Below are 576,716 nucleotides of genomic sequence, written 5' to 3'. Positions count from 1 at the left end.
ATCCCTGTATGCAAGAGTTTACCAATTTAGCAGTAACAATAACTCTCCTTTAAAAGTCTCTGTGGAACATTTTAATTAGTTTGGTCTTACGGCTTGTCTAAAATGCTTCTGATAGCATGGAATACACTAAAGCAATGTTACGAATGCCTACATTTATAAAATCTAATTACGGTAGCTGTGCAACTGGAGTAATGAGAACCTTGAGTGTGACTGATAAGAAGTGAGATGCCGGGCTAACAAGCTAAATCTCTGTAGTTCAAAGGACTGACAGAGTCTAAACGAAACACCTGTGATATTTCTTGGAGGAGGATATGCAGACTAGGAAATATGAACACATAGACATGGAATGACCGAAATACACGGTGCTTCTAATTATTAGAGCAGGTGCTTAGCGTATGGATAAAATAAATAACCAATAGGAAGGTGCACAAAAGATGATAGCTACCAGAGATATACCCCATGGAGTGGATCAGAAACTACCCAGCCGCTGCTCCAGTTCTTCGGATTCGTGCTGCAGGATGGTCAGACCCCACTGCATGCTGCGTGGTCGCTACTGCACAGTGCTAACACCGAACAATTATTCTGCCTGAGCAATGGCACTTGCAACACAGAGTGGCCCACGAGACAGAGCAGCCAGCGTGAAGGCAGACCCTGGACAGATAAGCCAAGGCAGAAGACCCTCTGGAGTGAAGGGGGAAGAGGAACAGGCAGACGCAGCTGAAGCCTTTGCTTTCCTTTACCCTGAAGAGCAAGCGCTATCAGTTAACGCATCCGCGGCTGCAATGCGCTCCCCTGTAGACAAAGTCAGCATCTGACCTGACCCTTTACTGATATACCACCTGAAAACTCCTGCCACCAGCGAAGACGACTATTTCTTGGTGAAACACCGTTGCATTTTGTGTATTACATTGGGCTTTTGCAACATCATCAAGTAGCGACCAGCTTATACCCCATGAGAACAGATGAAAATCAAAGTTTTGGGTAGTAAGGTTGTGATTCTACTGCAAACCAAAACTGTCACGGAAGAAACTAGTACTAGTACATCAGAAGGTGACAACACTGCAGCAAAGTTCCCACAGTTTCATACTCCCTCTCCCAGCAAATCACATCAAGGTCTATGTGACTGCACGTATGGTTTTAAGTCAGAAACCACAAAGCTTTACCCTCCTTTCTACCCTACCTTTATTTCAGTGAGGTTACAACACACAGGCAAAAGGCAACCCTTTCCTATTTCCATGGTGCACAGGGAGGGAGGAAAGGAACTATGCATGAGCTATCATTTAATGCTTGATGAGCTTTTCTTCACTCAATTTCTTTACTTCAGGCTGCGTTAACAGTATTTTTTTTTTTTCTATTTATGCTGGCCTCCTTAAATATTTCTCACAAGTTATATAATCAAGTAGTAAACTGGTCATATTTATTTCTTTTAATTCTCAAGCTGGAAGGCTAAAGATATAAGCCTTACTGAGTATCAAAGCTGAAGAGCAAGTCTTATTTAATTTTATTCAGTAACTCAGTTTCTTACCCTACTGCCTTCACTAGCATTTTTCAGCTCAGTGATGATTTTCCAATCCATCTAAGCTGTCATCCAAGACATGGGAAATACCAGAAATTGTACATTTTGATTTGATAGTACCACATACTGCTTTTCAAAAATAACCCAGGAGAAGCCTTTACATCATTGTTTGAAAATATTAAGTTTCCATAGGGGTCAATGGAGGTGCTTCTCATATGCGATTTATTCACTAACAAGTTTCATGGGTTTTAAGAGTCTATTTCACCTTCCTGGTTAATAGAAAATCTGTACTTACCATGGCAACCCCTATATCAGATGATTGTACAGTAACTTTCTTGAAATATACCATAGATTTATTCAGTCTTCATAATCAATCTGGTCATAAATGTCACAGTAACTTGTCATTAAACTTTCCCCTCCAGCAACGCTGGGAGTCGTCTGATCCCTCCTGCTTTTCCGCCAGGCTCTTCCCGTGCACAGCTGCAGTGCTCTGCATTTGGCCGTGCGTGCAGGGCTTCCTCAAGCCTGTCACCTGCTGGGTATATAAATCCTCGGCGATGCAGCATGCATAACGGGTGATCTAACGACACCAAGCAGTTTCGCACACCTCCGGGTAATAGCAGCAGCAATCATTTTAAGGGAGTGTTGATGACCAAATGAAAGTCAGCAAGGAAAGAAGAGAAAGTTTTGAAGCTTAATAGCAGGCTAAATTATTTGTCTGACTTCTCCAGACAATTCCTTGGATTCTCCATTTTGCTTTTACTAGCTGACAGTGCAAGGTGCCTCCGCTATGAATAAAGTCGAATATCTCTCCTACCAACAGCCTTTTAAAGGCATGTCCTATGGAAAGTGAGTTACCACCACAAGGTAGAGTCCAGACTGTCTGTCATGAGGATCCCGGTATGCTGCAAGCCTGATTCTTACTGCCTTGCGCCTTGTGCTAGTCGTCTGCGTCTGTGAACTGTGGGTGTAAAATGCTACCAGATAAGAGTGAGTAATGTATTTACATCCACTGTGCAGAGGGGAAAATACCAACGGGATGGGACTTCAGAACTAGCATCTATTTTGAGCACATTTTTTTGTAAGTTATAAACAGCAATGCATCCAGCTGGAGGTGACATTTTGCTAAAGGTGAAGGTTAATTCAGTGCAAAGGAGGGTGGCAAAATGTTTAGAATCATCTGGATGAACTAGGAGCCCAATGAATGAATTACACCATTCACAGAGGAAAAAAAAATCCACCACGGTAATGAGTCTAGAACAAAACACATGAAAATGGAATATATTCTTTATATCAGCATATGCTGCAAAACACTGAGGAGAAAGAATCAGGAGTTTATAGTGGATGTCAGCCTAAGACCGTCCCAACAGTATGCAGCAGCAGTAAAATTAATCTGATTTGCATAACTGGAGGGTCCAGATTAAGCATCTGGACCACTGGAAGCATATAAGATGTTCACAGCCTATCATCCAAAATGTTAGTTTCATCAACTTTGATTTCCTGCAGAAAACTCTTAAAGCTAGCCTACAAGATCCCTACGCTTACATTAAGTAGCATAATTATTATTAAATATGCAAAGTTTCAATTTCCTTTATTTTCCTTTCCTGCCCCACGTTCACAGAATCCAAAAGACAGACACTTTTTAATGGCGGAAAGGGAAAAAAAGTTCCCAGCTGCGGAACCTTGTCTTGGTTTCGATTTTATAATTTAAGGAATCATTTTCTAAAATTGCCTCTTGTACAGTAAAATGACAGTGATTAGGCTTGCTATCTACCAGTCTCCCGCTGTGCAAGACATTCACTCAGTGGGCCAAAGATACAAAAGTAGCTGCTTTACAAATAATAACACAGCTTAACTATCATTTAATAGCTTCAAGCACATCATAGTAGTTACGAATCCTTTGGAACGAGGACAACTAATTTCAGTGTCTCGGCTGTTGTCATGTTTAATCACTTTCTAATGCTCTTGGCTGTTTTGGTTTGTTTCTTTGTTTTTAATTGCTGGAAATTTCTAATTCCTGGTTCAAACAACTTAATTTCACAGTTTTTAGATTAATCAGTGATCACCTGAGGGGGAAAAACATGATTGAAGTTCATCAGGATTTAGCGTGGAAAATCAATGTAATATTGCAGAAAAGCATTATGGTTCTACCTTCCTCAACAACGTGGCTTTAGACTCTCAAACTTTAAGGTAGTATTGAGAGGAATATCTCCGTACGTGATTTTCAGGGATTCTTTGTTTAATCTCCAGACCTGATCTTCCCTGCCAGAGCCCAGGGCATGTCAGCTCTTGGGACACTCTGCTTGTAGCGGTGGGAATCTGGCTCCCTCCCTGGAAGAAAGGACATCTCCTGCTTGAAGGCTTCATCTACATACTATGAGGATTTACTTGCTTGTCTACAGTACTCCTCTCCTTTTAGAATTGATATTGCAAAAAGGTATATTTTTATGAACATTTGTATATTTTTGCAAAGAAATTCTGAAAAGACTCTTATCAGAAATTCATGTTCAGCATGAGAACGTGAGCTACTTCAGAGGAAAAAAAAAAAAGAAAAAAAAAAGTCTGTGAAGAGGTCCTCTTCTGTGCTCTTTTCCATCCAGAATTTCTACTTGCGTGTGAAGAGTCAGAGTAACACTTTGCACAACCCTTTCACACAGGGCCTGTGGCGTTGATCCTGCACAGACATACGCGCAGCAGCACAGCGGGGCTGCGCGGGGCTTCAGGAAACACGGTGCACATCCACCCACACGGAAGCAGAGAGGAGAGTGCCACGTACCCCACCAGCAACCCACGCAGTCTTCCGAGATCGGCAAGCGAAATGTTGAGAGCTGGAGGAACTTTTGTAAGTGAGAATTGTAGGCTTCAATAAAGCAGGCTATCAAACCAATGGGGTTTTTTTCACCCTTATTTGAATGCAAATCATGTGTTCTGACCCAATAAATATTTGTCATTTCCCATTTCCTGCATGATAAGCCATCCAAGTGCTTTCTATCCATTTAACTGCAACTGTATCTGACGACTATCATCTACCCAATAGCTGGAAAAGGGGATTCATTAAAGGTCTCTTTGTCATTTCTTCAACCACAGCATTTTACCTCTGCCCTTTTATTTTTCTGTTTCTTTAAGTAAAGAAAAAGAGAAATTTTCTTATGATTTTAGAACTATATATATAATTTTTTAATAAATTCTTGCCTGAGTTTGTTTGCAGGCCCAGCTCTGAGTGCAATCCTCATTTGGATACCAAACAAGAAATTCCTCATTCTAAACTTCTACTTATGTGCAGGACTTTTAAATTACTTGTAATCACAGCAACAATAAAAAGAATCATAAATCACTTCAGTGAACTTGACAAAACTACTCATATTAGATCAGGTCCAAAAACTCATGGATCCAGCTCTCAGACTAAAACTTTTCCACACAGGTAGAGCCTCCTTGATCCTATAATTAAAAGGGTGCCTACTTGTCTTCTCACATCACTAGCCTCCATCAGCAGATCCCCCAGCTGCAGTCCTTTTCCAATGTTCTAATACTCCCATTAAAAAAGACTAACTATATAAATACACCGTTCAAACCTCACCAGATCCAGTTGCAGGTTTAGCAAGGCAGTAATGCATATGAGACACAGACTCAGTTTAAATTATTTTCTGTTAGACAACTTAGCACAGAATCCTCAGTGAGCCGTTTTCCAAATAAATTCCTGTATTAAAACGGGAATCTGGGGATGCTATGGCCCATAAACGGAGTATTCGATACAACAGAGAGAAGCACGGAAGTATTTAATGTTCTATTTAATCTGAAATGAGTTGTATCAGATACAGCTACAATGATATCAACATCTTTGACTTTTATATTTTTTTCCATGGCTATAAACTGGCCCATTTCCACTAATTTAAACAATTTACTCTATTTGATATTAATCTGATCCAGGTCAGAATCTGGTTTAGTTGGATCATATGAAACATAAAGCAGCACAGCATTGCATCTAACTAGTCTCTCTCTCGCAGACTCCACTGTAAACACATCTACTTTTGGACAATGTTTCATAATCCTGTGATTCTAATTTTAATTCATAGCGTTTAGAGTTCACTGTTGTCAGTCTTAGCCACATTTCACCCAGAACGCCTCGACTACTTTGCCTCTACTAGACTGTCAGTGTTTTGATACACTCTCTCGCATCTTATGCTGTATGTTTTATAAAATATGAGGCAAATTGTTGTGATTTGACACTTTGAGGAAAACCTAAAAGCATCAAAACATGTGCAGGGAATTAACTCTATTAGGTAAAATGAAAGCTGTTATCTTTTACTCTAGAATCACATCCATCTCTGAACTACAAAAATCAGCATATCTAGCACAGTGGGGGAAAAGAAGGCAGAGCATCTGGGGTTCACAAAATATAATTCTGCATCTCTAGTTAGTTCTCAATTCATTTCTGAGCTTACCTATGCTCAAGGGACTATTTCAATCTTAAAACATAATTCACTGAAGACCCAAGAGATGAAAGAAGCTGAAAAAACATTTTGATGAAATACCTCTCAAAGGGAACATTTGTTTTTGAAGGTCTCTTTTCAAGTCTTCTCTAAACCTTTATGTCCCATGCATTGTGCCTTCCCTTAATTTTTTCCCACTTAACTTTCATTTCTGTTTTTACAGGATGTGAACGCTCTTTAGCATTTCAGATCTGCCTTCTTCATCCTCTTTAGCCTAGGAAAGTGAAAAATATATGTGGGTATAGACAAAAGAAGAAAAGAGGCCGGGGGCAACTCGAGGAAGTGGGGGGGAAAGACTAGAGAAGAAAGTGAAAGGAGATAATTCCAGATGAAGTGTGCACAGTTACTCACCGCATCCATCATCCAAAAATAAAATACTTACTTAGAGGCAGAATTCAGATGAACTGTGACTCTGAAGCTGTTTGGATAATGAACACATTTTTAAAGGCCCCTGAAGTCTTTTTGTTATTCCAACTTCTGTTCCCCTGAGCCACAAGTGTATATAATTTCTAAACAAAATCTAATCCTTTATTGTCCCTCATATTTTCTAACTGACGTGCAATAGTTTTTAGCTTTCCTGCTTACTTCCCACTCTTTTCCACTAAATACCTAGTAAAACAACAGTTTAGAATTTCACTGGTCTAGAAATTGTTCTCAAAGTCCACAACAGGATAACAGAGACATTTCTCATTCAGACAGATAACTGCGCGAGAATAGCCAAACCCACTCTGTATCCTCCCCATCCCCGTTTCCGCCAGCTGTCCCTCTGGGGACCATGGCTGATGCACCCGCTTTCCGATCCGAAGTCTGGAAGCTCAGTTTCTACCTGGACATTGTGGATTTTGCTGTCAGCTCCATGATAAGAAGCTGGCAAACCTGAGGAACTTTTTTTTGCCATAAGCAGCACTCCAGAATTGCAGCCTCCATGCCATGCAGCTGACAGCTGCCTTGAATGCCTGAAGCCCCTTGCTTCAACCAAGGCTCTTTGACTTTAAGGATCCCCTTCCTCCAAGGACCACAGGCTCCTATTTCACATTGGGGGAAAAAAAAAAAAAAAAAAAAAAAAAAAAGAGCTGGATCATTTTGGATCATTTATGTATTTCAGAATTTTATGAAATTCAAAATTTTATTCCAAAACTGGAAGTAAACCTCTTTGAAATAACAACACTTCTCATAGAAAAGGAATTCTAGTTTTGACAAACTTTAGTTAAAATTAAATAAAATACAAGAAATTGAAGGTTCAAAATCATTTGTTACATGGACATCAACCCTTCCTGCTCTTCAGCAATCAGTTTCGCTGCAGGTTACTGATACACTAGCTTGATTAAGCTGCTGATGAAATGTAGATAGTTTCTTCTTCAGCTTCTGCACTTGACTGTAGAAGGAATATGTGATAGTTGTAAATTATTTATCTTTGATGGGGGGAAGGGATGGGCAATCAGTGTTTTGTATGGATTATCCTTGTCTGCTTTGCTAAGGTCTGATGTGCAGCATATTTGATTAATTTGCTACTGACAGCTGCTTTCCAAACCTGCGTGTGCAAAACCTTGCTTGTGAAAGACTCGTTAAGCTTGCAGCGAACTGAGCTCTAACAAATTAGCTTTAGGACCACACCACGAGTGAATCAGCACAGGTCTTTCCTTGCAAGAGCAAAGTAGACTTTCAAATTGGGAACATTCAACAGCGCCAGACAATGCTTGAAGTGATGCTCTCTTCTTGCAAACAGACTATACCAAACAAGGCATATATATAACAGGAATATAATGCTAGAAACCCACTCGAGTAGAGACTGTGAGAATATCTATTTCTCTCTCCATTACAAATCTTTTTGCAGAAACATTGCTGTCACCTTACAGGACTCCTCGTCTGTCCATGCTTACACAAACCGGCTGCTCAGGCAGCTCGGTGTGCCCCGGGAGGTACAACAGCCTTGTCTCCTCGTAAACCACAGCAACAGGACGTGGCAAAGGCTCATGACTGAGCAAGCCAAGGAGAGCGGCAGCACTCAGCCTGCGACCGCCAGGAAGCACACCGACAGCGCTTCCAAATCAAAGCTCTTTGGTTTGGAGTAGTCCTTAATTGCAAAAAGAGTTTGTCTAAGAAAAGAAACTCTGTAATACATCCAACTTGAATTGCTAAGTTTGCTGGTGAAGTGCACATAATGGAAAATTCTGGATTAAGTCTAGCTAAGAGGTTTTATGACTCAGAGCTATACCTCTTTATTTTTTTTTTTTTATTGTTAACATGTTACTAATTCAAGAGGAAAAGCAAGTCCTAGGGAGGTATGGGTTCATTTCCAAGTTGCACCAAACATTTCTATACTTCCACCTCCATTCACCCAAATAATGACTTAATTATTCTAAATTACATAATGGAGAATTCACTATATTTGCTCAGCACAGTACCACTAAAAGGAAAGCATGTTTGCTTATTTGGAAGAATCGCTTTAAAAAAACCCAACTGCCTATAGCAATTAAATGTGAAGGTCTTTCAAATAGCATATGGTTTTTACTTCCAGATAGCACTGACATTTTCTCAAATAACGTAAATCTGAGTGAACTTATAAACTAGGAGCTAAAATATTTTACATGCCACTGTTTGCAATAATGTGAGTAAATTAGGGCTACAGTTCCAGATTACCTGCAAAAGAATCCAGAAACAAATAAAAGGAAGCACAACGAGTACCATTCACTTATCTTCTCCAGATGTATATAAAAGGGGCATGAGACTTGTCAGAAAGGTTTTAATGAATTACTCTTACCATATGATAGAATCAGTGCCCCAGTGTAGAGAAGTCTTCCTAACTGGAAGACTTCCTAACTTTTTTCTTCTTTCTTTTTTTTTTTTTTTTTCTTTTCCTTTGGTGCCAAATACAATTTTTCAATGATGTGAAATACTGGTGAATGAAAGATAGCAGAGGAAAACAAACCCTTCCACTTCAGTACTTCAGTGCAATGCACTCAGGAAGCCTAGCATGAATATTTCACACACACAGTCTCATCTCTGCGTTCAGCTTCCTAGTTGAAACTGTAGCTTCCATGATGACCTGTCTGAAGAGGAAAATACGGAGTCAAAAAATAAAGTCTCATGGGCTTTCCTGGTCAAGCTATTGCATACGAAGTCCAGTCTGGGAATTAAGTGCACGGAAGGCAAGAAAGACATGAAGAATCCCAGAAACATTTAAAACCAAGTATCTTCAGTTTTGGATAAAATCTTAGGTTTTAAGGATATGAACCTTTTATAGATAAACCCAAATCTTTACGAAAATCTGTAGAAAAGCAATTTACCAGCAGGAGTTTCAGTTCAGCATTTTTGATCAACAGCATGTCTTATACAGTCACCCTACGCATGTTTTCTCTGCTCTGTGTAAAGCACAGCTTGATCTTGGATAATGTGGACAGAAGCAAAGTTTGACTTAACTGAATCAAATTCTATCTAATATATACAAAAACTAATATATGCCATTTCACTAATAAGGAAATGCAACTAGGCTAAATAATAGAAAAGATTAACCAGCAAACACATTAATGTACACACTGCAGAGCTCTGACCAGCAATATAAAGTTAAATTAGATTTAATTAACACATACTAATGCTTGCATATGTCTCTGATTTTTCACAGCAAGCATTGCAGAATATCATTAATGTTCCAAAAATAGATGCAAGTTCAGAACACCATTATCTTGAAGAATATAATTGGTCTAACCATTCTAGGAAGTACAGAAAAATGCCATTTTAAAAATAAGAATGAAAGATTCCCTTTCCAAATCTAATTATAGATATTTAAAGGTGAAACAGAGGGACATGTAACACCTGTAATAGAAATATGGGTATATTCAACGTACAATAGTTATCAAACATAAAGAAGAATTATCTCAATTAATGGAAATAGAAGGCACCTTATAAATTTTGTGAGGAAAGCTGAACATTCTTATTATATATGCTTGATTCTAGCAGCTTGAACATCTTACCTTTAAGCATGATCCTGAAGCTAGTGTGACAGATCCTCAAAATAATGCTCACTGCTACTGAGATGAGCAGTACAAATACAAGCGTATCATCTCTCAGATCTCTGCCAGTTTTTGCCTCCAATGTGCAGGGAGAACAGCTTTGGGGCTGCTCTATGTTATTCCAACTCCTGAGAAAATTACTGCACCAAAGACTCTCAAGTCTTGATTTCACCATGTCTTACCCAACACTGGAGTAGGGATGTGTTAGATCCTTCACGTATCTTTATCCTACATCTGGGCAGAGAAACAAACGAACAAAAAAAAACCACTACCCATTTCAAACCTGTTTAAAGTAGTTTTGCTCTTCAAGAGTCTAAACACTTGACTTCAGTAGTGAAGTAGTAATAACTGTATCAGAATTCTCTGTCAGATTCTCTATACCCTCTTTTCCCCCAAAACATCTTAACTCATTTGAGTGCCTGTGAACTGAAACTCTTTGAGAGGTAAAACTAGACATGTAAGCACAGTGTAGTAATGAAAAACAGCAAGGTGGTATTCTATTGTATAAGTTAAAAACACTATTCTTGTGACAGTACACCCAGTTCATAATATGCAAATGTCAAGGAAAAATAGAAACAGTTAAGGAAAATGCATCCATAATGCCATATATGAGAGCAAGGTGAGAAGTGGTTTTGTCACCCTTTCCAAGTTCATACAAGGGGGGGTAGATTTCTGATCAGAAAGAGTTCTTTAAAATAGCTAGAAAGTCAGAACAAACTTCAGATATTGAGAACTGGGGACTTAAATATGTAAGTGTAAAGAATACTTATTTTACGTGGGTAATTAACTATTAAATTAGGCCTGTAGGGGATGTTTCATCATTTGGTGCCTCAAAAATCTTTTTTTCTAGCCCAGTTAAAAATTATAGGCTTGATACAGAAACCATTTATCTAGTTCTACTGGTGTTGCTAAGCAGGATGTCATGCCAGGCTTCTTCCGAAGGGCATCTGTCATCAGAGTCTACAAAAGCTTCTGTGTCCACAGCATGTATAGTGAAGACAGCTTCAGCAAATGCTCTCATAGTGCATTCTAGACAGTGCCCATTGCAATGCTGCTCCTGATGCTTAGCACTGTAAATCCGCATTCGGTTGACCTTGGGCTTTCATTTTGACAAGAACAGAGTTTGGCTCAGTGACACAAATTCAGACAAGTAACCACATCGGCAGTAAAAACACTAAAGGTGCCCCCTCTGCCTCCCTCAAAATGAATGCAATTACCTTGCAGCTTTCCAATAACCTTAGCAGAGATTTAAAAGAAAAGGAAGCCTTAAGTTAAAAAAAAAAAAAAAAAAAAAAAAAAAAAAAAAAAAAAAAACTTTCTGTGAATATTTGTAAATCCTCAGGCCTTTTGATTTATGATTGCTTTGATTTATTAAAACTTATATGTATTTACTTCAAAAAGCTCGCATTACAGCTCCAAGAAAGTTTAGGTCAAGCTGCTTTGCAAGAGATTTGGATTGAAGTGAACTAGCCTTTCTCTCTGCTACGATGAAGTTATTCTTGCCTTAACATCTTTCAGCAGCAACAGTTAACTTAGCAGTTGAAATTTCTAGGTTATAGGAAAACTCACTAAAGCCAGAATGCCATTAGAAACATAAATGCTTGCAGTAGTGTGAGGAAAAAATTAAAAATGAAAAATAAATCACGGGTTTTAGCAAGACTAAGGGGTCTAAATCTCACTGAATGAGTGCACATAAGTGCAAAGAAAAAGCCTCTCACATTTAGGGACAGAATAGCTAGCCTTATGCACTTAGTGAATGAAAGCGGAAGACAGTGTGCACTAAATGTCATGAGAACTTTTCAAAAAGAGCTTTGTTTTTCCTGAAAGCATACAAAAGACTGAGAAAAATGGAGAATAAGCTTAGAAGGATACAAATATTTGCAGCACAAGCCCAGAGATCATGAAAGCAGCTGCTGATGAATATTTTTATCTTCCGCAAATTCTAAGAATTGCTTTCCGTATCTAGTCATTTCCTCTGCCGATTGCTCAGGTCATTAGACAAGATACCATGCGCCAGATAAAACTGCCTTCCAAATATAATTTCTATGATATTTGGAGAAAAGAAAAGAAGAGAAAAGTAAATGGTAGCAGTGCCAGGAAAGGGAACTGCAGATATTGCGCAGCTTGGGGAACAAAGAAAAGTCTTCAGGTGAGATAAAAATGAATCCGAGTTTCAAGAAAAATCGTTATTAATTATCTGAACAAAGCAGATCTTTAACGACTGTTTGACAAACTCTGTTACAACACTTTCCGACAAAAAGTGAAGAAGCGCTTCATTAGGGAGGTGCGCGTTGTCATCTTTATTCAGCGGGTGGTGAAGCCGTCACGCAGAGAGGTGAAGTGATTTGTGCGGGTTACGGTGTGGGTCGGTGGTGGGGTGCAACACAGAACCTGCCACTTCTGACGCCCACACCACAGCGCTTTCCAGGGACACTGTGCACACCTTCTACGAAAATCTAGAGCCACGGAGCCCTGATGACGGCTGAGAGTCCTCACTGAACACGGCCAGGTTATGCAGTCACCATCCTGCTGTATGAAGCTGTTCCCCACAAAACCCACGCAGGCCAATTAGTTTTCACACTAGCTCAGCAACTGCCTTCCCACCAGGCAAATTGCACCAACATTTTCATTAGGCATGATATCAAGTCTGTACGCTGGCCCCAAAATGTTTTATAATATTGTATCACTGTAGCCTACTACTGTCTTACATACCACAACTAAACATACACAAAGTTTTAAAAATGGTGTTACAGTTAGTCTAACTAAATACTGCGTTAACAAGGAAGCATCGCAGGACAGAGGAGGTAAAATTGCATGATAGGATAGCAATTGATGTTGCAAATTATCTGATTACAGCTTAGCTATAAACCTGGGATCTGTACACATTTTTTTTTTCTGAAAAATATTCCTAGAAAGAAGTTATAGAAGAAAGTTGTACAGTGCCTAACATATGTTACAACCAGTTAATAAAAACAGATGTTGTTATGAGGATAAGTTGGCTGAACCTGAGCTACTAGAGCTCATTATTCACTGCAAGTCTTCTGACTTACCTTCAAGATGTGTACAAAGTGTCATAAAGCAGGTTGCTAATGATCTGTGCCACAGCAGCGTGGAGTGTTTTACAAGGGCCAGTCAAGGACTCATGTAAAGCACCAAAAAGTACTTCCTTTGATGTGTTGTCAGTTAGAAGAAATTAAGAACATGTACAGGTTATGAAAAAGCTCAATCATCCCACAGGGATTTTATTCCGTGCTACAAGAAGATATGTAATTAGATTCTGGCTATGCCTGACTACACTTTTGGAACTTTCCAATTTAGGTTTGATTACCTGATGATTAACAAAATTTCAAATTTCACTTTTCATCTTCCTCTATATTTTGCAGCAGGAAGAATTTCCACGACTGTAGAAGAACCTCAGCTCTTCCCGAGAAGAGGCAATCACTCGGCAGGAGTAGATAAGCAATGTGATTCACACTCCTCACTGAAAGCAGCAGTCAGAAGCTGTCAGGATAACAGTTACCCCTGTTCAGGACCTGTCTGTAGTCTGCCAGCAGAGCAGGCTACCTGGAGCTCCAAAATGCACTTCTGGTACTGTTCGACCAGTGGGTGCTTCTCCGTGCACTCCCAGCACGTGTGTCTCTTGGGAGAGACAAGCCTTCCCTAGCAGGATTTTTCCCTACACGGGTCCATTCAGTAGCATAAGAGGAAGGTCAACGTAGCCCTGCACCCGAAGGAGCCACAGACTTCGGAGAACGGGCTAGCTGCTCTCAGAAGCACTGTTTGCGGCACCCTTATGCACACCAGGTCAGGAAGAGATAAACTAGCCCGACAGTGGACAGTTGAAAAATTGGCTTAAGATAGCTTACGACACCAATCACTACGCAGCCCCCGTTAAATTCACACATCAAGGCTGGCGAGGGAACACCAAAGGATTTAATGCACAGCAAAGGACAGATTCCAATCCATAAATACATAAGATAAATGGAAAAAGAGGTGGTCCAGTTAAGGCAGGGTGTGCAGAATGCTGAGGAGGAGATGTGAAGACAAAAGAAAATCAGTTTTCAGGAAAATTTGAGAGGAAAAAAGGATAGGTAGGCAGGGAGTAGACTATAGAAGACAATGATTAATATATCAAGGCCTCACATCAGTAAGAAAGGTTCAAAGGGGCATAATGTGCAAATTAAATCAGTCAGAACCACGAATTTGGTAAAACTGTGGAAAAGAGTATGAATTTGATGGAAAGAAGCAGGCTGTTCAGCAGCACTTTTTGCACGGACAGAAAAAAGAAGCAAATCATGTAACTTTCTACATCTGTCCAGTGGTGTTACACTGTTAATGATGGGAGAAAGGAGCATTTAGTTCACAAGGATGACAGAATATAATGTTTCACCAGTAGAAGGAAACACTGGAAAGGCTGGATGAAATGCAGGAAGGTAGAACAGTTCATCTTTCTTTAAAGAATGCACTAAACACAACCAAGGACATGTTGTCTCTCATATTACTCTTGCAAAATGACTGAAACTGTTTCCAAAGCTTGGTTAAGGCTTGCATTTTATTATGAATTTCCCATATATATGTATATGTGTATATATATATAGTATGTATCTTTTATATACACACATACTTACATACCTATAACAAACCACAATGTCTGAAGGAGTGCTGCAGACATGTCCCTCATGATAGCTACTTCTACCCACTAACAGTTCTATTCCTACCTGTGAAAGTGCAGAAGCTACATGTAGCAGATGGTCTGAATCATGCATTGCTCTTCTGAACCATGCCATTATAACTGCAACTAATTCAGCCACTAGAATTAGCAGTTTGAAACGCCTACTAACAAGCATTTACCAGAGCCTTCGATCCTCCCCTGAACCCCACAGCCAGGCTTCAGGGCTAGATGCAGAACTAAGCAGAAAGACAACCTTCGATACAAGTAAAGGAAAAGGAAAGCCTCACTTTGTCCATGAAGGTTTGCTGAAAGGGGCAAGGGGGTCATTCATTCTCTGAGAAAACCACCAATTAGTGCAGGCTGCTGTGGCTTTCTTTCAGAATTTAGTATCTGACCACTGCAGAAGAGAAGAATATCTAAATTGTCCAACACAGGACAACGAGCCCAGGCAACAAGGCTTCCATCATTACCCCAGGTTGAATCCAGACCAACAAGAGAGGTCATCATTATATTACTATTTTCCCATGATGCTTACAAGGCTCCTGTAAATGGTGCCAGACTTATTTACTTCACAGGCCATCACCTGAACCACCTACCTCCCAAGAGAGGTTTTAAATGAAGAAAAAATGCAAATGCACTGTAACTGTGACTTTCACTCTACACGGAGGGTAACTGGTGCGAAAGAAGCACACCATAACTGAAGAATGATATTCTCACTTTACCAACTGTCAAGCTGTTTGCTAAGGAGCACACAGATGATATAAGCATTGAGCAACATCGTTGAAACCTGCTACATTTGGAAATGCAACATAGCATAAGTTAAAAAAAAAAGAAGAAAAACAACACGGAACACAAAAGACAAACTCTTTCAGAAGGCTGGTGCTCATTATGCTGAGCCTTCTGTGCTCAAATGCAGAACCTGAAACAGCTATTTAATGTGTAAACAAAGAAAAAGGGACTAAGTTTTTCAGCTTAAAGATGCTGAATGCACCATTTGGCATAAGAGCTAATGAGGATTTCAGCCTTCGTAGGGCATTCTGGAATTTGCTCAGAAGACGGAAGAGCAATATATAATAATGAGCAACTCCGGAGACTTGGATAAGATGTACAGCGCAACTGTACATACGGCATGAGAACATTGTAGATCATACATATGCTGTGTGTATCATAGTAGTAGGTGCCCAACACGTGTTTTAATCCCACAACATCAGCTGTGGCTGAAGGAGAGCATCACTGCGTCTGCACCCCTCGAAGCAGCTGTCACAAGCTCCCTTCTGCAGCAGAAGAGAGGCGGCAGCACGGCCGCGACTCCCCGGGGCTGCAAGGGAGGTGCAGGCGGGCTGCAGAGCTACCCCGGCGCCGTGCAATGCGCGGGGACTGCGGTACCCTGCCCCGGCGGCTGTTAAGGCAGCCACAGGCTACGCCACTCGGTGCCGTGGGGCTACTGCGTGCCGCATACGACCCAGATCATCTCTTCTACCAAAGTGCTTCTATCATGTGTGGATGGGTCAAAGACCCATGTACGAAGCCCCGTTGCACAAGGTGCATGTAAAACACCCCCCAGTGAATGTTGCCTGCTTTGCGTAACTCAGGACAATATTGCCACTATACATGCTTTGAATTACACCTCATGGGAACTAGTAAAAGATATTCCGGTTACCTTGGTACACAAAAAAAGAGCATCTCCTTATGAAACAAGATATCATACAGCAATAGCCGCACCTACCCAAACCATAGAGTTGTGTGGTCCTCTTTGCAACGGAGAGAGCAGAGCAGCTGAGAAAGAAGCCAAGAAAATCAAGGACATTGGTAAATGCAGCAGTTTGGAGCACGACTCTAAGTAAATCCTAACGAGACTGTTCCGAGCATAAACACTACTTAGAAGGATGAATCGCAAGCAACCCATGCACACACATACACACCAAAAGGAAAAGGTAGAATATAGCTATTGGCCAAATGAACAAAAGCTGTCCCTGACAAACTGGAGAGGCAGATTTCTGGTGTCACTGTAACCCTCTATGCACATCCCGCTTGCACTGACTTCTCACGCAGCAGGCAACCAGACAGCAGGGAAGGGAATATGGAAATCCAGCCCATGATAGTGCTTTTTGGAGATGTCATCTTGTACACACTTATTTTGTACAGTACCATGAGAAACCTGTGTGTCCCGTTGCTCCCCCCTTATTTGCATACTATCATTTTGATTTTTTTTAATTCAGGGAGGGAGGAGAGAGGGAGAAGGAAGTGGCTGATGGGGTAATAATTTACATATCTACATTTCTTTTATACAGCGAGTATGTTCCATTTGTACTGAAAATATATATAATGATCTAAAATAGGGACAGTTTTAATGAATTGGGTTCATAATATTATATATCTTGCTGCCAGACTCTTAGTCCATCAAACTAACATTTTAAAGGAACAGCCAATGGCCAATTTTGACATCCTTTAAACAGGTCAGTTATAAGCCAATTAGCTCTACCTACTCGGTCTCCAAGGTCTGAATAAAATATAGCCCCTTTTGATTAGAAGCATTACTTCCACCAGTGTGCACATGCCTTAAAATAGACTCCAAAAATACTCAAAGCCCCATGGAACTGTTAAAGAAAGTCTCAATCCTACTAAAGTCAATTACTGTAATACAATTTCCCCTGACTTCTCACAGATTACAAGAGTTCCTACATTCACATAATGTCATTCCAATTTTATTGGAGAGCTGAAGAAGCAAGTGCTGCATTCATCAGGGCCCTTCCATCTGCTAAATGGAACTTATGTACAGCGTAAGATAAATTAAAAGGATCAATCCTGAATTCCAGAAAAATTCCTGGTGAGCTAACTTCAACAAAAGGAAATTGCTCAGGATTACACATAGGTGAATTGTAAATTAATTCCTCCTGTTGATTTTAACATAAGTTTCACCTTATTAAAAATTGTCAACTCCTCCCTGCTGTTGGATAGTCTGATGAGAAAAGCACTCATCAAATCATTTCAACAATGAATTTTGCATCAACTCAGAATTTTTCATTAATATTTTTAACTTGTCAATAAATGTTTTTATTGTTAATCATTTAGTTTTCAGAGCTGAATAAAACACACAAATTTTATTTCCCTGCATTTTCTTTACCTAAAAAATATTTTTGTCACTATTTGCCCACCTCTGTTAATAAGATATGAACATCTTTTGGAATAGCACTGTTGAATAGGAAATTCTAGACACATTTTACTTTATATGTAGCCCCAGATATCTTTTGCAAAAACATTCCTGTCACTCACTCTAATATATGCCTACTATAGACAGTGAACTTCAGAACAACAAAACTGGTTTTCAAAAAACCAGCCAACATAAAACCCCAAACCTTGCCTCACGGAGGCTCTAGCAGCATGCACAGAGTATGCCTTTTCTCACTGGAGAAACTCCAATCTGGGAGATATCCTTAGAAATGGAAATGCGTCAGAGGTCTTACTTGTATCTTCCTTGTATTCTAACTCTAATGCATTACAAAGACTCAGCATGTGATTTCTTCTCTGGGTGACAGCTCTCTTTCACTGGCAGTATTCCTTAGTTATTCCCTATTATCATGGCTTGTGTAACTCAGAAAGCTGCAATATACTGTGAGGAGGTAATATTGTTTGTCTACAAATAATCTTAAGCCTTCACAAAGGTGGTTGATGCCATCCTCTCCATTTAATGAACACGGACCTGTTGGATCGATTGGAATAGTGCTGCAAGAAATTTGCAAAGAGATTTTTCGTGAGTGTAGTGACACAGAAGCTCATGAATGATAAAAATAAAATTTTTCTAAAGCACATTATTTATTTTATCACTGCACACCCCTAGTCCAGCATAGCATTTGGAAGAATCAAAACTTGCCTGAGTAGACTTCTTGGAAGCTTTTTGAACCTATCTCTGAAGTTGACTATTTAGCTACTGCTGGCAATGAGAAACCGAGAGCAAAGTAGCCAATGAGGCACCCAACAACAGAGCTCTGTCTCCTCAGATCTCAGCACAATACACTTTAAAACCAAATGCATTGAGTGTGTAGCTTATTTTTGCTTTGTGCATGTAACACGTGGGCAATAAATGAGAGATTTTTCCATTTTCTTCATTTCTGTGTAAGTCAAATGGATTTTGTCAAAATTTTCCCCTAAGGAAAATGTGGGAGGAGAGGAAGAAGAATTAATTTCTTAGTAGGTACAATATGTTATCAATATCTTTCCAAAATAAAAAAATTATGAAAATAATTATGAACGTTTTAGAAAGAGATTACAATACTTGAGTTTCATGTACAGTCTATTCATATATATGGAGATCATTTACACTCCTTCTGCTATAATTTTTATATAAAAGACTTGTCTAACAAACCGTATCCATCCCATGGGGCTTTTATTAGATGTAAGAGTATATAGGTGGCAGAAGAATTTTCCTTCCTTTTTTTTTTCCTCCCCTTACATTGCTACTTAGTCTTTCTACACCACGTGCCAAATTCACAAAGAACATCATAAATTATTAAAACTACACCAGCAACAAATCCAGCCCTGTATACCTCACCATGTTTGCTACTATAATCTGCAGTCAAGGAAACAATGAGGGGGAGGGAAAAAGGTAGCAGAGGGCAGAAGCAGCAGGATTCAGAACTGTCTAGGACTGGCCCAGATTCACGTCTAACAAGTCTCATCAGAAGATGGAGACAGGGCCTGACACTCTGCTCCGAAGGAATGGCACAGCTTTCATGAAATCGTATAACCTCCAACTAGCCAGGTTGGTCTGGTCTCGTAGGTACACGATTAAGAACACAACCTATGAGGATTTCATTGATGGAAGCTGGAATGAAGATCATGAAGCAGCAAGAATGCAATATTGAGGGCTGCAGAATTTACTTGTGCTCGTGAACGTAAATAAGATCTACTAGAGTAATTTAAAATAAAGATATAGCTGTTTCATACTGTGAATGCAGAATTATTGAAACCTCTTATCAAGAAAACACAACTACAACTTCCTTGATTTAATGGTTAATTACACTGGAGCTAATTATTAAAACTCATGATAAGCAGTGCAGCAGAAGCAAGTGTATCTGCCCCCTGAAAATGCGAATGTGCCTTAAACATTTTCTGCAATGTACTACTACTTCAGTTTTCAGATGATTGCCCATCCTATGTCCATTACCCTTCTGCGTTTCTGCTGAACTTTAATTAGAGTTGAAGTAAGTCTTGATTTGCTGATTAACCATCGTCAGCAATTTGAAAGAAAGTGTCATCATTTCAAATATGGGAAACCACATCTAAGTTGCCTCAGAAAACAGTATTAAATGAAGTCACGTATTTTTAAGACAAGCCCTGATCATTTCAATGTCTAAGTTAATTTTTTACTTAAGCTTGGGAAAATCCGAGCTATTCTTGGAAATGAACCAAGGGTGCAAAGGGGGCGTATGCTACAGTAGGGCATATTTTAATCTGCAGGCAAAGCTGCATATACTCTACATTATATACTCAGGTATATAATGGATGGAAGTTGTTCATACAAAGATGGCCCATATTTCCACCCCAGAAACACTTGTTTTGAAAAACAGATCCATCTACACCACCAGCATTGGTCTGCAGCATTTTAGTTACATTGAGGAAACAAACAAAATCACTTGCAAGATTATATTACAGATATACAGATACATAAATATACATATTCTTCCCTTTCTATCATTAAAGAAACACAAGAAATGTTCCCTGTGGTTTTTTTTCTTAATCTGTAAGAGAATTTTGTGACATCTTAATAAATGCCTTGTGCTTTGGGGAGAGCAAAGAAGAGCTGTGGAGATGAATATTTAAAAGCTTATTTTTTTCCAAAGGCTTATTTATTAAAGTGAAATAGCTGCTGTCTAATTTTTTATACATTTTTCATTATACAGTACAGAACCTTTCACAATCAATTGTTCCCTTTTTCTTACTGATAACTGACATAGCATCACTTTGCTAGCTAATCAAATTCCCCCACTCTCACACACTCAGCAGGCATTGCAATTGCTAGCGACTTTGGCCAAAACTCAGGAGATGGTCTTTGCAGAATCGGAGATAAGGTAGAAATACAGTGTGCACAAACAAACTGACTTGCTTAGAGAATGACAGAACGTTCAAAATCTATTACTTCAGATTAGGCACTCAGTTCCCCTTCCTACTAAAAGTTATGCATATGCTTAAGTGAACTAAAGAGTGTAAAATTAGGCACCCTGAGCTTCTGCAGAGCTAGGGCTGGACTCCACAGTTGCACAATTACTTAAAGGCCTTGTTTCTCAGCAGTCCTCCCGTCACTTATTTAAGTATCAGGAATACAGCTACAGGCCTGTAAATTTGGAAGTGCGATAATAGATCACCTAAGGCCAGACAGTGAATCAATGTCTAAGCTAGAAGAGGAAAGCAGGAATCCGAAGTACCTGTTGCAATACAAGGTGACACTGTTCAGCATGGAAAAAAAAATGATTCCATTTGCAACCTACGCAAATACAAATCAATCCTGCTCCTAAAACACTGTTCTCTCCTTGAAATAATCTTAACGACATTGTATATTCATTTATTTTCATTCTTTCAAAAATATATGGGAAGGGACTAAAAATAGAAAAAGCCCCAAACTAAAACTCAAAAGACACTTCACCAGAATTAAGTCTCTAATTGCTTACGCTCTTCTTGTAGTAGACCTAATTACATCGTAAATAAAACTACATACAGTATCAGTGAATTACTTAAACAATTTAATTACCCTGAGAAATTCTTTTAGTAAAAAGTTTATGGGAACCTAATGAAATCACTTTGTTAATTAGTGCAGAAAGTTAAAAATTACATTTGTGCCAAAACTACCCCCCCAATGGAAAATTTCACATTTCAAATAAATTGGGCGTAAAATACCCTGGGTCTCAAGAGGAGGGAAGAATATGAACTACATTTTGAAGTGAAGAACCACCAAAAAGCTATTTTTATGAGATCAGTACCTCTTTCCCCATCACTGCAACAAATATTCACCAGGAGTCAATGGGACCAGGAAACTGGGGAGCTGGGAGCTCGATGGCGTAAAAGCTTCGATGCCCCTAAAACCTACCTTCACATCATGCTGAAAATTTTGTCAAAGTCTCAGCCAATTTCCACACACTTTGATTTCAGCAAACCTTCATTTTTGAGAGAGGCTGAGTCCTTCCAAAAATTTCCAGCCAGTTGTAACAGAAGCTGTTTCTTGCTTTTTAGGTAAAGTCACTTCGAGAACAGTTAAAAGTGCTGTGGCTCTTCATCGTTAGCTGCTGCAAGGTGAACTGTAAGTGCGAAAACCTGGTCACAGTCTGGGCAGCGAACTTCAGTGAGAACTTGGTCCATAAAACATTTCTTTAGGGGAAAGAGCAGAAGGGGAAAGGGAAGCAATTCCTCTTTAGCCTCTGAATATCACAAACATTTCTAGCCCCCTTCGGGTCTGAAATTATTCATTCGCAAGTCAGACCCCTGACCCCACACGGTGGCACCTGTGACTCCCGACTGCTTCTGGTCTGCCCGTTACCAGAAAGCATTTCTAGGTGTGGAAGTCAGGAGCCCTCATATAAGATGCCAAAGAACTATTTTGGCATTCACAGGGCATCTCAAAATAGGTAGAACAACAGTTATTTTTACAGAGTGCTGATACATCATTTCTTTTTTTGTATGTTACATTGTGCATTTTCCTTGGTACCCGATAACAACAAGAGATTGGTAAGCAAAGTAAATAGCAGCTCTTTAAAGAATTCAATAGGCTTTCAACATATCCCAGGAGAGACATGGAAAATAATGCTTCACCTTCTAGAAAACTTATTGTAGTCTGTAAGGTAGGACATTTGGGGTACAATCGCTGCATTACGAAACAGTGCGTTTGCACATCAGGCATCACCACTGATGCAGCAGGTTGCCTCAAGGTTAAGCAATCTGCTGATGCTAAGAAGGAAAGCAGCGGTTATGAACTATAGCCAGAGAATAGTTTCACTCCTCCAGAAGTAGACTGGTGACCACCACAAACATACAGAGCACTGAAATACTGCATGATAATATTATTTCTGCTAATTCTTGCCTTCATCAGATGAAAAATGGATAATTTTTCATCTAATGAAAACAATGAACAAGAGAAAAGACAATCTTCTCTGTTTTCTTGAAAATTATATCTCCTCTTACCTTTGGATGGTCTAGACAGACCAATTAAAAACTGCTCCATAGCGTTAATAAACGTTGAACCAGGACCGAGGAGAACACTGTCCTTCTTGGGTGGAAATAAACATCCAATGAGTCTAAGGTGGCAGAAATATAAATGTGCACCAGAAACACCAACATGACTTACATGTCAAGGGCTCGGCAAGAAGCGTAAGTTATATTGAATCAGGGACAGAGTCCTACCTGAGGCAAACTGCCTCAGCCTCCCTTTAGACTCTCAAAGCACGGTTTGGTAGACCTACCCTCACTTTAGTTCTAGCCATGAGACTGTCATTGCAGGGGCATATTTTCTTCTTCCCAGTGAAACTGTACTGGGCTTAGAGGTGACTGTAGGATGATACTTTAAAGGAAAAGATACCTTTTTTCAAACATTTTACAAGTGAACAACCTGATCAGTACAAATGATCTTTTTATATACTTAAGTACTATGGAAACATCAACACCACAAAATGTGCACTTCATATTCTAGAATCCATCCCCGTGGGCTTGAGATGCCCATGTGCATGGTCCAGTTGATTTAGCTGTTTTAAGTGTGCTCCTTCCCTTCTCAAAGCACAGTGTCAAACAGTGTGGATGGCTCATTTGGAGACACTCTTCCTCGAATAGGTTTGTTAGGTTTGGATTATATTCTGCCCTCAAAGTAGACTGGAAGTCCCACTGATGTAAGCCACATGTGCAAACTGAAGGCAGCTTATGGCAGTTTAGCATTTACAGCAACAGTTTATTTTGCATACTGGATGTCAAAACTGTGATGTCCATCCTCAGTGGGTATTTTACTCACACCTTCCTCCTAATCTTATTTGAGCTCCAAGCCTACTAGAAGACTTATTCGAATAATTCTCCTTCAGAGATAGGCAACCTTCCTGGCCTCAGAGGTCAAACACTGAAGTCACTATATAGCTGAAAGCCCTAGGACACTTACCAGTACTTTGCATGATGACACTGGCTTGTGGGGGGAACCCTTCACTCCCTTGAGGAATGTCACAGTGCAGAGCAGGCACAGCTGGGTCTCCTGGCAAAACAAAGCATTTGCAGTACCTGTAAGCTCTCTTTTCCGAAAGAACTGGTATTGGCAGATCCTCACTAGCAATAACATGATATCATTCCCAACAGCAGACAGCTGTTAGATGCAGCCATCTGGGAAACTACATGGAACTGCTGGAGAGCAGTTGTCTGCCCCACTCTGTAGGAACCCACCCCCACGATTAACAGTAAAAGACACAACACATTGTTGTGTCTAAAAGGCATTATATATAAATTTTTCATCCTGCTAATTACAGAAAATATCTGTGCAAATCCAAGGCTAAAACTGATAATAATATAGAGACTACCTTCGATACACCAGACAAAAACTAAGGTCTTAGTGTTTATGTTTGTTTTTGTGTAAGCAGCTTTGTGAAGTCTCAAGAGGTTGTATCATTTACATGTGGTGCATTTAGCTTTACAACTAAAAGTCAGGTTTCAGAAAATAGGTGTTCATCACTTTCAGTAAACCAGGCGCATTTCAAAGTACCAACTCCCAGGTGTCAGTAGAAAGTTGCTTCAGAAAGTCTTGGCCTAAATATTCTTCAGGAATCCATGTGTTTGTTCCACTATGATGCAGGATCTGACATCTTTTTCCATCCAGCATAATAAATACTTAGAATCTGAGCAAGCCTAATAGATTTTGAAGTATTTAGAAATTGAGTGCGAAAAAAACGACTTACTTTTTTTTCAAATGTAATGAGCACAATCTCCATATATCCCCTAGACCTCCCAGTAAAACCCAGTCAGTAATGAGTAACATATCAGTTATGCTCCAACCTAAACATATCTTTAAGTACCAGACATTTTAAAACACCAGCCTGATTTCATGAACAGCAAGAGTCCAGATAAATTTACATTAGCTTCAGATAAAAACCTTCTATAAACCAAACCCCAGTACTTACGGGATTTGCTCATTACCATTGCCAGAGTGTCCTGTAACATGCACCCTGACTCTAGCTGTGCAAGCTAAATTTGCTGTGATTAGTAGGGCTGAAAGAAAAACGACTGTGCTAATATTCAAGCTGTTTGAAGAGAGGTTTACTGCCCCCAAAAGAATCATTTAATTATAACACACCATTTTCTTTAGCTCTACACATAAAAGAGTTAATTTGCCTAAGCATGCACCAATGGGGCTAATGGATAAAGGTTTTTATTAGGGATGTGCCAAATGGTTCAATAATTATTTGAATACTGTGGAGACCTTTCAAACATGTAGCTTTGGTGCACGATAATTCTGTTCAATTAATGGGTTTATTTCCTTCACAGATACTCTTTTAAAAGTGCTCCATCATCCAGGCAGTGCTGTTCAGAGACGTGCTGTAAATATATTCTCTTTACTACCAAGTTCTAGGGACATGATGCTGTTCTTCCACTCTGCTGTACTTGATAATAGGAAGAATGCACAGAAACCTGCAGAGAAATATGTAAAAAATGCTGTGCCAAATTCTCCTTAGACCGGAGTTAATTGGTGATAATCATTCTGTTGCAACCAGCAGAGTCACACTAGCTTTAAAACAACCTCTAGCACTGTTTTCTCCATTTCTGCATGGAGCACTATGTGGCTAAAGGTGGAGTTCCCACCATCCCTACCTCTCTTAGTTAACTGTGGCTGACCATCGATATAACTCCAAGATCAGTATAACTCTCCTAGGGTAAAGGCAGCTCTGGTATCTGTGCACTATTGCTGAAACTGCATGTCTCTACATGCTTATTAATTCGGAGTTCTAGTATCTTGACAGTAATGATAAAACTACAGTTAAAAAACCTTGGCTTCTACCACAAGTGTTTGTGGTAGAACAGGCACGACGTCTGATGCAGCTGATACAAGTTACAGAGCTGTGAGGCCCCACTGCAGCATACAAATGTAACCAGCAAAGCCGCGTTTTCATTTATTATCGTTTCCCTGGTTTCTGGGCAGGATTTTAATACACTGCTTAAAAACTCACCTTTTTTTGGCACAGCTGTGTCCACATCAGGCTCATTTTTTTGGTGTAGTATCTTTGTAAAAGATGCAAAGAACTGGTTTGAGGGGGATATTTTTCCTAAACGCATGGTCTCAACTCATTTGAAGGCTGATCCAGAAATTGCTGAATTAACTAGGATGGTAATTAGATCCTGCTCCCGACAATTTCATCTCTAACGTAGATCTCTCAGCCTGATCAGATCCTTTGATGACACTTCTTGAGTCTCCTGTTAAAGCAAAGGAATCCTTCCAAATACCAGCCAAATTGCAAACGACTGCTCTTATAAATTCATTTAATCTAATGTAAAATGCAGAAGCTTAAACAAACAGAAGATGGAAAACAAAGCAGCAGAGACTCAACCACAGATGGGAAAAGAAAAGCTGTTCAGCAGTTTCCATGATTAGTTCAGTGGTCTCCAGGTACATGCACTTTAGAGAGACAGAAGTAAGCAAAACTGCAAAAGTGAATACCCAAACACATCAGCTGCAAGAATTTTGAAAGCACATAAGCATATTTTGATCCCATGTGTAAATTAGCTCTATTCAATAGTCCTTAAAAGGACTTGCAGAAAATATTATTCAATTATTTGCATACTTTCAAGACAGCATGATTACATTGTTATTTAAGACCTCCCAGAGACTTTCCAGCAGAGATGAGCCAGAGGACAGCACTCTCTCCATTGCTCTTGAAAATCTTCACTTTCTACCAGTCTTGACCACTTTGCCAAAGGAGAGAGGAACTGCCAGAAAAGCTGACTTTAACTGCAAACAGAAGACTCTGTAGTATGGACCTCCACTGCAAAACAAGTTTACTGTGTCTGAGCTTAGAGAGATGATCATCCTTTAGTTGGAATCTTCCTTGCGCCTGCATCACACTTTTTTTCTCCCCGCAGCAGAGATTTTAGTGCCTGAATCTCTTCATCCCTTACCACGGTGTCAAAGCCCTGCGTTGTCACTCGTCTCTTGCATGTGATTTTTTAGCTTACCTCACTGGCATTTGCACAACTTTATTTGCATGACCCCTGTTAACATTGCCATTTGCTGTGCGGCTTGCACTGCCTCTAACTTCAATTACCTACATCTTCATGTATTTATATGAACTTGAATTTCTCTCTATTATGTACTAATAATCCCAAAACAAAAATATCACTTGGTGCTTATTAATGTTCTAATGTATTGCACAATATTCACTCTGCAATAGCACACAGGAGAGAGTTTAACTGTTCTGCACAGAATAGAACAAACTACTTACTTTTGCTTTTGAATCTCCTGATGAACACTGTTCCTGTTCAGAGCTGGAGCCTCACAATAGAACGGCACCTCCTAGCAGAGCACTTTCCACGTTGGATTCTACCTCTGTTTGGAGGACAACTGAATGTAGAAAACACAAGTGAATGAGTACCATACCTCTTTAAGGAAATGACAAATTCCATTTTCCATCATCTAATTTGCCATCTAATCAACAATGATATATTTCATAACACGGTTTGATATTTAAAAGAATCTCTTTTTTTTAATTACGTATGCTTCCCAGTAAGTTAACCAAGTATCAAACTTTCCTAAACTACATGAAGAGTTTTTGCAATGTGACACACGTTGGTCTAAACAGTCCAGCAAAAATTGAGGCCCTGTCAGACAAATGCTCCAGAGCTGCGTCTCTTTCACAGGAGCAGGAAATACCAGATAGTAATATTATATATCACACCTATTGCATTATCTGGCTATTTCATGAGGAGGAGAAAGCAAAGGAAGAGTATGCTGCATGTTTGATGCCGTATGATCCATGATTTTTATATATATATATATATATACATATATATATATATATGCCTATACATATGCACCGTCATGCATATACACAGTATATTTATATATTTTTTTACATTTGCATAATTTCAGTATGTTTCCCAACTTACTTTCTGAATGTCTCTTTCAAATTATAATGTGAACGCCTCCTACTCACTCACTTCTTGTCTGATTGCCTCTATCTAAAAATAAACAAAAAATGTAACACCTGGTATATCCAAGAAGTCAAAATTCTCTTCTTCACCAAAACCAGACAAATTAGAGTAAGGTACAGCAAAATGCACGCGTAACAGACATCACTGAAGTAAAAATGTACTCTTAATGGTCTCTGTGCTGCCAATTGTTTCTGAACCTTCTTTCTTTCATTCCTCTTTTCCTTCTATCTGATCTTTTAACGTAATTCTGGAAAAAAAATTACAGCCCTAATATGGCTATTACCATCCAGCTGTTTGCTCTCCTTGAACTTTCTCTTTCTTGCCCCTAACCTTTATCTAGCTGGTTTATTTAAATATTAGAAAGTAGAAACTGTCTCTTATTGCAAGTTTGTATAATGCCTGGGCCTTCTTAGATGATCTTGAGGCCAAGCTCTTCAAAGGCATTTAAATGCCTATTTCCCACTGGAAAAAAAATCAAGTCTACTACCTAAATATTTATGCAAAGCTGTCTCTAGGCATTATTGTATTAAACTGCTTTGCCTGTGTACATTACAAAGACATGCTAAGCCTTCATGTAAAAACATTTTCCCACTCAAACGGAGCTTATTTAATCTTACTTTAATATTACTTGAGAATCATCTGTTGTAAGTTTAACATTGTTGTTACCCTTTTAATCATTTTTCATAGTCTTTAATACACCCAGCTGCAAATAAATACATGAAAAGTTGTATAAGTAGCAGTAGGGTTTGTTTGGGTTCTTTTTCCCCTTTCTGCTTCTCCTCATCTCTCCATTTCCAAGTTGTTGTTTTCCTGCTACCAGCACAATAATGAAACGCAGCAAGGACAGAAGTCACGACTATGAGAGACCGTAAACATTACAACCTTTACGCAGCAACGTTTTTACAGTGGTTAGATGATTACCTAATGACATCTCCAGAGCTTGCAGAGATTAAACCAGTCTGGGCTATGAGGCTGTTTCTCCTTTCCGTGGCTACTCGGGGTAGACAAGGTCCACAAGGGAGGCATCTTGCTCTTTCTCTGGCCATGACCTTAGCAACATGAGGTGGAGGGAGAAGGACACAAATTCCTGAGACTGAAGGTAAATACCAACAGCTGATGCTTCTGGTGCTATTTTCCTAAGTTCTATGAAGAAAAATGTAGACAAGTCATTGTCCTGTTTACCCTTCCTAGTACAGGTCTCTTATTTCCTAAACAACAGGGGTATCATATTTAAACAGAGTAACCCTTTCAGCAGTTGGAATTGAATACCATTGAATACATTGACCTTTACAAAGATTTAAAAATAACCTTGAGCGTTATCTTGCATTAGCTTTCATTATTATTCAATTGCATCTGATGAGCTGACAGTAATTTCCACTCCTGGTTGCTATTGTTTCTTGTGGAACAAACACCTTCTTATATCTACAGGGCAAGCTATATATGGAAAACTGTACAAAAAGCTCCCCACTAAAATTCAGTAGATAAAACATATCAGTACAGGATGTCTAGGGCATTAGTCAGACCAGCACCTCATCCCCCCACCAACACAATTAACATAAAGTTCTGCTCATTTTTCCTGTTTTCCTCACTCCATCCCAATAATTTTAAGAGCATTTATTTGATCAGAGATGGATTTTCTACATACACGGCAATGAAAAATGACTAAAACTTCCAGAAATCCCATAAAGATTTTTCATTCTCAGAGGGGCATACAAAACAGGTTTGCTCTCTGTCAGCATTTGTGTGGGTAACACCTGTCTTCTCACCTTCCAGTTCGACTTAAACTTGCACCACGGCATGTCAGAGTATGTTCACTTTTCAAATGAGCAAAATATATTGCAAAAAATTTCTAAATACCTCCAAGGACCAGGAACTGAGCATGCTTATTGTATTTTTAAAAGCACAACAGCATATAAGAACTTCAGGAGTCTCTCTCTTTTATTCTCATTCCGTCAATATCGAGCCATGATTTACAAAACACAACATACCTCTCCAATTTTGCCAAGGATAATTCCCCTCCAGAAATCTTTCTCCCTCGGTAGATGACTAAATACATGAGTAAGGCTGCCCCCCTTGAAGCTGGTCTAGCAATAAGCCGTCTCGGACAAAAATCTTATTTGGGATCCTCCCCAGTAATCACACACACACACATGCACATACGCACACATACAAAATGAGGCAGAACAAAAGGTCCCAGATCTTTGCTATTTACAAGGCTGGCAATATAATTTAGAGAAAGATGTAGGCTTTAAATTAGGCTTGAAATTGTTATAAAGTTTATGAGTCAAAGCCATCTTTTTGAGTCAATTGGACTGTTCATGGAAAAAATACATGAAATCAGAATGTAGCCTCATGAATGCAAATCCATTGACAGTCTGCTTGAAATCCTGGATGAAAAATTAAATACATTAATAAATGAATAAACACATCCTGAAAACACTGAATTTTTGGTGCCTTATTTTTGGTTTGTTGCCTTTCAGCAAAAAGGAAAAGCAAGGAGCACTGTTCCGGCTTGATCTGGTAATATATGTTGTGAGGATGAGGGATGAGAAGCAATGACAGTTTCAAAGTCATATTTACTTCCCTTGTGTAAGCTTAAAGTAAAGTAAATGCAAGTAAATAGGTTCTCCCTCTACCAACAGACAGACTAATACTGTGTGCTGACTTCAGTAAGCCTCTGGCAAACGACCCTAATGGTCTGCACTAAGACTTTAACAGATCCCTTAGGCATCGATTAGTCTTGAATCAGCAAAGATATCCTCTGGTTTACCACACTCTCAAAGAGGAGAGCTTCAAATATAAGTACACATTAACTTTTATAAACTACTTGGTATTAATAATTCATTACACTGCCATCCATAGACTAATAATTGTTGTCTATCTCTTTTGTGATGATGTGAAGCTGCTAATAAAAGCTTTATCCTAGCCAAAAGTATTCAGAAAAATAATGATTCCTATCTCGTATCCCTTTTCGGGATAGTATCCAAGTATTTGCTCTAATATTTGGCGTGCTGTAAAATCCTTATCTTCTTGACTATAGCTGGAAGACAACACACAACAGCTGGGCCGGAGAAGGCCTTTCTGAGCATCCCCTTTCCTATGTGTGAACAGGGCTCACACTGGAATACAGAGATGAAGTACTCCTGTTCTTCGCAGCTACAGAACACATTGGAGAAAAGTGCTTTATCTGAGTAACAATTCTCAAAAAAAAAAAAAAAAAAAAAAAAAAAACACCACCTTTGTGCTGATCCCAGCTTCACTGGCGAGGAATCCCTGCTGACCCTGCAACTTTTAGCGCTACGTCAATTGTACGTACAGATACACATATTTCTCCCACACTACTCCTCAAATGATATAATCAAGACTGACTAGTAAAAGCAGTTCACAGGAGCAAAGCGAATGGATGACATACCACTGCCTAACTGCTTTGGCAGGCACAGTTCAGACCTACATTATCCAGTGAACAATGCGCCTCGTTTTGTCTGACAACCCCATTTCTGGGTTCTTTCAACGATTCGAGCCCGTCTAATTTAAAACAGTACTATTTGTTTATTTTGCAGCTATAAAATTACTAGGACATGAAAAACTGTGTATGTTTGATTTATATTTATTTTGAAGAGATTTTTGCAATATTTGCCAGGTAATATCTAGGCCATGATGTACAGAGCAATGTTCTAGCCGAATGCACGGAAGCCATGTAACTAAGGACTCTTAGGCTTCTACCAAAGTTTTCAAAAACTGTGTTGTACCTAATAGTTTATATGTTAGGAAGGTTAAATGCTGTTCCGTGTGGCAACAAAAGCAAGCTAAGGTGATAGATTTGCCTTACCTGAAAAGTATTCTGCATGATGCTCAGTTGTATAAACATATATGAAGCCTGTTTTGATAAAGCACAGGAGGCAAGGAAATACAGGGACAGGCCATTGCCATCCCTTTTGTTCGCAGATACATTTTTCTCACTTCCTTGCAGCACCTCAGAAATACGCATTTCTAAGGCTCTATTCACAAAGCTGCATTTTGTCGGAGCTAACTTACAAGGCAGCATAATGCTAGAAAACTCATCTGGGCTGTGCTTCATCTGAGACTTCAACTCATCTATATGCTAATTCAAACTGGATGCAAGTTGGATTTTCCGAAGAGTGTGCTCCTAATATCCTTTTAGCACATAATTTAGTATTATGATTTGGGGACAGGCAGTAAAAGTTAGTGTGTTGTGTTGTTGTATAAATCTGTTGATTGCTTCTTTCAGGGCTACTGCATCAAGCGTTGGCTTTTCAGCTAAAAGGACAGCAAGGTCTGTCAGTCTGTTCTGGCTCATTGTGCCACTTAGCCATATATGCAGTGCTGAAGAGCATTAAATAACACTTCACAGATGCTAATGTAGAATACTAAATGACATGGTACAAAAGTATCAGGAAGTGTCTATTTTTATACTGGCAACCAAACCACTTCTCACTGAAATGCCATTATTTGCATGTGAAACTTACTCTCTAGCACTTGTAACTATTGATTTCTGGACTTTAGTGGCATAGGGGGAAAAAACATATATATATATATACATATATATGTATACAGATGCAGACACATACACACACATTTGGGAACTAAACTCAGTTATCAGTAGAAAAGAGTCCAAAATCTGGATGTATTTTACTACACATTAAAAAATATATATATTATACTTGCTATTAAGTATAACTCCGTAAGAAAAAGTTGGTAGAAAGATGCTCTTTAGGGCATTTTTTAAATGACAATTTCCATGCACGCTACATTGGCTCTTATCAAAGGTTTCCTGTGAAGTTAAATTTTGTATTTATTTTTAATTGCTTTTTTTTGTTTCATAGGCACAATTATTTACTGAAGAATGTTCATCACACAATTCAGATGAAATTGTACTTGAAATATGTTCCTAGTTAGAATACTAAAAATTATCCCAAAGTCTTACTATTTTTGCACAAACACACTCTTGTCTTGACACAAAGTGGCAACTTGAGAAGTGCTGAAGGAGTGAATCTATACTCACACACATTTACAATAACAGAAAAGACTTTAAAACAGAAAACTACTCAGTAGTACAAACAATCAACTTATTTCATGGAAATTTTGAAAGTCAAATTTGATAAAGTACTGCTCAGAGTGGCCAGAGATATTCAGTGTTGAGATCTAATTTAGGGTACTTAAACATGGCAAGCAGATATCATAGGTTTCAAAAAACATTCAAAAAAGTATAACAACTTCCATTTTATAGATTAATCTATCTCCCTTCTACCATGTTGTTCTCGGCTAAAAATATACATGTATGTAAACTTGTAACCAGCCTTCAGCATGGTGATCAGAGACATTATTTTAAGAACTCGAGCAGTGACTAATCTTGAACAGCAAAGAAGATTTTAAATTATCAGTATTCATGCATTTCTTACCTTGAGGTTAGTATCTTCTAATGAAATCCAAGGAGGCTTAACTTCCTCCTGCAACTTGCCAGGAATCTGCTGCCACAAACAGCTACCCAGTACAGCTGCCTCTCTTCTTGATAATCTTTCTAATCACCTTTAATTCATTTGATCCATTAACTCCTACCCTGCAGGAAAAAAACAAGTTTCACAACTTTGTTGAACTTCTTGGGTTAGAATCATCCCACCTAGTAGGTCTCTTAGCTATACTAAAATGTTGTTTCTGGGACAAAGCTGTTATTTTGCCTTCTTGCCTATGTCCTAGCAACCCCACTGATTTAACAGGTAAATGTCCCAATATGCAGGTCGTACACACCTACTGCATTCATAATACAGAACAGACCCGCATCTGTCACATGGTTTATAAATGTTTGAGCTATATTGGTGTTGTGGTGCGTGATATGCAAAGAAGCCAGGATTAGCCCAGCCGGACAGCAGGCTGTTCTGAGCAGCACACAGCTCACACTGGCTAAAATGCTGGGGGTTGTGCACATGAAACCAGTCATGAAATGCTCTCAAGGCAATCAGTGTAAGAACTACAGACATAAACCAAGAGTAACAGAAAGGAGAAAAGTGACTTTATAGCATCCAGGGCCCAAACAGATTTGAAAACGTAAAATATTCTTTGAATGTGAATTAATTTCTCTCCTCAAATTCTTTTCATACAATTTCAGTCTGCATTTTAATGGTTCAAAGACAGAAAGAAAAGCACTATCGTTTTTATAAACTTATTTAGTTTTCCTCATTTTCTAATGGCATAAACACTCATGTTCAACATGTATATCATAATAGCTTGTCATAAACGAAATCAAGCTTGAAATCCCTACATAAAGTGCAATATATAGCTCATTAAATGGTGATAGATGAAGGAATTTATAGATATTTTTAATCTTCTTACACCATCTGACAATCTGCATCAACTGCATTTCTCAAGATGCTAAACTCAGTTAAGCTATAATAAACAGTGAAATTACTTTAACCTTCTTTTCCCACAGCAACAATTGGGTGATGCACTGAGAGGTACTTGGCACATTGAAGGATGTGACCCTTCCATGCACAGGCTCTCAGACAACTTTCAGCACGACGAAAACTGTAGAAACTGTCAAGAAACTATCATCAACTGCCTGGAAAGCTAAGAAGCAGTATTTGCAAAATGTTAATTCCATTTTAAATGTCTCACATATATTACTCTATTGTGCAAATAATACTGCCACACAAAATCTGGTTTAGAGAGGATTACTAAAAAAGAGAAATTCTCATAAAATTCCCCTAAACTTGTAGTCTTTAGCAGGCAATAAATACTTTCTAAGTACATATACAATCTACACCCACCAGAATTATCAGAAGATGTTTTTTTTCTACAGCTTCAAAGATTTTTTCTCCAAATCAAATCTGCCCCCAAATTTTATTATTTGCCTTTTACATGTGAACAAGCTCTGGCTTGAGAAACTTGATATTCCCTGTTTCCATCTATGCAGACACCACTGAGATTCAGGGCTTCAGCTTTCCTTGGAAACAATCATTAAAATTTTAGGTTCTGAGTAAGTAACTTCCCAAAATTTTGTTAGTTTGATCTTTTTCTGTATAATTTTGGATCCAGTCCAGAACTTAATATGTCTAGTGTAAAACCTTGCATTTTTTATTTCAATTGATTCTATATGGACAAAGGCACAGGCAAGTGAGGGTGCACTGTGGAACTCTGGCCTCACGGCACCCCTGCCTAACGGTAGATATATAAAGGTATGGGTGATCAATTATTCTTTAAAAACCTCCCTCTTCTTTCCTACCACTGAAGAGTCTGCAACCGTGTTGACTCAGGGGAAATGACAGTAGATTTGTACTGTTCAAAAGTATTTCCCCTTCAGATGATCCTGAAGAATGAGTGTAATTCAAACAATCAAACAATCACAGCACATCATGTTCAGTCAAGAACTCAAAAAAAAAAAAAAAAAAAAAAAAAAAAAAAGCAGTTACTGAAAGCATTTTAGGCTTTTATTTTGGCAAAAGGCAAAAATAAAGAATAGAAAGGGTTATAAGTGAAATGTGCAAGAGAACCAGTACGGGGACTGAAAGAAGAGGCCTAAAGTAGACTGCATCAGAAAAATGAATTTATCTAGGTCAAAATGTTGAGAATTGCCAATAGCAAAGTGAATAGCAGGGAATAAAACACACTCTGACCATTGGTTCCAGAGGAGCAGAGTGTTTTCAGGACAGCTTTTAGTTCTCCTCCAGTTCTCTTAATGAATGCTGTATTTCAGCCAGTTTTAAAAAGAAAACAGTATTTAAACTTTATTATCTAGTTGCCAGGGATTAGTTGTATCATATATACAGCTACCAGAGTAAGAATAATTGCAAAGTCACAATCATCAGTGCAGAGTGATTCACACAGCCACTCCATGTTTGAGTTAGTGTCATTGAAATTACCTGTGTTGCCCTTACAAATAAAATTGTCTGCTTTTGTTTCTTGCTTTCTTGTCCAGGAGGTTATTAAATGCTTACGCTTAACGCACTGGGAGCCCACCCCAGGATGAACACCCCTCAAAACAGGGAAACCACTAATGCTGATGAAAGCTGCACACCAGGTCTGAGGAGGCTAGGATCTATCTGTTGCTAACTAAAATCTGACTTCATTTTCTTCACCTATCTTTAAATTTTTCTGGCTTTGCTGTGAGTTTTTATCCACTTCACACTGGAAAATTCATCTATTTACTGGACAGCACCTTACATTACTTTCATTTTTAAAAAATGAAAATAATCGTAAGAATTACATTTATTCCTCTGGAATACTCTTTCAACTGAGTTTGTGCTATGTAGAACTCGTCACTTAGATGGGCCTACAATCATGATCTCAATGAAGTAAACTACATTTCCAATGATCCAAAGTTTGTCTTTGGAAGCAAGGTAGGTTGTTCTCTGATGGTTCTCTGATACAGAGAACACCTTGCACATCTCATGAAATTATTTCCTTTAGTCTGCCTGCTGACTCAAGAAAAAAGCACTGAAATTGCAAAAGGTAAAAATAATTACCGATATATTAAAAGATAACTGCATAAAAAATAACCTTGACAATGCCAGAATCTGCAGAATGGATAAGCCATATTGCAGTGCAGAAACTGAGATATGTAGTGCAGCTGACACCCTGTTGCTGCCCTTCCTAAGATCCCTCACATGGTTAGGGGCTGTAGTCTCATTTCCATCCCATTTCCACTGCTTAGAACAAATTACCATGGAACTATCAATAAATAAATGAAACTTCAAATGGCAAGCCAACTACAGTGCATTTGCATTTACATCTTGCAAAACGTAGCAGAGATTCATGAACTTAATTAGAAAATAAGAGGAGTTCACACAGACTTGAGCAAATCAAAAAGGGTTTCCAATGATTTTAAAACCCTGCACGGATATCTGTATTCAAGCAAATTTGTGGTTTCTCGTGGTTGTTTAAATCTGAAAAGGTTAGCAGAAAAAAATAGAGTAAGACATGAAGTCTTTAGAAGCATAGAGAGTTTCTATACCAGTCAGAAAGCCAGGACACTAATACCTGCAGTAATAACGACATGTAATCAATCATGTTCTTCGTTATTACTTCAGATGCTACCCTTCTCTGTAAAAATATGGATTCAGGCACATTTTAGTAGCTTTGCAGAGCCAGACTGATATAATCAAAACTTTTTAAGTGGATAAATCAATAGTACCAACCTCTAGTGACTGGCTGTTGCTAGTTTCTAACATTAACATACAAATCTCTTCAGAGCAGGGAAGAGTATCAAAACAGTATTCAGGCTCAAATATGACAATGAGTTCAAAGGCAGATGGGGAAAAAAGTCAACATATTCTTCCACCAAATGCCTGCAGGCTAAATAAAGTAAATGCTGTCTTATTTGAGCTAAGGATGCAAAATTAGCAGGCTTCAAAGATGAATAGCTGGTCACACTGGTCTCATGCCGCTCTGATCTCCCGTGTGATACTGGATACAATACAATACCTTTACCTCCACAAGGCAGTTCAGCTGATCAGCCCAAGCCAATTCATTGTCTTGAATTGTTTCCTAAAAGACATCTTTTCAAAACTATTGTCCTCCTCCAAAACAATAGTATTTTCAGAAAATGCTTGACCAATGTATTTTTATTTCCATGCAGATATTTTTTCTGGAATACAAACTTTACAGAGATGGAAGAGGGGGACTGTCCTGAGATGGTAACAATAGAATTATTCACTCCTACATTTACTGTAGTGATACATCAATTGATGTATCAAAAATTATTAGCATTAAAGAAATATGAAGGGAAGCAATGAAACTGATATAATTTAAACCTGAAATGAGTGTTTTCTAATGGACATTAGATTAGCAACGTGTAAAGCCCACAGGAGACGCTATCAAGAAGCTGATATATATCCAAAATTATCAAATAATGATCCTGTGATATTTCCTAGTCAAAACAGAACAGAGTGGAAATACTAAGATTGCACTACCTGCAGTACCCAGGTAACTTTATAAAGACACACTAGCATTTTAAGTGCAAGCATTGTTCAAAGTTAGCCAAACAGAAATATCTACATGTCGAAGGAGTCAAAGAGGATGCAATGATACTAAACCATAGATTATAATTAGAAAGATACTAACAAAAACTCTAAGGACTTCCTGTGGCAGAGGGAATCTTTTTACTCTAAGCCCTTCTTATATCAAAGTTAAAGTCAACTCTACATTTGAGAAGAAGATGACAGAGTTCACAAAAGCAGATGCACTACATCTTCACAGAAATCTTGCAGAGCAGGCAATATGTGAAGCTAGCAGAGGCATTAAAATGAAAAAAGATCTCAGCTTTAAAGGAAAGAGAATCACTCCACATTTACAATAATACTGTCATATAACATCCATATTTTAAAAAAAACAACATAAAAGGAATCAAAACACAGTTCTTGAAGTATAATGGGCTTTATTCCTTTAGACTTGGATGTGGGAAAAAAAGGAAATATAAGGGCAAATGACACGAAGCTTTCACTAGCTTGGGGAAGATGGTCCACCAGTTTTAAAAACTTTTCTCTGACTGAGAATATTTAAGCTATGCATTTATCAAAGTAACTCAGAATATAGCTTAGGGTCCACGGAGTTTGCTTCAAACAGAATAGGCACTTTCAAGCTGCCAGTGGAACATGTTGCTTGTCTACACGAAGATTCACTACAAAGCCCAAGAGAAGGCTGCTGTTACCTCCTGCCTGAGTGCAGCTGATTAAGCATGTCCTTGCCTGAAATCCTCTGTGTAAGTGACTTTTAGCTCCCAGGAACTTAGCCAAAGCGAGAAGTCATCCTGCTGGCTGCAGGGTAGGACAAAGGAAAGATAGCTCTTTGAATTTTCTTCAAATCTAACTCTTCAGGAGAGACTTGATAACCCCTGGGAACAAAACCGTAAAAAGTCAACTGATTGCACTCCTCATCCGCACTGCCCTCCTCGTCCTTCAGCAGTCACACATTGAGATACACAACACCAGAAAAATAGGAATCATCTATTCATTTGCATGGCTTATCCTTTTATTTCTTCCTCTTTAGCAAGCACATTGCAAGGTAGACAGTAACATGACCCTTCGGAGAAAGGAGATCAAGAACTATTATAGGAAGATAGGAAGTAACTACCAGCACATAGAATCTTTCTGTGACTCTTGCAGCAATGTCATGAGTGCTCCCCGACTCTAAAGGGCTCGGATAAGAACTACTTCCAGAAGGTTTTATTACTGCTCTGTTTTGTCCTGGATCATACTTGCAAAAATGCCTGTTTTAGGCATGTGATACTTTATTAAAGTGTTTGTTTTGAAAACAATGTTACTGTTTTTTTACACGTACTTTTTATTGATGTTACTGCCATCACTTCATCCAGGTCTAAATCCAAGAGACATGAAGAAATACAGTTCTACCAATTACCTTAGTATGACCATGAAGTTTGGACAACTTTGAGTTGAAAGACTCATATTGCCTCTGCATGTGACGAATGCTGAAAAGTCTTCCTATTTGTACAACAAATACAGTTAAAATACAAAAGATAAAATTCAAAACTGTGGCCAAATCAGCAAAAAGTATGTCAAACTGTTAAAGTGAACTCATTTTAATAAATAATTAAAAAAATGAAAGGAATGAAGCAAACAACCCTTTATAGAGTTACTGTAACTGCTGATTGACTTGATCTGATCTTGAATTTTTGGTTTGCCCATTCATTCAAAAGGGACATTTTGAAATATTCTTACATCCCTATTTGGGTTACAGAACTACTTTCTTATCTCACTGAAGCATTTGATATGTCAAACCTACTTCAGGCGCAGCTCTGTTGCAAACCTGTGTCACGATGCGCAAGGCTATTTGGGGAACTGACATTTTGCCGGCTGTTCTTTAATCCTCTGTGTGCAAATTGCACTCATCACATTTAAACCATTTCTGTGCTGTCTCCTTTTGCTACAGTGGTATCACTGGTACACTTCTGCATAGCAGATGCACCGCAGTTATGCCGAATGCATGTCCCTTTATGCCCCAAGTACTTTTTAATTTAATGGAACCTTTTTTAAAAGTGTGTTTAAGCCTGTGTGTCTACTTGAAAAGCTTATTTATTTTTAATCATACGCATAAACCCCATAAAATGGAGGCCAAGGACAGACCTGATGTGGATCCTCTGAAGTTCATGAGTTTTGTACAGGAAAACTCTATTAAAAGGAGTCCAACTTCAGGTTTTTCCTTAAGCTGCCCCATGTCAATTCTTGTTAAATTCATCAAACTTAATCTTGAGAAATTATTCATGTGGAAGTGATTAAGTTCTCCCTGACTATGAGGGGACTTAAATATTGCAGAACCTACATCAAACACAACAAAATCAGGTAAGACTACTGGTACCAACGGGCATTATACCAGTCCGGCAGCACTTAGGTAAAGAATCATTTCAGCTTTAAAGTCACAAATTGGAGACCACTTCTGACCTCACAGAAATCAAGCTGAACTATATTCTGAGACAAAAACAAATGATACACAGACTATTTTAGTTATGAACAAACTTTGTAACGTGAAGGAATTGTGATGTGATAAGGATATGGGTTTTTTCTGCATTGGAAAAGAAAAACAATATATGCACATTTTTGTCTTTGAGATAATTTGTCAAATACGTTATATTAGAACAATGTTTTCTTTATCACCTCTTGGTTTTGCTGTTCTGCAGTTTTATTATATTCAAATCTTTTAAGTCATACAGATTGGAGATAAGTACACAGAATTGAATAGTGCCAACATATTACCTCAAGAACAAATATACATTTCATTTCATTATCCTTTTGGTGCTACTATTTTTCTTCTGTAATACAGTAAAGCAACCGAAGAAAGATGTCTGCTTCCTTAAATACCTTGTTTCTCTATTCCCAGTAGATTTTGTGTAATTCTGAAACAAGAGCTACAGCTAGTAAGAAACAGAATGACTACAAAATTACAAATATAATAAAACTACACAATACCAAAACCTACATCATTTGATGTATTGTTCCCTGGGTCCCTAGAGGTTTTCTCCTTTAAAAAAGGACACAACCAAAAAACATGCCTAGTTTGCAACCAAATAAAGACAAACAATATTGAGCTACATGTTCAGCTGCTGTAATTAACAAAGTGCATTCTACCAGCTGAGGACCTAAATTAGCCTTAAAAAAGCACAAAAAATCAAATTGCTGAGTAGCAAATGCATGTATCAACAATAATAGACTGGCCAAGCAAGACACATCTTATTCCAAAAATTATTCCAAAATTAGCTTATTCCAAAAAACCTGAGGATCATTTTTCTTATGCTGGAAGGTGTTAATGACCACTATCAAGCAAAGCTTTGATCTGTACAGGATTACAGACCCCATTAAATTCAATTAGGTGTGCTAAGAACTCCTTTCAAGCTCAGAGGCACAATGAAGTCCCATTACAGCGGAGAGGGCCTGAAACAACAGAGCAGGCTGATTTTTCTTCCTCTTTGGGGCACTGGACCCGTGTTAAATTATCCACATCATGCCTGCAGATTCAGATTTTTGTCCTTGCAACCTCACCTCCTCTGCGAAAAATCCTGCTGCTCATTTAAGTGACGGCAGACTGAGTTCAGGAGCTGCTGCTGTTTCATGCAAGGGCTTTAGCTGCCATTCGTCTTGCCATGCAACCGTTTTGCAGAGCGGTTTCAGCAGCAGCCTTGCTACGAGTTACAAAAAGCAGAGCCAGGAAGTCCTCTATTTCGTGCCTCCCCCAGTCCTGCCCTTTGACAGCGCTTCATTTTTGTCCTCTCTTTTTTGAAGCTTTTGTCAATTATTGCTCTCTCCTGAAACCTGCCCTGCAATTTGTTAGGGAACGACACGTACTCCTCAAGCCCAAACATTGTACGAAAGCACGAGAAAACAGCATGGACACGGGTAACTAGGGCTTGGTTTACATCAAATGAAGTAGTACTTGTGAGAAAGGGACTACAAGCGTGGATCAAACATACAGACCATGCAGAGTGCAAAAACACCACCCGCCTAGACATATTTAGGGTCAAGACAACAAGCAGACAATGAAAAAAAGCTAACAAAGATGGCTCTAAGAAGCCGAAGCTGAGAAGCAGACCTGAAGCTGCAAGCCTGGAAGCCACCCGCAGTTGTTTCCCTGAGCATTAAGGGAACAATAAAAGTAACTCTGCAAGGCCCCGAACACTGGTGAACTCTGAGACCAGGACCTCCCATTTTTTTTACAAAATAATAGCTAAATTTAATCAGTCACAGCACTTCTTTGCATTTCTCAACCTCCTGTGAGCAGAACTTCTCCAGCCAGCACAAAAATAATTATTCGGAATCACAGGTTTCCTGTGAAACAGTGTCAACAGCTGTTTCCCCCTGTTTTACAGAAAACGGAAACAATGCATGAACAGACTGAAGTCAAAGCAAAGAACCTGCAAACGTGCTTTAAATTAGCCATATGTTTAAACTCTCTGTTTAATAAGGCACCTTTGTCAGAAGATGGGAATCCAGGGAGGGGTTTCAGTCCCATCAGGCGCTTGATACTAACACAGTTGATAAAAACCCTGCTCCACTGAGTCATATTACGGAGGTAATTCTTAGCCAGGTGAGTAGTTTCACTGAACACAAATAGCACTACTTGACAAATCATCAGGTGTATAAGAAGACCAGGACTGACACAGGACTCCTCCTGAGCAAGGCATCATCAAATAAGCTTTGGTAAAGCAAGCAAACCTAAAGCCGACTGAGCTTTCTGAAAAAAGTTGCAAATTGATTTTTTTTTTTTTTTTTTTTTTTTTTTGTGAAGAATCAAGCCAGAATTTTTTAAACTTCTACGAGTTTATATGGTCCCAATACATATAAACAAAAAGGTATCTGAAGTCATTCATAAGAGAATTTCTGCATTTGTTTAGTTAGTATGGAGCTACTTGGCAACCATATTCCAAAAAGCTATTAGGTTTTTGTGCAAAAATTACATTTCTTCAACCCAATTGACTGCTGGAACTGAAGTTATAGCTTGTCCCCAAATGGCAAAACAAACAATATCACTTAGTGCTTGAACAGGACTTGATGCTCAAAATCGAATTTAAACCTCAGTATTCCAGTTAGTACCCAAGGTATCTAATATAACCAGCTTGTAGGAAATTATTAAGCAAAAGATCTTTCTTTTTCCAAATGCAAAGTCTTTGCTAGCAAAAAGGTCAACAATTAGTTTACAGATCTATTTTTAATTTTAACTATTTTCTGGAAGTAACATTTTTGAATAATAATATATCACAAAGTAAGAGGATGTTTAAAATCTGTATAGTAACCAATTTGGCATACCTATATCATATTGTAAATTTTTAGCTCATGACCAAACAAGCATATGACTTAGAATAAATTGTGTGAAAGGCTGTATATACTAGTTTGAAATTCATCCTCTATTAATATTCTCTAATAATTATTTTAAAAGCCTTGTGTGTGAATTTCCTTGCCAGGAAAATCATAGGGCATATGCAGAAAGCAAAAGCAAAGGTGCTAACAGTTTTCAAAGCAAAACCTTTTGAAATTCAGATCGATGTTTGAAGAAAGAAAAACAAATGTATTCAACTATCCTATAAATGGAGAATAGGAAAAGGGAAGGGAGGATGAAGGCATGCAGTATCTGAGGAATACGCAGTGGCTTCAGAGTCGACATATATTGAGTCACAGTTAGAAGTTTGTTATTCCCAGTCTCTTGGCTAACATCATAAAATTGCTGTTTCTCCCCACTGCCTGTACATGGAATGCAGCTACTCAGTTATTCCTAAATTGGTTTTGGACTTGCATGCATAGTTAATGCAATCTTATTTACACAGGGCAATCAATTCCCTTTAGGTATGCCTCACTTTTCGGTAGCAATCCTGTTACATACCATTAATTTTAAATTTAAAAATGTGTAGGAAATATCCTGTGACTTCAATAAGAGTCAGTCCATCTGAAAAAGTACAAAAAAAAAAAAAAAAAAAAAAAATCACATCACGTGTCCATAAACACTTAAACATTGACTCATTCTTGACCACCATAGCATCTCCAGCATGAATACTTAGGAATGTGTGGACAGACTCATCATCCAAAACCCATCAGAGAAACAGAACAAGCAACAAAAAAACAGAAATACCATGCTATGGCCTACAGGATGCCACAGAAATAAAGTATGAGTGTATATACCCTTCTGAAGTGAAATCTATTAAATTAAATCTTCACTCGTTTTCTCCTGGATGTTTTGATGTTTTGCAAGAACACATATTTACACCTTCTCTACCAGATACATGCAAGCAACTAAAAGGGACTCAGCAGCGTGTATTTCAAAGGTAACAAGCGGACTCAGCTTTTACTTGATTGAATTACTGATTTTATTTGAAATTGTGTCATTAGGTCTTAAGTCTTCAATGGGAAGGCAATGGGTAAGGCTAGACTGACAACATCCTCACACGGTTTCATTTCCATGTGCCACTTACCCAGCTGCCTTCACTGTCTAGCACAGGGGATAACTGCAGTCTGTCCCCCACTGAAGAAGTAGTGCAGCTGTTTGAATACATCTTGATGCACTTTTTGTATTTCAGTGTATAAGAATTACTGAAGACTGTTGTGCTGCGCTCTGCACTATTCCCTTATAGCACTGGAGAACAAATTGGAAAACAGGATAGGTTATCAAAACCTTTGGTTTCAGCCTCTGCATTTAATAGCTGCTGTATTTCCTTTGGTCTTTATTTATTCTTTTAATGTATTTTTATGATATGCCTTCTAGAAATATTCCATTTTCTTCTCCAGAAATCTTAACCAACTGATAAATGCACTAATATAACAGCACAAATGAACGCTAGAAATCCAGCGGCTGGAGAGCTTCCGATAGCAGTATTTGCCCAAACAGCCTTTAACTCAACAATTTGAAAAAAGGTGAGAGAACGCACGATTCCCTGCCTGGATTAACACATCACAGCTAGAGCACGGGAGGCTGTTCAGCGGGGAAAGCTCAGACCACCACAAGCTGCATTACACAAGATGCCGCAACGAACCTCCTCCTTTCTTCTCCCCGTGCGACGGCACTGTCCACCTCTATTCCAGCCTGATTTTCCCGGGAACATGTGGTTGACATGACAGCTGCCTGTCCAGCCTTGGCACTCCGAAACTTGCTCTTGGGGAAGGCCCATCCCCGCTTCCCTGCCGAAAGGGGACAGGAGCAGCCTACACAGGAGACAGCGGGCAGCTTACTTTGTGCCGCCCTGCTTTATCTGCTCCTTCGAACGTGCGACCCAACAGCCATACTAAACTCCAGAAGAAACAATTAGACCATCTGTCACACGGCGTAAATCAGAAGTTATACCGTATACAGAAATGCTGTGAAATCAGCAGAAAAGACAAAGGCTGAGGCAAACTCGAAGGTAGCAGCTGTGCTAGCCACCTGAAAACAGCATTTTAATTTTATTTATGCTCAGATATAGATTTGGCTACCTCTGAGAAAGTCTTGGCTCAGTATGTGGACATCAGTGCTTTCAACTGCCCAGTTCTCTTGGTTTTACACTCTCTGCATACAAGCAGGTAACTGCTCATTTAACTTACCTAATGCAAATTAGTCCGTGTAGGTGCAGTGGCTTATTCATAAAAAGTGCCATCTGAGAATGCAGCCCTATGTTATGCATAGTACAGTATTACAATGTTCTTACAGATAAACATGACGGTTCACAGCATTATCCCTTTTTCCAGTCCCTGGCCCCCTGTTATCATGCTAAAAAGAATACTTTCATGATTAAAGCCCTCACATTTATTGCCTTTCTAAGGGAAAATATAATATTTTGTTGAAAAAATAGCAGTTTCTTAATTATTTCACCATTCATCATCTATGTAGCACATTTCCCTCCATCATAGTCAACAGTGCTGTCTCAGAGACCTTGCTTAAGGAGCTCAGTTTTAGTTAGTTTCTCTTCAGTACCACGAATTAAATATCTCCTCATGGAATCATGGAACTACTTTGGCTTTTTATTTTGGTTTGTTCCCCCCCACCCATTTGAACTTTCTTTTTTTTCTGCGTTTAGACTGAAAACATCTGGAAGCACATAGCACCTTCTCACCATGCATATATATTACAGTAAAGTTTGAGCCAGCATGGTCATATTTTTACCTGTAAAGCACAGTGCTATGAATGACCACAGCACAATGCTACATACTCCTAGGCTACACTCTGAATTTCTTGGCTTGAGGACATGTTAGTGCTACTTTTCTTGTAGGCTAATCAACCGTGATGAGAGGCAGAATATATTACCTTAGGCAGAGCGTCACAGTAACATGGCTGCTCTACTTTCAGTACAAGCTCCTTCGGAGTGTGCAGAGACAGACGTCTTTGTGTCACTTGTCTTGTAGCTGGTAGACATATGTAAAGTGCACAAGCACCACAATGCATACAATTAATGATAATTCTGCTGAATTTGTCACATATCATTTATCTGATTAGTTGCGGTTGTTGGGGTTGCATTAAAAGAGAGTGTAGCCGTATCTTTTTCATGTATATTGATCTTTTCTCTCTTAAGCATGAATACGTTAAAAAAAAGATTAAAAAAAAAGAAAAACAAAACAAAACAGAAACTTAGGCCTATGGCAACAGTTTTGAGTAATAAGTTGGAGAACCTCAGACATATAACCCAATCTCTCATTCACCAACAAATTCCATTTCTTTGTTTCTCTGCAATCAAGTGTGTGTCCCCTCCAGATCACTGTATATACCCGTTCTGGTATGAATTTTGTAAAGACTTGCTCACCATTCTGCCTGGGCAGTGTCAGGCTGTGCGGTGCATACTGTCGCATGCAACACCCTGGGATACAAGTGTAAATTATCTTGATGAGCCCATTCGGTGCTGCGTGAGGAGCCCTTGCTGAAGCACTTTCATGTTATATATAACGGACATTAGTGACGGTAGAGATAGCTGTCTCGGGTTTATTTTACTTCTGGCATTAGCAAAGAAAGATGAAGTCATATATTTTGAAATCAGAAGCCATAGGTTTAGCTCAGCACAGTCTCCCCTTTGCACTACTACATTACCCTTAAGGCTCCTGCCATCTATCCAGCTGCTCTGAGATGGTCTTCTGATCCTCCCTAATTTGCCTACCTTAATTTTCAGGTAGGGGAAAAAAATACTTCACAATCACAGAGAAAAGGAATAGTAGAACTGAAGGGCTGGACCAAGTTTCCTGATTTTATCCTGGTGCTGTCTATTAGACCAAGTGTCTAAAGAAAATAATGCTGGAAATTTTAAAGGCACACAGAGGTGTCATTTGGTAACCTCTCACCTCATCAGTCCAACTGCCTCTTCCTTTTGCACCCACGTGTTCTACATATAAACTAGCATAAATGAACTCTTCTTACGGCCCATGGGAATCTTCCTCACACTAGGCACCACATCTTACTCTAGCTGAGAACACCTGCTGGAGAGCACCACCCCCTTCTCTTGCTCTCCTTCCACCAGCGAGCAAAGAGGGAACTGTCAGGTTATCTGCTGGAAGGCAGAAAAGTCTCAGAAATGCTACCAGCTGCATGGGCAGAATTAGATGAAAGACAGACACACCGAGGAAAAGTTGAAAGCTACAGAGGGGATGCAGTCTCCTGGTGACCTTTGATGACAGAGATGCACCCAGCTTTGCTTTGTGCCCTTGAAAGTATCTGACATAAGTAGACAAGTTCTAGAACAAGCTGTTGCAGGCCTTTTAGCCTCAACAATTAAATTGAGACATCCTTACAGCTGTGGACCTCCCACAAAGAACATTTAAAACATGGTGTTATATTATGCCTGCACAGTGCTGCCTTTTGAAAACCAAGCTACAGTGAATTTGTTCCAGAGTTAGGCTGTCCTGAGCAAGTAACGCAAGCAAATAATTAGCCAGCTTTTTTAAGATATGGGTTTTAGCATTATTTTCTGCACTTGTGTGGTCCTAAGCAAGGTGGAGAATATCAGTGGCCCCATGACTCAGGAGACCAGTTAGCACAGTAATATTTGAAGCACTCTCTGAATTTCCCAATTTTGAATTCAGTGACTTACAATGGCTCAGCTCCAGCTCAACTCCACCGAGGCGCGATTCTGTCGACGGCAACGATTCCAGTGGGTTTACTCTGGTGACGTATTGCACTCAGAAGGATTAACTCAGAAAGGAACTTTCCCCTGAAACAAGTGAAATATAAAAGAATGGTTACAGGGAAATCTTATTTGTGTCTTCTGCAATTATCGATTGACAGGCTAAAGGAAGCCACTTTCCAACCATCTGTTTACTAAAAACTAATGGCTGCTTCTTTCATAGTGCACCTTGTGTTGAACAAGCAGCACATCAAGCACCTCCAGGAGCATGACTCCAAGTGAAGCACCTCCAGGAGCAGATTCCAAGTGAAAAAGATCAAAATAATAATAATAATAAAAATAAAATAAAAAGCCAAAGTAGTTCCATGATTCCATGAGGAGGTGTTTAATTCATGGTGCTGAACAGAAGCTAACTAAAACTGAGCTCCTTAAGCATGGAACCTGCTGCAGTGACTCAGAGCAGTAACCTGCTAATGGAGTATCCCATACCAGAGCTGTAAAAGGAACTGAGGAGCTGATATTATATCTTTGAGAAGTGGGAAAGTTCAGTTTCCGTTAATGTATACAGTATTTTTTTTGAAATGGCATTTAGATTAGGAGGCATCGTCAGTAGAACTACAACCTTTTCATGAGAAAAGGATGTTCTGCATTTTTCAAAATGTCAAAAAACAAGTTGCTAAAAAAATAAAGCAAGTAATAATGACAGTGAGCTTTCTTCTTTATGCTGAAAATTAGTCTACAAATACTTAAAACATCTTATTTGCTCTATTGTATTTATTTTCCAAATAGACTTAGAAATCAAAAATTTTCTTAAGGGTTTTAGGGAACAGAAACCAGCAAAAAGGATATTTTACAGGAGTGAAAATATAGCCATGTGCATTTAATTTTAAGTTATGCACGTTATACGCTTTAAAATATGCATTTTCAAACAGATCTTGGAACACTTTACATTGTTGATACGATTCAAAAATGAATATAAATGAAAACGTCACGATAAATAAAGGATTTTTGCCAGCCACTATTAATATTTAAAGGCAGTGTGTGGGGTTTTATTAACTCAAATAAGGACTCTTTTTTAAAACTTCATTTACATAAATTAAATATTCCCTTGCTATTATAGATACTTTTCCTTTTTCTGCTTCAGTTGTCTGATTAGAAAAAAAAGGGAGGTGGGGGGGCTAGAGGGCAGAGATTTCATGCAGACGAATTCTAATAGACCTTCCAGATATATAGCATCTTGTTAAAAATTCATGCAGGCCAGAATACTAGAAGGTCAGAAAATGTCTTTGAAATTCTGCCAGAGCTCTTTTTGATAATTCATTCAGATTTTAAAAGGGAAAATTCCTCATTAAAAAGGACCTAATGCTTATTAATTTATACTCCTAAGGCAGAGGCTGAATATTAAGCAGTGGACTCTGTTAATCCATTTATTAAATATCAAAGACCATATGTTTTCACCCTGTGTCCTTGGTTATTGATTAATTGTCTTAGACCTATACAGATAAAAGTGGAAAAAAAGTTTCTTCAAAGGTAGGTCTCTGGACACTTTCTTAACCCGGTGGAAGCCGTATCACCTCTTTTGTGTAATACACACCTTGAAGAGCTCGGTCTTCTCTGCCCTCAGGTATGAGGCTGTAATTTAGTGATCTGGCTAAATGAAAATTCCCTTTCCTGAAGGTTATCATTTGGGTGACGAAGAATAACTGTAATGGCTCCTGCGGCACTCATTTCTGGCTTCCTTGTGAACAGATTTGTGGACATTTAGGGGTAAAAGGAAAGCTTCTCTGCGCCCCAGAAGCCAACAAAAGCTTCTCTACTTTATGCTGCGATATAGCTTGGGACCAACTACTTTTCTCAGTCTTAACTCCTTGAGCTCCTTATTCACGCACAAAGTGCCAAGCAGAGTTCAAATGCAGCCCAGCTTCTGGTCTACAAATTGAACTATAAACCATATGAATCAACTGTTTTTCACAGCTACCAAGCAACCTCCATTACCCTGAATCCACATATTGTGAAAGCAAGAGCCTACCTATGAATAGCAGCGGGAGCACTGGAGCTTTCAGTAAATCTGTGTTTTATTAGTGTTTTGTAAGATAAGGTTTGGCTCCTGTATGTCTTCCACTTCATCGTATCATTGCCCAAAGAGGGAAAAAAAAGTCAAGTTCATGCCTTGCATGCACTTTTCATTGTATAAAAGATGATTCAAGATGTTGCTTGTTCTGGATAATTCAAATCCAAACTACAAATCCTTTCTGAAATCTAATAATCATCATAGTCAAAAGACTACTTCGACCTCTTATTTCCCACATTCATAACTTTTCCAAAAAACCTATCTGTTTTAGAGGATGAAAGCTGACAAGGTGTGATCTCAGGTAAATAACAGGTTTTTATATATATATATATATATAAAAATATATATGTATATATCTATATGTATATATATGTGTGTATATATATACACACACAAAAGTATTAGATAGTAGAATAGCCTTCCAAGTGCCAGAAGCCCTCTTCTTACAAAATGCAAAAAAGTACGAGGGACCAAGAGCACAACCACTAGCAAGCTTTCTGGCCAGAAATTTCTTAGTAAGAAGGAAAGTGTTTATTTTCTTTGCCTTTGTAAAACCAGGTGGTGCACACCAATGTTAATTTTCAATTGTCTGCTAATATAGCTTAGAAGTCTACAGAGAGGAATTTTTTTTTTTTTACTTTTTTCTTTTTTTTTATGTAAGTGCTTGAATAGTCTGCAGACAACTTTTGAAATGACAGATGAGCACTGGAAATCCTACTACAAGAGGAACATATTGTTTCAATGTGTTGTATAGGGATAAAAACTGTGCAGCAAAAAAATGAGGAAAATCCACAACGAAAAAAAACAAAGACAGAAGGAGGGCACTTCAAACTGACACAGTTTAGGGGACTTTCAAGCATTTCTCTTCTTGCAGTAAGGCTGCTGTGCGTAGTCACCACTCGCCCTGCTAATTCTTGCTGCTCCCTCAGTTACACCAATACAAGTATTTGTGTGACTGTGAAGTGAACCAGATTAGGGAATTGATACAAGCTAAAAATAATGAAGAAAAGAGAAGAAAACCCCAAAGCAGCTGCCTCTGGTGCCAAAAAGAAAAGGGCAAGACAACCTCACCAGAGTGTCTCCTGAGCCCACAGTTTCAGAGCAGATAACAGGGGGGTTATAGAGTTGCAGCCTGGACAGACAGCAGGACACAAGCGTGCACTGTCATAAGGACACAACGGACACAGGTACAATAGCAGCTTTTCAACTCGATGTCCAAAACACCAGCATCTGGATTGGGGGCTATAAACACATGAACACAAGGCGTCAAACTGAAAGCTCTGACCTGGACAGAACGTGCTGTTCGAGCCTTCTCATTGCTGCAGCCCCAGGCCAAAAGGTTCTTCCCAAGAGCAGAACCATCAAAAATAGAAAACAAAACACTGATCCCCACATGCACCATGACAAATTCATCATTGTATTTTAGCTTAGAAGATGGAAGAAATTGTCTGCGTCTGGAGATACCTAGTAAGCATTCAGAAACTGCAGTAGAGATGGATGTACCAAAGGCAGAACATTCCTCAACAGAACCTAACTCTCCCCAGGTAAAAATTAAACACAGACTCTGCTTCAATAAATATTTTCCTATTTACAGAATAGCCTCACTTCTTGGCAAGATGAGATCTACTTTATTAGCTGATACCAGAATACAGCAAAGTTTCTTTCTGCTTACTGCATTCATTATCTTCAGCACGACACTCAGCAAGAATTACCTGCTCACCAAAGCACAAATGAACTGTGCAATCTATTACATGTTTTCTCAGTTTCCCAAGCAGAGTTTTCCTGATGACAGTCTGACAGAGCGGAATATCCAAACCAATGCCCTACCCATAACTATAGGCCAACTAATTTCTTTGTAAATTAAAATAATTTATTAAAAAAGCATCATATAGAATCCCTTTTGGTGTCTGTCTCCATGGTTTAGATAGCAATTCCTGACAGTAATAAGCTGAGTCCTAAATGCCATGCTCATGCTGTGTAAGTTTAAAAATGCTACTTGCCTGTCTGCCTGTTTAGCTGGCAGCTTTACCCACCAGGAGCAGAAATGATTTAAAACTCAGATGCTGAGCAATCTGAGATGCAGAAGCACCCCACAGTGAAGCAATTATTGCCTTCGAGAGTCTTATTATCCTCATCATGCCATGAATTCTATACAAAGTAAATATGCCTTCATTGTTATATATTTTCAAAACTACAGCATTGTAATGAGAAGTTTTGAAAGAAGAAGTTTCTCATCCCTAAGTGTAGATCTTTTCATTCTTTCATCCTTGCTTAGAGAGGCAGCAGATGCCTGCAGTCTTCCCATCATATGAGATTGGATTTTTCTTTTTTTTTTTTTTTTTAATGGTAAACCTAGGCAAGTAGTTCAGGTATCAGTTTTATCAGCTCCTGAGCAGAGGGAGCACAAACACTGGGCTGCTTGCCCTTGCAAAATGCCCTTGCTACTGCATCCTGACTCATGGTAGCCACGGTGAAGTCTTCTAGTACTTTCAGTCAGAGCCACATTAGCTACACAGCTGTGCAGGAAAGGCATTTGCACTCTGGCTTAGGAAGACAAACATAGCCCAATGGGCTTTTAAAGGCATTTTAAATTAACAGCATCCATGCCAACTATCTTAAGGAACTGATCACAGAACCAAGAAGAAAGTTACTGGTCACAACAGGACAGTGCACTTACGTTACATTATTTTCTTGCCGATGGACTGTACTTCCTAGAATTCCCACTGTTCTTTGAAATGCACTGTGGCAAGCGGCTCGCCGACTAGATTGGTGCTACACCCATGACTGCAGATTGGGCCATGTCTTTGATGGCTTCTGATCGTATGAGGGTCACCTGAGCATAACTCGAGAACATAGTTTTCGGGTGTTTACAACACAGCAAGGAATCAACAGAATGTGGCGGGTATCAGGCAGACGTGAACGGACAGCCTCTAAGAAAAATGCGGTGCCTTGTATCATTTCTTGAATAAAATTCGTAAGCTTTAGTGAGTCATCTAGGCACTTCCAAAGGTAACAATTAATTAACAGCGTTGTTTAATTTTTACATTGATTAAGATCTTCTATGCACTGCATAAAGGGCAATCATATACTTTCGGACTACGTTGCTTGTTTCAGAAGGTAGTCGATACAGAAAAACTAAAGAAAGCAGGTCTGTATAAGAAAGAACATCTGTGTGCAAATTGAACCAACCTCTTATTTCCTTCTACTTTCAGTAACCAGCAGATTACTATACTTTTAAAACCAAAAAAGCAAAGAATAAAGAAAACAAAATTGGTTTGTGTCTCAGGAGAGCGGATACTAGGCAGGCAATTATTACATCTGTATTTTAGAAGACTAAACTGAAGCATGGAAGGTTTTTTTTTTTTTGGTTTTGTGTTGTTTTCTTTTGACCAAACTACACAGAACTTCTGCAAAAGTCTGAAGCCATAAGGAATACTCCTTTTCCTGAGGGGACACAAATTCACAGCATCTCTTGTTGTTAGGTAGTTGTGCCCCTAACTACTATGCTGTTATGTATCTTGGGTTATGGGCAGACATGTGGAGGTTGTTAGTCTCAATTTCTTTCAGTAGAAGGTATTGAACTAAATGTGATAGTCACAGACAGGAGTGAAGACCAAGCAAGTCTAAAGCCTGCTCACTACAAAGTTTAAAAAATATGTTTTGCAGTTTCTGATGCACAAACTAACTCTATTACACAAAGACGGGTAATTTCTGTTGAAGCAGATCAAAACTACACCTAGTAAGTGATATTGCAGAGTCACTGGAGTTTTAATGGGAAATGGGAGTTCAGATATGCACATGCATAGGAGAAAAAAGAAGCTGGGCCTCCTATTTATAAAGCAATCAGACAAATAGGGTTTTTTTTTAGTTAAAAGAGGGATTCAACTCTGAATTTTCAAATAGCTTCAGGTCAGCCTAAAACCTGGTTCTGGCCTATCAGCTATTCTACAAATGTATTTGCTTACACATACCTGAAATTTCAAGTTGTGATATATCCAGTGGTTAGCACTGTCCTGACACAAGGGCTGGACTCCACAGGTTTCACAGCAGGCCAGTGATTAGCACCCTGTGTACGGCACCCTGTGTACCTATGGTTTAGCCTTCTAGTGCGAATAGTCACTGTAAAGGAAGAGCTTCTGTGCCTCAGAAAATTTAGAGTGAAATTTGATTCAGCTATTTAAATTCAGATATAGCCCTTTATAACAAAAAAAAATGACAACAAATCTAAGATCATACAAGATTTTAACCACCATAACTGGATGTACGGAACGGAATGCAGTTCACAGTCAAGTTCAAGTTTCAAATATTTCCAGTACCATATTAGCTGAATGCCCATATAAGCCAAGTACAATTTGCCAATTTGCTTAGAATCAGCAAGCTGACTAAAAAGAAAGGGCAGAGAACATTTTAGTTCTCAAGTGAAGCAGGTAATCTAATCTTTTCGTGGTGAGCATTCATCACCACCAGGGAAGGAGAGCAATTGCAGGAGCACTACACAGAATGTGTCACCTTTTCTGTTGGTTGCAGCATATTCTGCTTTATCAAGATTTAGCTCTTCACAGACAGCTAATGAGGACCAGCTCAGTCCTGTGATTCGAGCTGATGTTTTTGTTGATGTCAGCAATGCCAATGCAGAAGAGGAATGTCAGTGTAATTTCATCCTGAAGAATTCAGAACTGAAACTAATGCAACAGTCATGCGAGTATAACAGCCTTCTTTCCGAGCTGTCCTATTGCGTGCACGCAGGGGCATAACACAACAGATGTTAGATAAACTACACTGTACAACTTTCGCTTACACAGCCCCTTTCGTGCTGGGCCTGAAAAGCCACGTGCCTGTTTCTGACCTTGGGAATAGCCAACAAAAACCCCATTGAGGGCTACTGCTGAGGAGACGAGTGCGTGTAATGTGTTTACCGAACTTGTCTTTTAACACAAAAACAATCATTCGGCATCATTGTAAAAAGGAGGGTTGAACGAAACTGCTATTCAATAAATTCTTACCACTTACTTATTGCACATGAAACCACATGGCAGCTGGGGTGCTGGTCCCTAACCTTCTCCTCTGCATTTCTTTTCATGCCTATCTGTGTGCCTTTCGGGGCAGGCTGGCAAATCCCCGCTGCGGCATCGTGCAGGCGCGGCTTCCTGCTCCGGTGTGTAGTGCTGCTGGAGTTGGTGCTGCCACGTGCACCATCTGCGCTCAGCACGGGAGGGAAGGAAGACCCAAAGGTTTTACTGAGCGTTATAATGTTCTTGTGGGGACAAACTCTACCACCCGCAAGGAAAAGCTGCATACTTTTTGTTTCTTTATGCTCACACAGGCAGTCACTGTATCTCCTACCACAGCATGGAGATACAGGCTAAATTCATTTCATATAGCTGCTCCGATCCTTTTGTATAGGTGCTCTGTTCATGGTCACCTGCAGAGTTGTTCAACATGTGTAAGCACTTTTTCAACTAATTTATTCACCCCTAACTTTCAGCTGTTTGCCTCCATGATTAATTTGGTCCAGTGTATCCTACTGCTATCACAGTTGATTTATTGTCAGCTCAGGCTTACTGGTATAGCAATTGATTTGTCTTAGCTCTACTCTGTCTCTCACATCCTAATTTTCAATTAGTCCTTATTCATTAGTGCTTTCTTTCCATTAGAAATCTGCAGTCTTTTTTGCTGGAGACTTTTACTGGCCTATAATAAAGAAAAGAAGGCTCTGTTCTTTACATATCAGATAGGCTTGATTTCATATTTCTACTAGCAAAAATAACTAAGCATATGACACTGCCTTTGTACTACAGATGGATGTCATATGACACATGTAGGAGGCAGGAATGAAAGAGAAAAGTTAAACTGAGGGAGAGAGGGAGCTACTATATATTTAATACCTACATATAGAGTCATATAATCTAGTAGAAGGAAGGGACCCCTACACCGATCTGCCACTGTCTTCAGAAGAAGCTTTGCTCCAGATCCATAGTTGTCTTCTCACTGCCATAGCAATCCTAGACTATGATGTGCAGCACATTTGCCTTCGTATGAAGTAAGGAACAAAAGTTAATGAAAGCTAAATGAGAGAGCTTAAAAAAAATAGTGGAGGAAAATACAGCATGATGGAAGAAAATATCTAATTAGAAAAACAGGAAACGGAAAAGAAAGAATTGCCAAAATGGCTCAGATTCACAGGCAACTTTGAGTATGTTAGCTAAAACTGCAGTAATTATCCTTCAGTACTCATTGCAGCAAACATAATGTAGCATGACACATTTTTGTTTTCTCACATTGACCTTTAGGATAGTTAAATCACATGACTCTTTTCTGCAAGCTAAGACTACCTCTTCTGGACAATTTTTACTGTGGTCTAACTGGTGCACAATAACTTTTTGAATGACAATAACCTTATTCTGAGTCTGGCCTGTTAAATCTACTCAGTACAAAAAGCTAAAGCCACCTTCTGTGCAGAAAACATTCATTGCTCAATGCTGAAAGGAAAGAGGTCTAAGAGCTCTGCCGAAGGGTCACTAGCTGGAACGGAGAGCGTCTAAGCCAGGACTGTGCCGCATTCCCAACACAGTAACTGAAAGGGACAGTTAAATGATAGATGCCTTGGCTGAGCGTCACGACGAGCTGTTGTTGTTCTCTCAAAAGATCAGCAAAAGACCATCAGGTGTTCCCTGCGAGCTGGAGCTACATGGTCAAAATGCAGTTTAAGATGTTAATCGGAAAATGGAACAATAAACTAAAGCACAGCAGTTCCTTTTAGTCTCGCCACCACCGCAACCTCTAAGAGTTTTGCCACTGATTTCAACAAGAGCAAAATCAGGTAATTATAAAGCTTGTGGCTTATAAAGCCCTCTGCCTTGACTAACAAAGCTCCTCAAAGTGAAGCACTTCGAGGACTTCTCTACAGTCTCGGTCTACAAAAGAATTTACTGTATAGTTACAGCACACCTTTGATTAAAAAACATTAAAATCAAAGAGTAGGAAACAAATATTTCAATGGCCCTAAATCTTTTTCTACTGGTGCGTAAAGCTTCTTGAAAGTAATAACAGAGAAGAAAATGGAACATACCTATATTAAATTACAGTAATTACTACTAACTTACCTATAAGCCTGCAGCAGGCAAGTAGAAAATGGCAAAGGCTTTCTAATTTTTTTGTTTTCATTATTATTTTACAAAGGACCTTATTTAAAGCAGCATTTAAGTATAAAAGATTCTTAAGGCTAAGAATAAGGCTCGATGACTTAAATGGAAGCTAAGTAGATTCCTAAAGTTAACTGTGATCTTAAGCACTTTCTTAAATTTGTGTTTTATGAAGCACTGTCTCTGTTCAGTGATTTTCATCTTTTATCAAGGCATACACAGGCACCTAATTTTCAGTGTACACATCAGTCATTACAGAACTGGAGACATAATAAACCTTTAAAAATCAGGATAACACTGGCCTTGCCTAAGCAAGGAAATTAAAGACATCTTTACAAACATTAGGGGGGAAATAGTGCTACTGGCAGCACAGCGATGTTCCTGTGTTCTAATCATAACCCTCCAAAACAAAGGGAAAAGGCAGTGTTTGAGACAATAAATATACGAAAATACACAAATGATTTTTCCTTTCATTTTAATTGGACATTTTATCTATCCACATACCATGCAGCAGGAGCTGGTAATGCAGCTTTCCTTGAATTTCATCTTTTGCTGAACAAGCAGCGAGAACAGAGATTGAATGGAACTTGAGTGAAATTTCTGGTAAAATCATGAAAAGAGCAGACATCGCCTCAACGTATATCAGGAATTTTGTACCGTGGACTCTGTAAAACAGAACAACAGACCTCCTGGTCCTGCAGTCACTACTGCTCTTGGCTATTCCGATCTAGGTAAAATCTACTCCTTTGTGTCGAACAGAAAAACTTTAAATTCTTAGGTGTTAAAAAAAAACAAAAAAAAAAACCAAAAAAAAATCATACACCTAGATGGACCGTTTGCTTGGAATGGGGGTGGGGGGAGAATAAGAACCTGAAGAGACTACACAGGGAGGCTGAATTAAGGACTGAATTACAGAGGGTCTCCAGCGAAGACAGAAAAGCAATTTCCAGGCTCAGTGCCACACAGTGTCTGGATACATCCAAATCCTTCATTAGTTATAAAATAAATGTCAGAATAACCTGTGCAAAATTATGGCTCTAGCAGAAAGGGATGAAGTGTGGCTAAATGTTCATAAATCAGATGTAGAAGTAAAAATAAAAATTGTAAATTTTAACCTGGCGCATTCTGGGTTTACAAAAGCTCTCAAAGCATGGCCATCTGTTTTCACTGGGCTGGTTTTACTTTGTACCTTTATGGAAAGGAGGAAATGATGCAAGTACGTTTCCCTTTATGTTTTGCTTAAATTAATAGAGCAACCTCTGTATCTACATGTTTATATTTGTAATTTACTAAAAAATAATCTTGCATTTCTCATTACTACCAGTATGAATGTGAAAATAAATAATAATATCCCCCAAAGTGTTTCAGACCTGATGTAATGATTCCTGCAGAGCTATTAAGTTTCATCATTTCCATAAATTCAGGGTGCCTAGAATGGGCTCTTTATGAAAGGGCATTTAATTTCCTGATAGGCTATAATGGCTCCTTTGCATCAATAATAAAGTCAATAATCCACATTTTTAAACCTCCCTAAATATCCTTTGACACAATAGGTTGTTGCAGTCCTAAGTCCTTCAGGCCCAGTGGGCCACTAAAATAAAAGGTTTGAAGCTATTAAATATATATTTAACATGATAGAATGTTATGAGTCTATTGGAGGTCAATGCTGTAAAATTATGCCTCTAAAAATCCTCCTCAGAAAGTAATTTATGACATAGAATATGTTTATTAAAAGTCCCTGACTACAGATTTATGTGATTTTATGTGAAGTCTGCAATTGAATATGCTTGGGGACCTGTCCTGCAAACACTTCTCAGGAAGTTCAGAGCTTATTACCCTACGTAATCCCTCTCGGAGTCACCTGAAATACTCCCAAGAGTAAAGATACTCTTAGTCATATGTATTTGTAGTCTCATGCCCTTTAAACTTGTTTCTGCAGCTCTGCCTTGGATTCAATGTGTGATCTATCAAGCCCTTTGATTAGCTCTGTTTATCTGAGAAAGGGAATCATTTCATGGGTAAATAGTAAGATAAATTGTGTGTTTGCTATGCTCGTAGATGCACAGCACTATTTATACTAATAATTATTATTTCTGCAGCTCTGCTTTTATTAATCACCTATGTCAGTGGTGTGAACAAATTAAAACAAAAAAAGTTCTTTGTTCAGATAAGATATTGAAATCCTTTTGGAACATACCTCAGAAGCATTACACATTCTTCCCACCCTATGCCCTACCCCCTCACTCCATGCACCAGACAAAAATCAGCCAGTCAAGTCTATTTATAGAACATTTGCAGTGAAATGCATATTTATGATAAAGTATTGCTTTTCTGCTAAAAAAAGTTTGCAAAAATTATAAAAAAAATAAATTTTGTTTTCCTATTTTACTTACTGACATACCCCAGGAAAATGTTTGCAAAAAGTCACTCCTTCAGCGGTTGGTTACCACTATTATTTAGCGAAGAGCAAGAACTAAAAATGAGTTGCATAACACTGGTTTCATTTCTGCACTGGTAAAAACTGTGGGAGGAACAATTTGTACAGTAATTTTACTTGGAGCTCTCAGTGTATACCAGGAAAGCTGCACATTTCCCCACCCTGGCAGGAGAGAGTGCCCAGCTCACAGTAAGTTAATGAAGAGCTTATCATCAGCTAAGGTTACAGGCACGTTGTTAGCAGGTGCTGTTTGCCACCCAGCCAGGAGATGATTCCACTTAGTCATGCACAAAGCACGTTACTGTCCACAGATTATGAAGGGTGAGCAACAGTCCTCATGAGGGGCTGCTAATCCCTTCTCAATTTGTGGCTCTGTAAGACTCTTTAAGAGTAAAATAGGAGACAGAGGAATGAAGTGAAAAAAAAAAAATGAGTATATGTTCCCATAGAAACAGCAGAGGACTTGCATACAATTCTATATTTCAATGTTCTCAGATCAAGATCTTCAGTGGTATGAGTTTTTGCTTAAGTACCAAGTAGCTACCTGGCTAGGACAGCTGATAGCAGGACAATATGAAGACAGAGGCTTTTGGTGCTCATCTACAGAACAGGTAGATTAATGCATGGTTTTCCTCCATTTCTGTACACCTGTCCCTAATCCTAATACTGTGCTAGAACTGGAGATGCCAACCCATTACGTGGTGCAACACGGTCCTTTGAAGCAGGGTACTAGCTACGGTGCGATGCCCAGGACTCACTACCGTACTGAAAGGTGCTGCAGAGGTCCGGGTTGCTTGTTCCTCAGTGAAGCTGCACAGGTCAGGTTGGGAGCTGGCAAGGCAAGAGCTGTTAAGAAGTAAATCTCTCCAGAGATCACTGTTAGCTCTCTGGGATGCACATTCAGAAAAGTGCCCAGTTCTCTATGTTCTCCCAAAATGGGTAAGAATTCCCATTCCTGATGGAGTTGTTCACAGATGACATAACCAGGCGTTATTTTGATTCATTGGCTTAGAGGAAGGTCTGCCACTCGGCCTGCCTGACAGCTACTCTGATGCAACCGGTTACCAGGCTGAAAAGAAAAACAAGGCAGAAATGTAGCAGAGCACCAGACTTCACGTTTTAGTGAAGAAAATTCAGAAAGCCATTATTCAGAAAGCCAGCAAGGAAAGAAACAGGCACATCTTGCTCTTCTTTGATTCCTTACTATATTCTTTGTTTTTGTATGCTTTTGCTTTGCCAACCACAGCACAGTAACAATAAAAGTACCACATCCAGCTAGGCTGAGTTGAGCCAACTCTTGATTAAACCACAAAAATGTGGTTTTGATGGAATGACCACCTTACAAGCTTTTTGAACTCCTATTGGGGTTAGAAACTTTCTTTCTAAATGAATATGAAGCTTCCCCATTAGCAACTTGCTAATGACAAATAAGAGATTTTGCAAGGCTCATGCTACAGACCGTAAGAGTAGACAAAAGTTTGCTTTTTCTTTTAATATAAAAAAAAAAATCTGCAGACGAGGTACGCTTACACAGCTGTGCATTTCAGGCACCTCAGCTGATTTGCAGTCCAGAATCTGGACTGCACAGCTCTGTACTGATGTCCTTATGGTATAGCTGGGATGAACATTATCACTGAAAGAAGTGCTGCCGTGCAGCCTGCCCAGCGTACAATCACTGCACCTCCTGGCCATCCACTGAGCCTCTTCTACACTGAATTTTATGGAAGACCCATCTAATCCATACCTCCCCCCCCAAAAAAAAAAAAAAAAAAAAAAAATCTCCAGTCTTATTTTGTGTTCATAGCTTGCTTTTAACCTCAAAGCTGTTAGCAAAGCCCTGAATAGATTCATTGTAAAAAGTAACATGTTTTACCTTAAGCTAGGAAGGGATTTTCCAAGAATTGTGCTACCAGCTGATAAAGGATTTGGGAGACTGTGAATTTTGCATTATTTATGTAATACATTGTACATGAGAAGATGGTTTAACACACTGTTCAACACGGGCATATACCATAATCTATGCCTTTGGGTAAAGACAGGAGCTAAGCAGAAACATTCAGCTATTAAATTGCTCCAGTCACAAGCCAATGGCTGTTAGGACTAGTAGCATAAAACCCACAATAATAACCAAACAAAATAAAAGTCATAATTTGCTTTTAAGCTAAGGCCAAAAGACAAAGAAAACACATACCTTGTTTATCTGAATCTTGCAATCCCTACAGACATACAATTCGTCAGTGAATTCATGGCAATTAGCTATCAGCGTAGGACCAGGTAAAATACATCCATTGCTAGTGAGAGTAGATGTTATTATGTTCCCTTCCATTCCCAAAATTCTCTTATGGCTCTTCTTTGAGAGGTGAGGTTAGAGAAGAGAGGGATTTTTCCATTATCCAACATTTATCATTTTGCAGGCCAGCAACCAGAATAACCTTAGACCTAACCCCTGCGCTAATAACTATACCTAAAGTAGAAATATATCCTAGATCTCAGACTTCTGGCACAATTATTGACTGCACATTCAAAACAAGTCAAAGAGCCTCAAACACTTGCTAGGGAAATAGAAGACAAAATTAGTCACACTTCTCTTTAAAATTGCTAGCTATTTATCCATAATCATAGTGTACTATGTACATGGATCAAGCAGATCCACATGCAGGACTGAACTCTGGTCTTAGACATAGGTGCCTTGAAACATGTTCAGTGCTGTGTGAAGAGCTTGGTTTTTGTAATCAGATTTCCTGCAGTGACTAGAAGGAAAAAGCACAAGTCACGTTCATATTCAATATCTTAATTTTCTTGCTAATCATTTGGATATTTTTTCTGAAGTGAGAAATATTATAATAAGGAGAGAAAAACTTTATATATATTGCATACCTGGTCTTACTTTATAGTATTTATTTGTGAAGTTCACCAATTACTACGATAAAACTACAAGGCTGCATGAAAATTTTACATATGAACCTAAGGTACACTCTTTGAAGTGAGGTTTTGGTTTTTTGTTTTTTGCTTTTTTTTTTTTTACTATCACCAAAGAAAAAACCTAGAATAAAAATAATTTCCCCAATTACCAGTTTTGTATGAGTAAAATGAGAATTTACTGCTGACTTCGTCTTAGTAGGAAAGAGAACCCAAAATCTTAATTCTCTGATTTCACCTGGGTAGGAGAAGTCCTGGATCTATGCAGATTTTCGGTGTCACTGGTTGTGCAGTTGGGCAAGAGGGCGCATTCGTTCGCTTCACGGTTAGAGCTGGGCCCTGGGGCACCCGCGCAGCTCGCGGGACCCCGGGGACGCAGCGCGCTTCGAGCCGGCCTGAGCACAGGGGTGCCTTCTGCCTTGGCTGCGAGGCCATCGACGGCACTGAGGACTTCACCTCCAAGTCCTCCCAGCTTTCCCCCTTAAATTCTGGATAGTGTGCACTGCCAAGACGGTACTGACCTTTTTTTTGTGCAGACCCAGACTTTGTTAAGCCCAGTGTTCAAAAGAAGAGTAGAGTCCTCTGAATCTCAGCAATAATTGCACTGGATCCTCAACCTTTTCTGAAGGGCTTTGGGAGGTGGGGTGGCTTGTTCTCTGATTGAGCTGGCTTCTAAAAGGCCTAAGTACTTAAAATAGCGTTTGTGGGCACATGCTTATTGATTAAAAGGACTTGAATCTTGGGAAATGCTCTACAGAAAAGCCCATTTAGGATTTTAGAGGGAACACTGAGGTATTTGCCTGTAATGCAATCAACCTAGCCAAGAGAAAGGTTATTTTCTGACAGCTGCTGCATTTTATCTGTTTAAAGGGGAAAAGAAACAAGTACCTGATGGGGAGAAGAAAGAAACATCCATTTATACAGATAAATGATTTCAGAGGCTTCCCCTAATATCACCTAAGAGAACAGCATGGTAAAGTAAACATTTCTTATCAACTTATTATCCTTGACCTTAGTTTGAAAAACTATCTACTGGAAATTTTAGGAATAATTTAAGGTACTAACTGAAGACACGAGGTCTCTAACTCCAGCCCCCAAGAGGCTACACCTCTCAGGCATCTCAGAAACAGAGCAAGCAACAGCTTCTCCAGTATGATCCTGCTGACATTCAGAGGAATTAATCTCACCAAACGGAAACCCCCTTCCTTGGGACAAAAGGGGTTTTTGCCTGCACTGGTCACAAGGAGCTGAGAGCAGCACTAAACAACAGAAGAGAAAAAACAACCCCAGCACTGCAGGGGCTCTTGAAATTTCTGAGCTTTCATGCATTTTTGGTGGTAGAAATTCCTTATCTTGTGAAAATAGGGCACAGCAAATAGCACATTACAACACCAATTGCTTGGCACTGTTTGTGTGCTCCCTGGGTGGTACTTTTTCCTTTAGTATCTTTCTAGAGCCCTGCACTAATTTCATATATACACTAAGCTACAAAAAACCAGAAATATCTATATTTTGCTGCTGTTTTGTATGTCAAAAGTGTTGGATCACGGCTTTTTTTTTCTTTTCCTAGCATCTAGAACTTTACTGAAAGCTAAGCCAGGAATAAAACAAATATGAGGTTTGATTCTCCTTTTTGCTTACATTGATAAAAACAAAAAGTGTAATTGCCTTGACTTCAGGCAAGTTATTCCTTATTTACAGTGTCATAAAAGGAAAGTGAACCGTGACTGTAATGATCAGAAGAATCTATATTGATAGCTATTGTATAAAAGAACTTAAAACTCCATGGCAATTAAATCTTGTAAAACTGAAGATAAGAAATGTAGTACTCGGGAAAGTGTTAAATTTTGGGCTCTTTCAAAGTTAGAACTTTGGATTTCAGTGAAGCTGTGGATCAATACCAATAGCACAAGAACAGAGCCAGACTTGCTATGTGTGGTGTGATGCTCTGACTACAGCTCCTCTAGTCCCTTGGAAAAAAAAATATGGTGTCACAATCTGTTCTGATTTAAACGACAATTTACATCGAATTATTATTCAGCAAGTAGGCGCAAAAAGGATTAGTTTCATGAGAAGCAAAACTAGGTTGGAAAATATTTTCAACAAAGCAGAGTTTTATCAGGAAATGCCATTCATTAAACTCAAAGTGTTTTACCCAAAGTTTCTCTCTTCCTCTCTGAGATTCACACATATGTTTGACTGAATTCCTGACAGGTTGTTGGAGAGCCCCGTGCTTCCACATTGCGCTGCTCCGGAGAATGAGCTAAACATGCACTCACACGATCGCCGCAGTAGAACTGACAGATTCAGGTTATCTTGACTTCATGTCAAACTTCACATCAGGGACCCACAGGGAAAACCTAGAACCTCTAGCCTGTTGGCTTTACAGTAGAGCATGTTCATAGACAGGTAGACATACACACACATAAATTATTTAAAATATATTTTATAACTGCTTAAAGCTTATAAATAATCCTGAATTACATAGCTTAAATTAGGGTGCACATATGCTAAGTTATTTATATGGGAAAATGCAAACATAAGACACAGCAGAACTGAGAAACAAGGTGAGACGTCTCACAAACAGAAAAATGTCACATGTGCTAACAACAAAATAGCCTAGTTTAAGCTTAGTAATAAAATGGGGAACTTTTATCTCAATCTCCTTTTTTTTTCAAAGAATTAAGCATTTCAAAAAATTTTCTTGTGTTCCCTAAATGATGTAATGTTTCTGGTATGAAATAGGCTTCCCAGGACCTACAGCTGTAGAGGTTACCAATTCTGTACAGCATCTTTGGGGCCTTCTTGGATCTGCAGTTGAAGGCAATATTTTCCCAGGTTCCTGAGTCAAAGGTAGTAGTGGAAGAAACTGCATGAAATAGTTACAGAGGCTGAGAGCTTGTTGATCCAGGTCCTGAATCTCAGCTGCATATAGAAACCTTGAAAGCTGTAGCTGTGGCCAAGGCTTTAAGGCTTATATTTAAAGCCACAAGCCTGGAAGTTCCCCCAGAGAGATTGCTGTGAAAAAATGGGACATCAAAGCCCAGAGACCTTGATACCTGAGGATTAATTGTGTATCTGAACCAAGACTTACAGATGCATCAAGTTCACCTTTTAAATTTGATTCTCACATACAAGCTGGGAGCAAAGACTGTTCAGGGAACTTCCGCACAGAGAAACTAGATTTCTGTAGCAAAATATTCTAAAATATTTAAATTAAAAGATTTAAGCTATATGATATAGTGAGTAAATATGAAAGAATACAGATAGACACAATTAAGTTATAGAGCATGAGCTATACATGAGTCAATCTGTGCTAATAATATTGCTGACAGGAAGGTAACAGAGTAGCTTACCTAGTTTACCAGTGTTTTAGAAACTAAATTTTTAACAAAGAACTGGAAGCTTATGCTGGTGAGCAGCTCTGCATGAAAAGAAGTCCGGGAGAAACGTATTTTTCAGAGAAGAATCCCACATATATAGTTCTTGTAAGAGGATGTTGGTCCTGCTTTGAGAGTGTGTTGCAACAGGTAACCCATGGATAATCCTAACCAGGTAATTAGGTATTCTAAAAACTTACTGTGTAGAGTTGGGGGACAAACTATCTCTACTGTAGCTCCATGGATGTATTCAGCTTCTTCTAAATGTTTATCCTTTAAACAATATGGAGCAACTAAGTCAAAGAAAATCAAACCCTATCAAGCTGTCCATGCAGTGAACCCCCAATGATTTGTTATGCTAATGCCCACTGATTTTATTGGAAAGTTCTCGAATAATTATCCATTGGATTGAGCTGTAACAGTTGCTCACCTCCAGCCAGACACTCTTAATCCTAGCAGAAGATAGTAGTAGCACCTCAGCATCTGCCCAGTATCCACCTGCACAATCAACATCAGTTCATTTTCAAAATATTCCAGTGGTTCAACCACTCACATTTTGCTATCAGGTTTGCATATGTATTTCATGTAAAAATTACTTTGTTTTAATACTAAGTGTAATTATCTTTCAAAAATCTTGGCCAGTTCATTAACAATGGGCTGCATCATACCTATTGCCTTCATCTCTGCTTAACGCAGCTGGAATATCAGGCACTCTTATTAACTCTTCATCTCCTTGCAAAGCTTAGCATTTTACAAATATTCTTTCCTCTTCATTGTTTTTACTCTTTGTTGTATTCTTCTGGTCTAACTCCATTTGCTTTCCCATTGGAAACCCTATGGGACCACAATAACTGAAGGTATTATTTCTTGTATGAGAGTACATTTTAGTTGCTGATAAAAAAAAAATATATGTAAATGCTAACTACACTTTATCCTTTTTTTTCTTAGAGGTAAATCCGAATATAAGTCTTTTAAAAATGCCTTTTCTACCACAGGCTAGAAATAGGATCATTCTTGTTCCAAAATGTAAAATGTTCTACTACAAAAGAAAACAAGAGAGAATATCCTTACTTTTAGAAAATATTTCAGTTTAGAGAATATCTGCTCAGATGGAAACTACAGTGCTGAAATCATACAGAAACAGTCAGGGTGCAGTATTCAGATTACACTGCTAGCTGTAAGTACGTCGGTTCCTATTTCATGCACAGCTACCTGCCTGTGCTCTTACTGCATCGGCATGGTAGCATGGGACCATCCAGGTTTTATAAGATAAAGCTGACTTTTTTTAAAAAAATGTTGATTTTGCCTTTTACAGCCATGGAAAAGACTTAAATATTTTTCTTTGTTCCTGAAAAAGTGGTTGAAATAGATCTTCTCCTTCTTTTTTACCAAATACTGCAGGCATATTTACAGAGAGTAACACGTTCAGTGAAATCCTCCTTCCTCATCATCAGTTTCTGGTAGATGTCATTGATTTGGCCCTGCATGCATGCAAAATTGCCGATTTTCCGTGTGAGCTGACACACCAGATGGCCCCGTATTTTCCCTCTGCTTTAGATCTGCCCTTGCCCGAAGCCATCTCCACTGTTCACCCCTTTGGTGCTTACTCTCTGTTAACAAATAAGCAACTGATGCTGAAGAAAGCAAAGTTCCAGTCTGATTCTTGCAAATGCATGCCAAGCCAGACATACGACACTGCAGGAGTCCGACCTGGAGATACCGATACATGAACAGTGCTGGGAATACTGAATACATGAATACTGAAACAGGAAAACATGCGCATCTGTAAATGTATAGTGTAGGTGAAAGTATTTCTGTGTTTTGCAGGAGGTTTCTTTCCTGCACAGCTCTTAATGTGAGCACAGCCAGAATGCATTAAGTTCTGCAGTCGCTGAGAACTAACCAGCAGAAGCAGCAAAAATGAATATCAACTTCTCAGAGAACCCAACTGAGAGAAAGAGAAACAAATAATATTTATTAAGGAAGAATACATATCTATCTCTTTATAACTATTCTGTAAAATATAGGATTTGGGAGTATTTTGCTTGGTTCTAATTTTGGTATTACAAGCTTAGATACAGAGGTGAGGAATGTTGGGTTGCTACCAAGATTGCATCAAGGACTACAGAGGATACTGTGAGTACAGCACAGCAGTGCACAGGAGAGCTGGGTTCATCCGTTAATTGATCTGAAGATTATCCTGGATTATCCTTTATCAAGCTGTAAAAACACAATCGCACTGCTACCCTCTGTAGAGAACTTCCACAGGTAACAACAAAAGCAGCCTGTACCAGTGCTACCTATATCATGTACTAAAGTCATTACTTTTTCATTTATGGACCTGTGTGTTATATATACATATATACAAAGATGGCAGATGATCCTATAACAGAAGGTTATTTTTTTTACACATCTTGTCAGGGTTCTTTTAAGACAGCATACTGGGCATAATTACTTTTCTGTTTGTTTTCTTTTAAAATCTATTATCCACAAAGTGGAACCAGGAGTAAGAGGCTGCACAGGACAGACCTCTGCTAATGAAACACCTGATGGCAAAGGTTATTCCCTGAAACGACCAGTGTTAGAAGGGAGAGAAGCTTTGACATTGAGCAAGGGTGTCTATGGAGAGGAAAACACAGCAGCAACAACGCGGTCTTTTTGCAGCCCATCGTTCTCTTCTGCCTTCCTTCCAGCCAAGCTTCCACTCTTTCTGCTCATTTTCTGCTGAAGATCCCTGACGCTACATACTCTGCCCCTTCCCTTTCCTCTCTGCTCACTAGGTTCTTACGCCCAGCTCTTGTTTCGCTTTGCTTCTCCAGGATTCATCTCCTCCCTCCAAGTTGTGGTCTACCCCAAATATCTACCTAGCAATTCTAATGAGGCACCTTAGACCTTTCTGCATGGTCCATTCTGTTTGTTTGGATAACAAGACTCCTAGATCAACCATCAATTTCTAGTCCAGTTTCCTACCTGTTCTCTCCCATGCTTTACGCAACAGCCTGCTGCCTCCGTTGACCCGCTCTGGTTCAATGCCCTCAGGTCAGGTTCCTTTCCCTCTGCAGTGTGAGGATGCTGGAGCAATGCACTGCGATCAAAAAGGTACAGTTTCAAATCGCTACTTGTAACCGTTAGTATTTCACTGATGGAGAAAATTACCTTAGAGACATCACCATAGGATCTAAAAAACTTTTTGTAACATCCTATCAGCTGCTATTATAATTTCTAGATTTGTAAATATATTTTCCTGGATTTGTAAATATGTTTTCCTGAGGAACCCCTATAAATCATTTGAGAAGCTGAATTCTACGTCTCATAATTTATTCCCACTCATGCAAAAAACATTCTGAAATCAAGGGGACAGTTCTTGTGAGATCAGAACAAAGTTCTTAAAGATCAATAAGACACAGGATATTCAAAAGTTACTGCAAAATACATTAATAATCCAACTTCCATTCCAGCACTGTAGGAACTCTTATAAAGTCCTAAAGTACATTCTGTTAAGTTCTTTCTTGAACCTTTCCAGATTATTGAATTTCAGAAACTCAGGTTAAGAGCGTATCATTACCTATGGTGAACACCATGTACAACTCAATATATTTCTGCTCTCTAGTTATATCATACATTAGTGGTTATAATTGATTTAGTATTAGTCTTACATGCTTGACTTTGTTTAACAGGTTATGCAGAGCAATGAGCATCGTAAGTACTACTAAGTGGATATATAGACACATCTATTTCTGCTTTAAAATGCTGTGTTGAGCTGGCTCTGTATGAGATACTCATGTTATGTTCCTCTACTAAATTATTTTCTTGAAATATTTGATTTCTTTGGTGTGTGTGTATACATTCCAATTTTTCATGAACTGTTTAATGTTAATTTTTCAAGTATCTTGAATTTTACTTAAAGTGGTTCTTGTATTCCAGAGAGTGGCAAAGATGCAGGGCACCACCATACCTTTCTCTAAGAATAAGACAAGTAGGAGTAAGTAATGGTCCAGCTCAAGTGAAGCCTGCAACAGTTAAACGCTTGTGAAACTGGTGCAAAATCAGAAATGAATTTAATTCTTTAACTTTGTAGACAGGACAATGTGTGGGGTAAGATTGGATGTAATAGAGATGCTTTCTTGAGGGACTTCTGTCTCTTGTAACGCTAATATTTGCCAGGAAGGTCAAAACAGGCAAAAGTGGAAGAGAGTTGGAGAATCAACACAAAGCCTGAGCAACCAAATTTGAGAGGCACTGAGTGGCTGTGGCTCCAGCGTTTAGGATACACCAGGGGGTTGAGCTGCCTTTGGTAGCTACTAGCTTACTCAAAGTCCTGCTGATCTAATAGCTTCCTTAAAAATAATAATAAAAGTTAATGCCTCTCCAGGTTTTGAAATTTTTCTAATGTTACTGCAGGTTCTTCCTTTTCTAGGGCAACAAAAAGATTATCAAGACCATCTATGCTTTTGCAGTATTGCAAGGCCTACTTAGATCTAAATCAAGAAATTAAAATAATGATTAAAAAAATACACGGCATGCCTAAGAAGTATAGCGTATTAAAAAGAGAGAACAAAGACTGACACAATGGAGAGACAAGCTGAAAAATTCTGAGAATTCACAATTGGCTGAAGTTTTCAGAGAAAGGAAATGAAAACAAAAAAGTATCCTTCAGGTGTATAAAGTGGAGTGAAGCTGACAAGAGAAGACATTAGACCATAGCAGCATATTTGAAGAAACTTAATAAAGGAGGAGGATAATATAGCCCCAGAATTAAAAGAGGTCCCTGTAGTGTTTGCAAAAGGAACTGGAGTCGGAAAGCAAGCAATAAACAGTACACTTAAATTTTTCAGAAAGTATTGTGCCTAAAGGCCATCAGGTTAATGTTCAGATTTAATGAAAAAAAGATGTACACACACCAGACCTCTTGACACTAACTTAAGGCTCTTCTACAAAAAAAAAAAAAAAAAAAAAAAAAAAAACCCTCATTATAACATTGCGAGAGAAAGAAGATAAGGAGATGGAAGAACATATAAACTATTTCTTCTCTTACTCAAATTTATACTTCTGATTTCTTTGGCAAGTTGAGCTGGTTGAGATGGAAAAACTTCCTTCGACAGAAAGTACTTTGAAGAAAAGTAGTTTCAACACAAAAAAATAGTTCATGAAAAAAATAGACATTTTTGTTAATGATTTTTTACACTGCATTTGAGTCCAAGCTTCCAGTTTAGGCCTCAGAGAAGCTACCTTTAGGAGCAGGAAATTTCAGAGACCCTCCCAGACTGCAGCCACCAGGGCTCGTGCTACAGCCCGCTGGCAACCCTGCACTTTCCTTTGCAGGTTCAGAGACGCTGAGGGTTTCCCATAAGCTGGGAAGATGATTTCTTTCCCAGGTGAAAGGTAATTAAAGAAGGCAAGCAACTGCAAAACATAGAGGCTCCAGGGAATTCCAGGGCTTTACGTGACGAAGTGAATGCCATCGGAGTAGCGCTGGCTACTTTCAGCTCCGTAATAAACAGTCATTTGGAGTAGGTAATTCTCAGAATTGCAGCCTCAAGGTGGGGGATGAAGGTGTTCTCTCCACGGTCACAACATATTCTACAAACCTAAAGATTTCATTGTAAAGGAAACGACTTCTAGCTCTTCTAACCAAAGATAACCTTCGCAATGTAAATATTTGAAGCAGGCTGGTTTATTGAATATACCGTGGTGGGGAATACCCGGTTCGGGATGCTTTCTATGAAAACAGGGAACTTTTTTTTTTTCCCCCATGTTGTAAATACAAAATAACAAATTGGTAATCACTGAAGGCAGGCATTATCCAGCCAATCATGATGTAGTAGCATCCCATCTTAGCTAGGTCTCTGCTGTTGTTGAAATAGCACAAAAGTTTCTGACTTGATACAGCTCAGAGGGCAGATATGCTGTGAAGGACTCTAAGAAGGGGGTGTTTTGGATTTAATGTTCCCTAAAGATTATGAAGTTTAAGTTTTAAAAACTCTGGGTGATTTAAGGAAAGAAGCTCAATTTAAGATATGTGAGAGCAGAACTTGCCACTGTTTTAAAAGGTGTGCTGTGAAAGCATTAAAGAGTCAAGCTGAAGTTTCATAGGAAATCAGAGATTCACTGGAAACAGAGAGGAAAAAAAAATAAATATCTTAATTCTTCACCAAAAAGAAGTATGTGTTCATCCAGCAATATCTTGCTATCTATCTAGGATAACATTTTACTACATACAGTAAAATATCCTTTATGACAGCTAGCAATATCCTTTAGGGGGTGAATTGCATATGCAGTTATCAATCTCTATAACTAAGACTGAAGAGCTGTACTTCCAACTCAGAAGCACTGGTAGTATAGAAGAGACATCAGATGATCCAATCCTTGTTCTTGTCATCAAAAACATGATCTGATGCCCGCTGAAGTTAACAGACATTATTCAGTGTTTTCACATAGCAAAAAGACCTGAATTCCCAGTGCTCGACTGAAATTAATACATAGAACCTAGTCTCCCTATTAATCTAGGCTTTGTTCTGCTATAGTTCAAAGCACCTGTTGCTAAAAAGGTCTTTGATGCCTGGTTCGTAAGTAGCTAATCTATGGGGAAATTGAACTAATATTAAAGAGGAGTAAGAGGTGAATTTAGAAGAAAAAGGTATCATAAAGGGAAAAGAAAAGAAATGCAGAAGGAAAGACAAACAGATCATAAATTAGTGTCCAAAGCACCAAATAACATGCTTTGATTTCAGTAATTTACATCAGACAAGCATTTGGTCTAATATCACTGAACCAAGCTGTTGTCATAAGATAAATTAAGGAATTCATGAGAAATCTAGGGAGGACTTTAAAGAAATAAAGGGAGTAGAGAGACAAACAATTCTGAGGAAAAGAAAAGGGAACAAACCTGACAGAACAAGTGGCCTTTCCTTGCTCTGTAGATTTTCCAAGAATAAACCTATTTAAAGAATAAAATTATTGCAAATCTGCCCCTACAGTTACTGTAGTGATAATGAAAGCCATTAAAATGAATATTTGATAAATGAATAAATGAATAAAAATGAAGGGAATAAATGAATAGTAAATGAATATAAATACTAAATGGTGAAAATTAAATGAATAATTCTCTTAAATGAATAAATCTGCTGTGCTTCAGTTTGTTAGTGCTCTGTACAGATTAAATTCCTCTTAAATGGCATCTTGAAAGGAATTTACATTATACCAGAAGGATATATATATATGTATATATGTATATGTACTGGGGGCTACCAGCATAATGGAAAGTAAACATTTGTGTATGTGTGTGTGTTATCCCCGAGTGTCTTCGGCGCACACGAGAAACAACAAGAATTTGGCTCCTAGTTAGATTTTACAGTTGGTGGCTGTTGTGGGAGCAGCAGCATCTCCATTTTGCTGAGCTGTTTAATTCTCCTCCAGTGACTGTGCACTTGCTGCGCTGTTATTTATTAAGCACTGGTGTGCTCAGCATGTAGAACATACAAATATCAGTACGCTCAGACAGCGTACAGTCTAGGAATCAAAGCAAAAGACAAGAGTCGAAGAGAGGAAGATAGAAATGTGGGGCCATACATCAGTGGCTCTTAGAAGAGGAGAAAGGAAGAATTGATGGGGAAATTACTGACCGTGCAAGGGAAGAAACATTCTGAACAGGAGGCCGGGGTAAGCAGACTGCAGGTAGGAGGGAAAAAATAAAGATATTTAGGGCAAGATGAGTAATTCAAGGAAGGGATGACAGTCCAGAGGGGAAAAAAAGTTTTCAGAAGGCAAGATAATTAAAGTCGAAAAGGAAAGATTTCACGTCGCTCTTTCTGAGAATGCCGATCTCTGCAAACCCCCACCTGCTGTCTGTGTCTAACCCAGGACCCCCGTCAAACTCGCTGCAAATGCCCACCGTAAACGTGTAGCCATCGCCTCTGCCATTCCACTAGCATTATCGCCTGCTAATTCTACCTGTGCAACTACCTCCCTATTCGCTTTTGTAAGTGTTTCTAGTGTAACCTACCGCCAGGACTAAAAGCAGAGGTTTGACTACGGACCTTGCAGAATATACCGAGAGCATCTTTTCTTTTTTTGTTAAAAACAAAAACATCCCTTGCCATACTGCTCCGCAATCAATTACGGTTCAACCGTACTGGAAGCTATATTTGGGAGAAATTAAACTGTCCTTATGCTATACAAGAGATCCCCTTCCTCTGCTCTCCCCCTGTTAAATTCAAGGTGCTCAGGAGAAATATAGTTCCCACCTCAGGGGCAAAGAACATGACAATCAATACAAATACAACCCCCATAATACATATTAGTATAAGCACCCCTGAACCTTCCTAAAAGCTGAAATAAGGATTTCAGTCAATTCCTCAAGTTTGAACACTAGATTCATTGTATTTATAATCCAAAATTCTACCTCTCTGTAAGCCAAACTTAATTTAAATTCTGCCTATAAGTCAGGTAAGTCCCAAAGTAACGCTGCATACCTGGAACCCATCAAAAAGTGGAACATTAGTCCCATTTTGAACTGTTGCCGCATACTCAATATTTCACTTAAGCCACTTCATTTCTCCTCTCATCAACTGGAGGAGACCCCTGGAAAAGAGCCAAAGCCATCATGTGCTTCTGCTCTAATTGTACCCTGCTTTGGGATTAGCTCTGCACAGCTGCTGTTGTTCGGTCATTAATGGCATTGCTTCCTAGGTAGGTCTCATTGGGGAATTTGTTCTTTCCCTTTTGCTAGCTGCCAGGTTAAAGCTGTAAGCTGAAGTCAATAACAAGACTTGTGACAAAGTCTCCACGTTTTGAACTGGAGCTTCTCGTTTTAGGAATGTGCTGTTTTGATGGCTTGTTTCTTTAACTGAGCTTAAGGTTTGTAACCTAGCAGAAGTCTTCTACTTGTCAGAGGGCAGTTCCTCCTATTTGATATTTTTGTATAATTTCTGTACGCTAGTCCTGAAATCAATTATTATACAACTTATTTTACACATCTTAACAAAGTCTGTAGAGAAAAGACTGAACAATCTTAAAATAGATTAATATCCCCTTATTGCGAGGGAAGGAGCTGAGATCTACATCCTGTTGTCTCCTAGCCTTGGTGTTTATATTAAAATTACTAGCAGACACCAATTCAGCTAGAACAGCGAGTGGAAACAGGATGCTCACAATCCATTAAACATGACCCCTTTCACTCAGTTACCCCTGATTTCACTTTCTAGCCCTTAGAGCAGGACATAGCCCATAAATGCTTGGTGTCTAGCTATCTCCTTCTCCTTCTCGTCCTATCCCTCCCTCCCTCCCTCCCACTCTCTCTCTGTCCCTCCATTTTTCCATTCATCTTTCCATCTATCTTCTTGGTAAATTCACAGAACTGAAGTTACAATGGATTTGTCATACCTGTCAGAATGTCTATTAGTCTCATAGCTGTAGTTTATTTGATCAGTTAACTTGGTTTTGAATCAGTAGTTGGGAAAGGCATTTTTATAGTTTTCGTTCTCTCTGAACCGCATTAGAAAAATGTTTTTTATTATTTTTACTCTCATTCTGTTGTCCTGCCAAGCCCCAGACCTGTTGATGTCCCTCATCTACTTCAGCTGTTTAAGACAAGATTGATTAGCAAAAAATACTGAAATACAAAGCTCCATGTGATCTTATTTACTCATTAAATGCTGAAGAGCCATTTTGTGTTCCTCATTCCTTTTTATAGCTATTGACTCAAATACTGCATCAGTATCAATTACAGGGATTTGAAATGGTGAGAATGGTAGGAAAGTGGAGAATGAGATTTCATGATCACATCAAAGCCGTAAATATTGTCGTTCTTACTGTTGTAACGTCCCTTAAGCTTTATTTAATCGTTAATTGCTAAAAAAAAATCTCCTTCAGATTCATTTAATTTTTAAGAAAGTAGCCTTGTTGGAAAGGCTTTTTTAAACAGCAAAGTTAGTTATATGTTATGTGGCATGAATTATAAAGCAGTTGTCATGGAGATGTTGCTAATGCAGGAGACTATATGCTGTGGGCTTTGAAAACCATGGAATATATCTGTTTACAAGCACCTTTTCCAAAAGCCTCACAACTGGGGTTAGGCTAGCTGGATAGCTCATTGGGCTGGATAGTTCATTGGACTATGCATAAGTATTACACTATAGCAGTGTTACACCCAGGTGGTTCTCGCTTTACACCTGCCTATACATTATACTGGAAATTTCAGTGGTATTCAAAGATAGTAATGAGGCAGCAAATTGAAATGTATGTATGTATTGCTCTGAAGCTTAGGGCTTATCAAAGAAACAGAAATTACACAGATAGATTGAACTAAAGCTGGTGATATTAAGTGCCTGAGATCTAGGTGTTCTTTTGTTCCATTTATATATCAATATTAATTCATTAGGCTAAAAACCTGTAGGCAAAAAAGAGGTCTTAACGAACTAGTGCCTGCAAACTGGTGGCTCAAGATTTGCTTACTTCAGTAAGATTTTGGTAAATATGTTACAGAACTGTTCCCTTCTGTTTGCACAACTGTAAAATGGGGATATTCATGCCTAATTCTCTTTATAAAAGCTTTAGAGCTCTGAAGATGGAAAATACCATTTAGATATTAGAAAAGTTTTCAAAAGCTAATAGTGCCCCAGCTTTCCTAACAGTTGTGTTTTACTACATATACAGCAATATTTGTCTTAAGTAACCGGTATTCCTTGAGTGTCATGTTCTGTTCTTAATAGTCAGTTGACAATGTTTTTGCCTGCATATTACCAAGCAGAAAAAAAAAGGTGCATAACTTGCTTTTTAAGATATATGATTTTGAAGGGAGGTTTGTCGGGCTACAAAATCTCATAACTGCAAAGTATCATTATTTTTCTGTCATTTGTGGTAGTGTCTATCAAAGATACTGTGTTTTCTGACAGAAAAAACAACATACAGCCTTACTGAAAAATTGCTAAATAGGTTTTGTATTAAGCATTAAGTTCACTATTTTATATTTTCAAAAATATGTAGAAAATCATGATGACTTGTGAAATGAAACTTAAGAGACCAGTTCATGAAAAAATTATATGCCCCATTTACTCCAGCCTCCTATGTACTTTCTTTTTTATTAACCCATTTATCCTTTATATGCAGGAGACCATCTCTCTAATATGTGATGCAGAAGGGTATGCCACAGAATGGGGAAGGAGTAAGCCAAAACAGACATTAGTATTTCTAGCACAGAAAATACACTCAGAAATTCACCCCACCTTGGAAAAGAAATGAGGCACGCAGGGTTCTGTTGTTGTTTTTTAGTTTTTGAGTGCCTTTCAGTCTAAATAAATGAATAAATGTGTTGTTTTTTAAAAAAATCTTTCTAATGGCTTTTCATGGTTTCTGACATGTTACGATTTAAACACACAAAGACACCTATTTTATTGCAGAAAGCACTCTGTACATCTTGGATACTTTTCTTTCCCTCATTGCAATTACTCCATGGTCTTGTTCTCCTTTTGCTTTAGGGGAGGTGAAACAACTTCCTTCGGAATTATACTAGCAGCTAATTATGGCCTTATAGCCGTAATTACAGCCAGTAGTGGGTTACAATGACAAAAAAAAAAAAAAAAGAAGTCAGTTGGAAGCAAAACACCTGCTCCACAAGCAGACAGGCTTTGCACTTCTCCCCAGGTGAAGAAGAGTTATCTATCTAGTGTTATCTCACAGATGTTAAATGATGTAAGCTAAAGTTCTACTCCAGAAAATATAGTTTGCAGTATTCACCTGCTTTGGAGGTTATCCAAAATGCTTAACAAATGTGAAAGCAGCAAATGCCTCACCCTCGCTCCAATTTTACCGTGTGTCAGCCCATGCTAGTTACAGTGGGTAAGACCACCTTTCTGCCTCTTGCCTACTTAGCCTTATTTTTGGTCTTTTTCCACTACTGTCATGTTATCTTCTGCACTTTTGCCACTGACTTCGTTGCACTAGGGTCTCAACGCATTGCTACAATGTCTCAGGCACATGTATGGAGAAAGACGAGGTCTTACTCATCAGTTGGAATACTCTATCCTTGAACGTGTCATGGTGTGTGTCTCATTAGATATATTCCAACTGTGACACAAAGTGATACCTGAAAAGTAACAAAAACCTTATTGAAAGTTGTATGCAGCCATTTTTTCCTCTTTTTCCTGATTAGTTTGCTGCTTTTTAAGAGGAAAGCTAAGGAGGAAGCTTGAAGATAAAAACATAATTAAACATTAAACAAGATGAGGTTAATCCCACATTCTTTTCTCTGGCAAAAAATTAATTTAGAAGTGGAGCCGGTAGGGGAGAGAGCACAATATAAATTAATAGAATGCTGTTAATTTACCACGAACAATGATGTAGGAAGAATCAACAAATATGTGAGAATCGAGATATTTTCATTTATGTCTAAAATTCCTGCTACAAAATGGTGCCTGGAAGTTACAGTTCTGTTCATCTCTCTGTACTTTATCATCAACAGCACCTCAAAATAATCCTCACAGCAAATTGTGATGTTATATTATCTGCATTCAGTTGCAGTATTGTGGGTATGATTTCACTTCCATACTGAAATCAGGCAAATCTTAAGATTAGATGGCAGGATGCAATGTTAAAGTAGAGTTCTAATACTAACTGTGGGAGGGCAATTATTTACATGATATACATAGCAAGCTTAAATAAAGCTTAATTTCCTTGGTATGGACTTACTTACAGTTTGCTGATTTTGGAAGATGCTGCAGACTCCATGTGACAAAAAATAAGAAGATGATTCACCATGTCCCAATTTCTTTCTCGTTTCTTCCTTCTTCCCTGCTCCTAATAAAAGCCAATAAATTATGACACAAATCTGTCAAAAAACTTAATAATGACATCCTATGTTTCACAATATGTAGAAAGTCTTGAATTGGAAGGTGGTCACAGAATGGTAAGTATATTCCTATTAGATAGTACTGGAACAATATTAGAGTAATTCTTACCATATGACACTCAGGAGCGAATAGTGAGAGTTGTTTCTATCGTGGAGGGGAAAATGGGAAAGTGTGAATCTGTAGATATTAAAGCAATAATTAATCATTTTCTACATGGCAATCAAAAATGGTATATTCTAGGGAAGAGAATATGTTTGACTGAGAACAAGTTTTTAGTAAAACAGATTTGGCAGATGTGTATTTGCAGATGTTCTTGAATCCAGGTCATTGATGAATACGCTGAACGAGACCGGACCCAATATTGACCCTGGGGGACATCGCTAGCCGCAGGCCTCCAACTAGACTTTGTGCCACTGATGACAGCCCTCTGAGCTCTGCTGTTCAGCCAGTTCTCAGTTCATCTCACAGTTGGCTGGCTCATCTAGCCCGTATTTCATCAGCTTGCCTGTGAGGATGTTGTGGGAAACAGTGTCAAAAGCCTTAGAGAAGTCAAGGCAGACAGCATCCACTGCTCTCCCCTCCTCTCTCCAGCTGCTCATCCCATCATAGAAGGCTATCATGTTGGTTAAGCATGATTTCTGCTTTGTGAATCTACACTGACGACTCCTGATCACCTTTTTGTTCTTCACATGCTTGGAAAGGGTATCCAGATGTATTGGGATCCACACCAAAATGTCTGTTTTGCTACTCTGTTTCCCTTTGGTTATTGCATCAGCTATATATACTGTGCATATATGCATTTATGTATAAATCAATTGAACAGTAATGGGGAAGACTGCTGTCTCTATCAGAACACGACATTAACATTACAAGATCCTGGTAACAAAAAAAAAAAAAAAAAAAAAAAAAAAGCTAAGAATATCTAAAGTACTTGAATAGGTTCTTCAGGAAGGCTATGAATTCTGGTCAACACAATGGCATGAACAAATTCTTTAATTATCTGTGAGCATTATATTCCCATAAAAGACTTCCATTTTTATCACAAAACCTCAAAGATTAATTTGCTAAAGACAGAGTATTTAAAATCAGCAAACACCTCCAGTGCAGAATGCATGAAAAGAAAATTGTGATTTTATCCTATCCTACATTTGGGTACAGAATAGGAAGCAATTGGCTAAACAAATAAATAAATAAATAAAATGGGAATCTCCTCCTAGTCCAGTACTACTTAACATTCCAATTTTATATTAATTAATTATTAAGAGATTTATAGGATATGCAGATCAAATCAACAGAAGGAAAAAGAGGCTCATAAAAAGTAAGAGTAAGAAAAAGAGCACAGGAGAGCTTGAATGAAGATTTCAGTTTGAGCTGATGCTCAAAACCACATCAGATGCCATGTAAAATGTACCGAACCTTTGACCAGCCTTTGGCTAGCCTAAGATAAAATACTGAATAATTATTAAAGATACAGACACCCACCTGCTTTAATTTTTAAATCTGTGAAAAAAAAATTACAAACTTAGCGTCATATCAACTACACTACAAAATCCCTAGAAAAAAAAGTGCTACTAATGTCCTGAACTCATCGATTGACTCTGCCTCATTTCTTCCTTGGCTTATTTCATTTTGTTTTACTTTTTATTCTTTTTATTTAAATGTATTCCTTCTGTAAGGAGGGAGGTTTGACCATTTTTTCCATGAAAATGTGCCCTTGTAACATTTGCATATTAACATTTGCATATTAAAATCCCAGCTTGCCATTAATGTTGACTGGTACTATACGTTCTGTACCAGCTGTGGCCTCCCAGGTGATGTCTACCAGGGACACATCCAATCTGATCTGTTGTAGATTATAGACCATCAAATCAGTATCAGTGAGCATCATGTAGCCCTCAAAATACAGAGGCTAGTAATGTAATAATCCTAAAAATAACTTTGTCATCAAAGTCTTCAGGCTGTTGTACTACGCTCTTCAGTCCCTTTGTTCATTCTTAAAGAATTTTTTCTAAAACTAAATTTAGAAATAGCAGTTAGTCCTTTAGTATATAGGATTTAGCAACAAATAACAGTAGTTTACCAGAGTAAATTTTATTCATACCCATTCTGCTGAGCACAGCAGTTATGACCAGTATCTTTCAGACCATAACGAATCTTGATATGAAGAAATGCAGAGACGTGGTTTCTCTTGACTGCATGTTCTAGTGATAATTACTTTCAGGAAGACATTTTGCCTCATTTTTTTTTTACTTCATATTTATCGGCTTCATTTTCCAGAGGCCATTCACTTTCTCCCCAGTTAGGCAGAAAAATCAGCAACAATTGCTACAATCAACAGGAAGCTCACACCATCCTGGAATGACGATAATCCCCTGGTTTGGGGACTGAAAGTATTTCGCAAATATGGCTTTAAACAGATTGTGCTTCCAGGCCATCACCCACTTTTTTGTATTTAAATAGGGCAAACACTGTTCTTTGCAGATATAATCAAGCTGCAGCACAGGATGCTGTTTTGGGCTAAGGATGTTTATTTGTTATTATGTATAGTATATTGAAAGTCATAGCAATGCTGATAGGTTAGCACAGCTGCCTTCCATCATGAGTTGCTGAGATGCATTTCTTCTAAAAAGCTCATAGACGAAATGTTTTCAGCTAGCTCAGGTTAATAAAGATAGCTCCTTCCTCATCTCGAGGAATGGAGCCAATAACAAGTAACAGAAATAATACCATAAATCCTTCTTTATAAAGCGGAATTGACTATTCTTTGCTAGGAATGCCTCTCATGGTGCATTTGCATACTCTTACTTGCAGAATAGCAATTAGGAGAAAGGTCATGAGGATGTAGTAAGGTAAAATACTGTTATGTACTACTATATTTGACAGGTGGGATTGATTTACAAAACCAACTACAAACCAATCCTGTCTACAAGTTCAATGGATATGGTTAGCGTGAGAGCCTAGTCATATAAGGCAAATAGTCTAAATTCCTTGATTTTTTTAATAATTAGATGCTTAGATAGTCCTGGACACTATTAAAATGAAACAGTACATACCTAACTGTATTACTGCCTCTCTCATACAATAATTCTTGTATTAAAATGTAGGGTTAAGTTTTGCTCACTAGATGGCATTATTGGTTATTACACACTTAGCACACCTCACGGCAAGCCTTCCTCTAGGAAACGCTCTCTTTGCGGCTACCTAGAAAAAACCAGAGGGTGGAATTCATGTTCTGATCCGCCACACAGCTATCATAAACCCTCAGAATTAAATATAAAACATTCGACTGAATCTACATCCTAATATCCTGACATCCTAATACCTGAACAACCTTATTTTTTTCCATTTCTTATTTTCTCTAATATCGCTAGAAAGCATTGTTTTCATCCTTGTAGAAAGCTTTTCCCTTGCGGTGAGTGGGGACGGTCTCCAAAGCGGTCAGACTCCAGGCTTCCAACCCTCTGATAATTCCCTGAGCAGCCAAAGGTTCCACGTGATTAACACAAATGATTATCAAGAGCTACTTGCAGTTCAGATGTCCTCAAACAGTTTTCGAAGTCCTACCTATAATAAGTAACATCGTAAGAGCTTTTTCCTGGACCCAGGAGTTTATATCCTACCCCTACACTCATAACAGACGAGGACTGAGGCATTTTCTGTTCAAACGCAGCAAGGCTTCTTACTTCCCAGTGGCATTCATAAAAATCACATGGGTTCAGAGGACGTTTATTCAGCTATTCTTCAAAGGTCAAGAAGCAAGAGGCTCATCATTGCCACTGAACACTACGGCACGTTTCAGAGAATTTATGAAAATGGGAGCCAGCAAAAAGGACTGGGGCACTTTCACTAATGTTTATTCAAGTCCAGAATAAGAGTATTTTTAATGAAGATTGACAAATGAGGGAGATTTGTTGCAATAAATGAGAAAATAAAGCACTGGGAAAAGGAGAATTGCACCTTTTTTAGTAGTGAGCATACATCATCTGCAAAGAAGTAGCAGAATGAACAACCCTGCAGAAGCAGATAAAGACACAAGCCAGACCTACCTGAACACGCTGGTGGAACTTCTATCTGTCGGGACCTTTCTGACCAGCTACCATCAGAGAGCATGAAGAAACACTTAACAAAAACTGAAGCAAAACTGAAAGATCCTCAGTACATAAAAAAGAACTATGTTCCTTGCAAGACACAAGCATCAAATATTCTTTTATTTGCCTGCTGTAAAACTGAAAAATGCTTACTTACAAATTACCAGTGATCTGCCTCCAGCAATGAAAGTGATTTTTAAGTAAGTTAAATATGGAGTATCTAACTCTTAAACATCACACACAAGATGCAACGTTTTTTTTTTTTAAGAGAAGCTATGCACTCAATGAGACAACATTTGCTTTTGGACAATATAGCAAAAATATTTAACATTATAATGATGGTAAGGCCTAAAGTTCAATCCCAACAGGAAGAGAATTCAACATCATGGCTGAGATTGCAACCGTAATGCAACCACTTCTGCTTACACACTGCAGCACTGACTGCACCTACAGTTTCAGATTACCTGCGTGCTGTCAGCTGTGATCTAACACAATGTATAAAAAATGGACTTATATTCCCAAACTTGCTATTTCCTGCTTTGCATGAATAGTTAAATACTTACTGCTACTTCAGTAAAGAGTTTCTATTAATTTGTTACCTGAATAACACTTACTTTAAAGACAAGCTAGATTTTTGAATGATGGGCAAGTTGTTTAAACGCTAAGTGTTCTCATCTATGGTGCTCAAAAGCCTGAAACCATCACAGCGCTACATGTACTGCTTCCCACTGAGTGTGCTCGGGGGGGTGAGAAGGAGAAGATACTCCTTATCCATGAACAGGGCTCAAGATTGTGGATGTTTGGTTTCCAGGGTACTCTCTCTCTTTCTCCTCTCCTGGGCAGTTGTTTCCCTGACACATTCTGTCTTATGAAATGATCTTCAGTAGGGCAATGGGCTCTGAATCCATCTGAGCCAATGGGCTCTATTTTGCTTTTTGTTATCTCCTCGTTTTCCTTCCACCTTTTCAATCCTCACAGCTGCCTGAGCATCCCCTGTACCCTTCCCTGGGAGAATACCAAAGGATTCAGACCTCACTTTCCTTGTCTTCTTCCTCTTTCCACTTACAGCACCTGTGTAGGTAGCTCTAACTAAAACCACAAATCTGACTGATGCCTTAGAAACATTTTTCTGCCCTAGGCCGATCTCATCTGGCCAAATGAAAACATCAGCTAAATACACTGGGATAAGGAGGATGATTTTACTCTGTGACTGTACATCAAATGAATTCTGTGTCCTCAAATAATTAATGCTAAGTGCTAGGGTGATGCTAACAAAAGCCACCATACCAGAACATGAATCTAATATGCTGGCATAGGCTGGTCTCTCTTTAAATAATCTGCTATTCTCTCATTTTTGTTACTGACACTTTCTCACTCCCGTCTGTTCTGCATTTCCTTCTCCTGCACAGGCTGAGCTCCTACAGTCATCAGCAGAGATTCTGAATTTGGACTCTGCAATGGAGATCTGCAATGTGCACTGATGGGCAGAAATTTGCCCTTGGCTTGTGCATGCATGACTCACTATAACTGATATTTCAGATGCCCCAAATTATGACCTACTTTACTGTGGATTACTCATAGAGAGTGAGTAAGGCATTTCTGAGGCTCATATAAAACTACAAAAACAGTATTTTCTGTGGCAGCAAGCAAGAAATGCTTTCTTAAACAATAAATCAGTTTTGGAATTCTTGTATCAATTATTAAAATTCCCTGAGGCCACTGTTCAAACCCTACTGAAGAAATGAATTGATTTCCATAGGCTACAAATCAGATCCTTGGTCTTTACCTGAAATGCACAATGCATGTTTCCATACATAAGGGATCATCTAACTCATGAAAGATCAAATGGCCTCCATAAATAGATACACTGGCAAAATTACAGGATTAGTGGGTAATTCATTCTGTACTGGCACAAGAAGTACAGTTTTCAGTCTATTTTGCAAACCATGTGTGGTCTTAGATCCCAGCAATCATTTAAGGATATCCATAAATGCTTTGCCGATGTGAGATCACAGATCCACTGAAGTCACTGGAAACTTTTCCCTGACTTTCATGGGCTTTTCATGACATCTTCTATGATTTGGTTTCCCAGGTACAAAATGTGAATATGAATAACAGCTCTTCTCAGCTATCATTTATGATGTCTATTGAGACTATGAACTCTTTAGCGCAGGATCTGCATTTTAAATACATCCACAACTCCTGTGCATAGATCAAGGATCCCCCAGCTTTGTAGGGGAACTAGTACTACCCTAATTTAAGAATAATCCTTAATAAAGAATCTAAGAACATGAGTCACCGGAATATAGCTAATGAAATGCAAGATGAACTCTGTTTTCCTACAGCTACTGGAATTTTCTGACTGAATATACTTGCGTGTGGATTGATATGCCCATGTAGGTTAACCTTGCCATCTGATAAGGGAATCTTCAGAGAGATGCGGCTCAGATTTTGCAAAACGTTTGAACCATTAAGTATTTACTTCAGTGCATGGTTAAACTGGAATCAATCTGCAGACATCAGCTCTTGCAGGAATTTCATGGCAGCTTTCTGGACTGAACTCACTTCATGTATGTGTTAACCATTACCCAAATCTTAGAAGAGAAAGAGATCTTAGAGATCTGAGGAACTTAGAGAAATCTTTTCTCTTCTTACCCCCTTTAACATTAAAGCATATCTGTGCTGGCTTCTTTTTAACAATATCCTGCAATATAATATGTACTTCAGTTTGGAGAAATTCATAAAACATTAGCACCTTGATTTCTAATGCACTTAGATTAAAAAAAATAGCTTTTACAGGAAAAACATTCCCATGTTCAGTTGACCGTTTATTCTGCAAATGAAAGGTTGAGATAAGACACTGCAGAAGGAAAACACAAAACAAGACTGTTTACCGTGCAAACAGGCTTCATTAAGAGAGAAGATAATTATCTGGACCACTCAAAAGATTCCATGTAGGTGAATTTTTTTCCTATGAGAAATATGATTTTCATTTGCAATCAGCATCATACAAAAGCATTGGCAGCTCCTGGACTGTTTGTCAATTTAAGTGAAAGATGAAAATTACATTAAAAGATTAAAAGATTTAACCTATTTTTGATCCTGTTAAAGTTTAAAACACAGATTACGTAAGATTTACATTTGGGTTACCTCATCAGTGTAAAACGATGGCTAGACTTTTAAGTATGTCTATTTTCAATTTTTAGTGTTAATTAAATGGTCTTAACCAACGTGTATTTTATATACATTATTTTGAATTTCAACTGATGATAGGAATACAGTATTCTAATTGGATAATAAAAATTCTAACAAGTTAGAATAATCAATCATAGAGGAATGATCTCTCTGAATAGAAATTAGGAATTCCCAATTATAATTCAGTGCCAAATGCTTCCACCTGGAAAATAGATGTAGCTTTATCCTGGGGATTCTTACTAATTCTTTCAACAAACTCAGAAAAGGTAGCATCAGCAATAGTATATCTTTACCTATATCCCCTATCTTTAATATATTTAGGAGTTTATCTAATTTGGCTGTAAAAACTTACTCTGAGCCAGTACAAGAAGCGTAAGAGACTTCACAGTGATTACAGGGTGACTACACATTGGAGTAATTGCTAGAAGCTTCAATATTTTGGCAAAATTTTAGTCCCAGTCTTTTCAAGACATGCTTATTGAATGGGAAAGATTAACCTAGAAAATGCAAAAAGCAAGAGAGTGTTGTCTAAAGCCCACTAAAATAATAGAAAGTCTTATAGTGACTTTCATGAGCTTTGTTCCATATGGAAAACACACAACATCTCAGAGGTGGGGTTTGTTCCACAGAACGTTCATCTGGCACCATACCTTTCTTGGTATCTTCACAATTTTCAGAGCATCTGTTTGATGTAAAGTTTAACCATTGGGTAAATAAAAACCCTGTTATCAGTTATACAGTAAGATTTAGCAAGAGCTGAATGGTTTAAGACAATGATCAGCCCCCGAGGGCCATACTTCTACTGCTACTACTGCTACTGCTACTACTACCACTACCATCACCACCACCCCCACCACAGCTGCTGCTGCAACATGGAGAGCTAGACTCTAAACTTTTAATGGTATTTCAGGAACTATCCAGATATATGGGACTTTCTCTACTGACATAATGCACACTTGAAAAAGAGAAAAAAGGTCTCTTGCATATACTCAGATTGTCAAAAGCCCCTGTCATTTTTACCTTGAAAATGCATTGTAAAGTGAGCACTTTTGATAAATCCAGTCAGAAGAGCTGAACCTCAGTAACTCAGTTCACGTACAAATACAGCAAGCACGCAGAAACCTCTTACTAGCAATGATGTGGCAGCAGCTGCCTGCCTAAAATTTTTTCTTCCTTGGCATCACTGTATAAATTACTTTAAACGTAATTTTATATATATATATATATAAAAATCTTATATTATACATATAATATAAATATTACATATTATTATATATATATAATATTATATATATATTATTATATATATAATTATATATATATTATAATTATATATTATATATATATTATGTATATATAATTATATATATATTATTATATATATAATATATATATTTAAAATATATTTTAAATATATATATATATATATATATACACACACACAGCAATACATATATACACAGCAATAATACATTCCTACACTATATTTTTGCTTGTTTATTTTGGTTAACATAGCCTATGATGTGCCACGGAACTTATATTTTGAAGATTATAAAACAGAATAAGTCTTAATAAACAGAATAAATCTTAACAGGTTTTTTTCTGCATGTTGATGAATTTTGCTTTCAATTTAGCATATGCAATAGATCTCTAACACCAATTTTAAGCAATTTTTTTACTGTATTTAGATATATTAATATTTACAAATGAGGCAACAAAGAAAGTCAATTTGACATTTAGTGTTCCATGCAGAACTCATAGACATTCTGGCAAGGAATTAATTAAAATTACAATCACATAATAATGACAACACCAATAAATGCTCATACACAGGTAACAAATTAACTCATTAATCCAGCCAGCAAGCAGTAGTAAATAGCTACATAGAAATAACAAACATTTTATGTCAGTGCTTTAAATTTAGCTCTATTTTTAATACTGAGTTTTCCTCCTTCATTCAAAATAATTACTTTTTAATGGAATATTAAAATTTGAATTTATTAAAGAATCTGAAATAAATTGATTAGAAACATCTTAAAAATGCTTCAAAAAGATTCACATTTTATTAAGTCCTCTCTTACTCATGAAACTCAGAATCACAGAATAAAAGCCCTGGTTGTTTGCATGTGTGTGTGTGTGTATGTATGTATTTTTATATATGTTTACCTTTTTATCTTTATTTATATACATGCATATTTATATGCATATATATACATTTATATACATACATATAAAAGCAGGCTCGCACACTTCTTTTTCAAATAACTTTCATTGAGCGACGCTTTAAAAATTTCAGGAAAAAAACATAATACGTATGTACACGGCTTCAGTGCTGATCATCGGTAAGTCTTCAGCTTTTATCTGCTGAATCAGGGACCTACGTTGCAGTCCCGTACAGGCAGGACGCCCGCCGCAGGGAAGCCGTAGCTCACTGACGCCAGCCTGCCGTAGGGAGGACATCGCAAGAGCATCCGATGTTCTTCTAGGCTGCCACGTGTCTGCGCCAGCGAGGAACCCACCGGTGCACCCTCACGAGGAGGGCGCTCTGAAAACCTGTGCACGTCTACCAACTATTCCGTGCTACACATTCAGACCTTACTTCGTCTCCCTCACGGCTGTTTCCAAGATAGAATTTGGAAAAACAGCGACGTCCTTCTCCCTGCGCAACCTTGGCCGTTTATTCACTAGCTGGTAACGGCGGCAAACTGCCCGCTGGGACAACGCGCGCCCGCGGAACAGGAGTATCACCCACCGCTCCGCGCAAGATCTGCACCGTCCGTCAACCGGCCGTTTTAATCCTCCAGAGCTTTAATTAAAGTAGTTTGGGTAAGTATGGAGTAACGGGGTGCTTCTGATTTACTGATGTATCTCCCTGTGCTACAGTCCTTGGTAGCAGGAACTTAATCGGAGACTCACCTACAACATACCCAGCTGCATCAGCAAAAGCCATGGCACGGTCCAAAGTTACCAGTCAAGAATGGTTTTACTCCCATCACAGTTATTTATTAGACACTCACTGAACGTTTAAAGTAGTATCTCAAATGAAACAGAATACCACTAACCTCTGCAAGGAGATTTAGACTGCCCTGTATTTTTCATCACAGCGAATATTTATTTAAAGAACTTGTCCTATTTTACGCTTAAGGTTAAGAAATACCTTATCAAGTAAGGCTTTTGAGCAACTTGCAAATTCAGTATTTGGCCCACACGCACACAGTTTCTTCACAAATGAGTGTCTTCCTAAGTGGCAGTAAAAGTGCGTGCCACTTCTTCGGAGGTCTGACAGATCCTTCATTTAAACCACACCTAATATTTTTCAGTCTTATCAATCCGTAAGTTCATGCTATGCTACGCCCATAGTAAAATACATTTCCAACAAGTTTTCTCTCTCCAAGCTGAAAAAGTACAAACTGGTTTATTTTAATTTCTACTACAAGTAGAGAAGCCAGTTTGGTAGTACAGGTTCATTACAAGTACAGTAAAGCGTACAAAAAGAAATGATGTCCTATTCTCCCCCACTGCCTTGTTCTGCCAAAATTTTCTACTGCATAGTCACAAAATATATTAAAAGCTTTCAAAGGTGAATAAAAAAATTAGGTTCTGCTAAAAATTGCAATTACTCTGTCTTGACTTTATCTTAATCTATACAGAACTAATGTATCTTTATGTAATAACAATATCTTAATCTTTTTAATGCTAAGATCACCATTTCCTTGGCATTAATAGAAAGATCATACCAGTGATTCATTTACATATACATCTTGTGTCCACCAACGGCCACATTCTTTAGAGAAAACTGTAAAGATCTCACAGTTAATAATCACAGGGTAATTGGACTAAAGTGAATATTTTTCCTGAGCACCTCAATCAGCAGGTGCTTTATCAGCTAAAGCATTAAATGTACTTACTGTAATCATTTTCCCATCTCATATACCATTTTATTATGTAAGCATTCAATATCATATGTGTGTGCAGTGGAATCCGAGATAACAGTTACAGGTATTATTTATTGCTGTTGGCCTGAAAAAAAATCTGAAAATTATGTATTTACATATTTCCAGAAAAAAACAGCTGTCACAGAGGATGACAAAACACTTTGCAAGCTATGGAACAAACTGTCTGTTGGTCACAAAGGCTAAAATGATTTGGATAAGGTGAGGAGTCTGCTCATAACTTCTCTATAAGTGTTGTCCTGTTTGAGGTGATGTAAAGGGAAATTTAAGACCAACAAAGATGTCTCCGCTCCATGGCAGAAGAAGGGAAGCAAGGAGCCAAGATCAGCTGACACGCTTTAGCATAACTTGCTGTTACAGGTGAAGGGAATCAGAAATAGAAATACATATTGCATAGAAGGAAAATATATACACATAATAATATATATAAAAATATATACACATAATAATATAATACAGATTACTTTTATTTTCACTGCTGGCTTATAGATGAAGTTGACTGAAAAAAAAAAAAAACTCTCTGCATATAAAACTAGCAAATTAGACTGAGCCCACTTTTTGGAAGACTGACCTTTTCTTTTTCCTGCTGGGACGGTTTAGTCCTCCCTCCATCCTTCTTTCTTCAGAAAACCACAACTTCAGTCATGCAAAATAAAAAGCAATGACCAATTTAAGTGTCTTGTAACAATCGGTATGTCAACAAAAATTGCAGAGATGTAGTTGGACAGTTTTTTGGTGCAGTGCCACGTAAAGGAAAGCACACCTATGGCTCATGACACTTAAGCACCATTTCGAGTCATATAACCTGTGCTATGAAAACATCTAACTTGCATGCACTGGAATACAACACAATCATCAAATAATTTACCTAAAAGGAAATAATATACCATTTTCACTCTCAGTAAATTATGCCTTTAAAGTGGGACTAACTTTTCTAGAATATATACTTTCCGTTGTTAAGACTACTTTACTACTTATTCTACATTTGCGCATGCATCGATTATTCAAGATAGGAAATTTTGGAACAACATTAAAGGTTGTTTTAAAATAAAAAATTTAAAATAAAAATAAAAAATAAAGCATTTTATTTTCACATAAAAGCATAGCTCTATAATATTAAGTATAATTGGCACAAAGATATCCTGAGAGCAGCTGAAAATAGTCAGTGCAGAGAAAATGCCAGTTTTCAGCCATAGCTTAGTCTCTTGTTAAATTCGCTTTCATTCTCCATTAGGATGAGCTAACAGGGAAAAAGAGTGAAAGAAACAATATGTAATTTATTTTTTCAAACCTACAGAATACTTTCATTCTTTCACCACCCAGCTCTGAAACCTTGCCTTCAACCCTCAACAAAGAGTACAGCACTCACCCGTCACTGGTTAGCAGTGCGCCCAGGCCATTCTTGCAGCCACGATGACGCTGGGCATCAGAAGGTGATTCTTCCAGGAAACGAATAATTTATTTAGTCAGTATTTGACTAGATTTTTCTCTTCTCTGAATGTTAGTACTGACAGATGACAAGCAAAGCATTAGGTAGGGTATTTTGTTCAATGAGGGAAACATTATCATTTCGTTGATACCCTTCCTACAGAGCACCAAGCCAGAACTGGAAGTTCATTAAAACTGTGGCTTTGACTGCCATGACTGGTTATTACAATACTGGGTTTATTATTCCTCTAATGTATATTTTGCTTATCAAAGATTATGAATTAATAAAGACACATTTTTAGATAAAGGGAGGGAAGGTAAATGTCAGCAGATGATAATCTCAGTATCAGCCTAAGTTCTTACATTGACCCTACAACCTTCCCTTGAGGCTGGATCTGGCAGGCTGTGATTTATGAAACTGTTTAAGGTGTATATTTGATAACCAGCTATCCTAATTAGCTCAGTCATTATCAGTCCTCTTGATCATTCTGATTCCACTCCAATATCTATTGATGTCTATGAGATGGCTCTGTTATTGCCAAGGCAACGTAGATCATTTCAGCCTATACCTGGGCTTCAATAGCTGCCATTGGAACATTCTAAAGAAAAAAGAAAGTTCTCAGATCCAGAAATATCAAGGACGCTGATTTTGGCAATTTTTTTTCCCCTCTAGAGAGCCCAGGTGATGAGGATATTAAAAACTGGTACACTTAACAAGTTTTCAGGCCACCTGACAATTTATCATGGCATTCAAACCTGAATACAGTAGTATAGGTTTGAAATCAATTTGCTAATGCGTCTCTTCAACTTGCCAATTTTTAGCCAGTTTCCATAACTAAAAATGACCAATTCTATTCTCTAATTTTTCATTTCATTTATTATTACTGTTAGATTTCTTTGTGCCTCTATTGCTTTTTTTAATCTGTATCTTTTTATGATGTCTCTCTCTTATTTTTACATTAAGGATTTATTATCCCACCAGATGCAAATCACTTGATGTTGCTAAGCTCACACACTGTCATTGCTATTGTCATCAGTATTAGTAACGGAATCATTATCATTCTCATCACTAAAAGCTAGCTCATTATCTGGTAAGTCAAAAATTTCCTCCCATAGATTGTGAGGTATTTGATTCTCCTCATTTGTATTCTCAGAAATCATTTCTCCCTCACTTGCTGGAAATGAAAAAATACCTTCCATAAGTTGCCATTCTACTTATTATGCAGCTTTGATTATTAATTTTACTTTCCTTATTCACAGCACAGAAAGCCAAGAATGACTGTGTTCTTAACTAGCTCGTGGCTCCCAAGGTATTTCCTTTTGAAAGACAGTTACTAGGGGTTAAGTTGCGATTACGTGCGCTTGAGAAAACTACTGCTAAAATTCACAGGAGCTGCTAAGGCTGGTAGTTGAACCACAGCACCAGCTGTGGGCAGGTTCTTGGGGAACAGGGAACTTCGGGAAGAATTACAGATGACGATACCAGTGACAAGCTGGCCTTTCACTAGGGCAAGAGTAAAGGACATTTCTCCACTTTTCCCCCAATCTTCTCGCCTTTACTGACTCAGCCACAACCTAGCCCCCAACTCCTATGTGCCAAGTCACTTGCAACATCTCTAATTAGCTTTCAAATGTTTGCCTTTGCTTCGCAAATCTCTGGCTATTTCCTCTTAAGTCCCAGTCCTGCAGCCTTGTATACGTGTTGAGCTCTGTCCTCCTGCAGAGTGGCAGCTCAGTGGGTCTCCCTGATGACCACAGCTCAGTTGTTCTGGCAGACACTTTCGACCATCTTCGTATCTCTCGGCAGGTTGAGGCCATAGTTTGTCCAGCTTTATTGCCCGTTTTTCCTTTCAGAACCGTTCCATTGATATGTGAGTCATCTTCCAACCTTCCGTGCGCATAGCTCTCCTCTTACGAAATCCTGCTTCATTATAGAAATCAGACCAGGAGCAAGCTTTTCCAATGAGAAACACCAAGCACACTGAACATGTAAAATATCTGGGAAGAAAATGTCACCAGCTGTGTGGGGGGCGTTTGGTTTTTGTTATCTTGAATCTTCCTTACTGCTTTTCTTTCATAAAGAAACGTTTCTGATGATGTGATATGGAAAATTACCTGATGTGTGATTTGTAAGTGGTCTTTTAAAATTCAATTAAATTTATTTAATGGGATTCATGCATGTGTAACATCAAGGAGTCACATTACTGAAAATTAGTTTCAGTGATGTTCTTCTAATATTACTGCACAGCTATTTGTTGCCAAATGGAAAGAAAGCTAATTACTGGACGTGTTTTCCCACACAGCTGATACTGCTCTACTCATCTTCTGTCATATAACATTGAGATTGTGCATGCTACTAAATTGTATTTTGAACTCGAGATATCTAACCCCTTGGGAAAACTGAGCGCTCATAAATGTTTGGCCAGGGACTTTCAAAGCCAGAGAAAGAATGTAAATGCCTGTTTTCCATTCATTTCTCAGGCAGAATATGAACTCTTAATTTTTTAAATTATAACTTCTCTGCTTTAACAAAAAGACTACTCTTGCATGCATCACCTTGACATCAGCTATCAGCTGTGCCATGGCACTTGACACCTCTCTCTCATACAGCTTTATAATCAGCACTTGCCACTTTTTCCAATATATTGGGCAAAGATTATTTAGTATTTTATTCAGTTAGCTTTTTTAGAGGAGAAATCCATGCTGGAGTCATGTTCCAAAGTTTTGAACATTGCTGCTTCCAGGAAACTAAAACAACTACTTTAAGGATAAGGAATATTTGTACAGATATTACTGCTCATTTTTAAATTAGGATACAGAGCAGTTTAACAATGTCACATAAAAGTATTTTGACGGCACTAGAAATGTCAGTATTATAAAAGAAACCTATTAAAAACAGATTTAAGGTATGGGAACAAAATAAATCAGTTCCAATGCCATTGCAACCACCATCTGAGCAGAAAGAAACAAAGAGAGGAGTAAGAATTTTTAGAGATGCATGGCTTTTTTTAGCACTATAAACACAACACAGAACATGAATATGGCATTTGGTCTTGTTTAATGGGAATTTGTATCTTTCCACACTGCTCTAAGTTGCAGGCTTGCTCAAAGTTAAAAGTTCAAAATTAAGCATGGCCCAACCACGGCATTTTAACTTCAAATTTGTATCTCCTTTAAGAAGATGCAAGACAGAATTTTATGCATCTTGGTTAATATCAGCAAGAGCTGTAGCAGATTACAGGTTTTTCATGAGACAAATCATATTTAATATATGCACACAACCTCTGTAACTTTCAGAGCTGATCAACCTGCAGAGTATGCTACACGCTGGTAAAATTGCATATGCTGTATTGAAAGCAATGAGAAACAATGAGGAAAAATGAATACAAAGCAGACAGGATGTTATTTTCTCTTGCTCCTTCTCTCATCTTAATATTCTGGCTGCTTGTCTTCCTTTGCATTAAAGGGTAGACAAACTGCCTGCTAATTAGAGAAACACAATTAATAAACAAATAACAACTTGCATTTACATAGTGTAATGCATCCATCTGAAAAGATTTCTAGGACTCAAAAACTCCACATGAACTAGAAGCCACTAGAAGAAACTACTACGATAAAATCAGTGTTGACTTAAAAAGGTACAACACATCTGGAAGAATCCCGCATCACATCCAAGTTTAACTCTAAGTATTAGAGGAAACACATTTGGTTAGGAAGCTTTCCATAAAGCCTTGCAGAAGGACGCTGTTGAGGACACTCAGCTGAGGGCCAGCAGCTACCAAAGCCGATGCCAGCGTAGCCTCTGGCATCTCCTAGGCACCTCTTGCACCCTGCTGCTTCTTTTGCCTGTAAGATCTAACTGCCTAACAGGAAAAAGCAGTTTGTGGTAGGCCATAAGCCAGTTCCCCACCACAGCTTGGCAGCGCCTGGCTGATCCCTACGCAGCTGGTATTTTATTTCCTATCAACATTCCTCGTGCACCTCACTTCTTGTGAGGTCAGCAAGTATTTAATGCGACAAAGCAGTTTCAACATGAAATTAAGCACAGAAAAAGCAGTAATATAATTTTGTGTTGCTTATGCAATATGATGGGTGAATTAACTAAACTATTAATTTTCCCTTTTGTCTCAGCGAGGCCAAAACACCTTGTCAGTGTTTCTGCTCACGTTGCAATTGTGGAATGCAAAAGATTCTTATCTGCATGCTGTCATGGTATGAATTAAAGAATACAAAAACACCTTATCTGTTATAGACCGGATCCCCTATAGGTGACAGATGAGTTCCTGAAAATACTGAGTTTAAAGACCTTTAAGATTGACATCTTTTCAATAAAAAACAAAAAGTTAAGCATTCTTCTCTGCTTCTTCTCCTGACAGTGGTCATCTGGGCCTCACAGAACACATTTACAAAGATTTTGTCTTTTACTGCTTTTACTGGTGCAAGAAAAATGGTTTTGAGTGAAAAAAATCTTTTTTGTGAAAAGCAATTCTTAAAAAAAAAACAACAAACAAACAGATGGTAGAGTTTTTTTGTTTTATTGAATATACCACAAGGAACACTAACAGCAAACATAAGATAAAGAATAAATTTAAATTAGACACAGAAGACAGCTCTGTTTATATTGATCTAACTATAACATGAGTATGGCTTTATTAACTTTTTGGAGAAATGTAGAACTTGAAGAATAATAATAATACATTACATAAAAAAGGCTTTGCTGACTATTTGCAGTGAGCAAGATGGTCTCACACAGACTGTCGGGATAGCTGCATGCCAAAACACCACAGCCAAGCAGGAAAAAATGGAATAACCATATGTCCATGTCCCGCAAAGACAGTCGGGAACGTAAGAGGCCCCTCCGACGCATCAGCCTATCTTCCCAGGCAGTGGCAGCAGCATTTCCCGGTTTGGCACCCACTTTTGGTGGCACCTGGGATCAGCCCTCCTGCCTCGCTGCCCTCGCTGTAGTTCCGCCCTTCGCGGCAGGACGCAGCAGTCGCCTTCATGCTGATTTTAACACCTTTACTTTCTACAGGTCGCCTTGTGGCATTCACAAAAGACTCATTTTCTAGCAGATAGAACAGGGGACTGGAGACCTTGATGGGCTTTTGCCTGAGCCCTCAAGAGTGACCCCAGGCATTTCACTTTTGCTGTATTTCCCCATACACGTGATGAAACAGGTACACTTACTGCACGTGGCAAAGCACCTACCCAATCCGAAAGCCAGAGTCGCTCTTGGCAGCCTTGGCGCTGGTCAACATATTGTACCTCTCTGCTCTTCCTCTTCTCCTTCGACATGGTCTTCTGACAGTTTCAGACTTCCAAGTGTCATTTATATGTTCAACCACTTTCAGCTTTTAAATGGCTTTTCCATCCTTCATTTAGAGGGGAAAAAAGAGGTTGCCAGCATGTAACATTGAACGTGTGCTGGAATTGCCAGGAGACAGACAGCCTTTGATTTTCAGATCTGGAGTAGTAGGTCAATATTCTCTCTTCTTGCCATATACAGATCTCTCATTAATTCTAACATCATTACAGCTGCAGAATGAATTTGACCTTTTCTGTTGAGCACCATGTTTTAGTATTAATAGTTTTTGTTAACAGCAATTGGGAAATACAGCCATGATATATTCCTATCCTTACAGCATGGCTCTACTCATTCAAGAAATGAAATATGAAAAACAGTGTTAATAAAAATTTCTTTTTTTTTTTTTTGTTTTTTTTTGTTTTTTTGGTTTTTTTTGGTTTTTTTTTGTTTTTTACACTGAATGGATTCACTACCCACTTATAAAACTGCTTTGCTTTCTTTCTAATACGGTAAAAGAGGCTTGACCATGAATCTTTATGCATCTCTTGACTAAGGTTACGAGCACAGAGGTTTGTTTAATTTAGCATCTTTCTCATGGTGATAGAGGGAAAACATAGCTGAGTAGGTCTAAACAAGAAAATATATCAAATTAAAGGGATTTTCAGGCATGATTTTTCCGGAAGTGTAATACCTTCAATTCCAAATAAACAGGTCTTTGGCCTAAAAAATCTTTTTTTTTTTTTTTTTTTTTTTTTTTTTTTTTTGAAATACCACAAGTTAACTGGGCAGAAGTGTGATTTTATACAGTGCTTATCCCAGGAGGAAAAGGATCAATAAGGATGTTCTGTAATGGATAAAAAGGGAACGGATTGGGACATAGGAACACATTGCTAAAGTATATAGCACCAATTTGCCAAGACATTTCCAGGCACTGACAGTAAGAATATCACAAGGAAGGGAATGGGAATGCTTTATGTTGGAGAAATTAATCATGGAATAATAATAAATGTTAACTGGACAATATTACAGAAATGTTTTATTCAGCCAAAATCAATGGAATTTGATTCGAGCTGCTTAACAGTATCAACGCAGCACTTCATTTGGAAGGGTGAGAAATAGAAAAGCAGTAATGGAAGGTGTCATTAGAATAGTGTCAAGCCACAATGTCCTTGAAATGAGGTAGGAATCTGCTGCAGGAATTTAAATGACACCAGAATAGAAATCTATGCATAAGGAGTTACTCAGAACAAGAAGCAGAGAAATAAACAGGCTGGCTTTAAACAAATGATTATCTTCATGCCTCTCTTGCTTAAAATAGAGCAGACTTCAGGAGATGCTTAGGTTCTGCTCAAAGCGACAGTTATGCAGGATGCCATACAGTATTTAAACCCTAATGCTACAGGCTTCGGAAAAAGGCCTTTCTCTTCAAGACTGAACCATTCTGGCTAATTCCAGCTGTGGCGAAATAAATGTGTTGCCTTCCTGCCCCACATTCTTAGGAAATTGCTAAGTGGTTGTGTTAGCACCAGCAGCCACTGCCCTTCCCCTCCTTTCGGGTCATTTTATGTATAAGCATTGAGAGCATCACGAGTGGCAGGCAAGAGGAATCCAAATGGAATAAAATTCAGTATTATTAAAGTGGAAGAAAAGTCTCCCCTCCCCAATTCTGTTTTGGGTCATTTTGCTGTCTCTGTCATGGATAAACTGGCCCTGGCCCTCTCCTCGCTCAACCCTAAGGCGCGGAGTAGGAGCAGCAACTCATGTTAATACACTGGAATTTTGAACAGTTCGCCCACGTATCATTTGGCCATTGCTGCCTTAGATGGAAACATTTCCTATAATGAATTACTACCTTCCAGAAAGACCTCATAAAGCTTTTGAAACCATGAAGAAACTAACATATTATCAGAAGTTGTTAAATTCTTTCTAAAAGAAAAAAGTTTTAATATAGCTGTATTTACAGGGTCACATGATTTTTTTTTTTTTTTTTTTTTTTAGTAGGATTTTGATATCTTACGAGTATTCTCATTTTTCCATGTGGCTATTTTTTTCCAAAAAGACCTGTTTTTGCAAATCCACAAAGCAAGCATTTAATTTTGATTTCTAGGTTTTGTTGTAATGTTCTGTTTTTCTCTGAATGGTATTGTACATACATTAGCTGCCCAGTTGTAACTTACCTTTAAACTTACTATGTAAAAAAATAAGCAAGTGTATATTTGTATCTAAAAAATAATACAGCTGGTGTTCCTTGTGAGAACTGGGATATAAGAAAAAACTATTACATGCCCTGAGCTGATATATTTCTGTGTTTTATGCTACTGCCTGAAGCACAGTCCCAGAGCAAAGAAATGAGAAATTTTAAAGGCTACTGAACACTGGAAATGTGAAATCAGCACCAGGTTATTTAGCACAGGTTTTTAGAATGATATACAGGGGAAATGCCCTGCTCAAGGACTCTCTAGCTCACACTTATAATTGTAACATTTGATGGGATACTCTATAATACAACAGGCTTAAATATAAAAAGCCTAGAAGAAAACAAATGCTTCCAAACCCCACAACAGGCAACTTTCCCACCACATCTCTCTCAAAATCTGCTAAAATCTGTTACTGTTTTAATTTATCATAGCCCTTTGCTTGCATTTACTTTCTGGTTTATTGATATAAACCAGATTCCAGCTGATTCCAGTTTCAAAATTCTGCATTTTCATCTCTTAAAAACAAATACAAGAATTCTAAAGCCTTCAACATATTAAGCACCCTCAGTTTCTATCAATTTCATTGGTTGATAAGGCTGTTCAACCACCTACAGAACTACAAACTAAGTTTAGATTTATATCAAAGGGAATCTGGTTCAGCCTTTGGTGCTTTAGAGGTTTGCTTCTGCTTAGAATAAATGCATAGAGGCTTATTTGAATTTTACTGTGCCCTCTGGATACTTAAGCACATACGCAACTCTAAGATCCATCCTCATTTGCTCAAGAGGACTAACCAGGTGCTGAAAGCTACACAATTATTTCAAAGAGTTTGCCTTACCTTACCCTGAAGCATAGTTATTCCATAACAAATGTTATCACTGCTGTGAATGCTGCAAGAGAGGTGCAAGAGGAAGGTTTGGTCCTCCTCTAACACCAAAAGCTTGGCAAACATCTCAGGACAGAGTGCTGGGGCCAGGGATTCCCTGCAGGGAAATGATGAGCTCTTGCACTTTGTGTTATTTAACACGCTCTCAAGAGGCTGCTGTCAAGGAGCCTCCGGGACAAAGTCCACGGTAAGGAAAACCCAGCAGTAACACAGGCACAGTAACACCTTCACTGGCTAAGTCCTCTCTCTTAGAACCACGTTCTTCTCCGACTGTACAAACTCCAGAGGGATTCCACAGACTCGTATGGGCTTTTCCCCCTTATTCTACAGTCAGCAGAACAAGCATGGATTTAAACCAGTGTAACTAGGAGTAAAAGCTGGCTTTCAAGTCTACTTCTATTTTAAAATCTCTTCTCTATCAAATTTCATGAGGTCAGATGTGAAGATGAATTTGTTGTTTAAGCTTCTTCCTCCTGGAGGCAAAAAGCTTAATCATTTTTTTCTACTGACCTTGTCTTGTCTAAAGATGAATCAATGAATCAAGTTATGAATGATGTATCATGAATAATGATTTATGCCTGGTCAGATGAAATATGATATATTACTGAGGTCCTTGAGTATTATTGCATATAAAGATTTATTCAAAGCGTCGTACAACTGGTCAGGGAGAGAATTTTTAAGTCTCTGTACGTCCTCTTGGGGAAAAGAAAACATGTATAGCTGTTCTCTTTGACTAGAGAAATTTATCCTGGCAAAACCTCTGCCACTGAAGAAGTGTTAGGAAGGACGGTCCAGCAGTCACGATTCTGTGCTGGAACCAGAAGGCCCCAGATATACCTGCCTCCCTGGTCCTTTGCAAACCACTTAAACTCCCTGTGCTTCACTCCTCCCCCCGTCTATTAAAGAGGAAAATATAATATCTCTTTATATCTTAAGGGTGTTATGACATCGACCAGCTTAGAGAATTTGAGGTACTTTCATATCACAAAATTACTTTTTATAAAAGATGTACATGAGCCAACATTTTTGGTAACAGGTTTGTTTGCTGATTCACTACAGCCTTCTGTCTTAGCTTGCATCATATGGATACTCGTTATTGAACCCCACTAGTATCAGACTACAGTCATCTTCTATGACTGAAGTTTTTTGCAAAGAATCACAGAGTGGAAGTAACCAGTGCTCCCTCTTATAAGAGATTTGATTAAATTCGTAACATACTTGGAAATAATCCTGTAGGTGGACCACAGTAAAAATCCCCAAATTGTGCAGGGTGAAACCTGGTTACATCTCTGACAGATCTCCACAGAGAATTGGTGCAGAAATGTTATTAAAATACATACAGCCTACTTAAATATTCTGAAGAAAGGAGATTAAGGGCTGTATCAGCCCTTTCAAATTCAAGTTGTCCCTATCTTTCTTCTGTAACATCAGATGGTTTGTGATCTCTCGCTTGCTCACACTCCCCACCAACTTAACTCTCACTCCCATTAATGCTTACCTTGCCATAATGTCAGGGATCTCCAGCCTATTTACTGGGTCACACCTAATATGTAATCCATTTTATGACTACTTAATGAGCTAACTACTATGTTCAATCATCGACTTTCATTTAATCTAGTCTGCATTTACAAAATGATGGGCATCAACACATGTAATTTAATAGAATCATAGAATCAGTAAGGTTGGAAGGGACCTCTGGAGATCATCTAGTCCAACCTCCCTGCTCAGCAGGGTCACCTGGAGCATGTTAGACAGGGTTGCATGCAGGCGGGCCTTGAGTATCTCCAGAGAAGGAGACTCCACAACCTCTCTGGGCAACCTGGTCCAGGGCTCCGTCACTCGCAGGGAAAAAATTCCCCCTCACGGTCAGGCAGAACTTCCTGTGCTTCAATTTCTGCCCATTGCCTCTTGTCCTGTCACACGGGGCAACGGAAGAGAGTCTGGCCCCATCCTCTTGACACCCTCCCTTCAGGTACTTGTATGCATTGATCAGATCCCCCCTCAGTCTTCTCTTCCCCAGGCTGAAGAGGCCCAGCTCTCGCAGCCATTCCTCAGAGGGCAGGTGCTCCAGCCCTCTGATCATCTTTGTAGCCCTATGCTGGACTCTCTCCAGTAGTTTCATGTCTCTTTTGTCCTGGGGAGCCCAGAACTGGACACAGGACTCAAGATGAGGCCTCCCCAGGGCTGAGCAGAGGGGCAGGATCACCTCCCTTGACCTGCTGGCAACACTCTTCCTAATGCACCCCAGGAGACCATTGGCCTTCTTGGCCACAAGGGCACATTGCTGGCTCATGGTCAACTTGTCATCCACCAGCACTCCCAGGTCCTTCTCTGCAGAGCTGCTCTCCAGCAGGTCAGCCCCCAGCTTGTACTGCTGCCTATGGTTATTCTTCCCTAGGTGCAGGACTCTGCACTTGCCCTGGTTGAACCTCAGGAGGTTCCTCTCCACCCAGCTCTCCAGCCTGTCCAGGTCTCTTTGAATGGCAGCATAGCTCTCTGGTGTATCAACCACTCCTCCCAGCTTGGTATCATCCACAAACTTGCTGAGGAGGCACTCTGTCCCCTCATCCAGGTCATTGATGAAAAAGTTGAACAGGATGGGACCCAGTACTGAGCCCTGGGGGTCGCCACTAGCCACAGGCCTCCAACTGGACTCCACGCCACTGATGACGACTCTCTGAGCTCTGCCTTTCTGCCAGTACTCAATCCACCTTAAATTTCAAGAAAATTAATGTATTCTGAAAGGTTTTTTTCTCAGAAATATTAATAGATGACAGAAAAGGTGGCTGAATATAATTATTTTGACAAGAAAGAGCTTCTCTTACCCTGAAAAGGCATCATTATGAGCAGAGCTGAATGGACAACACTTTATTGTATACGGATGGTGAAGCCCCCACGGAAATAACAACAAAAACCATGAGGAGACCAATTGCCTGTCAAATATTTTGTACTGTATTGTGATCAGAACTAAGTACCTGCAGTCAGTTTACAAAACTGCATTGAACTGCACAACCTAAAATCAATGCCTTGGATGGAAAGTACTGCAAAGTAACTGATGCTGAATTTTGTCGATCCGAAAATGCACAGTAGGAGGTGCGTAGCTCGTTGGAAAAAACACGATGCTACAACTAGCCACTATTAATTTTCTTCTCGAAATCTAATGATAAAGCATCAGTGAAGTATGCCATGAAACATCAAGTTAAATTCTTCATATATTAATAAATATGTTACAGGCTGCAAATTTATGTATTAGATTTTCATACTGTAAAAAGAATTATTTAAAAAGCTGTCATTTTATTTCAACTGCTGCTTTCTTTGCTATTTTATAAGAGTGAATGATAATGAAGTTGTCATTTTAAATACAGGATAACAAATTGCCTTGGTATGAATACAAGGTTATTACTCACTCACAGGGCCCTGATTATGTTTGGCTAGGAGAGCATGACAAGCACTTTATGAACAGCAGAGTCCTGAAAGTGAACTCCGTCAGTGTTCATTACAGGGTCATCCTCCTAGAATCTGCAATGTGAACTTTATGCATGGGGGTATGATCTAATTTTTCATGCTCATTGTGTAAATAACATCTGTGTATCAAGGCCCCCATCATAGTTCTGCACCGTCATTTTAGATAGCACAGTGATCCTTCATTTTAGAAATTGCAGTGGCACATGACATATGTGCAAACTTACTCAGCTAATTTGACTGTCTTTCTTATATTGTCCCACACTGGCAAACACCTGTTTATCACTCAGGCTAGACATAAATCCATCTTCATGAATTCTGACACTGAGCTCTATTATTATGAGGGGAAAAAAAAACAAAAAACCCTTGGAAACGTCATGCTTCTTGTGATAGATGCAGACAGTATTCTTTAATTCTCTTTGTTACTGCTGTATCAGTTCTTTTTCATAGTATTAGACATTTTACTCTCTCACTACTCACATGGCAGTGTGACTTCTCTCATGTTACAACTTACATGTATCCATGTAGCTTGGATCACAATTTTTAACCTTAAGCTTTCCATTCTGTCTTCTTTAACTGCCTCCGTGGGTTTATTCTATCAATGGAAAGTCACTTCTCAGCCATTTTCTGTCTTCAATACTGACACAAAACTTCCCATTTTGCTCCACTTTAGATACTAGTTCTTTAACCTCCATTTTGAACTGCGTGACCCGTTCTACTTTTTTTTTTTTTTGTATTTTCATTCCATATCTTTTGTACTTTTGTATATTGTGGTACATCTATGCACATTATCTGTCCTTCTTCCTGCATAAGACAAGCTGACACAGTCCTGACAGGGCAGGGAGCCCATCATCTTCCTCTTTAATCACACCTAAGTGACATAGAAGGACACGGTATGAAACACGCTGGTACTATACACTATAAAAACAGCTTACTCTTAAACAAAATGTTACCCGTCATACTTTGAGAGATCTGATTTTCAGTACAGTGGCTGGTATTAAACTGATGGCATGGATGTTAAAAGGAAGTAAATGTTGGCATGGTATTAGTTCTGAAGCGTGTTCTCTTTTGCTCCAGAAAAGTAACTCTCAACACAACGAGATAATTTATCTCTGGCATAGCACTGACCTCAGCTGAAACACACCAAAGATGAACTGGAGGCATTGGTCAGAAACCTTACTGGATTTCTCTTAAAATCAGATAGTCAAGCACAAAAAGTGCTTCTACTTATTTAAGGCTAAGCTACAAACACAGATCAGATCTTCACTTCACACAGAGAGCCTCAAAGGAGTGATTTGGGTTTACAGCACTTGAGATAAGAGCCCAGAGCCCTCGCAGCTCAGAGGAGAAGACTGTATGCAGAAAGCGACCGAAATTTCCTAGAACAGAGGTCGATGGACTGTTCAAGGTCATTGTATAGAAAGAAATCTTTGGCATCTTTGTATTTTTGTCTCAATATAGGCTTTTTAAACTTAGCCTTAGCTTAGCGTACCTTACTCTGTCCTAGGATCCTCCGTTCTTTCTCTCGCCTGTTAGGAGAAAGTGGTGATCCAACGTTTGTTACTAAGTATCACAAAATTGATTTAGCTCCCACAACTGCTCCCAACTCTCTTCTGCTAGAATACTGAAACTAACTCACAAAGCAGCGAACTTCTTTTTCAAAGATAGGATTTGTTAAGCTTTTCTGGTGTTATCTACTGCACATCTTGCCTTTCCCAAAACAAACAGATCAACGTGGAGGTGCACTGCTCCTTCTAGGGTACGGAGCATTCAGCACCTGACTCTAATGTGCTTCAACCAACATCAGTCCACTGCATTCTTTGGGCAAGAGCCAGATCTCCACAGCATGTTTGCTGATACCTAATGCAATGAAACCTTATTAACCAGGACCGCCTTTCCTAGTATCCACTTTTGGCACCCACGGTTGGCCCCAGACAGCTAGAGATGCACTGGCCAAAATTTGTTCCTACTGCCATCCTACTCACCCGGCTAGTATAGAAACACTTCCCTGCCACAGTGTCAAACTACTCATTATTTCAATTGTATAGTTACCATATTTAGACTTTATATTAAAAGCAAAAGCCTTCATAAATTGCATGACCCCATCGACTCTACCCCCACGAGAATCACTATGCTACTACTTGCTAAGTAATGCAGCAGGAAGAAATGCTTTAGCAATCTCAAAAACAACAACAACAACAAAAAAAAACAACGGAGAGGCATGCTTACACCCTCTTCTTTTGACAGCTCTGTCCCATATCACACCTGGTTAACTTGGAACTGTTATAAAAGGTTATATATGGTTACTTTCATAGACTTGCTCAGACAACCAGTGAAAAAGTATAATGTCTAATCTCACAAGCAGAGCCACAGAAGCAGATTTTGATACACAGGCTAAGGACTTAGACCTTATGTTTTTCTTTAATGTAGGCTTGCTCAGATCTAGCAACAGGACTTGAAAATGACATACTTGTATAAAATTATTGATGTACAGCTGGCTTTTATTTTCATAGCATACGTTTATATAGTTCAGAAAAACATATCCTGTAAGAATGTTTCACAGATTGATTCTTAATATTACATGAGCTATTCTAGTCAGAGCTGCCCTTTGCACCAAGCTAGCGTACCAAACTAATTAATGTTCTAGTCATTATTAAAAACATTTAAAAGGTATCAATTTTGTTTTTACTTTTAATCTGGTGAAATGGAAAGCAGTTTAGAAGTAAAACAATGCAGAGTGGAAGTAAAATTTGGAAATACTGACTCATTTACAATGAAACCATTTAATTACTACACCTCTCAAGTGCTTTTAAAGTACAGGAAATTCTAAATCCTCATATATGGGATGCATGCATGAGAACATGGCATTCATATTTTAAGATAACAACTACTTTGCAACTTCAGGACCTCTGAAATACAGGAAAATCCTGATCAGATGAATTTCACATGATCTGAGTATTACATATCATCAAGATTCTCAGATAGCTTTTCAATACCTTTCGAAAAACAGTGTGGGTGTTTTTTTTCTTTTTTTTTTTCTTTTTTTTTTTTTTTCCTTTTTAGATTCTTGATTTTCAAAAACACACAGGCACAATTTCTTCCCAGCTGAAAGACCAATTATCTGAATGTCCGGGCTTTCTGTACATTAGCATCTGAAAAAAGTGGATAATTCAAATTTACTTGTCAGTAATTTATCAGATCCTAGGTTCTGAGGTTCTGTCTATCTATATTTTTCTTGCTTGCCTTTTTCCTTCTTCCCAGTTTCTATTATGTTTTACTGTTCCAGGATCCATGTTACTGAATCAGCAGCTTGAGAGGCATATATTACAGTTCGCTGGCAGAACCAATTAAAAAAGAAAGCAAAAATAACAAAAAAAAAGCAAATGAACATAATTCCAAATCATTCAGTGCAATGTATATGATACACATATCTTCATATTCCAGTTCCAATTCTAGCAAAAATGTAACTACAGAAAAATGAGGTTAATTCATAATTACAACCACTTTCACAAAATATCTATTACTGTATTCCAGCCCACAGAGCCTTCTGCATAAACATACTGATACATACTGCAAAGTTGTATTTATAGCACAAACAAGTAAAATGCGTTTCTTAATCAAAGTATGTAGTTCTACTTACATTAAGTCAATGTTACCTTTTTATTATACAATCTTATGAAAGTACAAATTCATATAAAGTAAACTAATTTTACAAACTGTTTTATTCAGACTCAACATTCTATAATGTATTATAAAAATCAACCTTTCATTGCACATTTCCACATAACATGAAATTTATTGGTTTCCAGGAATCATTACATCAAGTTTCTATTACCACACGGTCAAAATGCCTGATTACTACTACTCCTGAACTGACTAGCTATCAATTGTGATAACTCAATTTTACCACTTGAAAATTTAGAAGTAGGCGGAATGAAGGGATCATCACTCATGCTCTCACGCTCTGTGTCAAAGCTTCGCAAAGATAACACAACGCAACAGCTGCCCTTTTGCATACAAAAGGCAGAAATATATGTGCATGCCATCTGATTAGGTAAACTCTGTAAGTTGTTATGCGACATAAAAGAACAGTTCAATTGCGGCTAACGTGATCACTGATAACAACATTTAGACTAATCCTTAGAGGTATAACAATGACGACCTCCAATATATTACCATGCAGCTAGGTAACAAAGGCAATTTAAAACCTAGCTTTAGGCAGAAGAATATTGTTTTCCAGACCTGTACTAAAACTCCCCAAAATATCTGTTCCAAGTATCTTCACTGTTGCTTTTTCTCAGTGTACACAGCTGCTTAAGATGCTTGAATGTGAAGTGTTCCCTGAACTCATTACGTTTCTTCTAGACATGGAATTACATTCATTTTCTGTTCGTCTCAGAACACCAAATCATAATACACATGATAAGTGTATTTTGCCTATTAACTTGCAAAAACTGCACATGGAAAAGAAAGTGATTTTGCCTCCATCTTATCTGCCTTAAGTATGAAATATTAAGCACGTCCTTATTTCTCATTTAGTGGATTCACAGACTGCAAGATGTTTCAGCTGCTGGGGACGGGAAACGAGACTACATGAGAAAAAAACAGCGTTCTAGTGTATTTCCTCAGAATCCTCAGTATACAGAGTACCACCAAAAATCTGGGAAGTATTTAAAAAAATATTATATTTAACTTTTTAAGGGTAGGGGTGATGGCAGTTTTTGTAGAAAACAAATAGGTAAATCAGTCCTATATAACACATTTTGGTGTCATGCAGAGAACCATGAGGACTACGCTAAGTACCAACTGAATGGGGCTACAGGGGACACTGCTTAAAAACGCTGGAAATACATTGGACAGCGCAGCCAACTCCCTAACATGCCACTTGAGCTCGTAGAGGGTGCTAAGGGAAACTGGTATTACATTGCTATATTATCAGTGTGCTCAAATGAGCACAGTTTCAAATGGGGGAAAATTAGCACAGTTTCAAATGGGGGAAAATTAGCACATTTCTGGATTACTACTACAAAAAGCTATTTGTTCTCATACTTTAGTGTGCCAGAGCATCATACTGCATTACCTATATCTATACAGGAATGATCAGACTAAAGGACCTTACGCTGTCTTAGCACATGATAAGCTTTCCATAAACATCAAAGGCAGCAGGCATTTAGAAGAAAGATAAAGAGCAAGACTTCATTGTCAAAGGCTTGATGGAAAATAAATCAAAGAAAAGTAGCTCAAACAAAACCCTAATCCTTTTAACCAAATGGATTAGGCAGATGAGTACGTATATACTGCATTTACAGAACAAAAAAACTGTTCCACACCTATGCTCTGATTACATTTCTTAAATTAAGCCCTTGTATTAATTCTGATTTGTGCAGTTCGTAAGAGAACATGTGCATTAATCCATGCCGACATTTATAATAACTATTAAATTAATACTAGATTACAATGCATCACTTGCACATACACATTTATATTCTGTTATATGGGTTTACATAACATTGAATGAGCGATTCTTGCATACTTTTTGAAAGATAGTCTCTTGCTTGTACTAATCTACATTGAGAAATTAGAGAGAAAAAGCTAAACTCAAATAATCAATATTATGACAATAAATCTTTGGAGAAGTTCCACAGACATGGCCAAATTCTGCTAACTTTTTTGATGTAGAATAGTGCCTTTAAGAATAACCATGGTAAAGTCAACACTGCTGAAAGAAACAGTCCAAGTCAGTATGAGTGCAGGGAAACATAAGGTTGCAGTAAATCTAAATCTGCAGGTTTAAGTATTCTCCAATTATGACCAGTGTGTGTAAGCAATAGTAGAAATAACTACAGGCAACAGGATTAAAATCAGGAAAAAGTAATTTTAGGCTTAATAGCACCATAGTTTTAGAAAACATACAGTCCGATTCAGAGTATTCAATCTTTTGCTACCTATCTGCTCCTTAAATGAGTCTTCATTATTCTTAGGCACTTCCTAGGTTCAAGTGTATACGTACAAATACATGCTTGTGCATATGGCTTGAGTCCTTATCATTATTAATCATTTAAAACTGTAATGCAGTAGCCAAGTTTTGCTTCTGCTCTAATCTGTTTTTCTTATTCTCATCTATTTACACACAGAACTTACATATGTAGCTAACATGCAGTGAAAGGTACTGGATCGCCCGCACAACTGCAGAAGAATGTAGGTGCTTACAGACTGTCTACTTTAATGTGTAGACAGTGTTGATATTACCACCTCTGATTAAGTTTTTCTATCCATTATTATTCTTCAAACTTCAAAGCTTTACTTCAAAACTTTCAAGATCATTACTTATCTACCTTGAAATTTTCCGAGAAGATTTCCTGCAGTGATGGTCTGCTCATTAAAAAGAAAGAAGCTAATGAAAATTACTTCACCTTCCCAAATAAAATCTACTTCCCTTTAGTCAATTTACTATTGCAAAATTGTAGTTTGCAATATACTCGGTTTGCATATATTCAGAACTTGCACGTACTGAGAATTTAGCAGATGACGTATCCTCATGTGTTATCCACCTGGATCTGGGCAGAACTCTTCCATCACTTTCAGCTCTATATTATGGCAAACTGTACCAGGAATGGGAATCTAAGCCTAAGGAAGGTGAGCTGGTCTTCTACACTCTTTGCAACTTTCCACCAAAATCTATATGTGGAGAGAAGATGAAGCACTTTGGGACAAAAATCTCATAGCTACAGGAAAGACTGGAATCAGACAGGGAACAAAAGGGGTGACTGAGATGACTGACAGAAAAGAGAGGAATTAATCTGAGAGCTGGTAAGTTAATAACAGGGAGACTAAGATGTGGTAAGGAATGAGAATGGGGACAGAAGAGCAGTGGGTATGACTTGGAAGAAGGTGGTGAGAAATGGGAAAAGTCAACACGCAGCATGAGAATGTGAGAGAAGCTGAATGCAAGGGCATTGGGGAAGACAGACGGAGAAAAGACAGTCTGATGGTTAAAATCACCAAAAACTATCCAGGAGAATGAAATCCTATCCCTATAGGAGTAGGCCAGCCATTTTTACCATCTATTTAACTTTAAAGACAGTCAGTAACCATGTATTGTACACTCCTGAGACCATTACCTGCAACAGTAGAGCCTGTGTTCCAGAAGTTTCGCAGATCAAAGCTCCAAGAGAAGATATCTAACCATGTTTTGAACATGCAGAGTGCTATATAAGACTAACTGTTCTTAAAATTCAGATCCTAGGAAACTAACTATTCTTAAAATTCAGATCCTAGGCATCTTAAAATGTGTATTCTATCACTCAGCTCTCTAGGACTGGTAGAATACTGGCAAAATCCTACCGAGAGTTAAAGGGAAAGAACATCTTCCACTCCATGCTTGACTCCTGAGATACCAACCATAATCAGCTTCAAAGGTACCCATTTCTAGCTAACACAGATAACAGCTTTTGAGGAACATTTTAACTGCTCCCTTGAGAATACACGCCTAGACAGAACTACGTTTACAGAATGTAATAGCTTTTAACCTTAGAAAGGACCCATACAATTACCTTCCCCGACTTTATTCCCAACACAGGCCATAGAATTACATGAAGCTCCTGAAGTCTGGTTAAAATACGTACACTCATGGCATATAAATACCCAAATGTGATGTGCATTGCTTTTTGCTCCCTGCATTTTCTAATGCATCTTTTGTTCTTAATTTATATATAACTCTTCTGATTTGGAATGAGGGATCGTACCAAAAAAAAAGAACTGTAAAGATAAAGACATTTATTTCTACAACTTAAAAATAAATATCAGGAACAAATGGCCTGAAAAATTAATCACCTTACATAAATCTTCCATTATACTAACTGTGAAATCTCTGAGACCTGCCAAGTTTTCACTGAATGAAATGAGAGTTATCCTTTGGAGGTATGTAATTATACTAATTAAAATAATTTAACAACCAAGAAATAAAGAACAAAGATTTGGAGAAACTATATCTAAGGAAGAAAGTAGCTACCTGAGAGATTTATTTAACTTTTCCCCACCTAATGATGCAGCAGTTGAGGTCAGCTGAAGTGCCTTCTTTTACACCTCCAGACTGAAATACTTTCTAAAAGGTAAGTGAAGCAGTGCAAAGTGCATGCTAAATTTCTCATGTGCTTATGTTTTACATTTATGTTTATGTATCATATCACTGCAAATAAATTAGTGGCTGTACAATGCTTTGAAGATATAAGGCATTTACATATTTCTGTATTTGTGTATTCACACAGATACTGTATATCAAAACGGGCTTGTTTTTCTTAGATGATAAAAGCAATTCACTGCCTATTTTAAGGTTGGTACTCAAAATCCAGCTCCCATGTCCTTATTATTCATCTGAGTTGATTATACTTTAGCTCCTTTATGGACTCACTAAAATATGCAGTAATAAAATCTTCTTAGCCTTTTATTATCAACTGTCTCAACACATACAAATATTGCAAGCTGCAAGGATTTTCTGGGTACTGTGGGTATGACTCTAGACTACTCAGCAATCAATGCGTTTGTTATGCTGTCTCTGGCAGTTGATGCTTATGAAAAGGTAACAGATTTTTAGTATCATTCAGGCAATTTGCAAACATACTGCTGCCTTTAAGGGTGCTGCATTTATTTCAACACAATATAGGAATGAATTTAATCTCGGTAAGCTATTATGATTTACTAACACTTTTCCTTCACTGTTTTCTGAGATATTCCACAGCTGGCTGGGCAAAATTCTATGTTAGAAATACACCAGCTATTTAGGGGCTTAACTTGCTATCAATTTTTTTAAACTCAATAGATAGGATTTAAAAATCAATGACAGGATATGGATCACAAGTGCCTTTTTCAAAGCTATTAACAGTGCAAATATTATCACTGAGCACTCACTTATACACATAAGATCTGTACATTTGAAATAAAAGCTTAGAGATCTAAAAGTATGAGATGCCATTGACACCAATCCATTTAAGTCCCTAAATAGCTCATCTGATTCATCTCCGCAATGAGAATATATGATTGTCTCTAGAACAGACAGACACTTACCATAGCAGTGCTTTTTGTGGTGGAGTACTTTGAAGTTTGCTATTTTTAAAGTGGTTATAGAAGGTCATTAGAGAGAAAACAAGAGAAATGTTTTAGTGGGGAATTATATGGTTGAGAAATCATACATGAAGGATGCTCTTCCCCAAATATTTCACTGATTTTTCATGAGTGCAGTTTGGGCTACATTACAGGAAGGTTTGGGGACTGTACGTAGTACGACTCATAAAGCAGTTATTAGATTCATCTGACAGATTAAATCCATCAGAAAGTGGTAGTCTCTATTTTTGGTCTCTTAATGGCACCTGACCCTATATGATTTAAAACCACAGGTGTTGATTCCAGAAGGAGTCAGCAATCTAAGGAAAAATTGTTGCTAAACTTATCATTAGAAAAATGGTCCCTATTAGGAAATATAATTCAAATGCAGTGTGCACAGTATATCTCTAAATACTACCACAAATAAAGAACATACAGCTCAAATGTAACTATTCCAATCACCTAAGTATCACAATTAAAAGAAATATGGAAAACAAAGAGACAGACAAGCACGACAATCAGAAAAAAATATTACTCTACAGAATTATTACTCTACAGAAGTCGACTTCCCTCTGCAGCAAGCAGAATTAGTACCTGCATTAGGAAAAGAATAACCACATACTTTTGCCTATCAGATGAAGAATAGAGATACGAGATAATCATGTCTACGTTCCCTCACTCACACTGGCTGATCACAAAGATATTGCCACTTCAGTTGTAGCTGTGCAACTGTATAGTCCAGACAGTAAGATCAAGGATACTTTTGTTTATGCTATATTGACTTGCAAAAAAATGCAATAATAGCATGGCTGTAGGTACCCTGTACCAGATCACTGCAAACAAGAGGTACGTTTGCTAAGGACTTTGGAGAAGTAGAGACCTGGAGCTGCAAACAATTCATTTTTTCATTATGTGAGTATGTACCTTAAAAAGTCTTGTGGTACTTCACGACCTTGCACCCTTCCACCAATTGCGCACTTTGAAATTATCCTGAGGGTAAATTTTTCTACACTAATATAGAGATTTTCCCCATTTTTATTGCAACTTGAAACGTCTCCATGTTTTCACATGAAAATAGGTACCAATACATTTCAGATTTCTACCAGTAAATTATACTTCAATCTTGGAATTCTTATGAAATTTAATTTTTTATGCAATAATTTTTCATAGCATTAAGACTTGCAGTTCTCATGCATTCATGTTATCCCCACAGGGGTTCAGGACACTGAACCCCTCTGATCCCCTCATTCACTGATTGCTTCAAGGCAACAAGGCAATGCCTTTGTACAGGGACTCATCAATGAACAACAAATTTGAGTTTCAGCCATGCAATAGGCCCACCAGCTTGTAACTTCAGAGGTTATTGCTGGTTCTCTACTAGAGTATAAACTAGCGTTGGTTTATGCTTTTTGATAGCAATCCAGATCCCATATTTCTGGGCTCTACTGAAGGACTGATCCAGTCTGGAATGGTGGGTAGTGTGGCCAAGTGGAGGAATTTTAAATGTTTTCCTGGAACTTTGAACTCTTTTTTTCATTTACTCCTCTCTGGAAATGTAAGGAGACCTTGAAGTGGGCTGTTTTGGTAACCTGTAAGGTTATCAAGCCTGTAGCCTTAAAAGATTAGGCAGTTCTTTTATTTAACATAAATATTCAAAATATATTTTTCTCAGATCTAAGTATTGGATTCAAACTTTTCAAATAATTTGAAATTTCACATTATTTTTTTTTCTCCAAGAAATAGTAGTGGACAAAAATTTTGTCCATTACCTCTATTTTGTACAGAAATGAAATAATAAAAGGTCCCCTGTTTTCATAGAATGGAGGTATTTCTTACTATTCAACAGGAGTAAAGATTGTTTCAGAAAGTTGGATTAGACTGACCAGAGTGTTTTGAGCATTTCTTGATTAACACCAGCATTGGCTACCTAGGGAAATGCCCCATCCTTCAACTACAAAAAATTTATGTGACGATTTCAAATTATTTGACAAGTTTAAATCAACAGTAGGCATCGAAAGCTCAGCTGGCTATAAATCTGGGTGTCTCAGAAGCAGGCCCTCAGCATATTACAGACTGTCCTCAGGACTTTGCAAGGCTGAGCTCTTAGTCCTAAAAATATTTTTTACATATAAAAATACAGCAGATGTCCTTCCAAAAATCATACCTTAAGTGTTACTCCCTCTCATTATGTTTTATACATTCAGAAACAAGATAATTGAGATATACTGCGAACAGTGCAAAAGACTGTTTTATACTTATAAAAACACGCATTGCAGTACCTTTAAGCGCCGACCGAAAGAAAGTTGAAAAAGGTTTCATCTTCAGAGAACCTCTGGTCCGAGTCGAACTTTTGTTTTGCAAGTTGTAAACAAACGTCTTAGAATGCAGAGAATTCTCTCATTTCTTTCCAGCCAAGGCAGTCTCAAACACATCAAGTCCTGCTTTGAAGTAAACCTGAGCTGAATTGATGCTGTTCAACACCTCTGACAAGGCTGCTTGAATGGTCTCATTTGACTGATACAGCTTGCAGTGCTCCAGTGCCTCTAGCAGTACTGAAAACTGGCTTGTCCTTTCATCTAGTCTGTAAAGAATATTTCTAAAAGAGAACAATGGAGAACTGTAAACATTTTACTCAAAACAATTCATCAGAAATCATCAAGGATCCCTGCAAGCATCCATCGCACTTTACAGATATTATACATTATGTATATTAAAGCTCACCTGTGGCAAACTGAAAGTCAAGTGTGTATTTATTATGGCTTTCTAAATTGTATCTGTCTATTGATCTAAGTGTATTTACATTGAAATAGTCACAAAGTTTGCACAAGAAATCTCACATTCCTCCTTGGACATTCAAAATTTTATCAAAATCGTGAGCTTAGGCCCATCAATGCCCTTAAGAAGTATTTCATGCCTCAGCTGGATTCTATTTATTTCTCTCTCTCTCTCTAAAAAAAAAAAAAAAAAAAAAAAAAAAAAGTTTGTTTTTACTCTGAACCTAGGCACAGGAAAAATATTCTTCTCTTCCCATCTGCTCCTGTTACTTAGTTCACACTTCAGAGGTGAAATCCTAGCTGCACTGAAGTCAATGGTAAAACACTCATTGCCTTCAGCGCAGTCTTATTTCGTCAATAATCTTTTGTGACATCTGAACAAGAGCAACCCATCTTTAATGTCACATACTTGACAAAGGAAATAAGTGAAAAGTACAGCTAAACCCTTATGAGACAGAATCTGTGTTTTTCTGTAATATTATCTGCCAGACTTTTTAAAATGACTTGTATGAACATATATGCAAACACAGATTCCTTGGAAATGTCTGTATGAGGTGCTGGAGGCTCAGAATTCAAAGTTAGTCAGTGATTTCAATGAGACTTTGAAGCAGGCTATAAATGTTATCTAAAAGCAGGTGTAATCATTATCCTAATTAGAAGAGCATGTAAATATCATAAATCTCCACCCAGGGGCTCCTTTGATTGCAAACAAGCAAGTGAAAATCAAAACAGGAAAGCTGCAAGTGATTTGGTGTAGGACTTTATCCTTAAGTACGTGGCAGAGGTTTGGGGGTTGGGGAGTACTTTCACAGAATGAGAACAGCAAGAAATCAGGGCAACTCATACACTCCATTAGTGACCTAACTGCATGACATGACAGGACAGGCCCAGTGGCAACTCCAAATTGGTAATAAAACTGCCAAGTATATTCACCCACAAGACAGATGACCACAGAAGTGTGTCTTTTGCAGATTACTCTAAGTTGTCTAAATCGTCAGTCCACAGGAGAGAACGGTAATGAAGTAGCAGAATAAATGATATCACAGAACATCTACAGTCCTTAGCCGTGTTCTTCAGTTTGAAAAGGTAGAGCAATTTTTTCCAAACAGATGAAATTACTTCTATCCTTGTAACACAATTTTACTGTATTTAGGTTTAGCTCAGTTGGTTAGAGCGTGGTGTTGCTAATGCCAAGGACGCGGGTTCAATCCCCGTATGGGCCTGCTGAGGGTTGGACTAGATGATCTCCAGAGATCCCTTCCAACCTTACCGTTCTATGACTCCTTCAGCTCTTCTGTTGCGTCAGGGTCTTGTACCCTTTCCACATCCCCCCCAAGATAGTGTACAAAGGCCTACAACTTTCTATGATTCAGCATGCATCGAGGAATAGCAGCAAAATACTAACACTGTGCTATACAAACGGTAAGCATTTTATTCCCTAATAGCCATACATCTAGCCACATTGAGTATTCTGCAATGCAGTAACTAACAAAATTAAATATAAAGGGGAAAGAACAGTTCTGGTTCAAAACTTCAAAACAGCTTGCATAGTTTAAACTGTAGGTCGTTGCTGACCAAGTTCATTGAGACTGAAACAGGTTAGAAGCACTTGCAGGAACAACTCAGTGGGGACAAAAACCTTCAGCAGAACAGTAACAAGCAGATGTGGCAATAACTTCCTCAGCTCGCACTGCAGCAGCCACATGGGGACACGTGGCTCCTTCCTCAGTTCCAAGCTAACACTACTGTTCCTTGGGAATAAGATGCAGCTTCCACTAAGAGGTGATGGAAACTGTGTTAACTATGGCTTATCCCTAAAGGTTCTCTGAGGCACAGTAAATGAAAACGGTGTATGCTGAGAACCAGAAAAGTTCTTAGTTGGTTGATTTTTAAGGAAAGGCTGTGGTATGGCCTTTTTTTATTAGTTAGGGCCTTTCTTATTAGTTATTAGTACTGTAGGTTTCAAAGCAGGGATTGATTTTGCTCCCTCTGAAATCAGTTCAGGGACTCCTGCTGAGACCAGCGTGAGCAGAATCAGGCTGCCGAAGAGCTCTGCTCTACAGCACTCCCCGCTCACAGGGAGAAGAGGCCTGTACAACCTCCCCTTCAACAGCCGGGGCAATGCTGGAGCGCACTGTTTTCTCCCCGCAGGAAATCTGTGACAGTCCGATCCGGTATCTGATGGCTTGGAAAGCCTGCCTGAGGCAAGGATGCCGCTCCAAAGCTACAGCACTGGCCGCCTTCAGCTGTATTAGGATACCTCTACTCAGCTAGCGGTGGTAACTTCAACTTCTAAAACCGTCATACGCCAACAACCACGAGCAGAGTGACACCGATTTAGACCGCTCTGATTCATATCCTTTAGAAAGAGAGAATGACCTGAAGACTGGAACACTCGGGTTTTGCTGAGAAATTAAATTTAAGAAGTAAAAAGGAACTCATCTTTTCCTATCCCATCTTCAGACGTGCTCCAGAGGCGGCACACACAGGCAAAAAAGATACGAGGTTGTTAAAACAGTTTAGTTCGACCGCTGCGACTCCAGTGGCAGATGGTCCATTGTACAAGAGAAACATCCCCAGCCCTCCCCACCTGACGACGGTACAGATCAGCATCTAATGAGAGGCATACAGATGTCTGATGAACGAAGAGACAAGTGGTCTTTTATCATAACTTAAGAGAGTATATCATAATTTAAGCGAATTTCTTAACTACTGTAATAGTAATATGGTTTAGGCATACCTGACTGCATGGTATGACAGAACCTATTTTTCATTTTTATATATGCAAATACTTTAAAGTAAGTCACATGGTACAGTATCTACTTTTTCAAATTTTCTGCTATGGGTTCTCACCAGGATCTTATACTTTCCAATTACTTACCTGCTTTGAAAGCCATGCCACCTCTTTTTTGTGGCATTATACAATTTTACTTGTTATCTCTGTCAAAGCTTCATCAAGTGAAAAAAAATGACTATTCGTGTTTATTACTTCCATGCCTTTACAAATTAGAAGAAAGTTTTCATTCAAAATTACACACTGACTGGAAAAGAAAACCCAGTACTCTCACTGGCACAATTTATCACTGTACAGCCACAACAAGCGTAAGAATGCCAAGACATTTTCATTTATACTGTGAAACTCCACCATTTAAACATTCCTTAACGCAAACTGTTTTTGTAGCCCACACCTTTAAAAGAACATTAACTCTAGCCTCTTGCCTAATTGCTTAAGTATCTACCTTCATCTTTAACTATTTCGATCTCACACATGTAATTCATACAGTCAGCCTGACCCGGGCAAAACAGGAGGAGGCTCCTGAAAGGGAAGTGTGATATGTTACTGACGACACCAACAGAATTACAACACCCATCACTCATCTTAACGGGCTTGTTTAAATGACACATAACAGTGACCTGAAAAGTGTAACACCAAACCAGAACACCTAATTAATAACTTCAGGCATTACCAATAAAAGAGATAAAATATCTCCATACAAACGAGTCAGCCTTAGTAAACTAAAGCAAAGAAACTCATAAAATGAATTCCAAAAGAACCGCATCTGTAACTTTTATGAGCGCCTTGTAGGTCTATGAACACATGCATTATTGATGAATATAATGCCTTTATGGTTAAATGCTGTTTTTCATTATCCAAATACGGATGTAATACCACTCTCACCAAACTGAAATGAGTATGATAAATTATTGAATGATAAATCATACTAGATAATATAATGCTTTTACACAACGATTTTGGAGGTTATATTGGTGCAACTGGAGACTACAGATGAAAGTAGATTATGGCATTATTCTTGTCATGAAAACGGATTATTTTACTTACAGGAAAAGTATGTATGCAAGTAATGTACAATACAAGCTGAATCATTTCGCTGCTCACAAATAACCTCCTAGCTAAGAGCCAATGTTTAAGTTTTTAAAAAGAAAATTAGTTACTAAACCATTAGTTCATGGCAGCAAGTATACAGTCCCACAAGAAATGAGATCAGGTTGTCTCAGCGGAATATTTATAGATAAATGCTATGGACACCCTCTCTCTAGTCTAGTTATAACCCAATGTGCTGTGACTACAGCTGCTTTAGCACCCTCACAAATTCATTTTAGAAATCTCTGAATTATTTTTTCTTGTATTCTTTGAGGAAAAAAAACTCCACCAAAACAGGGGGCTTCTGCACTTCCCTTTTCTCTGATAATGTTTAGTTTTGAATGTACTTTCCTTAGATCTACGAATCTTGTTTTCACTCACATTGGTGAAACATAAAATATTACTTTAACTGGTAAATAAATAAATGCATTCCAATAAAAATATTTACATGTTGGGATTTCCAGTTCTACAGAGTGTTGGCTTGTTGTAGGAAATAAAATATTACAAATTCTCCACCCCGGAAAAGGTATCAGCTGATTTATATTAGTTTATTTTTATACTTGTTTGTACCTCAGAATATTTTATGGTGAAGTTACAGACAGGTTCCCTTCTTCTTCCTCCAGGTCCCTAATCCTTTTGATTTCTATCAATATTTCTTCCTTCATGTCTTTTAAACTTTATTGACAGTCATACATAGTTTATTAAGGAGGACTCTTACCTATTTTATCGAACAATGCTACAATGGCAGAAGCAGAATATTATAAAATTATAGTTGCTAGCCACATGAAACTATCTTTTTATAAGGACAAAATTTATGCAGTGGTGAACTTTTGCTGCATGTCATGATACCTGATACAGAGGAAATTTTTTTTCTACAATGCTATCTTACTGCTAGATCAATCAGTAAAAGTCACTTACTCTGGGGCAACATGAGCTCTAGATCCAACAGCATCCACATGCCTGGGGAAGACAGGGATACAGCAGCCAAGGTTCAGGGCAACTTAGTTATAAATGTTAGCCTACTCCTCCACTGTCCTAGGTATACACAGACACAGAAAATCACATTTATGGATCCCACTGTCTGTTAGTATTGTGGGCCTGATCAGACTAGACTCTATCAGCCCAAACATTATAGACCTTTCTATGACACTATTTAAAGATATCCTGGTGAACTTCATAAATCAAATAGATTCCAAATTCCTTGTATAAGCATTCAAAATCCTAAAGATTTGGAAGATCTGTTCAAGAAATCATGTTGAGTAGAGGTTTTCTATGAAATTTTTATGACCAAAACCCATCATTCACAGAGAATGTTCACTTTCACTTGTATTCTAAAGCATGGAAGTAAATAAGATGCTTCTGATAGTTGAGTAATTCCTGTCAACAGAGAAGACTATCATAAAATAAAGCTAACCAAATGTTAGTCTTGATTTTCTGATAATAGGGCAGTGTTCTATAATGGCTTGGAAAAGATTTCAAATGGGAGACTATCTACAATAACCTGTGGCAGAACTTTTTCACTTTCATCAAATAAATAGTAATTACTTCAATTACTCCTTTGAATTTTTTAACTTATGACAGCAAAACAGCTTGTAGTATATCCCAGCAGCTAATCACCGAGTAGAATATGGGTCCAAAGATACGTGGTCTGCTCCATCTCTACAAGGCTTTAATTAGCAGCAAATATCCTTTTTGTATACCATTTAATTATATTATTCTCTCTCTCTTATGCCACAGCTTTTCCACATATATTTGGATAAGAGAAAGTATCATCCACATAAAATAAGATTTTAGATCAGGGTTTGTATTTGTACTCATGTTCACATAAATATCGAGAAAAAAATCCAGAAATAATCTAAGCAAGACAACCTCACCTCCCCAAGGTAGTCCACTTGGAACAGACTGATTTGAGACCAAGCTTACACTTCCTGTTCTGCTCAGCCTTGCTGGGTGCTGTGTGTTACAAGCTTTAAGCCAAGGAAGTATGCCTGTCCACTTCTTTCTCCTGCTTCACTCTACCTTCTCTATGCACTGCTCTTAAGGTGAGGTAAGTCTAAAAGGAATGAGAAAACTGACTCTAAAGGTGGTTCTGCAGGAGGATCAAGGAGCATAACCCAAGTGGCTGCAACACAGCCTTGACAACAAACATCATAAGGAATACTCAGATCTTAGACTAGATGAAGATCTTGAGGTCCAGCTACTGAATCTCTTGCATTCTATCTTAATATAGACTTAAATACTGATCACCATAATCCTTGAAAATGCAAGGAAACACAAGCTGACATACACACTGTGAAAACTGACATACACGTAACTGTCACTACTTACTTACTTTTAGGTATTAAGCTAAGTTATGCCTTTATCTATAGAACTGTGTAATACTTCGTTTTAATCTCACATAAGCTTTGAGTTAAAGGGTATGTCGGCCCTTAACTGAGAATACGTACAAAGTAAGTATGAATAAATGGAGCCTGGAAGCTAGACTAAAGTTTCTAATCATAAAAAGACTGAGATTCTGTAACAGGCTTAAGTAAGAATTAGGAAATCTAACTAGTCTGAAGACTGAGTTTGAGTAAAATTTGGTTTCTAGCGTATGACTGCTTGCAAGGGCTGAGCCTCAACATTACCTTTTAACTCACAATTTTTTCCTCTGTTGAAAATCTGCTGAGTTCAGTAAAGTTCCTTCTTTTTTTCTTTGGAGTAAATAAGATTGGTAAGTAAGAAGAATCAGTTCTACAACTTCAACAGTACAGAAAAGAACAGAACCAGAAAGAAGAAGGAAGATTAGGATGCAATTGTTCTTCAAAAGTAACAAGTGGTTGTTTATAACTGTTGATGAGCATTTCTCTAACTAATCATTCATGATTTCTCTAGGCTTTTACAGAAATCCAGTGGACTTACCTAGATATTCAGGATGCCTCCCCCAAAATTTAACACACTATCAGATTCTTTGTCACAGAGCTTTCAACACCAATATGCAACTGTTCAGAGAATGATGTGAACTCTATAGAAATGTATAAATTCCTTCAAAATACGCTAATAAAAATCATCTAGTATTTTTTACCATAATTTCTTAGAACTTGCATACATACTTGAGTGATTTATAAATTTAACAAAAGTTGTTAAAAACAAAAATATTATTTGTTGATAAGAAATAATATGAGTGATACTTTGTTAAATTTAAAATAATGTAGAGGTAGCTGTTGGTAACAAATCTGAGTACGTTGCTCTTAGATTTATTTATAATATGCTAATGCTTTTCAAGTGAAGATGTGCTTATGCTGAATAATTGATGAATAAATGCTGAAGAAACTATTTTTGTTTTAAGGATGTCCCCATCTGGAAAGCAAATTCAAAGCAGATATGGGTCTATTTCGAAGGACTTGAGGGAAGTGAATTAATAAAATTATTTCAAATTGGCTCATAGCTGATGTTCTGAAGGCTTCATAGTGATTTTTTATTTAGGAAGTACGAATGTAAAACATCTGATTCCTAGAGAGGAATACTATTTCTGAACAAAGCACTAGACAGTGTCCAGTGTTTGATGCAATAAAGTGGCTTGATCTCCATTTCCAGCTCTGGTATGGACTAATTCTAAGTAACTCCATATCACAAAATGTGCAAGACCAACATCATCATAGCTGAAATCAGAAGAGGCACTAAGGTAAGAGGTAATTATTGACAAAAAATTAATTATGTGACAGATGTCTATTGAAGAAATGTCTGAAGTCATTTCTTCATTAAATTCCACAACACGCAGGCATAGAATACTTAAACACTTGTCGCAGTGAAGACAATTTTCCTGCTAGTGATTTCAGCAACCAAAAATCCAAGTACAGCACCCTGAGCAGTATCTTGTGGGAAAGAGCATTACATATTAACTATTGCCCCTTTTAGTACCAATGAATTCCTCTTATGCCTGTATTTTGTTTGAGAAAAGTTTCCAGATAGTATTTCAAACGCACATCAGTCGTTCCTAACCTTTTTCTGTCATTACCAAAAATGTGTGACCATGTATTTCTTTCATCTAAATAGTATTATAGGCTCCACTGTTTATAACAAAAATAATGTATGAAACAATTACGTTTCTGTCAAATGTTGTAAATTTGAAATCTAACACATCATAAAACTGCAAAAAAACATTAACTATTTCACTCTGCAGTCAAATTCTTGATCTGTTTAACACAAATCTGAGCAAGATCTGCCAGCAATGGAAACTGAATGGGAACTGTATCCTAGCCAGGAGACTTGCTAAGAATTGGTGTGACAGCTCTGCACTGTGCTCAGTGAAGAGCCTTCTGAGAGGCTTTTCTTGGTTAGCAGAACAACTTGTGTGAAATAGCTAAAAATAATTAAAAAAAAAAATCTAATAAAGCTACTTATTCCAATAAATGTCAATAAAAAAACCCAGATAGTTCACATGGTCAAAACATGCTTACAGCACATTTTTGGTTAGCATGAGACATTGTATGTCCTGGATAAATGAGGAAGTGCTGTCTTCAGGGCCTCAATGCTGTATTAAATTATACACAATAATAAATATTCACTATATCAAAAACATAATGTGTGTGATGCATGCTACAGTTAAAACTTTAGATGTGTATAAATCAATTGAGTTAAAAGGATGGAAGAAAATTCAGAAGCAGCACATACAAGAAAAATAAACGAAGGTACATATACCCACATTTACCACTCATATCAGGGAAGTGAAAAAGCAGGTTTCTGGCCATGACATAATCATTGATTATAATGTTTTTCTACTTTTGCAGGTGTAATGAAAAGATTTTCATGTTCCCTGTTTAAATAAGCTTTAAACTCAACCATAATTACATCTCTGCAGATGTCTAAGTCAGTAATTCTTATGCATCAATTTTTCTTTAAACAGTGAGTCGCAAGACAACTTCATGGTCATTATACATACTTGTGATTCCAAAGGAGAAGCCATTTGAGTTGCCACTTGGATCAGGTGTTTTGAGCATGGGTTACACTCACATTACTGCCTCTTCTGAGTATTAAGGAACGACATAAGTCAGCATGATTAGCAGTCACGAGAAAAATCATAACCACAGCAGGAATTTGTAAGCACATTATCAAACTAGTAATTACTACTGAGGGTAAATATGTTGCTCCACACACAGATGAGTATTAAAGAATGAGTCCACAGATGAAAGTATCTATTTGGCCTAGCCAATGAATAACTTCGTTATCCCCACAGTTTTGGGGAGGGTGAGGCCAGACTCTCTTCCTAGGCGACCCACTGCACAGGGAACTCTCACACAACTGGCAAGACTGTTTCTCCAGGTTCATCATGAATCAAACTCTCCCTACACCTTCCTAACTACACCTCTTCTGGGATACTGCACGTAGGGCATCTCGGGAAAGCTTCCTGTGCTCTTCACAGTTTCAGCTTAATTTCATTGCTACCTTATGTCGTACCACTGAACGAGCAGATTCACAACTGCGTCATCTTCCTACTACCTCAAATCCCATTTTGAGTATTCTTCACGATCTGAGGGAATAAGAAGCATCTTATATGTAATTATGTTTCATAGAATCATAGAATCAGTAAGGTTGGAAGGGACCTCTGGAGATCATCTAGTCCAACCTCCCTGCTCAGCAGGGTTACCTAGAGCATGTTAGACAGGGTTGCATCCAGTCAGGCCTTGAGTATCTCCAGAGAAGGAGACTCCACAACCTCTCTGGGCAACCTGTTTGTCTTGTGCTGGCTGCTCAACTGAAGAAAAAATCCACCCCTGCCCTACTTCTACACACCTGTGAAACAGCTGGGTACAATCTTTAAAACACTGACAGAGAGTAAAATATTTCCCAACCCACTTTATATCAAGGCAGTTACTCCTGATTCTGTTGGTGACTTGGATGTATGAATCCGAACAAAACTATGATTTTAAACTAAAATTAGTGCATCAAACATGTCATTGCATTTTTTAAAGCTAGAGGTAGCTAGAGAAAGGCTATTAAAATTGAGTGTTGGGATCTGACTAGGAGTGGTATCATCATTACTTTCTATGGCTTGTAATATGTACAAGTATATATATATATATATATGTATTCAGATGTAGATGTACCAATCCGGTTAAATTCAAACATTGCTTGTCGTGTTGTTAATTTTACCAGGTTTGTCTCTGGTTTTAGGATTGAAAAGATATCATTAGGATCATTATGATCCTTATCATTATGATCATTATGAATTGCAATTATATTCTTATAGACTACTTTCTAAGGGAGGTAACCTGCACAGCTGAGTTTTTGGCTATTCAGTTTTACCGTAAGAATAACTTTTGACTTTGTTGTAAAAACTGTGGATACCCTGACTCATAATACAATTATCACCAGCTATTATAAATCCTGATCACAAGATACATGCCATCTATTTAGAGGAGCATATAAACGAATAATCTAATCTGTTCAATCTCTGCTACCAAAGAGAAAATCACCTTCCAAGTAAGCAGCAACCTGAGGCTTACCAAGCATTATATAATGTCTTCAATGTATAGACAGTACATAGTGGTCACAGTTCACCTATCTCTTGAAATGTCTCATTGCCTTCCCACATTTTTTTTACGTATAATCATCTTTGGAATATTTCCTGTGATTTTTTTGCCTTTAATCGCTCAAGAAGTGACCTACTAAAAAGCAAGTCTTACCAACCCTGTGTATCATGTTTTCTGTCATTAATATTTGAGGTCATCATCCCTGACTTAAACCACCAGAGACTGTAACTAGACAAACACTGCAAAGTTCGAAGGAAGAACGTAGTACAAAGTAGGACAAATGTGTAATTTGGACAAATGAGTATCAGAAAGAAGAAAGCTGAGCATGAACTGCAGTGGTCAGAGAAAATACAAACATGAGAGTGGGAGGAGGAAATAAAAGGAAAGTAGAACAAGTGGAAAACAAGAAAACAATGGGAAAATTAGAGTGGGAAAAGGATGGAGCAGCCATCCAAGCAGCTGTGGTAGAATTTTATACCATACCGCAAGCGTGGCATAGGAACTTAAATTTCATAAAGCAAGAAACTGAGGAAAAAAGAGAAATGAGTCAAGAACTTAATAATACTGTAGGTGCTGCAAAACAGTATGCTGGAATGAAGAAAACATTGTGTAAAGCCAGAAAAAACGGACAACAGTACGAAGGATGGATTGGGAAGGACAAATATATTTACACTGTACAAAACAAGGCACAATAAGACCACGTGTGGACATATGGAGCAAAGGAGACCATGCTTTCCTGGAGGAGTGAATCTGAGAAGAAAACACAATCATCACATTACTGATGACAGAGCCAAGAAACACTAGTGAAGGGTTAGAAGGTAAAGTAGTACCACTTACACAACTCCATTTATAAGCAGTGGAACAACTACAGAAAGGAGAGAGATGCAAATTTCAAGAGGTACAAAATATTAAGGTGAAAAGTCAGATATATAACCACTGCTGGCCAATAGCAAGGAAATTCAGTTATTCTGACTGAATGGCAAAATCCGAGGTAAAGTATTCTAAAACCATACACAGTTCCATCCCTCTCCCCAGCAGCATTCTGGTACCGTATGCACAAATTTCATACGGCAGATAATATTAGGAGACTAAACATTACTAGCTATTTCTGCCAGAGCTACATAGATTGTTGCAATATTTCCCACACTAAGACATCAGCACATCACACCTTATCGCTCTCTGACCCACACAATACAATGCAGAAAACAGAAAAATTTTTTTGCATGTGGTTGGTTCAGGTTAGTAGTAAAGTCTTCCAGATACAAACAGTCTAAAACACTGCAGTAAAGAAAATATATAGAAAAAAAATCCTATTTGAAATCACAAATGAAGAGTTCAAAATTAAAAACTAAATCAGCAAAGAGTCTATATGAGACAGAACCACTGTGCTGTAGCAGTTCTTGGCTATTTTTTAAAAAAGACATTGTATTACATGTTTATCCATGTCACTACACAAGATTAGCAAGTCTCTAGAAATATTTGCATCTTTAATGCTTACACTCTGCAAATCCAATGAGCTGCTTATTTACACATGGATATTTAACAAGGACTTTAATCTTCCTTTTAGAGCCCTAGAAAGAAGGGAGGCCCAAGAGAGCTGGTTAATATTCAACCAACGCTTCCTCCAAGTTCAAGAGCAGCGCGTCCCTCTGAGGGATCTCCCTGCACCTAAGGAGGAACAACCCAATGCACCAGTACAGCCAGGGGGCTGACCTGCTGGAAAGCAGCTCTGCAGAGGAAGGACCTGGGAGTTCTGGTGGACAACATGTTAACAAGATCTGTCTGAATATGAAGAAAAACTTCTTTTCTGTGAGAGTGACAGAGCATTGGAACAAGCTGCCCAGAGAGGTTGTGAATTTCTCTCCTTCTCCAGAGATATTCAGAACCTCGCTGGATGTGACCCTGCTTCAGTTTTGTTTGGCCAAGGTCACCAAGGTGACCCTGCTCAACCATTTTGTGATTCTCTGATTACTTAAACTTATCTCTAGAAGCTAAAGTCTGCAGTTATGTGAATTTTGACACATGAGAATCCGTTGCAGTTTATCAGCAGAATAGAAATAAATTCATTAGACTCTGTACAGGTATCAGGAATAAATAAAACAAAACTCAATCTGAAAGAAAAATATTTGTTCTCGTGAACAATAAACACTTGAGTGTCATGAGATTAGCAACAGAGCAAATTACATTTTCACATGATATTAAAAGCATCTTTCATCTCGTTATGGCAGACTAGGACCTACAATCTTTTGTTGCTTATACTGAGTATTTTTTAAGTACATTAAATTGCACTGATTTGTTGTTACGTTTTAGACTACTGAAATGTCAATGCCATACCTGGATATCAATGCAAAAATGAGGCAAAAATTGAAGTTTTTTACATACACAAATGAGCAACGAAAAACTGCTGGATGTGTTTCTTGAAAACACACATTATTTTATCCTCACCTTTACAGTATTTCAGTACGTCAATTATCCCTACCAGACACGGCACAATGACACTTGCAACAATTCCGTAAAAAATGGTGATAGATGCATACAGCCTTAATGCACAGGATAAACTTGGCAGGCTATGGAGAATGAATCTCTGCAATAAGAGACTTTACACAGGTTGGCTTTGAATCTTATATAAAATTGTTAAGAGAACAGTCAGTCACAAGATACCTGTTCTTTAAGGAATGGTCTAGCAAGAATATAAACTATATTTTAACTGGAGCAGAAGTGACAGGCCCTTGTATGCCTTTTTTGCTCTCTACCTTTAAAGACTGAAGATACAAACTGTGTTTTCAGTGACTTGTTTACATTTGGAAATCTTGGCGGAAGCACCACTGTGTGTTCGAGGAAAATCTACATCCATCTAATATCAAAATCATGTTGAGTTGTAGACACAGACCAGACGAAATCAAATGCATCCAGAAAGAGAAGACATCGTTTTCTGCACCGCATGTGCTCTAACTGATGCTCCACGAAAGCTCTCTCTATTACTGCATTTCTTTGTAGTAGTATTATTCATTTTTATAATGCCACTGGAGCGTTAGGCCTTTCAACAAAAAGATATAAGCTCTCTATAAGAATACCTAAAAGGTATACACGCAGACTTGGCAGAGAAATGAGGCTAACAAGTTGTTAGAGGCTGTGGTGATCAGTAAAAGGTAAGAAACAGTGTAAAATACAGTAGGAACAGGAGGAACGGTCTACAGAAGTAGACTTATGTAAGATTTCAGCTCAACATTTAGAAAAACCACGAAGACGCTTGCTTGTCTTGTTATCTGTGATAGCAATATTAATGCTTTGGTGGGTATTTTTGTAGAGAGATGCAAAAGCGTAACATCAGCCTTTCAGAGACAGTCCTCAAGATTAGCAGAGGACAACGATGTTCACAAAACAAAGAGGAGATGCACCACTTGACACGGACGCTTTTGCCTGATTACCTAACGTATCGACATTCACTTACAGAAATTAATTTTGTTGTCCTATCACAGAAGCCATGCAGAGATTTAGTTAATCAGTACCATAACAGGTGTCAGCTAGTACTTCCTTGATCTTATTAGACAAGCTGCTTTCACTGTAGGGAAATTGCCCTCCATCTTTGATTTGATCCATGTTTGTTTTGGCTGAAATATCTTTTGTTTAGACTACAGATATGAAATATCTTCTCCTGCCATTGGCAGGAAAACACATGTGCTTTAATGAATACCGATGAAGGTAAGTTTGGTTTTTTTTAATATTTATCAGCATTTATGGAATTATGTTATATTACTGCTGAGGTTGACCATCTTACTGAGAGGACAATATGTTTGTGATCAACTTTTTTATTCTGTGTTCACAAAGTGCCTAATGTAATGCAACCTCTGTTCTTATCCTTCCTTTCTCCATACCACTCCAGTGGAATCTATAGTTATTAATACTGATATCAAAATATGAGTATCACAAAATATAGAGGACAGAAATATTTAACACGAATAAAGATTCTATAAATAGAAAGAGAGAATAGACAGCTCAAAGAAACAAATATACACAACACCTTTACTGATCATGCTATCAAAAATGACTAAATATCAATCACAAAATTTTCAATATTATGCTAACTGTAATGAGAAACAAAGGAAGATTAATGAAAAGTAACCAAAAGCTATCCTATTTTATTCTTAAATGTATATATTGAAAACAGAAGGTCTACTCAGGGTTACCATTGGGAATCAAGATATATTCTTAAGACACAATAAAATTCAGAATCATAACCTCAAATCAAGCTTGAAATTAACCTTCGCAAAGCAGGATAACAATCCTCAAACTATCATTTTTCATTCTGTACAGTTTCTGGATTAGACTAAAATATGCTGATGAAAGGTGCACTTGTCTATTTCCAGTTCAGCTGGAAATAGAAAATCATGGGCAAAATATGTTCTTGTGAAATTTTCAGTTCAATGTCACAAAGTTCAGATAAGAAGGATAATTACCTGAACCACAGTGTTTACTTACACTATACTGAACAACCTGTCAACGTCAATCACCATTACTTAAATTTAGTAAGGATATCCTAACATAATTATCAGAAGTCAAAGAAGTTTGAACTCTATTTGGTAACTCTGAATTATTTCATCGCTCCTTATCGATGAATAATGTATCAGTCATGACAGAATAATGCCTTACTGCACTGGCTGCAAAGACGGTTCTATTGCATTAAGCACATATACGCAGTAAGAGACTACAGCTATATCAGCGAGCTTACAAACCATAAAAATGAGATATAGAAACGATGCATTACTCCCCTTTTAGTGGACAGGCACAAGCAGGTTGCAACCTACCTCTCTCAATAAAGCAAAAAAATCACCTTTCTTTTTAATTCAACTCCTAGAAGAGAAAACATAGTATAGATCGAAAGAGTTGCGAATCAGGACAAGCACAAGCCTAAAAATGATGTCTAAATTTCAGCAAATTTTGTCAAGTACTTTGATTGAGGTTGAGAATATGAGCCCAAATGGGTATACAGGAAGCAATCATTTTTTCATGAAGAATACGTGCTTTACTGTGCACACAAATTCTTCCTTCAGAAGGCTGTAAATAACAGTATTTATGGAATCTTAATGATCTAAACACAGTTGGAGCCTGAAGGTCAAGGCTGCAAACTGCATCCTAAATTTCTGTTTACAGATGAAGTATAGTATTTATTGCTGCACTGCCTGCGCTGGTATAGTTAAAGGGCTGCCAGCATTTCCATTACAAACCACTATTTCAGGGGTTTATAACTTGCCCATCAATTTTCCCACTGGGCTGAAACATGGCGTACAAGGTCCCAGCTGTAAGTTTTTTTTTTTTTCTTTATCAAATTACAAAAAGAAATGCCTTTTCTAAGTTTAAAGTTACCCAAGCAAAAAAGTATGTCAGATTTTTCAAGTACTTCTAGTTTTCCAGTGATACTATTCAATTACAGCTTCAGAACACAAAATACGTTTATACAATTACATCAATTAATGCTTCACAGGACTTCCAATTCCTGAAATGTGAGAATAACCCAAATAAGGATATATTGTTAGATCAATTTTTCCAAACAGCAAAACTGCATTGAAGATTGTTAATGGCAGGAAAAGAAATCAGAAATCTTTCAACTGTCCTTGCTTCTATTTACATTAAAGGTGTACCCACGCTACAATTACATACCTTGGCACAGTAAATTGGCTGGAGCTCCAAGAATACTAACGTAATTTAAAGCTAACTTGCACAACTCTACTCTGCATTGCAATCACTGTCATAACTGTTGTTCACACCTCTCTCTATGATGCTCTAGTCACATTAGATGGCTTTAGAAGAGTGAAGGGTGCATATTTACACTACTGTTAGCTCAGTGAGAAACCTACCTCAGTTATACGGCTACCTCTTGTCCCAGAGTAGTTTCTACTCTGAAAAATGACACAATAAAATAAGTTCCATGCTGTTACATCTCCTTGACTCAAGATAACATATTCTGAGTTTCCAAATGAATAACCCTTGCATCAGAGTTTTTCAAAGATCTAAAGGTTAGTTTGGGTCTCTCAGCAGTACCTACAAACAAGAGTTTTCCACAGCAAGTGGTAGCATAATCTATCCAATAAGTATGGCAATATCAGCAAAGATGCATCAACCTGAGTTTTAGTACTTTTGCAAGGAGATGGAATAACCATAATTCTTGAAGTGTTTCTCCTCTGAGCATCAGCAAAGCAATTTTGAAGGTTAAGATAGAACAGGTATACTATTATCATGTCTCCCTTTGTAGATACACCCCTATTCTAACTACCAGCTATGTCTGTACTGCAGTAAACAATATAATTAAAAGTTATCGAAACATGCTTTTTTAAATGCTAGCTTCATAAATACAGAGCTCTACATGGTCTTATTTGGGGTGGGAGTGAAAGGGGAGGGAGTCACCTGCGGAGTAGCTATAACAAGCTGGCTGAGGTTCCTTCAACGTTAGGAGACAGGTACACGAGCACATTAGCAGGAGCGGTATCAAACACACAGGACTAAAATCCATTTGCACAGTATGCTAAGTAAGGAGACAAAAGCTATGGGGGAAGAATACATTCATTCTAAATAAGTATCTGAAAGGCGATACAGAAGGTGTACTTTACTGTTGTTACATGCACAGCTGATGTTAGGTAGAATACTTCCAAGTAAAGCCAAATCCAATGTGCTGCCACAAACTGTGAAGTATCTTCATGGTTACAGTTATACTTTGCATCAAATTAACGAAATAAAGATGGGGAAAAAATACAGAACTTTTACCTCCACACTATTTACTTTGCCAGTGGGAATATTGCACTCTGTGCTGAAGTACAGCTGAGAGTAGAAAGGTGAAAAATTTAATTTACGTTATACCTGCATATCTAGCAATTACATCTTGATGAGTAAAGAACACGACAATTAATGCAAAAACTGAAATATTAGGGGTCCTTTGTATCTTTGCATTGGAATCCCGAGTTTTGGTAACATATTATTTTTGCAAATAAAGAACAAGTGCATATACTAGGCCAAATTCAGCAATGTGTTGTTGTGATGAGACACTGTCACATCATATTCAGCAGCGTCATCAGTCCTTTGCAACACCATACCAGTTCAAAGAAGCAAAACAGCCACTGCTAAATCTGGAATATTAGACTTCACTTAATCCCACTTTTCTCTATTTCTTTGTATTATAAATTCAATCATAGAAGGAATAAAATAAATTAATCTCTCTCAAAATTTTACTGTATTTTCTTTATTATAGCCCTAGGTATTTATTCAATGACTCTGTAGGATTCACCATATGTACCTTTTTCAGTCTTCTGTTTTAGTTAGACCACATCTAATGCTTGAAAAAATCTCTTCCTCCCAATGCCATCCCTTTCTACTTTTCTTCCAAAATCTCTCTTCCATCTATTTTGGACCCAATTGAAACAACAGCTTGTAGCAGTTTAGTCAAGACATTTGACAGTGTTTTTCCACTAGCTGCCAGAAAGCATTTACCTCTTCAGTTAACTCTGTCAGTAGGTACATCTACAGTACTTAGTAATGCTGATCCCTCATTCACTCTAGGGCCCTGGTCCCCTGACCGTCTACTGTATATTTAAGCTAGTTCACTTTCAAACTAATTTTTTGAGTTATCCCACCGGTTCTCCTTAAAGGAAAACCTGCCTATGGCTTTAGGGACAGTTCTACCTGAGGATCCCTCCTAACAGGTGGTACAGATCACACAGTGGCTTCATACGGCTGCAGAGTCCTTCAAAACTATCCCAATAGGCCCAGTAACCTCAAATAATCTGCATGCCCTCATTCTATGGACGACAGCATGCAACACAGATCCATGGGGTCATGCTATAAAACACTACATTGATGGGCTGCAATACAATCTTCCAGAGACTGTACTCAAGCAAATACATACGCTCTATTATTTATGTCACGCAGTCGCAGGGCCAGGCATTATGCTGTGCAGAATTGGCCTATTCTTTCTTTTAACACTTTTGTGAAGCTACTGATTACCAAAAGTTTTTTGTAGAGGGATCTATGGGGAGAGATACAGACCTGCAGATTTCTTTCTCAGAAAGTAAAAGATGAAGTGATCATGGCATTTTAAAATCAATTTGGGCAAAACTGCTGAATACATATTAAAGAATAACTTGAACTTCAGAGGATGTTATGAATGGTGACTGACTAAGGCCCTACCATTCTCTTCATTGTACTACCCTTACTTGACTAAAAAGCTCCAAAGAACACTGCTATATAATTGAATTTGTTAAAGAATGGCACATAGGATCTTGTGCAACTCCAAGTCTTCAACAATATGCAAAGAGATTTTAATAAAATGTAGGTGGAGCTCGTCAAGTACTCTTAGACTTCAAAATATTTTCTTCTTTTGAAAGCTTACTGTACTAACATACATATCTTTCCTGCTGCATGAGCTGCCATCATATAGTACATCTTGTTAGCAGTGATGTCATGAGAGAAGTGCTACACTGCAGCATCATAATGATCTCCAGTATTGTAACAAATTTATATTTCCTGCTGAAAGGATGAAATAGGAAAAAAAATAGCTTTAATCTTGGATTCTCACTGTTGTATTTTCAAGAGAGCATGACAGTTTTGTAAATCAAGCAGCAGGAGATTTTAGCTTAAGTAGGTGAATGAAAAAACATGTTGGAACACCATACCTGTAAAGTCCTGGAGGAGCTTGTCGAACAATAAAGCTTTTCTCCAAGCTTTGCAGCACATCGTTGAGCATCCTGACTCTGATAGGTGCTCTCTCCTTGGGGTCATTAGCTGGACGCATCTCATCTGATTGGAACAGTTCTGCAGTGTCCCTCAGACGTGATGCCACTGCAAGCAACTGATGAGTGTCTACCTGATCACCTAGGAACAAAAGGAGAAAGAGAGTTACCAACAAGTGAATCGGAGAACACCACTTGTTACTCTTACTTACAAAATAATACTCTTACTTACAAAATAGTGCAATTAAAGCCTGGGCCCTATTTTCCCTTGTAAGAATCATGTAATGGATCAAGGAAAGACACAGATCATGGTGCATACATTCTGATACCTTTTTTTTACAGAGGATTAATTTCTGCTGTGATATTTAAGAATCTCATAAACTATGTGGAATTCCTTTGGAACCTACTTGGAATCTACCATTGAAAAAAGAGTTGTACAGGAAGTTATGGTTAAATATCAGTAACCACAGAGTCTGCTTCTGAGACAGTACTTATTCGGTGCTTTCTGACACTATTGCTCCCAAGTTTTAAAGCAGGAAAGGGGCTTGTGTTCAGATTCAATAACGACCGGTGCATAGAAAATCCCAATATGCACAGTTTAATTGAATTTTGTCCATCATTTTAGAATCCTAGGGGTTAACAGCACTTGTAGAAGATCTGAAATTGCTCCTTCTAATTTAACAGATAATCATGTAAATCACACACCAATGAGCCAATGAACGCTTCAGTTTATATCCAAACACGTATTCTAAGTCAGTCAGTATTTTCAAAATCATCGTTAACTATTACTATGTTCATAATCCTACACAGACACCAAAACAATAAAACTTAGAGCACTTTGAAGCACACTACTATTTAGACATTTCTTGATTTACAGTCCAGAAAGAAATACATAATGCATAAATTGGAGCCTATTCAGTGTGCAGTATATACCCACCTGTAGTGCAGGGGAACAGCGTGCTCTCCTCTCCCAATGCGTGCATAGATTGTCAAATTTATGTCAGCACATGGAGAAAGAAAATGGAGTCTGAATCTGATGCAAAGTCATCAAAAAAAAAAAAAAAAAAATCCAGAATGGAAAATTGTCACGTGGTCTTTAAGACCAGGATTCACTTTGCCTATTAAGGAAAATTCAAATATCCCTAAAGCTTTAAAATGATGATTTAATTAAAACAAATCATCCAGTTTTTAAAGTTGTTTGGTATCTTACTGATGGGGATCATTAACCTCAACAGGCAGTTTAAGACACAAGTTAAATGTGTGTTAAAATTCCTTGTCCAATGGATAAACGGAGAGATCAGAAATGGTAAACTGAGAGCATCAACTTATTTCTCAAACTATACACAGGGTATGTATAGTTTGAGTCCAACAGGGTATGTAACAAGAATAGAAAAACTAAGTTGTTCAAGTAGGCCCCTGAACTAGACATGTTCTCCCTCCTGAATGGAAGAAGAGATTTGCTTTTGGATACACTTCAGCAAAGGGAAAGGTGTTCACAGATCCTCTGAGCACTCCAGTCATTCACCTGACTAACACATTCCAATGTAGCACAATACGAAACGATCTAAAATACATTATCGTGGAGGGACAGAGGCCGGCATGGGAGAAATTGCCCGATTTACTGAACTGCAAAGACGAATTTCAAAATACAACAAATAATAAAAAATCTTCCTGTGAGAACTGGGAACAGAGATAAGATGTTTTACATCAGTCTTGGTTTGAGACAAGGTTGTTTTATAAACGACTTCTGACCAGTCCACCTCTCCCTAATTAGAATGGATAACAAGCAACACTGTATCGTGATGTTCTGGCCTGGTATTTTTCCATTTCAGTCTGAAGTAGTTCAAAAATCTGTTTAAGTTTGGTTGATGCCTTAGAAAAAGATTTTTCAAGCATGTAAGTTTGACATATTTGGAAATATACTTTGCAAAATAGCAATAGCTAACTCAACTCTGAGTTTTTTCAGATTTGTGTCCAAAAATCCATAGAAATCTAAAGTCAAGTCTTATTTCTGCTTATTTGTTTAATCATCCTAAAGGATCAAATGGCAGTTTAATTGTTCCATTAAACTGAGAATCTTATTGTAAGTGCAGTAATTTAACCGGTGAACTTACAGACTAACAGAAGTCTGATCTTCATAATGTAATTTTCTTTCATTAGATCCTTTTCCTTACTTAGAACTCATCTCTATCTGCTAATAAGCTTCAAAATCCAACTCCTGCTTACTGATGCAAATGAAAAGAAAAGGAAAATTCATGTTTTGGCCCAGGTTTACTCAACATTTGTTATTTTTCGCACAATTGTTTTCTTGAAACATTTTTACAAAATTACTGCGTCATTCTATTTATAAAATACTGTTAAGTGATTTTTATTTTATTTAAGGCTGCAGCGCCTTGTATGATACTGCCTTTTAAACATATAGCTCTGTCTAGGATGTCTCCATACAAATTTCATTTTTAATGTTGATAAACGTATGCTTGAATCAACCCAACAATGTGACTAAAACCCAGCTGGATAGCAATTATTTCCTTTCCAACAAACTCACCTAGCAGATCTGCTATCAGATAGGTGCAAGAAGTGAAAGTCAGAACAAATTCAAGGTTGCTAATTCTTTCTTAAGAGAATTGCAAAAAATCGTTTCTTCTGGAGGAAACATGCACTTAAGACTAGATAAATAGTAGCTAGACCCATCTAGTAATTAGACCTATGCTAGAAAATTACCTGGCAAAAATTCTGCATGGTGATTCCCCAGTAAAAATTCTCTACAATTAAGCCAGGAAGGAATTAAGAATATTTGTTAAATATAAGTCTTCCTCAGCATTTTACATTCTACTACTTGTTTTTTCCATATCTTTTCTTTTGCTTAATAAAAGCATTCTAACAGTGAGTTTGGCCATGGGACTACGAAACAGAGGTGTCTCGATAAAAAACTTTAACAAACTCTTCACTATTCAGTATGGCATAGAGTGATTTTCAAGACAGTAAATTTTGCCTAGAATAGGTTTTCTCCGTAAAAACTAATAAAACAATCCCTTAGCTGCCTCAAGCATATATGATAATCACACATCACGATGAAGAAAATGAGATGATCCAGGGCAAATAACCTGTGCAGCTGATGACCTTCTTACAATTTTCGTGCATATACAAGGTACTGTGCATACCTTACCCTGGGACTTGTGTTAGTACCGAAATTTTAAAATTCACCCTATTAAAAAGACTGTTTTAGTTTCAATGGAGCATTTCATATTCCAAGTCTCATACAATATTTATAAGTTTTATTCCAACTATGATATAAGCAATTGTAAATGTCAGCTATGCCTTTTCAACAGGAAAGGTGAGGTAAAGTGAAAATGCACCATTCTGTATTTGGAAATGAAGCCATTTAGACCACTCTTTTAAATATAAAAAGTCAATACATGCTCCCAGTGCTTCTCCATAGGAGGCATTTTGCCCCTAAACCCATACATTTTATTTTACAGTCATAAGGAAAAGCACTGCTTACATCACTCTCTAAAACTGCGCTCATTACAACCACACAGACTCTTTTTTAAATACTTCACTACAAAACCTGGAACTGTCTAAGACTATCACAGAGAACTAAGGACATAGCTTTAAGGGCAGTTTTTTAAATCACAACACACTGAACTTCACTGCCAAGTGCAATTTATGCTTTGCACAAATTAAGAAGCTGGGAGTGGAAGGGCAAATGGTTTTCAAAGAAAAAGATGCATTAACTAATAATGCCTTAAACATCTTGTGACATCTCTGTAGACAAAAGAAAAAATTGCAAGTGTTACTTCACTCAAGAGAAAACCATCCCACTTTATTGTATTTTCTATTCTTTGTCCTTTCCCCCGTATGAATCATGATGAATCATCTGAGCTATTTGTTTAGTTGTTAAATAAATAAAATTGCAAGCACAAGTGACTCAAGAGCCTGTATGCTGTTGATCGCTGAATTATAGTGTTGAATTTCATTACATTTGCTAAATTTAACTGTTTTTTATTCGAAAACAAGGTACATCAAATAGATTCTTATTTTTACAAATGGATTGAATACAATAGCCTTTCCCTATGTAACTCTTATGAAAGGTAATACTAGAGATTTAACATTTTTAAATCATGTTTGTGCCTTCTGGTATCAATGTACTTGCCCAGGCATACTTAAAGATGAACGACTGGGCACTGAAAAATCAGGAGTTTAAGGCATGGCACTCACTTTCCACAAATGTGTGTGAACATGCGTTTGTGTGTGAGCGAGAGGAAAAATTGCTTCAGGTTTGGATTACCTTGGGCAATCAAGATTGGCTAGAGTGTGTTGTCATATTCACTAGGAGGATTTTTCATGCTGTGCAAAACTGGGACGATCAGCCCTGGCAGTGGAAAATCTGAATGTGAAAGCTTTGTACCCTAAAGGAGGCAGAAACACAAATCCACAGATCTCCTCAGCGCAACGAATATGTTGCCATCAGCTTGAATTTTGCTGCCCTGATTACTACCGGCCAAAGCAAACCAATTTGTTGTTGCTACAACAAGCCTCTTTTCAGAGAGGCTGTCATGCTGCTAAAAAGACATGCTGTACCCTATTATAATGCATGCCAATATAGAAGAAGTTATTGATGCCACAGTACAGAGCTCATGAACCATACATAGGCCACTGATACAGAACAGGTGCCTATACTTACTCTTCAGTACCAAATGCTTTATCCATGGCAAATGTATTTTTCTATGTTGCTTTAAGGCTTGATGGAAGGTTTGCCAGTACTAATACATAATATCCTTGAAAGGACACTGAAGAGATGTCAGTCTCCTGAAAAAGTAGGTATTTTCATCATTATGGTCTTGTATGATAAGTAACTGCTGAATTTTTCACCTTTACAGGAGTCAAGAATTATGAGCGGAGACAATGAGAGGGAAACTCACTGAACATTACAGACAGCTGCAGAAGTAATTCTGAAAAGCACCATACACCCCCCAAGAAATATGGTCAAGTAAAAATGATCCCAAGCTGAAGACTAGCAGATAGCTGTAGGCAATGAGTTTGAGGCCATCAAACAAATGACAAAAATATGTCATATTTCTGCGTTGATTTAAGAACTGAAAGTTCAGACTGATGTTTTGAAATGCACAGGTTGAGCCAGGGCTTTGGAAAATCATGCAAACCTTCACAGAAACCGCTTATCATAAAACAGAATATTTGTTAACTTCCACTAACATTGCCTGCTATCACAAGTACTTTAGCTACTGTAACATCTGTAAAACTTGAATCCGCTCTGGGGAGAAGAAAGGGCCTAACTGATGGGAATATAAATCCAACTGGCACTGAGGAAACAGAAGAGCTCTAAATCATGGCTGGAGCTTATCTAATTTGTTCAGCAGCTTCACCGACCTGTGACGAAATCCATGACTTGGGAATCTTAACACAAGGGCCTGGTGCTACTTCAACGACAACCTAAGGCTGGGGCAACAGAGCCATTTTGGAAAGTCCGCAGTGCCTACTTGGGTCGAGTTTTAATAATGAAACCGTGTCAGCTTCTGTAGCTAACAGCAGCTAAGTGACAGACATGGCTAGCATCACAGCTGGTTACCTTTCTCTTTGCAAACTGCATGTTGAACTTGTTATTGCTGAGTCAGTCAGGTGCAAAGCTAGAGAGAGGCTTTTGATCCATAACGAGATGCTTTAACACCTCTGTCATCAATCCCCTGAGCTTGCTGTAAAACACTAAATTTTAATGAGGCTCAATTCCATGCAAGATAGACTCCAAGGAGGAAGTCCAATCTGCACAGAGCTAAAAGCATTCAGCTGACAATATGAATATGTTTTGAATAAAAATGCTTACAGGTAACGCAACCATTTGTATCATTCACATACTGGATTTGATGTCTTGTCTGCTCCAGATCTCAGAAGATAAATTGAGTTTTTATAGTATGCAAGGCTTAGCAAGATATTCTTGTATTTGATTCAAGTTGCAGTGTATCTTGACTTTAAATGTATTAAAGGCACAAACACTGCACAACTGTAGCTTGTAGTAAAGGAGAATAATCTTTTTAACTGTCACCTATTTACAAATCTAATAAATAAAAATCACATCTGTGATCAGACACATCCTAGCAGATAGATACTGTAAGATACTATTTTGTGCTACTACTACACTTTCCATTCTAAATTTTCAAAGTACTTAAAACATTAAGCCATATAAAATCCCTGTGTGTAAATAGCTACGAATAACTGTCATACTAGCACGCAAAAAGTTACGATTTGCTGAAGATCATGCAGTAAGCACATAACCAAGACACTAGGAAGAAATCTAAATCTTCTCATTCTGGATGTGTGTTATCACCAGATAATCTGTCTGCTCTGTTCTTAATAGCCTGAATAGCCCAGGGAGTCGGATTTCAATCTCAGAACCCAACTCATGACATTTAGGACCCCCAAGGTTTTCTGTTAAACATCAGACCATCAGCAGATGCACAAAAGGAAATGTATCTCCAGCCACAACCCTTCTTTGCAGGTAAACCCCAAAGCAGTAGCTTGTCTTTGTGGGGTGCAAGTGAAGGAGAGAGCATACCTTGCTTAACAGTTGCTCCCCTAATCTTTCTGAGGAATAGGCCTCAGGCCAGATATAAACATGTCATGGATGACAGTTCCCTAAAATCTGCCATTCAGCTGAAACTGAATTTAGTAAATTGTTTATAAAGTGCTGAATAACTTCAAGTCCTCTTGAACTTAACAGGTGCTAAGGACACCTAGCACATTATGAACTGAGTCCTTTGAAAGCATATATAAATGAAATATAAATAAATATTACAAGATACACTCATACTTACGTGAGGATGTCTAGAAAAGCACAAGACTGCAAACCAAATACTCAAGTATTTGAGATATAACTACATAAAATGCAAGAAAGTCCAACAGACAATAAAATCAATGGGAAAATTCTTTTTGAAAGGCCTCAGCACACTATAGGCATTTTTTTTTTTTTTTTTTGAGACATAATCACAGATGAAGAAAAAACAACATAGCTTTATCTGGGTTAAAATAAATCACATACTTTCCCATTGCCAGGGCCTAGCAGCAACACGCTTTGGAGCATGCTTTGAAATTTCATGGATTACGGGGAAAGGCGATGGCAACAATGACAGCATCTTGTCAGGATGTGCCTTTGGCCATTTTTGGTTTGCTCATTTCTCATCAAACTATCAGCTTCTGAAGTACCTCAGTTTGCACACATCCAAGGAATTGTGTTAGAGTTTGGCAGCTAAATTTGCAAAAGATTTAATCTCCTGGTACCAAGCTGCTCATACGCTCTCCACATCCAGCCTACTTTCGACTAGTCACTGAGAAAAGGGAAGGAGAGTTAATCTCATTTGAATGCACTGAGATATGAGGTAGCTGTATGAGAAAAGGGGTAGAATGGGAGGAGGAAGACGGATGATACTGAATGGGAGGGAGACACAGATGAATGAAATGGGACAGTGTGAGAACCTGGATGTCCCCTCCCTCACTAGCCCTCAGGATTGAAGTTAAAAAGACAATTCTCTTCATAAAAACCTTCGTAGGAAGGCTTACTGCTCTGCAGTCTGGGTACTAGCAGAGACCATCGCAATGACCTACAAAGTAAGTTCCTCCCAACGTATCAGTTACTACCAACTGTATTAAAGAAGAAAAAACAAGCACAGCCATGAGCTACAAAACAAATGTACCACTGTACCCTTTGAACTGTGTCAATCTTAAGCTGCTTAAATTCAGGGCTATAGGCTTAATAAAGCACTGTTCTCAATATAGTACAAAAAGACTGTACAATACTTTTTCTTTTATCATGAACTCCCCCAAAAGCCCCCAAAAGCCCCAAGACAAAACAGAGAGCCAGAAATGAACAAATAAAATAGTAGTAATGGCTCTACAATCTTGGTGGAACCCTTTCATATCACACTCTTCATCCTACACCCAGCAAATAAGGCCAAACAGAGAACACATTCCTCTAACAAAAATTACCTTTAAGACTGTTCTGAACTTCTAGTGCGATGTCGAGGGCATTAAACGGCAAAACTGGTTCACTGGCAATTCGCAAAGTCACTTGTGCTGTCAGCTGAAAAAAATACATATATAAAAAGAAAAACACAGAAGAGTCATATAATATCTAACAGATTTAATACCCAGCACTTCTTTTGGAACCGCACATACTTTTATTACAGTAGATTTTCACAGAAAGCTGGGCAAAATCCCATAAGCGCATCTATTTGGGAAGGAGTATGACTTAAACCTCTATTACAACATAAACAAGTAAAAAAGAATTATGATTTATGACTACACACAAGAATTAAGTGCAAGGGTTTTTCCTTTGTCTTGTGATACTGACGGGCTTCAGGTTCCCTTTTTCAAATAAAACATCTTTTCTTTCTAAAAATAGGAACAATGTTTATTGGTTTCCCTAGGTTTCTTTTTTATTCAGCAAATTTTGAGATTTTGATTCAAAATACATGTAAGAACATAAACATACATACATGTACACCCATACACACACACACACGCACACACTCTTTAATGTGAAACCCTTGGCTAAGAATCATATGGCTAAAAGCTAAGGGACCTGAAAACCTACCACCTTTTGAAGAGATAAGTGACAACTTGACACAAACTGATATCCAACCTCCAAATGGGGCAAAACAAATTCTCTCAGTAATTTTCAGCGAGAACTTCCCAAATGAGCGGAAGGGAACTCACTCCACGCCAGGCTACACATTAGCATGCCATGAAACTCAATGGCATGAATGCTTCTTTTCAGCAGTCACAGAGATGAGACCAAGGACTGACTGGCCTGGGCATTTTTTCCCCCTTCCAGAGGAAAGACTCTCCAGCTCAAACCTCAGAAACGTTTCAGGGGCTGCGTACAGAAATGTGCTTTTCTGCTATACTACAGCTAGCCTGTGATTAAACGGAGTATTTCAGTCTCCAGGCTGCCAAGTCCATCACTGTTCATGGGAGCTATAGAAACACACTGACAAAAACATGCAAGAAACTCTCATTCATCTCCTGCGTACCTTGATATTGCAAAAAGAAAAAAATAGCTGCAGGGCTATACTCTAAAATGGAACGACGGCTGCAGGTAGTGTTGATCATGCTGATAAAAATGTGGACTGAATAGAATCATATTGTACAATACTTCCCAAGGTGTTAGAGGGGTTAGAATAATATCTATCCTTCAAAGCCATAAGAGATTTGCTCTGCTGAAAGTAGCATTTTAATTCTACAATACAAAGCAGCGGGGAAAGACAACAGTGCTAAGTGATATTAAAAACAATAGTACAGCAATTGAAAAGGAAAACCCCCTTCTGGGAAAGCAGATGAAGACGAGGTAATATCAAAAATACAAGTTTCCTGGAGAAAGATTAATAGAACCCCAACACACTTTCAAGAAAGCATGAAAAGAAATACTTTTTTTAACCTGGCCACTGACTGATTTGAGTACGGAGACTAAAGGAGCATGCTATGAATCCGACTGCAACCTACATTTAAACAGAGACCTATTGTTAAACTATTAATATTTAAACCTAGAGAATAAAATACTGCAAGAGGCGAGGAGGAAAAGAATGACCGTATTCAGTAGGAGAAAAAAAGTAGGAATGAATGAGGATATGTCAAGAATGTGACCACGAAAAGTAAAGAACTAAGAGTGCACTTGGAGGAAGATGAAAAATACTCTGTTTGGACATCCATGTTAAAATATTACACACTAACCTCCTATGACTTTTCTCCAAACATCTTAACAGCATAGGACACTAATGCTTGAAGGCCATTGCATTTGCTGTCAGTGCTTATACACAGAAAAGTCTATGAGCTGGAAAGCACTGGAAAACATCGTTCTTTGGGGTATCAGAGAGGTGCCACGGAAGCAGAGAGATGAAAATTGTTAGGGCCAACAGGGATATGCAGGAACCCACATCCAGAACGGGCAATGTATAACCCAGCCATAAGCAACAGGCTCTAAATGACCTAACGCCCTGCGTAATCCTTCCTTGTCCTTACACCGAACTCCTTCAGGATGTAATCGCCCAAAATATTAACGATCTGTAAATTGCTGTGGAAGAACAACTATAGAATCACAGAATCATAGAATCAGTAAGGTTGGAAGGGACCTCTGGAGATCATCTAGTCCAATCTCCTAAATAATATCCTATTAAAGAAAAGGGAGTCCAAACACAAGGAAAACTATTATGTCACATTAAATATTTTAACTCATCTCTGACTCCCAATTTCTATTTAAAAAAAAAATCAGTACATCTGAATGATATTTATTTACACTTGGCTTCAATACACTTTGAGTATTTATACGCTGTTACTGATTCTTTTTAATCTGTTACTGCAATGTTTAAGAATGGAAAAGTACAGATTTTTTTTTTTTCTGATGCATCAAAAGGGTATTAAAGAAGAGAATACCAGTCAGCATCCTTCTTTTTCATCATCTCCTATAGGATCAGGCTTTTGCTGTTAGTTTTTCCTTTTATTTCTGTTTTCTCAAGAATTTTTATTTTGCTTTTTGGCTACAAAAGACCGGTATTTTTTAATCTTATCCATTCAAATACATCTCAAACTCTCAAAACCCTACAACTGAAGCATTTTGGAAACCTTATAATGTCAGTGTATATACTACTATAGACATTTGTATGCTAGTTAACAAGTAACAGGGTTGTTCATTAAATCACATGCTTTGTAGTTTAACCTGGAAGAAATCAATCACATAAAGGAAACCTCAGAGCATTGACTTGAACAAAGTAATAACGCTGCAGAAACATCTATCAAACCCACGTAACACAGCAAGACAGAAAAGGCCACTGATTTCTTTATAAAGTATATATATTTGGATATACTGTTTTCCTGAGTATACGCTGAATATACATGAGAAATAAAGATAAGCTTCTACTCCCTTTTACCCTTTCAAAAACGGTTCAGCCCAACTATTAAATCATTAAAGGTAAGAATAATTTAGGAAAGAGTAAAGAGGACGTTTTTCTCATACACTGAAATGTTAAAGCAACATAGTTGATTCCACTCCCATACTGAATTGTTTGTAACATTAATGACAACTTCTCAAATAACATTTATGCACAACAATATACACACAATACACACAGTAACTGATCCAACATATGCAAAATTATCCAGTCTAAAGAAAAATGTTATAGTTCAAATGCTAATTGGTTTGGAAATGCTTTTCTTTTACAATTTTAAATGAAAAAATAATGGAGCTCATTGCCATTGCTCTTGACTTTGGGAAGGTATTCTCCACTAAACTGTTTTTAGTGAGATTCCAATTATTTCTGAGATAAATATTAATATAAAACATAATGATAATTGCAGAATTATACAGCATTTGCAAAATAAATCTGAATATTCAAAATAGATTTAAATTAATTAACTATGCAAGGTAACATTTGTTTTAATCTTTTACCTTACAGTTGAAACATCATTATAGGAAGGAAATAACAATTAACCCTGCCTTTATTTCTTTGATCAGATCTTTTTCAGATATTTTTTCCACTATCAAAAGCCAAAAAAGCCCTTCCAAAAAATGCTGTGATTAAAAGACAATTCAGTATCACACGATGCAGCTCAGGACTGCTTCCTCCTCCAAAGTATTATAACCTGCTGACTTAGGAGTTATTTCTTCTTGCGATTCTACCCAACTTAAAAACCTAAATTCACTTTAAGCTCAGCTGTCAGGGACAACATGTAGCTCTGCATTATGCCTAGAAAACTGTATGGTCATAAAATAAAAACTGGATTGTTTATGTATGTACACATGCTGCACCTATGTCTTCCACTACAAATGAGAAAATCTACTTAAAATGGTGCGTGTATGTGTGGTGGCGGCGGTGGTGGGGTTATCACACAGAATGTTTTTCTCTCAATACGTCACACCTGTTTTGTCAGTGCATTAAGTAGTCTGCATGGCAACTTGCTTCTTCAAGTATCTAAAATGTCTATCTAACAGCTCAGAGCATTTTAATTAGTATGTATAATTAAAAAAAATCTGAATGCTAAAAATCCAGGATTTGAAAAACTTCAAGGCTTCACTCAGCCAAGAGTTTTTTGCACAGATTTGGTTGTGCTTTTGGGGGATGCTACTATGTCTTGCAGAGTACGTCTTGCAGAGACGCATCTTAAATGTTACGCAGTTTTGACGGACAATGCAAGGATGACAACCTGTCTTCCACTCTATCATACGATCAGAAACTTGCAAGATGAAGAAAATGAAAACATATTTATTGGATATGATGGTATGAAAATATTATGTATGACAGAGATCAGTCTGCCAGAATAAACAACAGTATATGGTATGCAGGCAGCTTCTTTAACAAAAAAGTTCACATGCTGGTTTTTTTTCCCCCCTCCAGAGAAATTTGGAATGGTGCACTAAATCTAGGCTCTGTGCTATGCAAATCTCAGTGGGTGCAAGCGCTCAACCTGTCCTTGCAATAGCTTAGGACATTGCGAGTTACATTAAGAGGGCTAAATTCTAAACAGACATCTCAGAACCGTTTACACGCAAAGTTACAAACAAAATTAACTTCAAAACTCAGGTAAACTGCCATGTTTATGCTTTTGTGAACACCGCTCTTCAGCAGTGCTGTACTCCAAAATTTTACCTGTTCAAGTGACTTAGAAAGAGATCCTTGAAGCTGGAATTGTGCCCTGGTAAAACCTTTGCATTTCAACCCACATACTTCTGCGACATACCTCTTATTCTTTCCTGCACTGTATTGTTTTCAGATTTTTATATTATTGTATTTGATGTATATTAAAAACACTTCATCTTTCTGATATCTGTGCACTTTCAGCATACCGCAACAGCTGATCAACTAAAAGCACAAAAATTCGTATCAGAGAGCAGGTAATGTAATGCTATCTGCTGTAGTGAGGTAGTGTAGGGAATCTTACACACACGGGTCTACTGCACTACCCACAACCACGCGCACTGTGGGCACACAAGGTATTCAATAACTGCAACTGCAAACGCAATAATAATTATCATTCCCCATCCTCTCCACCCTTCAAACTTGTTTTGAATTTTCTTTCTGCTTTTTTCTTTCAGAATTCAGAATTTCTGTATACTTCCTTCTTCTTCCCCCCCTTTTTTTTTTTTTTTTTTTTTTAACAGTAAGCATGAGAAATGCATATTTTTTTAATGAAATACAATTCCCAAGCAGTAACATGACTTTAGCACCTGGTATTATGAGACGAAGGACAGCAATCGTGAGACTCAGAAAAAAATAATGAGCATCTTTGGCATCTCAATGTACTTTAAAAATTTTTCCTGTATAATCAAGTTTCACAGTTGTTATTATTATTATTATACTAATCACAATAAAAATTTAACGGACTTTCCTGAGGATGTACCAGAACAGGTCAAGGCAGGAGCATGAGAAAACTATCACTTCTTTGACCTTCTATTTCTCTGAAGTACCACAGGAATGTTCTCCTGATTAGCTAAAAGAAACAGAATAGAAATCTGGCCATATACCCATAAACATCTTTGTTTTGAACAAAAGCTGTCAACTTTACAAAATTCAGAACTTTGAACTCAGGAAATTCAGAAAGTTAAGCAATTCCATCGGTGGCTTTCTGTCCCTATTCAAACCTACCTCAGGACAAGGGCTGTATTTGGATATCGGATGTTTAGTTCAACACATTGCACTTTAGGTCAGTAGATGGCTCTCTGAGAAAGAGTACAATGATGCTACAGTAGGGGAACTAGAGCATAATAATTCCCAACAGATAGCTGTTTCTGAACACGGAAAGTATGAAAGTTATGAGGTCTTTTAAATATTACAAACACTATTTCAAAACCCCCTCCAATCTTTGCATAGGTATTTATTCTCAGTGCAGGAAATAGGGGTTGGGAAGTAAAAGCATCAGCTAACCAAACAGATTCTCCCTCTGTACGTATACTATGCTCAAGAAATGACGTTTAAGTAATTCTATTAAGGTGGTGTGCATTTATACCATATACATGATTGTACACAACTTTTTCTACATAGCTCACGATGAGATTACTCACTGAGAGATTAAGGTCAAAAGTATTCTCGAATGTTCAGTGATTGATTTGTTTAAAGCCTAAGCCCACTTAGTAATACAGAGCATAGAAGGCACTGAAAGTACTTTTCCTATAGATTTCATTTACAGCTGGCAGAGCTCACTTCTGAGCCTTAAATCACACAAAAAAGAAACTTTTCTGAACTTTGTCTTCTACGTACATCTTGAAATTCCTGCATTTTAAATTATATATAAAGTATACAAAAATATATATTTCATGTATATTTTAATATACTTGTGTTAATCTACTAATACATGGACATTTACACATCCATAACTTAAACTGTATACTTTTTTTTAATGAGTCATTATAACCCATGCCTTAGGTTATAACTCCATAAAGGTAGACGGAGCTTAAACTTAGGTAAAACTGTTTCCTTCTGCTCGCTGACACCATCTAGGCAGAAGGCCCCCGAGCGAGGCGCGCGTGAGGCTCCGGAGGAGCCTCCATCCGGCGCCAGGCTGGGCCAGCAAGGCTCCCCTCTCCCGCAGCCCGCACGGGGGCAGCTCCTCACGTGGGAAACGCAGCAGTGCACAAGTGCAATTACAGAGGGAGAGTTTCTAAGGGTTGTATTCTTATTTGTTTCTGCACATAAACAGAAAATGCGTATGCCTGAAATAATGCATGCAGGTAAGCAGCAATAACCTCCGGAAGAGTTTATAATCATTTATTTTGTATTTATGCCTGTCAAATTCTACACTATTCAGGTGCAAAGAAAGTCACAAATGATCCAACTTAAGGACACAAGTTTCAGGCCTCTTGTTTGAAAAAAGAAAAAAAAAAAAAAAAGCTTCTTAGACTTCTCCCTAGTGTGAGTAGCTCCGAGCATGCACAAGAATACATCAGAATGCCCTTCTGCATTAAGAGCGTCAGAAGACCTTGAGTAAAGAGCTCAAACCAAAGGATATATATCTTTACAGCATTACAAACCCTCATACTACATCTTTAAAAAAGAATTTTAGAAGTTTGTTCTTTTTTTTTTTTTTTTTTTTTTTTTTTTTTTTTTTTTTAAATCTCCAACTTTAAAGTCAGGTTGCCTTGGTTACCAATTGCAGGTTTCGAGATTGGTAAACACAGGAAGTTTTGTTTTAAATCTCAATAGTATTCCCATAAACCAAGACACGGTCACTGCACCGAAAAGGACCTTTAAACGCTTCCATTTTCTGAACCCACTTCAGACACAGTAGGAGAAGGGGGAAACTTGTGCGAGACTCTGTAAAGAGGCAAAGTTGACTGCTTGAAGCTGGTTACAGACAGTTCTGAGGAAACAGATTTAGCTATTGCTGGAGTATAAAGGGAAGCACAGAGCAAAATATGAAGCAAAATGTATTTGCACACATCAGAGACAAAGATCTTTAATAACAATGACCACATGCATCTTGCCTAAATCTTTACTACCTTAAACTTTTTTTTCTTTATTTGCATATGTAATGCAGGCAATCTGAGGATAAAACATGCAACCAACTAATGGTGACACTGCAATACAGGTTAAAACAAGAATGTTAGGTGTTTTTCCTGGTTTAAACTGTAAAGTATACTTAAATAAAATGCCATTTTAGCTATCATAACAGACAAGATATATCAGTATAGATTCCTATGTACTGACATGAAAATACATGACACTGATTAACAGCATGGACATATAGTACACAATAGTTCTAGAAATCATCATGCTTTTCAATGCTATTAAAGACTTCAGCTAAGTGGCTACCTGTTACTGAACTCCAACTGACTATATCCTGACTTATGCACGTGTTTCAGACTCAAGTCAGAATGTTAGCTCAACCAACCCTTCTCATTCATGAGGCATACGCATAATAGGATGAGATAATAGACAATTTTGTTAATAATTGCCAGATAGTTGTCTGGGTCCTGCCTGTCTCAAGAATCAGCCAGTAATGAGAAGCAAAAAATATTACAAAAAGAAAAAAGCAACAGTAGAAGTCTGCATTCAATCATCCAGATTTACTAGCGCTTTACAGTAATATAAATCTCAGCTGCCTTACAGTCCTAACTGATCAAAGTATCTCCTCATATGCTCCAAGATACATGCATGACATAAGAATCTTACTGAATCAGGACCACTTCTTGGATCACACATTCAAGGGGATGAAAGTACTTGCCAAATTTCTGTTTGATGTGTAAAGCCAGTTCTCATGCCGAATCCGTAAGACTCAGTTGGCTAACAGTCATCAGAGCAGTGCAATAATAAATCAGCAATAGGAAGCTTCAACCATAGTTTTCAGTTTAGACTTTGATATCATCTTTTTAATCACTCCGCATTTACAGAAATGGATTTGATTTAATTGAACTCATAAAAAGAAGTCTCTAATCACATCTCATCACCACGCAATTATTATTCAAAGGAAACCATATGTACTATTAGGCGCTCTTAATTAAAATAATGCACGTAATCTGCTTCAGTACCTAACAGACGTTCTCTTTGATGTCCATTATTCCTTCTTTTTCTTCCATAATTTTGACAATACATTTTTTGTTCTATTTTCCCTTGTCTATCCCAACTTCATTTATACGCACTTTTTCAATATCAATGATCATGGTGTCTGAGTACTAAGATGCGTTAAGACACTGCTGTCCTTAAGAACTCATTACACAGCAAGACCTTCAAGATGTGGAAGACCAGACTCAGTGTGGAGACTTGTGAGAAGAGGATGAGCGAATGCTATGCCAGGAGCCCTATCCACCAAACTACCCTGCCTTCTGCCTGACTCTGATTTGCAGTTATGAAGCCTTCTGAGAGCCCATTCTGAAAGCAGCACGTATGCCAGACAGCGGTCAGCCCCTACAGAAAGGGTAGCAAGATCTGGGAAGAACCAAGGACAAGAGAAATTGAATCTTGGAGTCGAAGAGCCCAAAGAAAAGCTTCAATAAGGGGTGAAGGCAATGGTTCCTTGCAGATCAGAGGCAGAAACTTGGACTGCCAATTCAGCATAGGAAGCATAAGCATTCGGAAAAGAGCCGTGAGTGCATTAAATATTAAAGCCACCACCTCTCCCTCATCCTTAGCCTCAATTAGACTACAATATTTAATGGTTTTCATAAGAAAAATACTGTTCTGTATTGTTCTACTGCCATCTTTTGTTGCACAGATACGTCAATTTTTCCACTTAGGTCACCCTAATCAGTGAGTGCTCAAGCACTGAAAGTTCATTAAAGATGACAGACTAGCCCTGAGGGAGCGAGACTAGTGAACCACAGTGCTGAGGATCCAAGAGAAGCTGAGAATACCCTGCTGTGTAGTATCTAGCTCACAGAAAAGACCCATAAAGATGAACAACTCTTCAGGGGAGAAATGGATAGATAATATTTGGAGACTGCCCTCAGATGCCCGGATATGAAACACATGTCACGGCAGTACCACAGAGAGAGGCTCAACTTCTCTATTAGCCAATTATTTGAATTAGTGTTACGTTCTGCTCTCGGGACACACTCACGTACTAGTTATCAAGCTAGCAAGGTATTTAAGCTTCTTGCTGGTGACGTAATTCAAAGATGCAATTTCGCTGAATTTTTCAAATGGCTTTTCTTTTTCAAAAGCTTATTAATTCCATTCTGTATAACTGGAATATTCAATCCTTAATGAATACCATGCAAGATACATAGAATAAGCAGTAATCAGTTTACTTGCATTAATAATTCAAAATTTACATCTGAAAAAGAAGAGCAAATACTTACTAAATCATACGTCCTCCTGTAATTAAATAATATAACTTAACAAGAAAAAGTGTGGGGAAGATTGGCTGTTTTATTTTAAGAAGAAAACTTTAATTAAAGACGAATATGTTTGGGACTAAGCAAGCTTCCCTCAGGCTTGGGGATAATGCCAAGTCTGACAAACTCTTTGAGCCTTCGGGAATCTCAGGTCAGTTTGATGAACCCACTGAAGTATTTTATAATTAGCTGGCGTGCTCCTGAGGCTACCGATTTACCTGAAAAGCAAACTTCTTCATCTTTCAAAGCTGTAACTGGAATACAATGGATAAAGACCCAACAAGTAATGTTTCTCACCACAGAATATTTTTATAACTAGGGAGGAAGAAAACTCAGAAGAATGTATTGTACTATAGATTGGCCCTGGAAATTGTAAGGGACATAAACAATAAAACTCTAAAATTATCTGACGATAGAATTGAGATTTATAGCCATGTCCGAGTCATAATAATATTCCTGTTACTAAGATAGTCAAATTACGATGGCTATTTCAATCCACTGCACCCTATCTTTATGTGAGCTCTGTATTAAAACAATAAAGGCTGCAAGATATAATGGCAGCAACAAAGATTAAATAAAGAAGAAAATTTTAAGGACATATAATCTTAAAACACTGCAGAAACTTTTACTACTTGCTCAAATAACAGCAGTTACCATTAAAAAAAATCAATGTTTACCTACAGTGCTGCACCAGAGTTGCTCCAGCTGTTTCCTGTTTTTAAGTATCTTATTAATAATAGTCGTTAGTGTCACCAACAATACACTACAGAAATAATTAAAAAAGACATCCTCTGCTCTAAGAGGCTCATCACCTATATTAAACTTATCTGACAGCATCAAACCAAGAAGCACATGTATGGCATATCAACAGCATACACTACTCGAGACTATCTGACAAGCCTGTTACACCAACAACTGAAAGGTCAGGACTCGCCTCACTGCTAAGCATCATGTTTTTGTCAGCTCCGGGTCTTCCTACCGATTCCATGTCTACAGAAAACCTATTTGTCTCCAGCTTTGGATTAGCTTTCCAGAACAAATCAGTTCACTGGAAGAGATCTCAATATGGGCAGAGAGACCAGGAAACAAGTTCTGCTCCAGTATTCCTAAAGTAAGAGATAGAAAGACAAAGTATTCCCAACGTAAGGAAGAAGATCTGATGATAGTACTGTAGGGAGAAAATGAAAGGGATGTTGTTGTAGAGAATGGAGAGGGGAAGAGATGAGTTTGAAACAGAGGCAAAAGAGGCAGAAAGAAGAAAAATAAGGTGCAATATGCTGCACAACACAAATAGGAGTCTGAGGAACACCTGAAAGAAGAGATAGTAAGATTAAAGGGACAGCTGAGGAAGATCATTTTGGCAGCAACACTATGGATGGATTGCAAGAAGAAAATAGAATTGCGAGCGAAACGTGTCAAGACAAGAGAAGATTAAGATGCAGAAAAGCTGTCTGTCCATGATGCCAAGGGGAAAGGGACAGTTTTTTATTAAATACTTTAGAATGAAAAATGAAAATATATCAATAAATTGATACAAAGGAAAATACTGAAGAATGTCCTTCAGTATACTATAATCAGTGTGTAGTCTACATAATTTCCCCATACGATATAAAATTCCCAAATAAATTGTCCCTCAAACTGAAATATCACATCAGAATTTAAGATATTGATATACAGTGAACAAATCAGTAGGGCTGCTGACATCATCCAGAGCGACATGCATATATGTGTACATGTATGCTTGCATCCATAGATCAAAGAGAAAAATCCATCTCAAAATTCTTCTGTATGTTAAGAAAGAAGATGTAGTTACACTCAGTAGCTAAGAGCAGTAGGTAATAAGCAATAAACACCCTTTAAATTCTCTTTCAAATTCTGAATACTGACCTCTTAAAATATTTGAAAGCCCCCCAAAAAGGAAGCGGCATTCTAAATCTTGTTATGTATGTAATGCTCGTGTAGCAGCACACTTCTTTCTCGTGGATTCTTGGAGTTCCTAAATGCCATTCCTCAAGGGTCGGGTTTGGCACCGCCTCGCGTTTGCTCCAAGAGCTGGGATATGTGGATTTCCACGTCAGCCTATTTGCCAATGCATAAGGCTTCTGAACTGAGAGCAGCAGACACCAGTAGTCGAAGACACAATACCAGATTAGTCTGCAGTAAGATGCTGATTGCGGTAAACAGTTTTTACTTCTAGGCTTGCAATATTCCCCTGTAGAAAAAGTATATCTCCCCAGGACAAAGATGCGTCTTCAGTGGAATTTATTCCTTTTTTTGGTTAGCGTGCTCTGGTAACAACCGACTTTTGCAAAGGAAGAGGGAGAAAAGGCTTAATTCTACCTAAGGCCAGGTACATTTGTAATCATGTACTGCAGTATACGTCAGCGTAGCATGAAACAAAAATACCACAAACATGGGACATGTTAGTGTTTTACAGCCACTCTGCACAAAAGAGATGCCCAAACATTGGCCACTGATGAACCATGTCCACATTGCCTTAGCTTTTGCACATCAGTTTCACCACTGTAGAATTTAGCAAGGAGCTTATTTGTGCAGAATATGACATTAAAAAGAGCCCAGTAGCTATTAGTGATTATTAATCTTCAATTACAATAATAGCCATATTTAACAAAAAAAAAAAAAAAAAAAAAAAAAAGAATAGGCTATGCTGCAAGTCATAAAAAAAAACCTTTTTAATTGTCAGCCCTGCTAGTCTAAATGAGCCTTAGCCCTATTCATTCAGTTATCATTCTGTAGTTTATAATTAAAGAGCTAATATATATCAGAATCCTTTGATCTCAAAATAAAGGATTCTTTCACCACAGAAATTAAGAGCACGTAGTTATAGGAAATTCAAGTTTCCTAGTAAGAATTAAAAGAAACAACCAAAGGTTTGCAATGGAATTGGGGGGGGGGGGGAGGAAATTTGGCTGAATACTAGAAAGAAAAGAAAAATGTGAGTAGTCCTACTGGATTGTGGAACACGCTGGGTAAAGTGACAAAAGCCCTTTCTCTTGGACATTTAAATACAACTCAGGAGAAGAAAAAAAGAAGTGTACTGTGTTGGCAGGGGATGGATTATATGACCTCCAAGGCCTTTAAAGCTAACAAGGACAGGTAATTTGTATATCCTGAAACGTTACTTCAGCCAGCATCAGTGACCATAATGATTCATAGTACCTCATCTATGACATTTTATTTCCATTCTGTTTTCATAATTGGGGGAAAAGATAGTCACTCGTGTGTGATGTCACAAATTATGTCTGAATTAACACAAATAAAAAGAATTATGCCCAGTCGTCCAAACTACGTATATGCATTACACTAACCCCCGAAGGTCAGCAGAACTGTTAACACAGTCTCTTCTCTTGTGGCTTACCGATAAACGGCAGTGTGACTAAAACCTAACCTTAAAAAACAACGGTAACATTTTCCAGAAGTAATTTTGGTTTTTAGTCTTCAAGGAATCTACTTGGGTGGTTTGAGATGTTAACTGGGGTACTGTCCTCCTCAACCCCCGCCCGCCCCCATTACACGTACTACAGAGACGGTAACTAAAAGGGATCAAGTGAGCAACGCAACCAGACTCTGCACAGCTTACCCGCCTGCACCGTTACGCAATGTTCATGCCACATGAAACCCAAACAAACCTTTCACAACCGCAGCGGTAGCAATCTGTCATGAAGAACATTACAAGATCTATTTAGACTTACAGAGTGAAATTTGGGCAGGTAGAACAAGGTCACAGAAATTATTCGACAAAATGAAGATAATGCCTCTGTTCTTCTGAAAAGAGCAATAGCAACAAGGAATTTAATGGAACGACAGGACAAAACCCTGCAATTCTTGATTTCAATCCTGTACAGAAAAGTGTCAACTCACTTCTATCACACTTAAATGACTAGGTTTTCACTTGCATTCTTCCACTTAAGTACAACTCTGGCTCAGGTAGTATGGCCACAGAGCGACTGGAGAATAACCGACCAATCTCTATCCCTTCCTCTTCTGCTTCGCTGCAGTGAAGATAGAAGCAGAACATGAAGGGTACTAAAATTGAAATGAGGGACAACAGTCAGAACTCACATTTAGTTCAGCATACACCATGGTATGTAACACACTCAACGGATTTCCTCAACTGTGCTAGTACCACCCAATTTATATTCTAGATGCCCTTTTCAAAACTTATGGACAACCTAAAACATAAGAAGAGACAATTTAACAGCCTATAGTAATCTCTTCTGTGTAGTATAACAAATCCTCAGTTTATTCAGTCAGAACATCCCCCTACTCCCGTGGCTACTAAACCACCACACAATTCCCTCTCCATTTTTTTCTTAAAATTACGTTAACATTTGAGATTGAAACACCTCTGTCAGTCTAAAGACCTATGCTCAGTCCAAGGAAAAGCTGAGTTCTAAAGTGGAGAGCTCTTCAGGTGAATACATGGCCAAGTGACTCTAGAACAAATGCAGTCATACATAAAAAGGACTATGAACAGGTATGTCCCAAGCCAAAAAAAACCCGCCAAAGTAAACATGGCAGCTGGTACCATTAACAGAAAAAATAAAACAATCCCTCACAATAGATGTTGAAAACGTACTTTTGGTGGAGGATTCTCTGTATAAGAGCCTCTTTTAAATTGTTATTTAAAAATTAAATTTTAAATTGCTCCATTGCTGTTATCTATTTGAATCTCTCGAAAATGCAAGTAATGCACATGCTAATGAAGAGAATCACGTGATTATGCAAGGTATTATATATTTCAATCCTTAGTTTAAGAGTCATTTATACAAATCTAGCAGATAACATGAGACAATGTGAAAGTAGGAAAAAATAAATGGGAATAAGGATATGAAAACTGACTGTTAACAGCTTCTTGATTATAAAGCCTCTTTTTAAGGATGCTTATAAAGCAACCAAAGTGCAACCGAAGAGCCTTACCTAAGTACTGTCAATGAAGAGATACTGCAGTATCCTGAAAGATTTATGAACAGTGTGATACACTGTAGTTAAGCAAATTGAGAGGACAGAGAGTACAATCATGTTGCAATATCTGAAGTGCTATGCTGCCATATTCCTCGAGTATGAAATTAATCTGGAAACACATTTTAGTTTCATGCAGTAAGTGTACTGATTTCAGCTGAGTTTATGCATAATATTGAATTGCCTTTTTCAGTTTGTAGAGTCTGTGTATCCAGCAAATGACCACTGAATTATAGATTACTCTTCTATAGCAGAGAGATGACTGTGACAGTTGACTGTGGTCAGCTATGCCCTTGCTTTGTTCTGAAATGCTAAAGCTCCAAGCAATTCCACTGAAAATCCCTTTTTTCTTGAGGACAACAGAAGCACAGTGATATAAATGGCTTCAAATGAGATACGAGAAAGTCATTTTAGGGCAATTTTTTTTTTCTCCCCTCAGCGGTCTTAAAACCACCAGCTCTACTTCTTTGACTCACCTCAATTCAACCAATTCGAGTTGAGAGTGACAGAACTGGAAGGTTTTTAATGAAATGAAGCATATTTCAGCAGCATAAGTCACAGCTTTTGTACGTGATATCCTGAGCATCTGTATATTCTCCACCTAACAGGAGCAAGCTAGTAAATTGATTTCATTTCATACATGTTCATCATTATCGCAAACTTGCAGTTGAAGCTGAATAGCATCTCACACAAAGACAGCAGAAACAGCAAATACAAATGTAATTTTACTGATTCCTCTATGGTGACACAGTGAAAATTACAGCACGTGGAGAAAGACACAGTGGGCCTATGAATACATGTTTCCTGACACCTTCTGAAAAAAAAAAAAAAAAAAAAACCCACACTCAAGAACCAAAATGTACTCACCAGCATGTCTACTAGTTTTATCAAGCAGTATCTCACCATGTAACAAAATTATCCCTACATGGCTACTGAACAAAATATTTTCATAGACTCAAAAAAACTTAATTCCCAAATCACTGCAAGGACATGGCAAGACTCTCTTGTTCCTGTTTCCTTCTGTCCTCTCAAAAGGCTAGAACAAAGAAATAACATAGCCTGAACTGTGACCAGAAGTAAGTTAGGAGTTTGAATGCACTGAGCAAAACCCCACATGTCCATTTTTGCATTCCTCACTAGACAGGTACTTTTTTATCTGGGTCCTGATCTAATTCTGAAGTATCTCAATGACTGTAAGAATCGCTAAGAGTGAAGACAGAACTATTCATGTACCAAATACACAAGTGTTGATAATCATCATAAAAATGCAGTAATAATCAAAAGTAATCAAAACTCTCAGATTGGCTGTTGTTGCAAGTAATGTGGGCTTTCACTGTTTTTGCACAAACAGAGCATCTGAGCCAGCTGATATCTTCAAACATCAGGCAACCACAGTTATCACCAACGGTTTGCTAACTGTATCAGCGGTTAGTTGCAGTAAGAGAAGCAGACATATACTGCCCGCCACTATACAGAATGCATCATATGCCGTTCAGATTCCAAAGTGTGTTAAAATACCTTACATATATGTATAAAATCATTGAAGTCTAGTGTTTTAGCTCTATTTGTGAATTAGACCTTTGCTCAAGGCTATAGTACTGCACTCAGCACAGCAGTCCATCAACATAAAATCAAAGAAAATAACCATGTTCAAGGCACTCCCTACTCTTCAACATCACTTTCCCCTAGAAAATAGGGCATGTAGAGTTACAGGCAAAAAAGCTCATAAATAGCATTGCTTCACTACTAGTGAATTTATTCTGAACCATGGTATGCACACTAATACTTTGTTATTGGGCTTGTTATTTTAAAAATTTTGTATGTGTTTGTAAGCATTGACCTCTGCTGCTTCTAAAATGTCACCAGGAAAACTTATAAGGAATTTATTGTGGAGATAAATGGAAGATGAGATGTAGATTAACACTAAAACATCCTCTCTTTCTGGACAGGCTGAATGAAGGATATTATTATAGGACAGAGATTTATAGTGCTTGATTTTGGAATTAGAGCTCAGGTTTGAAAAACATGCTCGTGCCTTCTGTTACCTCATTGCAACAGACCTGTCCCAAGGCTGTAGGAACTGCCAATGTTGGAACCTCTGTTCTCTGGCAAGTAGGAAAATAATTTCTCTTGCCAGGATACAACTGCTGAGTAAGTCTAAAGTCGAGCCCTTCCGACTCCCAGGACATGTCTCTTCCAGTAGTATATCTACACTGGCTGGTTCGTATCAGCCAGGATCTTTGAGAGTGCTTCACTCTTCTGGACCGTGGTGTGGAAAACAGGTGGGGGGAGAGTCTAGGAGGAGGCACGAAAAGCAAAAATGTACTTATTCCTGTTACATGCGGAGTTCTTTCAAAACAACAAAAAGAAGTTGCTGAATCTTTCCTCTGACAGCTAGTCAATGAGAGACTGATGATATAATAACTCTAACAGCATGATGAGATAAAAGCATTTGGTGTAGATTCAGCTATTAAACTGTACTAAATATCTTCAGATTTATTTTTGTTTACTTTTGTTTTGCTAAGAAAAGCATTCTGCTCAGAGTATTCTGGCCCTTCCCCACCAAACACAAATTCATTTGAAAATGGCTCAAGAAAAATACAGAAGGAAGATTTTCAAAAAAGAATTACTTAATTCTTTCATTGAAAGTTCACCTTACCTGCTAACTGCATATTGTTATACAGGAAAAACTAAAGTCTTTGAAGTAGGCTGTAATCAAATGCTTTGTAGAGAGATTCTGCCATTTTTTGGCATGGCATTACCATGAGAATATGGGCATATTCTGCCATATTACAAAAATGGATGCTATAATGGTATCACTTTGCTTTCCTTTCTGCTGCTTTTTCACAGCTGTGACAAGAATGTGCCTCTAAAGTGTTTTTCCTATCACAGTACAGAAGAATCCCGTAATATTTCTGTATAGAGCTAATTCCTTCTACATCCGGATTTTAACAGGAATGATCCAATTTTCAGCAGAAAATCAGTGGAACAAGAGCCTTTCAGAAAAATTCAGTGATGCTCTTAACGGAATGACTAACAGAGATATGCCAATGCTGTATTGCAAGTTAAGTATGGTAGGATGTAAAGGGAAATTGTGAGAAGAAATAAATATCTATAATTATGCAGGGGTTAGAAGAAAAAGTCAACCAATAAAAACAGAGAAATTTTGAAGTTTCTCAAGTTTGAAGCTTTGCTGAAGTTTTGAAATAAATAAATTCAATTGTTTCAAAAAAGTTCATCACTTTTGATAAAATCTACTTCATTTTTAATTTACCTAATACTAATTCTTCACATTTAGCTAATCATATGTGGCTTTGATTGATATAGGAGGCCTGTTTGGAATAGCAAAAATGAGCTTACTAATTTAGAATAAAGATATAAATGAAAAGTTTAGAACACAGAGTTTCTAAGATACTCTAGCTCAGAAAGGAACACTTGAGTAAGTATCTGTAACATACTTGATCTGAATTTGAGAAAAAAATTAGCAGTTCTGTCTGATAAACTCTTTTTTACCACTGCCCTCTGAGATTGTCCTGTGGATGGATATTATTTCTAGCAACAGAAGAAGAGAATAAAAATGAAAGCTTCCTACCTTGATGGGGAAAGAGGGGTTAAAAAAAAAAATGGAGATAGACAAGTTTTGATCTCAACTAATATTCTCAACAGTCAGCATTCAGTTCTCCACATTATATATAGTATCTTTTGAGTTACAAGCAAAGTTCTGTATTTTTATATTCTTTTGGAAACCAGGATGCAATGTCACTATGGTTTTGATACTTCAGCATAAAATGAAATTTTCATTCTCTTTGCCTCATTAGGATCTCATGTGAAGCGCCTGTTGGCAGCAAGTTTGTTCAGTTTATGTCAAGAAAAAAGTATGAAAAATACTTATTTTTTTTTCTTAGCTATGCCAATCCAAGTGATTGCACTGGCTGGAACATCAAATTCTGAAGAATACCATTTATGTCACTTAAAGGAGAATCCTTCCGCATCCCCATTTTTCATATTGCTTTTAGATGAGTAGACATCTATGTGAAGGCCCAATCTCCTCCTGCAATTAATTACCTTAAATCAAACCGCACAAACTAAAGATTTTCAGTCAATGATTCCAACATGCATTTCACTTTATATACTACTTTCTTTGCTGAAAAGTACTTTCTTTAGAATCACATTTTCACCACAGATAAAAAGCATTCAAATCTGAATTGGCCAGGGAAAGCAGGGCCTGATAATCAATTGTAAAGCTTTACTTTATTTGACTGTACGAAAATTATTAAAATTCCAAAATTCCAGTAATTTATCTCAGGTTCTTTTGCAAGGCTATGTCGTTTGTATTTGAGTTTACTGCTTTCTCTTCAGTCATGCAGTAAAGATATACTATTCTGATTCATTTTCTTCGATGCAGCTATGTTTTTATTATATTTGTCATGGTAGTTTAACTAAACAGTAAGTTCTGTTCTTTGATTCTAAGTGACATACCTGTTTTAATGTGCTCATATAATTTTACAATCTCTTATTCATTTATAATGTTATCTAAGAATGGCAATTGTTAATACTTGAGATTGCAGGGAGTTTGTGGGGGGTTTTTTTGATCACTTGGGATCAGAGTGCTGCTCTAGCGTCATAAGTTCTTCTTCAAGATTCAGTATTATACAAATAATAGTTAATAATGTCTTCATCTGATATCCTCATATTATTTAATTATGTATTTGTATAGTCTATAATACAGGCCGAGATGACACAATTAATTTCATTTTAATGGACAACAGTTTGTATAAAAACATTCAAAACACATTTTGAAGTCTTTTTCTTCTGCTTTGCCACAAAAAAGAAAAAAAAAACACTCAGAAAATGCTTCTTGTATTTTTTGTATTTGCTAAAACTAGACAATGAACCTCGTTGTTCTGAAACAGTATTTTCTGAAGACTTGTGTTTGAGAAGTATCACAGCTTTTCTCAGTTTACTTCTCCCACAGGTAATAATGACTGCAAGCTATCCAGGGGAAACACTGCATGTTCCAGCTAAACATTCAGTCCGAATCTCTTTCACACAGATCCTAATGTGCCTTTCCAGATTAAGTTATAGGTGGTCAAACAGATCTAACAATCCGTTTCTTTTAAAGTTACAAGTTCCACTACATTTTCTAGTAAGACATCATCTTGGGAAACAAAAGAGGAAGGCACAGATATACAACGCAACCAAAGCAATTTTGACTGGATCTTGGTATGCAATGCAGAACATCTCTGGGAGAGGTGGGACCTAAAACTTGAGTTTGTGAGTCCAACAATAGTGCTCTGAACGCATGATTACTCCTACTTTAATTTTGCCTTTCTATTGCCAAAACTCTTTCCTATGTATTTATATTAGCTTATTTCATAAAGATGTGTTAATAGACCAAGCACTTGCCAATGGATCAAACCATTTTATATCATTCCTGCACGCTTCAAATAACAGCACTTTATGTAAAGAATGAAAATATTGTCTTCTACTGACATGGTATGTAGAAACCAGTACTGCAATGATCTTTTTGATGTTCATTGTACTTAATTAACAAAACAGCACCAGGTCCAGAAAAGATCAATTCTGTTAAAATATTACCTAAAGTAGACATTCTTGTGCCCTATTTTACCTAACAAATGCACTTTCTCATTTAAAATACTCAAAATGTTCCAGGACAGATGGAAGCTGAATGGGCACAATATATGTACATACTTTAGTTACTAGGAATATTTTTCAAATGAGCTTAAGCAAAAATAAAACTCTCTTTTGTTTGGTATGCTGATACATTTCTCATTAGTGCCTGATAAAAATAGTATTACTAGTATGCTATAAATTATCACTGTTCATCCTGAATGTACTATATCCAAGATTATTTCTTTTTTTTAACGAAAAAAACAGTATGTGGCATAATAGACCAGTGACAATTTCCTCAGTCTAAAGAACCTGACTCTTCCAACCTAATTAACAAGCAAAATGCTTTGAGGAAGTTTAACATAAGCACTGCAGACAACATAATTATGCAATTTAGGGCAACAGGTTGGTTCCAGCAGGGATTATTTTACTCAGTAGCACATCCTTTAGCAATTCAGTGATAATTCAGTGTCTCATCTTCATCACTTTTTTTTTTATGGTAGACTCCAACCTTGCCAGTGAGTACCAGAATTCTGGAAATACAGTGCAAGGACTTGGGCATATAGATGGACACACAGGATCTGCAAGGCCTAATTTATTGCTGATATTTTTGAAAAACTATGCAAATATATTTGACAACAAGGATGTCCCCAGGGAAACCACTAGTAACAGAAGTACTGGTTTTTGTACTTGTAATTTTGCAATTAAGCTAACTGTAGTCTCCACACTGCCTTGTTAGCTACTGTTACTGTAGCACGCCTCTCTGGAGCTGCCCTGACTGCTCAGATAGTGCTATATTCAAACCAAACGCACTCATCTGTCTCACGTGTAAAACAGTCCTAAGTGTCCTATACATCTGCAGTTTACACCATCAGGAAACATTCAGTTTTGCAGACTTCAGAAAGAACTAGCTCCAATTACCCTAAGTGACATAGCAAACTGACATGGAAGATGAGCTTCTTCAAATACTGAGCACAGGAACTAATTTTTCTTTTGGCACTGAGCAACACACAAAGCTGCATTATGAAACAGACTTTAAATTAAAGGTAAATAAACTAAATAACTACGTAACAATGATGGGACATGCAAATCTGCCTTCTCAGGGCTTGCTTTTCATTAACAACACAGATACTGCAAACAGTTTAGAACAGGAAAACATTTTCATGGATTTCATCAAAATGCATACTTTTTAAGAGTCAAGAAATACACATCCTTTGCATTTTTCAGCAAATACTGCCCAAATGGATTTATTGACCCTAAGGCAAATTTGCAAACCTTTCAACAGATTTATAAAGCCTCTAGCAGATGTGAAAATCTTACCAATAAATCCTAAATAAGAAGTTTTTGTTTAGAATTTTTTTCAAAGCACTGTAAGAATACAAGCAATAGAGTTGTAAATTAGGATTTTGGGAGTCAGCCATTAGCATCAAAATTAAAAATACAGCTCTTACACATTAACTCTTAATTAGGTTTTACAAATTCCATTCAGAATTTCCATAGTTAATTTCTGAAGTTCAGATTTAATAATGAGTTTCAGAAAAGGCTATGTAATTTGTTTCTCTTGTCTTCCTTCAAAGTTCAGAATGAGTCACACTCTACCCACCAGCATCCTAGTTACGTTAAAAAGTAGCAATTTATTATTATTTGTCAAGTTCAGTCAAGATACCGCTACAATTCTATTGAAATAATAGGAAAAATCCCTGAAATGACTGTTTTTTTTAATTTAAGACATGTATTTTAAGCAGATCCAAAAATCAAATTGCAACAGAGTAGACACAGAATTAATCTTTCTTAGGCTAGTTCCAGCACCCTTACAGTTCAATTTCAAAGCCCATTAAAACTAAGCCGTTGCTGAAATTACTGCTTCTACATTACTCTGTGTGCACTTCCCATCGTCACCTTTACGTGGGTACTAGTGCTTGTATGATAAATCAGATCCGAGTGCTGAAAACAAAACAGATTCAAAAAACAAAAACAACACCAAAGCCAAATGATTATTTTTCAAAGTTGACCCTGCTGACTCTGCGGCAGCATTCGGGTTGCCTTAAGGGAATTGTGGAAGTGTAAAGTCTGCAGCACTGAACTGATGGGTGCTTCTGATGATCTTAGGTGTTACGCTGGATCTAAAGTCTTTTGAAAATACAGTTCCAAAAAGAGGTGCTAAGAACTTGAAAGTCAGCTCAGCATTTGATGGACTATATGTGTCAGGAAGGAACACTGCAGTAAATCAGGATGATGTATCAATGACAGGGGGAGGCAAACAGAAAAAGGGAAATTAAGGAGGGAAGAGACAGAAAATACAGAGACATGTAGCATGGTGGGGGAAAAGAAACACAGAGGAAATAACCTTGTGGAGGAAGCCTAATAGAGGAAGACATGTTCACCTCGATTTATGATTAAAAAAAGAAGGAAAGCTTAGCAAATCCAAGTCTGAAAATATAGTATAATTCCAAGAGAAATGTGTCATAAGAAATGAAACAGACCACAGACAGTTACTGCTCTACAATTAAATTTATAACAAAACAGACAGTATAGAACCATAGGAGGCACCTCTTTCAGAAATCTGGTATGATCGGCATTTATCACCTGAAAGTTAGACTTAGACCTTCGGCCAAGCAGGTGCCAAAGGAATTTCTCTACATCTGATCACCACAATCCTCCACAGTGCAGCATGTAAGTGGTAGGACATCCTACTCTGAAACATGCCCCAGACTTTGTGTATTTATCTCAGACACTCGATCAAAATGACAGGGAGTTTTATTTCTAAGCAGCATCAAAATCTGTAAGTTATTAGTTGTGTATTTGCAACCGTACTTGAGTATTTTCTATGTAACTTGTGAATTCAAGCAATAAAAACTCTAGCAAGGACATTTGCAATGTGCAGCATGTTACATATAAAAACTCACAAATGTTAGTGGTTGTCATGGCCATGATCAGTATTTTGCTGCATCTACTAGAAAAAGATTTTATTGACTACGGTCCAAAAGCAAATGCTTCAATAAAACTTCAAAAACTTGTTAAGCACAATATAAAAACCACTTATGTCTTCATAACACAGAAGGTGTATTTTAGAACTAGGTTTTAAATCAGTGAAGACTGAAATACACCACCTGCGTTGCTGAATTAGTGATTGGTCACTTTTACAAGACCACTCACTAGTCACTGTGGCATGCCGGCAAAGGTCTCCAGCACTGTATGGAAAAATGGGAAGCACAGTATATAGTTCTTGATTGAAGGAGTTAATGATCCAAGATACCCTTTAAAAGCTTTTTAACTAAGATCTCCACTGAAAACCAAGGGTCTTGGTATATTAAAGAAACAGCTGAGAAATCAAGGCCTATATGAGTACATATTTGAGCTAATGATACTGCAAAAACAAGTCCTTTTATACCAAGACAGATGTTTTTTTCAGCCCTTTGGGGTAAAATGGAGATACTATTTTAGCTGATATAATTTCAAGAATATAAACGTAACAGAGCTGAGTAATTATTACAGTGTTGGTATCTCCGCCTAAGACGACCAACTCATTAAGCCTGTAACTCAACTTTTGTGATTTCATCCTGCTATAGAATACCTCTGCAGTAATAATAGCTTTCAAAACGAATCCCAGCAGCATCTTCTGCTGTCTGCAAATTCACAATACGCTAGAACTACATCCACATTAGCAAGTAGGGCAACCCAAAAGGAATGGGTCCCAAAAGGATCTCTAGAGCGATACAGTTACCTGAACTGGTATACACACTGTATTCCAGGCATTTCTCGTGCGCTAGCTCTCATCTCATCCTGTGGACTGAAGCTCTAACAGCACTACCGTGCACGAGGTATTTTCCTGTTGTTTGTCCTTCCATTTAGTTTCAGACAAAAAGCTCTCATGATCCCAGACTGGTCAATGATACAAAGTGCAGTAAGTGAGGATGACTGGAAGAATTTCTTCAAAACTGCATACCTGATTCAAATAAAATGTTATTTATTTATTTATATATATTATGCCCTGTATGAAAATATAAATTTTGACTTTACAAAAGATCACTGTATTCTAGACAACAAATTTAGCTTCAGAGACTTATCTCCTGTTTATGCGTAGACAAGTTAGTAATCTTTGAGCTGCCAGAATGCTTATATTAAACATAACATATTACTTCAAGTGTGACATGAAGTTCCCTTTCAAAAAAGGAGACAAAGTTTTCCAGATTAGACACTATATAAAATAGAAGCTAATGATCCTACAGAGAGTTTTGCCCTTTCTTTTAATAACCAGACACCTGTCTGTTTTCTGCTCATGAATTCTGCAGCTGAATTGCTGTGTGGGACCTAAGTCTGTAAACAAAGCGTAAAAACTTCTGATCCTTATTGTCAAAACCGTAGATGAAATTCCATTAAACTCAATACCAAAACTGTGGTTGGTCTCCACATAAAGATTATTTCCTGCTTTTGTTGTAGCTACTGCTAGCCATCACTGACATGCTATTGTTATTGCTGGCCACCACCTATTTTTAATAGATACTAAACACTATCTAGATGATGAAGGCTGGTGAAGAGTACTTAGAACAAGACAACTAAAGAAAAAAACATGGTTTTGAAAAAGAGTAAAGAGACTAAATAATCAGTCTTTCTTAAGTGTTATTGCTCTGCTCGTGAAGGATCCTTCGTGTTTGCTGGTTCTGGACAGTTCATACGGATGACTCATTGACATTACACGTTTAAGGACTACATGAGAACTATGGGATTTCTAGCACAGTGTGCCACATATATATCATCAGGTAAACCAGGAATTAGGAAGTGTGAGTACATACATAAGTCGAGTTTACCCCAGAGTCTACCGAGCCGGGATGCGAAAGGGAAAGCTGATCATTGGAGCGTGTGAAAAATACACGGTGTTTTAGCAATCCTGCTTTTGCCGCAGCAGGTAGTGATCAAGTGCTGCCAACAGAAAGAATGCTGCTGGTGATATACTGGTGCTATAAAACACAGCCCAGACTGGTTCGTTGTGTGTGTGCTGCTTGTTGAAACAAGCGGCGTATGTCATACGAGAAAACACAGAACTGTGGAGTACAGATTCATGCACCTTATGGTAATCCAGGTCCTCCCAGTTCTTTGGCAGCTCTGGTTTATTTTTAAAAAATTTGCAAAAGATACACCAAGAAAACAACTCACACAGAAAAAGAAAAAAAAACTATCTTTTCCTTTGTTCAAGCTTTATACTTGCTTTCTAAAAGCACTTTTTAAAAAAATAAGCACTAAAAATCCTAGTAAGAGAGTATTGCCACAATACAGTTATCCAAGCTGAAGTCAGCGAATTTTTGTTTCTTTCCTTGGATATTTCAGAAAGTTGCGATAAAAACAGTCCATAAATTGTAAAACCAAGTATGTTGGGCTAGAAAGTTGAGCTTTTCCGGATTTACTATATTTAAATTAAAAAATATTCCTCTTACACCAATAATTTCTTACAAAAATAAAAAGATACAGGAAACATAATTGAGTAAACAATCCTCAGTAACATTTCTAACTTAATTTGTCTGTAGAAGTATTTGGATTTTGTGAAGTGTCTATGTGTATACATAATTCAATTAAGTCAGTAAAAGTATGATTTTACCAACTAAGGGCTTTGACAAAAAAGGTGAAATTCCTTAGTGCAAATTAAAAAACAATAATATTTTTGTGGCAGTCTGACAGACAATATTTTTGTCATGAAAAAGAAAGTATTCATGAGAAATTTCAGTCTTTTTTTTACAACAAAAATGGGGCTCGTAATCAATAAAGAAAGCATACTTTTGAGAGTCACTGCCCAATTTTTCACTCAGAGTTGAGCTATTTAAATATCAGCACTTTAGAATAGTTATCCAATATCAAATGACATCTGTAAGGCTGCCTCACTCCAAATTAAAAAATAGAATGCTGATACAATGCAAAGGATCAGAAAAGGAGCTTCATCTACAGGAACAAGTCACACTTGCTTGCTCTAACTGCCACATCCACTTTAAAAGGATTAAAGCCAATTTGTATGCTATTTTTATTCCTACTTTAATCAAAAGTTTGAAATAAGAACCCATTTCTCAAAACACTGACTTATACCAGCCACAATACATGTCAATGTTCATCTTACCTTGATCACAATGCTCTCATTTTCCTATATACTGTATGTTTCAAATTTCCACTGAGCTTTCATCATGATTTTTGATGGATGAGCCATGCTATTCTGTCTGTCCAGGCAAGTGTGAGATAAGTGGCTGGACAGGCTATGATCTCTGGGCAATTTACTCTCCTTATCTACAACAGATACCAATGAATTGTGTCAGTATTCATTTACATACTGCCAGTTTCATTACCCAAGTAATGAAAGCTGCAAGTAGCTGGCCCATCAAAGAGAAAGGTGGGAATTCTGCAATGATGGAAGATATTGACAGCAGGTAGATCACAGAAAGTATTCATCAAATCTAATCAGAAAGAAACTTATAGTCAATCATGAAGTTCAAAGCAAAGAGTTTTAATGTCATCCACATCGGTCTGATACCGGAGTATTGCTATTTCATCGCTCAGGGTTAATTAGAACTATTTAGTCACAAGAAAGTACATGTTCCGCTCTCAAAGCCTCAGTCTTCTCAAAGATGTAAGCATGTAAATGTTGATGCATTGCATCTGATAGGTGTAAAAGAGATTATTTTATTGCTCATCTGTAGTAATTTGAAACTGATTAAGTAGAACTTTCTCTCTAGAAATGGCACAAGATTTTCCAACAGTATACACATGCGTAACCCACATACACATACCACTCATGTATCTAAGCAGCAAAATAAATGAGCTGGTTCCTTCATCTGCTGAGAACTCCTTGAAGGTCAAGAAGTACCATGTACCTACCCCAGCCACTACTTTTTCATTGATGATGCTTCAAAGGAAGCATAGTTCAGGACACACATTTCTTAAAATACGGTTAACAATAAAATTTTATTTCTACTTTTACATAATCATATTCACAATCATATTCATTTTAAATCAGTAAAGCCTACAACAGACTGGAAAATATTGCTCTATTTCTCCAAAACAATTTTTGTGTGTCTTTCTTATTTTGAAATGGTCATTTTGAAAGATAAATCTCTGCAGTCTATTGGCTCGTTATTTTGGGGGAGAAATATTGATTTTAATTAGACACTCTTTTAGCACTGATTTTAACAACTTACAGATAATGGTTCAAAAATTCCTATTATACAGAAAAACTAGAACATGAGACCACAGTTTAAATGTAAACATTAACTCCTTATGTGACACAGCACACTAGTTCGTACAGTTAGTGTATCATTATATGTCCTTAACACTAAACTCTCCCTGGAAGGTTTTCTGACAAAGGGAAAGAAAAGGGTATCTGGAGACAGATAGCTACAGCAGCTGTACTTTCCTTCAACAAACATTAAAATAAAGTTCTTCAGCCATGTTTCTATCAAAAGATGTCACTACTATCTTTGCTGTCTTTGAAAAATTATAAACCTTCATTTTTGGATAAATGGGTTTATATATATGCTAAAAAGAAAACACAGAAATGTGTTCTATATAGAAAAAAGAGGTTGTATATATATTACCCATGGAAGAGAAAACAGGTATTGGCATAACTTTTGTCTTCCAGATTGTGAAATAAACTCATTGTATGAAAAGTTTATCTTTTGTATTACTTTGGTTTTATGGGTAGATTGCCTCAGATTATACCTGATCATACATTAACGAATTTGAAAGCAGTTAATAAATTAGCCAAAAGACAGATGTAAGGAGTCAACACATTCTTGCTCTCCGCAAATTAAAAAAAGCACTAGAAAAGATTTCTGAACTTACCTGAACCGCAGTGGGAAGGAACCTTGAAGGAAAGAACAGTGAGATCCCCAATCACACCACAAACAGACTCAGCCCCCGGACCAGGGAGCTGCTGATTGATGGGGTAATCAGTTCTGTTGGTTGTCTAGATCTCAGGCACATTCTACTAACATATGGGCTGAAAACTGTTTTCTTGAGATGGAAAAGATCATGCTTGAACTTCTAACTCCTAGAGATAAAACTGACCACTACAAGCCCATAGTTTTTGTCCCTGCCTCCCTCCCTGCTATCCAAACAGGGTACTGTTATCTACAGTGACTTTGACAACTGGAAAGCCCCACGTAGTCATTAGAAACTGAAGTTTCTTCAGCAGAAATCTGCTCAAGAAGATAGGTTTTGCTTTCCTGAACTACACGCCTAGAAAAAGCTCTTTGGATGTGATTATCACTTACTGAGTGAGGCAGAGGATTAACTGCTTTTGTTGCACTACGGAACTGTAATCTACTCTCATGCCCACGGAGGTGAAAAAGGAGAAGATGGACAGAATTCCCTATTTGGAATCACTGCTTTAATGCTTGCTTCGCATTACCTTTCTCTTCTCAAAGGTCTTAAAAGATTGCAAAAGCAAACCCTCTGCAATTATTCAAATATGGTGTCTTCCTTTGCATCTACTGAAATAAGAAGAAAAAATCTTCTTGTTACCTTAAGTGTTCCTGATTTCTGATACAGGATCTTTCAAGTCACATTGACTCTATAAGACAAGTATATTCACTTCATAGTTCTAGTTTTAAGGTTAATTGCTTATCCTTTGTCTAATGTTAATCGGTGTCATCTTAGTTGCTTTAATACTAGAGTGTATCATAAAATAGCAGTGATTTTTATTGTTAGTGACCACGCGCCTAATCAAAACAGATCAATAAACAAGAAGCTGTCCTGATATTGAACAAGACATTCTTCCTGGGGTTTCATTAATATCTTTACCTTATATTTTTTCTTGACTCATCAATTTGGGGGAGTTTTTTTTTTTTTTTTTTTTTTTTTTTTTTTTTTAGTGGTATAATGCTGTTATACCACTTTAAGCAACCAGATTACGTTTAATGACAAAACCAAAACCAGTCCTTCACAAAATTTTAATGGGGCCTTAGTCTCCCCTGATTTACACTAGCAAGAATCAGGATGACTTCACCAGAAATTAGTCGAGAAGTGACAGTCAAGAAAATATCTCCAAGTATTTAACTTCCAATGCACAGTAAGAGAGACTTATTTACGAAGAGGAACTCTCCCTGGTGATGGAACGTCCCAGCAGCTTTCAAAACAAGCCAACACATATTCTTTCAAGAAGAATACAACTGATAAGGCCACCTTTACACTTTACTGGTAGGGAAAATGACAGTGACATTATTGGACATGTCACATCATGGACATCACTGGACATTTACTCTACAGATAATGAAGTAGTTCAGGCAATGCACAAATAATGAGGAAACCGAAAAACGTACAGGAAGAAGGCATTACTAATTTCAAAAATGAATCTTTGCTGTGAAGAACTTGAGGTCCTGAAACAGGAAACACAAAGCAAGAATTTTAATTGGAATCTTTGCCTATTTCTTTATGCTGCTGACAGGGTAGTTATCCACACGGCTGCAATGCACTGTGATCTGCTGAACTGCTGCTATGAGAACTTACCATTCAGCTTCACATGAATCATGATGTGTCATTATTATTCACACTGATTTAAATTATGACATATATTCCAGACATGATAAATGACATTTATATTCAATGTTTAAGTTTTAAACACTCTGAATTACATGGATTCCTACAAGTCTTTAACAAAATATAAAAGTCATCTTTATGAATATTAATTGAGGAATGACAGTAGAAGGAGCATACTAATATGTGAGTCACATAACTAATATCTGTCTGGCATTTCAAAATGAGCTTTGGGCAAGATCCCACTCCTCTGACAGACATAAACCAGTCCAAACTAAGGTCAACATTTTGCACCTAAATAGAACATCCCAGAACTACAATCCAAAATAATTCCTCCTCTGTAACTTGGAGGACATATATATTTTTATGACATGTCCCCCTTTTTAAAGTCACAGTTTCCTACACCCATTCAGTTTTGTGTTGTGTTTATATCCAGAATTACTCTGGTCTGGGTTGTCTTCTGGCTAAAAGTTTCTTGGAGCAGCTCTGAAAGATAGGTTTGCCTAAGAAAACCTTTTTGCAATCGTATCCTTGTTAAAACACAACCCCTCAAAGAGAAATTGATGACTTTATTTAACACTTTACACATCAGCGCATTTTCCCAGAGGTTATCAGACACCAGTTTGTTTCTTTCTGTAGCTTGAAGGACATGAATCTGTAATTTCCACTACCTCAAAATACATTATAAGGTTCAGGCTGCAGTGTCTAGGTGCATGCAGCATACATTCCTAACATTGAAGATGCTGCAAAAAAACTAAGATTCAGTGAGCCTAGAAACAGAGCAACCAAAAAAGAGTAGCGTGTTTTTGTGTCCTACTGTTTTGTGCACTATGTCACATTCCTACCTCCAACAACATACAAATTTTTGTGTGTGTGTGTGTGTTTGTTTTTACATTAAACAAGGTTGATGTACAACAAAGGTAATTCTTAGAGTGTCTGTGCTTTGCAGTGGAGTTTGAACTCCATATCTCAAAGAGCCTACTCCGGTAAACACAGCCCTTGTTCAGGGCTCCCACATTCAAGGAAAGAGCAGAACTTTTAGTCACACTTAATATTAACTCCTATGTCGCTGTGAGCATCCTCCGATTCAGGGCACAACAGGTCAGCTCTGAGGAGCTCTTTTCCAGGACACACAGTTCTTCTTATCCACTGTATAGATATTTCATTTCAGTTTTATACTCCTCTCTGTAGGACTATAGTTCCAACAAATGCCCAGCACCAAGAGGGGGATTCTAGAATAGCTCTCAGCTATCATTTAGGTGCTAACACCTAACAACACCTATAATAGGCGCTGACGCTTTAAAGACAAGATTTAGACCATTGTGGACTGGGCTAAGCCTCTTGGGGAAAAAGTGACACTTTAAAGTTCCTTAAGGAAACTAAACTCTTTTCAAAGTCTATTTTAAATAGAGGACTGAATTTATTCAGGGAACTTCAGCATCTCTAAAGCTCTGATGCATTGCTAGTTATGTCATGGAATTAAAAAAAAAACTCCTCAGATACTCAATAACACATCATACAAATATATATCAAATTAAGCTGTAAGTATAGTCTCAAATAAACAATGAACAAATATACATATACTTAAGATCCCAGGGATCTTAAGAGAAAATACATTTTCTGCAAGTTATTTGTAAGATTTTGCAAAATGAATTAATTCTTCCATAGTATTTAACCAAATATTTTCCATATCTCATTAATAAAGCACTTAAGCAGATACTTAAGTTACACCAACTTTATCTCATCTTCTCTCATAAGTAAATCAGATAATGTTAACATTAATAAAAGCCATTACTACATTATTCTTAGAAGAAACTTAGGAAACCTAAGAGCCATGCTCTGGGGAAAGGATTCTCTGGATTTGACTTCTTGTCTAATATGAATATAATTCCCCTGAAAGAGGGAGTTCTGTGTACAGCCTCAGACAAATCAACCTGATTCTGTGGGCTAATGCTCAAGTCAGGTGATAAGGAGTTGCTCAGTTACCGCAAGCACAAATTTTGAACCACAGCATCCCATTCTGTCCTGTAGCAAAAGGGGAAAAGAACGATGTACATCCTCTCATTCCCGCCTTGTCTTCCTTTATTTAAACTGCTGTACTCTGAAGTAAAGAATGGCTTTCACAAGATGTACAAGCAACAACAGTCTCGGGCTTTTTCATAAGATTTTAAATGATTTGTGTGCATTTACAATTATACAGTTAACTTGTGTTTTGATTGGATTAAACGTAATTGGCATGTGTTTGCTTACTCTGCTTAAATTGCACCTGTAGCTTGTAAAATGACACAATGATTTTTCCTCTATTGCTGACAGCTGCCAGACAAATCGCGAGAGCAAGTAATAACACGTAGGCTTCAAAGAGGTACCAGGGACTGTACGGGTTTAAAAAGAAATCTAGTTAAGGAACAGTTTGATAGCAGCTGATGAAAACATTGTTTAAAGAACAGACAGGCTTCCTGTAACATTGGAAAGTGAATGGAAGTAACCTGTAAGGTATTGGTCCAGCCTTAGGGAATTTAGATTTAAACCTCTCCTGGCAGTCAAAGAATAGGAAAGTTAGAACCATACTCAGACGAAACATGGGAACAGTACACAAATGTACGCCACTAATGATGGCTGCATTTTCAGGTGCATTCAGCTTATTTACTGGAGCCACAGCTTTCTAAATACTCTGATATTCTCATAGATGTCAGAACTCTCCAAGCTGAAAGCATACTAAGTACCAGCAGCCCATGGAAGAACCTCAGAAACAGTCTTGAAATGCTCTAGTCATGACATCTTTCCATAATTTCATGAACAAATGTCAATTATAAATAGTTCTTGTCTGTTCTGAAAGAGTCAACAGCAGGAAAGATGCAGAAAAATTTTTGTTGTTTTTTTTTTTTAGTATCTGAGAAAACTAAGTGAAATGATGTTGGCTGCTGAACTTGGTTCATTTCATCTCTATCAGGGGTTCTGCTTTTTCAACTCATTTTTATTATTTAGTCTTTATCCCTCAGAGTTCAGATATGAAGTGCAATAGTCCTTGAGGATATTTGCTTTTAGGAACAGAAAAACTACTGAAAAATTCTAAGCGTATCTACTCTAACTAGGTTAGAATGGATAGAGCACACATTGTCTGATCAAATGCGGTATGACTGTCTGTCAGAACACTTCATGTTTTTGCCAGGGAAGTTGCCTCTTTACACCTAATCCCAAGAAAATCCCCAGACAGGTTCTTTGAATGCTGCTACTTTCCTGTTCAACCACAATTTATACAGCATCCTCAAAGTTACAGTACTAGTTTATATCACCAGATTCGCTCTTGTTTTTATTGCTGCTGACAATAGCTACAGAATAAAATACACATTGTCAGAAGGGAGTTTTCTGCAGGTTTGTATTTACCCACTGCTTGAACTGGATTATATGTTCTTTCATGCAAGAAGGCTAACGGTAAAACAAAAATTCTCACTTGTGTGCTTAAGAGAATATGTGCTAAATCAAACCATTCCAGTGAAATATTACTATGCTTCTTTGCCAAAAAAATCAGACAAGTTTGTCTTTGTGTGAACTCAGACTGTCATCTCAGAGAACAGTTCTGCTTTGCACATCTCAGATCCCATTAGACCATAAAATACCAGTAAGATGCTCAGAAACAGTAAAGGAGAGGTTGATCAGTAAAGGAAAGCAAGTAATTTAACTTATAAAGAGACTATTTGGCAATTGAACCATTACGCTGAGCCTACGTCATCAAGTTTTAGTAACAAAATCTGCCTGCTACAGCACCTTACTGTAGGTGAACACCATAAATTGCTGCCAGTTGTGGAAGAACAAACAAAAATCAAGAGCTGTACCAAGAAATCCTGCCATTTCTCAGGCTTGAATTTGTAACAGAGCATCCAAATGCTACTGCAGATGATCCACATCTAAAAACTCTGTATCAACAGCAGGTTATCCCAAATATGCACACTAATTTGGTCCCAGAACCTGGTGCTTGCTTCCAACACCCACACCTGCCGTTCTTGTTACGGTCTGATTTCATTTGCTACCTTTATCACCTATCCTCTTCAATACTCCTGTCTGCGGTCCTGATGCGGTGGTAACTTCTTAGGCTTTACAAATACAAAATTGTTAACATGACCTCTCTTTAAAAAGACATAAGAGCTCTGCTGGACTGTGCAGAACTCAAGTCTTTGGAGTTATGATGATAAAGAGACTGATAAATGATGGGAAAGACTGGTGTATGGGATGGAATTTTTAAAATGGTAAGAAAAGCAAGAGATCACTAAAGAAAGTTAACTTCAGACCTTAACTGTAGAAGCTGACACTCCCAAGTGCCCCATTTTCATGAGGGAAGTCATGGCATTCTGCAAAGATTTTGTTAGCATGCCACACACAGTGATGCAGGGAAAGGTTGCCATGTATCTGCCTGGGCTTGTCAAAGAGAAAGATTTTATTGCACTTGGCTTCGCATGCACTTAGTTTGGACGCACCAGACTTCGGCTTTCTGATTATAACAGGTGTGTTCTGTGCGCACCATACAAGCACCTCTGCACACGTGCAGTAACTCTGGACCAATGTTCTGTGCCTCCTATTTAGAAATCTTGAACAGCTCTGCCAAATCCCCTATTTTCACACAGAGGAAATTTTTTAAATGAAAAAGGAAGATACCTCAATGGAAATAGCTGCCTTGACGCAGAGGCCACCCAAGCACAATGCCACACAGCTTTTCCCAGTACAATCTGATACCAAAAGGGCGTGCTGCAGTGCAGACACGTGAATGCGAATGAACTTGGCTGAAATAGCTACGCCGATAATAATGCGCTGGCAGAAATGTTTCTGGTAAAACTCTGCAACATAGAAGTGCTGCGCAGTTTCTGAAAGGGTACTTGATATTAGGAAAAATTGCATCCCTGCCAAAAATACAACAGATGATTGAATGAAAGGCACAGAAATTTCCAGCTGGTTGACTACAATGAGATTTTGTTTTGGTTTTAAACTCTGGCAGAAAACAGCATTACTCTTATTCATACTATTCACTATGTCACACTTTACACTATTATTTCTACTTTTTCAAAATATACCCTCTCAGTCTTTGTGTTTGTAAGGGTTTTGCCACTTTCCTAGTAATTCAGATATGCTGTACAAACTTAAATTGCATAAATCTAGTATTCAGTAATTCATGGCAGTCTCATAAAGCAGTTATATTTATATATTCATACTTAGTTTTAAAAGGCCCCAAAAATAATTCACTTACAGATATCATGCAGGAAGAGGAAATGGAATATAATACCAAAATATTCAGCACAGGTAGCATGCATCAGACTACAGATTTTTACTTCAGCAGGAGTACACAAAAGGAACAATCAAACATAGCAAGATCACTGCATTTCCAACATAAATGGGCATTCCCTATCCTTGGATTAGAGAAACAATGGAAACAGAGAATGGGTACGTGGCAATATTTATCCTGTCAATGCTTCAAAAGAAAAGAATAGTTTGTTCCTGTTAGCAGAGAATTCTTCAAATCAAAATTCATGTGCTGTAGCCCAGGTTGTGCTTAAAAGGCAAGTTTCATTTACCAACAGTCTTGCAGTCCAGTGCTTTTCATTTTATTTACTTCAAGAAAATACCTGTCATCATCTTGAAAGTGCTTATATTTAAAAAGTAATGGAACTACTACAGCATGTCATACAAAAAACCCACAGGTATTTCCCCTACAAATGAAAATAACCCTCTCTATTGGTTTTTGATTTAATTTTAGAAGTTCTTTGTATTATTATAGTTACTTCTAGTTTATGCAGCACATAATCAGAGTATAGACTAATCAGCATCACCAATAATTTTCTCAAGACTTTGCTGTCAGTAGCCACAGCTCATCCTAAAGTCTATTGTGTCGCTTCTGGCATACCTTTCAACACTTTGATTACATTGGCAAGGACCAGCCAAAGAGTATTATTATTCCAAGCCTGATAAGCCGGTAAGCGGCTCCAGTGGTACTGCCTACCGCAGGAATACCATAAAAGCCTTCAGAACTATGTAATCCCGAAGTCTTATTAGGTTACCCTGTTAAGTATAACTCAAAAGTATTTCCAAAGTTACTGTTAATTCCTCCAATTGAGCTACAATGAAACACTATGAGGCAAATTGCTGAATAATGGTGATGAAAATTACTGAAGAATAACAAATATTTTCCTGAGTTAATATTCAATAACAATGAAGTTTCACCCGACTTCCGCTTTGATGCAAAAAAACCCTTCTCCTTAATAGGTAGCCGTTTCTCATTCATTTTATCTGCCATATTCAGGAATCTCTTTCTTTTCAAAATGTTCATGAGATTAAAAGTAGCTACACTGTTCAGCCTGTATAAGTCATACTTAGCTGATCATTCGATCTTACACAAAATCTCACATTAAAAATTATGTTGAAATCTTTTTATTATTATTCAGTATGAAATCATTCACAAATTCATTAAACCCTATTTACCCCAGAGAGATAAAGGGCTTCCAATCATTTTCTGCCAAAAGCAGCAAAAACTGTTCCACCAACTTCAATCAAAGCAGAGAGCAAGTGATACATAGTGACAAGGAAGTTTTATCAAACTGAACACTGGGCAGGACTGAAAGACTCTCATTCTCTGTGCCCTATTTGATATAGAACTCACAATATTTGAGTACTGGACTGAAAACAGCAGGTTTGGTGTTGAAAAACACAAGGTAATATAAATGGAAAAAAAGAAAATATCATTGTGCTCAATGGATCCACAGCACTCCAATACTTCGAATATGGTATAAACTTCTCATTACCCTGAAGGAAATGAGACATTACAGAAATGAAAAAAGGAAAAAGGTAATAGAAAATATTAGGCAGGAATGACTTATCTATAACAAAAACTATACTGTGCGGCTTGTTGCCATGGGATGTTACGGAGGTCAGAATGCAAATGAATTCAAAAGGGCATAGGTAAGTTTATACAGCATGGATCGGAAAACTGCTCAAAAGCATAATTAAGAGCTTAAGAAATGTTGTACTGACAAGTGACAGAAAGTGGGATAGTATACTGGATAAAGTATGCTGGAAAAAGTATCATGCTATGCTTCCCTAGTTTTTGTGTAATTACCCCCAAAGAATCTGATACTTGTCACTACAAGTGACAGACTCCTATATGAAATGGACTTTTGCTCTAATCTAGTGAGGCTATTCCTACTCCAGAGGGTACAGGGTATATATATGTAGCACTGGAACATACATGTAGCACTGGAACAGGTTGCCCAGATGGGTTGTGGAGTCTCCTTCTCTGGAGATATTCAAAGCCTAGCTGGATGCAACCCTGTCTAACATGCTCTAGGTGACCCTGCTGAGCAGGGAGGTTGGACTAGATGATCTCCAGAGGTCCCTTCCAACCTTGCTGATTCTATGATTCTATATCAAACAAGAAGTAACACAACTTTCTTCTAAAATCAGGTAGCTTTGATGAACTGGTTTTATCCATATCTAATATATATACATACATACACACAAATATATAAAGACCCCAAGCAAACCTTTTCTTCACTATTTTCATCAATTTACAAGAAGTTTGGTAATAGCTAATACTCTCCTAACATTTACTTTCTTCACATATTTCAATTCTTTCTTTAGATATTTCAGTTCTACAATATCTTCAGAGCCATCTTTTATTATATTTATGTCTTTTAACATAAAATCAATTAGTGTGTGTGAAATATCTTTTTGGAAAAAAATAAAATTTTTAAAGCAATTAAGATAATCTGTTTTAATTGCAATTGCAGTGCAGCATACACATGGCCAGCTGGCATGTACCTGCTGAGCAGCAGTGACTTCCAGCTGAAAAGTGTAACATCTAGGGACAAGCTAACTCTGACACTCACAGCTACAAAAATCTACTGCCAGACAGTTGTTTCGAGTGTCATGCCAAGGTCCTGACCTGACTGATTAACTGAATGGAGAAATCTGCCAAGTTGTGTTATGAAATTACTGCCAAAACGTATGCAGGAGAGATGGAGGAAGCTGGACAAACTTGACATTAAAATCCAAGCTATTTACTTTTTTTGTTTGTTTGTTTTCTTGTACGCATTAAGACACTGTGGCTTTGCCAGGCTTAATTTTGTTATTTTACTAAGTAACAGTGAACAACTTGAAGGAAGGAAGGGAAGATGGTATGGAAGAGCGTGTGTTACAGGAACTTAAAACATTCGCATTTGTCTAATGTGACAAAAGTAGATCATCCCAGCACACACTTTGGATGAAGCTTTTAGTGGACCTGTAACTCTCAGAAAGATAGCAAATTTTTGAAGCATTTTCTAAGCATCTCTTTGCCAATAATCAAACAACAGATGGTATCTTGTATTAAAAAAAAAAAAAAAAAAAAAAAAAAAAGAAGAAGTAGTGTGGCAGAGGAAGGATATTCTCACCCATTACAAACTGGCATAGGTCTCTTACCAGTGGAGAAAACAGCTCAAATTTGCTGCGGCAGTGAGCTAAATTAGATCCATTAGATCCACCGATCTGCATACAGTACGCGTATTGAGGTTCACGTTTACCTTCAGATTCCAGTGTGCAAAACTGCTTCTTCTTACCACTTCATGACTAACCAGAAAATATAATCTGACTGTGCCAAGAATCATCTTTGAACCAAAACGCCATACTGTCTGAACTATTGACGTTGTTTTTAATAGTCTCTAAGAAACTTTACTGCTATCTGCCACAATTTCAAGGCCAACATAAAGAAGCATGAGTCACCTGACACTGTACAGTATGGGTATATCCAAATTTAAAGCAACATCAGTCTGCCTCTTACTATAGTATAATTGCCACAAACCTAGCTATTTATTCTATTCATTTTAGGTAACAAAGTACTTTTAACATGCTCGATTCGGTGAAGGTCAATTTTGATGATTAACTTCAGCTTAAATAAAAAAGTGCTTGACAGGCTTATTTTCAAAAATCATGTGCTTATAAACTGTAAAGGAAAGTAAGCGTGCAAGATACCTCTTCAGGAAAGTGTAACTACTTGAAACTAATGTATTAGAAAAACAGTAAAATAATTATATGACATAATATATATAATCAACATAAATCTTTATTTCGGCAACTGAGTTCATACACAAATACATAATAAAATTCAAAGAAAAGGAATTTGTCCATGTTACATCCCTCATGGGGGAAAAAGGGGAGCTTCAGAAACATATCAGTTCAAGAATAAAACCAGTTGATAGCAGCTGTACCACAACAAAAATATGAAGATTTGAGAGTAAGGAATAGCACTAACAATGCTTGGTTAACTATATAACAATTTGCCTTTAACAAGTCTATGCAAATGTTATTTTCACTTTAGAGACTACAATAGGAAACTAAGTCTTGATGATTTAAACTGTAAGCTGCACTAAGGTTTCCCAGGTGTTCATAGAACAGCATCAGAATTTCTATAGCCTTGTGAATACAATTTGCTTTTGCAACTTTCAGGTCCACAAAAAAGTGTTTTTTTTTTCATAAAAGTCAACAAAACTCTATTTTCAAAGACACAATGTCAGGAGATATAACGTGTCTATATTTTCATCCAATTCTTCCTCTTTCACTCAAATAAAAATGTACATCTTTTATTTACTTTTAACTATACCAGCTCAGGGAAAACCATTAGGCATGCACAGTAATTGCTAAACACAAAAAATATTCTATAATTCACTTTATAATAGAACCAAAAATGTCATTCCACCAAGCCTCATGTCTCATCCATGCGCACAGTATAATACTTTGAATTCTATTAGTACTCACATACTAACCATGGATAATTGATCCAAACTAGAAAACAGCAGAACAGGTATTGTTTAAAAACAGCTGTATCTCCATGTGACTCAAATTTCCTTTCTTTTAGTAGATTAGACCTATCCATCAGAAGTCAACTGATAGGTGTTTTTTCTTTTCATAGGACTAAAATGTCATTAAGCTTTTTCTGCCCTGAAAGAGATCACACTAAAATCAGTGTGTCTGCAGGGTAAAGAGAACATGGAAATGATGCACACACACCCCTATATATACACATACAGAAAGGATTTGTTCTTCTCCAAACTAGTAAGTGAGCTGAAAAACACAAGAGCTTCTGCAACTAAAAGTTACTTTTTCAAAAGCACTTTCTTGCCTTCCCTTCTTCTCTAACTGTAATTAATATCTAGATAAATATGTTCTTGCCGTCCCTTCTTCTCTAACTGTAATATCTAGACAAATATGTTCTTTTGATAATGGAGAGGATTTTAAATACATCATGAAAAGGTCCAATCACGAAAAGTCATCATGTACATTCAAAGCTGTTGCCTAGAGCAATTTCAGCACATGCACAGTACCTCTAAACCATTCTAGCTGATTCTTGTTCTGTTATTGAATGTAAAGCCTGGTCAATGAAAATTAGGAAAAAAATTAAAATAGTAAACATTGTTTTTAATATCAATATATTTCCTTTTTACTTCTTCCCACTCCTCATTTCTAAAAAAAGTCAAATTTTTATTTTTCTTCCAAAACATATTTTCTTTTGGCTTTTATTATTTTCTCAATGTTAACCGGATGCTATAGCTATCTCTCCTCCACTGTTCCTTTCTCTGTGCAGTAGTCTCTCTGTTGTTTCTTTATTTCAATCTCCCATTTTTTTTCTTCTTCTTACATACCCTTCCTGGGAAGGGCAGCAAAGCACACTCTAAACAAGTACTGATGAACGACTAGTTAAGCACAGATTCCTTCTCAGAGCAAAGTGAACTTAAAGACTCTACTACTGATATAGATAATGATACAGATTTGTGGAAGAAAGTCTAGGATGCACATCCACTCAAAATTCCAATTTTCTAATCTGCGAACAGTAACACGCAAGTAGACATTTGGTATGATGGAATTGGTCCCAAGCACTATTTTTTAATCCTAGAACCCTAGAATGCTAGTCATTAATAGTTCTTTGCTAAATGGCACTTCATCTTTCAGTCTTTGCGCCTGCAAAATGCCAGGTACAAAAACACGGCAGAACAAAGGCACACAGTGAAGAATATCCTACGCGGGTTTAATGGTCTTCTGGGCTGCTGTCTGTGCCTTTTTCTGAAACAAGTCTTGTCAATCCATATTTAAAGAGAGAAAATTCAGAAAGCCTGTTCACATCTGTCATTTACTCGCCTCCATCAGTGCCATGGCAAATCGCCAATACTCTACCAGTACCCAAATTACTGCTGTATGATCTTCACACAGCTCCATATTTTCTCTTAGAGAATTTTTAAATGTAACACATATGCATGGAAATACATTTCTGAGTGGAAACATTAAAAAAAAATCTGATTAGAAGTAATTTGATCTAAATAAATTCTTCTGATATTCAACTTCTCATGTTAATATTTCTGGTCCTAACTTACCCTTTTCCCTGCTATTCTTTACATTCACATGTCCCAAGCACACAGTTTATCCTAAATGTCATGCAATATATTAGTGCTCTGAAAGACTATATAAATGATTTAATATTTCCTTTCAAAATTTTATGTCTCTGTTTAAATCTTAAAGTATTTTCTCTTTTTCCACAGTAACTGAACAGAATTAAAGAACAAAAAAAAAATCACAACAACAACTTTTAGGTTGCCTATAGAATGGTGTAGTCAGAGACAGTATAGGAAATGAAAATTTCTGAAATAGCTGCCAGATTTGACTAAGATGACTCTTTAGGAATTCTGACTACTAATGCAGCACTAACATGCAGCCGCTAGTATCAAATGTAGTCCTGAAAGAAGAGAGTCTGTCCAAAAAGAAAGTGATGTGACGTATCACCCCAGGCATAAATCCGGCATTCAGTGAAAAACTCAGATTTGTGATTAGTAAAACAGCTTGAGGGATTCCACCACCTCCAAAAGACTCTGCTGCCACCCAAGTATTATTTTCATAATCTTTTGTTGAAAGCGAGTTTATGCAACTGCTAAAAAAAAGTATTATAAAACTTCTTGTTATGAAAAAATACTTTAAAAATAAACATTTTATTTAAAAGATCAGGAAAGGAGTGTAAACAATTTAACTGGTTATAATGTAACATCAGTGAGGTTGTATAACACTGTAATGCATAAGGCAACAGGATCAATCCGAGTCTAATAGGCAAAATCTTAATGTTTTAGTTTAATCCTCTGATGCATATCTGAATTAGCTAGGGAAATTCACGACAGAAGGTCTCTGAGATGGTATTTTATTAGCCACTATAATGTTCATCCAGTTATAGCTGCCTTCTACAGTATCTATTTTAGACATGTTTTTTTCTATTTTCAGATCTCAGCTGAAAACATACATTTCCCCCAGCTAATACTGCTCCTTTATCCTTATTCCATTTTCTTTTTCAAAGCTGTATTTCATCTCCCGTGCTAGGATCCTCCTGTGAGGACTGAACGATCCTCAGTACTGGAGAAACAGAAATAGGATAAAACAGTAATGCAGACTGCAAGGTCACATTCTTAGGTACTTAAAGCAACAGTTTCTGCTTTAAAGCAAGGGCTCATCCGATGGAAATTTCAGAAGAAAAAGGCTTGGCTGAATTAGTCAATCCAAGAGTGACTCAGTCACCAACGGCATATAGTTTTCAGTACTACCGTATAAAATGTATTTGACAAGGTATTCCCAACAGGTATATGAAAGAATAAATGATGCTGAAGGAGGCTGTGTTAAGGCCTCATATAGAATATTACATACATTTCTGGACATTCACCCAAAGAAAGTGATTTCAGATTGAAATAGATGACAAAATCTAACACTAGGATAAAGGTGGTACAAAGAAAAGCCCATCTTGCAGGAGAAAGCAAAGAAAATGGTCGGTTTAGTCACTCTTCACTCTTCAGAATACACATAGTCCATCACACACTAATTATAAAACTACACATTAATTATGAAGTAACTAATCACATACACACTTCCCTTAATTAAAGAAATATGGAAATGTCCTCTTCAGTCACTTTGGCATCAAGGATGGCTTAACAACCAGCTATTCCATTAAAGAACCCTCAGAAAAGTCTATTCTCTTCTAACTATTCCCTTAACTGTCAAAGAAAACAAAAACATGTGTAAGAATATATACTACTTCTGGTTTTGAGGTTTTTTTCTAAACCAAGAATCTCGTTAAATAATGCTTGTCCATCTTGCTAAATTTGCACGCTGCTGAGCTTCTTATTTTTGTTGCCAAAATAAGTGTTTCAATAGCAGCTGCTTTTCAAAAAAAATCCAAATACACAAAGAAATCAATTCATGAGTCTGCATATTTCTGGTTTATAATACATCCTGACTATATGAAGCGTATGAATCCACAGTTTAACTCATCTGTTGTTTTGTGTCGTCCTAGAGCCCAGGGCTTACTGAGTTGATACAGCGAAGAAAGAGTACCTCAGAGAGAGGAGGTATTTTGATTGTACTAATAAAAAACATGGAAGGAATATTACATTTGGGCAATGAAAGGGGAGTCAGAACACATCAATTTTGGGTGCCTCCTCTCTGTGGACCACATTATAGCATCCTGGGATAGCAGCCACTTCCATCTGTGTGAGCACACCGTGACAGCTCACAAAACTCAGCATCTGTGCACGTGAAGGTGCCCTCAGAGAGCCCTCAACCCCATTCTTCACCGTCAAAACTGACAACAACAAAATTGCTACGTCCTGCTATCAAGCGGAGCTCAATGCCCCACACTCATCCCAATAACTCAAGCTTAATGTCAGCTGTGCAAAATATAATTTAACATGAAGCAGAATCACATAAAATGAAGAATATGTACATAGAAGTTTTTTGACTATGCAAATTGACCAAAGTAGCTGTAAAGAATGCTCACAACTTAAATGGAAAAACCTACACAACTTTTAACTACAAAACACTCACTCACAGAAAAGAAATAATTTCAAAATTCAAAATTTGTATGACTCACAAATTCAGATGTGTCCAGGTGAAAGAAAGTACATGTAAATGAGGTATCTCCATTCTTTTACCTTAGCAATGGTCTCATGCAATCTGAAAGATGGATCCAGCTCTTCAGTTTTTGTTGTATGCACAGGAAAGAGAGCTTCAAAGAGAAAGCTAGAATTCTGTGAAAAAGAAATAAGAAGCCTTTTAGGATTACACATGCATTTGTTTCCTCAAATGCTTACTGCATTTTGTTCAGAGATTCAAAAGTTTTCAAATTATTTTAAAGCTTTAAAAGTCTGATCATCAGACTTTCTTTCACTGACATAATTAACTCATTCCAAGTCTCCAAAAGAGGAACCAAAAACTGTGGTCTTCGTATCTACATTTCATAAAGTAGCAAAGAATTTTGCCTAGAGGAAAAACAACAACAAAAAAAACTGCATGTATTTCATTCTGTTCTAGGCAAAAATCAGCTATTTTATTAAATGAGTTACAATTTAGCCTTCAGAAGACAATAATCACAGTATATGCTTTTATCTTCTACAATCATCCTATTTCTGTAAATAGTAATTCCATCCACATAATTTAGGACTTTTGTCAACTCCCTAAAAGCTTATCCTGACCTCTTTTTAATACCAGACAACATAAGGTATTATTTGTTCAAGATTTTCATCTTTTCTTGTGCCATAAGAAAGCAACCAGTCAGACTGCATACTCGCTGTCATAAGGAAACAAACTAATCAATATCTAGGTGTGTACTAAAAGCAGCAAAACAAACCCAAAACCCAAACCTCAAAGGTGCACAAGTTATCTAATATGGGAATAATTTTGAACCTACCTTCCTGAACCTGGTTTAACAGTCCACAAACAAAACTAAGAAGAAAGGTTTTCCCTACATCAATATTAAGTCCTGAAAGCATCACCAACTGCCTGTAATTTTGTCTTCTAGGCATGGCCAGAATTGCCCATCTTGGAACAGCTAGGAACCTAGTGCCCACCTTATCAGTGCTGAGATACAAAAATCGCTGTAGAAGTGCACCTTGGTGGACTGAGGTGCTCCGTTTGATGAGCATAAATACACTTACTGTTCACCAACGTCAGCGAGTTCAGCAGCACACAAACTATGGCCACGATTATTTCAGAGATCAGTACAAGGACATGCAAGCACATGCCTATCGTGCCATTTTATAATCCGCTGGTTATGAGCACTTCCTTTACACAATCATACTCTTCAAGGTAAATTCAGTGCTCAAATGCACATATACACAGAGATGCATCCAACGCTACACTCTGAAGAGAAAGAAGACTTCACTTCCCTCCGCATGTTAAACTCCATTTAGCGGTAGCCAATTAAGTGCAACATCATATTTTTATCCACTTTTAAAAGGCCTGAATCTTTTTTTTGCCTATGAATCTCATGCTGCATTTTGATGTTAATTTCAGATGCCAGCACCTAAGCATGATATTATCATCTTTAGCTAGAATATCCAAAAGTCATTTACTGGATTTCATATTTAGTGTATAATGCATTGTGTGCCATGTAGAATCACACACAGGCTTACCAGAGAGGTGGAGCAGGGGAACATAACGGGACTCTAAGCTTCGCATTAACACACTTCCACATAGCATGTCTTCCCATCTGAGTGCTGGGGAACTAGTCTTGGCCTTTATCTGACAACCCTCAGAATCTCTAAAGAAGTATCAGCACGCAGATTCATTTTCAGATTAAGTTAGCCTAGTCCTAGAGCTCACATGCTGCAGGTTTCTCTTACTGCCACTGAGGTTTTTTTTTTGAACAAGCACAGCAGTAAGAATATAAGAAATGTAGCCATCAAGAAAGGTTAAGCAGAGAAGTGAAATGTGTGAATTGTGAAATTAATACATTCTGTCAGATTCATAATCGTAACACTTTACATATGTTAGTTCTAGAGTTTTATGTAAGACCCAATAAGAGAGTGCCCCAATTCTGAGTACAATTTTTATGCTCTATCAAAATACATATAAAATTGTAATAGCAGTAATAAGAAGCTCTCAACATCCCAGGCCCAGAAATGCCTAAATCATCATGGGATAATAATATGATTCCATCTTAATAAAAATCATTTTGGAAAATATTTAGAGTCTTTTCAGACAGAATTCCAAATAAAATGCACAGAAGTTCAGAGTCCAGCTAGAACACTCCTGTTACTTAAGACAATTTCTCTGGCCTGGATTATTTCCAGACTGTTGGGCAATATTGACAATGTTCTGGAAACCTGTCCTTCTCAAAGATCAACTTCCCATATCTATGAGACTAATACTTCTTCTGCTTCCTTCTCCTGACATTTACTGATCTTCAATACTTCTGTCCTTATACTCCAAAAATGACTCATAATTTGTATACATAAGTAGCCAAGTCCCTCCTTTAAGGGCATAAAACCTGGCAATGATACTTAACTCATTCTTCAACTGCCATGAAGTTATTTGCATTCAGAGACTGCACGCTGCATAACAACAGAATGAAGTTCTGGTTTAAAAAATATTAATATCGATCTGAGCTTTAATAGGACTGATTTGTGAGGTTTTCCCTCCACTATCTTTCCAGCTGCTAAAAACCATCTCTAGGACTTACTGTTTGAAACCTCAGGAAATACTTCTCTCCTGGTTTCCTCAATTTATCTGCTTCGTTCTGGCTTGTACAATCTCTTTTTATGTGACTGAGCTTTGCTCTTTTGCAGGCTGGGTTCTAAGCCATACAAAGGCTAAAGAAAAACAGTAGTCCAGCAAAAAAAATGCAGTTAGTTTCAACTGAAACAGAAGAAGTCAAAAAGAAGCAGAGAAACAAACTGCCCTCTTCCTCAGAACGAGCTATGCAAAGTATCATTTAGGGCTGGTGGATAAGGCGGTGGTATCTGAAATATCCCTGCTCAGTAAGAACTATGTTTGTACCATACAACCGAGTATGCTGCACAGACCCAAGAGCTACTTCTTCGTTAGCCATTACACCGACGTACCATCGCTGTCTTCCCAAACGATACGCCATGCAAACACATTATAATCGTATCAGGGATGCGACACACCAGTATGGTCTGCTCAAAACTACTCAGCTTAGGCCAATAGTTCCCTACAGACCCTCTACTCCTTCCACCTCCTGAGCTAGCAGACTCACAGCTAACCTAAGCTTCTTTGAACAGTGTAACATGTTTCACAGACATGTTCAAGAAAACTCAGTGAAAGGTAGGCCTGGGGGGAAAAAAAAAAAAAAGTTATGTTACACTGCAGAAAATTTTGTTTGCTTCAATTCTCTACAGATTTAAGATGGCATGATGAACACCCTATCAATATTTCCACACAGTTCTACAGGTTATTTTTGGTAGAAAACTTCTACCACTACTTTAAAAAATAGCAATGATTCATACAAATTTTTGTGTTCAGTCATGCCTCCTTATGTTTTATAATTTGTCACGAAAGTATCAGAATAATAAAGTCATTTTTGTTAGATCCTGGGCAGAAGACGATAATCATCTATTATAAAGATAAAACACACAGTTCAGAATTAATCCATAACATCTATCCATCTTTAAGTTTGTGCACTAATTTACAGAACTATGTCATTTCATTGGGCAGGGAGGTAAGACAGACCGTCATTCTGCTACAGCAGGGCTTATGCCATTTATCATCATTCACAAAGCTGCCATCAGCAACTCAGAAACAATTACATTTTTATATTAATCTTGAATACATTACCGAGAGTCAGGGAAAGGAATGATTACTGAATTAGATTTGCTGCAAGAGATGGGATTATTGCACCATCTAGACAAATGCTCATTCTCTGGAATCTGAGACTTGATGAATCACACACAAGCATAGCAGGGAAACACTATTTGACCTGTTTTTATCCTACCTTACTTTAGACACATACCTGAGGTGCATAGGTTAGGATTCTAGGAGTCCTGCACTCCTCCTCCCACACGAATATACACATGAGTACATATTCATACTCATACTCTTAATTTAGGTGTCTTTATAAAGTCTCTAATTTTAGATGGGATGAACGCAGGCATTGTATGCAGTCTTTGAGATACTGGATCTTTTGATCTTCAACTTCCTATCAGCACCCATGCTGAAAGGCTGCTCCTTTTAAAAACCACGCATGAGACAAGATTTTTCTCCTGATTTGTAGATTTTACACATTTGTAAATATACTGTCTCTCCTTCCCTATACATGAATCTTCTACTTGCCTGAAGGTAACCAGTGGTAAGACTACAGTGGTCCAAGAATCTAAGAGGAACACAAATCACGAGATGGCTGTTCTTAGCTTATTTCTCCATAGATACCAATCACATTAACAGTTTATGAATTATATTAAGTGCATTTCTTCCTCTAATCCTTTATGAACAGGGGAAAAGACAGCCAACGCAGAAATAATGAAGATGCACGTAACAGCAATATTAATGAAAAGACATCAGGAATACACTATGGTCTTCAACCGTAAGTACAAAGCATTTGAGTAAGTGATGAGCAGCTCCCCTCCTCGTGGAGAGGACAGTATTTTCTTTGTATTTACTGGCTTTGACAGTAAGACTCTTTCTTTGTGCGCCCATGTGTGTAAAGAGAAAATCCGCCTCAGGAAAAGAGGTATGTTTTCCATTCATTCTGTGATCAGGTTATGAATATCCTCCCTGCTCTTCTTAGTCCCTTCCATATCGAGGAATGGAAGTTTTTTGTTTGTTTGATTACTGTGTCCCTCCTGTACCGGCCTTGTTGCCGCTCCTATGCTCTGGAAAACTCCCGGACTAGTATGTTCCTTCCCTGGAAGCCACTGGGCAACCAACACTCCCTCCAAAGGGTTCCAGCTTAGTCCAGATCACAGCAGCTGGGCAAGGTGAGTGGGTAGTCTTTGCTAACACCTCAGTTGTTGTATTTTAAAGAAACACAACATATATAAGCAGTGAGCTGCAGATAGACCAAAATGCGTGTTGCCATCAGAAGTGGCAAATCTTTGATGGAATCAAGACTCTGCTCGGTAAGACCTTGAAAGGGTCATACAGAATCACTATTTTAAGCAGGCTTGTGCATTTTCACACATGGTTAAGCTTTCTGCGTGGCAACCAAAGCCTCTGTGTGCACTACAGAGTGCCCACAAAATATACCAAATGACTACTATTTTATATATTTATACTTAGTATAGATAATTTTTATTATTATGTATTTGTCTACTGGTGTGTGTTTGTATGCATATACACATCCAGATAGTACTTACAAACAGCTGATCCAATATTACTATCTGAAGCAACTTGTGGACAGCTAAACTATCTTGCCCTATACTTAATACATACTATACACTATACTAAAATGGGACATGTTTACAATTTTTTTTTTAAATAAAAGACATCACCATAACAAACTACTAGAAAAGCAAGTGTATTCAGGTTCCCATTTTCTATTGTCATTCAAGTATTATGCTCACCAGAGAAAGCTACATGAATTTTCCAAACAACAGAAGACCCCTCTTTATCCCAGAACATACGTGGCAGAGATCTGAGTCTAGATGATGTTTCAGGAGTACCTCTCAGCATTTAACAGCGACAGCAACATTTTCCAACAGCGAGCAACTGAATTAGCCTCCTCATTCATTCTTTCAGCAAGCTCACATTAGTGGGTTTCTTTTTTTAAAAAAAAAGAACAGCAATTTGCTAAGTAAATTTCTAGTAAGAAAAAGACATGCTAATCCAAAGTGCACTGAAAACAAGTATATTATGCCTTAAAGTTTTTCACCCACAGCAGGAGTTACAGCTAGACTTGCTATCCTCATACCCTCCCGCACTCATTTGCTAAACAAAATTCACTCGACTACACTTCCACTTAAGCACTAGTATCATGGAGAATTCAGATGACTACTGTTACCATCTAAACTCGTGCTGCTGAAGATGTCAGACTGGAACCCTGTAGTCCTGCTGACATAGGAGTAGTGACTGTAGTACACCTTGGGGATTGGATGCAGGTCACAACAGACAAGGACAGACAGTAACAGCAAGGGTTAGGGAGACTTCTAATGGCCCCTTTATTTTGCCTTTCCAGCTAGGTAATAACTTGCACTCACTTTGTACAACGTACACAGTGTTTCACATATTACAGAACGGAATAATCTCACAATGACATTCATTTTTGGAGAGACTTTTACAAGGTTAGACCACTACGATGTTAAACAGATCCTAAGATCTAGATGCTCAACTTCCATTCATGCTTTTCAAAACTTCCTCTTTGCTGTTTATTGCCTTTTGTAAATTGCTCCGTGGGTACCTAGAGACCCAAAAGGATTAGGAATGTTTGCTCTTCTGAAAGCTACCTCTTTATAATAAAAATTCATAAAAGCTGCGGAAAGGACGCTGCCAATAATCCTTGAATTCCCAGGTAAATGCTTTTTGTTCCTCTATGAACCTCTTCAGAAGATGAACAGACAGGTATAGCATATGTATTTGGAAGCTGGCTTTCCAAACCTCTTTTATTTCATCTTCCTTTTAGAATGATCAGTTAACCTGATCTTTTCAATACTAATTTAATGAAGCATTCTGTGAAATTAGAAAGACATTGATGTTCTACTTTTCAAATAATGGGTCACTTCTGATTAAACTTCGACTGAACAGTCAACTTTCAATCTTAAAACAAATTGCCTCCTTTTCTTTTTAATTTGAACCCAATTTCCTGCTGCCCTCAGGTCTCCTGACAGTAATTAATTGATTTATGAAATGATTAAATGGAGATTGAAAATGCAAAAAGAATAACCTAAAAACCCCAAACCTGGCTTCCTCTCATTTATTTACGATGAACACTAAAATCCACTACTAATTTACTAGACTCATTTTCCTAACTTATCTTATCCCTCCTCAATTAATAACCTGAACAGAATGGCTCACCTTATAAAGACACTAAATTTGCCATCCCATGTGTACCCAGTCATGGCATACTTTCAATTTATGTTCCAACTTTCACCCAATGCATTTTGAAGCATGAATAAAATCCCACAGCACTTTTGGTGATTTAAAGTAAAATAGTAAATACCAACAAATATTTTAGAAATCAGTTTTGCTGCCATAAAAAAAATCAACTACTATTACACAGTGGGCATCCCCTGGCCTTAGAATTGGAAATAGTTAAGCGGTACATAAACCAGTCAATTTTCTTTTTGTTTACTAGACTGTGACAATACATTTACAATGTAAATGTACATCTACAATAACAAGATTCCTATTTGCTTGACTACTACTTTGGAAACTTAAATTATTTGTTAGGAAACTCAAATACGGTATCTAATAATTTCTTAATATGCTCTCATTCCACACCTGCACACATTTCTCTCGTCTGCTCAATTCTCCTCAGCATTTATAAAAGGAATAGCCTGTCTCCTACAACCTGCAGAATAACACACAGCACCTAATGCCAGAGAATGCAACCAGTTCCCTGCAACAGGATGAAGACACTGTCTCCAGAGCCCTCTAAATCCACACGCTACACAATTCAGGTTCTGGGATAGCTCCTCACGCTGAGGTTACTGTGACAGCATTTAGATAATAACAGAAGACAGAAGGAAATTTCCAGAGTGTTTGGGAAAAAGTATCATTCAGCATTTAAGCCGTCTACAACGTCTACAAGCTGAATCACTCTCAATCAGCAACAATGATGATCTGAAAAAACACAGTCCTCAGACCAGACTCCTTTAATCAGTTTGACTTCAGCCTCGTCAGTATTTGTGCCAGTTTGTTATCCACAGTTTTCACTTTGTCCTGGGTTATTATGATATCTAGCCACAGAACATGAAAGCAGGACCTCCTTTTGCATCTTCAGCTAAATGCAATCCTTCTCTGTCCCATCCAACATAGGCTATATTTTATCAGGAATTTAGAAATATATGGCTCCGGCTTCTTTTATTATTTTCAAATGACTATGATACCTATACTATATTAACGCAGCTCCAACACCTCAAGGAAGGAAAAACCTCAAGCAAATGCCTTCCTGTTGCATCCTTTAAGAGTTAACCCAAATATGTCCTTATTCGAAGTGAGGGCAGGGAAGAGCCTATGTGTGTGTGCACACACACGCATGCACTTACTACACGTAGGTGGTACCTTTTCTAAACAGGCCTTGCACTGGCTAGTCCTGCAGGAATATTTGAAAGAGGAAAATTTAGAACATCACGACCGATTAATATTCTTGCAAAAGGAATGTAAGGATAGCATGAAGTCTAATAGCATGAAGGCAAAAGACACATGAGAGGAAACGATCCAAGGAAAGCAGTCAGCAGAACAAAAATCTTTCTGAAATCCGAAGAGGTAGCGACAGTCCAGTCTAATGCTACCATGAGTGCTAAACTCTGTAAAGCAAATAGGGGAAGGAAGGGGAAAAAAAAGTGTAAAGAGAAAGGCAAGAGAAAGTCGTTCTGTTTTCATCACATAGATCAAAGAATAATGTCTAGTAGAAGGCAGTTTAGCAGTGTAAAGCCTCTGCCGTATGAGATACACTGTATTGAGAAAATAATCTCTTGCCCATTTACACATATAGGCTGTATTTGTGCTAGGAGCTACTAACATGTTTTGCTCTTTCTGCCTTTGTGTAATACAACAGCACACAGATTAGACTTAGAGCAACCTGAGGCACACACACAAACATGCAGTGTCTGGACACGGAAACACAAAGAAAGTTATCAGTGCTCACCATCAAAATCAACTTGGGAAACGAGTCCCGTTGGAAAGTTGAATTCACCTGCACAGCCTATGCTAGAAAGCTGTACGAGTACTCAAAACTATTACCCAGAAACATAAGGGTCTACAATTGCATGAAGAATTGTCTGCATTTGTATTCAAGACCAGTGCCAAAAATCTGCCATAGCATGAAGGAGAAAGACACATCAGAAGAAAAGGTAGAGGGAGAGCAACGAGCAGAACAAAAATACCTCTGAAACCTGCACTCCAGGATCTCCCTCCTCCATCTTACCCTAACTCTAGCGATTGGCACATGGTGCGTTGGCAGCAAACATACAATTGTATTCTTTTGTGAAACTCGCGTTTCATCTCCTATCAGCTAAAAGGCCATCTCTTCTCCATCTTCCTCTTTCTTCTGGCAGGATAGAAGAGATTGAATCAGAGGTTTCACTGGAAGAAGTGTCAGGGAAAGAGCAACAGAAAAAGACATCTCACAGACTAATATATCATTCATCAGCAGCCATCTGGCAAACTTTTATTTTCAGCTGCAGTCAGAAATAGATTTTTAAACAGATTTACTGAAAAGTGGATGACGTAGCACATAACATACTAAAGCCAAAGTGTGGCTCTCAAATGTGTGGGTTAATTGAATCAATGGAATGACACTAAGGACTAATGCACGGCATGTAGTATTTCACACTAACACAGGTCCCTGAAGTTGCAAATACTCTAACAAGAAAATGCATACCTCTGCATCCCTTTAGCAGACTGACTTTTCCCTGTATAACTGGTCTTGACACCTAACTAAACGTTCCAAAATAAATATGCAAAGGATTATAAAGTGGTATGAAAGCTGTTTTACACTAATTTAAAGACATAAAATGTGCATGTTTTTAAATTATGTTTAGAAATCAGAACTTTGCAGTGGCCACGGCCTAAGGCAATATGCGAGTCGAAAGTTTCATCCCGAGTGAGAATGTCCCTATCATGTGAAAATGGACATGGCAGAAAGGAGGAGTTTCTGCCAAAAGCTTTTTCTTTGGTAATTTTACTATTTATTTTACTAAAGAATTTTTAATAAAGAAACAAAAACAAACTTATTTTCTGTTTAAGCTTCCTGCTAAGGACATGCACCAAGCTTGTGAAATCATTAGAAGCAAGCTGTAAATACTGGAAGAGAAAAGAAATGTCTGCCAAATCAGAATGCAAAATTTATTTTATTAGTAAACTCAAATGCAGGCAGAAAAACTCCAGCCCACAGACAGGTAAAGAATTTAAGTACTTTTACTCATATCCTTTAATTCCGTGTTTTCTTCCTTACATCAGGAAGTAAATTGAAAATAATCACTATAAAGGTATAAATTCACAGATCACAGAATAAAGAAAGTCTATTCCTCTCTAGAGTCTTACCTTGCTGATTCTCAAATTGAAGGCAAAATCAGCAGCATATGTAGCAGTAAGCAGCCCAAGCCAGAAATCTGGAACCTCACAGAGGATCTTTCCAAAGCTTCAGAAGATTAGAAACAGGGAGCTCAGTTCAGATTCATTACAAAGAAAATAGACCAATGAACTGGGTGCTTTCGTTACATCTCTTTTATGCACTATTTTTTTTCAAAAACACATTGAATTATACTAAGTCATACTTGAACTTCAGTGAAGGTACCCAAGGATCTCATTTGTATGAAAAGCAAATATCCAGCCTACTATAGTTAGGCCAGAGAACAAATTCGGTTCCAGTTTGATCCTAAATTAATGACAGAGGGTGGGATCCTACATGTTCCCAGCATGGATTCTGGACCACAACCTCTTCCTGCACAGTATTTCTCTTGTTTTTGGTCATGTAGCTCCTCTGAGAGCTTGCTTCTTACTCTAACTCTGATAGGAAGAAAATGAAGGAAACAAGTGTTCCTATCTATAGGCTTACAATTATGTTCAATGGTTTTCTGCTCAAGTATGGCACTATAGGAGAATAATCCATTCTGAACTAATCCTCTCCAGAACACCACTGAGAGCTGGAGCTTGAAGTAAGCAGTGACAAGAACATAAATAGCAACCGTGAAAGGGAGGGAAAACACCACAAAATATTAACAGTCTAAAGATTTCCAAGAAATTTCAGTGCAAGGAGAAAGTGAGCCACAGGTAAGGAGACCAGCCAGAGAAAAATGGGAAAAGTTTCCTCTACAGCCGCAGATGCGCTACACTCTCCTACACTGCATTGTAGATAAGCTTTTAATTAGATGAGCTTACCAGGAAAAACAAACATTTGAAAAGCAACAACGCCTACGTAACCCATAAAATTTATACCAGACTGTATTCTTATTATTCTTCTTGTAACATCTGGTTTGTAATGTACAATTACAATGCTAAAGGAGTATTCCGGGGAAAAACGTTCTCAAGTCCACTCAGTACTGTAAGAATTATATTTGTATAGGGGCAGTATAAAAGACAGCAATTCGCTGAAAAGCCTAAAAAGGAGTTTGGTGCCTAACACCCTATTATATCTTTTAGACAGGAGCTGCCAAGTTAAGTGCTTTATTGGTTTAGAGCCCTATTCTGTAAAAGGCATTCCAAGGTAATCAGTGGTGAGGACTGAAAAGCCTTTTGGTAAGTTTTGTTTCAGCAATTCATGAACTATTGAAAAATAAGTTAAAAAATCCTGTATAGCCCTTTGTATGTCTGTGATTTAAAGGCCAGCAGATCTAATAGACAGTGAAGATCAGAGGATATAAAAAAATTATTTACGTTTTAATTGATTTTCATTAGCTATGTATCACTGTCTTTTTAATGCTGAAAAGATGAAAGCGAGCACAGATTTTTCTTAAGAAGCTTATATTGAAACTTTTTAATATTGCAAAATGGTTGGCTCTAAGACTAATGGTGTTTAGTATCTACTGAAATTATTCTCAATTAGATCTCATACAGTCTACATATTTCCAAAGCACTAACAGAAGTTGCAGCACAGTCACTGACAAATCTCTTCGTCTTTGCCATATACTTGAAATGTTTCCTAACAGAGCTGCCGTTCCTTCTTAACAGTGGAACAGCTCACTGCCCTCTCTTACCAAAAAGCAAGGACAGGTCAGGTGACTTACTACTTGCAAGAACTTCCCTAATTCAGCTTTTGAAAACTAACTTCTAAATTGTATTTTGGCCTACAAGAACTTGTGTAGTTTGAAAGCCAATGTTGCAAGGATAAAAACCTAAAATCACTTAAAAGCCTATTCTGAGAACTCAGAGTATTCTACGTTACCTTCTCAGTTTCAATTTAATTAATGGAAGAACAGGAGATTACCATGTGTCTCCAAAAGTCTTAAGTAAGTCTTTCACAAGGAGATTAGAAGAATCTGAGTTTTCAAAAGTAAAAATATTTTTAGGAAGTCTGTAGTCTTACCTTGTATCAAAAATAACCAAAAAAGTTTCAGGATTCTTTCCACAGACTTTACTGAGATCAGGCCCCATTGGGTAATCTAGTAATCAGATATCTTTACTGCACTGGTCAAATAAAGGACACCTTTCCCGGCTTAGGTGTCAACCTGGGGATATGTTACACGAGTACTGGTAACAGTCTACTTTGCTGCATGATAACAGCAAAGAAATCGCCTCTCGCCCCTGGCCACAAACTGCCAGGGAACACAGAGGCAATGCGGGACACTGTTTAAAAGGCAGAATTCAGCCTGTCTCCATCCTAAACCAATTATATACAAGCAGACTGCACTCTGAAAGATTGCTCTACTCAGCAGCTGTACAGTAAAGGCTCCAGCTAACACTGCAAGTCTTATGGAAAATACACCACCACGCTAATCAAGCTACACAACCTTTAGATCAGAGTCTGCTCGCATCCAACAGCAGCAATACAAACCAACTTTGCCTCCACAAAGAAACCAACACTAACATCTTCAAAGAAAATATCTATCAAAAGCCTTATCAAATCATTTATAAATAGCCATGCTAAATAAGACGTACCAAACTTCACAAAACTTGCTTGCAAGGTACTCATGCATTTTATCTGGACTTAAAACTAACCACTAGATTACCTTCTCCTCATTTACTGAAGGTTCATCAGAAAAAGTATAGCTGACAGTCAAAGCCCAGCAATCTTGAGATTTGTTTTAAACATTGAAAGATAAAACTGAGTGCCACACTACCATTTAATGTCTGCTGACATTAAACAGTTTCTGATACTCTTTCTAGATACCCATCCAGAAGGTTTCAGGCTCTGTTGAGTTCGGCCACTCCGAACAGCAATGGTAAAACGTTACGTTGAATGCAATATGCCAGTCACTCCTCCACGGAGGACATGTACCTGGATGCCTTCTGTCCTGAGGTAATACTTGTTTTCAGTAGTAGCTTTAGTAAGCTAGCAAACAGAAGCAGTAATTTATGTCTAAGCAAATTTCTCACACTATTTTTCCATCTCCCATTGATCCTGTTCACTTCCAGGCTGTCTTTCTTCCACAAGCTTTCTACAGCCCACAGTCAATTCCAAGAGGCTGAACAACCTGTGAGAGAGTCTGCAAGGAACGGGTTCACAGCAACAATCTGCGCCCATGCAGTGTCAAGGCTAAGGAAGCTGTGCGTTTTCTACACTGTGTGGCAGATTTACAGTAAGGATTTTCCCCTCCTGGATGCACTGTGGAACATCTGGAACACCAAAGTACTAAGATTTGTTAGATCAAATAAATTCTTGTCTGTTGAAGCAAATAAATATATCTGTGATTTTTTTTTTTTATTTTATCACTGTATTCCACATGAAGCCTTTGGCGTAACAGCATTTGCCAGTGGCTTGCCAGATTGCTTCTTCTCATGCATCTGCTGGTACTAAACACAGCTAGGATGTCATAGTATGATTCCCAAGATAGTAAGGTCCACAGCATTTATTTTCTCAGCTCAGGACACATCTCCAGTTTTTGATCAGCAGAATATCATGAAGAAGTCCAAGTTCCCCATGTTGCAATTCATTCTTCGTATCTTTAGTTTAAATCCCGTTGGAGAAGTTCCAATCCTTGCCATTATTTCACAATAACAAAACACCCCTAATTTTCCATACTAATCAGTGAATGAAATACTCTATAGATCAGTGTACTTCACTATTACATTAAAAAGAAAATACCCACAGTATTTGATTAGGCTCAGAAATTAAAAGCATTAGCTACAGTCATAGGAGATAGAATAAAAACTACAGAAAATATAATTTATTTTCCTTCATGGTAGGAGATAATCGCTAACTGGTTAAAAAAAAAAATCCAAAACAAAAACCAAACTCAAAACTATTTCCTTTAGTATGTTATTGCATGATTTGTTCACTTTCAGCTCCAGACCACTGTTCTGTTCCACACAACAAGGTATTTCTAGGACATACCAGACGACTGCCGGAAAAATGTCACTCCTTCAAGATGATGTGAATTAGGAGACAATCCTGTTTTCAAAGGGAGGCACCCAACACATGCAATAAATGCCATATAAAAAGAGGACATCATCAGTTTCATCAGCAAAAGTGAAATAACAAAGACTCTCTACTATGAGATTAAGTAACTACATATTCATATTGTTCAATAAAACAATTCATACAGTTGAAACTCAAATATGTTTTGGCTTGTAAAACACTGATCCATTAACCTTAGCAATTTCAGCATGCACTCACTACCAAATTCAACTAAATTAGCATCCAAGGGAATATGTAAGAGCACACTTCAGACAGACTAATGTATCAATGTATTACTGGTGACTACTAAAGTGAGTAACTGATGAATGTATTGAAGGATTTAAAAAGCACTAGTATATCCTAAGGACAAACAGCAAAAAAGGAAACTATGACGGTCAGATGAAACGTAGTATGAATAAAAAAAAGCATGACTATTAGAAAAACATTATAACCGTAAGTGGAAAAGGCAAGACACATGCGTAACTGTCACTTGCACCTATTCATGACTAGTCCCAAGATGATCTGCTGGAAGCAGTCTGGACCAGTCTTTTATTTTATTTATTTTTTTATTATTATTTTTTAAATAAACTCACCAGCAATTTATCTCTTGTCCATAGACAAAAATGCAACCTCTCTCTTCAACACAGTGTATCTAACACTATTTTTACACCTTGCTGACCATAAAGTTCTACTCCAATGTTCATAAAATATCCCAGGAGTAAATGCAGCAGAAAAAAACCCTCCATTGACAGCTTAGAAAGGAAATCTTTGTTTCCCAAGCAATCCACCGTTCTGAGGCTGATGCACATTTACTCCTTTACAAATATCTTTCAACTTCTGCTAGTCTAAACGTACTTACAGAGCAGACAAACCATGGCTGGTTTAGATATATGCGCACACATAGATGGATGTGTATGCGTGTGCAGTTAAACTTCTTGCTTTACATGGAGTTGGCTGACAAAGCTAGATCACAGACTATGCTGCCTTCCCGAATGCCACCTCAGTTCACTGTAAGTATATATGTACATAATAATGCTTCACAAGAACCTTGTTAGAGAGGAGGCAAGAGACTATTGTCAGAAATTTACAGTGACAGCTATCAAGGTTTGTTCACAGTATATCCAGCTGCTTCATATTAAGACACATTTTACATTGTCAAGTAAGTTGCAGCTCAGATGTTGTAGCTAAAAGATAGAGCTCGTGTCCCTGGTGATTACCTACCCTCCTCACGAAGCTGCACATTGTTTACTGACTCTTTTCAGTTTTGTTGACACATTCAGCCCATTCTGTACCAAACTGTTCTTTCAAAGAAACAGTAGCTTTGGAGAAATTCTGGCAGCCAGAGAAATGGCCATAGCTCACTGATAGGCAGAAACAAGCTTTATTTTCATGGCTTGTTTTGTGAAATGTAAGACACAGTACAAAGGAACTTAAAACTGTCAGGGACACAGGTATTCATCTGGAAATAAGAGTCAGTAGCCATCAACTACTCTGTATGTTCAATTTAAAAGAGACACAGAAACGAGAAATAAAACAGCTGAAGGAACCCAAAATACGGGATTAAAATGGAGTTCCTAATCACTAACACCAGAATCCCCAAACTTAAAGACATTTAGTGTTATCCCCACGCAGTCAAAAATACAGATAAGCACCAGCTTCCCATTCAGTCTTTTAAGACACAAGCCAGATGCAGAGAGGAGTGCTCCATACCTGAGCCTCCCCTTTACACTAACACAAACACACGAAAGAGATGAAAGCAGCATGCAAGACGGGAGTTATTTCTCAGTAACTAGACTCTAAATTCTCTCCATCAAGGTCAGCTCCTCCGCGTCTTTTGTGATAACAAAGAACTGGAGAGCTTTCGAGCTCTTCTGAAAGAAGTGCATGATATGTCAAGCCTAAGCACGTAAACAATGAAATCAAGAAGCTGCAGTAAATCTCCCCAAAGAATAATGAAAAGAAAGAAAAGAGGGGGGAAAGGAGGAAGCAGAGGGAAGAGGAAGGAGATGGTAAAATGAGTGAGAAGTCACACTGATTGAAGAGTTAAGATTTAGTAGCTTTTGTTTTATACCACTGTGGGGGAAAAATCATTTTTAAGAGCTCTAATGAAATTTGAAAGTTACCTTCAAAAAGTTATGCATATTTCAACAGAAATAAAAATCATTATGCATTCTCTCTAAAGAGGGTACAATCTCAAACTGTCAAAATTCTAAACTCTTCTACATATATTACAAATAAATGCCTTCTATAAAGAAACCTCTTTTCATTTTTCTTCTGAATTAGCTTAGTGGTCCATGGTATTACACTATCTTCGTCTAGCCTGTGAATAATGTGACAGGTAATTTTTATACTACTTCTTGCCTGTACTTAAGTTTGACTGAAGATACGGAAAACAATTTTTATGGCCTAGGTGTAAAAATAAATGTTCTGTAAGCCCTGCATAGCCAAACTTGGACAGCTACCATTAAATATTTCATACTAAATATGTATCCATCAATAAATAATAAAAAACAGACAGTACTTTCTTTTAACATTGTGCACTAAATTGTTTTCTCATAACAAAATGATAATGCTAACATTGATGTAACCTGCTTTGTTACTGCAAAAGGAATTTAAGAGTCTGTGTTTTCTGACTACAATCATGTAATGGGACACACAGAGAAGGCTGAATACTATGCAGATAACATAAAATTATCTAGCTATAATTTTAAAAATTGGATTCCTCATGAAACTGCAGACTGCTAGCACAAAAAAAGTGACAGTAACAGTCTCTTTCAGTCTTGAAAAAAGTTTAAAGTACTCCTGCACCAGCTTATGTTTGCAAATGACTGGAAGGTTTTCAAAATGCTGAACAGTCTAATGTCATTTAATTTATAATGCTCAACAATCACATCTCTAACTGAAACCATGCCAAATTCAGATTATATCTTCTCTTATATTCAACCATTAGGCAGCCACAGCAAGGTAATTTATCTGAAAAAAGAGCAAACTACATTTTCAAGGTGGTCCACCAATAAGAGTAAAAATGTTAGGGAGATGATGCTTTTATAAAATGAAAAATAAAGCAAAATTTACAGAAATGGAGGGGAAAAATAAGAGAAACAGAAGAAAGTGGAAAGAGGAGGTATGGATAAACCAATAATAAACTATTATGTCTAATACTATTCCTGGCTGAGATGAGGACTGACAGACTTCTAGTCACGGGCTTCCAGGTAGCAGAGAAGCTCAGACTCGGGCTCAGCATTCGCTCTCTTACTGGGCGCTCTCCGTGGTCACTCGGCTGAAAATGAACCATTAACTTGAATAGCCTGGAAAACTGCTTGCTTCTTGGCATGACTCCTTCTGTAAGTAAAGAATCTGCAGTACTAGAAACAGCTGATCAGTCTTGTGAATTAAATGATGACTTTCTCGTAATACATTGCAAATCAGAATGTGACCCTCACATAAAAAAGCTTTACTCTCACTACTAAAGCCAGTGCACCAGAGATCAGGAAAGAAAGGCTTCCTTCAGCAGCTACATAGGAATCCCTGGAAATTGAGTTAATATATATATATATTTTTCCCCCCTAATTGAAGAAGTCTTTTAAGTTAACTTGTTACTGGCAGACTAAAATGCTGTATTTTCTGCTAGTAAACAAACAAACTGCATTTTACTCAGTGCATTTCTATATTAGTGGCTGATGACTCAGAATGCACTTTACTAGCTTCCAGATCCGACCGCTGGCGTTTGCCGTGCAGATTTCCCCTCCCTGGGGCTGTGCTTCAGTGTATTGGGTAATTTCAAGTGAGACAGTTTTACTTACTCTTCTGGTGTGAATGTTTCCTCTTACATCTTTATTACCTCTTATTTACTCCTCAGGTTCCTGCCAATGAACAGTTTTTACAACCTTCTCTCTGAGGACTGGCATTATGCTTACTGTGTAGGAAATGCACTTCGAGAGCTGACCTGCAACTGCTGCTCTGCAGACAGACTATAACGCACAGATCTTAGACTATTTTGCTGTAAAAACAAGGGTTTTTTTGAGTGTGGAATAGTTCCTACATGAAAAGCATTAGTTTTATGTGATACTGCATGCTGTTTAACAGATAGATAAAACAAACAACTCGTGTGCTTTCCAAAACAAAAGACCTTCCTGAGCAGGTCATGAAAGTGAAAGGGACAGTAAAGGAAAGCAACCTGGCAAAAGGATAGTCTACAGTAAGACTTCAAAATATCCAGTTTCTGAAATCTGTCTTACGAATCCAAATCTAGTTTTGCTGTAAAACTAACAAAAAGCAAAAATTACTTAAAAGCAACTGGTAAGAAAGACTTCCCAGCTCGTCTATCGTATAGTTTCTCTTCGCTGGGTTTAGAGATCCACACCAATGAATTACTAACCTGAAATAGTATCAAAAACACAGTTACCATGGAGATGAGGCATAGTTTAAAAAGCTCTATGGCTTGGAAACAAAAAAACAAAAAAACTCTCCCTACACTTCAAAAGAGTATTTTGAGTCACTAACAGAACCTTCAACAATGTTTAACAGTACAGCTGCAAACAGAATAATTTCTGTCTGCCTTAGAACAGTACTATTTCTACTCGATAGGAAGAACAGAATCCCCAAACTGTTCCCAGATTGCTCGTCTGATATAGCAGACTAAAGGAGACATGAGGCAATGTTTTAAGGAGATGTTAATAAGTACTACAATAAATAACAAATAAAATAAAATCCAAAGAATCCGAATTTTATCACTTTTTTATATAAAGCTCATCTACTTGCCAACATAAGCTTACATATTTTGCTAACAGATCTATTTCTTACATAAAACAGGTATCATGAGGTCAAGACATTCTACAGTCTGAGAGGTGCAGTACACGACTTTCAAGACTGAAGATTACACCTATGGTAAATTTATTCCCAGGAAATAAATTTGCAAGTAGGATTAAAACTAAATTTTCAATAGAAAATCAAATATACTGTGTGATAGTAAAAAAAAAAATGAGATTTTTTTTAATTAAATCATATTTCTTAGTCATTCTAAGAGACAAAAATGTATAGCTATAAGGTTAACATCTTTCGTAGGATTGAAAAATAGCCAAGGGAACCTTCAGTGTTCATATTGCAAATGTTGCTGGGAAAGAGTTACTGTTTGGATATACTGAAGTTTGTAGATTTTTTTCTTATGTCCTACAGATCCTGTATACACATATCTGGAATGAAAACTATACCGAACAGCTGCATAGTGACAGCAGAAATGTGCACTGGACCACAAGCCCATCACAAACCCTGCTCTCATAGAGCTTCTGCCTTCCCCTTTTCTTTACAGTCTTGGCCCTGCATTTAATCTGAAACAAAATACTTTGGCTAATGCATGTAATAATGTAACAGTTTCCCAATTTATATAAATATTTACCAATATTTATCTTAATTTACACAATGACTTCTTCAGTATTTGGCATATTTCTGTACTTTTCGGCATTTGTGATATGGAAGCATATTAGCACACAGTGTCATGAAGTGTTCCCACTCTACTACATAGTTCCAGCTTTCTTGCTAAACTTGGCAAGCTCTGCACATGGGAAGATACGCACAGAACAGCAGTAAGGGGAAAATGAAGTCAACACAGTTGCGTTTATACGGAAACATACTATTTTTCATGACCACTCTAAGTAGCAAAGTTTCACTTGTAGATGATTAGCTGTGTTCAGTTTGATAAAAAGTGAACTGTCTGTCTGTCACACATCAATAGTACAGATCAACTTGGGGACACAAAATTTCCATTTAGAAGTTTAAAATAATTGTGTGATCATATTAATATGATAGAACATATTTATATTTATGTGCATATTTCAGAAACAACTAGTCTTTCTGTCTTATAATTCAATTTTCAATGGATGCATAAGCGGAAGTCTGAAAGAAATAGCAGAGTGTATTTTCTCTCAATTTAAGCCATTCTGTGGCTCTTGAAATAATTACTGCTAGGCTTCCCGATCTGCAGTTAAACTTAACTGAAGTTAAGTCTGAGCTGTTCAGGTACAAGTATAACCTACAGTAGTGAAGGACGAGGAAGGACAAAGTTTCCTAACAGCTTATTCTTATCTAATTCCAACCTGGTCTCCTTCTACTTATCTTATGGATAACAGATGGCAATGGCCTGAAAAACACAGTGTTTTGAAGACGCTCACTAAGCACACAGATCTTTACAACAGGCATACATAGTTGAGAGTCAGATTTGGCCCACAGTATACAGACATAACATTTATCATGAAGGTTGTCTTGCCTTAACACACACAGAGAAAAAAAAAATATCAAAATTAATTTTTCCTATGTGGGAAACAGCCTGGAAAGTTTGTTTAGAAAATATATTTCCTGTAATACCATCAATATATAACATTCTTAAAATACTCTCCTGCAATTTTTTATTTTTATTTGTTCTAAATATTTGCCTCTTTTTTTGAACACTGTATGCCTATAAAATGTAATGTACTAATGTAATTTTCAACTGTAACGTATTTGGTATGGAGGGATATAACCTGAGAAAATCTAATTCTATTTCTGCTATCCTCAGTTTGTCTGGGGTTTTGTTTGTTTGTTTGTCTGTAACTACCTCTGATGTTTTGACGTCTTCATAAGAAAACTGCGTGGCTGGTACTCCCAGATGGTTGATGAAATAATCTGAATCCCCCTGTATCTGCACAGAACTCACATTAGATCCTGGACATTTTGTCTTGTCCACACAGCTGAAGCTCTGGCTCTGAAAAACAAACACAAATCAAAATTCTACTTACTTACAAGTAAATTCTACCAGCTCATGTCAATGTCTAACAATCACACAACTTTCTTAAGCCTGAAGCATTTTAAAACCAGGCCAGAGCTTACACTGGTGCTCACACGTGTCAGCTGATACATACTCACTTAAGAAGGAAGTAGGGCTATAAATCCTCCCTCTTCTACTGATACACATTACAGTCTTTGGAACATGACATAGCAGAGAATAAACAGTGTGCTGCAACATCTCTCAGTCTTTCAATGAACAATGAAGGTCATATTTAATTAAAATGGTAAGAAAGCACAGGAAGCGAATTTGCCTTTGGTAATCCTGTGAAATTACCCGTACCGAGCAGAAGATGGGAAGTCATCATGCTGCCTTTTCAGAGCATGCTCTGAGATCTTTAATGTCTACAAAGGAACCAATCCTTTACCCAGTTAATAGCATGCTCTCCAACAGCAAAAAGTTGAATCAGATCATTATATACAAAATACCACATTCCATGAAAAGCTGGCAATGTAAAGAACTCGCTGCAACTGCAGATTAAGGGTTAAGAGAAAAAAAGGAATGAAAAGACTGAAAATACATAAATACACATTTTCTGGGTAATTGCTTAAAACAATTCTACCCATTGACATGTTTACATTTCTTTCACAGAGGTATTTAATGCTGAAATCTTAGCAACGCAACTGAAATAAATGTTGGATGAAAACTGGAAAATAACCCCAAGACTAGGTATGAGAGCCACATAATAACATAGCTTTCAAACACATCAGGATATTAAACATTTAAACAGTAGGCACAAAAGCTTTCCACACTTATTATAGAATACTTCGGTTTCTTTTGAAGACTCTTAAAAGGTTAAAGTACAAGAGATTATTTACATTAGGCTGGCAGCTTATATAGTATAACATGACTTCCTCAGACCCACCTACTAAATCACTAGCTTACTACAAGAGTAGTTTGAGGTTTGTCCTCCTCTAATACTCACATATACCAGATTTTACATATTAAAGTTCCTGGGTTCAGTATGAAAATGTTTAAAGAGTTACAGAGAGACAAATTTTGGTATTTTTCCATATATAAATTAGCATAATTATTATTTCACAGTTTCACTTCAGTGCTACAAAGCATGCAATTAGATACTACCCAGAATGAGTAAGGGCCCAGATTCTTACCCTAAGCTATTTTAAAGCAGCTTCCAGAAATAGCTTCCGTTCTATGAGTATTTTTGAAATGCTACTCTCTCTTCTTTTATTATTATATGTTTCTCTTCCCACTATTCTTACACTCATGCAAGAGACGGTTGTGTGAAAATCCATCCAAAAAGACTGACCTGCACAGTCAAAGGAGAAACAAAATATCCCTTCTGTATATAGTCTACCACTTTGTGAATTGTACCCCTCTAAAAATATCAATAGAACAACATAACTTTTAGCAGCCAAAATCCTGGCTTTGTATGCCATATTAAGGTATCACCAATACTAGATGTTACTTCTAAGTCACTGCTGGCAAAACATTCAGATAGAAGTATTTTTAACTTGATTTTTTAAGATTTTTTTAAATTTATTTTTTCTTAGACTTTTTTTTAACAAGATTTTTAACTTGATGGCTTTTGCTCCTGTGCTTCCTTCAGCTCCCCCTTTATAGCCTTTAGAAGGAAGTTTTCAAACACATTGTGAAGGCAGGCAACAACATCCCAGTACGGCTGCCCAAGGACATGCAAATCTGCTCACTCTCTACTATTAGGGTATCAGCCAGACCCCGCACTAAATGTCTTGGGACAGGTGCTCTGTTTAATGTGTTCAGCTCTCTTGTGATTGACCAAAAAAGACAAAGCTCTGCTTTTCAAATAGTTGGGTTTCTTGCCAACATGCTGCAATACAAAGCAGTCTGTGTTTCGCTGTCCCTTCCAACGTCTTCACTCCGTGGGCTCCCTAAGACTGAACAGTTACTCTATCACACAGTCTTCAGTAACTTCGTATTTGAAAAACTGAAGCTACAGTAGAAATAGCAAAAGCCTGAAGTATACACCGTCTCAATGGATATTTTTAAATAACCACACTTTACCTTCTACAGTCCTTCAAAGGCAGAAAGACTTTACAGCACACATTCATGCATAAAAACACGCATACAGTTTTACACACAGGCTTGTACAGAAGACTTCTACTTAAGTGGCTGCTCCTTTCAGGAACGTTAGGAAGTCTAAGTGTTGGAAAGTGTTGGCACTATACTACGATGTAGATCAGACTGTATCCTAACTTCCTTATACCAGCCAACGCATCTGAGTAAGTTGCATAAATAACGATGAGGAGTCTGTTCTTCCTTTAATGTTTAAAAGTACACTGAATGATGTGAAACACCTTTTAGTTTAAACAGGAAATCTCTGAAATACACAAAACCCAGAATTAGCTACCAAAGGAAATCACAGAGTTAAATGACAAATGCAATACAATTCAGTATCACAGACAAACAGAGCAGACAAGACACACTGATCCAAAAATAAGCTACATACTACATGGAAGAGTCCCCTCTTTCCAGAAGACCTGATCCCGGGTCTCATTAAACATGATGGCAGCAAAGTTTTTCAGGGTAATGCCACTGAGTAAAGTGTTCCTACTCAGATTACAAATTTATATAGCTTCCTAGAGCGTCTATTCAGAATTCATTTTTTTAAATTAATCATTAGAAGTGACACTTGGCATCGCAGTAAGAACCAACATAAGCATAACAAATACCTCATAGATGTAAGAAAATGGAGCAGGAAAATGAATGCAATTGTTTTGATATCTAAATCCTCACACTTCTCAATCCATTATGTAAACATTAACTTTTCATTTAAGAATGCCTCAGAAGATTTGCTGTTTTCTATTTATTTATACCTAAAACTTGTTATGGGGCTTTCAGATAAGGTGTACTGTAAGCTGTCGACTGATGGACAGAGCGGACATAGCATTTATACGTGGAATTCCAGACTGCAGATGGTAAGAGGGTTTTCAGCAGTTGATGGAAAAACAAAAGAAAGGGACTATGGACCCTGTTCAGACTCCTGACACCTAATCCAGATGGAGGCAGGAACCACTAGAGCCCTTTCTAAAGAAGGAGGAGCAGACGTATTACCTATATGCTAATATAAAGTTATTTTCTCTATTTTTTTATTTTTAAAATTCTGAAAATTCTGCAACAGAATCTATTAAGTCCTTAATACCTCTTGAAAACTAGAAGATCTGTATTAGGTTGCGAAGGGTCTTAGTTTTTTAACATGTAGGTTGGAAAGTTAGCTCTCCTTTCAGATTTGAACACATTTTCACAGGACATTACATTAGGTAAATATTTGTCTAGTCCTTATAAATATCAGCTTTGCCTTCACTGGATCTTCCCCTCTTCGTCCCCAACCATTTATGATATACTGCAGGAAGGTAAGGTCCTATTTTCCTCATTCATTAATTTGCTAATGCATTCAAGTTACTTTACAAATCATTCTTTCTTTTCAGTTTTTTGCTGTTCAGGTTCCTGATTTTCATACTATTTCTAGATTTTATGATACACACACATATGTTATATTGTGCAAACGATTTCTGAAATGGTACATTTGGAAGAATTCCCCCTCCCCCCAAGATCCTAGACATTTTATCCCACATTAGATATCAATTCTTTTTTTTAATCTTGTAAAAGTATCTGTTCTATTTCAGATTAACCATGTTAGTATGACCAATATGTCACAGAGAGGATACTGTCTCAAACAGAAATAAGATATTACTCATTCCTTTTTTCACAGCTATCTTGAGTTTGATGTTTTCAGACACTTTAATTATAACATCATATACATCTTGGCAGTATTTAATTTCAGATAAAACTCAAATGTAGCACAAAGACAGACAGCAGCTAAAAGGAAAGTTTCCCTTTACTTCAACAGCTTCTGGAGTAGATCTTAACGTGGACTCGTCTCTGAGACACCAATTAGGAACATAAGGAGCTTGCTTATACACTTGAGTGGCAATAATGGCATTCATGTTTGGGAAGAAACTAAATGTCACTGTCACTTCAAAGCAGAAAAGGAAAATAAGGTTTCACACAGTGAATAACATTTCCCACAGTGAAGAATGTTTGAAACTTTTAATCTAATATGTGACAAGTCAACTGGTGGACCTGTACAGATCAAGTTCTATGGTATTTTACATTACTGCCATCTCACCTATAACCTGAAATTTGTTAGCTTAGTGTCAAGAACATAAAAAGCTGGATCATTATTGTCATCTTATTAAGGAGATTAATTTTACAATAAACTACCAAGGTTACAGAGCCAAAGAAGTTAATGAGCTTCCATGCAGGTTAACTATGAGAAGTAATGGAAATGTTATTTCTTCTACTGTAGAGATGCAGCTAAATAACAGCATTTTGACACTGTTCCTCTTTTTGTACTGTTTCTCAGAGAAGAAAATGATAATAGACTCTCTCATTTTTCAATATATGTTGCTGTTAACACAGAGGAACGGAACAGAAAAGACATGCTCCTTTCTCAGAATTCCAACATTGCCCGTTAGCCAGCACTCTGTCCATTAGAAAATACTTCACTACACTCCATTTTAACTACTCATAAATAATCTTTTACTTTCTTTCCCTCAGTATAACATCAATAAAATAATTATGTATGAAATGTTACATATGAAATGTTAATCTTAGATTAAGAATACAATAACATGTGTGTGGATTTCTGTGTTTTAGATCACCATCCCTCATGGTAAAATATTCCTGTTTTTATGGCAGCAGTGTTCAAATCAATACTCACGGTATTTGAAGAGTTAAACTGCCTGTTCAGCTTCCACTGTCTGACACCTACGAATGCCTGATGATGATTAGTACTGGATGTATATTTCAAAAATAAATATTTAGTACTACACTGATACGGGAAATATTTTCACATGCAAAATACTGTTCTCTTCCAATTCATTTCATCATTAAGCAGACTCTAAAACATCAGCATTCTTCAAGCATTTTGCAGTGACTGTGAAGTTCATGCAGTGTGTTTTGCATTCATTAAACAATGAAATGCTTCCCAAAATTCATGGACTATATTAAGATAAAGAATAATAATGTCTTATAATTAATGAAACTCTTCCTCCAGTGAAATGTTACTAAAACTAAGGCAAGCTATTAACTTGATAAATGCAAGAAAGTTTGGAACAGCCCCATCATATAGCATGCTGTATACTCCACAAATAATAACAAATCAAAGCAACTAAGAACTGCTGTGATTTGTGTGTGTGAAGGAGTAGGGATGGAGGGGGATGGAGAGTCTTGTTCATTGCAAAAAGTGGGGGAATCACAAAATGAAGAACTGTTTTGAAGACTAAAAAAAAAAAACAATAGACAAGGGAAAGTGAAAGATTACAGAGAAGTGGGAAGTGCCAAGAAGGTAAGTTAGAGGATCAGCAAAGGAAGCTTCTCTACTCTGCCTTTTTTTTTTAAAAAAAAAATATTTTTAACAGTATAAGAAAAAAAAATCCAGCAAGTATTCCCTGAAATAAGAGGAAAAATGAGATACTCTTAGCATTGTTAGCAGAATGATGGCAGCTACGGGAGGGATGGGAGACTGGACGGCAGTAACTAGATGGTGGAACACTTCAGGCTTAACTCAGTTGCCTCAATATAAGTATCCAGTGCCACTTGAAATGTCCTGGGACATTCATACAGGCTTAAAGCAAGACGTATGAGAACCTCACATCCTACTAAGACAGCAGCTGCAAGAATGCAGCATGCCACATCTCAAACAAGATTGAACTTCTTCATTTATGCAACTGAATGGAGATACTTGATTATACAGGTTGGACTGAAAATTTCCAGGCCTTTATGCACTCCTGTAAAAAGCACAGTGAAGAAGAGAGGGATACTTGCATAGTATTTTTGCAGCAAATTGTAATGACCCTTTGATTTAACTAGGGGACATATGTCTATGTATCTTTAAACTAGCAAGCTATAAACATTGTGATACTGTATAAAACTGTCAAGCTGCAAAGCAGTGTGTTAAATGCTGTTACATAATCATTCATTGTTTTGTGCTGATTTTGAGTCTACTGACAGGTCTCTTCAATTAAATAAATATTCAAAAATTAAATTAATAAGATTTCTCAGAGTATTTAGCATTAGGTATTTAAAATTTGTTCATCCTCCCAATTCATGGGGTTATTTCTTGTATTATTATTGTTTTGCAGGCAAAAGTAATACTAAATAAAGTCTAATACCAGCTTTATGGAATTAAATCCAGCAGCTAGACACATGACTGAAACTACACTGGCAAATACCTGTTTATTACTCCACCAGATCATATGTTGATCTTCCTACACCAATGCAAATCTGTAGAAATGCAATTAAACACAGGACATAAAAACATTTTGCAAGTTCTCCAATGACAAATAAACTTGTCAATCAGTATGTTGGAGCAATCTTGTATCGCTTTGGCCTGCTGCTCTCTCTGTAGTTTCTTCACTGACATATTCACTACTTCTTTGCTTAAAATGATGTCATTTACAAAAAAAAATCTTTATGATTTAATAATTTGCTTAATTTTAATTTTGACAGTCCACAGGAGTCTTTACTTTTATATATGCAAAATAATTTCTGAAATTCCCATTTCAGAAAAAAAAGTTTAATTGCTATGCATTACTTCACCAGGTACAGTGAGATCCTACTTAATGATCCTTTAAATGTTAGCTTTTATGTAGGTGAGAAAAAAATTAATTATCAGTGGCATACTCTTTAACAACCAACTCTTTGCTGTAGAGCAAACAAACTATACCTCTTCAGCTGGTTAATCTTAGAGTAAAATACACAAAACAGCACTACTGACATCACTGATTGCTGCTCAGGCTGGTCTCCCCCGTGCCAGTCATTTAGACTGGAAGAAACTAACACATCGCTTGACAGAAATCAAGCAGCGATTCATGTCAGTGCAAGGACGCACTCCATATTCATAATCAAGTAATCTTACTTCTCTGGAGATGATTTTGTTTTTAAATATCATGTCGTAAGACTCATATTACAAATCTGAGAAAATGAAGAGTACTATATGGACCATAAAATACATTTAATTTGTACAAACTATTAAAAAAAAAAAAAAAAAAAAAAAGATGTTGGGCTTTTCTACAGTTGAACTTCCACCCGGAGACACCTACCCTTAAGTCATTAAGTTCGGGTCACCATCCTTCTTTAACGTGGCTCCAGCTGACCTTAGCTGCTTGTGAAGTTGATTAACATATTTAACAGTTTTCAACAGGACAAATAAAGAATGACCTATTATCTTTATAAATTATCACTGATAACAGCTTCGGAAATACAGCAGAGATGCTTTTTCTTTATGAATAATTTTGCTCTATTTCTTGAGCTGAATAAACATCTGTGTTATTAACTGGTGCAAGACAAACACACTTGAGAAGCAGAAACCTCAGCTTAAGACCATCTAGACAAAATGAAATTATTTAAACAAAGAGTTGCAGAATCTATTGTTGAATCAACAAATGCAACAAAAGACCCCAGGTAGACTAGATTAGACAACAGAAGTCCTGTATCTCTCCGACACACTTCTCAAAACTAAATTAATACGAAAACCTATAGATGTATATTTATTACAAGCATAGAGAGTAATAGTTTAAAGATAGTAATTTCTGTGCATGTGCATGCCTTTTATATCTATTTTGGAAGTGACTGCAGATCAGAAAATATTTAGAATCCAGTTTCACAGTCAGATTTGTTTTGCTAATGCCATACAAGATACTGCACTACAACCGAACAGCTTCACCCAATAATACTTATTCTATTTGTCAGCACATTTCAGTCAACAATCATGTAACAAATGTATGGACACTGAAAAAAAGATCACTTTTTAGACTGACTAAGTGTTCAGAGTAAGATAAATATGATGAGAACCACACAAACAAATTTTCTGTGGCAGAGTGATTAAAGACTGATGCTTTTAATTAAGTTTACATTTAGAATAAAAAGTTTAATAAACAAGGGAATAAAATGTTGGATCCTTATTGTCTCCACAATTGTGTAATTCCAGTTCATGAATATTTTAATTTAAATATTATGAAGTGTCATTATAAATATTCTAATATTTATATCTGAATACTATTACTTTACTTTTAAGGGCAACACAAAGACTCCTAATGAAACTGTTCTCTAGCACTACAAAAGCAGTCACACAAAAGATGCATTTAATTCTGAGAAAACTCCCTAGATTTGCTTCTTTGCTATTTTCAAGTAAAATGAGACATTTGTCCATTTCCCATCCATGTGTGCATGCACACACACGTACACACATTTTATTGAACAGCACATCTGTCACCAGCAAATAAGAATTATTGCAAGAACAACTAATACTCATTTAAGGACACCAGAGACAGGAAGTATCTCTGTGGAATTTAGCACCATCTTCAATTCCTCTGATATCCATCACGATTTAGGAGATTCTCAAGTAGATCACTACAGGTGCCAGGGGATTTCCATTAGTCCATTTGAAATCCCCCAATGTACTCCGTATTTTCTCATGTGAAAGCACTGCATCTTGAAATTCCAAGAGAATTATTCTTTTAGCCTGTGTGGGAAGAATACTGTATTTTCACAAGTGTTAACTGCTACTCTGATAAGCTTTAAAAGAAACGTTCTTTAAAAATGTATACCGGTACCCTGCATCAAGGAAAAGACCTTTTCCACACAGGCAGGCCAAGTAAATTGAAAACTGTGAAAACTGCAATGCTTAGGAAAGGTCAGATCAAACTGAGATTAACCAAGACCTAGTTCTGGTACTTTTATCAGATTTCCATTGAACCTAGGAACATTAAGTTTAACTAAGCAACTTGAAGTGCTACTACATAAAACTCCAGCTTCACATTTCAAAAAAATTTCAAACAATTTTACTCCTTTAATGGTGATTTCCTAACAAAATTGGGAGACTATAACATCAATGGTTATAAAGTAATGCAGAGGAAAGCTATATGTTTGGTGTACTACTTTACAAATTAGTATTATTTTTGATTTAATTTACAATCATGAAACATCAGATAAGCATGAGCCTGAATTGCTTGTTCAGGGCTTTCTTTTCTATTAAGGTGCATTTGCTTGTTTTAAAACACTGTCTTATTTTAAGAAAAAGATCAACCACCAGTGCAAGATCTTTGTAATTATGGAATGACATAGGATTGAATCACATTCGAGATGCAAAGTTTACTTCAAATTTGTGATAAAAACAAAAATAAGGCTAAAAAAATATATAGTGTGTATTTAATATTCTCTGCTGGACTTTTTCTTCATCTGTTTCTACTCAGTCTTTCTCTGAATCTTGATGCTTGTTACTGATACTGAATTACATTTATCTTTCCTACACCCAGACTGAAGTCACATGCCACCCTAACGCAGATACACCTACTGCTAACTCCTAGAACAAACTGCTGGGAATTTTCATGGCTTTTACAAGCAAGGTAAAAATCAAGCCAGTATGATCCCATTTGATAAGAAAATTTCAGTGCAGTAGAACATTTAAAGCTAAAATTGCATAGTACAAATTACGTAAGTGGCAAGACTTACTAAGAATGTTCTGAATATCTCAGTACTTGAAAAATATAGAGATTACAAGGTTTAACAAAAGTAATTAAGAAATTACAGAAAATAGCTGTTAGCTGTGTTTCTCCAAAGCATCATTTTGCCCCAGATTCCTGGATGTATCAACCACAACAATCTACCAAGCACTGCATCTAAACCTCTCCCACATTCTGCTTTCAACACAGATAAAAACCAGGCTCTCCAGCATCTAAGGTAAAGTAACTTTAATGACTTATTTTCCATGGCGACAGGCTCAGCTTGAATGTTTAATATACTACTACTGTTAAAGATAAAATTCAGAAAGCAGCTTACGACCACAGTGCATTATGACAAACACCTGGCAAAAAATTTATTTTAAGAGATGAAAACCATCTCTACACCAGCTCTGAATACACTGAACACATAGGGGGTTGTTTTTTCTCTATATAGTTTATATTTTCAATCTACTTTTTAATCCAAAATATTTTTCAGTAGGGTATGTTTGTATTTAGAATTAAAGGATACACTCAAACTCTTTTCTGATTACTTAAAATGTTTAGTAAGTCCACATTCCTGGACTTAATGGTTCTCAATTTAACACCTGTCAAATGGTACTTTTAAATAATTCACACCAGTGGGATTACAGTCTCTCTTCCCCATCCACTCACCAACACTACAGTTGTCTATAACCATTCTAATAATATTCCCCAAAATTACCAGTATCCACATGTTACTCTTCTTTCTGAGTTGGCTGGTCTACAATATTTCTGCCAGAAAACTTTGCTCGAACTCGCCAGAAAAACACTAGCAACCAGCGGTGCAAATCAGTACACCAAAGGCATCCTGCTGAGCCGTACCATAAAGCTGACCTAGGAAGTCCAACGTGTCAGATCCCCAGTGAAAATCAATCTATTACCCTTTCATCCCTGCAGTAGATCAGTTCACTGTGCTGCGATCTAGAATTACACCGCTTATGCACACAATGTAATTTGAAGGGATCATCAGGAGCAATGAATGCTACAAAATCTAGGCTTGTATGCTCACTGTGCTGCTGGTTCATACATCAAATTTAAGGAAATATATACATATATATATTTTAAAATCCACAGAGTTATCTCAATTTTGCGTCAATACAGCACCAATGATACTGTTCCATAACATTACCAACTGAACCATGTACCTCATAGAAACCTTTAAACCTTTTCTCCAAAACAAAATAACACAAAGGCAACCATTAGTAAAGAATAATCTACTCTTACCAAACAATAAAAAGATTAAAAAAAAAAAACTCATACAATGTCTGCCTATTCCTTTATTTAGGAATTTACAGTGAATTATCTCTCCACCACAGACTCTCAAACAGTTAGCCAAAACAGTACCACAGTGTTGTGCTCTCTTTACTGGACTCAAAAAACCCCCTCTGTTACAAGCGATTACATTTTGAATGTTGTTTGAAACAGCAGAAGGTATTATTCTCAGAGCAGAAAATCTGACTAGCCACAGTTCACTTTGGGACATGCTCCACATAGAAGGATGACTAAAAAGTTCTAGCGTTCCCTCTCAAGCCCCCAAACAACTTTGGTCATCTCAGTGACATTTTTTGCACTGTAAATTAACGTAGCCTCCGAGACTTCAATACACTAATGCTGATTTATGGTAACCAAGATCCACATGCCTATGCTCGCTTCTTTTAAGCTTTTCATTTGATTCATATGCTCTGGTTTGTTATTATAATCGAAGACTTGAGCAAGGTCAATTACAACATACATAAAGGAATAATTTTTTTGGAACAAATCACTGAAAATCACACGTAATACTGTGGAGGAACTTTCTTGCCATGGTGTTGAATTATTGCAGCTCTCTCCTGATGGTACAACCCTGGAATAAAGCCAAAGTAATTTACTGCTGGTCTAGCTTTACCTTGCCCTAAGACCTCTGGTCTGGCATTTGAACTTCTTGATAGCAACTAAGCATGAACAAAATATAATTATTTTTCCTCAGTTAGAACATACGATTATTTTTCAGCATTTGAAAAGGAAATTCACACCTATTAGTCCACACAAAACATAAAAGTCAATATGCCACCATCATATTTTTTATACAAACCTCTCACGGACTTTACAGAAAGAGTAAATGGAATAATAAACAGTATTTGCACTTAAAATGTGAAGTTATCCATATTAACTGCATTTTTCAGAAAGATAACCATAAAACACACTTAAGTGTGGCAGATAGCACCACAAATACTGTTTTCTGGCTCCACTGTGAGATAAATTAAATATCCAAAAGATGCTATACAATTTCATTTTCTACAGCAGTAGACTTTGGGACAAACAGACTGCTGTAAACCTTCACTTACAGGGTGTAATGTTCTAACACTTTCCCTGACTAGATTCTTCCAGCTCTATCTACTTATGCTATGAAAAAGTATTGCCTGTATCGCCTCTGTGCTAGACAGAAACAATTTTTTATTTCAGGAGCAGTAAAGCAGAAGAAAAATGCTAGAGCAGGAAAGTATTACTGCCACTACAACCAAATGTCCTTTTCTTTCTGGTTAACAATAGAGATTTATTTAGCTTCAATTTCAAGAGCTGTGAAATACTACTAAGGCTCAAGAAAACAAGTTCAACTAATTGGATAAAATGTAGTTTTAGTCAGACACAAGAAACTGATCTATCTGATCCAGGTAACTCGGTAAAGATGATGATGAACAGAACACATACAGCAAACTATTCCCCAAAGCTCGTCACACATTGATGTTTCCTTTTGCACCCTGAAAAATTAAGACTATTATCTGGGCTATCTCCAAAACCTATCTATAGTAATTAACAGGAATATTCTGATTTCTCTTTAACATCAAGCACTAAAGGATTGAAAACAAGGTTGAATTTTGTTAAGAGAACGTGGAGTTTATTTTTTACCAGCTTCCATGGATACAGCACTGCTATAATTGCATATGCAAATAATTTCATGGATATGAACTGTTCCCTAAGCTCAAGAGTGTTATTCACAAAGTCAAGCAGATGCACATGCATTTTCAAAATAGAAGTGACAGACTGTCATGACATGATTTATACTGTACTGGTTGTTGATACTTAAGTGACAATAACCATGGTCCTACTATATATGGACATAACCAGATTTATTCGTATCTTTTCTGCAATGGTTTAAGATTTGTGGGTTTGAAGCGAAACCCGAACATTGTATCATTTACTTGAAAGTTTTCCTTTCAAAAAATAAAAATGAATATTCTTTTACCGAGATCAGCTGTTTTCATGGGTCTACGAAACCTTACAGAAAAAAGCCCATCTTTATCTAAAGAAACTGAGTTGGATGAATACTCCATAATTTAAAATGTAATTTATTGTGATATTTAATTCTCCTCTCTCTTAAAATGGTGCACGTTAGTTCACATTTGAGTCTGTATGGTTTTAGTTTCCAGTTTTCGATTCTTATGCTATTCTTTATGCCACACCATTCAAGTATTTTAAGAGTAGTCATTTTCTACCAGATAAGTAATGAAAGTGCTGATTAGTACTGAATCTAGTGCTGCTGCCTGAAAAATGCTGGTAGAAGAAAACCTATTCAGTGATGATCTCCATTAACAGGTAATATCTGTTGAAGGTCTATCAGTTAACTTGTGTAAATTTGGAATCCATGTTATTAACTAGTATCCTAAAGTGCTGGCTTTATTCTGCATTCCTTAAAGTACCATTAAAAATGCTCCATAAAACTCTGTGCAGTTACCTTTATAGAGTAAATATATAATTCCTTTGGCAGATGAAAAAGTTTCATGACAAGGCAATGTGTTCTCTGTGAAAAAAATGACAGGCATTAATTGCCTTCCTTCTTTCACATTACATTCAAATCAATTATGACTCTATTTTAGCTTGGGTTATTATCAAAATTTATCAATCAATAAAGGTCTTTGCACTTCTTTTTAATGCTGATGCAGCACTAACTTTTCTAGCTCTGAAACACGCTCAGTTTCCGTATTTCAGGTCACATAGCTCATTTAGCCAACAGTTCGTTTCCTGTATTTTGGGCTCCATGGGCTTACAGGATCATGAGACCCTAGAGAACAACTACTTCACCCTCCTCTTCAATTCCCCCACAGGATGCCATAGCTGCTTAATAATGTCTGTAATTCCACACGTTATCTATTTGGTTTCAAATATAAAAGTAAGTTAAGTTTTATCTTCAGACTGCTTTACAATATTCTGGTTACATCCTGTGCCTCTGCTTTAGACAACACAGTCACATTTTGCCTTAGGACATGAAACGATCGCTCCGTCCTTGCTTCACACTGCAAGTATGCCCTACAATTACTCTCTCTTAAGCCACTAAGTTTAAATTCACACTGTATTTTAGCAGAAAATAACAACTACTACCCTTAAGTATGATGAAAAACTTGCTACTCAAATCACAGACTTTGCAAAAACTTAAAAACGCAATGTTCACATAGGAAGATCACGGTTCAACAAAATGACATTTAATGACTTCTCCTCTATAAGTTTTTATGATTCCCTATTAGTTAATCTGAGAATGCTACCGATGCAATAAAAACTAATTCAAAATTCAGCTGGTCCTTTAGAGAGACTGCACTGTTTTAGAATTACGTTCATCTGAGAATGTCATTTTAGGATGCAAAAAACAGAGCAAAAGATTCTTACCAGAGTTAACAACGAACAAAATCAAGAGTTTCTAGGACCCCTTTCTTCTTGAATGCCTATGGATGAGCTCCAATTAAAAAAAACAATCAGCTGTTAATTTACACAGAGTACTTCCTAGTTCTAACCAAGAACCACTACCTCATTATTGTATTTAGTTAGGAACTATTTTATCAAGTCAATCTGGTATTAATTATAGTTCACTAAAACATAACTCATAATGAAGTTCTATCTACAAACACTTTAAAATAAATTTAAAAGCATATTGTGCAGCTAAACTTCATGCAAACAAGTAAACAGTAACTGGCTCAATCTGTCTAGCGGAAATTTCTGTTTTCAAAAGATGCAAAAAGTACTAGCTCAGTACATGATATATACCACTACTTAAACTACAGGGCTAATACACACACAAGTGGAAGCAAATTCTATGCAAGAGTCATTCAGAAGATTATATAAAGACTAATCAACATATACACGACTTTTCAACAGCAAGTTATTATACTTCTATACTTAAATCAGATTGAATAGTCAATAAATTTTAGAATTTGTCTCAATTTTGAAATGTTTCTGAGTACAGTAACCTTTTCCACAGCTTATCTATTATGAAAAATACCTGCTAAAACAATTCTGTGGATATTTAAGTGCAGTGGACCTCAAGCAAGAGAAAGTGGCAAGCTACATAAATTAACTCTCCTTATATAACTTCATGTTATATGATTATTAAATTAGATGTCCATACAAAATACAAGAGAGAGTATGTATATTACTGTGTGAAAGATTTCCATCCACTTCATACCAAGATGGAAATCTTGGAATATTAATCTCAGAAAAACGCTGTTTTTTTTTTTGTTTTTTTTTGTTGTTGTTGTTTTTTTTTTTTTTTTTGATTTTTTTTCCCAGGTACAGCTTGTTAACCCTCCTCTCATCTTCTAGTCAGATGATGACTGTAAAAGGATATATCAAAGTGGTGGGCAATCAATAGTTAGAGGTGAGAAATTCTGCTATCATTTTTTGAGTGAGCTTGATTTAAAAGACTGTCTTAGGGGAGGAGTTTTGAATCTCCCAGCTACTACACCACACACTTCCAAAGAAGGATTTGACAAATAAAAGGAGAGCTGAGCTTCCATTCTCCTTTCAGTTACTGCATCTGAAAGCACTGAGCTTCCTATGTACTCTAGGTTCAGACAAAGAGTCAGAGTTAATCTCAGTAACAGTAGATTTATTGCTCTGTTACAGGTAACTGAATGTTGCCAGTAAGTTTTTTTTGCTTTACTTTAACCTAGTTTAAGGGCAACTTTAAGATTAATGGCAAGCTTCAAGACATCCTGCTTCACAGGCTGGATTCCTAAAATGAGGGTTCTGAAACCCCACACTCAGATTCAGTTATCTAAAGGGTAAAAGGATTTTACCTGGGTTTTGTGTGAAAGAGGCTTTCTTTTAAGACCAGCATTAGCCATGGACGGTATCTCATACGCAGAACTATAATGAAAAGTGTAAGGGGAGTAAGTAGCACTCCAAGATCTGCTACTTTTTCTGAATTCCATATCCAGGCTCAGGTGTAAGAAGTTACAGATGGTGCTTTTATAGATATACAGATAAACTGATACAGACATACATACAACTAGAGTAAGCTGCATAAATTTATAGTATCTAGGTATAGTAAACCAATATTTAAGAACATTTGAACAACATTCATATTAGCTTTTTGGACTGAAGTTTGAGATCACCAGAGCCATCTCTCTAAGAGCATGGTACTTGCAGAACTGTTGTCCCTTCAATAGGCAAGAACTATGTGGATGCCCTTTTTCTTTTTTCCCTACTGCCTTGTCATTTCCTCTGCTGCCTGAAGAACTATATTCCTTATTACATTAATAACATTAAAATTAATACTTTGGGGAGGAACTGATTCTAGGATTATCAGTACAGAGAAGCTAAGAAAAAAGCCATGGCATCAGGCGCAAAAACAAAGTAGAAGATCAAGCTCCTTTTTCACCAGTAGCCTCAATGACACGGAACAGCAGCTCAGTGTCAAAGCAGTTCCAGAGATGATTCTCATTTGCATGACATGTTTCCTCTTAGGCTAGAATGCTTTTACTATTGTCAAATACTAACCACCGCTTGCAATGCTCAGTTATTTATATATCTCAAGATGTTTACCGTGATACTAGAAGAACACCAATAACAAATTATTTTTAGCCCAAGTCCTGCATCAGAAACAACAATATAATGGAAACAAGCAAACAAATCAATACTAGAAAAAGATGCAGCAGCATCTATAGGTGGAGCTGCTTTCTGCATTGAATGCCATAAACAACCCTCCTTCCTCCTAAGTCACAAAGTAGCACCTAACAGCAGCTTCCTAGGTATCTATTTCAGCCCTAATACCGTAACAGAAATATAGACTAAAACAATGCTGCACTGAAGGAAGAGGGAAAAAAAAATGCATGAGAGTCTGGTTTACCAAGATACAAAACTAAAATCTCTTCCATTTTCTGGATTACCACCTGAAATGTACTTGGTGGGAATCAGAATACAATTGTGGCTTGAATACTTAAACAAAATCATGGCTCTACAAAAAAAACAAATTCCATTTAATAGTTCCATGTAAAAATTAAGGCACCACACAATGTTTTATCTAAAAAGAACAAGTGACACTAAGGGCCACACAGACTCCTGTTATACTATGATGTACTTACACTATGATATATTTCACCTTGTATGAACTGAAATACAATGAAAACACTACATATATATCTATAGGTCTATTTTTATGCTCTGTTACTTGTATTTCTGACTGTGGAATTAAAAAAAACAAAACCAAAAAAACTAGAATGGACTTATGATCATAGCAGATGTATAAATTAGAACGAACAAGTATCTTTTACAGCTTTTGATTATGAACTCAATCCCCACACAATGCAGAGTTTACATTTACCTACTGTTCATTTAATGAGTACGAAATCATTGATATAAAAGACATCAAATTCTCCTCCCATCCATGGCTGTCCCTAGTTCCTTACTACTATTCAGTGCACATCTTTGATTTACCCTCTTAAAATAAAATGCTAAGCTCTTTACGGGGGCTGAGTGACAATCAGCTTTGCTGTTCTTGAGAAACAGATTTTCTCCAGAAATAGTAGTTTCAAAAGCTATGAAAACAGAGTAATTTTAACAAATACGGATATTTGCTGTGGGAGATATGATAGTGATTATTTGATAAGTCTATTAAAAATATATGATACTTGAAGTAACAGAGAAAGATAGATTAGAATGACCTGTTACGAGCAGTATATTAAAATGACCTGATACTTTAATGAGCAGTATATTAAAAAGAGTCATGATCCTGGATCTTGAAAAGAAAAAAAAAAAAAGCTGACTTAAAGCTGGAACAAAAAATGGACCTTTATAACAGAAAAATAACAAGTTTTTATGGAGAATACAAAAAGTCTGCATTGTAAACCTGTGAAAATTATTCTTAATCTTCATGCTACTAAGACATAAGTAGCAAAGGAACATTCATCATAACCAATACCGTGTTTGTGTATGTATCTGCACGTTGACACAACAAGGTAACACCGATAATTATCATCCGTTATACTAACATTTGCCTTCTTGTTGAACGCCATTGGGTGACATACCTACTTTGAATTTTTAGTACATTATTTCATATAGAATATTCTAAGGCTTTTTAAAGACTGCAGTCAAAAACAGAAATGCAGATGAATTTTAGTCTATCTCCTAGAGCTATAAATTTCACTTCAAGGGCTTCATTTTAACACATTTGAGTGCAGGCTGATTGACTTCTCAAAATGTTAAAGAGGAGGTTACAATTGGAGGCAATCATGCTGAACTAAAACGAGTTACAGGAAAAAAAAAAAATCCCTTCTGATGCAGAGTTCAATTTGAAGAGATAAACAGTACTATTCTACATTAAGGGAGCTGAGGATTTCCATCTAAAAGCATTAAAGAAATTTTTATACACAGAATAATTTTCAACCTAGTTGCCACGCAGTACATATTAACACAAGTTCTAAAAAAACGAGTTGTCTCCACTCTCGTTCATCTGCATAGCAAATTGGAAAGCAGTAATACTTCCCGCTATTTTTTAGCCAAATCTGTCCACTGGTATTTCTTTCCCTTTTTCTCTTCCTCAGACTACAGTGCAAGTTCTTCATAGAAGATGATCACAGGCCATATACATCATAAAAGTCAGTAGATTAAAACAAACATGCAAGCAAGCAGAGTCTAGGAGAGCCTTTGGAACAAACTTTTTTTTTTTTTTTTTTTTAATTTCAATTAAAAAAAAAACAAAAAAAAGCTGAAACCTAATTTCAGACCTTCTGAAGAGAGAGCTTAACATTCAATTATAAGCAGGTCAAGCCTTATTGAAGTGGTTACCATCAACAGTAAATTTTGCTAAATTCACAGATTTTACTAAAATAAGTACAACTGAGTAATTTGAAATTTTCAGACAACACTACCCATTAGTAAGGTACCATAGCAAGTACTGAAAAGTATTTGGAGAAAGCTACCTGACAAAAAAAAAAATAATAATAAATAATAATAATAAAAAGAGGCAAACATAATGCTAAAGCGTTAGAAAACTTATCCAATCAGAGATAATAAAAAGTTTCCATTCCAAAGTAACCAACCTAGACGTTGAATATTAGATGCTTGTGTACAGCTTTTAGACCACCTACAAATAAAGATCCAATGCAGAAAAGATTTTGCAAACTACTTCGAACAACAAATGTTTTTGAGAGAGTAAGACAGTTACAAATAATACATGAACAGAAGAGATATTTATGAAGCTTCATCCAACATAAATTAGTCATTTATTGAAAGGAGCACTATACATTGTCAACAACTTGCTTGGATTCCATATTAACCACTTATGCTACACAACTCCCACAGATACTTTCGAAGCACTGCCAGGATAAATGAGTTCTTGCCAAACGTTTTAAGTGCTCAGATTCAGAAAAGGAGACGGAGAATTCAAATCCCTACATTCAATTGTGAAGAGATCTGGATTCAACTCCCCCCACACTTTTTTTCTTTGTGACTTGAGCAATTCCTGTTTATCTGTTTTTCAAGTTACTTGTGATAAAATGGAGACCATTTTTGTTTTCCTCTGTCTCCAGTCTGTTGGTCTCTTGGGATATGATTTTCAAAGTCATAAAGGCTACTCAGGCAATTAACTCCAACCGAATGGAGTTTAGCACCTACCTTTACCTGCATTTTTGAAAATCTCCTTCACATTTGAAGTACTGTATAATTAGGCCCAGAATTTGAGCTCTACTGAAACTATTATAATATCACAGGGAATAAAAATATGCAAGCTATTCATTTGTTTTAAAATTAAATATTCTGATGGAGGAGACCCAAGAAAGCCTTAAAATTCTAATGCATGATGCAAAAGCAGCCATCCAGAGGGAGCTTTGGCTAATTAACAAGCTCTAGTCCCTGACCTGGAATGATAATATTCATGAAATCACCAATGAGGATTTCATCAAATTCCAGGAGATCCTTGTTGAGCTTGTGCTCCAGAGGAAACAGAGGCTGAAGGGATGAAATATATCTAGTGAAAAATCATACAGATCTGAATTCACACAGTTAGAAGCTGATAAAGGCAAATAAGTCTAAGGGTCAAGCCAAACATCATGTTGATACAGTCACAATGCTGGCTCTTGAACTTAAAACGAATATTCTGGGCAGGACGTCTCACAGAGAAGTCTCCAAAGTGTGGAGCATAACACTGCTCTTTTCTGCAAAGTGAGAGCAGATGGCCCAGCTGCTGCAAGATAACACTTGCTGAACAAAACCAACAAGACAGACATAGGGCAGTTCTTCCAGGATATTGTATGAAGAACACGGATATGGTGAATTACTCTACCATAGCAGGTTTTCAGGATTTCCAGAAGAATCTTAGGACCTATATTCGTTCTGTGAGATCAAACTAGAGATTCAGAGGTTCCTCAAATATTGCCACATTCCGCTTGGTGGTCCTTCAACAAGATTAATCATTGGAAGGTATTTCACTGAGTAACAGTGGGATGCAATTGACTGAAACCTCAGGGGTTAATCACAGAAAACTATGCAGTACCCATTGGGTTAAAAACAAAAAATTCAAAAAATGAGACTATGTCAGAGAGTATTTGAGGGAAAAATGATAGATTTTCCCTTGAAAATCCATCCTTTAGCTCTGCCAGAAAGAACCTCAAATCTCTCACATCTTATCTCAAATTTACATCAGTATAGCTCCACTAGTCTTCATACAATTCCTCTCAATGTACATAAGTCCACAGGAAATCAGTAGGGACCAAAATATGCATGTTAAAGCCCAAGGCAGAATGTGTTCTTTGTGGAGCATAAGCACATTGTCCCAATTAAAGGTCACTTATGAGCTCTCCTCCTTTCAGCTTGTGTCACAGCTCACTTTTAAAAAGGTCATAGGCAGGCTATAAGTCAAGTTATAAGAATATTTTGCCTTGAGCTACAGAGTTACTTACTAAAGCAGTGTTGCACAAGGGTCTTTATGCTAAATCTGCCTAAATGAGGAGAATACTGCATAGTACTGTGCTTGCTTTGACAGGAAAACGTGGAATGTCAAGGGAAAAAAAAGCATATATAAATTATGATTATTCATTCACCACCTTCTTTTAAGAGTACAATCAAATACTACTGCATCAAGCTCATGTCAGCAGGCCTAAAATCCATTTTGGAAACCCCTGACCTTACAACACCATGTCTCAGAATGACCAGATGAGTATAAACATGCAAGATGCTACGAAAGCATGAGCAAGACTTCTCAGCAGAGTAGGCAAAGGTGAATTTTGCTATCTTAATGATTTGCCAATGATGGCAAAATTCAATTCTGAAGTTGAGGCAAAGCAATACTCTCCCAGAATCCTTTCCCACTCCTCCACTCCCCAGCACATGTAAGAAATGTAAATGTCAACTAGTTAAAACAACTAATCCCTGCATTACAGGAAAGCAACCAATTCCCACCCTCCTCACCCCAGTGGAAGCACAAGCAAAGTGTCACCCTGCACCATCTCCTTAAGTAGCTGCCTGCTTTGTCTGTGCCAGAAGTTGGCCTTATATCTTTCTTTGTCTTAAGGACTAGCATCTGTTCAACAGTAATGGCAATGAAATAGTGAAGAACTCTCAAATACTAGACACTGGAGATAAATCCATTTACATGGACAGGTACTGCCCTTCCACAGAGGTAACCTCATCGTTTAAGAAAGTCAGGCAGATATAACTAGTTGGGGCACTGATCTCAGGCTTCTTTATGCAATACCTAAAAATCAACTATATAAGGCCTTGCTTAAAAGTAAAAATCTGTTTGCCTATTATTCTGCTTTGTTCTGTAAGGCCCAGATTTTGAACCATGCAAAAACAAAACAAAACAAAATCAGGCACTCAAAAACATACTTCTTCTAAAGGATGCTTACAGAAAGAGCATGAAAAGAAGAAAGCTCGTATGTGGCGCCAGGTAGGAAAATACATACATGTAGCATCAATACAAAGACCAGTGATGGATAATGAACATGACAAAAATATTTTTAGCCTGATTTAAACTGATAACCTAAAACTAGAAGGTGCCATACGCACTTGGTAGATCCTTGAACTGATCTATTCTGCCCATATTCATTAAAAAATCTTGAAGAAGCACCCAAAGTTTGACTGCCCTGCTATGTTTTTAGGAATTGCTCATTTTGATTTTCTGCTACTCAGGATCCCTATACCACTCCTCTCTCCTAGGACAGATGCTATTAGACTTGTTTCCACCATGATAGTTCCTCTAAACTTCACATACATACCCACACACCGTCTTCCTTATCTAACTTTTTTCCCCAATTGTTCATGAATAGAAAAAAAGACTAATTCAAGAGGAGAAAATTATATAGTTAAATAAAAGCATTTAGATGCTCTACAAATAGGGTCAAAAGGAAGACTAATATTGCAATTAATTTAAATAAAGATTACATGACATCTTTATTTTTTTTTCTTCTATTGAAACAAATGGATTCATCATTCAGAAGAAATCTAATGTCACCCGTCTACCTCTATTAGCTGATACCAATGACAATCAGTTTTTTGATGAGCAGGATGAGGTGCCTTCTGTAGTTCTGTCAACACAAACACAATACTCTTTTTCACAGAGAATGAAAGCCATACTTTTCACTCCTAGTGCAGAAAACTGTCAGTCTTACGAAGAAATAACTCAAAGACTCAGGATTCAAATCTTTCCTATTTTGAAACAATATAAATCAGGAAAAACTAGAGTGACAGAATTTTAAAGAAATACAGGTGAAACCTGAATTACATTTCCAATCTCTTTTTCCAATATCAAAACAATGAGATGGAAAATAATAATAAATGTTAAAATGATAGTATTTTGCAGACTAAGTATGTCCTTTATTTGTGAAAATAACATTTAAGGACTAAAAATATAAAGAAAAAAAAACTATGCAGAATCTGAACTATGCAAGACTGAGATTTGCGCATAACTGAGGAATTTTAAAAATGTTTTTCAGAAAAACTTCAGATGAAGAGAAAAGCATTTCAATGCAATGCGCTGTTTTCAGATTTATCAAACTCTGTTTAATGGAAAACCTTTTGTTCCAGATTCATTGGTTAGTCAGCTACTTCAGTTTACAAAGAGACATTTCAACTACCTTGCTCTGCTCTCAAGAGGTATTACTTCACTGGGTAATAAATCAGGAATCTGTTTGCTTTTTACGGCAATACAAGTGTACAACAAATAAAAATGAAATATCTGTTCATACTGTTTTTCTGATTTGTGATTTTAACTTCCACTCTACATATATTTTTCTGCCATTTGAACTCAATGGAAATTATTAGCTGAAGAGCAATGTGCCTTAAGCAGTAATCTTTGACAAACACTGGAGTTGATGAAGACTTCACTTGCTCATCTGACACACAAATTCATTCCAAAAACTAAGCCTCACAAACGTTTTAAGAAGATTTATCAAATCTCTGAAGTTGACAATTCAGCACTTAAAGGGTGTAATTTTCTTGCTGCGTCTAAAAAAAACTAACAGACTTGCACACTCCTTTCCCTTTTCATGACCATCAGAAACAACTTGACAATTCAGGAATTTTACAGAAACTACCTGATTCATCTTTTGCCCATCACAACTAATCATCCTAGCAGCAATAATAAAAACAGTAATAAAAAATTAGTAAGTGGATTGGCTATTCATTTGTAAGAAGCAGTGTTTCCTCTTGTCCCAAACCTGAGATACTAATGGCTCTCTTCTCTCTTGCTCTCTAACTTTGAGAGTAATATGAAAAGGAGCAGTAAAAATTCAGGAATAAAAGAAATCACTGTTTATCAGGGATCTCATCCAGCACCCACTGCAGCTAACTGGTAAAAATAATTGTTAGATAGGAATCTACAGATTAACTGAGAAAGCAGGTTAACCATGAAAACTGACACATTAGTTTGCAGTTTGAAATGCTCACTAAATTTGAGCTGAATTCCTATAAAAAATTAACCTTACTATACTGAGGACCATATCCGTAAATGCTTTAATTTGATACATTTATCATAGCTATGTAAGTGTTTCAAGAAAGCAGATTAGTCTTTCACTCACAAAGAACAGGCCTAAGCCACTGTTATTAAAAAAAAAAGGAGAAAAAAAGGTAGTTAGTATGGAAAGGAGCCACTACCTCAGCTTGCTCTTGCTACTTAATAAGAAATTTACTGAGACATAAACCACATGCCGAGGCCTATGACATGTAGCAAATCACCACATGAAAACTGAATACTAAACATTAATTATATATATTAGATACTTTTTTCATTCATAGATTACTTGTGCAAACTCTGAGATGTTTGTAAAATAATGAAAATTAGACTTAGATTGAAAATACAACTACTGTCATTGACTAAAATAAATAGAACTGTCTCTGATTATTATTTTCTATCACAATACTCGTCCTAGCACAGCACTGCTGACAACAGCAGGGGAATGTGCACACCTTTAGACACGTAGCTACCCTGAGTCCCTACCTACACAGTGGAAAGAAAACAGAGAAAGAGGAAAGTTTAAGACCTGTGTTTAGTTCCTCCTCTGAAAACCTGTGCTCCCAAAGTGACATACATTACACAAGTAACGACAATTACTTCTTGCCAAAACTCTAAATGGGATTTAACATCTTGAGGTTAAAAATTAAAGAAACTGAAAATGGAAGTCAACAGTATAAACAAATGCATGATTAACAGCATCATGAAGGAGTCCTCAAATGATTAAATGCAAGTATCTAAGCAGCAGTAAGGCAGACGATTACTGCAGACTACACTGACCATTACATGAATCAAAAAGCATAATGTTACCACACTAAAAATACATTTTAAGATATCCTGAGTGTTGCACGTAAAACTAAGGAGACTATTTTCTTCTGACACTGAAGTCACTGTATGCAACACTTTTTGAAATCTAGTAAAAATGAAATACGCAACGGAGAAGAAAGAGAAGTTAAAAAAAATTCCCAAGGCAATGAACAGACATACTGGTTTCACCAAAGATCCTTCCAGGCCAACATCCTGTCTTCTACAGACACCAGCTCCAGATGGGTAAGAAAGAGCAGAAGAACGCAGCACTTCCCGTGTGTAGAAACACGGTGTAGTAACACCGTCCCTGACCACTCTCCCAGCACCTATTCAGCTTATAGCTCAGGCAGTTCTTAAACTCACAAGGTGGTATCTTTGTATTTAATTACCAATGGATTTTTCTTCCACGAATCTGTCCATCTCTCATTGAAGCCATGTACCATTTACACTTCTATGGGTGTTCTATGGTGGACGTAAACATATGATTTGAAAGAATTATTGGCTGAGAGAAGATATAACATTTGTTCAATAAATGAAAATGTTGTTACAAAGACAACGAAGATCACAAGGGGAAGAAAGGAAGAAAAAAGAAGGAAAAAGAGTAATTTGCAATGCTGAAGACTTAAATAGATGGGGGAAAAAAACCCTTTCCAAATACTAAAGTGATAAAAGGCTAAAACAGATTATCCAAGAAAGTTGTAGAATTTCTTAAACTGAAAACACATTGGAGAGGTGTATTTTTGCAGTAGTTGAAGAGATGGATTACGCTGGACTGCTTGAAGCCCTTGCAGTTTTATAGCAGCAAAGGTGCTTTACATTATTCATTTAGATGTCTATCTCACCTACTCACTCCATGTATTTAGAACCTGTGAAATAAAATCCTAATTTCTTTTATTGGGGGAAAAAAAAGGTAACACTACACTTTTGTGTTTTGTATTCAATGTATATCAAGAATAATCCATTAATTTACAAAATAAAAAAGATTTTAAGTGATTTTTTTCCATCCAATTCCCAAAAGCAGCCAAGAAGTATCCACTACCACCTAATTGGTTCCAAAGCACCTTTCAGTCTGAACATTCAGTGGCATTTCAGCTGCACAGGCAATTTTCTACAAGTTCATTTGAAGATATCTTGTAAATATGATTTATGGCACTTTGATAGTATTTGGAGTTAATTAAATAACTTGAGTGACAACTGTTACTTGTTTTAAATAGAAATCTAATCTACACAAAGTTTGGTAAGCAGACCAAAAGCAGTACAAAACACAAACAATAAAATACATCTTACAAGACAAGCTTTCTTTAAATACTAATGTTCAAATAAGATATTTTGTAAATAGTATGAAAGGTGAATTTCACAAATGATGTATCTTCTACATAACATTACATTCTAGTTGTTCATTGGTTACTATTTGCTAGACTATGACTTTATCATGCGGAGTTAAAATGATCTTTATGTTTCTTAAACAGGTTTTCCTCTCTCATCCTAGGGCCATTTTGGAAGCGTGTAGCAACTTTTATTATTTTGGTATTAATTTTCAGGACGTTTCCTAAGTAGCCCAGATTAATTCTTTCCAACTGAATTTCAACCTCTTTTTATTTTTTTTCTTTTTAACAAAAAGAAAAAAGTAATAAACTTGTAAGATTTTTAAAAATAAATCTGACACCCAACCATTTCATGAAAGCAGCTTATTTGAATAATTATTCAAATATACTGTATCAGTATTTATTAAATAATTTCCAGCGGTGGAAAGTGTGAATAAATTAATGTTAACATTTCCACAAAGGCTGAAACATATTTGTGGACTCTAGATTCTAACTGGGTTAATTAGAGTTAGCAGGTGATCTTGATAATTATTAGCCAGAATGTAGCAAATTCTCTTCCTTGACTATACAAAAACTGGTAACATATGAGACAGCAGGAAGATCAGAAAAGAAAGTAAATATTCAGGAAAAAAAGCAGAAGTTGTTTATTAATCTTAATAATAAATACTTATTCTTTTCCAGACATTGAAATCAATGACTGTACAAGGGCAGCAAAAAAGCCTCTAAAATAAGATATGATTCAAGAGCAATAAATTAGAATCTGATCTGTAGTTTTTCCAATCTTCATCTCTGAAATTAAATCTAGGCATTTTTGCTTCAAAGAAAAGAAAAAAAGCAGCCTCTTTAATTAAATAAAAGGATGACTCAACTCATTCCGATTTAAAAGAAAAAGTGAGTTCACTCGGTTTTCATGTATGAGTGGAGAGAGGAAAAAAAAAGAAAACCCGCAACACATACAACTCACTAAATTGGGGAAGAAAAAGAATTCCCACAAAGTATAACAACCCCATACCAAGTAGATCAAGTCTCTGCTGATAGAGAAGTTCCTTGGGGCGCTCTAAAAGCATTTTCTCAGTATTTACCGTGGCTAAATAAACCTTTCAGCTCTGTAACACTGTAAGCACTTTAACTGCTTCACTGTTCAAAACTGTCAAAACAAACTTGAAGCTTTGGGTTTAACAAAGAGAAACAGCCACATGAATTCTCTGGGGTTTACACAGCCAGCTGAACACCTGGGAGGATTCACAGCACCTGCAGCTATGATGACCCAACAAGCCCCAGATCTAATGTCATATTCACCACCATGTTAAAATTCAGAGGGAGAAACTAGTTTCCAACTTTTTTTTTCCTTTTTTTTTTTTTAAATAAAGAAGATACCATTCACTACTTCTAATGACGAATTCCCTATTGAAGTGGGAGAATTTAATCTTCTTCGAGTAATTACACAGTAAAATAGCTGACCAACAAGAGGGAGAGATGACACAAAGTCAAAAAGTTAGTATCTAACCTAAACATTAGAAAGGTCTTCTTGAAAACAGCGCCTCAGCAATCAAGTCTTAAAATAGATGGCTACAAAGTAGGTTTTGAAGTCCCCTCGGAGGCAGTTCTTCCAGAGACAAAGATTCGAACTATATGACCTTCTAGCTGCTGAAAGCAAGCTTTTTTATAGAAATTTCAAGAAAATTATTTCCTGCAAGCAACATTTTCAGCAATTAAATTTTTCCCATTACATTCAGCAAAGTTGCATTCTGTGTGCACTTTAAGACGCGAGAAGTAAAACTACATTTCTTTGACTCACTAAATAAAAATGCACCTCACTCAATAAAAATACATCTCAACTACAACCACTGATTAGTGTGTGATTAATGATCACTCATTAATGATCTGAGGAGTATAGAGACTTTTCAAATATTGAGATTGGTTTGAAAATTGTTCTGATAGGACACTATAGAAATTTACAAATAGAAATATACATGTGAAATTTACAGTTCAGAGATTTCTGGAATTTCCTGCTAATTCCTAATTTCCCGTTTATGAAACGTCCTGCTAATCTTCAGTCTTGTCCTGTTTGGTAATTTACAGTGCAAAAGTCACCAACCAACACAGCACGAAAAAACAACTGAACATGGGACCCCCTAGAAATGTTCAAACTGATACTTGTGATTATTCAAGCATGGCTGCTTTAGCCATTGCAAACTCTTGCCCATATTCATTAATGATTCTTACTAAGTTTTTGCTAACAAATGTGTGTTATCTTAAAAATTAAATACATTAAAGATTAAATTTATAAAGAATTATTTTTTCCTTTTAGTAACTAACACTGAAAAGGTCTGTTCCTTCCTCCTCACCTCCACCTCCCTCCTAAATTTCGGTATTTATTATATATTTGTATCTATGGACTAGACACACGCAGAGATTCCATTAACAGTTTTAAATGAAGCAGTTTTTTTTTTTTTTCACACATAAGAAATTTAACTGTATTAACACTTAAAGAGTCTCAAAGGAAAAATTCATGACAAATTTATGACTTTAAGATGCAAACATCCCTGAGTGCTAAAAAAGAGGCATGTAGCTAAAATGCAATAATTAGTTGTTAAACTGTTATTAACTTATATACAGTTATTTAACATAGCTATTAGTGACAAGAAGAACAGTGCCAGATTTTTTTCAATTACCTGTGGTTATATAAAAGATCTAAAATATCCAGAGCTGTCAACCATCTTTCATAAGTACTAGAGGTTTACTTTTAAATTCTCTACCTGAAAGCTTTTCAGTCATTATGAAAACGTCTTTCTATCACAACGAAAAAGTTGGTTCTGAAGGGAAATAACTAAGATGAAATTGAATAAAGGAATATTTAGACAGAATTGAAGGCAGATTTTGAATGACTGTAGATCAGATAATGGCTCTGAAAGGGAAAAAAAAAAAAAAAAAAAAAAAAACTCTTCCACTGTGTAACATAGCTTATTACATTTGACAGTTTTAATTAGATTAGACAATACAATCTTTGAATCAGAATCTATTCTACATAAGGTAAGGAATTAGAGAAATCTCCCATATTGCAGCTCTACTTTTGAAGACAACAAAACATCCAGATTTCTTGGATTTTTGTCTACAGTCAGTATGAAAATTGACATTTATATCTGAAAACAAAACAAAAAAAATCTGCTACCATTTAGGCTTTTAGTTGAAGATATTAATAGATAATTATTTTTTTGTAAAGATGAGGAAAGACATGGAAGCAAAAAGCTTGATTTGCTAGGAAATAAGAACTTCTGGAAGATGTCTAATAAGATCACAGCATATAAACTAGCTCACTCACACTCCTCCTTATTCACAGACTTTTTTCCAAACTTAATAGTAATAGCATTTTTATAACTTCAAAATGAGCAAATAAGTTTAAATGATTACCATCTGAATCATGATTTTATCCTATTAAAATTGTTTAGAATTGTTTTATTTGGAGGAACAAAGCAACACATAAATATTCTTAAAAAAAAAGTGCGAAAAGCATCTGGTGCTTCAACTCCAAAATCAAATCCACCATTAAAAGGAAACTTTGTTTTTCATACTGGAGGAGAATCTTGATGAATTTAATAGAACAAGCGATTAAATATTTTTCTACAATAACAGTGTTCTTTTAATGTAGTTCCAGTTTCTGAGACAGGGACTGTATATCATAAAACTGCTTGTCAAGAGATTATTTTCAATTTCAAAATAAAAAAATATCATCAGCAATCAATTATAATACTAAAAGTAGTAACAGGTAAGAACTGAAAATTCGCCAGGAAGTAGTAATTTTCTGCTGTATAGTATGCAACAAGCAATTAAAATAGTATTTTAACGTTTTCTTTTTTTCTTCTTTACAATCTGCAGAAATCTAAAACTTGGAGATTCCTCATGAGATGCTGAAGGTAAAAAAAAAAAAAAAAAAAAAAGGAGAGAGAGAAAACAAACAGAAGTAGGAGGGGAAGAATCAATACTGACAATAACATAAGATCTTTCAAAAAAGCAAAAAATAATGCCAACAAGCATCTAAACAGAAATTTATCTTTGGTTCTTCTCCAGAAAGAAGAAATGTTTCCTGCCAGTATCATCATCATTAAATGTAAAGTTGTTTTTTGCCATTTACTACATTAGTAGAAAGCAATACTGAACAAATAGCAGGAAGACTGCTTGGTAGGGTCATTTTTAATTTCTAATATAGGAAGTGTTCAACTCGTTCTTCACAACATGTTTAAACGGTTTTCTCTCAGGAGAAGGGAACAGTAATTTTTCTTGGGTTCAGCAACAACAGCAGCTCCAGCATCTGATCAACAATGACCACAGCATCAGTTAAAACAAAAGATCAATTACTTTATCATTCATAGCAACTTTTACTTGTGAAATGTTAGATATAGAAAGATTCATTAATGGCCTTATCTACAGAGAATGAATGCCAGCATCAAATGATCCTAAACAATCCCAATTTACCAATGACTCTCTGCCAGCAAGTGGTGATTCACTAACAGAGCAAGTGAATAAACACTTTCCTTGCAAAATAATAGGAGGTAAAAACATAACTTGGCAGTATTTCCCTCTCATTAACGTGGACATTAATTAGCATAGTTATACAAAGAAGACATGAATTAAATATGTCAAGGTCTCCAAATTGTTTGAATTCTTCTTTGGTTAAATAATCCAAATATTTAAATTAGTTTCTTCATGTAATTCAGTGTTTCAGATAGAATCCCCACTGAACACTACCACTGATAGGCACATAAAATTATTATTTGCAGACTGCTTATGTAGCTTCCTTGTTAACCCTTCATATAAAATAAAGATGTAATCCTTTATGTAAAAATAGTCACAGTCTCTCTTAATTAGTCAAGTACTTATCTTATTCTCTCACTAACTAACAGATCCTCACATACTACCCAACTCATCAGGTTTCTGATTTTATTTATAAGTCTAGAATATTAGTACAAACTACATTTCAGCTCAAACTTTTTACTTCTCCTAGACTTTGTAGAAATTAAAGAGAGAGAGTTTTGGAAGCTGCACTAATAATAATGCTCATGGAATGCCCAAGATTTTAATTTAGAAAAGCTGCATATTTACAATACAGAAAATAAACCCTGTTATATGCATTTGTCTGTCTTATTTTGCCACTTCTCTGCAGGTCTCTAGAAGCTACTGTCCTATTATATTTCTTGCTACATTCACCGGGTGTTCCATATTTAGTGCAATTTTTACCCCAGTTTTCTTCCACAGGCAGATTTTTGTTTTTCATTGTCTTAGAGTCCTAGTGCTTAACCTTCAGTAACACTTTTTCCTTTATTTTACTGAGAACAAACTCATACAGTTTTAGCAAAACAGTCAAGACAACTGTGTCCTTAGTCCTCAAGTACAAATGGTGAATAGGTCTCAGTCTCTCCCCCTCCTCAAAACAGTGCTGCAACACTACCTATGCTATTTAGGAATAGGAAAAATAAACTAAATTGGCCTCCTTTCCTGGGGGAAGTCCAAAAGCGGAAGCATGGGTTTTACCACTGAGTCCAGGGGTACACGGAGCTATGCTCCAGTGCCAAAGCCGCAGACTGGGGAACGTTTCTATCTAGCCAAACAACATTGGCCATTTTCCACTGTCATTTAGAAATTCATTATTATTTATTCTAAATTCCTGTTTCATCTCCATTTCTGTTCCAATAAACTTAGAGTTCAGAGGATTATTCTTATAAAGAATTATTAAACACAAATTACAATTATTCTTGTCTCTTTACTGGACACTTCTTTGCAATCTGCTGCTGTTAACATGGATTGGATGTGAATGCGCTCTCAATTTCCGCAAGAGAAGATGCGTTCCAAGAAGACAGCTCTTATTCCATTTGTACTATCATAATTCTGAGGTAAGTTATACAGCTTTCTTGGCAAGTGCTTCAAGTAATATCAATATTCTTCGTAAGATGATCAATCTTCCATAAAAAGTGTTCCAGACACATCAGAGCACTCTTGGGAACACACGGTCGATCTGTGCCGGGCTGTTCCGTCACTGCTGTCCACCATTTGACAAGGAATCAGAATTCTGGTCAGACTTAGGAAGTGGTAAACCCTACATTTTTTTTTTTTTTTTTTAATTTCACAAACTGTATTATAGTTGCATTAATTGTAAATTATATTATCAAGAAAAAAGTGTACAGGCAACCTTGGATATATCTGAGGCTTTTTTTTTTTTTTTTTTTTTTTTTTTTTTTTAATTGAGGCTTCAGAGGAAGCATGCAGAATGGACATATTTTCAACACAACAGTCTCGCCCATCACAAATTTTAAGGTGAGACAGAAGGTTTTTACAGAAGAAAAACTGAAATTTTAGTCATGTTTGATTAGAGATACAAAACTGCAAGCTAATTAACCAGGCTGCTAAGAGAGGCTGTGTCCATAATACTGGCGAGGATACAAAACTGCTGTAACAAAAAGAATCATAAAATGCTAAAATTTCACATCCAAATGTACCACAGAAGTAGAGGTTGAAAACAGATTTCCTTTGCTTTATATATCTATATCTATATATATGTATATATTTATACACACACACACACATATATATGTCTAAAATTGACATATCTAGAGAGTTTGTAGACCAACACATATAACATTATAACATGAATGATTTTGCATCTTTTGTTTCACAGTACTTGCACAGAATAAAACAGGTTCTTCTCATGACAAAATTACCACTCCATCACTGGACAGGAGAAGTAGTTAAAATATTACTAACAAACAATGCGTTTGATATCAAATCATTTTACTATACTCAGTCAGACAGAAATTGCCAAGCAAGATCAGTCTTAAACTCCACTTAATTCAAAATGCTGCTTTGGTCAATGTTTAGTTCCACTGCTTCAGAAGCAAGTCAAAGAAACATCAAAACAAGCTAATGATAATTAGCCTGGCAAATTTATGGACAAAAAACATTTAAAATGCTTATTTTATGAAAGTCAAACTGAACTCCATTTTGAATTGTTTAATTATTTTAAATTGTTTTTATATTATACTATGTCTTACATTATTTCTGCTTTATTTTACATATTAATAAAAACAACCATAAGGTTACTAGTTTAAAATCTGTATGTACTTTTGCCAGTATAATTGTGGAATATCCTGACTGAAGGCTAGTTACACTGGTGCAGCCGAGCACTGAACCTGACCTACACACTTTACAGAACATTGATTACAGAAGAGTAATATTTTCCCAGTATGCCACCTGTTACATCTGCTAAATTTATAGGTTAAATGAGAATTTATAAACAGTTTTGAAGGATTGGATTAGGAAGAAAAAAATCTGAATTGTGCTAATGAACAGAAAATATGCTACGTTAAAGCTGCAAAAAATTGAGAAAGCAGAAGAGCGTTCAAGTATAGTGAGACTGTGTATAATGATTGGCTGAGGTAAGTTTTCCTGTCTGCTCTCTTAATCCACCTTGTACTTTTTTTTTTTTTTAAATAAAGTTCAGCCAGTTTATTTATTAAAAAAACAAAACAAAACAAAACCAAAACTTGTCTATATGCAAGTGCAAGGCTAAAATACTTAAACAAAACATCCTCCACCTGTAGTTACCTAAAATCAATCAGTATCAAGGTAGTTAAATGTGTAATCTCACAAACCATATATAAAAGAAAATACTTTATTTCTAACCTCTGCTGCCAGTTGTTGAAGAGAAGGTGATGCAACAGGATGTAAAGTTGAGTTGCCTCTGACTGGATTATGGAGGCTAACGTAAGCCACAACATTTCTTTGAAGAACTCTCTTGAGGTCCTACAACACAAGCAGAGCAATGGTTATTATTATGTGTGGTTTTAATTAAGACTTGTTTTGTTATTTCAATTCCTTTAAAAGGAAGAATTGCACCCTATGTTTTTGTCTTCTGTGGTTTGCTGAGTGTTACTTAATTATTCCTCTTACAATATCCTGTTAAAATATTCAAAGGGTATCTTAGCGCTACTTCTCTCTATAAGTAAAAGTTGTAATTCCATTTCACACATCATCTCAACAAAATAAAAACAGGCCTAGGAGGAATTAAAAATGACTACACTTGTAAAGACCCAAAGTGAAAACATTACATACTGTGAAACAACGTGAAGGCCTTTTAAACCTATGCCTGACAGAAGACAAACTTCAAAAGCAATCATTATCAACAGTTAAATGTACTTGAATTTTTAGAGTCCAAATTCAGATGTGAATTGCATAACTTCCCCAGTGGCGTCATTTTATTATATTTTAAACTAGTGAAATAAGATGCATGAACTGTTTCAATTATCTTTTTAAAAAAAGATCACCTTTGCCTTCTTAGTAACGAGTTACTCTTTGCGTGAACTGGCTCTTTATATGGAACAGAAGAGGTGTAATGCAATTACATCTGATGTAAAGCTGATTTGAAGTGGAACTAAATAAATTTGGCTTCCAGTCTGGATTTTTCCAATTTGACTTTTTCACCTCCTCTTGTTTTTGAAGAATAATCATGTTGAAAGTATGAAACTTAGAAAACAGCTAGCTGCTCTTCACAAACGATAAAAATTAACTCTTCACTTTATCTACCATTTTAATTCAGCAGCCATGAACTTCTCTGCTAGCTATTCCTTTTTAATCGATTAACTGATACGTAATCATATGTGATCAACTGTACTATGATAAGGTGTTTTCTTTGATTCGGATAATTTCTATTCTGTTGAAACTAATAGCCCAAGGAATTGTCTGTGTTGGATTGAATCTATCTCCTAAACACAAATATGTGGTAAGTGAATCAGAACCAACCACACAGACACTGAAATGTTTATGTGTTTATGTAATTAATATAAACCATGGTATGGTTCTCTTCTTTCATTCAGTTTTTTCACGATTTAGTTTTCTCCACAGTAAGTATATCAATAAGAAATTTGTAACTGTTGAACCTCTAAGAAGGAGAACAAGCCCTCTAAGCTATTTCTGGTTTTAAGTCTTTTCCTCTGCTCAGACTATGTTCTCTTTTACAGTCCTCTGCTGAATTAGCAAGAGGAATCAGCTCGTAACACATGTTGTGTATAACCACCCTGCAATCCTCACAACTATAGGAACAATTTACCATCCTATTATCACACATCACCTGTTCCATAGGAACTGCATCTATAGATGTTTGCACCACATTTGTTATGGTAAGGTGAGTATAGGCAGAGTTGTTACAGATCACTTAATGAACGGTTCTATATATAAGCACAGTTTCATACTGTTTTCATGTTTGTTTCGACAAATGTCATCATTATTACTTCTTTTTAAAATTGTTTTACCTCTGCCCATTCATACGAACCGATGTTCCCAAACGATGTCCCTCCCCACGAGCAGAAAACAATGGTCCGATCAGGTCTCCAGCCTCTCTTAGCTTTCAACATCAAGGCTTCTATAAACGCAGTAATGACAGCAGTGCTACTGGCCCATTCTTGTCCACCATAGCTATTCAAGCTGTTGTGATGACTACCAATGACGACGTATCTGTCTGAAATGTAGAGAAAAAAGAAAGAAAAGGGAATCTTATTTCAAGTGGATACTAACATTAGAAGATTTACAAAAATAAAGTATGAACTGTACTCGTAGTCTGTAACGCCATTAATGCAAATAAATGCTGTTAACAAAAGTTTATATGATCACGTGCAAGACAATTTTATGACATAAATACATAAAACTGAGAATTACTTAAAAATACATCAATAAATTGACATGGATACTGCCCTAACCTAAACCCTTAAATCCTCCCCTTCATTGTTTGCCTATCATTCTCAATTATCATAAATTTTATTTGTTTTTATAGCAGGGACTTTTGTCATACAGATAATGTAAAGAAGTTCCATGCTTATATTAAGAGTGTTACAAAAACACACAAATGATAATTGGGAAGCACTGTCTTCAATATATCATAAATGTTCAAAAAATAAAAGATATGGTAGTATAATGAGAAATAAAGAGAAAATACATGAAGTATTAGTACTCCCTCACCTGAAAGATTGTGTTCAGTGCTCACCACCCTACCTCAAAAGAGACATTGCAGAAACAGCAGTTGAAGCAGGTAACCAGAATGGTTAGAAACCAGGACTTAGACTTCCATGTAAGGAGACACTGAAAAGATCTGGACTGCAGGTTTAGAGAGGAGACACGACAGAATAAAAATAATGAATGATACAGAAAAGTTAAGTCAGAGCTATTAACTTTGGTCGTACTGGAAGAAAGTATTCTATAAAATGAAAAGCCAGAGGTTTCAACTTGAAGAAAGAAAATATGTATAGTTAACCGGAAGAATTTTCTACCAAAATATAAATTTTAGAGAAGTATTTTAGCAAATTTAGAATATATTTAGTCCAGAAGTCATTAAACGTGTTTTAAGGGGAAAAAAATATTTCAGAGAAATTAAATAAAATTTCAAGACATAATACATTATCCAAAACTTACGGACTACTCTAAAGAGCGTTCTTTTATTCTGTAAAGATGATGTGGTATTAAACAACTGAACCACTGGTCTGACTGGCATGCATCAAGAGGTCTGCACAAGCTTATGCTGAATGACCTATTCAGCTATTAGACTTGCTGTGTGAGGCCAGTTCACAATGGAATCCTCTCTGAAGCACTCCTTACTGGGTGTCTTTGATATTTAGCAAAATATCTTTGTAAAGTCCAGATGTAGAGTTTTTAGAGGTGTCAAAACACTGATAGAAGCAGAAGAGTAGTTATAAAGTGATGTCAGAACCACAACCATCTTTGGGTGCCATCTATACTCCAAAGAGGGCAAAGCGTTTTGGTTTTCTGTTAACATGCTTACTTCAGCCAAACAGATTCATTCTTCATTGTTGTCAGTACGTTGGAATATAGTAGGACATATATTTGATAAAATGCCTGTTTCCTATAGTGGTTATAAAATTAAATATATAACTTTGGGGCATATTTTTGCAGAGACTACTGCCTATGAACACTTTTTAACCAGACACAACATACTTTGATTATAAAACTGTTCTTTATCAAACCAGCCTTTTACTAGTTTTGCTCAGTATTATATCTGGCGATGTTGTTTTATATGGAATTAAAAATGCTTTAAAAGTATATCTGCTATGTAGCTCTAACACAACATTTTTAATTGACTGCTTGGGGAGGGTGCACAAGCATGAGTGTGCACATAGATATGAAAATTTGCTTCTAACAGTAGATGTTGCTCAGATGACAATTTCATCGGGTGAGACAGTTGACAAAATTTACACCTTGTGAGCCAAACAGAAATCTGAGTGTACGTAATAATTTGATGTAACAAAATACAATCTCACTAATATAATCAGATGTTGCATCATAATAAAATTAATCATTGGTGGCACTGACAGTGAGAAGTCACAGGATCTTAAACTCAATTGATGCTGGGAATCGGGATCAGGAATGAATAGAAGCTCTTCCAGGTGGTTACAGTAAGTGTCACTAAAGCAGGGTGATCAGACAGGATCAAGACTTGCCTCCCTTTATCATTTCATCTTGACCTATGAATGAAATATGTGAAAGGGAATGGAAAGAGACCTTCAGAAATATAGGAAAGGACATGGTGGAGAAGAAAGGTATGAGCAGTAACTTATTGTAGGAGAATCCAGATGAAAGTATAGGGTAAAAGGTAACAGTTGATAGCTCCTTTGAAATTCTTCATCTTTGCACATCTCTCCCTCTTGAATACACATAAAATCATCCCAAAGTAGATGGTAAAAGCATAGGAGAAAGGATGGCCATGCTTACAGAGGCAGAAGCAGCCTTTTCGCAATCATTTGCTGAAGCAAGTAAAAAAACATCTCATAATAAGGAAAAAAAAGAAAGAAAGGACTAGAGGTGGAGCAAAAAATATCCAGCACATACTCCTGAAAGTGAGATGGATAGTGTTCAGAGTAACGATGAGCTGGACAATGAGCATTTATCATTAAAAAAAAAAAAAATCTTTATACTATCTTCTATATTTTAACCTTGCCCAACAGAGCTTCAAAATCAACGCAGTATTTTTAGTATTTTTCAGGCTTTTAAAAGGCTATCTCAGCCACCACATTTTTTTTGCTCCTGAATCTTTTAACCTCTTGCTCTGCTTTTTTGTTACTCTTTAGATCAAATGTCAAATAACGTCACCAATATGCATGTGTGTTGGAAGCAGGGCCTTTCCACACACACACAATCTACCTTGAATGAAACTCTAGTCATTTGATAGGCTATGCGGAAAATATAGTTGACTTTCTGCATTCCCAGGAACATCAAGGAGACTATTTTACGTCTATAAAACAAGTAAAAATGCATCAAAATGAGAGCAAACGAATGCTATTAAAACATTAGGGATTCTAACAGTTGAGAGGACATGGCTACAGTATGAAGTAGGAAAAGTAAAGAAACAAGAGAAGGGTTAATGTTGATTCCAGATAAAATGTTGTCTAAGTGCACTACATGCTTAAATTATGTCTATATCAGAAGCCAGTTGTTACAGTCTTTACTCAGCAAGACACTTATGGGACTAATTGTAGGCATCTGAATAGTCCTACTGACTTCCATTATATAGCCTTAAAATTAATCATGTACTGACGTACCTTTAAAATGCAGCATCTTAACAAGACTGTAACAGTAAGATGAAAGATGCAGGTATGGAGAAGATAAACAGTTTATTAAACATTAGTCGATGCATGCTTTTTGTTATTTGGCTTGCTTCTGTTTTGCAGCTCCAGAGACAGAGTATGTCTAAACATGGCAGTTGTTACCTTTCAAATTCTGTGACCGCTATTCTCAAAAATTAGCAATTAGTAAAGACTGGAAGCTTCTAACTCTTGTACTAAATTAAATCCTTCATTGAAATTAAATCCATTGTGCTAATGGATTTGTTAAAAAAAAAGAAAAAAAAGAAAACCATTTGTTCTTGCAAAAGGTGTAGCACTGAGCACACAGAAAAAATAGTTCATTATTTCACTAACAGGGATAAACTGAAAGCTTCTTCATCCTCTTCATTCCCTCATTTAAAACATGAAGTGACTGGCTCACCTCCTACGAAGGCATAGAAAAATCTGAAAATTTTCTTCTAAGCTAATATCCGAGTCCTAATCAAGGTAACTGTGACAATGGTTTTGATGATGAGGTATCTGTCCATTAGGAACTGGATGGGCCACCAACACTTTGCAGTATGTCAGTAAGGGGTAATCAGCAACAGTGTTCATCTAATGTTCACTTGTGTTGCAGGAACCCTTAAGCTTTTAGGCAAATTCACTTTCAGGGAAAGTAAACTCAAGATTCTTTTGATTCCTATGATGTCCTAATCATCATATTTACTACACACATCATCAAATCAGAGAGAGGGTTTGAGTTAAGTCACAATTGATCTTAAGACCTTGCTTAATTCCCAGACATACAGAATAGTAAATATTTCTAAAATTCTATACAACTAGTTTAAGGCATGGTTGTAACACTAAATAAGGCTGCAGAACTTAAAAATTTGATTAAGAATTTAAATCACAGATTTTTTTATACTGTAATCACATTCAATATTAGATTCTTAACAAAGCCAGAGATCATACTACACCTTGGTTTCAGTAAGACATTTCAATTAGGCAGGGGTGTCGTGCATTTGAATTAGAGTTTTATGCTCATATTTATAAAAGCAAAATCCCCAAACTCATCCTATTTTTTCTGGAGTAGGTCCTGTAATACAAAAAGCTATACCCTCTCCCAGCAAATATAAATGTATGTTTTTTTTATTTGTTATATATATATATTTTGTATCACAAAATGATTATAAAATTATTTAAAATATCTGTTCTAAAGTAATACAGACAGCTCAAATATTAATACAATACTGTACGCAATACAGTCCTTTGTATTGTTAAAGCCATCAGCATAGTTACTTGGTATAAAATACAGTTGTTGTCTATGGTCTAAGCGCAATTCCTACTTGCTGTGTAATATATGCTCATTTTAACTATAACATCCCCTTAAGCTCATTCTCTGCTCAATTCTTATGGTCTGTCTTTCCACAAATCAAACCACACAATCTCTGCAACAGAGAGTCTTTTTTCCTCCATACTAGTACATTCTGTAGCAAAATAGAAACTTGATCTCAGCTATGACTCCCAGCTGTCATGAAATAATCAACACAAATGATAAAGGGATACTTACCAGGAAATACAGTTCCTTTTAAATATCCAATAACATTAGAAATTGTCTTGTATGTTGTGACTGACTGAATATTCAGACTGATTATTTTTTTGTCTGTTAAAAGATTAAAAAAAAAAGAGGAAGAAAACTAAGAACATGTTAAATTGCTATTTATCCAGCCAAGAAATCTACAGGCCAAAGAAAAACTCCTCATGCATTAGAAAAAAAAATTTTTAAAAATGATTTTGGAGAAGAGCCAGAGATTAAAACATGAAATATTATAACATTATTTTCTTAGTCCTGTTTTAATAATGGGGATTATACGTGGAACATCAGAAGCAGCCTCAACTGCTGGAGTTAAAAATATCATTCAATTCACCCAATAAATGCTAAGAGAATACAACAGATGGGGGAAAAAAAGAAAAAGAAGAAAAACAAAAAGGCAGACTTACATACTCTTATGATAAGGAAATTTGTCTTAATTTTCATAGGTTTACCTAGCCTAAAATGCTCATTCAGGCAACCTTTCAATAGCATTCAAAGATTTATGTCTGGTTTACATTACACTATTCTGGAAAACACTGTGCTCCCTCCGATGGGAAAACTGCCCCTCCGCATCACTGATCGCTGCGCCAGCACAGCACTTGGTGGCGATACACCAGCGCGCTCACGCCAACAGGAGGCGGCTTCGGTGGGCTTAGCGGGCACCCAGAGAGGAGGCGGTCTAACTGCAGAGGCAGAAAACCTTCAAAAACCTGCCGGCGCACGCGGAACCTGCCAGTGGAGACTGTAGCACGGGATAAAGACAGAGAAACGTCAACGTCTGAGTTGGAAGGGTTTAACAAACTGACTGCCCTTTGCTGAGACTTACCGTCGCTCTCCGTCCCCGAGACGGGACGCGCTTTCCACCCTAACTCTCCTGCGGTTTGTGGCAAGGCAAACAAAACATCTAATCACAGGGGGATGCAGATACCTTTGAAACGTTGCATCTGCATTACAGTAGACTGTATTAACGTTCGTCTCATCTGAAAGGTCATAACTTTGATCTAAGGAGAGAAACGTCTCTAACTGAAATGCTAGCAAGCGCCTGCCAACAACCCCCGTGTCGGCCAACGCTCTTCTGGGAGGTTTCTCTCGCACCCACGCAGGACTGTGCCACCCCCGCGACGGACCTGTGTTTAAAAGCGCAACCGAGCCGGAGTCCCTTCAGCGTCCACCTCGCAACTGCCACAGACCAGAGTTACGATACTCGCAGGTGGCTCTGATCAACCCTCCCACCGTCGGGCTCCCAGGCCTTGGTCTCCTAAGACGGAGGAATACCAGAGCAGGGAGCGCGCTGCAGGACGTCACGTAAAAACAATACGCCTCCATCCTAACCTTCTTCAGGGTTCGTTTGCTGACACTTCACCCAGTAAATTTACTTTAAAATACTATTAAAACAAAATTCTATATATTTTCATTCGCTATTCTTCATGATTTTTGGATCAAGTGTATTAACAGCCAGAATCTTTCTTCAAAAAGAAATGTAGGTCACTACCCAAAAGTACTGGCTCTACTTTTTACTTAGACAAAACCATCTTTGCTATCAATAGATACGTTCTTAATGTGTGTCAGTGACAACTGACCTAACTTCATTCTTCACGTTTTTCCTTAATGAGCATCAGTCACACAGTCTTCAGCTGACAATAAAGCAATTTTTTTTTCCTGACAATACACATTCTGGAATCAGATATTCAAGTTACCCATCATTTAATACAGTAGCGTGCTTAAAGTAACTTAGGCTTAAAGGCTTAGCGCACCAGATGAAAAGGCTGAAAGTGCTCTCTTTGGTGTATACTGCCAAAGTGAAATTAAATCCCCTTTAAACACTTTGGACAACAAATCTTGCTTCCCAGTGCTGTACTTTAGGGGCCTTGACAACTTTCTCTCTTTTTTCTGTATTCTCTGGAAACCTATGAAGAGGATTAAACTTAACAGTACTCAAGATACACTTCAAATATATATATATATATATATACACACACATATATATATGCCAAAAGCTACTTCTGAAATAGAAAAATGGAAAAGAATTTATGTTTTGTCAGTATTTCTGATTTATTTATTTCCTGATCTGAAGCCTATAAATTGTCTCAGCTAATGACTACTTGCCCCTCTCACCATTACTTAGCTACTTTCAAAAATTCTTGGTTATTCCTTGGTCATTTGATTGGCAGCTTTAAAACCTCAAAAGAGGCAAAGTTACTACCTGTGGCCTAAGAAAAAAGTTCAGTTTTATTCCTTTTTTTCACTTTCAATCTAACCCCAAGCTCGTAACAATATGGAGAATTGACAGATATTGATTCTGATTTTCGAGTGTGTTGGTAAAATAATCAAATGCTGCTCGTACTGAACAGCTATAATCAGCTTGTCTGAATGTTCCTTTGAGTACTGAGTTTTAAAAAGCATCTTTAGGAACCTGGGTTTGAAACTGAACTTTCTTAGACAAGACTTTTGTTACAAATACATGAAAATCTCCCCACATCCATATTTAACTCAAGTACAGAAGCATCAAAAACTAACTGAATTCATGCATTTCCAGAACATAAATTGATCCATAGATTGTAAAAAAAAAAAAAAAAAAAAAAAAAAAAAAAAAAAAAAAGTAGCTATTCCAGAAGATTGCAGAAGCAACCTATGTGGAATAAACTTCAGCAATAAGGACTCAAAGGAGTAACTTAGTCTTTCAAGTGTACGTAATTCCTGTTGAAATCAACACAATCTGAATAAAAAGACATCAATTTTAAAATCACAATTAAAGTAAATCTTTCAATCATCAAATATGCATAGCTAAATTATTTTAGGGTGCACTAATTCAATTGCATTAGTCAGGATGAAATGACCTCATGTTTCTTGCTCCTGTCATTCAAAAGCCTTGTGACAGGCTCTGACAACTCAACTACTCTCAAGCACGTGCTATCAAGCTTTTCAGACATCACTGAAGGCTAAAAATGTGTTTAATAAGAAAAGCTACAACTTTCATAAAGTTATCTTACCTGAGGCTTTAAAGTAACTTTAAATACCACAAAACATGATGGCGCAGGAAGAAGTGAATGTACGCCATTCAGAAACATCGTGAGCTACTTGCATATAATGGGTAATCAAGTGTATTGCAGATTTCTTATCTTATACTGATACTATACTATATATTATTCCTTCTACAAGGAATAATACAGACTGGAACACAATACTTGCAATATGCTTTTACTTACACCAATTTGATAAGTATACATTAAGAGCCACACAAAACAGCAGATTTTACCATCATTTGAAAATAATCCTTCATTTTCTAGAGCAATTGAGCAAGAAAAATTCCAAACTACCGTCATATTAGACTGCTTAGTTTATGGGCTTTTGAAACCACACTTAACTGTGAAAAATGTATCTTTCTTAGTTCTCAGGGTTATGTAAGTCATTTTGAGTGATCTACTTCATATTTTAAATCAGTTTACAAGTTCAGACATACATTCTTGAAATAAAGAAATGCAAATGTTATAAACATTTACATATAACTTTCATACCAAAAATATTACATGCATCATAACTTAAACTTATAAAAATAAATGAACTTGTAAAAACAGCATGTGAATGATAATTTACATAAATTATCTTTGGGGAAAAACCTCAATTACCTCTTGTGCAACACTCAAAATGCATATGCAAGAAATAACTCCGAATCTATGATAATGTATAGAATTGCTGAACTATAAAATTATTTGTGTACAAATATGCCCAAACTCTGATTCTCTGAATACTGATATAATTGAGTGATGGCACAGTCAGAGTTTACAGAATTTGATATTCTTTTTGTTTGACAAGTAAGCAAGCTATGAAGGAGAAACACATTCAATAGCATCACAATGCTGCAATGCAATGTGCAATGCTGCTAATGCCTCACGTAAAAAGATAAAAGATACACTCTTATGTCCTTCTTCCCACAGAAAGGAGGACAGGCTTGATTTGTACTTGGGTGCAGCACTTTGTGGAGAATTTTGTTTGTCTTGGACCATAATCATATTATATGGAAACTAAAAGCATCTTCGAGTTATGCCTTTGGTACAATTAACGACGGAAATTTCAGAGTATCGGAGTTGACTATAAGCTGTAATGACTATCTGACACGTAGAACTGCATAAAGTTGAACAAAATAAGTATTCAAAGTGTTTCAAAAATTCTTAGTTATTTATTTTATGCCAGAAACCTCTTCATTTGAACTCAGGGACTTCTAGTTATCTGTTTCACTCTAATTTTTTGATAATGGGTATGGATTTGTTTATAGTCTACAATGAGGCTTTGCATTGCAGTCATTTAAGATGATTCAATATTGATCAGTGACTGTAATTTGCAGGCTAAAAAGGGTTACAGAAGATCAAACGCTTCTATCTAAAATAAAAGCATTTTGATCCGAGTCCATTCTACCAGCTTTATTTATTCACTCCACTAATTTTGTTTATTCACATACTGTTTGGTGTTGAAGTTATTTAAAGTACTAGTACTTTGGTTTTACTATTTTATAGATTAAGATATAAATAAATGCATCTACTGCACAGTGAAGGGCATTAAGAGCTCTTTAAGAAACAGTATCTTCTGTATATGTTAACTATATGATATGCACTGAAATAATACACTCTCCATCTTCTTGGTTGATCCAGATAGAGAGAGATATAGGGCTGGATTTATGTCAGGCTGATAGCGAAACAACTTGTCACTGTTAAAATCAACCATTTACTTCTACTTTTTTGTTTCCTATCTTTTAAAAAGCTATTTATCCATGTGAACACACTTCCTCTTAAATTGTGCTATTTTATTTTACCTAAGAGCTTTTGGTAGGATCTCAGTTGAGAACCTTTCCAGTAATATCAACTTGATATCCCTGTTTACAAGTCTGATAACTCAAATTTGAGAGGTCAGTTTAATCCTGAAAAATATACATCTTTTTCCCTATATCTCATAGGGCAACAGAACATACTGAAGCATGCAAACTGACGTGTGAAATCCTCAGGTCTACTCTTCTGCCATACCTATGGAGATCACTGGTGAAATCCTATGTTTTCTAACCTTTTTATCTCCATCAACGTGAAGCACAGAATATGAAAACTCACACTTAAAGGCAAAGAAGAAAATTAAACACCTGTCTCTTAATACGTTTAAGGATTTGTCCATTTACCTATGAGACTCTTCTATTCAACTCCAAAATACAGGGCCAAAAGTGATGAAAAAGTACCTTGTAAATGAAACTGCCCTAGATAGAAGTACTTGAAACACTCAAGAGATTCATTGAGATGAACTGCAAATGACCGAAACCTGCCAACTGGCATAAAGCTGAACAAACAACAACAAAGGAAGATTACTGCAGCATAGCAGTACTTCTTCATTTATGTTGATATGTATGTTTGGTTTTTATGGCAATCTTCATAATGTTCTAGCAAATATCCTGTATATATTCTGCAAAAATAAAAGCTTCAGGAGTATATGGTTTCTGCATAACACTTCACTCTTAATTCTTTACTAATTGCCTATTTTGGGGAAATGTTCAAAGCAGCACAGAACAGCAGATTAATAAGGATTCACCATAATAAACAAAAACCAACTCAATTTCTGCAACTAACTGTAATTCCCACTGTTTACTTGTAAGTTTTAAGTAGTTGATATGTCTCAGATGTTCGTCTCCAGATCCTCCCACTCCCGCTGTCACATTATGTCTCTTGAAAACTGCAAGGCTCAGGGAAAAAAGAGGCAATGTGAGAAAACTATATATAAACGTTTAATCATTACTGATGAATCTGCTGTTCAGCTTTTTGAAACATATTGATGCAAAAATGATGATCATTTTATTCTAACAAATTTTAAGCCAACCAATCATCTGAACTGCTCATTCATCTCTTTTGACAGTTAAGTGATGAGTTCTATGTCAGAAGTGAAATATTTCCCTTAAGCTTCTCCAAATCAACTGGAACACCACAAACTCAGCCTTCACTGTTTTGCTACACACTGCTCTGATCAGCATAATCTCTTTAGCTATTATTACATGGTTATGTAAGATTTCTTATCACAAGACCAGTCTTTTATCTTTTCCATTAAGGCTAATTCTGAATGTTTCAGCACACTAAATGCTTCAGTAGACCAATAGTATACATCAATATATCAAAGCACAATATAGCATAATGCATTCCAGAACTATGCACGGCTTGTTATTGTAGACCCTCCTTGCTAAAGCAAGTAAGATTTTTAAAAAATCTCATTAGGGAACTGCAGTTAAGAAGCTTTGCTTGACATCAGATACAAGTTGTTCTATTCACCTAGAACATTGATAGATTCTTCCTAGCCTGTTAGCTTCACATAGTTTTTTCTTTCCAGATTATCATCCACCACAGAGAATTCCTGCCACCTCAAGTAAATAAATCAGAAGTGCTGCAACTATCAAAAAAAAGTAGAATAAGGTACCCTTTAAATGATTCCATCCTTCACTCTCCAAACAAAAGTTTAAGAACCAGATTCAGTGCAGCTTTTTCTCACTCTAAAGTGAGTATTATTTGCCAGTCCAAATTCATCCTTTCCTTTCAGCATTTCAGCTGCTGAAAACTCCCACGACGTTAGCAAGCCTCACACATTCCACCTGGAATGGTCAGGCATCTCTCCCTTCCAAAAAAGCCCTTTTCCCCTTTAATAGACTTTATCTACTGGTTGTGGGGAAGATCAGTTCTTCATTAAAGTATCTAGTCAACCATGAATGCAGAGCAATAGTCCTCCTCAAGCTCAAAAGCTTAAGCCACAAAGCATAGGGTCTTACTGCCTTTCTTTTTAGTATGTGTAACACAAATGCTAACACAAGTCATAAAATTAATCAGCCTTTATTATTGCATTCCTAATCCACATTAACTTCCCAAAATCAATAAACAAGTGATACAAGCCCATACATGATATTACAATGGTTGCCCTTAAAACACATTTCATATTTGCTTTTACTATTACCATCATTGTACTTAACAAAGGAAATAGTGTGCTAACTTGATCTGCCTTCATCCCTCCAAAACTACTGCTTCAAATCAATTAATTTAAACAAGTAAAATAATACAAGATATAGTTTGTTCTGTATTTTTACCAGTGAAAGACAGGCTACTACAAAATAAAAATCAAGGCACTGTTTACACATGCATCTCTTCTGGAAGGTGAGCTGGAAGGTGTTCCTTCTTTCATCGTAACACTGTGCAGTATTCTTTGCTGGAAGATTACACTCTCACATTTTTTCCTCAAATCAATATGAAGTCTGTTCAAGCTATAATCTGTATGGTTTTGCTAAGGGTCTTACCTCTGAAGAGATACTCTGAACATTTTTTTTTTTTTTTTTTTTTTTTTTTTTTTTTTTTACATCCAGCCCTACTCAAGGCATTTTGTTCTACTTCTTTTGTTACCACAATGCAACCTTTTCCTGGTGAAACTGGGAGGAAAAGTTGGCTGAGAGACAACAATGCATTGTTTATCCTCGAGCAAATAGTTACAAATTAAAGAACACAAAAAGGCCCATCATTTTTCAGAATAACAGAATATATTCAGAGGCAGAAAGAAGACAAAGAGCATAGCGAGTGGCACCTTAATGTTTCAAGTACATTCTCAGTAGTCCAAAAAGGCCTAACTGCTGCAGCACTAACATCTCCCTAACGCTGATGCATAAAGACACTGGAATTTTTCCAGTCAGGAGCAAGAATTAGAGTTTAATGCCTTGCATCGAGACTTCTTACTCCAGATGTTGATTCACATTTGCTGAATGCTGGAAAATGAGAGCATTTCTGAAACTAAATGTTAAAAGTAACAAGAGCAAGGTTGCTTGAGATAAAAGAGCAAATATCCTTTTCTTTTCTTTTTAATGGCTCTTCTCTAGTACTTCTCAGACTTCTTTTTTTCCTAACGTAACTCCCATCTAGCACATTTTTGAGCATAATTTAGAAGTTTTACATAGTCACTTCTAAAAAGCCGCTAAACAAAGCATACCTGTAATTGGTTAAATCTCTTAGTTATCCGCAATTACAGGGAATATATTTGGAGTACTTGAAGGATGTTTCATAATTAGCAGAAAAAAATATTTTAAAAAGTAGTTTTACCTGTGGCTGGAAGCTCAAGGGGGATACATCTATCTTTTCTGATGTCATCCTCAGATAAAGAAATAAGTTTTTTGACCAGCACTGCAGAAACTGGTTGCACTAACAGCGTTGTGAGGTTGGATCGATTTTGTCTGTAGATTCCATCTTAAATAACAGAAAATTAACAGTAATTTAGTAAATGAAACTTAAAGATCTTCTGCATAAAGCTTAATTCAGTCAAAAAAACACTACTAACATACACCTTACAAAATCTGGTTTAGATTAACAGCCATTCCTTACCTTTTTTTTTTTTTTTTTTTTTAAAAAAAGATCCCTTTAACAACCACTATCATAAAATTACACATACATACTACAGTATTCAGGGGAATAGTTCCACAAGACAAAACTGTTTAAAAGTCCAAGTAGATATTATATTGCATGCAACTTAAACAAAAATTAGAGACTGTGTATGGTTAAAGGAATCAATGAAAAATAGAATTATTGATCAGCAAGAAATTTCAAACTCTAGTATGAACTGAACATAGCATTATAGGGAAAAGCGGACATTTAAAACAGACTGAAATCCAGTGCAAGTGTCTGTCTGCACTGAACAATACCAATATTGATAAAATGTTTGTTTATTTTTCTCAACTCTTTCAGCTAGACTAATAAAGGCACCACCTCTTCCCAGGGAAATCAAGAATATTCCTGTGAGACTAAAAGTCTACCGTGAAAAAGAGAGAAGTTTCACTGCATGGGACAGAAAGTAGCCCTAAAACCATCTGCAAAACCCCCAAAAGCCTTTCCATATGCCTGCCCATCGTGAATTATTTGCAAATGCCCAGCTGGAACTCAGAATGCAAGGACTCTCTGTGACCTCTATCAGACAAATACCATGCTTTCTGTTGATACTTAGTTCCTTACAACCAGAAGGCATCCTTTCCACTCTGTGACCTACAATGACAAGCTGAAGAAGCTATGAAAAATCACTACCACGTATACTCTATTAATAAAGTTCTAAAAAATTACCATCCAGGATGTTGTTACTGAACTACGTTCTAAAAAACTGACATGCATCTTCCCTCTTCTGTTTTACTTTTTGTGCTAACAGCTCTGAAGAGTCATTATAGGATGCTGGGAGAAAAAAAAAGAAAAGAAAAAAAGAGAGAGAAAAAAAAAAAAAAAAAAGAAAATTCCAGGGCTACTACTTTGAAGTCTAATGTTTCTAATCCTCATTTTTTCATTTTTTTTTTTTTAACATTAGCAAGTTTGATCCTACAGTATTCACAAAACACAGTGTAGCACAACTTCATTAGGAAACTAATATATTGGAAGAACTTTGCCAGCTTCTTGCTAGCTCCTCCACCACCAGATGCCAGACTCCTTAGAAAAGATAGCACTTCCAGAATCTATGAGCCTAACGAATGCTTTGAAAATAATTTAAATCTGGGGTTTTGTTTGAAATTTAATTTTATAGCATAAGAATCTCCCAAGAAACTGAATCCCTATCTGTGCAATTTTTAAAATCCAACAGCAAAAACAATCCAGGTTTAGAGCCACCATTAATTTAAGAAAAACTCTAGAGAACACACCAGAGCACAGGAGGAAGAAAAATATAATTTTGGGAGCATGAAAAGAGATAATTTCCAGAATGTTTCTGAAATAGAAAGTTAGGACTACATTGGTACTTTTTCTAGTGATTGTGTTTTGTCTTTAAAATGCACAGAAAAACCTTGAACCTCAGTCTCCATACTCATCGAACTGCAACAGACATTTGTAACCAGCATCTCTTAGTACTGTATTTTGTAACTTACTAGTGTTAGTAAAATATTCTGACATCCCTGAAAGGTTGTTGCTTAGAGCACATAACAGTAATAGTTGTGTACCTCATTCTGAGTACAACTTCACCATCATTTCAATGACTTTCCTCACAGCTGAAATCAGAGTACAGAAAAGAGAGCAAGTCACAGTGTCTTATTCTCCTAGCCAAAGAAAACACTTTATCCTCCTCCCCATATTAGGCAATTTGTCTTTATATTTAGAAAAAGAAAAGGAAAATAAAAGTTTGTGGTACTAGGATGAAATTCTGTTTATTTCTACTAAAATTCCATATTCAAAGATAAATTGAAAGGGGTATTGTGCTTAACTATTATCTGCTTATTAAAGATATTATCCGTTTACTGAAGATACTATTATCTGTTTATCTCTATAAAGATCAGTTAAAAAAAACCCAGAAAGTAAATGAATAGAAGTGGCTAAAAAAAGTTTATTGATGACATTCACTAAAGTAATTCCTTTTACAACCTGACACAGTTAATGATGGCCCCCAAAATTTATGAAAAAATGTAAAGTCTGACTGAACACTGAACCATAACTGTACATACCCAAATCTTTGACTTTCTGATGCATTAGTAATAAAACAGTATTAGTTTTGAAATATCTGAAGTGAATGGCTCATTAATTTTTTCACTTGAAGCTTAACAGAAATTTGACAAACAGCTTTATGCTAAGAATAGACACTTCAAGCAGGACTTTACAGCATGCTATGAGAATAAATTACAGTATAAAAGACAGAATAAAGTGCATTTGGTTAAATAAGTCTCTTCTCTTATTCAACTGCCTGGAGTGAACAGTTAGTTCAATGCATTTTTGTGCGAGAGGGATTCTTCCACTTGAACATTCCCAGAATATCTTCTGCACTGCCCTTTGACAAGGCTAGATCTTGTATAAACCATGATGAACACAAAGATGTATCAACTGACACAGAGTAGGTATTTGTATCATTTGCACTTTAAACATATATACACCTCCACCCCATTTCTGCTGATATATTCAACAGCTGGCACACCTCCCCCCGTTCTCATGGAGCTCGTAACAATTATTTCTTTACTCTCCCCTGCAAAATCAGATTGTCTATGGTATCCATGACTTGCATCTAACTACACGCACACATTGGAAAGGACAGTGCTTATTACAGGGAGACTCTCACAGCTAAATGGTGGCTCTAGATACTAAAATCACATTACAGTAGTTAATCACAGTAATTCTGCATTGCAACAGCTATTTTGTCATGTCATCAGCAACAGCTTAGAATACAGTGAGTGAGCAGATCACTTCTGTTACTGACATGACTCTCCTCCTACTCAAAAAGCAGCCTGTCACACTTCTGATTAATACTGCTGGAAAAGACTTGCACTGTCATATTGGTGCATTTTATAGAAAAAACAAAACAAACCCAAACCCTACCTCTTGTTGTTATTTTTGCATCTTACTCTTCAATTTCAATGAATAATTCCACAAAGCACATTTTCATAAGACAACCTTTACTGTTTGCCCATACTGTCTCCAGTATACTACATTATTAATATGAGTACAGTTTGCAGGACTGGTACAACCAGATTCTTAGAATTCAAATAACAGTGAAACCTCTGATATAAAAACATACCTATCTGCTACAACTTAGAAAGCCACTGAGTGCAACCGAGCCACCTTCTTTTCCTTCTTAGATTCTCTCTTTGAACATCAAAGAGATATGAAATCGATTCTGGCTGCCACTTTTTACTGTAAATTGAGAGACAGAGAACACCAATCCCGAAAAGCTGATGCTCTTCTCCAAGCACTTAGGAACAGGAAACCGTAGAAAGCTCCACATCTGCTTAATGTTTAGATATTAAAAGTCATGTACATCTTTTTCTGTAGACAAAATCAAATAGAGACTTCTTCCTCCATCTCTTTAAAGTAAAGAAGATAAAGGATGTTGGCATTCTTATTTATGTATATTAAAAACGGTGCTGACCATTGTATGATTCAAAATGAAGGTTGCAATGGTTTCTACTAATAGGAAGGAGAAGATCATAACTTCAGGCTTAGAGGGTATCTTGGGAGGTATAAGCTCCAAGTATCTGAGTATAGATGAGAAAAATAATTGGTAGAGGAAAATATTATTTAAGGGAAGGGTACAGTCTAGAGTATACAGCCATGGAGCAGAAGTGAGAAAGCAGTTTCCTGTGATGTCTTTATTCAGATTGCTACAAATTATCCATCAGAATTACAGCACCAAAGATATGTCAGTTCAGAAGTACTTTGTTTCACACAGTCATTGGTATTAATGTGCAGAAGAAAAACGCCAGAAAAACACGCAGAGAGAAAAATATCAGTTTCTCTTCTGTAAAAAAGGAACTCTGAAATTCTGTAACCAGGGATTTTATCTAACAGTAGCCTCAACTAAGCACTTTCAAAGCAGCTTTAGACGCAATGAAGTAGTGAAATGGTGAACGTTCTGCCAATTACAACAGCATTGCGGCAGCTTTTATCTCATTACGCATCATTCACGAAGAGACAAGGGATGCTTAAAACTATGTAGTGATTTGAGAAATTAGTGAGAAAAGAAGGCAGCACCTTGAAAGGATTTGTGCACATTTACTGAAAATGTAGTACTTACAGGAAGTCAGGATCGTCCAGAAAAGTAACTACTTTAGGAAGTATCTGAGAGTATCTGAGGCATTCTTAAACAACACTTATTTCCTATATGTTTATTTTTTCATCATTAAGATCTTTCAACTTTCTAATTGTGAGGCTACACTTTCTAAAGACTTTCTGAGAATACATTTTTTGAAAGTGAGACTACACTGGAATTAATAAACTGGAATTAATACACTGGAAGCATATAAGCCACAGAACGGACAGTGGCATTTTGCCAGGTCACACCATGGGCATCCAAGCTGTACGCCAAACACGGGTCTGCAGGACAGATTGGAAACAGGTTTCCAACAGAAGACTTTACCGCTACAGTCCGTTGTGTCTTGCATGCAGAACGGTGGATGGAGAAGACAAAGCGTATGATCATGGTTTTATCCCATGATATACAGGCGCAGTATCCTGGTAAAAATGGAGTAATTCTACGAATGACAGAATGCTTATCTGTTCACCAAACTAAAACAACCCCTTCACTGGCAAACACCAATTTGGGCCATGTGATATACAAACTAGTATACATTCCTTTGACAAAAACGGCCAATGTTCCACAGAGCTGCCACATGCTGTACCAATTACAAATAAACCAGCCTGCAGTATTTTTTTTTTTAAGTAACTTTAAAATAACAAGCAAGGAGTCCTACTTACCCACAATAATAAGATTTATTGTTATTAAAAATAATAAAAGTCTTATGCTATAAGGAAATGGAATGGAAATAGAAAATTCTCTGAGAAAACACTGAAAGTGACATATTTATGATACCAGTTACTTTGTTTATAGCATATAGTGAGCACTGCAATGATTCAGAATCACGTGCTGTCTTGTATATATTGTAGATACTGTCAAATAAAATTGTCTATCTCTAGTACATTACACTTCTTTTGCAATACAATATATAGCTTATTCCTCTACATTTGTTTGAGACCACAGAAAGTTACATTTTGGCTTTGGGGTTAGTTTTTCTTATAAAACTTGCATTTTGATTTGTGAAGGAATACCACATCACCTCAGATTTGCAAAATTATATCCTGACTATAGAATTCTCACATAGAAAAAAACAAAACTTATTGCATTATAATCTGGTTTATAAAAGAACTAATTGGTACATCTATCATACTCATAAGATAGCTGAATAATGACTGATCAGAAATGAGCTGTTAATTACAGGTCAGACACTACTGGATAGACATCCACATGCACAGTAACATCTAATCAGAGCCAGAAATGACAAGAATCCCTTTGCAACCCCAGGACTGCTTTAAATACTGAATGAGCCTTCTACATATAATCATGGCTCCCTTCACTCAAGGGTTGCAGCACACCCACAACGCATCTTCACTGCCTTCCCATATGTAAAAAATATTAAGTTACATACACCTTATCAACTAATACTTCCATAATGGCTACTATTTAGTTGTTATTCTGGAGCATTTTTAGATGCTTGTACAGGGCATTTTCTTCTACTCCGTATTAATATACTGATTAAAAGTAACAATTCTGTAGAAGCTGCATTCTGGATTGCCATGTATTAAGGTACATAATTTGATTACATTTTTTTTCCTCTGTGTTTCCACACTAATGCTAATGAATATTTAATTAGGATGGCCTAGACTGCTTTTCTTTTCTCACTTATTCTGCTTAGCTCCATAGCTCCCAGTTACCACACTTGTTTTCTTATCAGCAAAGTATTTCTGAAATTCTTCATTCATAACTGTAGATATTTAGTTAGCATTTTACTTGTGAAAAAGAAAACATAATCCCCTTGCTTTCTCTTTTGACTGCCATCTGCTAAGCTTCTCCTCAGAGAAATTAGCAACTTTCCATATTGGAACACTGAACTGCAAATATAACATCATCTGCAAACCTTATGAAAAGAATCCCCATGAGAAAAGATAACAGTCTCATAAAAATTACCAGAAAAGACTGAAAACAAGATAAACAGAGAGAATCATACAAATATCGCATAAGGCCCTTAATGACTCCTAAACAGAGCGGACTGGACAACAGCCAAATTCACAGACTTGTCGAGGTTGGAAAGGAATTCCAAAATTAGAAATCACTTTGTCCAAGCCCCCAGCTCAGAGCAGGTTCAACCAGAGAGGTTGCTCAGCAGGTTTTGAGTATCTCCAAAGACGGAGACTCCACAACCTGTCTGGGCAACCTGTCCAGTGCTTCACCATCCTCACTGTAAAGAAAAAAGAAAACAAACACACACAAAAATCCCCCCTTACGCTTAATACAGGAATTGCCTGTGCTTCAGTGCGGGCCTGCTGCCTCTTGCCCTTTCAGTCGATGTCGCTGAGAAGAGTCTGGCTCTGTCATCTTCACGCTCTCCCCTCAGCCGCTTTCACACACTGAGGAGCTCTCCGCGGAGCCTCCTCTTCTCCAGAGGAAACAATCCCAGCTGTCTCCACCTCTCCCAATTGGAGAGGTGCCCCAGTCCTGTCACCATCTCCGTGGCCCTCTGCTGCACTCGTTCCGTTATGCCCATGTCTCTCTTGTAGTGGGGAGCCCAGAACTACGCCCAGGGTGCCAGACGTGGTCTCCCCAGTGCTGGGTCGCAGGGAACGCTACCTCCCTTGGCCTGCTGGTGATGGCCCTTCTCATGCAGCCCAGCACGCTGTTGGCCGCACTTGCCGCGAGGGTGTGCTGCTGGCTCATGGACAGCTTGGTGTCCACCAGGACCCTCCCGGGTCCTTCTCTGCCCAACTGCTTTCCAGCCAGTTGGCCTCCAGTCAGTACTGGTGCATGGGGTTATTCCTTCCTCTGGTGGAAGGACTCTGCTTCTGCCTTTGCTGAGCTTCATGAGGCTGCTGTCAGCCCATTTGTCCAGCCTGTCGATGTCTTTCTGAATGGCAGCATGCTCATCTGGTGTGCCGAGTTGCATGCTGAACTACAATCATGACGACTCGAAGAGGTGCAGTGCCTCTTTTGGGTATGAGAGAGAAAGCTGGTGACTTTGACTGTCTACTAACCAGTGATGCCATAGTTCAGCTGCCTATACAGTCAACAGAATAAACTGCAGAGAGACTGATAATGGTGTATGCTGGAGTATCACTCCTTAAGCTATCAGGAACAGGGCTAATATATATCAAGTTGCAAATCTAACTAACGCTTATGCTAAAATGCTGAAAATTTCAAGGGCAATTTGCTTTTTTGTCAGCCAAGAAAACAGGAGACTAAGAAAGCAATAAAACAAGGCAATTCTTAAAAACATTAATTTCTTTTCCAAGAAGAGTAGAGAAGCAACATCGTTTAAGAATACTGTACTTAAGATAATGTTTTAAATTGTAAGGTGACGTTATATTCCTTATCCTTTTTTGAAAAAATGATACTTGGGCTTATTCCTTAAAGTAAACATTTAATGATTATGATTAAAAAGAACAAGTCTGAAAATACAATGAGGGGAGATCATTCAGTGCCCAATAGAACTTTTAATATTATACAGAAAATCAGAATAGTATAATCAATTTGAATCCACTTAAATCTAATTGAAATTGAAGAGTCACTTTTAATCATCCAAGCCATATTTTGAAATTTATTTCAAAAGCCAGAGATAATTTGGTGATGTTTGTCTTCTCTGAATCACAGGAACTCTTTATTGACAAATGCTACATTCATCTGTATAATCTCAAAGCAGCCTTCACAAGCATAAAATCTCACTTTCAGTTACAGCTTATTTTTCCACAGGTGTGAATTACCTACATTGTAGCTTTGCCCTGTTAAAAAGTGTTCCAATTGTTCTGTTTTTTAATGATTTTCTTTTCACAAGGTTATTACACAGTCACTATCTTTTCTTTTAATTATCTTCCGCTATTTTTTTTTTAAACTCAATTTCACTGAGTAGTGAATTAACAAATTTATTCACATAAGCACTACCATGTCCGTGAGCAGTAGCCTGTTAGTGGAGTTCTGTGATCTCAAGACCATAAAACGTAAACAATCTAACACCAAACACTGACAGAACACATCAATTAAGAATGACAGAAAGCATGTTAAAGCAATAAAAAGTAATAATGAAAAGCAATACATAACTTTACAGAACAAAAATATAAGAATACGTGAAGAAACATGGATGTCTCTTACTAACCCGCTAGGTAAAAATGGCCCCTCAAACCTCAACAAGAATTATCGCAATAATGTATCAGCAACTATCATTACACATCTTCCTTTCCCCATTTAAAGTTCTTAGTTAGCAAGTAGTATTTTTCAGACTTTTTTAAACATCATTAAAAATTAGTAATCTTCTAAACAATTTCTAGAAACTTATTATAGTTTTACAATCTTTTCAATTCTTGTGTAATTTAAAGTACTTATCTTCTTTGGAATAAAATCAAACAGTTTAGTTGGTGATCCTCAAAATTATAACTCTGAGCTGCTTTGATTTTGAAAGGCATCAGTGTAATTGCATTTTTCTAAAGCGTTTTTACTGGCACATTTCCCTCTCTGGACCTGAATGCCTAACCATCTTATCCTTTTATCTTTCCCGTCTAACCAATTCATATGGCAAACCAAAGGAGTCATAGAGCAGGATGGGCACGCTAAACTAGGTCACATGTTCCCCCGCACCCAAAAGCAGATACTGATACTAGATAATGAGATAATTTAGCAGATACTTCTATTCAGCTGATTAAATATTGCAACAACAAAACCCCGATTACCTTTTCCTCAAATGATTTCAAAGCTCTTTTTAACACCACATGTTAAATTTTTGTGCCTATATATGTGAATATTTTGCTGAAACAGTGCATTTCAGAAGGCAAAACAAAGAAGTTCAATTTGTTTTTCCTATTCTCTTAACAAGGCTTAAAATGCTGTTTATACTGTATTTACACATGTTCCCTAATAATTTTCAGTACTAATTTTTACCTTTCCACTTTTAAAAGGAACAAAAAGACAAAACTCTTTACAGCTCTCTCAAAGAACATACTACTCCCAGCTCATTTCTTATGGCACTGTTAGAAGGACATTGCAGCACTGAACCACCCTTTGTTTATTTTATAGTATTAGAGATGCAGAGCTACCTCATGTCATAGGCAAATCAGAAAACTTGTTATTTTTTCTACTTTAACAAAAAAAAATATAGGTTAGAAGAATCCCTAAAAAAGCAGAGGAGGTAAAGAAATCAATACAAATCTAGTTCCACTCTGTCACATTGAAGTTTAATGAATTTTACATGATAGCTGGAAGCACAAAGAACATATGCAGATTTCCTACTCAAACCTTTCTCTTCCACAGCAGTTCCACCTTAACTAAACTATTGAGCACAAAATATTTTTAAAGAATTCTCCTTTCTTTTTTTTTTTTTTGGGGGGGGGGAAGGGGGCATAGAGTCATACTGGAAAAGAATACAAAAATATATTATGGAAGATACTCATATTTCTCTACCAATTCCCATGTAAGAACTAAAAAATAGTTTGGACCAAGCAAATTGACTTCACAAGCTGTAAGCACAGTGGACTGGATTGCGCTTTTCATTAAAAACATGCAGGAGGGTCCACAGATGAAACTTCAATGAAACAGTATAAAAACCACTATACCAAATCTATATATGCTGTAGGTCAGTTTCAAGCATAACATAGTTTATTTCAGTTTTTAAGCTATATTACAGATAAAATTTGTAATTGTAGAAGTGGTATCTAGAAACCTTTATGAACATGGCTTGGTAGTAACACTCCTCTCCCTTCTAATGGCTGTTGAAGTTTATTCCTCTACAATATGTTTGAGGACTTTCCCTGTCTCTGAAGACAGGAGCTCAAGTTCTCAAATGTAACTGAAGATGCTGAGCATCCACAGGTTTCAGCATCTACCAAAGAGACTCTTGAAATATCTGAACTTAGACTTACAAATATACATGAGTTCTGAAAATATTTGGCAGTCACATGGGCTTTGCACTTCTTCGTCTATGTGTTTTTTTCCTTCTAGGATACGATCTACATTGTCATCATTAAGAAAAAAGCAGTATGTGAAAAAATTACTTTCCAAGACAATCCTCTGCAATTGTGCAATCTAATTAACTCATAGGATGTTACAAAGCCCTCAGAAATGTTCCAGAAAACACTCATGTTACTGACATAACCTAAGAAAACTGTGAAATTTAGGAGGAGGATTTCTTAATAGCCTTATACAAAACCCGAAATCTTAAACCTGCTTATCTCATGTATCTATTTAACCCCACCACCGTTAAAATTGAGTAGTTTCTATTCATTAACATATTCGCTTGCTACTATCTCACAGAAGCAGAGGCAACATCTAGCTCCATTTTACACATAATAGAACCAAGTTAAACACACAGGACGTGACTTATAAAATGAAACAAAGGAAACATTCACATGAAGACTTTGTATTGACTCTTCTTAAGTATTAATTTGTGCCATAGCCCCATACAGAATTTTTTTCAATGGGAAAGCAATAGCACAGTTAACCACTAATGTAAATCCTATTCAGCACTGAATACATTTCTAAACATGTTTGAAAATTTAACCTTTAATGTAGTTTCTATTCTATCAGTTTACTGTCATAATCCAGTTCCATGATTTTTTTTTGCCTGAGGCTACAGTTGCATAAAGCCAGTAAACTATCACCAGAACTTTACAGAAGGTAATAGATGCTCCTGACTCCATCGCATTGATGGACAGAAGCACAAATATACTGAAATATAATTCAATGAAAGAAACCATGGAATACAAATAAGAAGAAAACATAGGATGTTATAAAACATGGTTAAAGCAGTTTTTTGTAAGAGGAATGTGTCACAAGTAATCATCGCTTCCTTGCTATTTCATTTCTTTCTCAATACCTGCAAAAATAAATAGATGCCACTTTGTAAATTCCATTGACACTGTTCCACTAAAGTAACACTTGATATATTATGTTACTGCCTGCACAATATGTAACATCATTTTTCCATTGTTATAGGTACTGTATTTTATATAAATGTGCAAAACAGTATTTGCAGTTTTGTAATAAACTATTTCTTGCCAACAGTGTTGTAAGAAAGTTGGAATTCGTCCCCAAGTATCTTGTTTCTGCTAAAAAAAATATTTACAGCCACTCGGAGAAGAAGTTTTCCAAGTCACTCACTACTAACATTTCATTCTCAAAAATGTTACACTGTAATGACAGCACTTAAGTTGGTCAGATGAAACTAAACACTTTATGAACAGAGCCAAAATTCAAGTATTCCTTAACATGATTTTAGTTTACTAATTCATAATCCCATTTTACTCCCTGTAGCTAAGCTGCAACAAACAAGTCTAATATTAAAGTAATAACAGAGCAGAATAACAAAAATAGTACCTTACACCTATCTGTAGACAGATCTGATTATTATTATTCTACTTTTACTTCATATGTGACCTTGGCACTGTCATCAATATAATTATGCAAAGAAAATAGTGAAAATTTACCAACTGGGCAAACCTACTAATTTTATTATAACCATACTTTAAAGCTACTTGACAATCATAATCATATCTCAAGTATCAGTGTTGACCGCGTTGTCACAAAGTTGGCTACTAAACTACTAACTTCTTACCTCCTTAATGTATACTAAAAAACACACTGGTTCTAGTTGCACTGATGTGTCAGAAAGCACAGCAATGATAGAAATTAAAGCTCTTGAAAAAACAAACAAAAAAACCCTTACCCCCTATATGACTCAGTTCTTATAAAAACCTGATCTCTGAGGGGTGGCAGTTGAAAAAGTGGCACTGACTCTTGAGAATTGTTAACCGTCTAAGAGGAAACATAGAAAAAGGAAACCTGAAATTATTAATTATCTCTATAATTTAAAATACTATGATGAACTTGCTAGAAGCTAATAATTCTGTTCCTTCACAGAATACTCTTCTACATATAATTAAATAGTATAGGAACTGTATTAATGAAACTTTATGCATCGCTGAACCTATATAACTTAATCAGAAATCTAGATTCCAAGTTACACATTCAAACTTGTTTAAATATAAATAATTATTTTCCTGTCACAGATTACTGAACAGAACAAGGTATTGCCTTAGATTAACTGGTCTAATTGTATTTTATTTAAAATCTGTTCAATAGTTTTCTGTCTCCTATAGTATGTAAGCAATTATTTCAAGGTTTGTTTGTCAATCTCAACGAACTGCTTTTCTCCTTAACGATGCCAATATTTGCGGAGAAAAACCACATGTGATGAATGTCCACTGTAATATAGGCAAGATTTCAGTGTTACATTTTTCTACAGGTCCAGCTCCTCAGCATCTCATTTGATAACTGCTGATACCACCAACTTCCCAGTATCTCCAGCTCAGGGACAGCTTACATGACTGCTTCAGAACACTATAGAAAGTATAGGGAACTAGCAGGAGCACCCTAACGCCAGCGTCATTCACAGTTTATTCAATCTCAGACTTGGGTGGGGTCATAGCTCTTAGTGTTTCCAAAATTCAGCTGGAATCCGGTAGCTGGGATGTCATTTTAAACATACTGTAATGAAATATTTAAATTTTTACTAAAGCAAAACTTTTTTTTTTCCCTCCTCACATTAGCATGCTTGGTTTCCTTTCCAAATCGACTACTGGTTCTGGAACAAAAGCAAAATCTGCAGTTGTCTGTCAAAATAACAGACTCTCCACATTTCTAATGGCATAGAAGAAAATAGGAGCTCAATTATTACTGTTGGAGTTTTTTTGCTTGTTTGTAATAGCCTTTAGATAGGTTCGTGTCCTTCATATTGAAGTTCTCTCTAGACTTTGCATGTATTTCGTAATAGAAAATGAGTTAAACACACACATTCAACTTTATACTCGGGGCAGCTCCTGAAGGACATGACTGATCTGAATCCTGCCTATACTGAATCCTCCTTACCCCATCTTTTAACACTGACTACAAAGAAATACATATGGCATCTTTTGCACAAGCTTCCGCACACATGTATTTTCACTTCAGGAGAAACTCATTTTATTATGGTCAGATAACTTGACACTTTCAATAACAGCAAACTACCTGCACCTACCTGAAACTAGCTCAGGCTGACAGCTCAGAGTTGAGAAGTTCTTCAGCTCAGCACAGTAAATATTTCACTGAATAATCAAGAGACCAAAATAATTCAGATCAATCTTTGAAAACACAAAGTGCCTCTTCAAAGCAGCTGTTATAACCCTAATGGTCTATTTAGCTTTAATGTCATTCAGAGAAATTCTACACCAAAAATTCTTTCATCTGTGGTGTTTCTTGGCCATGTATAATGCAGAGGGCATAGCAACAGCTATTTCAGAGGTTTGACTGAGGTTGGCAGATGCAGTGTTTCTATGCAGAACACACTTGCAATTAAAAAACCTGAAGGTATTTGTTTAAAATGCAAAATACTAGAAAAACTTATTCAGAAGCACTATCATTTAAATCAAAACTAAATGCATTTCCAAAGCATATGCTACAATTAAGTTATGAGCTTGATGGCACAATTATTTGGCTTGGATTATGTGCAAAATACATCTTTGCAATCACAACTGGATTCTTCTGCCCTAAAATTTCAAAGAAAAGAAAGTATTCATGTATCTTGAAATGCCAAGAGAAAATTAAGCTACAACTGCAGTATGGATTGTTCATTGTGATATTCAAACTGCTCCACCGTTATTCACAAATGTAGAGTCTGGAGTTTTTGTTTCTTATGTTGCGCGCTTCTTGTGAGGTTTGTGTCCTTCAAGTATAGCATACAATATTATGTTAAAGAGTTAAGCCACACTTTGGTTTTGCAAAAAGTAAAAATATGTTTTCCAGCAGTCTAAAAACCATAGGTTTAGTCAATATCTAAAGCAACGTGTTTGCAATAAAATGTGTGTCAGTTATCCATAGTGTGATATGAACAAAGATGTGCCAACTTACTTTGGAATACCAATCTCTTAGAACTACCCACTAATAAGACAGTAACTGAAATGATACAAAGTTAAAGTGATAAAAGCAAAAATATAACCACAAACTTTTCTATTTTTCTGAAAATATGCAAGAGATTGAATTCAGCAAAGCAACCCTGCAAATCCGCAATTCAATAAAAAAAAAATAAAAAAACCCCCTATTTACTGCTCTGCTCGTGTTCGTTTCATGTAAGCAGTATGACTAGTAACTATAAGGAATGTGCCTATTAGGAATCTACAGCTAAAATCCAGGTAAGGGCTTAATCTGCTTCTTCAATTGAGTATTTTTCTGTAGGTATTTAATTCAGCACAAGTGAAATCGATGACAAGCCTCAGACAGTACTTTCATGCAGAATCAGATTCCGATTTTTTTTTGCAGATACTATGAAAAATTAGTATAATATTTATTATTATATTATTATATAATTATTTATATAATTATATAATTATATTCCTAATCATTATGTACCATTATTGAGTTACTAAGATGAGAAACAGCATAAAATGTCAACATTTTGTATATAAAGTTCCTTTATATATAGGCATTTATATACAGCAAAACACATTTCATCATGAGAGCTCCTAAAATATTTTGTAATTTTGAATACAGACATCTAGTACAAGACAGGAATTCTGGTACCTATCAGTCCAACGCCAGTAAACTGAAAAGTGCAACAGCAAATTCTACATCTTGAGGTAACCAGATCAATGAAAAGGCACACAGAAAGTTCAATTGCTGTTGAATTATACTATAGGCACTTAGATACACAACAACAGTGAGACCAACAGAGAACAAAGAGAAAGGCTGATGATAACAATTTAAGTAGCAGGGAAAGTCAGACTGGCCAAAGACTGCTCCTTAAAAAGCATAAAAAAAGGTCAAAAAAGACATTAACATATAGTAGACAAAAACGCTCCTCTCCACTAGCAAAGGTGTTCATATTAACATCAAATCTTAACCTCTAACCACAGTGCAGGCATTTGTGGTACCTGATAACTAGAATCTACCCAGCAAAAGAAGCAAGTTCTTACAAATTCTACAGCCTCTTCATCCTGTTCATGAAATGAAATGAAGTAAACAATAACAAAAAACCAAAACAAATAAAAACAAAAAAAAACCCCAGACATTTGCAAAGAGCACAGCCACACAGTTACTCTTTAGTAATCCAATTACTCTTTAGGTAGAAGTTATCTGCCTGAATAACCAAAATAAGGCTGGACAATACAATTAGAGACTACTGTAAGTAAAGAGTACTTTTAAAAGAGTGTCAACAAAGAATTTGTGGATCAGTGTCAGCAGAACATAAAGCTGGAACTTGGCACTTAACGCAATTCACTTGTGTTCCGTTCTTTCCATGACTATACTATCAAGCTAGGTAAGTAAAAGCAGAATCCCAAATCACTTCTGACAAGTTTTGCATCCATACTCAGGAACTGTGGAACTCAGACTTCCCTACAACTTTCAATTTAAAATTTAATACTAAAGATTAGCATGCAGCTCACCTGTGTTCTTTTGTACAGGATTTGCAAGGTAGCTGCAAACATTCTTAAAATACCCAGATAAAAAACCTGGGTATGCTAGGTAAGCTGTCACATTTAGTGAATAAGCATTACAAATGCACTAAGGGAAGAGGAGAGTTCTTTTGTATTCTTTGGATCTGCAGCAAGAACCTTGATTGACATGAATGGCTTATCACAGACTACATTCATATGAATGAATTCTGAAATAAAAACCAGAGCTGAGTCAAGTTTATTTATATGACAGACTGGCTAGTATAAAAAATACTGACAATGGAGACTTTTCTACATATTTTTGCCCTTTCCAGTTCAAAGTCTAATTTAACAGATCTCTTAAAAGCAATTTATTCAAATAAGAAAGCATGGAAATTGTCAAAGCTTTTACAACAGCAGACATCTACAGGAATGGAAGTGGTGCACCTTCAAAAGCAAATCACTAAGACCTACCTTAAATTGTGGAATATTCATCTTCCCCTTAGTGATATTTTCTATGCAACAGTAAATTCTTTGGTGTTTTTGTTCTGTGGCATTTTTTTGCTGGGGGAGTTGAGGAAGGTCATTCATATTATGTAACCTACGTGCAATATCCATGGTTCTTACATGCCGTTTAAGGAACGCATTCCTAAGTCACCTGCTAGTAGGACTTCTTCCCCTCTCCCTTCCTTTCATAAAGGGAGAATGTTAAATCCCTTTGGAGTTCAAGCCCAAAGTTTCTCATTACCTTAATAGGACTCAATGGTACATAAATTTAAAAGGTAACTGTTACTGAGCAAAACAAAACTAACCCAAAATGTTAACATCTTGTTATCCATTAAGCTAACCTTTTCTTTCCCAGATAATAGCCTATAATGTTGTTTTACAACTGTACAGTCTGAATGTGTGTTCACAGTCACAGGAACAGATCATCTGTTAGCATATTTTTATTGCAGTCAGTTTACAGCAGCTTATGACTGGCTGAACAGATATTCTTACTAAGATTTGGAAGTCAAGACTGAAGTATGACCAGAAGTCTGGTGTTTTGATTTTTGGATGAACAATGTAAAATTTTTTGAGGAATGCTCATTTTCAAAGACTATTTTAACCTCTAACGAAATAAAGACTTACAAAATAAGTTTCTGAAAATGACACTGAATCATTATTTTTCAAAATTTTGACTTAAATAATTTACAGTGCTTAGTGTACAGGTAACTACACTGAGGTTAATATTCTGACATGAACTAGTGACATTCACATATACTTTCAACACCATTAACTCCAGAGAAGTTCAATACAGTAAGTATTTTCGGTACTTCCAAAAATAACCCAACTACTTTTAGATTATCTTCAAATGGTAGGTTAACTGAATAAAACTGGATCTGTCAATTATTTTATAGTGCTGTGCACAGTAGCATACTGGTATTATCTACGTTAAATAGATTTTTTTTCCCCTCTAAGGCAGGATTTCAAAAAATCAAGTGTTAATCTGCAGTAGTAAAGCATTATTTCCTACATTCTTTAGGCATTACTAGGATATGTTACAACTAATCTGCCATGTTCTTTCCATTTATTCCACAGTAATGTTATTGAAACATACAGGATAAAATTGAATTTAGCTATACAGCTCCATTTCATACTCAATGTTTCTTGAAGAACCTCAGAACATAACAAGTTCAAGAGTTCAGAGACTCTGAAGCATCCATTATGCACCTAATAAAAGATACACAAAACTGCTGGTATCAAAAGCATTTTATCCTCAACAGGGAAATAATGTTTTCCCAGTCACTAGTCTTACTACATACTAATATTCTCAACTAGTCCTGTTGCAGCCAGGAGCCATGCTCCATTTTCCTGAGCTAGGCAGAGGGGCTCAACAAATGGTTTACAGATAAGAAATAAGGGCAACAGCTAAGAGGAGACAGGGCTTGGCCAGGCGCTCAGTACGCCGCGAGGTGACCCGACCGTGTCGGTCTCAACAACCGCTCCTCCCTCTTCAGGGGACACAGACTATCCTGTGCCAGCAAAGCACCGCTACCGGTTCTGATACAGCCCTAACTTGAAAATCATACTCCTGCATGACCATTTCTGACACATTATGCAAAGTACGTACTTGGAAAGTACTTCAGAGCAAAACGGCATAAACTTTTTCTGCAAATCAGCACTAACGTTCTCTAAGCGCAGAAGTAACAACAGACGAAAGTACTACAGTGTAGCAGGGAAAAACTTGCTGGTTCGGTTGGCAACACCAGAAGACTTGCTTTCAAATAACACAAAGCCTTGCTCTCCCCGCAGCATGCACTCAAATTTATATCTCATTCTAATGATCCTGAAGCACTTAAAGATGTTATACATTAGAATCACTTTCACATGCCACTTGTATCCTGCAGCTGTTTAAGCTATCAATAAAATTACAAAACAATTTAAAACAGGAAGGATAGACAAATATCACATTCAGTTAAAATAGTATGTAAAACCACAGAAGATGGAATTTTGGAACCAGAAATGCAAAAATACATGTAGCAATGTGACAACCTCTTCACTGAAAGTGTTTGTCTTTTCCTAAACATGTCTCCAATGAACTTGAAATGGGCAGCTACTGACAATTTTTAAATTATGCAAGATAGATACATTTCCATAAAAACACGTGCACCATTAAAATGGTATAATCTAAGTACCAGCTTTCAGAACACTTTCTAACAAACAGCTTTCAACGTATAAAAAAATTAGAGGGATATCTATATCCACTACTACTGAGAGCACTTACTTGGCTTTTTAGGCCTACTATTAAAGTTTTATTACATTAAAGAGGATATTTTGATGTCCTTAAATACAGAAATCTCATCATGTACATTTAAATTAGGATCACTGGTCCAACATTTATAACTGACATGGAAAACATTTATGGAAAAACATGGTAACAGATAGGGCCGTATTAATACAGACATTGTCACGTGGAGCTGATAGACAGTATACATGGCAGTGAGCCAAAAGAATGGAAAAACTAAGTGTCAAGCTAGGCCTGTGATGGCTCATTCAGCCATCACATCAGAGGAACAGCTTACATTCCTTCCACATTGTAAACCGTTGTTTCACGACCGTTCACATTATTAAGGAAGAACATTTGCATTAATTCCTATTCCTATCACAGGACAAGCAGAGATTAAAGAATGAGGGAACTCATACTAGCACCTATCAAAGAAAGGCTTGAAGCTGAATATAACGTCTGAAAAAGAACCCACATGATTTCACACTGTTAATAAAAATGTGTAAAAGAGCTTAAGGCATCTTGCAGTCAGCTATATGAATATAAAGATGTTGCTATGGGATGAAACAATGTTAGAATGCCATTTCAAATACTGATATAAATAAAAGACAAAGAAACATGTCCTTCCTATACTGTAAAGCAACTGCATTTTCAATTTACTGTAAAGGAATAGTATTTTCAATTGTAAATCTAATATAACATTTCTTACGTTAGTTTAATCGTGACTTCAAATGACAACATTTTTCCAGTGAAAGGGTATAGGCCACACAAAAAATGTATCATATAAATCAGTTTACTAAAAGAAAAGATGAAGTATGCCAATTCTATACAACCTAAAAATGCATACTGAAGTTGGACAACAGTTGGACCGCAGATTAAGTTACTTTCCAATAGCCTGGCTAAATTAAACATTAACTTATCAAATGTTCTCTACTAGTATACAGAGACACTGCTTGCTCTGATGCTAGTAGCTTCTATTTTCCTGCCTGGTCCAACTCAGATCTCCAGGAGACCACCTCCTGGAACGAAAATGAAAAGCCACCTCCGCTCTCAGAAGTTCAAAGTCCACGAAAAGATAACCTTTTAAAATGACAGGTATAAAAGTACTTCAGGTTGCTTGTAAGTTCACTGCTGGAATCCCTCCAATCTGTCCAACAGCTTATAGGGATCAAGAATGGAGATACTGTTGCATGTATCTATATACACTATAAGCTATATAGTTTGAAAAGCTGAATCCATCAGGATGAAAGCTCAAACTTTGTCTTAGCATAGCAGTCTTACCAGTCTGCTCTGAAAATAGGAAACAGTATCTGCTCCAAAGGGAAAATAAGCTCTGTATAATAATAGAGAAAGAATACAGAGGTAATGACAGCAGGGAAGGATATGTGGACATGCGTTAGCAAATTGAATTAATTCCCAAACACCCAACTTCAAAATGTTTTCTGATGTGCTGCTGCACAAGCTACACAGATGTGACTTTTTTATTTTTTATTTTTCTTTTAATATCCATTGACTTGACCTTGCAGTAACTCAGGGGTGGAAAATTCTAAGTTCTGACTCAGGCCAACAGAAAATGCCCATGGACTTTCAAACGATCAGAATTTTAGTCCTACAAGCACCTCTCTCACTTTTTACTCTGCAAAAAGGACTTATGGTGATAACTGAAAATTCTACTCTACGTACCTATTTAGTCACTTTTTCACCTTCAGAGAATACAGTGTTCATGGGCAAATAATGTTAATTGGTAACATTAGGTTTTAAATTGCAATTTGAAAGTGGGGAGCAAATATTTCCACGTATATTTGGAACATAGAAAACTTCAGTCCCTTCAAACAATTCAGGCTGCAGAGGGGATGGAATAGTTTCTTCCCTGTGGGCCTCATATAACATTTTTAAGGGGCTGTCCAGGGATAGAATTATTTTCAACAGTGTTCCCTTGAACCTCCATCAGCACTGATCAGAACAACGTGTTTCCATCCTGAAGGGCGGAAATTATAGCATGGTTTCAGTCCTCAGTATTATCCTTCCCTCTGCCTTACTAGTATACTAAATTTAAAGTTCTTCGGAGAATGCTTGAGATTCAGTATCGAATTCAGGAGAAGACACAGCAGTCACTTCAAGTGGACAGTGGAGGAGAAATACACTGAAAAAGGGGTTATTAAAAAGAACACAGATCATAGAACATCAGAACTGAATAATCAGGTCAAATAATGTACAAGTAGCAAGTGGACTAAATCAGTTGCTTTCACTGACACCTGCTAGCCTCTATTTTTAGTGAATATCATGTGTTCTTTTCCTCACATTTTGAATTTATCCTGCCATTCTTATGTTACCCTGATATTACTACCATTCTGCACCCTTTAAGGTGCTATATGACAAGGCCTAATCTTTATTTGAATTATTTTTCTTTGTAGATTTTGAATACTTGAAGGTTTTAAGACATTAGTGAGGCAGGGGTTTATTGTGTTTAACATTTCTAAACTACATTTGAGCACAAAACTGTTAACTTTCATGTATTACTACAATAGAAAAGCAAGAAATCAACACAGTAAACTAGTACATCAACTTTCTCTTTCTCCTAGCGTCAGTCACAATCCCTCTAAATTCACACATCAGATCAACTAAGAGGAGTGCAAAGAAAAAAATGCAGCATATTCCAATCAAAAGATCCAGCAAATCCACAAATCATTACATGCCTCTTCCATTAACTCTATAGTCAGGGAGGAATAATGTTTCTGTCTTTACTAAGTGTTTAAGAAGGCTTTTTTTCTAAGTTTTGGTTCTATTTTCAAATAAAAAGTTATTTAAAAACAGTGAGTAATGTCTAACAATTATCAAACTTACTTAAAATTCATAGAGGCTTTCCTCATTTAAATTCTGTTGTTGGATTTCACTTTCTTTTTTCTAATTAGACAGCAGTCAAGCTACATTTCTATGTTTCTTCCACTATCACGAGGCTTATAAGATACCATTTTCCCTAAAAGAAAAAAAAAGTATGCAAGTATGAAATAAAATTAACCACGGTAGCACTCACTCGATACCTACATTTTTGGTAACACTAAATTCCTCTTCTTCCCTGCCCCCCTTTTTTCACTAGAAATACTTTTTGGTACTACTTATGGTATTACTCTACTCATACTATCTTCTCAAAGCCTGTACTTGCTCATTCTGAGTAGTTTCTAAAAGATTCAACAAGATAGTGCATGCTAGATGATGTATCTATTTTTTCAATGGATTAGCAGCACATACTTTTACTGCACAGAGGGCTATTTTGCCTTTCATCATTGAAACTCAAAGTCACATTTAAGACAGTGATTTTAGGGAGGGAGCAGAGGTAGCTGCCTATGGAATGAGTTCTTAGCTTTACTTCATCTATATGCTGTATTTACTCTTGTGAAAAGCAAAACTGCTTCTACACAATGCAGAAATTAATACTGCCCGAGTTTTAACTGCTAATGGCTTAGCAATGCTTGGTTCAACTCCATCAAAGTGGGCAAAATATTACTGAAAATCCCTTGCTGTCCTGGATTAAACTAGGGCTGGAAAAAACTGCACAGGGGACAAGTTGAAAGACTGCTGATGTTTGGAAAAAAAATAGGCATTTTAAAACATGAGTTGGCCAGCTGTTCTAATATCAATCTCCCTGTTATGAGCATTATATCAAAATGGAATAGACTGTCTGAAAGTCTCAGCTTTAGCTGACATCTGTTATAAGAAAAAAAATGCACCTCCCAAGTAGATAGCACAAGCATTTGTTCATTATCTATTTTGTAAAGGGATGTCCCCATAGCACAGTTTTAAAGAAATATGTAAATCATTACATTACTATTCTAAAACATTTATAACTTCAGTGTGGTTTTAAACTGAAGAGGCTTCATTGTTTTTTCCTGATTCAATAGACCCACCTGTCAGTTATCTGAAGTTAGCATGTAAGAGGTATTTGAAGCTATACATACTTGTCCTAATTGAAATTGAAACAGTTACCAAAGTTTCAAAGGTTTATTCGTATCATTCTCGTAGCCTACTTTTTGCATATGAAAAACATGTCAGAAAACAAAAGCACCTGGCAACAAAATGATTATTTCCTGATCTGGCTTTGTACGCATCACACAGCAAATACTGACTAGCATCACTGCACACAGAACTACTCCAAAAGCACTGAAGAAAGAGGCACTGGTAACTGAGAGTGCCTACTTTGTCGGTATTTCCCTGATGAGCTTCTTCTGTGGCACAACATATTGTTACAGATCTTCCACACATTTCTGAAATTTTCTTGTAGTGCACAACTGACAGCTGGCCACCTCTACTCCCAAGTACTTTTTCCAATATTCCCCTTTTCCCAAAGCTCTAGACTTCCACTGAACAATCACCAGAGCATTTTAAACTGATGGACTAGGGGAAAGAAGAGGACAGTTTTGCATCAAAACTGATGCACGCTCATACCTAAAAAAAGTCTTCTTCTACTGTCTCTAAACAGGAAGGAGTCAGCATGTCTACACTCATACTGAGTGCACTTAGGAATCGTGTATGCCTACAGTGTTCCATTACATCACTCCTATAGGCCATCTAGCAGAGGGCAACCAGAGAGAGGAAGCTCCTCTCACATATGACATCTCACTGGACACGATATTCCACTTATCTGCTCAGAATGCACTTTGTAACCCTGCATCCTGCCATACCTAAGAAACCTCATCTACCAGTATTCCTCAGCGTTTAGACTGCTGTAATAAGTGTAGCTTGTGACATTAGGAGGATGACATTCAGAGGAATGACTAAGGGAACAAAGAGCTTCAGAGAGTACTAGCTATAGAGCAAGAGGTAAGCTCACCCATCAGGGTAAGACCTGACAGGATGCACTCATGAGTTGCTGACAGAGTTAGCTGGTGTCACTGTGAGCCCAAGAAAGCAAATGTCTCCATTTTCAAAAGGAGCAACAAGAAGGATCAAGGTAACTACAGGCTCAACAGTCTCACCTCAATCCCCATGAAGGTGATGGAGCCAATAATCCTGGAAATTATTTCCAAATTTACGAAGCAGAAGGTGGTGGCTTGGAGTAGTCAGCATGGATTTATGAACAGAAAATCACATCTGACCAACCTGACCTGGCCTTCTATGATGAGATGACTGGCTGGGTGGATGAGGGGAGAGAAGATGTTTACCTTGACATAAGTAAGGCATTAACCCTGCCTCCCATAATATCTTAATTGACAAACTGGTAAGCAGAGACTACATAAATGGACACTGAGGTGAACTGAACTGGCTGAACTGCTGGATTCAGAGAACCTTGATAAGCAGCACAATATACAACTGTCATCAGCAGCGTTCCCCAGGGATTAACATGCGGCCCAGTACTTCTTGTCTTCATTAATGACCTTGACAGTGGGACAGACTGCATATTCAGCAAGTATGCAGATGATTCAAAACTGGGATTCATCAGCTGGTTGATAGATCAGATGGATATGCTGCTATTCAAAAGGACATCAACAGGCTGGAAAAACGGGCTGACAGCAGCCTCATGAAGCTCAGCAAAGGCAGAAGCAGAGTCCTGCACCTGGTGAGGAATAACCCCATGCACCAGTACTGACTGGGGGCCAACTGGCTGGAAAGCAGATGGGCAGAGAAGGACCCGGGGGGGGGGGGGGGGGGGTCGTGGTGGACACCAAGCTGTCCGTGAGCCAGCAGCACACCCTCGCGGCAAGTGCGGCCAACAGCGTGCTGGGCTGCATGAGAAGGGCCATCACCAGCAGGCCAAGGGAGGTAGCGTTCCCCGCGACCCAGCACTGGGGAGACCACGTCTGGCACCCTGGGCGTAGTTCTGGGCTCCCCACTACAAGACAGACATGGGCATAACGGAACGAGTGCAGCAGAGGGCCACGGAGATGGTGACAGGACTGGGGCACCTCCCCAGTTGGGAGAGGTGGAGACAGCTGGGATTGTTTCCTCTGGAGAAGAGGAGGCTCTGCGGAGAGCTCCTCAGTGTGTGAAAGCGGCTGAGGGGAGAGCGTGAAAACGACAGAGCCAGACTCTTCTCAGCGACATCGACTGAAAGGGCAAGAGGCAGCAGGCCTGCACTGAAGCACAGGCAATTCCTGTATTAAGCATAAGGGGGGATTTTTGTGTGTGTTTGTTTTCTTTTTTCTTTACCGTGAGGATGGTGAAGCACTGGACAGGTTGCCCAGACAGGTTGTGGAGTCTCCATCTTTGGAGATGTTTTTATGGTTCTCAGCACAGATGACCTATGCATACCATTTCTCCTGTTCTTGGATCACCAGCCTCCCTCACCATTCAAATATTGTTAGCCAAGCAGCTAAATAGTCAGAACAACAGCTTCTCTCCCGTTTTTGCCCCTTTCTCTGTTTCCACCAAGTGAGATTCTACCATCTCTGAGGAAAAGAAAACAATGTAAATCTGAAAAAGCTATAAGAGAGAACAAAATGCTTCTCAAAACTGGCCAAAACCACATCATGATGAGTTACTTTTATCTTCTACTACTCTGTAGAGCAGTAGTAGTACTGTATAATATAATACTACAAATTTATATAATAATATTATAGTTTTCACATCTCCAGTTTAAGATGATTAGTTTTACTTCTGAGGGAGTTTCCACCTGTCTGAAAGCAGGAAGAGGTACTATTATCTTTTTTTATGCAGCTGCTCAATATGGTTAGCAGTGGGCTGGAACAGAGATCAAGCAGAATTAAAGATACTTGGTTTATACTACCTCGCACTATTCAAACCACATTAACAAAATTTCAATTATAAAACTAATTACACCTTCAATTGCTCAAACAGTCAGTAGACTTCACAGAGCTCTTGATACTACACAGGTGCACTTGCAGGTGTTAACTTTAAAATATATAGGAGTTACTTTGTAGTATTCCAATTTGTATACAAGAATGTTAGGAGGATAATACACTATTATATACACTCATTCAAATATATGGCCTTGTTAGCAAATGTAACCCTTGTTAGCAAATATATGTCTTTATTTGTACATATATGTCTACTGCCTTCTGTTTCTTAATAGATTCCTTCTTGTGTGTGTGTGTGGGGGGGACACACATACACTTTAGTTCATTCCACAACACTTGCATTTAAAAAGGAAAAAAAAAGGCTTTTAAAAATCCCCTTCTACAAACAGAACTATAACCAAATTCAGCCTAAATTAACAAACACATTCTGCCAAAAGTTTTTTTTGAATGAGTTTGCCCTTGATTGAAAAATAACAGTCAGTTTTAAATCCAGCTTGCCTGAACAAGGGAAAACAGACCTAGGACACTGAGGCTGTTTTACTGTAATTACGATTATGATCTTGCAAGACTTAAGTTTCATACATAGATACACACTAGAGAAAGGAAGAATGACCTGAACTCTGTGTTAGTTTTCTGTATCAGCACTCCTCCCCCCAGTTCCCGCACTGCATAACTGAAGTTTTGGCATTTTCCACAAAAGAATTCCACTCAACAGGAAATCATTTACTGCCCTAAGCCCTTTCTGGATCCCAAAACATCAGCAATATCAGTGTCACTTGATTTCAGCAAAGAAGAGTCAACTTTGAATGGCCTGATATCAGTATAAGGAAGTATTTCAGCTGAAGCGAACAAAGAAGTATATTTATAGGCTGAAGTAGCAAAAACCTGAAAGGGACTGTACTGTTTGCTATTTCTATCCATGCTTTTGCTATAATCTGAAATTTCATTTGCTGTTAAAATTTCCTGCCTATGTGCTAGATGAAAGAAAACTCAAGTACCATTAGCTTAACTAGGTTCTGAAAAATGTCCCTCCTCTTCTGTAACACAATGAAACCACTGGAAAAAACTATACAAGTGAAAGGATTAGAAGAAACTAAAGTACATGCACAGATCAGGGAGTTAACTACCAGATAACCGGCAACAGAGCAAGTGGTCCCTAAAATTGGCCTCTAGCTGACAGTCAAAGCTGGTTCTTCAAATGTATTAATAGGCACTGTCATCTACGGAGATGCACATTTGCCCCTCTACCTTTTCAAACAAAAGTTCTCTCTTTCCTTATCTATACACAGCAATCTAATAAAGGATTTCCTCAATAACCTGACTTGGGTCTCATCTCCATTCTTAACACCACTCCCATATACAACCAGACTATATACACTCATAGTCTTCACAACGCTCCTTCATGCTATAAAGCAATCCTTCATCCCAGATTCTCAGCTCACGCAAAGACAATTATTGTCAACTGGACATAGCAAGTGTGCAGAGTTTTGTAGTAGCAGATCCCAACACAGTAGCTAGACCTACTGTTATGCAGTCATGGTTGCTGTTTTATGAGCAAATAATAAAAGCGCTTCAAAGTTAATAGGTAAAATTTTCAATGCAAACACCCTTTTTGGAGAAAAGCAGTGATATAGCAATAGCTTGCTCACACAAAATTAGACTGAGCTGAAGTACGACGCAGTAGCTGTCAGTCAAGATACAAAGGGATTACAAGCTCCTGAGTTGTGGAGCTTCAAAAAATTTAATTAGAACACCATTGAAAATACTATTTTTGCTGGAACAGAAACTCCTAGAAAATGGTCTGTAGGGTGTCAAGTCTGTTTAGTAGCTTGCAGCTACAAAATATCAAAGATATTGCAGAGTCCTCTCTAACTTAAGCTTCGTGAGCAAAACAATTCTGATGATCTGGTTGAGAAACTAGATGTGTAAGCTCTGACAAAAGAGGTTTCAGAGAGTCTTTAGGCAGAATATTTTTTCCTTTAAGCTAATTTCACAGCCTAAAAAGTGTGTAATTGGTGTTCAAATTTGTTCAACTGGTGGTCGCCAACTGCACATTCCTCTACCCTATTAAATTCACTTTTTTAGAATTTTCTGTTTAAAATTGAGGAAGTTGTGACCACATGGCTCAGTACGTCCTTTCCAATAGTCAGAAGACACAAATTTTGCAAGTACCACTAGCAGTATTTTTTTTTTTTTTTTATCCTCCAGTACTCTGGTGTATGATCACTGCATTTTAAATTCAAATTTGTTTTGGGTCCCTCTCCTCCAAGCTAAATTTATGGGTAGTAAAACATAAAACATTGTCTGCTATGTAATACACAAGTCTACATCTCAAACTTGTGAGCCTAAAATAACTTGGTATCTAAGCTGGCCAACTGATTTTCTCACTTTTTAAGTACACTTGACCCTAACTGAAAACTAAGAAGGGAAAAAATAAATAAAAAAACAAAGAAAAAACAGCACAGACCACACAGTTTGACGCTTAAATACAAATTCAGTTGTTTTATTGTATGCTGTCAGATCTGAAAAGGCAGCTCATGAATTTAAATACCTTTTGAACTCTTAGCGGTCAAGGTATTATTGAAAATCCACTGAAATTATTACTTACTATGCTGACTATTCAAAAGCCAGTATTTTCTAAAGATTTACCTCTCTATTGCAGTACTACAGCCTTTTCCATATGGAAAATAAAACAGTTTACCAGATAGTACAGCATGGTTAGTTATAATAAAATATGATTTTTTAAAAATAGTGATCACTTGAAATATGTCACAAGCAGAAAAAAATTGATGAAAAGTACATATAAATATATATACACACACCTGAACTAAAATATAGCACTGTAAACTTTCTGTCTCCTCGGTTTCAGTCTATTTTGAAGGAAAACAAGTAAAAACTCAACATCATAATCTTCTGAAAGAATACTGCCATTTTACACCGAGTCTATCCTCATTTTTATTTTACCTGATGTCATTAGCAAAAGTAAACTTAAATATTGAATAAAGTGATTCCAAGAGATTATTTCCACAGTTGCAAAGACAAATGTAGAAAAACTATCTGACTTTTACATGGTACAACTCTTTGAAAGAGCACACAAAGAAGAGCTGAATGCAGCTTATAAATCATCATGACTTTTTAAAACACAGTATTTTAGATCATGTTCCATACACACAGTCAAAACTGTTAGACAATGTTCTATCATCTCTAACTTCTGCTCAACTGTCTGCTTCAAAGGAGTAAAATATCAGAAAGCAGAGGACTGCGAGGACAGGCAGAAAGCCTGTAAATATACAGAAACATAGGGCTGACTAAAAATAAAGTGGGCAAGTATTTCCATCAGAGCATGTAAATACTTACATCTACTCCAAGTAATTCCTTGTATTCGGTGCAGAGGAATTGGCTAAGCTGAATTAAAGAATGACACATTACTAAAGAGATAGATGTCCAGGGTTTTTTATGATGTATAAATGGCATTCTTTAGCTTTAGCTGTAATCTATCAAAATATGGTGAATACTGTTGAAAGATTCCTCAAAGATGAAAAATCGAACACCTCTGAATATTCCAGTCGGCTAGTCTACCGCAAGGAGCACCATTTAAGCTGCTCATTTGCTGCTGCATGTTATCTTAAAAAAAGAAAGTTGCCAGAAACAATTACTAGAGTTACTGATCATAGTCAGTGCTTTCCTCAGACCACAAAGTAAGGCTTTTAAAGTTAAACCATACCATGCTTTTTTCCCCTTCAAGTAATATTACTCTTCTAAAAATTCAATCAAATCTATGTGGAATGTTCTCCTAACTCATCTGTTAAGCTTACATCCTGCAGCCTCAATTCTAGGGTTTGTTCCTGATCCTTTATCACAGCCTGAAATCTGTAACTGTTATTTAAGTGTACGCTACAGTAAGAAAAAAAAAATCCCTGAACCTTTACAATATTGGAGAGACAACCACACTGCAAATATGACACACTGCCTGATACTCAGGATTAGGAGTGCCTGAGTGCCCAAAAAGAATATTTGTCAGTAAGTAGCCTTCAGGTGGCCACTGAAATATTGTAGGCAGGATATTACATAGCTTCCGTTTGTTTTTCAAGAAAAACATACAGAAAACAAATGTACATCCTGCAAAATTCATGAATAAAAATGAACCTAAAGGTTTTCAAATGCTGTGAAAAAAATTCAGTGAGAAACACAAGGCAGAAATACTGCCTACTTATTAGGACACTTGGACTACTACTTTTGTCATCTTCCCCAGATACCCAAGAGACCACACTACACGGCTTAAGAGAGAAAGAGAAAAGTAACCACACGCTGCCTCATGAAACTTGCCAATCGTCTCTGAAATGACTTGTTATTTCATGTCATTTCCAGCTAAAATATAAACAAATATATACACATACACACACACACACACACACACACGGAATTAATTGTTCTAATGCTCAGAATTACAGTACATTTATTATTCCCACTGTCTAGGAATGCCTAGGAATGCTAAAAACTTGCACAAATATCTAATTTCTAAGCCTCAAATAATGAAGAAAAGTATTCCTACCACAGCCCTTCTCCATTAAACAGTAAAATTAACATGAATCATTCTAGTATGTTCAAAGAAAGGTAATATTTAGCCTCACCTTAATTCCAATGGCTCATTTATATTGCCAATGTTCAGTGAAAGCCTCAACTTCTTAATTCAACCTCAGAATTCCAATCCTATGTAGAATTATACGATAAAAAATGTGAACAAGAAAACGTAATCTACCTCACTAGAAAGTTGCATTAGTCAGAAGGTTCCGATTTTGAAAAAAAACAAAAAGATGTAAAAGTTTTTATTTAGATTCAGAAAAGCTCTGAAAAAAATAAAGATCATTATAGAGGTAGAGTTAAAAACAAAAGGTTAGTGCAGTCAGTACTCGGACTCTCTTTGCTTGGGAGATCAATTTAAGGACCAACACAGCCACTGTGACCAGCGTTCAGAAATACGCGGTCAAGATTTCACTGATTCTCATCTTTCTGATGTAGCCAAATCCCAACAGTAATGTTTAAGGAATGCTGGTGTCAGTCACCCCTACACAAATACAGTGTTCACTAATTACAATGCTGGGGAGCCTGTGCATTTCCCCTCTGTATATCACTGCATTTTCACTCAAATGGTATTAAGGTTCATACAGCTAGCTATTCACAGTGACCTGAAGCACAGACTATTTCTGAATAATAATATACTATTTTGCCTGAATGTTATACCTCTGTGTAAAAATTCTTAAAGTAAATTACACTAGAAACAAATAGCCATTATATTTCAGCTTTTTAAAATCACAAATATTTTTTATGATACTGTCTGAAGAATTCTTCATGAAACACTTGCTAGTCCCCCACTGCACAGACAGGAATCTTATTGCAACGTACCTTATCTCAGGGACAGGGTTCTTAACGCTTATCGAAATGCCCCTTTTCTATTCACATATTAAGATTGACAAATAGGCTCTGTCCATATTTTCGTTTGAGCCATTTTTCTATGTGGAAACGGATTTGATATAAAATGGCTCTGAAGTATAGCAATAGAGAAACCTCATGTATCTCTGTGATACAAAGGAAGCAGAAAGAAAGTGCAGCATTCAGAAAGTGGAAAAAAGCATTTAGAAAATGGAAAAGTAGATGTGGGAAGTCACCTCAAGTTTGACACTATTCTTCTGAACTCTGTTTTCAGGATACTTTTTGCTACGCAAGTCTCTTATCCCATTCTGAAACTTCTTAATTAAATATGCTCGAATCCCAAGCACTGGACCTGTTTCATTTCCAAAGCAGCAAAATACAACAAGGATTTATGGAAGGAGAATAGTGCTTGGAAACCAGAATCATGCAGAGAGAACTGATACTAAAACAAAGGCTCAAACAATTATTCCAGGACTGACATGGTGGTAAAGAGATACAGGATTGGGAGAGTATTAAGAGGAGAAGAATGACAGACTATCAAATAAAGCTGCTGACTTGTCTTTTCCTATCAGTTTTCCTGTTTTCCTTTTAAACAGAGATCAAAATAAATAAATAAATCCCATTCACAAGGATTAGGCATCTCAAACCCATCCTCCAGCTGTTAATGTCTACTCTAAAATAACTCATATGCAGAAGTACTGCATTTCCATCTTCATGAGACAGAAGATGATTTGAGCTAAAACCTCAAGGGAGCTCCAAAGTTCTCTCTGAATTATTACATAAACCCCATTTTAAAAAACGTTGTCAACTTTGAGAAGAAATACATAAACATTATCATTTCCTGAAGATTCTCTCGTAGGGAAAAACCTGAAACAGTGCAATACTCTGAAGCCACAGAAAAATTTGTTTTCAGAGTAAAAAAATTTGAAAAATAGTAAGTAGCAGCATGGAAATACAAGTCTTCTGTATCTTATTCAACTAGTACAAAATGATTTGTTTACTCTCATTCTTCAGTAAAGCGATGACTAACAAAGTTTAGCTGATCTATTTGTTTCCTTTGGATCACCTACATTCCTAGGAATATCCTAATAGGACAGAATAATGGTCATAGAGTAGTCCCCAAACAGCAGCAGTAACAGTTCTTCTGTCGGCAATGTGTAAAGGGTAGATGGTATCAAATCTGTGCCAGTAAATTAAGCAAGGGGCTTCCACTCTTGCAGTGCATGTGAACTGAAGTGATATGGGCAACTCTGGGTATCCAACACTTTTATTCTTCATGTAGGCTGTTTAAATACATTATATGCAAGGACATCCCTCATGTGAAAGTTTGCACTCCAGAATTATTTGTATGTGTTGCAGGGGTCAGCGACCTCTAACTAAGTTGATTCACTAGTCTCCAGAGAATAAAAATAATTAATTAAATAAATAAAACACACAAAACTTTTTCATCTCATCTGCTTTTCAGTAGTTTTCCCACATGCTCCTTTGAGCTCTCTCTAGCACCACTACATTCAACGACCAAAACATAAGTGATTTTAGGAGAACGATAGTCTACTCCCACTTATGAATGGTGCTCAGAGATTTGAAAGCACAGACAAGGTACACAAAGGTTCCAGCAGAACCCACCAACCTACCTATAAGGATATCATCATTTTTGGTAGTATCAAGACTTTTCTCAAATAAGATTGGAATATACACAGCCCACAAGAACATTTACTGTCAGCAAACCGACTTATAAGGTTTAGACACTTAAGTGCCATCCTCATGTTCATGTATTTGTCTTTATTAACTTTACTTCCCACGTAGGGTAAAATAAAACATTATGGAGGCAGCCAGACTGACAAACAACAAACCATTCTTCAAATAGCTCCATGAAATGAGCAAGAATAAAGCTTAAAAAGTGTTACATTTACTTCTGCAGCTTCGAGGGCATTTTTAAGAACACTAGGTCAGGTACACTGAGACACCGAGAAAATGTGCAATTTCTTTCCCACCGAGCTGTCAAGGCATTTCACGCTGTGAACAGCTAACACCCTTCTTTGACAACCAGGCAAATATTTCTGTTTTCTGCCATTCTAGTCATGAAGCATCTCAGCACTGCCTCAGTTGATTTAGTGCCAATTCAAGTCAGACTTCAGATGTCTAAGCTAGTAACCGGACCAAATATTCTTGATGAAGCCTTGTTATAAACTCAGAGTGTGCTGTGTAATACATTTCCAGGTAGTTAGATAGTAAAAAAGATTGTAAAGCTGAAAAGACAGTAGAAAGGCAAAACATACATTCACTGAACTGCCAGAACAGAGATTTAAGTAGTGCATACAAGTCAAATATGCTGCTGATCCAATCTATTTACATTGCTTTCAAAAAATAAAGTTCTTAAGTATGTAATTCTTTTTATTCAATTCTTTTTTTCCCATACTTGGAAAAAATTATTTAGAGACGCAAAACTAATAATCAAGTCTATGAACTGAAACAAAGCAAAAAGAATATATCCTGTTCTAGCAGCAATTGCACAAAGGTATTATAAATTGTTCTTACATCATCTGAAATACAAATTTCTGATTATACTGCACTTGCAGCTAATGCCCAGAAGTTTCCACTACCATTACCATGAAAGTGTAAGATTCAGAATGAAAGGAAAAACACTTTTTTCAGTGGGGATAGACCCAGCAGGACCTGTTTAGAAATCACTGGATTACTGCTTTTTTTCACAGGGAAAGAATAAGCAGGCAAGAAAAATGGTGCAGTGTGTGAATTATTATTAATACAAAAAGCAATAAAGAAAATTTAGAGTGGGGTCACCTGTGGTCCAGCCTGTGGACTCTGCTGTCATTACACAGCACTCCCTTACTCTGAGTTTTTATTTCAGACAGGACTTGGCTCACTGCTTTAACTCTCATACTTAAACTACACAGATTTAAAATGTCGATTAGCTACATATGCCTAGAACAGTACTTACCACTACTGGGGTAGCCGGGTGTTGATGGATCGCCTCCACTGTTCAAGGAAACCATAAAGGCTTTATCCGCAAGTTCTGCAGTCTTTGGCAAATCACAAGGATCAATGTAAAGAAGAACACCACCAAACCCTGCATCTTCTAACAGAGAAAGCTGAGGGAACAAAAAGGCAGAGATGACTACTAAAAAAAAAAAAAACAAAAACAAAACATAATAAAACATACTATTTATTTCAATTACTGCTGAGATAGGGGCCTAATCAAATATCAGGCTCTCATTGTACTACGCACTGTATAAACAGAACAGAGGTGTGGTCCCAAACTGCTTTCAATCTAAATACAGCTGCTATCATTTGAAAATACAAAATTAAAAACTGAAGTTGATTCAAGTACGTTTCCCAATTCACTTTAAAAGCTATTTTCAAAGGCCAATGACAAAATAAATTCTTATTTGAAAATAAATAACATGCAGTATGTTGAGGAAATACAGTGCTACTATTCACTGAAGTTGCAACGGAAACCTGTTACTATTACATCTTTATCTCTTTTGTTGTGATACAGTCCTCAAATAAGTTTTCTGTGTCACAGGTTATATTCAGATGAGGTGTAGGTCATGATCAACAAGGTACAGACAGAAATACCAGAATGGAGCCCCATTTTTACTCACTAGGCTCTTGCTAGACTTACTGCTCTTTAAAAACTTCTTTTCATGTGATATTAATACCACCTTGTAAATGTTTTGGCTTTGAAACTAAAGTAGCTCTTCCACATTTTCCTTGCCACTAACAGTATAATATTCATGTTAGTTTACTTCTTCAAGGACATGCATAATTGTGTAGCACATAACAGAAGTTTACATGTACTGCATCATTCTTGCATAGGATTTCTGGTCACAGATACTCTTCACTTAAGAGAGAAAACACAGGCGGTTCCTAGATCATTTAAAATGAGAAGGAGGAAAAAAAAACCAAAAAGTAATCTAGCTTACTCGGTCTTTGGAGTCTGTCTCCTGGTAAATGGGCAGTTTTTGTTAGAGATCTTATTACAACATCTCAGTTTGACCTGGTACTGGAAATTAGCCTTTCCAAAGAATCTATAGGTTAGGGCAGCAAACTGGGCAGGCTTCCCCAAAGTTAAGGATGAAAGCATCCAAGCACCAAAGCTTACAGCAGCCTACAGAACCATTTTGACTGAGAAATCCCAGACATTCCCTGTTACAGAGGATTTAAAAAACAAAGGGATTTTATTCTGCAGCAGCTGAAATCAAACTGCAACGTGGCAAATGCTCTCATGAAATGAGATGACCTTTCTCTTTAAGGCTCTGCATATTTGGAATTGACTGAGGACTACAGCAGGGACACTGAAGTACATTAATTCTTCAGACAGAAGTAATTTTGCCTTCAAAGATTATGTTACCTGTGTATTGTACACAGGTTACAGGTGTTCAGATGAACACCGAGAGATCATAATTGAGTAGCACATTTATTGAAAGGTTAAAAATGGATGAAAGTCCTGATATGTCATGCAGGAATAAAAATTTCCATAACGGAAGGTTGGTTTGTTTTTGTAATGCGCTCCCATTTTTAGGTTCATATACAGATATCAGCCAAGGAACTGATAGTAAAATAAATGGACTGGGAACTCTGTAAGAGAAGGAACAAATATAGTTAAGTGACATGTAGCTAAGTGATATAATAGTCATAATTTACAACAACAGTCTTTTCTTTCCCAGCATCCATATTTGTTCTTCACCTCTAATTTAACAGTATAGAAGGTAAGAAGCATATGCAGCCATCTATTCAAGAATAGTTTTTAAAACTTTGTATTTAACAAAAATTACTTAAATTCCTCTGCTTCGCAGAGGGAAAATAACTACACAGCTCTAATTCACCAAGTGCTGCAACCACTGCTGCCATGACTACAGCCTCTACTGAGAAGTTGTGTTGTACATGCAAAATTATGTAACAGCTTTCAAGTTTCAGCTATAATTGCTGCTTTTTAATTTTGGGACATTGTTTATTATGGATATAGTTGACAGAGTTGTGATGTCAATTACTGTTGTTTCCATTTTCCTCTTAAATAAAATCAACATCTTAACAGCCATACAGAGCCCCAGTACAAAATACTGTATTGTTTAAAAAAAGTCAGTATTTTTTTAAACTCTACTGAAGACATAATATAAAATCCCTTTTCTTCAGAAAAAAATGATACCTATCCATCTAAAATCAAAGCATTACTTCCGCTCTATGATCTAACCAACAGCAGAATCTGCCTCTTCTGTATTGGGGGGTAGGGCTTCTCCTTCTCCCAAAGCCACAATGTTTGGGAAGAAAATGCAAACATCAGAACCACTGACAAGAAGCAGAAGATTCTGGCGCCCGCTGTTAACCCTTTCAGTGCTGATGACTCTTTAATACTCCTTCACTATTACAGAATTCTCAGCCTTTACGTAAGTCTCTGAAGTCGCTTAAAAAAAAAAGTAACTATTTCTTAAACCACAGCATAAACATTCTGGGCTCAGTTTATTCTAATATGAAACATTTGCTGCTTTATCAAAAGCTCTGTCACGTAACTAGTTTGTACTAGCTTTCAGGTGTATGCATAAGGCAGCACTCAAAGTACCTCTTCATTTAGGCTCATTACTTCCAAAACAGTACACACCAAACCAGGTTAAGGTATTCTTACAGTATCTGCAAAGGAACTACTGCAGAACAACAGCTGCAGGCAGCACTTCCAGCTTATTTTCTCAGATACACATATAACTTATGCGTGACTACAGATCTTGGACAAAACTAAAACTGTCCCCTAAATGATTCCCAACTCCCCTTTTCAATGGAAAATCAGCACCAGTCTGGACTATCAAAAGCAAAGAAAGCACCCTAACACCACAACCAGGTTTCCAGGAAGGGTGGGGGAAACTGGCCTGGAACAGTAAATAAAACCACTTCTATGCAAGGACTGGTTGAAATGGTATCAAGCACTTGGTTCTGCCATAACGGAGGAAAATTCAAAGTTACTTTCAATTTTAACCACATTATCTCTGAATGCTGCTGAGGAAACAGCTTCATTTTTGTGCATGTTGTATTTAGCATGTATGTAACTGAGACTAGGTTTGTACTGTACATTTGAGCCAAGCTTTACTATTGGGTTTTGACCAAAAACCTACTGGCAGACAGCTGTTAGCACAAAAATTAGGAAGTTTAGCATAACTCTTAGCTAGATAGGGAGTAACAAAAAGCAGTGGGTCACCACCCTGTTTGTTCTCCCTTTCCTGAAGCCAGTGTCTACCTGAACGAATGCTTCATCAGTGGGTTATTTAAGTGACCTGAGCACAGGAACAAACCTACCAAGGAGAAGCCTCTCAATATGGAACCCTGGCAAAATGTCCAAGAGCTCTCTTTAAATAAATAGCTGAACAGAGCAGCAATGCAGCAGGTACTTGCCTGAAGCCGTATTTGTCACCTTTCATCTGAGAGCAGCCTTCCCCCCAAATATCTTTTCTTCTAGTCTCCTCCCAATTAAGACTATCCTTGTACCTGCCACGAACAGAGAAGCACAAGACCAATCAGTTAATCAGGCTTTATTATTGCCCAGGGAGTGCACTGGACCAGCTGCCCTCTAACCAGTGAGCATCAGAAAGTTTAAAAACCTGACTTATTGCTTTATATAGCTGCTTGAAAACACGTGTTCTCACTTCTCAGTTGAAACTGAAGTGTAGCTGTGTCAGTACAGTTCTGTTGTTCTGTTAATGAAGAAACATATTTAGGGACGAGCTTCAGCTGGCATATCCAAGGCATAGAGCAGAACAACTCATCAAGCTTTGGTCTCATCTGCAATACAGCAACTAAGAGTGCAGAAATAGCCAGTTAAGGGCTTTCTAAACCATCTTTCCAATGCATCCCAGCACCTTATCTCCTCTCATCCAGTAAGCCCCCAGTGGCTTAAAGGCAGTGTGTGTACTGCAGCAAGTTAGGACACCAGCTGGTGCCGAACCTGCAGGGTAGACAGGGCCTGAAATAAGCCAGCAGGGCACTTTTTCTCTCTCTTTAGTTGATTCCCAGTCATAATTCTGTTTACATTTGTGATTAACTGATGATGTAACATAGTACATTCCTAAACAGCATTGCTTAACCACGATTATGAACACATTAGAGAAAAGATGATGCAGATAACTGTGTATTGGATCAACTGACCAATTATTTATTAAAACAGCCACTATTTTTTCACAATTATCCTCATTTTAATTTGCAAATGATGCCAAAATACAACTAAACTTTCTGAGAACCTTGCTGTACAACTGTCTGCAGGCAGTTCTCCATCTCTTTGAAACGCCACTGCAATCAGTCATGATGTTATATGAGCAGAGGGCTACAGTCGCACTTCAGTTTGTCTGCCTCCCCATCTCCTGGTAAAGGTCATCTTTTCCTCTTTATTCCTCCCTAAAATTATAATGGCTATATTTTATAAGGGAGATTATTAGTCCCATTACTAACATAATATTTCCTTTGTAAGACTTCATTCTGCTTTCTACACTTGTCCCTTTACGTGTCTTGTTCCATGGTAACAACTGAACCCTTAGATTGGTTTGATACAGACTTTGCATAGAAGAAAATATCCTAAACAATATATTCCTAAAAATTAATGAAAATTGGATATTGAGTAGAGAAGAGGAACATCCTGCTAATGCATGATATAGTGTTAAGAAAAACTGGAGGGCTTACCCCTTCATGGAAGGAAGAGAGTCCACATAAGATACCACAAAACAGTGGCAGAGAGATGGAAAAGCTTACAGAAACTTGGACTGCAAATTAGACATCACAAAATCTAACCACGAGAAACAAAGCTGTGAAAAACCTTTCAGCAACCCAGGGGAAAATCTGTTCTTTTACTGAGATACACATTATACAAGATACTCAGTCAAATACAAAACTTTTTTCTTTTTTTTTTCCCTACAACTCCATATAAATGACTTCTAGCATCACAGAAATCCTTAACTAAAATCAAGTGGTACTAACAATATACCTAGAAATGCTAATTTAAAACAGAACAACTTTCAAACTCACTTTACAGTTTGTATATACATCAGTAAATGTTTCTCAGCATGTGATAAATCAAACAGTTGTGCCAGAAAAAATGAAACCAATTTCTTTATTTTACTATATGATTGCTAATGCATCTTACTGTTACAGCAAGCTTATCAATACTGGCTTCAGTAGAAATCCACTGGCATTTTCCTGTTGGATCTGCTTTCAATTACATTGCATAAGCCTACAGACCTTCAATCACTATCAAACACTGGCTAGAATATGACTGCAAATAAAACAATATAAACTAGCTCTATACTGCTATTTGAGATTTCTCCTTTTATCTAGTTATCAAATATTTTAATTATGTTGGTATTTCATTAAAAAGTTTACATTCCAAAATGACTTTTAGCATGCCATTCCATCTGAAGCCAAAAATGCCTCAAAATGTAGTTCTCAACTTTAGAAGACATTCATATGCGTATATTTTGCATCAGTGAAAGTGTGCGTATGTCTGTGTGTGTATGTGCACACACACATACACACCACATATACATATATATATATATATATATATATATGTACACACACACACAAACAAATTGTATTGTCACGCCCATACACACCAACTTAATAAATAATATTAGGCTATTTATTGTAACTGCCCACTGTTCTTAAAGGCCTTTTTACAGTATCCCCACAATGTGGCAGAAAGAGGCTTTTGTGTAAATCACAACTGAATTAATTATACTATAAACTGGAAACTTACCACTTTCGTCAGCTTTATATGAAAATCTGAAAATTTAAATCCATCATAATAATTAACAAGAAACTAAGAAGCTTTGGGCAGGAGTTCCTTTGGTATAGTGTTCCAAAAGCACCAAAGCTTTAAGTGCTACAATAAAGAAAACATTTCTCTCCATTCTTAATTTAGTATTATCAACAGTTTCATTGCAAAAAACAACATACATCAAAAATATATCTCTTACTGGTAAAGGAATGTAACTTTATTAAAGAGATCAAACATGCTTTAGCTACAGGCACTTTAAAGATCCCCGATAGTGTTTTGTTTTGTTTTTTTTAAATAGGTCAGTTTGGACTCCTTAAATTTCAATTTGCACTGCCTGGTGCACTGCATCACTTCAGTTTGTTCCAGATACAGCTTTTGTAACTTTTTCTCTAACAACATCTACCTTAGTATAAATGACCACAGTTCATTAGACACTAGCCAATGAAGGCTTTTCATTGTTGTCTACAGAAAGTACAGCAAAATTCACACTGGATCAAGTTATTATTCCAGCATAATATACGATCTCTACTATCTTAGGTCAAACCGTCTCCTGCTCCTAAAACTAGATTCTGAATTTACAAGCCTGCTCAGTGTTAACATATTAAGACCTGGATATCACACATTCATACAATAAAAACTTACTGCACATTCCTGCTTGTGTGTTAACTGCCCACATATAATTGTCAATCTTTTCTCTGCCCCTTCTATGTAATCCACACAAAGATGTAGACAGATAATCTCATAATATCAGAAGTCTTGATGTGTACGGAGTGTCTAAACAAAAAATCACATGCTTCAAAGTAAGTTTCTCTGAAGCTAATGAAACTACTGAGCTTAATATTAAACAGATTCACAAGCATTTGCAGGATCTGTATCTCCTGTTTACATTACACTTCAGTGCAATGATCAACATTAATTAGACAAATAACAGCAACTGGACAGTCTGTCTAGTGGTTTTTTCAATTCATAGTGTAATGTGCAAAAGACATGGTTCATTAATCTGAGACACAGCTTTACTAGCTGGACAGGCTATAAGTTATTAATTACTCTTTTCTACTTAAGTTCCAATTAAAATCATGAGGCTGCACATGGAACACCCACCTCATTTTACTAATTGGCAATATCTAAAATTACCAAGCAGGAATAAAGTGCCATTTAAACTGCTGGAAGACCTCACTGACATCATGTATTTCTATTCCTGAATCAAATTCCTTCAGAAAAAAAAGAAAACCTATGCTTAGTGCAGATTTAATTAGATGCTGCCATCCTCTTAATCATCTACTATAACACAGTGTGCTTAAGGGCTGCAGTAATATGACAATCAAAACTAAAGGCTGAAAAAAACAAATACTCGTATCTACATTTTTATATAAATCCTTCAATTTGCAAATTTTTAACAAGTAAGGTGGCAAAAGTCCATTTTGGCTCTCGCTTAATTTTTGAACACTAAAAGTTTAATCTTGCTACTACATTTCCCATGTCAGATGTCTAGGGGCAGAATTCATAAGAATTTTGCCGTGAAATACTATCCTAAGACGTTTAGGCTTTTGCTGATCCATCCTCAACGTGCTAAATTAAGATAGTGAAGGAGATGGAGGACACAGCCAGTTTAATGGCTGAGTGCACTGGGATGAAGAAAACAAACATACGTATCTTTCCTGTTCAGCTCAAACATTGCGCTTGTCTAAGGAACAAAGCAATTGCTATACTGAACAAACAGGGAAAGGATCCAGCTGCATAAACCTGCAAATACATAGAAACGTGGGCAACAATGACCCAATAAGCGACAGGCTACTCCAAGTTTAGAAAGGTGGAAAATGTACTGCGCTTGAGAACAAACTGCTCCTGATGTATGAAGTTATATACCTGAACAATACAAAATCAAAATTTTGTTTTGCATCATGGTAAGGTCTTCAAATTTTGATGTATGTGCTGTCAAAAGAATGGTAATATAAAACCCAGCTCTTTATGGAAAGAGACTGACATGCATGACTAATAAATTTCTCAAGACATTGTTAACAATCGCTTTCTAAACTGAAATTGTCATTCAGAATTTTCAATTTTCATAATTTTATCTTAAAATGACTTATAGAGAGAGGTGGTTTTCCTCTTGTATTTCCTGGATGTCCTATAAAATGAAGGAGGAAAAACAGAAGGAAAAGATAAGAAGTCTTAGAAAGTTGACTATACTAAAATCTGCTTATGAATGACAGGACTATATGGCAGTGAGGGATGAAAGGCTGCTTTGTACATAAATCTACTAATCTACATTCTTCAGAAAGGCAGGCATTATTCAAGGGTAGCAGATTTACCATAAATAAGAACTAACCACAAGAAAAATGATTTGCAAATAAAGTTAATCAACATCAGTTTTTACAATCGAAAGAATAAGTTAAGTTGTTTTTCCTTACTGGGACTGTCTTACAAAGGAACTACAAAGGAGGGAAGCTAAATAGGCTCCAGTATAGCTAAAGATTTTTCCCCTCCTATCCCATCAGCTATTATTTCCACAATAAGTTAATTCTCCCTTTTGACGTGGCCATGAGGAGTCCTTTGGAACTCTTTTCAACTCCACTGGAACTACTCCTGCAGTAGGAGAGCAACTAAGCTCTCATCCAACAAAACACACAAAGCATTCACGCAGATCGCTCTCATCTACAAGGTACCCATTACTGCATATTTAGGAAACCCTTTTCATCTTCTGAGGCATATACTATAATCTTCACAATGCCATCAGCAGTAAGAAACACAGAATAAATCACAGGTTGAAGAAAATGGCAATGTCTTGCTAGGTGTCTCACAATTCATTTGCATAAAAAGGTCTAAGCTTGGGGCAAAAGCTGACTCCCACATATTCCAGCGATGTTGGTCTGAACCCTTTCCGTAAGTAGGGCTGATTTCCAGAATGGAGCTATGTTTAAACTTCCTATGAACTACACCATGTTCAAAAACCACAGACTGACCATCTTGCCTTAGAGTACCTGTATTTTGCAAGGAAATCCAGAAGCATTCTCTGAACACAGATAAGATAATACATACCATAAAGCAAAGGGAGAAGGAAAGCAAAGAAAATGCGAGACATAACCAGCACTCTGAATCACAATACACACACAAAGAACAGCAGCTTCTGTGGGGGCTAAGGTGGTAGAACCCCACATAACTCCAGGAGAAACAAATCCCAGGACAAACTAGGGCTACCACAAATTGGCAGAACTGCATCCACATCAAGGGTTTTCAAGCACTGATGTATAATCCCAGGTCATAATTCAGCCTACAATCTACTCCTGAGTGTAAATCTCAGCACCAACCTCTGGACAGCTATAGGAGTTCAAGTAGGAAAAAACCCATGAATTACTCACCTGCCCCTTCCCCGGTCTCTAAACCAGACAGCAGTTTGCCTGTAATCCTTGCACAGGCAAAACTTTTAACAGTACAGTCCTGAGCACGGTATTAAGCTTATAAAGAACTGAGTATCTTGTCCCACATTTTTTTTCTGTTTGCTGCCTGATCATCTTGTAGTTTTACAAAACAAAAGTAATTAGTAAACCATCTGTTTTTAAAAATGGGAGTTTCCACAATAGGAAAGTTTTCACTTGGATGGTTAAAGTTAAATATACTGCCAGTTCTCTACATTAGATTTTAGGAACTTTTAGTATAAATTGAGCGCATATTTTACTGCCAAAACTTGCTTACTACTGCTAAGAAAATCACAATGTTCAATCTAATTAAAAATGAAACAGAACTACAATTTCCTAGAAATAAGGGTTGATTGGATTCAATAAACTTTACTTGTTTCAGAAACAAAATAATTGAATTGCTTACAGTCCAGAAAAAAATGCTTTGATATATACTCATGAAATAAGATCCTTCAGATTGCTACCGCATTCCTAAATCTTCAAGAAACACTACTTATTTAAAAATAAGCACATAGTAGAGCATGTATATTTAAGTTTTATTAAACACTCCATAAACAGAAAACAAACAAAGAGGTCAGGATCAATGCCCAGTTGAGTGACCTCCAAAAAGCTAATAGCATTTCCTTGTTCATACTGGAAGTATTGTTTCTTATGTGTCTATGATTATTTCAGACTGTGTTCAGATGCTATTGAGAGACTAGAGCTGAACATCCATTACACAAAACACAATTACTAAAGAATATAATTACAGTCTTGGTAAATCACCAGGAATGAACTGAATAGACCTTGAGCCGTGTATTACACATCCTGTGTGACTTATTATCTAAAATCCAAAGAGAGAGCACAGTCACAGGCATGAAGCAACCGTGCACAACTTCCTTCACCTTTTCTGGGTTGTTGCTACAAGACGCTACAAGGTCAGTACACCTAATTTACAAATATTCCCAGCATGCGGCATTTCTCTTTAGGGAAAGCCATGGTGTCAGCTTTGTATCACTTCTGCCCCTCGTGGAGGCCACAGAAAGCACAGAAGGTTTTTTCTGGGGGAGAAGTGTATCAGTGGTCATCCAATTCATGGCAAACTCTCGGAGGCCCTGCTCAGGCCCGCGCCCCTTCTGGAAACACCTCGGTTGCTGGGCGGATTAACTGACACAGAGACCTGTGGGCACACCTGGCCCCTCTCAGCCGATCACACTTGTGGCTCAAGACAGGGTGTTTCCTGATATGTGCACTCAAACCTCAGGCTCCCGCTCCTCGCCCCCCGCACCTCAGGGGAGGGTCGCCATTAGCCCAGGGAAACGCGGCGGTGCTTTCTCCATCCTCATCCTCTGCTAAGCGTGGCAATAATGACACACTAACTCAATACTGTTAGACTGCCGTGCCCGAAGCTTTGTAACGCTGGTGAGCCGGCTCCCACCCTGCCTTAACACAGAAGGGCAGGAGCTCTGCTCAGGATTCGCTCCTACCATGCGTAGTAGCAGCTCACACTTCTGAGCTCCTAAATCCCAAATTTAACCTTGATATTTTGGATACCTTTTCTTTTTCCTTTGGGGGGTGGGGGGAAGGAGAATACCTATATCATGATTGCCATTTTTCAGCCTCAAAATATACTGTAAGCTATTTGAATGGGGATTGACCTACAGGGGATTAGGCCCACTGCGGGTGGCAGCAAGCAAAACATGCCTCACATTGGCATTTCTTCCAGTGGTCATCTGCTGTCCATTTTGAATAAATGAGGACTGTAACGCTTTTCCAGTGGAGAGGTACCTGTATCGCAAAACAGTCGCATTAAAACCAGTGCACAAAGATATCAAATATTAAGAAATCATAAATAATAGTTTATGTGTTTTAGTTAAGTTACTTACTCAGTGGTCAGAGATGCATTCAACTGAGAACTCACAAAGCAGAATAAGCCTTAGGGTTAGTAAGTCTGGGTTTTGGCATACTTACCTCTGTTCAATAACTGAATTATCTCAATGCTCTTGACATTTATGAGTCAATTTTTGTTAAATTTGAGCCTATACTCAGAACAGTAATTTACCACAGTGTCATACTAGTCTTAAAAAAAAAAAAAAAAAAAAAAAAGTTAAAATGTATTACTTAAGTGCTACCGGCAATCAAACATCAGAGAGTACACATCAAGCTTGTTTTTCCACTTTCCAACGACATCAGTTGAGTAGTCTTTATTTTTCAATTCTATGCAGTAATACAGGTACATGTTTTCACATGAAGGGAGGAATCCTTACCGTTACACTAAGTGAAAAGTCACATAACCCAATTACGTTGCAAGTATCAGTTTTCTGAAATCATTCAAATTACCACTGCAATTCACAGAGGCTTCTCTGCCCATGAGAGAAACCCTCAAAGCTAAGCAATGGTGCAAATCATCTACTGAAAGTACAGGAAAGACTGGAAACTTGTATCTTAACCTCTGGCCAGGGATCCTCAAAGTCTCATGCTAGATTTGCTATCAGGAGTGATAGCCATGCTCAAAAAATGCATGATTAGAACCAGATAAACTACTATTTTAGCAAAACAGTGTAGGGTATTAAAACTACTCCCAGGGGTTCTAGGTGTTACTCTTATTATTCACTCAACTTATGCAGTAATTCCACATACATATTTACATATGGTTTCCCCACAAACAATTCTCCAAAGTAGGCTTTGGACATTAAACGGTCCCGTATAATCAAAACGCTGCAAAAAATAGGAGAGAATAATTTGAAAATATCCTAATGGTGTTTCTAAAGTTGCCACTTAACTGATTAGCAGGACAAACAGAAATGGAAATACCTACTTACCCAAATTCCCCACAAAGTGCATCACACACAACATAAACTTGTAATCTTTCTTTTCACGACTATCTTTTCTCAACTTACAGAGGAGATGCTGCTCGTATCTCGGATATTCTTGGCATATCTTCCGTATATGTTTTATAGTACTGATACTGAATGCTAGTAATGTCGAAATGCCAACAGCCCAAGTCTTTTCTGATATATCATCTCCAGATTAAAGTAGGATTTTGATTTTCCTCGAGTGTAGATGTTATGGTATCTATCAAGAAATTGGCAGATGTTCTCACAACCCACATAACAATCGGTCGTACATTTTTAATTAAGGCACATTTGCTGCCTTGAGTAATTGCATGGTAGGATGTCTGTTACATTGTTAAAATACAACAGACTGTTAGACCTGTGCAAAAAACTTCCCCTTCACTTATTTTATTATTCTCACAATTACTGTCCTGAGACAGTCTATGAAAAGCTATGTTATTTATTAAGATGTTCAAAGCAGATTGTCTGCTCACTATTTTCTGGGGCATCAGGGTTTCAAGCTTTCAAAATAATGCCTTCAATATAACAGTCTGCTCAGATATGATATAAAATAAAAATTATCTATTTTCAAATTTACTTTTGGTTTAATTTTGCTTCTACAACATATAATGATGCAGAATATGGTATATGTAAGCCTCAGGCATATCTATATATCAATTGGGAAAACTGCGTAATATTAATTGGTTGATGAATATTTTACTTTCATTTATAGAAAAGTGCAATGTTTAACTACTTGGTTAGCCTGCCTTTAAGTAAATCCACACTGGAAATGAACTTATTTATCTTCCTTATTAGAAAAACAGTCACAGTCCAGGAATGATAAAAGAAATGATTATAAAGAATGTGTCCCAGTATAAAATTAATTTGAAAAGCATAAATATTAAAGAATTTATTAAAAATCTTAACTTTGAAAGTTCTTTATAAATTATCAGTATTAATCCCCACTTCCAAGCTCCCCTAGAAATCCCAAAATTCAAGATTTGTCCAGTTTACATTTTTTCCATGACTGACAATTTAGGACCTCAAAATTTTTCCACAAGATCTTTGTCACGGACTATGCCATACAGAATATATCATGACTATATCTTTCATATTTAACATTAGGTTCTATAGTAGAATATGCAAAGACAAGTATCACTTTTGTATCACTTGGATAAAGCACAACTGCAGGTAATCTATACAGAAGATGCAATAGCTAAAAAAAAGTCAACGTTTGCAGCTTTTTCCTTCCCATGTTCTTTATCTTTCATTGCTTTCTATTCAGCACATCAGTAAATGAGAAACTTCACCCCCACTCACACAACTATTGGCTACTAAATAGCCCATTTCACCAAAATGAAATAGCAGAATGAGCTACATGAAGAAAGTCCAAGGATGAAGTACCTGATGAGAAGAGGAATGTCAGTTGTATTAGACTAGCAGCCATAAAGTACTACAGTCATTCACTCATCATGAGTTAAGGCGGGGGGGGGGGGGGGGGGGAGGGAATCAATCCCAAAGCAATAAAAGCCCCCACCAGCTCTTCCACAATAACACTAGTATACAATTAGGCCCAGAACATCAGTCCAAAATTATGCCCTTACCTTCACGTTAAAATTGACCGAAAAATGTAAGGGTGGTTAAGATACACTAGCAGCAAGACTGCTCCCTATCTCTTCTCAACCAGGTCATGGACAACAGCCACAGTAATTTCACATGTGACCTTCACTAGGCCATCTTCTTGCTTCTTTGACAATTTCTTGGGGAAGGCAAGGAGAGATTGAAAGAAAGTATTTTTCAAAGCCTTGTATGTTAAAAGCAAATACCATTCTCTCTACCGTGCCCACTGAAAAGATTTAGCACCGCTTACAGCTGCTAAAACTTCACTGAACTGACTTCTAAATGACATAAACAGTGAATACTAGAGTTAAAAGATAAATGAAAAAGAAGTGTGATGAAACCCATGATCAATCAATTTCTGTTATACCATTGTTTTCTCTTGAGATAGAGCTTTCAGTAAAAACCTTGCCCTCCAAAAAGAAAAGAATAATAACACGGTATTACACTGCAAGACCAACTAATGAATGAAATGTCTGACACAGAAATGAAGATATTCATATCCCCTGGTGTTTAGCACAGCATAGGGATCTGTAGAAAACAGGTAATAGCACAAGTTCAGACAAGTGTTTTCTCATGCAATATCTTTACAAATGAGGCAGGGAGTAAAACAGCATAAATAGAAGTTTCTGTTCGCACTCATTAATTCCTTTTCTCTGATGACAGATCGGCAGTGATGACTAACCTTTGCACTTACCATTGCTTGCAACGGGTTAAAAAGGTGAAAAGAAAACCAATTCAAGATTAAATAGCAAGCTTACTTTTGCAATGACTCATTAATGAAAAATGCAACTACATCCACTATATTTAAGATATTAACAATTACAGAAATCATTGTTTCTGCACTTCATTGCACCAGCTTTACACCAATGTAACTTTCTCATTTTAAGAATGTACAGAATCACAGAATCAGTAAGGTTGGAAAGGACCTCTGGAGATCATCTAGTCCAACCTCCCAAAGATTTCCTGTTATTGGTTCCACTGTAGCTTGAACCCAGGACCTTCTGCATGTAAAGCAGATGTGATAACCACTACACTATCCCTCTTAGTAAATGTATACTTGATAAACCAGAAAAATCAGGTTTTGTAACTGTTTTAAGTGTACGGAACTTTATTGTCTTAGGAGATGTAAAAATGCTTAATGTACATAAACAAGTTATGACTCATTTTGATAGTAAATGCTAAAGATTAATCTCAAAAGAGACTGAGTACATAAAAGAAAGAATAGTCAATTATGAGAGACAACTCAGCCCTACAATCACAGAGAAACAAAATAAGTAATTTCCGTCTTTCCAACAAGTGCCTATATGCCAATGAGAGACCCCAAACAGCTGAACAGTTCTGTTAAGATAACCAAAGTAGGCTTACAAGGATTTTACAATCTCCTTTAACTTTTTTTTTAACTTCTTTTTTTTAAACAGCATCTATTAAATTGTACTTTCAAACAAGACATCTGAAGACAATAAGCAGTTCATGTAACAATCCATGAAGATACTGAGTGTTTCCTGCCACTGCTGCCTTGTAAATCTTCTCTAACACAGCTCAACTCTTCTCTCCCCCAGATAATCACTGACTGTTAAAAGACATCTTATACTTTCAAGTCTGTTTTAAAAAATTTATAATAATTTGAACTTAAAGTTACTGATGGTAAGTTTCATCCTTAACATCTAAAATCTCTGGATTTGAGTATGAGCATTTCTACAACTTCTTTTGAAATCTTTGTACAACCTTTCTTTCAGATGCCCCGTCAACAAAATTAGTGATGGACAAGCACACTGTAAAACAGGCTCCTAAGTCTGCAGGTTCTTACTGATTTCTAGAAGAGTAGATACATACAATGTTCCAAAGTGAAATGACTCTTTTACTCCAGCTGGAGAACAGAAGTCTTATGAGAATGCCTCCCAAAATGAGGGCAGAAAGTCCTGAAAAAAAGCAGCAAAGTTACTGCTATCCAGTAACAAGCCAGAATTTTCTCGGACTCTTTCAAAATAAAATATTTACTGCTATGCTGGAGGGCAGGGAAGAAGGTCCTCCCCACCCTGCCGCCAATGACCTGAGCAATTTTTACAGAGGATACAATAGCTGTGATTTTCCAGAAGGCACTGTTAACTAATGATCAGTCATCTTAGATCAACCTATTGCCTCATCTAGTCCTTCAAGAACAACAATAAAGTAGTCAAAGTTACTTTTATTTCTCTGTTACGTACAGCATCAATTTAATATTTTCTGGAAAAAGTGAATTTCAATTTTTTATGTTTCTTTGAAATATATCAATTGCTTGTGAGATCTGAAAAGTATTACAACATAGAACCTGTAATAGTACACTGTTGTGTTTTCAACACTATGACCTTAGAAAGAACCACATCTTATTGCTAAATCAGCCAGGTTTGATTATCATGCCTTCCACAAATCTGTTCAAAAAACTGGGACAATGAAACAATACAGCTCAAAAGTCAAGATGTATCAGTTCAACCTGGATAACTGAAGAAGAAACAATAGTCAAAGATAAGAAGTTAATTGTTTTAGTCATGATGAGGACAAAGTGAATCTCTGCAGGTTCCACACCGCATGTACTCGCAGAAGGATTCTTCATGCGGAGGGTTCCAAGTCTTGTGGTCTATCATTTTAAGGAAACTTAAGACATGAAGGAACAAAATTGCCTTGTTTTTGGAGAAAAGTTCTCTGCAATAACTCGCATGCACATCCACATTTGAGAGAGATGTGAAAAGAAGACAGAAAGCTTTCCAAGGTCTCATGGTTGACTGTAGAAGAATAAGATCCTGAACTGTATCGATGTTGATACAAGGCTAATAAATGTGTATTTGGAGCAATATATGAATTCTTCTCTAGTAGAAGGTTAACTGCTACTCTCTTTGCCCTCAGACATAGCAGATGAAGTGGATATTAGAAGAATGCAGAGGACATAAAATTTCTGAACTACATCTTTCTACTTTAAAGATATTTTGTCTATGACATTTCCTCCATATATTTACATTCTTTAATACTTCTAAAATTATGGTATATTGATTATTTCTTCAGTGATTAATTTCCATAACCATACACTTTCCATGTCTATATGCAGCCTGTGTTGTTCAACTTCATTTATAATACATAAATTTACTAATACGTACAAGAATTCTCTTCAGATAGCCATAAAATTCAGACCCATATATTCTCATGCTCATTTTACCGACATTATCACTTCAGATCATCCTTCCTCCTCTAAATTTCATAAAGCAATAAACATCATGTATTATCCATCAGCATAAAAATCCCAGCTGGTCTGAGATAGGAAATTAAAGTACAGGGATTGTAAGATGCAGAATATACAGTTTTGTCCAGAAATAATTATTAACAGATTTCCAGAATGAGATGTATTATTTGAAATGAAATTGCCTAAAATGTTAGTACAGTACTGTTTCAAAGACTTGGGTTGACACCAGAAGATACCAAAGTATTGCTGCTTCTTTAAGAACAAGACACACAGGGGTTTTTTTTGTCTCTTGTAGAACATTTAGAGAATATAATAGCAATGGTAAATGCCTCAGAAAATAGTGAGCGGAGAATGTACTTTATACAATGATAAAGATATCTTTTTTTCCTAGTATTTGTAAATACCTTCAGAGACAAACCAAATCATACCACCTTGGCCTTAACATCTTAACATCTCAGGAAAAAAAAAAAAAACAAACCACCCCCCGACACATACGCCTACTAGTAAGTTATTTATGTAAGGACCACAAACTCTTGAATCACTAATTTTTAATCATACTATCTCTTCATTTTAGGGCCAAAATACAGAGCATATCCTTTTCTAAGACCTTTACTGGGAGAAGACTAGCACAAAGCATGGAGCCAATACCTTTAGACTTCTGTCATTTACTCTGGTCTGGTCAAACGTATAGTGAAGCTGGTATGTTTTGCGGGCAGTTGTTGCATCCATTTTTGTTTTGCAGTAAGTGGTAAAACATTACCAGAGTTTTGAATACATTCTTTTCTAAATGTCTGCACAATTCTGTAATAATCATAAGTAGGCACATAGCGGAACTCACCACCACAGGGCATGCGGATATAAGTATAAATGCGGGGAAGAGACTCCTTCATGAAATATTCACAGTGACAATTAAACCAGAGAGGTTCTCCACCTCAGCGGTCACAACACCACAGACTGCGATAGATATTCCAAAGGAGGGATTGTTCTGTACTTGCTTTATTACTCATGCTCTTCCCCAAAGTCTGAGCCATTGTCAGGAAAAGCACACTACGCTAAATGAGGACATTTCTTACATTATGTTCTTGTGGTGAAAGACAGGTTTTTTCCCAGTCAATTAAAAACTTGTTGACAGAAGATTAAGCGGCTAGCTGATCATTTTGGATGAGAGATTGTGCACTTCACCATGACAGTTTATGATAATAATATTTTAGTCACATTCAGAACAGTATTACACTATGGCCATAACCTCATTATCATATTAGAGCTTTACCTGGATAAAAAGAGCAGACATGGATTCTTTTGGTAAAGGGGAATTGTTCCTGTGAAATGCACTAAGCTATTCGCTTAATTATGTTCTTAATATTAAATAAAGCAAGGAAGTATTCACACGCTTAAAGTTAAAGCTATGTTTCAATATTCTTCTGGAGCTAGAATGCTAGAAACCTCACTGTATTGTGTTTGAAATCTCTGAGGAATAAAAATTCTCCTGTTACAATTGCTGCCAACAAGCACTGAAGAGTTCTGCACTTTCAGAACAGGTCAGAAACAAGTCTTACTTTCTGAATCTGTATTCCTTGAAAGGACTCCATTCATCCTCAAAGAAAATAAAGAATTTTGGGAATACCATATTTAGTCCTTGCAGTCTTCAGCAAATCTATCGTACACAGGCATACACATCAAAATTCATCCCAAACAGGTCTACTGGTGAACAATCAAAGGCAATAAATGATCACTTTTATTATAAACTCATTTTAAAATGCAAAATATATTGTAAAACTCATTTGTCAATTAAAGATACGAGTTTTGCAGAAAAAGTTACATGGAAAAATGTGCAGAAAAACACCACTACACAAGCATTTGCAGATAGATTATTTTGCAGGTACTACTGTTGCACACAAATGTTTCTGGGCATGATACCTAACATAGCAGTTTTTAAATTGCTAAGATCTCACTCTTTCACAAATAGCTATTCTATTTGAATCATATTGCACTGAAAAGGAATGAAATGTAATTACTCTTCAGTAAAAATTTCTGTACATATATCATATTTTGTATCACTTTTCCAATACCTTTTCAGTCGGCTAATGCAATGGCAGCATTGGCTGCCTTTCAAAGACACTTCCCTTAAGGCAAAGTCTAAAGTAGCGTACAGATATGATACTTGTATATATTCTATTTCTTAGATCCATTGTAAGAGTAAAGATGCACAGTTTTGAATATGATTGCTGCTCCATACAGTTCTTACACAGAAAAAAGGAGGCTAGGTTTCAATTCTCCTCATTTAATCTAAATGTCTTCTCTATATCTTATTTTTAAGCTTCACATACAGCGTATTTCAAAATTTACCTGATGTTAGAAACAGCAGATCCAGTCCATCACACATCTATATGATCACCTGAATTGCTTAAACTGAATCTGGCATTTAATTAACATACCTAGTTATTAAGGGAGAGCAGTCTCTACAGTAGTCAGATGCACAGGGCTACTCTAATCTGTCATAAATATGTCTAAAAACTGGAATCCAAGCATCACCTGAACCAACACATCTGGATTTTCCTGCTATCTCATATAGTCTATAATACGATAAGCAGGCATGGGACAAGGTCAGGTGGTTAAGTGGATTAAATGTTATCTTTCCTCCTCCGAGATCACCGTAGGAGGCCACACTGAAATGAGTTATCAGGTCAGTTCCCCAGTGGACAGCTTAGATCATAAAACCATCACATATAACTGAATACTGCTATAAAAGGCAATATAATCAGTTTCCACTCTAGGGAAAAGCAAGATTGACTTAGAAATGAAAAATATGCTTCCTTCTTTGAAAGGGTGGGCTCTCTAGGTCATGTCAAGGTCACTTCGAGGCAGTCTGGCAAGAGCTCTTATGATGCCTGCATAATAACTTGCAGTGGGAAGTCATAAATAACAGACTTGACTGTCAGCGCAGGCACTCCTATAACCTTCGCAAAATGCAAATACTCTGTCCTCTATCTAAAATATTACCTGTATCTAGACATAACTGTACGCTGTGCTGACAAATCTCAGCCAATGCACACACTATGATTATTTACAATTACAAGGCCATCATAAGCAATGTTTTATAGCTTTTTTTTTAATCTGATTGAGAACCTGATTTAAAGGGGAAAAAAACAAAATATAAACATGATGGCAAATTTGGAGCTACCAATGAAAGCACACTAGTTATTACATGGCATCCTAAGCTGTTTTAGGAAATAATCCTCACCAATTTTAGCTTAATGCTGACTGTGCTCATGCAACTTTGATTTCTCTCCCAAAAATATCAGGAAGCTCAAGAAACTTTCTGTATGTAACATCCTTGGTTGACTATTTGTATCAAGAAGCATTTTTTTTTTTTTAAATCAATCACCATTAATGATCACAACTCAAATTTCAAATGTGGAGAATCAGTTGCTAACAGAAAATTGCTCAGAATCAATACTTAAAAAACCCACAAAACCACTTTAGAAACCTCAAAATATAGTAGGATAACATATAAAATCACAATTTATTTAATTCAATTTGCAGCTAGCTCTAGAGTTAACAGAAAAGATACATTTAACTTTGGTAAGTTGCTTGCTGTGAATTATTCACTCAGACTTAAAGATTAAATTAAAATGCCTCAGTTCTCTTACTGAAATGCACCATCTTTTTATGTTACCAAATGTTAATCGTAGAAGAATCACCTTCTGCACAGAAAGTTAGTTTAATGTTTTGACAATCAAACTAAATGAAACATTCCAAATAGTTATTGCTGCAGTTGCAAAAAGCATGCCAATTATATTCATAATGACAGACTCAGCCCTTTTCAAATTCACGTTCATGTATAAATGTCATTGGAAACAGATACAGGCCCCAAAAGTCTAAGAATAAAATTCTGACTTTGGTGTTACAGCACTCTTTCAGCATTATATAATAGAAAGAAAGAGAAAAAGAGGTAATATATTGCAGAAAGCCCCTAAAAGAAGAAAGAGAAACCTCCCACAACTCTAACGACAAACGGTTATATATTTTACTGGCTATGTTCCACAAAATTCAGCTACAGAAGATCTGAAGAGAGTACATCAAATAATCTAGGGAAATAATAAAAAGCTTCCATAGGCTATAGAATAAAACATATAAATAGTATAAAAATCTGGTTCCACTGAGGCCAATGATAAAAGCCTGGCTATCAGCATTCAGCAGGACCACGTTTCCACTCCAAGTTCTGATCGCAGTGCAAACAAGTGTGTTTGAAAGGGCAGAATTCCGATTTTCATATACAAATCACAAGTGCTGAATTTGTGAAGCACTTTTTGTAGGCGAATCTCTACAGCCATTCAGAATGTAAATGCAAATCAAACCAAGTTTTAGACCTGGCTATATTGACCAAATTGTAGGGCCAGCTTCAAAGCTATTTCTATCCAGAGAACTTATTGGGCTGCCAAAACATTTTCTTCCTTGACTGTTTTAGATTAGATAAGATTTAAAGGACAGCTGACAAAAAAAGTTTTTGCAGGCATAAACATCATTCTAATACTTGGTTAAGTAGAAACAATCTGTGACATCCTCATTTGTCAAAGAAAAAGGTTGATTCTAGGAACAGAACTATTCACTTTTTTAAAAACTGTTAAAAAATACATAAAAACTTTGTTCAGTAATAATGACTTTGATAATTGTCAAATCAATTCCTAGGCAGGTAAATCAAGAAACTGATTATTAAGAAGTAACTAGTGGGAAACAAGAAAGAAAGAAAAAGCCCAAAAACTTAAAGCATAGAAAGGCCAGAGAGCAGTCGTAGTTTATTTTCAATAAAATAATAAACCAGTAGTGACTACAGAATAAACTATAGAACTCAAAACCACAGCAGAATGGTCTCTAATCCAGAAAATTTAAAATAACCAGCATGTATAGTACTGGTCTATAGTTATCCTTTGCAGACTTGTTTGGGCAATTCTGGAGAATAACGTTGTTTGCATTATTCTGTATGTTTCTGTACCTGATGCTTTCACAGAATCTACCTGGAGATAGATCTATTTTTCCAGAATCAGTTTTTATGTATTCATTCCCCATCTCTACTGCTCCATTTTCTTTTTCCCCTTCTCAGCTGTTGTTGAAATCACGCAGCACGGTCTGGAAACATGAGACAAAGACAGATCCAAATAATTTGTCTGGCAGTGGCTCTTCCATGAAGTCCAAGCTCAAGAAACGTGAAGCAGCTGCTCAGTTAACGGCTCAGACAGAAAAGCAGCCCATGCTGCTTTATGTAAGCAGCAGCAAAAGTGCCAAGGCCACGGCAGAAGTATGGCTAGTGCTTCTGCAGAAAGACCAAAGCTGAAAGGTTTAGATTTTATGATGGGAAGAAAGTAAGTCTTTCCTATTGCCCTTCAGTAGCTCATCGGTTCTTGTGGGTTTAAGGCTGCAGGTCCAAACGGAGGCTATGGATTTCTTACTCCGTTCTACTCGAGAAGAGTTGCCTCGCAGCAAAACCATTTCACTTGACTTTGCTCCATTTCTCAGGACATAGCACTCAGACACTATACTGGATGATTGCATTTACGACTCACTTTTAAGGGCTTGATAAAATAGAAAATTATGCTTGGGTTTCACACCTCTAAAATCTGACAAGAGTTTCCGAGGACCCCTGTATCAAATTTTAATGAGTCAGCTATCCTCTGGTGTGGAACAGAAGCCACACACGGTCTCATTCAATTTAAGCCTATTACACTAGTAGGTGGGGGCGTGCTATAAAATGGACAGCCCCTTTCCTCTGGAAACGGTGATTCATAACATGAGCCAGACCAATTTTTCAAAGGATACGTTTACTCTATGCCGTTAATGTGCGATTAAACATCCAATTGAGCATACAAATATTTAGAATTACCTTCCTAAGTGAAAATTAAGTGTTAAATTTTACTGAAGATAACAGGACCATGGTACCCAGTTGAATAGTAAGAATTTAAGAATTTAGGATTTGATTTTGCAGAGGGATTTCAGAAACCTATGTATGAACCCAGAAGCAACAGAGAATGGGAACTGGAGCTGAGACCGCAAGTACATATGTAAACCAGCACTGAATTCTCAGAACGTGGAGGAAAACCACTGTGGCACCTGAAATGCAGAATAATCAATATCCACTTTTGCTCATTAACTTATATGTCCCCTCGTTTACTCTACTAATAGCTCATTTCTCCTTCCATTCAAACAAATCCAGGATTTTGTAATCAAAACAGAAATGTGTAATAACCAAAAGGCCCTTTACTGATGCAACCAAAATGTTAATTACTTGAGCATGTTGACAAGTTGTGCTACGTTGTTTCCTTCCAGCTTTCAATTGCTTTTCTACTATCCCACTCATTATATATTCTTCTTAGTGCTTACAAGAATGAATTACTTTCCCCTATCCGTACTGCAGAAAGAAGGAATTCTTACTCTACTTTTATTTACTGCAGTGCAGTTCAGTGAAAGAATAATAGAGCAAAATTTTGTCAACTATTTTGCATTCTTCTGGACAGATACAGACTGGATTTATAAGTGAGTTGGCATTGCTTCACTTTTAGGTGGCACAGGCCACAGTACATCATCCCTCCATTACTGGACATTGGAGTAAGCATGGTGTGAATTGCCACGCTCGCTTGAAACAGTTCTGGGTGGTAACAACCTCATAGGAGAGCTCAGTGTCATTGGACTCCATTCAGCAGCACAAAAATCACTCTTGACTTTTTTACTCACCGATTAAAGATTTCTCAGGTCAGTACCATTTCGCAATTTGCTTTCTCCTAGCACCCCACAAAGAAGGAAAAAATACATCACAATCGGTACTATCATTCTTTTGAAGTTACGTTTTAAACTAAATTTGCAAAGAAAATTTTAAAGAATGACCTGAGCACGAGGAATTAAGTGATAAGTCTGTGCAGACACTAATATTTTTTTCCACAGTTAGGTGTATTCTGTGAGTTGGGGAGGGGGATCCTTCATCACCCCAATACAGAGCAGAATTAGCATCTCAGCAGGGGGTCTCCAGGCTTCTCTAATTCAATATTATGGCTTGCTCCTACTCAAAAGGACAAGGAAGTACTGTTACCAGTCAAAGCAGAAGGAAGAAAACGGAGAAGTACGCCTATCAGTCTGTTAAACTTGAAACACTTTCAGGTGAAGGCAGCCACATGGCCCTTCTTCAAGGCAAACAGAAGTTTTCTCAGTAATCACGAAGCGGTGAATTAGCTTGGGCTTTATCAGTCCGTGGATCACAAAATTGGGAAGATGAGGTCAACAGGTGACCAAAAGATTCATTCAAAACAGAGGATCTGATGGCAATGCGAAATCGTAATTACATAAATAGTTTTTTGGTACAGATTATTGTCCAGCAATTTTTCAGAAGGCTGTGGTACAGAATTTTTTTGATACAGAAAGTGGGGAAAACAATTAAAGGGGAACCTTCTTCAGACTGGATTCTCACAGACAGACAGACCACAAGGGAACTAGCAGTCCCTTCAGGTGAAAACAAAGAACTACCACGTTTTGCATGAATATAAGTAATTTGGCTAAATCACAAATTTTATATCAACAAATCTGATCTTTATCAATTAGTCTGATACAAAATCAGATTATTCCAAAGGAACTACTAGAATTTTGGGGAATGAAATTAGACTTTCAAATGGTGATAAACCACAGAAATATGATGTTATTCAAGAACAATTTACTAGCCTGAGGCAGGAATAATTAATTGTAAAACAGAAGATGGGAAGAAGTTTTGTAAAAACTTTTGACCAAAGCAAAATGTGGAGATTATAACAGCCTCAACAAAATCAAGTTGCTGCAAAAAACATTATACCTTATACTGAGGCATATAAACAGAAGCAAGACAAAGTGATCTTCATTCTACTGCATCCTGGCAAAGCTCAGCTGAAAGGACAAATGTAATTTTTAGGGAAAGCACATGAAGAAAGTTTTGAACTAACTGAACACAGTTGAATAGATAGAACAACCGAAGGTCTAGGCAACGTGACATGAAGAAAGACCGAAAGAATTGGAGTTATTCAGTCTAAAGAAGAGAAAACTCAAAAGCGGAACGGAAGACATTACTGTGAAGAAAAAGGGAGTAATTTTTCTGCTACATTCCCTGTGGAGAGAACAAAAAGTAATAAGCTTGTAGCATGGTAATGACTGGTGCAGGGCTAGAAAACATTACTGAGGAAGATTATAAAATTTCTATATTGGAAATCTTTAAGAAAGTAGGCAAACAGTTACCAGAAATGACAGTACGTATAGCAAATCTTGCCTGAAGAAGGGACTAGATGACCGCTTCAGATCCAGATCGCCAAGTCTAGTTTTACATCTCCTGTGACTTTTATCCACACTGCCCATACAAATGGCCCAAATTTTCAAAGACGGCTGTGGGAGGGAATATAATTGTAAATCCCATAGCACTCACACGGGAACCGGGTATCTAGAAATTGTAGGCACCTTTGAAAAAATTCCATCATACTACATAAAAAAAAAAAGTAGTGTCCATAGTAATAAAAATGTATATGAGGTATTAACAATCCCCCAAATAGTTTTCATTCAATATAATTTATACATACATCCGTACAAATGTGTGTACACCTCTATACATGGGGAGGAGGTAGAGAAAAAAGGTCAGTCCTAATTAAACAGAGATTTAAAATGTAATCTTCACAGTTATGTGCAAGCCATAAAAAGTACCAGAGGGAAAATCCAAAGTAAATAAAATCCAAAAGTAAAGTAGTAAAAAAGTAAAATAAAAATGAAATAAACAATGTAGACAATGTAGAAAAGTATAATGACTTTTTTCCAAAGTAAATATATTTAAAACGAACACAGTTATTAAACAGAAGCCTTTTACAAATTACCTTTATTTTAAGGCTCTTTAGTATTTGCCGTTTAGTAAATTCTCATCTGCAAGTGTCTGCCAATAACCTCTGCATAAACATCTGCCAATAACCTCTGCATAAACATGCAAGCATCCACATTTTCTAAACTTTGACAGTTAAAAAGCAATTTTATGAATATTTATGAAGGCACTAAATTATTAAAATAAATATAGATATTTACACATTAAAACAACATCTTCATTTAATGGATGTGAAAATAATGTTAATATGTGAACATTTTAAAGATAAAGCGGTTTGGCCTTCAGGGCTCTTGTTACTCTATTAAAAGTTAATTTAGGGCAGAAATTATGGCTTTTTCTTGAATATCAAATCCAAAAGATTAAATCATGATCAGGACTCACAATATTCTTCAAAAAATAAATCTGGTTGTGGTATTTCCAGAGGCTGGAAAAACCTTTTGCATACTGAAATGACTGTGCAATTCTCCCTTAAAAAAAGAAAAAAAATAAAAATTCTCTTACTACTTCTACATGCTCACAGTCACGAGCTCAGATGAGCTCTAGGGCAGTGCAGCTGTGTGCTGGTAAGGTATTTTAATCAATCTATTTGTCACCACACATTTTATACTACTGGAAGATGATGTTTCTGTCTATAAACAGAGCAGACAACTCAAGCTGCTCTTCTCAAGGAGGTATTTCACATCACTAAAGTGATTTGCTTAATCACTAGTAACAAATTCCATCATCTTTCCCCCCACTGATGGCTCCGAGGACATCGATCAATCTGCTTTGATCTCCTGCATGTAACTGGCTACTAAAGCGCAGAGGTCCCAGTAACCTGAGGTCAACCAAAGCGTAACTTCTGTTTGATGGAAGCAAAATTTTCCTCCTAGCCAGGATACCAGAAGGCAGTCAGTTCAATTTGAAGGCATGAAGCAATAAGTATTCTACCTTGTCTCTAGAAATTATTTCCCGAAGTTGCGCACCAGTTATATTCTAAATTTGTCTAGTTTCAACTTGTTCTGTACAAAAGGGTTTTTTTCTTTTTTTCCTCCTTAATCCCTTTCCCTCTTTATTCAAGAACAATTTGGCTCTTTAAGTATCTCCAGCTGTAGTCACAAGATCTCCTTTGAAGCAGCCCTTGTATTTTAAGAATTTACCTGCTGTCAGTTATTCATTGCTGCCCTTTAGCAAGGGATTACTCGCTCCACAGCTGCACCACGTTAATGCATCACACGCGTGCTCCTTCTACACCTCACTGCCGAATCGGCCCGCTTAGTCCGTACTGCCGCAGAAAATCAGCGCTGAAAGTGCCCGAGCCGTAAATTCCTAAACCTCTTTCCGCTGCATTTGAAAACGGCTCTGCCTTCCTTGTACTACAGCTGCCTTCACCTCTTGAAGCATTTCTGTCATTCTTTTCTCTCACTTTTAATTCTCGTTTTAAAATAACAGATTACAGAATTTTATTCCCTTACTGATCCTATTAGTGCCATATCAAAGATAAAATCACTTGCTAAACCTCCTCTCTACTCTGCTATTAATAGATCTTTTAATATATATCCCTTTTATATCCTTCTTACCACAAAAGGTGAGCTCTACCTGTTTTTTCAGAGGCCATGCTCTCTTTGGATGCATTGCCCTGCTATGAAAGTAGTGTCTATGCTCTTCCTTTTTACATGCATAACTGATCGTACAGCTGTATTAACCCAGTCTTTATTTGGAAGGGTCCAGCTTAAGGGATCAGGATGCATCTGTGTGGCTCTGCCTAAACACCAGCAAGTTTGCCCACTGCTGTAAGCACCACATCTCTTCCCCTGATCTGTGTCAACGCAAAGTACCAGACTCCCAATAATAGCTGAAGATTAGATTCAAAGTATCAACATAGGGCCATGCCCCTATTAAAGAATATTAAGAAGTATCCAGAGTTAAGTAATTCAACTTTGCAAAGGCAGAAGCTGCCTGCTAACTGTGGGTGTCAGCTCCATGCCCTCCCTAGAGGAGTGGTGGTCCTGAGGTCTTCCAACATGGTCTCTAATATTAACTACTACCTTATGGTCAGATTCCTACAAATCTTGTTAAGGATTCAACTGCATGTTCTAACAGTACATTAACTTCCAGCTTTTCTGTATACTCCAAATTCCATATCTATATACTTGAAGTTCCTGCTCATCGGCTGTTTTCAGCAAGTATGTCTGAAGATATGAGAGATGGGCCAAGGCTGAGCGTCTTAATATGAAAGCTCCAAATTAGTTTCAAGTCTGACCCTTCCCAAAATTTTTCAACTTATCAGATCTCCTTAAAAGAGCAAACTGAACCTCCATAGCAAAAAATATTGCCAATTAATCGATTTTTTTTCTAAATATACCAATTTCCATCACTTTGGCATATTTCTGTATACTGCCACCTTGTACAAACTCCTTTCTATCTGCACATACATCTGTCTACTTAATGTGACGTAAGGAGTAAAGACATGTTCTTCAGTTTTCATGGCGAGTTTTATGCTAGCAGCAGCTTATTATTTCTTTCAGGCTTTTTCCAATATGGACTCAATATGGAGAGAAAGAACAAGAGAGATTTAAAAAAATAAAATAAAAACATGAAAAGGGAAAATAGGAAAAATAAATGAAAACAGAGTAGATGGCAGTAAACGAGAGGAAAATGAAAAGTATACACACGCAAGGGAAAATGAAAAATAAAGACATGGTTAGAAACTCTGTGGGGTATGTAGATGAAATCTTTTTATGTAACTTGGTGCTTGACCTATGAAAGAAAGATGCTACTTCTGAGTGAGACATATGAAGTAAAAATAATGAGAAATTAAAAAGAACACTAGAATGTGAAAAGTGCAAGTTAAAGACAGAGATTAGGAAGAAAAATGATGAAAAAAATAGTGACAGCCCTGTTAGGAATTTGCTTTCTGTTTTTAATGTGATGCAAACCCAAGAACGTAGAAGTCAGAGACAAGGAAAACACAGGCAGAGGGAAGCGCCTACTGAAACAGAAGTGTGAGGCTCCATAAGCATACATTAAAAAAAAGTGCACAAAAAGTAGATTTAGCAGTGAGATACTGTGCCCATTGAAACCAGTAGGATTTCCTGTTTAAAGCTACCTTCACCTTTCACTTACAAATATTCCTTATGAAAGGAGAACCTATTTCTTAGCACATTTTTTCTGATATTTTTAAAAGATTACAACTATTTCACAGCCAAAGAGACACCATTTGCAATTTATAATTCAAAAAGGAGAGTTTACAACATCAACAAAAAGAATTAACAAATAAAGTGAAGGCCAAACTTCCTATCTTTATTAAATAAGCAGAGCACAAAAAGTAGGTTCGGAGGACGGTGGGGTTTTTTGTTTGTTTTTTTCCCCTCTAAAGACTTCAGTGCGCATCCTTAAAGTGAAGCCACGTACGTGTGGGTGCCTTACTATCTTAGTTCAGATCAGGATTCGCTGCTTTTGAAACGAATCTCCTGAGCAACCCACTTCCCGCCCTTTGGTTCATACTGCATAACAGACTGAGCAGGCAAAGCGGATTTTCCTGAATAAAACCGAAGCAGAAGATGTACTAGCTGCGCTCCTGGTGCTCACTTCAGCCACCAATAAGCCTTTATTGCTTGGGACCAGCCTCGGGCCAATCTGAAGTAAAAGCTCCTAACATCTCCTTACAGAAATGGAGATTATATTGGTAAAAAGTCAGTCTTACAGATGCTGTAGACGCTGATATCACAGCCAACTTTGTATCTCTACCAAATTAGTATTTTATGAGCCCCCACTGCTTTTCCATTATTTTTGTCAGTGAAACACCGTGTACGATTTTACTGGCAGAGATGATGCACAACAGCCAAACTCCAACAACAGTAACTGACCTTTCATGAACATAACTAGATTGCATCTAAATAATTTAGATAAAGAGCTAAAGTTACTGCGTTGAAAGGGACATTTTTACTGAGGCAACCATAATTCTTTTTTTTTTTTAAAATGTAAGTGGTTATTTTCTGAACCTGTGTTCTGGGCTCAACTGTGCTTTCTGTGGCCAACAGAGCAGCTCCTAATTCTGCTAATTATAAAATCTGGAGCTACTGAACTTCTGTAATTGCTTCTGTGAATCGAGCATGACTTGTTTAATTATTTACTGGGCTAGTGTATTTTCTGAAGGCACAATAGCATTTTTGTTTATGAAATACTTGCAAGAGAAGGCAGTTGTTTGACATTAAGATTATGTGATAAATGGGTTTTGTGTGTTGAGTCCATCACGTCTAATGCACAAGAGAGCAAAGGAGCTTAATTTCTGCGCTCTCCGCCAGTGCTGAAGGCAGAGGAGCGCGACTCCCAGCGGGAACGCGCACACACTCGTGCGCACCCTTCCCCATATAATTGCAACCAAAGAAAAGGAAGGAGGGAGAGATCGGAAGAAAAACAGCACGCTCATTCTGAACTGGCAGTAACCCGTCCACAGACCAAGAAACCCTATTCTGGGCTTTCACAAGAGTGACTGACCATTAACGGTGGGGTGCTTATACACACATCGATACCGCCCGAGATAGTGGGCTTATACCTTTACTGCAGAAAACACCACAGAAGTTCATGTTGTCTCCCAGCTCACAGTCCCCTTCCTCCCTCAGGGCTGGGCAGAGTGGCAGAAAGAACCAAGGGGGCAACGACACCTTCGCCATAGAGCAAGACTACGTTATATAACGACGACGTCAGATTGAAACGTCATTTCTTCAACAATTGCATAAACACAGTTATTCCTCCTGCAGTGCGTGCTGTTGCTTACAATCGCAGGACGTGCTTGCAGCAGTGCATTTGCAGCAAGGCCGAAAGCGCAAAACTTTAGACTTGCACTGTAACACATGCAGCAAAATCAATAGCAGCATGACACAATAGCTGCCATAGATTCAATTAGATAATATTAAGAATCTGAACAATGATAAATCCTGACTTACCGTGATAGAATGGGAAAGACCTTGTTTTGGTATTTAAAAACTGAACTCCAAGTCAATAAACCAGTAAAGTACAGTAAGCACGTAACTAACCTTATAAAGCAAAGGTGATTGTCCTAGCTTCAAAAGTGCTATTTTTTTGGTCACCTCTGTAATGGCTTGAATCCGGACCAAGTCTTCCACAGTCCCATACTGCACATCAACAAGCTCTGCCTGTAAAGAGAAGACAAAGTTCAGGCGATACCTGTAACCACGCAGCAGTTCGGGCGCTCCGTCCACAGCCTGGGTGGCTGCTAAAACCTGTCAGAATTTGCAATGTCCTTACCTGCCTTTCCTCCTCATGCCTCCAGAATTAGAGAATTGATCTGACCAACTGCTCAAGAAGCCTGAGAACTAGATCTGACCAATACGTTTATACCACCACGGTTTTAAATCACAATTCCTCTGCTGTGATAAAAACCCCAACACTGTTTATTAATACAATTGTTTGTATAAAACAATACTATTTTACCATACTATAATTATACAATACTGTTTATTTATGCAATTATGTGCTGATTCTGCTAGAGGAGGTGAGCGAGTTTAAACAAAGCCACCGGGAGCTGCCAAGTCTGCGCTCTGCACGTGCTGAGGCCAGTACCAGCGCGTGACAGATGAGAATTTTCCCTCGTTAACTACAGCAGTGCTTTTAAAACCGTGTAAGGGATATTCATTCACCTCTGAATTTTCTTAAATGAAACCGCAGCCTTATAAAGCATTTCATAAATGCATGAATGATTATCCTGGTCACTTATGGCAATATCTAGCTATAGATGCTCTATCAACTGTTTTACTAGGTGATCCCATATGCTTTGTGAGCAACTGAGGTTAATCGTTAAAGTATTTTATCATTCATCAGTCATCCAAGCATTATACTCAGATTGCCATAATGACAACTGATTACACCACTTGGATGCTTAAGTGTTTCTATCAATACTTTTAAAACATTACTTACATCACTTCCAACTAAATCCAAAGTGTCTAGAACATGCAGATCTTTAGCTCTTCAGTTACAACACTGCAAGATTATGTGATAAAGGTCTAAATTATAATTAAATGTCAAACGTTGGCAGAGATGGAAGAATACTTCAAGATTTTTTAGGGTTTTTTTCAGAATTTAAGTGACTGAGGGTATTTTTCTTATATATTTATGGCAATAAACTCTGGGCAAAGATCAAGTATGAGGATAATCAGTCTTGTACATTATTATTTTAAAGTGTTATGAAGCTACCAGGAAATCACAAAGAAAATTCTGGAACCTCTAAATCCTTACATAATGTTCATATAGAATAGAAGCACAAGAAGACAAAGGAGTATTACATGCGTGTTTAAAAATTAAAGAGGAGCAGTACTGGATAGAAAAGATTCGCCTTTTCATTGAGTTCAATTACGGTAATTTAAGTCTGGAGTCACTGCCAAAGGCAATTTTCTCATTTTAGGCCTCCCTACACAAACTGTTTAAAATGTAACAATTATTCTGGAGTTGTAGGATGTGTGAAATTTCACTAGATTCCCACAGGTATTTTAGGAAAGTACTTAACTTTTGACAACTACATCTGAATATTTTGCCTGAGTTTGTGCCTCAACATCTGAGTGGAATTCATAGAAAAAAAAAAAAAAAAAAAAAAAAAAAAAGTGCCCTGGGGTCCCTGTATTCCTAACTGTATTATTTTAAATTTCCAATTTAATAAGCTCCGAAGTCTACAGTATGTCAGAAAGGTCGGTCAAAGTAATAAAACACTTTGGTAAAAGCAAACATCAGATTTAACACCAAATAATCAACGGTAGGATCAGAAATTCTTGATCTTTGTACAGTTTCTTTTGAAATATGTGGGATTTCAATATCTAAAGAATCACAGAATGGTTGAGGTTGGCAGGAACTTCTGGAGATCATCTAGTCCAACCCCCCTCCCACTCAAGCAGAGTTACCTAGAGCACATGGCAAAGAACATGAAAACTATTTGATAATTCCAATGGCAACTTACAGGCTGAAATCCAATGTAAATTTTTTCCTCTGTGATCATCTTGATTGAAAAGGATGATAAAAGCAAGTGAAGATTTTTTTTATACCAGTGGAAGCTAACCTGATGCTCCTATACAAAGAGAGCTCACACAAGGAATCTAGTGATCAATACCTTGTATCAAACAAGCTGGAAAGGGAATTAACTTTCTTCAAGGTCACATAAATTTTGCCTCATTTTGCAGATCTCAACTTTATTTTACTTTGTACAGAAGCTTGAATAGATGCACTGAAGCGTAATAATTATTCAGCACCACAAAAGTGCTATATGTAGTCTGACTTCCAGGGAGACTTCTACTCTAACTCCTTTGGATCCAATGCCTTTCCCACTTACACTCAAGCAAACTGAAAAATCAGCTTTCCTCAATCTGTTTGCTTCCACATTTCACCTGTGTGAAAATGAGATGCCTGCCGATCCACATTCAGGTGCTTCTTCTCACATCAGTTTTGCTAGCTATTCCTACTCTAAAACCAAGAAAACTAAGTATGTTTGCACAGTTGTTATTGCATTTTGCAACTGCCCTTAGAAGTTCCAACATAATTTGGGGGTGCAAACAGCATCTTCGAGAGCTGTTGGCTGGTCTTTCCCAGTCAACACAGGAGCTGAGCAAAAGCAGGCTGAATAACAAGACCCTACAAAAGCACGGCTCATTTTTCAATCACGTGAGAAGCAGAACTTCACACCCTGCTGCCCCTAATACTCTGCAAGACCATCTGGCTTTGCTCCATATTTTGAAAAGTAGACCCCAATACCGAAGCTATTAAGTACTTCACTATATTGAGACTGTATGTAAGAAATCCTCTCCTGAACTAAGTCAGTAATTAAATGCAAGAGTTTAGAATAAGGTCATAACTTTTCGGCAGTACTGCCCAAAAGCTAATAGGTAAACATCACATTCATAACAACAGTTTTAAGTATGACATTAAATATGACCCTTCCTTTCTCCTACACTTGAAGACTTTAGTAAAATTTGTAATAAGTAAGTTTTGCGCTACTTAATGGCATTACCTTGTCAAATGCCATGCAGCATTACTGGCTCAGAATAGTTATGGTTTAACTAAATTTAATATCCTGGGCACAACTAATTGCATACCTTCGTTCTAGCATAAAAACAATTTTTAAATGCCTTTAAAATAATGTTAAAGAATCCTACCATGAAATAGCTAATATTCAGTAGCATATTCAATATATTCCTGAAAATTTTGCCATACCCACCAAAAGAGTTTCAGAAATGGAGGAACTAAAGAAACTCCAAGTATTTTAGAAAACTAAAAACTAAATTCTCTCTAGATGACTTATTTAGACCTACATATTCCTCAGAACTGAGGAAGCCGCTTTCTCCAAGGAGCAAGCATGTAATTCTGGAAGTATCAGCACCTTGGTGCAGTAAGCATTCAGGCCTACTTCCCCCTACATTGCTTCATTTATTCAGCTCAATGCCCTTTACTTCTCCTCTGACACTCACTATTATTTTTAACTCTTCACCCAATAGAGATGATAAACATCCAATCTATGATCAATCAAAGCCAAATAACCTCCAAATATTCATCCTGCCTCAAGTAAAAACTCCAAAATGTATTCGCCAATTGTATCTGGGAAGGCAGCAGACAGCAACCAGGACAAGAGGCTAACTTTAATTAAACACTTCACTGTAATTTATTTGCACTGCTCAGAAATTGCGGCTGAAGGGAGTACTCAGCACAGCAAAAAAGTAAACTCAAGCCGGCTCCACATCAAAACTGGTCATCCACAAATGCAAAGAGACCTCTGCAAGCATAAAAGCAGCTCTCCCCTAAAATTAGAGGAAAGCAAGAAAAGAAAAGGAGAAATAACCAAGCGGTGCTCAGCCATGCCAAGTCGTTCGTTGGCGTAAACTCTGCGAACGCTTCCTGGCCGGGGCTGCTGCTGCTTCCGAGCAAAACCATCTGGTCGGTGATCTGGGAACCAAAGCCGTCACCCAGCGGATGCTACCACCCAAGCCGCACTTGGCCACCCTGTATACATTTACCATGTTTCTGCAGAACTGTTAATATGCAACCTTATAGCTCGGCCTTGGTCCTTGTCTTCACTTGACCGTAGGGAAAAGAGCGATGGCAGGAGGGCGCGCACGTGCTGGAGGCATGCGTCTTGGTGCTCTTGCTAGCTCAAGGAGGGCTTAGGCTGAGGGGTTTACTAGAAAAATAAAGCGCAGTTTAAACATTGATTTCTTCTACAGTAACAAAAGTCAATATGATTACAACCAGCCTACTCCTTCTTAAAGCTCCCGGAAGCCATATGCACGTTTTGATTTCTGTGTTTTATGTTGCTAGGTTCAGTGTTAACAAAAGGGAAAAGATCTGACAAAAAAAGAATGTAATTCAGCATTCAGTAAAATAAATACAAATCAGACATAGGATAACAAAAATTAAAAAATGGAGGCAGATGACAGTCATTTTTGAGAATTTTTTTTTCTAAATGAGAGGATCATTTTTAATTGAGCTGTTTCTGCTATAAACTAGAAACCCCTTTCTTTAAAGCAGCTGTCCACATAACAAGATGTAAACACTGTACTCCAGTATCTACAGTAATTTCAAAATGATACTACCTCTGAAATCTCTTTGCAAGCTTTCCACCGTCTATTTACTACCTAAGTCGCTTGGTATAGGACTTCAAAGTCCGAGGATGCTGTCTTCCTCTTTTCTGGTATCAAATACTACATTTTGTGTGTCCAGTGATGCTCACGTTCCCAGACTATCTGGGAAAGCTTGGAGATATATTTGGGATAATTATACAGAAATGCCTCTGTGAAACCCTGCAAGTATCTACAAGTAAATTCCTTTTTTTGTTTTCTTTTTTCCTTCATGGTTATCTGCGCTCTAATTAGCAACTCCAGACGTTACCTTTTTGCTTCAGTATTCCCACTCATACACAGTAAAATTCCAGACAGTACCACAACAGGACCCAGTGTCAACTTTTAGTAGACAAAGATTCTTCATGTCTGTAGTTTTTATTACATAAAATTGCACGCTGCATCGCAACGATGCCTAACACTGTAATTTGTTTAAGCGCCGCTATATTAAAGCGGGACGAAAATCGATGTCCCTTAACCTCCAAGTTTGAGGGAGCCTGGGCTTGCAGACTGAATTTAGTCGCAGACCCATTTCGTGTGCTCCCTCCTGCCACATCCCCTCTACCTCGGCTCCTAGCAAACTCATAGCAGGTTTTTCCTTCTAATTCCCAAGGAGATGGAATTACGATGGGAGCTGCTTTAGAGCCGGCAGAAAAGAACCTCTCTGGGGCTATGCAGTTACACAGCCCCAACTACATCTGAGCTGACAAAACCGAGCGCGATACTGATAACGCTTATCTGGCACTCTCCTTCCTCTGTATCTGTTCTCAACCTTGATTTTTTCTTCTTTTAATTCACTTATAAGTTTTCCCCTCTGCCATCTGTTCCTAATCTTCTTCCACAGTTTCCCTGAAGCAGAAGGCAAAACTCGTATCTGAGTTAAACTTCTTAACTCATGATATCCAATGAGATATCCAATGAGGCAAACTTTTTCTTCTTCTTTTCTAAGAGGCTTTAAATGCAAATCTAGTTCTTCAGGTATTCTGAAATAAGTAATTTTAAATTTCAGTTATATTGAATTGGTATTTGTTTATTTTAAAATCTCAAAAAAAAAAAAAAAAAAACCCTTGCTTTGGCTATAAAGCATGCAAGGATGTCGCATAATTTTAGATCTAAAATCTTGTCAGAAATTTTATTATTTTCATCTTTCATTGCATCGTGCTGATTATGTGTCGTCTCACAAAGCTCGCCAGTGACGTTTTAGAATCTAATGATTCTTCCTTGCACATGTCCAATATTATTCATATCCTCCTCTTTGTAACAGGTAACTGCAAGGACACGCAGCATCAATAGCCCCTAATGGGTAAAGCCGCAGTGATGACGCTTTCCCAAGCGGACACAGTAATCGACGTGCACCGGCAGCCTTGGTTTGGCTGACTCAGGAGCATTCATGTAACTACACATTTACAAATTACACAGTCTAAGGAAGAACTCTCCAGCATCATAAAAGAATAAAAATAGGCTGAAAAGCTCACAAGTCCAATCTAATAGAAACATGCAGAATCATTCAGCTGTGACACAGCATCCTAAAAATAAATCACAAAACCCATATCTGCACGGTAAGTTGTAATAGTGTGATTTAAATCTGGCTTTAAAACTTTTAGTGATGCTGCTTTAAGTCAGAATCCAGCTGCTTTAGTCAGAATTCAACAAAATTTGAGAGCAGCCTGCACCAAAACGTGCTTTTTGTGGGCTCCTCTCAGACACCAAGAGTGAAAACACAGCATCCAGAGACTGAAGACCGATCTCCTTCAATGGCCTTTTGGATATATGGAGCAAAGAGTAGGCATTCCTCCTGTAGCAGCTACAACCGACAGGTCTTTAGAGAAGATGCTTGCACCTTAGAGAAGGTGCTTGGAAACGCTTCCTATACACCCGGAGTCGGCAGACTGCGGCAGAAACTGCAAAATCGCCAGCTATCACGTACGGACCGATCCATACAGGGCAGGAGAGGGTACGCGCTGGCACTGGGCTCACTCTGCTTTGCCTGTTCACAGCCCAGCGTGACAAACAGCGAACCACGAGTTTGCACCTATGCATACTGAGACAGAAAACAATCTCCTAGCTCAGGCAGCAGGTCGTAAGAACGGCGTGCGAACGCACACGCTACCTGTCAACGGCAGAAGAAATGTGCAACTGCAGCAAAACATTTTTTCATACTTTTTACATACTTTTGAATGCTTTTAAGTAGAATTGAAATATTTCCATTTTATAACTATAATTCATATTTTAATTGCATAGACAGTAACATTTCCTCTTTGTTAAATTGGATCATTTTGCTACTTAATCTGGCTGTGTCAAAACAGAAATATTTAGAAAATAGCTTTACAGTTTTCAGATTCCCAATTTTTCCCACAATTCTGAATATGTTTTTACACAGTACAATTTTCATAGGCTATTTGGCCATTTCCTGATCAACTCCAGTATTAACGCATACACACTGTACTGAAATATATATAGGCTGGCTGTATTCTATGCACAACGCTCATATACACACATATATATATGCAGATCAAACTTACATTGTTGTTAATGTAGGTAGATAGATACAGACAGACAAACTGTACCTCTAACTCAAAGATGCAGATAAGCACTCATTTGCACAAGAGGAAGTTATCTACTACATCAAGAGAACACTTGAACTTTCAAAAATATGAGAACCCAATTTTCCAGAGTATAATAAATGCTCTTTTACAGAGTACTTGCAGTTATTGCTTGCCCGAAAATCGTGCACTTGAATATAATCAGAGAGATGCCCAACCATGTAGTGCTGTAAACAGAGATCGGAGAGTTAAAGCATCATTTTATCAGACCTGGATAAGCAAAAGTGTAGTTGTGGAAAAAAATACAACATTTTTCATGTCCACTGTTAATTTAGTTGGTTTTAATTATTGCACAAATGCACAGGTCTCCAAGGTATTTCCTTAGAGAAAGGTTTTGGGAAAAATAAATTCTAAAAATTAAAAATATATTCAGATGAAAGAAAGAGACTCCAGTGAAAATGGGGAATATACTTGAGTGATAATAAATTAAAGTGTCCCAAATGATTGATCAAGACGAATATGAAGAAGGCTGTATGCAAGAACAGCATAGTCCCATCTGATTAAATATTCCCATTTTTCAATCACCTAACATTTTAGAGACCAGAGTTATCTTACAAAAGACATGGATTATGCACTTCAGGAATCATGCGTAGTTCTTTGTGGTTTCACACACACTATTTTATTTTTTTAAATGCACTCATTTTTTTTGAAATTATCTTTTTGTCATTAACTGGAATACTCCACTCTGCATTGTTTAATCAATTAAAGGTTTTCCATATAGCAGCACCATTATCGTTTATTTTGCAAAATTGCTTTACAGTGCTTTATTTTTATTAATTACGGCAAGGATTATAAGGCAATTTGGGATAAGGCCCTAGCAAGCATCCTCGCTCTAGCTCAGTTAATAGCTTGCCTTTATCCTAACTCTTTCCAAAGCTTTGGGTTAGTGTTTTCCTGAACGGAGCCAAATTGCACCCAGGTATTTTGAACATGCAGCGTTGGCAGGAACACCATGGAGAAGCAGTGAAACTAGGCGCCTGTGCTGCCGGCAGGGAGGGACAATCCTGGAGAAAGGAGGAAGTCCAGTCCTAAAAAAGGACCTGGTGAACCGATCGCGTTGTACCATGTCCTGTTAAATTCCACCTCAAACAGAAAGATGAAAAAAATGGTATTACCTAAAACATGTGGGAAAGCCTGAAGGGACACGGGAATCTAAGCAAGCTGGTGTTGGGAAGGAGTAATCTAATCTCTAAGCTCAAACAGCGGATTTCACTGGTAACGCAAGGACTTGGCTCGCACCACAGCTCCACCCGAGCTGGAACTGAGCAGAGCTCACCTCCTTCTCCGCAGTCTGGAGCCCAACTCAGTCTCTTCACAGTAGCAAAGTGCTTAGTATTACTATATTAGTAGTAGTTCATAGCATAGTTTTCAGTAAAAGAAGCTAAGGACGTTATTACGGAACTGTCAGATACTAACGAAAGCTGCACCCAGTTCCTTCTCTTGCCCTGTTCTCACCCCTCCTGGCCACGATCGTGAGCAACCAGAGAAACCAGAAACGGGGCTTAGGATGGACTCTCTCAATCCGACCCAGCCACTGCTCTGCAACATCAAGAGATCCCTCTCCCAAAACTCAAACAACCACAAGAGACTTGATTCAATAGACAAGACAAAGAATGTGCTATGGTTGCCCTTAAAAATAATCAGCAAGCGTATCATCTACAGAAGACATTCCCCTCAATATTCTCTTTACATTTTGGATACCTACTCGAGAAACCCAATAAAACATGAAGATACTACCTTAATTTTCTGCAAAGAAAATTGAAAAATGGAAGCTTAAGGTAGAGCAACACTATGTGCATTAAGACAGCAGCAATAAGATCATCAGCAAAACATCTGGATTGAAACAATCATCACTTTTATCTATCAGATCCTGAGTCTAAAATACTATCCAAGCTAATAGAATTTCTTTCTAGATGCTTAGCTTGTATCACTACATGATTGTAACATATTCTTCTTGCCCTTGAGATGCAAGAATTTCTTAGCTAAATGTAAAAATCTTTAAGGGAGATAAGAATGATACAGCAGTTCCGTTGCCTGTAACGTATTTTCTAGCTTTTCCTATGATTTCACCCCCTAACATGCTCCCAAGTAAAGACTGGGCCTAGAAAGCAGAGACCTGCAGTGGTAGGAAGGGTCTCGCCGCCTTTGCCATGCCTCTTTTCCCCCTCCGGCTGCCTCTCGAAGGCATCAGCGTGAAGCAGGGAAGCTCACAGGGGACCAGGCTAACTCTATGTGCTAACATAATTCAGGGGAAGGAAGATAAATTCCTTGCAGCATCTTCTTTCGCGCATGGGCCAGCCACAAGCCGGTGATTGATAAATCACCTTCTCTTTGAACTGCAGAGCACTGAACATAAGAAATCATTATGAGAATAGTCCTGGTATTTCTCATGATTAATTCACATTAAGGCCCACTTAATGAATGAGATAAACACAGAAACTAATATCCATTATGTGAGATGTTAGTCATTAGATTTATTTGTACTCATTGGAAGAGACAACATATCAGACAACAAAAACAGCTCCTTATTTTAGAAGACTAACGTATTTTCAGGTTTTGTTTCATTTGCACTGTGTTCTCCCCCCCAAATTTTAACCGGGTTCTTTCTTTTCTCCAGGGATAGTAATGTGGGCTGCTGGGTGCAGAGAGGCACTGTATTTCCAGCCAGATCAAAAGTAAAATTCTGAACAAAAGCTTTTTCTCACGACATTTTGTGCCAGTGCACAGGCTCTGAGATTTTGACAGTACACATACCCACCCAACAGACTTCAACCAAATACACCTGGATATCAAGCTTACACTTGCCAATGGTCTGTAACTGGGTCTTTTTATATATATATAAAAAATATATATATATATAAAAATATATATATTTTATACATATATATATATATATATACACACACACACGTATTCTTAAGAATTCAGTTCGCACATATTTTTTGAGCCAGCTGTATCAGAGCTGAAACTATATTCTGCATATTTCTTCATTCTCCTCTGAAAAGTTTTCAAAAGATACTTGCTTCAGAGAGGTTTTTTTCTGAGAGAAATGTTCTTGGCTTTCTGGTCTTTCCCACTATTAAGGCTCTGTGTCAAGGCTTCCTCCATTCCCCAACGCAGTCTCTACCTAACCCAGTATATCCTTTGCTCTTTTACATCAAACTTTGTCAACAGTGATGTTAGACTCATAACTAACATCTGTCCTGATCAAATTGTTCCTCTTATAGTAGCTTTAACCTCAATTAGTTTAGATTATTTGTTGCAACATGTCATCTATACTTAGCCTTATTTTTAATAAGATCTTATTTTCACTCTTTTCAAGTGGTGGTATTAGAAAATAGTATTCGGACTTCTTATCACCACTTCCTAACACCAAGAGGGAAAATCTGGAGACTTGTTTTGAATTCTCAATGAGACTTTCATTTTGTAATATTAAAAAGATCTTAATAATGAGAGAATCCTGTAGAAAAGCATTCAAGGAGTTGAAATTAGTACACTACAGGAAATACATTTTAAAATTCTGAAAAAATGTTGTACCATATTTAGGTAAAAGCTATACTGGTAGATACAGATAACTATTAAGGTAAAACACATTGTCAAGGCTTCAACTGTTAACATTCATCATGCTGCATCAAAGATTGTAATAGTCACCGATTATTTCTAGCTGCCAGTTCTCTCCCACATGAGATACCTTTGGTATTCAGCCTTTTCCTCTATTTTTAAAATTAAAAAATAAAGTGCAATATTTCAGAAAAGTGTTTTTTCTTTTTTTTAAAAAAAATTATCCTAACCCGCACTCTCATGGGTGCCTGCCTGACTGCGAGGACTGCCAGGGCCAGACTCCCGCGGTCAGGCTCCCACATACAGCAGGGATGTGCAACACAAGACAGCCTGCCTCCAGCTGCAGTTGCTTTGACACTGATAGCATTCCTGAAAGTTTCTATATTTGCTTCTCTTCCACAAAAATTAACTTAAAAGTGAGAGCTTAATTGATATTGTATTTTAGTCATTCATAAATATCACAAACATGAGCAGCATTTTAACCAGATCCTTATAGTTTATGCACGAAACCACTGCTATTTTTTTTCCCCTCAACACTGCAGCTACATTTTGTCTTTGTGGGATTTGTAGGACAGGGATTGATGAAATTCAAAAATATTTTTTACTACTGTTAGTTCTCATTATAACACTTGCAGTTGTTTCCTACATCCCCTTTCTTGCCTTAGTCATTCTTTAATGACTGAAAACATTTGCTTTATTTTTTCTCCCTGGTAGGGATTTTTTTTTTTTTTTTTTTTTTTTTTTTTTTTTTTTTTGTTCTTACTGTAAGTGAGATCCCTCCAAGGCCATATAAGCTTTCAGAATACTGGAAAAAATTCAAGAAAAGAAAAAGATCGAGAAAAAAAAGCGCTGAAAAAACACAGCAAATAGCTCACAGTAGAAACCGCAGTCTGCTTGGCGTTCCAAGCCCGCGAGGAACATCGCCTTTGCAAACTTGAGCAAAGGCAACTTCATCATACGATGTGATGGCACTGAAACACAGGTATGTTGTAGGTAGGTTCATATTACCAAAAAGGACATCGAAAAGGAAACGCAGATGGCCAGTAAGCTAGCACTACTTAAGCAAAAGGTGTCTCTCAATTCTGTGGAAAGTTTCCCATTTCACTTGGGCATACTTTGGTATTCAGGCCTGCATCCAATTACCATTAATAAAAAGTGAGTATGGAAGAAGAGTAACTAGGTTGATAAAGTCTGCTGAATTGACCAGGTAATTGCAGCTTGCCTGGTCCAAATTATAGCGATCTGTTACATCTGTAGGTATCCAGATTCCTCACCTTTGGCTCCTCCTTAATTATTAATTATATTAACTTATTTATTATAAAAGGTGATTACTAATATACTAAAACCTTAGTACAGTATTATTCCAGTATTAGTACAATATTCTCAGGCAATTCAAAAACAGCAAAAGGTTTTGCAGTAGTAGCAATTTGCATCTTTGAAACCCTGCCCCTCAGTGACACAAAATCTTGCAGTGATATTAACTGAGCATTTGCACGCGATAAACTATTAGTGTTATTTTTAGGGAAATGTGCAACTTATTTATTAAGGATTGTACGATACATGCCAGACAACTGACAAGATTTTCTGCAGCAAGTCTCTTCAGCGATCATTTTCATAGTTCCGGATTGCAACTTTAAATTATATAACCTTCACATTGCATTTCACAGCTTTTTATATGTGATTGTAACAGATTGGCAGCTGTGCTCTAGTTAATGTTAACTGTTGCCTTCTATTTAAAGATCAACTCTACTCTAAAATTCATATTCTTGATTGTCTTGAAAATTTGCTTTGCCTACTTGGTATACAGAGCAGTGGTCTAAATTATGATTATTTGTGAAAGAGGTTTCTGAAAAACTCCTATATAAAAGAGTGGTAAATAAAGTCCCTCTAAAGCACGTAAATTTTACAAAAAATCACATGATTCTTCTCATGCGTATGTGTTATTCAACCTATAGCCCTAACCGTCTGCAAACTGATTGCCGTAGCTAAAGATTCATTTTAGCTAGTACATGTCTCTTCAGTGAAGAAATTTAAGAAAATGTTAATAGAGATGATAATGAACTAAATTGGCATGCCTAAAAGAATTAAATGCACATTTGTATCAAGATTCCCTCTAGCTTGATATTTTGCACCAATGTGCTATCAAAAATGAGTGAAAGACTTTGGGTGAGAGGCTGTGATTAGTTAAACTGAATTATATGCACTCTCTGCCACTGGAATAAGGAGACATACACGCGAACATGCTTCAGAAGGCTCATTTAGAAATTTTGCCTGGGGATCAAAATAACCTGGAGCAGAATAATATTTTAAAATTTTCTAAAGCCAACCTGCTGACTCCAATTTTAATTCAGAAATAGTGTTAAGGAAATTAACACTGATTAGCTGGAGGGAAGCTAAGCTAACAAGGGCACGCTAATCACATTCCCAGCACAACGAAGCCGAATGCGATCAAATGGAAGAAAGCTGCCGGGTCAACGCATTCCTGGTGCGAGTGCTGTGAACATCAGAGCGTCCCTGAAGATGGACAGTTATTCCTCAAGAGTCAGTCAGCTGGAGTGTAGCATGAGTAGTGCTATATAATACAGAAAACCAAGCATTTCTGTTAACGGTATTATAGCAGATTTAGGATTGACAAAAGTTCCTTGTACACTTCCATAAAGCAAAGAGTGAGTAAATTTAAAGTCTTGAAAGCAAGGTCAGGAAAAATTCAGGTCACACAAACAATTTCTGAAAGCGAGGGAATACAGAGTAAATATAATCTTCATTTTAATTAGCCATCTCAATGTTGTCTCAACACCCCAACCGTTACATCTGCCAAGATTCTCCCTTTACAGTTGCCAGAGAAACAGGGAATAGAGCAGATGAACATCACAAAACCAAAACTAAACACTTGCCTTTCCCTGAAATTCACTGTACTCAGTGGGCCTGCTTTAAACAACGCACCCAGATCAGCTAAGTATCACCCAACCTTCTGCTGTGGTTCCATGCAAGGCGAAATCCGTCCGTACTTTCCACTAAGCTCTGGAGGCCACTAATGTGCATGTTAACGGATGGGCTACAATGTGCACCTACAGTCACACAACGTACAAATTTGGTACTGAAAGGAGTATGCTTGATCTCTGCAGGTTCACAGCCACGTCTCTGCGTCCCAGCTGACAGCTCCCCAGCACGTAACTCCACCGCTCTGCCAGAGGCAGACAAATGCTGCAAAGCAGAGGCGAGGAACCCCACATTTGGATTCACCAAGCTGCATTCACTTGGAGCTTGCTAGATTTGCTCTTTGACGCTGGATTTTGCTTTAATACAGAAATTGGATGCAATGTAATTTCCCTTTTTATTTACTCTGTTGGTCAAAGTAACTTTCTTGTTTACATCAAACCAAAGGTTTAAACCCTATAAAAGATTTAAGTTCTATAAAAAATGTTTCACGTAAGTCATTTTTTCCTTAAACTGACCTGGTCTATGCACATTATTTACATAACCACTGTAATATCTATTTCAAACCTGACAAGACAGCTCTCTTTAGAGCAGCAGGCTGTCCTGCCTGTCACCATGATGGGTAAACAGTGTCACCTTCTCAGGGCGCAATGAATTATAGAGAAGTAGTAAAGTGCACCATCCATCACAATGGCACTAAGTAGGTTTTTGAAGTAGATTTAAGATATCACAAATGCTGTTTAGACTGTTACCAGAAAGCACAAATTGGACAGCTCATATACAATGGCCATATGATGAATGGACATGACAGGTCTTCAAAGAAAATGAGTCCTGCTATTCCACAAATAACCTTGTCACAAGGAAAGAAGAACTATAGCTCTACTGGTAGCCAGACTGCAATAACATAATGGCTTTATTTGCCTGAACTTCTAGCAAACCAAACATGCAAAAGAGATACAATGAAGCAGCAGTATTGAAGCAGCTTTAGCAATTATGCCACACACAATAGAAACTCTCCATTATGGTTGCAAAACATTTGTAAGAAAATTATCCAGATTGAGTAGCTGTTAAAAGGATACCTTTTTACAGGAAAACCCTCAAGATGCTGCAATCACAACCCACTACAACATACTCAAAACAGAAAATTGGTACTATTGATGCCTGCAATTATGTCTCCCTCCGAAGGCTGATCCCAGCAACAACCACCACCTGCTACTTCTCATTTAAGGATTGTCTAACACCCTTGATCTAAATAGTGGGGACTTCTGCATAAGCTTGAAATCACTACCAATTTCTCCATAGCCTAGAGGCTATTGACAAATAGGTCAATCTCCCTTTCAAGGCAAAGCTCTGCAGACCTAAAGACACTTAGGGCAAACTCTTTGAATAATAATAATAATAATAAAAAATCTGAAATGGAGGAAGGCTATCTTGAACAACTGACTATAAAAACTGCAAACAGGCAGTCAATCTTTGGCTCAGGTATGAGATTCTACCTTAAAAAAGCCAGGTTACACCCTACTGATGAGCGCTTCAACCATACACACAGTCCTGATCCCTGCAGAATCCAAGCATAGAGAAAAGCATCCTGAAGCATAACTAAGCCTGGTACATTTGTAGCTGGTAAGCGCATCAGTGTTTTCCCTGAGACCCTGGATTTTCCTTAATATGATGAATTTGCTAGTAGCAACATTTACATTCATGAAATAAATCTTGAAGGCCACAACTGCATTTTTATCTCATTGCAATTACTAGTCTTATTAGACTAGTACAAGAAAATAACATCACATATTGAGCTTTCCATCAAATATAAGCCAAGTCCTTTCATTAGTACTTTTTGCTTGCCCATGGAAATTACAGCACACACATCATGAAGGTTAAGACTTGCCCTTGCCTATTTCATTTCAGTTCTTGAGAACAAACTTCACTATTAAGTATTTTGGTTTTGTTCTGTTTTTTAAGTGATGGAGCCCTGGAACAGAAGTTGTATGAGATAATGAGCATGACACTCAACCTGGAAAGCAGGAACATGAAGTACTGCATGGAAAAACACAGAAGAACATCGAGGAGATAGGCGACAGAAGCTAGCCAGACCGTTCCGTGGGACAAGGAGCATCAACAGGGCACGCTGACCCACAGTCACGTGGCTGGGCCCATGCCGGTGTGGTGCTACACCTGGGCTTTGAACCGAGATTAATGACGAGCTCAGTGTGCTCACTGCACGTGTGTAGTACATAAAAACCTCATACAGGGCTCCCCACGCACAGCGTTCCTCACGACGGACCGACACTCAGCGGTGCCTGGGGCTGACCTGTGCTACTATTGCCTCGATCGGGAAATCGCTGGGAAACCTCCGCTCAGAGGTATAAACGCTCAGTATCGACCATAGCGTGCCTCGTGTTCATGTGTCTGTCCCTGCCGGCGGTCCAGGCGGTGCCCCTGCCTCACCCTTGCAACTACACAGAAAAAGGAGACGGAGAGAAGCGTCGCTCCCAGAGACCCGGAGCTCCACTCCAACCCACTCCTCTGAATGACAGGAATCCCTTGGGCTAAAAAGCTTGGATGCTTTTAAGAAAGAGATACTGAAGCTTGCAGACCTCAGGACAAGAAACCGAAAGGGTCCGACTTTCTACCAACCCTCAGATTTCTCTCTACCAACCCTGAATTTCAGTCTAAAATTCAAAATATTTTAGCAGTTCATAAAATGAGAGAGCTAACACCCTGCAATGTTCCCCATGTTGACCCACTACAAGATCTCCACAGTGCAAAACATTTTATGAATTACGGGCAACACTTCCAAAAGGAAAACACACAACTAACATTTTACTGGTAGAAATGAATTGATACGCTATAAACACGATTAGGACATTCAGAAAGTACGAAGGTATTCTGGAAGAGGTATCCCCTAAACTCAAAAGCTACTGCAGCCTATTCCTGTTTTATTAATGTTCTGAGTCATGAAAACAAATCTTTCTTTTAAACGATAGTCAAATAAACTAAGACTACATCTCCTCTGCATCATTGTGGGCAACACACAATATTTTATATTTTATAGAGGAGAAAGAAAACAGTAATGCAATTAACAGTGAAATTTACATTGCAGGTTTTACATTTCAGAAATGTTTATTCAGATTTATAGTATTTCAGGAAGGTAATGGAAATGGCTGCCCCTTTGTGTGCCCCCAATGTATTTGGGCAGCAGATATAGGAAGGTAGCCAGTGAAGATGGTAGAGACTAGAAGATGATGATCTAAAAATCTCCCTTCACCTGTAAACTAACCAATCCTAAATGCAAAATGTTTTTGTTGACAAGCAATAGATGCTAATTCATCAACTCAGATTTTTTTTTCTTTTTGAAATATTTTGTAAGGTTTTCACTAAGGTCTGACTAATTTTTAATTTTGAATTCAGATTTGGGCCAATTTTATTTTACCTGAATATGTTTTATCATCTTCAGGCTGGGCATTCGACCATGCATACTTTGCCAGCAGAACTCAACAAACGCTGTTTTCTATTTCACCAAAACCGACAGAAACGCTCGCGTTACCTCAAGAGTCCCTTTGGCAGAGTACGCTGCGTACGAGTATGGCAGGTCTCGGCTGTGAAGCTTTTTGGTCTCTCTGTTGCACTGTCGTCCACTAGGATAAAAGCATTCACCGCTGCTTCTCAGAGTTACTGTATTCAAAGAGGAGCTCGGCAGGTCAAGCAAAACAGAGTAATTTGCTAGCTGAACATCTTCAAGGCCATGAGAAGTCCACCGAGCCAGAATTTTCATTGCAACATCTGTATCTTCTTCTCCAGGGAACTGTAGCAAATCTCTAGGAAAGAAAGAAAGGAAAAAAAAAAAAAAAAAAAAAAGACTAAAGGGTCTGTTTATTCTCCCCCAAGACACTTGTACCTTTGTCAACATGCAGCAGTCCAAAATTTTATGCATGTGAAGTACGGGATCCATGATGGACCAAACATGCAAAAACTGCCCTTCATTTTCTTTGCAAATAATTCCTTCCCAGTTATGAGACAAAACCAAACCAAACCCAACCCTCTTTTTTGGAAATAAAAATGAGGAATAAATATTTATAGGAAAAGTATCCAGCTGAAATGTAGAGAATCCCACAGAAATTATCACAATAATTGCTTCAAAATTAACCTCTGTGATGCTGATCAAATTTCCGATATTGCACCAATTTAATCAACCATTTAATGTAAAAAAAATGTAATCTAAAGTAATATTTCAGGGACTTCAGTGAGGGAGTGATGCTGAAAATTAGGTATAATTACCTGTTGGGCTTAAATTCATCAAGTAAAGCAAAAATTTGCTGAGCAGAATGGAACCATCTCCCCAAACATTATCTTTTTTTGTCAGAAAGTTTCCCTCAGACTTCACACCTAAAAAAGGATTACCCGAGCCAACAGCTTGGCAAGGAGCACAGAACAGGCGCCTGGAAATTATTCTGGCACCATCTACCCGCCGGGGCCAGCAGGGACTCCAGGTGGCTTGGGGGGGGCTTTTATCACCGCGTTTGTATCGCTGTTCGACACCTGCGACCAGCCCGACCCCGGGAGCACAGCACCGAAAAACCACCCTTCCCTCCCGCCCCAGCAAACGCCCAGGGAGCCCAAGCGCGGAGCGCGTATTAAGGATAACTTCAGAGGAAAGCCACGCTGCAGCGACACCTGCAAGGTCTCCGCTTACTCGTATAAAGCGCCTGTACTGCATGAGCGAAAAAACAGCATTATTCAAATGTTCAAATCAAAAGCGCTACTCAAATGCAGAGCAAGAAGCTTAAAGAGCTATCTGCCGAATTGCACGAGGATTTTCGATTGCGGTAGGTCTGCAACCCTTGCAGGGCTGAGAAGCGAGAGGAAGGATCACACGGGCACTAATTTCCAAGCACAGAGATACAGACACCTGCTGAAACTCCTGTTCACAAACTTCTCGCCACAAAAAGACCAATTCTCAAAAGATATTTAGGTGCCTTAGGGTCCCCAATGGAACTTTGAAAAACACCGTGGCCATCCCGCACGCATCCAGCACGGCGGCTGAGTAACGTACCGGCTTTTTAAAGCCATTTTTGCAGCGCGGAGAGGTTTGCGACTCCCACCAAGCGCACAGCTGCCTTTACGGGCACCTCGGGGCTTTTCGGAGTCCAGCTGCCGGAGGCACAGGCGAGCGGCACCAAACCAAACGTGCCGCTGCTGCTGCTGCTCCCCGAGAGCGCTGCGCTAACGCCAAAGGTAGACTGAGGGCAGAAGGAAAGCACGCGGACTCCCCCCTTCCCAACCAAATCAGTGTATAGTTTAACAGACCGTTAAGAACATTTACTGCCTAAACAACGTGCCAGCTGTAACATTTTCTACTATAGCCTGGAAAAAAGCTCAAGTGAGGTATATTGCAGTCAAATGTCTTATGTCCTTCGCATCATGGGGATGAAACAAATATTCCAACACCCAATGGGTTTTAAAAAATGCTCTAAAGAGATGCGTTGTATCACAGTCTGCACACCAATGGCAGATTACTGGAGAATGAAATTCATATTCGAAATCTTCACAAGAACGTTGGACTTAGGTTAAAGATTTCAGAGGTTCGGTAAGCAGGAATAACCATCAAAGGTCATTCTTCAGATTTCATCTTTTTAAGTTATCTAAAATAAAACCTCAAGCAGCTGGCACAAGATGGACAAGTTAACCCCATCTGTAGCATATTACACATCTCCAATTTCATCTGCTGTGCCCACTCCTGTAATGACATAAACCTGGACAATACAGAAAGAGAGAAAGTTGATTAACACAGTCCTTAGCAGAACATCCACATTTCCCACAGGCGACTGAACCGTTAATAAATAATCGCAAGAAACATATCCCATACCAATAATATTGTGGCACATTTTAGCAAGCATTCAGTCTTAATAAAAGAAATTAATAAAAGGAGAAGATACAATAAGCAGGTTGCTCCCTCAATAAGTTGCTTTCCACTCCTCAATCAAATAAGCCTTCCTTTGAAACCTGTGTGACAGCACAGCTGATTAAATCAAAGAAATGAACACACTCACTATTTATTCCATAATTTCTTTATGGGAAGTTAAAACCAAATTGCAAACCACGACACACATTTCATTAAAATAACTCAGCAGGTAGACTTCTTTGATGAGTCTTATGAACAACACAACAGCAAGATTTTTTTCATGATTTCTTACCACAGTTGAGCTACCTTTGATGCAGATCTGCTGACTGCACGCACTTAAAGCCAGACATCAACTTGTCTCACTATTTTTATTGCATACTACTTGGATAAGAAGTATATGTAAAAACAGTATTTCCCGAAACAGACCAAATTCGCAGCACTAATGTTTGACAGCGTCTCCCGGCTGCCGAAGAGAAAACCCAGCCCTTCACATGCACTTCATAGGCATCCTCTACGCCGTCGCCAACGTCAACTAATTTACTTCTTAAAACTGCCAGGGCGTTCAGATTCGTGGTATTAAAACCTAAGCAGCTGAAAGAAGCAGGCCCTCAGGACGATTATGTTTCTCACTTTCGCAAGCTGTTGCATACTTAGTAGGAATCAATAGCAACGTGATGGCCAATTTCCATTTCCAATGCTGCTTTTAATAACATCGGCCAAATTTTTTATTCCCTTACATTAAAATGATACTTTCTTCAGCGACTCGTTCGGCTTCAGTCAACGGGAATATCGACAAAGTTAACGGTCCGATCTCAGTTACTGTAGATCTGCCTGATTTACTGAAGTGGAGCCACCAAGGACTTAAGGATGGGTCTCAAGTCAGAATCAACATTAATAAATGTAACAGTAACAATCGGAACAGTGTTGTGTCTTTATCCGACGATCTCAAAGAGCTTTCCATTCCTCTTTCCATTGTTCTCTAACACAGCTAGGAAAAATGAGCCACGAGCTTGTTTTGACTTATATTCTGCTCCACCTCAATTATGCCAGGTTCCTGAGCTGAAAAAAGGACAAAATTGTGTTTAAAACTTAGAAAGCATACACTTGTTCATTCAGATAAGGCAGAGTTTTCCCACTTTGATACCATGAAAAGATCAAGAAATTTTTTTTGAAGACACATGCTTACGCTTCCTGTGTAAATGAAGCTATTTTACTGTCTGCCCTGCCGAATGTCCTGGCAAGTTAAGACAAGCCGACCAGTTCTGTTGAAGCTTCAAAGTCCTACAGTTAAGAAAATAATTTGAAATAAGCTGAAAATACACCTGCAATAGAGCTGGGCTTTTTGCAGTCTCTGCAGCTTCAAACAACAAATCTATAACAGATGATTATAAAAGATAAATGAACACACAAAATACAGGAATTTTATTTTAAATTTGGTAACCATGGGGAACATGGAGCTGAAGCAGCTAATGGAAAGTCATTTTCTATAACAGCACTTATTTCAACACAGCTTCCTGAAGAGAGGAAAAAGGTATTCCAAACAAACCAGCTCTTTATTGCCAGTTTTACACCAGAACACTAGAAATACCATTCAAAGGATACTGAAAACTTACACTAGGTCAGTCCACCAGGCAAAAGATAGAAGAATTTAACTGTCTGACTGTTCCTTATCACAAAATCCTATTAAACTGATACAAAAACACACACACACACACACACAAAATCACAACTGGAAGCAAATCTAAAACTGTCGTAAATTCTACAGAATTGCTCTTCTGAATCTATAAGGAAGAAAAATTTTCCTTAAATGTGAAGAACTTTGAGAGAAGATTTTATTATTTTAAAGATTAAATGTCTGTATCTCAAGAAAAGTAGAAAATGGTCTCTACATATTTGCTTATTAAAAAAAGATTTCAGTTTTACAGAGTAAATCTAACTTTCATTTTTACCAATTTTTGACCATTAATTTTTACTTTTTTCCTTCCAGTTCACAGTAATTGTTGATAAAGCAATTAACGAAATTTTACACAAGAACTAAGAACAAATACAACTTTGGAAATAAATAATTCAGCTGGGAAGCCGTTTTCTAATTTGGTGGGTCACAACAAATTCACCAGACAATTTTTTGCATAAAGCTTCTGTGTCAGCTCAGTGTTCCCTTGCCCAACATGCTGTTTCCAATACGTCTGGCAGCAGATGCTCCAGGATTGCAAGAAACACGTCATGCAGAGTTATCATATTTTCAGCTTTTTGTGCAAATGCGTTTTTTTTTTTTTTCCTTTTTTTTTTATTTGACCCACAAACTTTAAGGCAGAATTTGAAAAACGTTTACATGTGCTGAGGATTTCAGAGCCTGTATCTGTCCATTAAAAGCTGAGATGCTACAGCTGAGGAAGACCTCAAGCTGCCCACAGCCCTCGTGCAAACCAACCACTCGGATCCATCACGCATGGCATGTACACGCAGCCACCTGAACGCTTCCATGAAACACGATCTGCCCTAGCCACATCTGCTTGCATTTTAATTACATGTTCCTACTGGACGGTCTGCAACCCCATCAATCAGGTTTCCCACAGTCTGGCCAGCAATCTGCAGTTTCCAAAGCAAAAATCAAAGTGCAGGAGAGGATCACTATTTATCAGAGGGTTAAAATATTTAACATGCCCTTAAAGAAACATTTTATGCTGTAAATGGTTGACTATATACAGTTTAAATGCAGGACAGGATTCAATTGCTTAAAGTGACCCAAAACCACTTTAAGCTCTTCAGGCTATGTCGCAAGGCCCTCAGCAACTGCTCCAGAAAGCAGCCCTCCCACGGGCCCCCATCACTGCACACACTCGGAATACCCTGGGCATCCAAAACAGTACTATTTTTAGCACTGATAAGAATATTAGTTTTGTGGTCATGGACCACAAGAAATCAAAGCTAACAGTACTGCCTTCCTTGGGGCATCTCCTGGGAGGTGGGACTTTCTTCCAGTCCTACTTTGTTCTGGCTGACAGAAAAATTTACCCATAGCTCATCAGAATAGAGTGATGCCGGCACGGTCTGTCCTAATGAAGGAAAAGCTAAAACCATGCTCATTCTTGGGTAAAAGTCTCTCCCAGCAAAGAGAACATTTAAAGGTATGCATCTGTATGTGTATATGCTACACAACACCTACAGTACAGATATCATGCCATTAACATAAAAAGTATGATTTATGACAGCTTTTTATTTTCTATAGATATGCAATAAATATATATATTTTTGTAGTTCTGTAAAACATAACATCAGATAACGGAACAGTGACTCTAGAGCCAGTTGTGCCATCCTTTAACAGAAAAATGCCTTAAAAAAAAAAATTGTATGCTTCAGGGTGTTTCTGAAACAAATGCAAATTGAGACAGTGAGATACAGTATCATGAGTCCTACACTGTTAAGCAAGAACCTGTAGAAAATATGGCTTTTCAGAAGACCCAGCTCTTAAATTTTTCAGAGGACAGACATGGAAGAGAGATGATGTGCAGAAGTGTAACTCTGTCAAAACACAAGGAGTACATCCATCAACAGATCATTGACTGACATTTGCAGAAGCCATTTCAATTAATCCATAGCAAGTTTTGAAAAATAAATACTTGTCAACAAGCAATCTGTCTGCAAATACATTTTAAAAAGTAGTGCAGTACATGTTCACCCTGCAGGAATTGCAAGTTTATACCTTCTCTGAAGATATGTGAGAATATATTCCTATTTTTAGCAATTCCTGATACTGTAAGTCATAATTTCTGAACAACTTGTGGCACAAACTGCTTCCCAGCAGAAGCAGGACTCCTGTTACACCCTTCTGGGTACGGTATCACATTGCCTTTTGCAGCAATGCAGCTAATAATATTCCCGTGTGTCATGAATCAGCAGCGTCTGCAAATCCTGGTCATACAAGTCCCTCATCTAAGGTTCCAAAAACACTGCACATGTGCACGAGCGTTTGAGCCTAGAAACCGCTGGGCAAGGAACAGACGACTCAGACCCTTTGCAAGTCAGCCCAAAAGATGCTGAACAAAGGCAAAACGTGCCATGACAGGTACGTGAGAACGACTGGAAATCTGGCTCGGAAATTTGCTGTGAACTGTTCTGAATACACCAGGTTCTTGAGAATAAAGACGTATTTAATACAATGTATTTTTCCATAGGCGAAGGTGCAATTTGTAACAATGTGGAAAATAGAAGTTGTAAAACCAGGCAGCTAGGAGTTTCGGGGTCTGATCTGCGCTAGCTATACATTTTCAGAGGTGCAAGTGTGTGAATATGTGACTCAAATGGCAAATATTCCTTCAGAAGTCTTTTGAGCCTTTACAGTGCTCAAAAATAATCACGCAGAACTGGGATTCGGGTCCAAGTTCAAATGATGGGTCTGTTGTACAAGCTATTTAAATTTCTTTTCTTTAAACGTTTCTACGATACTACTACACCAACTAATCACACCTAAAGATTTGACCCAACGTAAGAAAATAGTGACCTGACAGCAGCCACGCTTAACACCAGTATATAGTTAGTTCTCATGCTTTTAATTTTTGCTTTTCTGCCTCCCAGCACAAAGAACAGTTAACTGAACAAGGTACCCAGGATTTTAATATTCGCCTCAGACCAATGTCAAACAACTTGTTAAATCCCTACTTTTGTTCACTTACGATCACATATCCAAAAATCTGAAGGCCAGTGGGGTTTGACATTAAGAAGTGAAAACCACAAAACCATATTTTCAAGTTTTTGATGGCAGACAGTGACAGAGCCGCGAGCAGAAACCACAGTGCCCCATCCATCTTCAGTAATCGAAGTATCTGATACTTCCTTTAAGTCATCTTTAAACCTAATTGCTTCTTTTAGGCATTTGTTTTCCAGCAACATGCACCTTGCTTAATTATCCAGTGTAGAGTGAGAGCACAAGGACTGTCGTTTAGCATTTCTCCCCCATATTTCTAGATATACAGATCAAAAAAAAAAAAAAAAAAAAAAAAAAAAAAAAAAAAAAAGCTCATTATTCATTTTCAGAAGAACTAATGAACCACAGAAATCTCAATGTGGAAAATGGCAATTTGAGAACCCCCCTAAACTGGCTATCTTTCAAAATCCCAAAGGCCTTTAACTCCAGTTGTCAAAGAAGGACAGCTGAGACGCTTTTTTAAATTGCATACTTCAATGCGAAACAAGTCTTTGTCATGACTCGTTGTTACTCTTGTTTAAAACAAAAGACTGGAGTCGAAAGGCTCCTTTTTGAAAAGCAAGCAAATCTTGTTGCTTCCTACTACTGTGCTCTCGAGTCTCCAAATATCTAAAACAAAATTCCATCTACTCCTTCAGACATTTCCTCTTTCTAATACTGTAAACTGTGTTCAACAGATGAACTGACAATAAAAAAAATCTTTAGAAGTAGACACAGAATGGAGAAATGTGGATGAGAAACCTCTTTCTCCATTAAACAATCTCTTGTTTCCAAGACCTCTCAAAATAATTTCCTTTCAAAATCAGTAAGATCAGCACCCACCTTTTTTATTCTTTTTTTTTTTTTTTTGCTATCAACTTCCGTAGTTGCTATACCTCACATAAACAAAGGACGATCACTCCTACATCATAAACAAGGTTATCACAGTCTATGTATATGCTTAATTCCAGCTATAATATCCTAAATAAACTTGTCCTAAGATATAATGTCACTCAGCATGACTTAACCTAAACTTTTATTTTGGCCATACAAGGATATCCTAACTCTCTTTTTAACACAGCAAAGTGAATATACTCTTTCTTAGAGGTTATGGGTCTCATTATCTCTTATTTACAAAGGAATTGACTCCTATTTTCTCTTAAGGCAAGAGAAGAAACAGGTCCCAAATTTTAAACAGAGCTCTGCATTTTCCAGCAGGCTGAAACACCAAGGACAGCAGATCCTACAGCTATAGGAGGACAACAAAAAGAAATCCCTCACATTGACAGTGTCTGCAAACAACCCTGTTTTAACAGGTAAAGCACTGCCCCAGCAGGACTTCACAAGTATGTAATTTTCTTTTCTTTGCAGACCACAGGGAATATGTCAGTGTCTCAATAAAACGTGAGCAGCTACATAACCAAGTCCAAGGGGTATCTTTTACTGCCTAGGCCATTTCCATTAACTTAGAGCAAGAGACAAATTCAGTATGGATATGAATAGCACTGGGTGTTTTACTAATGCTTTTTACACAGAAAACCCACCGATTAAAAAATCTTGAAACCTTGCTTTTCATACAGCAATTCCGCTGCTCAAAAGTTCTCGAAATCTTAGCCCAACTGGGTAGTATTTTTTTCCTTCCATTTCCCAATCATTACGCTACACCGTGAACTGAAAAGCAATCAGACTGAATGCAAGGTGTCATTCTGACAGCACTGGGCAACTTTGTTTAAACTGGATGATTTAACTTTTGAATAAGACCTTGTTTTCCAAAAGACCTGGGGGAGTTACAAAGTCATGCTAAGCCCAATCCTCCAAAAAAGTGCAATGCTTAGAAAAGCTACCTATTATTTGAAGATTTAGATTGATTTGGAGTTGGATAAAGCCCAAAATTAAATATTTAATTTTTAAAAAATAGAAATAAAGTAAAACCTTAATTTTCAATCATAAATCTCAAAAATTTAACCCTATATACAAGAAACTCTTAGTCAACCCTGTTCTACTGCCTTTCTTTTACCAGCCATACGGTTCTTATCACTATCTGTTAACTTACCAGTGCAACTATATTGGGACTGGAGAGATTTCTACTGATATAACATCAGCTTAGACGTTTTATGAAAATACTCAAACTAATGTGTATTTACAGATTTTGAACTAATACATCAGTCAGATATATTCATTAAAATGAAATCTGCAAATAAATAAAAAGGGAGTCAATACTATTTCTATACATTTATGTAAGGGAAAGGTTATCCTGAATGTCATACCACATGGCTTATTTCAGATAATCTCCATTTTACCAGATGAATTATCAGGATTTCAACAGAATTTATCTTAACGTAAAACACTGATATCTTTGAATTGACCCTTCAGTTCTGATACACAACTGAGGAAATCAACAATGATAATAAAAACAGTGCCCTGAAGTTATTTATGCTATATGGCAAATCTAATTGCATGTGATACAAAACCTCTTTCCAAAGGAGCAAGTTAAACATCTTAGAAGGAGAAGCTTGGAAGAGACTGCAGAAGGATCATCCAGTTTAAGGCAGGTTTGCTGGGACTGGATGTTTGTTCAGAAAGCCAGTCCCTCCAAAACATCAGATCGGCTTTCAATAATCGACTTTTTAAAATAGGCAAAACTCAGTGTCTTCTTCCCGACGCCTAGGCATCCACTAATATTAAGATAACGGTTGCTTTGAGGTTCATATTTGGGTTCCAAAGTCACTATTTGCAAGGAGATTCCTGCAGGTTTATTCTTAGTCAAGCAAATTTGCAGTCGCCCTTGGTGGTGCAGTAAACCTGCACATTTCACTTGAGGTCCCTCACTGAAGTCCTGCCTTCTCCCACTTTTAAGCTCTGTCTGCTCACTTCACTCCTCTCAGCAGCCTCCCCTTCGCTGCAAGCTCTGCAAGGTCCCTCTGTACCACAGCATCCAAACTGGTTGCTCTATGAAGGTCCAGGCACCTCCAGTAACCTACATCCCCAAAGGGAGCACTGAAACGCTTTGGTACGTATGGTGAAACATAGGTTAGAGGTCCAACAGCGTACAGTCCCCCAAAACATCTCACAGGAAAGGAACCTTATCCCCTGCCCCAGTCTTCTTCTTTTACACTGTTAATATGATATCCCTCCTTTCCACTTTGCAACCCCCAAAGCATAACTTCCTCCCCATAGCAATCTGCCCCCAAATATTTTCTTGCCCGTTCTGGGCTTCTCTCAGAATTCTGGCCCTTCTTTATCCGAGAATAAAATTAAAAAATGAGCAACTTCTCATGAGCAATACGTGTTTTCACAGAGCAATATTTAAATGGTCTAATTCATTTTCAGCATCTCCTATGATCAAACTCAAATTTCCACAACACTTTTGATTGAATAAAACACAAAGAAAAGACGAAAAACAATAGCAAAACACAGATGTTCAGAAATTAGAATCAAGGCTGAAAAATGCCCCCTAGTATTCAACAGACGTTAATGTGCAATCACCTGAATTGCTTGCTGGAAGTACGAACGGGCTATCGTGGTGCGGGAGTGCTTAAACCTGAAGGCCAGAGGGGGGTGGCTGTTGCTAGGCAGTAAAGAGCAAAGCGCTCTACTTCAAAGCTGCATTGCTAAATTAAAAGAAAAGCAGAAGCATTACACATCAAGAGCAAGTTTCGGTGTATTTTCTCCACCCTCCTCCTACAAAGATAGGCCGGTTCCCAGTCTCAGCTTGCTCTTAACGAGGTATTAAATAAGCTACGTACATACAAAGGCACAACGCTGCAGTCAGAAATTCGGCAGCGGTACCCATCTGCACCAGGTAAAGCAAGTTCAGCGTGTGGTTGTGTATCTACACCGCAAAAGAGGCAAAAGAGGCACAGCCATCCAGTATCGCTTCTTGTCTCTACGCTGAAACAAGAAAAAGTCATCTACTAAACTACCTCCGAGGTGGAGGAATTGGGGGAGGCAGGGGTCTGTTTGTTATTAACGTTACTAATACTAGTATTCTTAATAACTACCTAAGCAGATTATATAGCCACAACATTTCATCCCAAGTTTCTTGCAAAGCTGTGATGCTTACATGTATGACAGAAAAAAAGACAAAGTATCAAAATGGAAAAACTAAGGAGCTTGAAGAGCAGCTTTACATTTTTTGATGAAGGGGGACCCCAAAACAGCTTTACCAATGTAGGTACAGTCAAAAATGTATAAGCAGACCAAAGGAAAATATAGTTAAAAAAAAAAAAAAAAAAAAAAAAAAAAAAAAGTTAGCCATAATAGTATCTGAAACAACAGCCAGTAAGACACAGGTATCTGTGAAGTCTTTGTTTTGCAGTATGTAAAAATAAGTTGAATTGAATTTTACTGGAAATCTTCACAAAGCAAATACATCTTCCTTTGGGAATATGTGAATACAACAACCGTCTCCCTGCAAAGAGTCTAATGAGTATTCCACTCATTCTTCAACTTCCTCCCCCCACCTCCAAACAGTTCAAATTAATAACCCATATTCCTATGAATTTGCTGACAGTACTGACATTTGTACTATAAATAGAATTCTGCCAAAGAGATTAAAAAAGACATCAAAAGACTCAACAGTTCATGTGCATTTATTCCTGAGCAATGTACTGTAATATCACGTTACAGACTTTGCACACACCTGTTTTAATATACTGATTTAAATTACCTAGGTGAAAACCCATATGTAGACACTCACTTTAAAGTTATTTTATTTAACGAGAAATCATTTGAGCCTTTTACTCCTTCGCATTTTCTGCTGGCCAAAAGCATGCCCACCTCCAGCTTCAGTAACTCCACTGCTGCAAAGTGCTAACCCATTACCCCAGAGCAAACCGCGGACTTTCTTTCCCTCCCCCAGTTAAAACTATGCCCAAATAAACTACTTCTGAACCAAAATAAACACACCTAAATTTAGACCAACTGCTTCAATTTCTTCTTGTGTACAAGGCCAATGATAAAGAGAATTAGGATAGTTTTACTAACTTCTCAGTTTTGGTTAGATGTTCAATCAAGTTACTTTTAAACCTATGAACTTCACTTTGTATACAAGCTCTTTATTACAAGCAATGTTTATGAGTGCCGAGCAATACAGGGCACGTTAGAAGGCAAAAAGAAGTGGGCCAACTACATTATCGTGGGCTGTTACTGAAGGAAATAATGATCTGGAAACGTATACAACATTGAGTGGAAAAAAAAAGAAAACATGAATTTTATTCAATGTGATCACCACTTAAAAAAATACCACATGTAGCTAAGCTTAGAATACCTGATTTACTTGAAATCACTGTAACACAGAATGTGAGGGAAGATGCTACACATTCATCATTGCAGTGAAGTTAAGACTTTGGGCAGCCAAATGTAATATTAGTGACAGCATGTATTTTCCAAAGCACCCAAAGGATTTAGGAGTGCAACAAAACCCCAGGTGCCTCCGCACTGAATTGCATTTGGTAGTATCTCTTCTATATATTGTTTCAAATACCAAATTTCCTTACCTAAAAGAAGCAATGATATATAAATGTGTGCTCTTAGTATTCATACAGATAGAGCAAAAAGGCTACAGAGGCCCAAATATCTGCTAGTCCATGTGAATTAAGATAAAGTTCTTTTTAAAAATAAAAAATAGAAATAAAAAAATCCCAATCCCCCTCCCTGATAATCAGCTTCTAAATTTTATTAGAAATATTACTCATATACTTCATGACTAATATGCCACCTCTATTTTGGAGGAACAAAAGAGCAGCTTATATTTAAGGGGGTTTCTTTCTATTTTGTTATGAAAAGATTTCATATAACTCCTTGTTATCCAGATGAGAACATTTACAGATTTGAGAAATGGTAAATGAGAATAATCTTGCTCTGCCTTATCTTATCTTCTGCTCACTTTGCCACTATATTAAGATATGTAGTTTATGACACATTTGTATAAAGACAGTAATACCTATAGAGCTCAGTATGCTAGAATGTGTTTCTTAAATCAACAAAATTACCCTCTCTATTTGTATAATTTAGTATATATATCAGTAATCAGAAAGATTGAATTAATCAACCTAACCACAGCCAAGTGTGGGAGGTTTTTTTTGTTTGTTTGTTTGTTTTTGTAGTGGATGGGTAATGTTGGTATCACAGATCCATATTTAAACACATGAATACATAAATTGACATCTGCAATAAAACACGATGAACACTGAAAATCAAGTCACATATGTAGGAGCTTTAATAAAGAGTTAAGCAGCTGGTTTCAGCATCCTATTTCCTACTCACTTCATGAAATCTCAAAGCAGCCGGCTGGCAAGCGAGCATCGCTGTGCCTTCCCGGCGAGGAAGCGCTGCCCTGGCAAATCCCCAAGTGGTTCCAGCCACCCAGGCCTCAGCTCTGGTCTCAAGACACGTACCAAATGCTCTGCCTTTAAACCTGCTGCTACCTCAGTGATGGAAATTCCCCCCATGAACTCCTGCATCCCACCAGCTCCAGCTGCTCCACTAAGGAGACCGTCATCCCAAACCCTCCCGTCCGCCTTGGCCCTCCATCTGAAAGTTACTGTTTGCTCAGATCTGTTGATGGAAGAACTAACGTAGCTCAAACAAAACGGGCTGGGTTTATTTACACATTTTAAATACTATTTATTTGTTAACCTGGCTCATCACCTGGCTACCAAAATACTTTTCTATAGTAAGTCCTCCAATCCAAAGATTACAATCTTTGACAAACCACCAACTTAAGACAGCTCTCAGCACTTCTCCAGCACTCCTAGAAGGCACAGGCTGCTCTGTTTTCTGAAATGAAATCACTGCATCAATATTTCTAGCTGAATGGACCCTACCTCTTTAAAAATGTGCTATTACAAGAAAAAATAAACCCCACCGACAACAGCAACCAGGTTAAAAAAAATAGAAGACATGAAATGAGCCCTACTAGGGTGGTCTTTGGACTTGCGGTGGACTAATGATCTCCGTTTAATAAAATATATTATGTCCTGCAACTAAAGTTACTTTCAACAACTTGCATACATTTGTAAGATACAAAGTTACGTTTGTGTTATTGAATGAATGATGAAAATATAAAGATATTCCCAGGAGCTCACGCACAGCTCATGACGACAGCAAACAACCCGGATGCCTGGGACAACAGCCTGCTTTCCCAGCCCTTGGACAGGTCTAGCTAGAGCTCAGCTGCTCTCCTGCGAGATGAAGAACGAGCCCCAGGAGACCCGGCTGCCACGGGGCCGCTCCAGCGGTGGGGAAGTCTTCTGCACTCAACGTCATTCAACAAGGCTTAGAGAAAGCTCCACAACAGCTTTCCGATGCTGCTAGTCCCTGTTTTAAGAGGGGAAAAATGCACATTAGGCTGTCCCGCTGGGTAAACATATTCACCTGCTTCTCTAGGCTTCTTTGTAAAATGCCCCTTTAACTCCACAAGGTCCCAGCTGCCAGAAACAGGTGAAGACTGAGAGGGAGAAAGAGACTTTTTGTTAGGCTAAGAAGTTTATTTAAAAAAAAAAAAAAAAAAAAAAAAAAAGAAAGAAAAGAAAAGAAAAGAAAAGCAGCATCTGTTTTTGTCATTTGCAAAGATTATTTTTCCTCGACCATTTGCATTTAAATGCACCGAAGAGCAGTATTTTCCGAGACATGGACAAACTACTGAGCCTACGGAGGATATTTTAAGTTCATGACTCCTTAGTATCTTTTGGAAATAAGACAATTACAGTAGCATTTCCAGAGCCACTAAAAATCCACTATCCAGCAAGGTCAGGAACTGAACGTAAGGTCTGCAGATTAAAAAATTAATTACAGGATCACCTCACATGTACTGAACTTTGGCTGCCTAACTGTGTTAATTATAGAGCAAAGCTGTGCCTTTGCATTAAAGCCCAGAAAGTTATAGCACTACACAAAGGGTAAAGTTTAAATTAATCAAAGCCTTACAAACACTATCTTATTTTTTAAAAAAGGCATGCTCCAGAGCATCCTTAGAATACAATAGCTATTCTCACAGTTCTCCATCACAGTCATCACCAAAATTTGACAAGAACTTGTGTTATAAAAACCTATCAAATGTCAGGGCTTCGAGAAAGCGCTATTTGCAGCATACTTCAAAAATCATCTAATCCTGAAAACAACCGGTTTGTAGGATACACTCTTGCATTACTCCTCTGAATTGACCAAATCAAGACGGTTTTACCGAGAAAGAGAGACTTTTTGCATTTGGAAATGTATTTGTGAATAGTAATGAAGAAAATTCTTTTGATGAACTGAAATCGGTCTTTTCCCCAGCTTCCAAATACAGGTGATCAATGATGAACAAAATATTTTCTTACTGTAGGGTCCCTCCGTAAAGAAGTACCTGAGTTTTTATATATTTTCCCTGTGTAACTGAAAACATAGAAACAATGCCTTAGTAGATACTTGTACAAAAGACTTGATTTTTTTTTAAAAAAATGTTGTTATTTTTTAAAGGCCGCAGTTACCAGCAGATGAATGAATCCCCTACGAACACGACATAGTACACACGAGCATCGTGGGCAACACGTACCCAGTTATTCTTGAGAACGGCGGATTGTGCAACATAACAACTTTGATTTTAATATTGTTTTCTCAGTCTCCTAATACAGCCACACTCAGGAAGAAGGAAGCAATAACTAAAAATTTAGGAGGCGTGTGGGCATCCCTATTGACTGTACTGAATGGACACACTACGATTACTCGCAATCCCCAAAACATATTCAGGGGCATCACAAGACTCAGTCAGTGCTCCACAAATATAAAACACAGCTAAAAGCAATTGCATAAACACAAATTAGAGCGGACATGCAAGAAAACAAAACCATAACACATAACATGACATGACACCGTCGTCTGTCACGCTGAAGTGCTTAAGATGGGAGTTATTCTGCAAAAATCCCGCCCATAGCATCTAACATTAAAACCGTTATTACCGAGACAAGCACATTATTACTTTGAAATGTCCTCCCTGCCCCCAGCCTTATCCTTGACTTTCCTACAGAAACACTTAAAGCAACAAGTAAGCTTTTGCCAGTGCAAATCTACTTTGCACGTGCCTTTAATAAAGCCTTAGCTCCAGGAACACTGCTGCGATATCAGATTTTCAGCTTTTATTAAATATATATATATATATATGTATATGTATATGTATATATATTTAGTCCTTTGGATTACAAAGGAGACCATGCCAGAATGACCCACGAGCCCTCCAGAAACCAGAAAACAAATTAAGGAAGAACTCCTATTTTCACAGGATTACCGCAGCCGGCGGGCGAGAGCAGCCCCCCGAGGCCCCAGCCCGGGGGATCAATAAATCTAAGCGGGGTGCAGGAATGCCCCGCGCCCGCTGCACAGCCCGCCCCAGGCCCCCGGGGCGCGCGCGCGCTTCCGTACAGCGACGGAGAAAAACCGCAGGGATCCGCGGCGGGGCGGCCGAGGCGCAGCCCCGCTCTGCTTTGCGCCGACGAGATTACAAGCAGACACGCAGACGCGAGCTCAACGCTTTCGAACGGCCGCAGCAACGCCGACATTTCCTTCGCGGGGGCGCGAGGGCAAGGGCAGCGCCGGAGCGGGGGGAACGCGTCGGGAACGCGTTGGGAGCTCGAGAGGGAGCCAAGGGCTTCAGACGAAGGCAGAGACTACACCAACTTCAGTAGAAACCACCTATTCTGTGCTAACCCACACCGACTTCAGCACTGAAAATAGATTCCCCTCTCCTTGCTGCTTTTGACGGATTAAGCAATTCCAGAGTTATCCATAATCAATTTTGGCACCAAGGTACCTACCTTGCTCATTTTCTAGAAAAGACAAATGGAAGTCAGCACCCCAGGGTAATTTGCTTCATTCCTTATCTACGGGAAAGGGGTGCAATTTTCTTTCTTTCTTTTTTTTTTAAGAGGTGTCGCAGGACAGCATGAGACTAGCTCACCACCTGATGCTTGATAAATGCAAACATGCAAAAACAAAAAAATACACCAAATTCTAGGGAGAAAAACTGGAAATCTACTAATAAAACAAAACTAAACAACCTACCCCCCCCCAAATGCAAACCACCTGCCTCCCTTCTTCGCTCCAAGCACGCGGTGAGGTGAGATCTGCGCGACCGCAGCTCAGCGCTCCTGCGGCCTCTGCCTGGGAAAGGTCGTCTTTCCTTTTTTAGGAAGATTTTCACTTTGGCCTTTCGTATCACAACGTCACCGGGCATTAACGGCCGATATGCCGATCTCACAGGGATGGAGAGTGCTTGTGAGCACAGAAACTCGCCATCACCAGAAGACGGATGATCTTGGGGGGGAGGGGGGCAAAACACTCAATTCCAAGTCTCCTCTCCGTGCTACCGGTTACTCCAGCACAGAACAGTGACGTAGGAATTCAGAATCACACTACGTTACCAGAAAGTCGTAAAAAAAAGATTGTTTTGAACTGTGCAAAATGGTTTTCATTGTCCGTCAGGTTTACAAGGCCATCAGTCGGTCAAACGTCAATCAACAAGCAGGAAAAAATATTGTTTACCAAACATCAAACCTTTGTAAGTTTAAAGTTTAAACAGACTAAAATTTCTTACAGAGAAAAGCAAGACACACTAACTAAAACAAACAGTTCCAAAGAATTTCTGTGGAGGATGTCAGTCGCTCATCTAACTCATCTGAATTTAAATTGTAGTCATATTAAAAAAAAAAAAAAAAAAGGAAAGAACATGTATATCTGTTTTCTTTTTAAATCAGAGTTAATAAACAATATGCACTACAAATTTAAAAGCAAACATCCTCCCATTACAGGTATGACATTAAGATCAATGAGGCCCATGATAAAAGTAGTTTGTTTATTAAATAAGGTTCTGCATTAAATTATGACTCTACATGGTCTGCAAACCTAGCTTTATTTATAAAAGGAGAGAGAAATACCTATACTAGTATTATTAATTAAGCCTGAAAGCCTGAAATAACTAAGCTCTGGAAAGAAATACTTGGGAGGGCTGCCTGGAGTAGATCTGTAGAAAACTCTGTAAGTAGCATTAAGGCAATCCAGGAGGAAGACACCTCTTCCCTCTAAGATAACTACGGAAAACAGGAGTCTCTGGAGGCAGCGGAGCACAGAACAGCCCCACAGATCCAGTGTAACAGCTCATACCCAAGCACTTTCATCTGGGTAACCAATCTTCTCCCAGCTAACCTTCTCCCCAGGTTTACCGCACAGGCCACCGGCCTCGGATGTTATGCACGTGTGGATTTTAAGGCATATTCAAACAGTCCCGTCACTGCAGATGCAGCTCAAACCTTACTACTGCTAGTAAATTTCCAGCCTACATGCCACACGAAAAAGAAACCTTGCTCCCTGCTGTAAATCGGGCTCTTTCTGAAAGCTCGGGTGGCAAGAGAGATCAGATTACAGACGTGGAAAACTTCCGTATGACAGGAGGCCACGTAATGCGGCGTGTGCTACCACCAGTGGCACATGGGTCACTGCAAGGTGGCACCGGCCCAGCAGGGAGCTCACATCGGCCACCACCAGTACGCCCTGACCCTTCTCCCCTCGATTAAACTCACTCCTCTCGTATGCAAAATATCACAATAAAATGATGGGTGAAGAAATAAAATACAGTAGAATGCTCCCTCACAAGATGAAATTGCAAAGAGGAGCAAGGCAATGTTTACAGGAACTATATATTTGGATGGATGAGAATTGTTGCCTGATATAAAATGAAAATTTTTGTAGAAAAGTCAGAAATCCTTTTCCTCAAGGCATAATACGACCAATAATTGAGCCATAATTATTGACTGTGAGTTCTTACGGTACGCTCTGATGCACTGGCATCATCATGGAACAGAAGGCAGTAAAATAATTCAATTACATGCCTGGTCTGAGTAGTTTATGGATCTTCAGAAGGGAGATTAACTTCCATAGCATTAGTATAAAAGTTCAGATGATGCTGAAATTGTGTAATGTACAACTTCCAGGGTTTGGGTTGTTTGTTAAACCAATTAACAGCGCTATGGATTGTTAAATTGGACTCAGGACACCTTTTTTTCTTTTGTTATTGGGCACACCTAAATTAAGAAATACAGTTTTAAATCTTATCTCAAACTTGTATTTCCTTGATTCCTCACAATGATAAATACAACACACACATACAAATGCAGTATTTTTCTAAAAACATTCATTATTGACACAATCTCAGAGTTACAGTTTAATATTTGCATCATCAATATTAAGTGATACTGTATTATGTGATATGGGTAAATGTGATGGGTAGGCAAAAATATTAAAAATATTTGGAAAATTACAACACGGTTCTTCACTACTCATTTCTTTTCTGTCTTTTTTTTTTTTTTTTTTCCCCTCATAGGAGACCATTTCAGTCAAGATGTCTGCTGCGATGCCTTACAGCTACCACATTTCTTAGTATTCTTAGACGACAGATTTTTCTGATTGAAGCAGTAGTATCACAGTTCACGTACACTGGTCTTAGAAGGGTGCTGATTCCAGATTAATGAGCATCAGAGAGCATCTTGCAATTATCCCTCCAGAGGGAGGCTAACTGATAAATGAGCAGATCCACTGCAGCAAGGCCAGCAAAACTAGTCTTCAGAAATAGCCCTCAAATAATCTCTGGCATACATACAAAAAATACACAGAAGTAATTCTTACTTTTGTTTGAAAAATGTTAGTAAGACCGTAAGTGTCTTCCTAAAATAAACCATCATAGAACAAAAAGTCTGCTCATTTTTTTAATTCAAATATTCCAAGTTGTACAGCTCCTAACATGGATACGCAGATGCCGAACACGAATGTTAGGATCACAAGATCGTAAAATATATCCACATGAAGCCTCAAGTTCATAAAGTAGATCTGACAATACTCAGGTTTTAGCTTGTTCGCTTCAGCGAAGAAACAAAGACCAAAACAACACAATAAGCCAACTGAAGAACGGTCTCACAGACCGACGGCTCCAAACCCATGTACTTGGTGGTCACTACCGCCAGCTTGCCCAAGGGCCCAGTGAAGAGCGCCTAGGCAGCTCACTAGCACGGCTGTCACACTATCGCTCTCTTCTGATCCTCTGTCCATTGCAGAAAGAACATTTCAAATACAAATTAAGAAATTAAGACCCTACCTTAAGGCAATAGTTAAAAGGAAAGGGGGAACCATACATCTGAATCTTGCTGTTAAAAGCAAATTTCCAGTATAATAAAATGGACCTACAGCTCAGAGGAACACATTAGAAACAATGACTATGCAATCAAACATTTACATTTTTAAAAGTGTAATTTATCTGCACTTATTGCAACATGAATGTATAGTCATGTTATCACATGTAAGCATGCAAATCAAGTATTCTGCATTTTCAAATAGAATAGAATAGAAAGTATTTGCAGCATTTTACTGTGTAAACTGAAATGTTGATTTTGTAGTGGAAGAGTGTAAGAAAGGGGTTACCATGCTTTCCACAGCAGAAAAAGAAATGGCAGAGAATGCCAGGAGCGCACTGGGGCAAGAACATTTCCGATGAGGCCGCTGACTCGCAAGCTGGCACTATGGCATAAAAACTGAACTGAAGATCAGCCACACGTGGTAATACAACCAAAGGGAAAAAACGGGAGATGTAAAAATGACCCTATTTTTCTTCCTGGGTTAACTGGTGTAGTTACATCAGGGCTACGGAGTGGCACCTGAAACTAAAAACTGACCTAGTGCACTACAGAAGTACAGATTAAAAACAAGGTGCTCTACAAATAAAAAAGGAGAATAAAACTAAACAGACCTTTTCATCCAGCAGCAGTAAAACTAGAGAGCAGAAAATGATGTTAAATTGCTTAAGCCTGTTGCATCAACAAACCGTATCGGGAAGTTGCAAAATGTGTGTCTCTTGGCATCCACTCCTATGCAACATATAGCAAAATAATATAATACTTACACCCCAGTCAAGTCAAACCTACATAACGACTCACTCCGGGAAACCTCAGCTCTGGCAGCGTTTGAACGAGGCAACGATTACGTGAGGAATGCAAACCACTAGAAAGTAAAACAACGTAGAGACACCACAGTGGAAAAGCGAGAGACCGTGAAAGACTTAGAGTGCTGCTTAGTTAGTAAAGCCTGTAAAGGGTGGTCTTAACTAAAACAAAAAAGTACTGTCCCACCAGATTCTATTATTTTAGTGAGTGTCAAGCACAGTTAGCAACTCACCCTGTCCACCTGGCAGCAACTGGAGCCTCGGATGAGAACGCAAACCTAGGACAAAGGTAAGTTAAAAGCAGAGAGGAGGTCTGGAGTAGCAGCCCAGGTGGGAAGACAACACAAAACATGCAGATCTTCGCGCCACCTTTTGTCCCCAATAGCTGACAATAAAAGCAAGGAATTCTGCAGTCCTTGTTGTATATCAGTGACAACATTCCCCTCCCACTAACTAATCACGATCAGACCTCAAGTACCCAAACGTTCGAGGCCTGGCATGGTGCAATACAAAGACCTCCACCCACAATGTGACTTTTCTGCCCGCTTCCACTCTTGCAAGGCACTAAGGACCCTAAAAGAAGAAATCCCACAACACCACGGACTGTTTAATTACCTCTCTGATTCTGCACAGGGAGTAAACATACAACAGAGTTACAAAACTTAATCAATTGTTTCCATCTTTAATAACATTCTCTTAAGGAAGGAAAATGTTTATTTGTCTAACCCATACAAAAGCCATGACTCAGCTGTGCACCTAACAAAGTAAAAACCCTAACCCAGACCAAACCACGTACACTCTATTCACGCACACATAGAAATGCTGAGCATCACTTTCTGTGGCAAGATACACAGCTGTCCTCAGCTTCCCACTTATTTTTAGTGAATGGGCACGCCACTGTGGATTTTTGGTTATGATCTTCAGTGTAACTGCTCTACTCTGGGAGGGATTCAGATATAAACTCTGATTCATAGTAAAGTTTCTACATCATTTACCCTGGTGTTCTGCACGCTGTTCTCAAGAATAAATGTGGTCTTCACAGTTTCCAACTACAGTACTGAATGCATACGCAGGATTCCTTAAAACCCCCTTCCTTCGTTTGCAGGGAGACATCTCTTAAGCTATCCACCCAAGGATAACACAATCTAAAAGATGTAATGGAATGCAAGTGCAATGCTTTACCCAGAATATAAACACAATAACTTTTGAAAAATGAAGGGAAAATAAAAAATATTAAGTTTTATGGGCCATATATTGCACACAGTTCAATATCAACCAATATTTATAGCAGAAACCAGATACTAAAGAATTAAGGTGGTATAAATTCTTTCCCTTGAGATTGCAGTATAACTCAAGTGACTCCAGCAGAAAAGTTTAAGATTTACATTAGGTTAATGAAAAGCAAGATTCAGGTCACTGTGTAATTTCTATTATACGTGATGAAGATAGAAAAATTATTTAAAATTATTAACATTCTGGAGCAGTAGATGAATCAGTAAGTATAGTAGAGATTATCATGACTGTTCCCATAACTTTACTTCTCACAACCTTAAAGAAAACAAATCTAAAAATTAATAGGTGTTTACCATTAAATAAGCAACCTGCCAATTTTTAAGCCACGAGGACAAAATTTTACACTTTCAAGGAATCCTGCATCAAAGAATAAATTATTTCTATATTTGGTGCCTTTGTTACCAAAAACAGGTTTTGTTCCTTCAGTAGTTCTGTAGCTTGTCCACTTTCACCTGAGATGCACTTTGAATATTTTTGGCCCCTCACTTTCAATTAAAAAAAAAACAAAAAAAAAAAACATGCATTCCATTCCTATCCTCTTGCACCAATGTTACAATAAAATAATTTGCAAAAGAGATTTCTTGGGTCTTCCTGTCTTTCAGGAGGAAGGATGACTCCCTAGAGTTATGCTGCTCTTCCTCCTTTATGAGGGCAAGGGGGAGAAAGAGAGAGACATCACTTTTTGTATACTAACAACGGAAACAAAGTGATTTTTGCAGAAATCTTACTACTACTTCAGTACAACTCGATCTTTTTCCTCAGTTTAGCAAAGTCAGAAACACTGTTAGCCCATGCTTACCAGCAGTGAGCGTGCATTCACGGCTGCCCTTGTGAGCCTACAGCGACTGGCAGCGGAAGGAAGATGGTTAAAATTCAGTAGTTTTTTCTAAGGTATAGTAAAAGGTTCCTACTGGTCTGGTCATCTTTAAAACAAAGCTATACAAGTGTTTCCTGGGGGATAATGTTGTAATGCTCATACTTACTGGCACAAAATGCACCACTTAAAACCAAAATCCCGTGGATTTCTGAAAATAACATCTTTTGGTCATAATGCTAGACATGAGAACTAACATTACATCACATTGAAAGTTGTAAAGAAAAAACACAGAAAATTCTTATGTAATGAACTGTACACAACCAAAAACAGAAATAATTTTAAGGTAAAACAAATAATCCTAGAAGCAGTTCTATGAAATAAGGAAGTCTGCTTTCAATTATAGTCCAAGTTCAATACTTGTACTGTTAATTTTTTTGTTAAAACAAATAGGATTACAAAAATAGCTGCAGTTCATTCTTCTTCATAGATCAAGACGCAAATGCTAAGAAAGAGTAATATAAGACTACTTTAGAAATAACTACACAGTCTGCTCATGATTTCACTTCCCTCTTGGCAGCCTGAGCACTTGTGAAGCCACATGGTGAGCTGGATCGCAGAGCTGATGAGTTTGAAAGGTGCATCTCCCCGCCTTGTCCAGCGTGCTGTCTCCAGCCACGACCAGTGTCCAAGCTTTCAGAGTAAGGCAGAAAAACCTCAGAATAAATCTAGCCATTTCTTTGTAAAATAGTAATAAGAAATAATTCCTGACCCCAGGAAGCATCATCTGAAAAAATAAGATTCACTTACAATCACTTTCTTAATACGAAGCTGCAAGCGTTGCAAGAACGTTTAGAGTGGTAGCCAGAACTGAGGAAGGAAGTAGATAGAGAGCGAGAGCTGCAATGGCAGGTTTTTAAACCAGAAGAGCCTTGAGGACAGCAGAAGAAAACAAAAAATTATTCAAATGGTTGAAGAACATCCACTTTTCAGTAAGTTTCTTATTTTGAAGAAAACAAAGCATCAATTTCTAACACTGAATAAAAACAAGTATTATAAAAATGTTCTTGCTAATAATTTCAGCTTTAGTGTGCAGGATGAGACATCAGTAGGACGTCAGTAGGATTTATAGGCCAAGTTTGGCACGCCTGTATTCAGTTCCATTTTGTCAAGTTCTCTTCATATTTATGCAAGCGTAAGAGGAATAAGATTTGTCCTAGAGAGTGCAAAGAGTAGCAAGTGCGCGGTTGGGTTCCTATAGATCGAGAGAAGAGGGCGATTTAGCTAGCAAAGTCTGGTCTTTTGTTACTAGCTCCATTAGAAACTTGAGTTAAGAAATCTTTCAGGTTATTACTGCAAGCATGAGCCTAGAAAATGTTAACACATTGCTGTGCATCAGACCAGACTTGAGAAATTTCACAAGATGCTCATTTCCACTCCCACAGATGTCCAAATATAGAGTTTTAAGAAGAAAACCTGGTATTTACCATAAACAAATCAAGAAGTAACAATTGCAAACTTGTAGTTTTCAATGAAAGGTTCTTATAAAAACAGATGCAAATTCTTGATATCAAATTGACCTGCTGAATTAAAATTTCCAGAATTTTTCTGTTAGCAGAGCTTAAATACTTCTCTTAGTGGAGCTTAAATATTTGTTGTACAATACCTTATGAAAATACATAAGCTCCCCAAATCACATCTGTCATATTTCTTCCAGCAACACTGCCTCTGAAAGTGATCCAGAGAGTTTAAAAAAGAAAAATAAAAAAGAAGAAAAACTTAACACTTGAGATAAACAGAGCTAAGGCACATTCTTTTCATTAGTATAAAATCCAATAGAGTGGCTCGAGGACATAGCGTGAAACATTTGGCAGACACCTCAGCTGCAACAGAACTAGTACTCTAAAGAAAGAAAACATTGTGCATTTACATTCTCTTTGCTCTTTTTTTTTAATCCTTCAAAACGCTTAAAAACAAGGTGATTTTTAATCTGCATATTGCATGATATCAAAATAGCACATCTCCAAAGCTGAGAAAACATATGCTGTCAGCAAAGAACAAAATGATCTCTTTGATTCTAATACCTGTGATAGTAGCATGATTATAACTACGTTATGACAACTTCTCCCTACCCTCAAAATAATTACGGCTCTCTCAAATTCAGCATCTGTGTTGCCAGATGTTGCTGTCAAACACGAAGCATAACAACTGCAGAAACCTGGCCAGCCTCCAGCATTTTTGCCTGAATACCTCAGCAGATGCAGGTGGTTTTTGGCAGCCCAATATTTGGCACACCAAGCCATACAAATCCGGTTATGTAAACAAGAAAACAGCATCAGCAAATAATGCATCATATCTAAACAGGTTCACCGTAATCACTCCCGCCTGCCCGAGCCTGACGTTTCCACTGAGCTACTCAGAACTCTGATCAGCTTTTAGCATTTGCCTGACATAAAAATATTAATGCCTCTGAAACCTATTTCTCTCCAAATCTTGCATTAAGATACGGTTAGTTGTTTTAACTTCACCTTCATACGCAGACATAATATTTGCCAGCTGACACAAGAGCTATTAAAAAACAGGCATGTGCAGCAGAAATCTAAAATGTTATAATCAAACCCATAAATCATGCAACTCCTAGGACATAACTTGCAACTTAACACCAAACTCCTTGCCTGAAAATGATGATTTACATACAGTACAGTTTTTGCAGAAGATTTTTTCCTCTATTTAAACACCACTCAACTGCTGCCATCTGAAAGCAAATTATCTTCAACAGGGAAGCAATTCAAACTCCAGCTGAACTCTCTGATACTAGGAAAAAATAAACATATTTAAGACAAAATTAACTGTAGCCACAGGGTACCAATCTTTTCAAAATGTGCCCAATGCACTTCAGAGGCAAAACCCTTCACGCCACTTTCCTTAATTATTAAGTCAACAGGCGTTTTGCCCAAACCCAAAGAGAAAGAACAAGCTTCTTCCTACAAACAACTCCTCCATCATTAAACTTCCGCAACCTCTCAAGGGTAGTGGACATCTATCAACTTCTGTCTTCACACTCCAACTCTGTGCTTACAATTTTGTCATTTTATATAATGTCATCTAAGCGTGCTACACCCGCATGAAACCAAAGGCACTGTTAGGACTCTCTGCTGGCATTTTGGTGGCTCAAAACAGCAGAAACTGTGTTCAGGGCTCTGGCCACTGTATGGTCACCTAATGAAAGCATTCACCACCTCGAAGACTTGACACCCTCTATACCCGACAAACCAAATTTCTGCAATCAGTCATTTCATGGCACTAGTTATTTCAGTCTTTCTATGCATAGAAGAACTTACTCTGAAGGATATTTAAAAGATGATGCATATCAATGTGACAGGCAGCCTGGTTTGATCTGCCTGCGAGCTGCCTCAAAACTATGCGTAGGCATGGCCAATCTTTTCCCCTCAGAATCCTCCCAGTATGTTACTCCTTACTGCTTAGGTCTGCCAAGACTTTCTAGACATCTTCCCTACCAAACACAAAATATTAAAATGATGCAAGGTCACACTGTTACACCATAAATTACCATTTAAATTTAAATGGGAGGCTTTTAACTCAGTTATACTGGTCTAAATCCAAAAGAACTCCAGGAAATACAATGTATACTAAACTGAAACCAAGAGCTAATTTTTAAATCTGCTTTCAAAGAGGGCTAGGCTATATTCGTGCTACTTAGCAATATATTTAGAAAGTCACAAAGATGGGTGCAAATCAGGGGGACTACAATTCTTTGACAAGGGAAAAACGAGGGGAATTTTAAGGAGTCTTTAAAAGACTGTCATTTGGTTCATCACATAGTTTGTTGCCCCTCTCAGAACAGCTGTTCCATTTGCATGGTCTTCAATCTAGTACTTAAAATAATGCTTATTCATTTTAATTCATAATTCATCTTTTTTTTTTTTTTTTTTTTTTTTTTTTTTTTTTTTTTTTAAGTTCTCTATCTTAAACTGGAAGCACAGTAATTTGAAACGCAGTCACAGCTGAACCCTTATTTAGGAGGCTTCTCTCTTCTGCTCAAAACTGATTATACAAGAAGTTAAGATAAATTCTACATGAAATTCAGCAAAAGTAGTAATTTAAAATAAAACACTTCCTCTTTTAAAATAAATTATTTCTTTAAAGGAGGATCCCAACAACATGAACTCATACTTTTCTGACTCCCAGTGCATACTACTGCTCACATAACTATTCATATCCTGCCCTTTATTTAGTCCTACCATTTTTTTTAAAGAAAGACTCAAATAAAGGTAATTACATCTGATGAAATCAAAACACTTTTACCAAACACTTTCTGAAAGGAATCCAAGCAGAATGCCATCAAGGAATCTTTTTCCTTTTCATCCAGTCTTCATTTTCCTTAAATAATTCTCATCTGATGTACAAAATTCAAAATTTCCACTAAAGAGATATTTTGTGGAGTTATACTTTAAAATTTCTACATATTCAAGGCCGACAAGACATAATTCCTTCAGCAGGTCTAGAGGTCTTCTGGCAAACAGGCAAAAGAAAGTGAAAACTTTTTGTTACACAGCCTATGAGATCAAATACGGACTCCTCTATAGAGCCTTGCTCCATTACAGAAACGTTGAGGCATATAATTAGCTGTAAGCAAACATTCACTTCAGTTTTCCAAAGCTTGTAGACCTTGGTCTCTCCAAAGCTAATGCTAGTTTTACAGGCTCAAATAATACTGTAAGTTAAAATCATTTGATTTTTCTGTGTATTTCTAAATATTCCCAGAGCAGTTTAAATACTAGCTCTAAAATATGCAAACATATATAGATTATATCACTTCCGCCTACAGTAATAATGAAAAACAATCTTGAAGATGTTCTAATATTTCCATGATTTAAAACATCAGTGGAGATGAAGAAAAGTAAGAGCTTTCCTGGCAAATTTTAATAGTATACTCAATTGAAAGACAAGCTAATACATTATTTGCAATGCACAAAGCTTTTGTTCTATAATGATGCACCTTATAGCTGGAGGTCAATCTATGGAAGAAATACTACTTTTCCATTCCAATCAAGTGATCTATTTAAAGGATTTGAGATGGCATTATGATATGCTTTTGTCACCTCCGAAACAGCTGCCCTGTTGTTTTCTGCAAGGCCACATTCTTTCTTTGACGTTATCTTTTTATTGCTTTTATAATCCACTCTGCTTACCTGCTGTATTGTAGTCCACCATAAGAAACGAGGAAACAGTTTGTGCAGGAACTATAGTAAGCCTTACGACAGGAACTGTCCTTACTCACCCATATAAAGTCACTTTCCCGTCTTTCTAGAATACGTAACAACTTTTGTTTTTGGGTAACATCACCCCGGCCAATGTCACCGTTCACGACGCAAGGGCACACAACAAACACTCAAGATCATCTTTAGATAAATCTGTTCTGCATTTCTGCTGAGCCAAGAGTCAGAAAATATGGTACAGCCTATAACCCATGTTCAACGTAAAATAAACAGAAGTACTTAAAATGTCTTTATGCACCAAAAGATTTCAGTATATAACCTAATCTTAGCTTTAATTCTTTTTTTGGCAGGCTGAGTTACTCAATAACTGCCTTTCATACTCAAATATTCAGAATTCTTTGGAAGGTAAAAATCAATTTGGAGCAAGATTTTAAAGAAATTCAGCATCCTGTGATTTAAAAAGTACTGTAAAAATGTCAACTGTTTTTATCCAACAGGAAGAAAACTAGACTGGATGCCAAATGAGTTACGTGGTTTGGAGAATGGCCTAGAGGCCCTTGGTTGTTTCATGCCATTCGCTTGCAGCACCAGGCCCAGCTCAACCTGGAAGTCTTGCAAGGACCCTGAGTCTTCTTTGAGGCGATTCAGAAAAGGTAATGGCAAAAAGACCACCCATGGGCAATAGACTTGAATTCAGTACCATGATTCCATATTTCTGTAAGAAAAATGTTGCCCCCACAAATAATAAAAAATTTGGACCAAATCTTGGATCAATTCCAAGATGCCAGCGAGTCTGAGCGGCTGTGCTAGAGCCTAGGGAGGAGCACACTGCAGCTGAATTTGCGAGCTGTATCCCAAAGCAGCACGTTCATACAAACCAGGCCTCTTACAGTGGCTGCATTTAGCAAACACTGTTCCCCATACCTTGCTGAGCCGCCAGGACAGCTCTATGCGCATTTGCAAAACATTGCCATAATCCTTCACCTGCTCACGTGCCAACGCACCATCTGTGTGCAGGATGAGGAGGAAAAAAGAGGCAAAGGCATCGCATATTCTGTGCGAGACCAAGCGAGCAGCCTATACGTCCCTTCCCGAGAGGGGAGCAATTAGAGGGATGTTGCAGTCTGCATGAGACACTTCCACATCACCTGCCCCACTCTGCAGCCTGCACTGGGTACAACCAACTACATGAACCCTCAAGGCTTCAGGACAGCAGAAGTTTGAAAGGTCTGACCCTTCGAGGCTAGCCCTGTCCTCTAGGAAGCCACAGGCATCAGTGTTTCTGCTCGTTGGCCCCCATAGCCTCCTCAGCAAGGCAGGGGCAACACTACAGAGAACAGCCCTAAAGGGTTGCTCACTTACCGAAGGCCCTAATTTGGTAAAAGATAATTTGATCTTCAACGTTTTTAGGCTTAGTTACATTAACCAAGAGAATTGAATCCAATCATACCTCCAGCATTTACCCCTGGGTATGACTCCTCCTGATCCAAGCCAGGAGAAAAGTCAGGAGACATAAGAGACACTTAAAACTCAGTGAGACTTGTGCTTCCTCAGGGACTCATTGATCATTGCTACAGCCGCAATCTGTACATGCTGCAATTCCTGCAATGGCAACGCTGGCAGAACTGTGAAAAGGGAATTAGATTAATCCAGTCAGGATGTGACGAAGGCATGTAAAACCAATTTCCAAATCCGTAAGACTAAAGTAGGATTTAATACATTTAAGCTTTGTATTGCTGAAATAACACCAAATGATTCTTGTTCTAACAGTATCTAGGCTTTTTTTTTTAAGTTTTGCTGGCTGAGAGCTGCAAATCCAAGATAACGCCCCCAGCACCTCACAGTGCCATAAGCAGCCCTGCGAGACAGCTCCAGCGGGCACGGGACACAACCCGGCTTGGCCACAGCATTTGTCACCACCAAAAAAAATAAAAGACAAATCCACAATTTTAGTTTGATTTATTAATCAAAAGCAAGTATTAATATCCAACCTTCTCAGACGTCCTATTTAAAGCAGCTTTATAATACAGGAAAGTAAGTGATAACTCCAAAATTTTGAAAATTTAATGCTCTCATTCTCCATCAAAGTTCTCATTTTTAGAAGTAGAACAATAAAGAATTGCAGAATCTGATCTCATCTGACAATAAACGACACAACAGAAAGGCAGATGCAATCCTTTTAGGCTAGAGCCTTTGATATATATATTTCAATAACCTTTTTTTCCCTGTTAACGGACTACAAGGTAGGCCCCAAACTGCCTCCAGTGTGACCAAGTAGAATACAATATTTTCACTCTGCTTTTCAAACTTTTGTTAGTTTACTTGAACCATAATACAAAAAGACTGGGCATACGTTGCAATAACATAGTGCCTTTCATTTTGGGTGGGTTCTTCTGTTCTCTTTAAACAAGTGATACAGAATACATGTAGAATTTACCTCTTCTGTTCCTCAGGCTGTCATCTCCTGTTGCACACCCGCAAAGGTACAAAAGGTACCAACTAAAACATGCATGCTGCATTTCAACCACTAAAGATGGTGGTGATAATCTTAAAATACGGTCAAAATTTTGGAGTTAACATTCCTATTTTTCAAGAGAATTCCTATTGGTTCTTTGAGGAACTCAAGCAGGATCAAGATTCTGGTTTTATATCTCAAAGCAACCTAATTTCTCATACTATCAATGAACTACTATTAGCCAAAAGAAAGAAAAGTGCTACTTTCTGAGGAGCTAATGCCGCTTCAAAAGGGCTGTGAGTTTGCAAACTTATCCTCCAAGATAATATGTTCGTTTTTGTATGTATAACAAGTTTAACTGATCTCAGTACACTTTGGTAAAATCTTTGAAAAGACTGATGAAACGTGCAGATTCATAAAGTTTTAGATCAAAAGCAACTATTAAATCATCTCATCTAGCCTTTTCTGTGCCACAGACGCACATACGTTCTGCCTCGTGTTGAGCCCCATAACTGAAGAACTCGCAGTCTCGGTAACAAAGTCGTGATGAAACTTGCCGCATCACGTATAACCTTACCTTTAGTGGTTATTTCTATTTTTAACTTTATGCTTCATCTTGCAAACACTGCTTCTTGTTTTTCCCATGCTAGATTAAGGTGCCCTAGTATCTATTTTCATGTGGGAGTATTTCTGCACTGTGACCAACTAACCACTCAGTCCTCTTTGGGATAAACTGATTGAGCTCTTGAAGCTTTTCACGTTGGAACATTTTTGCTTAGAGTGTTGCATTTCTTTTAAAAACTCTAACAACAACAACCCCCCCTGCTCACTTATACACCAAGCATACTAAAACTTAAAACAAATATGGAGCAGAGAACCACTTGAAATAGCAGCCTACAACATTCATTGTAAATGAATGGAATCTTATAATTTAATATTTTATTCTGCCTAATATTCATTTCACTATGAAGGCGATGAGCAACCCCAACACAGATCAAACTTGTATTTCTCATGTAATGTTAAGAAAACCCTACTGTCCTTACTAGTAGTTGAGGTCCAACATTTCCTTGCAGAACTGAGTCCTTAATAACTCTCTGGGCCTTTGAAACTGCAAAAAACTAAACACAACAGTAACTATGTTATGAAGAATTTACGAATAAAAGAGTCTTGCTCTTGGGGTTAGAGTAATAATCAAGTTTCAGTCATTATCACAGGGAGAAACGATAGTACACACTAAAACAACTAAAGTTTTTAAATGAGTAACATATGTGACAAAGCCTCAGACAACACACAAAATTAAATGTAGGTGTTCACTTATGCACAAAAACACATGTAAAAATGGATAGCTATATACATATATGTGTGCGTGTGTGTATATATATACACACACACACATTTCTGTAACGCATAATGGTCTTTATGAAAGTTATTTGAAGTTAAAAGGAAAAAAAAAGTGATTTAAGTTTTCTGTTGGGAGAAAAGGAATATCCATATTAACTTCCAAAACTCAACATCTTATTTATCTTTTTAGCATGTAGGCTGAATAATTTAGAACCAAAATCACAAAATCCCCCCCAAGGGTGCGTGCTAGGACTCTGAGAAACTAGACAGACTTAACTCGTTCCCCGTCCAGAGTTTCGTTTTCTTAAATAGTTTCTAGAAATATTACCAATGAAAAACAAGCTTGGTAATAGGGAAGAAAATTACTTGTATTCTTTAAGCCACTATTTGCACTGCTAGCAGCACAGTGGCAGCTTCCATTTGCCTTGCACTAAGCACATCATGAATAATTCAGTTTCCTGCTTTGTTCCCTAAATAGTTGACAGAGGATGGAAACTTTACTCATGACTGCATGGCCTTTTTTCTACGCTTGTCTATTTATTTAATAATGTACATTACTAGCCCCATCACCTAGGCTGGCATTTATTACAAATAAGATTATTCAATAGCTGTGGCTCACAAACGGCCACAAAACAAGCAGCTGCCACCTTTTGCTCAAAATTGCATTCACCCAGCTGTTTAAATAATTAACTAATCCCAATCCGCACTGCATCAGCGCTGCCTCACGCAGACTTCAGCAGGAACCCGAACCCCGAACGGCCGGGAACGCGTTCCTGCCTCTGTCGGGATAGCGACTGCCAACACGCGAAACCGCGGCTGCCCGGCTCGAGCAAAGCTAAAGATTTCCACCGACGGCACACGCCACGGACTCCGCATCCGCCTAACTCCGGGGCTTCTCCGGCCGGCAGGCTCCGCTTCGGCACCCAAACGGAGGCGAAACGCGCTACTGCGGGGAGCAGAGCAACAGACTGGATAGCTGAGCCAGGGAAGCATATTCAAAACCCCGATCGTGTTATATTATGTAGGATTATATCATGTTACGTAGGGTTATGGCATTATCCTTCAGCCATACCCTACCTGCCAAAGGAAAGAGGCTTTGCTTTTCCGGACTGATACCTCACAGCAATAATACTAAGATTTACACAAACGTCTTTCCACAGAGCTTTCCAAAATTTGCCGGAGAGCAGTCAGTCCTCGATGGGATCGCAGCAGCCACAGGACCGGGGATCTTTATCCTTGAGCCTCACGCAGCCGGCTGGCTAACAAAGTTTGACTGCTTCTTAAATAAGGTAAAATTAACAAAACCCTCAAATACTATCTTTTCACAAAAAATCAGAGACTATCACATTATTGCATGTAGTGCACTTTTATGATTCTAATAGTGCTGGAACAGGAAATCTCTGAGAGAAGAGCAAAGAGCCGACCGTTTCCCAACAGCCGAACAGGTGAAAGTTGCCAAATCTTCTCCCTTCTTCTAAGCAATTAACTTTTACAAAACTAGGACGTTAAGTTAGTCGAGAACCAGAACTTGTTTTGGATGGAAATGTCAATGCACAGACAAAAAAAACAACTAACTTGGAGTAAAAATCCTAAAATGTCCCAAGAAATGCTAATTCTAAACAATTTTGCTTCTAAGCCACTAGAACAGTTTGAGAGCAACATTTGAATTTACTTTTCAGTTTTTATAGTTCACTAAAAAGAAAATAAATGAATTGGTAAAATTCCATTTAACTGGAATATTTCAGCTTTTTCATCCTTGAAAAATATTCATAAAATAAGCAGAAGGGGGGGGTGTCAATGTTTTAACTTGGATAGGCACTCACTCACCAAGAAACTACACGTATATAGATCTGGGCCAGTACATGTGTGCTTGGGAAACATAAGCTTATATTAAGGACAAGACTTCTCACATGTTTAAAGGTTATTCATTAGTGAGATGGAGAAAAATTATACATACATATAGAATTATTTTCCTTTGTGTCTGCAAAGAGCACTCTTCAGAAATTCAGAGAAGTCAATCTATCAAACACACTTGTTTAATTTTGAAAAGTTTCCCACTATAAAAGTCACTGTATTACCGGGAAAAGCCCTAACTTTTTAATACATTTTATATCTTTTTCAGAACGGCAGCTACAACACTTCAGAAACTCATCACCTTTCCAGGAGAATTGAACTGAGACTAGAAGCCCCTTAATGCAAGGCTACAGCAGAACACACTTATTAAAATTGACTATTATTCAGACAATATCAATTTCATTATCTCTGATCGATTCCTAGCAACGCTCCTTAGTAGCCTTCAGTTACAAATGCTGCACGAACAGTAACTTAATATTGCACAACAAATTGCCATCCTGCTGCTCTTGGTAAATTCGGGAGCAATCTGACTTATTAGCAGGCCTCCAGTAAAGAGCTGTCATAGGTGCTGACTGTGGGGAGCTCGATGTCAAAGCACCACCAAACCTGGCTGAGAAAACTCTTTCCCCTCGAGGCCTTGTTAATTTGATTTATGTATACAGGCAGGAAACTAATTGCTAATTGCTGCAGCGCCTACCGTGGAATTGCAGCTTTCTCCTCCAATGCTGCATCTCAAGAGTACCAGCAGACGTCAGCTTTACAGCCTGAAGATGAGAGATGCATCCTAAGCAGGCATGCAGGCATTTGTGCGTGTTCGGTGCTCAAGAAATTTGATAAGAGGACTCTCTGCAACGCCCTGCGCCACCGTCTCCTTGGAGGGAATGGAGCCACCCTCCAACCGCGCTGTACAGCTGTATCGTTGAGCTGCGAGAGCCAACGCAGTTAACTCAGCAGGAGCAAACTCTCGCCCTCGTTTAGGCAATTAGCAGAGAGTCAATGTATCTAGTGCCACTAATCAAACTGTTAAGGGTTTTTGTTCTCGAAGGTTTCGCTTCTCAGTATCTTTGTAAGTATGTCCCCGGGACCACGAGCTAAAACTGCCGAGTCTTCTTGCATCAAGTTGGGAAGACTGGACAGTGAAGAACAACTTTGTCCAATTCCCACTTCCCCTGATGTTTTGCCATTGGAAGCAACTGGCCTACAATACAAATTGGTTGTCACCTCAATAGCACGCATGCTTTTTCCTTCAAATCCTTTTTTATTAAAAGAAACTTGAGTTGGTGACACCATAAAACCGACGACTGGCGACGTGACTAGGTCTTGCGCCCCTAGACACTGCCCTCTGGGCCATCGTTAGTGTCAGAATGACTCGGGCAATCTAAATAAAGAGAACTGTCTAGACAAGTGTTTCTTTTTCAGATGTAGTCCAGTACGGAGCCTAACACTCCCCCAAAGCATAAAAAATATTATACCAAACACTACCCAACCCATTAATACTTTGTGATTTGTAGGTGTTTTACCACCTTTCCAGCTTGTCACGCTGCAACAGGAACGATCCTGAGAAACCCTCAGCTTCCCAACAGCCTTCACCAGCACGCGAGGCAAGGGAGAGAGCAAGACGTCGAGGACAGCCACACCGTGCCGAGAGCAGCCCCACGACACGGGCAGATTCAAGGAATCGTTATTTCCTCTCCAATCCTGCTGTTAACCCGCACAGGGCCCCTACAATGAGTTTACAGTAAACAGGCAGCTACTTTTAAAATAATTAAGATTATGCAATCAAAAAAATAAGCGATAAGAGCAAAATTAATTTATATTCTACAGATGATCAAAACCAGGTATGACCTTTTACTAGAAAATGAGAGGCCCTGGACCAGCACTCAGTTTTTCTGCAAAAAGGCACTCTTGCGTATGAAATCCAGGGCCAGGTCCTGCTGCAGCTCATGCAGGGCAGGATTGTGCACTGCATCCCAGGGGCCTCATCTAGAGCAGCCTTCTGCTGCCCCCCAGCATCGCCTCTCACATTTCCCTCCTGAATCCGTGAATCCATGAATGTGTCATTAAAACTAGATACTGTACCACAAAGACGGATTTGTGAAAGAAAGGAGGGGGAAAAAAATCCTACGATAAAACAACTTCTAAAAACTCCCAACCAGCTCATCTACACGTTTTACAATTCCACAAGACAAACCACCTAGAAAAACACTGTTGTGCTAAAACACTCCAAAGCATCATTCTCCGTTCTCTTATAGCCCTGCAGGACGTATACAACGCACTACAGCGCTCCGGCCTCTCTCTTTTTGAGCAAAGGTCTCAGAGGTTTGACAATACCTCTTATTTTCATACACCTCTAAGACAAAATTAGATAATTCTTGTCATTTAAAGAGTTTATGAACTGATACGCTGGCCCAATTTTGATTTTCTTTCTATAGCACAAGAATGCACGATGGTTTTGAGAAACAAGCAATAAGACAGAAGCTATTCATATAGGCTGCAACAGATAAGAAAATTTATCAAGGGACCAGTTACTTATTATGCCAATGTGAATATACAGCCTTATTGGATCTAATTCATTACTCTATCACACTGCTGTATCACTTAAAAAAATAATAATTTAAAGCAACACAGTATACTTCATTTACAAAGGACACTGACATAATACAAAAAAATCAGATTTTACAGTAAATGACTTACCAAACATAACATCTAAAATTCAATATATTTTTATGGTTATCCTTACAAAAAATAATCAACTGAGAGAAGAATTGTTCTCACTGAACCACACAGTAGACTTCAAACGTTAAATGAATCCTTTCAGTGCTGAAATACCATAAGACAAGACTCTTTTGGTGAAATTCTGTTCTCATTCAAAAAGGAAGAGGAACTTCATAAGCATATGCTGCAATGGAAGCTAACAGGCACAAATTTGCATCTCTTTTTCAGGTATTATATCAGCATAATGCTTCCCTCTTTCAGCTACAGAAAAAACGAGAGCTATGTTTGGCAAATTAAAAAAGGCAAATGAAACAAATCAAAAGAAAGCAATGAAAGAGCTGTAAAACAGACGCTTTCTGTTAACACCGCTGAGGTCCAGACGCACGCTATTGGGGACGGGGGAGATCACGATACTTGATATAGCTGGACATTCGTAGCCTAAATTTATCAAGCTATGGCTCCAGAGACAGCCACTTGGGCCATGCTGGGCATCTTTCTTGTATAAACGACGCTGCTCCTTGCTCAAAGAGCCATTCTTTAGCGGCAAGGTAGCAACAGGGCAAGGTAGGAAACTGCCACTTGCTTGACGTTGCTCTTACGTCTTTCCAAATGAGTCTCCTCGGTCCTTCCCAGGAGGAACAGCCACTAGAGCCCCTGAGCACAACAAAATCACTTATTTCTCCTTTTCCTCCTCATTCCATTCCTGTAGGAGACAAAGCTTTGCTCCTGCCACGAATGCCTCGTTCCTGGGACAGCAGATAAAACTTTGCCAAGTTGCAGCTTGGAAACGTAATTCAGTGTAAATCACAAGAACTTAATTTTGTTGAGAAGTCTGGGGCTCGTTTTGCTTACTACGTACACGTTTCATAGGTTTTTCCCTGAAAGAAAAGATTTGAAGCTCCAGGTTTTTACAGAGCTGAACACGATCAATAGGGACATCGAACATTTGGGTATGGAACGGCAGCTTCCTATCTCATCCTCAAAAAAATGAAGTAAACTCCTTTTCTCACTGTACAGGAATTCTTGTTTCTTTGGCAATGATTGTACAGGAGAGCTGTTGCCATCCACTTTGTTAAAGCCTTTTGAAGAAGGAAAGCTTAAGTTACGGATAACACTGGGCACCAGTGATGAATTGATTCCTCCCACAGATCGATTTGTGAGATTGTGCAGGTGATACCACCTGTGATATCACCAGTCGGAAGAAGGAACAGAGAGGCCTCCAAAGGACAGTTAGTTACCACTGGATGTATTAGGAAGGGATTTAAACCTCCCCGTTACTCAGTGTGTGTAGGGGGGGAACCATACCAAAAATAGCATTTGAGGAAGCATATATTTAGTATGAAAAGCAATAGAGCGGATGAGGAACAGCAGCAAAAAATCCTTCAGCATGTGGCCCCACACTCTTAACCATGGACGGAAGTATCCAAGTTAACTGCAAATATGATAGTCATCGACATCTACAGACCTTGAAAGAAGTTAACACAGCAAAGCAGTACAGTGCTATCAGAATTTTAAAATTAACACTTGGGAGAATAAACTGATCTGACAAATAAAATGCAACAGCTAGAATTATCATATGAACGCAACTGTCTACTTTCCTTCCACTTATTATTCAACACTAATCCTCCTGTTTAGCTGTTTTAATTTACGGAAGTCAGAACAAAATTAGAAATTCCTGTTATGTATACATAGCAGTTCCATATTTCACATGAAATTTAGGATTTTGTTCCATTTTTATCGATTTTGGAGCAAATGAAGTTATTTCATGCAAAATGAAAATACCATTTTTTGTATTTCTTCTATTCAAATGCTTTGCACTGTCAAAAATACAGTACAAAATATTTTGTTAAGGACGTCACATTGGGCAGCAGCATTTATTACAATATTAGAGGTCTTAGAGATGGTATTTTGCCTACATTTCAGGCTTTCTCTGCTTGTCCCCTTTGATTTCATTATTAACATTCAACTCAAATGCTGAGTGAAGTCCTGTTTGCATAAAACCTGAATATTCATCATTCTTAAATGTGAAAGCTTAACAACACACAATGAACAAAATCTTAGCACTACTGAATTTTGTGACAATACTCCAACTTCAAGACCCGAATGCCATTACTGTCTTCTATTATTTTGCCTTGTACATAAGAAAATAGGGCAGGAAAAATCTGCCTAAAAGGTAGCGGGAAGGAACTGACACTGCACAGCACACTGATCTTTAACTTGGCAACAGAAATTCAATCCACTCGTTATAAACACTAATCTGCTGAATAGTTCAATTATGTAATAATGAATATTATATAGCTAAATCGCATCTGGCAGATGCACAATAAAAACAGGATAAACATGCATCTTCAGCCTCCCTCTCTCTATGCACAGCAAGAAGGAAAAAAACAGCTGAATTTTCAGATGCACTTAAGTAATATTAGAGAACGGAATTCCGTTTTCAAGAATAGTTTAAGAATGTTCTTTTTCACTGCAGATTGGATTCATTTACTTTTGAAAACTTGATAGTACACTTAGAATCATTAAGCGTTGCTATATTTTTCAAAATCTTATTAAAAACTTAAGAGACTTCCGCATCTAAACATGTTCATCACTTTTGAAAACCGAATTTTTATTATTCTAGAGATTTTTATTTAGGATCTGCAAACACATTCCACGGGGGCTACCGAGACCGCCAGACTAAAACACAGATGGCTATTTTCTAATTACGCCCTCTTGACGCACTGTCTCCAAAATGAAGTCTGGACCTAGCTGTCCTAAGAGAGAGCCTACTTTGAGGCTGTAAGGCTTACTAGCTTTGTCCATCTGTGTTGCCCCAATTAGTTTTACTGGTTGCAGACACCACTTTAAACAGTGCCCAAGATGCTCTGTATCTTAACCTCTACCCAGTCTCTTTTGAAGGTAGGACATACGCCCTTTTCATATTCACCTGTAAAGCTGGTGGGAGCTAAGATACAGCAGACTGGAACTATAACCTTCTTAGACATCTTTCCAAAGAAAAAGTGAAGAGAAATATATTCATGGCACCAACAGATATAATACTATTAGATTCCCATCAGGTCAGTGATGTTTGCAGAATTACGTGCTTTTTGCACGTCAGTGCTGACTCTGTCCATACAACAGAACAGTATGTTTCTCTTTTAAAGTTCAGAGCAAATAAATATTTAGACTTCTAAAGTATTAGATCTATTGATTAAAGATTAACAACATTTGTGCCAATCTTTTGTCACCATGTGGAACACAACGAGCTGGAGAAGGGAAGCCTTTTAGCTTTCTACGGTGAGTCCTCTCCTCGTGTGAGGCATCTCTTTTTAGTCCTGTTGAAAATCTGAATCATCAGGACTGAAGCGAAACGATTTCTATTTTTAATGTCAACACTGTCAGCACTTCCTTACTGGTGGTGGCAGTAGGAGGTTTAAAAAAAATTTTACAGAGATTATCTTTATGTAGGCTGTATCATCATTAGACAATTTAGTCAAAGCCAGTAACTACAACTGTGCAAAACCACACTGAAATTCTGTAGTGCTGATGTTCCTTGGGAAACAAGGTGCATAGCTCAAAGAATAAAAGGAAACAGTGGGTTTTGTTATCTAATGATTTCTGGTATGCCTGTTGTAAAAGATGCTTCAAATGCAGTAAGTTGATGGAGACGGCCAGAACGGGATGCACAGAAGAGCAGCACGCAAACTGGCGCCGAGAACCTCAACTAGGGAAGCTGCGCGGGAATGCCCAAGTCTCCTCTTGCGGCGCGTTGTGCACACAGACCATGCGCATGCTCCTCCTTTCCCTAACATATTCTTTGGTAATGAGGCTTCCTTCAACTCACACAAGAGGCCAGCCTAAATCCCAGGGATATCAGAGGAAATCTCCTGGTGCATTTCAGGTCATAGAAAAGCCCAGAAGGTCCCAACAGTCAAGGTTAACCTGACTGCAGCAGATTTCATCCTAACAGAAAGTTGCTACCCTAAATCTTCAAGCACATCAAGGTGACGTGCACTTGCTTAATAAGATTGGCACTGCTATGTCTGGTGTGCATTTTTCTCCTAATTCCTTCTTCAGGGCTGTTAGCAAAATTTCTCACTATTATCAAGTCTGATCCAAGTAATAAGCTAAGAAAATTAGATTAACGTCATTCTGAGTAACATTTAGAAACTGCAAGTTAAGCAGCTGCCACTTATCCTCATAATTCTAAGTATATTAAATTGAAAGAAGTCTTACAATAACATATATTGATTTTGTCGGGGTTTTTTCCCCCCAAGGAACATAAGTTGCACGTTCTGTATTTGTGGGGCTACGTGCATGCAGGCTGCATTGCAGCTCTGACTCTTGCCAAACAGATGTTGCAGGAAAGCACTTAACACAACACGCAAGGCCCAAGGAAAACTGTCTTCTGGGTACTGCACCATACCAGAAGCATTGTTTGTTTATATACACTATTGATAGGCAGCCAAATTTGTCCTTGATTACACTTGTTGAAAAAATACCAAATTCTAAGAAATACAGGTGTTTATAAAAGGATAAGGAATTAAGGAATAAAAGGAAACCCAGGTTTCATAAGATCTAAAGTATTTATAAAATTTCCTTCTTCTCAGGTTCAGATTTTCATCAGCATCCTAATAGCAAGCTGAAATAGTTTGAACAATGTTGAAATAAAGGAATGTTTGCAAGCCACCCTTTTGAAATAATAAAATTAAAAGCTATTCTCAACCCCAAAACACAAAGTATTGGAATATTATCCTAAGACTGACAAAATTCTCTGCCATTTGTTGTAATTCTTATAATAACCAACCTGTAGAGCTCGGTCTGTTCAAACGCTTTGTTCATGACTAAGCCTCATGACAGACTTCAACTTAATTTCCTTTCCAAGCAGATAAGGAGGTTGAATTTTTACCCTTCAAAATCACAACTTTTCAACAACTACAACCTCTCTCTTCATGGAAATAATTAGCTCTATCAAATAGAGATGGATCAACTCATGAAAACTGACATCAAGTCTTTCATACATTTTTTCCGTTGAATTTAGTAAGTCTTGGCTTGAAATATGGTACTACAACTTAAAGGCCTTTAAGTTTCGCTTATCAAATATAGTAAAAAGACTATGTTAGAATATTTTCAATTTACTTCTGATACACCTAGATCAGGTCTTTAGATTTCCACTGCAACAATCCTTCGTAGCCTCAGATATGTAAGTTCTGCCAGTTCTGCTCTGCAAGTGACAAAGTCATCAATGTGTTTCCTTTATTATGAGGAAAAAAAAAAGAAATAAAAAAGTAAAAAACCTTTCCATTGCCTAGCGTCAGTTCCAGACGCCTGAAGCAAGCTGATTTCCTCCTTCATATAGAAAAAACTTTCAAAAGTAGGACGGAAAAGCCGGTTTCTTCCACATTCACTGCTGCAGGAAAGTGATTAAAATTTCCACATATATTGGGCCAACGGTGTACCACTCATGCAGACCTCATACTTCACTACCACCCATTACTTCACCTCGTAGACTAAAAAACAAGTCAGGATCCCAACTGTCATCATGATTAAATGGGGATTTCTTAAATCAAGAAATATTACAAAATGGAGTCTAAAAATCTTGGTGTTTGACAATGCCATTCAACAGTTCACTGGATTTAGAAAGCTAATTTCTCTGTATTCCTACTTAGTTTGAATTGCCTATGTTTTCCAATTCAGGTACAATAAAGGTAATATTAATATTTAGCAACAGAATGTTATTAAAGCGAAAACAACAGAGACTCTTACAGCAGGAATATTTCCGTATCACAATGACTAACACAAATCCGCATGCAGTTGCAGTCAGACTACTTTCATTCTCTTTCCCACAAACACGTCTATGGAAAATGTCCTAAACATTATGGTAAAACTGAATACAGGAAGAAAAATTTAAAGATTGTTAATAAGATAAACAAATAAAACAAATTACAGGCGATCTCAACATTGGCACCTGATTGCATTTAGACAAAAACATATCAAGGTTACGTACCTGTAAATCTGTTGAATATTTTCAGCTTTGATTTCCTTGAGAATCTCTTGGTAGACATGAGGGTTATTTGGTTCTGGAGATGTTGGGGAAGGAGGACATTTCTTGTATGCATAATATCCTATCAAAATCCCCAAAATAAATACAATCAAAACAGTGCAAAGTACTTTAAGCATCTGACAAAACCTGCAGCGGTTGCTCTTTGGTGCGGGTCTCGTGTAATGCGAGATGTAGTCTGGATCCTCCTGAAGTCGCTGGAATTTTCCTCTAGGAGACGTGGACGGCTGAACAGGCTCGAGGTCGAGGTCAGGGCTCCGTGCGGTCCCCAGGGGATGTTGGGTTGCCCCATCCAGGCGGAAGTGGTCAAAGCCAGGTTCCTCCAGCTCCTTCTCCATATCCCACTCCAGGTCCAGCGCCGTGGCCTGGAGGTCGTCGCTGTCGAGGTACGGAGAGTGCCCCTGGGCCCTCTGCTCTGCGTTCACTTTGTGGTAGGCCATCTTTTTATCTGTTAAAACAAAAGAAAAAAAAAAAAAAAAAACAAGTGTTTGTCTCCTTACGACTCCTTTGTATGCTTGAGGACTGAGCATCTATATTTAAAAGCAAAAACCGGGTTCGCAGCATTCCTTTCTCCCTATTTCCATCCTCCTTCCTGCCTTCATAGTATCATTACTCCCACGATCCTCATCACAGAGGGGAAAGAACTTATCTGAAGAGCTACAACGTACTGTAAGAATACGAAGGGGATATAAGAAGGGGATTTACAAACACCAGTGGCAAAGCACAAAAGTTATCATATTGTTTTTTCGGTCTCCAATCTCCAAGATAATATTAAAAATTGAGTGATAGCACATACGGTTTCCAAAACAATTATTTATTACCTGAAAGTCATTTTGAAGCTGCAACAACTTTTATCAATTCATCGTATAAAATAACGCCATTAAAGTAAAAGAAAAAGAAAAAAGAAATGAATACTTGCCTGCTCTGGTTCTGAACACAAGCAAATGGTAAGTTAAAAATGAAAATTCAGGGTGACACTGTACTTACACATCAATAAAAGCTTTCATTTAGACAGAGCATTCTATTATTTATAGGTATTTTAAATGCATAGCTCCTGAATGACTGATGAATTTACTCAGAAATTGCCCCTGCTGTTTTGCTCCACTTATTCTTCCCATTTTAATGAATCAAAATCATTGCCAGGTACATATATCAAAATCATTCCTTTAATAGCGAGGCCTATCTGTGGCAGTTCTAGACATTTCTAAATGCAACTCTGACCTCCAGGACAAACTCTCCAAGTCAATTTTCAACAAATCATTTTTTAACAGACCGCAACAGTACGGTGCTGTCTTCATCCGTACTTGAACAGTCCATCACACAAGCTTCAGTAATTTAGGACTTTTCACACACCAAACAGAACCATCAATTAGTACAAGCTGCAGATACAGATATTAAACTTCTCACATCTGACTGACATCCCCAGCATTACATTATACCTCCCTTTTTATATTTTAAGGCATTTTCTTTCCTAAAGACCTACCCCCAGATAACGTCATTTGGGCCACATAGTAGACGAACCTACTTTAACGGCAAAGTAGAGTTTAGCTTTGTGCAGCTCTTTGAAGAGAATGAACTAGGAGAAAGCGCTGATATAATGAACCGGTCTGTTGTTCCCTGAAAGACTACCTTGCTTTATACAACATCAATTTACAGATCTTATTTCCTTGTAAAGCCATATAAAAAAAATCCCTTGCCTGTAACTTCCACACAGTACAGCAACAGTCAAGCGAGCACACACTTCAGGCAGTATTTCAAGTCTAGCTGTCATATAGGTTTTGCAAGTCAATTTTCGCAAAAAATCACTCCACCTGTGATCCAAATTCTTCTGTATGCAGTGGAAGCAACAGAGCTTAAGCTGAGCTGAACTAAAGAATCTAAATTAGTGTGAATAAGCTTCATTATTTATTTAAACAATGATAAAAAAAATGCTTGTCTTTAAAATCCAGTTGTGTTAACAAATAGTTTAAACCTGCATAGCCATAGGGCATTTGGCCCTTGTTCCAGCGAAGTACTCAAAGTGAGACTTAGTGCAAGGAGTGAAAGCAACATCACATAATTTTAAGCACATTTGAGCAAATGGACTTGAATGCTTTTCTCTGGAAAGTCCACAAGTAAACTTTTAAAATCATTTTAGCTGTCCTTAAGGATCCAAAAGTATTTTTTTTTTTTTTTTATCAAAAGCATCTTACCTAAGAATGAGCAGAAAGATAGTTCAAATCTTTGCAGATCTGTTCAATTTAGTAGTCAAGTAAATACTGCAGTTCTGAGGTGCCTTTGTGCATCTTACCACGATGCATGCTTGAAATTATGCATATGCTTCATTGGCTTGCAGATCAGAGATCCAAGTGGCAAAGGCCTTGTAGCTATAGTCCTACCAAATAATACATGCTTAATTTTTGCAAATGAAGAGGATCACATACTCATAAAATATTAGTTTGAAGGGACCTTTGGAGGCTATCCAGCCCACTACGTCACTCAAAGCAGGACTATTGCCAGTACTGTATTAGATAAACCGCTGCTTTGTCCTGCTGAACCTTGAAAACCTCCCAGGATGGTGGATCCCAGCACCCCTTCGGATAAGCTGTTTCACAGCTGCTCTACCCTCCTTCTGGAGTTTTTCCTAATGCAAGACTGAACCTCCTAAGCCACAATTTACACTTTCTTTTACCACCTGCCCCTACCAAGCTTTTGGCTCTGCTATCTCTACTCCAAGTAGTTTGCTGCTATCAGATTCCCATCTTCACTAGAAGAAGCAATTGCAATATCAGCAGTCACCTGTGGGACCCCCTTCAGTTTCTCAAAATCCTTCTTGAACTGATGGAGCCAAAAACAGGACACAGGATTTATGCACGGCCTTACAGCAGCAGAAGGCAACAACTTTCTGTGATGCGCTAGCCACGTTCCTCCTGGCAGCCCAGTGTGCTGCCTGACTTGCATAAAAAGCTAACTGTTGGCTCCTGCTCCCATTCAGCATCTGCTGTAATCCAGGTCCCTCTCTGCGAGCCAAGACTCAGGTCAGATCCTGCCACGTTCATCAAGGGAGTTATGACAGCCCTGGGGCAGAAACCTGCGGTTCTCCTCACTGAACTCACCCACTCACCCAACTCTCAAGTTTGCGAAGGTCCCTCTGAACCACAGAGCTGCAATTCAGCACATCCACCTCTTCCTCCTAAATCAAGGGTCACTCCAAACTTCCTGAAGGATCATTCTGCTTCATCATCCAGGCTGTTGCTGAAGCTATTGGATAACAGCGGATCCAAAACAGATCCTTGGGCACTATGCTTGTTACCAGACATCTAGATATCAAGCCATTAAGAAACACCCTACAGAAAATTTGTCCAGCCAGTTTTCAACCCGACTCCCCTCTCACTCTGTCTCCTCCTGCTTTGTTGGTGGAGAAATTAACTGGCAAACTGTCAGTGACAGAGGACACTATCAGATAACAGCATCTGCCCCAAAACCTCAACTTTGCAGCTCCATTTTGTACCGCTTTTAATTAGAAATTAAAGACAAGTGTTTTTTTTTCCTTTAAGAGCAAAACATATCATCACTGTGTTTGGAAATAATCACCTTGATTCTAGAATTACTGCAGTCATTTAGCAAGTTGCTTTAGCCAGAAGAATAAACTCTTAAAAGGTTTCTACAATATTACCTGTAGAATATGAAATAAAGGTAGTATTTCAGATCCCATTGCATGGCTAATATCAATCCGGCTGAGCTTTTAAATGGAGACCATTGCATAGTGGTGGTAGTTAAGTTCTCTCTGCATTTATGATATTTTAAAAATGCATGTTATTGTTCAATGGAGTGTATTAATAAAGGTTATTTAAATTGCTACAAGTAAGCGCATAATAAAAATTCTTATGAAATTTCTTTAACTGGTTATTAATGCAGATGAGTCGTAACCACATTTTACAGCTTAATATTTCAGCCATTCAATTTTTGTGCAAAGTACCAAACTCAGTTACTGCATTTCAGAAAAGAAACCATCAAAAAAACCAAACCAAAACTAAAAGATAATATTCCCTTCTCTTTTATATTTAACACCAACCTTTGGTGTATGGATCTTCCTAGCAATACGCATGCTTTTATTAAAGAATACAAAGAACAAGAACAGCTCCAGTTAATGTCTTCCCTTTTTGCAATACAATCGACAAATTTACTGTTTGATTATAGGGACATAATTTACTACAAAGTACCTGATATTGTGGCCCACAGTGTATTTAACTATGCCAATAATGATTTTAGAAACTGGTTTTCTAGTTCTGAAGGCACAAATTATTCATTCCCTATAGCTTAACGTGTATTAACAGCCTAGTTTATTACTCAGTTGTTCAAGGCGGTAGCTTGGCTTAAATGTTATGTAATAAAAAAAATTTTAGGTAGGAATTAGTAGGATAAAAAATACTTCATAGAGAATAATAAAGTAAAAAAAAATAGAAAATAGAAAGTTGGAAGAAGTATAAAGCCAAGAAAAATAACCCTATGATAGTCTAGCTCAGTCTTCTTTAAAACACAGATCATAAAATGAAAATATTTTCAAAAGGCATTTTTGAAAAACTTCAGGAGATAGAAAATCCTTCCCATCTGCCAGCAAGCTGTTTCAACATTTAACTGTTGTTAAATACACGTTTTATTATAAAAAGTCTGAATCTGCATGAAGTAAACTTAAAAGCCATTCTACAAGGACAGCAAAATGGATCATAAATTGTAGAATACTGGACTATACCAAAGCTGATGTCCAATGAAGTTGACGTACATTTCTATACTTCCACTTATTTATGAGGAAAATTGCTATAGCGAGATGACATGTCAAAGTAGTGCTAAATATCCTTCCCGTTAGCTGTACGTAAGAAATCAAGTGACCTCTCAGACCGTTAGAGCCTCAGTGAGCCCATTTCTAAACTACCTACTTGTTTCCTCACCTTAAAAATCATGTATTTACATGCTGCACACAGGTGTCTTATAATGAAGCCACCAGAAATTTCTTCTGTGATCTTTTCTGCTTGAATCCCCATCAATGAAGCCTTTGAAAACTATATAAAAAGGACTGCATGAAAGAGGCAGCATCTGTATCACTGCCTCTTTCTAATACCTCCACAGCAGAAAGGTCAGCTCATGTGAATGTTTCATGAAACCAACAGGCATAGACCAAAGCCAATGAATAAACTGCAGTAAATTCCCTTATCTTTGCTACTGCTGCTGCAGTTGTTAAACCCAGTTATAAATAGCTGAGACAATTAGCAGGCTCATGCACAGCAAACGGAGTGGCAAGCTTTAACATGCTGCCTGTAGCGTACGCCTTCTCAGGACATTCAGTGTTCATTACCTAAAAGGCAAGATTTACCATGGAAGGGTACTTCTTTCCCTAGTCACACACACACACACACACACACACACACACACATTAAAAAAAAAAAAAAAAAAAGAAAAAAAAAGAAAAGAAAAAAGAAAAAACACACACACCTGAAGTCATGCACTAATCTCATTTTTAATGGCTCTCTTTCATTCTAATTTTCTTCACTCTCAATATGGTCTATTAAGAGCGCTTTTGCCTTAAGTCCTTGTAATCATTTTGTGTTTGGGCAGACCCCCCAAATGGATACAATGTCACCTGTTTAAAGGACAAATTCCTGTACTTGTTCCCAAAATAAATCTCCACCACGCATCCAAGTCTTTAAAATGTGTATGACAGCAGCTCAGCACTCCATCAGCTGATGTCAGGTTTCAGGATGAGCCAAATTTCTTCACCAGCCTTATAAATCCCTGAAACAAGTAGTCTGCAGAACAACTTGACGACAGCAATGCGGTATTTCCATCATCTTTTCCCTAATTTTCTGGAGAATGATTTTTGCTTTCCTCTTGTTTGGGACACAAGCTTAGCCACTTTTTTAGTTACAATAGAAAAATTAACAGTTCTTCATTCAACAGGCTCTGCTCGCTGACAACATTAAGACATTGTGCTGGAAAAAATGTGATGACTCCTCCTGAGTAGTTGGGACAAAAACTATGCAGTCTTAATCCAGTACAAAAGAGGGTGACATAATTTATCCCAGGAAATTACGTCCGACTCCGGAAGGATTATGTTATCCTGATAAAAGGATGTATTGTGTAGCTAGACCTGCAAGCACGAGGTCCCAAGACCAAGTTTCAGGAAATCACAGATTCTAGACACAAAGATGTACTCAGATCTCTTTAGAAGAGACTTTTAAGTGAGCTAGATGCATTAAGGACATGTTGTCCCCAAACAGAATGACTTGAGATGTCTACATGTGTAAACATGATAAAACGGAACCAAAAAACCCCAACCCAATATTCAAAAATAAATTTTTAAAATATTCTACTGACACATACTTCCTTAGGAACATCTGCTTTTGTGATAGGAACAACTGGCTTTTGTATGTTTTTTGTTGCCACAAGACAGCTATGGCCTCAGTTGTAGATGACAAGTACTTTCAAAAACCTGTTTCTACAGCTTCTTTTGAAGGCCCTGGAATTGACATCAACACAGTAGAGAGCAAAAGAGAGTCTAACCTACAAACTCCCTGTTATCCCAGGAAGCAATCGTCCAGAGGGATTATCAGAGCATAAGATGAATTTTGTAAAACCTCTCTCATTGCAAAAGGGTATCTTCCTTTTGTTAAATCTTCACATGGAAGTCAGAGAGATATAGGAAAATATGATGCTCTATCATCTCATTTAAGGGTTAATTTTTTTGGATGGAACCAGATTTTAAGTGACTGACGTATAAAAATAAAATTATTCTATCATCACTAGCCTAAGGTCTTCTGACTTGCTATAGAAAAATAGGTCAGTTCTTATGAAAAAATCCTTTTTTCAAAGTGTATTTTATAAAAAGTTTTCTTCTTTTCTTGCTCTGTGAGATTTGATCGAGTTTTATCAACTTCAACAGTGACATAGGGCCCTTAAAAATAATATATTATAGAGCTGAAGATAGTAACATTTACAATTTAGCTCTATTGGAATTTTACTATATTTTGATAGATGACAGTCTTAATGATTCACTGCATGGTTTAGAGCAGAAAACAGAATAAGGCAGTAATATTATTTTCCATTTTTTTGAGTGAATTGTATCCAAAGAATTCAGAAAATAAGCAAGTTTATTTCACAAGCATGCCAAATTTATTTTGTGGGTGAACTCTAGAATGTTAAAGCTCAAGTACCACAGTACCATTACCAAGGCGACTGCTACAGCAGACCAAGAGGAGAACAGGTTTATGAAAGCACAGTTCTGTACCCATACAGCCATGCAGAGGCACACTAACACTCCCGAACTCTACCAAAAGGCAATCTACCTCTGCCCCTGGCAAATCAAGGGTACGGTCACTGAAACCAGTAAGTAGTAGCAACCCAGTACAATAATAGCTAACGCGAGGTGCTGTCCACCAATTGTAGCAATGAAGTCTTCAAGGCACCGCTGCTCTTCCTAGGACCTGACCAAATTTGCCTTAGATACAACATTAGCAGACTTAGGGTTGTTATAGCAATAGGCAAAGAGTGGAGTGGTAATGTGTTTGGTGACCTTTGACTACATTAAAAAAAAAAAAAAAAAAAAAAAAAAAAACACTAAATCGCTAGCAAAATAAGTTGTTGAGTTTGAGAAATGTCAGAGTTTGGTCATTTGAGTCTGCCTGGAGGTGTAATTTTGCAGGGCGCACAATTCCCGCAAATTCCACGCGAATTCATCACAACACATTATTTCACACACAGACAACATGGTGCGACACCCAGCATCCTGCACGCTCCAGCGTCTACGTGCAGAAATGAGTTTATGACTTCTCTTTGCAACAAAACACAAGGCGCATTAGTTCGGGTCAACAAAGAATCCTCAGCGGATTTCTGTGAATAAAACTCAAAGGAAGCATCCTTCTTTCTGCTTCTTTGCCTGCATGCGTATCTGTAATGCAGTTCCTCCGTGCCTGACACGGCCTTTCTCCACCTCAGAGTTGGGAGGTCAGTGTGGAAGCATCTTTCATTAAACACTGATTTGTTCCTTTAGTTGAGCATCACTCACTCTGCAAATACATTTAGGACCTGTGATGAAGTAAATCTGTATGTAAAGCTCTGTAGCATGCATACACGCCTTCAACACCTTTCTAGCAGAATTTTGCACTTTATGTTAGCCTTTCCAGAATTAAATCACAAAAAGCAGCTGCAACTGATGCTCTTTTCTGCTAAGGCACATCCAGCACTGACCTTAGTCTTGCGAGACAAGATACATAGATGCTTCCTGGGTATACAGTTAAAGGCTGAAAATAATCTCTCTGATAGACTCCCTATCATCACTTTATGCAAATTTCTCAGTCTTGCAGAGATGTACGAGAATGAGGGTATCATGATTAATAAACTGGAGAAGTGCAGTATTTAAAAGTTTAGCTCAATTCTCAGTTTTGCATATCCACCTGTTACAGACATTTTCTGACACATACAAGTTGTCAGAAAAACATTTTTTTTAAACGTGTTAATTTATTCAGCTGGTATTAGGCTGAACTCCAAACAGTTCTTATTAATTAGTCTATACTAGTGAAGTTAAAGTAATTTCTTAAAAGTAAATATAATATTACTTTACCAAGAATAGAGCAGCCTTGGATGGGAACATAATACACTTGACAGTCTAAAATAAACAGATCAGCTCCTTCTGAGCAAATATTTTCAATAAACTCTCATGATCTTTCAGACTAGGCCAGAGTTAGCACATAGCTATTAGAGCTCAAATTGTTCACGCTTTACTACTTTTTGATTTATAGAGGTAAATAAGTGAAGATAAACAAAGCATACATTAAGACAAGAACAAACAGGACATATTCAGAAAACTTATATAGCTTGGTATATATATTGAGTTAAAGTAGGATACAAATTGTATAATATACCCTGATTCTAAGACATTTTCTCATTTGTCATCCAAAACAAGAACTGTCAGAAAGGCTGATGGCTTGCACTAATTCAGTATTGCACAATCAACTACAGGCATATCAGTGCTGTTATACGACGATGCCGGACACTCCTGTTTGAGCACTTGCTCTAGTACAACACAGCTACAGATGTCTGGGAACTTTTCGACAAAGCAGTATTAATCAGAAAATGACAAATTACTGACGCTGAACCTCTAAACAGTAAAAATCCCAAAACAGCCAGCAGCACCACAGCGATTAGTCACCCTCACCCATATGAGAGATCTGCTTTACTTAACCTGATGACTCATCACCAGAAGATGGGCACAATTATATAACATGCCTCTAAATAATGTATCTCAGGCTGCTTGACATGTCATGGGTCCTATGATTCACAGGCATAAACTCCTCATCTGTATTTGCAACACACATTCTTTTCTTGCTCATATATACAAATACACTTAAGAAAAGAATATCCCTAAATGCTGGGAAAAGGATATGTATTCTAAAGACTGCTAATGCACTTTCAGCATGTGGTAGCACCTGGCTACCAGACTACAGAAGTGCAGCGGATGACCAGCTACTAAGCATAACTGCACACCCACCAACACGTGCACTTACCTCCTCTCTATAATTTTCTTTAAAAAGTAACATTAATTCAAAAAATATTCCAGGAAAATGCTGAAGACTAAGTCCTTTCTTCTCTGCTCTAGCTATGAAACAGAACATTTCCCAGTAAAATATGTTAAAGTTTCTTAAAAAGATGTGATGATATAGTTATGTTGCTTCTCTTTAATTTTGGAAAATCATACCGAAAAGTCAACAGGAGCCACAGAATCACAGAAACTTTGATCAGAAGAGACTGGGGAGGGGAGGGCATCTAATCCAACTTTCCACTCAGAGTGGGACTACTGTGAACAACAGATCAAGTTCAGAGCTAGAGTTCAATATAAACATAAATGTATGGCATTTCTTTCCTTTTCTCTACTGCACATGTATCTGTTTATTATTAAGAATAAAAACCACTATTTAAAAAAAAAATATAACCAGTCATTAAGACCCCCACAGACATTTCTGCCTAAAACAATAGAGAAAGAACAGATCATAACGTAAGCATAAATGAGAGCCCCAACCCAGAGCCCCAGCAGCCATGCCAGATAAATTGCACTTCCACGAGCAGGTCATGGTAGTCCCCAGGCCAGTGTCCGTGGCACGGGAACCGCGCTAATCAGATCGTGTGAGCGCTTGCTGGAAGCTCGTGGGAAAGCGAGCACAACGCAAGCGTAGCAGATTGACAGTTTGCTAAACACCGCTCTCCGCTTGACTTGTAACCCTTGAGGCGCACAAATGCTGCGAGATTTCCTTCCAGGAGCACACCAGATTTGGACGCAGCAAATACGCCAACTTTTTGAAAAGTCTAACGAGACAGGAGGATCCGGATTTGATCAGACCACGCTTTCCCTTCTAAGGGACACTATTAAGTGAACCTGTCAGCAAGGAGGGAGAGGAAACCAACCAGGACTGAGGCTTTCCTTCCTCTGGCAGGAAGGCACCTACAGCCCACGCCGCGGAGCAGTTATCTGTTGTGCCTTCCCACTGACAGAGAAGGATAGAAACTCGCGGTCCTGGAGACAACAGTGTTGTCTATAGAAAAGGGGATAAAATACAGGTCCACAATCCTGTATGTACTTTCTCGCCCTTCAAAAATGGAAAACTATTTTTTCAGTTTCCCCAGAAAATGTGTTCAAAACTGAACAATTGCTTTAATTTACAAATCAGTTATTCTTTCAGTTTTCCTTCAGTAAGGAAAAAAAAATATATCCTTCACTGAAAAAATGAATATTTTGATTAAATTTATTTTTTCAGTGGGAGTATTTCCCTCACGAAACAACTTTATCAGCTCTATTTACACATGACCTAATTTCAAGCTCTGGAAACAAAACAAAACAAAGAAAAAAAAACCAACAGCAACAAGAGTCAAAAGAAGCCCATGAGCTTCCATGGAAAGAGGATCGGGCCATGCAATTTAAAACAGTAGAACTACTTTCTCCATTTTTTCACAGTTAAGTATCTTCCATTGGGCTTCACAGTACAGAGTATTTCATGATTTACAGCAAGGAAAGACAGAGGCAAACCAGTCTCTAGCGAAAAGTCACCCAAGCTAATGAAAAATTTAAAATGACTAAATTTACAATTAAGATGAATCAAGAAGTGACATTTGAAAGTAGTTACATTAACAAATTTCAAGAGTAAAAGTTTGGTTTGAGTGCAATTTTTCCTTCAGCAGTGTACACACTGAATTCTCTGCGTTTTAGATATGCAGGTATATTTATAGTTCCTGTGTAAACTAAAAGTATCAGGAAACACCGTGAACTATTTTAAATGCTTCTCATAGCTTTTATAGTTTATTTATGGACAGAGATATTATTAAAAGATCTTCAATGGCACTTAAAAATAATGCTGTTAGGAGACTAAATGCCAGGCAAATGCCATGAAAAAGTAACATTCAGTAAGTCATGAAACAGACAGCTTTATCACAAAATATTTGTACTACCAAAATGCAACCTGAAACCACTACTTATTAAAATAATCCAAACAGAATTCTAACAACTGAATTAAATTTACATGCAGTTGATACATTACTTAAAAATTGTTTTTCATTCTCTTTAAAAAATTGTCTAAGCTATGAATCTGCCTCACACACACTCAAAGGCTTTACCTGCGTGCTCTATACTGGGAAGCATAGAGTATACATGATCAAAATAATCAGTTCTGATAATTTTGCTAATCTTGTCAAATATATATATATAGGTACATAATCATTGAAAAGTCATGCCAAAAAAAAATTACCTAAATCCATTAGATCATATCATTACGTAAATGGATTGCAAATCCCTTTCAACCTGTAATCCCATTCCATTTTTCCTTCACTTTTAGATCTTGGAAATAATTAAAACCTGTAAGTTTAGCCAATTAAATACCATGTACTATTACTATAATCATTTTGGATATTTACCTTTTACTCTAAAACTTAGCCCAGAATAATTGTAATGATACAATCATCTACTGCAGCTACCATCTGGGACATGAAAGTAAACATTTTAATTACTCTCATTGTAATTCAGAGAGCCACAAACACCAGTCTGGGGTTACATATGGAACGTATTCTTATGGATTAATGTCAAAACAGGTGGATGGGACACTTCAAAAGACAGTTGGCTAAATGCCTATAAACTTTGCTGCCTTGTAGGCGGCTACTACATAGACCTCGAGAAGCAAATTTTATTTCCAGATTGGTTGTTAAACCGCTGGTTGAGCTCAACAAAAAGAGAGGGATAAAAGAAAATAACCTGTATTCTAAAACACTTACATATCACTGAAGCAGTTATCATTGACGTAAGGAGACAACTTTGTCATTAGAGAGGCAGATTATCAGAAACTCCTAACAATTTCCGTGACGGTATTAGGGACTGAGGACGTGGGGCACGAAGGACACTTTACCTCAGCTGCTCTCACCTGAGTGAATCCCTGCAAGTATGCAGCTCCAACACTAGGCAGCAAAGTTAAATATATTTGTCCTCCATAATGAGCACCCTGTAAAGATGTAAGGAGGACTGCAGTCTGCTTAAATTAATGAGAATTAAAAAAAAAAAAAAAAAAAAAAAAAAAAAAAAAAAAAAAAAAAAAAAAAAAAGATTTTAGGATGTGAACTATAAAGATGGCATGAACTTCAGAGCTTTCAAGTACAGCAATGAGAAAAGAGCCTTAATGACTTCAAAAATAGTTGAAATCCTTTTTACTGAAGCCAAATAACTGCAAAATGAGCAAGAAATTGATAAAAATCAGGATAACGTAATGATGATAGCAGCTAAGCAAAATCTTCTTACAACACTATCACTACTTACCCAGATTATTCATACAGCTAAATGGGAATGAATTCTCATTTAACGAAGGAGCTTGGACTTCGTAGTTCGTGACGAAGGTCCAAGGTTACTGATGTCTGCGTGACAGTTGCCAGGTCTATGAAACAGCCCACCTAGACGCAGGACGCCCGCTCCCTCCTTCCGACGCAGGACGCCCACTCCCTGCGGACTTCCCGAACCTTCGCCGCTGTTCACGGCACTTAGCTTGCTCCGGTTCTCCTCGCTATACGTTAAATCTAGAGGGACTGAGTCAGCAAGAGCTTTCCATCACGTGTCGGAACTCAGTACCTTTATACCTCGTATTTAACAAATAGGATTTTTTTTAAAAAAAAAAGTTAAAAAACTCATACAGGCAATGACCACCAAGACTTTTCACTATTTACACTTTCACCACTTCAATGCAAGATGAAGACTGACAGTGGACTTATAATAGATGTAACTTAAGATCCAAGCATTAGTCTACTGGTAACATGTTCTGCATTTTGTAAACAGTGACTACTACAACTCATTCAATTAACAGGTATCCAGTTCCTTGGCAAGGTAGGCTGATATAACCCACTAATCCACAAATACCTCAATACCAGATCTGGAACCGATTGATGTTTTCAAAGGTCTACATGAACTATTATCAACAAATACACACACACCCCAAATTAAATCTTGGCCTTAATGAAGCTAGGAGGAGTTCTTTTGTTATTCACTGGAGCCAGATTTCACCTTTTATTGATCTTCTTCCACATAGATTTTGTATCCTTGGTGAGTTTCTTCCCCTAAACTGAAGTTATGCACCAATTTTCTTGCTGGCTGACATGCCCAACTTTACACCTCTGAACAGTCTAATTGATTCGAATGGGATGCCATAATGTTGGAAAGCAAATGCACACTTGAAGCTCTCAGCGCTGCAATCTAAATCCCGCCTTCTGGCAGGCCTCCTATGAGCACCAGATTACTTTCTTGGTTTTTAACATTTCCATATTGCACAGTGTAGAGTGCAAGGCCTAATGAGCAGAAACAGCTTCCACTTAAAGACAATAATTCAAGTATTTAGCTAAATAAAATAGTATATGGCATATTAAGAAAATATGCAATATTTATCTACAGACATGACCTTGCTTATGCATTCACCCCAAAAGTAATGTTTTATTATTACAACTATAAACATGCATCTGCCATGTTTTGAAACAAAATAATTAGATTTGGAGAAAATACACTAAATTATATCTAGAACAATCACGACCGGTTGCTTGGAAGGTGTAAGCTGACCAGTCCACTTACTGAGTACTTTCACCATTTTTTTAGCACTTTTTTGAAATTATAAAGTGTACACACACACTTGGACGTGCACACACACAGGAAATAAATACTTGAAAAATGTGTAAGCAGATGGTGATACAGCAGGTAATAATTAAATAACTTCTAGAGCATGAACAAAGCTTTCCAAAGATAAGCAAACATTATTTATGCTTTCAAAAAAGCAAAGGAGGAGGAATAAGCAACATCCAGTTTGATCTTTTGGATACAATGCAATAGTTTTTCTTGAATTGACAATTATTTTCCACCTATTCTGTACTTCGAAGCAGTAATAACCTGTAAGCTTTATACCATGTTCATTCCTACCACAATATTTAAAATTAAAAAAGTAGAAGAAACGAAATTAACCGTAATCATGCAGTATTGAACACGAAAATTTCTCATCAGTTTTGCAGATACGAAGAGGTCAGAAAGACAGCTGTACTATATATGCCCTTGAGGCAGAAAAGAACATCGATACTCCTAAAGCGTTAGCAGTAGGAATGAAACGCTAGCCTTGCTCTTTTTATTTCTTCATTCTATGCAGAAGCACAGAATCACCGCATCACACTGCAGAAGCAAAGATGGGTACACAGGCCCATCATCAAACTTTCCCTACACATTGGAATTACATCATCAGAGACGTATCCTTTACGTTATATGCAGAAGTCAAAGAATATAAATGTGTAAAGAAGTAAATGCAAAGGAATAATCAGGGAACTGCCATTATAAGACTCAAATAGTTTCTGCCAAGCAACGCTGGCTTTGTATTACCTCTTCTAGTAAAATGGTAAGAAGATGTAGGTAAAATAAATAAATCCCAACCCCAAAACTACCACCACGACCAAAAAGAAAAAGAAAAAAAAATACAGCAGGGTGCAACCAACGACTGAGGAATGTTTATCATGCGCTGCTCTAGTAACTCTTACCGGTTAAAATTACCCAGAGCAAGGAGTCTAATCCTCTTAATACTTAGAAAGCAGTTAAACTATTTACTGGACAGGACAGAACATTTCCATGGAACAGGCACAAACTTGCACTGGTTTCCTTGCACGCTCTGAACCGCCAGCTGTATCTTCAGATCTCCCAGAGAAGGAGGTAACTGAACTAGCAATGAACTACCTTGTATATCGTACATTTGAAAAGCTGTCATGATTTGGAAAGGAAAACATACGATGGAAAAAAAAAATGCAGTGAGGAAACACAGCTAAACGTACTCATAATATTTGAAATACCTTGATTTTGTCACCAAAGAGTATTTTTTTTCATGTAAAAGTCAAGTAGTTTTAAAGATCATCATATCTGAGACACAAAGTAGAAGCATCAGTAATAACGTATGTCTGAAACAAAAAACTCACTGTCTGAATCTATTGCATTGTTTTGCTAATTCTGTCTACAAATCACACAGGGCCTAATTTGGAGGAAGAAAAGTAGCATTATGATTTAAATAAGACAAAATACAAACTTCCATTAAATTTTAGTATTTGTTTGGATTCTTTTTTTTTTTTTTTTTTTAAGCAAACTCCAAAACAGTAACAGACAACAGCAGCCAGGTTCTGGATGTTATAAAACACACAAAGTATATTAAATAAGGCAAGACAACAAGCACCACAATTAATTGGAATGTCACCTGCTCTTTGCAGCGTATTTTTATTTGCTGCTGTTTATTTCTATTTTGTGATTTTCCAAAATTTACTCCCCTGTAATTTAACAAAACACACCATGGAGGCGTCACAAGAGGTCACTCTGACGTGGAAACATCAAAATCCCCAGTGTTCTCCCAAGCTGGTTTATACATTTATAGCTTAAAACGCTAAATAAACTGAGAATAAAGAAACCTCACAAGGAAAACAATTCCCTGTAAATGTGCCGCGCTCATCACTCGAAGTACAAATCAGGTCTTAACAAATACGAGATACTTGCTCGCAGCGTACTGGGACGTGTACCACACCAGACAATTAGTTTTTCTTAATTGAATGCTGTTTAATGAACCTTTAACTTACCTTTCATTCTGCTTATAACAGTGTGTTAAAAGGCAGACTCTGAAGCCAAGGCATCTAATCGGAATCACTGCACGTCACAAGGCATCTGTGCAATTTTCTTTTTTGTTTTTTGAAGGAATGGCTGATATTCTGTACGTAAGCTATTCGGTGAGTATACTTCACTATGCGCAATTATTTATACAACTACGTACATGCATTTTGTACAGCTCACATACATCTCGTATAGCTTTATAAAGAATACCTGCAAATTGCTACTATTTACTTCCTACCCTACGCTATTACCGAGCCGTTTTGTGGCAGCAGATGCCTCGCTTGGACATGCAACGGAGCGCAGCAGCTCTCAGGTCGGAAGACGCAGGCCCACCGCCCCGGGCGTCCGGCTCTGAACGTGAGAACGGCGCCGAGCGGCCTCCGAGCGCCGGCGCGCCGGCACAGGCTGCCCGGGAGGTCGTGGAGTCTCCTGCCCTGGAGATGCTCGAAACCCGCCCGGACGCCATCCCGCGCAACGTGCTCTAGGCGCCCCTCTGCGCGAGCAAGGTGGTTGGACCAGCTGATCTCCAGAGGTCCCTGCCAACCTCAACCACCTTGCGACTCCGTGCAAAGTGGCCGTAGACGGCCGGCGTGGAGACTGCACGGGGGAAAGGCTTCCTGGCGCGAGCCAGCGCAGCCAGCCGAGAAACAGCCTACCTCTGCCCTCCAGAAAACCAGAGGTGGGAGAGTCCTCCGTACAGGAGGAGTCTGTCCTTAGGAGCATCGCGGTGGGCAGGGTCGGTGCAGGTACCTCCTGCCCCAAGGCCATCTCCGGGCGGATTTGTCGGAAGCCCGTGAACGGGCGACCTGCGAAACTCCGCCAGTGCACGAGCTGGCAGCAGGCAACGCCACCTCCAAATAGAGAGAGCAAGAAAACCCCTGAGAGTAAAACCTCTCACCGAGCCCAAGGTGCGAGGTCGCTCTCTAACACCCTCGCGCACCTTGAACAGACGCCAAAGGCTGCAGCCTTCTCGCTCCCTCCTCAGCCGCGTGGATCCGACAGCACGTCGCTCGGACACGCTGCGAGCGGGAAGCGGCACTCGGGAGCCACGGCTCCGGGTCTCGCGGCAAAACGTCGAGAGGCCTCGCGACTACGTCGGAAGCAAGCGGGCGCAAAACTGGCCGAAGACGGGGTTTGTAAAACCAGCCAGGCTGGGCGCGAGCCTCCGCTGCCCGAGCGCCTCCGCCAGCTCCTGCGCTTTGCAGCCGAGACCCCCGAGTCGCCCGGGGTGCCTGCGTGCTCCAAAGCCCTCCGGAAAGGTTTCTCTGCCATCAGCCTGTCCTTGCCCTAATCTGAACTTCAACATAGAGGCGGATCCAGAGTTGTTCTACCAACCAAAACCATTCCAAAGTATCTAAAAAGAAATCTGAAGTGTGTAAGTGTGTGTGTGTGGGGGGGGGGAGTTTTTCCTAAATCAAAATGCTTTTAAACTAATTGCAAGAACATATTATCGGCTCTTCTGTGCACAATTTTTTTTTATAATAGTTTCCGCTTTGCTCTCACTCCCAGCTCTAGTAGTTATACAGAAGAAAAATCTACACGTCATTAAAAATAGAAACATCACTCGTAATCAGAGAAAATGTTTTAAAATGATAAAGCAACTAGAAAGAAAATAAAATAGTCTGAATAAAATTAATCTCTCAAAAAATAATTACATGCAAGTTACCATAAATTCAGGAGAGAGTCAGAATATTTGACTGCTTGGGACTGATAACATCCACTTTGTATCACAATAAAATGTCAAAGTTGAAAAAAAAACTATTTTCCATAAAGATGTAAATTCTAAACAAGTTTTTTTTTAAAAAAAAAAAAAAAAAAAAAAGTAACGTTTCTATGCCCTCCCTCCCCCCCGCTCCCGTTTCTTCCCTCATTCCCTTGATTGCTGAAGATCCCCACAAAACGTAACGGGAGAACCTCACGCCTGGTATAACTCTATTAGCTCAATAGATGTGCCCCACAGAGGAGGACGGCTCGATATTTGACATCAATGGCAACTACAAACCCTAAGCTCTCACTGGATTTTAAACGATACCTACGTGATCAATACATCTCTTCTGGTTTGCTGCATCCTCACCGAGCCGAGGCAGCACAGGCTCCACACGCGGCAGCACGACGTGCCAGCTAGATTAGTTTTACAATCTATATGTTAAAGTGAATAAATTGCACTTTCATTTACAGAAGTAGGCCAGATGCTGAAAAAGTCATTGGACTCGCTTCAACGGTGACCTAGAGCAACAACATACAATTAGAAAGTCTCAGCAGGTCACAGCTCTTTAAAGCCAGGTCCAGTGGTTATAAAATGAATTTTTAATGATTGCGTTACCATCTGGGAGACTTGCTCCAAGTGCGATAGGGATCCCCCTAAACTAAACTATTAGCTTTAACAAATTTTGCACATGTCCAATTAGTCTAGTACTCTTGTTCAAAATACTACAAAAAGCTTTATGAAAATAAACTACCATTAAAAATAACTTGCATATACCTTTTCCCCATCGCTTTTTAACATCCTGTAGTATGTCCATAGTCAGAAACATTTACAGACACTAGAATTTTAGTGGAGATTTTGGAAAGTCTCAAAGTTTGCCATTAGCAAAGATCATACATAAACATTAGGAAAGATTCAGCTTTTTGTTCCAATTAGATTATATCATGTCTTTTCCTTTGAAAAAAAATCAAGCTCTAGTGCTGATGATATTTTTGTTGATAGGTTAGCAGGAGTTTTCTCTCAGAAATCTATCCTTGCATTTTAATATCAGAAGTAATTCCCATATGACTGACTGTTTTGTAAACTTCCATAGTTCTAAAATTTAAGTAAGCTTTGAAAGTAAATATGTCTCTCAGAAATCTTATTAAATATTGCCCCTAAGAAACAGCTGCTGTTAAACACACAACTTCAAAATTTTAAGCACAAGCAAAATGTAAAGTAGCAGACTTGTTTTTATTTCTTCACTTCCTTGATTTCCTCAAAAAGGTTAACATATACATTACACATTTTAAAACTCAGCACAAATCTGTAATCAGCTACCCAAGTACAATAGCAACGCTGAGGTTGTACATGGGGATGCTGCAATAGGTCAAGAAAATTAAAATGTACATTTTAAATATTAAATACTTAAGACCTTAAAATATTTGCAACTATAACATGAAAAAATTACTGAAACATCATCACTTCATAAAACCACATTTTGAAGGACAGAATCTTCCTGAACAGTCCTTCCTTTCCAGTGACGTGAAGTTTCTTCAACTTTGCTTCAAAAATTTAAAAGCGTGGCTAACCAGCTGTATTTAGCTACTGTATTTCTATTCCATTTGCAATTATACCTGACAGAGTAAAATTAAAGTGACGAAGGTCCCCTCTGGTTCCTATTCCTAGCAGTACTATCTTCGCCTGGGACTACAGGTTTCATAAAACAAAAGGAAAAAAACACAGAGCTGGAGCACAGCTGGACAGAAAACCTCCAGCTAGACCCTTTCGGTAGTTGTTCGTAACAGTTACCAATTTTTCAAAACCAGAACAAGTTTTTGGAAATATAAAAGTCCATTCAGCAAACAAATTTTTCATGGATGAAATGACACCTGTGCCATGTTACGAAGAAGAACATCTTACAGAGGTGAAGGGAAATAATAAAACTCCCTCAACTCTGTTTTATTTCTACTTTATCAGAAAACATTAAGAATTAAAGTACAGATTCGCCGTACTAGGACAGAATAAAGAACTGAGAGATTATTATTCTAAAGGTCACATTATCTTAACAAAGTGCCACCTTCTGACAACGTGACACTGATATTGAAGCAATATACCCCATTTAGCAGAAAACGTTCCGAGACGCGAGCCCTCTGTGCGCTAAACAAAGAAATTATTAATTTTCTTCAAAGGTCACACAAAGAACTTGTTACTGAAAATGAGCCTTTCACGAGCAGCAGAATTTATAGGAGAAACATCAGACCTAGAGTCTGGGGCGATTCTTTTTAAAAATACCGCAGTGGCCATCTCCCCTCGCAGAGCGAGAGTTAAGCGCCTTCTCTCCAGACCACGCTTTTTCCGCGCTACGGGACAAATTCATCATCTCTAACGCCATCCCCCGGTCCGTCCGTGCCATCGGTTTCTTTGGAGGAGGCGTTTTGCTCGAGAAACGCCAGCTCCTTCCAGCAGGCGTGAGGAGCAACAGCGTCCGCTTCCCCGAGCGCTGCTCCCGCTCCCGCGGGAGAACAGGGATGCAACGGGAGAAACGCAACACCGCTCCGAGCGCGACGGTCCCTACGTCGCTCTAAAGAGAGGTTTATTACATAAGATACGACTAACGCTACTTCATGGGAGATGTTCCACAGCAAAAGAATACGACTGCCCATTGCTCAATGGGCCACCGAGCTGATGCAACTCAGATAACGCATGGGAAGCTTAATGCGAGACACTAACAAGGAACTAAAGACATAAAAACGCATCCGAAGAATTATATACGTTTTTGAGTGAAAAGGATGCGTTTTCAGCAGACGTTCGCTATTCTGACCTTATCGAGCTTTTCAGCTCCTCCAGATCCGTTCGAGCTGTTTAACACCGAACAAACCAGCCAACTGGAGAACTGTGAAAGCAAAGAACCTCAAGGGAACTCAATTACTAATTCAGCCAGGAAACATTGTTTTCATGAAAACAGCTTATTAAAATGACATTCCCTTGAATATCTTTCCTCTCTGAGTTTATTAGGATATTTCTACCTACATTTTAATGAAGATCTTCAGGAAAAAGAATATCAACAGTTATTCAGAAATACCGCTGTGGTGAAGCAGCATCAATCACATCTATACAAACACAACATCGCTATAAAACAAACAGATTGAATAACACAAACCAGGAATTTTCTGGTGTTCTGCTGTTCTTTCCCTATCCAATATTTCACTTGGCTACACTGATCTATCCACTGGTAAAACCCACAAGTGGTGGGGACAGAGGAGGAAATGAGACTGACGCTCCAGCTGGATTCGCAAGCAGCTTCATGTTCCCATGTTAGGGGCCGTGCAGGATCGATGGAACAAAGTTGCACTAACCAGATATTTTATGGAAGAGCTCTCGGACTGATAGAGATGATGATCTTTTCCCTTAGTCTACCCACTTCTCTCTTGACCTAGCCAACAGCTTGCAAAGTTCAGCTGTTTCTGCAGAGCCTCAACTCAATTTTCTCATCTCCCAAGATAATTCAAATTCAAATTCAAATTCCACCTCTTGGAATAACAACAAACTACTAAATTGCAAGCTATGGTCTCAATTTTGCCCCTTCTTCCCTTTCTTTCACTCTTTCTCCTCTTCAATCGCCTTGTTAGACTCAGTTTTTGTGCAGAGCACATGCATATTTGGGGGGGAAAAGCAACATGCACTCGCTTGGGTGGATGGAGGTGGGAGTCCCTGTTTCAAAGGCTACAGAAATATTTTGCATTGAGCTGTCACTGGACAAAGTTTCAGGCTGAAATGACTAAATGCTCTTTGAGCTGTCTGCAAACACCTAGCCCCTTTCTGTGGAAGGTGTCCTTCTGGGGCACCCAAAAGTAAAAACCTTTTAAAATGATGCTGAGACTTTCATAATCCTCATTTTTTTGGTTTGGGTTTTTTGGTTTTTTTTTTGGGGGGGGGCTATTTGTTTGTTTTTGGATGGGGGAGGCAAAGTTATAGTACTTACCTACTAGTAAAACAAGGAAGACAAATTGATTAAAGTATATTAATTTAAAATAATCAAATAGAATACAGTAGGTAAATCTGAAATGTATGTAGACCTCACAGATGAGACATTGACAGTATAAACACATTCCTCTTTAATAAACAGTACTAATATTGTTTTTCACCAGATTAACTGGGTATTATTTTTTCCTGGAAAACTTTTACACCTTATTACGGCAATCACTTCTTTAATTTCATGCTTCCCTAACTTTATTACTGTTAATTTACTCATTTAATTCCAGCTATTTTCTACCATTTATTGTGAAAATGGCAAGAACTTTATAGTTTTCTGATAAATAAAAGCTAAATGGGTTTTTGAGCCCTACCTATCAGTACAATATGCTTCCTTCCACCATTAGAAGCCTTTTGAGATCCTACGATATTCTATTTAACCAAGTCTCATTAAAAACTTTTTGGCCTTGGAACAGAAACCGAGACAGAACAAGTCTGTGACCTGAGAAGCCTAAGTGGGTCTGACTAAAGGCTCGCTGAAATTGTTAGAAACAGCCCCCCCAATTTCTGCGAGTTCTGGATCAGGGAGATCTTAAATTTGTATATTCTTTCAAATGCTCAAGTCTTCTGTCACTGCTGGCTGAAATCCGAGCAAAAATTAACTTACGTTAATTTTTTCTCATTTTTTCAATTTATTTCCCACAATTACCTTTACTGAAAGCTAATAATACTGAATGATGACAACACACTGCACCCCAATAGTTTGTGGAAAATTCAATGGAAAAAATAAAGTTGGTATTATTTTGAGCAGTCTCACCTGATTTTCAATTCATTATAGTTATTATAACATACTCCTGGTAAATGTGGATTCATTTCTATTTGGTTTAAGTTTTGTGCATTCCTTTCTTATATAATCCAAATGCTTTAAGATATGTATTGAAACCTACAACCCTACTTTAAAGGCAAATACAAACATTACGTTAGGAAAGGATGATGCATCACATCACTACTTTTCTTAGACAGCCAGGTTACAACTGAGAGCAAATGCCTGAGTCATGCCTCAGCACACACACAACACGAAAATATAAAAATAAAAAAAAAAAAATGTCCAAGTCAGTCAAATATATTCCACTCCTAACTGAAATTCAAAGATGAATTTAAGAGTCTCGATACTGATACACTTTCAAGCTTTCCTGTTGGTATTTGCAAAGCGAGAGTACAGAAGGGTTGCCAATCAATACCATCTGAGTGGCCAAATGCAGGCAGCTTTCTCAGATGTGTCGAGCCACAGGGCGGGCTATATAACACTAATCTAATCCCTATAATTGAAAAGATATTTATATTCATAATTCAAAAAAAAAAAAAAAAAAAACAGAGAATGAGTATTTGGCATATTGTACTTTTCACTCATCTTGGCTCTAACTCCTGAACTAATGCCAGATTATTAGAACAGAACAGTTGCGTTCCCCTTTTTAATTCTTTATCACACAAGACAGTGGAAATAACGCACTAAAGAATTTGATGTATCATTTTACTAGAGTCTCAGTCCTTATGGGTCTATTGTGTTTTATATCTTAATCTTTTCAATATTTGCAAGTTTCTTTGACAATATTTTCCAAGCAGCTTTAGTAAAAGCATTTCTCTAAAATAGACAGACTCAATGCTCAATATTATCTTCCATTGATTCTCAATTCTAATTATGAATAAAATTCCCCAAAGCAAGACAGAGTAGAAGGATTTCAAACCAAATGGGTGTAATAAGACATCTTTCCAGTTTCATCCGTGCTTAAATAATGAAATAAAAATTGTACACCCATAACCACAGCTCTCTGATGCTGCACACTTTGGACTGTATTTATTGCAACCGTCAGAACAAATACATTAAAAAACAATTATTAAAACACCCAAAGGAGAATATTTTAATGTTTCAAAAATTATACTCTTGATAAAAACAATTCCTTGGGAACAAGATGACTATGTAAAGCCTTCAATCTGGAAAAAAATGCACTCGGGCTCCATAACATCACCCTTTTAAATTGTTTATTTCAATTTATTGTTGCATTCAGTTCTTAAGATATTCAAAAATAAGCTCAGCCATGTGAGGCTGGATATTAGCATGAATCTCTTTGGAGCAATACAACTGAATTTTTCAAAATCCTTTAGAACAGCGTTTCAGAGAGTGAAAAATATAGCCCAGTACTCCAAAGAGGAAAAAAAAACAGGAATTGGTGTGTTCAGCTTGTCTTTACAGCGATACTTTAAACTCTTGAGCTCTCTTCTTCCCCTTTCTTCTTACCAGCTCATTTTGCTTTCAGGAACACATCACCAAAGAACGCGTAAAACAACGTGCGGAGGCCCCAACTGGTAGAAGCGACCAAAGAAAAGCCGTGCCAAAAGCCGTGCCTTCGGCCGAGGATGAGGAGCAGCGCCAGGCCCACAGGCTGCGCCTCCGAGCGCGCAACGGCCCCAGCTCTCCTTCAGCCCGCCCCGGAGCTTTGCACCTTGGCCCTCGCTTCTGGATCCCGTCACGTCCTTCTGCTGTTCTGTTGCACGATTCAACCGCCAGAAGAACGTCAAGTTTCAAAGCTTCTCCTCTGCTCACTCCCCCAATCCGCCTCGTCTTCGAGCCACACGTAAATACGTGCAGCCCCTTGGAAAGGCAGCAAGAGACCAAGCGTAGCTGGCTAATTGGTGATAATACGTTAATTTGCCAGAAATTAAAGCAACGGGTGCACGGACAGCATTACCTAAACCTACCAAGTGTGACCGGACCCGAGGACCCCCGCGTCCCTGCCGGCATGCCGCAGCATCCCAGCCGAGCGGAGCAGCAAACATCTTATTAAACAGGCACACAGTTGCAAAAGGCAGATGTCTCCAGGGCTCCATTAATGATCCCAGGGCCGAAAACACTTCAAAGGCGGCTTCCCTGGCAGCGCCGACGTACCAAAGTCCCTAAGATCCCGCCTCAGGGACTCACGAACGTGCCAACACTACCCTCCTCAATTATATTCCATGTCAAGGTTTCAGCACTGAAGGTACTTGCTAATTTTCCATGTACATACTTGCTGTATCAAGACAGGAGTTTAGGGTATCTGCTGCAAGATGCTGCTGATACCTCTTCACACTCGCGACAGGAATAACGTCCTTCAGGCAGGCTCTCAGATGATGAAATAAGTAGTGCCCTAAGTTAGTTAAGCACACACACAAGAAAAGACCACAGTAAATGATATTTGCTTTCCTGACAGTCACTGCCTTTGCATGGAAACCTCAGTAAGCTACTAAACGCCGTATGGATGAGCGAATGTCCTCTTGGTGTTTATTCGAGCTTCCTCTGAATAAAAAGGCACAAGGAGGCACGTGCTAGTGTAACGCCCCAGGTGCTCCACGAAGCAGGGCTGAGCAGGCAGCGTGCCCTCCAGCACCCACGGAGGGCCGTCGCGCCTGCCGGCGAGCACCTGAGCGCGATTACACAGGCGGGGCTGGGAAAGCATTGAATTGAAAGAGAAAAATATTCAAGCATGCAAATACGATTCCTCAATCATCCCAAATTCACTCTTTTCAGAATTTAACTGGAAATACTAACTACTGAATCAAGTTCATTTAATTGCGTAGTAAAGACACGAGGTGGCACAGACAGAGCCACGGGTGAAGGAACATGGTCTTATTAGGGCGCTCTATCTGTTCAGGACGCTTCTCCCACTCGCAGCTGTTAACGTGAACCACAGACAGATTCTGCTTTGAATTGCACCAATTTAAATCCAGAGCAACTCTTATCTGACCTCCAATTTGCATTAGTGGTCAGAGGCGATGCACTGAGATGAAACATGTTGAAGGCAGACACCACGCTCCCGACGGAAAAGGAGCGTCACATGAGCAGGGAGGCTCTCAACCTAAGGGGACGTGGTACATTGAAAAATGACATCTTAAAAAGCAGCCCCAGCTCCAAAAAACCTCCACTCAACCACCCTGCTAAAATTCAAAATAAATTCTACAATCAAAATAAATTTGTTTTAAAAGCTATTCTTCCTTTTTTTCCTCTAGTTTGTAGCCTTGTTGATAAGCTGCTTCAGCTTTTTATTATTTTCGTTAACATTCACAGGGCAATAACACAGGCATAAGATGATGCCATTTATCTACAGGGCATGCCCGGGTGAGGTCAGGCACGCGAGCAGCTCCCCGTTCAGGTACTCTGCACGGATGCTCAGTTTAGAGTATTAGCCCTTCCTCTGTTTCCCTTCTTACTCGGACCAGGTTTCTACTAGTGGTAGCAGAAACAAACCTTCAAAACAGGAGCTGGGGGGGGGGGAAGCACAGAAAGGTCAAAATCAGAGTTATAAACAAGAAGCAATGCCAACTTATTTTCACTTTTTTTTTTTTTTTTTTGGTTCCATTTGTCTTTCTTCACAGCTTCACCAGGCATCAGGCTTGGACCCAGACTACTCCGCAGGGGCAGATCTGCGGCACGCAGGGCTGAATTACGGGGCCGTGCTTTAACGCTGCGGGGCAAACTGGTAAAGCTCCCGTTGCTTCAGCCACAGAGCTAAATTAGAGTTGGGCACACCGCAGCCTTTAGAGCAACCCAAGACCAAATAATTTCTGCATTCCATTATGCGCACAATACACTGAAACTGCGTACATATGAAAATAAAAACAGAAGAAACTATGAAAAAAATAATTGCTATTATGATAAAGATTTTTTTAAATTTCCTTGTAGGATAAGTCTTCCTATTAAAATTCATTTGCAACAGTGACTATGAATATAAAGTAACAACACGCATTCTAGTATTTTTGAATGAAAATCTGCTCACGTTCCTGATAAAGATATGGGCAACGTACTTCCTTTACAACAAGGTGGCTCTCCAGCACTAATATATTCCACAAAAGTTTGCATGCAGTACACTTACTAAATGTCAGGACAAAATTGTTTGTGTCTGCCATGCTTACACAAGGAATCACATGATTCCTAAAAAGTTTAAAAAGTCATCTTTGCAGAAAAACAAGCAAAACCATTTTATTTTAATAGGTGGGAGGAGTGTCAGCACCCCAGTTTGTATGCAGCTGATGTAAACTAGAATTGTGGCTGCAATATGCAGTTGTGGCTACAGACTAGTCCTACTGTCTCCTTGCACATATGCTGTTTCTTGTGCAGCTGTTAGAAAAGTTATTATTGTCCTGAATTCCATGATATAAGTATCCCTTTATAATGATGTATACATCTTCCACATTAACATCGAAAGAGCAGTCAAAACATGCTGAGGTACTGAAATCACAGCGGATCTGTTAGGTCGATCAGTCCTCCTTCCATTTTCTGAACGCACATTGGGAGGATTAAAGCAAGCAAATCAAATCATGGCATTTGTAGACCAAGTGCATCTCCAGTTCCGTACTGAGTAGGACGCTTTCCAATAGATCCCACTGATCTTCCTCAGAAGGACTAACGGAGTAATAAAGCAATATTCACTTGCAGGAAAGGAATTACTTCAGCAACAGGGGATAATAGATGCTGGCAGTATGTCTGAAGGTCTAGACCTGACCTAGGAGACAAGTTTCATAAATCACCAAGAAATTCTTGCTTAAAAAAAAAAAAAAAGGCAATGTCATTCAATATTCACATTGATTCCTGAACACTCTGAGATCATTTAGTGTCTGACTATTCAATTCTTTTTTAAAAAAGCCTTATTCACTATATAAAAGAAAATATGCAAATACTGGCTTCTAAAGCCAATACTTATAAACCTGCTCTGCTTTCACTGTAGACATTGAAGACCAGAGCTCTTTATGCCTCCACCTGATCACATAAATGCACTAAATTTCCTTGTTAGCTTCTGAAAAATGTGCATAGTAACTCACAAAAAAGTGCAACATTTTAAAAACTCTCCAGCTCATCTCATGTTTACATTAAAATAATTAACATTTTTCAGTATCATATCCTTAGAATGTGACTCCAAATACACAAATTACAAGTTAATTTTTAACATTATTAGTCCATCCATTTTGAATTGCCCCTTTTGGAGGGAATATTAAAATGCAGTCTTCTCCTTTTGATTTTTTTGGTGAATTCCTTAAAGCTTTTTTCATACAACCAGCAGCTAACAGAAACCATGCTCTCCTGCTCCTTCATTAAAGTCACTTCTTGAACTCAATACTAATCATAAAGAGTCAAAATTATGTTTGTTGCTCTTCCAGAGAAGGACATTTGTTGGACAACATTAGTTTCTAAGTAGACCAAGATTCACCCTCTTATTTTCAACTCTTTACAGACCAGATATAGTTGTCATTTTTCTCCCCCTTCTCTTTTCTCTGTGATTGTTCAGGTATCCAGGCAAATAAACCCAGGTAAGGAAATCAATAAATCTTCTCTAGCTCCCATTTGTTGTGAAAATAATACTCTTGATCTGGCAGGAGCTAAGACGACACGTTCTTATATAAATCTAGCTGCACAACAATAACACAGAGTTGCTCTCTTCCCAGCCTAAAAAGGGAATTTTATAAAAAAGAAAAAACAGAACAAAAATATTTTCCTTCAATTTTTAGCTTTGGGTAAGACAGGGCATGTTCAAGCAAGTAGCAGTGCTTTTTTTTTTTTTTTTTTTTATTGAATCTGAGTAGATTAATACAACTTTCTGATTTATCTTGGTAAAATAAAGTATGAAACTGCTAAATCCCCAACTTCAGAGACAGACTAAACATCCAGAGTACTCAAATGCACAAATTTCTTGGTAGTTACAACGTGCACCTACTATACTTCAACAAAATAGGTATTTTTATGTTACTGTGACAGATAATTTTACACATTGAACCACACTTGCACATACATTTTCTGTGTGCAAAGACAGTTGTTTCATTTTATAGGTGAAAACTGTTTTTTTTTTCAGCCCAGACTAAAATTTCTGGTTTTGACCCTAGCAATCTTACTATTTTAGCAATCTCTTTATTTTTCAGAAGATTGGGACTTGGTGGACCAAGACTGAAGAAATCAGATTTCAGCTCTAACTACGAGGAAAAACAGCATCCTTCTGCATTTCAACTGCAGTAATGCTCGAGCCCTCCCACAGCTTGTTCAAGATACTACAAAGAGGCAGAGCAATGCAGTAAAGAGACATAAGAACATCTCTATCCTCGATTTTTAAAATGCAGATAGTTAAGATAAACCAAAACTTGAGTAAAATGAAAACATGGAACTTAATGGCAACATTTCCAACGGAGGTTAGTGTTTGCTGGAAAGCCCTGCTGCTGTTCCTAAAGCTCAACGCGGGGCTAGCACACCCGGATTGCGTCTTACGGACCATAGAGCAATGCTAAATCACATTTTGAATGGCAAGTTCTTGGGTGACCTTGCAAGCTAATGCTTTTGTTTTGCAGGAGGGGGAGGGTATTAGCCAGGACAGAAGGTTAAACCACCACAGCCACACTGCTTCTGGCACCTAGGTCTCAATACCCAAGTAAGCGATGCTATAGTGTGCAGTACAGACATAAAGTAATTAAGAGATTGCTTGTGTGTGTATTCTCGCAAGGGTATAAAGCAAGGATCTTAACAGCTTGGATCTAGAAAAGTGTGGACCATTCTACTCACACAATGTGAGCTGTATATGCACCAAAGATCTGCAGAACTTCTCAGAGTTTACTCAGCTTCTCTTAGCGTCTACCCCAAGTAAACAAGCCACCAGTTTAGAAACATTTGGCAGACACAAAATTAAATTTCTATATTCCAGAGTCACTAGCCCAGTTCTGCAGGATCTCTCCCTCCACTAAACCCTTTCAGAGCTATTGGGACTGCAAGCTCAACAGCAGCTTTCTAAAACACACGTAAAATGTCTCTGCAGATGCCAGTAATACACGTTAAAATATAGAGCTTGACATATGCAACTGAAGTATTCCAAACATCGTATTTTTTCTTTTTTAAAAAAGGAAGACTGTTTTCAAACACAGAGAATAAGCAATCATCATTACTAGCTGAAAGGGAAAAAAAGCTAAAGAACAATGTCCTCAAGCAATTTTTGAAATATTGCCTTTAAAAATTCTAACATATCGTTTTAAAAGATAACGTATGCTGTTAGCCAATCTTACATCCCTCCCCTTTCTTCTTAATAAACAGTTCCAAAAAAAACAAGACAGAAAAAATACGCTCCCTAAGATCCATTTATGTCTTCTGTGGGTGGTAATACAGGCTAGATTCTCATCTCTCTTATTGCTGTAAGTCACTTTGAAATCTCACTGGATCCACCCTACTACTCGTTGCTCCAAAATACATAGGTTGCTCTGACAACCAAAAGCCTGTACTTTGTACTGTTGTATATATAATTTTGTCAGCCTAGACAACCTGTTGGCAGGTATTACAAAACAAAAACTACAGAAAGCAGAGAGAAAAAAAATCACTTCTTTTCCATGTATACTTTCATTTCGTAAGATAGTCAAGTTCTTAAACTTCAGAAGAATATCTGAGAAAGATTTTTTGTTTCAGCTATCATATGAGGAATGACAATTTTCTTCACCCGAATCAGAATGTGTTTACTTCTTTCTGCTGCCTTCGCATTCTAGTCTATGAAAAACGAGAACAAATGAGATAGCTTAACGCTCTGCCTCACCGTAGAGCTTCTTCTTTCAATTCTCCTCGTTAACATGAAGCAGCATTCCAATGAAATTTGTATTGCACACATTACAATTATACATAGGCTGAAAATGGGCAACAACGAATCTGCGTTACGTTAAACTGAGCATCTCTTTAGACACCTCCTAGACAGCCATGAGCATAATTCAGAACTCCCTGCCCCTCGAAAGAAAATACAGGAGAGAGGAAGCAGACCACGGACAACACAGGAAGGGTTGTGCCAGCTCTGGGCGGAAGAGCACAGGGCCTGTGGAGGAGCCAACAGCATACGGGCATGGAAGAAGAGAACAGGTCAAGCACATAGTGATGTTTATTGACAAACAGGTTCACCAAGTGACAACTACAGCGTTCCAACAAGCAACAACTCAGGAGCTGTCACAGAGCAATCTGAACCTAAGGGCTGAACCGAAAAACATCAGAACAACACTAAATTGTTAAGTTTAATTAATTCAGTGTGATTAAATTAAACAGTGTGATTAGAATTAGCTGATGAACAGAATTATCAGTATTTTACTTGTTATGAATGCTCCTATGATCTACAAAACCCAAGGGAAAAACTCACAAGTAGGATGAAGACAGACATGCATCAAGACAGACATCCAAGCTTGTCTCCACTGTGCCTGAAGACCACAGAAGGTCTTGTCCACTACAGAAAATAAGTGTGTATTACTTGGAATTTTCTAAGACTAGCATCAAAAAAGGTCATTTTTATCCCAAGTACTGCAGTTCAGTCAAATCCTAAATGTTATACAAGCCACATACTGCAAGGTATGGGATTTCCCAAATCCCAATAAAGGAAATTAGCCCAGCATTTCCATCTCCATCCTCATTACTAGCATTACAGAAAACTACAAATATACTTGGTTATCATTTGAAGTATTCCGTTTCCATAAAAGCAAATATTTAAGAGAAACTAAAAACATTTTTCTTGCAGCAATCGCTACATAAATCAAATCATATTTTAAAATGTATAAACCTTTATAACATTGAAGCAAAATCCCATTCATAAAATATAATGATGTACGGCTCAGAATACAAAACAGCTCAGAACGGAATACTATTTAAAGACACCGCAATAAATAGCCAAGTACATAGATACTAGCTTCTCCCTCTCTAGCTCAAAAACATTCACGCGAACTTAGATGATAGGATTTTTAAGTGGGTTTGCATTGTTCAGTCAGTCCTCTGTTGACTACTTTAATGATTCAGCTAGTTTTCTGTGAACATGGGTACACACACAGTCCATGTTCTGTGACATGTAAAGACTTGGTATCTACCCAACCCTTTTTCCTCCTAAATTTTGAGCTGTGCGCACTGCAGATCCATCTTTTCTTGGTATATGTCTCCTGAGCAAGAAGGAGTCATAACAGTTCTTGCTCTTTTCCTTACAGAAGGACCTGAAAGCGAGGAAACAAGATGTAAAGAGGCTCTTAAAAAGAGTAATTCTCCTTTGTGTATTTTATCTCTCAGTTCTCCTAAATTCTCTTCAAAAGCCATTTGCAGGATTTATTTGTTCTTTGCCCATGATCCAAAACTAGATTATAATTTAAAAAACAAAAACACAGTGTTGATATTTGTAAGAAGAATATGTATACACACACACATATATATAGTTTATAAAAAATTTATATTAGATCCATATCCAGAATGTGATAGACCACAGCACTGCAGCATCGGGCATCTGTGCACTGGATTCTGCCTATCCAGAATCTATAAATTGGACTCTTAAGCCTGTACTGAAAGGTTTTTTTTCCTGATAAGGCAGTGATTTTATTCTTCAACACTGTTACCTACCTGTTAGTATCTCTAAAGTTCAGCCCCACTCAGGTGCTAAAACTTGAAATGACTGTTTTCTCTTAAGGTAATAGACTTTAAGATTATTTACGTGGGAATAGATTTTTTAATTCCACAAATGTGATGGAAATAATCTGCAAGAACAGTCATTTAGAACCACTTATGATGTAAAATTATTTCACACTATGGCTTCACTCTAGCATAGTATTAAACAAATTATATTAAAGCTGACTGAAATATTTGCAACTTCTACTACCATTCCAGTACTGAATTTTTTGAAATCAAACCTATTTTAGAAGAGTGTGTTAGAAAAATACTGTTGGTATCTTGCAGCCAGAGTTGTATGAAAGATCTGCAGTAGAAAAGTAACCCTGCATGAACACAGCTTCACCTTTCCCTATTACTAAGTCATTAAGAAATTCTCTGTATTTTAGAGTTTCCTTCTGATAAATATGTCCCTTTTGCAATGAAAATGAGTCTTTTCAACAAACCCAGAGAAACAATGAGTTAAGGCTGGTTTAATAACATTTTTCAAGTGTTTAATATATGAATAGCCACTAATTACATACCCAAATATGTAATATACAAAAAAAATTGAGTTTCACAACAATCACTAACTCTTCCACAAATTCAGCAACATCTCGTCTTGGTCACTGAAGTCACAGCCCTGTAGAGCAAGCAAGAGGCAGGTGGGCCTGCAGAGCAGCACGCTCATCAAGGAGAATTACCGTTAACAAATGTGGCAGCAGTAAAAACCAACTACAACATGCAAGGAGCAGCTCTAAGTTCACTGGAGCAACTCACAGCAAATGTGCCTACCGGGAATTAAGACCTTCAAGGTCAGCAGCCCAAAGCACCATCTGCAGTGAAATCCTCCGTCAGTACTACAGTGCCTGGACACTAGGATAGGCCATAGGACACCAGAAACTTTATAGCTCACCAAGCAGACCTGAAACAAGGTACAACCAGAAGAGGAGGAGCTGCTAGTTACCTCAAGGAGTCATTCACAGCTGTAGGAATACTCACCTGGTGTACTCCCCAGAGGCAATGATGGTACTCAGGTTCAGGTATCTCCAACTGAGATACTACCTTGTTTCCTTTTTCTTCCTCTTGCTGGTCACATTATGTCCATTTAACTCATTGTTTGAGAGTTGTCAGACTACATCATTATGAATTTTTCCTGGTTTCTAGGAAGAGGCTTGACTGTTGGGAGCTTTCCTTGTCTTCAAGATTAATTTTTTTGCACATTGACTCCAGGCTGTCAACTGATGCCCGCAGAGTTTGTAAGAACAGTAGCAAGACATGTTGGAGCATGTGCCAGGCACAGCACGCTGACAGAGGTGCCGAGATGCAGGGCATTCACAAACACCAGCATTACACTCCAGCAGAGAACTTGCTTCATTTTTGTATCTTCTAGTGATTTCTCAAAAAGAATAATACTTACACAAATGAAACAGCTACCCACACAAAAATTAAAGCAGCCGCTGCCAGCACTTTTTAATTCATCTCTAAAGGAACACATGGCAGCAAAATATTTTGCACATATTTCTCAGAAAAATATATTCTACTAGAAATCTGCTTTCTGACTTCTGAATACACTTCATGGAGAGCGAACATCAGGTCTTACAGCCCTTGGAGTAAGCTACATGGTATGGTGCTGCAAGCCAACAGTGTCAGACAAGTGATCCTAGTGGTTCCCTGAGGGAGAATAAGGATACCACACCAGTAATTCACTAGCCAGGAGCACTAGATTTTGACACAGACAGTACTGCTTCCTCCTACCAGCGATGCTGATGGATGCTTCTCATACCAAAACCGACAACGACAAAACATTTTTAAACATAAGTGTCTTTCCAGTACCTCTTTGCTGCAGCTGGGCAGGCGAGGTGTCTTCAAAAAGCAACCACCATCACTGCCAATATATCATTTTATGCTAATTGCAGTGACTAGCATTGCTGTCTGCAACGAGGAGACAACTGGTTGAGCTTCGTTGTCCCACACTGGCCTTGCCTTGCGCTTAGTTTTTCTCTGGATGCAATGGGAAAGAGTTGGGCTGCGATCCCTGGACAGCGAACAGACTGCTTCACCTCAGATACCGCTCACGGCACAGATGGAACAGAAACACAACAGGCTGGGAAAGGATGGACTGAGATGCAGAACGAGAGGAACCAGAGGCAGAACGGAGAAAGTGGAAATCGCAGGTGACTCAGTTATCTTTCTTATGCCCCTATAGGGAGGGGAGAGTGGTAGAGGGGAGGAGAAATACTAACAACTCTCTCATCCCTATCCTCCCCTCCCAAAGACCCAGTATTTATGCACTAAATAAATTCACTAAAATCTTTCTTTTGACAGGAGAACAACCTAAAGGTAGGACCCACTTACTGCATAGTTTACCATACTGGGCTAACTAAGACATTCTGGGAAAAGAGCCATAGAAAAGATATGTATTTTGGGCAAGATCAGCATCTGCTACAAATAAAATCTAAATTTATATTTGCTAAGGATCTAGTCCACTGATGAATACAGTAAATTTAATATTCAATTATCAAAACAAGAACTTAATTTTAATACACATGAGAATCATGACGTAAAGGATGGCATCTTACAATCTATCATGGTTAGGATGATTTTAATGAAGCATTAGAAATGCTTATGGAACCAATAAGTTTCTGGGCACTACTTCTGGATCAGTAATAAAAGAAAAACAATTTCATTCTCTAGTTACCTGCTAAAGCAACTTAGCATATCGTATATGAATGAGAATTATAGTCTGCTTGAGAACAGATACTTACCTCCTCACACTGCAACAATAAAAGATACCTGATCGGAGATGAAATTTGAAAGCTTTGAGTTTGATGGGATTTAAGAATACCTCTATGTAAAGTATGTTTTACAGGTTTCTTTTTTCCTTTTCAAAATCACTGTTTTGCCAGAGACTTTCTAATATGAGCATACAAGCAGAAAAATTCCAGTACTTCTCTTATGTCCAATTTTAACCACTGGTTACAGTGCAAAGCCCTGGATAAAATACTTTACAAATCATATTTCTAGCTCAATCTGCATCTTAAGAATGTAAGAATACTCAGAATCAGATATCAGGATGACTGCTCACGAAGACATCTTATTGGAGTCAATATGCATCCCTTACAGCAGCCTGTAGCCACACATACCCTCCTTGCAGAGGAGCTACCCTTCCTACTCAGCTGCTTTAATCTCTTTGTATTTACTATTCTCTGAAGAATTTCAATAAATATTTCTTTTGGTATCCATAAAGCAAATAAAAACGCTTAACAGTCAGCACAAATGCCTCTAAAGCAATATGTACTCTTTCATTCATGCAGGATCATCCAGTTCTATGATAAAGGTTATTAAGCATTAGAGGGATCCGAGTTTTCATCCTTCAGTCTCCCTCCCTTTTTATTTTTTTTAAAAAGTGCAACAAAAGGAGGTGTACAGCTAAATGGTGACCTTTACAAGTACTGCATATTCCCATGGAAGGAAACATGCTGTATTTGATTGTTAGTTTTTATAAGAATAATTAGTCTGACACCTACTAATTACTCGATAATTTTTTGTAGATGAGAATAATAAAAGAATTTGTTTTCCTTTAAAGAAATTGTGTAATAAATGCAATCCACAAGTGAATAACTGCTTTATCATAGCAACAGACTTCTTCTGGAAATACATTTTAGCCCTTTTTAAAAATATACATATAAAAGAAAACCGTCCATTCGGGTAAATCAGCTGAGGGCATTACATAGCACAGATTTTTAGATAAGTTCTTCACGGACTTGCATCACCAAAGCAGATATCTAATGAAGGTGTCTGAAATAAGAGAATGATAGATGTCATCAACAGAAAACCTTTGCACTGGCAAGCTAGCAGCACATCTCAGTTCAAGATTATCCCCTGGTGCACAACTTCTGTCAAAATTTAACTGCCATGCAAACAGAAAAATATTTAATACATAAGAAGCAGTATTATTAAAACTGCTAGTGTTGCTTAGTTTTTATTTCAGTGGTGTCTACGTATGTAGGTATAATAATCTCAATCTATTGTGGACCTGACCTTCAGAACCTGTATATCACCATGCAAGCTGAAGTCAATGTGAATTTTGTACAGTATCCTGCAAACATTATTAAAGAGATTTTGCAAAAATGTGCAGTTAGACCTCAAATACACAATCGACTTGTCACAGTGCAATATATTACCCACATGAACTGAGCCATGCTAACTGTGCAGTCACCTGATCTTAGCCCACAAAACGCAAGGTAACATGAAGCAGCTTTGCCTTCTTTCACTTCAGGTTAAGCCAAGTCAAATATCTCTGCATTTGTGCAAACATGGATAATTATTGTGCCTCTGGTAGCCCAGAATAATTTATTAAGTCTTGCTAGGTTGATTACATACATGGCCCTTTAGATATCCTGCTTCCATCTCAGGAGTTGCTGCATAAATGCTGATGTAAATAAGCAGCTCAGAGCTGGTACAGAAGGTATAACTCTCCATTTAGGTACTACATATAAGAGTGTATATATAAGCAATCCAGATGCACACAGTACATGTGTAAAGACACATATGGACTCTGTAATACAGTGACTAACTTGAGAGCATTAGCGCTCCATCCGTGGTGTCCTCGGAGGGACATCCGGCACTGCCTGCTCCTCGCAGAGTTTGCTTAATCTTCTCATCCAAGGGCTTTGCCCAGCCCTAAGTTCCAGCCATTTGGCAGTGCCCTACGTTCAGGCCATTTAGCAGTCTGCACATCCTTCTTTCTAAGGTACCAACAGCATTTCGCATAGACCTTTGCCAGTCCTTTCGTAGACTGCACGGAGACTTATTGGCATAGCAGCTAGCTTACCAGCACTGCCCAAGCTGTCATCATTCCTGGTGCAGAGTTACAACAATATTAGACCTCTTAAGTTTTAAGCCTTCACTGAAATACTTCTGCCTAGACAGAATACTCCAGATCACAAACTTAGAACTAAATATAAATTAGGTGTCAGCAGGATGGCATACCACTGCAGTTAGACAATAAAACATGCTTCAGCGAAAAGTACATAACAAACAGCTTCTACCCTCCCAGGAGAAGTTCTCGTTCTCAGCTGAAGTACACTTGCTTTAATGACAGCAGGAAGCTTAGTCCAGATCCACACAAATATTCACAGGCGACTATCTTCAGAGTAGCTGCTGGGATTTGGGAGTTAAAGGAGAAGCGGAAAGCCTGACTACCTCCGTGGATCTGCTGTAATGGAAGTGGTTTATTGCCTACTAATTACAAGCACAGAGCCCTGCCTAACCAAGCAGCACAGCACCCTGTCCTGTGCAAAGGCTAGAAGATAGGTGTGTCAAATGCAAAGATTTACCTCTACACGAAGCAAGATTTGATCCTGCAGCTAGCAGGAGATGCAAATGAAGATTCATAAGCTTTATTGGACACTGTCTCTTGGGACTTCTGCTGAAAAAGGTCAGTTTAAATTATAGTAAAGGACTTAAGCTTCAGGCTCAACAGAACCCATTGGCCGAGGTTTGGCAAGGACTCTGCCAAAATGTGACAGCCAGCAGCACCTGCTTTGGTGATGCACAGTCAAGTGGACAGTAACAGATCTTTACTTCGGTGGCCAAGCTAATTTGATTTATCATTGTTTCTGGCAGTCAGAAACAATCTTCAGTGAATCAGGAATGAATTATTTAATAAATAAGCGTGCCTTTCCTATCAAGTGTCTGATTCAATGGGCAAGAGTCTCTCACAAAAACATGTTTTCTCTCAACAGTGCAACGATTACTGAAGTATTTCTACAAAACAGAACAGTGCCAACAAGAGACAGAGAGTCCCCGAGTGATTTAGCCATTGTGCAGGGAAATCAGCGGGAAAGAGAAAGGAGGAAAGACAACCTTAGGTCAAGTCTCTACTTTAAATCTGCCAGAGAAGAGATCTGAACATCCAGGCCAGAGTCTTGGCAGAAGGTGAAAAAGTACATGTGATTTGAGCTTTTGCACATTTCCTGAAAGAAATGCAGAAAACGCTCGAAGAAAAAGGTGGTCTCTCGCTATTGCGCAAGCCTGTAAACCAGCTGGAAAAAGAAAACTTTTTTTTTTTTTTGGTGTGTGTGTGTGTGTGTGTGTGTGTGTGTGTGTGTGTGTGTGTGGAGGGGGAATTGTCGAGGAGGAAAGGAGGCTTTTGATTGCCACGGATCTCACTTTCTTGAGATTAGAAGCTAAAACCAGATTTTTTTTGTTGTTTGTTTACAGGCAGTGGCAGGAAAAAAAGCTATGCAACATGACAAGGACAACGACATTTTGTGACAGAGACTGCTCATTTGCATCAGGTGAAAAGAAAAAAAAAATACATCCATGTCTTTTACACTAGAATTGTACTGAAATTATTGTACTCCTCCGATAACTGCAAATGAGGACTAAGACTACTATTGCTGCAGCAGATTATCCCCATGACTTCAACAGAATTAGATTAAATTGATGTTTCAGTTGTGCTTAATCTAAATTTCTGTCTTCCAAACTGTAGGCAAATGGATTCTAATCACCCTTTCTGTACAATGTGATGTTGAAGGTTCATCAATTTTGTTTCCCACCAATATGATTAAACTCTTATTCAAGCAAGAAAACATTGTTAGTAAGCAAATCAATTTCTTTTAAAACTCTCTCATGTACTACCAGTTAATAGCTTCTTCAATCAAAATAGTAAAACCATACTGTTCTTCAACTCAAGCTTATTTTCCAGCTCAGCTTTGAGGGTGTTATTTCTCCCTTCTACGTCAGTGTGTCCCACACCACACTTGCAACACAGAACATAACTGAGTTTCCCCTCTATACAGCTCATTAATGTTTTGTAGGTGTGTGTGCGCATTTGGTTTTAAAGAATCTACAGTAAAATCATAAACTGCCAAATATCTTGTTTTTAACTTATTTAAGGAAAGAATGCACTTCTAAAGATGTAATTCTAATTAATCCCAAGAATAAAACACCCTGTGCTATTATCAAAAAGTTATAAAACATCTGGGATCTAAGAATAATGTGGCTGAAGGGTACTACACACAACAGAAATAAAATCCCTCATTGTGAGTCATCATCTTCTATCTTTAAAATGATGCTGCACTCACATATTAATTAAAGATGTTAGAGATGCAAATGGTATCGCAATGCCCCAGAAAGGCTGGCACACCAATTGCTAGAAAAGCATAAAAACGTTAAATTTGCAAGATATTTTCTCAGTGAAGTCTACCAGTAACATCATTTTGCAACACAATACTTTGCTCTTCATTTACCTTCAGCTGTAGTTGTGAAATGCATCCCCATGTAAACACTGGATGCATATAGCTCCATCCAACAGGTAAAGACTAGTGCCAGGGCTCAGGCAGGGGGAATTCAAAGGATTTCTTAAGCCACTTTCAAATAATAAATAATCAAATAAAACCCCACCAACGTCACACGTGATGAGTCAACCCAGTAACTCATTTCAAGATTATTATGTTGCCCCGGTACAATAGCACACTGGAGGATAACGTGGATTATGTTATGTTAACGTAGCTACTCGATCTGGACTCAGCGCACAGAGTTTAGCTTTGGGGTTGTAGCAAGAAAACGACGTTCAGGGACTGCCGCAGGCATTGAGACGCGACCATCGCACAAGCTCTGCTAAAAGCACACGTGGAGAAAACCTACTGCTGCACTTCTCCCCTGCCTACCAGCCGCGAGGCAACGCGGCAGCCTTTCCGACACGCACAGCGTTCGGGGACCCTCCTTGCTCCCAGGACCCCTCTGCACCAGGCCCAGCGACATTTGCTTTGCGCAGCCCGGAAAGGATCGTGCTCCCTCTCCATGTCGGGATCCTCAGCGGCTGCAATTTCAACCAGCTCCGTCCAGTCGAGTGCTGAGTGGGAAGGAGGGAGGAACATCTCCCAAACAAGTACGCTCACAAGGATCTCTGCACATGAGACACCAGACCCGTCCCTGCGGCACTCCAGTATGGGCAAGAAGCAAACATTAATTGCTGCGGCTTGCTTTCCCAGGCTAGGGGAGTCAACTCGATCCCTCGCCATACCATTTACACTGAAAAAAGCATTTATTCATGAAATTACCATGCCCCGTCCCCCTTAGAGACAGTTTTTCTTGTGAAGCATTAATAATATATTTTTTATCTACTTTCAACACTGCTCTTAGATGATAAAATGCTTGCTTCATTAAAAAAATAAACTCTCCCTCTAGATAGGCTACCTTCAGCAGTATACCAGCAGATAATGTTTTTGATAGCTGACTGGTCATAAACCATCAAAGGTTTGAATAAAAGATGACATCATTTGTCTGAGCTAGCATTTCTGCCATGAAATTCAATAAAAATTGAGAAACTGAAAGGAAAGAGGATTAAATGTAATAGAGTTGAAGCAAGAGAGCTCTAGAGATGACACTGGCCTGGAAGGAAGGAAAAAGACTAGCAAAAGATATCACAAGGCATAATTAACAGATGGTACTAAATAGACAGGATTTGGGAGAGAATCCTCCTTCTGTAAAGGTTTAAGAGTAACAATAAAGCTGTCACAAGCTTTTGACTAGTACATTACAGACGGAATTTAAAACTGACAAGTTAATAACCTAGACCTCCCTAGAGCATCTTGCTAAGGCACCTCCTTTACCTGGACAAATCAACCCACAGCCACACTTTCCCACCACACCCAAGAAAGTATAGCCGCTGTTAGTTTAAAGATCAGGTTTTCTTGGAAACAGATTAAATATTTGTAATATTTATTACTCCCTTAAACACTTCTGCGGAAGTTTTTAGATATCTATCAGTAGCTTCATTGCAAAACTTAATCATGCACTGTTCCCTGAGAACTGCTTAAACTACGTTTTAGAAATCATTCCCTAAAAGAAAATAAAAGTCATGTAATCATCAGCACTCAAACCACTTTAATACTCAGAAACAACCACGCTGGAAAGTTGAACAGCCTTAGCTAACATTACATGTGCCCTTCCAGTACCTAATTAGCTGATAATACTCTGAGCACTTGTAACATACAATTCAAATGCCTTGCTTACCAATGTGCTTAGTATTCTGCAAATAAATCTTCGTAGCAATTAAATCCCTTGTTATTATGAAAATGCTTCCATACTGTTGTAATAACAGAGGATAATGCAGTCAATGCTACCAATCACGAGGTTATTCTTTGAATAATTGCAGGATTTATGAGTAATCATTGCTAAAGATACGCCACTATTCAGTACAGAGTACACAAAATCTAATAATACCTTTCAAATAAATCGGATTAATGTTACAGTATCCTTTAAGTGAGGCATGTACATAAAAAAAACACCCTCCCAAACCCCTAAGAAGCAGTATTTTACAGTGCCATAATTTACTGTAGTAACTTTGCAGTAATTTACAAGTGTAGTCAGACAACAAAATCTATTTTTCTTCTCAGTATATGAAAATATTGCTAAATATCAGGTTTGCTGTAAGAGAAGGTTATTACTGCTTGCACTATGTAACAGATAGGCAAAGTAGGATAGAAAATTTGTTCAAAGAAAAGTTTATGGCAAATTCAAGAACGAGCCGAGAGCCCCCATCATGTACACCAAGTCAAGAACTAGTAGCATCTCCACAGATACATTTACTATTCCAACAGCTTGTCCTCTGCTCCGGTCCTGAAACTTTCTACTGAAATCATGTACTGTAACACAGAGTTTATCATCTGAATTGATCATTAAAATAATCAAATATATTACTTATAAAATAACATGAAGTCATCTTAGCTAAGGTAAGGACTACAAACAAAATAAATGTACTAACAGCTTGTGTTCTTGTCTAAATGGATTGATGATTAATACTCATTTTTCTATCTTCAGCCAAGACATAATGCTTATTACTTAATAAGTTCTCTATCTTACAGTTAGTTAAAAAAGAAAACTACAGGGCTACAGAGCACAGAACTCGGATATCCCAACAGTACTACGCAGAACTAGTAAGAGGCTTTTGAGAATCCAGCAAGACCTTCAAAATATAAACATGATTACTTACAGAGCACAGCCAAACAGCGACCCTAAAACCAACCAAATGAAAAGAAAAAACTCCAAACTCTACCCGTACGTAGTACTAGAACAGAACCGGAATTTAATTATTAACCTCAACATGTGAAGACGTTTTGAGATTTTCACCCCCAGAATGAGCCGCGCATGACAAGGCCAGTGCAACAGGAGAGAAGTGAGATGGATTAGACCAGCCCTTTTCAGACAAAGCCGCCTCTAACTCTCATCAGCTGCAGCTAAAGGCAGTATCTGAATTAGAAACGCCCCACAGACCCCAAGGCTTCCCAGCGATCAAGCAGCGACTCTTGGCAAGAGCCACGCTGGCTCCTGCCTGCCGAAGGAGCCCTCAAGCAGCGTGGCCAGAGTTGGTCACCAGGCTGGCATCAGCTGTGCTCCAGCAGTCACCAGGGAAACCACCACCACGGGAGCGAAAAAAGAAGAAAAAGAGGAAAAAAAGTGGAAAAATACTGAAATCAATACACTTTGAAGAACCCCTCTTTCTCATAGACGAACTGTCCATGGGGCTTTCTCACATACCATGTATTTCGAGCTGTAACTCCAAATGGAGTTTAAGTTAAGAGCAATTAAGTTACAAGGTGTAGCTCATCAGCTACATTCTTAATACACTAGCTGCTCCCCTTAAAAAAAATCCAACATCAACAACAACAAAGCCTACAACCAGGTATTTGCCTTTTTTCATGCTGATCAGTCATAACACCAGTAAAAGACACGGAAACAATTTGACAACATGCATTAATCCTACTATTAGGTCAGGCCAGATGCAGTCATAGCTCACAAGTTGCTGCAAGGAGAAAACGGTAGCATTATAAAGCTTTACACAGGATGAAATTAGAAACCCAGAAGAATGTGTTTTTTCCTCTTTGAGTTTCTGATATGATAGTCCCTACCTGTTCAAAGTCCATTTTCTCCAATTTCTTACAGAAAGATGAGATCTTAGCCTTCTGGATAGGTGATACTGAGTCTTAAGGGCAAATTATGATTCACTGCTTCACGGGACAAGCTACTGTAAAGTCTTGTGAAGGGAATGACTAAAACAAAGAGAGGGCCAACCCAAGAGGAGAAGGAAAGAAATAATAATAAAGAGCACAGAAATTCTTCATTTCCTTCTCTACGAAACAACACACATTTCCATAGGTGGTATCACCTGCAAACTAGATTGCAGCACATTTCTACTGCATGAGCCAAACAGCTGTAGCATAGGTCAACTACATATTTAATCATTGTTTTTGTGAAACCTGATTAGTATTGTAAAAACAGTTTTATACTAACCAGAATCCAATTTCCCCTTGTAAGAGAGTCCTTATTATCATCATTAATTTTGTGTCACATGGCTTCCAAACATAATGATACTATTTTATATAGTGCTTTGAAGGAACAAAGTACTATGAACAGAAGTATGGCTATACTTCGGGAACACAGCACTGGTTTCATTTGACCACTATTAACATCACTGCATTACGTAAAAAAGTGCTTTCTGTATATACATATTCTGAATGTACACTGCTTCCAAAAGTGTGAAAGCTATATGGAATCCATGATTAAGCAGTGTTTTCTACTTCCTGTCACCTTAACTATATATTTAGCAGGGGATATTCACAATAAAAAATATAAAAGAAGTTGAAATGAATTTTATGATGTAATGCCACAGTCTGAATATAGGTCTTACTACATACAAAACCTAGTAAATATATATCAATGGAGAAAGGGAAAAATCTCAATGGCCTGCTATAGATGAACAAATCTGTTTATTTTTTTCTTCAGAAAATGTTGGTTAGTCAGGTGAACCACTCTATTAGCAATCCCTCCAAAAACAGAAGATTACATATTCCAGAGAGATTAATAGTAGGTAAGCTTTTGCTTCTGGTCTTCTGCCCAGCAAATGCTTTTTTAAAGGAACAGAAATAATACTATGCCAACCATCAGTACATATCACTGGACTCCACTTTTTTTTTTTTTTAGCAAACATCCAACATTTATTGATTTTATTATATCTCAATTAGATGGACAAAAAGCCACCCAAATAAGTATCCATATTGTTAAGCCAAGCCAGTTTCACATTAACTGTATTATCCAGTAGTGTGCTACTTCACAGTTTATAATAGAAAAGACAAAGGCATCTTATCCTGAACACATGGATAAACCACTAGACAATTAAAATAGTAAAATAAGAGCAGATGTGAAGAGCTCTACAAAAAAAAAAAAAAAAAAAAACACCCAGCTATTCTCTGAAAGCCTCTAATCGTAATGGAAAACATTTTAAATCCTGTTTTAAGGTACCCGAATCACAGTGATCAAATACGTTCCAAAAATAGAATTTACAAGATGCTTTGGGGGCAGTAAATTGCTTCTAAATAAAGAAGAGATTTCTACCCTGGGTCAGGTCTTTGACTCATATGACAAGCACCAATCCACACGTCTACCTCCAGTCAAAACCATGGTTTCTGCAAGGGACAACAATGTATTTTCCTAGAAGGTTCAAATTTTAGAGAGACTCCAAACCAGATACAGAGGTCTCAGATGAATGCAATTAGGAGAACCTGGTTTCATTTTGATAAATGGATTTATTATTACATTTATCTCACATAGCAAACAGTCAGATTTCCAAAAATATTCTCATCCACGTGCGAGAATAATTTGTAGTAAACAACCTCTTCATTACAATATCATTAAAAAAAAAATCATAGCACATCAAGTTTTAGATTTTTGGAAAAGCATTCACGGGTAAAAAGATTTGTCTAAATTGTACAATTACTTTACATATAAGGAAAGAATTCATTTTAACTAAGCAAATATTTGAAAAAGTTACATTCCAAACCCTTTCACCATGTTCAGGCATCCTTGAAGCATGTAGTTTTGTTTTTTTTTTAAAAAAAAAAAAAAAAAAAACAAAACAAACTTTTTTTAATTTGTGAAAGAAAAATAACAGCTTCATTAAAATCCAGAAAAGAAAGGCAGTTACACTACCTTGGTCCAGTTGGAAGATTCAACCTGATCAGAAGTTAATGCCAGACAATCTGATCTTTTATAGGTAAAGGAAAAGAGATTGTATGCCCAAACTTCTACTGATATTTCAGTAATCTACTTGCTTGCACTTACTGTAAAGCAACAGCCAGCGCATGCCACAGCTGTATTTGCATCCACAGAAACAATTCCAGCATTTCAAAGGGGCCCACTTTGCATGGAAAAAACATTCTCCAATGGATGCTTTTAAGTGCATTATTTTAACAAGATTTTTTCTCAGCATCTAGTAGTTCACCCATTTCTGCAGATCCCTGGATGTCTGACTTCTGGAGCACCTCAATTGACTGCACCTGGGGCAGCTGACAGAAAAATCACATTATTTGTACATGCTTCACAGTATCACCCAGCAACCTGAGTTACAGGAATAACATGTCGAACACAAAGCGAAAAATTTCAACATTGTGAAACTAAGAAAACAGCTTTTCCAAATGCTACGTAGACCTCTAGGAGGTATCAATTTTGGTATGCAGTTCACTTCAGCCAGGAGCTTCACGCGAGAGCAGCTTATTCCGTGCAGACAAATGCCCAAGCCTGAAGCCTGGCAGAGCTTCTGAGAAGGCAGCAAGTTCTCCTCCGGGGTTTGATTGGTTTTGCTTTAGTCAATGGAGTTAATTAATAAGCCCTCAAACCTGCATGCCTAAATGGCATCCTGCCATTTATTTTGATTAGAGAGTTTGGTCAATTTTAATTCTCCGTTTAATAGGCAAACATGCATCTCCTTGGTAACAACTTGAGACTAAGCCAATACTCCCCAAAATCTGTCCAGCGCCAACGTGGGCACGGGAGTCCCTCCGACGGCAGCGGGGTGGCCCACCGGCTCCCACCCCCAGCAGCACCCTCCTCCTGGCAGAGGGGCGGTCGTCCCCGCTGCCGGGGAGGTGACACCAGGGACTTCCCGCCCGCCCGCCTGTGAAGCTGTGCTCATGTAGTTGTTTCTCCGTTCGGTCACTGATGCTACTCATTTGAGTTCAAATTCCAGGCGGTTTTGGCACAACCCAAACTCCAGCCGCTTCCGGGCTTAGATAAAGGACACAATCACCCTGTTTTTTTTTTTTTTTTCCTGATACATTTGATGTTGGCGGCTTGTGCTCCTGCGTAGTGAGAGCCTGCAGAACATCTCCTTATCTGCAGTGTGTGAAACTGCATCACGGAAGCAACCCGTTATTGATGGCACAATACGTTATAATGGAATTTCAGATCGATCTTATGGATTTTTTTCCCCCTTCATCTATCGGTATTATTTTAGAGAGAGGTTTAAGCAAGAGTCAACCTGGCTTTTGTTTTAAGCTCTAAACCACGACAATATAATTAAGCTATGAATGATATATCAAAACTGCCAGACGCAAAGACGAATTGACAGCAGTGATTTTTACTACTCCAAAGCCCCAGTTGCATATATCATAATAGCCTGTAAAGCAAGCCCACTGACATCTGCTTGACTGTAAAAGCAATAGCTCAGTATAAACCTCAATTCATCCTTCAAACAGGCGTATGTGCTCCTGCTTATTACCAGCACTGCGCGCATTACTGCCACCGAAACCTGCAGCGGTCGTTATTCCATTTCTTCATTAGCGGCTTACCACGGGCAGAAGAGCAGAACTTGCGACTCTCTCGCACGACAGTGTTTCATATAAATGCTCAACTTAAATTATTTGAGTTTTTCACCTTCTTTAGAGATATTTTGCCTCTTTTGAAGGTGTTTAATAGCAGAATTCAGTGTCTCTGGTTAGGACCCAAATAGCTACTAAAAACAAACAAACAAGCAATGCTGTGTTCAAGCTCTCATTGCTCCTCATTTTACTCCTGCATTTAAACATTCCCAGGCCTGCAACTGATCTTCTTTACCTACCACAATGAGAACCTCATTTACGGCTAGGTCCTAAGGCATTACTTTAATGCAGTAGTTATTACCACCGCCATCAGTATCAGCCCAATCAATCTGAATACGTGCTTCTAATGAGGTGGTATCTAGAGGCACTTAATGTTCAGACTCATTTTTTAAATAAGCATTCTGTGCAGAGAATAAAAGTGAAAACTTTATCAGACTGAAATTAGTATTTAGAGAGCAACTATGAAAAATCTGATTAGAGAGAAACATCACCTAAAAGAGCTGATGTAACCTAGGCTCATTTGGGGTGCGCTGTATTTGTTGGGTTAATAACAGATATGGTTCGGCCAACAGGCAATTTGCTTGTGACTTGGGGTTCTCCCGCAACAGAATAAAGCATGTTCCCAATAAGAAAGGGAAATAACTCAGAGAAGATTAAATGCTTCCCCGTACAGACACCAGGTAGAAGGAAGGCGTGATATTTAAGCAGCTGTATTGATAAAATGGACTTGAACACTGGATAAAGACCTAAAGAGTCTAAGTTCTACGTAGAAGAGCAATTTCCTGCAGCTCCTTTTTTTTCCCCTTTGCATTACCTTTACACTCACATTATCTGTGCTAATGTAACAATTCAATTTCTGTCAACACTGCAGAATCAACACCAAAAAATTGGTATACTCGATTTCTTTTTTTAAAAAAAAAAAAACTTATAATAAAATTTTAAGAGAAGTTCTCACTGGCCTGTCTTGATAGCTGTCGATACACAAAAACAATTCGCCACAACCTAGGGAGTGCTTTTGTCCACAGTCTGAACAGGAAAAAAGGTAAGCAGCTTATCGTCTAATTAAGAAAATGGAAAGTTTCCTGTTTTCTATATATTCCTGTACAATTCACTATTTTGATATTTCAATCTCCCTGCCTCATAAAGAAAACATCAGTAACAAACATCAGTCTCCAGATACAAGACAGCTTCCAACCTGAGAAAACTTCACGTGCTCTTGTCCAATAAAATATTGATACTGAACTGTGAGCAATTATCACTCATTCATATAAACCATTTTTGAGAGTACGACTGGATTTAAAGTGATAGAAAAAAATATTTTAGGTATTTCTAAGGCGTGTTTTACAACAGCTGTGTGCTTCCAAGCATTCGTATTAGAAACGGCCAGCATAGAAAGAAAAGTGAAGGTGAAAACTTTTTCATTATCTTGGAAGACAGTACCACCTATATCACTCTCTGATACCCATCCATCTACATCTAATGAGTACTGTGATTTAGTCAGAGCACAATCATAAAAAATGATTCATAGCTGTTATGCAGCCACTTGATGTTAATAGCAAAGTTGCTGTCTTAAATCACAGCTGTTTCCCTATCATAGCCAAGGGGCAAAGCAACACCTTTGAAAACAGAGGCAAGAATACATTACAGGGACTCTTTACAAAAGCCACATTTACAAGAAAAATATGAAGCAAAACATCAGGGTGAAAAGTGCTACAACCAGACCACTAGTCAATAACTAGATCACCACTTTATATAACAATTTGCATAACTGAGAAGTTAGCCATTATAGTCTGGTGCACTGCTCTCTGCACATTAATACTGCCAAATTTACTACATCTGCACTACAACCCCCCCCCAAACTTTAATATTGCCTTTTGTCTATAAAACAATCTCAGTGTTGCACAAGGGCACACAGTAATCTGTGCATCTTTAACAACGAAAAAAGTATCCTATTCTTTTAAACACTATTAAGCATCTAAACCACAACTGAGTAAGTTCTATCCAAAAAAATCCTATACTTAGTGATATGATCATTAAATAAATACATACAAGGTCACTTCTGGTTTGGGTAACCTGTATGCATCCAAAGTTAAGGAAATTTGCTGATTTTTAACTGTACTGAATAAGATAGAGATCATATATGTTAAGAACACTAGAACTAAATTACACAGCAAAGAACAAGTGACCCGGTGTCTTCAGCAAAACTACTTATATGCCTCTAGCCGAACATGTTAATATGTTTTGCTGGATCATACAGCATATAATATCTCACAGGAATGAGCCTTTGCTCAATAAAAGCTACACAGATGCAATTTAGTTTATTGAAACATTCAATTTTCATAGATGACAAACTCTGGAGCTTTAAAGAATATTGTTACTTTGCAGTCAGGAAAAAAAGAATTAAGGAAAATTGGCATCACACAAAAGGTAGCAGTTAGGCACAAGACACCGACTGGATCTTGAAAGCCTCTTATTAGGTTCCTAGAGATGCTGCAGCACCGCACTTCCTTTTGCGAGAAACGGGTGCGCTTTCGACTAGAACAATCACCGACGTTTCGCTGGCTTTCAGCGGGACTCAGTTTCCCCTACTAAATGCTATTAAAAAGAGCTCAGAAATCCTATTTGGAAAGTAGTGCGTGAGCTTTGACTTTGCAAGACAGTAGCCTGATTTCTGCCTCCGCTCTTCTGGCCAGTAACGGCAGCAACAGAAATACTATGCTCAAATACCCAAATTCCCTTATCAAACATACGGTATTGTTAACAAGTTCTTTTTTCTTCAACTTGGCAATAATTTCTTTACAAGATGTGCTACCTACCAAAGCTGAACAATCATATGAATTATGTAGGTCAACTACAGGTACATATTTCTTTTAAGACCGTCCAAAAAGGTATGAAAAAGTTGCATGTGAAGGCATGCTCCCAAAGAATTTACAACTGCAAACAGGCCTGTCCTATTCAAAGCAAGGGAGGTAAAGTTGAAACCACCTACCCTAAGGAGCATCCACTGGAAAGCCGGTCTTATTTCAAAACTTGCTGGATGCAAAGCTGCCGTAGAATAACAGGAATGACTGACGAGCACAGGTCACACACCTACTTCTTAATGATAGCTTTGTCAGGTGATTTACAACCAGGAGCCAGGATTGGGTAGGAAATCATCATCTTTGTAGCCATCATCTGTTTTGCACTAGAAGGAACTGCAATTCAAAATACAGAAATCCTGCAATTGCAGCCTTCCTCATACTTTTTTTCCCCCAAAAAACAATCTCTAAAGTTTTCCTATAGTATTTACATTTGAAATGATTTTTCAACACAGAGCTCAGCATACATACCCATTTTAAAAAAGGGTAAAAAGAGGTCAGGAGGAAGCTTGTTCAAAGAAATAAAGCCCTCCATTTCAGGTGTGTGTCCGTTTTTTAAAAAGATGAGGAAGAAAGAGCTGATCACTCTTGAGGATTTTTGGATCGTTTGATTTGCTTTTTGATGGAGGAAATAGGAAAGAGATATGAACATACATGCATATTTATTCGAGCTGCTAAGTGTACAAGGAGATTTTTAATTTCAAAAAATGTTGATCCCAAAGTTAACTTTTCAGAGATGAAGAGTATTCTAATCTTGTGAAATGTACTAATTTATTGCAAATTTTTAAGCAGCAGTTTTGGAAAAGAAAAAGCCAAAACTTGCCACAAGGCTCAAGCAGGCCATCAGAAGAATCTGGCATTTCAGGAAGCTTTGAAACATTAGGTTAATAATGAGAAACTGATTCTAATGCAAAGGAAATTTGAGGCATTCTCCTAACTGCATAAGCTTCAAAAACAAGGTGGTTTATCAAGTCCATCGAAATATTCCACTATGCATACACATGAGCACAGACAGACCCATACCCTCTGTGCAGAAATCCCAGGAGATGCCAGCAGAAGTCCATACCATTGAGCATTTTGTAACCAGCAAACGTAAAACCTGCCCTGTGAAGCCACAGGTGGGAAAACACTGACTTCCAAAGGCTCCTGGCTTCAGGAAAGCACAGGTACAGCAAATTGAACTCTGGGAAAAATCCGTCTCCTATACACCACTTCATTTTACACCACCACCTCTTTGCAGTAAAGCTAGAGATACATGTAGTTTCCACATCCTTAGCAGACTGAAAATTCACTCCCCCTACTTTTAAAATAAGCAAGGAAACACCACTGTATACGATATTTCTTATTTAGACCTTTGCACTGCAATACTTGTAGGTAAATTGTTGCACCATGTAGGGATGAGGCTTCTCCACGCGCATGAAATCTTGAACAGGCTGGCCGTATTGGCCCAAGGCCTCCAGATCAGTGAAGGACATGAAGCTACTGCTGAGAATATGTACAAAATAAAAATGTACAACTACCCCCTTTTGACAAGTTCTCTATTCCCGTTTCCCCTGACTATCAAAGTCTAAGCACATTAAATACATTTAAACATGGTTAGAGACCATCACACACCTTCTTCTCTAGGCTACTTACCTTTGCTGAAAAAGAAGAGAAAGCAGTAAAACAAAGCAAGCAAACTACTGAAGAACAACGTACTGTTGCCAAATAAATGCAATTTTGGGGTGATCCAGTGAAGTTTCTGAAGCTTTTGCCTCCTGCTTGTAAAGTCCTGTCTCTAACTTATTTCATTTATATTAATGAATATTGGATTACACAAGTATTAGCCAGGTTGAGAACTGCACTAATACTCACTAAATCCATCTCTAATTATTATGATTAACGACAAGCCAATCATTTTGGGCCAGACTAACAGCCTACAGCAATTGATGTAGAGTAACGGATATTTCACTTGGTAAACAAGATGTTTTGTCTTTTCAGTTAATGAAATCTTGAATAGTCCATTCAGTCATATTACATTCTAATTCACCAAAACTACCTATTTACATAGATTTGCATAGATTATGCTACAACTATGTATTTATTTGAGATTAATTACTTTTAGATTACCCTAAAACCTAGTTTCATGCTTAGTTTAAAACTGTAATAATTGTTTCTTCAAGAGCTAAATAGCTGTGGCCTTTCCCTCCCTCCACTACATCTATTCATCACTACTTATTTTTGAATGACAAGCTTTCCATTTAATACCTGAGAAAAAGAGAATGTAAAAGACTAACATTTCAGAAACCTATTACCACATTTAAAGAAAATACCAGCTAAAATACTTACACGAACTACAATTCTCCATTAGCTTTGTGATTCCTACTCCGATGTCTGTGAATTTACAGTGATTTTAAAAAACATTAAAGGAAGTTGATCACACACAAAGTTAACTAGACAGTTTACAGGCAAGATCGACTATAATGACAGCGTTATCAAACCCATAAAGGAAGTTTCAAATACTTCTAGCTCTAGTACCCTTAGACTCAGGTGTCTAGATCTGTGGTTTTACCTGACAATGATAAAGATAATTGGTAACTATGAGCCAAAGCTGACCCATAATTTTGATTAGAACAAGCTAGTTAAAAGCAAAATCTTCCCTCTTCCTTACTATCTTCAACTCCTAAAAAATTTCACCAACGTCTCAAATGCAAGGCACCTGGTCAAGGACAACGATATGTGCTAAGAGAATATAAAGCTCTTGAATAACATTCCAAGGAACAGCAATTTCCTTCACCATCAAGGACACACTGAAACCCTCTTCTAAACAAAGGTTGATAGTTTTGATAGTTCTTCCTGTAACAACCTCCCCACAATGTATGTCCATCAGCAGCCTTTTTTTCTCCAGCATCTCTAATTAGCAGTATTTTTATTTTTTTTTCTCCAAATTAAAAACATGAACATCCCTGCATGGAAAATTAAGCTTTGAAGAACTTACTGAGCAGCTTTCTCACAGCTGCGTGGAGTCCTAGGGATTGCTTATTAAGAATTAGATTTTGAGATATATTGATGTGGTAAATACCACAGGGAAGTAGCATCTTTCTGCCTCTAAAGTGGCAGAGACCTTTGCCATTTCTGTTTTGTCCTTCCTCTTCACAGTCCAATCCTAGCAACTACTGAAAAATTATGTGATAATTTCCTTCTACTGCAAATAACCAGAGTAACAGTCATTGCTTTCATTTCATGAATACATATTCAGCAGATCCTTCTAGACTGACCATGTATTGCATTGCTCCATACAACTGTACCAAAACAGATTCCATGTTTTCAGTAGTCCCCAGAAGTCTCATCCCCCTGTTTGTAATAAATAAAATGTAACAGTCTTTGTATTAATTCAGAAAAGTCTCTCTCTAACACAGGATTGAAAAGAAACTATAGAAGTTTTATTTTCAAATACAGATTGAAAAGCTAATAGGACCTATAAAACTACTGGTGGAGAACTTGCTTTCACTTGAGGATTCCCCTTACAAATTTCAATTTAAACATCCAGTTTAAACAAGTTTGCACGCAGTAATTTTGTCATCATCTGAGTTAATAACATTCATAACCAAGACAGCAAAGATCAAAAGAGAAAGCTGATAGCTAAAACAAGTGGTTTGGCAGCCACACCGAAGAAACAGGAGTGGTTCAACTGACAAATTCTCACCCATCAGTCTGGGAATGCCCTGCAGAGGACTGCGTAGGACATGCTACTGGCTGATGTGTGGGAAACCTAAGTCTAAGAGTGTTTCAGCATTAGTAGTAGATTTAAATGCTCTTCAAAGTCATTGTGAAAGTTAAGTAAAACCCATTTGATCCTACTTGGAAATTTATTGGGAAATGGGGGGTTACTCATAGCCAGATAGTTTTGCTTCTCTTATTACTTCAAATGCCAGAGGCTTGCAGCTAACCCAAAAGATCTCAAAAACTAGTTGAGACTTGCAGAATATACCATTTTGAAATAGTGTCTGGAAACTGTTTGATCATCCCTCTGTCGATGAAATGATTAATCCTCAAACAACGACTTTAAGCCTCGCACGCAGGAATTGTAAATGATACCTCCTCTACAGTGAAAAAACACTCCTGAAAGTGAATTCAGAAGAAAGTTTGCTTCCGAGCCGCATAGCATCTCCAGAACTAGAAAATACAGCCCTAAATACACAGAACAGCATGATACTGTATTTTACCTGGTCCCAGGCCGCGTGGAGGGGAGAAAGACAGTGCTGCTCATGCTAGAAAGCCTCCAGTATACAATGCTGTAGTTAAGTTGCCAGTAACTGACTCAGATATCTAACGTTTTTGAACAATTCATTGCACAGAGCTCATTTCTAACACTTTTTCTGGCAGGAAAGATGCTTAGGTGGAATTGCCAGTTTTACACACCCGTAATTAGGCTCACTTTCCTCCTTCCAAAACTATGATTTTCTTTCCCTTTCTCTTACAGCAGAACTTGAAGAATGTTTTAATCACTTCCTTGACACTTCTGCTAGCCCTTTCATTTACTTTTCCTGAACTAGTAAGAAATTCACACTATACTGAAGTGATGAAGCTACCTGGATTCATCTACTTTCAAGTCGCAGTCGGAAATTTCATACTCTACCCATTTGAAATGACCTTGCAAAGTCTAGAGCCCTGTTGATATACTGATGCATTTCTGAGCACAGACTAAGGCAAGGATAGAACCACTCTCAGATACCCTGGAGAATAAAAAATATAATTTGCTCCTGTGCACGTACAAGATAAACATAATTTGTGAAAGCATTCATGTGTACAAGATTTCCCAAGGCTTCATGTGACACAAGTTCATAAAACATATTTGTGCCTGATAGTATATATTTCACATCACCACCACTCCCTCTCTGCTGTTACCATGAATTTTCATTAAGGGAGTAATGTTTTAAGCTGTAAGGTGATAGTAGTTGGTTTGCTGAAGGTGATCTTGTTTAGAAATAATCGCTCCATTTGCCCCATTCAGTAAGACTATTGTACAAAAGCAGTATCATGTATTACTTTTGGAATGACATTCTTGCCATTGGAGGTAGCTATAAAATAAGTCTCGGAAGTCATAATTCCTGTTAATACGATGATTTAAAATATGAATAAAACAAATACAAGACCTCAGAAACCTATTTAGGTGAACATCTTTGAGAGTTATTAATTTAGTAACACCAGAATCCCTTTCTTTTTTAAAGTCTTTTTTAAGGGATTGTCCTTTCTTGGATGCATTCAGCATCTTGCCATGACAGAAGGCATTATGCGCAAATGAGTAAATATGACACAACTGTGTCTCCTGTGGGTGCTCCTGACCCACATTTTACAACATCTTATATCATCCCCTCTAAAAAGGAGGGCCATTTCTTAGAGGATTTCATTTTAAGACTGCTTCCTCAACAGAAACTGCTCTCTTGAGAAATTAGATTACAGATAAATGCACTGTACCTTTTCTTAATTGCCCCATGACATTTAATAGGTATTAAAAAAAAAGAAAAAAAAAAAAAAAAAAGGAAAAGCAAAACAAAGACCTAGTTCATACAGACACAAAACCTCTCTATACTTCCAGTCCTCTCTCCCTCCCCATGCAGATTCTCTATTTATACATGAAGCCTCATGAGTCCAGATTAGATGATCTACCTTGAGCTGCATGTAAGGACTATGGTACATCCACAACCTAATTCATAATGTAATTTCTCACTTGGTTAATAAGAATTAAGATTTGATAAAATGAATTATTTTTTCCTTCCAAGTCAGGAATTCCACAATAGTGCAGAAGTACTGCTGTCCAGTCACAGCCACATTTTCTAAACATAGATCTTCGAAAGACTTATTAGGGCACTTAACATGCCCTCCCCACCACCACAATAGTAGATTTAAGATTTTCCAAGGAAAACACAGTTCCCCTTGGAAAGGTTCCTCAAAAGCCAAGAGGTTTCAGAGAAATGGATTCTGAAAATCTCACTATAAGGTTTCCTAACTTCATGGAAAAGTAACAAAATGAAATCCCAAAGCAACACGTACAAGGAGGGAGTTAGGCTACAGCACTGGTGTGACGGGGACAATGAGGTTTAAAGTCCCTGCTCAAAGAGCTCAGGTTTCTCACTAAGCTTTCAGCTAGTCAAGGTGCCTCCTCTCTCCCTTCACCTCCAGCCCTTTTTTTTTTTGGGGGGGGGGGGGGGGGGGAAGGCGAGTGGAAAGAGGGAGAGAAACACTTCCTATGCACCTCTAAGTGCAAGCATCAGTATCCTCAAACACAGCTTTGACTGGCCTGATTCTTATTTTAGCCTAAGCAGTTCACTCGTATTTAACAATTATTGAAAGACATTACACCCTGGTCCTGAAATTATTTTTAGACACCATTAGAAGTCTGGCCTTAGAAAAAATTCTTAATTCAATTTGTCATGAACAGAGTAATGTAACAGAGCAAGAAAGGCTCAGCACTGAAAAAACAGAAGGAAAAGCAAAAGCTTGTCAGGACACAGACTGAAGACAAAAAGGTCGTATGGTAAGAAGATGCTCAGTGAATATCAGTCCAAGTATTCAAGTTTGCTGTATCACTGCTGCAACATTTTGACACTACTGCACACCACCAGACTGGAAAAAAATTACAAAACTGATTCACCACTGACAAGTTTGTGGTCTTTTGCTTCCAGCTTACTCCTCAGCAACACTGGATAAATCCAAAAAGTTCATAATTGTAAAGTTGTAAACCACTTCTAATAGGCGCTGTGGCTGTTGAAGCGTCAGGAGTCAACACGGCCGTTAACGGAGAAGATGACTTAAACTTACGAACAAAGCCTTTTTCCTAAATATAATAAATGCAACTTTCTAAACAGGTAAGGCTCAAAGAAGCTATTTTCTAAAAGTTCTGACTGCTTCAGAGAACTAGTCAGACTATATGCACATACAAACATCTTTTCTTCATCTACACGAGGATGATAACCGCTTTCATAATGACAAAAGATGGAAGCTTGAAGCAGAACCTAAGTATCAGAAAGCACAAAGCCCGACATGGAAACCTGAAATGCTATACTTCACGTAAGTATTAGAAAAATGCTTATTCATAGCAATAGCCTTGCGTGCTATAAAAAGCTGTTATAAAGGATGTCGGTAGAAACGAATGCTATAATGCTGAGAATCTCTAACAGAGGCAGCCTACTAGTTAAAATTCATTCAATACATGAATAGAAAAGAGAGCTAAAAGTAAATGTTTAAGTAGTAACGTCTAGAAACAAATGAAAAACATGCATATTTCACTGTTGGGAGAAAAAAAGAGACATATACCTTTATATGCCTTTGTAGTTTTTCTTTTTAATTCATTTAAACTAAGAAAACAAACTACTTTAGAACTGAAAGACTAAGAAAAATGATGTCAAACTTTCCAAAATAGGACCTAGGTATATACATAAGTACTCAAAAACTTTGAATACCAAAAGAATACACATTAAATCAAAACAGCTTTCGTTTTCGTAAGAATTAAAAACTTGGAGAAGATGAGGAGGGAGTCTTTCAAAAATAAGAATTAAAATGAGAATTTGAATACTAGGGGGTAGACTTCTCAGTTCTGGTCTTTTCAGCTTTCACTCTGATTTTTGAGATAAAGCTCCTCTGCAAATTTTTATATATTATATATACTTTGTATAATTAATTATTATATAATATATACATGTGTGGGCCTAGATAGATAGGATATTTCTTACCTATCCAAGTATTTCTGCTGTTCATGCCAAGGCAGATTAGACTCCAAGTCTAGAGTTCCCGTTGAATTTCACCAGCTAATCTTGGCTCTAGAGCAGCATCTCTGAAACTTGAGTTCACTGAGACTATATGGAGGTTGGACTAATTTCTAGCTGATGACTAAGAGATACACAAATGCAATAAATCAGATTCAGGTCTGCTTATAGTCAAGGCAGTACTGATATTTTCACTACTTCAGTGTCTTAAAATGAGATCTTATAATGTAAAAACACCACAAACATTGTCAAGTGTCATTTTGTACTTGGTTAACACTGACAACTTCTTGGACTTTCCCTCCTGTGATCACCTTTTTTGTCATATTTCATGTTTACTTAAACCATATATTCAGCTGATCCCATTTCAGAGGCTGGAAGTGTTATTTAAAAGAATGTGCCTTTGCTAAATCTGGTTGTCTCAATCTTTCTGAATTAAGCAACTGAGATTTACTGCTATATTTTTGCACGAAATTTCTACTGAAGCTGAACGGGCAAGATTTAGTCATTATACTTCATTTAAGAGGCATACAAAGCATCACGTAGTGTCTTCATGGAAGGAGCAACTGAAATGGCAGCAGTCTCCAATTAAAGTACAAGGGAGTCTTTGCTGCCCCAAATGTAATATCTGTGACTAATTGTGCAAAAGAAAAAAAAAAGTAAATAAAAAAGACAGTCAAGGATACAGCCAGAGTAAGCCTACAAAAATAAATAAGTCTTTTGGTTTAAGTACACTGAAGGATAGTTAGAACAGTAAGCATAGATATTCAGTATAAGTTCTCAAAAAAAGAAAAAATGATTACATATTACATAAAAAAGACATGAGAAAAGCTCAATTTTGAGATAGATTTTTGATCAAGAACAAATAAAAGCATTTATTTGGACTTTGTTACACTGGCATTTTTTCCCTGGGGAGAGTTGGGGGGGGGGGGGGGGGGGAAGAAAAAAGAAAGAGAACACATCATTCTAAATAAATTTCCAGTTTGAATTCCTTGCCTCTCTAAGTAAGGCACGAGAAATCAGAAATTGCATTATAACATATTACAATTAATGATTAATATAGACTAACATTTAATACCTTTCCTTTGAAGTTTGGCAGTATGGAAAATGGAAAATATTAGTGATTGAAACGCTCAGGTAATCACAGCTAGCGGGTGGTTTAGCCCAAGGAGTTTGGATCAGGGAGACCTTTATATTTTCATTAGCTCTTTGTAAAAGATCAGAAGACAACATCTCAAGTTAACATGATGCAGCTTCAAAGCACAGGTACGGATACGCTGAGAAGGAAAAGCCGAACAGCCCGACCGACCGACAATAGGTACCGCGGCTCCTTTTAAATGATTCGGGGCTGCAGCAAAGTGCCGAGATGATCCTGTAGCAGGAAAGCTCTCGGAAGGCTTTTAAAGACAATTAAGCTCAGACTGCCCAAAAAACTAAGATAATTAATCAAGTTATTTTCTCACATGAATAATGCAGCATTTAATTGCAGAACCTTTCGTTGCTACTTCTCCATTTATAACTGAAAAATACCCATATGTCCAAGATCATCTAAAACCGCAGTACTGTCTAGAAGTACATGAATGATTGTGACTTACATATTTCAAAGTCATTTTAAAATTTGAAAATTATCTTCCAAAACCCAGAGAAAGAGTTAGCCTTATGAAACGAGTTAGAGATGAGTCCACACGACCCACAGGTACGTTTCGTAACTATGTTTCTCGATGAACGCTGAGCTCCTCGTAACAGCCAGATGCTATGGGAATGACAAGGGAACTCTCCGCTAACGAAGCATTTGATCCGACTCAATTTCCAAGGAAGCTTTACCACGGCTTATTCAAAGTATTTCATTAATATTTATGTGCGTGTCAGAACTGACAACCATTGTTATTTCCTCAGCGTCTAGTTACAAAATATTTTCATTCAAACAGGAAGATGCCTGAACAAAATCGCCTGCAGGCTGTGAGGCGTCAAAAATTAAAACAAATTACTCCATGCGCTTCTGTTCTGCATTTCATTTTCACGTTTAAGAATTTTTTATTCACTAACAGCAAACCTGTAGGAATTTGACAGTTCTGGACTCTCCAGTCAACTTCTCTGGCAGCAGAAGCACAATCTATCACCAGCAACACCTGCATGGTGCACAAACCTAGCTGGCAACATCAGGAGGTTAAGCAGAATGTTTAAATATTTCATTCAATTAATTTCTTTCTGCTTGAAGGCATCTCTCTTAGCTGTACAGTCACTGAAAATCAGAAACGGTAATATCAATGCTTATGCAATTTTAATTTGACAGATGTGATAAAAGAAAAAAAAAGTGTAATTTATCCTGCAACAGATTCACTTTCATGCAGTCATGCAGTCTTTTTTCTTCCCTTCACTCAAAGAAGGCCATCGGTTAAGGAGTGTTGTAATTCAGTCAACATACTCGGAGCTACTGCAGCAATTCCTAATGAAGCACCATTGGCAAAAACGTTTCTGCTGAGGTCCGTGGTCAAAAATGGAACCAGAGGCTGAGCAGATACTCTTTCTAATGCCCACTTTTCTGTGGTCCACTGACAGCAGCAGAATCAACCATCTTCTATATAGTTTTCATGCACACAACAGGAAAAATGAGAGAGAAGAAAAAAATTACGTTGAATTTCAAACAGCTACTTGCTATGGATCAAATCTCCCCATTTTCAATTTGAACAGCATTCAATGCACTCATGTTTGTAGTCATTACTTGCTTGACTTGCACCAAGACCCATACGCCTTGGAAGCATACAGCCCGTCTGATTTCAACAAAGTGCTGTGACACTTTGAATATTGCTAGTGGCACACAGCACACCACCAGACCAAAAAGGACACTTGCTATCAGTGGACGGGAAAAGACTTGCAGGTTAGATCCCTGTTGCTAACAACTAGGAAAATGCTTGTCAACCTGCTAGAAAGGGAGTATCTAGCTAGTTGATTCTCTACAGCTCCTGGTGATTTAAGGCATCTGCAACTGATGTTGCCTTCATATGAGGAAATCTGCAGTAATCCTAAAATATAGCCCCAATGAAAAAAGAAAGAGAAATAACAGGACACCTTCAAAAATAAAAGATAAGTCCAAATTTCTTTGAAATGAACCATCACAGATCTGTCATATACATACATATATATATATATATATATATATGTGCACGCTCACAGATATGCGTGTGTATGTATATAAATATATATATATACATACACAATTTTCAACATCGAACTTTAAAAGACACAGACTCGGTACCAATGAAAAAGAGTACAAAAACCTCAAACCACAAATTCCCCCATTTGTATGTATTGCTTTATGCTATGTTATGCTGCAGAAAACATCTGATACACTTTAAGATTCCTCCGCAAGAAGTACCTTACGATTTTTGTGCTACGTATTTTGTGTGTTACACGCTAATTTATTTTATGACGTTCCTTACAAATTCTACTATCGACCTCTTCTGTCCTTACTTCAGCTTATTCCTGTACCCTTCCTTGTAGGGCTACCTACCTATCTGTAGACAGCCAACGCACAAAATACAAAGATCACACTAACACTACGGTAGGCCAAAAATACTCTTACCTGATGGTGTACATAAAAATGTGGTCCCTTTACGCACGAACGTGCTACAAAGCAATTCAGTATTTAATTTACTCTCCTCAGTACTTTTCTGGCTATAGCATCAACCAGCACTTCTGAAATTACCCATTAAAAAAAAAACACACAGCAACAACAAAACACTGTTCCCCAGTTAATTCTCTGAGCAGTTTATATCTTTTGCTTTGGATTACACTGATTTACTAATTGACAAAAACACTGGATTATACGCTCTGCTGGAAGCTCTCAACATTAAGCGGGAGTAATTGATAGAGCGAGTGTGCCTGTTGGGCTGACTTTCCCTCTCTCAAAACATGCATGGTTTCAAGGCAGCCATTAACAGCACAAAGGAACAACAGAAAGGTCAAGAAACAGGGGGAAAGTCCTTTCTAAAGTTTATAGTGGAAATAAGGTTGGCAGAAGCAGCAGGAGCTGGGACTGGCTGATCAGCGCTCCCCATCCTGTAATCAATGGAAATGCTTTACGTGGGAAACAGCCCCCGGAGCTGGAGGTGCCCTGCGCAGTGCTCCCTGGAAACTGCAAAGCAACTGCCCTATCCATCAAATCCCGGCAAAGGGCAGTTTATCTTCCATACCTTTGAATATACATCTGCTATTAATCAACAGCTGTTAGAATTTGTAACCCTTCTCCTCCCATTTTTGCAAGAACTGGCAACTTTGCTCTGACTGAAATAACCCTATTAATCTTCCAAATAGAAAGCCCAACCTATTTTTTTTTCTTAATTTAATTTTATTTTATTTTAAAGCCAGGCAGATGTTTGACAATTGATCTAAACAGCCTAAGGAGAAGGAAATGGAGAGAATAAGAAATAAAAAGTACATGCAATGTCAGAATGCAACAATGTAAATAGCCCATTGCTCCACCTGCTGTCGGGCTCCTTTTCTTGTACAAATTGTGAAAAAAAAAATCTTTATGTGAATGGGTGAGTTCTCTATCACTACTGCTAAATGCAAGAACGTGTAGCTAGGAGGAGCCTCACCACACAAATCCGCTCTACTAAAAACTCGAGACTAAGAAGGCACAAAATTGAAAGAGTAAGAAGGAAACAGAACACTGATTTATTACCTAAGTCTATTTTCATTGGGACCTAGAAGTACAAAGGAACAATGACCAAGATTGCCGCACAGGCTTACGGGCACCTTCGAAGATTTGCATCGCTCAGGGAATTAAAAATATATATATATATAATCTATGCTACAATGCAACTACTTCTCACTCAGATCAGTGTTTAAACAACAGATTGCTATCCTTACAGGAAGGTGATATTCGGATCACACCTATAAATTTTGCAGAAGAGGAAAAAAAAATGAGAACAGCAGTATGACTCTGCTTGTCCTCTAAGCCCTTTAAATTCTCTTTTGCAGTGTCACCAGGCAACTATTCTTGTGACCTTCCCCAGGGTGGGCACAGAGCCCTGTAACTCAAGATGCTGCTGTCTTCTTTATCAGCCAATTACTCTCTTTAAGCCCCCTCATATATCAAACCCATTCAAATCCTGTGGTCAAAGGTGTGGTTGCAAGTGGGCAAGAGCAGTAACTTCAGCAGTCCAATTACAAGTTCCACTGTGGCTAATAAAGTCTGTATTTCATTAATCTTTTCAGGAAACCACCTGTAACAAGTGTTTGATTAGAAAGGAGCTGTGCCCCGGGGTGGTGTGAGGGTGTTAAGAGAAGAAAAACACACATAAATATAAGTGCCCAGACACTAGCATCTAATAAGCAGCAGAAGCTCAGTGAGGTTTCTCTAATTTTTCAAAAGTGAAGATTCTGAATTGAATACTGCATTGTGATAATCTAAATGATAATATACCCCTTTACACTAGAAATTTTCTCCTTTATCATCCCTATTTAACTTTTCCTTCAAAAAACGCTGTTTTTACTTTGTACAACCACACTAACAGTTTATTACGTGCTAAATGTTCTAATATTCAATACTCCCTATTCATCACATTTTAGCTTTTTAGATAGTGATTCAGAGGTGCAAGAACTGTTTTACAATTCCACAACTACATATGCTTATAAGTCCCATAACATAGTATAGATTCACAACCCTCAGACCTGTGTTATCTCAGCTTTTAGCCTTCCAGTCTACAAGATGAACCAGCTCAATTCTAATCTCAACCTCACGCTCCACATATGTGCACCACAAATCTTAAAACATGTGTTCCCAATAACTATCAGTCTACAACAGCTTATTCTCAAATACTCAATTCTTATGATTACAGTACACATTCACCTGAATACAGTTTCAGATTCTTGTTTCCAAATCTGGAAGAAGGCCTGTCTCAGCTCTCTTTATATCTTTTGGATAAACATTCATTTATGCAAATTATCATTTGCACAAGGTGTTTGGCTATTTGTAAATCTACTCCGACTCAGGATACCAATCAGTAAATAAACTGTACCAAAATATTCCCTTTTTCTGATTATTCCAGGAAATGCATTTTACTTCTTTCTACCACTCCAGAAACACAACTTGCCCCTGGCCTTGAGTGTCTGCATCCCTAGGAAAACATGAGATGTGCTTTAATCTGAAAGATAACAAGCACCTATGTCAGATATTAAGAGCATCCCTTTCTCAGTACATTGTATTTAAACACAAGTCCAGCTTTTGCCACTCTCTATCCTCCATAAACACTAATAGCTCCACCTAAAATAGTAATTTTGTTAGAAAACACTACTTCTGCTAAGGATGAAATTACAGCAAGTCCTCTGAAATTCTGCCCTTCTCCCATGTTATAAAGCATTTCTACCTCTGTTTGTTTTAATTATGACAACAGTGTGATACGCCGCAATTCTTTCCTATACATTTGTATAGGATGAAAATTCCTCGTTCTAACACAGTAATACACATTTGAAAAACACACTTAACTCGTTCAATCAGACAAATGCACTGGTCAAACTCATAAGATTCACCATACTTTTCTTGCTTCAGCAAAACCTCTCAGGAATATGATTGCTATTATGGGTTTCAAAAATGCAAGGCTTCCTTCCAGAATTTATGTCATTGGTTTTCAACACAAACTCTCTTGAATTCTCGAACTGATAGTTCCTGTCTGTCAACAACAGCCATGATTGCCACCTGCGTTTAAAACCCTGGGTACCTATCTGAGTTTCCAAACGAATGGATTTTCCATGGTGAATGCTCTGGGGTTTTTCTGTTTCTTTGAACTTCCTACAAGAAAAATATTTGCCTGATCTGAAGAATTCCAAGGCACTTCAAGAGCTGTGACTTGCCTACGAAGGAAAAACAACCTACCCGAAAAGCCGACGTTTCCTTGCAGCTTACCGAAGCGCGTGCAGTTTGCAGGGCGGCCCGGCTCCGCTGCTCCTTCGCGTCTCCCCTTTGCTACGACGGTGCCCCACCACCAAGCACAGAAACACTCGCCCTTTCCACCCACCCACCCACCCTGACTTTTATGTACAGCAGCGCAGTATGTGATCGTTCTGCCACATGTTCAATGGTAGCGCGTCTTTGCTGCCTGCCTGCCTTTTCTTTGATTCAGCAAGTAATTGCAATGCCAATAAAGTAGGAGAAAAAAAACAAGAGTATCACTTTTAGCTGCTAGGCCTAAATTCCAGTCTTTGACCAAGCTGCCAGTTCTCCCGCTTACACATCGAAAATGGGCTTCACCTTAAGGCTGAAAAGAAAAATGCCATTTCTTAACTTCATTTGAATTTTTAGGTTGTATTCGTCTGAATAAATCTTGCCATCTACAAGGACAGCACTAAATCTACACATAAACACACACACATATAAAAATACATATACACATATATATCTCTCTGTGTATATATAAATCATACATTCTGTTTAATAAGCCAAAACTATTTTCTGGATAGACTCCAAGTGTATTTGTTTCAGACTGACAGCTATTAGCAGTCTGGATCTTCCTGTTAGGGGCCAATAACACAAAGAGGTTTCCAATAAAGTTCTTTGTTGTTCTGAGAAATAATCACCATTCATCTGAAAGACTGTAGAAATTATGCAGGTGTCAACATTTGCCATAAACCAAGAGGATTTATCTCCTCAAGAGACCTTGCTGGACTTATAGAATGATTAAAGGTTCACAGCCTATAATTAAGCGCTCTCCAGAAGGAAACTGAGGAATGCTTATCAATAAAACAACCAAGGAAAGGAAGGGATGGAAGAGAAAGCAAGCCATTGCCATTAAAGGAGGCCTAGAGAGAAGAAATCAGTAGCCTCTCCCAGGAGAAAGGAGATGTCATAAAAGTCAAGTCTGAACTTTAAAGTCTTTTAAAGAGAAAGCGAAATACAATATTTCATGACTCAGTGTATCTTCCCACTCTCTTAATGCCATCTGAACATGCATACTTCATGGTACAGAGACATGTCACGTGCAATTTTAAGATGTATGTAAGTAGCATTTACCACCTAAAATATCATAAACACAGGAGTCACACAAAGCAGGATTTTGTTCCTTATTCTGGCTCTATATAACGTCCAAAGTCCTGCCCTCCTCGGGACAGTCAGTAGACGGGGCTGCACAAGGCCCCACACTATTAACGTGTTTATTTAATATACGGTCTTGAATCCCACTCTAAAAAGAAATTCTGACTGCAACTAGCTTGAAGGAGACAGCAAAAGTTAGCTAGACGAAGTGGAAAATATGGAGGGAATGGAAACCAGCTAAGTGCCAGATGAATGTAATTTTCACATTTTATAAAATCTTTCAGAATCTCCTGGTTCAATTCTCAGCACAGCCCCTTGGATTTGAAACAGTCTCCAAAATAGGAAATTCTAGCAAACATTGTGCTAGAAGGAATGAAATGGGGGAGATTTCAGGGCTGGAAGAGGTAGCTAAACGTAGCCAAGGGGTTCCCGTAAAGAACCCAAGCAGCAGGAAGCTGCTGCACAAGGTTAACCCAGGTGTGTTGTCCTAAGACCTCCAGACCCAAGGGAAAGCCCACACAAAGGTCAGCTATCTGTACCGTTAGCATCAGCCAGCATCACTTCAGAAAACTACCACAAAACTCAACTAGTAGGAAGGTAAGTTAGGAGGTTTTAAAAAACTGAATTTGAGAGGTGAAAAGACAACAGAAAACCAAAGCATGAAGTTGGTGAGATTCACAGATCAAGACTGCAATAGAGTACAGCTTGATTTACAGAATTAAGTCCGCAAGAGCTGACTTTCACGAGGACAGACCAAATAATCTTATATAAAATACTACCTTCCTAATTTTAAATTGCATTTCTTCCTTTCCACAGAGATAGAGTATTTTAGATTCTGTATACGGACCAGCAAAGCTGAAACTCAGCTAGTGCTGTCTACACCTTGTTTCTGTTTGAAAAAAAGCAATTTTTCTGCACTTTTGAATCTGAAGTTAATTCTTATTTATTCTTATTTTCTGAAATAATTAGGTAGAGTCAATAGATAATTTAATATCCTACAATTCATAGGAAAAGTCTTAATCACAAAGGTCATTTTTGCACTATTAAATACAAGGCCTGATAACCAAAAATTTTACGTGCTTAAAATTACTTGTTAAAATTAATCAGTAACAGCAGCAATAGGAGTTTACTCAATGGTAGAGTTTTTAGAAAATCATTACTAAGCATAAGACTGTGCCTCCTCATTTATCTTTGCAGCCGCAATTCAGAATTCTAAGCCATGAACCAAATTCTCCTGCTGGTTACTTGTACGTAATTAGCAAGTACTTTCATTGACTTCACTGAAGTTCCTTGCCCCTTTTTTAATTAAGGATCTGACCCACCAGCTACAAAGTGCCCGCCACATCGCGCAATGCAGAGCGACGACATTGCGAGGTCAAACTGGGCTAAGTTCAGCCCCAAACCCGTGCCAATCTATCGCTGCCTACTTGCCCCACAGTCAGAAATGGCCACGGCTCCCGTGAAGGCAAGCGAGATGCTCACGCAAAAGTCGTTTCCCATGACAAGGGGGTTGTGTTTGGTGCAGGGTTTGTGTTTGTCCTCCTTTTTCTAGGCAAGAAAAAAAATGACTGCTCTGCGAGTTTGTTTCAGTAAGGACCTTTGCATATATGCCAGTACGACAAGACTGCAAAAGTTATTTTGCTTTTAGGATGTGAACATTGCTGCGGACTGGAGAAAACGCAGTAACAGAGGAAGTTAGATCCATAACCACGCAGCAGTGTATGCTTTGACAACACAGATGGTGATAAAGGTATGCTTGCCAATGCCACATCCCAAATTTAATTCTGAAGCTTCCAGCAAACAAATTCAATGAAAATCTTATGCTGTGGCCTGCTTTAATAATTAAAGACATTCTGCATCTATAAATCCATCTTCTGAATACATATCATTTCGCTGTTATTGCACAATGTCAGGGGCTAACGGAGGAAAAGAGACCCTCAATAATATTTTCTAAGTGAAACTAAAGAACTGTATGTAATTATAAATTTACACTGCTTCAGTCTATTTTCTGCACTGAATCTTGTTAATTTCCCTATTCAATATAAGCAATAAAAATATTTAACTTTATGAGAAAAGGCTAATCTGAAGAGATAAGAACATATGTTTCCCACTCCATTAATGTTTTATTGTCTACTTCTCTTACTTACTATTTAAGAATGTGACTAAAATTGCTTAGTAGTTTACTATTTGGATGCGTGTAAAGATAAAAACAAACATAAAAGCTATAATATCCAAAGAGCAAAGCATATTTCAGGACTGAGCACACTGAAACATTAAAACCCTTACAACAGGAATGGCTTCACGTCTTGCTCCAGTTTCTTTCTTTAAATGAACACCTTGCAGATAAACCAGAGTACAAAACACTGGGTTAACTTTGACAGAAACTGTTAGTCAGAAAATATTAAAAATATGGTGCACTGATGTCTTTTGATAGAAGGAATATAACCATCGCTTTAAAAAACCCGTTGTCTCAGTCATGTCTCTAGCCATGACTCTCTGACATTTCTCAAGTCAGGTTCACTCGGGAATAACATTCCCCCACCACTATCCTAGACCAGTTAACTCTCCTTCTACAGGTCTTTACTGCAAACTCCTTTCTTTCAAGAGGGCTTCCAGCCACTTTAACTTACCCCACACCATCATTACTTGCATTGCTAGAAATACTAAGATCACAGTAAAGTTGTTACTCTGCTGTGAGAGCCGGACATTTACACAGAAAGAGGCAACAACTTCTGCCATAGAGATCCAACTGCCAGACAAGATGGACATAGGGTGAAGCCACGGTAAAATCCTCATCTCAGTTTTACCCATGAAGAAGAGGGGGACAGAAGGAGGATATTGCTTACCTCTGACCACCCAGTGACCAAATGAAGTCTGCAGCTACCTCCTTTCCATGCAGCCACTCTTCTTTGGGTTTTTAGCTACCCCATATTACAGCATAAATACGGGCAGGAAATAAGTGAAGTAAGTTCAAATGTTCATGTGATGGAGGGAAAGGAAGCTGGTCTTGTCAGAAGCGTGACCAAAGTGAAACGATAATGATGAGAAAAGCACAGTGAATTTGTAAACCCACACTCATAAGAAAGCATACAGTGACATAGAGATGAACGTGAACTTACACTGGGAGTTAGCTTTAAAAGCAGGACTTTGTGTTTTTCAGATTTTCCACAACAGCAGCTTTCTGCATTTTCAGAAGTGGATTAGGTAAAACGGAATTATTCAGGAACAGCTTTTCCATTCAAATCCACTCTCTACCTTATTCCAAAGGAGCTTCCACATACAGCTGAGCTCCAAGAACCAAAGGGCCAACCAACCTCTGGCATGGCCCTGGGTTGGCTGTCTGCACTGTATATAAATTACATAATCTGCACTTCTTGGGCCAGATCCTCAGCTGCTGTAAATCACTGGAGTTTCACTTTGGTTTACAAACCTAAATTCAACTACATTAACTCAGTATCTACACTAAATACCTTTAATTAGTGGTTTACTTGAGGAAATTGCTGCTATGTTTGGCTCTAAGGAGGGGCAGGACATTCTGTTCGTTCCCAGAAAGCAGCAAAGGTAACCCCCGTCAGAAAGGGCAATCCTGCTGCACCTTGGTCTCCAGGCTTTCACACAGAACCAACCATCTACCGGAGCAGGACCTCACGGGAAGCAGGTATTTAAAGTTCATTGTACTCACAAATTTTATCTTCTAGATCTTCCCTTTTTTTGACCCTGTATCCCACAAAACAGATGGACCTCTTATTCAGGAGGATTGTGGGCAGGGGATGGAGGAGGAATAAACAGATGTCTGTTTACTTATTTACTTACATTCTTAACAGATTAGGAGTAAGGCATTTATTGACAAAACAGACAACAAATGCAACTGTCCAGCACGAACATCTGTCTACGCTCTTTCCGAGAAAAAAGCACCACAGGTGACTTGCGCGTACTTACACAAAAGGCAATAGGTAGGAAATTGGGATGAAATGCAGGAGTACAGCCTCACGATTCAACGATTTTGTTCCTTGATGCGCCACTGAAATATTTAGTGCATCAAATTATTCCACTCCTGTGTCTCAGGGATCTTTATATAGAAGTAATAACATTGTGAAATTGCTCCACGCAAAATGGTTTTTGTTGGGTGTGGGTTTCTGCAGCCAGGGGGAGGGCTCAGTCAGTACAAGCCCCTCTAAAGAAGACCAAATCTGTATTTTATTTTTAAGGGTGCACTGGATCAAGAAATACCTCCAGCATAAGCTGAAAATAAGAGCTGGACACCCCTGGCTCATGTCTCACATCAGTTCACAACCAGCCACGTGTGGCAACAGCAGCGGGGTTCCATCCTTCGGAGCAAAACTCAGCTCATCTTTCTCCAAAACGAATTACAGAGCAGAGGTCAGTCACGAGAAGACAAGACAAGCACATTTAACGGAGCAGGCAGACAAATCCACACTACTGAACTGAAAGAAAAGCCGTCAACGTTCATGTTCTGCACAAGGTGGACTTGTGTCTGTTCACCGGCCCTCGGAAGAAGCGCCACCACAGCGGTCCCCGACTTCCCAGGGGAAAAGGTGACAGCTTTCCCCGACGTACTAGCACTACAAACAGATAAACACCACCGCTCTTTCTTCACGTTCCTGGCTCGACTAGTAGGTCTGAAGAGGTTAATTTCTGCAGCTTTAGGGCAGCTCTAACCTATGTATTGACAATTTACAGCTGTTTTGCTCGCCTAATTTGTTCCACTATTCATGAAAACATGCAGTTACCTTAGCAACTACTACATTACATTTTATCTCTAAGCTGCAGAGCTTTCTCTTTTCTAAAAAACAAACCCCACAAGCCAACTGATATTGCACATAATTTTTTATATTAGTTCTAGCCATTTCAGGAAAGACAAAAATAGGCAAAACTGTAACAAAAAGCATAGACTTTTCTGAAGCCTATTTTAAGTCTTCCATTTATGAACAGATTTTCTTTGTAGATTTAATTGGTTTTATTTGATTCTTCTGTACGTTTGCTATTCTTCTTTGGGATACAATTGACATAAAGGAAACGAAGACGACAGATACAGTCTTCACGTAAGGAACTAGCTGGAATCTGGGCTAATTAGAAAAACATTAAAGAACGTGTATCCCAATCAGAAAACAACAGAAATCACTGAAATATCTGAAAATTACTTCAAAAAGCAGCAAATGCCTTTAGGCCACTGACTCCAAAGCTGATCATGGACATCTAGAACGAAAATGCATCTATTTTTTTATGGCAAATGAACAGAATACTAAAAGGTTTTCTGAAGTCAAAGATATCTTTCTCCACGAACACATCCAGAAGAAAGTATAACTGGAAAACAAATGTTTCTAGCTGATTATGTAGCAACATTGCTCCTGTGTGCCACTGCTTCCTGTAGTATATAAACGCACGCTCAAGAGAAAGGAATTCGTCTTAGCAATTTTCAAAGGGATGCCTACATCACATCATGTGAAATGACATGGAGATGTGTAAATGTATGTGCAGTGATCTAGCATTTTTACCTTGCATGTTGTAGGAGGCACCAGATGGAGTCTGGTAAGGTTCCATTTCTTGAAAAGCTCATGTATCGCTATCTTGCACTGCATTGCACAGGGTGGAGAGAAGGTAAATTAATTGTTTTTACTTCAAAAAGAATACAAATTGGGATGCACCTTAGTTTTTCATAAATCTCCTGAGTAAATTTCAATCTATGATTTTCTATTGATTTAAGTAAAACAAGGAAGGTTTATTTTTTGGGACTGGCCAAGTTAATGAACTTGCTGAGAGTCTTCTGATTTCTTCAGTAAGTTGCTGATTTAATTCCATTAATTAGCACTTAAACTCAATTTCTAATAAATTATTTTAACTACCTTTTATATTAGGAACGATCTTAAACACCGTCTTCAGTTAATACTTTAATGAAATGACTTCTGAAAATGTCTTGTACAATAACTGTGATATCCCTTTATAGCTGTGACATGGTTTGATTTTCAGCTAGCTGCCTGTTTGTGCATATTTGAATACACTAGAGAATCTGGGTTCTGCTTTTTGCAAAATTCAGATACCTTTCAAAGACTAATTTTCCCATTAAAGATGACTGAAGCAAAAAGCAGAGAACCTTTTGGGGCTTTTCCTTTTCAACTGGAAATTTTAATCAAAAACAAAATCCACAAAACCATTTAAAACCAACAGAACTTTGCAGGATGTCATCAGTACTAAGGGCAGTCCAAACTTTAATTGCAGTTAATTAAAATGTTGGTATGGAAGTAATTTTATATCCAGTTATTAGCAATTCCTCTTAGAGCAATTCTAACCAAAGATGGCTCTAACCTTTCCTGTCAGTGCCGAGTCCTATATAGTGAATTTAGGCAACACAACAAAAGCTGCATTTTTCTTCATTACCTTCATGGATCCTTAAAACACAGTCCACTGACACCTCAAACTCACAGACCCCAGGCTGAAAACACCTCTGCTAGCTTTAAGTCAATGCCTCATTTCTACTCATCTTCCTCTCTCCCCTTAGAATATTTATCTAGCTGAAGCTCAGCACGACCCTACTTTGAAACTCTTTTTTCTTATACTGCTGAAGGAAGTCGTGGAAGCTGGCCAGTAATAATTACCTCCACAATTCAGCAAATACATCTCACTTCTGTAGCCTTCTACTTCTACTAGAGTCACAGCTATGCTTGAATGATGGTCTATTTTCTTTTATTTATTTATTTTTTTAACAGTTGTAATATTGTTAAGATACATGAAGCTCTAGCCTCTTGAATACATGCCATGACCTCTTGAATACATGCCTTACTGGCCTGCTCCATCCTTGAACAGGATTCTACTTTGATCACAGATTTCAGGAGAAGGAACATTGATGCCCACTGCTGCCTATCACAAATTACGTATTATACCTATCATTATCCATGAATTCACACTGAGACCACGTGCAACACTCTACCTCCAATAGAAAAATTAATAAAAAAAACTATATAAAGTAATAATATCATTTTGTAAGCATCCATGGCTTATGTCCTTTTCAAAAGGATAAATACAGGAGGAATCACACACAAGTAACTTAAGGTTACTTTCTAGATTACCATTCATTCCATTATTTACTTAAAAAAAAAAAAAAGAAAAAAAGCAAAAAACCCCACAGTAATGGTAATATGATGTTAAAATGAGCCAGTACTACTTGTTACGTCCCTTCTCCTACGCTGTGTACTAGGCAGAGCAAACTTCCTCAACCTCTTTCTGAAGCAGTACTATAGTGTTGATCGGTACTATTACCATAGTAATACTACTACCATATTTCAGGCTGCTAATGGATGAGTTTCAGTGTTGTAGCAGGAGATTCACAGTGTGTGTAACCAATGAATCATCTAGGTTGCATACAGATACGGCTCTCACACATATAAAATGAGTTACAGAAAAAAAGTTATGAATTAATATGTTGCTGTAATTTATGCCATTCATTTCCTCTTACATAATGCTGAAACATACCGCACCATTAAAATTCATAAAACAATTCACAACTTTTTAGCTTTTACATATTTATGAGTAGTCATTTGAAATTAAATTTTTTTTTTATTTTTTTTTTTTTTTTAATAATCGACACATTCTTCTGTCTTAACAAACAATAGCACAGCTTTGTGCACTAAGGACCAACGGCTTCAATATTTTTTGCTGATATTAATCAGATCTGGAATGCCACAGACAGACACGTACCCAAATCTAGAATAGAATAATCAAGTAATTAAGACACCTAATCCAAAGCCAATAAACAGTACCCCAAGCAGCAAAAGTGGTGATGTAAGTACAACATGACTTTAGCATCTTACTGCTTTTGCCTACGAAGAACATTGAAATGGCAAAATAAAAAATAATAGCAGCCCCGGCTGTTATCATAAAACTGAGTCAGTGCTTTCATTTTAAAAGAAAACAGACATATTTTCTTAGGCTCAGAATGCATGTAGCATTTTTGGTAATATAGGCATTTGCTATCTGTTTACGGTTTGTAACTTTCTAATACTGTACATAAGATCACAAATTTGTCCCTGTTTAATGACAAAGTAGATAGTCCCTTGAAAGGATTGAACCTCACAAACTACTACGGTATTTCAGAGAGACAAACGTGGAAAAAAAAAAAACAGTTACCAGACAAAACCTGAGGGAGATTCCCCACAGTCACAGCCTGTTGGGAAGGCATGAACAGAACATAAGCATCATGAAAGGGTAAATTCCTTCCATTCACATTCATCTAACTACATCCAGCATGATTTTTGCATGTGTAGGTATGTCTTTTTGCTGTTCTTCATTACATAAACCTGATGACTGGGAGATAAAAGTCCAAGAAGAGACTTTTAAAGCAAGCCAGCCTAAAGCCACCTTTTTTTCCAGGCAGGTGGGATAGAAAGGACGGAAGGAAGGACAGAAGAGCCGAGACCCCAATAGCCACCTGGAATCTAAAATTACTACTCCTGCAAACGTTTTAAAGAATAGAATAGTTGCTTTCTCATCAGCCCTAGGTTAGCCTATAATCTAGGTTTAAAGCATCACCCATCTTCACAAGCACTCGCTTCCCCCGTCAGCTTTACAGCTGTATTTTGTTAAAATACATTAGACAGAGCCCGGTAATCGCAACAATCCAGAAGACAAGGAAATTCATCTCCCTCGCTCGGAGGGCAGCAGGGCACCGTAATCCAAAAGCCCCTTTTGGGCTTTGCCAGAAGGCAGCACGCTCAAACCGGTACCAACCCCATCGCCGCAGGACGTTCAAGAACTGGCGTTACCGCAAGAGCGCTGCGCCCAGTGCACCGCAGTTCAGGGAACTGGGTATGGGCCAAGACATCCAAAGTCCAATTGCTTTAACTATACATACAGGTTTCTTGCTTCCCCGCCCACTTGTCGGTATCACGTTTACCCAACCATACTGCCTATGATACTTATTTAAAAAGAAAGCTTCTCAAGGCAAGGACTGTTTCATGGCATAGCACTACTGCTTGGAACACACTAAGCACATAATTTAAGTAAGAGTTCTCAAAATTTACTATTACGTAAGTACAGCTGGTTGAAGCTTTTAAAATAAAGCCTGTGACAAAGCTGAACGGCAAATTTGATGAAATACTGACGTTTCCATCCCCTAAAATTCCTAAAATGCTTTGAAGCTTCCAAAGCCACCGTGGAGCTAATAAAAAGTTGACAATAGCAAGGAAAGCAAATTGTGTTGATATTTTTAGCGAGAAAAGCATTTTGTTAAAAAATCCATGATTGCTTATTATATTGGCTTGAAATAAGAAGCAAATATATTGTCAAACGGAGCCTGAAGTATTTAATTCTCCGATCAATGCCTTTAAAAAGGTGTCTAAGAAACAGTTTAATGCCAAACAGCAAGTCAAATATTTTAAAGGGATTCTCAGGCCTAGAACTTAAAATTAAGATTAGCAGGAGAGCAAAATAAATCTTTATTTTCACAGAGTGATTGTGCACGCTTTCCTTTGCATCTAGAAGAGGATCATTAACATTTAAATTGAAGTAAATTAGACTGATTTCTATCCCGAATGGCCCGCAAAGCGGGAAACAAGATCTAGCCACAAGCAAACCTGCATATCAAGTCTGTTATCAGCACCTCCTGAATAAGACTGTAATATTATGTACCCAACACACATTTCTCTAGAGAGAATAACCCATAATGACCTTTGAACACTGGAGCAGATGTTAGAATAGCAATGGACAAGAGATGCTGGAGTTATGGGTAACTTTACACCAAAGTGCAGCTCACCAACCACAATTTAGGAGTCTTGATATGTCACCGCGCTGTTAAAGCGAGATGGAACGGTTCATTATTTATCAGTGCACTTACCAAAGGCAGATTCAGCATAACTACAGCTAAAACTACAATTTAAGATCTTAAAGTCAGGAAAGGGTGAAACAAAAGAGGTAAAAGTAGATTTTATATTTACAGCCTTGACTGCTACCGAGATGCAGCGCTGCAAGCTTGCAGCGGGCTGGATTCTGCACGCTAGAGCATCGGAGAAGCTTGAGGGGGCAGAAGCACTCGAGCACAAGCAAAGCCTTCACAAAGCAGAGTTTTGCGCCCTCAATGCTCTGATGAGCTACTGAAGTGACAACAGATCACTGATATCCCAGCTGGGATGCAAACATGTCACTTCAGGCTCCAGGTTTAGGAAAAAAGCTTGACTCTAGATCACATCTGTCCTTCCCACAGAAGCACGCTACTCAGCTGGGATTCAGCATCGCTTCACCACTTTAATACATGCCATCATGTTAACACTGAGACATAACCCTGAGTTGAGTCCCTACGGTATAATTTGTTCCACAGCACTTAAAAAGTCTTTGGTAGGGATAGCTTTCTGTCTCTAACAGGAACACAGAAGATGATCTTTTGCCCCACAAGAGAGGCTCGGAAATACTGATTTTTTTTTTCTTTTTGCTTCCAGGATGTTCCCATTTTGGATTTACACTGACATTATTGCATCAAAACAAAATGTGAAAGACTAGTTGTATGCCAGCTGCAGCCAGCTTCATAATGACTAGCATTTCAGAGCACTAATGAGCATTTAATTCTTTCTTAATATATGCAAACTGTGTACATTGATTTTTTTTTTAAAACAGCTTATGAAGTTTGTAGCTCTTCCTTAAATGGCAGAGCCCCCTTCCCTTCCCTCACACAGCACAGCCATAATAGCTCAGGAGGTAGGAAAGAAAGGGCACAGCAACATCCATATTACATAAATATAACAAATATACTTTAAACTCTAAACAGTGGTGAGGATCTGCTAACTATAAAAACGCACAAGATTCTTCAAGACAAACAGACCTGATACAAGCAAACAGGGCAAAGTTAATCATCACATCTGGACAACACGCTCTTATCCCCCAACACTTCATCTTCCGTTTGAAAATTAAAGACTTGGTTTAGAAGGCGTTAAAACTGCAAAAACAAGCCCAAACAATTAGCAGCACTTCATTTTTCCCTCGTTGCAGTATTACACAATTTGGCAACTTCAGACTCTCTTCTAAATATCTGTAATGTAGAATAGTATGCAAATACGAGAATTAGAGTAGACAGCGAACGACATGCTCATGATCACAGAGATCATGGGTATTACCGTTCCCAGTGGCAGAGAAAGAGCTCCACTCAGGACTTCTTTGCTGTCTTCCTTATGCATTTGTCAAGTCTTGTATCCTTTAACAAATATATATATTTTATATATACATATACATATATATATATATACACACACACACAGGGTGGCAATTTGTACTTTTACAAAAGCATTTGAATGTTGTAAAACAACTTTTAAGTTAGCTTTTTCTCTGGTGTTAATGATTAAAACTAAATTTAACATAACAACTAATTACGGAGACTGAATTGTTGCTCTAACTTCAGTACTTGACTAGCCTGTCCAGTCCTTAAAGAAGAAGGAAGAAAATTTTAACTCTTATTTTTATATTCAATTTTTTCAATGCATAAAAACATTTAAAACACTAGTACATCTTTGACAATATCAGCATAGAAATTTCTCCATAAAAAAAATTCTCCATGAATATTTTGCCTAAGATGCAACACCTAATAGTTGTGATATTCTTATAAATAGCAAGTTCTTAACAAAAGTAGTAAGGGTCAGATTGCCATTTTTTTTCAGAACTGGCTGAAGTAACTTCTATTTTGCAGTTAACCATGCATGTAATTGGACTCAATTCACAGCTTTCTGATAATATGGTAAATGCAATACAACAACAATAAAATAGACTTTGGGGGAAAACCATTACTACCAAAATAAATACATTTCTGCCAGTAACGGCTAGACAGCGAAAGGCAAGAACAGAATACTAATCCAAATAGAAAGCAGGCGGTTTGCTAGATAAGAGCAATACCCCATCCCGTAGATGGGTTACTGCGTCTTATATTTTAAGATTTTGAGATGTCGGTCATCGTGTTTCTGACAAGGGACGCACACCCAGGCGGACTGGGCCTCTCATTTCCAGGGGTTTCCCTGCTATGCCAGCGGTCACAGGGCTACAGAGATGCTCCTGACAGATTCTTAGCGATACATTTAATCAGCAAGAGTAAACGACTAATATAAATGAGCTGGAAAATAACGTAAATTACCAAGTAGTAAGAATCACTGGAATCATTCATTAGGGCAAAAAAAAAAAAAAAAAAAAAGAAAAGAATTTCAAAGAGGACTGTTAAGTTTAAATCACATTTTCACTGTGCCCTAATTTCAGTTAAATATACGGAGGGCTATTAAGAAATACTGAATTCTTAATTTGAGGAAAAAAAAACACAAAACTTTATTAATGGTCAAAGTCAAAATCTACAGTAGCGGTTACGAAGATTGACCTCATTCACAAAAACATATGCTAATTCACATGGAATTTGCAGTGTGTTTATAATGATTTAAGACTAAAAGCTAAAGGGAACAAAGTCAGGTATATAAAATACGAATGATAAGTTATACAATTATGATACATAAAATGGCTAATATAACACTTGAGCTTGATGACATTATATTGGATACATTGTCACAACAGCCTCAGGAAATCAACCGCACGTTCCTCATAATTATTCATCTCTGATTCCTTCTGCCTTTCCCAACCGAGAGCATTGCTGAAGCCACAGCATCACTGACTGCATCTGAAAACATCAATTACTCTTGCGCGAAATTGAACTTTATGAAGAATAGGAAGTTACTGATTATCTTCCAATTCTGAAGCATAATAGAAATGTTTATCTTTATACTTGGCAAAATTTAAACATTTATACGCTAGTTATTTAGAATGGCTGAAATGCCTCACGGTTACAGGGTTTACAAATAGTATCTGAACAATCAAGTAACATTTAAAATGCTGCTTTTTCAAACATCTCATCTGAGCATCCTGCCTCCATTCTATTCCATGAAATATAGGATTTTAATTTTCTATTACAGTAAGCAATCATGCCTCTGTCAGATTTCCATCTTTATAACAGATGTGCATGTTCAGAGAACCAAACGCTAACTTTCCCAAACACGAAAATAAAACCAACTAACGCAGAATGAAAAGCATAGCCAATTATAATCTTTTTGCCATAATAAAATATAAGGACTACTATCAAGAAAACAGGAAAAAAAGATTGTTTGCCACGAGAGTTTGTTAAACATAAGGTCTCCAAGAATTTTTTTTCACCTTTAATATAGACTTCAGTATAATTTATCTAATTCCCGTTAACGTTCCAGAACTAAATTTGGAATTTAAGGTCAAACTGTCGAGTAGACGTTTTTCTACGCAAAAACCTCTGATCGCGTTCCAGGTATAAGCATTACTTATTAAAGGTTAACTCAAAGCACTCAGTAGAAGTAGCTCTATCTATATGGCATCTTTCTTCCTTTCCTCTTTTACTTTGCAAAAAGTCAAATCTGGTCATTGGATGGACTGGGTGCCCCTTCCTTTAACTCCAAACAAAAAGTATAGACAAGAAAAAATGGATTTAGTAGAGCATGAGAGAGAGAAAACACACATTCTGTTTGTTTGTTTTTTCTGTAGCCTTTAACAGGAAGAATTTGTATCAAATCTACAGGTAATGAAACTCACCCTAAAAAATTTAAAACTGATATCCAGGACAAACTGAATTTCTGGATAAATGTACTTAGTTAAAAAAAAAAAAAAAAAAAAAAAAAAAAAGGCATGCTGTCTGTGTGCATCATAGCTATAATCTGTTAAAGTACATGACTGCAACTCACAAGAGGTTTTAGTGGTCGGTTTTGGTTCAAAGTCTTATTCTCAAACATTTGTGTTTGCATATCAGGTTAGAATACCCAGAAAAGCAAGAGGCACAAAAATTTCAGCAGGCCATCTTTACATCTGGTCAAAAATAATTTAAAAAGTACCAGCTGTATCTCATCAACTCCGCTTAAAACCTGTCTTCATTCAGATGCAGCACATATGAAAATACCAAGCATAGACAGGGCCATAGATTCGCACAGCTAAGAAAAGCAAAGCAGTAAAATCACTTTCTAAAAGCTTGGGTTTTGAAGTCTGAGATCTAGTTTGGAAGGAACTAGATTACTCAAACTTAACTAGAGACCTGCTGCAAATGGAATTTGCTGCAACATTTTAAAACCTGGCAAATATCTATATTCATGAGCGTGCCTCACCAGTAAGTCTGCTTCTTTTCCCAAGATACTTAATTCTCTGCTGAAAGAAGCCCCAGTTAGTCTTCAGTAGAGTGAAAATTCTTACTCGTCTGGTCCTACGGCAGTTCATTTACAGAAGACTGGAATAAAATTAAATGCCAAATTAAGTCTGAGTCCAAGTTCATGATAGGATTTAAACAAACATCTGTTTGAGACAACAGAAAGCCCATTTTATTTTATTTAAGAAATCACTTTAGAATAGTGAAGGTGCTTTTTCCTGCATCTTTCTCTTATTTCCTTGTTATTGCAACAGAAGTTGCAGCCCAGTTCTGCTAGCTGCAGCTGGCACCAAACTAGGAAAAGAACGGCCTAAATTTCTTAAGCCCAGAAGCTGACCTCATAAACAGACAAAAACAGGTTTTACTGGGCCTGATACTCATTTAGCAGAAATACAGCTGTAACCATCCAGGCTACGGAACTAGGACACAGACATTAAGTTCAGCAAAATGTTTTGGTTCTGTCCATGTTAAATACAAGGCAATAAACAAGAACAAAGCTACAATGGATTCTCGTTGTTGCATAAATAAAATAAACCAAAGCATACAATAAACTACAGCTGCATACGCGTTGCCACAAAGCCTCCTCTGGATTTTAGAGTCACTCAGATTTTTTCCTGATCAGAGTTTCTTCTTTAGACCCATCCCAAAGCAAGAGGAAAGGTACCCCCCGCAAGGGACGGGGGGCAGAACCGACATGATCACTCCTGCCGAACCTATCGCCAACTGTCCAGGTTAGAAGCACGATCACATATCTCAAAGGAAAGAAATGTCAGCTGCAGTCAGTAATAAGCTAAATGTGCAAACAAGTGTAAACATTAACCACTGTATTTTTGTATGTAACCACAAAACACACTGAACAAGGAGTCATACAACTGTTCCTCACTGCACCCTACCCATTAGTCTCAATCATACTCAGTGGGAAGGCCAAAACTTAGCAAAATTAAATTATATATCTAAGGTAGCCAGGCTCTGTGCTGTCTGTACTGCTGATTTTATGAAATAGGATTACAGTCAATTCAAGATCACCATATTGTATTTAATTCCTGTGCCTCGAAGAGCATACCTTTTTTAATACGCAATTTACATATGTAAAAACAATAAAACCCTCTAGTCAAATCAAAAAAAGAAAAGAAAACTAACTAAAAAACCTCTAACCTTCAGCTGGAGTGAAATGGTAAAAGAACAGCTTAGGGACCCTTGCCACATCCTCTGATGATCTGAACCACTTTCAACAGAGTCAGAGCATGAAGAGCTGGTACTTCCCAAATCTAAAACATGCACACAAACAGTGGAGAATGCAGTTTACCCTTAAAAACATGAAAAGCAGCAATATTAGATCAAACAAAAAAGGACTGCATTTATAAACCAAATCTTAGCTTACAGATTTAGGGAGAAATTGTATTTGATAACAGATACTCAGGCTGCAAAACTCTTTCAGATTGAGAAAGAAGCAGCATTCAAACTACACCGCACGTCAGGCACTGAAGATATTAATCTTTCTTTCACCTAGAAACTTGACTTGGATCTCCTACATAACTTGGGAAGGAGAAAAAGAGAATAATTACATTAAGACTTGCACTTGAACCTGTTTTATAACACTCTTATTAACACAGTGCCTACAGCATTTCAGACGGACAAAACAATTAGCTGTTTGAAAAATCTGTCTTGGAACCAGAAACATTATTGGAAAGGTGGATATTTATTCCCTTACTTTAGGTTTCCACATTTTGTTCCCACCAGCGCAAATAAAACTGGCTGGTGATGCCAGTTTTCATACCTGACAACTGCTGTAAAAGTGCTTTCTGAACAAGTTACTGCACTTTTTATTTTGTTCATCTTCCACATCCAACCTTAAAGTTCCCATCCATCATATTAAAAAGTTTTATTCTTTCTCTTCATTTTTAATAGCTCAACATTTTCTGGCCTCACCTCTTAGGACACCTTCTTTCTGTATAGAAGGCATTGCTTTTCCAATTAATTTGAACTACTTGTAAGCAGTCCTTACTGCTTTCATATTTACTTTCTCTAAGGTAAAGAATTACGGACAGATTTTAACCCCACAATGCCCACAGAGCTCAAGAAGCACGACCACAGAGCCTCAAAAGAGAGCACGGGGCAAAAAGTGAAGCAAGCAATACAAATCAAAGGGATTCACCCAAAACCCACCCGGAAACCCAATCAAAAGCTGAAACAAGTCCTCTCTGCCTGAGCCCCAGTGTGGTTCCTGTCTTTGAAGGCTGCTATCCGAGTGCAGCTCAGCACTTCGCTTTAACAGGGGCAAGTTACAGCTTTCCTCTTTCTTTTCCTGTCAAAAAGCCAATTGCCTACATGTAGATACCAGAAAATTTATCAGCAGTCATCTACAGTCAGAGCAGATGCTATCTTACAGCAAACAACAGGCTTCCTCCAAAGCAAAAGTGAATAAATGGCATGTCTTACGTAACCAGTCTGGTAATTAGAAATTAAATAAAAGTCAAAAAGTTAATTCAATTTCAACATAAAATGTTTACATCTTTTACAGATGTTTAGGTTAGTTCAGTCTGTTATTACAAATTTTCTGTTATCATTAGCTAAAAGTAAGTTCTCTGGCTTACTGGCTTGAGCACATTAACTGCAGAGATGCATCAACATGAATTTTAACTTGCTGCATATGGCAGCAGTACAAATCTGACCTGCCAGCCAGAAACAATACACAGTACATAAAAATTAGAGCTCACATTTTTCAAGCTTTTAAGCTTCTCTTTTGTCACCAAAATAAATGGCTCAACACATTGTTGACAGAACTTCCGGAATACAAGACCCAACTGAAACAGCTAAAGAGTAACTGTAGAAAAGTGAAAAATCAAGGCAGCTCTTGGCTCTTAAATTGGCTGTAGTTTAAGGGATAACTGGATGTTTTAAGGGATTTTTTTCCACCGGTGAAAAACACACACTTCTTTTTTCCTCCAAAAAATGAGAACAGAACAAAAAATATTATTCAAATGGCACCGAGGCTCTTCACATGAACTAAAATTTGTGTTTCTTGCGCTTTTATTTTTGTGGGGAGGGCTCTGCAGTCAGAAAGACTCTGCCACAGTCCAGCCCCAGAAAAAAAAATGCAGATGACCCTTTTGATTTAAACATTTGGTCTATAAAAATACTTAAACCAAGAAGTTGGAACAGTCTATAGAAAGTCTTCAGCATATGCATCACTGCTTGCGTCCTTGCAGCAGGCTGCCACAGCTGGCTGCCTCCCAGAAGTTCATCCCAGCAAAGCACGCGACGCCCACCCAGCACACCCCGTCTCTGTGCGTTCTGAACAGGCCACCATCTACCCACCGGCACCCAGCCCGGCCTTTCGCCATCTCACACGCCCGCAAGCCTCAGTGATACTTTTCTACTCCTTCTGTTCGAGGCAGAGCAGAGCAAAGTTAGCCAGAAGGGTTCAAGCATCGATATACAACTGGCAAATACTTTTATGAGGGAGCAATTTCCCCTAGAAGGGCTGGCAACACCTACCCCAAGCTGCCTCCCTAAAGCAGTCTTTGCTAGCACCTGTGTCCTAGTTCAGCTTAGCCATTGATAAGAGGTCATAGCATCACTATAACGTGCCCAAAGCTTGAAAAATTTCCAGGCACTGTTTGATATCGATTCCCACCACAGGGTACATAAAGATAAGATGAGAATCTACGTAAAACGAACAAACATAGCTGAAACACTGAGAAAAGCACAGTCTCTTTCAAGGGTGTTCTGAGAGCTCCCTTTACAGAGCAGTCTACTCGCACGCTACAGCTCATTACAGAAGATTTCTGGGATGACTTGTTTTTAACTGCGTGCATCGAGCTAGTATACGGTACAAAGACCAGGTTTGCCGTGTCTTTTCACTGAGCCAAGTCAAATATCTCTCAGCTCGCCACAACCCTCAAACTACCTCATTGCTTTACATCACGTAGACATTCAGGGGCAGCGAGCGACAGCAAGTGCTTTTTTGTCCCGTAAGTCACACTCCAGGAGACCGACAGGCTCCCTCTCTTCGCCACCTCCATCAGATGCTCTTAATTACCTTTCAACAGCCAGATCTTTGGAGATCTCTAACTCATTCTTCCTCAAGAAATTTTTCTTACCACTGGGTAAGTCTGGCCTAGCCAAGAGGACTATCTTCCTCCACTTACCTCAAAAAGAAGAGCGCCAAGTAGCATCTCAAAGACTATTATAGCTGGGGAAAAAAAGGCAGCTTTATCCAACTCTCCCTACAAGAACTCTTGTACTGAAACTTCAGTGCAGGAGTACTCTGCACTCCCAGGCACCTAACATTACTACTGTATTCAAGGATCACCTCAGTTCTCCCTCTTCTTTCACCTGAAGTCAAACTTCATAAAGCATATACAGCCACACCATAAAACAGAAGGCACCTGGCTCTAGACCCTATTAGGGTCTCCTAATTAGGAGTCTGCTTTTCTAGCGCAGCACTCGCTACAGGCTGTTCTGACAGTCAAACATCAAGGAGCTCTTCTTTCCCTCCCTGTCTGACAGTGAAATCTGTACTCCATCACCTTACTTTTAAGCTTCATCTGTCTAAAATGATGATTTGAAAAGCAAACAAAAATGAACAATCTGGCTTTGGTAAACCAGCTTCTAGTTCTAGCCTGAGTTACATACTGACACAGTGCTCAGAAGTACCAGGATACAACGACTTGCGAGTAAGCCCTTGCTGTGCTGAAGAACAATGCTAGTTTTGCAGCTGATTTCATATCACTGCGCCAAAAAGATTTCGTATCGCTGCACCTGTAAAAACACTGAGCTTCACAGACTACACTAAGGTTTTACATCTATTAACTAACAACGCAGGTTTAAAGCAAAAAGTGGAGAAACTAAGTTCCAGCCTTTTTCTCCTCTGGCCCTTGGAACTGTGACTTTTCCACAACAAAGAATTGAATTGCAGGTGTAATTTTAAATGTACCTCTGTAAGACAAGAAACACACTGCATACACCTTGGGGCCCCAAGGTGAGAAAGGGTCTTCTGATAGAAACAGAATTTGCTTTCTTCCATCTGAAATGCAAATTTCTCTGGAGATGGCTGAAAAAAAAAAATCAAGAAAGGAACAAAAAAGCTTCCTCGGCAATAAAATATTTTTAGTATATAAACAAACCAAAATATTCTCATCTGCATATGGTGCATCTTCATCTCCTCTGACATTTATCCTATATGACAATGCTACTCACAAGCTAAAAACCAGAAAAAGCAAGCAACATTTCTGATGCCAGATGCTGAAGATCAATAGCTATTTCCCAAAGTTTATGGCATAATTAAAATGTGTAACAGGAATAATTTTCTTTTCAACCCCTCAGGCTAAGCCTAAAATTATTGACTAAGTCAAAGTTATATGGTATAGCATTTTTTTATGTTTATGGATAATATAAAGGATTTTATAGTTTTTACATGTAATCTGGTAAGTATAGAAACAGTAGAGAGGAAAAATTCTCCATATCAGCAAAGCAACACTTACAAACATTTTGTTGTTGCTTAAGTATGTAGAGGACATGGGCTTACATAATTAGCCACTAGTCAGCTAACAGCTAAACTACAGTTTTACAAGAGGATGGCCAGAATGCCAACAGATTAAGAAAACTGAATTTATAGTCCCTTAGAGATGAATTGCCATGAAGTCTTTCCTGTAGAAGGCATCACATGGAAGGCATTCAAGGCAGAGTAGTCAATATTGTAGTAGTATGAAAAGTAGTTTGAACAATATCATGTACATAGTATGTGTTGTTAGTATATTGGGATGGCTTTATATTTATGACCTGAACAGTCTACCTGTGTTTTTTCCCACCTCAAGCATACTAAGAGACTTGAAGATAGAAAGGATAGCAGAGAGCCCTGTTTATCCAAAACAACTATGTATCACCTCTACGTGGGGGAAGAAAAATTGACTCTACTGTGAAAACAACATTGCCAAGACTCAAGTTTACCGTAATTCATTGACTTTCAGATCAAACATACTCAGTTTAGAAGTAAAAAAGATGCATATTGTTTCCTAAGCGTCAGCCCTGCAAACTCACCCTTGGGCCATAGAAGTCAAACCGGATTATTTCTTGCTTATGTGTCTCAATCAATGCTAATAGCAACACAAGCCAAATTATACCCTCTGACACCAGTGCAAGCCCATTACTTTGATTGTGTTTTCACAAATAAAACATAACTAGAAAGTTATTTCTGCTGATGAAGCACAAGAACAAATACAGTGACTCAGCCCCTCTTTGCAAAGCTAGCAAGAAGAAAGTGCAGTAAACTTGTTATGAAAGCACATAAAAATCTGAGTGCACACAGGCAGCAGAAATGCCACTTTTACACAACTACAATTTGAAAAAAATGAATATATACACAAATTGTCAAAGCAAGCTACTACGAGACTGTGCTTAACACTTCAGATTCATAACATTCAGCTAAAATCCTCAGCTCTGCTTTCTACAATTGTTTCCATTGGAATGAATTTAGTCAACTTCTAAAGACACACTTGTTCTCCTGAGTGCTAAGAAAAGCTTTAATAAATGGCCAAATTATAACGAGGAACGTGAAACTGTACAAGAGACCTCCGCAAGAGCAGAGCTGTCGGAGTAGTAAATGTCCAGAAGCACCATGTGGGTCTGCATCAGGACACCAGGCAGTCCTAACAGTCCTGAGCAAACAGTGACAGTGGAGACAGTGATCTCCTTAAAAAAGAGCAAAAGCTCTAATTCTACTACGCAGAACATGCATTTCAGAGGCGCAGGCCAATAGCAAAAGTTTTCTTGAGAGGGAAGAACATTACGAGTATCAAAGCAATACTGCTCTGTGCTGGTTTCCACTGTTTTCCAGATACTTCCTAGCTGCAGATCAAGTGAAAATTTCTTGCCTGAGTGACTGCTGACTGCAAATGTGAAAGGTAAATTTTGTAAATTTTGCAAGCCTCGCATTCTCCGTTCCATGCACTTCAACAACCGTGACTCTTAAAAATTGTCACAATTATGATATAGACATTAAATACAGTCAAAATCCATCCTTCCAGAGTTATTTCCCCCCCCCCCCCCCCCGCAGTAATAGGAGCTAGAAAATACCATAAAACATGCAATGAAATCACAGTTTTTCTGACAAGCCTGCAACTACTCTTTAGCAATATCTGGAAGTATTTGGTTATTTAAGCGGTAAAATGTTCACGCTTCCTCAGAGCTGCACAGATTTCTGTATAAATTCTTGAAAAATAATCTTAGTATATGAAAAGTTGAAATCACTGAAAGATAACTAAACACTCCTAGGCCAAACAAATGTTTGCTTTACTCTGGAGGGAAAAAAAAAAAAAAAAAGTCTGAAATACCATTTTATACAGCGTAATTCCATAAGACTTGTTTCCTGGGCAAATAAGGCTAAAACCACCTAAATCCTCCAAACCTTCATACACATCTTAAATTTTGAGTAGCCTCATTGTGAAAACTGAAGCCCATATCAACTGCTGAAACTCGCATGACAAAAGGAAACAACACATCACCTCTTTGCATGGCACACACACTTTGCTGATCGTGCTCCTTTTGACTGCTTCACAGTATGCTATCATTTTAACAATTCATAGATATCTTCAAAAAGCTGCATTCCAGCATTATACCCCTTTCTCCCCAGTTACCTTGTTTGGCCTTACAGTGAGAAAAATGAGCAAGAGATGGAAGATGACTGCAAAGCTTATTAAAATTTCCTTCGGCCAAAACAGAATTGCTTCATATACCTAGGGACATAAAACAAGTTTACCAGGTGTATTATGAAAATCTGGAGATGCGCAGAACCAGTCTGAACTACTAGTAATAGCGGGAGAATAAAGAGAAACAAGTTTGTCCATGTGGGAACTGATCTGCAATGACCTGTTCTGAATTTTTCAAAATTTCCTAGGTCGTAGACGAGAGAGAGTTATTACACAGGTATATGCTGCCAGTATTCTTTTCATTTGGCCTCGATGTCCTGAGTAACTCACGCTTCTCCTATCGGCATGAATCTGATTTAAATAATAATGGCAAAGGTTTAAAAACAAGCCAACAAACATCCACAAAACTACTGAAAAACAAATTTTCACAATAAAATCTACTTTTAAGCTGCTTTTGCATCACTGCTTAAGCATACCATACTACTCTGTAATGATACTACACTACAGTGAAGCAATCTCCATAAGTCTAATGGAATATTAGAAATAACATAAAAGTGGAAAGAGTAATTAGAGACAAGGCTTTTAGAAATTTTTCTAAGGGTTTTTAATATCTTTATCATGATATTTCAGTTAAGAAAACATTCCTTGTCTTCGAAAAGCACAGACAACTCAAAGCAAGAGGAAAGAAACTTTGCCTAGAATCCTGTCCAGGGATTATATTTTATATTTTTATATAAAAATATTTTTATATTCTCATTTGTTGACCTCTGTGGAGGTCCTATTTTCCAAGTACAGTAAAAGGGAGAAGAGGGAGAAAACACTATAAAAAAAAAAATCCCCCATCTGCTTTACCAGGGCTGTGGTATCCAATGCCTACAGTGGGGCAAATAAAGTTCCAGCCATTTCAGACAACCGATCTTGCTGAGAGAAAGACACCCGTAAGAACATGAGCGAAGAGTAAGCAAGTTTTTGCTTCCTAGAAAAATATAAATTCATAACACTTAGGAAATGTCCTCTTGGCTAGGCCAGACTTACCCAGTGGTAAGAAAAATGTTTATGCAATTTTCTCAGTTTTAATATGCTTACATTATTAAGGATATTTCTGTAAAAATAAAATCCCATCAACAAGTTTAAATTGGGAAACAAAAGCTAAGAACAGCAGGCTTGTGATAAAAGAGTTAAAAGCATCTAAAAAAAGTTAGAATGACTTAAGCTGAAGGCAAATGAGCGCTCCGTGCGGATCCAGCTGCTGACGGCTCTGCGGGGCTATTTGAATCTCATGCTTTTCATAGCACCAGGACAGTGATCAGTGCATACTTCTCCAGCTCTCTAGATTCACCACTTCGAAATGAAAGTCAAAAACCCACAGGAGGCAGCAATAAAATGAATTATTTTAAATTACCCATTGTTACTGTACCTTGTTGGTGAATAGAGCCAATCTATGTTAGAAATGCTATCACAGGAAACCCTCGCTATTATCATTCAAAAAGAGCCAAGAAGGTACCCAACGATGTGCCACCAATAATTGCCCAGAGAGCAAACAGGCGGTGAATTCTGAGGACTGAGGTCATTAAACGCAAATGGGGGGAAAAGCCTTTTACAATGGACCTTCAGAGCTGCCACCTTTTGGTACAGGACCCCCGTTAATAAGTACAAGTGATTACAGCACTCATTAGCATTATTCAAAGTCTCTCTCAAACACACTAACTTGAAACAGGACCGTTCCTTCGTATATCATAGCTAGTACGGTTTGCCTGCTGGCCAGAAAGTGCTCTAGAAGAAAGGGAAGCTTCACAATGAAGAGAAATCATTTTGAAATTCACTTTCTGGGCCATTCCCTTTCCAGCCCCCACCAGTCCACATTCTTTACGGAGGCTCTTGATGCTTTCCTATCACTTCCCTCAGTGAAAAGGAGCAATTCTTTTAGACCCAGTCTGTAAATGTTTCATGAAACACACACACACACACACACACATATATATATATATATATATATATACACACACACACATATACACACACACACACACACACACACATATATCTTTCTACAGGTATATATTGATCTAATAAAAAAAAGAAAATCAATATTGGAATTTAAGAACAAATCTGAAACTACACAGATCTGGGAGCTGATCCAAAGCCCAAATCAACTAGAGAAGGAATCCAATCCAAACCTGCTGGAATTTAACATAATATTACATTTATTTAACCACATCTTTAATATAAAGACTTGTGCAAGAAAAGAAAAATAATGTATAAAATTATTTAGTTATAAAGAGTATACAAGGGAGCCCTAGGGAAAGAAAGAAGCCTATAAAATATTTCAGAATGGTATTTTAACACTGCTCATATGGTTTCTCTCATTCTTGCTTACTTAAAATACATGTTGAGAATGGAGAGAATAAGCTGCTCTAACCTGAGCTACTCAATTCCACTCTGTCCTCTGCGGTCGCACAGGTAAGCAGCATTACACATGCTTAGCAAGTAATCTAAACTATTATAATCATCTAGCAACATAGTATGGTGTAAAATCAATTACAACCCATGTACAATATAAAATTAACATTTAGAGTAATTGCATTTGCTGGGCTAAATATTATCATATTCTCCAGTAAGCACTGCTTAGTACAAGGGAAAAACTGGAAACAAACTCCGTGTGTGAAGGAATGCATCGTGATTCAAAGTGCAACAGAGCACATCAAAATAAGAGATATTCCAGTTAGTCGGCAGCGTATTTCTAAAGGGCTCTCGGCGCGCTCGCTTTAATCGGGAATCAATTCACGAGCAGCAGTCAAAAGACCTATTGCTCGAGGCTCGCTCTGACCGTTTCGACAGTCACCCCCACGCTGCAAATTCCCGCGGACCCGCAAGTCCGGACCTCTTGCGGAAGAGGGAAGACGACAGCGGCAGAACCCAGCTGGCCGCCGATTCTTCCTCCGAGGTTACCGTGCTCGCTACAAAACAAAAGGCTGCGACGGCGGAGTGACCTTGTATTTCCCCGTTGACCAGATGGCTCGAATTAGCGCCCTCTGCAAGCCCCGAGCCTCCCTCCCCACTGACAGCTGTTTGGGGAAACCAAACCTCCGTCTCTGCCCAGCGCACAGACCCCGGCGCCGCGAGACCCTTCTGTCGCGCCCTCCGAAGAAAAGGCCGCAGGGAGAGGCGAGGAGCAAACCGGACCGCCGTCCTCAGCCAGGGACACGGGACACGTGGGGACAGCACGGCGAGGGGCTCGGTGCACCCGCTGCCCCGGCTGCCTCGCTTCGGCCAAGCGGCAGCCAGCCTCCGGGGCCGGCAGCACGGCCCCTCCGCTAACTCCTGCGAGCACAGAGCCGATCCGCGCAAGCACAACGCGAACAGAAAGGCAAGCGGTCTTGCTAGCAGTGGTTTTGACAGGTGTCTTGAGAAATGTTAATTTTCTCCCCCCCTTTTTTTTTCCTTCTTCCTCTTAAAAACACGAGTTAACTCATCAACTATTTTGGCAGGCTTCTAAAAACAAATGAACTCAGAAATAGCCCAGTTTATAATAGCCCAGAAATAGGCCAGGACTGTTGGCAACTGAAAAAATACACTGATTTGCATATATACATACAGATATATATTCCCAGAGAATTTATTGAAAAAAAATTTATTACTGTGCAGCCCTAATTCTTGTCTCACCTCCACTAATGCAAATCAAAAGAGATTTCATTTGCCTAAGCTCACTTACTCTAATGAATAAAAGGCACAAATTAAGATAGAAAAAGAGCCATGCCTCTTGAAAGACCTATATAAACTACGATGATCCTGAAACCATTTTAACATTTAACCAATTACATTTTATTGGCACCAGTGACGTAGCTCCTCACCTCATGAAGCAGCATCCTTACATCACGAAAGCCCAGAACAGAATTAGGCTAAATGTATTTCTGAGCAGTGTGCACTGTAACCTCAGTCAGATCCTCAAAGCAGAGAGAGGGGAAAGAAGAAACAGAATGAAAACTCTCTCATTACTGCATCATGGAAATAGTGTTCAGATCTGTCAAACTAAAAGTCAGTCACACCCCTATTGTTTTTTTCAAAATTTAACTCTGGATGAAGATAGCTGGATTTGCTGGTATACTACTTCTGTGTGGTATGTATGCACTTACTAACACAAAAAACAAAAAAGCAGTCGATAGGAAAAAAAAAGTTTTCCTATCTTAATAGCTCTCAGTGAAAGAAGTCTACTCCAGCATTAATAGAGTTTTTAGCAATTAACAGAGGTCTGAAGCGTGTATTTGACTCTCAATATACCATGTTTGTGCATGTATATGAAGGTACAAATAATACCTTCTGAGGAAAAGTAGTAACACGGCTTCCCTAGGATACAAAGTCATCCTTTCAGCTCCATGGAAAACCATTTGCAAATTTTTAAGTAGCTTCAGGATTCTTGCAAATCCCCAAATAGTTACAAAGCTTTATCTATTGCTTCTAGGCAAAGCAGGAGAAAGAGGGTCAGGAAAAGATTGGTAAGCCAAACAGAAACCAAAACAAAACCAAAAAACACAAATCCACACCACCAAAAAGAAAAAAAATACACCACCACAGCCACACACAGGCTGAATGTCAGGGGAAAATAAAAAAGAAAACACTCAAATGCTAAGAACAAACTAATGGAATAACGTGTCAAGAAAATAATATTTCTTGCGATATTAAAGCAGTCTCTTGGAGCAAGATTGGATGGTGGAAGAAAATCAGACTACAGGGAAAACAATCTTTCCCAAAGCAAAACCTTAACATCAGCGATGCAGAACACAGCCTAGGCAAAACTCACGAACTGTTGTGTTCAGGTTCTGCTGAAAACCAGGAACGCCTCCGGACTGAGAACACAGCTACGCACCGAAGTGCTCGCAAGGGCTACTTCACACGCAGGCGCTGGTGCCGCTTTCGCCCAGCCCACGGGGGCAGGAGGGGGGAAGACAACACTGGATAAGACGAGCGTGCAAACGGAAACGGACCGTCCCCGCTCGGCGCAGCAGGTACTCAGCTGGGCAGCACCGTGCAACGCGCAGGGGTCGTATGTAGAAACGTCTGCAGGGGATTAACCTACGCTGCAGAACAGCTGCGTGAAGTTTAAACAATCCCTGTCGACAAGGCAGTGCTAAATGATCTAGTCACACCGTCTTATCCCCCTTTACTAGCCGGGTTTTTAGAAAAACAACCGGGTCCACAGATGAGAGATGGGGACTTCCTTTTTGTTTTTTTTTTTTTTTGGTCTTTGCCTCTCTGCCTCAAAACCTGGGCGCGTGCGAGAACCAGCGGGCGCGTGGCAGCAGCTCCGAGCAACGCAGGCTGCCGCGCGCCGCGAGCCGCCGGAGGCGTCGCGCAGGCCGCCCGCGCTTACCCGGCTGCGAGCCGCCGGGCGCGCCGGCTTCGTCCTCTCCCATCCCGAGAAGCGGGCGAGCTCCTCTCCGGAGGGGCCGTGCCGTTTCACGGGGCTGGCGCGGCTGCTGCGCAGGCTCCGACCTCCGGGCTTTCGCCTGCCGCCCGACGCCGAGTACCTGCCCCGCTCGCAGGAGTAACCTGCGTCCGGCTTCCTGCTCGCCCGGCCTGCTCCTCCGTGAAGTGACATCACGTCCCTTGATCTCCGGGACTCACTCACGGGGGCTGCTCTCCCGCCCGCTTCTTCCCGCCCTTTACTTTCGCTTTGCGGCGGAAAGCCGTCCCATCCGCGCCGGGGGCAGGTGCTTCACTCGAAATGCCCGAGCCTTGCAGAAAACGCGCAACCGCTTTGTAAGATCTCCGAGCGCGCACACGTCTCGGGCAGAGCCGAGCGGCAGCTGCCGAGGCAGCCTCTGCGGGGCAGAAACCTCGCAGGTGCCGCGCCAGCGCTGACACACCAACTTTTAAGATAGTTTTATCCAGACTGCAAGTTACATAATATTTGCTCTTTCCTTCTATAGGCGAAGTCGATTAAAGTTCTCTTGAAAAAGCACGCCTGCCCTTCTGCCTCCAGATTTGGTTTTAACACATTTGCAAGCACCAAACACAACAGAGAAGGCAGCGCTACTCTAAAGGACCAGACCACCACCAGGAAGGGCAGAAGCAGCTCTCGCAGCTCAGCCCGTGTCCGCATTACACTCAGCGATCTAACCAGCCAGGCTAGACCTCCTTAATCCAGCAGAAAATAGGTCTATTATTAAAACTAGAGTGTTTTTTTTTTTCCTCGCCTTTTAATAGGTAAGTACTAAAATAATTAATTCTTCGGACAAGAACACAGTGGAAGAAGCTCATCTAACGGTTAATTTTTCAACAGAAGTCAGATTAGGTAAAAGTGTACCTTTAAAGCAGAAGTTCTGAAGCAAACAATAATCAAAACATTTTTACTAGGATTTTCCCCACAGTGTGAAGCAACATCCCTCCCAGCTAATCATCACATGCACAAAAATGAAAAAAAATATATTTATGCCCTTTACGAATCTTTTTTGGTGCACTATCAACTTTCCAGCAGCGTAATGTGCATGCACTATGCAGTTTTCTCATCTATACATACACTAGGTTTCACCTATGTTTAAAAATCTCATTTTTGCTAAAGAAAATGCTTCTTTGGTTCACAAAATGAAGGAAATCGACAAGGAAAAAAAAATTTGGGTTTTATTCTTGCCAATTATCAAGACAGTTGGGTTCAATCTATTTTTTCTACAGTCAGAAAAGGCTTTTTAATAAGAGACCAATGTGAGAAGCAAAGTCAGCTTATTAGCTCTGAAAACATTTATGAGCCTTTCATTATTCTATTTCTGTTAGTTTAGCAGAGCTTTCACTAAGATTTCCCCCTGCCATAATCCTCAATCTCTGCTCAAGGCCCAAAATTTACTGCCAGTGGTTTCTATCTATCATCAGGTTCATCCCTCAAAAATCCCAATTTATTGAAAGATTTTATTCTGTCAACAAATTGAAGCTGCCCTGAGACCAGTTTTGTGGTAGTTCAAACAGGGCAAATCCAGCAAGGAATTGGGCAATCTGCTTGACAGCACAGAGGGCACACAGTGATACTTAGATCCAATGCTAAAAATGTCCTTCCATCAGTTTCCTGAGCATCTGCTTCAAAGTACAAGTATAACATTCAACTAAAATACCCGTATCGTCACTTTGCACAAAGAAATGCAAAATAAAACCTTCATTGGCTTGGTGGTTGCTTCAAAGTGACAAATTGAAGCAGTCCTACCTGAAAGCATCCAGGAGCACAACTAAGAAAATGAACATGCAAGAGTGGACACTGAGATTTTACTGAGGGGTCTATGCTTACTCTTGCTTTCCAAACAGTTCCCTAACACAAAATGAAACTGAGCACAACTTCCAGCTGCTTCCTGGAACCCTCTGAAGCCAGCCTTCCAATTTCCTTCAAAACAACGTTTGGGTACCATTAACAGATCAAATCTCTCTGGACTAGTGGTATGGATACAGACTGGACCAATCTGTCTCCCTGTGCCTGTAACACTCTCGAGACAGAAGCATCTAAAGCATTTCTGCCCTTTCTGAACAACAAACCAGACATCTCCTGAAAGACAGATATCTTTAAACATCCTGTCATGGAAACTTCTAAACATGGGAGAAATCATAATTATTTATATGGGTCTTGGTAAGGGGAATGCAATCTTTTCATTTATCTTTAATATACTATTCTTCAGAGTCTTTCCTCCACATAAAGAGTTGCTATTTCCAACAAGAACAGAGGTTTAAAGCAACAAAAATAAGTTGGCTCTGGACTCTTGGCTGCTGAGTACTGACACACTCCTTAACAAGCAAGATTCAGATTTTAGGCTTTTAGCACCTACAAAGTATTTCATAGTTTAATTTTGAACATTTTATCACATCACCATCTCTTGACTTAGTTTATATTTTTAAGAATTTAAGAGATGAGAGTGATAGTGCTGAAAATACCTCTTCCTTTGAACAGAAGCCTATGAGTGGGAACAGTGTAAAAAGGACTGAAACTCAAGATTTTTCACACTCTCTCTTCTAACAGCAACTAATGGTGAGAAATGGACAGCTTGGTTTTATGTTCTTCTAAAACCATTTGTTATGCTCAATTATGTGCAATGATTTAAATGGAGTGTTTCCAGAGGAAGTACTCTTAATTCATCCACTCTCCAGAAAGACCCAAATGTAGACATGTAGTTTTTGTTCTGCTCTCAAAGAATGCTGTGCTATATATTTACAATACAGCAATCACAATGTTCAAGTCCAGCAAATCCATTTGACAAAGAACAAATGGAAAGATAACTTGATGACAATAGCTATCAGCGCTAGATGAGAAAAAACTTGATGTTGTGCTGTGTGTAGAACTGTGCCAAGTATATCATTGCATCCTAGTACAAGTGTAATTTATGAGTACAAGCATAAGTACAATGCTATTAGGAACAGACTATTCTCACCAACAGTAATAAGGCTCATTAATATCACTTGTAGAAGTTTTCTAGATGAGCTCTGCAAACCCAGTGAGAGGTCTTCGCAGTTCAGAGTCTTTACAAAAGCAAAGGTTTCCTGTAAGTGCTGCCCCAAATACCTGGGCTCCCTTGTGTCTGCTGAAGAACCTAGATGGTTTATCGAAATAATGCAAATCAAGTATTATCATAGTCGCTGCCATTCATTATTGCTAAAGCATTTCAAAGTAAAAGTAGCTACAGTATACAAATGTAACAGGCTGTTCCTTTCCTAAACAACATACTGTTTCAATGTTCCCAAGAAAATGAGTAATGAGGACACTTGTTACATGTGAAATTGCAGAGACATATTACATACTACACCTGGAATTGAACTGTAAACACTCAGAAAATGCTTAGTTTGGTGACTTTATAATCCAGTCTCTGAAAACTTGGTACTTACTAAAACTTTTCAAGTGTGTCATGGGAAAGAACCATTCCACAAAGTTTCTTGTAATGACAACCAGTCTGTGACTGCAGACTGGCAATTCTCACAGGGGCAACGAATGGCAAAGGGGCTAGGAGGGAAGGGACGTGGCCAGTTCCCTCTCTCACACAAAAACAGAGGAACAGACAGACTGATATGCACGGTAAGTAGGTTTCAAAAAAGAATAACATGAATATTTTATCCATCTCATGGAAAATGTTACACTAGGGGAACAGCAAATTTGATTAGCCTCCACCCCACCCCAATTAACATCAATTAAACACAAAAGCAAGTATAAAGAGTCTCCAAAACCATAGTAAAATAGGCTATTACTAGCTGTGCAAATGATGCGCTAGTGAAAAGGTGACAATACTAGACAGGCAGAGATGAAATAGAGATGGAATTGAGTCTAAATTATTAAAATATGGAGTTCATAAAACTAGATATAAAATTGTTTTCCATTTTTCAAAACACTAAAATACCTTTAACAAGTGGAATCTCAGAAAAGATCAGTTTCTCTTTGCTCTAAAAGTCAAACTGACTCATTGGATAAAATTAATCAGTAATACACCTATTGAGTAGGCTTTAGGTAAATATGTACCCAAGTCATATACTTGTCTCATCGAATGGAGAAGATTTCAGCCATGCAATGCATGTGACTTTTGCCTGATGATAAAAACATTCCATTACAGCAATTTTTTAGGTTTCCAAACTTGGTCCCGCACTGCTACCCCAGAATGAAACTAGACTTTCCAAACAAGAGTAGGATTTTTTCCCTCCTCCTCCTCCTCAAAAAAGTGAACCGTGACAAATGTCCGACTGGTGAGCAAATCCAAGACTTAGTCTCACATTGCTCTGGCTTGACCAGTTTTTTCCCAAGCCCCTTATCAGTATCATGGGCAGTAACATGTTGGAACATAGCTTAATCTATAATTGACCATGTTTTGACCTGTTTCGGTAAGCAGTTTTTCACCAGTTACAAGGAGACAGTGGCATTAAAGTTCCTCATAAAGATCCAAACTAATTACTTCTTTGGAGTTTGATGGGAATCAAAGTCCATTTGTTCTCATTTATTTCTAAACACAGAATACAGATGATTAAATTTTTTTGTCAAAGAATTACTTGCCATTAGAAAATAATTACTTTGTTGAAAAAGAGTGTTTGTAGAGGAGGAAGAGGAGGAGGGGAGGAGGGCTTTAATGAGTCTTCCGCTAATAAAGTTTATTTGGTCCAAAAGTGATGTCTTTCAAAAAGAGGTAAAAGAAAAGGCTCCAAAATCCCACTCTCTAATCTGCAACACACGTTAGGGACATAACAAAACAGAACTCAAATTTGGTCCTCCAGCCCCAACAGGAGTGGTTTACTCTCTTGGCTGCTTTGTTCGTAGATTGTTGCCCACAAGGGAGCTCTCCTATTTCAAAAGCACTTCCAGCAAAGTGACTAACCAACATGCAACTCAAGCAAGGGATTACCTTGTTCAGTGAGGAAACCGAATGCCCAAGGAAGTCTATTTGTACACAGAAGGGTTCAAAACCACCATAGACTTTTCAGTAGTTACCAGTGCTTTATGAATGATGCACGTATTAGTCTTGTAATACCTATACAAAGGACAATTGCTGTCACCGTCTCTCAGAAACCTAGCAATTCTGAAATGATGAACAAATGTAATACAGTGAACAGGGATTCTAAGACTAAAGTTCAGTTGATGACCCCGGTTTTGATGGCTTTATGATCATAAGGAACCGACCGAAACTTCTCCCCCCTTTCAATGGCCTAATTCATAAAACTGAAACAAGAACACCGACAGGTATTTTTCCTTTCAACAGGGGGAAAAAAAGAGAGAGAGAGAGAGAGAAAAGGTGCTTTCTCAAAAAGTCATTTTTGAAGCAATTCCTAAAATATCTTTTGTAAGTTCCTACCCTCTGTTCATTCAACAGTTTTAGCAATTGAACCTCAAAAACTATTAGTGATCAAAATCATCAGTGGCCTTCTGCTTTCCTTCTATTGTTTCTAGACTTGCTATTTAATGAAAATAGATGAGCCTATAGAAAATAAATAGTAACACAGGTGGACTGTTCAGTAGCTGAAAGATGAATGAACAGAAGCCAAAATTATGCACAGACTAGTACAAACTCAGTTTGCTGAAGGCAGGAAAAAAAGAAGGATTAACTTCTTTTTCCTTGTAATTTGAACTCTTCGATACCAAAGAAAATGAAATTATGCAAAGAAGTTTCAAAAGCTGATGCATGAAAGATATTTATTACCTGGGTCTGCAAACGAGAACAATGCAGAGTACATCAGTACATCTAGTAGAAAGTGTAACAATTTTGCTGCCTTTCAATCTACTCCATTTATAATGGCAGTGGACTTAAATGTTTTTAAGTATGTTGTCTGTTTTACGCAAAAATCTCTGCAAAATTAATTTCTACTATCCCTACTTTTGATGAATCCTGTGGCTATACTTGAAAGCAAAGGATAAACTGAATGATGAAAGTAAGCAGTTTAAAAAAAGAAGAGGGAGGAAAAAAGTGAAGGAAAAGTGTTTCTCAAATATTTGTTAACAAGAGATCTAATACTATAAATGTTCACCAACATCAAACTCTATCTTGCACAGCTAAGTAGTAAATTTTACTACTCAAAGATCGCTTTAGGAGCTTTGAAGCCTAAATAGTCTAGTAAAGTAAATCAAAAGCTTATCTGCTTAAAACAATAAAAAACAAAACAAAAAAAAAATTCTATTTTATCCTTTCTCTTTTAGAACCTAAAAGTATTCTCCAAAACACAAAAATAGGTAATCTTGAGTTTATATTTCTGCAATGTGAACACACATCTCTAGATACATTTAGAAAAGCTAGGGAGTGCTGTGGTTTAAGTAATTTGGCTTATGTTCCAGCCACATATCTAAGCTTTTGCAACAAATACACTGTATGAAATACAGTGATTTAATATGGAGATAGATTTTTCAAGACAAGCAAGACGCAAACTCTGAAGTATCATCACACAGAAGAGGCAACTGAAATCTTATTTTCAGTCACTAAAGCATTCTAACAGAAGAACAGTAAAATAAAGATATATATTTTTTAATAGAGAATCAATACTATACTAACAAATTACCTCATTTCATGGTACTTGCAAGACAGACATTTCACAAGAAGCAATGAGTTGAAATACATATACCACATTGGGTATCAAAGGCTGCAAACCTTTCGGAATGGGCAAAGTAAGAAATCTCAGCTTCCTCTATCATCGTCCAGGCTAAGTAGCGAGTCTCCGCACGAGACATCCCTGACATACACTTCTGATACACGCGCGCCTATCGGCAAACGAGGGGGCATGCTGCCAAAAAAGAGTCAGGCAACAGGGCTACTTCCCTTTACAGCAAGCAGACTCACTGCAGTCCTCCTCTGAAGCTGCAACGAGCCAAATCAACTGACTAATCTACAGCTTCACTGGTAAGAAGCTGCCTGCTTTTTCTTCCTATCGCTTTTCAGTTTTCCGATTAACGAAGTTAGTCGGCTCACAGCGGAGCGCGAAGCACGGGAACAGGACGGCCGAGCTGGTAGCTCAGCCCGGCCTCCTCGACGGGGCCGCACCGCGAGCTACGCCCGGAGCCCAGGTTCAGCACCCCGTAACTTAACGTCTCCTCCTCTCCGTCGGGCTGCTTCCACCTGGCACCTGCTTACCACCGCCCGTAGACAAAGCACATCTCATCGGCCTTTAGCAGCTACCCTGCACAATCAGACGGGTAGAGGACACGGCATTTGGCCTACGCAAACCGAGGCTCCAGCTCTGGCCTGGCACACCTCCTTCAGCAGCAGTGCTGGGGCATCGCTGTGGAAGTGCCTTCGCACTGGAAAAAAAAAAAAATCTTCATCCTTCTTCCCACACCCCCCACCAAGAGTGGTTACTTCACTCATCTAGTACAAGTAACCTCCTGTCTAAAGCACTTCTAGGATAGAATAATGTTTTTCACTGCTGTTTGCATCTCTGAGTTATCTATGCAATACTCCTAAAAACAAATGAGGTGTATGTTTCCAGAGAGAGCAAAAGCAACAAAATCTTATTCTCTCAAAAGATTTTTAGATTAGCCTTGTTCTCCCTTTCCTCTCCAAATCTGCAGTAAAGTTTTATTTTTCCCCATTTCAGTTCTGGTGATGTACTCTTGGAAAACACAGCTGTCGGCTTTGTATTTACTAGCATATAGTTATTGCACTGCTTAATATATTTTAATATAGGGTTTTTAGGGGGGGTCTCTCTCTCTCTCTCTTTTTTTTTTTTTTTTTTTAAAAAAAAAAAAAAAAAAAAACACAGACCCAGCACAGGAAGTGAGATCTAAAATACATCACCCATGCTTCTATCCCCTGCTTACACTCCATGCATTTACTTCATATGCCTTAATCAATAAATTGCCTCAGTATCAGATAGGGTATTACATAAGGCAAAGAAAACAGCATAGAAGACAAAGAATTGAGAGTATGAACCCTGTAAGAAAAAAACCCACAAAATTACTACAGTATGATGCAGTAGTAGGAGAAAACAAAACAGTGAAAATACTGTTGCAAGTGTCAAAATTGGTGGATTTCAACTATCATTTTAATGTATAACCTACAGTTTATACATTTGCTCAACCAACATTTACTACAGAAATTTCACAAGATATTAGAACACAGAGAAAGATTAATACGTAAACACTTGGATACCTTGCAGAAGCATCCAGGCAAATAAATGAGTGATTAAATTTTAACATTATGCAATTTGGTTGTAAACAAGAAGCCACCTCTAATAACACTACAGAAGTTGGTGAACAGATTTTTTCCAACAGCAGCTGATGACTGTATTACAGAGACTAAGAAACTACAACTACCTTAAAAAACCCAAACTTATTTATCCTTCCCTTTTTGTTTGAATTGCAATAAACTTTGCGTTATAGAACAAAATCTTAGAAGCTATTGGGGGGAGGAGAGGGGGACAATTTGACAATCCTGAATTTGAACATAGATCCTAAATTTGAAGTCTTCCACTTATATAGTGGATTAAGCCAAAATCTGAAATAGTTCAATCAAAATGTTGTATAATACATGTGTGCTATAAAGTTCCTTCCATAATGCCAGTTATGTTTAAGTTACCAGCAATTATATCACCAGACATTTGTAGACTATGCAGATAACGGAAAGGAAAAGGAAAGTTGCTCTTACAAATAGAGGCCATCAACAAATATAGCAGAAATATAGTTTATCAGAACTTCCCATGACTCTTCATAAGGAACAATATTATTCAACAGTCAGTAGCAAGCTTAAGACCTATCATGAAAGTATAGAGCATTTAAAATATATATATATACATATAGATAGATAGATAGACAGTAAAACAGAAGCTACAGTTTATAGCATAAAGGATGACAGATACAGCCAATTTTACTAGTGACTATTGCCTCAAGGTTTTTACTATGCAATTGAAACATTTCATCTAATTTTCAGAGTATCTCCAGTTACAAGGGAGCAAATCTACAGAGCTGGCTGCTGTCTTATGCTTGTGCCTTGGCATGGAAGGAGGGAAGGAGGGAATAGCTTGTATAGAAAAACAAGTGGATGAAAATCATTTTTGTCTAGATTATTCAAAGTCTGATAATTACAAAGTTACCTGTAAATATAACAGATTTCTTAGCAACTTCCATTGAAATATTTCCATGCAAACACTATCTATTTTGACAGCTGGCCAAGTTTCATGATGCTCTACATGCACTAAAAAGTTTCCACAATAACAATAGCTATAACAACAACAAAAATCTCAACAATGTAGTAACAAAAAAACAGAAGTAAGTAGCTTCCAAGATAATGATTGCCATGGTAGCTGTATATACATTATCCTTCTTTTACCTCCTTTAGGAAAGGACAGAGGCACAAAATGGTTAAGTATATCTCATGTAAAGCAGCTCAAGAGTTCAGAACAAGAATCCAACCTTCTCTTTTCTACAGCTTCAACCTAATAATCATTAGGAAGCAAAGTTATTTGAGAGCAGAAAGGGCTAAAAAACAAACCCTCCTACTCTGGAGCACCAAAATTATACACAATACAGGATCGAGCAACCTGTCTCTGCCAGCCAGCTACAACTTTTTCCTCAGTAAATATAGAAAAGTTACAAGGTTAAGTTCAATGTTCACTTAATCCTACTCATAGGGGTAGTCACCCCCTGCCGCCTAATGATAACCATGATGGTGTCAACTCATTTTTCCATAAAGGCCTTCTCGAGAACACCCAGCAATCGCAGGCCTTAATACAGCCCTAAAAAACCCCAGAATACGCATAATCAATGTGCAGCAGAAAGACAGCCCCACGACTAGTACTGTTCGAAATTCATTTGAACTGTTGCAGAACCAATTTCTACAGGGCCAAGGCTGTCACTCTCCTCAGTGCACATACTTAGTTCACAGCCTGATATTACAACACTAAGTGGGAAAATAAAAAAGATATGCCATTTCATATCTGTTTTTTTAGTGCCCAAAGAATTCAATCATCTTAAACTCTCAATTACAATACAATCCCCAGCTCATCTCCTTTGAGCATTTAGCATATTGATGGTCTTTTCCAGAGGGCTCTTGGACTTAGAAAGCATGCCTTTGCCTGGAATTAGGTCTCTCTACAGGCTTGCAATTTTAGGCAAATCTCTTGCTAAATGTGGTTTTCATTGTGAAAGCAAAATAACTGTATGGGACGGAATTCACAACATATTTTCTTTCTTTACATCAGTACTTTCATTTGCTCCCATTCTTGCTGTGATTCTTTTAAAAACAAACAAAAATACATAAAGGCAACACAAGCAATAAGATAACCTAACTCAGTGACAATTAGGTATTAAGAATCAAGTACGCAAAAATGCAGAAGGCAATCTTCATAAGCTCAGATGAGCCAATTGTGGCTCCTATATATTCAGAGAGTCCTCAGCACATCTTTCCCTATGTTGCTAGGCAACCACAACTGTATCCTTAGGTTTATTCATTAGCCATCAACCACCATCATGCTGCCTTTCTTCTCTCCCTTACACTCTCACCTTTTAGATGTATTTGGGGGTAGGGGCTTGTTAAACAAGATGACTTCCTTTCTGATCTAAAGTAACATTCTGAATTTTAATAGCTAATATATTTTTAGCCAACTCACACAATTCATATAATTGCTTTGTAGTGAAAGGTACAGCATGATTATAAGGTACAGCTCTTTTTAGAAAGAGGTTTTCATTAAAAGTTGGCATTAATAGATCTCTTCTAAAATGCCTATTAATAGACAGCAAAGATCTCATGCTGACAGTGGTAAAGTGCCCTTTGAAATTGTTAAAAAAATTAAAAATATTGATGATAGTTTTTTTCACTCCAGAAGAATGACAGTCAAAATGAGGAAATAATATTCTAAACCTTGTCCAGATGAATAGGAGAGAAAGTCATCGCAGAAGTACAAATGCATCATCTTTAACATATTCCATGGACACAAAACATCATTTCACGTAGTAGCAGCACCACTCTGTTGCTCCTCAATATCAACATAAATATGCATTGCTTTCAAAGGAGCAGCTCCCCTGCCTGCCAATCCTCAAGCTAAAAGCTAACTTTCAGGTACAGGAAACTGGCAGGTAAGTTATGCAGAGAAGTTGCATTGCCTCCATATTTGCTATTTTTGAGACAACAAGTTATTTTTTTTTTCAGTTCTGCTAACTGTTCCTGGAGAAGGAGCTTGATTAGAGACAATTGAGAGAAGAACCATGACAAAGACTGAAAAATACCCTCCTAAAGGAAAAGCTACAGGAGTTTATCTGCTTGATCTAAGTGGAAATTAGGGTATGACTAACAAGCAGTCTACATAACTAAGTCAGGATCAGAAATGTGACAGTCTAAGGCTTTGCAGGTGGGCAGTGAAGAGCATCATTATCAGCATTTCAAGCCGAACTCTGACAAATTCAAGCTATAAACAGGGCAAATGCTTTCTAACACTGTAATTGCTCTTTGGGCAACTTTTCAAGAGAATGGGAATCATGGGAACTTTCATGTCCCACAAAAATTTCTTCTAGTTTTGTCAATGCAGGTCAAGAACTTCATGGATTAAAACTGAATATCCTATTATTGCTTTCTAGATGAAACTTCTGTAATTCCCATCCAAAATATATAGCACAAAGAAAGAGATTTTATGCTGTCCAGTCTACATTGCAATTACTTCGATATAATAAAAAAAGCAGACTCATACCTGTTCACTAATCAGTTGATGCAACAGAGACCGACCTCTACACTGCCAGACTTCTTAAACATTCTTGATGACAGAGTCTAATGGGGATACTGAAGTGTTTAAGCCATAATATCACTGTGATACAACTCTATTCAGTGCCCACAGCATCAAACAGGCTGAAGGAAGAAAGTGTAAGAATCTAAAATTGTTCTGGCTGTGACCACATGAGATCTCATTTTCAGGAAGAACATCTCACAAGCCCAACTCTCCAACTGCATCAGGTCAGTCACTGAATCTGCCTACAGAAAACATTATTTGAAGTACAGAGTGGCAACAGCTACATCATAGTTACCACTCTGAACTGCTGGGAAATGCCTTAAAAAAAAAAAAAAAAAAATCTATTGTGACTAATTAAACTTTACCAGTTCATTTTTGCAAGTTCTGGAATCACAAAACTTCATCCTTATGGGTGAAAACAGTTGGAAGAGTTTATAACTTATCAGGTCTTTGGTTAACACTGTATTGGTACCATGAGAGTAACTCAGAGGAGTTCAATATTAGCTAAGAGGAAGACAAGCAGGCCTCCTGAGACTTTGATTACTCTGGTATTTCCCAAGTACCCCAAATGCTAAGTTTTAATACAAACCTATCTGGAGTTTTACACTGACTACACGACCATCTGCTTTTAACTACAATTCAAATCAAAGCTACAAACAGCAAATTATTTATATAACTCCACAACCCTTAAGGAATAGTCATAATTTCTATACAGCCCTTAGAGACAAATCACAAGTCCTACTCTTAAGGAGAACAGCCCCTTACACAGCAGCATCAGGCAGAACAAAATTAATTGTAATACATATACATTTTGCTTTCCTACTATATTGCCAGCTTTGTATGCTCAGTGAAGAAGGGTCATTACTTCTTCCCAAAGGAGAAGCTGATACTGATAGCTTCACTTTGATCTCTTTTCACAAGCAAAGCTACCAAACCTGATGTGGTTCTAAAAGCATGACTCTTAATTGCAAGAGCTGTGCCTTTAAACGTAATACACAACTAAACATATTTTGTGAGTGAATTTTAAGTTTATTGCGTGATCTGGAAAATAATTTTATAGCATGTCCCACTATCATGACCCCTAATACTACAGATGCAGGTTACAGTTCCAATTATATATAATAGGACTGGTGAAATTTGGAGAAAAAAAATGCTGTAGTCCAGCAATCTCACTAATTCCTTAATACTCAAGACATGGCAAGGCAATTAGATCCAAAAATTATTGCAACCTAAACTAAAACCCATTTGGAATGATACGAGAATGAGTAAGATATAATAAACAGTCATATGAAGTATGGCCATGACAAAGTAATATTTAGTGGAGATATAAAATAATTACTTGCAAGTTTCCCTAAGTGGTTATGAAGTCATTTTAGTAATTTTCTGCAGTGATTGCACAAAAAAAACCAAGCTTGCCATATCTTACCACCAAACACAAGTTACATAACTCTGGAGCAGAAAGACTAAAAAGTATGCACTGTTAGAGGACACATTTTCCATATACATGAGAAATCAAAGCATATACACATATAATGAAAGCTGTAGACAGTTGAAATTTACAGTCTGGTTTGGCTCTTAATTTCCTCTAGATATTTAATTATTGCAATGTTATTTTCTCTACCTTGCTCTCCATACCAGGGATACGGTACCATGAAAGCAAAATTAAAAAGAACAAAAACGTGAATTCCCCTTCTACTCATTTTGTTTGCAACTAAGCTCACAAAATACAGAAGCTACAGTTGCAACCTGATTTTCAATTATTTATACTTTGCTGCCTTTCTAATTCCACATTTTCCATTCAATTATGGTGATCTCTCCTTCACATGCATATTCAATTTTTAGACAAATACAAACACTTGCCAAAGCACTATGTTACACACATAAGCATTCAGGCCACTGACTGTCATTTTTTTTAATTACTGAAGCCTAACCTATTTTTTTGGTTCATGTCTGAACTTTATTTTGACTAAATACTAAGTTTTCCAACTTACCTCCTTAAAATGTTTTCTTCTGAGCATACAACATCTTCAAATATCTTTTGAATAGAACAATTGTGAGACAAAACATTAGAACAGATATTCAATACAATTTTTTCCAACCTACCTTAAAGCAAGACAGGAAGGATCAGTTTTGTAGAGACTTTTTCATGAATGCATATTTTCAATCTTGCCTCTAGATTAATTCCCTGAGGAAGAAGAAGAACACATCACATCTCATAATATGACCCCTTAAACACAGAAACCCAACTGTATACCACAATGCAACCTGGGAATATAAACAGAAGATGCATTTTTCTGACCATGCAGAAGCCAAAAATATTTATAAACATCCTGACACTTACAAAATATTTTTCTCTTTTAAGTGAACAAACTGATCACGTGCTGCCTAGAATGTCAAAGCCAGGCCTTCCCATCCAGCAAGGTCAAGTTTCAAAAGTAGCAGGTTTATGTACAGGGAACCCCGGTCTCCTCCTTCTCCAATCTATTACAAAACACTGGCCAACTGACCTTCTTGGGCCTTGTTTACCTATCGGTACAACAGAAATATTCTTATTACAAAACATGCTGATATTCTAACTATTTTAAGTTTTCATCATCTAGCAATCTCATTACTATCCATATAAGTCTCCCTCCTCTCTTAGTAGGAGCAAAAGTGTCAACACCATCTTCCCCAAAGCAAAACAAGGTAGCTCAATACACACTGGAGTCTCTACATATACCACACTAATCCAGAACTAATCACAGTTAGCAATAGTCTACAGATAACACCACTAATAATCCACTGTTGCTACTGCATAAATAAATAAATAAATAAAAAAGCACACAGAACAGTAGGCAAGTTGTGTCATAACTTCTGGTAGCATTTCTTAGCACTACTGCAGTTACTTTCTACTATGCACTAGGTTTGCATGTACTGATTGCAATCAAATCGTACTAATACAATGGAATGGTTGTAGCACATGTTTAAAACAAACCTTCTCTTTATGAGGAAAGACAGGTGGGAAATAGGGAGTGTATAGAATGAAAAGGCTTATCTATATTTTCATAGGTTGCATTCAGAAGTCTGACCAAAATTATCCTTTCAATATTTTTCCAGCTTTTACTCTCCCCAATAAAAATAGGGCATAATCAAATCTGTCATCTAAAGATAAATTATTTGAAAAATAATAACTTAAGAAAACAACAGACGCACGAACAACTGATATCACTATAAATACTCATACTTGAGTTATCACTCTGTTTGCCTTCAAGATAATCGTGCAAAGTCACAATTCATAAAAATGGAAAAAGAACAACAGGAAGACAGTTCCTTTAAGCCTGTAAATCTGAAACCTGTCAGAGACTCGTAGCATAATTTGTGTTGGAAGGAGCTCAAGCAGCCTCCTGGTCCAACTCCCCAAAGCAGGGATAACATCAGGTCATTAGATCAGGTTGCTCAGAGCTTTCTGCAATCACACCACCCAAACCGCTAGACCACTTTCCCCAAAAAAGCTTTTCAGATTCTTGGTCTGGCCTATAAGATATGTATGTAATACAGATACAGATATGAATGATCATGAGGACAGGCACTTCCCTTGGCAGTGATAAATGCAATATCACTTCAAAATAATGCCTTGGAATTACACCACCTGTGCAAGCACATACTACAGCTGAGTTCTTAATGTGCATAATGACTTGGGGAGGAAAAAGTTACATTCCTCACCCTAGACAACCAATAGGCTTATTTGTTCATTGGATCTGGATCTCAGGTAAAAGCTTCATGTTACAGTATTTTCTGTCTTATAGTTTTGCTGTTCTAAAGATGAATTATGAGATTAAATCCAACTTTCCATTAAATCCTAGAGATAGCCACATTCCATGCAACTCATAGGACTTTAGGGTTTCGACATCAGCAGCAGATACTCAATATACGAGGGAAGCACATTAACATTAATAGGGATTACATATGTGCATCAAGGGAAGAATAGACACTAGGTTATGAAACGACTCAATAATGATTCAAAGGTATAGGAAGAAGGCAGCAGAAAGACTATAATTCTAGAGAATTCTAAAAGATTATCCAAAATTTCCCTGCTTAGAGGGATCTTTAGCTTCTTCTAAGCACCTACAGGCATAGAGAAGAAAGTCAGACAAATTTTAAATTCTCAAACTCCCAACCCAGGCTCCCCCTGCCCCCAGAGTATTTACAAAGGTTCAAGTCCTGTGAGACCTGCATACGTGCTTTGACACAGGAGAACCATTCAACAAGACAACGTCATAGATGCTTTCATGCAATGAAATAGGCAAAGTCACAAAGCCCTTAAAAATAATTTCAGCAAGCCTGAATTTATCATTTTTCTGTGACCGTGCAGTTGGATCAAAAGGTCATCAGCCCTTCTGTTCTACTCACTGTTATGTAGAGGAGCATTATAGATATGCAAAGTTTCTATAGCAACACTTTCTTAATTCACTCTATGCAAAGCATCAATTAGTTTTTTTTATTAGAGCTAATTAAAAAAATCTGCACACTAATTGACAACCTCTCTACTCAGAATTTAAGCTTATACAAAAGAAAATTGCAAGGAAATTTTCAGGGGTAACAGTTTACTTCATATTCTTCCTTCCTAACAGGACGGTAAATTGCCCTTGATAGAGGCGGCGCACTTAACTTCAATTTAAATTGTTTAGACACACACGCAGCCCACCCTGGTAGGCCTTAAATATCAATAGAGACTAGAGATTACAGGTTTCAGAAAGGCAAAAGAAATGCAATCAAACAACTTATTTCTGCATCCCAGGACGCTGGGCATAGGCCTATGCACCTGGAGATCATGCGACAGGCAGCCAGCGAAATGTTTTTCTCCATGAGAATAAGTGTGTTGAGCTGAGGCAGAGAGATGGCAAAAACAGCAATAAGAGTCAAATTCAGTAGGACAGCAGAGATGTCTCCATTCAGATCTTAATAATTACTGATTATTTTCTCATGTATCTTCTACACGACAGCTTCTTTAGATGCCGCTTCAAGTAGCGAACATCAAGCTAGATAACAAATCCGTGAGCATAATGCAAAAGGAAACAGATCATGATACAGATTATCAGAAGTAACCTACAGCAAAAGCTGCACGTCTTTCTCAGAAAAATATTCTGCAGGGAGTTTGGAAAGAAAGAAAAAAAAACTTCCCCTTAGAATTTTCACACAAGATATTGGGAGTCACCTTCAGTTCTAGCACCGCAGGGAAGAGGACAAGGTGTTCCCACCTTAGGGACAGACAGCTACGCATCACCTTGGAGGTGCCGACGGTGGTGCGGCACGGAGCGGCCATCTGCTGCAGGGCAGTCACACAGGGTCTGGAGCACATCACTTACCGTTTTGTCCACCAACGCAAGGATACCAGAGAGCTCAGGGACTAGGGGTAAGCGACACAGGTACTTGGGTTTTTACTCCCAAGTCTTTAGAAATGTGAACCCCAAACATAACCTCTTCTCTCCAGAAAGGGCAAGCACGCTGCTCGAGTCCAAGCACAGCTCTGCCTCCCGCGGAAGCGGCTCGCCTCCGTCCCACATACCGCCCACGTGCGTTCCAGGTAGAAGCCAACCGGGTCTTCTGTACTCCAGGCAAAGGCTCTGAAAGCTTTCTCCTCTGATGAGCCCCACTACCAACACTTCACCAAAATACGTGGCAGTTCATGTGCCTCTTCAGCCTAAGTATCTGCTTTTTCCGTCCTTGAAGGAAGACTGTAACCCACATCCCAGCACAAACCCATCAGCCATGGTAACATAACAGTGAGCACTAGAGAGTGCCAGAGCAAACAAACTTACTTTTTCTTATTTTAGCTTTCTGTGTTGGCACACCACCATCTCCTACTTGAGCGAGCGGGACTGCGCCGTCGCTAGCGCTCCCACGCACCCAGGGTACCGCAGGGCAAAGAGCAGGGCACAGTCTAGAGGCAGCCGGTAACGGCAGAGCTGCATAGGCAGATGCAACATACTACTCCAGCCCCGATCACCTCCAGCTGAATTTATCCTTAATTTATCCAGGTTCCACCCCAGGAAGTCTTTATTCTGAGTATCTGAAACGATGCACCTGGTGACAGCAATTTTTCATATAGAGCATCACCGCAGATCTTTCTTCCTCTCTCCTCAGATCTGCTCTTTGCCCAGCTGGCTGAACAAGCATGTTCATTTGGTTAGGCAGGTGTTGTGCGACATGAAAATCCTAGCGGGAGTAAAACAACAGATATCATCTCTGGCAGTTTCATCTCTGCCAAGAAAACACCTTCAATGGTCTAAAATGTGAATCTAAGCCACATCCCAAACTCTTCGTGAAAGCTGACAGGTCACAAATCAACACGATCCAGTATAAGCTTCTGCTTCATTCCTCCTGTTACCATCATTACTGTTCAAAATATCTTCATTAAAAGCGCACATTTGGTTGCAGGTAAGAAATACAGAGCTACAGTCTACTTTAAGACTCCACAAGCAAAATTTTTTTCTTTGATTGACTTTTTTGCTCTTCGGCAGGAGGGTTAACTGCAATTAAATTGTCTTTGTCTAAGTAAAAGAAACGCTCAAAATATTTTTTATTTCAAAGAAAATGGGATAGCTTTGCTGTTTATCTAAATTACTCACCTACTGTTACAACCCAATCTACTTTTATTTTAATGTTAGAACAGTCCAGCATTATTACTAGCATGATTTTCAATAGTTTTGAAACATCCTGGCTCCTTTCATTTACTTCTCTGATTTTAAACAAAACATGAGCATGATTGCAGTAAATTGATAACTACCATGGATTTCTCTCACTCTCACTGAAGAAAAGCCATTTCCAAAAGCAGCTTTCAAATTTCTACACAGTTCCTTACAGGCAATAATCTGCACAGCCTGGTCGACAGAATGAAAAAGCTAAAGAAAAATCACAGTTCTTCCACAATATTGTTTAACATCCGTAAAGAGGTGGTGCTCTCAATTCAAAGTTTGCACACAGAACCTGAAAGCAAAATGCCTATACAGATTCTTCATTCAGAAGAAAAATGCTACCAACTTCATGAACCAGCAGAGGTCAATAATCTGAAATTACTACCCCCCCAAAGCTAAAACACCTTCATTTTTATCACAATGTTAGATTTTATTAAAATGTTATCTTCATGATGCTATTCAAGTACTACATATTTTACTTGTTTGGATTCTTAAAGATGTGTGGCAAAACCTGACTTGCAATCAAATCAAGGAATTGAAAGATTCTCGTTCCCTCATGCCAAGTCTACATAGACAGCAGATGGATACCAACTTTCATCATCTTAATTGTTATTACTTTATTTACTCAAAGCCTAAAAGTTGAACCTATCCCTGCAGGTTAAATACTTTATGAGACTTCAATCCTGGATTCACAATTGCTATATCTATAAGCTCTTAAATCAGAAACCCTGAGCAAATACAACAAGAGAACATTACGATCGCTATCAAGTTCACAGACCACTGCATGACAGAAAATACTGGATCTTTTCCATTTTCATGAGGTCTCAAAAAGCCTCATGCTTTTCATCAGGCAAAAGAGGGAAGAAAGAAAAAAAAAAAAAAAAAAAAAAAAAAAAGAAAAAAAAAAAAAAAAAACCCTCGTCTTGCCACTGAAAGCAACCAGTCCACACCAACAGTTGATTACCTCAGTTTTCCCACTTTATCGTTTCAAACTTAAGTTCTAAAGATGCAACAGGTCAACTCTAGAAAAGAAGCAAGTGTCTCCAAGGATCCTTCCATCTCCTGGTCAATAAGATTTGGCCAATTCAGAGGAAATCAGAAGTTGAAGAAGCTACAATGAAAAGTCTCTGTGAAGGATTAACACTCTAAGCCCTTTACAACAACCCAACCCTAAAAAAATTGCTAAGTTGGTTTTTTTTTTTTTTTTTTTTGTTTTTTTTGGTTTTTTTTTAAATCCAAGTCTTCCAGAAAACATCCAGTCATAGTACTTGTTACGTTACTGGTAGAGCAGTATATTTATTATATGTAGGAGAAAAATCAATACATGAAATCAAGCAGTGCAATTCAAATCCCAGCAGCACGTGCAATTTGATAAATACACTGTTCTAGCTACTGCCAGGTTGCTGTCAGGAATCAACAAGCAATTTCAATTCTGCTGCCAATGTGTGCAGCACTGTCTGCTTCACTCTGCATCTTTGGTCCTCAAAGGGCTGTAAAAATAAGGAAGAGCCAGTATAAGTCAGTAAATGGAGAGGAAAAAGTGACCCTGCATTGCTGATCTGTTTTGTCTTTGAGATAAAAACTCCAGCAATCTGCCTTCTAATATTTAGAGAAAAATAACTAAAAATATCTACTATTTATATCAAAGGACAAAGACTACTGCTGTGAATGGACAGTAAAAGACCAAAGAAACTGTTTTTGTTACAGAAGCCTCTAATATCAAAAGGTAGAATAATGTGTTTTTGGGGGGTGGGAGAGGCTGTTATCTACCTTTTCTACTCCTAATAGAATTCCCTAGGGTCTCTTTCTCACCATTTTCAAAAGGCCAGGCACCATCTCCAAGTACCTCTTGTCAATGTTAAAACCATGGCCAAGTCTTTGATACTGAGATAAAAGGAACATTTGCTGGTTTGGAGCACACCACAAACTGAGAATAAGGCCCATTTCTGTATTTCAAAGCAGCAAGTGCAGCAGTAGGGGTAGGGTGTGTAAGGCTAATAAGATGACCATGGTAAGGACAAGGCTCTGATGGAAAAGCAGAAAGTAACCAGTAATGATGCACTCAGTGATATGATTCTTTTCAAATCTGATCCCAAATCTACTGAAGTTTGCAGCACTTCCTTTAATTTCAACAGGCTTTGTAATAGGTCCTTTATGATCCCCAAAATTACATCAAGAGCATTATATCAGTTTATCAGGTTTAGTGGGCATGCACACCTTGTTTTTATCTTCAAGCTATGCTCCACTGAGAAAAAGGCTTGTACACTCAGAATCTTCAAATGCAAGAAATAAAGCAAATGAGACAAAAGGTAGATTCCTCAGTGATAAAGCAAAGATAACAGACTCATCTTCAAATTAGTTTGTGTTTTCTCCTTTAGCAAAAAGAGAGTCAGATTATATTTTAACCTGGATGTATCAAGATTCATTCTGATTGTGAAAAGCAGGTATGTGTCCCTACACTTAAACAGATAAAAACATAAAAATAGCAAAAAGTCAATTTCCAGACTTTACAGCTATTGCCATCTAATAATTTGCTGTATTTTGCAACTTGTACGTTATAGACCTCACCAATACGGGGTGTATTACAGCACAACTATAGATAATGGTCCATCATCATTTTTATTAAATTCATTTTATCAGCAGAGTTCATGAATTTGTAATTAAAAAGAAAATCACTTCCAACTGAAACTTACCATTCTTGGTCTTAAGGTTGTTTTTAAGTTAGTTTTTAAGTTTGCCCCAGCAAAGAGAGAGCCAGATTTTAAAAGCAAAAGTAATTCTTGGCTCTTTTGCAAAGGCTGATCCCGTTTTGTGCATGCTCATCACCAGAAAATCTTCAGTCTCATTCCTTGAGCTCTGACCACCACGGAAGCACATAGAGCTTGGGATCTCCAGCCGCAGAGGCTCTGTGGGCATGGACGACCTCAACATTTGGTGAGTCCAAAGCTCCTCCTGTGCCCAGGAACAGATGATTCAGCATCAGTGCTGGCACCTAAACAGCATAGAGCCAGTTTGGGTATATATTTTATATAGCAGAACGGTTTGTGGTGTAGAGATCTACAAAGTCATAATCAAAGAGCTCGTTCAGGTATGTTATGCATACTGCCATAACTCAGAGCCGCGCGCTAATGAAACCAGTCTGAATTATGTTAGGTATTTCTGCTCCGTCCTAAATTGTGCTATCTAGTTTAATCTTTTTGGAAACACCAACATTCTAAGTTTTCACAGAGGGATAAGGAGGCGGATAAGGAAAGATTCCATGTCTCCCTTCTCCCCCCCCTCCTTAAGTAAATTTACTTTCACCATAAGTTGCGAGATGTCTGAACAGCTGCTTTTGTAGAGCTATTTCTCATTCAATGAAGAACCTCATCCTAAAACTCCACTTTTAAAACTAGAAAGACTTGCCTGCAAGACTGACCATACACAAAGTACGTCTCCTACATGCCAAACAACTCCTTATCTCCCACTACACTCATCATCGCCCCCAAAACCTGCTATTTAGTTTACACAGCTGAAGAGCAGCTGCCTTTCTCTCCTCACCAGATCTCCCAGTTATATCTTTGATGAAGTCACAGGCAATATGCCAGACCTCTTGGAGCTCAAAACGATCAAAACCCACCCCCAAACCCACGCACTCACTTAAAATGGGTTAGAGCCTTACAACACCTAACACCAGGTACCTGCCTCTAGCTGCACCACTTACAGACCTGCCCAGTGAACAGCGAAGGGTTGGAGACCCAGAGTGGGATCTTCAGCTGCTGACAGTGAAAAAGACAAGGGGCCTAAAAAGCAACCAAAAAGCAACCAAAAAGCAAGAACTGCAGACCCATAATCTCCTGAATGGACACTCAGACTCAGGCCTTAACACAGGATACCTCGTGAGACTGCAAAACCCTGCAGTAACACTCCTGGTACCAGGTACAAAATGTCCCTCTGAAGAGGCACCTTCATTCAGAGGATCAGCTCCTTGATACGTAAGACCACCAGCACTCAGCGGCCCAGATTCAACAAAGCAGGAAGAGCAATTCCCAGTCAGTCCTGTCCAGAGTTTTCTGGGTTGGACATACCTTGAACATGGGACCTGTCTCTCAAATCTGCTTAAATTTGGATTTTCCTTTCCTCAGACACTCTGGACTATTCAAACTCTGGTCCAGTGCTACAGTGTGGCATCCTTTTAAAGAAGCTCACAAACAAGAAATTCCTCAAGACAACCACAGTACAAGGAGATCCACCTGGTGAGCAATAGCGCTAGCAAAGGGAAAAAGAGAAGCCGATTCATTCTGAATAGCTCAGCCACAATGAATTTTGCTGACCTAACACTAGTCAACAGATTTATTATGATAAATATAAACAAAATGTTAACAGCTTTGCTCAAATCATCCAAAATACTCTGTAATCCTACTACTTTCTGAACAAATTAAAATGCATTTTCTGCCCTGATGGCCATTTATCCAAGTTCTTCTAGAAACAACACAGAAGAGCAGGACTGTCCCTTGTCTGAGCCAAAAAAGATGGGATACTCAGACGATTCAAACAGCTCTAGCTCATATTGGTACTGCTAGAAGTTTGCTATCCATGTTGTTGCTTTATTTTTCCCTAGTGCAATTAATTTCAAGTGTTCACAATGATCAAAATCAATACACCAAATCATATAACTAAGAATTGCTTTTTGCACAGAGAGTACTTATGTACAACACAGGTATCACAATTTCACAAATTTCTATTATCCTACACTATCAATTAAATACTCTCAAAGTCAAAGGATAAAACACCTATTTTACAAGAGTGATTATGAATTGCTGCAGTCCAAGAGACAAATACTGCACATGGTTTCAAACAGCTATAGCTAATTCTGAAATCTCTTCTTTGCTTGGTTTCTAATTAAAGCTGCTGCATTATTTCACTGTGTTTGTAGTTAGCTACTGACACATTCAACTATATCACTAGCAGGTATCAGTAAAAAAAGTCAAATAGATTTAAGAGCACATGCTATTAAAATCAGCATTCCAGTAAGTGAGACAGAGGTGACATTATAACAGCAGTCTTGCCTGGTTTGGCATCCAAAACAGAAATCTCATCATGAAGCACTTCACAAGAGAGACTGGCAAGGAAAAGTGAAGAATAACCATTATAGAACATACTACTTGGCTAACAAGGTGAAAGTAACATTCTTGTTCATGCTTAAAGAAAAATAATCTAGGACACAAACCAAACTCATTCTGTAAGATTTTTAATAAAGGGAGGATGCATCTTGACTTGTTAGAAGACCGTGGAATAGCAACTTATTGCAAACACAGAGCCTAGTTCTCTCCTGTTACACCAGGAGTCATCCCCATGGAAAAAAAAAAAAAAAAAGACTACCCTGGTATTTGTAGAATCAGGACAAAGACACAACCACTGGCAGCACCGTGATGTACAGCTCCTGCTGAAAATACATTTATGAGCAGATCTGGAAAGCTCTGATTGCCTATTATGCACTTACTAAGGAACAGATCAATACTGAATTCACCAGGGGCTGCTAATATTCACCGCATATGTGATTTAAACTTCTGCAGCCGTATTAAACAAGGCACAGTGAAAACAAATGAAAGCTTTTTTCCTAGTTATTTTGAATACATCACCTTTCAGCCTTCGCCTGCTTCTGCTTTGACTCATCACTTCTCAAAAACTAGTAAGCATATGTGAACGGAGTCGTATGCCAGTGTGGCACGTTGCCCCATTAACCCCCATTCCTCTCTACTATAACATCTAACAAAAAGTCGGCCACTGGAAAGCAGCTGCCTACTACATTAACCGCAACTGTCTCGCTGCTAACCTGTGCCTCTCCTTAGAGTTACAGCCACTAGCATCAAATTTCATTTTAAGCTCTCTCAGGTAGAGATGAGGTTGGGTAATTGAGCTATACACATACCCCAACGAAAGGTCCCAGTCCCCAGCGGGAGGCTCTACACTTTTAAAAAGCAAAGAGTAAAGAATTATTTCTAAATGTTCATCAACTGAGGAATTTAAGATTAAAGATCAGGGAACAGAATCTGTTCTTTTTTGAAAGTGAGAAAATAATACGAGAAACTCCAGATGCTCAATAATTTCTTCACAAGACAGGAATGCTGTTAAGAAATCCCCTCCCACACCAATAGTGTGTTCTCTTGAAAGTATAAAAATTAAGTTAGTATTTGAAAAGCATAAAACATCAAATGTAACCAGCACTATACTCCAAGCTTCACACTAGTTTGCTAGAGAAATCAAGGATTGTGTTGCTTAAAGTAAGCAAGAAATTAACTTAAAATAATCATACATAGCATCACGTGCAGGACAAGCTGTTGTTAAACTGACAAACGTGGCTGCAAGAATTGTTATTCTTGAATTTTTTTCATGCACAGAAAAACCCTGCCAGTAAATATACAAAAATCAGAAGACATCCCAGAACTGGACTATTCTGCATACGACTGAAGCAACTAAATGTTTGAAAGTCATCCACTCAGAGGAAAAAAGGTGTCTCCAGCTTTGGTGACTGGCTATATCAGAAATAGCCGTCATTTTATTCACTGAGGAAGGAGGATACTTGACTGTTTCCATTTTCTTCTGGAGGGTAAAGGATAACTCACAGAGAAAAGAAAACATCACTTGTTTGAAATAGATTCTCAAACTATTTTCAATTGCAACTCCAATACAGCTCCCACGATTCTCTTTCTGCCCAAAGTTAGACGATCCCTAGTATTAATCCATATATTAACTATTTTTCAGCCTGCCTAGAAAACTGCACAAAAAACAAAAAATACATTAATATTGCAAAGTCAAGCACTGAACAGCTTAAAACACATGGAGATATTTGTTATGATTACTTAATCCATGTGTCATTGTGAGTCCTAAATGGACACCACTGAGGATAAAAAGGAAGCTGCTGCTGCCTCGCTCCAGATTTATCTTGTTAGTAGAGTCTAGTATGAAAGGAGAAAGTCTGATCCTTTGATGAAAGCTTGAAGAGATTACACTGAACCAAGAAAAGCAAAAGTATAGCATCTTATATTTAAAACATGCTTATACTACAGAAAGCTGAATCAATATCATAGATGGATAAAGTACTTCTGACTTGAGTAGGTGATATTTGAAACTTCAAATAAAATACTATTGTGTTTCAAAACACTTTTTGAAGTATTGGAGGAGGAAGAGAAATGTGGCAGAGGACAGCAGGAAAGGGACAACTTGGAAGGAGCTGAAATACACTACTGGAGAGACTCAATGACTTCCCAGCACAGAAACCCATCCCATGGCAACAGCTTCCATCTGAAAACAAATATGCTATAGGTTTAATCAGAGTCTTCATAAGAAATCTACATACAATAACATGCCATAACACCTTATCACCATCATGTGTTGGCATACAGAAGTACAGCAACATAGCATCAATTTAAAATACTAGATTCTTACTTGACACAATTTCACACAAAATTACATGGTAAACAGTGTAATTTATTATCTATCTTCTACAGGGTGAAACTGTTGATGCTATTTACACTGCAACTTCTGTCCCTTAAGTATTGCTCAATTTCTGCAAAAAATACTTATATTAAACTTCTAGCACAGGTTTCTGCTCAGGGTCTTATTAAGCTCTTAATAAGGAGGAGCTTAGTGAAACATGTAACATGCTCAAACTTTTAAACTTGCTCTCTCTTTAAACATTAAGTAAAGACTGAAGAAAATTCAAAGACATGGTTGCACTTTTCAATACTCATTAATGAAAACATAACTGCAATTAAGTGATAGATTTTTTTAAAAAAAGCCTAAAACGCATGCAAACATTTAAGAAGCGTTATTGATCTCCCCAACTAAATTAAGGTTCAGCAAAGGATAGGTGTTACTTCAGCATGCTCTTATCCCATCCATCTCCTACTTTCCTACTCAGCACCTACCTTCTCTGCTAAATGAGATTATTCTACTATATCCCTCACCTGCTGAATAATTGATCGTTTGACATTAAATGTGCATGCACAGTACACATTAAGTCATCCCTACAGCTACAGAAATGTGATCTTTGAATCACCAAGAAGCCAAGACTTCCACAAAAGTCAATGGCAGTTTGGTCCACACAAAGCCTGCTGGGTGTTTGCTGTTGATTCTCAAATTTCTCAATTTTGAGAAAAAAATTCTGAAATTCTCTAGGACTTTACTTCCATTCAAGCTAAACCAAAATATCTAAGAACTTACTGGATTGAAGTCACCTGTTTGAACATAACCAAAAGTTTCTATTGACACTTTGTTGCATCCTCACCTCCAGGTGATCACATATAAATTGTTCTGTAGGTGAGAATCCAAGGAGAAAACTCAGCTACAATAGCAGAAACATTTACAGGATTAAAAATTATCATAGCTATTAAGTTATACTTCCTGGATGCTAGACAAGTCATGAACTTTTTTGACTTTTTCAAGAGGAGGTAATTGGAAAAAAACAAATAAAGTATTTGCTTTTTAGGCCTCGTAAAAGTTTATGTGTATAACTGATAGCATATTGTAATGCTGAACAGAAGTAATACAGGCACAAATACTGCCTCACATACTTGGAGCAAGCTGGACGTTGTTTAGAGCAAGCAAGCTTTTATGGTCAGCACCGAGGAGGAACGAGAAAGGCATCTCCAGGGGACCCTGCAGGGCACCTTGAAGCACCCACATCCCAGGGCACAGGCAAAGCCTGCTTTTCTCTACTGATTATTCCTCAACTCCAGAGCAACAATCCTTCTGAGATTCAGTCTCAATTAATCAGCATCTTAGCTGTAAGAACAAGCACAAATCACTCAGTAAAGAAACTTCAGGACAAAACCTCCCAGTCGGATACTAACAGAAAAGTCACGTGTTGCTCAAGTACTGTATCTCTCTCGTGTATCTCAAGGTGATACTCAATTCAGAGCATCACTCTGAAACAAGACAACAGATATGGTATGTGTGGTACCTATCATAGCACAGTATCACATTGAAAACCTTGCCTAAATATTTACAATTTGTACTGCCTTTATCAGAAAAAATGATGGTTTAAAATACAATTTGCCAAAATTTAGAACTGGTGGAGGATTCAATAAAATGGCTTACCACAAGAGAGCATACTTGCATACCTAAACTGCTCAAGACTTAGGTAATGTCAGCAAAGGATTTTGTTCGTTTGCTTTGAAGATGTGGCTGACCTGCGTATCACCATTTAAAATAAAGACTTCATCAAAGTGAAAAGTCCAATTAGCATCAGTCCTCCTTGGACATACAGACTAACTTCTCCCATGGCAGCTCGGTGAAAACCCAAAGGTGCCTCCACTCTCCAGAACTGTGAAACGAACAAACAATTTTGTTTAATTTGAAACAGAATTAAAATCTGGCTTACCTCTGAGTAACAGTGCAATGCACACTTTTCTCTTCAGCACTTGTGGAAAAGTCCACGTATTAAAGTTAATGTACACAAAAGTACACTGAAAAGGTTTGCATTTATAAGTAGAGGAGGGAGGGTGAAGTTCATATTTACCAAACTGGGAAACATGCTGCAAAAATCTCTCTTATGTATTGAAAATGTTTCCATAACATCCTTTCAGGCATCTTCATTAGCTGAATTAATTAATTTGTATCTAAAATGTGCATCTTATTAAAAAAAAAAAAAAAAAAAAAAAAAAAGTCATGATGAAAAAGTGCCAGATCACCCTCTGTTAATTAGTTCTGTAATTTATTGTAGTCTTCCTGCTGCTGCCAAATGGACCATCCACAGTAAATATACACACACACACACATATATATTGGGAAGAAAATTCAGCATCTTACAGGGGAGTTTCATCACTGAAAGGAAAATGTCTTTTCAATTACAATGCAATTACTACTGCTGTGTTTCAGTTACAGTGCTATTACTATATAAAACAGTAGCTGCATCAAATACTCCAAATTAGTTCAAGCAGCTACATTTTTGATGCATATGTAACTGCTTAAAAACAGAGAAAAGAAAGAAAAACACCTTTACATAAAATCAAAATCCACAAATAATTTCTTAAAGAGGAGAAAAAGGCAAGCAAAAAAACCTGTAAAAAACTAGATATCCTCTCTTTATACAACAGGAAAGTACCCAAACGCTACAGGTATACAAGAATGAAGAGGACAGAAAACGTGTTAGGAGCCCGCTCTGTATCTTTCAGTTGGACAAACAGACTTCTAGTTGAGTAAGCAGTAGTGATAATACTTATCTCTACAGGTTAGACCCAGCTCCTGCAGCCCTTAGATCTTGTGCAAGTACAAAATCACACGTTGCTAATCCTGCCCAATAGGAAAGTAACATTTCAAAATTTGTCCCTAAACACTATTCTCCGTGAATATTCCCAATTTTAATATTTGAGTTATGCCCATTAGGAAGGATTCAGGTAAGTAACCAGAAAACCGAGTTTAGGAATAATTAGAGAAACAACAACTTATCCAAAAAAAAAAAAAAAAAAAAAGAGAGAGAGAGAGAGAGAGAGAAAAGGTTTCAAAATACATTTGTTCCAACTGAGAATGGAAACAAGGTCTGTGACAAACCTTCAAGAAAAAACCTCAAGGGCCTATGCAAAACAGACTATAAGACATATGAGAGAGCAAGAGCCCAAGAGACATCAAATCCTTTGCTCTACAACAACCAACCTGGATCTCCTGTTCACCAAAACATTTTAAGGACAGTGCTCATTCCAGGTCCCTCCCAAAGAATTTATGCCAATGTTTCCTCAAAGGTCTTGAGTCTAATTAAAACACAAAAAGCTCATCACTAAACCCAGAAAACGTTCACTAAACACTTTTGACCAGCTCTAAAACACACAGAGCTTCTATAGTTGCACAGTGTCACTTTGGCATTTATTTGAACAACGTAAGTATTTAATAGGTTACTTCATTTTTAATTACCATAAATGTCAAGAGCTTCCTGTAGGAACAGAAGAGCTCCCCAAATGCTTCAGTGATTTTTGAGCTTAATCTGAAGTGGTTAACTTTAGGATTTTGTATTGAAAGCAACCCTATAACATTTCAAAAAACTAACCATCTTCGTATCTACACATTTTCACCCTAAAAACTATCCAAGGACACTCACTGAACATTACAGCTCTTCTTGCACTTGGCATTTATTAGTCATGATTTTAAAACAAGGAGTATTTAATTGCAAATAACGGATTCCTACTTTTGATAACACTCAAGGAATTTGTAAAGCACAAAAAAAAAAATCTTGGAGTCTCCCCTTTAACTGTGTTGCGCACATTTTTTCTTTTGATAATTCTAAGAAAATAGGCTTATTATTAAAGTCTAATTTAAGACTTAACGAAGCATGAAAGGTTACGGTGATGAAAAAGAAACTGGAACAACAACAGGAAAAACAGCCATAGACTATGATGATCCAAGAAAAATTTTCTGGACAATTAGATTTGATTATGTTAAAGAATGACAAACTACAGGAATAATTAGAAATTACATACAGTATTAGCAAGTGACTAAATGCTGTTGCTGGTTAACTGCATTTTATGCTTCCTGAAGACTGCCATTTCCTTCCACCACATGTGTTTTAAACAAGAATCAGATTAGATTTAATAGTCAGAATTGTAGTTTTTTCCTCTTAACTTAGTTGTGACCAAATTGTTTCCTGAGTATTATCTTCCTGCTGACTTTACTATTACTGCATACTGTACTAATATCAGGATATTACAGAAATCTTGTTCACATATAACATTAAGATGCAAAAAATTGTGCTATAAAATGTGTAAGAAAGCATGACGACTGATCACGCACATCCTTTGATAACCTACATAAATTTTTTATAATACATGTTTGTGTGTGCACACACACACTCATATTTTCATTCCCCTACGGAACACAGTTAGTCCACAGATATTCAACCACCAACTTGAATTCAACAACCAAGATTTCACATGCCAGTTTAGCGAACCCAAACAGCAGCCAGGCAAAACTGCTCTGACAGTTCCAAGTGGCTGAAGGCCCAGTTGTTTTTGCTTTTTAAAATAATCTAAATCAAGACAAAAAAAACCTTCAAATCCACAAGACCACTCACATTACAAGAAGTCCTTTGCACAGGCGTTCGGCACTGCGAGGCTTATTCGCAATGGCTCAGCTGAACACAGTGGCAGGGAGTCTGTCTTGACATGAAATTAAAAACAGTCAGCCTTAACACTTCATAAGCCTCTGGGTATTCATAATGGTTTTGTAGTGTCATAGCAGTGAACGCTTGAGAAAAAAATAGGGAGACAGAGTGATACTTCATATAAATATTCACAGACAGTTTTGTTAGTACCACAAAAAAAATAAATGAATAGAAACCCGGTTGCTAGCACCACAAGCACATCCAAATGACTTTTCTGCTTTAAATCACTACTCCCATTTCTCCATGTCTCCCTGAAAACAGGGGACAGGATAAGGGAGAATTTGCAAAAGGCACAAACACGAGCTAGCAGCTTAAAAGACTTTCCACCTTTTAAAGTTCTCCTCCAGGCGATGCGATACTCATGCAAAAAAAATTTCTCTAATTCATATGCAGCTTTTCAGACAATTATTTACTAGGAAGCATTAATTCACAGGCAATCCTCTAGTACCATTTCTACTGGCACATTACTTGATACAAGTAGCATACACCTCTCTGCATCGCTCCATCTGATTACAGATCACACGCTACAGTAGTTCGAGTAGCCAGCAAGTCACACGCAAAGATGTCTAACAGAAAGGCCGGTTCCAGGCACTACTCACGCACCCAGGCGCGACGGCGAGGGCCCGCACGGGACACGCCGCGTTTGCCGACGGCCGTGTCCCGAGGTCAGCTCGGGCTCTGCCGCGCTCGCCGTTAACGACCGACCCCTCCCCGATCCGCTCCAATTTGCATCCAGAGGAAATAGTTCGTGTGGCAGAGGGAAGAGAAAGCTCGTATCAGCCTCTCAGTTTGAGTTTAAACTCCTTAAGGAGTTAAAGCAGACGGCACGAGTGCAGTCACCGCGCAAGGAACCCGCTCAAGAGGTTCGCCCATAACGCGGCCAGGAAAAGATGGTGTGTCCACTATGCTGCAACTCTGACCCGGGGTAACCAAACTACGACCCACTTACGGAGCCTAGGGCAAAAACCGATCTTTTTAAAACAAGTAGGTATAGCCAGACTCTTCCACAGGACCTTTGTGCAACATATGATCCCTCAAACCTTGAAACAGATGCAGTAGTAGCAAGTCAAATTTACCATAACCCCTTTTATGGCTCTTAACTTTAGACAAGCAAATTCCTCCCTAACTCGGGGCTCGGTTCATCTTTTATCCCTCCCGTCCACACAGTGCTCAGAGGCAAGAGGATTAACCAGACGGTGACACAGATGCATTACAGTTGGTGTTTGTTTAAAGCAAGCTCTCTGAGCTTCTCCTTTCTTACCTTATGGTCTTGTCTTAAATTGTACACTCATCTATAAAACGGTTGCATATTCATTAATCTGCTGTCCTGTGAGTCATTATTTTGGACAAGACTAAAATAAATAGTAGAAAGGAGCAGATTTTGTTTGCAGACATACTTCTGCTTCCAGCCATGCCCTGTTTTAATTTTCAAATTAATACCTAAAAGGGGTAACAGGCATGCATTCAATCTAAAATATGGTTAAATACTACAGCTAAACTGTTTTTCCATGTCAGTACAAAGATAAACACAGCAAATACTGTCACTTATTAAACAATAGCTGTTTGCAATGATGTAGAAGTGCTAGACACCTAAAACACTGCAGTTTTCCACCAGCTCCATTAAACATGAGATAACCAATATTACTGCTTTTACCAAGTATGAGCTTCTTCTGCTTTCAAGAGAAGTCTTCTACATCGGTCAATCAGTACACCAGTAAATTAGGACGTTGGTCCCATTTCCAAGTACACTGCACACTACCTCTACCCCACAGAGAGGACAGCAGCTGTCTTCTAGACCAAAGCTTTCCTCTATCGCTTCTGATAAGCCTTTCGATTTTACCCTTTATATTATATTACATACCCTCATATTCATTAACATCTGCCAAATGAATGACCAGCGTTTGAGCTCGTAATACCCTGACAAAATCCGTATCTGAGAGCACGGTTGTTGCCAGAGGTCTGGTCTACACACTCTGGGACATACTGGATCTAAGACGACCTATTCGCAGCAGAGATCCGTGCGGACACCTTCCCTCTGCTGCTCTTCCCTCAGCTCTGTGCTCACCCGCCACCGCGGGGCTGGCTGCCGCAACTACTTTGCTCACCTCTGTTCATAAGCACTACTCTTACCCAAGAGGGAGCAGAATACATACATACATACATATATACACACACACACACACAAATGATTAATATATAACATAATAATTATATATTATGAATTATAATACTATGCTGTAAAAAGGAACAAACAAAATTTCCCAGGAACCACTGGATACCATGCTTTAAATGACAAAATTCAAAACCAACTCAACCAAAAAAAACCCCCAACTAATCCTGTCCCAATTCTAGAGGAAGTGATTCAATTTTGCAGGGGATGCATCTGTAACAGCTGCTCAGAAAGCTCAACTGGGAAGATGAAAAGCAAATTATCAACAGGCAAGAACTGATTTAGGACTGGCTTTAATGGAAGATTCCATTTAATCACCGGTAAAACCTGGTTTATGCCTAACAGCTTGTCAGCTGGTTTTGACCAGGGTAGCCTTATTCTGTAAATCAGACTATTTAACTACCACATATCTCAAGTTTCTAATTTTGAATATTAGCTCTGCTGCACCACAGCGCTACTGCTTTATATAAACATTGCTCAAATTTTAAAAATTAGTTATTAAAACTACATGCTAACACCATCATTCTGAATCTGTAACGGCTAACAAATATAATTCTGATTTTAAAAATTGCCTCTTAGAAATAATGTCATATATCTGGTTGGTTAAATATTTAATAATTATTTAAATTCCATACTTTCTAGTGATGGAAATATTGAATTTAGTCAAGTAAAAAATGGTTTTAAACTCAAGCACTGGAAATGCACATTTTTTGCACTTCATTTCATTTTATAGTCTCCAAGAACTATTACAATTTTTAATAAACTTGTATCTGGGATTTGAAGCCAAACACTTATGCTCAAAAGGCACAAATTTATTAACTAAAAGACACCCAAAGTGGTAATAAAATGTATTCCCCAGTGGTATATTGCAAATGGGCTGTAAAAATTACACTTTATTAATCCAGCTGCAATTAAAAAATAACAGCTGTCCCATTTGCATTGCAATGCCCCACTTCGATGAAGACGACAAATGCTGTTCATTATTCACTATATATTGCTGATTGGCAAACATTTTTCTTAGTCCAGTAGTGATCTCTCTTGCGCATAACCGCTCCTCTTCGACTGCAAACTGAGTTCTCCAGGTATCACGGGGTTTGCAACTGCTAAGAGTCTTCCCCCCCCCCCCACTAAGGTGTTTCACATTTCAAAGAGAATGATAAATTTCTGCTGAAGCCAACAATAACAAGCAATACACACTTATATAGAAAAGTATCTGGCTAACAAGTTTTTTGTTTGTTTGTTTTTCTTTTTTTTTGTTTGTTTTTTTTTTGTGTGTTTTTTTTTTTATTTACAGTTTCTTATTTTTCCACAATAAGCCAGTATCACAATCTATCTTTTTTTACTGATAGAAGTGTTTGGCAGGTGGAAAATGTCAAAATAGTGGCTAAAATCAGCCAAGAAACAGAGAGCTATCAATATTTATTATCAGAAATAATAATTAAGATAACTTTTCTTTGGAACAAATTAGCACTGCATACATAGATAAAATACGGGCACGATCCTACTCTCTTATAAAACTTTCACATATTCCATGCTCTGACCTTACAGCTGAAGTACGTATAGTGCTCTATAAACATTAAGAAAATTAGAAAAACATTGCACAAGGAAAACTTGCATGATCTCTGCAAAGAGACAAAGTCATAATAGCTCAGTAAATGTAGTATATAATAATCATAAATATCAACATTCTGTTGCACATATCAGAAAACGCCAACCAACTCAGTTTCATTAGGGTCTTAATGGTTCTAGCTTCAATAAAAGGCCTCATAAATGTTTAAAATTCAGTTAAATTGAAATATTATCCACAGTTCACAAGAGGAATCTAAATAATATTAATTTTCACAGGTTTTTTAACCATCTAGTAAGCATAGCACCAACCTCTACCCCAAGCAAGTACTATGTTTAAGTTTTAAACCTTATGCTATAGATGAAAAACAACTGTAACATAGGTAACCATTTAAAAAAACTGTGATGAGAGCACACGAAGGGCAAAAAAAACAAGCAACAAAAAACATCTAGGCATATCTGGCAACAGAAACAATATCTGAGAATTATATTTTATAAAAATAAACGCCTACTTTTAAGACTTTTCAAAGTTTGCTGTAAATATACCTCTTAACAAAGACAGGCACAGAGTCTGGTTTACGATTGTATGTACTTCGAGAATTATTTACATCTACGTAAACAGTTAGCAACAAGAAATGCTGACATATTACTGCACAAGCAGCACCAAAAATATCAGAGCTGCAGACGACGCGTCTCCCCGCTGCACCAACTCTTTACGCTCAAGGCCTTCCTACCTAATATTATAGCAAAACTCTTATCATCTTCACCTGACTATGACCGTTGGAGCACTTGGACCAAGCTTGATGCCATTAAGCCCATCGATTGACACAGGCAGGATGCAGTTGGTGAAAATTTAGTCACTTTAAATATAGGCAAAAATGCTGCCACATACCATGCTTGAACTATAAGCATGCAATTATCTTCCACGCTTGCCACAGAGTGGGATGAATTTACCAGACTAGCAGCAAAACATTGTTTAATTTGCACATGGTTTCCTTACACGCAGAAGTTTTTCCGCTTCATTTTGATCTTCCCAGTTTAGATGCATGAGAAGCCAGTCCTGTCACTTCTCCCCTGCTAGCCACTGCACTTGTCTCTTCTTTCACAAATGGAGTCTCTAAGGCACGAAAAAACAAACACAAAATTTCGGACTAACCTACCTTATCTCAGCTATTCAATGATGTTCACTAGAAGCGGCAGCATCCATTTTTCAAAAGTGCATGGAAAGTCAATAACATGGCAGGTAATGAGCAAGCGTGAAGGGCTTTCTCTTCCTTGCTACTGAAAGAGCAGGATTTACCATCCCTTACTGATGGAGTAGAAATTATCATTTCTTCTGGAATAAAAGCACAACCTAGGTAGCTATCACAGTGTTATTTACTCATGAAGTAATAGTAAACCCAGGTTTTTGTTGTTGTTGTTGCATCACATTTTCTAGTATTTTGGCCTGGTAGTTCTTATTCACTAGGTAGAGTAAATAGCTTCAGAGTTCCCTTTAAGATCATAGGGATAAGCTTTGACCTGCAGACATAAGGAATGATTTGCAAATATTTTTGCTCTCAAATATTCCAAATCACAAACTGAATTTGATGATCTGTAAAAGTCTGCACGTAGACCTGATCCAGGACCTTTAGTCCTTGTAAAATGTCTCTCCTTCTCTTTACTGAAATCCCATTAAATTCATCAAAAGGTCTATGCGGACGTGACAGTCTGCTGAGCTTTCCGCTGTCTTCAATCTCACGCACACTATGGCGTTTTCAGAATCTGAACTGCCTGTTATGAAGGTTTCTTGTTGACCCAAAGCAGCTTCACAGCATGTTACATCTGAAAATGAAGGAGAGTGCAGCAAAGATTGCCCATTTCCAGAGCTTCTGAAGGAAAGAGCAGGGGACACTATAGACCCAAGACCAAGTCAGAGAGAAAGGAAGAATAGAGCAAGCAAAAAGCATTTAAGCAGCAAAGAAAAAAAAAATAACAGCAAAATGTTGCTTTTGTTAGTTCGCAGAAATAAAACAAATAGTCATAGGGGACATTAGATGGAGGGGCAGGACTAGTTTTTATCAGCATTTGAATGCCTCAATACTACTACTTGCCACGTGGGCTCCACCTCCTTGTAACCTTACTTCCAATACAATCTTCTGAGAACAAGTTGTTGGTAACGAGTAGTACAGCAGTAGTTTATAACTAAATATGACAAGAGTCTTGAACTGCCATTTCAAGGTCACAAAGCTGAACTGACTTATCTAGCTGAAGAAAGGAGCGTTCCTGTTCCCACAATTTTGTACTCAACCCTCAACTGATTTCAGTACAGAGCACAGCAAAACTCCATTAACTTTAATGCAGAAGCTTTAAAAAATGTGCAGCCTGAACATGAAAGTACCTGGGGAGACTGAGTACTGTTCAGATGAAAGACCTACTCATACCAAAAAACTACTTCTTAAAAAAAAAAAAAAAAAAATGTCAGGGAACAAAGAAAAAAGCTTAGTGCATTTCTTGTCATTCATAACATTCTCCCCTAAAAAGCAAGCATCTCTAAAATGAAAACAATCTTTGCTTGAAATAGTAAGCTTACAGCTTACTGCAGACCATGAGCCCACAAATCCTACCTTATAGGAGTAAGCACAGAGAAATGGTCTCAGGACTGCCTCCAAGTTCCCATGCTACGTTAAAAGGCACAGGCTACCCCAAGCATACACTCTTCCTAAAACTGTTTGCCAGAGAGAACTTTTATTTTTCTTCATACAAAGTTCAGCATTACAACGGTTGTTGCTCAATGAAATATTTTTAAAGGACCTGAAGCATTACAGTCACTTTCCATTAAGTGAAACATTTGGAAGCTCCAGATAAGCTGGGGGTGGGGGGAATCGTAGGGCCAAAACGTAAGAAAACCCAGCAGGCTCTCACGCATTAGAGCAGTGTGGGTTCCTGAAGTCGGCTCTCAAAGAACCCAAATAAAACAGTAATGATCTTGGCACGGGATATTTCCTGCAGATTAATGACTAGTAGGGAGGAGTTGATGGCCCACAGCACAGCCAAGGGCCATTAACCCCAGCCAGTCATTAATCCACAGGAAATGCCCCGTGCCAAGATCATTTTCTTATTTCAAAATGAAAAGCAGCAGAGATTATGCTTTTTTTTTCTCCTTTTTTTTCCTTAAGTGAATGATGCTATTCAATGGCTATCTCCAGGGTGTAACACCTATGTAAGTTAACCAAGTGGAAACAGTCACTAAGTGTTGTACTTACAGCTGAGAGCAATTAGGGGAAGGCTGCACCTGTATCCCTTACTCAACTCCCCTCAAAAAACACTACACTTTACTTCTATGATGAGCCAGAAGGCTGCAGTAAGCTGTATTTAATCATCTCAGGCATGCTGTTGGATACATTCTCAGGAAAAGGGGGCAATATCAGCCTTATCCAAGCAACCCCTCCACCCCAGAAAAAAAAAGTATATATATTTTACTCTAGAGTTGACATAGTTCCACATACTTACATAATATATCAAAAAATGAACAGCTATCATATTAATTGCCACTTACGTTGCTTAAATCTGTTGGTACCTTACACTTCCCAAAAGTCCTGTCCCAGAAGTCACCCTACCAAAATAATCCAAAACAGTCCAACTTGCACAGATGATTTCCTAAAAGCTGTCAGTTTATAGCAAGTAGGTATGGATTAACATAGATGCAAAAATACAAGATAAAACAGAACAGTAAACCCATGTTTACAAGTTGACCTGTCACGATGAATAAAACATCTTTAATCTTTTGTTGATAGGCAATTCGAATGCTTCACTATGTTTTTTCTTCAACACAAATAAAAACCACAAAATATTGTATTTATATATATAAAATACATACATAAGCACACACGCACATTATATGTGTGTGTGTGTGTATATACACACACACACATATATATATATATAAATACATATGGAGCTTTTCCTCAGAGCTCAAAATGTGTTTATGGCACTCGCTACAACAGTCCTTGTGTACCTTGGAGTCCTGATACGTTTATCCACCGGTTCCCTGGAATACAAGCATTTCAAAGGTAGGAAACACAGGGAGTGGTTTTTCAAAAGGTGTTGGGCAACCATCCAACCATCGAGATGCTGAAATTCCCACAGCCTATCACAAAACTGACTGGGAGAGCAGTGTTGGCCAAATGCCCTGAAGTATATGTTTTTCAGAAACATTTTTATTATATTGACAACATTTGGATGCAGGGAGGGGAAGTCTCATGTAGGGTTTAGCACATCTCCAATTTATCATGACTGCTATTGATGAGCTCAATTTTGTCTGCCTATTTTTGATGCAATTAAGAGATTTTCATTCTACAAAGATTATTCTGTGTCTTCCAAATTAAATGAAGGCTTGGGAGATGAGACAAACTAGAGCAAGAGTATTAAATCTGAGTTATTAATATTCAAGAAATTTCATCCAGGTTATTTGCAAGTTCTTTCCTAAACTACTGGAACAGTTCAGTAAATAAAGGCCTCATTTCTCAGGAGTACGATTTCCGTCTCTTTTGTTTCGGTGCCTGTGAAAGACTCTTGCTACTTCTCTATGTTAATTCTTAGCTGAACGCAGTAGACAATCTACTACAGATCTCTACCAACCAGCCAGTATTTTCCATCTCACAGTTTAAAGCTGTGCTTACTGCACAGAGCATCTCCCTCTTGCTGTCTCTTCCTCCTCTTCCATAAAGTGCTCTTTTCAAGTATTACACTAAACGAAATCAGATTTTTCTACACTACAAGAGAATAAAAATGTGTTTTTATTTGCAGTGAATAGTGTTCAGCTACTGACTCTTGCAGTCCCTGATCGTACAGAAGGCTAATAAGCATCCTCCCCCCACAAGGAAAAGAGAACATGTAGTACTTTGAGGCATCAGGCTCTCATCAACAAGACACTAAGTGATTAAAGGCAAATGATCCTAGCACTCTTTAAACAAGTGCTTGCTGTCCTCTGGTTTGTATATAATTTACCGGGAATAAAAATAATTCATGAAAACAATTCAGGAGGGATTGAATAAAACCAGCAATGCTTTTGCAGGAATTTGTTGCCCAGCTGTTGCAAAGGTCAGGTCTTCCAGCCTGTTCATTAGCTTGGTACATTTATTTCCCCACTGAAAGCAGAATTGGAGATTTTTCTTTATTAACAAAAAAGTAAAAGCAGCTATCAAAAAGCACAAAGATTGTTGCAGTTTTCACAGGGATATAGACAGTATCAGAAATCAGAACACAGTACCAATTTAGCTCTTTTTCCAAAGAGGAATCCAAAAGCCATACAAACTTGAACACCTCCTCCATGAAGCAGGCTTTCAGCCTCTTGTCCAGCTAATTATTGCTTATCAAATCTGCAAAAGCAGTATCTTCTGTAAAAAAAGCATACTGCAACAGTCCCTTTTCTCAGAATATTGGCCCCCCAAAATAAAGCAACTAGACCTCTTGCCAAAAAACTGTTGTGATGCACATCTCCACACTGACCAGCCTTTCCCTCAAAAGGCCATAAAAAAAGGCAACAAACATGTAAAGGGAAAAACAATGCAGATCCTTTAGAGTCTGATTTTCCAGGTTCATCTTCGCTGTTGAATAGAACTTACTACAGCATACATCATGCAGGACTGGATTTCAAAAGCAGTCTGAACACTGGGACTTTACACCAATTTTTAAGTATTCAAACAGCTGCTCAAATGGGTTTGCAGCCCAAAGTCAGGCCCATGCAGCTGAAGCAATCTTTTCAGTAGTATCTAAATTAGCTCATTGAAAGCTAGTGTGAGAGTTTCCAAACAAGTTGAAGTGTTTTTGTGTCCCAATTCTGTTTCTAAATTGCACTGCCACCATCATCCCTCTTCACAGATGTGCTCACATGCACCACACGTAGAGGCAGGCAAAGAGCTTTCTAATTTCTTGAGTTATCACAATGTTTAAAGTGATCAGATTTAATAAATAAAGATATTTCAATGGACCACGGCACCCTCTTTCTTCCAAACTTATTTCTAGTAGCTTAGAACGACATAAACCATTATGTATAAACGTAACTGTATCAAACTTATTTTAAGTACTTAACTGTATTCAGAAAGCACCTTTCTATTGAAAAGTCACTACACTGCTGTACACCTTGTCAACCTGTCTGCAAAAAGTTGAAGAAATGCTAGGTATTATGATGGATGAGAGGCCAATCTAATGGGATAACACGCAAAATTCTCTTTTATTCTTACAAAAATCTAGTAAAACTCTTAATTTTAGCTAGAACTATTTCTATCCAAGATATCCTGCGAACAAGTCATTTTTCTTACTCACAGAAAGCACCATACAATGGATTCTATGCCTCGTTTTGCAAATTAGTTACCAGATTCTACCATATTACATTTCTCTGGAATGAAGTCTGCAAAAATCGGTGGTGTTATCTCTGACAAATTCGCCATGCGAGTTCAGAAAATGCATTAAAACTCTGTGATGCCTATCTAACTTGAAAAGGCGCCCTAAAAATCTAAAAGCATCCCCACAAAAACTGCCAAACACGCACACTTTTTGTTAATATACAATATTCAGATATAAGAGATAAAATCCTAACCCAAATTGTCTGTCTTTGTCTAAATTTGAAACCCTTAATATTAACTTGAATGTACTAAAAAATACTGCAATATGGATTACTATTGAACAATAACCATCAGCATGGAGTTTTTCCCTCATACTTTCATTAATGTTACCCTTCATTATAAATAACTCTTTTTGTAGAAAGCGTAATGGTCATAAATAAGAACACAGTTATTACTTTGATACAGTAATTACACCAGTCCCATGTGCATCTGTGAACCTTTGTCTCAGTTCATTATATTGAATTTCCTGGGTCAAAATTAGAGAATACATCAATAAACTCAATGATTGACAGAACAGTGCACAGAGCAAAGTTTTAATATTTATTCTTTCAATGAAATCTTTGAATGCTAGCAAAAAAAAACAGTAAAACAAAAACTCTATTAGAGAAACAACTCTCTTTGTAAGTAACTGAAGATACTGTAGGTAACAATGTCTGTGTTACACTATTCCAGAGTACAACAGCTTAAAAGGTTTTCACACATGCTCAAGAATTGAGAAGTATAAATTGCAGATGAAACTTGCCAGAAACAGTACATCCAAATTCCAGCAAAATCCTTCTTGTGGGTTCCATGATAATGAGAAGCATCCTAACATCTAAAACACTTTAGAACATGCTTTCATTGGCCTCTCTACCGAGCAATCTCGCAAGTCATTCTTAGATTTCTGAAAGGTTGAGGTTTTTTTGTTTTTGTTTTTGTTTTTTTTTGTTTTTTTTTTTTTTTTTGTTTTGTTTTGTTTTTTTTTTGTTTTTTGCTAGTTGGTGAGTATGCTTAAATACAAGAAAAAACAAGGCCTGGAGTTGTATGAGATGCATCCACCTGATGGACACATTTTCTATCCTCAAATTTTAGGTGTCATCCTTTAGCTTTGAGTTGCTAAGCAGCAATGAAGGACTTCCAGCAGAAAAGAACACCACATATCTTGCATAGGGGAAGAGGAAATTTTTGTTTTCTATTATACAGTTCTAGAGAAAAGTCTTATAAAATGAGATGCACTTTCTAAAAGAGGGGCATTTTCCTAGGTATTATTAGTTTTTCAATATTGGTAAGTCTGTCCTAAGTCAGGATGGAACTAGCTAGTTCAGCAAGGGATCCCACAGCATTTCAGAAAGCAAATGAGATCATCCTCAAGCTAACAAAGAGCACATGCGCACACAAACAACAAAAAACCTTCATACAACTCCTATAAAGGCAAACTGTATTGCCTGCAGCTCTCCTTGCAAGTGTTGGTATGATGGATCTCCAAGTCAAAGAATTTGTTCTCTGAAAGGTGAGAATAACAGCTGCTGGATACAGAAAGTTCTGCCCAACTATTTTGCACAGAAAGGACCGGTGACAGCTTTTTTCATTCCCAGCTGGGAACTCCAGGCCATATGTCATGCTAAGATAATAACTGGCTAAAATCAGAATATTGAAAAGCAACATGGAAGCGACAAAACTTGCACAAAAATCAAGAAATCACAGAATCATAGAATCAGTAAGGTTGAAAGGGATCTGGAGATCATCTAGTCCAACCTCCCTGCTCAACAGGGTCACCTAGAGCAGGTTAGACAGGTTTGCATCCAGGCGGGCCTTGAAGATCTCCAGAGAAGGAGACTCCACAGCCTCTCTGGGCAACCTAGTCCAGGGCTCCGTCACTCTCACAGGGAAGAAATTCCCCCTCACGGTCAGGCGGAACTTTCTGTGCTTCAATTTCTGCCCATTGCCTCTTGTCCTGTCATACGGGACAACTGAAAAGAGTCTGGCCCCATCCCCTTGACACCCTCCCTTCAGGTACTTGTACACATTGATAAGGTCCCCCCTAAGTCTTCTCTTCCCCAGGCTGAAGAGGCCCAGCTCTCGCAGCCGTTCCTCGTAGGGCAGGTGCTCCAGCACCCTGATCACCTTCACAGCCCTACGCTGGACTCTCTCCAGTAGCTCCATGTCTCTCTTGTCCTGGGGAGCCCAGAACTGGACACAGGACTCAAGATGAGGCCTCCCCAGGGCTGAGTAGAGGGGCAGGATCACCTCCCTTGACCTGCTGGCAACACTCTTCCTAATGCACCCCAGGAGACCATTGGCCTTCTTGGCCACAAGGGCACATTGCTGGCTCATGGTCAACTTGTCATCCACAGGCACTCCCAGGTCCTTCTCTGCAGAGCTGCTCTCCACCAGGTCAGCCCCCAGCTTGTACTGGTGCCTAGGGTTCTTCTTCCCTAGGTGCAGGACTCTGCACTTGCCCTGGTTGAACCTCAGGAGGCTCCTCTCCGCCCAGCTCTCCAGCCTGTCCAGGTCTCTCTGAATGGCAGCACAGCCCTCAGGTGGATCAGCCACTCCTCCCAGCTTGGTATCATCAGCAAACGTGCTGAGGAGGCACTCTGTCCCCTCATCCAGGTCACTGATGAATAAGTTGAACAGGATGGGACCCAGTACTGAGCCCTGGGGGTCGCCACTAGCCACAGGCCTCCAACTGGACTCCACGCCACTGATGACGACCCTCTGAGCTCGGCCCCTCAGCCAGTTCTCAATCCACCTCACTGTCCACTCATCTAGGTCACACTTCGTGAGCTTCTCTAGGAGGATGTTATGGGAGATGGTGTCAAAAGCCTTGCTGAAGGCAAGGTACACAACGTCCACTGCTCTCCCCTCATCTACCCAGACAGTCATTCCATCCTAGAAGGCTATCGGATTGGTTAAGCCGGATTTCCCCTTGGTGAATCCATGCTGGCTACTCCTGATCACCTTCTTTTCCTCCATATGTCTGGAGATGACATCCAGAATGAGCTGTTACATCACCTTTCCAGGGATGGAGGTGAGGCTGACTGGCCTATAGTTGCCTGGGTCCTCCTTCTTGCCCTTCTTGAAGACTGGGGTGACACTGGCTTTCTTCCAGTCCTCAGGAACCTCTCCAGTTCTCCATGACTTTTCAAAGATGGAGAGCAGCCTGGCAACAACATCCGCCAGCCCCCTCAGTACCCGTGGGTGCATCCATCCCATCTGGGCCCACGGATTTGTGGACGTCTAGCCTGCCCAGAAGGTCTCTAATCCTAGCCTCCTCAACCAAAGGAAAGTCTTCCCTTCTCCAGACTTTCTCCCTCACGTCCAGGTTCCGGAATTCCTGGTGGCTGCCTTTAGCAGCGAAGACTGAAGCAAAGGTGGCATTCAGTAATTCTGCCTTCTCTGTATCCCTTGCCACTAGAGCCCCATTCAGTAGCGGGCCCACATTTTCTCTAGTTCTCCTGTTGCTCCTGATGTATTTGAAGAAGCCCTTCCTGTTGACCTTAACACCCCTTGCCAGACTCAATTCCAACTGGGCCATCGCCTTCCTCACTGCATCTCTACATACTCTGACTGCATTCCTATAATTCTCCCAAAAATGGCAATGTTACAGTACAACTGCAGCCCAAGATGATTTAGGGAAACGATCAAATTCGTTTCAGCATCTTTGTTCCTCTAATTTATCAATCTGCAATTACTGTCATTGTCATAACAATTTGTATCAATTGTAATTTGCCAAATTAAAAAGGAGGTAGATGCTAAAACTCAAATGATGTAACTACATGTAAAAACATTACTGATACCATGTGCTCCATTTATTCATGATGCTTAAAGTGACAGTTCCCATAAAACGTGCATGAAGATAGAATTTCACAAGCTTCTGCAAAAAACAACAATATCCAGCCCGCAACAAAAATCTCAGCTACAGAAAGAGTTTTGCCAGTGTTGATATTGCTGAGTCTTAGCATACAACCAATTTTCTTGAGCATTTTTTTAAAATACAAACTCAGTAGAGTTGAATTCAACAGCAAAAATATTGTAACAAAAAGATAGAAGAAATCAGTAATTATACTGACCTACGCATTTCCCTAAGACTGCAATTTTCCGAGCAGTTACCTTGACTGAATGCAGAGTACAACTTTTACAGCCCCACTGAGCCTTTGGCTGCCAGGAATGGCTGCTGATACATGGCATCCCTACTAGTGCAGAGAGCTGGCTAGAAAACAGAAGCTGAAAATCTACTCCAACATTTATGTGCCACGTGCTGCCAGTCACTCTCTCCAAAGCCCAGCCTCCCATGTCTCCACTGATTTTGCAAAACATTCACTAGCCCCAAACACAGCAGTTTCCTCAGCAACTTTTCCCAAATCAATACTGCCACCTTCCACTTAACCAGGTGCTCACGTCTTCTAGTTAATTAGCATCTTTTGTTTTCCTTCTACTAATACTGCTCTACCTGAAGCAAAGAAACACTTGAGGTCTCTTTGATGCTGTATTACTACAGACCTCAAGAGCACAAAATCTGGGTTGTCTTTTCTCCTCCCAACCCTTGTTATAAGAAATGCAGTTAAAAAAATTGTTTTGCCTCTCAAATCGCATCTCAGTTATTCAACACAAAGAACAATCTTGCAGTCACTCGTGCCTTGTTTTCGTCTTGCAGTTTTGTAAAAACATAACAGAATGCAAACACTTTGCACCAAGGATGCTCTTTTCTCTTCCTCCACCCACCATCAAAAAGGACTTCACAATAATTTGCCACACGCCTTCTGTATTTTCACACTATCAGAATGACTCATATATCAACATAATTTCTCCCCAAATCAGACTGTGTGGAAGAGAAATATTATTTTCCAAGTATCGCTTTTTCAGATAAAAACTGAGACCGGAAAAGGACTGAAGGACTTGCCTTCGGTCACGGGCATACAGCAAGTTGTGGTTTCCATAATTCTTGGCTGCTCTTTCTAAGCATATTTTTTAATTCCCCACTTTTTCCCCCGCCCTTCTCCCTACCCTCTGTAGAGCAAACACTGAGACCCACTTGCAAATCTTTCAAAAACCTATACAAATACATAAGCTGGTAACTACTGTGCACTCGCACAAAAGAAACAGGTGAACCAGTGAATTTACTACACTGCAGTTTGTCACATGGCTGGTCTGAGTATTATGGTATTTTTAAAAAGTAGGAAGGGCAAAAAAAGCATGATACGGGCAAGGGTCTGTTTGCTTCATTGCAAACTTTCAGACCTGCTTCAGTCAGCTGAATTGCTCAGTTCAGGTTTTCTGTAAAAACAGAATTTCAACAGAACAAATTGAAGAAATATATCAAAATTGGACTTTCTGCTCTAGCCAATAAGTAACCATTCAGTCTTACACTCCCTTTTCCTTTACCAGTCTCTTCTCCTATTTGCATGTGTGTGGGATACCACTGTTAAGTGCAGGAAACACTCCAAAAAATTTTAACTGGTATGTCACTCATGCAATTTATCTCTTAATAGATTTCAAAAGCAATCTTTTCATCTGGATGCAAAATAAATAGGTAACCTTTTAGTCCAAAAAATCATGCATTCATTCAAGCTTGCCAAACAGCTTGACAGGTACATAAAAAAAGATAGTTCACCTCTAAATAGGAAGTGCTTTCAAAGTAATTCAAAGCCCATTTCACCACTTTTTAAATACGTTTTAAATACATTTCTTAATAAATAATGCATAGGAAACCATCCTATCAAGCCCATCTGTAAGAGAAAGTAGATATTCATGTCATAAAACATCAAGTGTTTCAGGTTTCCACCATCCACAGAAAAGTACGAAGCAGTTAACCACCAGTTAGCCCGAGTTGCTGGCTTATATTTTAAAGGGAGTTTGGGATTCACACTTCTAGTAAGCTCAAGCCCTAATCATCAAGGAGGAAAACTTCAAGTGAATACATTAAGCAGACTGCATCTCTCACCTCTTCCCTCCAGCAGAAGCAAACAGTCAGAAGTATACCTCAGGGAAAAGGGTATTAGTCTAACTCTCAGTTTCAGCAAACCTGAAAAAAGCCATGAGATTTAGGAGACATCTGGGAAAGCAGTGACAGGCAAGATTAGCAGCAATAGCAACACTGGGAAAAATAATACAGAAGAACGACAGCTGATGCAAGTCAGCCTTTCTTCAGCAAAGCAACAGGAGCATCTCTGATTTTCATAGTTAGGATGAAAGATAACAAACACTTTTTATTCCTACACAGCTATATACCCATTTCACACATTACACATGACCTTACTTATCTCTTTCTTACTTTTTACACCTTACTTCTCTTGTAAGTAAAAAATCAATTTTAAAGCACCAAAACGCATCTCAGCCTTGCCACTTTGCCCCCAGTTTCCGGGGAACAGGACCACATTTGGAGAACAGCCCTTGGAAGCGCTCAGGCCACATCACCTTCAAGCAGTTAGCACAGCTCCTCTGCAGCTAAATTCTCAAGCTGAAGCAAGGCAGGGGGGACATGTGTTTGGCCATCTGCTGTAAAGAAACCTAGTCAGATGCCACTCCAAACCAGGTAAGGTGACAAATTCTGACTCCTGTTAACTGGGCTGCATTTATACATAAATGTATTACACTTCTACGTATTGTATTTTTTGAGAGAATGCAGGACGGCATGGATTAAGCAGGAACGTGGAATCAGATAAAAAAAATAAATAGAAGGTGACTGTTTCCAGCATACCTAGCTTTAGTAACAGTAGAAGAAGATCTGCATATTAATAACCCCACGACTGAAAAGTTAAACCATTAATTTTATGGGAACGAAGAACAGAGTGCCATAAGTAACTACTGCAGTAACTGCTTTTGTACTTTACCTTACCATTAACTCTTTACCTAAACATTGCTGCAAATAATGCTGTGAGTAAACAAAAAATGGATTGTTTAAGGTGAAGAATGGCTTAATAATGAAAACAGTAATAACTCTGGTAAAACTTTTTACAGCACATTTTGTCACACAGCATCATTCTTATGGGAATTATGTAACAAAAAATTTCAAGGAAGAATACGCATACAAGTTATCTGCAAACATTTTTTCAAGTATTTTTTAATGGCTAGTGATGCCCACCAGCATACTGATTTTTTGCATATTCTTTTTTCAGGTCTAAGTTTTTTTTAGGAAAAAAGTTTTCTTTCTCTGAAAAATTAAGATACAATGCTTTCCACACCATGAAACAGAATGAATTTTCATCAACTCTAACAGATTTGTTTTCCCAAACACCTTTAAAAAACACTCCTGATTCTTTCACAGCTATGAAAACCAGTTTTTTAAATCAGTGAAAATTCTTAAAGCAAACTTGGTCATTTTTCAGCAATTTGTTTCCTTGTACGCAAACATCAGAAAGATGTTTATTATTTGTAGTAGCAAAATATTTACAGCTTCAGCAGCACAAGCAAGAAAAGAAGGCTTTTATTCTGTATGCAACATATTACATAAAGAAGTTAAATATATTTATTTTTATAAAAAAGCAATGTGTATGGTTTAAGTAGGCCATAACGTTCAGCCTAACTATCCAACAATTTTTGTATTTAGACTTTCTAAAAATATGTATGTGTTTCCTTGCAGCCGCACTGACCTTTGACAGCTATTTTCTGATCCTCTCCTGGGACTAAACTACCTTCCAGTCATAGTCCCCACCAGTCCAAGCATGCACACATAGACTTTGGTTTTAATACCACTTTGGGCAAGAAGTAGAGTTTAAGGCAGAAGCTAAGCAGCCACTGAACCGATTGCAGGAGTAAAACCCAGCAACATTTTAAAGCTAAAGTTTCCAACAAATTATCACAAGACACAAGTAATCTCAAAACATGCAAAAAACACAATATACTTCAATGCTTCAAAATATACTTCAAAATTGAGTAAAATTCTTTTGTTGACCACACAGAAAATTACACTCATCAGAACAAGCAGGAATTACCTGAAGTCCTCATTACCCCTGTGAACTGGTAGCAGAACGCACCACAGGCTTCATCAGCTCAGTTCAGCTGGTTTTTTTCGTCCCCCTCGAGGCTTCTCAGCAGCAGTTCAACAGCGTTCAAGAGAGAGGGGACACACCGTTTCCACACCACCACGCTCAAACCGTACTCAAATGAAAAATGGCATGTAGGCCTAGAAAATGAAACACATTAAGCTAGCCTCACAGATCTATAACTGAACACCGCACGATGGCACAGGTTGGGCAAGTTGACCATAAATATTTTACACCTTAAGCTAGCTCTCCGTGGCAGAACGGAAACTTGGGAGGTATTTCTGGTTTCAGCAATCTATCACACAGTGAAAATTTGCATTAGTTGGCACAACTAACACCAGACAAAACCAAATCCAGTGGGACAGTAAATTGATGCAATTCTTAAACTCTCAAGCAAGCACCAGAACCAACATTATTTCACAATGCAGTACCAAACACTCTTTGCTAAATCCCGAGTTTTCAACACCTATCCCATCATCTACCACAATAAGCACATAATGAGCTGTCAGCACACACAGAACAGCAATGTCAGTGTCCAAAATAAAACACTTCATTAAACCACAACTGAAGATTTATGAAAAAAATGTATGTCACAAAGTAACTGCAAAATGTCAACTTCATCCATCCTTCCCTAGGCTTCTACCCTCAGATAGCACATTAAGTTATTCAAAGTATTTCTCCATTGCCCAATCTTTCAAGGAAAAGTATGTTATATTTTACAGTACTCCTTTCTCTGCAAGTTATACATCTCCTTACATTACCACCGATCAGAAAGTACCTACTTCTACTAGTGATATCAGTGACTAGTACAACAGTATTTCAATATTGATTCTCCCGACAACCCTAAACAATATTGTCCTATTAATGACACTCATGAGGCAAGGCTAAATCCATCTTCTTTAAGATAATACAATTACAATGATTGCTAATACTTATGGATCTGCACACCAGTGACCCAACAGATTATTATACAAACAGCTAGGTCTACAGAAAGAGAAAAACCCACCTATTTACTTGCCCTATTTTTTTTTAAATGTCCTGTTCTTTGTAGAGTTTGTTACATACATAAACTTACACACAAAAAAGCAAGAAACGTAAGTATATCAATATTACAAAGACTGAAATTCAGAGGGTTTTCTTTTTAAAATAGAAAATTAGAAAATTATATGATAGGTGGCTTTTGATGTCTCAATTTTACAAGCTGATGGCTTCAAATAATATGATTTAGTTAATAAAACAGTTTCATAATTAGCTGAGGGGTTTTTGTTTAAGTGGATGGATTGCATTTTGCAAAAGCATAGATCACTATGTACAAAAACACTACTTCATCTTTGAAAATTTCACTGTCAACCTCATCTAAAAATCCATGTTGCCTTGATCCCATTTAGGAGAACACTTGATATATTCCCTTGTGCTTAAATGTTCTTCTGATAAAGCTCTTAGCATTATGTACATGTTGATTCCAGAGCATGTAAGTACATATGAATTGTACCTTCTCTAACACAGACTTCAGTAAAATCAAAATTTCACCTCATTTGTTCTAGCTGCCACATTAGAGACAGAAACTACAGTTTCACCCCCTTACACTATAAAATCTTCCAGGTTTTGTTGCTTTTTTGTCAGCTGCCTTTATGTAAAACAGTACATACAAGAGTCAAAACATTAAAATTTGACCAGCGTTTTCTTTGACAGTGCAATTTTACAAATGGCTTATTTTTCAATCTTTGAAAAGCATTCCATCATCTCCCTTTCCCCATGAAGCAGACTCAAGTATTACATTAGAGGCAGCTAACATGGAAAATTAACATTAAAAAAAAAATCTAATTTAAACAGGAAAATTGACATAAGTGTTGGATGACAACAGATCATATTACATGGCAGTGGGAGTCCTTAAATTAAAAAAGGGTACATACATCGAGTGGTTTGTGGTAGAAGCAATCAACTTCCTTGTTCTAATGATCCGCAGAGAGCCAAGAGCCTTAAAAGCTCATTCAGACGTGAACTGCTCTAAAATTAAAATCTCTGTCACTTGGTGCTATAAACCCTAATCTTATTCCGAGGAGAGTCAGCAGCCCGGTTTCCACGAGCATGGAGGAACCAGGCTGGCAGAGGAACACTCCGACCACTCCATAAGCAGCTCCAGAGAGGAGGAATAATCAAATACACCTGCATCACTGACAACCACAATTGTTTCCGGTGAAGAGAAGACTGCAGTAGTTTTAAATGCTAAAAAAATTACTGTAGTTAAAACCTTATATAACATGCCCAATCTCCTATCGAAAGCGCAGCGATGGGTCAAGCAGACCGCAGGGCTTGCCGTTCGCGCTGCAATTACAATCAGGACCAGAATCCAATCAGCCTACATCACTCCAGGGGCTTTGCTAGAATCTGCTTTTTTGACACAGCACTCACACCAGTTATTCACCACTGTTGAGTAAGTCAGAAAAATTTAATGAAAAACTTTAGAAATTAGTATAAGAGGCTCCGAAGCAAAAGAATAGAAGGGTTAGAGGCAAACTGTACTCTTCATAGATGAATGTATCCCGCATTCTGAAAAGTATATAAATCTTCTACAATATTTAAATGTCAACTTCACATCAACAACAAATTAATCACAGAGAGAGTCACCTTTACATACTACGATGCACATAATAGGTGGCAAACTGCTGTGAAAAAACTATGTTCCTTTGTAACAGTAACCTACGTGTATGTATATACATACACACATAAACATATGTGTTCAGGTATGTGCATGTACATATGTTCAATTCAGGTAGGAATAAAATGAGCTAAGCTTCTAGAGTTAATCTCTTCTTTCTAATTCAATACAAGCATGACATTCAAAACAGAATAATCTATGGTAAAGTCTCAGGGACTCTGATCACTTACCTCAATAGATTTAGAATTTTACCTCCAGTTTCTTTTTTTTTTTTTCTTTTTTTTTTTTTTTTTTTTTTAATACACACACAAAGATGAGCTTTTTGACAAACCACTGGCTTTTTTTACATTGTTCTCAAATCATTATAGAAAAATAATCCCTCCAAGGGTCAATTGTACAAAGTTTTCATGTCAGATTAGTCATTAATTCCAAGTGTCAGTTAATGTCATATTAATAGAATTCTAATAGACACCAAAATAAAAAAAAGGTGTAATGAAGAGGTTTTGATTATAGTTTTTACTGACAGTTGCTCCAACATATTCCATCTGATGCCCTTGAACGCAGCCATTCACGATGACCTACTCGTGCTTATACTTCATTCTCATCTCTTTCATGTAGTTTCCCAGTCAAACAAATATCATGCCTATAATTTAAATAATTCTTCTCTAAAGAACTGCACAGAAGCAGAACAACATATGGCACCTTTACTACAATTACAACGAAACCAGAATTCCCTTAACTTTGCACTGAAGGAGACAACTGCAATAAACCTTTAGCTGACTGTCAAAGCAGAATTTTTTCTCAAAAGAGAAGAGAAACTCCATTTAGCTTCAGCTGCTACATATGTAGTTTCCAAACAGGGCAACTAAGGAACATCCTTTGGGCGAGCTGAAAATTCCCAAAGAGAGTAAGTTTTCTTGTGGCTAGCTATAAGCAAACCTTCCTGTAACACGAAAGCAGGGACAAGGGACCCAAACAAACAAGACCAAGAAAAAGAGATTAATAAGAATTCTCTAGCTCATAGGTGCTTTCTAGCTTGTACGTACAAGACAAAAAAAAACCTCTCCAGCCTTTGGGTCTTCTTATGAACCCCCATTTGGTTGGCTGCATGGAAGTTTCCACTGGCTTTACTTGATGGTATTTCAAGGCCAAACTTCTTTGTTTGGTAGACACACAACCGTGGTCAGTCCGTTATTTCTTCTTTAATTCTGAAAATAATTCTGTTAACTATAGACAAAGAGTAGAAGAAAATGCATACTAAACAGCTATCAGTTCCACCGATGGTCAACAGCTCACAGTATGGACTGGCCTTATAAAAGTGCTTTAACCAGCACCCTTGAGCGGAGACGGACTTAGTCTATTTCCTGCAAGAGAATTTTACCAGAAAGATTTGTAAGATAGAAGCAACTACGTCTAATGATTACAGCAAAACAGTAGGAGCTAGACTGGCGCCTATAAAACATCATTTTCTCCCTCCGTTTTTGGCCACAATGCGCGTTACTCTCAACCGCACAATGTTACACCTTGAGCTCTCAGATCGCATACCTGGAAGGGGTGGAGGGAACAACCCACTTCCCTCCTTTTCCCCAATCTCTTCTAGGTTACATACTTCATATCATATTTCTCATAAGATTAAAAATAGTCTATGATGCATAATACATCAGTTCAGTGAATCTTAACACTTACTGTAAAAGGATTCATAATCCAGCACAAAAACCTCGTAAAACACACACTTGTCAATTATTCCTTTAGCTCTGACCCTTCTACACAGGAACAAAATATCTTCAAAGAGAAAAATAAAAGCATTATTATCTATAAAGATCTTTCTGATCTACTTGAGTTTTTAGATCTTTAACAGGTAGGATAACCAAATGTTATCAGAAGACAGGCTGAGGTTGACCTCAGGGCAGGCGCATGCGGAAGCTCAGGTCACCACCAGATACATCCCTTACTTACACGACCTAGCAGCATGCGGCTCCTCAAAGAGTTACAGCTATTCAGTTGTGGTAACTGGTTGGATGAGGTAAAAAAAACTCCGTTTACACTGCTGTCAAGACCATGCTGCAAACTAAGCTAGCCAAAGAATAAATTTTTGTGGAGTTATATACAAAAACTCCATGCCTACAAAGAAACGCTAGAGAATCTGTTTTGGAGGGCTCTGTTTGAGCTTCTCTATAGCTGTTAGTAATTTCTGCCATTAAGCAAGTCGATTTGGATGACAATTGCACAGACTGAAGAGCAGTGTTTACTGTTTAGGTTACCAAAAGACTTATTCTTCCAAGCGGCCTCGTCTGTTTAAACAGATTTCGCCAATCACTGCTGTCAGTGTAATATTTTTACTCAGAAGCACTGCAATACTCAATACTGACAAAGCACAGAGGCATTCCTTGAGGAACGCTCAGTTCTACCTTCAAGCATTCTTAGAATTGATTCATTTTTACATATTCTTCTAAAAATATTTTCTTTTGCACCCAAAATTATTTTATAAGTTTTATGGAACTGCAGCATTGGCAAAAAAAAATCTATGAATAAATGCAATAACAAGGAATGGCAGAGCAGTACTCTTTGTTTGCAATACTCTATTCAGATCAAACATCTACTTTTTTTTTTTTAATAATAACCTAAAATTTAGAATCTCAGGAACCAGTGGAGTCAGCAGTTTCCTTACTGTTTCCACAGTGAATATTCAGTAGTTTTCTTAAGGAAGCTGGTCACATCACATACAACTTCTTTTCTTTGTCAAGGATATCCAGAGAGATTTGCATCATATTGATGGTTTTAACACAAATTACTTTGACACAGGTCAGTTCTCTGAATTCCCTTTGACACAGGGCAATTAAAAAGTTTACCTCATTCTACAGCAAGTCTTCATAATGCAGCAGCAGAGTACAGCACATTTCTTACTCAAATTCGGCAAGAATTTCAACTTTGTGTTTCTCATTACCTTCGCAACACTATACCAGACAAGAGCTGAGCTCTGGGAGTTGGTGGGAATTTTATGTTACTGTACATCATCATTTGGGGGATTTGCTTTGCTCCTGCCACTTGACTACAGCAAGTAATGTAGAACCAAAACTGGTTCAGAGATCATTTTTCTGGGTCTGTTTCTAGAACGTGATGCAACTTGTTATTCCTATTCAAACTTCAGCACACCAAAGAGCAATTTCTGCAGGAGGATGTTTGTGGTTTTGATCTGAACAAGCAGTCTGAACAAGATTCTACCTCAATTTATAGAAAAGCACTATTTTAGTAACACCTGTACAGAAGACCAGACAGCTCAAAGCAACAGAGCCCAGGCCCAGCCTAGGTTAAATAAGACTTTGTCCATCTTAAACCAGTGAAGGACTGTACTGCCACTTTTTTTTAAGAAGGCAGAGAACAAGTTCTGGCAAGGTTTTCCCTGGGTGTAGAAAAATGGATATCGGCTCTAGATCTTGCACTCTTGCTCATCTGGTGTTTGAACTTCTAACTTTGTATTTTTGCACCAATTAACAAGTTTTTGTTCACCTAAGCCTTAAAACCATGATGAATCAAAAAGCAGCACTGTCTACATTTTATAACTGTTACAAATCAAAATTTCTATTTTTCATATCCAGTTATAGACAGTGTGTCATGGAAGCATATAAAACTGTTTGTAAAGGATTGTGTAATACCCAAAGCCATACAACACAAGGTGTACCAAACATTAAGCATGAGAATAGTTTTACTGACAGCCACAAGGATTACCGCGACAGAAATTAAGCACTGCTTAAGAGCTTTTCTCTTTGAAGTTAAATGCAAGTTAATATCATGGCCAATAACACCCAGTCTCCTGGTTCCCTCCTGATACGAGATTTTATTTTACAAAGTTCAATAAAATTGCTGCAATTTCACGGAAGTTTCACATGTTTAAAACTGGATTAACATCACTAGGGAAAGATACCCAAAGCAAATACCTCACACAGACCTGTGATTCAGTAATGTTCAGCATAACACCGCTTTAGAAGCCTGTTCCTCTAATTTAAAATGCACCACTTAATAACTTCTTGAATCAAACACCTTTGTAAATAGATTCACAGACAAATCTCAGACTTAGTTTAGAAGTCTGTCTGAAGCTAACAACTTTCGCTATCAGTCACTCAAATACACACTCCATTTTAATCACACTTTCTCACCTTACTCCTGGGTTAACAGGTCATTGCTCCTAAATCAGTTTGCAAAAGCAATTCCAAACGCAGCCATAACCACCAATATTTTAAGTAAATAATTAAATCACTTGGTACAAGATGAGATTGATGGGAGGTCCAGTCCAGAGAACAGCAACATTATTTTGGCCAGCAGCACAGCCACGCCAGCAACACCGTTCAGCCTAAGTTCAAAGAAACTCCCAAACAAATTGACAAACCCAAGGTCGACACCTTTATATTCTTTCATACATTTCTTGGCACTACCTTTATATTCTTTCATACATTTCTTGGCACAAGTTTCAGGCTAAAATCCCAACTCTGTAACAGGCTGAGTTACTTCAGTTGACCCTGAAGTTCAGAATATAACGCATATCTTGATGGATTCAGGTCTGAAGACTACTGTCAGTATTTCTGCCAACGGTGCAAGTACTTGCAAGCAATCCGAAGAAACCACTGCTAGAACTTGCATAACATGATGGCGACATGTAAAACATTCCTAGATTTCTCTGGTGAGATTACCAAGAAGTGTGTCAGCTGAATGCTGGCTTTAGTGACAGAAGTAATCTGTTGTCTTATAATTTAAATCATACTGCTGGTAATCATACTGCTAGTAAATACATAATACACAAGCATTAACTTCCATTTAAATCTAACCTTGGTCATTAGGCCCTGATGATCCAAAAGTTTGTTGTTTCCTATTTTCAGACAACCAACTATGTAGTCTTTCCAGTTCAGCAGGACAGACTTAGGCTTTTACTCCACTCAAAGCAGAAGTGGAACATCTCAGCAGAGGTGAAATCTCTGCTCTGTTTTCTTCCGTATCTTGTCAGGACTGACAAATACAGAACTGTCCTACCATTAAGTAGTGAGCTTCTAGTGACAGCTACACAACTGCAGTTGTGTATTTCAGAGGAGGGAAGAAACAGCCGTGAAAATAATGACCTGTTATAGAAAGGGCAAAATGATTTGTTTCCATAACAGAACCAGTCTCTGTTCTACTTCCAGCACCCTAAAAATCAGAGCATACTTTTTTCCCCTCCCTGAGAAAGGCACACAATGTGGCAAGAACTCTTTTCTACTGTTCTAGCTGCATTTTATTTCTCACTACATCTAACGCTGTCCAGAAGGGGAGGCTAAATATTTGACACAGCATCCATTTCCAATGCTCCCCACAGGACAAAACCTGAAAAATTCTGTTCCAAATTTTTTGTTCTTTTGTGTAATAAGAATAACAAATGAAAAAAAGTGTTCTTGCTTTTGAACTCATTGTAGTTACAAAACTAAAATTACAGTTTCACATACACGTACAAAAATTCTAACATTATTTTACTGATTCTGCCAGCCTGAAAAAGAACAGGATCACTGCTAATGAAGTCAGCACTAAAACCCTCATACAATCCTTCTGAATGAAAAACTTCCATGTGGAGTAGAAGTATATCGTTTTATGACTGTTTTCTGACACAGATAAGAGCAGTATAGAAAAGCCAAAGAATACCAAGAACTATGAAAATGTGTCAAATGTTCCATACGAGTAAAAGATGTGAAGAAGCCAGCAAGAAATAAATGCAGTCTAAAAACATACCTTTGCATTTATTCATGGTACAGTCAGTGAGGTTAAAACAGTTCTAAAATCAAGAGCCAATGACATAAATTTATTTTAAATCTGCTGTGGCTACAGTCTGTCATAGGGTAAACTTAATAATAAAGGTTTCCAACTTCCTTTTTTCTTTTCCTTCCTTCTCAGCCCACAAGGTAGTGTGCCAACAAATGAACGTGTCTAAATGCAGAGGACACCCTTTTACTGAGTGCATCTTCTGCTTTTTTTTAAAAAAAAACAAAATTCTATTATGATTTCAGTGTAATGCATTTTAGCATTTTCCTCTCTGTAGAGGGAAATGAGCAGAATCAATTTAACAATATATGTCATTTTGCAATAAGAACATTTATCAAGTAGGACATCCCCTACAAGATCCTACAGATGTCTACTGCATACCCCAGGGGATAGCTATTAACAGAAGCCTTGTCAACGCACATCAGATGGATCACTGTTCTTAGTAGCTGCAGCTGCTTTCTATTACTACTCCACTCATGTTACTATAATGTTTACAAATAAATACAAGTACTCTCATGAATTCCCATTGGCCAAGTTTTGTTCCACTTTTACTGACTTGCATGAGAATCTAGTCACAATCCTAACACCCGGCTCACTTCAAAGATTAACCTCTTTGTATCATAAGGCCCAACAAGTGGCATCAATTAATGCAGTAACACCTCTAAACTTCCAGCAAGTGATCTTGCACCTTTCTTCCGTTGTTCCTGTTCTTTCTCATGTGGGAGCAGACATGCACAATGCCGTTCTTCCTGGTCAGCAAAATCTGTTTAAAATCGCACCCTTTCTTTGCCCACACCTGCCACTTAGAAAGGAGGCATCCCAGACCTTCACTGACTATGCATATTCCAGAGGTCTCCAGCACCTCCAAAAGCATACTGTAGGTTGAACCACAGATACCTAGAAGGAAGGAAAACTTGGCCCATCGAGTATATCGCTAATCCAGACTTGCCATCATTTGACTGTGCTGCTGTCAACAACTCATGCTCCTAACTTCTAAAATGACAAAGTACTATAGAAAAAACTAAACCAAAACAAAAGCTCTTCCTTCTGCTGTGTAGGGAAAAGGCAGCATAACAGTGCCAGAAGTTTAAGAGATCTGGAAGGCAGATAAGCTTTAACTCTCAACATCTGGGTTAAGAACAAGGATTTAATTCAGAGCAGTGACTGGCGACCAGAGCAGAGACCGTGACCTAGTTCCCGTCACTCAGCCCATGCTGCAAGGGGAAACCAGCCCTGGCAGATGCTCTCAAAAATCCTATCAGCCAGACCAGGAATCCTGAGGTCAGATCCAGAGAAAACAGCGCTGGACCGCACAGCAAAGCGGCAGCACACAGGGCAGGCTGGCACAAGCATTTGGCTGCAATGTTGATGTCAGCTGGCTCTAACCTAAAGATATTAGAAATAGTTACAAAATTAGCAGTTAACGTTACATATTCATGCTTCTTTTGCACATTATCCTTGTTCTTCTTTGTCAATTCAGGACAGCATTACGAATTCTCCCCACATACACCCCCAAAATGGTTTCAGGCAATACCCTGGAATTAACTGTCTCCATTAAAAAAAAATAAAAAAAAGGAAGCATTAAAAAAACATTTAACAGCTGGATACAACATATGCCTTTCCCAGGTCATTAGTACTTAAGAACAGTTAATTTATGAGACTGAGGTTACAAAGAGACTGCCAATTAAACAAAACACCCTTTTCTAATTTTAAGTCTTGTCTGTTAAGTGACTGTTAAAGCTTCTATGCTGCAAAAAGGCTTTGGGGGGGGGTTAATCATACCAAAAAGTCAGTTTTGTCACAATAACAGGTCATTTCTCTTACAATTCTGTTTCATGGAGTCATGTGACTTTATGTAATGCTTCCATATTTCAGATTTCTGACTGCAAAAAGCCAACAACTTTAAAATACGTTAGGAAAAGCAAATAAAAGAAAAACAGGAAAGAATTTTATCTCAGATATTATACACTCATACCTTAAATATCAGGACTTGCAAGGCAATCTCATGATCTCGTTGGTATACAGGTTATAACCTCTGAATAGCTGATGTAGAAAGTACTGGGTCACCTGCACCTGCTCTCTTGCTTTGACCACCGTGGCCTTGATCACATAAGAGCACAAGTACATCTTTCAAGATGAGGGCTTAACAGATTTGTCTTGTTTTCCGTTTCATCTTTAAGATGTAGTAGGTGAGAAGCATGCTTACACAAAGAAAGAAGGTAATTAGAAAAACAAGTATCAGATGCTGTCTGGCAATTTGAGAGCTTATTTAAAAACCTGAAACTAATTCCAACTCATTATTAGATTTTCAATAGCCAGTATCTTTTTTAAAATTAAAAAATGCAATCATACTTTATAATTCTGGATAAAAAGGTGATAAAACTCTTGCTTTCAAAACACATCATTCTGTAAAATATAAGAAACAACCTGAAAATGGCAATTTAAGAATACAATCAAGGAAATAATTATTTTGAAACAGTCCAATAATATATTCAATAGGAAAGTACTGTTTCCAGTTTACAATTAAGCTCTTTTTAAACATCTCTGTTGTGAAGCTCGGAATAATGTACTGCCGTTGAAACTCATTCTCTGCCAAGAGAAAAATTCAAAACCTTTCATTACATAGTTAGAAATCAAAGTCTAAAAACTTTTTTTTAATCTCAGCTCTAATTACAGTGATACATGCCTGCGTACTTCACAGGTAAGGTACTACTCCCATCATCAGGGCTTGTTATGAAGATATTCGTTCACAGAGGATGTTGACAGAGTATCTCAGCACGAACACAGAAAGCTTTTTTGATAATCTGGCATCAAAAGTTGCTTCCGGAGAAAGACAGGATGATCAAAACCCAGCTCTTGCACCCACACTCATACAAATAGACACTCTTAAAGTCAGTGCAAGAAAAAGGCACTGAGCACGTAAAGATAATTGAGAACAAATTAATACATAGAGGGGTAGAGAGCAGACATGAATCCAGCCATGGCCTTCTGCTTTTTCAGTCTCTATCTTCAAGACTCGTATCCCAAACAAATGGCCCTCGGTGACGTGCACTTCCTCCCGCTCAGATTTCAGTGCAGAACTAGGACCTACATCTGTTCCAAATTATGGCTACAGCTTGATTTTACTATTACCCAAGCTAAAGCCTTCAGTGTATCAGAAAATGACAGCACATTATCATCATACCAGTACTGCAAAAACAACATAGCCCTCCAATAGTATACATAAAGTTGTAACAACCCTCCTCTTTAATCTATTAATCTCTATGCAAGAGGCCATGCTCATAAATAAATCCATTCTGTGGAAGGCAAAGGGACAGTGATACTAGAACAGAAAACAAAAACACCCCTCCCCCAAACACCACATTTCCTAAATTGCATAGCTAGGCTGGAGAAAAAAATCCATGTGCAGCTTCAGCAAAAAAGTTCTGTTTCCATTTTTCTAACCACCAGCAGGCTTTGAAGAATCAGGCCTAGCTTCAATGCCAATCCTTCTCCTGAACCAGCTGTAACTTATGTTATAATCTCATCTTCACTTGCTCAAGCCATCCTTTTCAGGGCACATTTCCACATTATTGGCCTGTGGCTCCCCATTCTTTCAGAGTCTCAAGACTTGCTCTTTTCAAATTCACTATGTGCTTTTTCCAGGCATAATGTGTTATATAAATAGGTTCAATCACTTTAGTGTTTTAGAATTGCAAACACACATGTGGTCTAAAATGCCTGTTATAACTCTATATATTATACTGTAAGTTGTCAAGTTCTGCAACCACCAAAGGTGGAGGAGGTGGGGGGGGGGGGGAGTACAAAATCAGATGTCATAAAGAAATTGTGTATTCTCCTACAATATGAAGCTTCATGCCCAATTTTAACACAGGATGAACAAATTTTTATAGTTAAATGACAGACCTCTAGGAGTAACTTTTTTGATGCAGATACTGAAAGATCTTTGGTGCAACAGTACACGAGGACTTGGAAAAAGGTCTATGTAGGTGGTCTGAATAAAGCTCTGCTTACAGAAGTACCACACGCAGTGATACATATGATAGACACAAAGAGCATAAGCCTGACTGCAACATCGTTCAGTCCCTAGACATTGCAAAGGTATGAAGCAAAGGGACTTCACTCTGCAGTTTTCCCATATATTTAATGAAGAAATCATTAACAGACTTCCAATTGCTTTTTCATTCGGCTATAAACAGCTACACTTAGGTTTACAGATATAACTCTACCAGTATTTTTTCTTCCATAATAATGGACTTTCCTGAATTACGCACTTCCCTTTAAAAGCCGCTATGTTTTCAAACACATCTACTATGATACAGGTGGCGTACACGGGAATGACATCCCGAGATCTGAGCGATACACAGACCACCGCCCCCGTCTCCGCACAGCGGCAGCTTTCACCTTACCTGCACGCGTCCATTGCTTGGGTGTCAGAATCCGTCACGACTTTTTCGCCCGCTTCCCTTTCAGAAACCTAAGACATCACTTGCTCTTCTGCGACATACCTCGACCAGTTTGTAAAATGTCTGCTGAGAGTTGAACTCTATCGCTTTGATCTCACACAACACTGTGCCCCAAAGACTCTCCGCCAACAGCTGCCCGATCTGCTGCCCGCCAGCTGACCGGAGGCACTCGCTCGAGCAGCCTCAGCCGGAGCGGATTATAGCTCAAACGCTGCCGCTATCAGCGAGACAGCGAGGAGCAGACAGTTCATTTTACAAAAACTTAATGGAGTGTATGGCCCTGGCTGCTTAATACAAGCACTGTCAAGGTATCTAAGCAAAAAGTCTCAGCTGTCACCGCTGACAAGCTGAGCAGAATTATTTGTCACACTAGACTAGATAAGAAGCCAGCAGAGTGGTGTATGGTGAGATTCCCATACATCTCCATACTGCAGTCAGAGACAGCAGGCATATGGTTTCCTGCAATCCACTAGCAGAAGAATGTAATCTTACAAAAAAGCAGTATGGTCAAAATGTTGTTTTTACATTTTTTTTCCTTCATGTTAACAGCTACATTATCCTCCTTTCTCCTCAGTCTTGCATCTTACAGCTAAGTGGTCTCTCTCCGATTTCCCTTTCATATCTTCTGAAAGGGCCAGCAAACAGCCCCCTGAACAAACTCCAGATCATTCGCTAGTGCAATCAATGTCATCAATACGTCAGATACACCTCTGAAGAGCCACTATGCATCTTTTCCATAAAGAAAAGCTTTGGTCTGGATATTTCTTTTAGCCCCCTCAAAAAGGCTATTGCTTATTATCTTTAAGCCTGCGTGCACTAATTAACAGAGGAAAAGCTTTCCAAAAAGCTCATTTTTCCCCTCACTGGTGCTTATACAGCCAAGCTCTCATCAGTCCCAGTGCTGAGTGCATGCAGTTCACTTCTTTAGGGGCACACAATCTGCCTATGCACAAAAACACACCCTTCAAATTCCGTTTCTCCTCATAACAAAGTGGAAGTGAATGCTATTCATTTACTCTGTAAGAAAAAAAAATCTCTGTAGAACTAAATGGATATTAATACTGAATAACTAATTAGGAAGGGGTATATTCTCCTGTAAACCCCTGACAACTACATAAAACCCAAAGTGCTTAAAATCATACCTTAAGAACTATGAAGCAAACCATTTTTGACAGAAACTACAGAGCTGTATCTGATGTACAGATGATCTAGTTCTATTATCCGCTATGCAAACTAAAAGAAATTTAAATCCCACTCCATTTACTACACTGCAGCAATACCAACAGCAATACCACAACATTGTTTTCTATCAGCCTTCTACATCTCATCATAAATCCAACATGCGTATTATCTTGCACAAATGTCTTTTTATGGAATGATTCTTGGCAGTAAAGCATAGTAGAGAGGTCAGATCCCCAAGCAGAGGCCTCCTAACAATAGTTTAACACACATAGAAGTGTCACTGCCCATCAGCAACTAATTTTATATTCAGAAAATTAGAATTTTTCAATAGTCTACCAGGCAAACTTATATAGGTCTCTATTCTCCTTCCTTCTGGTTCTAATCATATCCTTTATCTGCTGGGTATATTTACACAATAAGTTCTACGGGTTTGGAAATTTCTCTACTGTTTACATAATCCCTTGTAAAAACAGGAAGGGACCTAAAGTGAACTAATCCAAGGACTCTAACTTTTCCTATAATATTGACAAACACATAAGTCTTTAGTAAGGAAGAATCCACTGTACAGGAGTGCTCTCCAGAAAGTGTGTCAGTAGGCTATAGATCTATAACTATTTGGAAAAAGTACAATCAATCCGTTGTCTGAGGAAGACCAGGTACCTAAAACATGGCTAATTTAGAATATCCTCTTAATATTTTCAAACACTGAATACATAAACAAAAATGAGGAAGTCATGCCCATCTAAACTTTAATAAAGGTAAATTACTAAGTTTGAGAACATACCTTTACTCAGTATCACTTAATAGCAAAATGTTATCCCCCAAAAATCCTATTTCAAATGTCTGTAAAAATACTGTCAAAATATTAAAGGTTGAGTTCCAGTCTCCTCAACAAATAATCAAGATTCCACAAAAGAAGTGCCTGTGAGACAGTATTTAGTCTTCACCAAAAGCAGCTCATCTGGGACCAACAGCTACGCTGGTGTATCCTTAGGTCAATTACTTGGTGATTCATCTGTATTTTCTGCCACACGGACTGCAAATGCTTCACTCAAGACTAAGTGGGGAGAAACAGGAACTCCTAAAAGTTGTTTTCCTTTGGGGATGGATTGTCTAAAAGCAGTAAGGGTATATGCTCATAGTAGCATGGCAAATTACTCCAGGAAGTTTTGCAAAATTCTGTAAGAGTAGATCTTGTCAAACACTGATATGTGCATGATTTTCTACACACAACTTTAATGAGAATCTATCTGTCATTCTCAAAAGGGTGATGATATCCCGACTCAAAAGTTTGGATACCAATAAAGAATCGATTTTAAATCGACTCCTCTCCTCATTCTTGGTAGCAATGATTTTTTTTAATTATTAACTTTGCAACCATTTTCACATGCAAATGTATAAACCGAAATGCCACACAAATTGGAAAAGAATCATTTGGCAGACTGGATCAGAAAAGCTCTGCAGAAGAAACACAGCAGAGAGTGGTTTGAAGTGCCAAATCTTCTACTTCTAGTAAGCATCTAAACTGTATTTCCCCTTCAGACAGTTCTCCCAAAGCTTTAAGAAAAGAATAATAAGAAAGAAGTAATATCAAGAAATAAAGACAGCAATAGAGATGGAGTCAAATTATAAAAAAAGAGTTGTCAGACAAGGAGAACAGAACTGTGTAAGTGACAGAAAAAAAAACAACAGTGGATGGATTCAAGGTTAGGTACGTTTTACAAACGCCACTTTTGCTTACCTGTTGCCGCCACCTCCTGTTCTATCTCTGGCCCACTACTTATAACTCTCAGATGGTATGCAGCAGCACTTCTTAATTGCAGTCTTTCAATCTCAAAAGTGCTAAGAGATTTTCTGTTACAATACAGCAAGTACTTTGGCACATTATTTCCCAGATAAGAGAATGGCCACAGCATCCAAATGACAGTTGAGTGCTAATTTTCAAGGACAGTACATGTCTCTTCTGAAGTGTTCTTCCTCGCACAAGTATTAAAGCTGCAGTTATTGAAATGTTATGAGAAAGGAACAAGCCCATGTGAATAAAAATCAACCTGTATCATCATCGTCTATTCTATTTGACATTTGCCAATTTAAGGAGTTTACTCAAATTAAAACCAGGACAGCTCAGCATGTCATTTCACAAAGAGCTTCCTCACTTCCAAGCACCCAGTGAATATTTCTATATTATCTCCTGTACATGGTAGGACAGTCTAATAATGTTTTCAGTCTGTCTACAGTAATCAATCTACATGTTACAAAGATGGGGCCTGAAGAAATAGTTACTATATAGTGCCCTCTACGCACACATATACATACAGTTGCAAATCCAGGATGAGAATCTTCAGTCAATTCAAAAAAAAAAAAAAAAAAAAAATTTACAGGCCTCTTCATTGACGCTGCAGGAGTCCGTACTCCCCATGGCTAAAACTCATTTGTAAACGGAAGAGTCATACAGAGCTTGAATATCATCCAATTCTTCAACATACAGCAACACATGCACAGATCCTGCACAGCATTAGTTTTGCCGGCAGGATGAGCCATCCAAAGGCCCTTATCTCTGTGACACGACCACCCAACCATAATTAGCTCCTTCCCTAACGAAGGACTGCTACAGCACTTTGGACTTCGAGACAAGCTGCTGCATCCATGACCGAGAAACAGTTCTCAGTGATGCCTGATGCTATGGAGGTACTGCACTAAACTACTATGTAGAATCAAGGTGGTGTAGGGGAACAGAGGGAGATAAAGCAAATAACAAATGCAAAATTAGAATTAACACGAGCAATGTGGAAACATACAGTAAAGGCAGATACTTACTAGTTCACACTGTTAAAAGTGCTTAAAAAAATGAGCGGCTAACCTACCCAATGGGTGCTCAGAGGACTTTGAAAGGCCAGTACGGGCAGCATTAAGTTTCATGTACTCACACTTCCATGAATATATGGATAGCAAATGATCTTTTTTAAATGCAGTTAATCAGTCATACAATGAGAAAACAGACAATCAAAAATAAATGCAAGTATTTCAACAGAAGAGTCTGTCTTTATAACCTTGTTTCAGCAAAGGCCTATACTTAGATTTTCACCAACTAATAGGAGACCTCCTCCCAACCAATTTAGCCAATCATTTAATAATGTGATATCACACTTCCTATGACGATACCATTAACTCAGTCTCACAGAACCAAAAAGCAAGATTACAACATCCTAATTGCACAGAAATTAGTAATGTCAAACAGGCAAAGATAATCACATAACTCACTGAAATACTAGGAAGTTTATAAGCACTAACAATTTAATCAAAGCAAAAGTACCAAAATAAGTGTAAAGTTACAAATTATGAGACGTTAACTTCTAACTGGTAACACAAAATTCAGATTTTGTCTTGTACAGAAGACCTAGTAAAATTATTCTTCGGTAAACAAGCTCAGTCAGGAATCCACGTACATTTATGAACCTTCTGGTTCATCCAGTCTCCCGTCTCTCCTCAAAGCTTAGAGGTGAAGACTTCAAGGTTTCCCTCCAGAACTTTCTGAACTCGTGCTGCAAGATTTCAGAACTCTGTATGTTGGCGCAAATGAACTGTAACATACTGACTTCATCATAAAAACAGTAAGACCAGCACTTAAGTTGTAACAAGTCATCCACACAGCACTGCAGTAAGTCTTCACTTCCATGTGCACAGAATCAAGCTAGGCACAGTGCTTTTTTAGATGTTTTCCAGGTAAAATGGCTCCTCAATTCTATTTATATAACTAAACTTCCACTTCATATAATTAACTTTCCACTTAACAGGGAAAGCTTTCATCCCACACGACTGGGTGCACAAGGTTTCACTAGTTGCTCTAGAACCAGAAGAGAAATAGCTTCTTTTGATCAAGAAAGAATAAGGGAGGAGGGAGAAGAAGCAGAAGAAAAAAAAAAGTCACAGCAGGACTGTTTACATGGCTGAACTATCCTGGCTCAAAGGTCCCGGTCACTGACTCTGCTCAGGCTGATGTCCACAAAGGACACAGGGAAGCAAGTCTAAAATTCCTCCAGAATGAGTTTTCCTCACTGCTTGCTTGAGGGCTGTTGCAGACTGGAAGGAGACCTCCTGGCAAACAGCATTAGAAAAGCAGCAAGCAGAACAGGTCACTTGCAGTCACTCACCACTCTGTCTCATCCCACAAAAATCTCAAAACTCTGTAATTACTAGAATTTCAGAATACAAAAGAAAAAGAACAGACTGGCTTACCTGGAGAATGAGGAAGCAGCAACTAAAGCCAATAATTTTTTTCAGTTCTCAATATCCTAGCTATTCCAAGCTTTAATCAGTCATCTCCTCCCCTAAACTCTCTCATGCAATAGAAAGCAAATGCCAGGAAAGAATTTTTAACACTGGGCTCCTATTGGGACCAAACTGATATATTTTAGCCCATTTCTTTTTAATAAATGCAATGATTTTAAATCAAATTTGTTCAGAGGACAGAAGATTAAAGAAGAGAAGTAAATGAAACATTAAATTAAGGTATCATTGGGAATTAGAAATGTAATTTTGTGTTATCATCAGTGGTATATTATGAATAAAGAATACACAATATGCAATTAATATGCCGCACAGTATGAACACCATTTGAGAAAAATGAATTTGGTATGTAGGACAGAAAGGTCATGAATTCTTAAACCCAATTCAATTTGCTTTGCTCGGTTCAATCTCCTCGTGGGCATCTCTGCTTAAGTATTTCCAGGTATAGAGAGAAACTCACTAAGTTTTGACATATTTCAAGGTGATTATGGTTCATGGCAAGCAACTGAGGATATTTCCAAATCAAATCAAGGTACTACTTCTGTAAACTTGTTTTTGTTTGGGCAGATAGTTGCCTCACACACAGAGCCACATGCAAAGCAACAGGACAAAGACCAGCAGTTCAGCAGCATAAGCCAAATTGCAGAACTATGGCACAACTAAATAAGATTCTTAAATTTTGAAATAAACTCTCAGTTTATCAGAGATTAAAATGTATGACTCAGAATGACTAACCATGCACAAAATTACATTTTCCTAGGCCACTTACTGCTCTGTTTATAGATTTTTTTAAGGGAGAAATCAGGGATGTCAAACTAGACTAGCAGTATGTTTCACTGGTAAATATCATCAAGGGGAATAACACAAGTACTCAAAACAAGACAAATGCACTCTACATGCTCAAAAGTACTCACTTGATTTAAAAGCATCTGCATTTATAGGCATTTGTAATCAAGTCTTATACAATCAAGAAACTAGAGTAACTGTCACTTTGCCTCAAATTGAAAACAATTTTAAACATAATACTTCTGTTTAATATTAATATCAATTAAGTAACTAGCCATACTCCTACTGAGCAGTTAGGAGATGTTTTTAAAATCTCAGCTGACTAAACAGTATACAAAGATCACTATACAAGTTGTGAAAGCATAGGTGTATCTCAAACTCTTTAGGCATACACAGTCAATACAGAAGTTCTCAGTTTGAGGGGTTTCAGTGTTTTTTGTTTGCTGAGATTTTTCTTTTTTCCCTTTGAGTGATATCTGACTCCACTCAGATGGAACAGTGACTTCATGACACAGCAAATGCAGATGTGCTCACAGGCAAATTTGTACTTTGTTGTATACTACTTAGGAGCCTGTTTTCAGATTCCTTCCCATCCCTCCCACTTATTCCCCTTCCCCAGACTACTGAATTTCTAAAACGCAGTAGAACTTTGACTAAAATTATATGCATAGAATCATGTTTTGTATTCTAAATGTATATTAAAAAAGTAGTCCACTAGTTCCACAAATCTAACAGTCAATATACCCGTAGGTGAAAAAGTTTGAGACTTCTGGTTTTAAGAGATAAATAAATCAATGTTACTTTAGCACCTCCATGAAACCAGCAATTTTTCATCAGTTTCATGCAGCCATTCATTTTATCCACCCAGTATAATCACGCAGTTTCACAATTACCTGCTTATTTCAACCCACATAATCTCCCGGCATCCGAATTCTAATAACTGCTATTCCATGCTTCTTCAAATGTATTCAGCCCAATATACACTTTTGACAAACAGCCTTTCGAGAGGGCAACTGTGATCTAGACCGACCTACACTGCACTGGCCACATAACTTGGTAATTTCTGCATCAAGCCTACAAGCACCCAGCTGAGCTATATCACATCTTTTAGAAAGATGCACAACCTTGATTTAAATACTTAAACCAATACCATAATTTGCTTTATTTCTCTTGCTGTGATTATCACTATCAGATTCACAGAGCTAGTGGAATCTCATCTCCTTTCCCACACATTTAGTATACAGGTCAACAAATCACTAAGTTGGTACCTAAACTCAAAGATTTTGATAAAACCTCTCAATTACTACATCCAGTCAACTCTGGTGCCTGACATTAAACTCAAATTTTCAGTTCTATGCAAAGAAAAACTCAGAAAGAAACTGACAGCTATGAAACACATTCTGAAAAGCCAGACAGTTTATCCAAAAATAATGCAGAGTAAAAGCAATAAATTTTGAGTACTACTGACTGCAAAGATTTACTGGGAGAACTCCTTTCAATGCATTGTTGAAGCTCAGAGATCAATAATCATGTATTTAATCTTTGTCAGGTTATTAAGGCTAAGTCTTGGGCAGAAACAGGTTCTTTCTTTTTGCCAGTTGGAAATGTTAGGCAGAAATGTTAGGCTATGCACACCTCGTGATGCACACCTCTTTTAGGTCCTCTCCTATAGCTGCTGACAGCCTGTTTTCTACCAAAAAAACTCCCATTTATCTTCATGCCAGACAAACAGGTCTATGTATAAGTATCTCCCCCTCATATCTTGGTTACCTCTGTAGCTCTCTTGGTTAATTCATGTCTTGATCCTACATAGAAAGCTTCAATTAAAAAAGAGGATAACTACCCTCCAAAGAGGTATTTCCCTGAGGAAATTATGGCATTTTATTTGAATGGCTCTGAGAATTTTGATGATCAGTTAATTCATGAAGCTTTAGTTTTCTCAAAGCATTTAGCCACAGTTTACTTTTACCCTACCCCTTGATTCACAGAATCACAGAATGGTTGGGGTTGGAAGGGTCCTCTGGACATCATCTAGCCCAACCTTCCTGCTCATCCAGGGTCACTTAAAGCATGTTTCCCAGGACAGTGTCTAGACAGCTTTCAATCATTCAGTAAGGTGACTAAAATAAGTTTATAAAGCAGAATAGTAAAATTACAAGTAGAAGGAAAAAGGCAGCAAAATATTTCCAGTGATGTAGCTTTGGCTTTGAAATTCATATGCAGGTAGGATTTGTAATTTAAAAGTGAGCAAGCAAGCAGATTAAGAGTGTTTTCCTACATGAGGCTCATTTTAACAGACAATGCCTGTCTTTCATGATGTTTACTTACTGCTTGTCTTTTTTCATTCTAAATTCACATAGAGAGCTACAGAGGGGCACAACCTATTTAACTAATCAAAGATATTTATACTGAGTAAGCAGATGAAGAGTTTAAAACTTTTGCTTAATCTAGCTCTTAGGACTCAAAGTCTGTCAGATAAAGTTAAGTGCATTTAAAGTTTGCAAATAAACCCTTACATGGAAACTGTTTACTTTTAGCTAATAAGGGGGAAAAAAACTTAATTTGTATTGTATTCACAGCATGTTCTGCTTCAGAGCTACGCTACTGGAATGCGGACAAACACAGATTATTCAGAACAGAGGACAGGCAGTGATTCTGAAATGTTAATTAGAAACACAAGGGATATAAAGAGGTAGGAAAAAAAAAAACAAATGGGCTGATTGTGAGAAATAAAGAAGCCTTTCAGAACAAAGCCTCCAGAAAAACACTTTTAGTAAAAGGCAAAAAGACAGGTAGCAGAACAAAGAATGTACCTACAGTGCTGAGAGCGAGCCCGAGCAAGCACAGCTCCTATAGACTTACCGTCTTTACCGAGGGCCAGCTGCGTCTCCCGCAGATATCAACACGAGTTCTGGCACTGGCTTTGGTAGTTAGGGAAAACGGTATCAGCTGAACAGCAGCCTCACTCAGATGAGCTGTGCGATTCCTATTAAAAAAATAAAGAATTTTAAGTTAACAGACATTCACAGCAGCAATAGCAGCACCACGCATTCTCACTATCTAGATTTTTGAAGGGGGGGGGGAAATCAAGAGAGCATTTAAATTTGAGATCTGTAAAGTTGCAGGAGATACTGTTAGACAACTATTTGCCTTTAGTGTCTGCTTTCATTGAACTTCAAACTCACTGGAGTTTCAACACAATAGGTTTCTTTTTTGTGCTAATATTTCCCCATGCACCTTCTATTGCGATGCCTTCTTTCAACGTCCACTCAACCTATGATGGCAGGAGGAAAGGGAGGAAAAAAAAAAAAAAGCTTAGAAATCAACAACACGGAAACCCGACAGATTAGCATGAGTTGTAATACAAAATTAACCCACGATTATTTTCTATTACCTTTTGTTAATCTCAAGAGGTTAAAGTAAAAAGCATCAGAAACTTTCACATGAGGATTCAAGCGGCATTCACTCCAAACAGAAGAATGAGGAGTAAAACTAGCTGCTTTCCATTTTTAAGATACACATGCCTAAAAGAAATTGTTACTTAGAGAAGCCACTACTTGTGTTTGTTCTCTCCAACAACTGGAAGAAACAAGCAGTCACGCAAGGCTTTTTGTTCGTTTTCCTAGAAAACGGCAATACGGAAGCCTGCGTGCGGACCTGGAAACGTTGTCAGTTTAAAACTCTAGACCGCATTAGCCGTCACTAATAAAATATTAGAGCCGAGCGTAGCGCGCACGCACCTACGCCTTCCTCTTACTTCTTTCTGCTTCGCTGTTCTCTGAAACAGGAGGGGGTCTCAGTTTGCCTCCTGGCTGTCACAGATACCTGAAGGCAGGAGCGGAAAGAGCGCACAAGCTGCTTCTATCGGCCCGAGCTGCAGGGCGAGAGCACGCACAAGTCCTAGTGGTTCACTAGAACTAACACCAAAGGAAACGGGCAGTTTTCTTAACAACGACAACCTACTCAGAGAACAGATTTCACTTTTGGTTATGCTAACTCAAGCTAGAAGTAATTCAGCAGAGGTGACCAACTACGCTGTAAACAAGAAGAGACTTGAGCCAATATCATAGCAAGTTCCTCACTGCTGCAGGATGCAGCAGATTATTTCAGTTAAATTCGTATTATTGGCAACACAGCACACCAGTGCAGACCACCACCAGCAAAAACAGATGTTCTGAAAAGTCTTTAAAATTAAACATGTACTGGATTTTATCAATACAATTTTTTTCCAGACACTGCAAACATCTGTTTTGTTACACTATCAAATAGAATAGTTTAGGACTTGAGGGTTACACACAAATAAAATTAATCACACACATTAATAAAGTTAATCTTTTAGAATACAGGTTCCATTCATATCTAATTTCATCTATTATAATTAATGGATCAGAGAAGACCAATTACTAAATACATTAATATTATTTTAATACAGTCATGAAAATTATATTGTCACAGGAGTTTTGCATACAAAACTAACGGACTATAAAGCTTCATTGTTTCACTATGTAGTATCAGAATTCGATCATTTCTCTTCTAAAAACAACCATTCCAGTCTTGCTTTTTCTTTGACCTTCACAAGAAAAACAAATTTTTTGCTTGCTGACGGATACATATTTTTAAAAGTCTGTTTACACATACACACACACTCCTTAATAAAGCCGTACATATTTCTAAGAGTTCACTTGTTAATAGTTTCTCCTTATCCAAGGACCATTCTTCCTTGTAAAAGAACAAGAGAATAAATTCAATTAAGTGGTTTTCTATTAACTTCTTCCTGTCTTCCCAGGAAGGAAAAGGCACCATATGAAATCTGATCCACATTTATCTTTCACACCAGGGTTGTGCCTATATTCTGGGTGGTGTGACAAAAGCTGTGGATCTGGGCCGCAGCTCAGGGTTCATAGCTACCAGTGCCCCGACTGGCCACGGTATCAGAGCACTCTTCAGCTTGCTCTCCACACTTAGAGATACTACTGACTACATTTGACTACTTTTTGACCAGGAGACACTGCGTGAGAAGAATCAACAACCTGGTGAAAAATTCTCCCTGTGAACCTGGAAACCGTTATTGCTCTGGCTAGAAAGCAGGCTGCGATCAAATACATGTGCATGCTGGCTCGCTCGCTCTGCTCTTGAGCTCCTGCTAAACATATATGCCTCTACTGCCAGAAAAAAAAAAAGAAAAAAAAAAATTTTTTTAAGTTATCCAAATTCCTCGTTGCACTTATTGACTCTCATGTGTTTAGCCAAAACTAGAGTACCTTAATATTTTCAGTATGACTTAAATTCTCTTTTAAATTGATACTCATCTCACTAATTTTTTTTCAGAAGTTGAAATTGATTTCATTTCTTTGACATTTTTGTTTACACATTAGCAGAAAACGCAGTCTCCAAGGCAGCACACAGGCACATACGCTGAATAATTACAAAATTCTATTTTCAAGAGATCAGAGTCTGCGAAGAAAACTTTGTAATATTTTTGCCTATAATTTTGAGACTCTTCTCCACTATCACACTATTTGAAAAAGGTTTATCTGGTACTCTTAAGATCTAGCAAACAAAGCAATCTGGCAGCACCCCATTCTTGCATACGCACACACATGCACATTTTCACAGGAAGTATTTAACCATCAAGGGACACAATCACAAAAGCATTTCACACAAAATTGTAAATGCACCTTTAATGACCAGCCAGAAATTTTTGTAATAAGATTCCTGCTGCATTCATGTACACACTTACATTATCTGCATTTTAATGAAGACAGCAAAATCCCAGAGAAAACTCTAAACATACAAGAAAGTACCCCCTAAAGCTTTTGAAAAAACACTTAGATAGTAATATATACTAAAGGAGTAAGTTTTCTAAAGCAATTCAACCGTTCAATCAGAACTTTAAGTTTCATGACATTGGGGGCACTATGTAATGCAGATCTATTCTTGCAAGTTAAAAATCCACAGAATTTTCCAACATGAAAGGCAGCAATAAACTAGCGTGAGATTTTCCAAGATGTGCGAGTGCATAACAAGAGACAGATCTTCAGCAGAATTTTTCTGAAGAATCTAAAGTGGTCTGCTACCTAACTCTGAAGGTTTGTAAGGATTATCAGGTTGCTGAAGGAAGTTTTGTATTTAAGCATGTCATTGCTTTTGAAAAATGTTACTAGGCATGTATATAACTTCACAAATCACATCCTCAGAAGATTTGCTCTTCCTGAAAACTCAGTGATAACTCATACACTAACCTGCTAATGGTAGGTCAACCAAGGTAGCTGTAAGAGCCAGCCTTCCAGGCTGTGGTGTGTACCAGGCCAGTGTAAACCAGCTCTACTTAGAAGCCAAATAAGATTATCACCCAATACCCATGTGAATGCCTTAACATACTACTTAGGCAGAGGACCACCAAGTCCACCAGTGTATGAGAGTAAGAAGAAGATGAGGGAGAGATGTACAGATGTATACACCATTAGTCAATAGATTTTCCCCCTCCTGCTTCAAAGTCTGTGTCTAAATCTAGGAATCAGCACATAATGTGCTCCTTCTTGAGCATATAATACAGATTTCAAGGGCACTGGATAATCCAGCTGAGAGCTGCATTCTTTCTTAGTCAAGGGGATCTGCTTCAGATATCTTCCACAGTCCAGGCAAAGCCAGTGAAAGTAATCAGGTAATGTGTTCCCCTATGGAAAAATTATTTTTTCAAATTTAAGCGTGCCTTCCATCATCAACTCACTACAAAACCCCTACCCCCTCCAAGTTCCTATACCTGAACCTGAGTTTCAGAAGTGGAAAGATATTTAGAAATTCTGAGAAAGGACTACAAAAAACAATTTTTCAACAAATTTTCCTGAGTAAAAAGAGGAACAGAAAACATCTGAAACGCCAAGGATTACTGTTTTTTCTATTCACTTCAAATCCCAGAAAAACAGCATTATGACTCCATCACACACACCTGTACGTTCTCTGGCAGGGAAAAAACGTAACCACAAGCAAGTATTGAGTGATGCTGTGAACCCTTTATTTGTCATAAAACTAAGATCAAGAACATGAAGCTTTTGACTATTTTTGAGCTCAATTATCACCTTGCCGGTAGCGTGTCATGATCTAACATGAATGCAGAGCCCAGGAGAACTGCACATTGCCTTTTCCACAGCAAAAAAAAAAAAAAATAAAAAAATAAAAAAAAAACAGTTACCATTCTAAAGAATTTACAGCATAAACCAATTTCAGTATCACAGGATACTGAAGATGCATTGAGGACATGCTAAAGCAGCTTCAGCATGTTTTATGATGTTCTCTATACTTGAGGTTAATATGAGATTTTTATATGTGCACATTACTGCTTCTGAGTCCACTGGAGTTATGCTGCAGCTTCTTTACTAGATTGCATTATATTTCTTCACATTTCCGATCTACTTTCAAATTTAAGCAAGTCCAGGGGAATGCAGCCATTCAGTATTTGAGCTGATAGCTTAGCTTCTTTGCTACCCTTTCTCTCAAGAGAACTTGTTAGGTGCAACCCTCTAAGGAAAGGTTTAAGTAACAGTTTGTTCCTAGTCTGGAGAAGAGTAAAAATAATTTTAATTATGTTCATTTCAGTATCTGGGAATTTTCCATACTATGACAACCCACTGCATTCTGTACTGCAGCAGATTTAAAATAAAAAAAAACACACACACACACAAATAAAAAGCCCATCCCAAGCTTCTTAATTTAGGAAGGTAGCTTTATTTATTCAGCCGTAGGTATCTGAAATATCTATCAAAGAAGCTACAAAAACATTTGAACAGATTTCTTAATGAAAAGAGAGAAGGGAGAGTATCTAAGGCATTTCTTGAAGTCCTAAGTTTTTTGCATCTGTCAAGCTCAAAGTGATCCCAAGGCATGAGGAAAAACATCAATAAAGGAAGGAAAAAGGTAACAGGCTTTTCACATTTGGTTGAAGGAAGTAATATAACTGCCAAAAAGCTATAAAACAAGACTCCTTCACTTTTTATTCTAAAAGTGTTAACGCAAACACAACAATCACCAAACCTTTCAAAACTAAAATGCCAAGGACCTCTCCTATTTTCTGGTCTGCCTCTGCTAGCCACTTTAGTTCCGCCCCTTGCTTTTGTGCGTTTCTGCTATTTATGCCTTAAAGTGTGCACACTAGGCAGATCTTTTCTGTATCGCTGTGGAGGAAAGGAAATAATAGATAAATGAAGAAGTGTGCATACAAGTGGAACAGCAGAGAATAATATGGATTGACTGAGTTTTAGGTAGCCTAGAAAGGAAAGAAGGGTATTTACTACTTACACTGTAAAGAAAAAGAGGAACGGTGCATTTACTTATTTTAAGCCTAGCACTTTGTAAATGGGGGCACATTTGGGTAATGTGGTGAAGTGTCATCTCGCGTTTTAAAAGAAAAGTTCTGAATTGACACATTAACAAAAACACCTTTCAGAGAGAGTAAATTAAGCTCATGAAATTATATTTCCTATTTTGCTTTGAACGAGGCTATATATTGACATATAAACCAAATCTCCAAATTCATGATGTTGTTGAAAACTAAAACCTGTATCATTGACTTCACCAGGAGGAAAAAGCTTTATTCATGTAAATATAGCATATTCTTTGTAATAAAAAAAAAACACTAAAAAAAATGACTGTGTATATAAAGTAGTCTTTTGACTAATCAGCTTGAACTGCAGTTTGATTACTGGTTGCTGGTCAGTATTGTTGATCATTTCTTAATGTCAGTCTGGCAAACTGAGTATTTGTGCTCAATCCTGCTCCTGTTAAAAACCAAAACTAAGAAGATTATATGCTTTAAAGGTCTTAAGATACAGGAATCATTTTTACTTTTGAATTTGAATGTGCTATATTTAAAACTGTATAGTCTTAAAGATCAAATATACAGCACTAAGCTTATTGTTTGAATGTATAAGCACATATTGTCTTTATATCATACTTGATGTGAAAATGGTGAGGTTTTCCAATATACATATAAATAATTCATTAAAAAAAAAAAAAAAACCCTGCAGGATAAGCAGAGGTTTTTAATGACAATTTAAATTTAAACTAAACAAGTAACATTCTGGACTGGATTTGAAGATGATAGCTTGTCCAGCCTGGTGGACACTTATCCACTCTTTCCAATGAGAGTATGAGAACAAAAATTAAGGTATTCAACAGAAACGTGCAAGTCCCCCTCTAAGTCTGGGAATGTTATTCAGCTCTGTAAAAGCAGAAAGCAAAAGTTAAGAGACTAGTCTAAAAGGAACACTGGTACCATTCTGAAATAGATCACATTTCGGGGAAAAATAAGACTGTTCTCTCTCTTAACCACTACTTCATTTCTTCTCTGTGGGAGTGATAGGAGAAGACAGGCTAAAGGAATTTTAAATGTATTTTGTCCTCAAGATTCCAAACTGCTAAATACTAAATCTTTTCCCTGAACTACAGCAGAGTTACAAAAATCTACTTAGATTTCCTTCTTATGTATTTTAAGTCCTTCAATATTAATATGAGAAATAATCCCTCAATGTAGCCAACATATACAATCATTGTTTTGTATGCTGCTCTAGACATTTATCAATGAACAAAGCAAGTCCTGATTATGCTACATTGCTTGAAACCAAAGGCTGATTGCAGGATCATGCAATCAAAGGGACCATTAGCTCTAATTTACATGTATAGAGGCATTCACACCCTTCTGTGCTAGGTCACATCCATAACCCTGAGGCATGCAAGTATTGACTGAGTGAGGATGTCAAGGCTGGGCTTAAATTCTTGTTCTAATTAAGACTTCCAAATTACTGTTGGACATTCCCAAAGCCTTTGCCATAATAGGATACGAGATTGAGTCTTTCAAAAAATGCGTGACCAGAGGAATGCTGGCAACAGAAAGATGAGAGTAAAAGACCCTGGACAGACTTTCACGCAGTATGTGAAAACAAAGCTTTCAGAGTATTTTGCCTCATAGGAACAGTGCCTTCCTATCCCACCCAATGTTAAAGCACTTAAGAGCATTAATTACTGTATTTCACAGTGGATGTGCTCAGTTAACATCCTTATGTATACCTCCTTGGAGAGATTATGAGCTTTTCATCCTTACCAATTTTGAGTTGATGCAAAGCACAGAGCTACAGAAATTAAGAGGATATTAATATGCCTCCAACGCATAAGCGCCACACTTACGTTGAACTTGCACATTTCATCATTACTCCTCCTTCAACTCTATTCTACATCTATACAATGGTCCAGTAGCAACTAATCCACTATGTCAATTATAGTCCAGCTACATCAGTGATAAGACCAGAGTCTTAAATTCTGTAGGACCTGACCTGATTCTCCTCATCATCAGTGGGAAAATCAGAGCAATTAGGACTGATTCTGACATATAAAACTTCTACATATGCTGTTTTGCTTTTAAAGTCCAAAGCAAGGCAACACTCAAAAGAACTGCCGACCACTGTCAGGTCCTGAGCTTCACATGTTACAGTGAGGAATGAAGCTTGTGATCAGAGAGTTAAGGATAAGAAGTCAGTATTTCCTTTTTCTTGTTAAGATTTCTCCTCTCGTCATTCCAAACGTTCAAAACAATTTAAAGTGAATAAACATAGAAAACAAAACTAGGACTTACTATAAGCAAGACATTCAAAGCTACTAGAGCTACACTGACACTTCACAACTTCTAGTTTACCCCTCAAAAAAGGTATTACTTAGGGATGTGACGGGCCAAGGACTAACAACTTACTTTCAGCACTTGAGTACAATTGCTTTGATAAGCAGAACTCAAAACACAGCAGAAACACGCAAGTCTGGTATTCCAGAAAAAACCTTGCAAGTGTGATACTTCATACCATAATCAGGACGATGTCTGACACAGGGCAAGATTAAAAAGTCAGAAAAATAACATCCTTGAGGATTTTAAAACCCACGTGATAAGCTAAAGAATATGTCAGTTCAGAAAGACTTGCAGAGAACCATTTCTGTTCAACAAGCATCACTGAGTAATATTTCCAGTCTTCCTCCATAAGAGCTCTCCATTAGAAGCTCCCCTCCCCTTCCAGTCAACACATTTCTCTACTACAAATACATTTAGCACATCAGTTATGCCGATAAATTAAATAAATAAAAAAAAAAAAAAAAAGAAAAAAAAAAAAAGAAAGAAAGAAATAGTCAAGGTCCCTTAGTAACACTGTTCCAGCTAGAAAAATTTAGCTCTCCACCCAGCTCTGGAAATAAAAGCCAAAAATTTAAAAGAAATTCCAAGCATTAACTTTACAGCATAACTGTATTGTTATATTAGTTTACACTAGCTGCAAAAAAAAAAATAAATAAATAAAAAAAAAGAAAAATCGTCACCTGTAGCTAAAAAGAGTCTACTTGCATTGGCACAAGCTTTCTAGCAGTCTTCAGTCCTCACAGAGCACAACCATATTTTACATGCTTTTTCTTTAAGGCAAAGCACATAGCATTCATCATTAATTTTTAATTTGAAGACAAACACTTTCACTTCCAGTTAGCTACAAGCAGAAATCACCAGAAGAAGGATGTGCCCTCTAGGAGTTTTATAACAAGTATTCTAGAAAACCTATATGTTGTTTTACAGATTGTTTTTTAGTTCCCCAGTTTTTCCCTGGTGAGATGCACACTATTACACAATCAGAGAAGATTAATTCATCCCTCTTCAGAATTAACATGCAGTCCCAAAGGATTACTTTATGGACCTCTAATTTCTTTATGATGCCCTTTGAAACTTCAAAATGGCAGCACATTTCTGTCAAAAAAAAAAAAAAAAAAAAACAGCACTCCCCTTATACATTATCTTCATATGACATAGTGACCGTACGCAGTTGCAATCTTTTGCATGCACCTCGAGTTCTTAAAAATGTAGAGATTTTAATTATGTCTATATATTAAGTTTAAGAGATTTAATCCAAGCTCTTCAGCAAAAAGCTGTGAAAAATAATAGAAAACCCTTAATGAGAAGAAAAAAATACATAAAGAAATGAAGGCTGCAGTTGTTTTCTTTACATAAATGCTGTTAAATCCTGACTCTACTGAAGATCACCAGAATCAGGAATAAGTTTGCAAGTTTGCATAACTTGTTCCTAGAGCTCAGGGAAGTTGTGTTCAGCCATTATTAATTATAGATAAAATTTCCAAGGGAGCCTACAGATTTGTTGATCAAACAGAACTCATATTATTAACTCAACTGTAATTCATTTATTCTCTTACTGTGATTCAAAACTATACGTGGGCATATGTACTTTAGAACCATTTCTGAATGAAATTTCAAACCATTCTCTTCTAGTAAATGTCAAAAAAGAGTTAGCAGTAATTATCTTTTGTTGCTTAAATAAATAGTATGATTTGATGGGTAAAAAAATTAAAATCTATTAGGCCCTGCTAGTACTTTTAAACGTTGAAACCATTTTCAGGATGTTCTTTTTAAAATAATGACTCAAGGAAATGTAGTCAAAGACACTTCGCTATTTTGATTAAAGGGTTTTTTTGACCCTAGGGATCAGTATGTGAGCTTCCTCCTCTACCTTTACTCTGTTGATTAAAAACAGCAACTAAACTATTCCTCCATTAAGCTACATCATGGCATTTTCCTATATAGTTTGGGGATTTTCTGATATTTAATCTCTCTATCAATAATACATCACAGTTAGAGGCAACAGTGACAGTGATCAGCTAACCAGGTGATTAGCCAATTCTTTTGCCCTGTCCAGCCCTGTAAAATTAAGTGATTCAGGTCTGACCACCGTGCCACAATGAAAGTGCGTAAAGTGCATTTTACTTCATTATTCCTGTTTGAATAGCAAATTAACTAAAACCAGCTCACTCAGCCACAGCCATGAGCAACTGCAAATTGTTTGCTAGCACTTTGCTGCGGGCACCTACGTTCACGTGCCCTTGCTGCTCTGAGTTCTATTATACCACTCGAAGCAATGCTATTTATAACGCATCTATGCAAAAAAGTTGAGAGGATACCAGTTGGATAATGGATGTTTCCTAACTAAAAGGCGGCAGCAGCAGCACAGAGCAGGCTGAAAAGCACCAGAAAGTAGATGGCAGCAAGCTCCCGACAGGAAGAGGTGAGGAACCACTTCTTTATTCCACAAGTGATCTCACTGAAGTCAGTGGAACAATGTGGACACACAAGCAGTAACAAGGTTCCATAATCAAAACAAAAAAAAAGTTGGAAATCAGCCCCATTTTAATGAGAAGTGACCTTCAGATTTTGATTTTTTTTATATTCGAGAAGTTAAAGAGTGATAACTTAGAAGAAATCCATAAATGCCAACTCCAAATCTCATCTTTCTCCAATTGACCATATTCCCCTCCCTCACTTCTTACTTTTTCCCCAATTACTTTTTCTTCTTATCCTTTGAAGTCTTTGGGGAGCAGGAAGCATCTATGGATTCATCTCAATGAATTAGAAGACTGGTATGTCCCCACAATCAAGAAAGAGGGCATCTTCTTTATTAGTTTCAAAAGGAAAAAAACACATAAGCATCTTTAAACAAAAAGGGATTGCAAAACTGTTCTGGATTCAGAAACCAAACAAGTTATGATCACCACAAGAAAAGTCCAGTTATTAGAGAAACAAGCAGATGAATTGGAATTTTAATAGTTTTAACATTTTAATTTGCAACATAGGAATAGAAATAAATAAAGGCAGACAACTCTTAGTATGCTGTTCTACTAATAATATAGGCTTCCAGTAAGTTTATTTTCAGCTAGGAACAAGAGAAGAGGGAACTGAATTCTCCTGCCACACTAGCCAGGAAGGGTTCCCATGGGAGTACAATGCCTTTCTGCATCCCTTTGGCTTTTTCTCAACTCACTCCTTACTTGCATGTTCATTAGCGAGCTAAATGAGAAGTGGGTTTCTTCATGTGTCTTCTTTTTTCTTCTTTATTATTCCATGTTTGCTACTTGACGGATGGAGATCTTAGACCATCTCCTACTAAAGTTAGGATCCAACCCTAAGTAATTGCACTACAGCAATCGAGTTTTTTTTTTTTTTTTTTTTTTTTTTTGGTGGGGGGGGAGGGAAGGCAAGTATCTACAATTGAAAATGCAATAGAACTCTGCATTGTCATCTCTAATTTCTTCTTCCTTCATTTTTCTTTACAGTAAATAATAAATACACACATATCAGCCTTAACTGTCTGGTTTATTCAATGAAATTATAAAGTCATCAGTTCTCACACTGTCAGAGCTCATCTTCTGTCTCTGCTCTAGCTTTGTGGCTCAGATTTTCTTTTAATGCAAGTGAAAGCAATGCTGGGCAGCCTACCACAGACAACAAAATGTGATTATTAAACACACCTCTGAAGAGTTTTGTTAGAAATTTTGTATTAACATAAACAAAAGAATCTATCCAAAGCACAGTTTTAGGGCATTCCTTGGCAGTTTCAAACACCAAATACTAATTTCCAGTTAAAAGAACAAAAACTAACATCTCAGGAAAGTTAATAGGTATTCTAGAGAGATACTTTAAATTTCATTTTAAAACGAAATCCCACACATTTAACTTTAATGAAGCCAGATGTATACAACAGCTTTAAAACCTAGCTGTGAACATGACTGACACCTGTAATCTTCCATCTAAAGTAAAGACCAAAGCCTCCAGGGCCTGGGGTTTTTTGTTGTTGGTGGGGGTTTTTTGTTTGTTTGTTTGTTTGTTTTAACAAAACAAAACAAAAAAAAAACCACCGATGAATATGCATACATCAATGCAAAGAAATCTCTGTAATGTAAAACCTTCAAGCTAACTAGGCTACATAACTACTATACCAAATGAACAAGGAATAGAAAATAAGGTCTGTACAAAGGGCAGGTAACATCATAATCTGTTCTTGTCCCTCCCCTCCCCAAGAGTCCAATCCCTTACTGGATTTCATAGTATTTTAGGGAACGTAAGAACAGAATGACAACGTGATTTTCATCAGTTCTTCCTTTTTTAAAAATCTGTTATTAGCAATACTAATAACTAATTTCAATAACATTTAAAAATACGCTACAAAGAAAAAGTAATACGTGCTGTAATGCAGACTACATACCACTTGGCAGTTGAAAAGCACATGGGAATCTCCTGAATCTCTTCAGAGATGCTCAGAGAGGCATACAGCAACTCTTACTACACAATGTGAACTTACATTTTGCTATTAATGGAAAAGTAGTAATAAACTCTTTTCTTATTGCTATTTGCATGTAGAATTTCTTAAACGATTGCATATCACTGCTGGAAACCACAAAGGAAATGAAACTAAAGACTACTCTTAGAAATAGCACTAGGTCTGTCTTTAAGAACCTCCAACTCCTATTTAAGGAGTCACAGGCAATTCTACACATGTTAACGAAGTTCTCTTTCAAAGCAGTTTTAGTGAAATACTCCATCTACTTTTGATTGCTATCTCAAGAGTAAAGTGCAAGGAGAAAAGGTAAGTAATTAGACATTTTATTAAAAGTAGTTTAGTAGACAGTAGTTTAGACACTCTGCTGCATCTAAACTATTTCAAATATTTCTTATAATGAAATTCCAACAGATTTGCATTCTCCTGCTAACATTTTTGCATTAAAAGGTTCTACTTACAATACCCATTAGATTCACTTATTTACACATTTGCTGGCTTACCTTTTGTTACACTCACAAGCAGCAGTAGGCAATTTAATAGTTTTTATATACATATATATACACACATATGTATACCTATAACATACATTGAAAGTGAGCGAGTGAGAAATTATAAATAAAAATTGAGGAAAAGACTAACAACTTTGAGATGCTCTTTAGAAACACAGGAAAAAAACATGGCTATATTTTACATAGCTGGCATTATTGCATGCAATATTTCTCAGGTAATTACCATAATACACAAATACTTCTACATAGAATTAACTATGAAATGAAACCTTTATGTTAGTAGCATCTCAAGCATGGATTGCATCCCGCAACTTTGATACGAGTTCCTCAGGTCATTGGTAAATGCTTCTAATCATCATCTAACTGGTACACAAATGCTAATAAAACAACAATCCAGGGCACTTACCCTCGGTCAACAGAAAAGAAGCCCAGGACCATCCAAAGCTATTTCCAATGTCCAGTCAAAAAAATCTGAAAAAGAGTACCAAAGTTTGTGACAAAGCTGACACAAAGTACTCGAGAAGGAGCAAAATCAATTGTGACATTTTTCATTTATTTGTAAATGCTTCCTTGGCAGTACGCTCACTCAAAACGACAGCTGCCTCTTGTAGAATAGGGGAGGTGACGGTAAAATAGAGGAATCCTGACAGTCGCTTTAATGAGATTCTGCATTAGGACCACTCTAACGCTTTCCCTCAACAAGCAGCATGCCCTTCACTTTCAATCTTCTATCATCCAATTTGGAAAGCATTAACCCTACGAAAAACACCTCTGCCTCCTGTAATCAGCATCGCAGCTCTCCTTCCTACCTTCTTCGCCACCTCACTGATACTTATGTATGGAAGCCCTATCCAGATGGAGAGGATAAACTGTTTCTATGACTTTTTAAAATGAATATAAGTAGTATAAGGTAAAATTAAACTTCTAGTGGCATAGAGTAATATGATTTCACTCTAATCAAACACTAGTCACAGTATGGGGAGGGCGGACCAGACTCTGGATGCAGACCTTATTTGCTATTAGGAAAGATGGCAACGTATCCCACCACGCACCTTTCCCACTCCAGGGATTGTGCTACTAGAAGGACTCAACGCAAGAAGCCCTGACACTCAAGTCTTCTTTATTGCAAAAGCAAACAGGGATATTCCTAACATGAGATGAAACTTGCCTTATAAATACAGAAAAAATAATCATTTTGGAAACATAAGCAAAGAGCGGAATTTTAATAGCTGTAACCAAACGTGCAGCACTATCCCAAATGCTCCAGCAAAGACCTATCGGCCTGAGGAGTTAAGTTCTGAAGTTGAAGAGTTATGAACTAAATCCGGTACAAAATGGTGGCTGGAGAAAAAAATGCATGCCTACAATACATACAAAATGTAATTTGATAAAAATATCTTTAATAAAGGACTTAAAATTCTAGCACTCAAGCTTTCCACTAACAGCTTTGAGAAATCGTGTTTCAGCAGAGGAGAGCATACTACATCACACATCCCCTTTCAATGGAACTAGACAACAGTATTAAATATCTCGTGGCAGCCTCAGGCCCTGTTTAAAATTGTTTTATCCTTCATTAAAAATCAATAGAACAATGTTAAGTTTTTTTTTTTTTAATACTCTTTCATTGATGTTGCTAAGAGCAGCTCAAATCCTAGCTCTTTTGCTTGAATTAAAGTTTGAGCTTAAAAAAAATATCCAAGACATTCACAACAGAACTACTCCATCTGTCCTTCAAGAAAAGTATTCCAGATATACAGACAGAAGATGGAATTTTAGGTCATGCTTCAGGAAGCTGTAATAAATTAGCAATAAATTAAATCCTCTATTGCGCAATCTGCTAGAAGGTCTGACGACAAAAGCTGCAAGTAAAAGCCCAGTGCAACACTCCATCACTTATTGCACATATCAATATATAGACAAGTTTCCATCTTTTATTTGCTCTGATCCTAATAAAATGCAAGTTACAGAAACAAAGTACACTTCAAAACAAGTTCTGGGGCAGTTTTTTGTGATCAATTCTCAAAACTTAAAAAAAAATCTTTCATATTTCATTCCTAGAAAAACAGTTACTCCTAGCACCCTTTCACCTTTGCATGGGAAGCAGAACAGGCCAAATTCTCACCTCTGCTCCAGATGGGAGCACCACTGAGAAATAATGAAGTCCACACATATTTACTCTAGCAAGCAAAAATGAGAACTTGACTTAGAGGAGGGTTGTTTTATAATTCAGACAGGTGATCTGGAGGCACAGCAGAGCAATAATGACTAACATCACATACTAGAGGGAGTATAAATTTTAATGATACCTCTCGTAAAACCTGCATTTTAAAGGTTGCAGAACGGAAACAAGCTTACATAGAAAACACATAAATCATTCAAGGTGTCAGGTTCCTGCTCCTTAGCAAATTTAAGAATTAACTGCCTGTACATCACTAAATAAACTAGAAAATGTAGTACTTATCAATGTGGGACTAGAAAGAAGAGTATGGCAGAGCTCAGCAAGCATACACCAATATACTCTCCATCTTAGCAACTCTCCATCTTTATTGCTTCGTTGATTCGTTCACTGTTCAGTAAACAACAACTCTTAGTCAAATTCTCTTATAGCTAGACAACAACACGACGATACGTAATTACCACTATATAGCTCAGTTACTTGCAGGTAAGTTTACTCAGCTGTTTCTTCCCCAGGCTCGTGAATATTCTTTGTCACTATTCGCTTATATGTATTTAATCATGTTCTTCTTAAATTTCTTGAACAGGACACTTATGCCAAAGGACTAGTTAACTTCAGCATTCAAAGACAGTAAGTATTACTGGGATACGTACAGGAACAAAGTCCATTAAAACGTAAGAATATTCTTAATATTCTCTGCATTTTGCTCTTTTTTTCAAGCTTAACTTGCAAGTTGTACTGCCTTGCACACAAAATGAAGGTCCATCCAATGAACTGCTGTGAGATTTACCAAAAAGCTCAAGTATGCCTCCTAACAAATCCCAATACACGAGCACTATACACCTGATTATTTGCAGTGCAAATTGACCTGGTCTATTAGTAACAGCACCAGAAATACTTAAGTATATTATAGTTAATATGCATGTTTTTAAAACCTGCCAAATCAAGGACCATGAATTGATCCATTAGTTGGTCTAATATGCAAATACAAATAACACCCAAACCAAATTTTTTTTTTTTTTTTTTTTTTTTTTTTTTTTTTTTTGCATTATGGAAAAACATGAAAGAAAAAGAAAAAGAAAAAAGAAAAAAAGAAATCACTGCTCATCATTCACGGCTATGACATCCTCCCTGCAGAGTCCAGTGTGGCATTTCACCATAGTAAAGGCTCAGTTAAGTTTAGCCTTATTCTGAGCCCCGTTTAAACTCCCTGAAACCTTAGATGTAAACTAGAAAATAAGAAGAAAGAAAGGAGATAAGCCTCACTATAGATGTTGGAAATCAGGGAAAAGCTCTGTAAACCTGGCATACAGAGCAAGGTTCACAGTGTCCAAACTTCATGACATCCATCATGGGAGAAACACAGTCCAATCATGCAACATACCAGTTACTCCAATCAAATTAAATGGTGTTGGAGCACTCATCACTTTTACTGAATGTTCAAAAATTCATTTTCTCCCTCGCAAACTTCTATTCATATTTTCCACCATTAAATACACCAGAGGGTTGTCACGCCAGTCTTCTATCCTGGGCTCCACTCATGCCATAAGGATGAGACAAAAATTGCACACTACACTGCATTATTTTTCTACTTTAATTATGCTACAATTGCAACTGTATTTATTGTTGTCTCTACATGCATGCTATTAATATGGGATATTTTAAACGGCTGGCTGTTAACATGGTGACCGAGGGCTAATGAGTCACTATCAGTATTGAACTCTGACACAACAGTTGCTCAAATCCCCAAGCCATTTCTTTGAGCTGAACGAGATTTTACAGAACTCTGTTTTAACAAGTGTTCGTTTCTCTTATTCAATGCAAGAGGCACCTCTGTTTCCCTGGCTACCCTAAGATTCACGTGTCATGTCACCAGAGTTGTCATTAGCAGCAATACGCCAGCTAGAGGCTCCTTGGCTTGAAAGGAAAAGGAGGTGGCAGTATTAGGGCACTTTTGCAAAAGTTCTGCAAATAACTGGCCTCCACAACACAAGCATGCTCTGGGCCATCTTCTGCAAGGATGGAGCCGAGGGCTGGGATCGCTGCAAAAAGCTGTTGCTGGAGAAGGTGCTCAGAGATCAGACCATTAGCTTTTAAGCTTGTTTTTGAGAGCTGGTTCAGCTGGTGTGTTACATTTCTCCCTAATATCCTTTAACGTCTGAGCACTTAATGTGTAGCCCAAAATTGATTTTTCTGTAAGTGGACAAACATTAAAAGACACTTGAACAAGGTTGTTTCGTCCCTCTGCAAAGTCCAACAGGATTATCAGATAAGGCCTCACATAAAGTCCCTTCATGTCAAAGGGAATATTTCTACTGGCCAGACTTTAGGATTGAAGATGTGGGATCTGGCCTCAACCCGCAAGTGCGGTAACAAACCACGTGATTACACAGCTCTCACTGGCAACGCTCAGCTGCATTTAAAACTGCAACCTTGTATTTGAAATTTCTGACTCCAACTATCAGTTCTTGGAGGAGTCTTTTTTTTTTTTTTTTTTTTCTAAAAAAGTACCATTTAAAGAAAAAATCACTATTTAGGTTACACTGGCTATAAACTCCTAAACATTTCCAACAAACTGTTTTCCTTCCCATCTTTAATTTCATAATCTGTGCCTGCAATTCTGGACAAACCTTTGGTTGGTTGGGTTTTTTTTGTTTGTTTCTTGTTTTGTTTTGGTGGGTTTTTTGGGGGGTTATGTTTAAGTAAACTGCTATCATATTGTAGTACTATTTTCCCAATTTGTTTTCCTTAGAAAAAAAATGCTTGAGCATTCATATAGCAGTGAACTTTAGATACAGTAACTGCACTTCCGTGAGCCACGATGACTTTCCCGTGGGGGAAAAATGACCCAGTAATTCAAGAATGGCAAAGTCAAAAGTAAGGTAAGCTGGGGAAGGAAACTGATTTCCCCCTAGGATGAGATAAATATGATTTCCCACAGCAGTGTATCTCTCTCTTAAGCCTCAGGTGGTTTTTAAGTTAATGAGATTAGTTCCAGCAGGCAGTGAAATCCCAGGATATAGGATTTTTATTTCAGCAGTTTTCACTTTATCCAGCAAGTACAGTGTAGTCAATCTTCGTGTCACTTTGTTATTGTCCTGGTTTGGGTCTCATTTTTGGACTCAAACATGGTTAAAGCAGCTCGTAACTTTGACTTGAAGGCTTACGCATCACGTAAAGTGTGTTCAAATGTTTAAAAGGGACAGAAAAGGAAAAAGTCACAAACTGTAGGAAGGAGGTTTCTCCCCCTCCACTTTTCAAATACACTATGTATATGTATTTTTGCAGAGAGCAACAGAATTTGATCTTGTCCTCGTTCACTTTTTTAAACAAGGTCAGAACAAAAGTTGTCTTGAATACACATAGTAGTGAAAAGCACTGACTGAAGAAAGGCTGCTTTTTAAAACTTGCTAAGAAGATGGGTGTTAACAGTTCAGAAAGACTGCCTGATACACGACCTTGTGCTCTGCAGTTCGTGTTGACCGACTGCTGCCCAACAAGCAAAGTGTTTTCCCACCCAGTGATTATCCACTGGATGTACAAACTGCAGTTTCACTCTAGTTTCCCTGTTCTGCTCACACTAGAAAACCTTCACTCCAGTTGCTAGCTCTAACCGTATCACAAGTTAAATGAAATTTATCTGGGAGCCTTCCCACCACGGCTGACAGGGAGACCTGGCAGAAGGCTACCACGGGGCAGCGTTTTATCCACCTCGCAACAAGCCACACTGGAAGGATTCAGAACCATATAGAGTAAAGCAGCTGGAGCTAGCTGAAATATTAATACCAATTCTTATACAGGGCTCTTAAACAGAAACCTTTTAGAAGACAATGTAAGGGATAAAAATGACATCAGATGATAAAACTGATTTATAAGCGTTACCCAGCATTATTTCAACTCACAATCACTGCACGTTAATCAATAACAGCTGCTAACTTAACATTTGTCAGTTGTGAACAATGTTTTAGCTGTAAATCAGAAAAAAATTACACCAATAACATTACTCATATAAAGAAAATGTGGAATATTCAGCACTGCCAACACGTTTCAGATAGCTCTTTCCCATCCAGTGCAAGAATGACCACAGGTCACACTTCTCTCACAAAATAAAATGCATGAATCTCACATCAGCACAATGATCTTTGCCCAAAACTTTGTATCAGTTTCCAGCTTCTTGCCAAGACACAGCCTGATTAAACTATCACCACTTTGTTGGGGTTTTTTTGAGTTTTATTTAATTTTGTAATTTAACCAAGAAATACAAAATGGATTCACTTACAAATCAAAACAAGTTAACCTTCTAGAATGCCTGACTGTTACATGAGAAGTTGGATTTCTGTTAGTTTTAACTCACAGACATGATTTTTAATACAGGCAAACCACAACCACCCTACCATTATTTTAACGTCTTTTTTTTACTCATGAATGTATCATTTCTTTGCCAAAGTATATTTTCCTGTCTGTCTTCATCCTCTATAGGTGTTCTCCCTATTTCAGTTTTATGCAACCAAGTGTATTTAGTTACAAATGAAAAGTTCAATTTTCTCTGTCAGACAAAAGGATATATTTTATCATAGGTTTTACCATTCTTCACCTCGTCCTGAGTTAAATGTATCACACGTGTTCAAAAGGTGAGAGATTCATTTTCTTTTTTGGCACATCTGAGCTAAGACCTCGCTTGACATAAAATAGTACAATTAAACTGAAGTGCAGCAACATCAACATACACATCAGGACACAGAGGCAAATATCTGACCACAAATGAACTTCTGCCCCGACTTCATAATCATCACTATTGAATTTGCAGCCAGAACTAGAGTAGTTGAATAAATAAATAATAACCGTTCAGCATCCACTGGTGGTTGGACTGACTGTAACTTGCAAAGCCTGGCTGTATAGTTCTGTGGGCAAAACAGGCAAGTTTAAGAACATACTGCTTTTATTAAAAATGCATTTTCCTTTAGGTATCTCCAGGAAATCTAATCGCTTGCTTACCCTGAGGAGTAAATACACATTTGTTCTTTAAATTAAGCCCAACAAGTATTTCCAGTGCTCCAACAAGCAAACATATCTTTTTCAGTTATATGCAATATGTAAATATAATTCCAACAATAGGCACATAGGAAAACTACCAGAGTAATTGTTCTGGAAGTACTGAAGTTTTAAGTGTCATCAGAATGCACTGTGCTTTCTCTGCCAAAAAAACATTTTGTAATGGGTCAGGGAACTCCTTTCACATGCTTTAATAATCAGCAAACAAGCTTCAAAAAGAAAAGCTATTTTAAAGCAATTATGAATCTTTCCCATCATTGCATTACTAGCTTTTGAAACTTACAGCCCTACCAGAAAAATACATATAAGTATGTGTACATAGGATCAAATGCTTTAAAATAGTGTTTCAAAACAAATAAAAAACCTCACAGTTTGCAAGAAGCTATGGGAGCTTTAAGGCAAGAAAGGCCAACAATAATGAATAATTTGGATCTTACATAGCTGAGTAGAGAACTCTCGTATAAATGCCTGTCAGATGAGACAGACTTGGAAAAAAAAAAAAAAAAAAAAGTATAATATAGTCTAAAAGATTTCTTCAGAAATTAGTCCATCTCTGTAATTCTATTTTAAAGTGTTCACATGTTTGACAGAGTCTTAGTCTATTCCAACCAACCTAAAAACAGTTCAAATACTTGTATTAACCTTGCCTTTCTATCTCTTGCCTTGATGAAGTCCATTTTTGGTACATGCAACTTAGTTGTTGACTAAGTGCATCATTGCACATAAGGTCCCCTACAGAGCCTATTATCAGCATTTGGCTGATGACAGCACAGATTGCCTCCACGCGTTAAGCTTCCTGAAAAGTGAAAAGGAAGGTCAAGCTCTTTCTTTTCACAACGGCAAGCATAAACAGCCCGACGTTCCTATGGAAAGCTGAGTAACGGTACAAAATATTGCTGGAGATTCCAATCAAGTTCCTGTTGAACGAACGCCCAGCAGACTCAAACCCAGGCTTGTAGGACTGAAGACGCAGCCTCTGACAACTGATCTTTAAAGATTCCCCAAAATACCTTTTGCAAGTTATCCTCTGCTTGAAGATCATTCCAGTGACACCTTTGGTGATCTCCACACAGAACTCCACTAGCTCAAAGCTCTCACACATTCCATAAATTTCTACTTGTGAGAGTCCTGGAATCAGGCTGCTTCAGGATTTTCATAGTTGTTTTAATGACAGAGAAGACCTATACATTAAAAAACAGGGCAGTTGCAAATAGGATACTCCCGCAAACTTTACAGAATGGCTTTCACTCTCCATGCCAGACTTTCAGCTAGAACCACTGCACTCTCTCCTATACAGTAACATTTCAGAGGCTGAAGAGACAAGATTTTTGGTTTTGTGAAACCACAAACTCTTCCGTAGTACCACTGTGTAGACTCAGCATAAGAGGATATTTCATACCCTTCATTGAAAAGGACCACAAAACCACATTAAAACAAGAGCACAGAGGATTTCCACTTACACAGCCCATTAGACCACAGGCTTAGAGCAGTAGTTTCCCCAAACTAATGACGCATGCAGCTGATGAAAGACCATCAACTTTAAACAGAGTGACAGTTCACCAATGCTTAGCAAATTTGGTAGTAAGTTTTTCTGCTTAACATTAAGATGAAGGTGCTTATTGTACTCAAAGAAACTAACTACTGCTACAGTACACTTTTTTAAAAAATATATATATTCTATGAAAGTCCTTGGGTTATCTCACATGACTCCACTTTTGATGCACTTATTGTGCAACAGTTTGCAACGGGCTGACATTCTTTAGGAAACCTGTAAACTGCAATATAATCTGTTTTCTTTTCAATGCTATTAGGTAAAAGTCATCACACATGCTTCTCAAGAAGATTCTTGCTTCATCTTGCGAAACTCTGCCAAGTTTTCCTTTCTCCTACTTTCAACCCCCTTCATCACCTTAACAAGTTTTCATGTTACACCGACTTTATCGCTGTCATAAAGAATAGCATAGGCTTTCCACTTCAATAAAGTGGAAATGATTTCTGTGCGCAGTCTTAAACAAATAAGTAGGGAACATGATTTACTTTTTATTTGAAAAGATTAATAACCTTGAGTTTTAAACTGTACCTGGTATTTCCCTGATCTTAATATGCAATAAGAAAGAGTCCTCATCTGCAAATTACTAAAAATAATCAGCTGCAAGATGTGACCTTGGATAAAGCAAAGTTAAATTGGCCAGCAAATTTTTCTGAAGCATCACTGTTATTAACATGCAATTTTTTCATTTCAATCTGCCACTGATGCTTGGCAGGTTATAATTTTTCATTTTCTCACTTGGCTGATGCTCACTCAAGTAGAGATTATGGAGATAGTATGGAGATAGTGGTGCAGAATTTTTACAAAAGGATTTTTCCCCTTTCACTCCATCATATCAGGGTACAAACACAAGTTGTCTTTATGAGGTGAGGTGGGTTTTCTCCAAGGAATAATAAGAGTATTGTTTATAAAGGAAAAAAAAAAGCAGCCAATGGTACAAACTATTATGTTACTTAGAACTCACAAGCTTTTCTTTCAGTATGTTAATAGACAGTTGTATAATTATAACCTGCTTAGTGCACAAGTGAATTTCTACTTTCCAGCAGCCTGTCACGCATCAAGACAGGACTTCTGCATCAAAACAGCAGAGCTGCTTGCTTACAATAAAAGATCAAGCCTAGACTTCTGGACTTGGTCTATTCAAGAACTTTATCTCCTGTTATCTTCCTAACAAGAGCCTGCTCCACCACCACAGTCATGAAGACTTCATGAACTCCAAGTAAATAGAGTCTTTAATTAAGTTTATTTTGTTGATTTTGTGCCTTTCAAAAATCCAGGACAGGACTGAAACTTACGTTACTATAGTATTTCTCTTTAGATATTCTTCAACCTATTCAGCTGAAGAAAACTTTAACCTTTCTTCTAATATCAAATTGTTTTAGGCATCTGTTCACTACCATCTCTCTAAAAAAAATGAACTGTCTTTGCACTATTTTATTTTTCATTGGAAATCCTCACTGGCATAACTGCACTTGTATTTTATATTTTAATAACCCGTCATTTTTACGCCTTAATTCTTAAGGTTGAGGGTTTTTTTTTTTTTTTTTTTTGCTTTGTTTTTTGCTTTGTTTGCTTTGTTGTTTTGCTCTGTTTTAAATCTGCTTAGTGCTTTTTCTGCTAGGGTATTCCCCAGTCAGGACAAAGTATGTTTGTATATCTTCTTCCTAACTCAATACCCTATACTGCCATTGGTCTGTATCTGCCAATTTGACACACAAAAGCTGTAATAAACGGCTCCTCCCCATGATCCAGTCTGCAACAACACTTCCCAGCATAAGTGTTTTGTTCACAAGGAAAACACATCCAGAATATGAATCTCCAACTAAACACAGACCCAAAAATGTGGTTTCATTTATGTTGTGCAACCTCTGGTGATAAACCAAAGCACCTTCTGCCAGAGAATCAATTTTTGTAACAGCATCATTGCCTAAACTGGACTAGACATTTATCATTAGCTAAAAGTCAATCCTCCAAACAACCCTGATGCAGGAATTCTACTGAGGATCTGCAGAGCTTTCCTAATAATAGGAATAGGCTCGAAGGATCTCAGTGCAGCCTGACAAGACACACCACTGTCACCACGATTACCCATTTTTAGCTTTTACATTTGAACCACGACTATTTGGTACGAGCAGGTACAGCCTTCCCGCTACTCAAATCAACATAAGTTTGCCAGTGACCTGAGTAGACAAAAAACAACATGGTCACTTTATATTGCCTTTACTTTGTTTTGATCAGATTTTCAAGTATTCAGTCACAGCAACTGTCTCACCGCATATTTCATTCTTGATGCATTGATTGCCATAAAACTGTCATCCCAGTAATGAGGCTGCAATTTTGGCTGATAACTAGTGACACAGAGGTCTTCAAAATCATGCTACCACAAAAAAAAAAAAAGTAATAAATTAAGATGTAATTCATTGCCTTTTACTAAAATTTCTCACATATCTTTACAGAGACAGTACAGTATCACTGATTTTACAGACAAGGAAGTGAAAGCACAGAGAAGAAAAGCAGCCTTGCTCAAGGGCACACCTGGAGTCAGTAGCGCATCTGAATACTGACCAAGTCTGCTGAATCCTAGCCAGTTCCTTCTGCACCAGGTCACAGGAGTCCTAGTCTAAACTAGCACTACACAAAACAGCCATCAAACACATCAAAAGCCTGAAGAAAGCAAATAAATGCAAGTTGACAATAATCTTCCAAAGATACCATGTTTTTAAATGGAATTTGACAAATAATAAAAACTAATCACCTGAAGAGAAAAAAAATTAGTACTGGTAAATTCTGCAAACAAATCAAATAATGATAAAAATTGACCAATTCTGCATCGCGTTCTGGATTATAAACTATTAGAATAATCTGAGTTTAATACAAAACCAAAAATGAATTATTTCAGAGTAGATCTTATAGGCCGCACAAATCAGGGCATGGTTGTGCTCTGGAAAGTATTATCTGCTCACTCTTCTAGATTCAGCTTCAATTGATTTTCAGTCAACTGAGAATGAACTCAAGCACAACGCAAAGATTTAAAAAGAATGATCTTTGGTTCTTTCTGTAAGCAGAGCAGGATGCCAGCAGGTTCACATCCTCCAGGTAAGACTATAGCAATAAATAGCCTTCTTAATGAGGTGAAACATCCAATTCTGAATGCATTCAGAAAAGGTCTTTATACAAATAATTTCAATGCATCAGGAAAAAAAAAATCACCTTCTGTGTGAAATTAAATCCCCCTTTACGCACATTTAAATAGTAGAGGGTATCGTAGCAGAGGTATAAGGACAGCCAATGGCTTGCAGCAGCTGAAACTAGTTCAATTACAGCTTGAAATAATGTGCCCATTATTTATTTTACTGTGCTTTGCCACCAGTCAGTTTACCTAGAAATATGATGAATGTCCTAGCATTGGGGAGTCCTTCAATCAAAATGAAATGTCTTTAAAGACTAATACTGAATGCACTGCACCTCCAATACGTCAACCACCACATCAAGTACCAGAGAGCTCTGCAAACCTCTGCTCACACACAGCAATGGAGAAGTGCAAAAACAGACAAAGTTGAGAAAGTGGTAGTTCTAATGAAAGCTATTTTTGGTGCTGTCACATTCAAAAACACTACTAATTTTCCCATTTCCCGGCTCACAACCTCTGGAAAATTTTTAACATCTCCTAGTCCTGTTAAACCCCTCCAGCAGTGCCATCACATCAGCACACGGAGAACATGGGGAGCTTCACGCACCTCGTGGCCTCAGGGAGGCTCCCGGCTCGCTCCAGCGGGGCAGGCGCACAGCAGTGACTCCCGCTTTATTTTATGCGGTAATCACGACCATATGGAGTTTGCAGTAACAATATAACACTTCCACTTGGATGAGAGTATTAGCTTTGCCCTTGGTATTCTAATCCTGATTCTAAAGAAATATACTTTTCAATCAACTAGGAATGAGAAAATAGGTTTCAGTAATATATCTAAAAATATATACTAGGTCAGTTTTTGTCAGTTTGCACTTTTTGATTTCCTTTTCACATTAGATGAATCATTCCGCAAGCTGATTAGCATTAATTTACACTTGTTACACTTTGGCTGGAGCAAATGATCAGTACCACCTGATTTAGGTGGGGAAAAACAAAAAAGGAAGCAACAAACCTGTATGTCAGGTCTACATAAGTCAAAGAAGCAGTACAAAACATTCAGAGACATTGCAGAAATTTCTTTCCACTAAATTAATTCTCTTCAAAATACCAAGTTTGCCGCATGCCTGACCCCAAGTCCACTGAAGTCTAACAACAGACACCTTTGTATGAGAACAGGCATGAATTACTGATCTGTGGAGCTGCAGTTCTTGGGCAACCCACATAAGCAAGGTCCTTGCTTGTCAAAAGTAAACAGAATTTGATAGTACTACTACTACTGAGAGGAATTCTATGAAAAAAATTTCAATCCTTATAGACTTGCCCAAAGCCACTGTACTTGCATACAGATCTGCAAAAACAAACTTGAATAAACTATTAATGAATCTGTTACCTATGCATAAGAATTTCCACAAATTCTCACTAAGAATTCAATTCAGAAAGCCACTTCTGAAGGAAAGAACTGAAGAAAAAAAAACATTCCAGTTTCCTTGGCTGCAATATGTTTTTATTGGATCTCACCTTTGCTTTGTACTATGGCAATGCATTTCAACAATTTAGACTTTCCTTAAATACTCACTATTCCAGTCCAATCTTTAGGATTTTCTTCTCCATATAACAATAAGCCAAAGCTCCCTCTCTCTCCTCCTCAGCATATGTCTTACAACAGCGAGAACTAAAAGGATTCCTTTAATGCCCACTAATGTAAAAAGATGCCAATTTCAAATCTTTGCGTTATTAGGACAGGTTCACTGCACGAATTGGCGTACCACCCTTTTGCAAGGGATACGCTAGTCTTCTGGGCACGAGCATTGGAGGAGGCTCTACGCAGGGGACGACTGGGAGCGCTGCCTCAGCTCTTGGCTTTCCACCCAGGAAAGCCAGACTAGACAATTAAAGCATTCAGAGGACTAAATTGATATCCTGACTACTCATGTTTTGTCTTAGCCATTTACAAAGCATTTAGTCATCTGAGTTTGCCACTTTCTTTGAGCCAACGATCACAGATTCTTGTTCAGGAAGCAAGTATCATCTCCTCACTAAGAGCTGAAGTCAACGAGATCTTAGCAGATGGTCTCCATGAAATCCATTTCCTTTAATTTGAGCTTATAGAAGGAAGAGCACAGTCTCAAATACGAATGCTTTGCTGAGTGAGAGCCCCGGCTGCTTAAGCACTAGCGGGTCAAGCTGTGCATCCAGACATCTGGGTTTCACTGCCTCCTGAATAGCTTGACCAAAACAGCCATTAGAGAAGCCGAGCACCTCAGATAGCAGCTTATTTTGGGTTTGAACATACTGCAGGTACAGTCTCCTGTCTTGCCTAATAGATACTGAGACTTCCCCACCCAAGCAACTCAGGCATAAAACAAGGCCAGAAGAAAGACAGAAGCGAGTGACCAGGGCAAAGGAATAAATCTTGACTAGATTTTCACAGGTAAACAACAGACATTAGCCTGATAACAAAAGTGTTTGAAAGATGCAAAATTAATGCATATATTTCAGTTAGTAGCAGATAGTTTAAACTAATCTTTTTGAAATATTAAACTAATTACAGGAAGATCAATTCTTTAAAAGAATAAAAGCTTTCAAACAGTTTAACAACTTCACTACATCTGATTGCAAAATCCTAAAGTTTCAGACTGTGCACATTTTTTTGGGCTGTGTCTGACCTGCTGTTCAGTACATGTCACACAGCCAAGGGAGAATGTAAAAAACATGAGTACTGCAAAGATGCTAACACCCTTCAAAAATGCATGCTGGAAAAGCCCCAAAATCTCTCACATTGCAGCACTGTAGAGAAATACTGACTCCTTCCTTAGTTCTCCTGCAACATGAAGCCCTGATAAACTGGATGTAGGGCTGATCCTGCAGTACCCCAGGCAATTTAATTTTCATCAACACTTCCTTGTAATTTATAACCTGCTGCAATAATTAACAACATACAATGCAGATTTCTGAAGACCCTGATTATTATACTGCAGCAGAGACGACTAAACAGAGAAACAAATCACACACATACACCCACTGCTGCACACTATGGTACAGTTAGTGCCTGTAGGACTCAGAAAGGAATAGTCTTTAAAAAAGCCCTGGTTTAAATAAGATTATCAGATAAGACAGAGTCAATATTAACATTTGCTCCTGTAAAGTAACTAACTACTAGGTGCATACTGAATGTGGCTAAGAAGAGTTACTTAGCTAATAAAGACAAGATGACTCCCATGTCTAGATTTCCGTCATTCAAATGTTTCCAGATTGCTGGTTTCCTTTTGTCTGCAAATTATCTACCCGAGTTCGCACTCCAAAAATATTAGGACAAGAGTCAGCCTACATTTTAAGCCAGTTTGTGAAGCACATCAGAGTAAGCCAGTATCCTCTATATAGTTTCAGAGAAAATAGTTCTTCTTCCACCTTCCTTCATAAACCAGTAGAATTTGGTGCCAGTTCACACTTTAAGTAGAGGTTGCTTCAAGTAGCATGGTTAGAAGACTTTACATTGCTTGAGATAACTGAATAAAATCCAAAGCAAAAAACAAAAATATATACAGTAAGTGGACAAACACTCCACATGGAGAACTATTTAATAAACTTTAAAGTTTTTCTATAACTGTCAGTTAATTTACTCTAGAACCAACAGTGTACACATAAGCCTTCTAATACAGAAGAAAAGTCATATTAGTAGAAATTAGGTTAAGATCTAAATATCTTTACAGTTGCTATTTAACTCACCTTTATTTCAATTCTGAAAAACTGAACTACGTTCTTTTACGCTGACACTTTTATGCCTTCTCTAGGCCTCAGTGATTTTCAGACTTTTGAACTGGTACTAAAAATAATTAAGCACTAAAGGTCAAGACAAATTTTCCTCTCTTTTTGTTAAGACTTCTTTTATGTCATCTTTATAGGAAGCGTCATTAATTAGCTCCTTTCAAACAAAGGAAGGATGAGAAGCAGCTCTATTAAACATAGAAAGAATTGAAATTCAGAACTGAATCACACAAATATCCACTAGAAAAGAAACAGGAACGAAATTAAGTAATTTAAGTGGCTTGGCCACTTAAAACACATCATACAACTAGAAAGACATTTTATTAACAGTAATAAGTCTCACACACACCAGCAAACAATACTTAAACCTTACACATTAGTATTAATTTTCAAAACTATACCTAATCTGGAGAGAAATGGAACAAAATATAGACCTTTCAAGTCTCTCACTGATGCTTGAATGACATACCAAACAGATACTAAATTTCGCATTAAGAGGCAGCATCAAGAGTGCATATCTGAGTATAATTCAGCCATAATTTGGACACCAATACTTTTTCCTCTTCCTTTTGTACAGCAGAACAAGTGTTTTACCAAAAGGAAGATTAGTTAATCGCTCCCTTACACCTTACCCTTCCGATTACAGTCAGATCTGTTCCTCCTCTCGTATACCAACACAGAAAGACAACTCTATTGAACCCTGATCTATTAACAATAACTAGACGATAAAACATGGTTCAAATCTTAGCACTAGACATACAGTGTATAAGGGGGACATTTAAGAACCACTGCAAAAGACTAAAGAGTTCAATTACCCACAATCTCACATTACAATTCAAAACTATATATTTCTTTTAAAAAGCAAATTTGCTTTAATGCATTTCACATTTCTCTTAGTACAGGAATTAGGCAGAATTTCTGTAAATATCCTAAGCCTTTTGTGGACTTATTTTCAAATTTCAAAGCCACGAGACTATCCGGTCAAGATAGTACATACATATACTCCTGTAGGCTTGCATATTTAACTGCGATACACACTATTTAATCCCAATAACCAAGATGAAGATGCAACGTTACACACCAGTTCCCAATAATCCAAGCTACCTTGATACTTACGTGCTAGGACCACGTACACATCTCTGAAAATTATAACAGCAGCACGTTATTTGTAAAAGGGAACAAGGAGTAAAGAATGAAAAAGTACCGGAAGAAAGAAGCACGTGCCACACAATAGCCTATGTCTAAAAATCACAATGGGAAAAGCTTTTGCTCCTAGGAGTTTGTTCCTCAAGTGCTTGAATTTTTCAACCTTCATACAAATAAAGCAATTTCAACTTGAAATACATCCTGTTTTCTCCTCTTACAGGTGATCACGTTTGCTCTAGAAGAATGAAGTGTTCTTTAGAATTAGTTTAAAAGCCAAAACCTATATAACACAGATGTGTAAATTTGCTAGATTTAAACTTTTATAGTTTCAAAACTAATGATCCACTCAGCTTCCAAATTTAGACTTCTAAAGTGTTGGCATAGGATCAGAAAGTCCAAAGCATCTATCCACAATTGTTTTTTGTTATAGAAGAACATTAATAGTGCAGAAAAGTCAGCTAAAACACATAGGAAATGCATACCTTTTCACACACACATTTATTAAGACCAGCTGTTGGAAACCACAAAAAAAAATTGACAGATAACAAAGGCATGTGTGAAGATACTCACTTTGAAAGTGTTGTAAGTAGCTGGATGAAGCAAGTAAAATAGAAGCTACAACTCAGCAATCAAGATATACTCTGTAACATTGCAAGTGTGGTAATTGAGCAGAACTAGAGATGAAAAATAATTTTCTTCATGCTCTCCATAGCCTCTAACAATTCTATTCTCACTATATTTTTTTCTGATCTGCATAAAGCCAGTGATACTTCCATGCATAGTATGTACCCTTCAAAATGTAGACACTCATCAAGCATAGCATTACCTTATATATGTGAATATATAGGAAATTCAATAACTCAAGCTAATTTTAGAGTCTTTCCATTTGTTCGCTCTGCATCCTGGGACAAAACTGGAAACCTTCACATATTTGAGTATGTCTGAGGAAGCAGACTGAATAACCAGCATTTCTGCATGTTAATTATTGTTCAAATCTCACCTTTGGGCTGATATTTTGGACTGAAAACAAGACCAGGCTTCTTCAAATATTTCAACATCTGTCCCTCTTTTACAAGTGTTCTTATAAACAATATTGCATAGGGTTTACTCTCATTCAATATAATATACATACAGTCATGCAACACCTCCAACAGCGCAAGTGTTGTTCAGCAGTATATTAGTGATACCACGCAACCATCTTTCCCTTTTCGATCAGAACTTCACATTTTTTCCTAGACGGACTGCCTGAATGGCTGTTATAGCCCCATTTGGTGCTGAACACTCTCTATCATCTAATGTACCACACAACAGAAAAGAGTATTCTGCATCACAACTGTCTCCTTTAATAGACCAAGCTGATGCTTCTTTTAATCATGTCATTTATTTTCCATAGCTGTTCACAGACCTCTAAATGATTAAGTCCACTCACACTTGAATAGGTTCCCATAACTCAGTCTCAGATAAATCTAACGTATTAGCCCAAGGCTGAGTACATTTGCCTTTATATGTGGATGTAGATGATCCCAGAGGTACCAGTTTCCTCCTCAGAGCTAATTCCTTCATACTACAGCTGCTTCGCAATGGTTCCCACAGCAATAGTTAGTATCGATGGGAAAATGACAATATTCTATAAAAGTCCATATCACCATTCTTTGCTTATTGTAGATACTGAGTATATACCTACAGCAGTTCAATATTCTTTCCTCCCCTCTGTTTAATTACTCTTGGAAATATTTATGCAAGGGAGTTTGCTGCAGAATTCATATGGATTTGTTCCTACTAAAATAGTTCTAGAGCTTTGTTATTTGAGGCAAATCATTGCAAAGGAAGTAAGTTCTTAAACACGCCCCAGTATTCTCATTCAAAAAAAAAAAAAAGCCCAGAAAAACAAATCACTAAATCACTAAACAAGGGTATACCACTGAAAGCCAATTAATTTAGACAGCAACACAATGTAAATCATCGCCCTTAGTCTCACCTAGCATGGTGTTTTGAGAGATGTAAAACTGTTAGCATATGTTTACGAAAAAGGCATATTTAATAATTTAACAGAATTTAAGAGCATCAAATTGACTGTAGAGAGCTGATTACAAGAGTGGATGAGAGGCATCTGGCAGGGGGGGCAGGGGGTTAAAGGAGCTGGCCAACATCACCAAGACTGTTCTTTATCAGCTTTGTAAAGTTGTGATGACTGAAGGAGACCGCCAAAGACTAGAAAAGTCAAGAAAAGTTCATCTTTAAAAGGGCTAGAAGGAAGATCCTGGGAACTTCGGGTCATTCAGCCTCTACTTTGTCCCTTCTTGCCAAAGTACAACACACTTAAAATTTAAGCAAGCAACTCTTCCCTAATCCTCATCACACTGACATCAGTTCCTACCATACAAAACCACATGATTACCATAAAATAAAACTAGAGAGTGTCAATACAACACTATCCATTTTCTGATTTTAAAAGCATACTGCCATCAAGTATTACATTACCTGGTATACTCCGGAAGAACTAAAAACACTAACTTCACTTAGGCAATCTGGAAGAAAATAGTGGCTTCAACAAAATGTAAAACTTACTTGAAGCCCCACATACAAACACCATCTGCTCTTTTGCAAAAGGTATAACATTTGAAATAACATTCTTCTCCTCTTACAACATGCCATCTCATTTTTGGCAGAAGAGAATAATTTTATTTATATAAAGAGCTTGCAAAATGAAGTTCTGTAAAAACAGGAACATATGGCTAAATAATTCTGAATAGCACTTAGCATATTCATCCGTAAAAAATAAGAACTATAACAGGCAGATAAATATACCCAAGTCTACTTGGAAATTGCCAGTATGCACGTGATTTTCTTCAAATGAAAGTTTTTATAGAATTTCCAACCCATCACTCTGTATAGATACTTCACATCAAGGTTTTGCTAAAGTCTTTTCAAACCACAAACCTGGCCTGTACCAGCCAATATCACATATGCTTTAACAGTAGTCTTAGAACTAACAGTCAATGTATTAAATAGTATATTCCTTTCTTTCACAAAGCTTACAAATCTTAACCATCCACCAAGTTAAAGCTTGAAACAAATTTAGGCAACTCCTAATAGGATGGAAATATAAAATAGTAAAGGTAAAGCCCTTATGGAACTTCTCCAAATATTATACTGGCTTTACATTTAGGCATTTTATTTGAGAAACAAACATTTAAAAACAGAACCAAGGGACCAAAGGGAAGATATGAATACAGCTACTACTTTCTGCTGAAATTAACAGGAAAGAAATGCTTGGCCATACTTTAAAGTCTCAACCATAATTCATGATGGGTTTTCTGTAATGACAGTATTTTGAATCCTTTTTTCTCAATAGTACTTGACAGAGATATCACCCACTAGTTACTAAGCCATTAAATAATTTCACTCTGCATTTTCCATGAGTCACTGACTGAGCATACCCTCCCCTCCCTGCCAAAAAAACAAAAAAAAAAAAAAAAGAAAAAAAAAAAGAAAAGAAAAGAAACAGAAAAGTCCTCCTGAATTTTTAAATTCATTGGTACTTTAAAAAATATCTAGCTTGCTTTTCAGTGCGTATCACAAAACTCCCTGGATATTAGTACACCACCACTTGTGGAACAACAAGTAGAGTCTTGTTCAGTCTCAAAACCCTGTCCAGTCTCCCTTCTTTCTTGCTCTGGTTTGTAACAATATCATTGTCAGCTGGCTCTCGCTGCACACATGATTTGGTTCAAATCATACTCTTTCCTAATCAATCTTCTGATCATTGTTTCAACAGCTTTAAAAATAATCATCATCATCAAATAATGATGTAGGTTAGCTTGGATCCTTTTCATCTGTTCTAACAATCCTCTTATCCTAGTCGAGGCTGATTGATGAGATGTTCTCCCTGTAAACTATTCAGCCCCCCTTTGAAAACAGTCATGCCTTACTCGACTCACACTTCAATTTGATTTCTGCTCTTCCTATCAAACAGAAGTTTCACAATTCAGATTTGAGATTCTTTTATTTCTCCCTCTGCTGCCTACACTTCCACAAACTTGAAGATCTGGAAGTGTGGTCTTCTAAAAGCACATAAAACAGAGCACGCCAAAAGCCTCAGAGCATTCCTCCTGGCTCTTCAC

The 576,716-nt window shown here is 37.8% G+C and overlaps 1 protein-coding gene, 2 long non-coding RNA genes and 1 other non-coding gene across 4 annotated transcripts; 2 read left to right on the top strand and 2 right to left on the bottom strand.

The window, feature by feature from the left end:
• Positions 1-114,290: 114,290 nt before the first annotated feature.
• NAALADL2 (N-acetylated alpha-linked acidic dipeptidase like 2) lies at positions 114,291-472,380 on the bottom strand. Its single transcript, XM_062582696.1, has 14 exons — positions 472,304-472,380; positions 379,503-380,004; positions 336,803-337,073; positions 319,580-319,699; positions 288,822-288,972; positions 255,074-255,217; positions 246,957-247,049; positions 242,090-242,295; positions 240,465-240,584; positions 206,692-206,838; positions 186,085-186,180; positions 142,159-142,252; positions 134,107-134,305; positions 114,291-114,873 (listed from the first exon to the last, which is right to left on the bottom strand). The coding sequence occupies exons 1-14, from the start codon at positions 472,344-472,346 to the stop codon at positions 114,675-114,677; spliced, it is 2,385 nt and encodes a 794-aa protein (XP_062438680.1). The 5' UTR covers positions 472,347-472,380; the 3' UTR covers positions 114,291-114,674.
• On the top strand, positions 116,204-116,274 carry TRNAS-GCU (transfer RNA serine (anticodon GCU)). Its single transcript has one exon. It is a non-coding gene; the product is annotated as a tRNA-Ser (tRNA).
• Positions 343,130-356,561, top strand: LOC134144063 (uncharacterized). Its single transcript, XR_009959270.1, has 3 exons — positions 343,130-343,223; positions 345,057-345,157; positions 356,194-356,561. It is a non-coding gene; the product is annotated as an uncharacterized LOC134144063 (long non-coding RNA).
• A 48,651-nt stretch (positions 472,381-521,031) lies between the features above and the next one.
• Positions 521,032-556,236, bottom strand: LOC134144064 (uncharacterized). Its single transcript, XR_009959271.1, has 3 exons — positions 556,181-556,236; positions 542,988-543,111; positions 521,032-521,107 (listed from the first exon to the last, which is right to left on the bottom strand). It is a non-coding gene; the product is annotated as an uncharacterized LOC134144064 (long non-coding RNA).
• Positions 556,237-576,716: the final 20,480 nt, after the last annotated feature.

This window comes from Rhea pennata, chromosome 9 (assembly GCF_028389875.1).
Source record: "Rhea pennata isolate bPtePen1 chromosome 9, bPtePen1.pri, whole genome shotgun sequence".
NCBI classification, from domain to species: domain Eukaryota; kingdom Metazoa; phylum Chordata; class Aves; order Rheiformes; family Rheidae; genus Rhea; species Rhea pennata.
Note: the sequence above shows the minus strand (reverse complement) of the source record. Positions and strands in the feature narration are given on the sequence as shown.

Excerpts from the sequence above, each read along its gene's own strand:
- NAALADL2 (XM_062582696.1), bottom strand. The coding sequence starts at position 472,346 with ATGGGAGAGGACGAAGCCGGCGCGCCCGGCGGCTCGCAGCCGG. Across the intron at positions 240,585-242,089 it reads GTTCGTATGAATGGGCAGAG|GACCTCAAGAGAGTTCTTCA; the intron begins GTAAAACAATTT and ends CTTGTGTTGTAG. Across the intron at positions 142,253-186,084 it reads TGCATGAGACCATTGCTAAG|CTGACAGCACAAGTGACTTT; the intron begins GTAAAAGAATGG and ends TATTTTTTTCAG.